Source organism: Bicyclus anynana, chromosome 3, assembly GCF_947172395.1.
Source record: "Bicyclus anynana chromosome 3, ilBicAnyn1.1, whole genome shotgun sequence".
Classification (NCBI taxonomy): domain Eukaryota; kingdom Metazoa; phylum Arthropoda; class Insecta; order Lepidoptera; family Nymphalidae; genus Bicyclus; species Bicyclus anynana.
In genome coordinates this window covers 13,017,524-13,590,611 of record NC_069085.1, presented here as the reverse complement: position 1 = coordinate 13,590,611, position 573,088 = coordinate 13,017,524, and the positions used below count along the sequence as shown (strand labels likewise).

Genomic DNA, 573,088 nt, shown 5'->3' with positions numbered 1-573,088 from the left:
GGAGCTACAAAATAAAACAGTGACTGACGTGATGGATCCTCATAGAGAAGTATTGGCGGATATCATACCGCCAAAGAAACATCTGTTACGCCATCAACCGGCCAACGCGCAGATGGGTCTGATGGACGGCACCACATTCTGTACCACGTTAAAACCAAGATTGTTTACAATAGGTTTGTCATATTTTCCATTTTTGAAATGTTTTTACAAAATATTCGACTCGCGTTTTGATGATGATAAATGAGTGTGTTTGTATATATTATACTACTACATACATTTTACCATACTTTACCATTATTTTGTTCCGCTTTTACTGATTTTAATCGGATTGGAACAAAGTGATTCGCCAAGGAACTAAAGACACTGCTTTCAGGGCTAGTACCTTGAAGTGGTTTATATACCGGACGACCGATCGTTGGGGTCGGTAAGATTCTTTAGTGGAGACTGTTTCGGCAGGCAGGAGTGCAGCCCCCTTTCCCCAATTACGTGGGGCTACGACCTTCGTATTCGTCGGCATCGAATCCACCTGACAAAGGTCGTGGTACTTTCAAAATTCAAAAACTACTTAAGATTCATATGTCCAATCGGGGATGCATGGATGGTTGATGATGATACGCTCTAAGATTCCTGTTTGACTCGACAGCATAATCGCACGTATTCCTCGGTATTTTTGTGAAAAATAGTTAATATTATTATTATTCATTTGTACATTTGTTTATTGACAGATCTGAACATAAACGAGCATAAGGTATTCTTCCGCGAGCTGCTGTCGCTCTGCGAGGCGGAGGACGCCATGCTGGGCAAGCTGCCGTGCTACAAGGGCGTCAACCTGGTGCCGCTGCGTGCCTCCGCGCTGAAAGCCCTGGCCGCCTGCCACTATATACAGGAGAAGCACTGCCGAGAGAAGATATTCCAAGTGCTGTACAAGTCGCTTGAGAAGAATGACCAGGAATTGCAACAAGTTAGTTCTGATGGCTTATCTTTAAAAAATCCATATCTGTGATTAAGTCAACATAGGGTACTACTATCATCATCATCCTCATCATATCAGCCGATGGACGTCCTGCAGGACATAGGCCTTTTGTAGGGACTTCCAAACATCACTGTCCTGAGCCGCCTGCATCCAGTAAATCCCTGCGACTCGCTTGATGTCGTCAGTCCACTGTCCGGACGCGCCACTACTACTGTCATCTGTGTAATATCAAAACTTATCTTCTGTAGCATGTGTAAGGAACCTCGTCCTTACTGTAATAGAAGTAAATCACTAGCTCACCACTACTCTTGTATGACCAGCCATACACGTCTGCCCTCGACAGAGAACACTGACAAACTGCCCCTCTACACCCACTTCGGGTATATATATATGAGACTGTGATATAGGTATCTCTTTAGTAGACACAAACACTACAGTATGTATTCCGTAGTTTAGTTTACGCAGCATGGACTTTATTTTAATTGTAATATACGACTCTTTGAAATTGTAACAATGATTGAAGGTTTAAATGTCTGGGAATCAGTTAGTCTAAAGCAGGAAGGCCTGACTGTATGAACTGTGAAAATAGGCTGATAATGATGCTGTTTAATGGTTGGTCTCCACTGACATCATACGGTTTGATACATCTACGATGCGGAGTATCAACTACTCCGCATCGTAGATGTATCAAACCGTATGATGCCATAAATGTATAAACCGGTGATAGTTTTTTTTTTTTACAAGGAATAAGCTCGCGCTTGACCACGATCTCACCTGATGGTAAGTGTAGATGTGGCCTAAGCTGAAACGCGCTTGCCTAGAAGATTCCTATTCACTCACATCTTAAAGATGCCCAGGTTGTAAGAATTAGAAAATACTGACTTCGGGAGAGAGTTCCATATCCTAGCCATGCGAAAAAGAAACAAAGAAGTAGTCTTTACAAATAGTCAACTAACATTTCAAAAGTTGTATACTGAGCCTTGATGAAATAAATTAATTTTGAATTTTTTGAATTATGTTTTAATACTCGCGTTTTAAATTGTTTTTGCAGGCGGGTTTCGAATGCATGCAAAAGTTCCTATCAGGCTTCCAAATAGACATGGAAATGGTTCATCCAGTGATGCGACCCTTACTGCTGACGCTGGGCGACCACAGAAACCTGAGCGTGAACGGTGCTAAGAGACTGTCCTATTTGACACAACTCTTCCCCTCCACCTTCAGTGAAAAGCTGTGTGAACAGTTGCTGCAATTGTTGAAGAAGCTTTTGGATTATTCAATACAGACTAATAGAGGTGAGTTTGAGTTATATTATATTTTTAACCGACTTCCAAAAAGGAGGAGGTTCTACGTTCGGCTGTATGCATGTTTTTTTTTATGTATGTCCAGCGATAATTCCGTCATTTATGGACCGATTTTTTTACAATACCTATGTGCAGTAGGCTAGTTTACTCTACTACATTGAAAAAAAATCAATTTTAATTTTTAAATATTTATTTAAAATACGAGCCAATACGCAGTCAGCCATGATGGTCTACATTTCAACTGTTCCATGACGTCACGTTAACAAATATTTTATCAAACGGAGCGTTTGACAAAAATATAAGTTAATAATTAGTTTTACGTTTAGTACATCAAGTAACATTGTGACGTCACAAAATGGGCGAGAGCGTTTTCGACGTTTAGAAATTTTTAAAAAATATATAATATGGAGGTTGGAGGGTAGGGTACAACAACTAGAAACCCTGCATATAGGAAATCAACATTTTGAGCCACTATAATTATATTTTACTAAGCTATACAAATAAACAATATATTATTTAAACCTAGTTAGTTTTTTTCACTGTCTACACATTTATTTTAGGTGGCAATTTCCTCCAAAGTGTGTCCAAGAATTTGGAGAATGAACAGAAAATCATCATATTAATCGGCATATTCCATCAAATTCCGGCCGCCTCACCTCGTTTTATAGACGTATTGTGTCGACTTATATTCCACACCGAGAAATCTCTTCTGATAGAGGCTGGTTCGCCGTTCAGGGAACCTTTAGTGAAGTTTTTACTTAGGTAAGTTTCATGTGTAAGATGTGTATGTGTAAGACATTTCAACATATATTTATTTTTTAATATGCTATTTAATTGCTTGGTTTATATTATTTTTATTGATGATTATAGATCGATGTTAAGTTCTTTTATGTGTATGGTCTGTCATTACGTCGGTGCGTTATCAACTGGGTCTTGAAGCCATCAATAATTTTATTTACTTCTATCTATCTATCACCATATATGGCCTCACGACTCTGAGTACCTAGTGGGAGGTTTCAATGTTTTCATACTGTGACGATCGTCAACGTAAACGCAAATTTGTAAGGAATTGAAACAGCGCCATCTAGTGGCACTACTGTACAACTGTTTCCATTTCTTAGAAATTCACTAGTGCCACTAGATGGCGCTGTTTCAATTCCTTAGAAATTCGCGTTTACGTTTACGCGATCGTCACAGTATGAAAACATTAAAAACTCCCACTAGGCACTCTGTTGATAACACGCTGAATACTGTGGTAAACAATTCCGTGAACAATCTGTCTCAATTATTTAAATATTTACAGTAAATATGCTGTGGATTTGAAATTAAATTTTTAATTGTTCTCCATTGCACAGGTATCCAAAGGAGACATTGGATCTAATAATGAGCGACAACAATATAAGAGACCAACAATGGAGCCGTTTCCTCATATATTTAGTCAAACATTCCGAAGCGGGTCCACCGTTCAGGGAGGCTTTGCATACATCGAAGAAGGCTCGGCTTATGCAACTGCTGGCAGCCAATAGTCCTGGAACCACTGTTACTATACCACCAGTGGATAAGTCCGAGATGCAGTTCCAAGCTGTCCGTGTGATATCGTTGCTGATAAAGTTTGACGACCAATGGCTTTCGACGCAGCACGAGTTGATTGAGTTGCTCAAACGCATTTGGTGCAGTGATCAGTATCACGTATGTATCATTCTGAACAATGGGACGTAATGTAGACATTTATTAGTTCAAAAGAATACAGTGTGAACCTTTGGACTTGTCCTCACTTTTGTCCTGCAGTTTAAAGCATTGTGGGTTGTTCAAAATTCAAAATTCAAAATTCATTTATTTCAAGTAGGCTCAGTTTACAAGCACTTTTGACACGTCAGTTGACTATTTGTAAAGATTCTACCACCGGTTCGGAAGGCAGGTTCTGCTGAGAAGATACCGGCAAGAAACTCAACAGTTGCTCTTTTGAAAAAAGTCATACAGTATTACAATTTACATTTGATAACAATTAAATTACAATTTCTTATAGTTTTATTTCCTGTGTGAAGGTGGAAGCTGATCCAATGGCCTCCAAGCACCTTTGTCGTTAAGGAACTCATCAATAGTGTAGTAACCTCGACTAAGTAAATAATAATGTTATATTTACTATTGTCCACTCATTATATAGTTTGTGTTATGTTTTATTAAAATATTATTTGATAATTTTGTAGGAAGTTCACAAGAAAGTGGAAAATGTCGACTGCACCCACTGGAAGGAACCAAAACTGATAGTCAAAATCCTGCTGCATTACTTCTGCCATCATCCGTCCAACATTGACTTGTTGTTCCAACTTTTACGAGCTCTGTGTGATCGATTTATTCCAGATTTCCAGGTGAGGTTATATGTTTTCTTTGTTGTTGTCGCCACTAGTGCCTTTTTGCGTATTTAGTGTTGTATTTGACAAGGTTTTTTTTTATTTTTGGTTATGCTATAATTAATAGCAATAAGTAATATTCATAATATTCTAACACCAAGCTACAGACATTGCACGCATATTAAAAGTTGTTAGAAGCAATAGTCCAAGAGAGAATAGTGTATGATATTATAACCTAATCTTAATGCAAATCCTTTTGAAAATAGGTGCAGATGCTTCTATTATACAATCAAATCATGGCGATTTACAAAGTTGTTCCTTGCTAAAATCTTGTTCCATAAGTGTGAATGAAAAAAACCTTTTCATCTAAAAATGTAAATCTTGTTCATAGTTTCTCCGAGATTTCCTAGAAAACACAGTAGCCCAAAACTACACAGTGGATTGGAAGCGATCGGCATTCTTCCGTTTTGTGGATCATTTCGCAAGCGACGCCATGTCTCAGGAGCTCAAAGCGAAAGTGTTACAGATGATCCTAATTCCATGTTTTGCGGTCAGTTTTGAAAAAGGGCAGAAAATAGTCGGAGGACCGCCAGCACCATATCAAGACAATCCAGACAATGTTGTATCTGTGTTCATAAATAATGTAAGTAATATATAACTTTTTAACCGACTTCCAAAAAGGAGGAGGTTCTACGTTCGGCTGTATGTATGATTTTTTTTCTTTTTTTGTTACAAAGTATTATGGATCTGAGTTCTTCACATTTTGAGTCTTAAGGGAATTTATGGAGATGTGTGATATTTGCAATGGCCAATGATGTTAATTAACGTATTCTGTTTTTGAGAAAGTTTTTTGACTTAGTCTTCACAGTCATATTTTGTGAGTGTTGCTTGCTTACAGTGAGCATTGCTGTTTTGGTTTCTAAGATGTTTTTGATGGAAATAAATTCATGTTATACCTATGCTTGGCAGACAAATGAAGCATTCGATCATGCAAAAGTGTTTTTAGATAGCATCGTGCGGGTGACAGTTCGTTTCGCTCGTGAAAGTTGGCCGCGTTTCGCGATAATAGTACGTATTATGAGCATAAGGCAACTGGCACCGTACCCACTACTCATGCTATTTGAAAAACAGTTTAGATAGTGTAGTCTGTGAAGTGATGCTCTGGTTATATAGCTTGGTAAGTTCGTTCGCAACACCCCCGATGGTCCGCGCGGGCCGGGGGGCGTGTAGCGATGAATGAAAATCCCACAACTCACTCATCGCACGCACGATTTTACACCCGCGCAGTCTTTCCCTCCGTCGCCCGCATGGGAGTGTCATCAACGAACTTGCTAAGCTATAGTTGATTGTTTTTCGCTTAACTTCAAATGAGCCATTATGTTTTGTCTCTGTTAAAACAGAGGGTTTTATCTCACTATTGAAGTTGATCAAAAAACCATTATTTCTAATTATGACTTTTATTGAAAACTAGCGGACCCGGTCAAGCTTCGTTTTGACATAAGTGCACTTATTCTCTATCCCTACTCTACCCTTCTATACCTCTACCCCTACACTACCCCTGCCCTACCCCTGCCCTACCCCTACCCTACCCTACCCTAGCCCTACCCTACCCTACCCTAGCCCTACCCTACCCTACCCTACCCTACCCCACCCCTACCCTACCCTACCCCTACCCTACCCTACCCATACCCTACCCCTACCTTACCCCTACCGCTTGACTCTTAAACGTTTGTACGGGAAATAGAAAAGGGCAGTTTTTAGGGTTTTCCCGGAAATTATTTGATTTTTTCTTACCTTTTAAACCTTCCATATACCTCCACGAACATTTCAAGACCAAGATAAGATAAATCCGTTAAGCCGTTCTCGAGTTTTAGCGAGGCTAACAGCAATTCATTTTTATATATACATATAGATTATTCCTATAGCAGCAATTTGTTTTCTAGGTGATAGATCCAGAAAACCCGTTCGCATGTTCCGACGCCGTTCGCATTTCGTTGCTTCAGTTCGCGTGTCTGTTGCTGGAACAGGCTTCAGCCCATATTCATGATGCCAATAACAAAAAACAAGGAAATAAACTGCGTCGCCTAATGACCTTTGCTTGGCCGTGTTTGCTTGGCAAAAACTACGTTGACCCTGCTACTAGGTAAGGTGATATTTATCTTTTTAAGCCCAGCCATCCCTCCCCCACCCTCCCTCCCGTAGTGTAACATTAACAATATATCCTATGAGAAATTATTATTATTAAAAAAATATATATTACCAGGATGCATAGACCCAAAAGTTGCTTGTCCCGACTCCCGTATTTTTTATAAGCGTGGAAACATCTCAGAAGAAGAAGAATCATAACATAATTATTTGTTCCAGGTATCATGGGCATTTACTTCTCAGCCATATTATTGCGAAATTCGCTATTCATAAGCGTATCGTATTACAAGGTGAGTTAAACTTTTTATCTGTAGGTTATTTGTTTCGTGAACCGTCGAATCCAACTCGGCTGAGCTGCATTCGGGAAACTTCGCGACATCTTTTCGTCCGAAATTCCTCAGTGCCAGTGATGACTTGGTCGCTAACTATGGGCCGCATAAGAAAGGTGGCTCAGTATTGTGATGTTTGGAAGTCTCTACAAAAGGCCTATGTCCTGCAGTGGACGTCCGTCGGCTGATATGATGATGATGATGATCGTCATCAACCCATATCAACCCATATTCGGCTCACTGCTGAGCTCCAGTCTCCCCTCAGAATTAGAGGGGTTAGGCCAATAGTTCATCACGCTGGCCCAATGTGGATTGGCAGACATCACACACGCAGAGAATTAAGATAATTCTCTGGTATGCTGGTTTCTTCATGATGTTTTCCTTCACCGATTGAAACACGTGATATTTAATTTCTTAAAATGGACACAACTGAAAAGTTGGAGGTGCATGCCCCGAACCCACACCCTCGGAAGCCACACCAATCGGAGGCAGAGGTCATATCCACTGGGCTATCACAGCTTTACAAATAAAAGCTTTTTCATAATGTAACTTAACTTTACCTTATCAGTGTTTTGTTTGTTCCCTAGTATTCCACAGTCTACTGAAGGCGCACGCCGTGGAGGCGCGAGCGGTGGTCCGCGCCGCGCTCGAGATCCTCACGCCGGCCATGCCGCAGCGGATGGAAGACGGCAACACCATGCTGACGCACTGGACCAAGAAGATCATTGTGGAAGATGGCCACTCGGTGCAACAGCTGTTCCATATATTGCAGCTCGTTGTGAGGCATTACAAGGTGAGATATACATCCTCTCCAGTGGGAGACACTTTGAACAGTATTCAAGGTGCTCGCCGAATCAAGGTGATTCGAGGTGAAATCATCCTCTCATACTGCTTAAACTGCATGCATCTAAAGTATTGCCAAAGTTTATGGGCGATCTTTAGTTACATTATACAAAGCCTCATGGTCTGTACTACTTTTCGTCTTTACTAACTAGGCAGATCCACAGAGGACTCTGATTGCATGCATGTCTTGCGACTTGTATGTATAATTTTTTTCTGATTATGTAAGTGCCAGGGGGGTTTGGACGAGCGTAGAAGCATCGCCTGATGAGGCTCGAAGGCATTAGCAGAATAGATAGGCGGAACGACTTTCTAAGGACGTCTCCTCTGAGACTCAGACCTCGGCTTGGTTCTAAAAGGGTGTTCAGTCCGGGCGCCCCCGAGGTTTTGAGTTAAAAAGCCCACGTCCGGATGACGTCAGGTATCGGGGACCTCGTCTTCGTTTGCGAAGACGGTGTGTATCTTGTGTTTGTGTTGCCTGGGAAGCATTGTCGATCTTTATGTCATCGTCAGGATCGTAAATGACGGCTTTTTGGGCGTCTAGATCTATCTATCTATGATGTATGATGTATGATGAACCTACATTCGTTTCAGTTTTGCGTATGTGCAAGCTGGTGCATTGACATTTCTTTCAATAGTTGTTTCATCCACTCAAGGCTCTAAGTAGAGTTGATATGATATAATGTCTCAACTTACAGAATTTTGCCACTTATGCAACAAATGATAAACAAACTTGAAATATCAATCCTTATACTATCTGTATAAAAATGAAACTAATATTGTTAATAATTGCTCTGTCAGTAGTAGTATTTATAGGAGATGATTATGTGGGAATTGATTGATTGATAAATGGGCTAAAGAAGGTTAATGCGTGCCTCTGTCAGGAATCCAAATAATAAATCAAGTAGACGAACTAATTAACGTTTATTGATACACACGAATAATATAAATTTAAAGTATATAAAATGTCTTACTTAAGCGGACTGGTTAATGAATACTAGAACACGAGCGTTGGTAGGGACGAGTTAGGAACGACTGGCGACAAACCGCCCGTATTGACTTCGTCATAATTACGAAAATGCTTAAGTAGCATTTTCATTTACAATCTATGTGTGTGTGACCACCACAATGCATTTGCGCTTTGTTTTACATAGGTATACTATCCAGTGCGTCACGCGCTGGTTGGACATATGGTGGCTGCGATGCAACGCCTCGGTTTCTCGGCCACAGCATCCTTGGAGCACCGTCGGCTCGCTGTGGATTTGGCTGAAGTCGCACTAAAATGGGATCTGCAACGAATACGCGATCACACTCCCATGGATATTGTGGTGTGTAACGCAATTGATTTTTCATTATATTTTTACTTCTCATATACTTGTTTAAATTTTTTAACAATGAATTTTGAATTTTTTAACAATAAATGGATAAACATTGAATTATTTTGAACATAACAATAATTGTATTGTAAATAAAATTATTTTAGATGAGAATATTTTCTTGTCTCATACTTTTGCGAGCCTGATTTTCAGTAGTCAGGATGGCTATTACGATGTCACAAAATGGAGGACAGCGTTTTTTACTTTTGGAAAATTTAAAAAAATATTTAAATTAAGATTTCCTAAATCTAGTAAAGTATAATTAGAAAAGTAATCCTTAACTTTTATTAATTGATATCGATATATTTCGGATCCTTATTCCATGTACAACACGAAATTAATATTGTTTATATATACTTCTTGAGTACTTTCTCTATAGGTAGCGACATCGCCAAGTGGCGCCATGAAACGCATGTCCTCGGACGAGAGCGGCAACGAAGCTCGCAAGGCGCTCAACACTGGCTGGGCGAGTCCGCAGGCGAGCGTGTCGCGCCTGGAGCCCGACGCCGCCAAACCGCTGGACAGGCAACATGTTGACGTTGTTGTCAATCTGCTGCTGAGACTGGCGTGCCAGGTTTGTAGCTGAACATTCCAATAGTTGACCGCTGACTTTGATGGTATGACATTACACTGATTAGTATCTTCAGATGCAGCGTTTTGTGGTAACACTCATAAATGAGGTCCTCGCACTTTCCCATAACACCGTGGTTATATTCTTTACCAAAAATTAATTAAAAATGTTCAAGGAATATGTGTTTTAAAAATTAATATTTTTTGAGTAAATGATATTTCTTTTGTAAATAGATCTTAAAATGTGTACCATATACGCATCCTTATAATTATAACGTAGCCAAGTTTGACGTAATTTAAAATGCAAGGATAGATAAAGGCGTGTGTTACGTGGATAGTCGGAATTATTTGAATTACTTTGTATGAAAACATAATAAGTTTATATTTTTGAGTTGATAAGATATTAGTTATGCAATTCGGCTCCTATATGTGCTGTATAGTAAAATTTTTAATTAGTTCTTTGTAGTAGTGTCCTTAAGATAAGAGGGTCCATATGGGAACATTGTTTAAGGCATCAAGGTTCCTTGACCCGGCACTGGGAATACGCAAGATTCGTGACTGATGATATTGATTTGTAGGTGAATGAAGGCGGTGTAGCGGGCGCGGGGGCGGCGACGGCAGCGGCGGCGGGCGGCGGGAGCGGCGCGGGCGGGTCGCCGGGCGAGCAGCTGTCGCGGCGCTGCGTGCTACTGTTGCGTGCCGCGCTCAAGCCCGACGTGTGGCCGCACCTCTGCGAGCCGAAGCTGGCCTGGTTGGATAAGGTACGTGAATATACTTAATATAGTCTTATTAAACCTTAGCTATAGGTACACGAGGGGGAGTATCGCACGCCGGAGTAGGGACGAGTGGTAGGCCAAGCAGCAGTCACGACGCTGCGTGTTACTATTGAGGGTTGCACCTCTGCGAGCCGAAGCAGGCTTGGTTGGATATTTATGTTGAGCATTACTTGAGTACTACCATTACAGTATACAGCATTGTTATGTATGGTGGTAAAATTGCAGTTGTTTGTTTTATTGTTGTTGTGAATGTAACTCTCCAAATAAAACAACAAGTCGGATACGGTGAACCATCCATCTAATTAAGAAACAAAATAGCATTATAAGATAGAAAAACTTTTGTAATAGCGTTTTTAATAGTAAAAAAAACTATTAGGAAGAATTTTCAATACATATAAGCTAAGGAGTATACACCGTGCTAGTTTCACCGCCCCGACAGTTATTAGTCAAATACAAGAAACCCCTTAACAATATTAAAAATAACCTCAAATTCACACCCTACCGAAAAAAAATTTAAACATCCTGTTTAATTCTGTTTCGTACGTATGAAATCATTGAACTTGGACCTCGTTTAAGTAAATGACCTCAAAGAGACCGACGAGTCGCATAGCGGCATTGCGGCGAATAGGTAGGTGTTTGAATATACAGGATGTTTTAAAATGATCGATTTTTGATAGTTTGCTACAATCGTAACTCCTTAAATTGTACTTTGTTTTTTTTTGTAATAACACTAATGGTTAATATACATTGGGTACATTGTGGAATTTCGGTTTAAGACGAAGGAAACTACACGGTGTATATTTTCAGTAATAAATTGTTTTGGTGACAGGTGTTCTCAACGGCGGACACGAACGCGGCCGCGTGCGCGAACGCGTGCACTGCACTGGAGTTGCTCGTGTTCTTGCTCGGAGTGCTGAGGCGGGAGCAGATACTGCCCGCGCTCAAACCTCTGCAGCGAGGACTGGCGGCTTGCGTAGCTTCGTCCAATGCGAAGATTGTGCGGCTAACACACAACCTACTGGCCAAGTTGACTGCGCTGTTTCCTACTGAGCCATCGGGAGCTGCACAAGCATCAAAGGTAAGTTAAAACACCCGTGTTGTTTAATTGTTGTTCAGAGTGTTGAGGCGGGAACAGATACTGCCCGCGCTCAAACCTCTGCAGCGAGGGCTGGCGGCTTGCGTAGCTTCATCCAATGCAAAGATCCAAGCGTCAAAAGTAAGATGAAAAATTCCAAGTTGTTTAATTTTTATTATTTTTGTTTTTCATAATTTTCTTGTATTCAATTGACGAAAATGAAAGCAATGAAACGATTTTTTTAGCAATAGATAAGTTTTCTCTTTAAATCAATGGCAAGGTATAGCTTCACAGGTATTTCCTGCTTTTTTAGGAAGCGGTACCCAAAAGGTAAAACGTGTCCCTATTACTAAGACTCCGCTGTCCATTCGTACGTCCATTTGTCACCAGGCTGTATATTATGAACCGTAATAATTAGATGGTTTAAATTTTCACAGATGATGTATTTCTTTTGCTCATAAAACAAAACTTGACTGAGAAAAAAAAGTTATCTTTCAGTGTGGAAAAATACTTCTTCTTTCTAGCGTGGTCCTACTATGTGCGGTCCCCTTACCGGAATAATCTCGCCCACTTTGCCCGATCTTGGCCATCCGATTTGGCAATCCGAGCACTGTGGAAAAACGATGTTACTAAAGATTAAATCACATCAATGCCGACATTGAACGTGTTATTGTTTTACCATTCTAGTACGAAGAACTGGAAACATTATACGCGTGCGTGAGTAAGTACGCATTCGAGGGGTTGGCTACGTACGAGAAGTCGGCGGGGGGTGCGGGCGCGGCCAGCGGTGCTGGCGCTCTGCTCGGCCCGCTGATGATGTTGAAGGCGTGCTGCGCGTCCAGCGCGGGGTACGTGGACCGGCTGCTGCTGCCGCTGATGAGGGTGCTACAGCGGATGGCGCGGGACCATGTCGCGCCTAACCCAGACGCTGCTACTTCGGACTTGCTTGTGAGTAATTCGTTAACCCTACACCCGTTCGTTACAAGTCCGGGATGCTAAGATTTCGTCTCTTTTTTATGGGCAAACTGGCCAAATTGGGCCAACTGATGTTAAGTGGTAAACCGGGATTCGCCCTTTATATATATAAATCTCAACATCACAATCTCATGTTTTATTTTCACATCTAAATTGCTAAACCAAATTTGATAAGATAGAAGAAATAGGAAGTTTTCGTTTGTTTTCATCATCCAAAACTGTTAAGTAAGTTTTGAAGAAGTCAGAGACTACTAATATTAAAAAGAGGTAAAGTTTGTGGTATTGTAAGGTAAATTGTAATCTTTGGATATACTAAATCGATTTGTAAATTCTTTTACCGCTAGAAAGTCACATTGTTTGTAAGTGTCATAGGCTATATTTTATCTCCCTTTTTTTCATTCTCTCAGGAACGGGAACTACGTGGGTGAAACCAGGGATGTCACTATGAAATAAAGATGATTTAAAAAGTTGGTTGTTGAACATTGACACTTAAGGATCATTATATATTTTTTTTCAGATATTAGCATTGGACCTCTTGAAAGCAAGGGTTTCAGTTATGCCGGTTGAAACCAGGAAAACGTTTATAGGAACAATATTGGTCGGACTTATAGAAAAAACCAATGATGCCAAGGTAAACAATAACATCTTTGTTTTACAAGTAATCTTAGAATTGTTTAAAATCTCAAAGTTTGTTGTCTACAATTGTAAGACATGCTCTGTATATGATATAGAAGATTTGATCCTTGATTTTACGAAATTAGTTTTGTCAAGTTCTTAATATTCTTATTTTTCTCTAACCAAAAGCTAAAAGAACGGTTATAAGAATAAATCAATTATGTTTTTGGCATTTCTAAAAGTTAAATCCACTGTCATAAGCAGGCCAGTCCTGTCTGTTGGGAAACCTACAAAATAAATAATATTTATTGTATAATCATTATTATCATCATCACTAACCCGTATTCGAGTCTCTTCTCAGGATGAGAGAGGTTAGGTCTTAGTCCACCACGCGGATTGGCAGACTTCACACAAGTAGAAAATTAAGAAAGTTATCTGGTATGCAGGTTTCCTCACGATGTTTTCCTTCACCGTTTGAGACACGTGATATTTAATTTCTTTTACACAACTGAAAAGTTGGAGGTGCATGCCCTGGACCCGGATTTGTCCTATCCACTATCACGTCTCGTATTGTAGAGTAGAAGTTTTTTTTTTAATGATGATTTTTTGTATTATAGGTAATGAAAGCAATCACCCGGATGGTAGAAGAATGGGTGAAATGGAAAGGATCGGCGGCCGGGGCGGCGCCCTCGTTGCGCGAGAAGTCCATCCTGCTCGTCAAGCTGATGCAGTATGTGGAGAAACGATTCCCGGATGATTTGGACCTGAACGCACACTTCCTGGACCTTATTAATTATGTATACAGGTAACTTGAACATCACTGTATTAATCTACGTCGTTTCCCGTTTAAGACTATCAATATCTCTTATGCCTAGTTTGGACTAGTATTTTAGTCGAGTACGATTTTTGGGCAGTAAATGCAAAAATTGTTTGTACTCGACTAAAATACTCAAGTAGTCTGAACTCGGCATTAGTTCTTTAAACCTAAAACCTACTTATGAGTCATGAACCAACGACTGCATATTGTAGACCTAGGATTCATGCCAGGATACAGGATCTTAAAATATATTTTCGACCAATAGAGACTAAAAAGGACGAAAGAGAGAAGAGAAGAGTTTTTTCTCGTAATCCTTATCTAGCAGCTTCCACCTTACTAGACCTAATGAATGTAATGACATTGTAAAAATTCATTCCGTCTTTAAAATCAGAGGTCGTAACATGGTCCTAATATTATTTTTCTTCGACTTACTGTTCACCACCCAGTCACCAAGTGGGGTCCGCCAAGCATAAGTTATTTTACTCAGCTTTGCATATTCGATTTTTTATTATTAATCTTCATCGATCTCCTAATAAACAGTAGATGCACAATCAGTGACCAAAAAACGACCCCATTCAATGAGTGCCAAACACAACTTCTTGGCACTGAATTCAAGTAGTCACATTTGCAAATTCTACCTTAAACTAAATCCTCAAGGTTGAATTTGCTCTGAATTTGGGATTTTATTGAGTATTGGACTATATTTAAAGGCCTTTAGGCAAAGTCTGTCGAAGCAAAATTGGCCAGTTTTTAAGTGAAATTTTCTACATGATTGTGCGTCCTTTTATTATAAGAGGTCAATGTTAATCTTACATCTTAATTCTAGAGATGAGCACCTAAAACTGACGGAACTGTCAATGAAGCTCGAACCAGCCTTCCTAGCGGGCTTGCGTTGTCCGCAACCGCATATACGTGCGAAGTTCTTCGAAGTGTACGACGGTAGCGTGCGCCGCCGCGTGTTTGATCGTTTGCTCTACATCATCTGTTCGCAGAACTGGGAACACATAGGACAGCACTTTTGGATCAAACAGTGCTTAGAACTGCTGCTTGTTACTTGTGTCTCGAGTAAGTGGTGTTTCTTTAATACATTAATAGTTTTTTACTGCCATAATTGTACTTATTTTTGTTCATCATCGCCCACTATACCACTTATGTGTAACTCTGGTACATAAACTCATCACTAACTATTTTTACACACATATTTTGTTTTACAAACTCCAACCATCTCTTCCGTCGCCTTCCTCTCATCTAGTCTTTTTACATGCCATTATAAAATTGTAATTTAACTTTCACTCCTCCTTATAACCTGTCCTTACCATGCCAACTTTAAAGGTGCTGATAGACTTGAGCATTCACTTGTAACGAGCATTTGACCGAATGAATGAGCATCACGAAAAAATACGAGAACATTCTATCGAGCATTCTAGCGAGCAAATTTGCTTGGAATGGATACATCGAGTAGAGGGTTCGTTAGAATTCTCAAGATGCCGGTAGCAATATTGGGCTCTATGCTTGACTCGGCTCGTTGTTCAGTTTGACAAATATAAAAATGTTGAATGCTCGATGTTCTGTTACAAGTGAATGCTTAAGTCAGTACCTTAACGATTATTTTCACAAATTGAAGTGCCCTAGCTCCCATGTCAATACAATATATTTTACGAACTCTCATAACTGTTAACATTTCTTAAACTCAATGCTACATCTCGTTCAAAATTACGTGACCTTGATCAGTATTGACAAGTACAGAATTTAAATTTTTTCAGGCACACAAATTCGTTTGTCGAACACTAAATATCTACTTCCAAACATAGCAGCTGTAATAAATTGGGCAGATAGTGAAGACAGAAAGTCCTTTGTTATATTCAGCACTGTGAAGGAGGAGTCAGCTGATGGGTTCAGTGACTCCCTCGACCCTGATAAGGAGGATGTACTGGATATGGATCTGGACTCTAGTTCCAACCAGAAGGATGATTTGACCAAGAATGTGCCAAATAGGTAAGTTACTATGAGTTTATTATGTATTTTTTAGTGGTGGATTCATTTTGATCAAAGAAATTTTGCCTTAAACCCTAGACGTACTGTAGATTTTATAATTTTCTTCTATACAGTATAAGGGAAAAAAAGTCGTAAGGGGAGAAGGTGTATTTATCCATAATAATATGAATCTAGTTGAAGGCGCGTCTGCCATGGCTCACGTTTACTGTTTTTATGCCAATATGCCTGCTGATATCTATCTTTTATGTGCTGCATTTCTGCATTCAGGCATCATGAGGCTAAGTTTAATTTCAGACAGCGAGCTCTAAATCAAATAGTAGCAAAGCAGTCGGAGTTCCTGGAGCTGGCGCGACGTGTGCGCACCGAGCAGCTGGTGGTGGCGACGGCGCAGCTGGCGCACATGGACGACGCGCTGGCGCACCACACCTGGCTGCGACTGTTTCCTGCGCTGTGGTCCTCGCTAGACGACCGACAGCTTACAGTGAGTATCATCATCATCATCATCATCATCATCATCATCATCATCATCATCATCATCATCATTATCAACCCATATTCGGCTCACTGCTAAGCTCAAGTCTCCTCTCAAAAAGACGTGATATTTAATTTCTTAAAATGCACACAACTGAAATGTTGAAGGTGCATGCCCCAGACCGGATTCGAAACCACACCCTCCGTAATCGGAGGCAGAGGTCATATCCACTGGGCTATCACGACTCATTCTAAGAAGTATACAGTAAATATACTTCATACAATTTGTAAAGTGTGCTGAAGAAAAAAAAGCATTATTCTGTATCTAGCCAGCTGCCTCAGCTGATAAATTTAAAGTTTTTTAACAAAGATTTTCTTTTCAGACAATAATGAACGAGATAGTACCGTTTATTATATCCGGAATACACGTGATTCAACGCGATCAGCCGCTCAGCGCGCTCAACACGTTTATCGAAGCACTGGCGCGATGCACGCCGTCTGTTTCCATTAAACCGTAAGTTCCTGAACATTTTAAACCCACATGAAAAAAAAATCCGTTTTCAATAGAATTTTCCAAGGAAGGCTTTCAGTGTGCGATTTTAAGTGATTCGTTTATTATTAAAAATTATTTTCGTTATTTTAAAGTTATGCAAAAAGAGAATGTGTTGACCCTTTAATAACAATATTTTCAGACCTATGATGAAATATCTTGGCAAGACTCACAATTTGTGGCACCGAATGACTCTAAACTTGGAACAGATGGCTATCGACCAGGCGAGCGGTCGCACGAGTCGGGAGACTTTAGAAATTTATGATTACGATGTCGAAACAACTCCACCCACGGTGAGTTGTGAATTTTACTCAAGAAAGCTTTGCTGTACCATGACAAAACACTATATCCAAAAAACACAATTTTAGAGAAATCTCAGTTATTTGTATAAAACCAGAGTATATAATTCATTTTAGTATTTTTATGTCTTGAAAAAAATATTTAAATGCCAGTAATATAAACTCGTGAGAGGAGTATTTATGAGTGTTACCACAAAACACTATCTGAAGATATTATAATACTATATTATTTGTTTCGTATCAATGTCCGGAATCCATCTTGAGAGAAGCACTCATCTTTCCTTGCCGGATGTCAGCTAAAATCACCTCTCCGATGGTGGCGCCCCCTTGCCGCAACCTAATACCTATGTACAAGTGACCGTAGCGAGCCGAGTGAATGTTCGCCATTAAGCGTCGTTTTTTCACGCCGTTCACATGTCAGCCATTGTGATCACGGAAAAAACAATTTATACCTACATATTAGGTGCACATTTTATATTTTCTGTGTGAATAAACCTCTCCGAAAATGGAGAACGTAAGTGATTTTGTTAAAAGTGAAATTAAAACGTGCACGTTCTCCATCGTCGAGTTCCAGCGGCAGCGGTGGCAGTGATCCTACGAGAAGTAAAGAGCAGAGCATGTAAGGCTTTGCAAACCGTGAGTTACGTACAGTTTAAATTTTATTACAACACGTCACATTTTCAACAAATCCTATGAATAGAAATAGTGAAAATACGTGTACAATTACAGACTAAGCGACGGTAGTAACGATTGATCTTGGCTCCAAATTAGTACGAAATTGTTGCAACTTTATAGGAATCTATTTACTAAAGCGAGTCATAAACCTCATGAATTTATTCAAACATCGTTTTAAATACGAGTATTGATAAACTATATATTGTTGATTTTCCCTTTGTTACGACTTTTCTTCACTTAAAAGAAAAATGTGGGTACCCACATTTTATCATTCACACCCGGAGTTAGTATGAAAGAAAACGTTTAAAGGTACATAATTATGAAAGAATTGCATTCAAATATACTGGAATGTTCTTTCGCAGCTTTGTAAAACTTTTTAAGTTGCCAAATAGTTGTTTTACAAGAAAGCGTGACAAATATTAGTAGACTTTAGACTTATTACTCCGAAAGGTCATCTATACATACAAGTACAAAACAATGGTAGGTGAAATGATTTTATCAATATGATGTTTTGTATAAAATTCCTCCCAAGTGCAAAGCGATTTCAAAACAAGGGGGGGGGGGTGGTCAACATCTATTATACTTACCGATAATTCAAGCAACGTAACGAAAACATTACATTACATTTTAAGACGGATGTTTGAATTGAGTTTTGAAATATGTGGACCATCAGACATTTTTAAATGGTGTTCATATCTTCAGACCATATCGTATACCTATTTCAGTTTTAGTTTCTACTCATGCAGCGTTTTAGAAATAAAACGTACACTGTGTAATTATACTCAATACCTATTAACTTTTGCTACACAGGTATACGTAATGTTTATTTTAGAACTGGCGCAACACAGCTTTGTCCATTTTGGTTTTGGTACCAAGACTGAACCAAACATTCCGACCAATCCTAAACTTGACTTAACTGAACGCAACTGATGGAAAGAGAAAAACCGCTTTCGCCTATGCAACCAATTTTGCACCGCATATATCTAAGGCTCGATTAGCACTGAAGTTTAGATAAACAGCAGCTACTTCAGCTGGCCTAATTGACATTCGGTCTATAAGCACCTAAAAACCTTTGCAATAACAACGAATTGGGTTGCACGATTCCAAGAAATCGAGGAACAAGTGTACCTTTTCTAGAATACACCCTTTAGACTGTAAGTCGGTCCTGGTACTGGCACAATACCTCGGGATTGTCGGCATAACTTGGATACAAGCAATGTAAAGTCTTTGTAGGAGTCGTATGTGCTTAACGCTATGCAAGACACTTGAGCGACATCTTCTTAAACGTAAGAGGTAAAGCAATGCTAATCTCATATGGACTGGACTGACCCTTTCACAATAAGGACTGTAAACATTAGAATGGATAACCAACTCCGAGAAGTCTGTGCTGACTCCGATACTTTGCCTCAAGTTTCTTGGCAAACTGGGACGCAAGACGCAACGCAAAGTCCCCTTATCGGAGTCGAAGTGCTTAACGCTACGCAACAGCGTATGTGCTTAACGCTATGCAAGACACTTGAGCGACATCTTCTTAAACGTAAGAGGTAAAGCAATGATAATCTCATATGGACTGGACTGACCCTTTCACAATAAGGACTGTAAACATTAGAATGGATAACCAACTCCGAGAAGTCTGTGCTGACTCCGATACTTTGCCTCAAGTTTCTTGGCAAACTGGGACGCAAGACGCAACGCAAAGTCCCCTTGTCGGAGTCGAAGTGCTTAACGCTACGCAACAGCGCTTCAGCAACAGCTTCTTAGTCGTAGGTGGTCTCTCTGACAAATATCAATCTCTTAAAGAGAGGCTGACCTTTGCGACCTGTGTGTATTGGGCCACAGTCCTTCGAGCAGCTAAGTCAACAGGTTACGTTTACAACACGCCTGTTGCACTGCCTAGGACGGATAAGCAGGCTACACAGTTGGACAATGCAATACTACAACCGACTGATGCCGATAAGTCAACATAGGTGGAGCAGGGCAACTATTCCTATACCGTTGTGCCCAGATATAGATTAATAGGTCAAGAATACCTATAGAACACATGGCAAAACACCTATTGGCCATGCCAACACACACTCATATTGGCTTTCAGATGTGGATTGAAAACGCAATTCAATGACATGAAATTCACGATGTCTTGGACAAATGACTCGCATGGTACGCACACCACAAGAAAATGTACTGCGATATTTTATCAACATTGTCGATTGCAAAGTGGTTAGATGCTTCTTCAGATCTATAACCGATACGTGGATTGCTTATATAAACAGAACAGAGTTATCTAGCAGTCACATCAGGTCCTAACAAAATTAGACAAATAAAATATTTATATAATAGCTCAATATTTCCTGGACGGGTTTAATACAGAGTTGTCCTCTCGAGTCAGCAAACTTAGTCAGAATGATTTTTCTTTTTGACGTGCGACAGCTATATTATTTCAAGTGTGAGACACGCCCAAAACAAGCGTCTTGTGTAGGAACTACTCATGCTGAATAGCCTTTCGAGAGCAGATGATCAGGACTAGTAAGCCTTATACACAACAACACGTTATGTGTACTAAAGAAGCACAACTGGTTGTCTCTTCCACCAAACCTCATCGTACACGGCCACCGGAATCATTCCAGTCATTTCGAGCGGAAAGCTATTAAATTTAAATTTTTTAAATATGGCGATCACACACACACCACAAAACAAACAGATGCACATGCCCCAGTGATTCAAGATTATAATTACTGAGCCTCACCGATTTTGAGTGACTAGAAATGTTGATCCATTGACCTGATCAAGGGCAGCAGTTATCAATATCCAGCCGGCGCTACAATCATTTGATAAAGCCAGTTTGAGACAGATGTAAAGAAATGGTGTATCCCACAAACCATTGAATTTATATTCTACAATGTTGGACAAATAGTTTGCTATCTGTCTTGGATGACAAAAGTATGCCAATACAGAAATCGGTACCTAATATAAAAAATTTACTAATTTGACTAGTAGGTGAGATGGGACTTATATATATGACTTATATTAATGCTTCTTCACGTTGGTATCGATACCCAAAGCTATTTCAGTATCGGAAGAGAAGTTAAATTGGTATCCTAAACTTACCACCGTATTATATAGTTTCACATGATCCTGACAAAATCAATAATTTCTACACCCAGCTTAGCAAGGGCTTCTTCACCGTTGAACATGGATTGTCATAATTTTATCAATCAAGATACTAGTACAATGAACAGCAGTGACGTGCACCTCATACATGCAAAGGATTCGCTTCTACCGGACTCATTTACCGTCATCATAATCAGCCGGGCCTGCCTACTTATGGGATATGGAGCTTGAATCCACCATGCTGCTACAGTGAGGTCTATTATTTAAATAAAAGTAATTAAAATTCATTTATCGCCAGAATGATGAATCTAATGATATTAAACTACATTTTGATGTGGCACAATTTGTCTGATGGGTTGTGGTAAGTAGATTATTTATAGGTACATATCCTAGTTCCTGGGCGTGTCACTGTTGGCTAACATATTTGGACTCTAAAGTGCAGAGTATCATTAAGAAGCAATTCATATAGAGTTTTGAAATATAATCGGTAAAAAATCCAAGTATGGTTTATGGGTTTAAGCAACTGCTTTGTATTGCTGTAACTGAATGACAAAACATAACTAATTTAATAATACTAGGAGCTATGTTACGCATGCATCTTGAACAATAATAGGTTAAATAAAATTGTTTTACAAGATCTGTAAAGCAAATCTTTCATCAGATTCTATCCATTTCTAGAAATTCGGACGGATTTGGAAGTCAGATTTAATTACTAACATCTACAATTCTAGAAAATCACTGATTACGAATTCCAAAATAGGTATACATAACTGGATTACCGAGGCCACTATCAAATTCCTTAACATACATATTAAGAGTATATTTGTTCTTCAAAATTGAGAATTTTCATTTATTCAAAAATACTTTTCAGTATAATTCACATTAAAGCGTCAACCTTGCGAGCACCAGGTGATAACGAACACTTCACTCAAGATGGATTCCGGACATTGATACGAAACAAATAATAGAGAGTTTTAACTACCAATAAAACTTACCTATTATTTTTTCATCAATGTCCGGAATCCAGGTAAGGCCTACCTGGTGCATCATGAGTATAATAATGGCGAACATTCACTCGGCTCGCTACGGTCACTTGTACATAGGTATTAGGTTGCGGCAAGGGGGCGCCACCATCGGAGAGGTGATTTTAGCTGACATCCGGCAAGGAAAGATGAGTGCTTCTCTCAAGATGGATTCCGGACATTGATGAAAAAATAATAGGTAAGTTTTATTGGTAGTTAAAACTCTCTATTATGGCAAAGCTGCAAATGACATACATTTTGCTTGTACTCAAAATCTTGCTGTCTGCCAAGTTTTAATCTTATTTTGTGTTTATTTTCAGGAGATTTTAGACTCTTTAAGTGACATGTACGAATTACTACAAGAAGAGGACATGTGGTCTGGTCTTTGGCAAAAACACGCTCGATATCGAGAGACAAATGTTGCAATTGCGTATGAACAGCAAGGCTTCTTCGAGCAAGCCCAGGTAAAACATACATCTTTTATAAGTAATATTTGGCTCTAGAGTTTGTTGTAAATATTTGTTTTTGACGGCCTCCGTGGCGTAGTGGTATGCGCGGTGAATTTAATGACGGAGGTCCTGGGTTCGATCCCCGGCTGGGCCCATTGAGGTTTTCTTAGTTGGTCCAGGTCTAGCTGGTGGGAGGCTTCGGCCGTGGCTAATTACCACCCTACCGACAAAGACGTACCGCCAAGCGATTTAGTGTTCCGGTACGATGTCGTAACAAGTTAGCCCGCTTCCATCTTAGATTACATCATCATTTACCATCAGGTGAGATTGTAGTCAAGGGCTAACTTGTAAAGAAAAAAAAAAACGACTGACTTTAACTAGGATTTCAACTAGATTTTGTTTATTTTATTCCAGAGGAGGGTAATTTGCTACACAATTTATTTTCTTTTAGTACCACTGAGTGTCTTAAAAACTAAGTAACTTTATTTTTGCCGCCAAGCAGTATTTTGGTTTGAGGGATATTAAGTGCAATTATACGCATTGTGGGTTATTTTCCTAGCTAATGTAATGTCAGTTGAAGCTCTGTTTTACTTTTTATTTAGCCTTTATTTCCTAAAGTAGGTCACCAGTTAATTCTGTCCTAAATATTTTTCGTTTTTAATGTACTTATTATGCTAATAACTTGTTTATTATTGCGCAGGCCGCGTACGACGTCGCTATGGCCAAACTTAAACAAGAATACTCAGCAAACCCGTCGACTTATAACATGCACAAGGAATGTACTCTGTGGACTCAGCACTGGATCAAATGTGCCAAGGAGCTCAACCAATGGGACTCGCTGTTGGAGCTCGGCTTGACCAGGAATGTTCGAGATCCATTTTTGATTCTCGAGAGTTCGTGGAGGAACCCTAATTGGCCGACTATGAAGGACGCACTCGCTGAAGTGGAGTACAATTGTCCGAAGGAACTAGGTGAGTTTTTGTGGTATAAAGCGGTGATAGTTTTGTGGTTTTGTTATGTTGTTATTGTTTAATTTTTCGTTAGTAAGTCGTAGTATGACCTGTCACGTATGGATAGGAGAACAATGTCTTTATAAAAAAATTGTCGAAATACATTAAATTAAGGAGGTGCAATGTCTAAATTAATATTCGCCTTTGGTACTAGTGTCATTTGCACTACCTCTACATTATTCGAACCGCTATTACCCCCTAAGTCCCGGAGAAAATGATAATTGCGCCAGAGCATCCCCTCAGGCACGGCGTTACAAACGAAATCGGAAAGCCCGGCTCCATCATTCTCAAGCAAAAGTGCTGCATTCTTCTGTGTAGGTCATCATCTTTTATCATTATTATGTGCCATCATCGAATCAAAGACTGGCGGTCAAAGTGTCTAGAGGTATATAGATGCGGCGTAATACGGATGACTCATCCGTCCGACGTAGTCTGCACCGGCAGCTGGGCCTTCTGGAATCTTCCAGTGTGGCAGAGTCTGTTTTTGGCTGGCGAGTTCTGTACACTCCGTCACATATTCAGCTAAATCCCTACCTTATCTCTACCCTTGATTTTCGTATTTTCACTACGACATTACTGTATGCTGAGCGTTAACGCCTGTGTCATTTGCAGCGTGGCTAGTGAACCTGTACCGAGGGTATCTGTGCATATGCGCGGGCGGCGAGCAGCAGCTGAGCGGCGTGGAGCGGCACGCGGAGGCGGCGGCGGCGCAGTGTCTGCGCGAGTGGCGCCGCCTGCCGCGCCTGGTGTCGCACGCGCACCTGCCGCTGCTGCGCGCCGCGCAACAGCTCATGGAGCTCAGCGAGGCCGCGCAGATACACACCGTACGTATTGAGCACGAGCAGTAGGGCTAGTGAACCTGTACCGAGGGTACCTGTGCATATGCGCGGGCGGCGAGCAGCAGCTGAGCGGCGTGGAGCGGCACGCGGAGGCGGCGGCGGCGCAGTGTCTGCGCGAGTGGCGCCGCCTGCGCACGCGCACCTGCCGCTGCTGTGCGCCGCGCAACAGCTCATGGAGCTCAGCGAGGCCGCGCAGATACACACCGTACGTATTGAGCGCGAGCAGTAGGGCTAGTGAACCTGTACCGAGGGTACCTGTGCATATGCGCGGGCGGCGAGCAGCAGCTGAGCGGCGTGGAGCGGCACGCGGAGGCGGCGGCGGCGCAGTGTCTGCGCGAGTGGCGCCGCCTGCGCACGCGCACCTGCCGCTGCTGCGCGCCGCGCAACAGCTCATGGAGCTCAGCGAGGCCGCGCAGATACACACCGTACGTATTGAGCGCGAGCAGCCGGCCTATTCACTCGTTTTCGTCTATTAACCACCTAATATAGTTAACATAAAATCAATAACATGACACCATGAATGCGGGCGACAGGCGTAAAAACTGCGCGGGTGTGAAATCGTGCGTGCGTGGAAGTAGAAGGCACGGAAGTGACGTGCATCAGTCGTTGGATTTCATTCATCGATATACACCCCCCGCCCCCCGCGCAACATCGGGATTGTTATGAACGAAGTTGCCATGTTTACGAAAATCACAATCACAATACTAGTGAATACATGAATTAAGAATCATTAACAATAGCTAGTTGGTAATTAAAGTGTATATCTATTCAAAGTTAGAGAATAGAGCAGCAGATCTCGTGAGAACTGTACGAAACGTAACCATACTGTGATATCTTAAGACTAGCAGAACATCGGGGTTTCAATCGCGTAGTTCCCACTCCCGTGGGAATTATGGGAATAAAATATACCCTATGTTACTCCTTGATAATGTATCTTTCTATTGGTGAAAGAATTTTTCAAATCAGCCCATTATCTTTTGAGTTTATTTGTTACATACAAAAATAGAAATCCTTCTTCTTTGTTATATAAGTGTAGATTTTACCGCTATTTACCGACATAGCCGCTAAATAGTATAGTATACTGTTTACTACTTTGTACAATACAGCTATAATATATATAGCATATAACCAATATCACACATACGTTGTGTAGGGACTACTTCACAGTCGGCCCACGTCGCTGCACGACATGAAGGCCATAGTGAAGACGTGGCGCAACCGGCTGCCCGTGGTGGCCGACCCGCTGTCGCACTGGGGCGCCATCTTCACGTGGCGCCAGCACCACTACCAGTTCATCGCGTCGCACTACGACTCGCAGACCGACCACGCGTCCAACCACAGCATGCTCGGCGTACATGCCAGCGCTCAGGTAATCAACTAAAGCGCAAGCACATTAGTGCGTTGCGTTGCGTCGACGATGCGTTATATTCCATGTACATTGTACAAACTATATAACGTCACTAAAGGGACTGTACATTTTATAGCGTTATAGAAAGTGGTTATATGGAAAGATGAAAAATGTATGAGTAAAACTTTGTCAGTACACAGTGATTTTCTTTCACTAGCCATGATTACTATTAGAAAGTTTGTGAGCAACTAAGAATATAATAACGTTTTAAGTCTATGATTTCTATTTATTAGTCAATGTCAGCAACAGTGTACACGTGCAATACCAATATGTAAACAAAAGAACGAATTTCTGATTCAGATAATAAATCCACGCCAAAGCACGCGCCGTTTCAACGGAGCTCCGTTGCGACGAGGCATAGTGTTTCACTTGTTACAATTTATTGTTGAGACTGGATGCTTGCGTCATCCTCTTGCGCTACAACGTAGGCGTGGCATACAATTCGTTGATCCGTTGCGACGTCGCAATGCCATGTACTAATGAGGCATCGCTATTAGCCACATCATTTATTACGATATTTTTTTTATTTTGCGGACTACTGTTTAAAATGTTAGTAATTTTATTTTACTAAATTGTATTTACATATTTCTGTTTTAGGCAATAATACATTTTGCAAAGATTGCAAGAAAACACAATTTATCCGGTGTATGCTTGGACTCATTACACCGAATTTATACAATACCCAGCGTGCCCATAGTGGACTGTTTTCAGAAAATACGACAACAAGTCAAATGCCATATCCAAATGTCGTGGACTGAAGGAAAAGACGAATTACAGGAAGGATTGGATATGATAGAATCTACCAATTTCAAGTATTTCACTAAAGAAATGACTGCGGAGTTCTACGCGTTTAAAGGGTTGCTTTTGGCCCAGTTGGGAAGGTCAGAGGACGCGAACAAAGCGTTCGCAGCAGCTGTACAGTTACACGATACGTTGGTCAAAGCCTGGGCCCTGTGGGGTGATTACTTGGAGAAAATATTCATAAAGGACCCGCGACAAACGCAAGTGGGAGTATCGGCGATGACGTGTTTCCTCCATGCTTGCAGACATCAGAATGAATCGAAGTCCCGAAAATATTGTGCCAAGGTAAATATTAAAGTTTTTGTAAGTCTGGATGGAAAATATGGTTTTCCATTTTACCATGACAACACATAATATCGGGTTTAAGTAGAAAATTATCGCCTAGAACAGATTTTTAAAAATGCTTAATTTAATCTTGAAAAATCTGCTCGCTCTTATACTTGCAGTTCAATTTCGCGTTTAAAGCTCAACCTTATGATATCAGACATGTTTCAAGGTTCTTTAATATTAATTAGTTGATGCTCGCGAATTTGTACGCGTGATTTTAAATTTTTACTAACCTGCGAGGATTTTGGGTAATTCTTTTTAGTGGACGTCATAATAACTACCAACGCTGCGTTTTTCGGTGTGCGGTCGCCACTCCAGTACCTTAAGACTTAAGACTTAAGACTTAACTTCCTTCAGCACACTCCACCTTAAGACTTAAGACTTAACTTCCTTCAGCACACTCCAAAGGACAATGGTCTGGTGTTTGTTGATAGAATTCATTAGCGTCTACTAATGTAAACTATTTCAGTTTGTAGAAAATAATTTATTTATTTTTTTGAAAAAGTGCACAATGTCTAATTATGTCCATAAAGTAAAATATAATCACATCAATTACATTTAAATAATTGAGTATGGCAACCACACTATTTATACCAATATTACATCTATTGGACAACTAGGGACGCGCACGGTATCGAAAAGCCAGTATCGAATCGAATAAAGTATCGTCATTGAAGTACACGTATTCTATACTAATATTTAAAAGAATTAATATAATTATTTTGAAATATTAATAAATATTTTGATTTTTAAGCGAGTATATACCTACCTACCCATTGCATTTAAATTACTTATTTCTAACCATGACAAAATACTGCGCTTAAGTTCAAAATAAACAAAATATAATAGTCAAACATGTTAATAACAATTATTACCAACATTAAGCCATATGGCATATTTTAATAATCAAAGGAAGAGGACAAGTGTTTACAAACGTATTTATTGTTTAAGTATGTTCGACATGTTTTTAAATAAAGGTACATGGTACATGCACTAACAATTCAACTATGAACTGTCACTTCAGTTGTCACATCGCGTCGTATTTTCGTTGTTTGCGTACCTATGCTTCTTGTAAATCTTGTATTTTTTTCTGATATTAACTGATTTTCCGTACTTACATCCTTTTTAACGACCGCTTCTGTTTATGGACAACGATTCTCCCGCTTAACTACTGACTTAAAATATTAAAGTATTTAAATTCCACGTTGGTTTTTAGATTTTATTAGGAAGATTAATTTTTATAAAGTGTGTATATTATCAATGTTTAAGAGAACATACAATCAAACCTACTTTTTATGTTCTTTAATCGGACCTAAATACCCGGCTTGATAATCATGGAATAATTAAGACTTTAATTTAAAAAGTAGGTATCTATTCGTTATTGACAAAACATAACCTCTAAAACTTCAAACATAAATATCTTTAATTCCAGACTTGACATAATACTAAGCCTTAAGAATAAATTGTTAAGAAAATAATTATCTATCATTTTATATTTTTTTCATTCATAGACGCTTGAAAAAAATGTCAGCAAAAATTTGTTTGGGAATAGACCATTGTCCTTTGCGACTTGTTGACTTTGTTATTGACTTCGGTCGGTTTAATGTTGTTAATGTGTCCCAATGGTTTGAACAAAGGTCCTTTGGATGCTGAGCTTCGACGACGACAAGAACAGCCTCGCCGACGCTCTGGACAAGTACTCGGTGGGCGTGCCGCCGGTGCAGTGGCTGCCGTGGATACCGCAGCTGCTGGCCTGCCTCGTGCAGTACGACGGGAATGTCATACTCAATCTGTTGAGTCATGTGAGTTACATAACATAAACTAGGTCCTTTGGATGCTGAGCTTCGACGACGACAAGAACAGCCTCGCCGACGCTCTGGACAAGTATAGTCTTGTGAGTTGTCGTTTTAACCTCCAACCCAAAAACGAGGCGGGTCATATGTTTGACGTTACACACGCCTCGTTTTTGCAACACTTGTTGAACAGTTTAACCGGCTTTCATTTGGATGATTTTGTTTGAAAGATTTTTTATTCGAAGTGTTTTTATTAATGAATTTAGCCCACTCGGGTAAGTGGGGTATCCTATGAAAGGATCTGATTTGTATATGGGGGGTATATTAAAAATTTCAACTGTATTACTGTTTATTGAAATTAATATTAATAGTTTAATTAATTAATAGGGGACAATCCCTTGACAATGGACTTAGACTAGGCTCTTAGTATGTGTTTATTTTTAGGGTTCCGAACGTACGTAGTACAAAAACGGAACCCTTATAATCCGCCTCGCTCACATTTTAAGTTCTGTCTGTTTTCTTCTAATGTACTGGACCAATCCAATTGAAATTTGGTACACATATCAATTCTTGTGACCCAAATACAGAGAAAGTTGAAAAAAAAACTTTTACTAACTTCATTGTGTGATAGATCAAAAGAAAGGTCTTGATAAGAGGATTTCAAAAATATTCTTTTTGGAATTAAAAAAAAAAACATATTTTCAACACATTGTTCGCTCGCTCGCCAGGTGGGCCGCCTGTACCCGCAAGCGGTGTACTTCCCGATCCGCACTCTGTACCTGACGCTGAAGATCGAGCAACGCGAGCGACACAAGACAGCGGAAAACCATAACTCGCCCGCCACCTCCACTGCCAGCACAGTACGTATATTGAGCGCGTTCTTCCCAAGCATACGTCATAAATTACCATCATGCATAAACTAGCTGATGCCGCGTGGTTTCACTCGCGTTGGGTCCCGTTTTCGTAGGAATATGGGAATTATAAATAGCCTATAGCCTTCCTCGATAAATGGGCTATCTAACACAGAAAGAATTTTTCAAATCGGACCAGTGGTTCCTGAGATTAGCGCGTTCAATTAAACAAACAAACAACTCTTCAGCTTTATAATATTAGTATAGATTGAAAAAAAATCATAGAAAACTTATAATACAGTCACATTTCAACAACAAAGTCTTTGGCGACCGAGCTTTCGATCTTGATTTTTTTGTTATGGGTTGTTTTTTTAGCAATGCCGGTCAGTCGTCGGTCTACCTAGCGGGGATTCGAACAATATTACGCATTCCAGTGCGTGGTCGCCAATCCAACACTATCCGGACTCCCATCATTTGTCGGCTTTTCGAACTATGTGCCGAAAAAGCCGTTTTTGACTATGTCAATAACTTTAGCTCCATTACGGATCTTCTCATTGCATATATCGCCGTGAAGGTTTTATGTGGATATAGCAATAAAGCGATGTACTAAACTGATGTATTTATTCACTGATATATAAATAGTAAAGGAATATAAAACAAAACGACTATAAAATAGATGTTGCTGATGGATTAGTGGAATCTGAAAAACAATCTATTCAAGCATACGCGGTCGAGAGAATTCTAAATATGAAACTGATATGAAATGTGAAAATGTAGACGGCCAGACCTATGAGTGGGCGAACGAAGGAGTTCGCCACACATATACTTCTAGCATAACTCTTCTCCACCGCCAGTATCTCAGAACTTTATTATGAGGTCAAAAAAATAAATAAATGATATATTGTTTCCACTAGGGGAGCGTAAAGGCCAACGAAGGCGCGTCGATGTTGAGCGTTCTCCATCGCCACTGAGTATCTCTGAGCTTTATTATAAGGTCAAATAAAATGATAAATGATGCATTGTTTCCACTAGCCGAGCGTAAAGGCCAACGAAGGCGCGTCGACGTCGAGCGTTCTCCATCGCCACTGAGTATCTCTGAGCTTTATTATGTGGTCAAAAGAAAGATAAATGATGCATTGTTTCCACTAGCGGAGCGTAAAGGCCAACGAAGGCACGTCGACGTCGAGCGTTCTCCATCGCCACTCAGTATCTCTGAGCTTTATTATAAGGTCAAAAGAAAGATAAAATGATGCATTGTTTCCACTAGGGGAGCGTTAAGGCCAACGAAGGCGCGTCGACGTCGAGCATTCTCCATCGCCACTCAGTATCTCTGAGCTTTATTATGAGGTCAAAAAAAAATTTATAAATGACTAGCGGACGCCCGCGACTTCGTCCGCGTAAAAATTGATGTAAACTTCTCTACCTCTACCTTACCCTGCTCGTAAACCTACCCTACCCTACCCTACCCTACCCCTACCTTACTCCTACCCTACCGCTAATGCTTACCCTTCCTTCCCCCCACCTTACCCTACCCTAACCCTACCCGTAACCTATCCATACCCTATCCTACCCTACCCCTAATCTACCCCTACCCTACCCCTACCTTACTCCGACCCTACCGCTAACCCTTCCCTACCCCTACCTTATCCCTACCCTAACCCTATCCTACCCGTACCCTACCCCTACCCTACCCCTATCCTACTCCTCCCCTACCCTATACGTTCCATATCCTTCCCCTACCTCTACCTTGCCCCTACCCTACACTACCCCTACCTTATCCGTACCCTACCCTACCCCACCCTACACTTTCCCTAAATTACCCCTACCCTACCTCTATCCTACCCCTTTCCTACCTCTATCCTATCCCTACCCTCAGCAAAATTGGTCCAGCCTTTTGTGCGTGGTGCAATGACCAAAAGACTATAATTTCCCAAGCGACTTCTATGCTAATACTATAAAGAGGTAAAGTTTGTGTGGTTGTCGGGGGTAATCTCTGGATCTACTGGACCGATTTGGAAAATTCTTTTACCAATAGAAAGCTACATTATTTGCGAGTGTCATAGGCTATGTTTGGTCCTCATATTCATACGGAAACGGGAACCACGTAATTGAAACCGCGGGGCGTCATATAGCGGCATTTCTGCGACTTTCAGAAATTTTGTATTATTTCCGAAACTATATAACTAATTAACATACTGTAAAGGGCAAATCTTATCTCTATAATATCCTTGTGATTATTAAATCATTTATTTTAATAAGGATTTAAGTTTAGTTGTGTAAATAATGACGTAAACCTTAGTTTAAAATTTAAATAATTTATTAAAGTACTAAAGGTACTATATCTGCTAAAATATAAAAGATAGATATATGGTGTCGCGGACTTTTTTGTAGAACTTTTAAAAGTTCAAAAAGCCTCCATACATTTATTTCAGTTATGCGCAATGGTTGAGGCAGCGCATGCGAATAAGTAAGTTTTTCGGTCTGACCTGTAAGAGAAAACCCGCGATATCTCAGTAGTTATATATGATAGAAATATAAAATATAGCCTATAGCACTCCCCGATAACGTAGCATTCTACTGGTGAAAGAATTTTTAAAATCGGTCCAGTAGTTCCGAAGATTACCCCATTTCAAAAAATTGTTACAAACTTACAAACTTACAAACTTTACCTCTTTATAATATTAGTATAGATGTATTGTTTTCACTAGGGGAGCGTAAAGGCCAACGAAGGCGCGTCGACGTCGAGCGTTCTCCATCGCCACTGAGTATCTCTGAGCTATATTATGAGGTCAAAAAAAGATAAATGATGCATTGTTTCTACTAGCCGAGCGTAAAAGCCAACGAAGGCGCGTCGACGTCGAGCGGCGCGAGCACGAGCTCCAGCGAGGCGGGGCCCATCAAAGCCACGCTGCCCATGTGGCGCTGCTCCAAGATCATGCAGCTGCAGCGCGAGATACACCCCACCGTGCTGTCCTCGTTGGAGGGCATCGTTGATCAGGTACTGTCGTCGTCGTTATCAACCCATATTCGGCTCACTGCAGAGCTCGAGTCTCCTCCCAGAATGAGAGGGGTTATGCCAATAGTCCACCACGCTGGCCCAATGCGGATTGGCAGACTACACACACGCAGAGAAGTAAGAAAATTCTCTGGTATGCAGGTTTCCTCACGATGTTTTCCTTCACCGTTAGAGACACGTGATATTTAATTTCTTAAAATGCACACAACTGAAAAGTTGTAGATGCATGCCCCGAACCAGATTCGAACCTACGCCCTCCAGAATCTGAGGCAGAGGTCATATCCACTGGGCTATCACGGCTCCTCAGGTACAGTGCCACAACGATGTTATACTATTAAATATGCTCCGCTAACTTCCCAACTCCAAGCGGCTATTAAGATTTTTTTAGTAAGAAAAATCCTAATAAAATATTTTTTTGACCTATGACCCTGGATACGAAACCCAGGACCTCATTGTCCTTATCCAAACCACTGGTTCGATAATAGTATAACGAGCTTCCGATCAATGAGGCAGTTATACTATTACAGATATATTACGTTCTTACAAAATCACCGCAAAAAGTGATCCGAATTTAGGTACTCCACTCAGCGCACACATGCACAATTTTATGTTTACTTACATTATATTTATGCATATACACTTTCTGAACACACAACTCGACATATATGTAGACAATATTTAGATATTATTTGTTTGTAGAATTGATATGTATATATATTATGTCACAATCGTAGTTATTATTATTTTAAATGACATGTTAGCTATCTCTATAATGCATTGGTTATCTCGATGTAAAGAACTACAACTCCAATGATGCTACTACAAAATGTTAAAAGTTTTAATTAAGTATTATTGATGATGTGATTTTGAGATGGTATAGTTTCTAAGTAATGTTTTGTGAAATTTGCACGCTCTTCAAGGCGAAAACGTTGTACATATATATATTGTATATAAATTTGTTTGCCATCTTTTGTAACCACATGTTTTGAGCAAATTAACGATGATTAAATTTGATTTGATTTTATGTAAGTTAGTTCCCATCAACTATTATCACAGCAAATAAGAAGAGTAGCCATTGAAAGGACGTTTCTGGTGTAGATGGTGTGGTTCCGCGAGAACTGGTACGAGGAAGTGCTGCGGCAGCTGCGCGCGGGGCTCGCTAAGTGCTACGTGGTGGCGTTCCACCACCGCTCCGCCGTCGCCGTGGCGACCGTCACGCCGCACACGCTCAACTTCATCAAGAAGGTCGTCTCCACCTTCGGCATCGGCATCGGCATAAGTGAGTGTTGGCTCTTTTTGATGAAGCGAACTCTGGTTGTGAAAGCCGACGCGTGTCTGTTACAATAGGCATGATGACAGTTTTTTTTAAATTGTATATAAATTAAGAGTATGCTAATAGTAAAGCAATTTTGTAAAAGTAACAGGGTATCTGCGATCATTACTTTCGGAGCTACAGGGATTTAAAGATTTGCGGCGATGATCCCTGAAAAAACGCCCCATACAAAATAGTACGAACTAATGACGTCGAACGTACATGATGATTTGTTAGATTTGTATGGGCGTTCAAATAAAATTATTAATATCTTTAATATTTGTGCGTTTAAGTTTATAAAGGTTGCATTTTTCAAAAGAAAATGTTCGTTTTTCTAAAATACTGTTTAATAATAATCTTCATAGACCAGAATATACTTTATTTCTTGTAAAAAAGTTGGCAACTCTAGAGCGAGGAAACGACACATGACGTCATATATCTTCGAGAGTGCAGCCGGCTCCATCGAATTCCAAAAATTGTTTCCTTAAAAGTTCCTACTTGTATACTTTATTTACTATGTTGAATGCTGTAGCTGTTAATGACTGATTTTTATTGTAATTTTTTGAATCCTAACACCACCATACCAACACCATCATTAAGTCTTGTCAATCGGTTCACACATTTTCGTGTAGTCTTTTAAAGCATTGTAACTTCGGCGAATTGAACATTTATTGTACACTAACACATACAATTAAGTACTAACAAGGTAGTGGATTTGGGTAGAGAAAATATTTTTTATGAAAAATAATATTTCTTTTAGATAGAATTTACGGTAACAGATCTCATGTAAATTAATAGAAAAAAAATTAATATATTTTTGGGAAACTCAGAAGTGTATATAAAATTAAAAATAAACACCTAACACTGGTGTTTACTTTTATTTTTATATGGTTTTAATTCACAACAATTGTCAAGATAACTTAATTAACAAATCAAATCAAACTGTAACCAAAATTAATCAGAGTTTACAATAGTCAGATTCTCCTTGCCTAACTCAAGGTAATCCATAAAAAATTACACAACAAGAGATGTGGACGGCTCGAACGCCACAAGCGCTTGGAGGTCATTGGATCAGCTTCCACCTTCACACAAAAAGTAAAACTATAAGAAATTGTAATGTTATCATCAATTGTAAATTATAATACTGTATGATTTTTTAAAAAGAGCAACTGTTGAGTTTCTTGTCGGTTTCTTCTGAGCAGAACCTGCCTTCCGAACCGGTGGTAGAATCTTTACAAATAGTCAACTGACGTGTCAAAAGTGCTTGTAAACCGAGGCTACTTGAAATAAATGATTTTTGATTTGATTTGATTTGAGCATACTGTAGCCGAACGTACGGCGAGAGGCTTATTATCTACTTATTTTAATAGAATGTAGCTGTATCATGTAGCATCATGCAAATCACTAAATCAAAATCCATAGTAGAAAAGTTACCATTAGATTAGTTGCACTAACATTTAGCTATACATTAACACATACTGCCATGCGATTTGTCGATTACAATTGTGGTTTCCAGATTGGTAACGATCGCATACCGTCAGCCTTGCGACCGTCTATATACACGCACTCCATTTTGTATGTCAACAGAAAGTGTTACAAGTACTGTAAGTGGTGCATTCTCTTCAGCCGCGTCGGAGTCGCTCGCGCGGCGGGCGCAGGCCACGGTGCAGGACCCCGTGTTCCAGAAGATGAAGAGCCAGTTCACCGCCGACTTCGACTTCACGCAGCCCAACGCCATGAAGCTGCAGAACCTCATACAGAAGCTGAGGAAGTGGGTCAAGATACTCGAGGCCAAGACAAAGGTTCTGCCCAAGTAAGTAGCCCTACACCACTGGGTCGCGGCCGAGGTAAATACAGATGATGTTTCTTGTTCGATTGTGCCGTCCCATCTCTCATTGTATGCTGTAGTGCAGAGTTCCCCAAACTTTCTTGAGTCATAGACCCCTTGCCATGTTTTACCGTGTTGGGTAGACTCCCTATTTACCTGATATTGATTTTCTGTATCCTACAACTTACACAATTTTATAAACATATAATAAATTTTTGTAGAAGATAGTATGATGTGCGAAAATAGGTACTATCAGTGTATGTGTTGAGGTCCACTATCGTGGACACTCATTTTATAGACCCCCAAATTATTTTTCACTGACATAGACCCCTTACATTTTGTCATAGACCCCTAGGGGTTGATATAGATCACTTTGGGAATCACTGCTGTAGTGGGTCAAGATACTCGAGGCCAAGACAAAGGCCCAAGTAAATAGCCCTACACCACTGGGTCGCGGCCGAGGTAAATACAGGTGATGTTTCTTGTTCGGTTGTGCCGTCCCGTCTCTCATTGTATGCTCTAGTGGCGCTTACTGTAGTGCGACATAAAACAGTATCAAGGGGTTGTTCAGGGTTACCCTATGAACGACAATAAGTGACAGCAACCCTCATTTATTTTCTACTCTATTGTGTCGCACTATACACGACATCCGTAGTTCCGTTACAATCATCTCACGGCTTACGCATGTTTCCAACCTATCATGATCATCCTAGTTCTAGTGACGCTTAACACCATAACCGCTTCATTTACATGTCAGATCTAGTACGATAATCTATTTACTTTTCGCAACAGATCATTCCTTATCGAAGAAAAGTGCAGGTTCCTGTCGAACTTCAGTCTAAAGACGGCTGAAGTAGAGTTACCGGGAGAGTTCTTACTGCCAAAACACACTCACTACCATGTGAGGATCGCACGCTTCATGCCGCGTGTCGAGATCGTCCAGAAGCACAATACATCTGCCCGTAGATTGTACATACGAGGTCACAATGGCAAGATATACCCTTACCTGGTGGTCAACGACTCTGGGCTAGGGGACGCCAGGAGAGAAGAGCGCGTGCTCCAACTGCTGAGGATGCTGAACCACTACCTCGGCAAACAGAAAGAAACTTCCCGAAGGTTTTTGCATTTCACCGTGCCGAGGGTGGTGTCGGTGTCGCCTCAGATGCGTCTCGTGGAGGACAACCCCAGCTCGATCTCTCTACTGGACATCTATCGCACTGAATGCGCTAACAGGTAAGACAATTCTTTAACTATTTATTTACTAGATATTACTTTACTGCATGCCGCCCTCCGCTTATTTGTTGTCTTCAGATTGTGTTTCATTTTAGTTTTAATAAGACATTCCTAAAATACGCGGATTGAATTTTTTTGTATATATAACTATTTAGTAGAATGTAATGGAATGTGTTTGTATCAGGGGCGTGGAATACGACGCGCCCATATCTCGGTATTACGAGCGACTCGCAGCTGTACAAGCGCGCGGCTCGCAAGCCTCACATCAAGTATTACGGGACATCTTACGAGAGGTAAACTGTATTATAAAGTTATTATGAACTGTACTATATTATTTTTCTTTTATTATTTATTTATCACGGTTATTTGATTCAGGTACAAGCAACGATGGTGCCACGTGGACTTGTCCGTGAATGGGCGGCCCGCACTTTCGCCGCGCCCACGGACTATTGGACTTTCCGCAAGATGCTGACCCTGCAGCTGTCGCTCGCCGCGTTCGCGGAGTACGTGCTCCACCTGACGCGACTGAACCCGGACATGCTCTACGTACATCATGACTCAGGATTGCTCAACGTCGCCTACTTCAAGTTCGATGTGGATGACACCACAGGTCAGTAACAGACAACCCGCGCGTGCATCTCTTCCACCGCGCGCCTCACGTTTCTTGACATTAGCGTGCTTTACGTATGGCCTGCGCGTAGCGACAGCCGCAGCTAATTTTGGAGATATTTGCATTGGACTGTAACAAGAAAAGAAGTTGCTCTTTTATGTATTAGCGAAGTCAATACGGTATTACAGCGAAAAGCTTCGACCAACGTCCAACACCTTAAGAAACTTTAGCTTTACTGCTCAAGCCGGATCAAGGGCCGGATACAAAAGGCAGTGATTCATGAGACGGCGTGTATTGTAAGGAGGGTCCACACTCTGGAGCCTTTGACATCCGATTGCTTAGGCACTCAAGTGTCCTACAGCGGGAGGGTTATATTTTTTTTTATAAATTTTTAATTGTGGTTTGTTATGATTTGTATTTTATTAACATTGTTAAAAATACATTTAAAAAATTATGGATTGAATGCAAATATTTAATTATGTATGTTTACTTTTGAAGTCGGACAAAATGGCTTTACTTTGTAAACAAATTGTTTGATAATTATGGATAGGATAGATTTGCTCGTTAACTTTATAGCCCAATACATGACAGGATAATGCAGGTAATTTATTATTGTATTGAGTCTATGAACTTTATAGCGGTTTAGATAGCTTTCGTGTTTTCATTATCTATATAAATAACTAGCATATGCCACGCAGATTCACCCGCGTAGTTCCTGTTCCCGTGGAAACAGGGATCTAATGGTATTCTTTCACCATTAGAGTCCTACATGATCCCTGATGGTTCCCTTCGTTCCAATCGCCAAATAATTATTACTTTCAGATCCTATTGAATGCAAACTCATAATCAAATCTTTCTTCTTTAAAATATTAATATTTATATTAATTCGCAAACCATCATGGTAGAGTAATAGTCCAACAAAAATTACATTATTTCTTTTGTCATTAATTTTATAAATCAACGTGGCACTCAATAGTCAATGTAAAATTTAGCGTTACGTAAAATCTATCTATAAAAAAAACTGTTTGTTTAATGCTATCTCAAATGGAATGTAGATTGAAAAGTTGGAAGGGGTTCGAAGATTTTTGTTTAGCCATTTTGTTTTTTTCTAAAGGAGTTGTTTCACAAATGTATGACGTCTTGGTCAGGTAGGAGTACAGTAGTTCAATATGTTCAGAGTGACAAAATAGTTGATGCATACGGTTTGTTTTCTTAATAAATAGTCATGTTTACGTTGTACAAGACTATTTTAAAAGAGGTACAGGATAATAATAAAAAAAAAATGGTGGAAAATGAACACATATACATAACATGTGTATGTCTTCATTTTCATTCCAGCTATGTATTAGTTTTCATTCCTGCAGACTTCAGTAATAACTACATTTGAAGCTAAATAATCATTAAATCATAAACCGAAATATTCCATGCTTATAATATAATTACTTTAATATTAATATATTTAACCCTGTGTGAATCATTCGGATAACTATTTAATGTATGAATTTCTGAACATTAAGTAGATTGCTGTCACAAGCACATCGAAACCACAGATCGCTAATTATTTAAAGTTAAGTAGTAGGTAGTTGTCATTTAAGAAATGGTCTATGGTACAAGGTATTTATTAAAGGCTCAGAAATTATATTTTTAAACGAATTAGTTGCTGTGAAATCATTCAAAATATAATTTCATTGTATTTCTGTGATGTTTTCAAGTTTTTTGAAATATGTGCTGAGACCTGGCCAGAAATGAAAGAACCCCTTTTTTCGCATGTTGAGATCTTTATATATCAGTAGAGGATCACATGATCATAAAGTATAAGTTGATCGGTATGTCTTGTGTTTGCGACTAGCACAGTCGCGATACGAGAAAGCGCTAGTTTTGTATCATATAACAAAAGAATATTTTTTAAAATTGGTAAATGACGAAATTCTGAGGTAACAAACATAAAAAAAATCATATTCGTCAAATTGAGAACCTTCTCCTTTTTTTAAGTAGATTAAAAATATTAATGTCTCGAGAAAATGACACTCGTAAAATCTTTTAAATTAAACAATGATAGACACACATATTTTATCTATAAATTTAATATACGATTATTATATGTCTCCATTTCAATTAGGACTATTTATGGCGTGTTCACCCTTCAAGAAGTCCAGGATAAAGAATTAGCCATTAAATATTTTACGATTGCAAAGCTTTTAAAAAAAAGCTTTAATGGCCTCCACAGTACATGTTGGCAACTTTGAACAGGTTTTTTTATTTGATTTATTCTTTACGACACTGCATTTTTGCTTCGTTAAACATTAACAAGTTTTTGGTTTTTTTTTTTATATTCCATACTCGTCGACCAGCATTTTTAATGGAATCGCGACTATAAAAGCATAGCCACACAATTAAGTGCAATATAAATGCCTTAATCTGCATACTGCATACGGATGTGGTGCAGGATACCGAATTCAATGGTCGTGTTTTTAATTTGTCGTCTCTATAATAGAAATAAATAGGTTTTTGTAACAATATACAATCAAATAGGACTAAAACGTTAGAAGTTAATCGCGATAATATGAAACCGTGTTACTACTCTAAATATTGAACCATTATTTCGAGCAAAGCTTTTTAAATTTTAAGAAACCTTTCTAATAACTTTAGCTTTACCAATTACTATCACATGTAAAATAACTGAATCTGGCAATAAAACTATTATGAGTGACTAGAGAACGCCCGCGACTTTGTCCGCGTGAAATGTGTTTTTTTACAAAACCCGGGGTAAAGTCTTATTAATCTCCGTAACATTTCATCCAAATCGGTTTAGTAGTTTAGCGGGAAAAGGTATCAGACAGACATCCATCCTACATCCTACTTAATAAACGAGAATCTTTGTATTCATGTTTGTTACTCTTTAACGCCGCAACTACTGAACCGATTTGGGTGAAATTTGGAACTAAGATATATAATACCCTGGATTAACACATAGGCTACTTTTCATCACGGAAAAATCCATGGTTCCCGCGGGATTTGTGGAAAACAGAATTCCACTCGAACGAAGTCGCGGGCGTGTGCTAGTTTATAATATTAGTAGGGATTATAACGCAGCGATAATAATCGTTTTGTTACTTGATTGATTTTATAGTTGCCTCATCTGGGTAATGCCCTTATTAGGATGTGGCGTGCACATAATACTCGTAGATGTAAAAATACACTGCCTATACGTTAAAAACTCATTACGAACCTGTATTGGAGGGAATTTACCATTCCGAACAATTTGTTCGTATAATTTCTATACTCTTTTATATTAAAGTCAACTCGATTTACATTGTTTATCGACAAACAACTTAAAAATGAGGGTATAAATCGCTAGTCATTTCACGCCTAAAATTTTAATTAACTTGGTCCTAAATTATTGACAATAAACTTGATTAATATAATCTTGGAACGATTAGATATAGGTAGTTTTTAATTTTGACTAACATTTTATAAAAAATACAATAAATAATTTCAAATAAATTAGGTATGATGTGACACGTGCTTTCTGTCTTCATTTTTATTTTTTTTGTTGATAAACCCACAAGTTTGGCTTTAGTATACGCCACTACATTGTACATTGTACATTTATGTATGAAAGGAATATTATATATAAAGGTATAACGGACACATTTCGTATTGTCAACAACCCATATTCGACTCACTGCTGAGCTCGAATCTCCTCTCAGAATGAGAGGGGTAAGGCCAAATAGTCCACCACGCTGGCTCAATACGGATTGGCAGACTTCACACACATTCAATCAAGAAAATTCTTAGGTGTCGTGACGATGTTTTTCCTTCACCGTTTGACACGTGATATTTGATTTCCTAAAATGTACATAACTGAAAAGTTGGTTGCCCTGAATCGGATTCGAAACTACGCTTCTCCGAACCGAAGGCAGAGGTGATATCCTCTGGGCTATCACTTCACTCAGTTATAATATTAGCAGTGGCGTGCACTTCATAGATGCATAAACACAATGCATACCCTAAGGCAGCTGTGACAGCCCAGTGGATATGACCTCTGCCTCCGATTCCGGAGGGTGTGGGTTTGAATCTGGTCCGGGGCATGCACCTCCAACTTTTCAGTTGTGTGCATTTTAAGAAATTAAATATCACGTGTCTCAATCGGTGAAGGAAAACATCGTGAGGAAACCTGCATACCAGAGAATTATCTTAATTCTCTGCGTGTGTGAAGTCTGCCAATCCGCATTAGGCCAGCGTGGTGGACTACTGGCCAAACCCCTCTCATTCTGAGAGGAGACTCGAGCTCAGCAGTGAGCCGAATATGGGTTGATGACGACGATACCCTAAGGATTCATAACGTACCTGTTTTGGAGGGGGAACTTTCTATTTTGTGCAATTTGTACCTATAGTGCATGCCCTAATTAAAAGCCTTATGCACGCCACTGAGTATTAGTGTAGATGAAGAATTATCCTTTGTTGCAGGTGAGTTGGACGGAAACCGGCCCGTGCCGTTCCGCCTGACGCCCAACATCTCGGAGCTGATCACCAACATGGGCATCACGGGCCCGCTCACAGCGTCCGCCATCGCCGTGGCCCGCTGTCTCGTCACACCCAACTTTAAGGTATGCCCAATCTATATTTGTTTTATTCCTACCTTTAAAGATATATCCAACCTTATTTGTTTTTTAATAGCAAATATACATATCAAACATATAAAGTAGATGTGAATGTTTTAAATCTTGTTTTTAAGTTTTATTCCTAATTTTAAGATAAATCAAATCTCGTTTCTTTTGATCCCTAACTTCAAAGAATGTCTTAACTTGTTATTACGTTTTATCTCTAACTTTAATTTTATTTCTAACTTAAAAACGAGATTGGATATACAAATACATCCAATCTCGTTTTCAAGTTTTATTTCTGACTGATGGTATGGTCCTTGGGCCCAAGGACAAATATCTAATCTTGTTTTTTATTTATATAATGTCTAAGATTTTCCCAATGAATAAAAAATAGGAAGGATCCACACTTTACGAAATCAGCTGCAGAAATTCAAGTTTATGAGTAACTATTTCGACTACGTTATTGTCGGTTTATCACTAATTTCGCGGGATAAAAATAGCCTATTATGATGCTTAATAATCTTCTCTATCTTCTCGTGAAAGTCCTATTAAAGTCGGTCCATTCCAAAGATCAGCCCGGACAGACAGACAGACAGACATTTTTTTAAAAAAGGGTGATTGTGGTATCGTGTGTAACTAAAAGCACTTGAATAAACACAGTTATTTTGAATGCACATATAGAGTATAGACACAATTAATACATATATGTATTGATGTACTGAGTAGTGAGAATTTGAAGTAAATATTTTTTTTTATTTACTGACTAGCGGACGCCCGCCCCTTCGTCCGCGTGAATCCCTATCCCTATTCTATGTCCGTCTCCTGGTTCTAAGCTACCTCTCCACAAATTTTTAGCCAAATCGGTCCAGCCATTTTTCAGTTATAAATAGTGTAAATAACACGACTCACTTTTATGTGTATAGATTTTGTTTTGCGAAAATAAACAATGTTTGTTTATTATTCATTCAATATCATAATTTTGCCCCTGGCATTGTTTTGTTCCGTTCTCCCAGTAAGCAGCGATTGCGGTTTGTATAATTTTATTGTATACATTCTCGTAAACGAGAATACAACCAGGTGCCAAGTATGATGTACGTATGTACGATGTACGTACACCGAACAGGTTTAGCCTAGCCGTTGGCAGCTGGCTCGCCGGACGGGTATCACTATTTTTCTAACAGGAAAATTATGATAAAATTCTGCAGTATCTGTGTTTTGTAGATACCTAATTGAAATGCCACTGACTCACAGGTAAAACTATTTAAAATGAAATTTAGGATACATTTTGTAACTAGCGAACGCCCGCGACTTCGTAATAAATCTGCAGAGAGGTCAATTCTGTACATGAGATATATTTCCAAAATAACTATCAGCGGGTGATTAGTGATCGATACTGATGCCAAAAATGCAATGAGTAAAATTTTTGTCTGTCTGTATGTTCGTTATAGAAACAAAAACTACTCGACGGATTTTAATAAAACTTGGTACAATTATTCTTCATACTCCTGGGCAGGTTATAGTATAGGTACTTTTCATGACGTTACGATCAATAGGAGCAGACCAGTTAAGGAAAATGTTGGGAAAACGGAAGAAGTCACTCCATTTTTCTACAGTCATATTACTGTAATGGCTGTGTAAAAGAAGTCTAAGGAAGGATGAAGTCGCGGGCGTCCGCTAGTTTATAATAAAACAGTAACAGGTCAAATTATGTACATTGAAGATATTTTGAAAATTTTAGTTGGAGTGCATTAAATAATCGATATTACGAACGAAGTCAAAAATATTTCGTTTTGTCTGTCTGTCCGTATTTTTTGTTGACCGGGCATCACGCTGTAACTACTCAATGAATTCAAATGAAACTTAGCACGATTTTAGACCGTAATACGAAAAAGTTTTATAGGATCCATTTGTAAAACTTGGTATGTTTACTACCTAAGAAATACTAAAAATAATGTCAATCCAGATCTTTCAAAATTCTACCCCTAGAGTGTTGAGAAAGGGGTTGAAGTTTTTTAATATTATTTTTAAGGTTATGTTTTGGTTTAAAAAATGATTAGTGGACTATCATGAACGAAAATTTAGAATTATTATTGGAGGTTAGTATCACCTAGATGACGTCATGACTTGTTTTGATTATTTCAAATGCAAAAGACCAAAAAGACAACACCTCCTGTCCTCACTGCAAAGTTAGATTGAGCTGTCATATTTGCGGTCGTAAATATATCTCAATCGGTTTATTTATACAAAAAGTGTCGATCAGACTTAGTGCTTAGAACGTCTGTCAAGGCGTAAAGATCAACGTTGACAACGATACACAGTTGTGATTAAATTAATACATTCCTTATTAGGTACGGTCACTAAGAGAGGGGGCACACAATGCGTTGCAGCGCCGCATCGCAAAGAGTATCGTATCAGCGGGCACACGAACGATGCGGCGCCGCAACGTTGTTATGTCGCAGTGGCGCAAGTAATGTTGTGATGCATAAACAACTGAGCGGTGCCGCTCCGACGTCGCAACTCATTCACCACTCGCCGCCTCGTCTCAGTGGTCATAAGTCCGGTGCGGCGCCGGAGTGCATCATGTGACATGCCACAGATATTTCTATGTAAGACAACGCATCGTGTGCCCCCGCTCTACGTCTAAATGTCATGTTTTTTGTGCAGATCGAGTCCATCTTAAGAACAATATTGCGGGACGAAATGATAACCGGCTACCGGAAACGTCTGGAGGACAAATCGGGCATACCGACCGCGGGCACTTCCACCGACAGCAAACCCATGGAGATGGACAACGAGACCATCATCAACATGGTGACTAAAGCGGTGACCGTGATAATGAATAGACTGAACTCCCTAGCCCTGTTCGACGGGCCCGACAGCAAAGTGGCGACACTCGTCACGGCGGCCAATAGCCACGACAACCTTTGCCGCATGGACCCCGCTTGGCACCCGTGGCTGTAAACCAGGGGCGTAGCTAGCGCCGCATCTGCCGTATCAATGATAAGAGGTCCCCGGACCTCTAAAATGTAATCTACAATGTTACTTAATTTGGGTTGTGCTTCCCGGGAATAAAAACGTACAAAAAACTGCAGAAATGGCAAAAGAAAAAAAAGCAATACTTTATGGTAGGGTAAATCAAAAACTAAAGAATTTTTTTGGGATTTGCCGCTCGTCTATCGGGTCCCCCAACTAATTTTGATAAATGGCCCTCTAAGACACGCTACTTATATCCTAATAATGCCAAAACAGAGAGAAATTTAAAAAAAACATCGTCCTTTTAATGCCTATACTTGAGAAGGCGGATAAACAAGTAATAGAGATCATTTGTGGCCGTTTTCGTTACTATGGCAACAGCCTAGCTGACCTTTATCGTCTTAATTCCATGAATGCCAAGCTGGAGTATTTATAGAAGTAAACGTAATGGAGATGTTATATTCTTGAAGACTAAAATAGCATATGAAGAATCCAGTCATGAGAAAATGCAAACTTTTGTTCATGTTAACCATCGTGGTCATGACCCTATTGGAGTTAAGGTTGTAGGTTTTGAAAAATTCACTCCAAACTTTTTTTACGTTTAGCGTCAACTAGTTGGCCATCTCTTAAAGACGGACAGCACTTGAAGTAAAACATAAAAAACTTAATGAAACACAATGTGTTTGGATATTCCCGGACTTTTAACTCTCTAAAAAGAACACATTGAGAGGTTCCAATTATGGCATATATGAATTATTATTACCTTCCATTACAACACATTCATACACTACTTGTGCAGTGACTATGGAGCAAAATACATGACGTCACACTGAAAAGTGACTGGAAATGACGAATAAAACGTGAATATTTGAGATGAAAAAATATTTAGATATTATAAAATATTAATTCTAATAAATATGGTATGATTAAGTTCGTCATTGAAGGTCGCGATCATGGTGAACGAGGTAGGTCATTGACTTCGACAAATATGACTAATAACGTCGTCTTATGTTAATAGATCTTGTTTATTAGTTAAATATTATGTTAATTTAAGTTCACGCAGTACACTAAAAAAGGGCTTACAAGTATGTGAAATTATATTGTAATTATTAGCCACAAATAAATGAAATACAAAATAGTAAGTTACTTATGCCACTGCGTATATAAACAATTTATTTTTAACATAAAATAATGTATTGTCTCATAATGCTGCCGGTGCCCATATTTCGTATTATTAGCGATTTATTTTGTATTATTTTTAACGTATTGACAAACAAAATATCATATAATATTTTCTTATAGCAATATTTTAAAAATATTGTTATTTATAAATTATGTATATGACATTACATATTTGTCCAGTTTATTATTAGGTTCCATACATTTTTTCCCATCAACTATTATATAGCTTTTTTCCGCAAAAACCTCGCTTAACTGACAAAATACAATGTCAAGTTTCAATCTGACAATGTTCAAAGCGAACTGTGCAAGCTACATGTACGTTTTACCGCACAGTTTTGCTAGATTTTTTATGGTTAGATTAATTAAGTTATTTTTAGGAAATATTAAAATTAGTTTAGTCAAATAATAATAATTGTTTTAACTCTCTCCAGGGTTACTGTTGTGAAAAGAATACATGTAAATATTTATTTTAATTTGTATGTAGCTTAATATAAAAGTTAAGAGAATTTTCTTTTTTTTAAGTACTTAAGTTATGAAATGAATTTTTACTGCAAACAATACAATCGTCAATTACGAACATAAATTACAGATTTCCTGGATATATCAAAGAATCACCTGCAACAATAGAATGTATTTGATTACCTAGCTTAATGTCCATAAAATCTCTATATTATGCATACAGTTTGTGCAGACAAGCGTTTGACAGTAGACAATTCAAACAGAGCGCTGTGGCCCCTTATGTGTGAAAGCAAAAATTAGTAAAATAATATTAAATCCACATTCACAATCTCACTTATCTGGTGCGTCCCGAAAAAAAACACGTTACTTTAGAAATGACAAAAGTCAAAAAATTTAGCGTGCGCCCAACCACAAAGTTGGAAACAATCTACTAATATATGGTTCGTATTGGGCCCCCCAACTAATTTTTATTCAGGGCACGCTACGCCACTGGTGTAAAACTAAAGTCGAAGCACCGCCATTGGTTGAAATTTGTCTATTTTTTCTTTATGAGATTATCTCATTGCTCGTATGATATTTCCACAGGTGTGTCAATTTATTACTACATCTAAAATCAAACGGAATCCCGTTTGACTATGCAAGAGGTCTCATATTCATAAGTTTTTTTTAACTGTGTACCCAGAGCTACATTTTTTTAAAATAATATTTGCCATATATTTTTTTTTAATATGACCAATATTCCCATTCCCCTCCAAATAGACGGGAAAGACTGTACTAGGAGTGGGTACGACAATAGATCAACGGTGCGGGGATCGAAGAACCACCCCTCGGTGATGAGTCCAACCGCTCTTACCGTTGAGATATTGAGGCTCTAAACATTGGTAGGAATGGACGGATTTTCGCCTTGCATTAGTTCATGTAGTGATTGTCTATTATTTATCTGTTTCATGACGTAACTTTAACAAACCCTTCATCAAACGGAGCGACAATTTGACAAAAATATTAGATAACATTGTGACGTCACTAAAATGCGTTTTTGACGTTTGGAAAATTTAAAAAAATACGTGTTATTTAAATTGAGTTTTATAAGAAATCCTTAATTTTTATTATTTGATAGCGATATATTTCGGACCCTTATTCCATGTACACGAAATTAATATTGTTTATATTAAATTTGAGTCGACTACCCTATTTTATTTATAACCGACTAATACAAGAATCAACTAAAGGAATAGCAATAAGAGCTGAATGAGCTTAAGAATGACTTGTACAGTTAGTTCACTATACCCATCTCTTACCTATACAAAATAATGTCTAATTATGACATTGTTAATACTTCATATTAGAAAATTCTGAAAGCTGCATAACCTGATCTGAATCACTGTGCAAGCCATCGATCTTAAGTTAAGTAAATTCTCTTCTCTGGTTAAGTAAATTGTAAACTGTTATTTTATTAAGTCTATTAAGGGTCAACGCACAACGAGCGTTAAACTCATCTCGCTTGCCGGCAATAGATGCAATCTCATTTAGAGCGACAGAAAGGATTTTCTTTGTTGTATTTGAAGTAGCGGAAACAGGAATGTTAAGCTCAATAGTAATTAGAAAATATAGTTAAATAATTCTAAATACACGCTGTATGGAGTTAAACGCTCAGTCAGCGCTGGCCCTTAGATATTAAAGTTACTTGTTACGACTTACGAATGTAAATCATTTGAATCAGACTCATTAAACAAGTGCACTGTATGTCATCAATAAAGTTTTAAATCTGTATTGACTGGGTTTCTTATTTCATGTACGTTCGCGCCCTCGGCCTTATTAATCTTTACCAAATGACCCGGTGAACCTATTATAATGAATCGAAGTATGCCATACAAATTTATTCATTTTGATTGATTCTTCTTTTTCTTTTTTTTACCTTACTTGTATTTAGGGTTGCCAACAAAAACATTTCTTCTTTATACTGTCGAGTCACCTCGACTGAAGGTGGACAATCAAAAAAAGTTTGTTGAATTTTATTTATTTTCTTGCAGTTTTCTATCTTTTCATTTCTTACTAAGTATAATAAACTAAGTACTATAATTTAAGTCTTTGTAGATACGTATACCAATTGAAATCTGATTCGTATAACTACTGTCTAGTCTGCGGATTAGGCGTCAAAATCTAGAACTTTCCAGCCCTGACAAGAATTAAACTAATCTGAATTTCTCTGCGTTTCAGAAAAAATACATTGGAAAATTACTTTTCATTACAGATATTACAGAATACATTAGTTTTCATTATAGATCTGTGAAGCGCCTTTACTCGTATTTAATTTTTTAAATAAAATAAAGTGTTACGCGTTCATATAAAACGAGACGCGACAGAGATTTATTAGTTTTGTTTTGATGGCTGGCTAAGGTAGGTACATAAATAACTGGTTGCATGTGGCAGGTACGGAGTGAAAGTACCTCCGCTGCATCTACTGCGGTTAACGACTAACGAGTCGCGCGCTCGCCAATCTCGCTCCATCGCTAGATAGTAAAACTGATTTCATCACGCTAACAATGGGAAAGAAAGTGCAATAATTGTAGGATAATGCAGGAACTGCTTGTGTATTATTTAGCCAGCTATGCGGTTTGCTAGCGGACCGCCTTAGCTCGGTCTAACAATTTTGATGTTACGTCAAGAATCTTGATCACAACGATCATGCAAACACCCAATTTTGATTTCTATTTATCCTATAGTAAGCGCGCTATATGCGGGATGCAGGATGCAGATATGGCTCAGGATCATGGTGTTTGGAAGTCCCTAGAAAAAGCCTTTGTCTTGCAGTGGGCTGATATGATGATGATCAAGCGCGTTATAACATGAGCTGTGGGCCATAATATATAGCCAATTTGAAGGTCTAATACAAAACAGCCAGGTCAGGACCGAAGGAAGGACCTTTTAAGAGAGGAATATGGAGCTTGGACGTACCATACTGGCCACTGCTCAATTTGAACTGGCGGGCGGATTAGGACAAATAAATTAAACTAATTATGTCCTTACGACTTGGTTCATAACGCGCCGAATAGATTAGTAGTAGATCAGTAGTAGATAGATTAGTAGAGATCTACTCCTCTAAAAGGCAAAAGCTAGAGATTTTAGGAGTAAATAACCCTCCTAGGAGCAATTCTGCTCGAGAACGTTGGCATTTCATTTTGCAGTTGCCTAGGGTGGAGTACGTTTATACTCGTATTATGGAAGATGAGAAGAATGAATACCTAGTACTAGTAGGTACAGTGAGTTGCCCTTACAGATCGGGTCAGCTGCTTCTGCCTGTCCTTAGAGATGCCTTGGCGTTGCGCTAATGATACTAGCTACTTTTACCGACGATTTTTGCCCCAAAACGATCACAGATTCTAATGATAATGTCTAACGTGTTCTTAGTTTTTCACCTCCGATTATAAAAAAATGGTAGGTATTGCAGGTTTGGCTGCTATGAATGTCTGTTTATTGGCAATGTAGCATTTAAATGGGAGAAGAATTAGTCTTAAGTGAGAGATCAAATTTGGATGTTTTAAATATTTTTAGAGATGTTTCTTAAACGTTTCATCAAGATCGGTTCAGCCTTTTACACGATCATGGAGGATGAACAAACGTATATTTTCAAATATACCCGATTGGGTATCTATCAAAAATATAAGCATGACCTTATATAATCAAAGATGATATAATTACAAACCATGATATAATTACAAACTAAGTTACATAAAAATTGGTCGAACTGCCAAAAGTTATGGCAACTAAGTATAATTGGTGAAAATCGCCTGAAAGTCAATCAATCAATAGTCTGTTTTATGTTTAGATAATATGTAAGTAGCCGGTAGATATTTACTAACTTTAGCACTCAGCACGTTACTACTACTGTCAACTGTATCTATTGTTTTTTTTTTGTGTTTTAGTTAGGCTAGGAATTCTATTAAGCAATGCGGTATGTAGTCTTATAGAAAGATGTCGCGTCAACAATGTAGGAGATGAGTGACCCGATACTGTTAGCGGAGTCCCTGACGACGGCGGCGGCGACGCCGACGGCGCGTTGCTAGGCGGCGCGGACGGGCGGCGGCGGAGCGTGCGGCGGCGCGGCGGCCACGTCGCGAGCGGCCCCCGCGCCCGGCGGAGGGACGAGGGAGAGAGCGCTCGCCGCGCGGTGCCTCACGCCTCAGTCACTCAGTACTCTACGCGGCTTCGTCCTCGGCGCCGGTGAGTCGCCGACACGCCGACAGCGCCCGACCTCTGGAACCCGACCGTTTATGACATTCGACAACCCCGCCCCGTGCATTTTTCCGAGTTGCATTTCGATCGGTGCGAAGAGTGAGTCGGCGGTGACCGATCGGTGACTCCTCCCGCGTTTATTTATGTTGTCGTTTTGGTGTGGTGAATATTTGTGCCGTACGGACGATAACCGGATTATCTGTGCGCCCGAGTTAGTGGATATTTTTACCGATCGACGGCTTTTCCTCGAAGGTGAGTGAATTTCTCGATTTGGCGAATGCGACCGTGTGTACACAGTGCAGTGCCGGGACGTCGGGTGGCCGCGACGTGGCGCCGGCCGTCGATACGCTCTGGAACATCGAGAAGGCGAGAGGCCCACCGGTGGCCGAACGTCTCTGCTCCCACAGGCCGTCGCACATGAAACATCCTTACACTAGATCCTTACTCCTCGCATTATTGCGTGGCATTGTTTTAAATTACCTTTAATGAGCGCTATGACGTCATGCACTAACAGGACGTGGTTCTTGGAAAGCGAAAGATATGCGAGTGGTTTTTCCGGAACGACTGCTATTTAGATTCTTGTTAGAATGCCCTATCCCACTATTCCATATGGTGGACGGAAACGAGTAGAGACGTGGAGGAGAGCGGGCGCAGGCGAGGGGAGGTACTGCGCGGCCCAGCGGCCGGTCAAGCGACCGCATTCCATATGGAATGTCGGACTATACGATACGCAATGTCAGTGTAGCTCTCAGTTAGCCTCTCGGCGGTACCACTGCATATTTGCAACATTGTAGCTGTTTCCCGTGGGTACAATGAATGCGTTCAATGCTTACCTACAGCGTATACCTACTTGGTAAATTGTAGGCGGTGATTGACATCGCGCAGGTCTCGTTACTACACCTACACTATCATTTATATTTAGCTATCAGCTATCACCATTTAGATTGATTTAAAATGCAGTTACTAGACCCCCCAATTATAAAAAACCTACCTACGTACCTACTAATTGAAAAAAAATAGAATCTGTTCTTCATACATTCCATACGGGCGTAGTTTTGTCATTCTACCCACATAAGCAGCAACGGGAAAACAGCTGAGCAGAATTTGATCAAACATTTTTCTATTGCTTATTTATTTTACCTAATATAATGAGATCCATATGAAGTAGAGATCTACCTTACCTACAATAATTTTCATTATATTCAATAGGTATTTTAGATATTACAGTCGTCATTAAAAAATGTCATAGGTATCCTACTTGTCAACCTACAAGGCCAGTTCCCCTACTTTACCTAAATGGGTAACTCATCAGCAGCGTCATCATCATCAGCCATATTTTTAATTAATAGTTTAAAGGAATAAGGAAAGTGTTACCCTACCCTAGACCCACTACCGACCTACACTATTTCAATACAGGTTACCATTAGACGTAAATATTATAACTAATACATTCATGTCTATGTATACATAAGTATAAAGTTAGGTATAAAATTATTGGTTTACTTAGTAATATATTTTTGTTGTTGATGGCGTTTAGTTGTGTTATTGTATAGTAGGTGTGCGCCAAACTTAGAGTCCGCTCTGAACACGAGGCGTATGGCTGCGCACTGTACGTAAACTTATACTTTGTAATGACTGCGCAAGTGCGCAGTACGGCGTATTGCAACTTCAGAGCGGTTTCAAAGTTTGGCGCACACTATACGTACCTAATCATTTATTTAATTAAGCATGCATGGTGACTCTTACTTACAAAAAAAATATTTGGGCATATTTAAATCTACCTACCTAAATAAATATTAAAATTTCAAACTCAAATAAATAAATAAACATGTGAAAACTAATTAAAATAAAGTAGCTAGTTAAAGAATTAACGCCGATACTTAAATGGTGTCTATGCACCACAATAAATCATAATTAGTTACACCATAGTTTTAATTTATTAAACAACGTTATCTTGTGCTCATTTTTCTTACATGAACGTTGCTTTAGATCTCGTAACAAAGCGGCCGAGTATGTGTTAGATAGTGCGTGCCATATTTCGACACTTGTCCCTCGCTTGTTCCGCCCTGTGCCCTACTATTACTATTACTTACAAAAAATCTACGTACGACTAGATAAGTACAATATTTATCCATTTGACCAATATTGCGTATGATTTTAGATAAATTGGTACGGTACCCTACTTACTAATGGGATTTTGATGACCTGTGGTGCAACAAGCCTTTACAAATGGTCTAGGTACGATTGATAATTAGTATCGTAATCAATTTAGGATTTAATTTTGTTGTATTGTAGGGGGTAATCTCTGGTTTTTCTGAACCTATTTTGAAAATTCTTGTACCATTAGAAAGCCAAGTTATTAGTGAGTGTCATAGGCTATATTTTATCCCTGTATTCTCACGGGAAAGGGAATAACGCAGAAGAAATTGAGGACGTCGCGTCGATTATATTTTATATTTCGCTAAAGAAATGTTGGCAACCCTAGTTAGTACATCAGGTGGAAGGACGAATAAATTATTATTATTGTTATCTACGAATAACCCCTACGGACACCTGATACCATGGTAATGTGCTCAGTTTTTTAACCCTCTTACGTGTTTGTCACAGGTTGTTACAGTTATAGTGACGTCACACTTTGTGACCCCTGCCATTAGATTAATAAAGGTACCTCCTATCTCGCTTTCTTTGTAGCGTGTGACGTTATTAATGGACGGTCCATAATGCGCTCCATTTTGTAGAATCCTTTTCTTCTCGGATCCAGAAATAGACTTGTTTTTGCGATCCTTCGTCCCACTCAATGTTTTCTCTTCTTTTATATCCAGCATAAAAGTCAGTGTCTAATTAAGTATATTGTGATTGATATTCGCTTCTCTTTACTTAATAATTACTTTACCGCCCTTGTGTGGGTGTTGCTCGGTTTAAGTCTCCAGATATTTGTATTATCCAGAGACATTATTATTAATCCTTTCAAGGAAAACCATTTGCGTAGGTAGGCTTTATGTATTTTATCGAATCTCAAGTTAATGAGATGATGTGGCACAGAATAGACACTATTTGTATTTAAATCTTCTTAATTAGTGGCTATCTAGCTACGAAACTGCGAAAATGTAATCAAAAATTGTTCTATGTAGTCATAGTAATCAAGTATTGTAACAATGTATTGTGTAAATGTAATTAATGACCAAGAAATTTATGTTACTTGCTGCTAAGGAACCCTTCATGGGCGAGTCCGGCTCGCACTTGGCTGCATTTTTAAATAAGTAAAGCAGTTTTTGAAGATTTCTTTTTAGGGTTAAGTTGATCCATAGACTTAATTTTTTTTTCTACTTAATTATACAACCGTATTTTTTGTAAGCAGGCACTTGGTATAAAGACGGCTATAGAATTGAAATCTTAGCAGAAATTCATGCGAGAGTTCACTAAAACAACAATGAAGCTCCAATGTTTTGTATCTTGTTACTGTGTAGTTACATATTTAAATATTTATCTCCGAGAGTCCGGGTGTCGGGTCAAATTTACACAATCACGCCGACCTTTAATCTCAGATAGTTTAAATGAGTTCTTTTATTAATTCTCGGTATTATTGTGCGATTTGAAGGTACCTACGCCATGTGATATTATCTATACTAATATTATAAAGCTGAAGAGTTTGTTTGTTTGTTTGAACGTGGCTATCTAACGTGAAAAATTCTTTCAGTGTTAGATAGCACATTTATTGAGGAAGGCTATAGGCTATATATTATTCCCATATCCCTACGGGAACGGGAACCACGCGGGTGGAACCGCGCGGCGTCAGCTAGTTTTATTTAAACAAGAAGAGGAAGAGGAGAGAAAGAAGAACAATGTAATGAAGATTGAAGACTTTGAAAAGAAAAAAATGTTTATGGACCAAGAGTCTGCGTTACCCAAACATACATCTAACTTATTTTATGAAAACGAAACTATAAGCCCTTGTTGCATGAAGCCACGTGTTATGGGTATTTCATAATTTAGAAATTTTCGTTATTTTAGTATTTGAAAAAACTACTAAGTATAAGTATTCTAAATTAATTGTGTAATAGGTATGCTTCCGCCCGAATTTAATTTTTTATAATTATTTTATTTTTTATGGCCACCGGCGGCCAATCTCATGTTGATATTAATTATGTACGCAAGAGATATTATAGTGCACAAGTCTGTGCGCAAGCACAGGTGCACTCTAAATTCTTAAAAAAAGTCCACGATAATTTGATAATTGACAACCCTATCCGATGCTCGTAGCATAGAAAAAGTGGCATAACTTTCACTGATTACAATAACATTTCAAGGTTAATTATATTTATTGTTTTATCAACAAAAACATCAGATTTGTATTAGTTGCCTATCTAATCTATGTAGGTACCTTAGGAATTTGATAAAAATGTGAAAAACGAAATATTCATTAATAACGATATCACAAAATACTGGGTATGGGACTCTCCCCCCCCCCCCTGGGAATTTAAAAAAAAAAAACATAGGTACATACAGCTGTACGTAGAACCTCCTCATTTGTGGTAGTCCTTATTTTGGCCGGTGGAAGGCTTCGGCCGTGACCACCCTACCGACAAAGACGTACCGCCAAGCGATATAGCGTTCCTATATGATGTCGTGTAGAAACCGAAAGCGATGTGCATTTTCATCCTCCTCCTCATAAGATAGCCCGCTTCCATCTTAGATTGCATCATCACTGACCATCACGTGAGATTGTAGTCAAGGGCTAACTTGTAAAGAATAAAAAAAAAGAAAAGTCGGTTAAAAAGAGTTTTACCATTTGTATTAAGCCGCCTTTAATAACAGTAGCATGGAGTCCGTAGTACCGACACACCTTTGTTGATTTTGTTGCTTTAGCAAGATGGTTGTGTTAATTTCTTTAATGGATTTGTGTAAGGCTACTGAAGGTAATTTTCTTGTTTGTGTGATGAAACGACATAAACACATTCCACACAGTTAGGTAGGTACGTATCTACGTACACCTCTCACTGCCTCGAGACTTTCTTCATATTGGTATCGACTAAACCTATACCAAATTACTATATACGAGTAATAGCCTTCTACCTTCCTAAAATACCTTCTAAACATTATTTTCTTCATATTTTTTGATACATGAATTCTTACATAAAAAATTCAATTATTAATCGGATAAATAGATTAGTAGGTGCGAGAGGATTACCAGCAATATCTCTATATAGCTTGCTTAAAGACCTTGGCCTCTCTAGAAGTGCAGCCAGTTCTATATTAGAACGAGTATCCAAAGCTGCTCTAATAGGATCTAACCAAATTTGGATAGGCATAAGGGGAGTGATGATCGATCATCAAGGAATTCCTTAACCCTACATCCAGTAGTCACAAGTCCTGGACTTTGCTTGGTGTTTTTCTCTCTACCACGCGATGGACCCGGCACCTACACGGTGAATCTATGGAATGCTAAGATATTCGTCTCTTCTTCAAGAGTGACTCCAGCGGGGACTAGCACCAAATGGGCCGACGTACAACGGATAACCCTTAGTGGCCAAGTACGCTGACAAACATTTAGCCTTCCTAAAATATTAGGCGTCAAAGAAACACTTGAATATAAATCAAATGCAGCTTTGTTAGATATGTACGTACCTATGTGTAAAGTGCATCATCATCAATATCAACCCATATTCAGCTCACTGCTGAGCTCCAGTCAGCTCAGAATGAGAGGGGTTAGACCAATAGTCCACCAATCCGGATTGGCAGACTTCACACACACAGAGAATTAAAAAAAATCTTTGGTATGCAGTTTCCTCACGATGTTTTTCCTTCACCGTTTGAGACAAGTGATATTTAAATACTCTACCTGTACCTGTATCTACCTATGTAAATAAATAAATTAAATGCATTCGTGTTCCACAAAAATGGAGGAAATAAACAAACATAATATGAATTTAGTTTTTGTAATGTATTAAAATAATATTCATATATGTATATTATGTAGAAATTCATATTGTTTTGCAATAGCAAAATCATAGGAGGTTAGTTGGTAGTTGGTAACGGTTTCGTCGTGTTTGCAGAAGCGCGCCCGTGCGTGTGTGCGTGCGCGCCGCTGTACACACACGCACACGGCCGCAATCACAACTGCGTTGCGGCCGTTGAACCGAATATCCGAGGAATTTCTCCACCTCATCATTACCTACGTTAGAAAAAAAAAACACGGGGATGAAGTATTTTGTTAAAGTTTTGTTATCATTTTTTATGTAAATAGGCTATTAAGCACACTAAGCTTAGTCTACTTATGAAAGCATAAATTATTATTTTCATTATTAGGTAGGTAGGTATGTAGAGTTTGTTTGAACGCGCTAATCTCAGGAACTACAGGTCCGATTTGAAAAATTCTTTCAATGTTAGATAGACCATTTATCGGGGAAGGCTATATTTTATCCCCGTATTCCTACTGGAAAGGGGTAAAACCGCGCGGCGTCAGCTAGTTAAATATACGTCTCGGTCCGGCTTTTTGTGCTTCTGTCGATCTATTTGCTTTGCGTAACTTTAGTGCTTGTCGTTATTTGTGGCAATGTAAAATTTTCTATTTTACGATATTAAAATTCAGATGAATGTTGTAGAAACAATAATTCAAATTAGTGTAATGTCGGAAACGGGCTGTGACGTCAGAAGAGATTTAAAGAACAAATTATAATGATCCAGTGAGTGACCGATGAATGTAGGATTAAGGATATCCTTTAGAACTAGTTAACACTCCCCTTCTTCGCTCAAGTAATTCTCCTAGCCCAGACAAACCCGGCAAGATCCCACCAGAGCAACCCTGGTATACCCGTTCTAATATAGAACCTAAGCCGCGTTACCTATATTTTGTCCGACTGCCTTCTCCCAAAAGGTAGAAGAAGTCTGTGTGCGGATTGACTTTATAGCTCTGCCGGAATTTAAGAATACAGTAGTAGATATTTCAAATAAGGAAGTCAATTATATAATATAATAATTATATACCCACCGAGATACCTATAGTATATGATCAAAATCTATCTACCTACCTTTAATTGATTTATCTTATCATATTATTTTTTACTATCGGTGTTTGTTTACTTTTTTAAACGCATTACTCTAACGATTTAGATACGAGATTAATAAGTAATGATATTATAAACATTCGGTAAAAACAATTCTGTGACTATACCTAATAATAATAATGGTTAGCATGATGTGTGTTGTCGTGTAAGTTTACATAACTATTTGCATAATAAGTAGATATCTTGTGTCTTCAATCCAGATTCTAGGCACTTTTGCATCACCGCCTCGCTGGTATTTTACTAATAAAAGATTGCATCACCCGCGTTCACTTTGAGAGTTTCGACACTATGCATAGGTTGCACAATGCATTCACAAATTCACAACATCCGGTTAGAAAAGAGTTTACTTTCCTCCTTTCTGATGGTAAGTGACAGAGGTATGGTGGGATCAATGCAGTCGTCTTAATTTAGGAGTGAACAATAGGATTTATCATTTGGAGTGGCCAGGAATCCAAGGAAGGCTCTACTAGGATTAGGAATAAGAGCCAGGCAAAACCATGAGGTTTTGCTATATTTGTCTGGGCTATAGTTAGACTATAAGGACTATAGTTAGCCCAGACATATATCTCGCCTAATCTCTACAACTTTAGTCAATTCTGAACACTCAGCCTCTGGATAACGAAGATTGCCTGTCTCATATATCTATTGTATCCCTATTTCTCGTTCGTTGCAATCTTGTACAAACCTACAAACGATAGACGTTTTCCATTTGAAGACATCGGGAAATATGGAAAGATATTCTACGTTCAACGACACGTAATTTAAAATTATTAAAAGCAATGCATACTGAGTACCTTAGGGCAAAATCCCAAAGGCGACATTGTTGTAAATTCCAGTGAAAATACATTGCATGTCATGTTGATCATACGACACTTAAAACCTGGCTCCATAGACAAGAAATAAGAAGTAAAATCGGTCTCGCAATGGTAGGTAGGAACGTATGCCATATTGATGATGGAAGATGAAAATGAAAGCATACACTGTAGATGCATATCTGGTATTGGAGCCTAAAATCAAATTGTACGACCGCAGCACTGGATTTTGGTGGCACAAAAAGTTTACTATTAGATCGGCTTATAAACTGTGTCACCCCACCAACCGAAACGGCAGTTTTAGTTCTAAATTGTGATGCACAGAAGTATCAGTATCTGTATACTAGGAGATTAGAAGAATAAAGCTCGACCGGCGACCGGCGACCGGCGGGCGCGCGGGCGGGCTCAGCGAACGGAGACCGGCGACCTTGGGCCCGCGCCGCGCGGACGTTCGTTGAACGCACCTTGCTCCGTGCACCCCGCACCCCGCACCCCGTACCCCGCGACCCGCGCCACCGCAACCCGTTTGCGCTACGATTATGCGTAATTTTCGTAAATTAAATTTAGAATTAGGCGTAAGTCGTAACTCTGGACTCGACTTCGTAATAATAGACTAATGTGGCAGGCGTCCACTGATTCGCATCGTATCATTTTTATTTTACGGTAGTTAAAATACGTTCGATACGATTCGTACGATGCGGATCAGTGGACGCCTATCATAATGCGTCAGTTGCCGTAGTAGTGTCACATGTTAAATCGTAAAAATGTACTCTTTTCCATTGTGATGTGTGACAGAGAAGTTTTTCGTCCAAGCCGTGCAGGACAGTGTTGACGAAAAAATGTAAGAATCGTAGGTTTTACTTGTACAGGTATGGTGGGATACTTCACTGTCACCCAACGTAATATTATGTTTTCTTACTATAAGATTGCGGACTGCAAATACCACTTATGGCCTGAAAGCTCTAGACATCGGTAGATTACATATCATAGCTACAATACAAACCCATTTGTTACTTGATATGAAGGTTCATATTTCATGTCTTATCACGAATTCAGCTAATATATATATATCAAATTTTTCACATCACAGGTATATAACCGTCAAACAATTTTTTATTTAATTTATCAGAGCTACTCGTCTATGCATTACAAAACCTGGGAGCTAGCGTGCTTGGCGTATCGCAGAATTATTACTCAGAAATTTTAATATTGTCTGCGCTGATAAAAATAAATTATTCTTAGAACTTCTAGCTTCGAGCTAACAATGCTAACAATGCAAACTAAATTAGCTTTATCTTTATTACCATTTTGGTACTACGAATTTAAAAGCACCAATTTTACAAGTCAGCTTTTGACTACAATCTCACCTGATGGTAAGTGATGATGTACTTAATCTAAGATGGAAACGCGCTAACTTGTTAGGAGTAGGGTGAAAACCCAAACCCATTTCGGTTTTACACGACATCGTACCGGAACGCTAAATTACTTGGCGGAAATTGTCTCCATCATAACAATAAAGTTTAAATGGTGTTGGAATATGTGAGCTGGATCAGAGAAAATTAGTTAGTTCTTACACTTTAGGACCGATATTCACCAAATATAGCTAAGAATCACAGCAAGGAAATTGGCTTTCAAATTAAAAAAACTGCATCGAAATCGGTCTATCCGCGTGAGATCTACGATGCCACAGACAGACTCATTTAGAGACAGACATCGACGTCAAACTGTTACACACCTCTTTTTGGGGTTAAAAGTAGACGCTGAATATTGAGTGAAAAATTATGTTTACGAAAAGTAAACATAAAGATTTATTTTACAGTCAGACTTTTTTAGTATATTGGGTAACGTAATTACGTAACATCTAAAAATTGTAAACATATTTAACAAAATGTTACAATGAAAGAGGCCGCCGTTTGATATCGACCCTACTTATCTGCTCACTTCAATAATAAACAGATAAAATGTCGGGAATGAGTTAATCGAAGAACATACATATACGAGTACAAATCGGTTAAATAAAGAAAAAATAGCAGGTTAGTATACGTAGGTCACACTGTAAGTTTTGCGCAACTTAAAAAAACAACATGTTATACTTAATCCAAATATGTATTAAGTTTATTGCTTTTCAAAATATTCTCCTTTATGTTTTAAACATTTTTCATGCGATCGAACCATTTTTTATAACAGGAGGACCACAGATCAATGTGTCGAATTGCGACACTAGACCTTTTGGGACGTTATGTTACACTGGACATTTTGGGATTCTAGTCATTATGAAACAATGGACATTATGAGACTATACGTAAGGCCTCACTAGACATATTAGCACACTCGACATTTTAGGACACTGGACGTAGTCAGCCTGAATGATCTGAAGGCACGTTTTCTACGTACTGATTGAACGCTGCCTCTTCGGAGTTGCTAAAAGTGAAACCTCTCATCAAATCTTTAATTTTGGGGGAAATACAGAAATCACAGAATGCTAGGTCGGAGCTATGGGCAGTATGGGTGACGAGTTTTACTTTTTCGGAAGCTAAAAATGACTTCGAAGAAGCGTTGTCATGGATGTAGGAGAATGCGGCTTTTTGGTCGTCTTTTGCGAATCTTTTTTAACACCCTGAGTGGTACTCGGCATTAACACTCTTTTGATCTTCAAGTAGATCTGTATGCAGAATTGTACAGATGGGACCCGTAGCTGAAAATAAAAACCCGATAATTTTTTTACTAACGTTTCTCGAATTCCTCACTTTTGTTGGCCTGTTCTCATTTTCAAACACCCACTTACAAGACTACAGTTTTTTTTCGGGTTCAAACCAATAAATCCACGTTTCGACTCCTGTGACTATGCCATAAACAGCATTAGAATGTCCGTGGTCGTACTTTAGTAGCATCTCTTTATTATTAGGCTGAAACTGGTGGTAGAGTGACGATCATGTAAGGTTGGAGTGGAGGGAAGGGTCATAAGTATGAAAACAGGAGTTTTTTTTAGTTGCTTGAAAGCAATGATACGGTCTAAGATGAAGCGCGCTTGCCTAGAAGATGCCTATTCACTCTTGCCTTGAAGGTGCTCAAATTGCACGTATCAGAAAACACAGACGACGGAAAGGCATTTCACATCTTAGCAGTTCCTAAGAAACGTTTCGTGCGGGTCGACTGGATGTCGACAAAGAAAGGATGCCATTTTTCACGGCGTTTCGCTGTTCTGTGGTAGTATGGGGATGGAGGATGGATGGATTGTAAAGTTCATGTGCATATATTTGTGGGCCTATATATATTTGAAGCTCAGGATTAGGTACCCACGTGGATAAAATTACAAGCGTCTGTTAATGTTTCGTAGAAGATGTCCATTCCGTTCTGGACCGTTGTAAGTTGGCGCATCTGTGAATGCTTTACTAGAGGCATGTTGGTGGAATAAAAAATATTACCAAAACAAGCGTATCGAGTGAGGTATCTGCATTATTTTCGCACTAGTGGATGCGTGGGGCCCGGCGGGCGGCGGCGCGGCGCCGAGCGTTGACCGCGCTGCCTCGCGCAAATTATATTAATAACTAGCAGACTCCACGCGGTTTCACCCGCGTAGTTCCCGTTCCCGTGGGTATACGGGGATAAAATACAGCCTACAGCACCCGGGGATAGTGTAGCTTCCCAACGGTGAATAAATTTTTCAGTTCAGTAGTTTCGAAGCCTATTGCCAATGCCAAAAACCAACGACCAAATTTTCCTTTTTATAATATTAGTATAGATATACATACATACAACTATTCCGTAATTCCGTAATGTTACATTATTCACTTGAACGCTCCAATACACTATTGTCGAACTGTAAAAAAATATTAGACCGGATTATGCAGGAAGCTGCCAACTATAGGTCCTACAAAGACCTATCTTTTGGCTTTTAATCAATGGGTACACAATACATTATCTTTGTATGTTACAAGCGAAGTTATTTTACGTTTTTGCTATTAAAATAATGTTGTTCGAAAAATCAGTTTTCAGTGAATAAAGACGCTGCTTTTTACACAACGACATTCAATCCGAGTTTAGTTGACGAGTCAATTAATGAAAAAAATCCTCTTTTCAGTAGTTAGGATATGCCTTCCGAACCTGTGGTAGAGACAGACAAACTTGAAGATTCAAGTGTTTGTAAACAAACAAACTTGAATAAACGAATTAGGACTCGAATAGACAGATGAAATGGAAAAGACATCTTAGAACTTGCTAGAAAAAAGTACCTAAACATGAATCTTTATTTAATCAGTCTGCCTCTAAAGATACAATCTATGAAAATATCAAGTCAACATTACATTCTATTTCTAACATAACATAGAAGAACATACTGGTATAAACAACTTACAACATCCATTTACTTAATGCAGATTTTTACGTAAGTAATCTGGGAAGCCTTGCTCGTGAGCACGCTCATTACACACGACTATGCTGCATCTGACATCCTCATCAACGATTTATTGCACAGCGATAATATATAGCCAATATACATTGTTGGAGATTTTTTATACACGGTAAATGCATTTGTGGCACAGAGCAGGATGTCGGAAAATTTTCCTCGTTGTGTTGGCGAATTGTTGAGACGACTCCGAGGCACGTTCGTAGATATAATTCGCAGTAAATGATACGCCACGACACTTGTGCCACTGCATTACGTTTCATTGTTGTGTACACTCTGTGATGGATTTAGATCAGGGCCCACGACGACGGCAATATTTTAGGGCAGTTAAAATTAGTTTCTGTGATGACGTTATCAATTTTTATATTCGAACAGATCAGCACTCGATTTAAAGAAGGGAACTGAATCAGAGGACGAGTTAGGGGGCGAATTAACGTTTAGTGTTCTGTCTTGCAATTTCAAGATCTTGTAAGATAGTTTTGTCTCATCTATTATAATTTATTAATGCAGGTAATTTTATGTGTGTGTAGTCTAAGTTTTCGACACCTCTTCCAGAAGTAAGACAGTACATACAAAATGTTCTTTTAGCAAACGTTTTCTATACAAAAGAGTTATATCGAAAACTTGCCTAAGACGCAACCTCTACAGTGAAACTAAGAGATGCGTATCCTATTAATCATTCTCATTGCCAGCTCGTACGCCGGCCTTCGTTCCAATCTGCTCGCACGCAGTCACATTCAATAAATCTTTCACAATTATACGATATGACCATTTTAACAGTCCAAATAAGTTGGCATGTGCAATAAAGCAATAAACATCTCGTAATTCACGCTAGCGTGGGTATGAAAACGCACGCACAGTGATGATATGACAATAATAATAATTTCAATTTGTGCCGACTCTGCGGTCTCAGCTGCAGGTTTGTTAGCCGTAATGGTTATTAGTTTCAAGTCGACCGACGCTTATGATTGTCATCGAGTCAGTGACAACATGTTTGCGATCTCTCCAGTCCCCGCCGCCACACGACACTTTCTCCAAGTACACTTTAACTATTTGCAAACGCAAATTACATCTTGTTATGCAGTTGTAAAAACATTTGTCGTGAAGCATGAGATCTTTGAAAGATTAGCAGCAGCAGCTGTGTCTGCTATATCATGCCGATCGGAATCATGAAGTATCAACAAATACTTGCCTTCTGTTGATACTGATCAGACAGATGCGCTTGAACGTTGCATTGAATGGCCACAAGATACTTTATTCGATATTATGCTTTGGTCATCAAATATGGAAATGCAAGATGGTCATGTAAACATAGTAGGCTAAACTGCAATGAAATATGACCGAGCTGAGTAAAAAAGCAAGTATTATTTTGCCGAGACAAGAGGTTCTTGTAGACAGTTTGAAATTACATTCTTGAATAATGTCTACACTCGGCCCCGGGAATGAATTAGTTAGCGCAGAGGTGTCAAAAGTTACGCATGTGCTAAAATTATAACCTGGTACATGTTACTTCGATACACCTGCACAGTGCACAGAAGTGGAGCGCCTTAGGTCATTCCTCTTGCTCTAGTTACTGCAGTGACTACACCTTCGTCCTACGTGCACTGCGTTTATAGCAAACTATACTGTTAGGGTCGCATTGATACAATCTATTACCTACATCTGTTTAACAGATTTCACTAAGTGAAGCCATATTTGCTTCTATTTTATGTAGAAATAGGTACAATGTTATGTCTGTGGAAGTACGGTTGCTAGATATCTCTTCTTCTTCTCGTCTCTATTTCATAACCACCACACCACCAAAGTCTTGAGCGGCGGTTTCATACATCATCATCATCAGCAGTGGCGTGAACAAGGTTTTTAAGTAGGGTATGCGGTATGGAGTGTACACACAAGTTATATGAGTAAAGTGAAAAATTACTTCTGTAATTCACAATGAGTCCTAAGGGTAAGCAGCACATTTTTACATCTATGAAGTGCATGAATGAAGTCCCTATTCAAACTGAAGCTTGACAATCAGACGGAGAAAACATTTCCTTCTTCTTTGAAATATTCTTCAGCTGGCTGTAATCACTCTTGGTGATCACTCCTTACAATCGTCCACCCATTTGCGTCGTGGAGCCCTTTTGCCGACTATCTTGCCTTCTAGGATCAACCTAGGAAACTTATAGAGCGGTCCTCTTTGCAGATGTCCGAAAAATGCAACCTTTCGCCTCATAACTTTACAGTAATCGTAATTAATCTGTGGAGTTTAATCAAATTTAACACAAATCATTAGTTTTGGTATTAGTATACTAAAACTAATGAATTATGCTTAAAACAGACATATATTGTTTGTAAAGAGCAAATTCTTACTAAGCGTATCTGTATGCTCTTTGATTAAAAACACCTGCAGTTAGCATTATCAGGCGTACCTAGTAATAAGTATACTGAAACAAGATCCTCAATAATGTAGGGTGTCCGGCTTTTCTACCCAAGTGTCCGGCCAAACTGGCTTGTCCGGCTATTAGGTTTGGTGACCTGGCCACTCTTCCTGCAGTAGATTTGGACGTCGAGACACGCATGCCGCCGTTATCGATAAGATAAGCCCAGTTTGATTGTGCTGCCCAATTTTCTTATCTTTGGCAATCGTCAAATATCTTAATCAGTTGGCAATGGTCCACAACAAACAATTCTCCGAACAATATATCAATTTATAGGTTAATATAACAAAGTGAGTATATTACACGTTATTGCAGGATGTTGCGTGGAATCATTTGTATTATGTAGCCGGTACATCTGCGCACCTGCTGTGGGTTAGCGAATCTTTGTGAATTGACTCATAATGATCTACATTACGAAGCTAATTTTTTTGTGGATTATCATAAACAATGGACATACAATATCAATCATGTATGTTCAATCATAAATGGTGTCTGTTAGATATACTGTTTTTGTCTTAATTTTTTGTTTTGTATTGTTTAATTCTTACTATTAATAAGTAGTCGTGTCAATTTAACCGTAATTAACGATAAATGAAGGAGTCCAGTTATATTAAATGATTTTTTGTTTGATTTCTTATGCTGTACAGGGACTAAAAAGTTTACACATTAAAAATTACCGCTAAAACACTATATCAAGGTTTCGCAGGTATTTGCCCTCACTGACTCCTCTATATTATGTACTTATTAGCATAGTCATATCCTTTAATCTACTGGTTTGATTCCATATCCTACCATAGAATAACATCATAATTAACATTTTAAAGTAATTTTAACGATCTTTCTTTTTCTTTTTATGTATTTTTTTTCAACTTCTCCCTTCCAATATTATTTTATTTCATTCCACTACTCCTTTCTATGCCATATTATTTTTAATTTAAGCAAAAAAACGATTATCATCACAACACATCTTCATCGCTGCATCGAATTTTCTATAAAGAGTTTATCACAATTAATAACTCTACAGAATAATGAACTAATTATAATTATAAGTCATTTTAAACAAGCAATATAATTCAATAAACATAATAACGAAATGTTCCATAACTAAAGTGATAGACTAACAGATGTAACAAGTGGTGTTTCGATGCGAGAGACGATCGATAGAGCCATGGGCGGCTTGTACCCGTGTCTCTTGGCACGCGGCATCGCAGCCCCAGACGTTATAGGGCTGCCAGACGAGAAACTAAGTAAGAATCCATTATTTATAATCTGTGACACATATTACATAATCAGAGTAACCCAGACGTCCAGTACTTAAGCATTAATTGCCCATATAGTCAGACAATAGCTGTATCTCGATATTATTTGATAGTACTCGTAAATCTGAGAAACTGCGTACATAACTTTATAGCAATCCTCTCTAAAGTTCAGTGTCCGGCGAATCTTTGTCACAAAACACGTCACGAAACTGTCTAGCGATATTAGGAACATTATTTCTTATATATCCCGAAAAATATATGGGCTTTATAATTAGAACGATTAGGAGTCTAGATCTTTTTACCATGATCACAGACTACATAATGTGCCACGATCCGAACTCTATAGTTAATTAATTACTTACATTACTTATCTATCAATCTAAAAGATCGTCAGTCCATATTGTTATCATAATAACAATATGGACTGACGATCTTTTAGATTTTATAAGATCAAAGGTTTGGCCTCCGTCAATAACCTCTAATGTTTGAGACAATCTATAGACAGTTAGAAAGCCCTCAATATTACTATAGTAACAATTCTAGGTAAATCATGATTCATAATACACTTATAAAGCACCTTAAATATCAAATGAATGCTTAACAAGAAACTGTTAAATAACAATATTAAACAAAAAGGCTTGTCACGTTATATATAATGTGAAACACATTCCGGGAAGAATTTTGTTTTATCTAGGATGTTTAGAGAAATGTTATTAGAATATAATGACGATGCAACAGGAAGATAAACCACGGAAGCTATTGCTAGTGACGTTATGTGAAACAACGACACTATATTTTTTTTTTTATATTATTAAGTTGATTATAACCTACATAGCTAAGCAATAATAATAATTTATTAGCATTCTTATAGCTATTCATGGAAGTACATTTAATGATAATATCCAACATGTTCCACTTGTTAGTTGTTTGTTATAATAAAATGCGAGAGGCATTTTCCGCTTATGCATAACTAGCGGACGCCTGTGACTTCGTCCGCATGGAAAACACCGTTCAACGATGTGTAAAGCTTCTTCTTGAATCTTCTATTGAAGAAGAAGAATGAAAACCACATTAAAATCCCTAATACCTAAACGTATAAAGACGTCGCGTCGGAAACAAATTTGTTTTATACTATGTACCTGGTTTAAAATGTGATATTATGTATCACATATTAAACTCTACACAAGTATTATATCAAAAACAGACATAAACGTAGACTATAAAAAGAGAAACAAATGAATATAAATGAAATACATACAAAAACAACGAGACGCTTCAAAATATAAATATTGCAATTTTGGGACTTAGTATTTCATGTAAAATAACTTTATTAAACCTCAAGTATAGAAGAGAAGATGGTTGGAAGGAAAAACCCGTTCCTTTATGGAGACTAATAATGCTGCAGACGGAATGTAGGTCAGGCAAAGCATTAGTCGAGATCCTATTGTGAAAACATCTGGGAAATATTAGATGCGCGGAGATGTGTAGTAGATTGCACGTACCTCGTTATTAGAAGAACTAATACTCTGCAGGTAGGTAAAATGTTTATGGAAAATAGCGCTACAAATAGATTTCTCTCGATTCCAGCTTAAGCACTATGTTATGTGTTTGCTACCTTGTTTCCATTAAAAGTTTGGGGACTATTTTAGAAGATTACTCATAAATGTGTGATAATCCTTTAATAAGATGGACTTGTGTCTATTCTTTAATAAGATTGACTTGTCTCTTTAACGAACAATAACTCCAGCAATTGCCTGGATCATGCAGCAAAATGCTGAGCTGGTACCTTTTTCAAGGTTGTGCCAAACACGACAGTGTGGTGTTTGATGCTTCTACTACTTGAGTTTTGGTCTTGTCTTGCTCAGGTGGTTAAGGCATCGGACGCTGCAGTATTGTGGTGTGTGGCACAATTCTAAAATAAACATTTTTTCTTTCTTTCTTTCAATAAGTCTCCTAATGTAACTGTCTCTTCGAAGACTTTGGTGCGACATTTAAATGTTTTTATATTTCTGCTCAATATTCGCGATACGGTACCTATCTGAGATGAAGCTAAAACAGTAGCAATTCATTTGATGGAAGTCGGCTGTTACTCTTAATCTGTGTAGGCATAACAATTCTGAGAATGACTGTTACATGAATGCAAACAACACAATGGCGTCGCTTTTATTAAAGTACACTGGGTTCGTCCATTACTTCATGTCGGAGGAGCCCGCTCGTCGTAAGCCACTGGAAATGATTCTAGTTACGTCACTATTACATTGGAAGTATGATAAATCACACTGACTTTCACCACGTCGTTAATCTGTGATGTAGCCGAATGTGTTATTAGTAACGAATACAAAGATACAAAGTTGGTTGTACAAATGGGGGATAATTATGATGACATAAGCGGTCAATTATTAGATAACGGATTCCACATCTGGAGTTTTAAACTGCATAGATGCATGCCATGCTGTTAAATAGGCTAAAGATTTTGTGCAAATTATAAAGCTACATAATATATATTTTTTACAGATTCTGGTGTGGAAGTTTTGTTTTCATTAAATATTTTGATTTTTATAAGATCGGTATTTTTTATCTGAATCTTGCTCTAAAGTTTAATTTGTGGTCAGTGATTCTGAAGTGATGGTAATAGGTAACGTATTCATTAATGGTATAAGTTGCCCAAATAACTGTAATCTTATCAAATAACTAATTAGACAATTTAAATATGTGCTAGATGATTCATGTTCTGTTTGTATTTTTCAGGTACGTAGTTGTATACAAAGAACAGGGACGTGCCAGTTGCCACTTATAGGAGCCATCTTGTTTCACGGTAACATACAGGTTAGGTATTTTAAAATTTTCTTTTGCTCCTCTCAAGTGACATAATATATTGTTGTTGCCCAAATTCATCCTAACGATACATTATTTACGGAAATCTCTCTACATATATGTATAGCGGACCAATTGTTTTGAAGTTTTGTTTTAATTAAGTAAATAATAAAGATTCATCATCATCTCCTTTCCCTTATTCCACATAAGTGGGGCTGGCAAAATATGACAATCTTCTTCATTAATCATCAACTCAAGATAGAAATGGTCATAACAAGTAAATAATAAAGATTATTATACCTAACATTCCCTAGGCATATGCACAAAGTTTATAGAAATGGTTCGATTAAAGTTTAAAAATACTAAAGTCTTTTATCTGCCTTTGAAACAGGTTTCATGAACCTCGTTGTTAATAACTTTGCAATTACATTTAATACAGGAATGTAATCGATGTATACCCGGCAACAGTCAGTGTATAAACGCACTTTTATGAGGTATAAAATAAGAGTCATTGCTCGATGAGAAAGATCCTTGTAGACCTGTGTACTTAGCCTTCTATCTGAACAAATACCTTAATATACTTAGTATGTGGGTAAAGCAATATTTACAGTAAACCTTGATAAAATGGACTAATTATTGCCAAACATAATTCTTATATTATTTGGAAATCGAGAAAACATATTATTAAAAATATAGGAACGTCGTCTTTTCTCATACCAGACCCACGGAGACTTTGTACCCCAAATGCAGAAAATCTTATCAAAATTTTTGTACTTGATAAAGTAGATAAAAATCATAATTTCATAAAATAAAACAACGTTCATGTTAAAGGCTAATATGATTGTTTACTACACTATTTATTGGCTACACTGTAGTTAGTTTTGATCTGATTTTAATTAAGCAACTGCGCTTTCAATTCTTGTGAACAGGAACTTTCATCTAAAAAGTTAAGTTACGTGATACGTCTCAGCTAGACTAGTATTCTAGTTATGGAATACCGTTAGTAGCCGTTCACTGGTATTCAATAATCCGGTATTATGTAAAAGGCCGATGATTCACATACTCTATTAAGCTGTAGTGATATTATACTAATATGTTTTGAAACACAAAACCTACAATGTCGTAACTACTCGCAATAGATTGCGAACAAAAGAAAATGTTCATTTCAAAATAACTACAAAAGCGTTAGATGAATTTGTGGTCATTTTGAAATAAACATTGTGATACTTTTTGTTGACATACAAGATTTTCGAGCACATCTTATAACTTTATATGCCCTAGCTTTACTACTAACCTAATAACTTTGGAAAACGAAACATTGGGTGGACTACCTACATCTCTAAAGTCCTTTGATATCTGTTCATATACGTAATTTGATTTTAACAACTTATCAGGTAATACATAATTTAATACATTATACATTACTTCAACAGCTTTTTTAAATATCTGCAAACAATAAAATAGGTCCTAACTGCAAGTAGCCAGATTTAAGCGCGCTTTTTAACTCTCATTTTTGAAATAATGCTCGTTTTAATCGCTCTCTTCAGATTAATGTTCAATGAATTATGAATAATTAAAGGAAACATTATAAGCAAGCTTTATTTAAATATATTCATTGTAATCTATGAATAGCCTTATCAACGGTGACCACATTCTACTTATCTTCAGCTCTTTGACGTACTGTTGCCAATGAATCACGAGCAGCGGCCTTTTCTTCTAATGTTATAATGTAGATAATAATATAATTAGTTGGTTATTCAGTTTTGCTATACGAGGCGTGTGTAGGCCACGTGTCGCTTGGCCTTTATACTGTATAAATAACTACATAATTATTGTTAATATGAGATATAATCTTCGATCACTTATGGTCAGATACAATGTAAAGAAAATATTTCAATGAAGCTATAATTATTTAAAATGTGAGTCATATCTGTCTACCTGTTACATTTTTTATGAATTTTCGTTAGTTAAATCGACCTTGCAGGACGTAGTCACTTTTTGTTATGAGAATATGGTTTGGTGAAAAGTACCTACCTACGCAAGTTTCTGTGGTAGAAGTTTAAAAATCAACCAACTAGGTAAAACCTACTTGAAGAACTAATATCACGGGCTCCAGCTGGTTAACAATGTAGGTATAGGTACTCTTACTTCAACCTATATTTGCCTATGCCTATAGTCCGCCATATTGGATTTATCTATGACATGTGGAACGCTAAGCCAACGACATCTCATTTAGAATCGAATGACTACTTAGCACGAGTATCTACATTCTACATAGATGCAATTATTAACTGTAAAGATACAAACAATGCATCAATAGACAAAGAGTTTAAATCTCGTAGGTCGTTAGTTCAAACTCGAGTCATTTAGCTACTCGTAATTGCTGTACAAGGATTGGTCAATAGTCCTTGCTAAAGCTTTTAGTTCACTTGAATATACTAGGAATTATTATTGCTAATGAAATAATAACTACTATTTTTTATTCAGAAATGCCTAGGCTGCTTGCTATACAACTTAATACGTTACTTAGTAGTCGTAGAACGTAAAAGAACGATCTACGACGTTCGGTCCGCGGCCGCGGTCAACGACCAATTATTATAAATGGGGCCTTAGTTATTACATATCTATCTATTGCGTTAGTTTTATCTCGCTCGTGGACTATAAAATAGATGTAATGATCATATTATTACGTTCAAAAGCAATATTACTGTATGTTTTACTAACATTGTAGCTAATTGACAAATGAAGTACGTTATTTATGATCTTCTTTAGTAATTAGTTAGGTCCATATTTTAAACGGCAAGCGTTTTTCTGTAGAAACTGTACGCTTCTCTTTTTACTTTTTTACTTTTTGTTTCACGAGTATGTACATTAAATGTTAACTATTCCTTACCCTTATCCCACTTGTTAACTATTATCCTCATTATAATTATTTAATCTTATAAGCTATCTCAATTTAATCAAAGACTATTTTATATTATTCGTGAAGTACTATGAAAAACGCATGAGAATCCTTTTACATCTCCATTAAATTTCTGGTAATTAGGTATATTTAATGGAGTCATTCAGTTTCTGCGAGGAATTTATGAGTTGTGTGTAATGTGTTAGAATCAAGATCTAACTGACTAGTCAGAACAAAACAAATGTAGTACACAAATATTACAATTGTCTAATTTTACTGGTATGTTTGCTTTTGCATTGCGTAAAACATAGATTAATAATATTATGATTCGATTCGCCAACGTCGTCGCGTAACTGCATGTGTTTGTTCTTCCCACGGTGGCGATCTACTTAGGTCGATCGCAATGGCCTTAAAATCGAAACGAAGATAAGTCTTAAAGCTGCTAAATTACTCGTTTTATGTTATCTGAAAATTATTTAAATGCCGGTTGAAAAACGCGCTCTTTGCATCATATTAACACTCCCATTTTAACACTGAATCATGTAAAAACTATAAATTGAAAGCGCGATAAGAATATACAAAGAATTATTTAAAAGCCATTTGTTTTGGTTGGGTTAATAAGGAGTCAAGTTTTCAGTACATAAATTTAATGAGAAAAATGTACCTAAATATAATCAACAAAAATATAATTATTGCACGTTTAATGATATAAGATATAAGATTTAAAGGTCAATCGATTAAACAATCTTAATAGAGACGAACACTATAAAATCATCATGATTCAAATATCACGTGTAATTGAAGAATACTGTTGATTAGAGGACTCTTTGAATCATATTTGAATATATTTGGAGGCGCTATTTGAACTAGCAATTGAGATCCTTTATTATTAATAGAACAAAATTTGATTTATTTGCTTAAATGTGGGTTTAGATGAAAGTAGACAATACATATATTAACACAATAGAATCTCAATCATCCATCCAGGAGGCCTATATGGATTCATCTATCGATGGATCCGTCATCCATATAGAATCCTGTAGGGAATTCTGAAGCCGCCTACAGTGCTAACTACAGTTACAGCGTTACAGTGGTATCTAACGCATAGATATATATATGCTTTAGTTATCACAGTAAAGTATCTAAATAATAAATTGCTTTTTCATAATATCTGGCAGCGTAGTGTAAGTAACTTCGTTTCAATATAGTACGTACGGTACGGTAGTACTACTTACTTTGTCCTGAACCCCTTAGCCAGTGGCCCGTTCGTTCAATAAACAGATCTGTGCTTGTTGAATGTTGATACAGATTCTTTACAACTGCGCATCGCTTGTATTGTACCTATTTGTAATATTTACCAGAGTAGTTCCTACTGTATTTATATTTATAACCTATGTTAGCATCTAGAAGCATAGTATTACTATGCTTCTAGATGCTAACCAAATAAATATAGGTACTTAGCTTAGTAGGAATTCAACCGTTGTCTTGGACGAGTATTAATCCTTTGTGTTATCGGATTCTTTCATCCAAGAAATTCATTGTAGCAACCGTTGAAAAGTTGGTGGTGTTTCATCACCGTGCATCGTATGCTGTGTATGTCCTGTCCTGTCTGTCCCGGTTATTACTATTAATATGTTGTTGTCGTTACATATTAAAACATTATCAACCTAAGACCACTAACCAGATTCGGAACAGTGTGTGCATCTTTGCACCAAATCACTTCATGTAGGAGTGTAAAAGTAGGCTGATGATGATTATGATGATGAATAGGTAGCCTAATCCTTAGCTGTACCTAAGTTCTCTAGTTAAAATATGCATTTATTTTTGATAGTAACCAAAAATTTGTTGCGCATATTATACGTCTGCATCCATCATGCAAGATTGCACGCGACGCGCGTTAAAAAAATGCAATAAAATTTTTCGGCAAATATATTTTGCAGTTTTGATTTTGAACGCTACTTGAGCACACGTTATCTGACATCGCGTGATCGTTGATTTACTTGTTGAGAATGTGTACGTTTTTGTATGAAATCTGTTATACCTCGGCAAGATACTATCTGTAAGTACCGAGGTATATACAATAGGTTGCTTATCTCATCTTTCTTTTTGTGGATGCGAACGCTATTTTATTTATCGCAGTTTTCTGTAAATTCTGTACTCATGTTTTTTTCTAATGTTAACGTAATTTCATTACGTCTTGTAAGAAAAGTGTAGTTGAGCAATACGTAAAAAAAGGTATGTTGAAACTTAAAATTAACATGACATAATTAATATCATAAATTCTTTTTCGTTTCTGTGTTGTGGATATTAAGTCGTTCTACTGTTACAGTTATTAATTAGTAAAAAAACAATATTATAAGAGTTCTATGATGTACCAGTCTTTTCAAGACAAATGAGCCCAAACACGATGTGTATGTCTTGTTTAGTTTAAGAGTTCCTATGGGCACCTCTCATGGTACTATTGCATTGATAACAAAAATACTGAGGTAAACTTTTTAGTCTAATCAAATCAGGAAGTGGTTAAAATGTTGCTTCCAAGATTTGCCCTCAAACACTAGCAGAGTAAGTTTAAAAGGTTGTAAAAAGTTGAAAAAGATGTTTAACCAGTTTGATTATATTAATAGCTTATGTCTGTGACATAAATAAATGACATGCAGTCCCATTCACATTTGCGGAGACTTCAAAAGGTTTTGTGACCGAGAACAGCTGTTGTCGCGATGCGCGGGCCAAGCAATTACATTGGATTCTGAAACATTACTCAAAGAGAGCTGTGACAGCGTGTGCCAGATTTGTGCAACTGCATGTGGTCTTGGTTTTATCAACGTACAGTACCTACCATTATTGCTGCTTAGTTTTTAACCGACTTCAAAATGGAGGTTCTGTATCGGATATGGGTGTATGCTTTAAATGCTAAACAAAACAAACACAGACTGATCTGATGTGGATGAGGTTTGCGATAGCAAATTTATTATTTTTAAGGAAAATTTTAGCAGTTTAGTTTCATTGAAAAATCTCATATACTCGTACTAAAAACTGTACTAAGTATCTGTTTTACGTCCGGCGCTGAGCTTATGCGAAATTTTCCAAACTAAAATATTGTATTTTATGAACACATGTGCCTCAAAAGAAAATTAATAGCCACTTTCGAAAATTTGTCGCTTTAAATGTTACCAAGATGATTTGCATTTTGTGAAAGTAACCTAAAACATATGAGTAGGTATAATGACTTCTTATTTCTAGTAATGCAGTTTTTACGACTTACAATATACGTAACACGTGTTTTGTTTGATTAAGTTTCTAGTATAGAATTTTCTAACCGCGAACGTAACTGTTAACATGAAATTAACGTTAACACAAATACTTTACACACGAATTGTTGGAAATTGAATATTATAGAGTAACATCTTTGTGGATGCTCCGGTTTGGGAGTAAAACGCACCTAGATATTTGTGTGATAAATTTAAGTGACGTTCTCACTTGGATTTTTGCGGAAAATAACTAAATAACTCAATAATTATGTATTTAAGCTTGTAAAATAAATAAAATGACTTAATTACATAAATAATGTAATCCATATTTAAATTTTGACTAAAGGTCGTGTTTAGTATGCTAATTTCAACAATAAAGACTCGAATGCATTGTAATAAATTACCCAAATTGAAATAACACAGTGTGATCCTAAAGCAACATAAATCAGGGTCGTAATTAACATTGCTAGTGACATAATCATAATGCCAGAGGTGTCATTGTATAACGAGCTTAACAGCTAACGACTCAAATATAGAACTTCTGCAGTTTGAGTGAGATCACCCCAGATTACAAGATTGTCTGAATTAGGGGCATCTGTGATTGTTTCAGCAAATGTGCTCAGTTGAAAGACAATCGATTTCTGGCTTTAATAGGTATTCGTCAGTTGCATATTTTATAAATATATCTACCTAATTTAAATTTTATGACATCCTATTTTATGTCTTGAAAATTTTATTATTTACGCTTTTTTGATAAAACTCTACTTCAAAGGTTCGCAGATCGTAAATTTCGTCGATATCTAAATAAGTAATTTTCTTTACGGTTTCCAATATGTCATTATGCTATGCATGAGTATTGAAATGTTGTCAATATATTGAATAGCGAGATCGTTAACATAGAGTGTAAATGTGCTTACTAATTAAATAACACCTAAATCCTCTACAATCGATTTCCTCATGAAACCCAACAACTACGTCTCTTACGACATCAATAACTGTCGTCATCGGCAACTCAATCTGACGATTTCCGTGTAATTGACTTAAAAATAGAATTTTTACTGATTGGTTTGATTCACCTATGAATAGATTGACATCGGGGACTTGTTAGGAAGATGAACTATCATCAGTTTCTACAATGTTATGCGACCTATTGATCATCAAACAGCTACCAAAATATTAACGCATAAGTTGATTTAACTGCACAAATCAGTGAACCTTAATTTAACTAAAAGATACATAACGGATTTCAATAGTTATATTAAGGCTTTGTTCAAGTGAATTGGCTTATGATGATGGTTGTTGGCGTATAATTTAGGCGTGACAAGTTTTCTGTTTACACATACCTCGGATACGACGGATCAGATAACTTTATTGGCCCCTCTCTTTCATACATCGCCGATAAACAGATAGTCAGCTTTAAATAGATGTGTCTATCTCTATTGTAGCTGGACCCTGCTACGGTCCACGGCGCCGCGTACATGGTAATAGTATAATTAAGGGGCCGCCGAGCGATTGGAGATCGCACTCGAAACGTATGAGGTGTTGCGTGCGGCTTAATGAAATTCCTCCACGAACGCTGTTTAATCCTAAACGATGTTTAATGTTTGCAATAATTGACCGTGGCCGTGCATCTCGATGTCATCTCGAAGATGTTGCGTGAGCTTATCTTTATTTGCTAAATCATTTTAATTACGCACTATATCAATGTGTACTGGAGCTTACCTGTCTACTGTTTTAGCTTCTTCAGTTATGGGGAGTATAATTCGTTATAGTATCCTATTTTGGGTCTGTTCATGTCTTCGAAGTGCGAAAACTATAGTTTTTTTCTTAAGATCTTTATGAATATAAAGTTCTAAATCTATATCATGCCCAATGGTTATATAAATAAATAAATAAAATAAAAATCGTTTATTTCACTTTCTAAATTTACTTTATTTAATTGAAGTTAGTGCGAGTTTTGAACCTTCTTTTAGGAGTAGTAAAACTACTTCTGTATTAGAAGGCTTATATTATTCAATATGAAATGACAAGTGCAGTAAATATCCTGGATCTTATTAAAGATCTAAGTTAGGAAAGAGGAATAATGTGAATTCAAGAAATTAACATATTTAGATCTGTAAAATATCTCCCAATATGTATTCTTTTGTTATATCTCGAAGAAGCTACGTTTTTGATGAAAGCTCTTTTCGACACTTCCAATAGAATTAAAATTTAAAATAATATGATAATATTTAGAGAATGAATAATAAAATAGGGAAATTACAAGATAATTTCAGGTGGTGTAAAAACGGTTGTTGAACTAGTAACACAATCAAAAAAATATCAAGGGCCTTAATAATGTTTTGAATAGTTTTGAATCATCTCGTTAGTTGTTACCTCATTTTGCTAGGACAATGGTAGCAGTTCAAATCAACAAATAGACTGCGACAAACTCGTCGCGTGTCCGCCGAGGGCTTGTGAGTTGGCCGACGCGCCAGCCGTGTGAAATCTCAAGTGAATAATCTAGAGTTATTTCACGCCCTCATTCCAAGTCCATACGTTTGCAGAATAATTGTGTTGTGTAGTTTTCTCAACGATAGATTGTTGTTGAAACGCTTTAACAAGTTGCAGTTTTGTTAATGTAATGTTATTCTGATTAGCAGAGTACATTGTTATTTTGACATGATCATGTATAGTAAATATTGAAGTAGCTTTAATATACTACTTGTGAGTGATACCTGTAGATTCTGCTGCTTGTAAATCCTTGATATTGTCTACATTCCACTTTTGAAGACCTACCTACCTAACTCTATCTTTTGACTTTTTTTTTATCATCGGCTTATGTTATTTATGAATTTAATTTGTAGGTACTTCCCTACAACGATAGTGATGTGTAGTGGACATAAATGGGGTGATGTATCAGTGATTCATAAAGAGAGGTTTACGTTTCACTTTGTGAGCATTTTTGGAAAACTAAACATTATGCGGTTGCGGTTTCAATTTGCTGATGCGTTAGTCATCTAGTTGCGTAGCCTTATATAGACACGGTTTGTATTAAACAATCATCATCATCTTTTTAAACTACAGGGCCACCCATCACCCTGTTCCAACTGGCAGGCTTTGGGTTATACATAACGTTTGACTCTTGTAATGTAACGATCACTAGCAGACGTTGATGATAATGGTCAACATCGAAGGCTTCACGTGCAGAGGGGTATAACACCTCCAACTTTACAACACGGCCTTTGACGGCCCCACGGAGTGGATTTACAAAACTGGGTTTTGAGGTTTTCTTAATTGATCCAGATCTGACTGGTGGAATGCGTCCGCCTGGTGGAAGATAAGTTACCACCCTACCGGCAAAGATGTACCGTCAAGCGATTTCGCTTTCCGCAAGTAAGAAAAAAAAAACTCCAGGTTGAGAATTTTTACTGAAAATTTCTTGAATCAATATTTCAAAGCCCTTTCCAACTTAGGGTTTCTTGTGAACTGAAAGCACATAAGCTAACCACTGACCCAGCGAGTAAGTCGTCTAACGTATCCTTATATAGAAGAGGTTTGTATTAAATAAATAACACAGTGGTTTACGTGAGCTATTCGAAAAGTTGCAATTAAAAGGTTGGCAGCGGAGGCCGCAAGTTCCGCGTGGTGTCGCAACTCTGGCGAAGGCAGCCGCTCACCTCAGCGCGCGAGACGGCTGCGGGTCACATGTACCTTCTATTCCTTTCTAAAAAGCTTTCTACATGCATAAATTGTACATGGGTGCATTGCTCGTCAAGTGTTTTGAATTTTAAATTGTTTTTCACGTTAAAAGTTCAAAGGAAATGTTGTAGTAAACAATGCGCAGTAAAGTCTCGTAAGTACCTTGATGAGTTTACGCTTGCCTTCAAGGCTGTTCCCTGTCTCTCTGATCGCAGTATTTCAATATGTCCTACAATTTGTTTACAAATTATTGCTTCGATTTTGTTCACAAGTGCCCTTCATTGACCTAGAATACGAAAACACGTTAGGGAAGTTTTTCATACTGATATATACACAAAGTTCAAGACAACAAAATAAGAAATAAGTTTAGTAGATTCTTCTAATATAATGCATCTTCTTCTTGAATAAGTATGTCTAATGGCACGTATTACGCTAATCTCTATCTTTTGTAAATAAAACGAAACTCAACTTGATACAGCATTATTATCAGATTGTTGTCCCATTAAAGATACATCTTTATACTTATGACTATTTTACTAAATTCCAATAAGTTTATTTCAACTATTATAGATGATTTCCCCTCGGATTTCACAGCAACTACAAGGCGGATGTTTCGTTGCCTCTTTCTATACGCAACGGTTCAATTATCTAGTGTTGTCTGCTTCATGCATTCTACATCAACATTCCACAGCGGCGCGTCATACGTGAATCTGCTTTGATTCAGTTTGCAGACTACAATATCGTGGCACATAATATTGTTGTGGGTTACAAAAATTGTTATACTTTGATTTATCTAACCGTCGGTTGAAATGGAAAGTATTTTGTTACACAATGCCATTGTTTGTTAGAACTGTGATCATCTTGCATCATGCAATTTATCATCTCAATTTACAAGCTACAGATTTTATTTAATTGGCACTTTAGTACTCGATTGCAATGAAATTTTGTATTGATGTAATCGAATTCAAATTTCACGTGATGTCATAATGTTACAAAGCTACTATTTAACAACAAAAGTTATCTTTGAGTAAATCTTAATACGAATCAAAGGTATGAATATAATATAATTGTTCATGAAAAGTCTGTTTGAATCGACTCTACTGTCAGTTGCAAGAATGTTTCAATATTTTAATAATGAAGGCGTCGAGGTGCAAAGTAAGAGCATTACCCAACACGGGTGTCCATGAGGATTTTCCTTCCTACGGAAAAAAAGGAACAAAGTTATATACTCGTATATTCGTATTGTTATTTTATTTGTCCTAAAATTGACTGAATGCTAATAATTTCTCAATATATTCGGTCTGAATTTCTTAGTTGAGTTGGGACCCGCTTTTGATAGCGGTTGGCCGTGACCTTTAGACATTCGAAGTTGTCTTTGACTTATGAGTTGGTCTATCCGGGTTGGCGGCTGTCGCTATGATAAAAATTAAGGCGATGCAGGCGTAATTAATTAGTTTTAACTAGGTGTCTATACCTATACCTAACTTGCTACTAATATCCAAGGTGCGGTTTTATTATAATCAGTTGTTAAGAAACATGTTTTTCTCTCATACTGATAGTCGTAATAAAGCTTATTATTGCTTTGATTACCCTTTTATGTGTACTTGTTAATTGTGATTCATTTATTTATGCTTAAACGTTGCTAAGTGTAAATAAAAAGTTCCTAGATATGTTGTTCTCAGTGTTCTTCGTTAAAATGATGGTTTGTTTTGATTCGCCTGTTCACTAGAAGAGGCGAATCAATAATCACTAGATTATTTATAAACAAATTATATTTTACAATATAAAATGACCTCGTGTCTATTTTGACCTCCACCTTATTGAGAAACGCATATAGCATGTTTTAGCTTATATTATTCTCTTAAAATGGGTTTACAGCTTATAATGCACACTGACCACATAGCCAAAGAGTAATATAAACAAATAGTAGTAGTAGAGTATACAAACTTCTAGCAACAATAAAATAAATCAGGATGTTTAAAAATATCTTTAACAACAACTGTATTTGTTGCTAAAGCTCCAGGGGCTGGCGCCCAGCTAATTTGCACAAATAGGTATCAGTTTAGATTTAGCAAGGAAATGCTGCCGGCATTTAATACCATTCCACGCGAACATGATTTAAGTTTAGATTTGCTTAAGCTAGCGGGTTACCTAATGAAATTCGAAATAAGTCTCCGCATTTACTTCTAAAGTTCAGATTTTCTGGACCGCTAAGATTGGTTTTTGATAACGAAATTTCTGATGGCTGTTCAGTTTGGATTATTGATATACCTAGTTTAAGCATTGCTAAATATTTGTGGTGTTCATCATTCTGATAATCAGTTTACACTAATTCTCACATTTTTCATCTGTAAAAGATTTATGCTCATTATTTTGAGTTCAACAGGGCTTGCCTGTTGAACTAAAAAAAAACTAAAATGTATTCTCTTATAGACTTTAGTGAAATCAACGGTGCTTTTAAGATTTTCCAAATTATATATATATATAATTATATAATAATAATCATCACAAAATTTAAGAAATATTGTTTGTTAAGCGACTTCAAAAAATGATGATTTTTCTAATTTAACTTATTAATTTTAAATATTTAAAATATTTTTTTATTTAATTTTAAATAGATATGGAGAAGATACGATTAAGCTCAACGCAAAGTTCAAACGTGAATTAGCGTTCGTATTTCCTCGTAAGAAACTTTAAGGACATGCCAAAGTCCTAAAGTTTAAAGACTTGGTCCTCTTAGTCATCGCAATGGAATGCAGCACTCCGCAGCCATCGCTCGCGCTCTCTCGTTTTATTTATTCATCGATGTAGTTATTAGCCCGGCCCGTACCTACAACAAACAAATTTAACTGGTGCCAATAAGTGATTCGATCATGTTGTATCTGATAACATTCGCTTTTCAATCAATACGTATAAATAAAATTGAAGTGTATGTATGTGGTTTAAAAAACTGTGTTTTCTCAAGTGCTTTTTGTTATGTACATGATACTAAAACACAAACAAACTCTTTTAAAAGTTCATGTCTCTCTGTCTGTGTCTTTGTCCGGGCTAATATCTAGAACGCCTAAGCTTAAGCTTAGTTTACTGGAAAATAGAGGAGGCTATTGAGTAACACATATTCTATTTTAATACCGCCAAAATACATGGTTCCCGCGGGATTTGTAAAAAAAAAATAATTTCACGCAAACGAAGTGGCGGGTGTCTTCTAGATTTAAGTATCTTGGGATTTGAATATGTAGATAGTAGGTTATAATATAGTATTATCAACCATGTCATCAATTCTAAGGTTAAGACCTCCGTATATTTCTTCAAAAATATATTAACTTTTAGTTCTTAATCAATTTTTTTGGTTTTTTTGGTTCTTAGTAAATGTCGTGTTTTTCTTCATCTTCTTTTGACTTATAAACATCACGTTATATTGTGATTTATATTTTTTGCGCATTAAAGCAACTAATCTCTATATTGTAACTTATGATCTGTATTTTCCTCAAACAAAATATTAGTTGATACCCAACAGCATTTGATAAAAACGGATCCTCACCCACACAAAAAACGTCATCTTCTTAACCTGTATCTACTTAAATTAAGTCCTAACATAAAAATTTCAAACAAATACTACAAATATAAAGCTTACGAGACCTTTTGAAAAGTTAAGTGTTAATTTAAATAAGAAAAGAGAAGAAAGTGATAAAAACACAACAGACGCACTTAATTTGTAATTTAACAATTGTATAATTTGTTTAATAATAATTAAGTAACCGTCTAAATAATTAACATCAAACGTTTTACATATATATGGTCATCAATATGCATACTTCTAACAATCTAGTTTCCTCCAGCTGTTGAAACGTAGGTAAACGTTAATTACTCATTAAAGGAAAAAGAAACAAAAGTATGAATGAATTGCAAAGCGTGAGTAACAAACTATTTACAGAATATTCACCGCAATAGTCTAGTGCGTCAGCCTCACAGTCGAATTACTACGTCATAAGTGTAAGTCTTGTAAAAGTTGTAGTGCACTTAGATTTGCCAGAATGGTAACTGTAGCGCTTTCTGTAATGATGTTTTACAACTCGAATTCTTCTGTATTCCTCTCTTTCTAAGACTATACTGTAGATAGGGATCGATAGAGACGAATTCGAAATTCACACTGTCGAGGTATTTAAGCATAAAAATGAAGAAATCTAGAAACATCGCTGTTTTAGACTTCCTCGAATCTTTCCTTATTTATCGTTGGTGTATTGGTATTTCCACTGACGTACGAGTATGTTGTGCCTAAATAGCAGTCAGTACCTACAGCTCGGAAGAGAAGTCTTTGCTTTCAAAACAACACAACATATCTGATAGCACTGATATTTAATTTCAACATTTGTCAACTAAATCTATGAAGCTGCATATAATATTATAACATACTTGACTGTCTATTAGCAAGAGCGATTAGACTGAGAAAAATGATGAATCGAAAAAAGTCGTGCAAACAATTTTATACAAATTGTTTACGTTGATAATATTATAATAAATTAGGTAAATTCAACGAGTCAATGACCTCAACCTTCACAACAATTTCAATGGACTTGTATCTATTCTTAAGCAATTTCATGCTATAGAAATGTACGAGCATACAAATATAAAGCTAAAGATACAGATGTAAATCGCGCTTTCTGCACGATTTTCTAAGCCTAGCCTAAGATAAAAAGGCAAACAAATACTTTGGGGACATTTTGCACAACTTCTACCACGCCTCTTTAACATGTGTAGTGTCTTGGTGTGTGACAGACGTGCCACATGCGTGACTCTCGTTGCCTGAAAGATTTATGGGCAATGTACAGTGAATGTTTGAGTTCATATACTTTTGAATGCTTTGTCTTGTGTCTGTCTCTGAAGTAGACTTCATTTAATGCATTTAAAGATGACGCAGATTTTCTTAATATAGGAAGAAGACTATGCAAATAAAACTCGACATTATCATTATCAGCCTAACTAGATGGTCCACTGCAGGGTGTGCCCTTCAGGCCTATTTCCTTATTTACACATCAGTAAGAGACACTGCTTTACACCGATTTTTAATTTCTAGCTGATACCTAATGTTGAGAAATTTGGTTATATTAGACTATGTTTTATACCTGTACTATGAGGATGAAACCGCAAGTCATACATAAAACGAAATAGAAATAAGGCAGGAGGCATATATGGACTGTATTACACTCTAAACTAAAATTATGAGATTAAAAGTATGAGATTAACCTACCGAAAATATGTACAGTTCGTTAAACAGTGAGTCATATAAAGTTTCGAGTGCCATAACCGTAAGACAATGCAAGCCGCGTATACATAACTTGGTGTTTGGTAAGATCTTATCTCTGTAGTAATGGAACACATGAAACAAAAATAATTATCCGCTGATTAAGTTTTACAATTTTAATGTTAGTTTTTATATGAGAATTTTAATGCGCTGCTCATTGATAACAACGTACTACGTTCATTATTTCGACATTCAAATTGAATAACTGCGGAAATCCATATACATACATACTCGTATCGCAGAGATAATGGAGTTGAATGAATATTTTGTAATTCGCGAGGCTTAAAGGTCGTCGTCCATGAGAGATTATGTCTATATTAATCGTATATGTTACTCCAGACTCGTAGATAGTAGACGCCGCGCGGTTTCACCCGTGTGATTCCCTGGAATATGGAATATGGGTATAAAATATAGCCTATAGCCCTCGGAGATAGTATAGCTTCCCAACAGTGAAAGAATTTTTCAAATCGGTTCAGTAGTTCCAGAGCCTATTCAATGCAAACAAACAATCAAATCTTTCCTCTTCGTAATATTAGTATAGATTAGCAGACGCCCCGCGGTTTTACCCACGTAGTTCTGGTTCTCATGGCAATACAGGGATAAACCACTAACTATTTAGCCTTTGTTACTTGGTCAATATTTAGTTTTCTATTAGTAAAAAAAATTCAATATCGGTTTAGTAGATAGATTTAGAGATTGCCCCGAAAGATAAGAAAGATAAGAAAGATTTTTAACCGACTTCCAAAAAGGAGGAGGTTCTACGTTCGGCTGTATGTATGTTTTTTTTTTTTTTTTTTTTATGTATGTCCAGCGATAATTCCGTCAATTATAGACCGATTTTGAAAATTCTTTTTTTGTCAGTTTGCATTATGTGCTGTACAAGGTTTGTCAGTGGCTTGGACAAAGTTTTTAGTTAGGGTAGACAACAAATTATACAAAATGGAATATTCCTTCTCTAAAACCTCCTCTAATCATAGTTTCGACTGAGTTTTCAGGTATAGATAATGCATTTTTTCTTGCATCTTAGAGATGTGGGTCACTGTGCTAAATAGCTTACTCTGGCCTACCTTTGCACGCCTCTTATACAAAGTATACGTGATGAGTCTACCTACTTGGAAAAAATATTGTTATACAAATAAACGGAAAATATATCCTTGCCATATAGGGAAAGATTTATTTACTTACGTGATGAGTCAGTGGTTTAATCAACTGTTATTTGCAGTCTCTAAGATAATGGAATCACCTACGTGACGTTACCAAAGTAGAACCGGTGTTTAACTTTAGTCTGGCAAGTTCTTTGATAACACTCTCATGATATGCGGGCGACGGGCGGAATAACTGCGCGGGTGTGAAATCGTGCGTGCGGGGAAGTGACGTGCACCAGTCGTGGGTATTTCATTTGTCGCTACACGTCCCCCGACCCGAATCGCGAAACATCGAGAGTATTACGAACGGTGTTGCCAAGCTATATATATCAAATGAAAATGGTGTTGTTGTTGGTGTTGTACATTGAAACTATTTTGATATCATCATCATCATCATCATATCAGCTGATTCACTGCAGGACATAGGGCTTTTGTAGGGACTTCCAAACATCGCGATCCTGAGCCGCCTGCATCCAGCGTATCCCTGCGACTAACTTGATATCGTCAGTCCATCTGATAGGGGGTCAACCAACAATGCGCTTTCTAGTGCGGGATCACCATTCCAGCACCTTAGGACTCTAACGTCAGCTCTTCGAACTATGTGATATATAATTACTCTGAACACTCCAAAATCATCTTTAAAGTGGAAATAATTTTTACTTTCGTGTAAAGCCTTCTTGCAGTCGGGTATAAAGGAGAACTGCGTACCTTAGAGAAAAACCCAATTTGTTTTATTCTGTTGCCAATCAATGAGTATGTACACATAAGTTGTATGTATGTATATACAAGTTCCCCTAGTAATCTTGAACATGGTCATAAATCCCACGTCAAGCATAGGTAGTATATTAATAATTATTCTAGTAAATTGCCCGGTCGGTCAATTCTTTACATTCAATTCAATCACAGTGGAAATAATATTTTATGTTTTGTTACATGAAAAGGGGAAGTGCGTACCTTAGAGAAATTAGATGTGTTTGCTTTTTCTTTGGTTAATCAATGGAATCAATCTATCAATGGAAGTATTTCAAGGGAAATATGTTTACCGTCTTTGTTATGTTATGAAAAGGGCAAACGCGTACCCTAGAGAAAACGAAATGAAATACACTGTTTGTATTTTCTTTGGTCAATCAACGCGTGTACACAAGTTCCCCGACTAATTTTGAATATAGTCGTACTTATCCCACGTGAATAGCGAACGTAGTAGTAATTATTCTAGAGTAAATGTTTGGTCAAGCCGGTGTACAAGAAATTCATATGTGTAATATGAATTCTTTATCAATCAATTGATTCAAAGTGGAAAAATGTTTCAACGTCTCTTTATATTATGAGCAACTGCGTACCTTAGAGAAATGTTTCTTGATGAAATGAGTATTTTCTTTGGTCAATCAAAGAGTGTACACAAGTTCCCCTCGTTTTGAACATGGTCATATCCCACGTGAATAGCGAACCTAGTAATAATATTCTAGTAAATGTTTGTTCAGGCAGGTAAATTGTACAATAAATTCATATGTGTAATATGAATTCTTTATCAATCAATTCAATCAAAGTGGAAATATTTTTCAACGTCTTTTTATATTATGAGCAACTGCGTACCTTAGAGAAATGTTTCTTGATGAAATGAGTATTTTCTCTGGTCAATCATAGAGTGTACACAAGTTCCCCTCGTTTTGAACATGGTCATATCCCACGTGAATAGCGAACCTAGTAGTAATATTCTAGTAAATGTTTGTTCAGGCAGGTAAATTGTACAATCAATTCATATGTGTAATATGAATTCTTTATCAATCAATTCAATCAAAGTGGAAATATTTTTCAACGTCTTTTTATATTATGAGCAACTGCGTACCTTTGAGAAATGTTTCTTGATGAAATGAGTATTTTCTTTGGTCAATCAAAGAGTGTACCCAAGTTTTCCTCATTTTGAACATGGTCAAATCCCACGTGAATAGCGAACCTAGTAGTAATATTCTAGTAAATGTTTGTTCAGGCAGGTAAATTGTACGCTAAATACAAGTATGTAATATGAATTCTTTAAAGTGGAAATGTTTTTCAACGTCTTTTTATATTACGAGCAACTGCGTACCTTAGAGAAATGTTTCTTGATAAAATGAGTATTTTCTTTGGTCAATCATAATAGAGTGTACACAAATTCCCCGAATAATCTTGTACATGGCCGTATCCCAGGTGAATAGTGAACCTAGTAGTAATATTCTAGTAAATGTTTGTTCAGGCACGTAAATTGTACGCTAAATTCAAGTATGTAATATGAATTCTTTAAAGTGGAAATATTTTTCAACGTCTTTTTGTATATGTAACTGCGTACCTTAGAGAAATATTTTTTGATGAAATGAGTTTTTTCTTTGGTCAATGTACACAACTACTCCGAGTAATCTTGAACATGGCCGTATCCCACGTGAATAGCGGAGGTACTCGCAGTAGTAATTATTCTAGTAAATGTCAGGTCAGGCCTCTTGGGCTGAGGGAGCGGCGCGGCCGCGGCAATGACCTTCCGTGCGACCCTACAGTTGGTAAACCATCGTAATTACAAACATGGGGAAATAGTTTTGGCGTATTTGGTTTGAACAGTTTTTTAAACATTACACATAGGTTTTTCTAAGAATATATGATAAGCTGGAATGGCGGCAAGTAAATATGTCTTTCAAACACATTAAGCTCTACCATGTATGCCTACCTACAATAAAAACTATCCTTATTTTTTAAATTCAATGAAATAGTCTGACTTTAAAAACGATCATTGTCGATGTCGAATAACCATCGCAAAATCGCATATTCAAAATTCATCGATAAGTAACATACGTATTTTATTAGTCGTCATTCCGATGTGACGCGTTGTATCCACGCTATGTGAGTTTTAGTCCCGTTTGTATGTATAATCATTGAATCCAGTAAAGCTAACGCATTAATTTGTCCAGGTCTGGCTGGTGGGAGGCTTCGGCCGTGGCTAGTTACCACCCTACCGGCAAAGACGTACCGCCAAGCGATTTAGCGTTCCGGTACGATGCCGTGTAGAAACTGAAAGGGGTGTGCATTTTCATCCTCCTCCTCACAAGTTAGCCCGCTTCCATTTTAGATTGCATCATCACTTTCCATCAGGTGAGATTGTCGTCAAGGGCTAACTTGTAAAGAATAAAAATAAAAAAAAAAATCCGAAGTAGGTAGGTACTAGGCATCTATGAAATGTTTTATTTTGCGGCATATTACCAATGTGCCGCAAAATCACTGTGGAACGCGTAGAGCCGTCTTCCAAGACAATAACAGAGAAAGTCCATCAGATGATGCGAAAGAACAGGCAATTATTCGTATCGGGCCTTTCACCCAACGCATTCACTCGGCATCTCTACTTCAGTATTCGTAGTATGTTACGCATTGATCTATCTTAATTGAGAAGTTGGTGCCGCGCCCGCGTGCGTGGCTATTAGGAGGTATATTAAGGCCTGCGTACATACGTCGTAAAGTAAAGAGATTCTATATTTTAGACAAAAAATCCTTTTTGTCCACTGGATTGTTGGCTTCAGTGGTTGATTGAGACTATCGTGCTATTGTCTAGACTAGATACACATGTTAGACGAGTGGCGTTGGAAACTAATAGTCGTACATCTCTAACTCGTGCGCAATAGCTTGACAACTGGCTACCAAACTCAATACAAACATCATTCGAGACAGGTGTCAAGTTAATCCACACGAGGTATATAGAAACATATCTATCCTAACAAGTCCTGACAAGCCAAGGCGCATACAAAACGCTACGCATCGGTGAATTGAAGGCGTCAAATAAGGGACCCGGAGGAAAGAATATAAGTCCTTACTTCAATTGAATTCCACTGTTCGCGTTGATGATTCCTTTAAGAATGTTACTACAAAATGTCCAATCTCAGAATATTTGCTTCATTAAACATCCGTCGAATGAATCGTCGTCGCATCGAGGACGTTTGTTCCACAAAATTTTCGGCAGTCATTTTATCTACACTTTATTTTCGTTTTCCATGAACAAAGTCCCACGTCTGCGGAGGCCCTTATGTAACCGCAGTTTATCTCTTTGGAGTAGGTAACTCTAGTGGTAAGGAAACCGCAGCGCGTGCGCGGCACTTTGAGCTTTTACTACCACCCGGAAATAGAATCACAATAAACTGTACCGACTTATATACATCTGGGTACACGCTCAAACAACATAATAACACGAGTACCTCTTGTAGTTGTACATTTTAGTACTTTAGTTGGAGATAACTGATTTAAAGTCCAGTTAGGCTTTATTCAGGCTTAACAAGACTAAGAGCCGGTCTTTTGATTAGTGTCTAATAGCTTTTTCAGAGTGTCGTCGTTGCCATTTCACATAGAGTAAGTCTTACAGAACTCTTCGACACCTATCACAGAAAGTGGTAACACCTTCCCTTAGCAGCTTCCTTAAACAAACACCATACACTGAAATAACAGCTTGTGAAAACGCTCTTCATTCTAAATATTGGGCGTATCAATGTAATTGGTCGCACCAAACATAATGATATCAAAAGCTTTGAATAAAAACAAGAAGCACGACGAACTCATAAAACGAAGAATGCCATCAGCTGCAACGACGTGTGGAAGGTCGCATTGAATGGAGGAGTTCTTTTACTATGCTCCAATAATGCCATACGAACTCGACTTTCATTCATAACTGTCGCGTGAATGAACTTCATTAAGGGCTGTTAATTGACCGACACGGCACTACGTGGACACGCGAGCCGCGTCATTGTGAACCATAGACGGGTTTGAATTGTCGCATAACTTTGTGAAATACATATTTTTTACCCATGACGTCGATACACTCGAAGATCGGCGAAGCTCCGGTCCGTCGGCGCCTTTGATTCTCTTTATTATAATAGTTGTTGAGAGTCGAGTGGGAACGCGCGTATTAGCGTAGGTGGCGCTATCGCTGCAACGGAAGCGTCGTCATCCTGCGGGAGATAAGCGCTCATCTGCGACACGGTTTTATCGAATCGAAACACCCTGCGATTGTTTCCTCGTAACATCACCAACCCGAAATTGCAGTCACACCGGCAATTTGCATACGTGAATAGCTCGCCGCGTTGTGCACTGAATAGAATCGATTTCGAAACTTGTGTGTAAGCTAATAATGCTAATGACACTTTTTTCACATTAGCTCAATTTGAATTGCGTGCGCGCATTCCGCGTTGACGGCACAATATGTATTGCCGTTTGTGCTCCATTTCTGTTATCACGTTGGTAATAATAAAATCGTATTCATTATTCGCAATTCGAATAGTTAATGGCATGATATGGGGTATGATGGGGGCAATATACATATTCGATAGTACATGAGCATCAGTTGTTTAGGGAAAACCAAATTATAACTATACCGTTCCAGTTTCTACAGTCGTCACTTGCGTGACAGTTATCGCTGGAATGTGAACTTTTGTCAGTACACATTTGTTATCTCGCTCCAAATAACCTAAAATAACAATACATCAAAACATTTTGCCCTATCTTGGAGCATAACAAAAAATATCTCACTTACTGTATATTAGTAACGAAACAAATTATATTATAAATAATTTTGTTTAAATTCTACATAAGGTTTCAAAATAATTTCTACGACTTTTAGTTAGGTACGTTTTTAAAATTAGAAGAAAGTATAGATCAAGTTGCGTGTTTGATGTGTGAAAAATAAATGAATCAATAATAATTAATTAATTAATTAATATAAATAGGTACCTACCCAGCCGTATATACCTACTCATAGGTACTTTTTATCTCGTATTGTGGTCATTCATCAATCAGCTCGGTCACTGCAACATGACAACTAGAATGACATTAACAACGGCCCGCACCTTGGTTTGCCAACTACAAGTACATATTTTACAGGATATCTTACACTTCGGTATAACTACAAAAGAAAACTGTGCAATAAGCAAGAAATAAAATGATAGGAGAGCGTTATTTTATGTTTAAGTCTAGACACTCATGAAACATTCGAATAGAAAAGGTTTTAAAAACTATTGAAACTTTTTTTGAAATTGAATTTTAACACAAATATTTCTTGCCGGCGTCGGTCGTGGCTAGTTACCCTATCGGCAAAGATGGTACAATGTCGTGTAGAAACCGGAATGGGTGTGAATTTTCCGCTTCCAACTTAGATTGCATTATCACTTACCATCAGGTGAGATTGCAGTTAAGGGCTAATTTGACAAAAAAAAAACAGTGTCTGTAACACAGGAAGGATGGAAACCCTACGCGACGAACCGCGGTGCGTGTCATCTACTCGTACTCGTGTCTCGTATCATGAACAATTTGGAGGTCGATGATCGATCCTAATACGGCGGTGATACTTATACGTGTTGAAACAACGCTCAATACGCTACAAACGCATTTATGAATGTGTGGGTAATAAATAATAATAGTAAGAGATCCGGCATAAGAAATATATTATAATAAGATATCTATACTTATAATAAGACTGGTCGAATTCTATACATTTAGTCGCAATTTGAGATTTTACTTATACCATTTGTAACAACAATGGCAACAATTAGCGTGGCATAACGGATGACAGTGCCATCTAGAATCAATACTTATAATACAAAATCTGTACATTCTGTACATTGAAGATATTTTGAAAATTTTTATTGGGGGCATTATATAATCGATACTGAAGCTAAAAATATTTTTTTCGATTTTTTGTCTGTCTGGGTTTTTTTGTTATTCGGGCATTGCGAAAATAAAATGAGAAGGGTGTGAAATAAGGGTTAAAGTGTATGGAAAGTCCTTCATTTTTAGAGTTACAGTTTTAAAAATTTGTTCATAAATAAGAAATAAATAGTAGAAAATATTCTCATTGACACATTGCAGGTTGCCTATTTAAATTGCGGCCGGATCATATTAAATGATTCAATTTTTGAAATCAATTTAATTAAATAAATAAAAAAAATTAAGAACACGTAATTATAATTATTATTGTGTGTGAAATGACTAGTGATTTACCCTCATATTTATTTGTTTGTTGATAAACAGTACTCTTCAAGAAAGGCTTTAATATAGTTAAAAGAATATATCCAACAGAATTTAAAACGTAATGCTAGCTAGCTAGCCACTCGCAATCCGATTGCATATGTACTTATTCGTCAGTGGCGGACTTAAAAGTTGCTTTCATCCTGCAACTATGGGGTTGCCAGATAACATTTGAGTCAATGTAATCATCTCACCTCATCAGTTATTTAGTCGTCTAATATTTCAAATGAAAGCCTATTCGATGATTATTTTAACGGTAAGTTGTTTGATCATGGTTTCCTAGATTTTGTATGAAAAATATGCCACTGAATACTATCTATAATTTCTTTCTTACCACTAACAAATAACAGATGAGAGTATATATTTCTAATGCCGGCTCCTAGACCGTTATGAATGTGTCGTCATCTATTGTACGAGTAGGTAATAACGATAACTCTGACAATACGCTACACCTATTCATTTCGCGTGTTCACTTTGGGACTGACGTCGTTTCTCATTTTCGCTTGTTTGTCGAACGATATCGATATCCGATAAGCCGGCTGTTTAAATTGCTTGTGCCTGCTGATACGTCACTGGCTCCATGCTGCTTTTTGGATTTTCCATACCATATCTATGAAGAAGCAGAGTATTATTAACAACTTGAACACTTATAATCCAATTTTTACCATGTGTATATGTAACGGTGAAGGAAAACATCATGAGGAAACCTGCATACCGCATTGGGCCGGCGTGGTGGACTACTGGCCTAACTCCTCTCATTCTGAGAAGAGACTCGAGCTCAGCAGTGAGCCGAATATGGGTTGATAATGATGATGATGATTAACTAGTTCGAAAAGCAGATGAATCCGTCTTCGATTCTGCCGTTACCCAACAATTTTTAATAAAAAATTCGTCATTAAAATAAACTATAACAGCTTTACGGGACAGATTCAACACCAAAAGGAATATCAGGCATAATGCTTACAACAAGGTAAAGCGTTAATTTTAAATTAAAAGTTATCACCAAGCATTTTTGTTATTAAGTTAATATTTGTTTTCACCATCCGATAAGCGCTCATGCCTGCAGTGCTACGCATTCGCATGACGAACACACGATCAGTTTTATTGGATGTCAAGCCGTTAGCGCTGCAGGCATATGTGGGCTTTTTGGATAGTTAGTGGGTGGGAAGAATTACTTAACTGATATTTTATACGAAACACAATAAATTTTATAAGATCAAGCATAATTCATTGAGTATTTTTGGGCTGGCCAGAACCGTTACTTGTGTTCTGAATTAACAATGTACTCGTATATGCACCATTGTTTGTTAATGTTGTTATGTTAGCCGATGATTCACTCGTCTGGACAAGTGATAATGGTCGCTATTAGTTTCAATATCGCATGCAGAAAGTGCCATCTCACGGTATTCACAGCGTCTATGGCAGACACACCCTTTTATGACGAGCGTAATGTTTTTATAAACAGTTTTATAAGTTCTCAGGTACTGAAGCCGCAGGTTTAAGAATTGATAAAGTAGGGGCTCCATTTTAAAGAGGACCGTGTAAATAAAACTACTAGTAGACATATCAATGTCTACAAGTAGTTTTATTATTGTATTTTAAGTTCGCCCATAGCATTATCAAATGCTATGGGCGAACTTAAAATATAATTTAAACTGCTATAATAAATTTACCTCACTAATATCTTGAAACCTTCAATACCAGGACTAATAGAAGAGTGTCAAGTATAAGATTGAATACAATTTCACATCTATAAATTAAATTATTGATTAATCTTTGAAGAGAGATCATGAGCCTTGCCTATATTATATAAATCGCCGTTCCCGGGTAATAAAATTGTAATAACAAAAAACTTATAAAAATACCTAATTTGGGCGATTGTTGACAAAGTTATAGACTTAAGATAAAAGTGAGAAAGCTCGAATGAAAGCTAATTCTTATAGCTTAATTGACAAAAGCCTAGATATAATAATAAAGCCATAAAACTAAATGAATCGTCATTGTATTTTTAATTTCATATTGTAATGTACATTACCATTTTATTCGCCGTACAGTATGACCAGAATCCAATATTTTACTCTGCACTTACCGGTTTTATCTGTAGGTTAAAAAAAACGTACAGAATAAAACGGTAAGTGCAAGTAATTATGAATTACGCGCACCAACCGGAAGAATTTGAACGAGAATAAAATGGTAAGTGATTTTATCATAATCAAGTTCTAAATTTTGAGTACTGGAAGACAATTGTATGGCTGTTTACCGTACTAAGAAGTAGGAATACATTATGGTAATATTATAACTTCATTAATAACTGCATAAAAATTATGAAACAAATTGAGCAGATGTATTAAAACCTATAGATCCCAAAAATTAATTAATACTAAAACACGTGCAAGTGCAGTTACCATTTTATTGTCCGGAAACGGCAAAATGTATATTTTAATTTCAAAAAAAGCTAGAGGTTCTAGAGCTACATACCTTCAATTTAAACTGTTAAGGGGAATTAAATAGAGAACGGAATATTGTACCTATGGGTACACCTATTATGTCTGCAAGAATAAACGTGATTTGACAGCCATAGGGGTTATTATTGAAATGTATAACCATCAGCTATCGAGAAATGTCACGATAACAATAGTTGTTTAATTATACGTGCGACATTAATTCCACGGAGCCCGTGTGCACTATCCCATGCACTTTAATCACTTCGTTCACTTCACTGGTCGCCAGTTTGAATGTCGCTTGCATTATCAAACCGTTATCACTGCAGCTGTTATTAGCGGAATCGTTGCGAAATAATTGCTCAGAAATTACATGTTTTGAACAACTTTTTATAATGTAGACTAGCGCTTTACTGCATTTAAGCCTGATAGTAACTTGGAAGTCTAATGACTTGAAGATAAATTGTAGATGGTAGGAAAAATTAAAGGTGAACTTGCTCGATTTTACAAAAAATTCAAAATTGGTTAAGAAATGACTTAATTTTGAGGTAACAAACGTAAAAAAAAGGGGCGAATTGAGAACCTCCTCCATTTTGAAGTCGGTTAAGAATAACTGTGATTTATTTCGAGTGATTATAGATATTACACGATAATAAATGTTTGCCCGGGTTATTCTCTGGACAGGCTGAACTGATTTTAATGGGACTCACTGGAAAATAATGGAGGTTATGCAGCAATATACTTTTATGTCGAAAAAATACATTTGTTAAAAACAGAATTTCACGCGTATGATGTCGCGGGCGTCCTGTAGTACATATTATAATTAAATACGTAAAACACAGATCATTGATAGGTGCCTATTGTTTACGATGAATACAAAGCGATGAGACTAGACATTTATTTTGAGACTCGTGTCATCGTCGCATAATAATTTGTCTGATAAAAAAACAATTTATCAAGGAGAAGTAGGTCACAGTTGCATACGCTAGTCATACCTACTCATATTTATAAACTACTTAGCTGCAAACAACTAAAGCCTCCACGTGTATTTAGTCATCTACCTACCAAAGTATTTAAAATTTCATTACTCAAGTGTAACTTTACTTGGATTAAAAAGTGTCGTTTCCTTGCTTAATACTACTTCTAAATCACTATAATTATGTACATACTACATACATTACATATATATTATAACCGGCGTAAATATGTACCTTAAAATAACCGTATTGACTTAATTTACGCGTTACTAGTTTTCTACAGTCGGCCATATTTATAACTGTCACTTAATCTGGTGCTTCCCGGAAAAAAATCATATAAAATGCCTATAGAGTTTCACTTCAGAAATAACAAAATTTAAAAAAAGATATATTTTTCCCAAGTTAAAGATTGAAACATCATAGGTTAAGTAATTGTAAAATAACATATTTATATTACCTAAGTAAGCATTTTTGTTTCTTTTGTAAGTAATCTTTTCCCTGGGCCCTCCAAGACACGCTACGCCACTGGTGTGTATTATCCAAATATGTATATTTGTTATTTGTTTATTATTAACTTAACCAAGCTCGCTGTAAATGACGGTATGACGGAATACTAATTACATTTTGATTGTAACGACACGCCTGACAGAAAGCCAATGTGTCCCAAATAGCAATTAATTTAATCTGTGGCCTTGCTATTTACCGTCCGACTTCCTTTTGCAATTATGATCTTGCTGGCCTTCCAATGGCTAGTGTTTAAATGTGAAAAATACGTTTTAAAAGAGCCAAAAAGATCTTAAGCAATAAATAAACATTACGCAGACATCAGACAGTCAGTAGACAGTACTCAGAAAGATCTCTTCTTCTTAATCACTCTTGGTATTTTATTTACTTTATGTTGTGAATGCTGATAAAAAAACTTGGTAGCAATATGGTAGTTTCATTGAAGGTGTGACACTATTTTTTTAGTAATATGAAAAATATTTTTATTGTATTTCTATTATTTCAATCTATTTGCTCGAACATTAAAAATGAGAAATTATCCATCATCATCCCTTAATTCATAACCATCGAGTTTTACTCGATGGTTTTTTTTTAGTACTTTGTTCTACTGAAAGTTTCATCGCGAGAAAATATACGTATCTAGTCAATAGTACCTAATATCTAATTCTAAATAATTTAAGCAACTTGTCTGATCATACCTAGGTACCTACCAGATAATATTATTGTGTGCTAATATGGCTATTGTATTGATTTTGTTAGGTATAGTTTCTGCCTCATCATTAAACTCAGACACGTGTATTAAAATAAGTGCTTGAACTAATTCATCCATTTAAAGTTGTGAAATACCGTTGAAATTATTCAAAACAATATTTCAAGACATATTTTGTTTGAACAGCTTGTTTGTCGTAAGAAGGTTAGGTTTTTGAAGGCAAAATTAATTGATTAATTACGAACTTGTATTGGAGGAGGTCGTGCTGGAAGAGAGCCGTGATAGTCCAGCGAATATAACCTGTGCCTTCGATTCAGAGAGCGTAGGTTCGAATTCGGTCAGAGGCATGCACCTCCAACTTTCAGTTATGTGCATTTTAAGAAATTAAACGCCTCAAACGGTGAAGGCAAAACATTGTGAGGAAACCTGCATACTTGAAAATCTTTTTTAATTCTCTAAGAGTGTAAAGCCTGCTAATCCGCATTGGGCCAGCATGGTGGCCTATTAGCCTAACTCCTTTATTTTGAGTGGGCTATTCATCCATTTTAGAGTTTGTATGTATAATACTTACCCTAGTTAGCTTTATGCACGGTACTGATTACCTTTGACGTGGCATTAAATGAAGCCATGGACAAAATTAGTCCCTAATAACTACACCAACTCATTGAAGCGTAAAACTATTGTACGAACACTCGTACCTATAATAACCTACACTTAAACCGGAAACGGCGTACACTTGAACTGTGGATGGCCTATTCCTGGATCGCGGCCAATGCGAGACGCGACGCCTGGATCTATTCATTTCAGATAAAACGCATTATGGCTGTATATAGGGTTGCCAGGTCGCAAAAAATAAAAGCCGGACAGTCCAGCCAGTTTGGCCTGATATTATTGAGGATTTTGTGTACATCAGTATTAATAGGTGCGACAATTACACGACACACTCGTCGTTCGCTCGTTTGCTATATGTAAAGCCTGACAAAAGCCGGACACGCTGGACACCGTTTATTTTGGCCGGACACTGAATAGAAAAGCCTAAATATGCCCCGGTTTCCGGACATCTAGCAACACTAGCTGTATAGCTATAATGCAGTGGCATAGCTTGCCTTGGGCCCTGTATTAGTTGGGGGCCTAATAGACGAGCGGCAAATCCCGATACTCTCGATGTCAGTTTTTTTTCCCGGAAGCCCTGGTTAAGTGAGATTTTGGGTTAAACTTTACTAATTTTTGCCTTCACACTAAAGCCCTGTAGCCCGGCGATAGCTACGCCCCTGCTACTATGGGATACAAACAACCGTACCTTTTTATATTGTTTACATTAATTCTTGTTTAATTCAAAAAATTCAAAATTCATTTATTTGAAGTAGGCTCAGCTAGGCTATTCTGTAACGATATTTTTATAACTCGCAAATGCGAGTTTCGAATTCACCTCTATCTCTCTCTGTTTAACACGATACTATAGAATGAGAACGATAGCGGTGAATTCGAAACTCGCACTTGCGAGTTATACAAAACATCGTTAGAGAATAGCCGTGCAGTTTACAAGCACTTTTGATACGTCAGTTGACTATTTATAAAGATTCTATCACCGGTTCGGAAGGCAGGTTATGCTGAGAAGAAACCGGTAATAAACTCAACAGTTGCTCTTTAAATGTATATATATACAATATTCTAATTTACAATTGATGACAACATTACAATTTCTTATAGTTTTACTTCTTGTGTGAAGGTGGAAGCTGATCCAACGGCCTCCAAGCATCTTTATCATTAAGGATTATTTATGATATTACGTTTGAAAAGTTCATACCTCAAGTAGGTATGAACTTTTCAAACGTAATATCATTATTATTAATTTAATTAATACAAAATACCAATAATACCCTATTCTGTTGTTAGTGGGCGTATAATATCTATGAAATTTAGCGTGGGTTGAAGGTTTCTTGGAACGAAAATCTGTAAAGCTGGTGCTACACCAGACTAACTGTTTCATAGATTGTTTTGTAGCCCGAGTAGCCGTACAAAAAATAGTAGTTTGCAAATCGTTACAATTATCTACTTACCTAAATAACATTTTAATTCATATGTATTATATCTTTCTAAATTACGTATTAGTCCTCGATTGACCCCTAGACTACTTAATTAATTTTAATCAAATTTGGTCACCGTGTGAAGTTTGATCCAACTTGAAAGATTAGGGGTAGGGTAGGGTAGGGATAGGGGTAGGGGAACGGTAGGGTAAGTTTTAGGTTAGGGCAGGAAAGAAGTAGATGAACATGCTTAAGTCCAAGCAAAGAATGCTTATAGCAATTAGGGACTTGCTATAAACATTCAGAAAAAATATAGTGGCTACATGATCGTGTGGCTTAAAATGCGTTTGTAAAGTGCGAGCAGACTAACAGACGGGGGGATAATGATAATACATAACTACTTAAATATATCTGAATGAGAAGGATAATAACAACGTATCGGTAGAATTATACCTGCAATGATCTTAAGTGCGACTTTTTCTGTTTTTTTTTATTTTTTTTGCGTTCTGTATTTACCGTTTATTTTATATGTATTTATCATTATAAAAAATTTGTTTGACTTAGCGTGTATTAAAATAATAAGGACTTTTTCCGCTCTGTTCATTTCTGTAGACACCTTTATGATTGGGTGGGTGTTATTGTGCTACACTTATTGGAGGGAGTCGTACCCTTAGTATGAAATTCGCAAACGAAGAGCCATTTTCGAATATCGAAATGGTATAATTCATTTTACTGTTTTGTATTCCTTTTATTATTTACTTTTGATATTTTGACGTCATAATACATTTACTGATGTACATAGAGTAAGTGCATTTGTTATACCGATATTTATAATCTACACTATATTAAGAGAGTAGAAATCGAGAATCTGTAGGTACCTACCTACTTACTTAGAATATAATTACTAAAAATATATACGGTCGAATTGAGAAACCTCCTCCTTTTTTTGAAGCCTGTTAAAAATGGAATATAGGGGGAGAGTTTCTAAGCAAGCGTCCCATATCTACACTTATCGTCTGGTGAGTTGTGATCAAACGCGGGCTTATCTGATCTAATAAAAAAGTATCAGAATATCAAAATAAATCAATTTTGAAATTATTTCTCTAGATCACTTACATATAGGTTGACACAGGTAGATCGACATTTTTCAGAACATATTTTCATGTTTTATATTTTTTCATAGAGAGAAAATATTGTCGTCATTAGTAGGTACTTGAAAACCATCATCGTTTTTGCAATCTTGATTTGTACTAAGGGCTTTGTAGTGCCAGTAGCGAGGGCGTACGGTTATTTTTAAACTTTTCATTAGTAGTTTCCAGTACTAAGTGGGCGGTAGGTAGATAGAATAAAGGAAAATTTATTACCTTCAATCTCTTGGTGGGGATAATTGCGCAACGCACGCCTACGTAATCAGTGTTTATTGATTTCGACAATTGAAGGCGATGGTCGCTAAGGAAACTGTTGGCAACTGAATTAATACTTATTAATGTTATCAAAAACGCGCGCCTTATTTTGAGATTGTCTTTAATTGATATTATTAAACATTATGTTAATGAATATTAAACATTAATGTTAACCTGAATACATGCTTTTTCCTCACTCAATACGTAAACAAGTTTTCTTGATTGCGCGTAATGGAAGCTGCTTTAAGTTTTAATGATGGTTCTACCACTCAAAAAAATAACCCTTCTTTGCATCGCGTAGTCGACTGAAAAGTACGATTAAACGGTTTAGTTAAAAACTGTTCATAAAATAGATATTGTCACTACTAATAATATAAAGAGGTAAAGTTTGTGGTGTTGTAGGGGGTAATCTCTGGGATCTACTGAACCGATTTCTTTTACTACTAGAAAGTCACGTTATTTGTGAGTGTTGCTATGTGTTATCCCCGTGTTCTCACGGAAATGGGTACCACATGGATGAAACCGCGGGGCGTCAGCTATGAATTTATGACTGAAGCAAAATATTTCTACTTGTAAGCTACATAAAACTACCTCATTGCTCCTGTGGTTACGTAGTCCTTGGTCCGATTCTTGGATTAAATGGATATGTAAAAACATTTAGAAAACTTCATTAACCCTAGATAATTGAACATTCGTCGCCGCGACTACGCCCCTCGAAAGTCCCGAGAAAGTCAGGTGCGCTTAATTCGTGAATAGTTCATCAAGTGACACGATTGTGATCACACGATAATTAGGAAGTGACTTACGCCTGTATTGTAGTCCGGTTGACGAACGTTCAGTTATCTAGGGTTAAGTATATTGGACATAAGGAAAAAAGGTAGGCGCTATAAACATGAATTCTACGCAAAGTTGCAGGCGTAGGCTACATAATATAATTTTAATGACTGGTGACAGTGGACGCAACGTTCCCGTCTACTGCGCACTCACACCAGTGGCGGACTGTGGAACTAATTGTGCATGTAGGTATCTCCATGTACACGATGCTCGACCATGAGCCCTTTACAGTGCAGTTCCTTTATGGACTTCAAATAGTAATCGAGTTCGAACCAAAGATTTTAATATCTTAGATAACATATAGGTAAATCATTAATCTATGGGTAAGATGTAAAAGATCAGGCAAACATTGCCTGATATTCCTATGTACGAAAAACTACGTAACATCAGATTTACAGATCTTCTTTCCAAATATCAATAATATATAATTTCTAACAATCAGTATATCAAATACTGAAGGATGTATATCGTATATACATACGTATTTGTCGATTAATTTATATCTACAAACAATGCGGAAATCCTACAATAGTAATGAAGAAGATTCTTCATTACTAGTAGATTACTGCAGGATTACTAGTACTCAATAATACAACTTCATTTTATGTATTACATGTAGGATTACTAATTATGAAGAATTCAACTTCTTTATCACTAGTAGACTGTTGTAAAATTTACAGAACGTCTCGTCTTGTATACAGAAGGAAGATGAAACAAATGGTATTGTTAAAACAGTTCCCCTCTACCGATACAATACAAATTGTATCAATCGGATAGACAAAGTACAAATTACTTGGAATAAATTGGTAATCTGTTCAATAAAGACTAATAAATCCGGCATAAGAAATATAAAACCTCATCTGTTATTTATTTGGGTTAAGAAATAAATGATAGAAAATATTTACATTGATCGTGTTAAAATGTTTTTAATAAAATAAATTAACCGACTTCAAAATCACAAATACGAAAATAACATCGTATGGGTTTCAAGTACCTTCTGATCACGTTGAAGGCGGTGCCAACACAGTGATGCAATAACTAAAGCTGATTATCATAAAGTTTTAGGATTTAAAGACAGTTCTTTTCCGTGGTTCTTTCAGAAACGGCTTTAATTAATATGTTACCGTCTTAGCACCGCCTTCACCTTCAAAGTGATCAGAAGGTGATCAGAAGATCATTTTTCTGTTTTAAGTTTGTATAGTGAACGAAAGCGCCACAGTACAGGCAATTTCGTTATTTTTTTTTAACACAAAATTACTATACCGATTTTTATTTTTGGATGGTAAGTGATGATCTAAGATGGAAGCGGGCTAACTTGTTAGGAGGAGGATGAAAATCCACACCCCTGTCGGTTTCTACACGACATAGTACCGGAACGCTAACGGTGGAATTCATAGTCGTAGTAGGGGGCCCCTAAGGGGATTATTCAGCCGCTATGTGTCGAATTCAACCCCTACGCGTTTCATAGACAAAAGAAACCCCTCATTTGACAGGAGCTGGCGGCTGACTGCTGAATTACCGATATTTGTCAGCCAAACCATCCCCTGGCATTTTTTTTTGTTGTTATTCGTGATTTATTTATTAGAAAGTGGACGTTCGGATCGTTATAAGTGAAGTTATAAACAGCGAGTTATATCAGTCCCAAGATATATATTCGCAATTGCGTAAACCCAGTATAATACTATGGCGATATGGAATGTACGAAAGATTCTCATATTAGGCATAATATGCCTCTGTTTGATGAAGAATGAACACAGAAGACCAAGAGAGGAATACCAATACCGCTAGTATTATACATTCTAGCAGCACTTCGATTCTATGAAACGGGATGTTATCAGGTACGTACCTTTGTTCATTATCAATAAATTTTTGTTCATGAAGACGCCGTGCGGTTTCACCCTGTGTGGTTCCCATTTCCATAAGAATATGGGGATAAAATATAGCCTATAGAGCTCGGGAATAGTGTAGCTTCCCAACAGTGAAAGAATTTTTTAAATTGGTTCAGTAGTTCCAGAGCCTATTCAAAACATACAAACAAACAAATCTTTCCTGTTTCTATTATTAGTAAAGATAAATTAGGAGTAGATATAAAACCAATTAGCCCAGTGGGTATGACCCCTGCCTTTGATTATGATGGTGTAGGTTCCCAACAGTGATAGAATCTTTCAAATCAGTTCAGTAGTTACAGATCCTATTCAAAACAAACAAACAAATTTTTCCTGTTTATAATATTAGTATAGATAAATTAGGAGTAGGTCAAAATTCATATAGCCCAGTTGATATGACCTCTGCCTTCTATTCGGAGGGTGTAGGTTCAAATGCTGTCTGAAACATGCACCTCCAAATCATTTCAGTTATGTGCATTTTATGAATTTAAATGTATATCACATGTCTCATACGGTGAAGGAAAAACATTGTCTCTACATGTGTGAAGTCTGCCAATTCACATTGGGCCAGAGTGGTGGACCTTATCCCTCTCATTCTGAGAGGAGACTCATGCTTAACATACTCATGATGAAGAATTTAATTAGTTTGTTTGTAATCTAACCTATATGAATGTTAGGTATACCTATCTAGTTTTGATTTAGGAAATATACCTATAACCTACATAAATGTAACTAACATAATGTTTATTTTCAGACTGTATGTGCATTCCATCAAGCATTCTATGAAATAACAGAAATGCCACAAGTCAAGCTGTATTGATGGCACGCATAGGTATACATATAAACAACCCCGGAGGACCCTATGCACAGATTTAAAGAAACCGGCTATCATGGCAGGGAATAGCAGTGATGAGCTCTGAGAATACTGTTTTACCAAGAATACTGAGAATACTTTGGTCCTTGAAAATCCGAGTTTTCAGATCACAGTAATTGGAAGACCCACATACCTTGAAAAGTCAGCAGCATTTAATATAGAGGTAGTAGGAGTGAGTGCAGTATGTTGTAAGGTGGTCACTCACTCTGAAGTCCATAACAATAGAAAATGTATACAAATCTTAATTGAATGAAATTTATTGATTCACATCTTTAATAAAGATAATTATTAAATGTTTACTTCTGCATTTTTCATTTAAGTCTGGCCCTATAAAAATATACAATAATAACAATAAGTTATATGTAAATTATGTATTTATTGTTGTTATTAATTAAACTTTGTATTAAAAGGATATAGGTTTGATTTTAGAATTGCAATAAGTACTGTGTGGTTCATTATTATCAGCCCATTACCGGGCCAAGCCTACCTCCTAAATATATAATATTATGTGATCTAAAGCTTTGTGAAATGCAATTTTACCACTATTCCTAAGGATAAGCTACACTTATATTTATTTACTGCACTTACTATAAATTGTAAGAAAATACAGCATAATAGTACCTACTTGTAATTATTTCAGGTAATTATAGGTGGTTTTGAGTAAAATAAACAAATTTCCTCTTACAATATTTTTTTTATTTCAAGTAGGATTCCACATTACAAAAGTATGAAATATCAAACTACTTATATAGTAAATAGTATGCTTGGGATTTCTCTGCGTGATCGTTTCACAAATGAGGAGATCCGCAGACAAACCAAAGTCACTGACATAGGTAGCACAGCGAGTCGTGAAGCTGAAGTGGCAATGGGCAGGCCACATAGTTCGAAGAGCCGATGAAATCGCAGTGTTGGTCGAACCCCCACTAGGTGGACCGAGGGCATCAAGCGGGTTGCAGGGAGCCGCTGGACGCTGGCCCCTCGAGACCGTTGTGTTTGAAAGTCCATGCAAGACGGCTATGTCCAGCAGTGGACGTCCATCGGCTGATAATTTTGTATATGATCATGTTCGTCCACATAACTTCAATATTTTTCTAACAACTCCTTCTTGTGAGAAAGAAACTTTTTGATAAAACTGATCTATTGTACACTTGAACGAATTAAATTTTACTACGATAAATAAAAACAAAAAGTAAATGAAAATATTAGAAACTCAATTATTTTGTAAAATGTCAAAGAATTAACAAAATACGTCTCTCTGTGGTTGTGTCACAGAATTTTCAAAGATCTAATGTAAAATCATAGACAACATTTGCTTGAAACTCCAGTCACCTAGGGGCTCTCCAGTAGTTTGTTTATGAAATGCAATGAAGGATGATTCAATAGTCAGCCCCTGGGTGAATACTGAATATTGGTTTGTGGGGGATTGTTCACTTCACGACTATGAATTCCAGGGTAAATCGCTTGGCGGCACGTCTTTGTCGGTAAGGTGGTAACTAGCCACGGCCGAAGCCTCCCACCAGCCTAATACTATTTTCATGAAAATTAAATGGTACTTATCTAGAAATATACTATTTCAGACAAAATAGAATTTTTAAAATTGGTTATGAAATGATGAAGTTATGAGGTAACAAACATTTAAAAAAAAACATACGCGTCGAATTGAGACCCTCCTCCTTTTTTGAAGTCGGTTAAAAATTAGAAAATTCCATAATAAAGCCACATTACTTGTGGCTTGTGTCATAGGCTATATTTTATTACTAGCTGACACTGCGCGGTTTCACCCGCGTGGTTCCCGTTCCCGTAGGAATACAGGGATATTATATAGCCTATAGCCTTCCTCGATAAATGAGCTATCTAACACTGAAAGATTTTTTCAAATCGGACCAGTAGTCCCAGAGATTAGCGCATTCAATCAAACGAACAAACAAACAAACTCTTCAGCTTTATAATATTAGTATAGATGAAGTCTCACCGGAACGGGAATTACGCGGGTGAAACCGCAGGGCGTCGGCTAGTTCGTTATTATTTGGTATTTTGGAGAGTTTTTTAAAAAATTATTGCCGAAGGCCGATTCTTTCTGAAAACCTTGTTTGTTTACGTAGGTAGTGATGAAGGGAATTTTAATTAATTTGGCAAAGTTTAATTGAAAATCGTTTAGGTACGATTTTCTACTCTGAACGTATGCATATTTGCCAACGGGCTAATTGAATTTTAGTAAATATATTATAAAAATAATGTAAAATTTTTAATTTAGTAATCAAAACCAATTTACTTGTACATTTGGAATGTAAGCAAAATTTACTGTATCATTTAATGATTTTATAATGTGAAGACTCGTGCAGAAACTGCTACATTAAAGTGTCAGCAATAAGAAAATTGGTAAGAAAACAATTGGTGTTACAGTCCACCATAGGAGGCATTATATCATCTTTTATTATATCAAAATCGAATCAAATCTTAATTTATCAAACTAGCGGACACCCGCGAATTCGACCGCCATATGTATATTTCGGACTACAGAATTCGTTCTTATCGGACGTCTACCTCCCTGCCAAATTTAATTTTTGTACGTCAAGTTGTTTTCGAGATTTCGTGATGCACTGACCTTTCGCATTCATACATAAGTATTTTTAAAACGTCAAATTTCAAAAGTTCGTCGTTACAAGAGTAAAAATTGTTAGCCTAATTTTGGAGCAACGTTGTGGGTCTAAAATGTTTTTTTAGATAGCATGGGTAAGGTGACAGTCGCCTGTATAACGTTCATAATACGTAGGTACTATTAATTATACGAACGTGACGTGAAACGAATTGCCACCCGCACCATCCTACATAAAACGAACTGTAAGTTCCATATCCCTCTCCTATTCGGAGGGAGACCTAGTGGGCCTAGTGGCAGTTTGATACTGTTACTGTCACGTAACGTAAACGCGAATTTCTAAGGATTTGTAACAGCGCCATCTAGTGGCATTACTGCACAATTGTTTCAATTCCATATAAATTTGCGTTTACGTCAACGTGATAGTAACAGTATGAAAATATTAAAAACTCCCACTAGGCACACTGACCCTGCTGTGGGTCATTAAAGTTTGAGTTGTTCGAAAGACATATTAATAAATCCTCGGAGTGTGAATTTAGTAAATGAAATCGAAAGCATATTCATCGGAGGATATCCTTTCGGTGAAGACGACAACTACGTATGCAATTTAAATTTTGTCTCAAGCATGATTTCCTAATAGCAGACAGAGGTTATATCGTAATATGTCACGGTCCGTAAAGTACAATTGCTTCTTCGTACATACTATAGAGTACCATTAGTACGATTGGAGTCATACAATTAGGTCGCTTACTACGCGGTAGCGATTTACTTGTAGACGAATATTCTGAGTGCTAGCCAAATAGCTTGAAAGAACGACGTTAGCCTGTAATAACACTGCTACAACTTTTATGATTTGTACTTTTTTGTGTAAAATGTAAACGGAGCACCATTTCTGATTCTGTCGGTTTTTGGCTAATCGCTTGTAGTACTTGCTCCTGTGAGAATACAGCCTTAGTCGCTGACAATGTAGTTTTTATATGGTGAAAGAATTTTTAAAATCATGTTATTGGTTTTTCTTGAAAATTATTATTTCTTTCTAGAATAATTATTATTTAATACGAGTACATCCAACTGTGTAAGTGCAATTAGATGAAACTTTTGTTTATTTGCATTTCCTTCCGGTGTTTGTGTTTCCTGGGCCTGTAGCAATGTGGCACGTTAATTTTCTTTCTACAAACGCTAACGCTTCAAAAATTTATAAATTTACCTATGGTAATGACATTAACTATCGATGATCAAGTTGTCGATCAGATATACCATTCTTATACATTTTGTTAGTTTTCGAAGTGTTAGCGTTTGTAGAAAGTGAATCGACGCCGTGCTACATGGCTAAGGTCCTGTCCTGACACTTTTTTTAACACCTTCAAAGTAAGAGTGTAACTTAGACTGCATTAATGATTTTCATCAGTCGAGCATAAGCCTGTATATTGGATAAAAAATTTATAATTATGTATATTTCGGACTACAGATTAAGTCCAAATCCATAAGACATGTTCGCGGAATATCTTTATAAACACAAGGATAACATTCTAAAGAGCACTATAATGGTTATAAGTTGTTTTTCTTCAATTAACCTGAGAATTAATTGTAAAAATACCTCTTGTGCACTCTAGTTTTATTACTTTCAACTAATTAGACGTTTGTACCTAATAGACTGTGAAGGTTGGCTAGGTAAAAGGTCCACTCCAGTTTCTAGTACCTATTTAATCTAATGCTGTTCCTAGAATTTTAAATGCAAATAACAGTTGCTTCGAGTTCGAATGGAAGACCGGTTGAAGACCTTGATTTCGTTGTTTCTTTGTATGTATTTCTTAATATGTTTGTATCTATCTTTATTGGACTTTTATTTTTTGATTTTGAAGGCGATTTTAAAGATGAGCTAAATATAAATAAAAACTTATAGTGCCAATATTATTTAAAAATAAAATTCAAATTGTTACAATTCCAATGAAATAAGCCAATAAAAAATATTTTTTTCTTTTCTTTTAACTTGTAAAAAATAAAATATATTCTTATATAACTGTTTTGCTCAATAATTTTGTTATAATTTATATTTATTTATTGAAATGATTCCCTTCAAAAAGGATTTTTTTCTTATTTACATTTATTAATTTGCCTAAGTATGTACCTAAGAGCAATATACTCATAGCCTAAGTAAATTAGTAGAGTCTCAAACGGTGAAGGAAAAGCATCGTGAGGAAACCTGCATACCTGAGAATTTTCTTAATCCTCTGCGTGTGTAGTCTGCCAATTGGTGCAATTGGCGCATTGGGCCTGGTTTGTGGACTATTAGTCTAACCCCTCTCATTCTAAGAGGAGACTCGAGCTTAGCAGTGAGCCGAATATGGGTTGATAAGATTGATAAGTAATATATTCTACTTGAAATATAGACAAGCTAATACTGGAACGTTCGTTCGAATAAATGAATCGAATAGTTGGTTCGAATAACAGTAAAGAAAGTTGTTTCAGAAGAGATAGGCCGCTTAAGTGTTTTTTGGTGGTTGATAGGACTTAGGCTGGTAGGTAATCGAAAATTTTTGGTTTATTCGTACAAGTAAGATTCATCATAACATGTTGTAGGAGCTATAGGCCGGTCAAGTCACACATTTGCTATGCAAATGGATTCTCGGAACGTATCGGACGACGCGTTAAGATAACTTCCTTTTGCACTTCTCGACATTTGGAAATACCCGAACACCGGTTTAGATGCGGTGCCGGGTATTAATACATTATGGACCGAGAGCTTGTCATAGCCAGACTTACTTCATTTTAGGAAAGCTGTGAGTGTCTTCCTACCAATGATTAGTATAAATAGGTACCTATAGAACGATTATTAATTCCAGTCTGTAAAGTGACAAGTGCAACTGTCACTGAAATATCATTTTACTGACTGGAATTAATAATAATCGTACTGTATGTCAGGTGTTGAAAATCATGGAGCCACTTATGGAGTTTTAAATGTGCTTGTAGATTTGGAAGATTGCATATTTCACGTTTCTAGCTTTAGACTCTCACCTTCTAAATCTAAATCTCGCTGGCTGGGCATAAGGGCATGTTCATGCGTCTAAAGACGGTATATCTTTCCCCACATGTTAGATTTTTAAATCTAGAAATCTGGCTATTCACTGACTAGCTACCATGCCCATCGTGGTTAGCGGTGCCTTGGTAGATATGGGCTGAACAAATACTGTAGTGTTTGGAAGTACCTACAAAAGGCTAGTGCCAGTGACGGTAATGATGGTTAAAGTTATGAGGTAGGTTTGGCTACGGCAGGCTTCGTTCCATTATACGAATATGAGAGAGCAAAAACTTCTGTACAATATGGATGTAAAATGAAAACAAACACTTGTTGGTGTGCGTAACTGTTTGCGTCAGAGGTAAATAAAGGAACCTACTCGTACCTGTGTATGTGTGTGTACCTACTTTAGGTATATTTTTCGTACTTTTACATTGAATGTCTTAGGCGTGAATACAACAGAGGCCGGCCTAGTGGCAGTTTGATACTGTGACGATCGCGTTAACGCAAACGCGATTTTTAAGGAATTGCAACAGCGCCATCTAGTGGCACTACAGCACAACTGTTTCAATTCCATATAAATTCGCGTTTACGGTAACGCGATAGTAACAGTATGAAAATATTGAAAATACAATAAAATATCGTTTGTATAAATACGCTAGATCGTGATCATATACTTTTGCCAATGGATAACATCTAGCGGGCAGGTCCTGTGGTGATTGGTCTGAGATTTGTCCACTTATTTACATAACAAAGTATGGCGAGTCGTATTCAGGCGTACTGGTACGTGTGTCGTCGTCACCTCCTCATTCCTCGTTTATCGTTTATTCAATTGAACATCATCGAGAGTGATGCGATGAATGACCGTCTTGAGCACGCCAATACTTCTATACTTCCACGAACTCCCTACAATGTAGGTAGTAGGTAGGTAATAAACTAATAAGTAAAGGAAGTGACTATTCATGCAGCCGTACGAATAATTTTATTCATATACGCTTACTGGATAAATTCTTATTATTTAGACAATTAATTAGATGGACAAGCGTATTGTGTACTAAATTATTTTATTTACGGTTACCGGATGAGCAGTTTCAGTAAGTACCTACCTCCATTGTATTTTTGGTGTTAGATAGCCCATTTATCGAGGAAGGCTATAATATTGTATTATCCCCGTATTCGTACGGGAACGGGAACCACGCGAATGAAACCGCGCGTCGTCAGCAAATGTGCATATATTGGTAATACTTACGAAGGACTTTCGAAGTGAATAACTAATCTATGCCCGTACAAATACGAATGTGAGTTTGTTTATTTGTTACACTTTCACGTCTTGATGCTAAAAAGTCTTACAATAGTGCTAAGGTACATTAACAGCGGGTGCTTATTTGTATTCTCATGGGTATAAGAACTACGCGGATCAAACCGCGGAGCGCTACTAGTGTTGCAATTAAAGGGAAACTATTTAAAACAGAAAATAACAAAAATACTCATACAGTCGAAGCTTTACGTTTTCTGACGTCGGTTAAAAATGTTTGTATTTTTTGTTTAAGTACATGAAATCCTATACGATTCAGTCGATTGAATTGAAGAGAACTTTACTTTGTTTTTGTATTGACATAGGTTTCAGTTGAAAGAAGAGCTTTGCAACACAAGCCGAGAGATGTTTATGTTCAAAATGAAATTCCAAGAACATTATTTTCTCGATAACTTCATTTCTTATTCAACTTCTTATGTAATTGCTTCTAAGTTCTTACTTTTAAAAGCTTTTTTATTTGCGTGCAAAACGAAGGTTGTTCCACTGGTTTTATACGTATTCTTACCTTATATGTACGAGTAGGAGTAGGTAGTAGGTACGCTTATTTTTTTTAGTTTTTATACATTTTTATCAATGTTGTAGATACTAGGCCTTTCCTAGCCCTCTCATTCCGCCTTCCTCGTCCAGCCACTTGTTGAATAGGCTTGCGCTTGACTAATGTTAAGCAATGATGAGGTCTAAGGTGAAGCGCGCCTAGGGTTGCCAGGCCATAAAATGCAAAGTCCGGACTTCGCACTATATAAGGCCGGATATTTTGCCCTAAAAGCCGGACATGTTTTTTTTTATTGCCAAACTTATTGTTTTTACAGCTGGGCTGTTGAGAAAAGTATTTATACGTGATGTAAAGTGAGGATGAGATCGAAGATGGAGTGTGCCAGATATATGCATATTAGATATTTATTAAAAGATAGACATAATATTTATAATAAAAAAACTCGTTTACGAATTTGAAATGTTTATTAAGTTAGCGAGAATCGCCACTCTGACAAAAAGCCTGACAAAAGCCGGACAGGCCGGACATGTACATATTTGGCCGGACGCGACCGCAAAAAGCCATACATGTCCGGCTAAAGCCGGACACCTGGCAAGCCTAAACGCGCCTAGAAGATGCCTATTCACTCTTGCCTTGAAGGCGCACAAATTGTAGGTGTCAGGAAACACAGACGCCAGAAGGGCATTCCACATTTTAGCAGTTCTAATTAGAAACGTCGACGCAAAACGTTTTGTGCGGAATGACTGAACGTCGACAACAAAGGGATGTCATTTTTCACGGGCGTCTCGCTGTTCTGCGGTAGAATGGGGATGGAGGAACTAGTTTATAAGGTTCCTGTGCACACTCTCTAAAGTCATGTATCTCTGCTCATGTCAGTCGTCAAAGTGTACTAGTGCATTTTGAAATCGATATTTTTTTTATTTTAATAATTTATATATTAATTTGTCGTTGTCTGCGCACAAAATGCAGCATTAGTGCTATGGTATTAAGTAAAAGTTTAGAATCATCCACAAGGACTAACTGTGATTCTTTTTACAAAAAGGCTTATTACAGAAGACTTTCCTTTCTCTCCAACTAAGCAAGATAGGTTGTGATAAGAGCATTTAGGGACAACAATAGTCCAATAGGCGGAAATCGAATCCTGGACCTATTACATTAACGTTAAAAGGTATAAGCAGAGTTAATTTAACATGATCACATGGATAAATAAGTTAGGAATGTGTAGAGAGATTGTATTAATGCACTAGCGAACGTCCGTGACTCCGTTCGCGTGAAATTCTGTTCATCACAAATCCCACGGGAACCGTGGTTTTTCAAGGATGCCTATGTGTTAATCCAGGATAAAATCTATTTCCATTCTAAATTTCAGCCAAGCCGCAGCTTATGAGAGGAACAAACTTACTTAACACACAGACATACACACTAACTTTTGCCTTTATAATATTAGTATGATTTTTCTAGATGCATATATTATAATATGTATACTGTAAGTAATGTTTAAATACTTATTGTCTTTAACGAGTAATTTGAAGCCACCTTGTTCTTGAAATTCGAAGAGCTATAAAATCTGCACACGCGTATTCATACCATTCAGGGATTTCCCTTGAAATTCATACTCATCGTAATTTAACTAGGGCGATAGTTTATTATAATGATTTCATTAATTATAACATACGTCATTCAGCAAGGTACTTAATATAGAACGAGTGCCTGTGCTTGCCAGATCTTCTTCATTATAGAAGCTGAAAGTCTGTCAGCCAATGCTCGTATCCGAATACGAGCATTGGCCGACAATGGTGAATGGTGGAGTACGGTGGACAAAATAATATGTAGTTGGGACCGTTCGTACAGGTCTTTTAGGTTTAGACACTCAATCGTCCAAGTTTGTAGCGATACTTTTTATTTATTGATTTTTTGGCATAATTTGAGAAATCATGTCCCTGAATGACTTTATCGAAGGATTACCAGACACTAGTCAAATTTCAAGTAGGTATCTGTAGCGTAAGGTACCCATGAAGATAATTCTATAATATATAATCTGGCTATTGAAAACACGATTTGTCATGATGTTCTGTAGAAAATATAATAATACAATTATGTTTTGAACTTAGACTATCGAGGTTCTGAGGATCTATGGCCACCATGGTTCCAATTCCCAAACTTGAAATATTTAATTTTTCAAATTATCAAAGTGAGGCGTGATAGCCCAGTGGACATGACCTCTACCTACTCATGTCTGGGGCATGCACCTCCAACTTTTCAGTTATGTGCATTTTAAGAAAATATTACTTGTTTCAAACGGTGCAGGAAAAGCATCGCGAGAAAACCTGCATACCTGAGATTTTACTTAATTCTATATGTGTGAAGTCTGCCAATCTGCATTTGGCCAGTGTACAGTGGACTAAGGTGTAACCCCTCGCTTTCTGAGAGGAGACTCGTGCTCAACAATGAGTCGAATATGTTTATTAATGATGATTATGACTAACTTATGGTGGAAGCCCGGAGCATGAGCTAAGAAACTTTCAGTTTTTATAAAACGGTAGGTCTGGTCATCGCATGTTTTTTTCATTATGCTGATGTTGACATGATATCAGACACCTTTACATTGTTTGTCTGCACTTTTTGTTATAAGTAGATGATTTGTTTTGTATGAGGATATTGACCTTAATGCTGGCTAATAATAAATAATTAAACATTAGTAAAAAGGTAGAATAACATTGGAATGTGTTGTAACTTTTCTATGTCATTCATCATTAGTGACCCGTGACTATTTGATTTTGAATTAATGAGGAAATGATGTTTACTTTGACATTTACTTCCGAATAATCTACATCAGCATATTTCTATTAGCCCACTTCAGGATTAGGTCTCTCTTCTAGTATTTAGACCTATCACTCTACTCTGCGGGTTTAAATGACATTCTTCTCTAGCCTAGAATTTCATTTAGTCGCATTAAACGCAGTAAACAACGGATATTATTTTAACAAATAACTCCTAAATATTGTCTACAATTTTGAGTTGTCTGTTTAGAAAGTCTAAAAACTATATTTACATTGATATCTCATGTAAGTTAACGGTGTAGTTTTTGGGGTGATGTTCTTCTTATCCTATTAATATTATAAACGCGTAAGTTTGTATGGACATTTGTTTGAATGTTTGTTACTCTTTAACGCCGCAACTACTGAACCGATTGGGCTTTATTTATATTAGATTAGATTAGATTAGATTAACACATAGGTTACTTAGGTTACTTTTCATCCCAAAAAATTCATGGTATCCGAGGGATTTGTGAAAAACTAAATTTCACGCGGATGAAGTCGCGGGCGTCCTCTAGTATAGTATAAAATCGTTGGTATCAAAACGAAAAGAATAACTTTACATAATAGGCAACATGATAAATAGAAAAGTAAGGTTACCGTTCCACGTTTGATCAGGATCAGTTCTCGTGTTACACGTGTCACTAACCGTTATGGTCTAGTATATTTGATACATTCGATCTGGGAAAATGTATCATGAAATATAACCTGCGTTCTATTTATTTCCTCACGTCTCGCGTTGCGAAAGAGCGATCGGCAATGCGGGCGTGTCCATGTTAATATTTTTTCCTTTAGGTTACTAGAGATTTGCGAAACTTTGGTGTTATATTAGGTCTGTATTATACTGCTATTGATAACGGTTCAATTGTTTGATCTGCCTCGTTTCGGATCACGGGTCCCTGGGTACAAGTCCCGAGTCGGGGTATGAATTCTTTTCAATAGAAAATTTAACTCAATCGGTTGGAGATATAGACAAGTCAAAGCAGGCAAGCCGATTCACGCCTCACCTTTTAAAAATCTATGCATATTCATTGTTGAACTGTATCTAGATATATGAGAAACCGTAGTTTGTATCACACTGTATGACTTTCTTCTTCTTTGGGACGGCTTACCTCTATCTAAATTCCATTTTTCGCCACTGGTAGGTACCTAAGAAATCCATATAAAGCATAGATCTCAGTACGTACGCCTTTCAGATTACGTAACCCACTCAAGATTGGAAAGGGACTGAATGTGCAAATGTAATTTTATAAGCTTAATCTCATTACGCGACAATAATAGTGCGCTGCGGTTGCACAAGAGTTGCACGGCTCGTCAAATCGATACCATCCGCGCGAGCGCATCGTGACGGCATTTGCCTTTTAAATGGTGCCCTGTCTCGGCGCCTCACGACCAGCGTTGCCGAGTTCCTATTTTCCCAATTCCCCACAAATCCGAGCAAAACTCCCCAAATTGACGAAAGAAAATAATCCAATTCCCCACATAATAAAAAGTAAATCAGGGAAAAGTGCAAAATTAACGCAGACTTAATTTTAAATTTTAGGGTGTTTTGTCATATCCGTATTTCATTCATCGTCATTTTTATTATCCGTTTAATTTAATTTTGTTTTTGGAACATGTATGAAAACCCTGGTTCTATTGAGTATCCAAATAGTTCCAGTGTCGTGTCGACTTATAAAGATTTTTAAAATCTCCACCTAAAGAAAAAACTCAATTTTGGACTTGCTTGATTGACCAGTGACCACTTCACTGCAGTGGTCAAGGAAGTCCAAAATTGAGTTGGACCATTCGGAAGGACGAGTTTGAGTCAGTTTTGGGGAAAAATGCTTGGAATGGCCAAAACTAACTTCTCCTGAATTGATCTCCCCGCAATTTGGGAAATTCTCAACAAATTGGCAACGATGCTCACGAGCTCTGCGTGGATGCGCCAGTTATCTATGTCAGCGGTTGCGGGTAGGTACTATATGAACACCTTGAAATTGGAAGCGGACGTTCTCTTGCTCTTGAGATGTAACTTTAAAGCCAAAAATATTCCAATCTATACCTTTAAAAGGGAAAGGTCATCACGAAATATCGAAAAAACGACAGGTAGTTTTATAGATGTAGACGTCCGCTAAGAACGGATTATAATTTTTACATACATACCAATACCTATACTTACACCAAAATCCCTTGAACAGAGCGTTTGGTCTTTTGGACGAGGCACATAATATACCATATTAGTGCATCTAGCCAAGGTATTTGTCTTATAATGTGCCAAAAAAGACAGATGATGACGACTCTTCCTAAAGACATAATCTTTCCAAATCTTTTCTTTTCCTTGGAAAGACATAATCTTTCCAAATTTTCTTTTTAGAGCCGTGATAGCCCAGGGGATATTATGACCTCTGCCTGCAATTCGGAAGGTGGAGGTTCGAATCCGTTCTTAAAATGTGCATTATAACTTTTCAGTACCTAGCTTAACCCCCTCTCATTCTGATAGGAAATTCGTACTCAACAATAATTATGGGTTGATGTTGCTGATGATGATGATTTTTCTTTTTCCCTTAAAATTTAAATATACTGACAGATGCTAATGATCAGTAGGCAGTTTTTTGTTTATTTTTCTGGAAAGCGCCAGATTATTGTAGATTGAATTTTACTAATTTTTGCTTTCACACGTGAGTCCCCTGTAGTCCGGGGGCCCCGTATCATAGATACGGCGGTAGCTACGCCCCTGCTAATAATGATGATGATTAAGTAACATTTGCTTGTCGTTGTTACAGTTTGAGTTGCGCGCGACTCGGTCGGTCGCGCAACGGATGCGTCGCGGGCGTCGAGCGATGCGCTGCTAGCTATGGTGGGCGTGGGAGTGGCGGAGGGCGGCGGCGCGGGCGGCGGCGCGCCCGACCCCTACTACGGCGAGTACTACCCGCCGGAGCCCTACTACGTGCCGCCGGAGATGTGCCCGCACCCTCAGCAGCACCCTCCGCACGCGCACATGTGCGCTGTGCACACCGAATATGGTGAGTATCTATAAGTCGAGATAGCCAAGTTGATATGACATCTGCCTTTGTTTCGGTAGGCGTAGGTTCGATCGACTGACGACATCAAGCGAGTCACAGTTGGACGGAGGCGGCTCAGGATCGTGATGTTTGGAAGTCCCTAAAATGACTTAAGTTTGGATGGTTCAAATCCAGTCCGGGGCACGTTGATTTTTTCGGTAATGTGTATTTTAAGAAATTATATGTCATGGTAGGAAAACATCGTGAGAAAACCTGCATAATATATTCCAGCCAATCTGTCTTTTTTTGATGAAATCACAATTATTTTTTTTTCGCTTATAAATGATGTTACTAAAATACCCTGTTAAGTTACCCTGTAAGTGTACCAGTTGTGTCTGATGCCATTAATTTTGAAAAACTCGAAAAACTTAAAAATAATTTAGAAATACATTTTACAGAAACTGAACAAAAAATATAGAGGAAGTTGCGATGCACATTTTATCTTTTTGGCTTATAGCTGTTCAAGAAGAAATGCCGGCGGTAGGTGGCGCTGAAGTCTCCCAAAAAAGGGTTTTTCTACTTTATTGCACCTAAAATTTCACTTACGAGTATAAACAAAAGTTAAAATAGCAAAGTTGTTCCTGTAAAAAGGTGACACACAGACTTACTTTCGCATTGATAATGTTAGTATAGATTTAGGGTATTTTTTAACCCTTTCACATAGGTAAATTAGGCTTAATATTTAAATTAAGTAATCGTAAAAATCATTTAGTTTTCAAAGCTATCTGATTCACGAAATGACTATCATATAAACTTAATATTTTAAATCAGGGTTAAAAAAATTAAAAGCTATTTTTTTCGCAAACAAAGTCGCGGGCGATGTAAGTTTTACATATTAATGCTCCATTCCTAAGAAACCTTATTCTTTGTTCAAATCACTTGATACTGAGAGCAACTGAAGGTAAATGACTTTGTAGGATATTCCTCCTTGAATGGAACTTTTATATTTTCGAGAGGTTGAAGACTTTATGTTAAGTATTACATTCAGTTTGATAAGGTCATCGTCCAGACATAAGTAATTTTCTTTTTACACATTTTTCTTCAGTCGGCAAATCGAAGTATCTTTGTAAATTTTACTCTACTCTACATAAAAACGAAAGAAATAAAGTCGCATTAACATCAAATGTGTCTTAATAATATAATATTAAGAATACATGTTCTTGTAGGACTCTTGCCTCTTGTGAAGACTCTTGTAGGACTCTCCTTGACGTAAAAAACTGGACTGAAAATATTTATTCATGGCTAGTGCAATGTGTATGTGACGACAGTCCTGGAAAATTAATGATAGAGCGAACCATCATAAGTTTGTTTGTTGGTTTACCTATTTTCTAAAATACTAGCGCATTATTAGACCTTCATAAATTGTACATATATCTGAATTTCTCATCAGTGACTCTACCTATCAAAGAAAATTGCATGAAAATCCGTTAAGTAGTTCTTGTAAAATAATTCTACATATAAGCATTGTTTGTACTCTGTGTAGATTAGTAGTTAAATGTTTATTTAAGTAAGTATAAGGGTTAATTATAGTAGGTAGGTAGTTATTTTTAATAAGAAAAAAAATATTATAGTGACGTTAAGTTGATTTGCCTCAAGGCAAAGCTTGCGGTCGGTAGCATTTAGTAAGTTTGTTCTAAAACCATGCAGCACGATTCCGCCGCGATTTCGAAACGGATTATCCCACAAAAAGCTATTTCTGCGAATGCCCAAAACATGTTCATTCATAAACCGCAGAATTACGGCCACGAGGCGGAACGGCCGGCGATGATGTCAAAATCAAGCGAGCGACGCCCAAATCGAGCTACATTTCGCATTTGTATTTATAATAATTTAGGAATATACCCATCGAGGTTTTTAAACGAATTCAATAAAGGAGATTTTATATTATGTGGATATGTTTAAACTTCGAATGCGATCGAACTAAAGCGTGTTGTAACAATCGAAAACCATCCAAACATCAATTATTATCTCTTGTACATAATCCGAATAAGGGATTTGTAAAAAACGGTATTTTAGTCGAACGTATATAAATTAATCTTCTATGTAGGTACATACAATTCGATATGGTAATTTTTTCAAAAAAAAAATTTAATTTTCTAGGCGGCATGCCGGTAGTAACGTCTGCGCCCATGATGCCTCCAATGATGCCTCCAATGGACGAAGGCATGCGGCACTTCCTGGTGCCGCACCCGCACGCTCAACCGCATCCGCACCACGGGCCGCACCATCAACCACCGCACCACCAGCCGCCGCACCATCAACCACCGCCGCACCATCAACCGCCACATCACTATGTGAGTTATTTTATATCATTCAATATTCATTTATTCAAGAGCCGTATCACAGCCTAGTGGATATGACCTCTGCCTCCGATTCCGAAGGGTGTGGGTTCAAATCCGGACCGGGGCATGCACCTCTAAATTTTAATTTGTGTGAAAAAAAATAATAATTATAATACGTGTCTCTACTATAGATGTATCTCTATGATAATAACAAACGGCGTTATAGATGACCATTGGTCCAAGTAGATGCTACTGCGAAGTGGGTCTGTGATTGCTAATGTCAAAGTCATTTGTCATTGTCATTGTCAAATTTGTCAAAATATGTCAATTGTCAATGACGTTGACGCTTGGTCGCTTGCCGGTTGATTGATAAATTGCAATATAAATTTATAGCAATTTCTATAATTTTGCATAAAATGCTTAACAAAACTGATTAAAAGTTACTTGAAAATCATCTAAAACAGTAGTATTTAGTACCATTATAAGTTAATCCTACCAAAAATAAAAAAGATGTGATCCTGATGTAAAACAAACTCTTGTTTTTATTTTAATTTTACAGTGTTCTCACTACTTGTTGCTCTTTCAATCATAATATTGTTCAACGTAACACAAAAAATGCAGTAACAATAGCTTCACGTAAGACTCGAGTCGAGTGGTATCGCAAATAATGGATAACACAGCCAAAGTGTACAGTGTGTTAATCGGCTGTGCAAACGATTTCCGCCGATTTATCGATTGTTTCATATTCGCCTGTAAAGTATAATCCACGTGTAGAGATCAAAACACGACCAATTTTAGTAGTACACATCATGTATGTTTTTATTCCTTTTTCGTTGTCTCCATTCGTTTGCAAAGTTGTATCTACAGTTGTTTGGAATTGCTTTTTGTGATTGCTATACGCGTTATCAGTCCACTTCGTAGTACTTACGTGGCGACTGACGTGTGCCTTGCTGTCAAGTTGGCTGATAATAAACTTGAAAAATAAATCGCTACATAACATAATATATCAAAATAAACACAAAACTGTAAGTGATGAGTGAATCAGACCCTATAAAAAAAGGCTCTGGCAATGGCAACAAAGATACATCTAAGGTATTTAATCTTGAAATTAAATATTTATTGTAACCATATTGTTGTTATACTGCCTGCACTGCAGTTAAAATCTCACAATATTTTTTTCTTATGCATAAGGTTGCCTGGTAGAGATAGTTACTAAGCGATAAGGCCGCCTTTTGTATAATATAAAAATTTGTTATTAAGGAAGAGCGAGACCTTCTGATACAGGTTTTAACTTAAAAGAAGGTCTCAGCCACATCAGAGACTGAAAACTATAAAATAATAAAATTTCATTTCATTTCAATATTTATTTTATAACTAATATTTATAAATCAATTTGCACAAGGTAAAAATAACTTACAATGAATATGTACAAAGCTGTTGTATATATTATTTTTATTGTGATTATATTTACTCAAAATACTGCCTGCAGTTAAAATCTCACAATATTTTTTTCTTAAATATAAGGTTGCCTGGTAGAGATAGCTACTAAGCGATAAGGCTGCCTTTTGTATAATATTTATTTTAATAACTAATATTTATAAATCAATTTGCACAAGGTAAAAATAACTTACAATGAATATGTACCATGCTGTTGCATTATATTTTATTTATTGTACATTTTCACTACAATTACAAGTTATGTGTTACAATAGTAAATAAATAAACAAAAACAAGGTATAGGGTCCTATCCTATAGGGTTTCGCTTCTTTCTATAGGTAAGGAACTCTAAAAAGAAAAGTTAATTCACCAATGAAGGGATTGTTATTCACAAAGTTGTACTAGTCCCAAATAAAACGCTACTGACAATCCTGCCTTTGTGGAACTTTTTTCTTATATATTTTATTTTATTATATTTATTCTTATATATTTTATAATTATATATTTCAGTGGAACACACAAAAATTTACTATTCATAAATATACTGATAGAGCCGTGATAGCCCACTGAATATAACATAATATTATGTCTCAGATTCTGGAGGGTGTAGGTTCGAATCCAGTCCGGGGCATGCATCTTCAAAATGTCTTAAACAGTAAAGGAATATCATCATAATAAAACCTGTATACCAGAGAATTTTCTTAATTCTTTGTGTGTAAAGCTTGCCAATCCGCATTGGACCAGTGTGGTGGACTATCCTATCCCCTCATTCTAAAAGGAAACTCATGCTCTGCAGTGAGCAGAATATGGGTTGACAATGATGAACGATGATGATGAAATGGTGAAGTATACCCATCTTCTTTTGACATTTCTAAATACAACTCTTTATTCTGTGCACCCAAGAAACTGAGTCTACCTTAATACTGCCTTGATAATGTTCATTATATAGAACTTTTAATATTTCCAGGGCCCAACCAATGGTGCGGGAGGTCCACAACATTTCTATGGGACGGGGTATCCAGCCCACTTCCACCATGTTCCTCCACACCACATGCAGCATTCCCCACCCCCTGTGTATCAGAAGGACGAGAGAACACAGCGGCAATACTCCAAACTTAAGCAGAAGCTAGAGCGTAAACATAACAATAGGAATAATGGTATAGGTGAGTCATTCATTTTGTTTGTAAACATTATGTAAACATGAACTTATTACAAAATCGTAATATTTTAATTTAATGTAAAATAGACAGGAGTATTTATTTATTTGATATAAATTTGTGCTTGACTACAATTTCACCTGATGGATGAAATGAAATGAAAATGAATGAAAATATACTTTATTGTACACCACAAAGAAACATACAATACAGAAAAATATTATGATTATTAATATTATGGATGTAAGACATGCTTGTTTAGAAAATGCTTATTCATTTTCATTTTAAATATACCCAGTTTGTAAGAGTTACGAAAGACAAATATAATCGATGTTTTCATTCACAGAGGTAAACAATTCAGGTGCGAGCACCCCTTCACTATCACCGCGCAAGGAGCTAAACGGGCGCGGCGAGGGCAGTGGGGGCAGCGGCGGCGCGTCGTCGGGCGCCTGGTCGGAGGGCGAGGGCTCGTCCGCCGGCGCCTCCGTGCAGGGCGATGACGAGAACGACACGCAGGCGCTGCTGGACCTGCTCTCGGCCACGAGGACGCCGCAGGTAACACGTCTACCAGCTCTCCTCACTGACAGCACTCGAGGAGCTGATGGGCGCGGCGAGGGCAGGGGTTTAGGATGGGGCGTATATTTTTGATTGTGTTTAACAGTCTTATAATTTATTGATAAATCATTCATTTCATTATAGGTTAGCGACATGACGCCAACGAGTGCACTGGTGCAATGGAACTCCCCGTTGCCTGAAGGCGTCAATCTACCTAACGTCGATCTGACTTACGATCTCTTACTGGGTGACCGAGGAAGATATAAAGCTATTTACAGCGGCCCGTCACTGTCATGTCGGTGAGTATGACTCGTTGATTGTGAATTTGTATGTAGCGGATTAAATACCATACACATACAGTCATGAAAATGTAACATTTAACTAAATAAAATTCCGTCTGTTACAGAGTTCGCGATCTGCGGCCCGGATGCGAGTACTCGGTGTGCCTGCAGATCCGCGCGGGCGAGGTGACGGGCGCGGCCAGCGAGGCGGCCACGTTCCGCGCGCCCGCCGCGCCGCCTGACGCGCCGCCCGCCGCGCGCGTCACGCAGCGCGCGCGCACCTCGCTGCTGCTGCGCTGGGCCTCGGCCGCCGACAACGGCGCGCGCGTGGCGCACTACGCGCTGGAGATGGACGCCGGCGACGGCTTCGCTGAGCTGGCGCGCCCGCGCACGCGCCAGCACTCCGTCAGCGGGCTCGCGCCGCAAACGCGCTACCGCTTCCGCGTCGCCGCCGTCAACGAGTGCGGCCGCGGCGCCTGGAGCGACGAGACCGTCGTGTGGACGGCCGGCTCGCCGCCGCCCGCGCCCGCGCCGCCCGCCCTCAGCGCCGCCGCGCCCGCCTCGCTGTCGCTCGCCTGGCAGCGGCGCGCCGACGAGGAGTTCGTCCTGCAGATGGACGACGCGGCGCGCGGCCACGGCTTCCTGCCCGTTTACAGCGGCCCCGACTGCGCCCACGTGTGCGAGGGGCTTCGCCGCGCGACCGACTACCGGTTTCGGCTCCGATGCGAGACCGTCGACGGTTTGGGGCCCTGGTCCGCCGAGGTCACGTACCGGACGCTCCCCGAGAGGCCGTCTCCCCCCGGACGGCCCGCGCCGCGCGGCAAGATCCACTCGCGCGCCTTCCGCCTGCGCTGGGACCCACCAGGCGAGGACGGCGGCGCCGCGATCGAGTCGTACACGCTGGAGCTGGACGCGGGCGACGGTTTCGACTGCGCGTACCGCGGGTCCGAACGCGAGGCGCACTGCGAGCGTCTGCTGCCGGGCACGACGTACCGCGCGCGCGTGCGCTGCGCCAACGCGGCCGGCGACAGCGACTGGTCGCCCACCGAGACCGTGCTCACGGAGGCCACGTGCCCCGCCGTCTGCGCCGCGCCCGAGCTCGTGGCCGCGCCGCGCTCCTCGCACGCGTCCGTGCGCTGGCGAGCGCCCGACTGCACCGGCGGCGCGCCCCTCACCGAGTACCGGCTCGACCTCGCCGACGCGGACGGGCTCGTGCGCCTCGCCTACGCCGGGCTCGAGCTGGAGGCGGCCGTGCGCGAGCTGCGACCGGGCCGCGAGTATCGCGCGTGGGTGACCGCCTGCAACAGGGTGGGCGCCGGCCCGCCGTCGTCGCCGCTCCGGTTCACGACGGCGGCCGCGCCCCCCGACGCGCCCGAGACGCCCGTCGCGTTCGCCACGGGGCCGCGCGCCGTGCGCGTCGAGTGGACGGCGCCCGCCAACAACGGCGCGCCGCTCGCGGACTTCCGCCTGGAGGCGAGCGCCGACAACGTGGAGTTCGCGGAGGTGTACCGCGGGCTGGAGACCGTGTGCACCGTGACGCAGCTGACGCCCTTCACGCCGTACTTCTTCCGCGTGCGCGCCGCCAACGCGGCGGGGCGCGGCGCGTGGTCGGGCGTGCGGGACGCGCTGACGCCGCGCGCGCCGCCCGCCGCGCCCGCCGGCCTGCGCCACGACGCCGCCGCCGACTCGCTGCGCCTGCAGTGGCGCGCGCCCGACGCGCACGGCGCCGAGGTGCTGCGCTACCGCGTGCAGGTGGACGACGCCGCCTTCGAGACCGAGGGCCCGACGCCGGAGCGCCTCGTGGAGGGGCTCGAGCCCGACACCGTGTACCGCGTGCGCGTCGCCGCGCTCAACGAGCTGGGGCTCGGCGACTGGTCGGAGGAGGCGCGCGCGGCCACGCGGCCCCGCCCGCCCGCGCCGCCCGCGCTGCGCTGCGCGCTGGCCGCGCACAACTTCCTGCGCCTGGAGTGGGCGGGCGCGGACGGCGCGCAGTACTGCGTGGAGATGCGCGCGCCCGACGCGCGCGAGTTCCGCCCCGTGTACCGCGGTTCGGCGCACTCGTGCAAGGTGAAGAAGCTGCGCGAGGCCACGACCTACGCGTTCCGGATACGGGCGAGCGACGAGCGCGGCGGGCGCGGCGCCTGGTCCGCGCCCACGGACGCGCGCACCGCGCACGCGCCGCCGCCCGCGCCGGCCGCGCCGCAAGCCGCCATGGTGGCGCCGCGCGCCGCGCTCGTCTCCTGGGAGCCGCTGGAGGACGCGGAGTACGTGCTCCAGTGCGCACGCGGCAAGGAAGCCATTTTCAAAGAGGTAACAATTATTCGCTATTGTAGTAAAAGGAATGTAGCGTGCACGAGGGCGTGATAAAGCAGCCCTTTATCAGTTATCAATGGCCCTCATTACATGACAGTGGCACGAATAACTATTTGACTTTGACAGTGCGTGTACAGGGAGTGTGTGCGCAGGTGTACGCGGGCGGCGCGAGCCAGCACACGCTGGAGGAGCTGGAGCACGGCGCGGAGTACGCGCTGCGCGTGTGCGCCGTGCGTGGCGGGCTGGCCGGCGCCTGGTCGGCGGCCGCGCGCCTGTCGGTGCCCGCGCCGCCGCCGCCGGCGCGCGTGCGGCGTCCGCGCGCGGCGCGCTCGCTGTCGCCGCGCCACGCCGCGCTGCTCATGGCGGCCGGCTTCCTGCTGCTGGCCGTGATCGTGGCCGTGCTGGTGCAGCGCCTGGTGGAGCCGAGCCCGTGACGCGCGCTGGCGGCGGCGCGCCCGCGGGCCCTCGCCCGCCTGTGAGCGCGCCGCCCCCCACACGACCGATGCGACGCCCGACGCGACCCCCTCGCCGTGTCCCGAAAGCGTCAAATATATTTATGTGTATATAGTAGATATTAAAATTTGTAATCGCCGCCGCCATGAGATGCCGGCGAGCGATGCGCCGCCGTCGCTCGTCGCTCGTCGCGCGACGCTACGATGGCGACGAGATGGTTCGGTGCGACGTTAGCCTCCGTCATATTATACGGCCTATAGTGAAACGTGTTTTATAATTTTATTACGGGAATATTTTATATTTAAAATTATTGTAAAATGTTATTAGAGTATATATTTTCGGGGCTGCCATTCTGAATTTTTAGAAAACATTGCGGACTTTGCCTAACCGTATCTGTAATTTTCCACAGATCTTCATATCTAGTCTACGCTATTGACTTTCATTTATTTCGTTCGCCGTTCGACGGAGCGTGCTGTAATTATAAATATTATTTACACGACAGCGTTTATTATGGAAAAAAATATTTACTATAAGTGGCATACTTCTAAATGGACTCTGTCGGTCTTGTAGGCGCCGTATGTTTTCCATACATTTGATATTTTTATAAAATAATAATCAATCGGTCTGTTGCATGTTTTTTATCATATTTAAGTGTAAAGTTAGCAACCAAGGTGCTCTAATGTTAATGTTCTGTTGCGAGGGTCGTGGCCCCTCGTCTGCAACGAGTTTCCAGTGCGTGTGCTGTGATCACTTCCTTATGCGAATGAGACTGATTTTACAAGTAACTGCTTCGTCTGTGTCAGAGGTTCCCAAACTTTTTTTTCCTCATAGACCACTTTCTAATTCAACTGGTTCCTGTGGACTCCCTGCTAAATTTCTATCCAAAACTCGTCAAAAAAAATGTGATTATATTTAAATATGGAAATTTGCGTCGAAAAAATAGTGATAATTGATTACTCAGTTAATTAATTGATTGTGCTTTGAGTGGATGACAAAAATTAAAATTGTCCAGGCAAAAAGTTTTTTCCGTCAAATTTAATTTTTGATATTTACTCACAGCACAAGGAAGCCATCAATTTCACAATTTTATTTAGAATTTCGTGAACGTAAACCCCCGCCGAGTCTTCCGTAGACCCCTGGGGGGTCCACCTGGACCACTTTGGGAATCGATGGTCTATATGATTGTTCCGACGCTGTGTTTCGTTCGACACGAGTCGCCCGCTGCTGCGCTCTCGAAGAACTTATTTAACCATAATTATCAAGTACCTTCCATGTTTTATTGTCGATAGTGTTTAATTTGTTTTTATTATAATAGAACATGACGTTTAATTGATGACATTATGTAATATAGATTAAATTTGTTTATGAATTTAGAGATTATAAATTTATTGAGATTGTTACCACCCGGTGTATCGATAAGGAATCGTCAGATTTGACCTTATTTCTAAGAAATAACTGTGTTCCAAAAATAAAATGAAAAAAAAAAAAGTTTAGTACGATCCCACAATTATTCGTGTTTGTTAATTTAATTAATCGATATATTAGTGAAATGTTAACTGAATACGATCTAATTATATTTTAAATGAATTATTTTCAATGTAGATAAGCAGAGGTATCTTTTTTAATTGTATTCAATTATACGAATTATAGTAAAAAGTGCATATGGGATTTTTACATTGATGTTTCTAAGTGTCATTATTCACATATAAATGTTGTTTAAAGTTTTTGTGGAATAATGTCATATTAATATTATAATAGTTACATTGTTGTTGCATAGCCTTGCTGCGTTCGATGTCTAGTAGCTGAGCCGTCGATGTAATAATGTGTTTATATTGTCTTGGACATCTGTGTGCCTAGTGAGAGTTTTCAATGTTATGATACTGTGATGATCGCGTAACCGTAAACGTGAATTTCCAAGGAATGGGCTAGTTGACACTTTTTTTTAAATAGTTCATTATCGTTCTACTAGACTAAAGAAATTTTTTTTTAATTTTTTTGAGACGTGATTGCATGAAAATATTAGTTTTTAAATATGTTTTTGACAATACAAGCCAAAACGCCTGTCGGCCATGACAGTCTATATTTCAATTACTACACTACAATAAATCCCATACAAATGGAGCGTTTAACAAAAATATTATAGTGTTAGTGACGTAACAAAATAAAAGCCAGGGTTTATGACGTTTGGAAAATTTGAAAATATACGTGATATTTAAATTAAGTTTTAAAAGAAATCCTAAACTTTTATTAATTGATATCGATATATTTCGGACCCTCATCCCATGTACTACACGAAATTACTTTTGTTTATATTAAATTTGATATGAGTCAACTACCCTATTGAAACAGCGCCACCTAGTGGCACTACTGCAACTGTTGCAATTCCTTAGAAAATCGCGTTTACGGTTACGCGATCGTCACAGTATGACAACATTGAAAACTGCCACTAGGCACTCTGTATACATGCACGAATTTATGCTTAATACGTCGTTAATGATAATATTATTCTGTGATCATCTTGTTCTGTTCTTTCTATATATTATTATATTTTATTATTGTCAGATACATTCCTAGGTTTGTTGCTCGTTTTCAAGACATTGTTCGTTACTTTTTGCTAAGAATAGTGTCGCTTCGTGCCAATACATGTTATGTGTGTAAGCGCGGCTTACGAGATGTGCGAAGTGTCAGATTTATTAACTAAAGTTTTATATAATCCTGATGTGCAATCTTCAATTTATTTATTGTATTGCTTAATATAATATTTATTTTTTAGAAATTATATAAATAAATATATTATTATTATTACAATAATTATAGTGTCGTGTAAATTGGAGGAATCGATGTTCCTAAATGTATTAAATGTTTCGTACTACACCGCTCGCAAATTGTACTACAGTCAAGCATTCCAACGTATTCCACTTTGTAAATAGGCCTAAACTCTACGACTTTTCTCACACAAAAGCAATTGTTGTGTTTGTGTGTGGGGATGTAAATAAATCTGGTGTTCCGAGCTTGGTGTGTGTGCGCGTGGCACGTCCGAATGAGGGCGCTCGCACACATACGACTGTGTCCGCAACAGTTTGCTCTCCCAGTGTGTGCAACTCTGCACGCCACACGCGTGTCCAATCTAATGTCATATTAGCATCTGTTACGAATCACCTCGGTTAGTACGTACAGTGCGTACCCTAGTTAAAAACTTTGCGCATGCCAAACCAAACCGATTGTAATGTCTCATGTTACATGCAGCTTTTCCTCATAAACAAATTTACTTTTTTTTCATTTGTCTAATTGTTTTTTATTTCTATACCAACGTACATATAAAAATAAAATGTAGAAAAAATTATAAAAGTATTATAAATTATAAAAAATTATAAATTATAAAAGTAAAAGTATTTTAATCATTCTTTTCTATTATTTAAAGCTTTATCATCTTTTCTCGTTATTTACGTTTAATGGATGTCGAAATTGTGTCAACTTACATATTTTTTACTGAGAATATGTATTATAAACTTGCAAAAATGTGTGAAGCGCTTTGTAAAATGCAAATGCCATAGTTGCCGGTATATCTGGCGATTTTAATGAATTGATGCGGAAGATGAAACTGTTGCGGACCGCAAAGATGCTAGTGTGCGCGCGCCCTTACAGCTGTGTTAAGACTAAACGTTTTTAAAAATTAATACATACTGATTAATGGGGATAACATCTCATATTGTATTTGTGTTTCAATTAGTAACGTATAACGAAATGTATATGTTTATAATATAATATTTGATGATGTTATGTATACAATTTATTAAACATGGATATATCAATAAAATTATATTTTGTGTACGACAAACTTTTAATTTTTCTTTTAACGAACCGCCGTCATTTAAATAAGAATCTAAAAAGTTAATTTCCTCTCTTTAAAAAATGGTTTATAGTTTACTTATTCTATATAACTCCCCGGACGCAGAGAGCACTTTAGGAAAAGAAAAGGCTTTAGAAAAGTACTCAGGTACTGACCTACTTAGTAGAGCCATTTACATCTCTATGGTATTTGACGACCATTATAGTAGGGAAGCCGAAGAGGGGTTTTTTGCAGTTACCTACTCGAGCGTGGCAGATAAACATAAGGGATTGTACCTTGCACGTTGTTGAGTACCTCCAGTATGAGCCCTTAGCCCTTGGTGGGTACGTTTAGGGCAACCAAAAAAAAAAAATAACATCAGAAATCTATACTTATAATAAATCTGTAGAGAGGTCAATTCTGTACATGAAATATATTTCCAAAATAACTATCAGGGGATGATTAGTGGTCGATACTGATGCCAAAAATGCAATCAGTAAAATTTTTGTCTGTCTGTCTGTCTGTCTGTATGTTCTTTATAGAAACAAAAACTACTCGACGGATTTTAACGAAACTTGGTACAATTATTCTTCATACTCCTGGGCAGGTTATAGTATACTTTTCATCACGCTATGATCAATAAGAGCAGAGCAGTGAAGGGAAATGTTAGGAAAACGGGAGAAGTTACTCATTTTTTTAAGCTTCCGTCGCGTGGTATGTTCGTTATAGAAACAAAAACTACTTCACGGATTTTAACAAAACTTGGTACAATTATTCTTCATACTCCTGGGCAGATTATAGTATACTTTACATCACGCTACAATCAATAGGGGCAGAGCAGTGAAGGGAAATGTTGAGAAAACGGGAGAAAATACTCCATTCTTTAAGGCTTCGTCGCCGTCGCGTGGTAGGGTAGGGGTAGGGTAGGGTTAGGGTAGGGGTAGGGTAGTGGCAGGGTGCGGATAAGGTAGGGTAGGGGTAGGGTAGTGGCAGGGTGCGGATAAGGTAGGGGTAGGGTAGGGGTAGAGTAGGGTAGGGTAGGGGTAGGATAGGGTAGGGGTAGGGTCGGGGTAGGGTATGGGTAGGGGTAGTAGTAGAGTTTCACGCGGACGAAGTCGCGGGCGTCCGCTAGTACTCAATATATTAGGTTAGTTAATTACTAAAAGGTGTGCATCTCGAAAATCTAATTATTTGAGCGTAATGTAATGGAATGGGAGGGTCCCATAGTTACAAAATGAAACCCATTTAGGTCTCGAGCCGCGAGCATCCTCAGCAATGGCTCTTGTAATATATTTTTTTGGCTATCTATATAGGCTATCGCTTCATAGCGATCTCTTCCAGGTAACCTTAAGTTAAGGAAAATATTAGATTTATTCTCTCATTTATTTGTCCTTTTTTATGTTAACAAAATACAAAACACTTAAAAAATTTTAAAAAAGTATCAACCCTTCCCGCTGCGGGATATTTGAGTGCCCAAGCAACCGGTGGTCAGGGCTCCAGAGTGAGGAACCTCCTCACAATACGCGCCATCTCAAGAATGATTGCCTGTATCTGACCCTTGATCCAGCAGGTAAGCGAAAGCTTCTTATGGTGTTGGTCAAAATTGGTGTTGGTTTTCATACAAAGTAATACAAATAATATCTATCTTTGCGTTTTAAAATACGTAATCGTAGTGGTAAGACTGTCGATATCGACGAGATATTGCAACTGGCACTCCGCACTTCACTAGTAAGCTACTTCATGATATTTATCAATGAATTAGTTTGGCTAGGTCATAAGGATGCGATTTATGGGACACAATTTAATATCTATTTACAAAAGAAATATTTTTAACTCTGAAAATATTCACTTTAGAACACATGTTCCTTAGACATTTTCAGTTAATTTTCCTTAACGAATATAACCCTATATATAGTTATGGCAAATACTCCCGAGCAACCTGTATACCTAATGTATAAATACACCCAGTTATTGGAAAGCATTTATGCTCACAGCTCATCACACAAATATTTTCCAATTGTGGGAATCGAACCCACGGCCGTGGCAACAGAAAGCAGGGTCACTGTCCACTGCACCACGCGGCTGTCTAAATACTACCTACTACTAATAAAGTAGTTATGTATTTTGTGCTATAGGTAGGTAGGTACTAGGTACTGACAATTTCAAGAAAATGAAAAGATGTAAATTATTTATTTAATAAAAAAAAAATTATCTGTGTGAATTACGTCATTTATTTGCTCTTATCAATTCAATAATGAAAAATTACATATATATTTTTATTAATAAAGTAGAAAAAACCACGATTAGCGAAAAGAAAACACATTTTACAAAAGGTAACATTGTAAGATAATTTAAAAAGGACTAGAAAAGTTTTGTACTATGAATAGGACTTTAGATAACTTACTTACGTATAAATTAAAGACTACAACATCCTTATAACTATAACTTCAATCAAACCATTATAAGTATGTATTTAAATTACCTAATAAATAATAATTTATCTCCTAAAATCACAGATTAAAGAATAATCGGCAGATAGAGCGCACGGAACAAGGCAGTGATGCAGCCATTCCAAATATAAATTCAAAAACGAATACATTCTCAGACGACAGAAAGCGTTGCATCAGTAATTTTCAATATTATTCAAGAAAAATAACATCTTATGTTTTTGAATATTTAAAAACGGTCTTAAACCGTTTAAAAAAAAAATAAAGCTAAATAAATAAGATGGAGTACTTTTATAGGTATATATTATTTTTTATGGGTTTCACCGGCCTTACCGCGCGACTTTTAAAGACTCATTCTGTATCATTCTCTATTCTGTGCCTAAAATGTGAAAACAATCTATAAAGTGGGAAACAATTGACATGATCGCACGTTTTCGCTGTACACCTCTGCGTAGTTGGTCAAAAACGTGTGTTGTTTTGTAGATATTTTGTCAATACAGCCTTTAAAGTTTTGGGGGAAAAATTTTCTAGCAACAATCTCTTCGTCCGTAACTCCACCTGTGAAAATTAATTACATTATAAAGTTTGTGAAGTAATCTCAGGTTCTAATAAACTGATTTATTTCTATGAAATGATTTTCTGGTTCTATTTCTGGAAATTGTTAATCTCAACGACGTGGGTGTAACCGCGGAATAAGGGGATAAAATACAGGATGTCCCGTAATTAATGGATAAACGCAAATGGTATAGATTTCAAAAATTTTTATATCTTGAATCAGTTTTTTTCAATGATGTAGCTGCTGGAAAAAACTGATTCAAAATCGACAAATTTGAAAAATTCGAAAATAAAAAATAACTTGATCAACCTTGGATTTTTTCAAAATTATTTAAATTCGTTTTAGATAATTAGGTGGTTTCTACCATTTGCGTTATAAGCATTAATTACGGGACATTCTGTATAGCCTATACCACCCGTGGATAGTGTAGCTTCTCAACAGTAAAAAGAAACCAAATTGGTTCAGAGCCTATTCAATGCAAACAAACAATCAAATGTTTCCTCTTTATAATATTAGTATAGGTAACACCCAGACGTAGGTAAAACACCTACCATGCTGTTTTACAAGTTAGGCCTTGACTACAATCTCACCTGGTGGATAATGCAATCTAAGATTGAAGCGGGCTAACTTGTCAAGAGGAGGACGAAAATCCTTTTGGTTTCTACACGACATCGTACCGGAACGCTAAATCTCTTGGCGGTAGGGTGGTAACTAGACCTGGACCAATTAGGAAAACCCAATCGGCGCCGGGGATCGAACCCAGCGCGCATACCACTGCGCCACGAAGGCCGTCAAAACTGCTCATCACTCCAGTATGGCATCGAACCCAGGGCCGTGGATGTGCATGTTAAGCCTCAATAGCTCAACGGTAAAAGCTGTCGGACTCATCACCGAGGGGTGGTGGTTCGATCCCCGGCCTGTTGGTCTATTGTCGTACCCACTCCTAGCACAGTCTTTCCCGACTAGTTGGAGGGGAATGGGAATATTGGTCATATTATACAAAAAAATATGGCAAATACTCTTTTTAAACAAAAAAAAAAAATACCAAAGGTTACATAAAATGTCAAACAATAATTAAAGCGAGGGCGTTAAAGATATCGTCGATACTACATCATTAATCTGTGGCTAAAGATTTTCAACCTCCCAACGATGTAGCGTGGGCTGGAATGGCGTCACAATCTGTGGAGACGTCTAGACAGGGTGATAGGGGTGCGGGCGGGGGGTGAGACGGGGAAGTCTAGAGAACACGGATTGAGAACATTGAGGATTATATTTTGTTTGGTGCTATAAATAATCCGGCAGTATAATGGCTTTTTTGGTAGGTGGCACATAAGTTTAATACGTTAAGATAATCATTTCAGCCTATTTAAACGGCCTATTATAAAGGTAGGCCTTCCTCCTTATATCATCGTCATCGTCATCAACATATAGATATCATCATAATCAACAACCCATATTCGGCTCACTATCTCCTCACAGAGTGAGAGGGGTTAGGCCTTAGTCCACCACGTCGGACTTCACACACGTAGATAACTAATTTAAAGTTTTAAGTGTTGCAACTGTGATTTATGGGTCTTTGATGACTTGAGTTCAGTTTTTGTTAGGCACCGTGAACACTGTCACGCTGCTAGTCGCGTTAATGATTATAACCACTATATGCGATAATGTTTAGTGTTGTAATTATTGATCATAAATTGTTTAAAGTGGGCATGGAGAATGTGGGCATGGGGAATTCAGTTCCATTCAGAATGCATTTACATCATAATTAAACCTACACCCAAGTTACAAGTCCTGGAACTTGCACGAGGTGTTTCCTCTACCACAAAATTATGGTACAATCAGCACTGTTGCTGTTACCCGTGACGTTATAATCAACTTACCAACATATAAATCCAACTCCTCGTAACCATTCTCACTATAGCACTGCTCTTCTATGTATGACCTTCCATCCACCAGTAATGTGATGTTATAATCCAGTGTGACCACTACAGAATGCCACTCACTGTCGGCCATGAACCCGGCTTGAACCAAACTTGATAGTAGTTTCGGGGGTAGAGGGAAATACTCCGTTTTTTGTTTACTGGAGTTATTACAGTGAAGGGACCACGTTAATTTTATATAACCGCTGTCAAGGCCTAGGCCAAGGTAGTCGCTTCCCTGGAATATAAAAACAAATACTATACTATATAACATTCATTACGAAGAACGCACGATGCTATAGCTTGGCAAATTCGTTGTAATACTCCCGATGGTCCGCGCGGGCCGGGAGTAGGCGCGCACGACTTCATACCCGCGCAGTTATTCCCTCTGCCCCTCGCGTACGACTTCATACCCACGCAGTCCTTTCCCCCGTCACCCGCATATCTTGAGAGTGTCATCAACGAACTTGCCAAGCTATAACTCATTTTTTATTTTTATTTTCGCGACAAAAAACGACACTTCTTAAGTATATTTCCATACCAAAATTTAGTAAAATATGTACAAAAGTTTAGAATGCAACAGACAGAGTAACTTTCGAGTTTAGTGTGGCTTACAGTACAGTACAGTACAAAGTTATAATTACCATATTTATCCAAAAAAGCAGTCCGTTAGGGTCAGCGGTGGTGAAGTTGAGCGCCAGGTGTGAGGGGCGGGCGGGCGCGCTGATCTGCTCGCTGCGAGCGAGCGCGGCGCGGTTGAGCGACAGCAGCGCCTCGCCGTCGAAGTGTGGGATTGTTATGTTTATATCTGTAATGTTTATGTCTATGATTAGTGGCGTCGCGAGGCGTGGGCGAATGGGGCGGTCGCCCACGGCCTCGATCATAAAGGGGCCTCACGGGGCTATAAACATCCCCTAGAAAAAAAAATTAAACTGTGTCAATATAAATTGTTACTTTTAAATTTTAAATACTTTCAATTTTATTTTAGATTCAGAGAAACTGATTAATTGCGTGACATTTGCTATTCATTCCAAAATAAAGACAACATTTTACGTCGATTAAAAATAGGGCCTCGCATGCTAATTTGCCCACGCCTAGATTTGTCCACGCTGCGCCACTGTCTATGATGTCGAGTGCGCTGATCTGGTATGAATGAAACCCTATATAAACCCTAAAATTACCTGACTAAGTGTGTTTTAAATTCTTAAGTTCGTTGTCAGACTACGTAAGTATTAGTACGGTAGGACTTACGCTGTTCGCAGCGAAGGCCAACGCGGCCGGCGGGGCAGACGCAGCGGCCCCTAGAGCAGCGGCCCGCGCCGCACTCGTGCGGGCGACAGGCGGAGCGCCGACACCTGGTTCCACTGCTAGTGACTGTGGTGCCACTACACGCCGCGCCCTCACACGCGCCTACGTTCTGGCCCGCTAATATAAAAATCATATGATGTTTGAGCAATACGGTTACGGATAATTATAATTGTTTGATCTGAGGACTATAAAGTTTGTTAATGATAATAACCCAACGGCTATATTATATATTGGTCCCAAATTGTTACAAACTGGTACCCACGGGAACTCAAAACGCAAACGGGGTAGACCATTAAGAAGGTGGAGTGACGATATAGTCAGGGTCGCAGGTAAAACATGGCAACGAACAGCCAGAGACAGAATACAATGGCTACAATTGGAGGAGGCTTTCACTGCTTTATGCAGTCCTTACAAAAAAGAATAATAAAATGAAAAATTAACATTACTAACATAATATAAAAAAAAAGTTAGAGATACCAACTAACCTACTAACAATCTATAAAACTTGTAAACCTTAGTAATAATTTTCAAAAAAATGTCTATAATTGTAAGGAAATAAAGCTATTTTTATTTTTATTATATTAGATATATCATTACCTACTTCCCAACTCCAGGCTACATCTGAGAATATCTTGGGAAATAGGTAAAGAAATCCAGCATTAATTAATTAAAAAATTAATACCTACTCCTACACTCACTCGTTTATACGTTGTATGATAAAGATAGAAGACTATTCGAAATATTACTTACCTTCGATGTTTTGCTCCTCAAAAGGCAGCAGTATGTTGTTGACGTGTAAACTCCTGAAGCAGCCGCTGTATGACTCCGGCGGGCCTGACATCACGTCGAAAGGCAATGTTGCCAAGTCGCGAGCACCACCTAAGACATCAATATTGGTTGCGATTAGAGCTTTTAATTTGATTTAGAGAGAGGGAGAGAAATTTTTTGACATTGCGATTTCATGGCACAAGGGTCTCCACGGCAAAAAGAACAAAATATTATGTAATATAACTCTCGGTCAGATTACTAACTTGAGCCACTTACCGGTTTGATGTGATTGTTCTTGCCGTAGTGGCCGCACTTCACGCTGTGCCACTGGGACATTGACTGCACCACACCATTGATATGATTGTTACCTTACCTATGATAATGGAGGCATCACTAGCCGTGTGCGGGTAGGCGTGCGCCAGCATGGGCTCCGTGCTCAGCGCGCCGTCCACCCATACATACAGCCGATTGCCGTAGCGGCCGCACTTCACGCTGTGCCACTGGGACATCGACAACACTACACCAGACCTGACCAGGGACGTCAGTCCAGATAGGTGATCTGCAAGAGTTTCATTGCCATATACTCCTTAGAATTTATTTGTGTCTGTGTGTATACGCCTTTTACGCCGTACCTAGTAAACCGTTTGATTGAAATTTGACGACCCGCGAGACCAAAATCATGACGAGTGAAAGATTGAAAGCATGGATTGTACCTTTTCCCTAGCTAATTGGTATTAGTAGTCCTAGGTATAAGAATAGAATGTATACATATACATTATGTAGTGTGTATTGTAATTTGACAGTCGACATGGTTTCTCACCTGTCCACCTATACTCCAGAAGTCCTCCTTGAAGAGAGAGCGCCGTGTAGAAATGTGGCGTTTGTACAAAAATTACAATGCCTCGTTCTTTTGTAGGTTTTATTTCAGCTTCGAACGATAAGCTGACGCTCGATATTGAACGTGGAAGAAATTCTAAATACGACCTTACTCCTGAGAATAATAGGTCTATCGGCATCAAATCTGAAAATATAGATCAAGATTTTAAAGAAAGAAGAGAGAAAGACAATATTTTAAGAAATACTAGGACATTTTCTGATTCTCTTTAGAGAGACGATGTCGTTGTTAGACAGCTCCCCAAAATTGATTTTACTGAGGGATATTTGTTGGTGGACTTTAAATGAAGGTTATCGTTGGAAAAACGTTTAAAAGTACTAAATCAGTATAAGTAAAAAAATTAAAAACTTTATTTTTGTACTTAAAAAAAGTACAAAAAAAAGTTTTTTTTTCGGGCTAAAAATCCCAATTAAAGTTGATTAACTGAATGTATATAACGTCACCGTTGGAACAAAGAAATGCAAGTACAATGAACCCATTGATTCATTATTCCTGACCTTGGTCGCAGTGGAGGCCGGTCTTCCCATATGGACAGTCGCAGTGCGCGCCATCCAAGGCGATGACGCACGCGCCGCGGCAGCGCGTCTGCGAGCGGTCGCACGGACTCTGTGCGCTGGCGCACGTCGCACCGAACCAGCCTTCGTTGCAGATGCAACTGTAGCATTAAGTTTGTTTTGCTATAAATTGTAATGGAGAGCAAACAAGCATACTCTGTCATGTTGATTGATTATCCCTAAACTTACAACGCCACATGTTTTCTTTTTACCTTATCTTGAAAAAAATCCGGCGGCCTGCTGGCCTATTTCCTATTTTGGTTTTTATTATCAACCCATCAATGATACAAATTACAAATGTCATTCGGTACTAACGGTGTATATCTTATAGTATGTAGATGGCACTTTGTTGTCCACTTCAATAAGTTGTTAATAAAGACCAAAATAGTGAATTAGGCCACTGAACCTAAACTAAAATTGACAGCGCCTTACATAAATGACATGTCACATTTTAATGTATGGAAGCTAAAATTCTGTGAGTTTTCAACTAATTACGATAAAGATTTTTAATAGATTTTGAAACTTTATAATCTTATTTATTTCGCAAACATTCGCATAAGCTTTGTTTTTTACGTATTAATTAGTTAATATTGATCTTATTTACTCACTCAGGACTCAATTTCACTCGCTTGAAACTTACCCATAAGTAGCTGGTGAGTGTATGCAGACTCCGCGAGGAGCATTGCAGGACTTGGCAGTGCACTGCGCGACCCCACACTGGCCAACACCTCGACCCCCCACGGCCTTCCCAGTCCCGATAGCCTGCCCACCCACTTCCCATATACATCCCCTCCACCCAGTGTGTAAAGGCAGATCGTGGGGTAGATCCCCAAAGTCCTCAGATGGATGTCCACCTAAATAGTAATAATTATTTTTTTAGTTCATCAGCATGAGTAGTTATACAGTTTTATTCGGTTATACTCCGTGCCTCCGATGTAACCTAATATGATGCAGGCATGTACTTAAGAAAATCACATAAAAAATCTGTCGGAAACTCCGAAAAAACGTAGATTAAGAAATGTACGTGAACATACAGACAACAAAAAAAAAAATAGTTTTTGATGTAAAAACTTCTTTCCGCACGACGCACCTTTGACTTGGGGAGTAAGTTGGTTACGAATTAGGGTGGTTGGTATGCGTTACGAAAACTGTAATCGGGTGAGACGAACGGGCGTTGAGACGGAGAGCTAAAGAAGTTTTAGTTTAGTCGTCACGGTAGAACAGCAATAGTAAGTTTAAACTGTATAAATAAATATATTATAAAAATACAAGTTTTCTATTAAGTAATAAATGAAGGAAGTATACCAATATAAATGTAAGGCAGCAATGTCATGTTAGATCGATGCGCGGGCGCATTGCCAGTGACGTTTTGTCTGCTGTCGATCAGCAAGCCGGCCGTGCGACCGCGGCGCCAGACTCTGACAGTGTGCCCTCCACGGCGCGGGCCCAGGGCTCGAGAGGTGAAGATACGACGAGGGCCTGATGAAGACAAGACTACTCTTAACAGCATCACTTAAACGACCTTGGATTGCTTAAGTGTTAAGACGTAAAACAGTATCTAGGAAATATTAGGTAAATAATTTGGGAATGGTTCAGAACCGGCTCGAAGGACCATTTTGTACTGGGCCCTCAAAGAGCCAGATTCAATAAAACACAGATTTTCTTAGAGCAACGATATAAAGCGGGAATGTATCTGATGACCGTTTTTTAGATCGAGAAAACGTCGTTTTATTTTAAATAGGCTGCACTCAGCCTAGTGACGTATGCTGTCACCATAAAAGTACGTTCCGTTTTCAACCCTATAATGTAAGACATAGATTAATCAACAAGAATGGCATTTGCGTCGTTAACAGTAAGTATGTAAATCCTTAAATGTTGTTTCTCATATCCAGGGCTTAAAATAATTTTAATTCATTTGAAATGGGTAGGTGCAATAGGGTAATAATGACAGCGATCGTTTATTACAGACAGATTTAACTTCAAAAGAGAACATAGCTAGTAGTATTTAGCTTACGTTTATTAAAAAACAAACTTTTATATAACTAAACTTACCGCTCCCCATATTCCATGTTAACATAATGTAACCCTTAACAAACGCCAAAGCCAAATGTTGACTTCTGGAGTCATGTTTTCCACTCTGTCCAACGAAAGCTAGAAGAGATATTTGGTCCATGTCCGCAGTTTGGAATCGTAGACGTAAATCGAAACGATCTGAATTCATGGCAGCGGATGACAAAGGATACATTACATATGAGGATTTTCCTGTAGCTATTGGGGCTAGAGATGGCCGAGTTATTTCCACATCTGCAAATTAATAAATTGTATATAACATAGACAATAAGCTCTAACCAAAACACTGCAAAATTGCCAATACAATGCATTTAATGGGTTTTGGAAAAGATATCATGAATAAGTCACTAAAGTGTTTAGATACTGCTCGATGACTTACTGTATTCGCAGAAGATGCCGTGTTTGCCATACGGACATAAGCATATGAAACCACTGCCAGGATGTCGGACGCAACTGCCTCCAGATTGACAGGGATTGTGGTCGCAAACAGATTGATTGCAGTGATCTCCCATCCAACTGCAATGTAGTTTTCAATGTTTTGAGAAGACAAGTATTAGATAACGCAAATCCGTGAGCCCGCTACCTCGTGAGTTTAAGATATAGGAGGCCTGTGGAACTGGCCATACAATATGCTGGTGATGATGATGATATTGATGACAATGATGTTGATGAAGTAATGAATATGTATCAACTCGTTGACAATAATCAGTAGATAACTAGTCTACTTGATATGAGATTGAACTGTTTCTAAATTTAAAAGGTAGAAATAGATAATAAGAGTATAGTCTGTATAAATATGCATTAATTTATGGTGATGTGCGTAACAACAAAACACTCTATTAAGGGTAAACTAAAAATTTAATTAATAATGTAATTAAAAAAGTAAAAGTAAATGTCAAATATTCCACATTTCAGGAAATCGGTTAATGTTGATAATTCGAAAAAAAATCATGGGAAAAATGAATAGTTAAGATGTCATACCCATTAGCACAAGCGCACGTGTAAGTTTCGCCATGATCGCTGCATGTGCCTCCGTTCACACACGGTGACGATAAGCACGACAGAGATGAACATTCTGTTACTTCTGATGCATCTACAGCATCGTCGAAAATTTCACGTTTTTCTCCATTGACCTGAAATTGAAAAACTAATCAACCCAATCAACGCAAGAACCGAAAGTTGGTTCTAAATATGTATCCACAACTAAGAAATCCCAAGGAGGGTTATTCTGAAGGAGGGAGTGTGTGAAAGAGGATATGTGTCTAAAAGGAGTATAATATGATAAATCGACGAATGATAGAAACAAATTGAAGAAATTTACATATTTTTCCGCCCCACTTAAGTAAGATAAAGTAAAGGAGATGATGAATGTATTGCGGAAATTCAATAAGAAAATAATGAAAATACTTACAACTAAATCTCTTATGCAACCAACGAATGGTTTGCTGTATGTGGTATTGCTATTCGGTGTATTACCGAAGGAAAGCATAGTATTATTCTCAAGATAGCTAATATTGGCGATTTGTCCTCCACTCATAGCTACTGTATCATTCAGACGAAGTGTGCCGTTGCAATGTTTCTCTTTTAAGTAAAGGTCTAGTCTGCAAATGTATTATGAAGAATTAGAATTAAGAATCGTATGACAAATAAAAATAAATAAATAAAATGAGAAAACAAAATATTTATTTAAGAATTGAAGAGAACGCCGTATGCAAACGTAAAATTCTTTTAAATAAAGCATGAAATAATATGAAATGATAATCAATATTAGAGAACAGCAATAATCTCCGCTTTTTAACCTACCTAGTTTCGATTTTCATCAAATACCCCTTATTCACGTATGTTTTTAGTTCACTCAGCAACATTGTTTGGTATCCGCAAGAAAATTCAAACTTCAGCAATCCTGACTCCATATAAAGTTTCATATATGCTCCGTCAGCTAAGTTTACATGCATTATTTGACCATCAGTGATTAGTGTTTTTGCATTGAATCCTATACTTATTGTTGTTGAGTTCTTGACGCGATGGGATATGTATGAATTACCATCGAAAGCAGCTGAGGTGATGATCATTTTCTGTTCGCAAAACCTTCCACCGTAATTGAAAGCACAGTGACACTGTAAAAACAAAAACGTTTGAAATATAAATCATAATTAAGATAGTAAGAGAAATTAGAAGTTAGACTGCATATAGAAACTTACTCTAATACCATTTAAACCCGTAATACAAGTCCCGTGATTGTTACAAAAAGAATTAGTACATTCTGATTGTAATGTTGGTTGTGTAGTATCTACATCTATTGGTTCTGTTGTTTCAGTTGTCGAAAGTTTTAACGTCACAATATCTGTAGAATGTGTTGTATCTATTGGCGTATCTGTAAACATTTTACTTGTTGTCATATCTTTTAGAGTCGTCATATCTGTTGTTGATGCGTCTGATGTTTTTGTAGTTATTGTATCTTTCTTCGTCGTCTCATAAATCATTGTAGATATTGAAGTAGTCATTTCGTGGGACTTAGAAGATGGCAATTCTGGAAAATCCTTAGAAGTTATCAATTTCTCAGTTGTTGTTATAGTTGGTACTGTAACAGGAGGCAAAGCTATAGTTGATGCGTTGGATTTAATACAAGAATCGGCGCATTGGGTGGTAGCTTCCGTTTTCATATTATCTATTTCCAATGTTTCTCGTGTTCCTTCTGTAGTTAAATCCATTTTCACTGTTGTTGATTCAATTTCCAATTGTGTATAATCAGTTTTCACTGTAGTCATATCACTATCTATATCAGCTTTAGTCGTATTTGCAGTTGTTACTTCTGTAATGACTGAAATATCTGTGGTTGTGAAATTTTCCGTTGTGGATTCTATTGTGGTAGTAAAATTCAAACTATCTGGGATCACAGATATCGAAGTAGTAGTCGTACTATATTTTGTATAATCAATGGTTGTGATACTGCCGATTACTGTAGGTTCAGTAAAACCCATAGTAGTAATAGATACATTATGGATTGGTGTAATCGTTGGGCTCACATATTCACAATCATGACTACCGTCATCTAAAATGAGGCAATCGCATAATGTTCCGGTAAGTTTTGGAGGACAAGAGCAAGTGAAATTATCAACACCATCGATGCACGTGCCACCGTTCATACATCTGCGAATAATGAAAATAATAAATCATGAAAATAATGAACATGTAGCTTTCTATTGGTACCCTCATTGTATTTGGGAATATATAGAAAATATTCCCATTCACACATTGCAAGTCCTACTCATATTATAAACTCAAAAGTTTGTATAGATGTGTGTTTGGATGTTTGTTTGGATGGTTGTTACTCTTTAATGCCGCAACTACTGAACTGGTTTGTCTGAAATTTGGAATAGAAATAGATTTTACTCTGGATTAACACATAGATTACTTTCATCCCGAAAAAATCACGGTTCCCACGGGATTTGTGAAAAACTGAATTCCGCTAGTATATTTATAATGCCGGATCTTATAACAAAAGAAAAGAAAAGAAAGTCTTACCTGGGACCCAATAAACATTCGTCGTACTGCAGCTCGCATCTCTCTCCGTGGTAATCCGGCACACAGTAGCACACTCTCACGTCGTCCTCAACGACGCACAGCGCATTGTTACTACAAGAGTCCTCGTCGCAAAATTCTATTTGAACTTCGCAACTCTTACCTGTAAAACCTGTAATAAAATGTTAATTATGATCTTAAACGATTTTTTACCAAAGAGCATTTGGACTACGATCTTGTAAATCGTAATAGGCATTGCAACTTGACTTGTCACAATAGGAAGCCAGTTTTTAGAGGAGCGAAAAAGGAAAACATATAAGTGATTAGTGAAAAAACATATAGTATTAAAAACACACTTGGCATATGTATTTCAGTTTTTCTCTCAGTTTTCAATTTTATTTAAAGCATAGTAATAGTTACTAGAGAGCCGTGATAGCCCAGTGGATATGACCTCTGCCTCCGATTCCGGAGGTTGTGGGTTCGAATCCGGTCCGGGGCATGCACCTCCAACTTTTCAATTGTGTGCATTTTAAGAAATTAAATATCACGTGTCTCAAACGGTGAAGGAAAACATCGTGAGGAAACCTGCATACCAGAGATTTTTTTTAATTCTGTGCGTGTGTGAAGTCTGCCAATCCGCATTGGGCCAGCGTGGTGGACTATTGGCCTAACCCCTCTCATTCTGAGAGGAGACTCGAGCTCAGCAGTGAGCCGAATATGGGTTGATAACGATGAATAATTACTAATTATGAACATAATATTTAATTTTTTTTTTCATTATTCAAATTTATAAGATGTAAACTGAGAAAGAATACAATAGGGAACTTAAGCTAACTTATCCTAATAACTATACAAATCATGCCCACGTGGAATGGTAGCAAGAGTACTGGCTGCATTTCCGCGCTGGACAGCCAGGCTGATCATTTGCGCAAAAAATGAGCCAGCCCTTCTGTCACCAGTCGAGGCAACAAGCCGCGGTGAAATGGTACGGAAAAATTTTTTGGCACTGCGACTCCATGGCCCAAGGGTCTCCACGGCAAAAGGTACAAATATGTAACTCTCTGTCAGAGAGGCATACTTGATCCACTTACCGGTTTCAGTTTTTTCTGCTGCGGCTCCTTAAGATGTTAACTTAATAATTATAGCTTTAACTGTCATAAGTATAATATATCTCTAATAAAACTCCCAAGTAGTATTTTAGATTAATTTTAATGGTGTTCCTTATTTAAATTATCATAGTAAACTTACCATAAGTACATGCACACATATAGTCAGCATGTGAATCGATACATATCCCTCCGTTCCTACAGGGATTCGATTGGCATTCGTCGATTTGATCTTCACATTTAGGGCCCTCCCATCCTAGAAGAGAAATATTCAATGGATAATGAAGTATAGGATAAAGATACGTTATTTACTTATTGGTAAATAACGAAGTTACCGGCAGGCGACAGAGCCACGAATAAATAATTTCTTTTTTAACTAGGAATGCAGTCGTAAGTAGACCATCAAGGTTTAAATACTCATAGGAAAAACAATTAAAATATTTGCATATTCGTTTATATACATTAGGTGTAAGTAGTACAGTGTAATAGAACTGTTACACGTCAATAAATAGTTAAAGAAAATTCAGTTAATTTCAATGATTGCAGTCTACAACAGTGCCTTTGGGTACACAAAAATGCTTATCGGCACTTCCCTGGAATGCTAGAATGTTACCGAGTGCGATACGAATTCGCACGCGATGCCGTGCCAAGAGGTGGAAGATAGATTGCATTTCGGCAAATAAAGCCGCGCGAGTTTCTAATATTTTGCCTCATCGTCCAACAAATTAAAAGATTGGCAGGAAAATATTCATGTACCTACCAACATATTTCATCCAAAAATGAGCGATTGACTAAAATCATACTTGATGATTAGTAGGAGATGATGATACAGCTTTAGAGCCAGCTGTCAGTCTCGTGGCTCATGAAAGGAATTGAGCGTATTCCCTTGACAAGCGTGTATCCCTTACTGATTACAATAACTCTCAGTTAAAATCAGTAGGTAAGTGATAGTGAGACATACCCAACCGAAACAATAAGGTCTAGGTCAAATTATATATCTAACTAGCTGACACAGCGCGGTTTCACCCGCTTGGTTCCCATTCCCGTAAAAATACGGGGATAATATATAGCCTTCCTCGATAAATTGGCTATCCAACACTGAAAGTATTTTTCAAATCGAACCTGAGATTAGCGCGTTCAATCAAACAAACAAGTTCTTCAGCTTTATAATATTAGTAAAATAGGCAAAGGTAATCGTTTATTTAGGTTAGAAGATGAAGACTGAAAATTGTAGAGCTTACCTGCCATACATTTGCAGTAAAACTTATAACCCGGTCCTTCGATGCACTCCCCTCCATTGTAACAGCGGACCTCCTCTGTGGAGTTGCAAACCGCCACGTCCAGCTCGCAATGGTCTCCGGAAAATCCTGGTATGCAGTGGCATACGTATTCGTTCGTCATGTCGATGCATGTGCCGTTGTTAAGACAGGGATTGGATTCACATTCGTTGTAGTTGGTCTCGCAGCTGTCTCCTATAATAGTAATTTGGTCAATACACAGGCTAAAGTACAATTAAGAGAGATAGAGGTAAAATAAAGGCATATTGATAGAGTTCCGAAGAAAATACTGATTCCATGCTAATTTCTCGCCTCATCGATGCCTTCCAGATTGTAAGGTAGATAGGTATGGATACCGGCGAGTTGGAAGTCGATTGACGAGTAGCGCATTGTAAAATATATTAGCTGGTAGCCCAGTGGAGTCGTGATAGCCCAGTGGTCCGGTCCGAGGCATGCACCTCCAACTTTTCAGTTGTGTGCATTTTAAGAAATTAAATATCACGTGTCTCAAACGGTGAAGGAAAAATCCTTCTTCATCATGACGAAACCTGCACACCAGAGAATTTTCTTAATTCTCTGGGTGTATGAAATCTGCCAATCCACTATGGGCCAGCGTGGTGGTCTATTGGCCTAATCCCTCTCATTCTGAGAGAAAACTCAACCTCAGCAGTGAGCCGAATCTGGGTTGAAATAATGATAAGGTACCTACTTGCAAGGTGTCATAGCAAAGGTATCTCAATTCAACAATTAGCAGATACATGTACCTACCACTGCGCCACGGAGGCCGTTAAAAAATCTATCCATCGATTCGTAGAACTGACCTATAAATCCATCAGGACAGGAACAGTTGTAGCTCGCCACACCATCGATGCAGGTACCACCATTCTGACACGGGCTGGACCAACACTCGTCCCAGTTGGTCTGGCACTGTACTCCAGTGTACCCGTCGATACAATAACAGGAATACGTGCTGAAAATGTTTCCAGTTCAATTTATTGGTGGACAAAAACCTCTTCTATAAACTGACTGACTAAGACGATATTATAAGAAAGTATACGTAAGTCATCATCATCGTCAGCCAATGGACGTCCATTGCGTGACCATAGACTTTTTATAAGGACTTTCAAATAAAACGCCTGCAACCAAAGATTCCCTTCCTTGATTGTTCCTTGATAATTGATGTCGTCAATCTACCTGGTGGGAGGTCGAGCAACCTGATTTTTATTATTGACATCATGATTGTTACATTTCATCATAAAATATAACATTCCTAAGCCCACAGAGCAGTGTGGTGGATCTACAAATTTCCTGTTTGTTAGCTGTTAAGGCCTGACTTATAATGATCCGATTGTTGCAGTGGTTAGTGAGCCTACTTCTTAATCCAGAGCAGTGGGTTCGATTCCCACAACTGTAAGGAATGTTTGACTGTTTTCCAGTGGGTGTTTTATATAGATAAATATGCAATAGCGGATGCCAGCAGTTTTGTCTGTTTTAGACCTCCATATGGCCCTCTCTCAATATCCGTCGTTTTTATATATTCAGATTTAATAAGCATTTATGTATGTGTTAATACTTAATAATATGTATATTCGTCAGCTGTAGCTTGGCGAGTTCATGACACTCCCATGATATGCGGGCGACGGCGGGAAAGGACTGCGCGGGTGTGAAGTCGTGGGGCATCGCTACCCTCACGGCCCGCGCGGGCCATCGGGAGCTGCCAAGCTATATCTTATTACCCACAACACAAGGCTACGTTTTTCATTGAGCTAGACAGGGTATTGCTCTATAATATATTTAAAAAAATATAAATCACTGCGCTCTTTTTTCGACAACTTTTATCATCCACCCCCATCTCTTATACTAGGTACATAAAAATAAACGTCACTCACCTGTTAAGGTCATCCAAACAAATACCATGTAAGCAAGGGTTGGCAAGGCAAGCTATACCTGCCGACACTACAGGCGCGATAGCAAATATCCACCACACACATTGCAACTTCCTCTTATGCCCCTCTAGGGACATCTTACACAAGAAACTCTACAACAGGTTGCTAGGTTGCATAGTTAGCTTTTCTTTACAACGAACTTATTTTACTTAATAAAAATACAAACAAATTTATTTTTAGCTTTAATATAGACTAACGTGTTATTTAAGGCTTGTTTATTACTATACTTCATTCACATTTTTAACACTTCTAACACTTTTTTACATCAACCTTATAAAAGAACAGCTAGCTCTAGTTACTTAAGTACATTTACAATTAAATTCAAAATTCGAACACAAGTTTGGTTTCCGGTACAACCAATTTGAAAATTGGAATTTTAATAATTGGAAAGTATTAGTGATTTAATTTTTAAATAAAATTGTTTGATGACTGAATTTAAATAGAATTAAATAGGTCTCAGCTTAGGTGTGGTTTCCAGTCCACGTTTCTATGGAGACCGTGTACACAATACATGCGGTCAATGGTACCTCCAATCAATGGTTCTATAACATTTTTTTAAAAGCTGACCTCAATAACGCCTTTTATTTAAACTTTTAACCTACCTATGCGAGGCACGAGCATTTAATATAATATGTACCCATAATAACAATAATAATTAATTGCTGTTGTGCGAATGTTGTAACAAACTTTAATAAAAAAAAATTAAAAATGATGAGTCAATTAAATACAAAACTTTGGTGAAATAAACACTGAATTTTAAATTTATATATTTTTAACGGAAACAGAGTAAAAAAAAATCTAATATTAGAAAATATTTGAAATTCCCGCAATCGCGAATGTACAGCCAATAGGAACAAAACTAAAACGCCAACGAATCAAAATCCGTCTTAAGCTGTCACAAATGACATTTACTTGAAAAGGAGATATACGTTCAAAATTTTGTATTTGATAATTAAGTTTTCCTTAATGTTTTCATTGTATTTAGAATTTATCTATAATCAATTAAATACAATCAAAATATTAAATTAAAGAAAATGGGTTAAAACACTGAATAATTTTTATATTCCTAATTTATCAATGATTTATTATTCTTTGACATTTAACTTTAGAACGTAACTTGGAAGGCCTTCAAGATGTGGAAAGAGCGTTTGACGGCGGAACAGAACAGAACAATAGTTTCCAATTGGATTTTTGCTTAATCAGTCATAAATTGCGGCTTAAAATAAAATTTTCTTTTCTTACGATCGCGTTCACGACTGTGCGATTAGCTTGAAATCTTCAGAAGTGATTGTTTAATATAGAACATTGAAGATATTTAACTAAAAAATGGATCCGGGTATCCTTTGTTTCCACCATTGCGAACACAAAGTGTTTTGTACCATTATCCCTGAAAATTGCCCTGTTTGCCAACAGAAACTAGATAGATACGATTACAATCTCTTACCGTTTAGGTGAGCTTACATTACTATTGTATGTTTAATTGTTTAATTATTCGAATTCATTTTCTGTGATTACACAAAGTGAGAGTTTGTTGCCAAGTGTCCTATTTTTGTTACAGAGTACCATATCCTTTTGTAAAAGCCTCTCAACATCCGAGGGCTATCGTCATGAAGCCTACTCATGGTGATTTCTTAAAGTAAGTACCCCATGATATACTTACACAATAGCATTAATTAGTCCACATTTTCTTTGTATGTTGATTCACATCCCTGACAGATAACGGGTATAATATACAGCCAGTGACATGCAGTTCATAAATGTAAAAATGTGCTGCATACCCTGACTCATTTTATTTGTATAGTGCCTACCCTACTTGAAAATTGTATGCACGCCACTGTATACGGCTATTGTTTTTCAGTGACTACTACAATTCTAAAGACTTGCACATAGGGGTCACCAACTCTCAAGGGTGTGTTGTGGAGTTCAGTGAGGAGGGCATCCGGAGCGTTGACCCCATTACCAAGAAATGGAGCGGATGTGAAACTAGCGTAGACTGGGACCAATGTCTTTTATTAGAACAATTTGATGAGCTTTGGAATGAAATATGGGATGGTGTACTGTTAAAGGTAATATACATTTAAATTTTATTTATTTTGCATTTGCTATAGTTTTGTTTTTTTTTACCTCAGATGCTTTATGGTGTGCTAAAATAGGTAACAGGTAGGTAAATACTGTCTAGACTATTAGTGGCTGTACATGCTTTGTCTTTATAGATATAATCACTAAAATCAGTCCAAAAGTTCAATAAAGACAGATGACAAACGAATTACACTTTCACATTTGTAATATTAAATTTTGTTATCATCAATCATTCTTTTTAGATGATAATGCCATTATTAAATGGTAGAGATTAACATCTTATTGTGTACTTATAGACCTTTCCAAGAATATTCCAATCTTAGATTGCTATTGCTTGAGATATTAGAATATTGGATATATTTTGTAAAAGTAAAGCCAATGTTTTATAAGCCAAACCCTAGTTTTTTACAACCCTTTCCATATTCAAAAATTCTGCTTGTACTAGACTGACAACATAATATTACATTTATTACAAAAACATAATGTATAGCATACATAGCAAACTGAGTTAATCCTTGACTCCAAAGTGTATTTGTAATTAATAATAATTGTAATTTTAGGTGAGCTTAAGTCCACTATGGGAAGCAGAACGGTATAATGAAGAGAGACACAACTGTTTCACATTTGTGCTCACATTTCTGCGTGCCCTAGACTGTGGAGAGCTCTCAGAGAGAGCACATGACCCCAAGCTCTTCTGCAAACAATATGTAGTGCCCAGGACTTCAGCCGCAGGGAAGTATATCTCTCTTTATAGGCAACTAAAACGACAGAGCTATTTTATACAGAAGCAATGATAAACTACTGAATGTACGTTCATAGCTGTTGCAGATAAAGAATAAAAGATGCTGCCTCTATGTGTGATTTTGGTTCATTATCAAGATAATTATATTTTAATAGGGGTTGCCAGTGGCTGTTATATTTTTACCTTTTTGTTTTTTTTAATGAGCTTATTATATAGAGGGTAGTTACTTTATTAAGATATTTAATATTACAATTATAATATAATTTGAACATACACAGTTATTTTTTTCTATTTTACTTTAATTTATGTGAATATCTATATCATGTTTTTTTAGTACAGACTTCATGAATGTGAAAATGCACTGCCAACCCTAAGCTTTACATACATAATAGAAGAAGTTTTTTTATGTTTCATAATTTGTATGTGTACTGTACTGTTGTACATTCCTTGGTTAAAAACCTTATGAACATCTATTCATTTTATTCTATAAATTTAGCTATAGTACGATTTCAATTCTATATTCATCTATAGAATTAAAATCATACTATAGCTAAATTTTAATTATTAAGGTTTTTAATCTGGCAACTTACCTTGGTCTTTTTTCTGTAGAAGAGCCAATTTACCAAGCCTAGTTCAGACTAATTTAGTATTTTAGTCAAGTACAAACAATTTTTGGGCGGTAAATCCAAAAATCGTTCGTACTCGACTAAAGTAGTCCGAACTAGGCATATCTTAGTATCTCTCCACTTGTACATTATGCTTTTTAGAGGTGTTGCCATTATTTATTCTTTATCTGTGTGTTTTTTATAATTTATTGTGTGTATTTTTATTATCAATTCAGTATTAACTGTGATGTCTCATATTTAAGATATAAGTTCTTAAATTTTAATGCATTTAATTCAGACCAAATAGGTTTATCATATAATTTGTTTGTATAAAATATATTGTATTAAATTATATACTATAATGTACTATATCTTCAAAATTCAATTATTAATAATATTATGTTTTACAAATACATACATGAAGGCACAGCCTAGTTTGCCTAAAATATAACAATAATAATAATTTAATACATAATTACTTAAAGTTAAGTTCAATGCTTGCCACTAAATATAATTTTTATGGGTGATTTATGACAGGAAATTTCAGTAAGAGGCTTTAATGTTTCTTTTATATAAACTAAAGTATATAATATATAAAAATATGAAAACAAATTATATACATATATCTATACCTATTATATGATATTGTAAGTTTAGGTAGTTATTGTTTAATAAAATTGTAATTGTATTGCAATAAGTTCTATACTTTATAAATTTTTATTTGCCTTATTATCATGAGTTTATGTCAAACTACAGATTAATTATTACTATTTGTCTACCCTTCCAATGAAAACTTCTTAACTGTACTTCCATAGATAATAAATGAAAATTTACGAAATGCCTAAACATATTTGTAAGACTGTAGTTCATAAAACTGTATGAATATTCATGTATCCTCAACTGCATGTTATATGCATTGATCATGCAAGAGGCACTTTTACATTTGTAACATAAATTCTGCATATCTTTTTATAATTATTAAGGTATAAACAGGTGCTCCACGAAAGTTGAAAAAAAAAATTAGTAAATAAGCCTTTTAGTTCATTTACAAATCTGATCACAATTTACAAAATATAATATACCTTTGCGTCGTCCGCGGCATATTCGCTTAATTAACCTATATACCTACCTTTCATTAGATCCCAAGATGTATAGTTTCTACATAAGTAAAGATAGATTTACATTATAGAAAATACTAAAAAAAAACGTATTGCGCGTTTCAATTTTCGTGGAGTGAGCTGTATCAAAAACATATTTGGTGTCTATATATGGAATTGTATGTTTGTAGTCAATTAGGATTTTCTAAATGTTTACACTGTGGATAGGTACTTATCTTGTTTCAATGTCAAGTCGTTCTATAATCATCTTCCAGTGTTTGCTCTAATAGATTTCTCAAATATTTAGATATCTATTGCACTTATTAACATAAATTATTATGAAGATTTGAATAATCTGAATTTGTATATATTATTTTTATAATTGACATATGAAAATCCATCAAAATATGAAAACAATATATGAAAACAATATATGAAAACCGAAGAGAACCCCATAATCGCGCGAGAGCTTTTTAACGGACATTAAAAAAGCGTTCAAATATAGTATGTTGTTAAATGAAGGTCTATTTCCAACGCCCAAAATTGAAAATGGATCACTGCTCGAAAAAAAGCGTTGTGTTTTAAAAACGCTGTCGTGTGAACATATACTTGGCAATGGATTCTTTGTATTTGAACGCTTTTTTAATAGATGACCTGATTTAAAATTTTAATAAATTTCACCGCAATGTTACAATACGTCGATTTGTCTATAACGTATCATATTATGTATATATCCTAGCCGAACTTAACGATGAACACAACTTATCTACTGCTTTAGAATTTTTATATGCATAATAAGGTGTGTCCACATTTATATTTTAGGAATGGCAAAACTGACTCGTATGGGTAAACAGTGACATGACATGCAATACGAAGATAAATCACACGGCTATTGTAAAATATGTTTGCCGTCTATTCATCAGTTGAGCTATTTTAAGCAAACCAGGCGACGTTTATAATCTTGACATCAAAAGAGCCAGCGAGCCGTGATTACTATTCAGGGTTGTGAACTCTTAAATATTATACTTTATAGTCTGTCTCTATATAGTATCTTTTCTCCGGATTTTCTTATAAACCTAGGTACCTACACATTATAAGTATATCGTAATTCACCGACTTGCAGTAAGGCGTAGGTACCTTCTACTTAAAGTCAAGTTCGAATTCGGTCATTAACTTACTGTCCTTTGAAAATGTAATAAAAAAGAGTTTGAATTTTTGAGGTCTCTCAAAGGATCCTATAATGGGATTGCCTCTACATTTGACGAAAAAAATTTAAATTTGTCGGGATTAAGACGCCCTATCTAATGCATGCCGCATGATCTAAATTCCAGCGAAGTCGCAATCCCCGATATCCTAGTCGTAGTTTTACATTCGGCATCCCAACTAAGGCCAAACAGCTTACAATACTTTTTAAAGAGTGTGGGTAACTATACATTCCGTCCCTTCCATTTTTTTTACTGTATTGTTTTAGACTCTGGCAGATTGCGCTCGCCAAAATCCCAAAATGAGGCTACAGCAAATACACAATAAAAAGGGCCTAAAACCGCTATTGTTAGCAACCATTTAGTTTTTCATTCTAGAGTTATTAAGTCTCATGGAATTATCGCTTTTTGCCTCAGCTGGATTTCTATATTTGCTAACGGTTATATAACATTTGTGGAATAGGTATTAATAATAAATGAACTGTATTGCCCTATTTATCTTCCCCAATGTAAGTGCAATGATTTGTCTCATTTATACATTGTAAATTGCTTAAGTAGGTAAGAGTATTCTGATATGATTCGCTGCTTGCTTGTACTCGTACGTAATCAATCAAAGGCACATGTTTAATTAGTTTAACATCTTCATATTATCCTAAGTAATAATTAAAATTACGTATAGGTAACTCAACTGTCGGATGTACTGCCATAATTGAGACTCTTGAGATTTTATACTGATAGGGTTAAGTAGCTGGTAAAATTCTTTGGAATTGCTTTGTCTCCGGGATATGTGACTCAGTTCTTGAATTACTGTCAATTGGCTTTGTTTCATTCTCGTGAATATCGTCTTGTTTTTTCAGACTCAGAGGCTAGGTTCACACGGTAATACTAATAATGCAATGGGGATGATGACTTTTTATAAGACATTCGGGTAAATAATGTCAATGTTAACTAATTTATACATAAAAAGCAAAGATTGTCTGTATATTTGCAAAATAAATAAGATTATAAAATTTCAAAATATACTAAAAATCTTTTATCGTAATTTGACGAAAATTCATACATTTTTAGCTTCCTTACATCAAACGTGGCATTTTTAAATAAATGAACTATCAACAAAAACGCACTAATATCAAAGATAATATTGTCTAATTTTGTTAGAACGCCCATACCAATTTAATGATCGTTATGATCAACGACTTCATTATTTCTTGCCCTGTTGTGTGAGGCGTTTTCAGGGATCCGTGGCAGTGCCGCAAATATGACCCTTCAAATCTCTGTAGGTCCGAAAGTAATGATCGCAGATACCCTGTTGTTACTTTTACAAAATTGCTTTATATATATATAATACTCCTAATGTATATACAATTTAAAAAACCGTCATCATCCTTATTGCAATGCGTAATGAAAATCGCTTATGCTCCCAAGTTTGCTTAGTGCATGCACAATGCTGCTATTTCCAGGTTGTATCTTATAGGATGTGACTGTAAGTGATATATTTGATGCATCGAATACTTGATCTTTACGGAATTACCAGTGGGCCTAAGATGCCACGAGATGAGCTGTCTTGTGAAGACAAAAAAACATATTGTCGATTAATAGCGGAATTGTGTCGCAAATGGTCGACAATATGTATATTCTCTTCATGAGATATCTCTTCTTTGGCCTTCTGGTAATCGAGGCGCTAGACACAATAGTAGTGTTAAGTTGGCAATGATATGATGAATGAATAAGATATACACTTATCCGTCGCAATTAGCGTTGGATATCATGCTCAAAACGGGATTGGTAAAACACACTTGTTCTCTTTTACCTCTGTTCCTGCGAAAGCTTAAAACGTTCAACGGATTCATTCTGATTTTCTTTGAAAATGCTGAAGTAGACAAAAGTATAAAACTTAATATGTATATTCAATTCCTGAAACAAGTTATCGTAGGGATACTGTAAGTTACCTAAAGGCTTAGGCATGACATTTAGGTAGAGGCGTGCCTAAATGTCACGCCTGTTACAGGCGTACCTATAGTCTGGCAAGTTTGTTGATGACACTCCCATGATATGCGGGCGACAGGGGGAAAGACTGCGCGGGTGTGAAATCGTGCGTGCGGGGAAGTAAGGTGCATCAGTCGTGAATTTTTCATTCATCGCTACACGCCCCCGGCCCGCGCGGACCATCGGGAGTGTTACGAACGAAGTTGCTAAGCTATACGCAGGTTATGATTTTTTTTGTAAATTAATAATTCTAATATACTTGCCGGATTAACGTATCTTACTTTCTAGTACAGTAACTACGAGTAGGTACCTTACTAAGCTACCATGTTTATGTATAAAATCAGTACCAATAAGGTAATACATACGTTTGATTTATATGATACCTACTCTTGCATATAAAAAATGCCAACACTTACGTTTGGTAAGGTTTTCCTACAAAAATGTGCAGTGAACTACCGTATGGACGTAGCCTTAGAGTTACAATTTGCACTCATATTTATAGTTAGTTTTACATAAACATTAAACACGAACCAATTTGACCGCTAAAAGTAGTCTTGCCTGAAAACAGTAATTTCATCGATAAATATGAGTGCTTGTTCCTATATACTGCTAATGTACGAATTTTTGTATTGATCTCTAAGACAATTTTTCTAGGTGCTACAAGTAGTATAAAAAATGTTACAACTTTTCTGTACTTTTTTTATTTTTTATGTTGTTTTGAAATAAATGACTTAATTTATCGAAAATTGTTTATTTTACGTAAAATATACACTATAAATTAAATGTCACAGCATTTTTAATAAAAATAAGGTTTTGCGAACTTGATTCACTTGTAATTAATTTAAAGGGTCACTTTAACGGGCGCAGATTCTAAGCCGACCCAAAAAACTTCGCCGGTCTTAACGATGGTAGCCCTGAAAAAAAAATTGTGAATTAAATTACACTGTGGGAACGCCTATACACTATACATTATTAAGTTAAACAATCAAATATTTAGCCATAATTCTTTAGCTCTTTTCAGTTATGCTAGCCACTGACCATCCAATAAGCTCATGATCTTGCAGCGCAAACGGCAGGACATCAGATAAAACTGATCGTGTTTTGGTCGCGATGTATATGACGACCTCCGAGACGCAGTGGTATGCGCGATTTAAAAGACAGAGGTCCTGGGTTAAATTCCCGGCTGGGCCGATTTAATTGGTCCAGGTCAGGCTGGTGAGTGGCTTGGCCGTGGCTAGTTACCACCGTACCGGCAAAAACGTACCGCTAAGCGATTAAGCGTTACGGTACGATGTCGTGTAGACCGAGGGGTGTTTATTTTAATCCTCCTTACAAGTTAGCCCGCTTCCATTTTAGATAGATTGTCATAACTTGAGTCACACATCACAACATCATGTGAGATTGTAGTCAAGGGCTAACTTGGCTGACCTGTAGGCTGTAGTGAGACCTTAAAGTAGGCTGATAATAATAATTAATGATAATGGTGAGTAACCAACCTGAATTTGACAATATCATTGTAGCCAGCTGGAGGGGTCCAGGTGTAGTAGACGGTCTGTTTGTCGTCCTTCTCATCGTGCAACTTGTGCGTTACAGTGTCCTGTAAAAGAGTATTTTAGATAAGTAATCTTGTAGTATATAGGACTACATGTCAACAGCCTACAGACTGTTCATGACTAGAATTCAGTATTGTTACCGGAAGTCAATATTCTGACAGCAGGATACAGTCTGTGACACGTGACGAACACTGTCAATATACCAACATTGCAATATTGCATTGAGTAGTCTATAAATACAAGCCTCTCGAGACAGTCGGGCGATCAATAGTTTGTACGTGTACATTACAAATCTAAATGATCTTTTATCAGGCGTCCACAGATCCGCATCGAACAGATTTTATCTACCGAAAAATTTTAAATCCGTCTAATGCGTCCGATACGTACTCTGTGGACGCCTGCCATAAATTGGTATATCTAAAAGCGTCACCAGAAATATCGAAAACTTCTTGAAATACAGAGATTTTTGCAGACAGCGTCCACTATGAACGGATTTTTTGACGGCTGGATTAAGAAGGTCTAAAGGTTCTACCAAGTTTAAGGGACCGCTAGTCATTTTACACTGGGCAAGTTGACCAATGGACCGAGAGCCTGCGATAGCCAGACACTTCATTTTAGGAAGAACGGAAGTTTGTCAGCCTGTACTAACTACCATACTCGTATAATGCTTTAGAAGATCAGGTTTCAAGGGTTTAGACCAATAGTTCCCAAAGTGGTCAAGGTGTCCACAGGAGACTCAACAGGGGTCTACGTTGGCGTCACCAAAAAAATGGATTTTAACGGGGGGTCCATGAAACTTTATCTAGTTTCATACTGAATTGGTCGTTGTCTAAATAAAACAAGTGAGAATTTTTGGATCCTTGTGCTGTGCACAACTACTCTCAGCACAATTAATTATTTAATTCAGCAATCAAATCTCACTAAGTTTTCGAAAACTGAAAATTTTGTTGTTTGGAGCCGCAACGAAAGTATCTATAGTTAGTTAGACATTAGGTATTTTTTTGATATTTGGGAAATGGTAATGAAGCAAGGAGTCCACCGCAACCAGCTAGATTTTGAAAGTGGTCTATGGAAAAATGAAGTTTCAGAACCTCTCGTCGAGACTCTCAACCATCCAAGTATTTTAAGGCTGCTCTAAAATCAATATATTATACTTCCTATGTTATGTATGATTAACTATGGAATGATAAGTAAGTAGATACCTATGTCCACTGGTTATTCTAAGTGACTTTAGATCATGGTACCTTCAGGATTCGATTCTTGGGTCGTTTTTTCGGAGTTATTAATTAAGTTGTAAAAGCGTTATCTTCTCAAGTTAATCCTGGTTCAACTAAATTAAAAATTTATAAGAAGGTTTAATCAAATTAATTAGTAATTTAGAAATTGGTAAAATAGATTAATTTTTAGTAGAACCCATTTGAGTTGAACCATAAAACATTACCACTTTTGTCCTGTATGTAAAAACATGGTAACTAAAAAAATATATTGTATTTGACTACCGAGAAATAGTTGATTGGCATGCGAGGTGAATTACCTACTCGCTACTACGCAGGAGAGGTCAAAAGCTACAATTACTTACAACAAAAATATGTATATACACTGCCTACAACAAATCACTAGAATTACTAATACGCACCGCAAATAATTGTACAATATTCGTTGAATAGCCAATTTGTATTGACATTTAAATTCTTACCGAATAATGAGTATCTAACTATGTCTACTTGTGATCCTAGACTTCATACTATAAGTACTTAGACTAGTATAGATCCAGAGTATCTATCTGCATTCTCCTTATACATTTTGTTAGCAGAAGCCCCGTGGTTTTACCCGCGTATTGAATCGCGCGCTTCTGAATCGATCAATCAATATCAACCCATATTCGGCTCACTGGTGAGCTCGAATCTCCTCTCAGAATGAGAGGGGTTTAGTCAAATAGTTCATCACACTGGCCCAATGCGGATTGGCAGACTTCACACACGAAGAGAATTAAGAAAATTCTCAGGTATGCAGGTTTCCTCACGATGTTTTTCTTCACCGTTTGAGACACGTAATTAATTTCCTAAAATGCACATAACTGAAAAGTGGGAGATGCATACCCTGGATTCGAACCTACACCATCCGGAATCAGAGGCACAGGTCATATTCACTGGGCTATCACGGCTCTTAATAGCCAGTGGCCAGTGGGAATACCGGGTTTTAATAGGTATAGCCTATAACACAAATATCGTGGCTTTCAATTAGTAAAATAATTTTCAAAATCTGCTTAGTATCTACATCCAGAGATTACTTCGTAGTCCTACAACCTCACAAACCTTACCTCTATATAATATAAAGTCTAGATAAAACGAAGTCCTCAAAATGATGGCTTCCCAGCATTTGTAAGATTACAACATCGAAGTCTAGTAAGGTCGTGAGCAACATGATTTATGATTCTTCAAGATGCTTCTTTTATAGATAAAGGTATTATACTATAATACGAAAAAACACCAAGCAGCATTTATTACTGGGTAAAAATAGAATGTTAAAAAAGGTTGTATACGAGCGTAACTAAACAATTCTGCGAGACAGTGATAACAAAAAAGTAACGGCTTTTCAGCTGACCTATTCACTATTTTGGTATATAAATACCAATCTAATACCACAGTAAATACCTTTACTCTGCTAATAACTATTAAAATATACATCAAATCAATTGAGAAATGTCATCTTTGACGTATACGAAATAGAGATTATAAATTTATAAGTAACAAATGTCATCCGATGCTTACTGGTGGATATCATACAATACGAGTATGTAGATGACATTTTGTCAATTGATTTGATGTTTATTTTAACAAATTGATAATAAAGACCAAAATGGTGAATATGCTAGCTGGTTTACTTGAAAAAACTGAATTTAATTCCCAAGACAGAAGGACAGTAGTGAAACAAGGAACTGCTGTATAATTTTTACGCTTAGGAGCACGCTGTCATACAATTTTAATTTTTAACTTAGTCCGCAAAGACTCTAAAAAGCTAGTTAGAACGCGAAGGTCTTTTAACAACAATGGATAAGTACTTACGAGTATAAATTTATTGCTGTTAGTTTTTATAAGCACACTGGCTCGCAACAATAATAGAATCACAATTAATTGTAACAAGGAAGTTCAAAGCATTTAAATAATAGTTTAAGTATCTAGTTACTTTAGGACATTGATGCGGATAACCGATAAGGAATACAAGAACATTTTAACTTAAGTTATTAATGTATTATGTACCTACATTTATTACTAAGTGCTTCAGAAATATAAACTTAGACTACCTACTACTAGTATAAATATTTCAACAGAATCTCTAGTTCTATTTTCAGGCAATGAAAAACAAACGTTTTATTTTTAGCTAGCGGACCGCCCTTATACTTCTTTAATCTAGCCCTTACAGTAGTATCGCTGTAAAAAAATGGAGTAACTTCTCCCGTTTCTCCCATCTACGTTATTGATGGTAGCGTGATGAAAATTTTTGATTAAAAAAATTCAACTCACTTCTAACTCAAAAATTAACCTAAACTATAATGCAAAAAATAACATCTTATCTATGTGCTACCTTCTAACAAGACACTGGATTTGCAGTTGGCACCACCTTCAAACTGATCAGAACTGTCTGTCAGAACTGTCTGCGATTTTAAAATAATATTCTGTGCTTATGGTTTTACACGATACTAAAACTCAAAAGCTTCTTAAAATGTTAGTTAGCCGTTCCAAAAATTATCACGGATAAATAGACAATCTTTCTGTTTGTAACGAATCTTTGGCAAGGCTAAACCGATTTTAATAACATATACTTTTGATCCCGAAAAATCTACGGTTCCCGCAGGATTTGTGAAAAACGTAGACGAAGTCACGCGTGTCCGTTAACAGATAGTATGGAGGTGAAATTAACTTACTCCTTGGGCATCGCACTTCATGGGCTGGGAGATAGAGTCTTGAGGATCCACCTTGAAGGTTCCCACGATTTTGTCGTCAGAGCCGCGTACTTGCAGCATGATCCCTCGGATGGTGTCCTTACTGGACTTGCCAGAGATCGTCACTTCCATGGGGGTGCCGGCTTTGACAGTCTGGTAAAAGAAGGCACTTTAAGTTAGATTTTTTTTTATTTTTTTTATTCTTTTACAAGTTAGCCCTTGACTACAATCTCACCTGGTGGTAAGTGAGGTAAAGGACAACGGGCACTAAAATATGAAAACTATACCCAGGCCGTACAGTTATAAAATAGAGTGGAATAGTTATTGTGGGCATTGTCATATTTTCCAGTTGTAGGAATCTACTGGAAATAAATTTGTAAAATATTATTCAAAAGATAATAAAACTATGTATGTAATTGTTCTAAGTTCTAAACGTATTAATTAAATTTATTAATTTATGAACAGTTAATTAAAATTATTATTAGGTGTAAAATAACTAATGTTTTATTTTTGTTTCTAGAGAAATATCGAGTTAGGGTTTTTCACAAATCGGGTACGATTCTACCCGTTCTAAGTTCTTGTACATATGTTATCTGTGCCGTTGTCCTTTGTTTATTGTCTCAGTTCTCACCTTGGTACTGGGGGTTATAACGTATGGCGGAATCGTCGACTGGGGCGGCACCCCATGCCCCGGGGTCATGTGCTTACAAGCACTCTCTGGCGCGCCGTGACGGAACCCGCTGGCTACCGTCGCCAACGCCACCATTGTAGTGAAATACGCGAACCACATCTTGAATCTGTGAATTAGGAAATAATCATCATAATCATCATCATCATTATCAACCCATATTCGGCTCACTGCTGAGTCTGCTCTCAGAATGAGAAGGGTTAGGCCAAATTGGCAGACTTCACACACCTAGAAAATTAAGAAAATTCTTAGACACGCAGGTTTTCCACGATGTTTTTTCTAAACCGTGTGAGAAACCTGGTATTTAATTTCTTAAAATGCACATAACTGAAAAGTTGGAGGTGCATGCCCCGGACTGGATTCGAACCTACACCCTCTGGGATCGGAGGCAGAGGTTATATCCACCGGGCTATCACGGTTCTTTTCTTTTCCCGGTGGAAATAATATCTTTGTTAATTTTATCGCCTCAGTACATCCACTGTAGGGATTCCGAAGCGATAGACCTCGCTTATCATAAGATCGAGAGGGTCGTAGGTTCAATCCTGGCCCACTCAACTATTGTCGTACTCGTATCCACTAATTGGAGGAGGAATTTTATTTAAAACCTACATTTAATCTATATCTATAATCACTCGTATTTATTAAACTATAATAAAAAAAAATTAAAAGCGGTCGATAAACATTATTTAGAAATTGTTTTTTTTAATTTTATAGAGTTTTGTTTGGCTAACTTGTTAGGAGTAGGATGAAATCCACATTCCTTTCGGTTTCTACACGACATCGTACCGGAACGCTAAATCGCTTGGCGGTACGTCTTTGTCGGTAGGGTGGTAACTAGCCTCCCACCAGCCAGACCTGGACCAATTAAGAAAACCTCAATCAGCCCAGCCGGGGATAGAACCCAGGACCTCCGCCTTGTAAATCCACCGCGCAAACCACTGCGTCACGGAGGTCGCCGTAACGTAAATAAGTATTCTTCAAATGAATTTGTAAATTAAATAAAATGGAATTTTTCAGAAGAAATATATCAAGAGAGTATGGCTCAAGTATGCCTCTCTGACAGAGAGTTACATATTTGTACCTTTTGCCGTGGAGACCCTTGGGCCATGGAGTCGCAGTGCCAAAAAATTTTTCCGTACTATTTCACCGCGGCTTGTTGCCTCGACTGGTGACAGAAGGGCTGGCTCATTTTTTGCGCAAAGGATCAGCCTGGCTGTCCAGCGCGGAAATGCAGCCAGTATTCTTGCCACCATTCCACGTGGGCATGATTTGTATAGTTATTAGGATAAGTTAGCTTAAGTTCCTTATTGTATTCTTTCTCAATAAAAAAAAAAAAAAAAAAGAGAGTATATAAAACAACATCGTAAAATCGTATGCTAAACTATGTCATGGACCTTTCCGTTTTTCATAATCATATCCTAACGTTTAGTGTGTTGAAAGACCCAAAGTTTGGCGGCAGTCGGCGATTGCCTTCAAAATGTACAATCTTTTTTGTTTAAAGTTCCACAGATAGTCATTTGACAATGAACATGACCTCCTATGTTAGTTACATAGTACTCGTATTTTAATTAACGTTGACCTAGGATTTCAATGGCGCACCGCAAATGGTAATAAATTATTTCATTGGCTATTGGCTACCAATAGGTTTGGCAAAAAAAAACATTCATAATAATATTATCATACTATAAAATATTTAAATATCCATATAGTTAGAGGTACTTTATAAGTTATTAAAATATTAAAATAGCTCAAAAAGCTTACGTAGCTAATTATTTACGATAAAATTAAAAAATATTTTCGCGGAGATTTTTAAGTAGTCTATGAAACAATTGAACAATTACGAATTAAATTTTAATCAAATATTAAAATAATAAGTTTTTAAATTAACTTTAAATATCTTTATTGTAAATAACAGAAGATGCAATTGTTAAATAAATTGTTAAATAACATGCAAATATTCAAAACGGATAAATGAAAGGAAGTGTGTTAAAAAGAAGTCTAATTGAATCTCATTATCTTACAAAATAATTAATGAAATTAAAAATATTTCTAATATATTTTCAATTGTGCATAATTTTTACCTTAAAGTTTAGAAGTGACGGCGTGAGGTCTCGTATTGCGTGAACTGTTCACAACGAAACGACCTCGCAACTTTCAAGCTATATATCGCGCCCCGCGTTTTGCTTTGGAAGGGCGAACTGCCAATGATTATATTATTCAGATGCGACACTTAACGACCTCCCAAGCGGAGCAATTATTATGGGTTTTGAATGAACGGTCAGCTATGAATTTAATTAGTCTTTACATTTTCTAGACTTATTTGATTACAGGACGCAGTTACCACCTTCTAGAAAAAGAAAAAGCTATACGTATATAAAAAAAAAAAACAAAGAATAAACTAATTGACCTAATATATAGTTTCCTGCCAGTAATTACCTGGTTCATAAGTTGAAACTACCCCAAGCTACGGAGCAAGTGACTTGAGCATGTATTGACCCGTCACAGAATAAGTACACCATCAAACACTACCTGTTCATTATCAGCTATTTTTACATGCTCAATATTTTTTTTTTAAAGTATTATATTCTGGTGCTCGTAAAACATTAACAGTTCTAGACCCCGATTGCACTTGCCAATTTATACTATAGACCATCTAAGAATCCAGTTAAACACACAAAAATGTATTAAAATCGGTCTAGCTATTAAGGAGCCGTTTAATGGCCTTATCACGTACGGAAAACAATCAAATATTTATTTATATTTACCTAACCCTATATATATATTATTATACCCAACCTACGATGTTTCTAAGCAGGTCTTCTTTTATTGCCTATTTATAAGATATCTTTAAAAACTATTAGCTATATTTTAAACATGGTTAATCATCCCAATTTAATTAATTCTCCTCTAAGAAAGCAAAAAGTTTGAGCAACGATTGGGTACGATAATAGTCCAAAACTGGTGGGAACTGGTTGGAATTGAAAACGTCTAATGTCTGGATTTAACTCACCCCTTAACCTTGGAGCTACTGAGACTGTGTTAAGGGTTAAATCATTGCAGCATGATGCCACTACTACGGTTTTAATCTTTGCCATTTCATAGATGTGTATGATTTTATCAGCTTTAAGTATTCTTGGTGTTTAAATAATGGTCGAGTAACATGAACTTTATGGAACTCAATAATATACCCGCCCACGAACGTATCATCTTTCCTTACTTTTTGCAGATTTGTGAAATCGCTTTACATTAAATATCGGTATCATTGTACCTTCTACGTGGTCTGGTAATGGGTTCGAGTCCTGAGTCAGGTTATGAACTCTAAGTTTTCTCTCTTCCAAGAAATTGTCAATAAAAATTATAGCGTTGATGGTGTTCATGTGCCTCCATGCCTCGGAAGCCTAATTCATTGTCAATAACATGTTATAGTGATCGTTCCAATAATAGTCAAATGTAACTCGTCGACCCCCAATGGAGTAGCGTGGTACACCTCGTAGATGCAAAATATACAAACCTGTTGGACGACAGAATATGTATTCTGTTGGACAAGGAATTTTCCAAATTTTACTTATAGTGCATACCCTAGTTAAACACCTTAAGCACGCCACTGCGCTGTGGGTAAACTCTAAGCTCAGCTTTTAGCTCTCAGCTCTTATACAGGGTGATTCAGTCTTTAGTGCGGATATTTTTTTTCGTGGTTCTGTATCATTAATAGAATATAAATCTACAAACAGTTCGATACATTTAATGTAATTTTTTTTTTAATTTATGTCTCTAAAATAACAAAATAATGTACATATTATTACTAAACAAGATATATTCAGCTTAAAAGTGATCTGGTGACGTCCTTTAGGTATCAAACGAAAATCAAATAAACGCACAATAGGGTGACCCTAAAATTCTGTTCAAAAGTAAATAACTTTAGCTAACGATAATTTTGTTATTTTTGAGTTAAAAAAAAAAGAAAAAATACGTGATCATTAAATTTTGTTTATGTACAAAATATAAAAATATCCGCACTAAAAAAATTTTCTTCCTGTATAGAGGGAGGCCTGCCCATGTGGTGCGGTGGAAATTAATGATGAGTTAGTTAATTATTATAGCCTCAATAACTCAACGGTAAGAGCGGTCGGACTCATCACAGAGAGGTGGTGGTTCGATCTCCAACCCGTTGGTATATTGTCGTACACACTCCTAATGCAGTCTTTCCCGACTAGTTGGAGGCGAATGGGAATATTGGTTATATTTAAAAAGATATGGCTAATATTCTTAAAAAAATGGAAGTAGGTAATAGGTGGGACATAGAGCTTAGGCCCACCATGCTGCTCGAACGCAGGTTGGCATGCTGCTCGAATGGATGGCGCATCAGATGATTTCGATATTGACCGGCCTATGACGTCACATACTTTCGGAGGCTAACTGTGGCTGAAAATTTAGCTTAGGAGAAAGAAAAACTCATTATTTTATAGACCAGGGTTTGAACCCAGGACTTACCTAATAATAATATTATATCAAGTCAGTACTAGTAGTAGACCTACCTAAGTATGAGATAAAAAGAAAGCAGGTTTTGGGCAAGGAAAACAAAAGAAATGTAAAATAATGAAAAAAAAAATTGTTTCAGGAATCAGGTGATTTACAAAAACACGTTACCAGAAAAAATAAGAAATTCAACCGCTGCCTAGTTTTTTATATTGAAACCTATAAAAAATAATTACATGGTACCTACATAGATATGCTATTAAATTAATTAAAAAACACAAAAAATATAATTTATCCTACCAACATAGGTAACTTGAAGATATACCTATACGTTTTTTTACTTCATTTTACTAAATTAATTTTAACAGAGAGATAATAATATACAGGGTGCTCGGGACTATTTCCCATAACTCTAGGGTAATATTCTTTGGGAAAATTAATTTAAAATGTCTAAGGAACTCTAGTAAGTTCTAAAATGAATATTTTCGGAGTAAAACATATTTCTTTTGTAATTAGTTAGATTTAAAATTGTGTCCCTTAAATAGCATCTTTATATTATGACCTAGCCAAACTTATCCATTGACAAGTATCATGAAGTAGCTTACTAGTGAAGTACGGAGTGCCAGTTGCAATATCTGGTCGATATCGACTGTCTTACTACTACGATTAACGCAAGGATAGATAAAGGCGTGTGTTACATGAATAGTCGGAATTATTTCAATTACTGTGTATGAAAACATAAAAAATTTTTTTTTATTAAAAAAAAATTAGTCAAGCAGTGGACTTACTCCGCAACACCCTGTATACTATACCTAAATTAATGCTAAATAATTACTAGTGCGATTTAATCGTTTGTTATTCAATCATGTATATTATGTAGGTATTAATAATTCTCGTAACTGAAAATAATAATGTCATGCACACTAACTGTCATTCTATTAGTAAGAACGGGAAGGCCCTGCGATAAGAATGCAATGGGGAAAATACCTATATCGTGCTTTGTAAACAAAGAATTCGTGTTCGTGTAACACGTAGGCGCATTTTTTTCTTAATGTCAATTTGACAAGTTCACAATAAGCCCGCCAACCCGCATTGAAGTAGTGTGGTGAGTGCTCTACATCTCTCCTTTAAGGGAGAGGTAATCATGGCTTTGTCGTGGGCCTTTAAAATATGGCTGTCAACTGGGCTATACACTATCCACTCTAGTACTCTATGATAGAGCCGTGATAATCCAGTCGATATGACCTCTGCCTTAAAAAAAATTAAATATAACGTGTCTCATAGTCTTCATAAGCCTAATTTACTCGTAAATGGTCATCTATACAGGATTAGACCTTACTTTTTATAGTAGGAGTTTAGAGCACAGAACCACATTGCTCCAATGTGGGTTGGGGATAATTTTGACTCTGTAACGATCACTATCATATGTTAATAATGGTCAGGACAGTGGCGTAGCGTGCCTTGGAGGGTCCTTGTATCAAAATTAGATGGGGGGCCCAAATGAATAAAAAAATTCATAAAGAAAAAAACGCTTGCTTAGAATTAATATGACAGTGACCTATCCTATGTAGGATGTTTTCAACTTCGTATACGTACGGCTGATGCGGCGGTAGCTACGCCCTTGGGTCAGGGCCGACTGATTTATGTGCTGTGCTGTGCTCTCTGAGGCAAAACGGTGTAATAATTTTCCATTTTCAGGTAGGGGTTTTGGTATGCAGATAAATTTGACCTTCAAGCAGAACAAAGGTTGTTTCTTATCCAAGAAAAATGCAATGATTTCTGCGGGAATGAGAAACAGAATATTCATCATCATCATCATCATATCAGCCGATGGACGTCCACTGCAGCACATAGGCCTTTTGTAGGGACTTCCAAACATCACGATACTGAGCCACCTGCATCCAGCGAATCCCTGCGACTCGCTTGATGTCGTCAGTCCACCTGGTGGGGGGTCGGCCAACACTGCGCTTACTAGTGCGGGGTCGCCATTCCAGCACTTTGGGACCCCAACGTCCATCGGCTCTTCGCACTATGTGCCTCATATTACGTGAAACAGAATATTACGTGAACGAAATGCGGGCGTTCGCTAGAATATCTTTTACAAAACAACGTGTGCCTCTCGGGACGCTTGACAGAAGTGATAACTTTAAGAGGGAATCCAGACAGTCTGGCGCCGTAACGCGTTACGTTACGATGCGGTTTACCCTACCTTAAAAAAACATTTGTTATCAAGCGAGTTCAGTAGTTATATTATAGTATAATTTTCACTTTCTATCAGGGGCGTAGCTACCGCCGTATCAGCCGTACCCAGCCGTTCAATGATACGAGGTCTCCGGCCCCTTACGTGTGAAAGCAAAAATTAGTAAAATATAATCCACAACCACACTGAATCTGGTGCTTGCAGAAATGACAAAAGTAAAAAAATCAATCTCTTTTTTCCCGGGTTATGCGAGCACCAGAAAAGATGGAAACATTCTACATAGGTTAAAAAGTCACTGTCGTATGTATTTTAAGCAAACTTTTTTGTTTCTTTAGTGAGAAATTTAGCCTTCATTTGGGACCCCAACTAATTTTGATACAAGCCCCTTCAAGGCACGCTACGCCACTGCTTTCTCTTAATCTTTCTTCCCAAAAGAAAGTATGAAAGAATGAAAAAATATATTTTATGATTGTACCATGTTATCAAAACGCAAAAAACAACATTAGCGAATATAAAGATGCAGATTTTTTAGTCTGGTCCAAAAAAATTATAACAACCTTAATTTTGTCTATCGAAAACGTAATTAATTTTACATTTCAATTTCCTACTTAAGGAAAATAAGAACTCGCAAGAAATTAATGGTAATTACTTAATTGAGTATTTTCAATAAAGCCTGTTGGGATTTCCCTGTCGAGGAAAATGTTTATAAAATGAGTTCTTACCCAATGTGTGAGTGTGATATATACTTTACATATTGAAATGTCTCTACAACTACATACCTACCTACATTTTTATAGAATTAGGATAGTTCAAAATCTATAGGTTACGTCCCTACAAAATCACCGCAAAAAGTGATCCGAATAATAGCAAAATTGTGCGCACACATGCACAATTTTGTCTTTAATTCCATTATTTATTTGTGTATACCTACATAGTTTTTACACTTCCTGAAGACTTAACTCGACATTGCATACGATATTTAGGTATTTATTGCTTAAATAATGAGATGTGGAAATTTCCACTTTTGAGCGCCTCATTTTTCATGACCTAGTTACACATCTAACAGTATTTAACATCATTGACGGGTGCTAAATAAAATACTCTTAACGATACACGACAGTGTTTGGGCAAGCACTAATTTTAGGAACGGAGCGTGGATCTTAGACCCACCCCACCTTACTGCTTCACTACAGTTTGGTGGGTGATAAAATTTGTTTTTCTAATAAAAATGACTGGAATCGTCAGCTCTGCTCTCCGAAGAACGAGGATGTAAAACCACGGACTTACTGCAACAAACTCTTCATAGACGTAATTAATATCTATAGAAAGATCATCAAGAACCCATGGGCATTTGGCTCAATGTTGAGCACGAGTCACCTCTCAGAATGAGAGGGGTTAGGCTAATAGTCCACCAAGGCTAATAGGCCATGGGATGGGCCCAATGCGAAATGGCAGACTTTTTTGATTCTCTATGTGTGTGAACACGTAGAGAATTAAAAAAAATTCTCAAGTATGCAGGTTTCCTCACGATGTTACTATGTACGAGACGAGTATACAACTATGCCATATTAGTACATTACGGTATAAGTGCGGTAAGTTGAAAATTACAGGCAAAGGCAGGCGAGGCGATATTGCCAATCTATACTATTATTATAAAGCTGAAGAGTTTGTTTGTTGGTTTGTTTGATTGAACGCTTTAATCTCAGGAACTATTGGTCCGATTTGAAAAATACTTTCAGTGATAGATAGTCCATTTATCGAGGAAGGCTATAGGTTATATTATATTTTCAAAAAATAAAAATAGGGATCCTTCCTGAACCTCCAATAATGTTATCCAAGGTCTACAAAAGTTTTGTTCACATAGTTCCTGTTCCCGAAAGAATACGGAGTAAAAAAATGCCTATGACTGTCGCAAATAACGTAGCTTTCTATCGGCGAAAGAATTTCAAAATCGGTTTTGTAGATCCAGAGATTACCCATACAATCACAAAAACTTAACCACTTACACTAAATATTCAAAGGTAACTGACATAGTGATCTATCAACGCACAGCCCAAACCACTGGAAATTTAGCATGCAGGTAGATTTAATGACGTAGGCATCCGCTAAGAAAGGATTTTGATCAAACCCTCAAGGAGATAAAAGTTAGAATGAAAATTTGTCAATTTTAAACCGATTTAGCTGAAATTTGAAATATAAATCGATTTTATTCTGGATTAACACATAGGCTACTTTTCAACCCGGAAAAATCCATGGTTCCCGTGGGATTTCTGAAAAACTAAATTTCACGCGGATGAAGTCGCGGGCATCCGCTAGTGTGATATGAAATACGTTACAGCTTTTAAAGTAGCTCATTGCTTAGGTATTTTCCAAAGCTGAAATATTGACAACGCAATATTTATACCTAAAGCAAGTGTTGTTTTCAAAGTTACCGCTAAAGCAAATCCACAGATACTCAAAGAGGCATATACATATACAACGTACGTACGTAGACAAATAACTCAATAGACAACCGATTAGCGTGTCGCTAACAGTCACACTAACGTATTGTCACACGTTAAACAATTTCTCTACAAGTGTAATGTCTACACTATACCCTTTTCACCATTTTTATTTTATGTTAACTAGTTACATAATTCGATTAATTAAAAAGTAGGTAACCATGAGGTACTTGTACCAATTCTTAAATCTATGATTATTTTTGAATACTCATAGGCTATGTTCTACTTAGCGATCAGAAAATCCTATATACACCTGTAGCCGTTCCACATGACAACCGCAGTCATTTTGGTCGGGGCGACCACGTCACTGGTTCACAACGACCCATCTCAAGAGGTGGCACAAGGCAACAACGCTCGGAAACATGTGGAGAAAAACGGAGGTCATGATCATTATCATTATGGTCCCCAAGTGGGACGTAGCCATATTATGTGAATATTGGCAATGCCTTTTACCTTTGTAACTGCTATCGATTTACTTCACTAAAGTTTTTTTAGTGAGGCTTTATTTGATTAAGCTTATGCCTATGAAGAGCATCTCTCAAGATAGAGACTATTAGTAAAAGAAAGTAAAGATTTAGAAAAGCTCAGCTATAAAAACTAGAACCAAAAGCTTTAAAGCCAGTTGTAAAAAAAAAAAACAATAACACTATGTCAATATTAAACGTCAAACTTTTCTAGTCTATGCTTGAGTTGTATGGTGGTCGATTTATCAATATTTTTCGTAAATTGTTTGCTAAATAAGGCGGGAAGTTAATTTTTGTATTTTATAACCAAAAATGAGTGTCGAAGAAGATGTTATGAAAATACAAAAGAAATTAACCAAGATGACATCAGACGATGGCACGGTAGGTGGGCATAGCGGCTTATTGAGCTGATGCTCGAAACATTTTTGCTAAATAAATAAATAATAAATGCGTTCGATCATATTTAGTGATTATAATATGTGTTACTGTAAACCAATATATGTTTCAGTTAAGACTGTTCTGTTCTGATTGTATTTTTAGTTTATTAATAGTAGATACCGCCAAATAGTGTGGCTCTTGGACCTACATGATTTCTTGAACACTTTTCATAATATCGTAATAAATAAACAGCTTCACGTGTATTTGTCGATATGAACTTTGCTAGATTCAAACTCATGCATAGTTCTTAATCATGATCTTTATTCAATGTCTATACTAAACTGAAAATTTTCTTTTGTTTTAGGGTCAAGAAGATGCCTTGGAACTTTTAAAGAACCTTCAGACAATGGCTATCGATTTAGATGTTCTGACTAAGACCAGGATAGGCATGACAGTGAATGCTTTACGCAAGTCAAGTAAGGACGAAGAAGTCATATCTTTGTGCAAAACATTGATCAAGAATTGGAAAAAGTTTTTAACACCACCAACACCTAAGGAGTCGGGTAGCTCATCAAAACCAAAGAAGGATTCCAGCCGAGATAAAGATCGAAAGGATGACAAGGAGAAGGATAAAAAATTGCCGGCGTCATTCCCTCCACAGTCTAACACTACTGATGCTGTGAGGCTCAAATGCAGAGAACTCCTCACACAGGCTCTCAAAACTGACAGTGACTATCCCAGCGCTTGTGGCACTCCTGAAGAACTAGCAGAGGAGTTGGAGGAGTGTATCTTTTTGGAGTTCAAAAACACTGATATGAGGTACAAAAACAGGGTGCGATCCAGGGTGGCAAACCTCAAGGATCCCAAGAATCCCACATTGAGGACCAATTTCTTGAACGGTGTCATCTCTGCCTCTCGTCTTGCCAAAATGACACCAGAAGAGATGGCCAGCGATGAAATGAAGAATTTACGAGAGAAGTTCATCAAAGAAGCCATAGATGATGCACAGCTGGCTACTGTACAGGGTACTAAAACTGAAATGCTCAAATGCGGCAAGTGCAAGAAGAAAAATTGCACATACAACCAGCTCCAGACAAGAAGCTCTGATGAACCCATGACCACATTTGTTCTCTGCAATGAATGTGGCAACCGCTGGAAATTCTGTTAAGACTGCTTTTAAATATTTTAGATTAATAGTGTATCTTTTATGGTATGGTACACTGGTGTATCAAATAAAATATACTTCACTTTTACTATGAATTAGTTTACCCTTTTCATTTGCATTGACCTTACTGCTATGAGTGATATCATTTCAGTAGATAAGGAACATTAGTTTAAATATTAAATGTAATAAATTAACCTGCTTTAAGTTGTAAACATATTTTATTTTACACCTCTAAAACTTGAATGGGATGGGTCAACATCAAACAATGTTTTGTCATATTGTTTATATTTATTAATTTTGTTTACTCACAACAACAAGAAGAGCCCTTATAGGGCATATAGTAATACTTAAAATCAAAGGTATTGGTTTAAAATACTAAAATTCTCGTATCTACATTTCAAGGCTCTTATACATACTCGTACATGATTAAAAATTGTCTGTGTGCATTTATAAAATAAATAATGACTGCTTATAATAATTTTGTTTTCAATCTATATTTAATAAGAGGTGTATATGAAGATTTATCTAGACTGCAATTGTGGTATTAAAATTTAAAAATACACATAGGTATACAGCTGAACAAAGAACCTTTTAAAAGTCTGTTGAAAATTTTAGAGTTATGTTTTGATAGGCCCTACATACTGTATTCCAAACCTAATTATTATTAAATATATACAATTTATTGGATAGTGTTGGAAGTCATTGTAGGGCCCACCCAAAAAATCACACATTAATATAATTATCACAAAAATTTGGATTCTTTACATTTAGTTCCAAAGTTGAAGCAAATAATCACTCTTGTCTTTTCTATTTTTATAATATATGTAAATTAATGATTTTGTTTTACATAGATTATTTCTTTAGTAACTATTCTATATTATGTTATTGCTTGATTAATATTTTTTTGAGAGGCATACCTGTCTCACATAACATGATAATGTGGCTAACTAGGATAGCTGCAGTATTATATTTTTCAGTTGATTCAATCAATAGTATGAAAAAAAGCAATTAATTGCTAAAGGTAAAAGCAGAGACCCATTATGATCACACAAAACATTATTGCTTATTGCACACATATTGCTTGTTGCACTAGCTAAAAAAACTTCGTATTGTGCATTGCCTTAGCTTAACAGGAGCATGCAATGTTCAATGATTATCATTGCTTATGCTCTTGTTAAGCTTCATGTATCAGTAATTTTACTGGCCAAACATAGTCTTTAGTTTAGACATAGTAAAAGATCCCTACATAGTACTACAATACTAATATACCTAAACTACTAAAAACCTTGCGTTACATCTTTGCCTAATATGTACTAAATAACCACAGCTGAAGCCTTTGAAACAGAGCAAACTATTTTGCCACTTGGACATATCTGCATGCATTTGACAAGTGTATATTTTTATAAGTAATGAATAATTTTTATACAGCAAATTATCCCATACATATATATCAATACATAATTACATAGTAGATTTATTAGTATATTATACAGTGGACCAGTTTCAATTACGGCAAGTCTAATGATTTATCTTATTCAATGATTTTTGCTTAAATCATGGATAACTATCCTTTTATCTGGACGAATAACACAATAGATAAATAATTTCTAATATTTTTTTTATGGGAAATCTTAGGCACTTTGGTTTTTATATAGGTACTTAAAAAAAATCAGAGCAGAATTTTCAACTTTATATGATTAAAAACAAGTACAGACGGGCTGCAGGTACAGACGTTTTGATTGAAATAGAACTAAAAAATGGAACTGAGACAACTGACGCTGACGGACAAAGTACGATTAATGGTGGCGTCAACATATCCGCATTGTGCGTATCGGACGCATCGCATCAAACAGATTGTTACTTTTACGGTAGATGAAATCCGTACGATGCAGATCAGTCGATCACTTGTATGACTTTGATATGCGATGCGTCCGATACGATAAGTACGATGATGATCTGTGGACGCCTGCCTTTACTGAGCAGTCGAACTGTTCAGTTAAAATTGCACGTCTGTAGTGTAGCAAGGGGTAGATGCCAATAGATAACGAGATGATTTAGACTACATGTGCTCTTTCATTCGATGGGACAAAAGAGAGAGCTATATGTAAACAAAAATATTTCGTTAGCTGTTGGTGCGCCTTAGGCTGGCCGCATACACACCTGTTTCCCGTGTTCGGAAAACCGAATGCATTAAATCAATATAAAATACAATAAATGACGCACATGTACCTAGGTACCTACGTTTTTTTCCGAACGGTACGAATTCCGCGCGTACGTAACGATTGCGAGCCCTTGCGACATTATACATTCCGAATAAAGAAAAACGTACTCTGCGGTAGTCACACGGAATTCCAAATCGAAGTTACGCATTAGGAGAACGAATACGGAAAACGTGTGTATGTGGCCGGCCTTAGGTCTAGTTCGGTCTACTTTAGTGTTTTAGTCGAGTACGAACAATTTTTGGGTGGTAAATCCAATAATTATTTGTACTCGACTATGAAGCAGATTGGCGCGTCAACTCATTCACAATGTTTTTGAATTTTATGTGGCGTCTACGAAGCGCAAGATATGATGATGATGTGATGTGCACTGAAAATTATATAGTGCTCTCATAGACACCCAGTCACTCAATCACGAGCAGGTTAAAATAACTTTACTACAGCATTATGCCTAACAGTAAGGAATCTTGAATTATTTTTATATATAAGAAAAAATTAACATATCATTCATCGTTTTGAGTTTTGACCACCACAAAGATTTTCTTAGTTTCCAGTATTTTGATATCTCTTTACGAATTAAAATAGTTAAGTAGGTAAGGTACCTAGTAGTTCTATTTGTACCTACGATCCGAAAATTAGCCGAAAGTTCTTTAACCTAATATGGCAAGCGTTACTTTGGTGCATATCAACAGTTTATTTTTTGGCTCCCATGGATCTGACAATAGTACTTAATACAATGTTACCCTACATTTACAATAATGATAACTTAAGATACACTTACATCTATAAGTAACTTGCTAACTACTTAATCTACCAAAAGTTCTCCTGTTTTGAATTTAACGAATATCTTCTTTTTATTTGATACCCCTTTTTTGTTTGGAATATCTAATTTGAGATCTTTTGAAAATTCACTGTCGTCCAATTTTGTTATTGTAAACTTTACGTTTTCATTTGCCACAAAACATTCAGGGTTATGTTGCTTTTGGTAATTGAAGTGCGTTTTTATATGATCACGTAGAAAATGAGATTGTATAACAACTAAATCGCAATAATTACATTTGTGGTTACCACTGCTGAAAGCATCTGTTTCATCATGTCTTCTATAGTGATTGCTAAGTGCGTCCTGGCGCTGGTTTGTATACGGGCAAAGTAAGCACATATGCTGCTTGCGATCCTTTGTGGGCGAGGTATCATTCATGCTTCCATCTTTCCCAGATGACATATTCAAAGAACGTCTGCGTTGCAGCAGCCGAAGTGTTTGCTGATCGCTTACTGAAAACTGTAGAAAATCACTTTTTACCGGTCTTTTTGGCATCGTTTTTATTGCTAATTTAATGTTATCTCCACTTTCGTCTGGCTTAACATCTATATTTTCAGGTTCCGGGCCTTCGGTCCCGTTAGTTTCTTTCTTCCTTTCGGCTTGTGCTTCATCGTTCATTTGATGCTTCCTCATATGTTGTACATAATTGGCGTAATATTTTACAGAATAGTCACACAGTTCACATTTGTATCTTTGCTTCGAACCATGTAACGATAGATGTATCTTATATTGTTCGCGCTTTTCAAATGCTGATGGACACTTGTGGCATTTGTACCGCTTTTCTTTTTGTCTACCATTTTTCAGATAAGTTGGATATATGAATTCTGGATTCCCATGCATTAAATAACCGAATTGAGGGTCAGCTTGGAGTACAGGTGGAAAATGATCATTTGGTTTAACAAGTTTATCTTTATCGGTTAGTACTCTTTTTTGTGCCTCAGTCTTTCTTTGGAATAAATCTGTGCCCGATAAGGGAATGTTTTTGAAGTCCATATCATCTCCAGATTCATAATCGCACCTTGGCATTTTTGATTCATTTTCATGCAATAGCTCGTGCTTAGCCAAGTTTCCGACATTCTTAACAGCATAACTACATTTTTTGCATTTGTGATCTCCATCACCTCCGTGTAATCCCATGTGATAACTGAGTGCAGAACTCTTAAAGAATTTTGCAGGGCATTCTTTACACAAATATTGTTTTGGTGTGTGTTTCGTTTCGTTGGATTTTTTATTGTTGTTTTCATTTATGTCGAAATTTTTACCTGGATTAGCTACAATCCATGTGATTTCCGACGTAAGTGGGCAATGAACGAGTTGTAATTTCGGTTCCTTATACGCCCAGTGAATTTTATGAATAAATTTCAGCATTTTTGTTTTCGTGTTATATTCATCTCTGTGAACGAATATATGAAGAGTTAGTTCGTCATCATTCGGCACAGAAAACTCACAACTTTTGCATTTATTTGAAAATGTCAAATCATGGTACTTATCATGATCTCTTAATTCACCATCAGAGAAAAATCTAGCTGGACACTTATGACAGAAATACAAAACTTTGATTTCCTTGTTTTCACCTTGATTCTCTATTTCTTTTGGTAATTCTTCTGTTGCATTTAGTTTCTCTCTGTCGATTACTTTACGTAACCTCGTTATCTGCTCTTCATCAGGAACGTCCATTTCTACAGGACAATAAATGCGACCGTATATTTCACCGTGCAGTTTGGAATGTTCTGCTAATCTCCCTTTGTTGTCACATGTAAATTTGCATTCCAGGCATTTATAGATGGATATATCGCTGTTCTCAAATATGATACAGTGGATTTTCTCGTGATTCGGTATTTTACATTTTTGAGAATTAACGTAAGAACAATATCGGCATTTATACATTTTGTGGAATTCGTTTTTCGCTGAGACCCACACGAAAGGTATTTCGTCAAGATTAATAGAGCATTCATTTTTTTCATCGCCGTGGTTAGAATTCGATGACAGCGCTTCCAGCTCAGCTTCCATTTCACTCTTCTTAGTAATAATACCGTGAACTCGCATATGTTGATGCAGTAAATGCCTTTTGGATACACTGTAGTTACATTCTTGGCATTTATATGGAGTGTCTGCTGGTAGTCGATGAAACTGTTCATGGTACATGTACTGAGACTTACTATTAGTTTCGTAAGGACATTCAGTACATCTATGTCGCTTACCACCGCATGGATTTGATGGACAGGCCACTTGTTCTATTACAGGTGAGTCGACTCCCATAGCTTTTGCTATGTAATCTTCTGGATCCGAAATGCCGTGTAAAATAAGATGTTGTAATAATTCGTGTTCATCCTTGACGAAGAAAGGGCAAAAGTAGCATTTGAATATTGATTGTGCGGAAGGTTGATGTTGTAATAAATGTGCTGCTAATACGTTTTTATCACTTGTTTTAAATGGACATTTCGTGCACACGTCACTGCCTCCGTCAGTTGGAGCTGTTACTATTTCTACTTTTGGCTTCACAGTTGTTATTACTTTTATTACTCCATCATGTTTCAAACGGCAGTGCCTCTGAAAAGTTTAACAGATCATTAATAAATTAAATTATACATACAGTTATAATAAATAATGATCTACTTTATTAATTTGGATGGGATATATTCCACCACGCTGCTCTAATTCGTATTCGTATGTCGTCATCAACCCATATTCGGCTCACTGCTGAGCTCGAGTCTCCTCTCAGAATGAGAGGGGTTAGGCCAATAGTCCACCACGCTGGCCCAATGCGGATTGGCAGACTTCACACACGCAGAGAATGAAAATAATTCTCTGGTATGCAGGTTTCCTCACGATGTTTTCCTTCACCGATTGAGACACGTGATATTTAATTTCTTAAAATGCACACAACTGAAAAGTTGGAGGTGCATGCCCGGGACCGGATTCGAACCCACACCCTCCGGAATCGGAGGCAGAGGTCATATCCACTAGGCTATCACTGCTCTATTCGTATGTATAAGGTGTTATTTATGGTATTATTGTTTTGACTCTTAACGATCACTAGGCCATGTTAATGTCAAATAACAGGCCTAGTGGCAATGGGCAGGCCACATAGTTCAAACAGCCGATGGATATTGAGGTCCCAGGGTGCTGGAATGGCGACCCCGCACCGGAAAGCGCAGTGTTGGTCGACGCCCCACTAGGTGGACCGAGGATAACAAGCGGGTTGCAGGGAGCCGCTGGATGCTGGCGGCGCGAGACCGTTGTGCTTGGATGTCTATGTCCAGCTGTGGATGTCTATCGGCTTTTAAGGTAAGGTAAAAAATCCCTAAATTGTAAAATTACGCTTTCAATGCTATTATCTACCTGCCAGAAGTATATTTCAAAGGTACCAACCTGTATAACATGTTTCCAATTGGAGAGTTGGTTACAATGTCCACACCGGTATGCTAAGTCCGCAGGATCAGGCATATTTTCTGGTCTTTTATTCGAATTGTTTGCCGCACTGCTGGGTTTGACCTCTTCGGAACAGGTATTGTATGATCTGGTATGCTCCCGCACATGTTCTATCAACGCTTCTTTTGACGCATCCCTTAAAATGAAATGTTCGTTAGTATACGAGTATGAAGAGAATAGTGATGACCATGACCGAGATCCGAGATTTGGTCGCTAAGTTTGAACCTCATAAGAAGGCTCAGAGTCACACAGTGGGCGAAACAGAAATCAGAATCGTGATTGAAATAAAGGATGAAATGGCGAGAAAACGCAGAGTTGGTCGACCCCCCACCAGGTGGGTTGACGGCATCAAGCGAGTCGCAGAGATTAGTTAGATGCAGGCGGCTCAGGATCATGATGTTTGGAAGTCCCTACAAAAGGCATATATCCTGCAGTGGAGCTGATATGATAATGATGATGTTATTGAAGTCAATATAAATATAGAAGATAAGGTAATATACAATATACTACTTACTTGTAATTACATTTTTTACATTTCCACATCGTTTTCTTAGATTTTTTTGCATCTTGCAATCTACTATCAATGTCAAACTTCTGGTCATTTGATTGAGTGTGAAGATTAAGTGGTTGGTTATCCAAAGATGTATTGCCACTTTCATCATTAAGTGACTCTTCGTCTAAAGCTGTATCAGCCGATGTGTTTTGGTCGATATAATGAAACTCGTTTTCACCATTCTCGTTCATAACTGGCATCGCTAGAAATTTGTTGTATTTACTGTAGTTCCTGCGACCAGTCTCATCTGTCATAAGAACCTTTGCCTCTGCATGTTCAGGATCTCGAGCCGACTTTAATTTAATATGTTTCGTTATATCCCATCGCCAGTTTGATTTGTACTTGCACAAAGAGCATTCAAATGGTTTCTTGTTGAGATGACCAACTATATGTACGTGGAATCTCGAAGCAGTGGCAGCCCAAAATAAACAATGTGGACATTTAAAAACTTTTTTACCTACCGCTTGACTTGGCGATAAATTCATCGTTTCATTGTCATCGGTAATGTCGAGCTCAAAACCTTTAAGTTGTTCTGGTAGGGTGGAATCGTCATTGATACTTATGTCTAAAGGAGTTTCAAACTTATTACTATTATGGCTTATATCATTCCAAACAAAAACAACATTTTCCATAGGATGTGGCTCTGCATCTTTTTCTTGATTGCTCAATACAGTTCCAGTGCTGTCGTTAGTTTGTTCTTCTAAAGTTGTTTCTAAGGCATTGTCTTTCTTTTTGCAGGTCTGCATGTGTAGGTACAAATCTGCGCTTGATTTGCATCGATGTCTACAATGCTGACATCGTGTCGACCCCAAAGTGGAATGAAGGGCGTTCGCTGATATCCGATTCGACTGCGAAGCGCAATTCTTCTCATGGACAGAATGTTCGGATAGACACTTGCTCTCAAACCCACAACTTTTACATACGAGTGTACCTTTTTCACCGGTTTCAGTCAGTAATCTTTCCTTCAGGCGATCAAAGAATGATTCATTCTTTTTTCTGATGGACGTGTCTTTTACACTTAAACTAGTTACTGGAGTTAAAGTTATGTCTATGGGTGTTGTTTCCGTTTTTTGGGATTCTGCTACCTGTGTTGTAGGCGATTCTTTGAATTTCTTAGCTGGTGGTTCCCCAGGTAGAGACTTAGTTTGTGGTGCGGGGGGCGAAGCATTCAATGGTATTAGTTGTGGAATAGGTCGTGGCGCTTTTCTACTTTGTTTTTTAGCTTCGTCGGATGTAATGGCAGCTTCAGTTTCAGGTCGTTTGGACAGTTGCATGGTGTCGTTTCTGACAGTTTCAGATGTAGAGGCTTCGTTGGAATCGCTGTTACAGCTTATGACGTCTTTGTCCATGTATTGAAGGCCCATTTCCTGCAAATAAGAAAGAAAAAAAATCAATAAGTAGGTAATTTTAAAATTATATTTGGAGCTACAAAACCTGTATTTCAATCTAAATTATAAAGCAAAAAAAATTCTGCACTTTTCGTTTGAATTAATTTATTCTTTCATTCTCTTGAGTGAATTTTTATCCAATTAATATTAAAATTATCTTTAGTCTGTCCGTTCGACAAGAGATCTACAATATTCTATATCGTTCAAATTTCACTAGAAGTCAAGACAGGGTAGTGTCAAGTCTCTCTCATAATTCATGATATTGTTGGTATACGTGTAATTTTGCTAAAATAATGCCATGATTTTTTTTTCACACATTTCTCTTTCCAAATCCATGTGGTAAGGCTTTCATCTAAACGAGCCTGAAATATTAGTGCCAAGCGCCTATTTACCACAAGCATACATAAATACAAGGTTCATAAAAAGAAGAGTATTACGGTATGTTTGTACGCAATTTTCTAAAAAACTACAAATTTGAATGGGGTTTTTGGTTTTTTAATACGTTTTAGGTATAAAGAAGGCGGTTTTGTGTGATATTTCATACTGATTATTGAAATGAATTTAGTTACTTTTAGATACTGATCAGTGATCACTATATAACTATTGTGACTTAATTTTAGGGTGAAAGGGTGACATTAGTATTTTATACTGTACCTACCTACTTACATATTTAACGCAAGTAACGTCAAGGAATTTTTGGGGTGTCTACGTAATTTAAACTCACTGTGTTATGAAGTGTAAACAGCATGTTTGTATTGTATTACATCATTATGTAAAGACATTGAGATTTCACTGTGGTACCGTAGTTGACCGATTTTGATTAATCAAGTAGTATGTGCGCTGCAGCATGGTGCGGGTGACAATTACCTTATGACGTTCATAATACGTACTATTATTGTGAATCGATTCAAACTTTCAAGAGTGAAACGAACTGTCACCCGCACCATGATATAGCGCACGACCCATAGATTTAAGAGTCGGTACGGAGATGGCACGAACTGTAAGTAGGTTTAATACTGACATTGTTATATTTACACTAGCGAAAGCCTGCGACTTCGTCCGCGTGGAAATCGATGTAAACTTTCACCCCCTACTTCACCCCCTTCTATAAATATTTTTGTTTATAAAACTATAACTCAAAACATGAACTATTTATAGTAAAAAAATACTTCAACCATTTAACCGTTTAGGGGTGGAATTTTGAATCTTTAATGATATTATTTTTGGAAGTACCTACATTTTTACAAATGTAACTTTAAAAAATGAAGGACTTTCCATACATACTTTCAAGGCCTGTTTCACCCCTTCTGATTTTATATTCGCAACTAAAAGTATCCTATAAATTTCGTGTTAAATCGTGCCAAGGATCATTTTAATTCATTCAGTAGTTTCAGCGTGATGCCCGGTCAACATTAAATACTGACAGACAGAGAGACAAAAATTAAAAAATTGGTTTCAGTATTAATTACATAATGCCCTCCAACTAAATTTTTCAAACTATCTTCAGTAACAGAACTTCACCTGTTACAGTTTTATTTTAAGTATAAAAGATAGATTACTTATCTGTACTTACCTACTCAGATTATTTGATAATAATCCTACCCTAGTTAAAAGTTAAAACCTTGTGCACACCACTGTGTTTATGACACACTGTTTTTATAATAGGTTCCACACTAAAAATTAGAAATGAAGGTAGAAAACGCATGTCATATCATACTTAACTTATTTATTTTATATTGATTGTCTATAAAATGTTAATCAAAATATATAAACTACTAACGGCCCCGATCAAGCTTCGCTTTGACTTATATGCAATTTCCCTCCCCTCAAAATCCCTACCCCCTACACAACCCCTACCCTTAAGATCTATAACTGACTCTTTAAACATTTGTATGGGAAATAGAAAAGGGTTGTTTCTATGGTTTTCCCGACAATTATTTTTATTTTACTCATTTTTTAATCCTTCCCTATACCTCCACGAACATTTCAAGAACAAGATAAGATAAATCCATTCAACCGTTCTCAAGTTTTAGCGAGACTAACGAACCGCAATTCATTTTTATAAATATAGATATCTAATTGTTGTGAGATTAATATAGATAAATAACAAATATACCTAATACCTTTCTGAGAATTTCAATATTATATCAACTATAAAACAAAAAAAAGAACAAGCTAATTATAATTATTATTAGGTGTGAAATGAGTAGAGATTTATACCCTCATTTTTTAAATGTATTGTTGGTAAACAGTAAACAGTTGGTAAACATTGAGTAGGGGTGTAGTATAGGTTATGTTATAACAGTTTATCTTCCTATAAGTTTTTGTTTGTTTGTTTTCGAAAATGTCATAAACACCGCCTAAAAGTGTCGCTTACGCGCTTATTCGAGCCCTGCTTGTTGTTTATTATCTGTTTTATTTTCCTAACACCTCAAAATTTACATTTACACATGACGTGCTTGTGTGTTGTCTATGTAACGCAAGAAGTCACTTTGCACGTCTTTCTTATGTAATGATAGTATAAAATTATCATTGTTCTTATGTACCAGACAAGCACGTTGTGAATCTGTTGTAGGGCCAGCTGAAAATATTTTATACTAGCAGAACTTCGCGGTTCCATCCGCGTATTTCCCATTCCCGTAAGAATACGGATATAAAGTATAGCCTGTTACTCGCTGATAATGTAGCTTTCTATTGGTGAAAGGATTAAATCGGTAATTTTTGAGTTTATTCATTATATACAAAAATACGAATCTTTTTATAATATTAGTGTAGTGTAGACTTACACTTTATAATAGACATAGTCGGATGCAATTTTTATGACGTGTCGGAAATAAGCTACGCGCAAGTCATACATAAAGTCACGAGCGACGCGTGAAGCGCGAGATGATGCCCTGCCGCAGCCCTCCTACGTTACCGGTGATACCTAGAATATTGTATTGGACAGCTTATCTAACGCACGATGTTCCGGAAAGTCATAAACATTGCATCCGACTATAATTCTCCATCCCCGTGATCTCATTTTATAATCTCGAAACTAAAATTCAAAACATATTTGCCGGGTCATGTGTTCTATAGACAGTCATAGTAAGTGACGTAGTTTAAAAGAGCTAAACTAAAGGATAAACCGGTAACTTTATTTTTCATTAATTTTTAACCGACTTCCAAAAAGGAGGAGGTTCTACGTTCGGCTGTATGTATGTTTTTTTATTTACATTCTTGTGGAAAAAAACTGATTATTTATAACGAAACACTGACCGAACCTGGTACCGCTTTGCTTGACTGCAGTGTTCTTATCACTGCGTTGTGAAGGTTTAATCGCGTAATATCTACACCCATATCTGAGAGATTATGTACGCTGTACGCGGTCTATCTGACAACGTTGTGCACAAATAAAAAAATATACTACCTACTTACACCAGTATGTTATAAATACACCGAAATGCACTTAGCACTCATATAATACCAACTCACTATACAAAAGGCTGAGCGTTTTTTCAATTCAGGCTAAACGTTAGTGCATAAGCACTAATAAATAGTAGCATTATACGATCAAGTGCTTATTGTCAAAACAATAAACAACATAACACTTTAATGTTTTGAACAATCAAAACATTAAAGCGACAGCTGTTTGTAGGGACACTGATAATTGCATGCACGTAATGCAGACGAATAGCGTTGGTAGATACGACATGCATAGCTATAGCGAGATGATGCAAGACCGCGCGAGGGGCCGAGTGGAGTGGAGTGCAGTGTCGCTCGGTAAAGCCGGAGTGATAAGAGGCGTGACGTCACCGACCACTGCGGCCCCGGGCGCGGCCTCCCGCACTCGCGAGTGCGGAGTGCCGACACTCACCGACGCGGAGTGCGAGGACTGCGAGTCTCCGCTCCCTTCCTCCTCCTTGAGAATGAGCGCGCTGGCGTCGTCGCCGCCGGCGGGCAAGTCGCTGGCGCCCACCCGGTTGCGCCGCCTGCTGGAACCCGTTTGGCCGACGGGCGGCGTGTGGTGATTCATTTCGTGCACCGTCAGACTCTGCCGTATGTCCGCCGTGAAGTTGCACATCGAACAGTGAAAACTTCCGTTGCCGCCGTGGTTTTTCATATGTCGATCCAAGTTCCACTTGTAAGGCGTGCGAAAATCACACATAGTGCACTTTATCATCGGCATAGAGTGATATTTAACATGTTTCGTATATCTCGCTCTTATGTGGGTGACGTAGTTGCATTTGCTGCAGGGAAAGAAATTGGTCCTTTCCGTCGCGGCCTGGTCCGGCGCGGCGTCGCTTGCGCCTGCGCCTTCGGAGTCGAACGTGCGCTCGAGTGCCTCTTCGTTGCAGTCCTCGACGTCTATCTGCATGTCGTCGCACTCCTCCACTTCCTCGAGCAACTCCTCCATCCTCTCCACCGGCTCGGGGGTTTCCAAAGCGGGCGGTGCCGCTCCCAGGTCCTTGGCCGGGGTGGACTCGTGGACCATCTTTATGTGTCTCGTGAGTTTCTGTTGATGCCGAGAAGCGTAGATACAATAGGGGCAGTCGTAAATCTTGAGTCTCTCGAAGTGCACGTCGCGAGTGTGCACGAGATAGGCGCGCGGGTTCTGCGTGTAGAACGTGCACTTCGTGCAATTGTAGTTCCGCTTTATCTTGCACTGCGGCAGTTCAAAATCTTCAGCGGCGTCCGAGGAGGCCTCCGAAGACGCGTCGCCGAACAGGCGGCCTTCGAGGGGGCGCACGAGAGTCGCGACCTCGCCGAGTTGCGCGCTCTGCGGCGAGGACATCTGTTGTAGCATGCCTCCGCTGCAACAAAACAATGCTCGACGTCGGTTAAGCGTTCCGAGACGAGGGTCCGCGCTCGGCGGCTCGGCGCGGGGTGCGGCGGGTCGGGGGCGGGCGGGGTCGTGCACCGAGGAGCGCGCTGCGACGGCCGCGTGTGCGGAGCGCGAGAACGTCGCCGGCAGAATGAGGCGGCTCACGGCTGGCGGCGAGTGGCGAGGCGACCGCGAGCGCGCTGGCGGCTGCGGCCGAGGGCGCGTGGGCCGCGGGACGGGCGGAGGGTCCGTCGACCGGCCGCAGTCCGCACTGCTGCTCCCGTGTTTTTCATCCTCCTCGAGCGAGCGCGGTTAGGGGAGTCGACGCAGCAGGCGACCTCCGCCGAGGCATTCCTCGACGATAACATCGACGAATTACGTAAAAATGTGTCCGAACCGCAAACGCAATTACTTGATGTTGCTCGCTGGTTGTGATGATTTAAGCGCACGCTACAGAGGCCTACCTACAGTTATAGTCTATGCACTTATACTAACTCAACCAGGAATAGAACAACGCTATTGAACTATTCCTAACATGTGTTGGGTGTCAACCAGTTGCAACCTAACACATTCTTAGGAAACAATATCACGAACGAAATGAAACATTTAGCTACCTACATAATTAGCTATTTACGCATGCACCTATAAGCTACTTATAATCCGGGTACTTAAATCATTTTAACATCAAACATGTTTGGCAAGCACCTACTGTTTGAGGTGGATGACCCTTATTAATGCAACGTGACACCTCGCCACCTATGAACAAATACCTAATTGGTGTTTTCAATGTAATCGTAAGACGTCAAAATAAGTCTCATAAGTTTTAGCAAATTAGATGGCGTTGATGTCTTTTTCTGCCAAAAAAGTCGGATTTAGGAAAAGTTGCGGGTCACCCACACTCATACAATACAATAATATTGTCAATAAAGTAGGGTAACGTTGCCTAAAGTCGTATTCTGGCAATATTATGTTCATTAACGAGCACACATACAATCAATAATATTGTCAATGTATATATGAGTTACTAAGGAAATAACACAGTCATATTGCTGTAGAACGGCATTAGGTCACCTTACCCGACATAATTATTGTCAATAATATTGACAATACTATTGTGTGTGGCATCCTTTAACACCATAAGGTGGCATCTAAGTCAAGCAAATAGACATTAGGAACAACATATAGGTAGGATGCAACACGTCATTTTCTTCAGTGTCTGATTCCAGTAATTCTGCCGCTCTAGCCATGTTATATTTCGATTCTCTTTCTACGAACTACTACTACTAACTACGAAATTTAAAAAATGTATATGGGAATGATGAATGTGATCCGATTTATTAAGAATGATCACGTCACCTATAGATAATGATAGTAAATCCTTACATTTTCGAAACGATAGCGTTTGTAGAAACAGAATCGATTTAACACATGGCTATGGCGGCTGTAGATTTTGCTGACGCGTTTCCGCGGGAATGGGAACTACGCGGGGTGTCCGCTAGTACTTACCCGTAGTATACATGTAGGTAGGTAGATATATTTTTTAACTTGGCACGTGAATACACTTACATACACACAACCACACGGTGGAGATACTTTTCACTGCTCTTCATCAAAAACGATATACGATTTCACAGGGCTAAACATTTAATAACTCAGTTTCTATTTATAAAAATACCTCGTACATAATGGGTCTTTTTAGCCCCTTGTTTAACATTATACTATTTGTAGCCTCGTTGGTTCTGTGATTAGCCTAAATGGCTATGAAATGCTGAGCTTTTCTATCTTTTTCAGTTAAACTTTCCAGCCCAGAGTTGGCCTAAGAGACGCCGTGCTTCGGAGAGCACGTTAAGGCTACAGGGCTCGTTATTATTATTATTATTCATTGCTATTTAAAGAGTGATCGTTAATATTAAAACTGTGTTGTAGGATTACTGGGACCTAGTCTTCGGCGGCGAAGACGCTGTGTTGTAGGATTACTGGAACCTAGTCTTGGGCGGCGAAGACACTTCTTGGTATTGTGCTAAATGATGTCAATTGTCATGTCATCTTCAAGGACGTTTTTGGGTCGACTCTAGTTATTGGCGTTGCGGTCAGAGGTGTGATTGCAACTCTCAACCGTTAATTGGATGGGGTGGGTGGCTACTCTCTCAGTTTTTCGAGAATTTTTCTATGTACTGGGCTATTGTTGGAAGATTTAAATATCTGTGGAGGTCGTTATTTTGTACGAACCACGGGCATTCCGGGGTCTGTCGCATGTTTTTGAGGTCATGTTTTTGAGGTCTTGCAGGGCGCCTTATGATGGTGGACAAACAATACACTAGCGTAAGTTATTACCGGATGGATTTGGATAGTGGTCTTATTATGACTCTCAACTTGGAGAGGAGGGACAGTATGCTCTTAGCGCAAATCTGTATGCATGCAGTATGCTCTTAGTCAAAATGGGATTGCTCTCTTTTTAGGGTTCCGTAGTCCAGAAGGTTCCCTTATAGTTTTGCCATGTCCGTCTGTCTGTTCGTCCGTCCGCGGTTTAACGCAGAGACGCACTACTAAAAAGCTGTAAATCAGCATGTATATTAAAAATATAAACAAATTCGTAAAGTATTATCTTGAAAAATATTTAGTACCTTCCCTACATGTAAAGTGGGAAGTTTTTTTTACTCGTTTATTTCATAGCGAGGGGTATCGTTGCCTAGATCTTTGAAAGATATGAGGGGTATGGATATGTATTTTAATTACGTCTATAAAACTGTAAAAAATAATCTACGGAACTCTACTCTGCGCGTGCCTGCTAATCCTGGCAAGACAATACCAATTTAATATACAACAATAATAATATACTTCTATTAGCAACTGTTAATTACAAGATACCAGTGGATAGTTAAACTGGCAATCATGAACGAGATGGCGATTTTCAAAGGCATGTTTTTTCAAATATCGTTTTTTAGAGTTGGTGTTTGGCGACTCATTATATCTTGTAGAAAATACATTAATTACGATTTTCACACTTGAAACCTGCATTTTTTTATGTCTACGCTTTCCTAAGCCATTCGTCTGAATGCGATGGACCTTGCGAAGGTGGCCCATAAAAAATAAAAAAGTAAAGATTTCCATATCTTATATTTTTAGATATTCTTACGTCTAACGCATCTCGTGTTCATCTAGTTTAATGCATAGATAATATGATCATATTATATTTTTTATTTATTTATCTAGATTATTATTATCATACAATGAGTATTATCAACCGAATTCTCAATAAAAATGTTGCGATGGCGCGATACGTTCTTGATTTCCTCTTAGCGCGCAAATTTATTTACGACGTCCTACAAAGTTTTCAAAACTTACAAATACCTACCTATACAGCTTTTGCCAGCGCCTTCATCTTGAGTGCCTACAATAACCAATTCTTTGAAGTAACGATATCGTTACTATAAAATATAAATATAGAATACTAACAGACGTCCCGCGACTTTCCCTGCGTACTTTCCGTTCCTGTGAATATACACAAATAAGGTGGATATCGATTGGTCAAAGAATTTTCAAAATCGGTTCAGTAGATCTCTGAGATTACCCCAACAACCTTAGAAAATTTATCTGTTTATAAATATAGCATAGAAAATAGATCCTAGATCACTAAATGTAAGCGAAATTCCTTTCAAAATAGATTTTACCAGAAGAATTCAGGCGGGTATCAGAAAGTTTTCAAAAGTCCTTGACAATAGGTTAACGTAAAGCCTTTTATCTCGAGTTTATAATTTATTAAAAGTGGCAGTCTACTTTAAAATTTGCACAACTTACTTTCTTAGTTAAAAATATACTGTTTACGACTTTTATTGCCATTGGAACAACTTAAAGGCTAACCGATACTGATAGGTATTCTGTATTATAATTCGCGTCAGTTTTAAAAATCATAGAATAAAATATTAGGAAATTACACATAATTATCACATTAAAAAGTGCCTAAGTCACAAATTTTAATAAAAAGATATTTGAAGAAATAAATATCTTTTGAACTTATATAGAATGTTTCCACGTCAAAAATTATTAATTCATCATATTCAGATATATTTTTCGGTGGTCTACGCTATGATAAAGCAAGCATCCTAGACTCGAGCAAGTGACTAACATTACTTAAAATTCGAATGCGCGTTGCTCGAAGCACTCGCCGTATAAACTCCAAGCAGCTGGCGGACGTCCTGGTGAGACCGGCACCGGGCGCGCGGGGGGCGAGCGGCGCGGGACGGGGGGCGTCAACAGACAACTTGACAAGTCAGCGGCAGGAAACGGCCGGAGAAGGCATCCCAGCGAGCACAATGAGCGACGGCGCGCCACAGGGGGAGCCTTGGCAATCGATATGGCGTCGCTACTCGCTAAGGTCCGTTGGCCGCTGCGAGCGGTTTGGAGCGCTGCAGAGGCGGATGCCCCCGCCGCGCGCGCCCCGCACCCTCCCGCTCACCACACCTGCTGTGTATTTATAGAGCGGCACTGCCGTTGCCCGGGGATGCAGGGATGGCGACGACACCACGGACTTCGGCGTATGCGTTTTATACGATTGCAGTGCTCGCTAGCTGATCGCAATGCTGACGCTGCGTGCTCTTCGTCGGTTCGCTAATGAATGTAAAAATAGCACCCGCTCACTTAACATTGTTTAACGCTGGCGGCTACACGGAATTGTTAATAACATGTCCTCTAATAAACCGTCCAACATGACATAAGTCATATATGTCACGTTACCATAGATTGCGTAGGTATAGGCGTCGTGCAAACCAATAAGCGATCCTGACGATAAAATTTGTTACGGGCAAAATAGATAACACCGGAACCAGAGTAAAGATATATATCCGTAACAGAACGATCCAATAATAGCTAATTAATGAAAAGAACATTTTTTTTACCTAGGACACTTTAAGCGACAATCTTCAATAAAAAATTATTACCAATATCAAGAGTATTAAAAAACAGAAACAAAGTATACCTAGTATAATACAAAATACTGGACATGAGCGAGTCGGACGCGCCTACCGAGGGTTCCTTAAAAAACTCATAAGTCATAAATCGAAAAATTTATTAAAAATCTGTTTAAGCTTGTTTCAGGTTAAAGGGAACTACCACATGAATTTTAATTCACTTGTTTTGTGGCATAATCGGCCGTATCTTTTTATGTTAACCTGGAAGTTTTGTTTGATTCACAGCTTAAACTAGCCGTAGACCTGTGTAGACGTAAATGGTTTTAATTTCAACTATATACCTCCACGCGTTTCGAGATAAAGAGCCTTGACAAACAAACGGACGGACACACATATAGACCGACGTAGATTAAAATGATCTCATACCGGCTTTTCCTTTTGAGGTACAGAACTCTAAAAATAACTTTTACGAGTGGACCGAAGACATCAAGCGGGTTGCAGAGAGCCGCTGAATGGTGGCTGCTAAGGACCGTCTCTATCGAAGAGGCCAGGTCCAGCAGTGGACATCCATCGGCTGTTTATGATAATGATGATGATATGATATTGATACATATTATGATACTTACATATAATTACTCAATACTGCACGTATTATTAAAATAAAAGCTCGCTCTCCTTTCACTCTCGTCTCATACAAGTTGGACCATAAGTTCGACGGAGAACACTTTTGCTTTCATTTGTTTAGACATTTCACTAATAAAACTAATTCGAATATCTACATCTGATCAGCCATCATTCATCAAAATTTCTTCAGTGTTTAACAATATTAAAAGATGATTCAAATATTATTCAAAAGAAACGAAACTTTTCAAAACTTTTGTAGGGTTTATAATAAACTGCAGATCAAGAGGAAAATTGTCTATGCTTTCAGGAATATGCTAACGAAAGTAGCTTTTTATTTTTCCTGAAATATCAGCTACTGAAACGTAATCGGAAAAAAATCAAGTACCACGAATTTACCATAGATACATCACATACTTAGGTAGGTATAGGTTCCTACTACACAGCTACTATTTTCAGGACTTCTCGCTACAAGTAGACGTAACAATAAAAAAAAGCAAGACAAAATATACGAAACTTTACGACTTCATTATAAAAACATTAAAGAACCTTTTTACAAATATGAAGTTCAAAAATAATCTAAACATGTTTTACACTGTTGGGAAGTTATAAGATCATTATAACTTCCCAATCACCTTCATAATAGGTGATCACAATTAGGGTGAGACGTTGATACTCGTAAATTAATGTGGGTAAGATCACAACGACGTGATAGCTTAGTTGATATGAACGCTGCCTTCGGATGGCGCAGGTTCGAATCCGGTTCGGGGCACCTACAACTTTTCAGTTATGTGCATTTTAAGAAATTAAATACGTGTCTCAAACGGTGAAGGAAAAACATCGTGAGGAAACCTGCACATCTGAGAATTTTTCAATCCTCTACGTGTGTAAAATCTGCCAATCCATTTTCCAGCATGGCGGACTAAGGCCTGGCCTCATTCTGGGAGGAGACTCGAGGAACAGTGAGGCGAATATGGGTTTGTTAATGATGAAGACCACAACATAAATATCATTTTTGGTCACAGACATATATCCAGTATAGCCACAATGTCACGTCGGTCTCGGAGGATAATGAGCGGGTTCCCGCGTGCATAATACATTATTATGTAACGCGAGTTTGACTCAAAGAGGATGTGAATACTTTTACGGCTAACATATTTGGCGCCTTTTCATTTGGTAAACTTCGCCCTGAGTGTTCATGACTTTGCGTAACTTTTGTGAAGTTATAACTAACAAACTAGCGGACTCCCGGAATTTCGTCCTAAAAATCCTTTCCGCGAACGCGAAAACGAAGTCGCAGGCGATCGCTAGTTGTGCTAGTTGTTAATAAATGACTATAAATGTGATGATGTTTCAATAAAAGATAATAAATTAGCACCACCAACATTACCGTGAAATATCAAAGATGCAACGTTATGGCTGTACCTCGTAATTATATCTATCTATCTATACTTATAATAAAACTGGTCGAATTCTATACATTTATACGCAATTTGAGATTTTACTTATACCATATTTTGTAACACCAACCGTTACCTTGGCAAAAAGGACTACTAGCGCTGCCGTGTAAACCCAAGACACTGTAACTTAAGTTACAGTGTTTTGGGTTTATAGGGCTCATTTGACTAATTTTGATGAGCTTTACACCCCAATAAAAAAAAAATTGATTTTTTTTCAATATTTATGGAGATATGAGTATATCAACAAGACTGTATTTCAAGAAAATTCATAGTTTATAAAAGCATAAAACTGTAATTTGAGTTACAGTATTTTAGCTTTACTTATTTCGCGAAACAAAAATTACAGTGTTCTCACTAGCCAATAGTTTTTGAGCCATCAAATAGAGCATGTTAGCCTGCGGGAGGCTGCGTCGGGTGGGTGTTGAAGTTCCTACGTTCAGTGGCCGTGCCCGTTCAGAAATGCGTGTGAGTGGACGCTACAGTTAGGTTATAAAAGATATTAGTGCGTCGCATATTTTTGCTAAAATAATCACAAAATAATGTACAACATTATAATTACTCCACAAGTCCAACGATGGCGTCAACATTAAAAAATGTTTTGATTAAAAAGGAGAATATCAATAACAAATGCGTTAATGTTCTGGAGCTAACAGGCCAGACGATCAATACAAACAAACCATTGAGCTTGACAACTCCTATAAGTATTCAGAGTTTATTTTCATCGAATCTCGCTATAGTATAAGTCCTTTAATACCACTTAGCCCTCCCCCAAGACCATAACCCCCCAGCAAGCACTGAAAAAACAACCAGAAAAATCAAACAGCCCCAACAGACTCCCAAAATTGGAACATTTAACTTAAGATCTCTAGCAAAAACAGAAAAAATATAGAACTAAAATATCTACTCCAAAAAATATATATTGATGTATTCGGCTATGCAGAAGATGGGCTGCTTAACCAAAAATACATATTTGGCTACAAAGGTGAAACAATCCGCCAGAATGGAGTTGGCTTTTTAGTAAAAAAGAACTTAAAAGTAAAATTACAAGCAATTTTAATTTTAGTTTGCGCTACTAAAATTAAAATTGCTTCTAATTTTACTTTTAAGTTCTTTTCAGTCAGTTTCAGTCACAATCTGAAATTAAAATACGGCAACCAATTGCTTACAATAATATCTACAAGTACGCACGAACTGAAAACTCTACAGATGAAGAAATCAACTCATTCTACGAAATGCTTCGGGTAGCATAAACCCAGGTAGGATAAAAAATTCTCGTAATCGGTGATTTTAACGCAAACATTGACCAGTCCAAAATAGAAATCCTTGTAATGGGAAAATTCGGATATGAAAAGAGAAACGAAGAAGGAGGATATTGGAACATAGAATGTCAATTATGAACTCTTTCCTTAAAGATCAAGCAAATCGAAAATGGACCTGGCTCGCGCCATATGGCAAATTAAAAAACGAGATTGGTTTTATTTTGCCTAATCACCGATCGAAGATAAGAAATGTTGAAGTGCTACATGGCTTCGGATTCAGATCTGATCATCGATTGGTTAGAACTACTTAAATACTAGACCAATGCAAAAAAGTAGAACTTCGTTTAACGGGCAACCTAAATCGCTAAAGACAGAGGAGGATTTATCAATATATCTGACAACATGTAGAAGAAGAAAATATTTAATTTTTTTACAACAAACTAGCTGACACTATCATCACCTGCCCACGTAGATCTAATAAAACAGAACTAAGAACTATAGACAAAATACTCAATGAAAAACGCGAATTCTTAATGTAAATCTAAATTCTTAAAGTAAAGCAATCAATAATGACAACAAACAATAGAGAGTAACATAAAAGACTACAGAAGCACGAAGAGAGCTTTCAAATAATTGACCACACACAAAAACTGGATCTAAAACTTGAAACTGAAATCCAAAAAAAACTAAAACTAGACAACATACCATGTACTGCGCTACGAATTTCTACGTACAGTTATAAAAGAATACATCAAATAATCAAAGATTCAATAGGAAGACATATTATGTGATGGTGATGGAAAACCTGTGGTTGACATGGAAGTTAGCAAACACATTCAAAAACTCAGTACAGATAAAAGCCCTCGTCCTGACGGCGTACAAAACGAAATGTTAAAAGCCGATGCTGCCATGTTACCCCGTCCACTAAATACCTATGAACAATAACACATACAGTATTTCAGTTAAATATATTGAAGTGCTACTTATAAAGCCAAGAAACTGTAACTATAAATAGAGTGTTTTGGTTTGACAAGTAAGCTTGATTTGTTACACCTTTGCTATGACAATACAAGTTTACAAAGATTATTGCAAATATATTTACAGGATTGAAATAAAACTTACATGGCTATATAGGTTACAAAAATATCTTTCGATTGATACCAAATACTACACATTTTGTAAGAAAAATGTAGCTTAAATCCACCAAAATGCAAAAAAACTTTAAAACGCCGATTTCTCAAAACAGGGTTTTCTGAGATACAGTGTTTTGGGTTTACACGGCAGCGCAGCGCCATCTAGAACTTATAATAAAACTTTGTCTGTCTGTCTGTCTGTCCGTGTTTTTTTGTTATTACATCACACTGAAACTTCTGAATGAATTTAAATAAAACTTTTGCTCGGTTTGAGACCATATTATGGAGTAGGTTATAGGATACTTTTTCTTGCGAAAATAAAATAATAAGGGGGTGAAATAGGGGTTGAAAGTTTGTATGGAAAATCCTTTATTTTTATAGTTACAGTTTTAAAAATTTGTTCATAAATCATAAAAAAAATACGAAATGTAATGTGATTAAAATTTTTTTATAATTCAACCCCTGAAGTGGTGAAATAGGGCTTGAAAGTTTACATTGATTTCCACGCGGACGATGTTGCGGGAATCCGCTAGTATGGATATAAAACACTTAACGTAGTGTTGTAGGTATTTGTATATGTGAATGTTCTTGCAGGAGATTGAGCCGGCGCAGGCATTCCAAGTATGACTAACCATGGGCACAAATAAGTAAAACTAGTGTGACGAAGCGTTGCCTCGCTTCGGCCTCGACGTTTACCACTTCTTGCACCAAACCCGTTCTTGTCTTGAGCGAGGCGGTTGGGTATGTTATGTTTCTTTTGCTCTAAAGAAAGTACCACAAGACGTTCACAATATTTAAATACGTAGGTATACAAATATTTTATATTAGAGATATGTCACTAGTGCAACAAAATTGAGGCGAAAAAGAGCAGCTAATTGTCTTAATTTCATTGAGTCCCGTAGTTACGGTATTTAGAATAACGTCATATTCGTGCATTGTCATCCAATCTTAACGTGTATACAAAATTTCAGCTCAATCGGTTGAAGATATCTACTTCAAAATTGAGCTCAAAGAATCCACCGTAACATCCTACATACATAGCAAGTTAAAAAACCTTTTAAAAAGAAAGTTATTTAAATAAATTGTACCTAAACACCTAATGTATACAATGTCAATTTGTGTGTTCAGGAACTGTAAAATCTATATATAAATAAATATATAATGGTATTAAACACAAAATTGTGGATGTCAGGGGAGTAACTGAATTCGGATCATAGAAGTTCATGAGCTTTTTATCAAACAATCTAAGGTAAGGTAAGGTTGTTCATGGTTTTTTTTTAAATCATGCGACGCTAAGGGCGGTAATGGGTAAATTGCACGGACCAAACTTGCTTCGTGGTAAATTATGAGAAGGTATTCCTCAGGTATAAAATTTGTGGCGCGCTTATTTCGTAACGCGTGGGCTTAATATTTCCTAAAGATGATTCTTGCGCATAGATTTATTTGCCTTGTCTTTGTTAAACATTTAAAACTTTATTGTTTTAGGTTCTATATAAAAATTTAACTTTATACAATGAATGTTATTCCATTGTCTTTAATACGCAATTCATCAATGAATAACGCCGTCTAGGCGTGAAATTTCAAAATAATATGTTTAAAATGTCCTATGAGTTACACCTAATATGATGACATAGGTACAATTTATACTTATTAGTGTCCGTAATGGCGAACCTTTTACCATTCAGTGCTGACCGAACCACATTTTCAGAAATATAAAATGGTTGTGTTACTATACATTGTATGAATTGCATTATTCAAAAGCAATATGATTTTAAACTATCATGTTGTTGATTTCAATAGGTAGCTAATACAAGGCCTATGTTGGTGCATAATCAATTTTATACGTTTGCTGATATAGTTATACCTTAGTAGGTAAGTAACTCCGAATGATTATGTTGCGTCCGATGTCCGATAAGAAAAGATGTTTCATATTACCTTTTGTGAAAAAATAATAAAAAAAAAATCTATTTGATGATACATTGTCACTACTCATCACGGTGGACCTAACTTGTCGACGGCGAAACAGGAAAGAGATTACAAGTTATCTACCCACCAATAATTTATACCGCTGTTAGGTATTCGAGCCGGGGAATGGTAAGCGACTACGGATTTTGCGACGCAAATAATTTGCGCGCCAATTGACCTTTCGTCGGGCGATGTCGTCGGCGGCGGCAGCTAACAGCTTCGCCAACACGATCTATATATAGCACGACAACACTGCGATCAGCCGCTAGGGGCCGACACTACGTAGGCAGTTTCCTTTATCACCCACCCGACAGCCTCAGCCTAGCGAATGCGAAAGCCTACGGCCACCGCTGTGGAGATGAATTGGGTAGCCGACCCACACTCCACCCGCTCCCGATCGATAGCGTACAGATGGTCGCCACAAGAACATCCTACGTAAGACATGTAGCTACCTATCTACCACGGTCCTCACGTGTCGACGCCGGCACCGTTCCATTTTGTCCTTTGTGTAAGGAGTTACATAGGTGGATAATAGGTCGTAATTGTAACGATTGTTCGGATCTCGTTTATGCTTCTAGGTAGATCAATCACTTATCAAATTGTTTTGTTACTAACTTCTCAATCAATTAACAAATGCGAAAATTACAATAGGTAGGTAACTCAACAAAATGGGTATAGCGTAACGTTGTTTACGTGATGAGTTGCTCACGAGCATATCACCGGTCGGACGGGTAATTACCATAACCTTGGAGGCGGCTGCTAAGCGACGCGGACGTAGAGGACAATGAAAGGAGTGCAGTCGTCAACGGCGCTCGCGGCAACATCGTCAGGAATTCGTACCAGCGATGGCGTGCAGCGCGCTCGTTTAGAGATGCCTACGATAAGGCGCGGTGAGTCGGCGACGCTCCTGCGCGCGTGTGTGCGTGCGGCCGGTGTGCCGCCGTCCCTGGCGCCCCCCCGCACCCGCCGCACGTTCCGCAACATGTGCGAGCGACGTCGGCTGAGCCCAACTCAACTCGCAGCGAACGCGCCACCCAACACCGCCGCGTCCCTCCCGCGTCGATCGCCGAGGCAGGCAGATAATGTTATCAACCCAGCAGATAGCAGAGGTGCTGCCAGCTCGTTTAGGTGTCATGGACGCTCCGCTTTGACCGCTCGACTCGTGCGAGTCACGCCGCGCCGTTGTTTGTTAGCCACTTCTGTGATTTACATTATGACTCAATATTGACGCTCGAAAACAACTGCCAATCATTTGCGCCTCCCGTGCAACTGCGAAATGCGGCGGTATGTTAGCATTCGTTTGCGAATAAAAAGAGTTAAGTAGGTAGCTACCTACATTCGATATATCTGCTTACAATACCGTGTAAAACTGAAAAGCATTACCCTTGCTACGTTCGATACTGAAAATTAAAAGATATATCTACGAATTACATAGATATTTCGAGTGTATTTTTAGATACTCTGATAAAGTGATAAACGGTTTGGTCGCTGGCTCCAGTTAGCTCTGCTAGACGCGCCCAAATGGGCCAAATGTATACCACGCCATGCGACGCCGGCACGCCTGCAAATGGGGTGATGCCAACACAGTAGCAGCGCTTTTGGCGCCGTCCCGGTGCAAAACGATTACTCTAGTCTCTACCTACGTTTTATTTTCAATTATGTAAAAAAACGTACTGTCCCATTATTATAGTTACAATTAGGTTTTTTTCCAAGTTTACCGTTACAGGTTTCAAAAATCCATTTAGATTTGAAGGTGATGCAAGTTATCAAAAAAATCATCGTATGTGATAAAACAATTTTTGTGCCTATTAAAGGCATCAGTCAAAAGCCTCTGAACGGATAAGTCATGGTGTTTTAATCAAGGTCAAAGCCATGGTTGATCTAATAATTATACGAGTAACAATAAATAGTTAAATGCATGAGTAGTCGCGGATGAAAAACAAAAGGGCTAAAACTAGTACTTTTACATACATTAATAAGCATTATGCCTATTACATAAAACATGTAAATACTGTCTTATTAACATATGTAGGTACCTACTAGGTACTGTCAGTGTAATGTTACGTTTCACATGAAAAGTTTCATATATGCGTTGCCATAAGAAACTTTGGGAATATAGCTTTGGGAAGTTTAGGATAAAGGGAACTTGGTATAAGAAACAAGAAGCCATGGAAATACATTGTATCGTTAACGTAGCAAATTATCAGGGTCGTCTGTCGCTAGCTCGTGGTACCGCGACCTGTATATACCGGCCTTATAACTCAACGTTAGCTATACATAACAGTCAATGGCGTGCAATTCTGTCTTCCGAACCGGTAGTAGAGTCATTACAAACGGACACACTTGTCATTTCGTAAACGCTTCAATCAATCAATCAATCAATCAATTTTTAATTCGCCAGAATATGGTACATTTACATAGGTTTTTCTGCCAAGTTGGCGTGCAAAAGTTGTCAAAAGCCTCCTTGTAATTAAACGGATTTAAATTGATTTCTGTTCTGCAACAGGAAGGTAGAAGGTAAAATGGTTGAATAATATTAATTTAAGTACAATGCGTACAAGCCATATGTACAATACAGCAGTTTTGTTTAAGCCAACTCAAGAAGCAAAGAACAAGCTCTCGACTATGGCACCGTATGTGTTTAAACTAGTCTGGCATACTCCGTCAATAATAACGCAAGTTTAGCCGTATATATGTTTCATCATTAAAGAATCTCGAATTATCGAAAAAAAAAAAATGTCTGGAGTAGTCTCTAACCCTCACGCCTAGATGGTGTGCACTGTACACGCTCCTGATAACAACATTTCTCAGTTTACTTAATAAGACAAGAAACAATAACTCTCATTTGAATTTGTCATGGTGGTAAACAAAAAAAAAACCTTGGCTGAGTTTGTTGTGGGCTCTTCTCGGACCAAGGCGCGTTTGGAACCCTCGTAGCTTTAGTTTTAAGTTTTCGACTATTATTACCACCATTAGATTAAATTAATTTATGACATAATCTTGACCTTTCAAAAGTGCTTGTATACTAAGCCTAATTGAAATAAATGAATTTTGACTTTGAATTTGACTTTGACATGGCGCCAATCTCTCCAGAAATTAGATTATATCGGAAACATTATAGTGTACAATTGAGTGCACAAAGTATGGCACTCTGTATTCCTTCACTCTCATAGTTCCAATAGTTCGACAGTTCGTTTCATTCAATCTCATTCAGTAGAGCCGAGGGTATCGATCACAGCAATCCACGTGCAGCATCGAGCAAAACTTTTAGAGTTGAGTGAGATAGAGTGAGCTTGTATTTTTATTTCGAAAAAAAATATTTATAAATTGAATTATAAATATTATAAATTAAATAATACTGGTGAAGCAGCAAGATTTGTTCTTGTTTGTTAAAACATTAATTTATAATTAAATCATTGCTACCACTCTGTTAACTGTTAACTCTACCACCAACGAACTGATAACAAACGAACCGTGCCGTGTATCATACTCTGTTATCATCATTATCAACCCATATTCGGCTCACTATTGAGCACGAGTCTCCTCTCAGGATGAGAGGGGTTAGGCCATAGTCATCCACGCTTTCTCAATGCAGATTGGCAGACTTCACAGAAAATTCTCAGGTAAGTATGCAGGTAGGTATTTCCTATACGATGTTTCCCTTCACTGTTTGAATTACGTGATATTTAATTTCTTAAAATGCAATAACTGAAAAGTTGGAGTGGCATGCCCTAGATCGGATTCGAACCTACGCCCTCCGAATTAAAGGCAGTGGTCATACCAATGTTTACCAATACCGCCAACTCCAACTATTCAGAATTTTCTTGTAAAAATCTAAATAACGTATTTTGGTTGGCCTGTCCCGGGATTTGAACCCTAGACCTCATTGTCCGTAGCTGAACCAGCTAACCACGGGATCTGTTATAATAGGTAATGTACCTATAAACGGACTAAGCAAATGGTTCACCTTATGGTAAGTGGTGAAGCAACACTTATCGCAGGGCATACGTCCTACAGAACAAATGCCGCTCTCTGTACTTCAACCTGAAGCGTAGATGTTAAGCTGCATGCAGTGCCGTGATAGCCCAGTGGATATGACCTCTACCTCCGATTCCCGAGGGTGTAGGTTCAAATCCGGACTGGGGCATGCACCTCTAACTTTACAGTTGTGTGCATTTCATGAAATTTAATATCACGTGTCTCAAACAGTGATGGGAAACATCTGCATACCTGAGAATTTTCTTAATTCTCTACGTCTGTGAAGACTGCCAATCCGCATTGGGCCAGCGTGGTGAACTATTGGCTTAACCCATCTCATTCTGAAAGGAGACTCAAGGTCAGCAGTGAGCTGAATATGGGTTAATGAATTATTTATAGATATATTGCAGTTCCGTGTACTTTAAAGATGCAAAAATGCTTTAGCTACCCTGGAGACATTTTACGAGCCACTATTGAAGAAGGAATTTTCTATTTTGTATAACCTTGAGGTATTTTGCCTAGTTAAATACCTTCTGCACGTAAATACCTTATGCACGACACAGGCTGCATGTGCCTGTAATAATCTTAACCACGCCCCTTATAATGCAACACAGCAGTGCTGTGCTAACTTTACTTCCCTAGTATGCTTTGTCTCAAAAAGCTTTTTTTCATTCTTTGTCAAGTTAGCTCTTGACTGCTATCACACCGGATGTTAAGTGTTGATTCAGAGTAGGATGGAAACGAGATTTTAGGAAGAGGCAGGAGTTTATTCTACCCGTTACGTTATCAACCCATATACGGCTCACTGCTGAGCTCGAGCACTGTCTTCGAGGGGTTAGGCCAAACTCATTCTACCCGTACCTCTGACGATTTCTACACGACATCGTACCGGAACGTTAAATCGCTTGACGGTACGTCTTTGCAGGTAGGGTGGTAACTACGGACGCTTTATTGCACCAGACGAAAACAGCAATACCTACTAAAAATTAGAAGATTAAATAGCACTCAAAAATAAAGAAAAGGAATAAGAAATTCTTAAATCCGGAATATTAGAACATTAAAAAAGTTTTTAAAACTTTGAAATACCTACAAAGTTTGCAAAATCGATAATGTCTTGCAAGACAAAAAGACTGAAACGATACTACAAAGTGTGTTTATGTTCGTTCATTGTCATAGTTGCTCTATGGGCGCCATGTTGATATAACTCAAAAACTTGGGTTTTTATTTTATTTATTTCATTTTATTTAGTTAGATTTATTCACTTTAATACATTTTAACAAATTCCTTGTATTATTAAATTTTAATGATACGGGGTACAAGAGTGGACCTGTAATGGACCATCCCTTTCTATAAAAAAGAGGTAATTTTGGAAGCAATCCGAAAAGTCTCCTTCCCTAATATGGAATTAAAATATATTTAGTTTATTCCGTACAGCATGGAAGCAAGTCGTAGGTGGTCAACCGCCATACATGTAGCGGAGCGTCTGCTCTTGGAAACGAGTTTTGTTGTGCGAAAGCCCAGCCGGCCTACCAACAGCTGCGCCGCGTCAGGTGGTGGCCTCGGATTCAATGACTCTAATCGACTCTAATCTAATGCACCCAACCACTTCTATTGTACTAGAGCGTGTTTTACAAAAATAATACCTCAAACGGTGAAGGAAAAACATCGTAAGGAAACCTGCATACCTGATATACCTTTAATTCTCTGCCCTTGACTACAATTTCACCAGATGATAAGTGAAGATGCAATCTAAGATGGAAGCGGGCTAATTTCTTAGGAGTAGGATGAAAATCCACACCCCTTTCGGTTCCTCCACGACATTGTACCAGAACGCTATATCGGTTGGTGGTACGTCTTTGCCGGTAGTATGGTATGGATAGCTAGCCACGGCCGAAGCGTACCACCAGCCGAAAAAATAATTAAAAAGTATAAACGTATGAAAGAGTGAATACGCGCGAGAATCAAATCTACGAGTATATCAGTCAGTCAGTCATCAGTCGTGAATCGGTTGCCACCAGATCCGGTGTATTCGATTTTAAACTAAACGTTAGGTATGCAATTATTAAGCACATTCATTCATTATATTAACATTCTAAAACCATCTCCAGTCGACTACAGAACACATATAATAAAGCTCTGAAACAAGCTCTGAAGCTTTGTCAAGTATGGTTACTGTGATTATGTACCTATAATTTAATGTCAGCAACTGACGAACAAGTAAGCTCACTAAAACTGATCGTGTGTTGGTCGCGATGTGCATGACATCATGCCGATCGCGTCCAACACACGATCAGTTTAATCTTCTGTCAAGCAGTTAAAATATGCCATCAAACTGTCCTAGTCTAGTATGATGACAGAAACTCATCAAGTAGGTATAAGTTCTATCGTCTATCTTGTCATCTTCACTCGTGTCAAAGCTTCAAGATTATCAACCTACAATATTAAGTTTCTTACATCACATCATCGCAACAATGATGAAATGTTGAAAAATGTTGTACGAACGGTTCTTATATTTCTTAATATAGATGGCTGAAGTCTACAAGCCTAAATTGTCACTTTTTTCGAATCCTTAATGGAAAATTAGTTATTATTTCTTATGGAGGTAGGTATGTACATGAGCTATATAGCTAAGATGTGTACATTGAACACTAAGATGCATTTAGATCGCAGTTATAATAAAGCTCACTTGTACATGTTAATTAAGTTCGAGAAGCATTCGAAGTTATATAAGTATAGTCTTGAAACCAAATATGAAGACATATTTGGAAAACATCACGTACCTACCTAATTAGGTAGGTAGAATAATATCTACGATGTACAGGTCGTTCGTAAATGTAAAGCCCAACTTTTCGCTCTATACATACCTACCTACCTCCTAGGATTTCGTTTTAATTAACAGTACGGAACCCTGGGACTCCTCTCGCATGACAGTTTCATTGTTGTTCTAATTAGCGTGAAGCAATTATGAAGAGAGTTATAGTATCGGCGCTAGTGAATCATATAGGTGGTGCGACTTGCGCGGCGCCAGCACGGTAGGTAGGTAGATAGGTAGGTACGCAGTGAGGTCACGCCGAGTGCGACGCCCGTTTCGAGCCAAACGTCGACAACACATGGATGCAGAGCCGAGACTTCGAGAGCGCCGACCACGCGCATATTACGTGCCGCCTACGGAACATGCGATGTGACCGTCCGCCTGCAAGAGCTATATATATTCGTACATACTATGTACTGTTAGGCTAACAGAGACGCGCTTGAAGATGCGATGTTTCGCTCACAGAACGTGAATAAAGACGTCTATAGTTTAGCTACAAATACTCTACTCTACTCGAGAACCTGTGATGGCCAGACCGTTGTGGTTTTGTAAATCTGTTTGTCAGTCCATGGTCGTGATGTAGATAAGTAAGTACCGTAGACTATGGAGTTTGAACCGCGATGGCGTTGAGCGGTATCCTGATCTTAAAGTTTCAGACTACGGCAATCGCTCAAGTTAACTGTTAGGCTTAATAGTGACGCACTTAAAGATGAGATATTTAGCTAAAAATATGTAACGAGCTATGCTCGAATCAGAAATGAGAAAATTCGTAGAAGAATCAACGTCACTGACATAGCTCAAAGTGTCGCGATACTGAAGTGGCAATGGGCGGGGCACATAGTTCGAAGAGCCGATGGACGTTGGAGTCCCTAGGTGCTGGAATGGCAACCCTGCACTAGAAAACGCAAAGTTGGTCGACCAGGTTTACTGACGATATAAAGCGAGTCGCAGGGATTCGCTGAATGCAGGCGGCTCAGGATAGTGATGTTTGGAAGTCCCTGCAAAAGGCCTATGTCATGCAGTGAACGTCCATCGGCTGATGATGATGATGTTGAAAGTTATGATCGAGATCCTTTGATGGCAAGGTCATTTTGATTTTACAATAGCACAAAGTTTGTCATCCCAAAGTTCTACTACTTATAGAAAAGTACCGCAGGAAATTATGGAATTTGGACTGTGATGGCATTGGGAGGTAACATTTTCCAAAAATCCAGACCCTCAATCGACCAAGTATAACGCGCAATTCTTCGGGAAATAATAAGTAATCATGTTCATTTAGAATCGTGAAATCCCTTCGAAAAACTCGACGAAGGATTGCCTGGATAAAGTGTCTGGCTATTTGGGATATGATTTCTCACAATATCTGAAAAAAATAACTTAAAAAATAATTACGCTTCACATAATTGAGGGATTGATTTATTAGACCAGTTAGGGCCTGGACCTTTGTCTCTTAAATCTCCTCAGTCTGAAAGCCACCATAAAATTCTACATCTACTTACCTATATGAGCATGGGCTGATAAACATTTGGTTATTAATCCAAGCTTTTAACTATCATAACATGAAGAAGAGAGAGCCGTGATAGCCCAGTGGATATGACCTCTACCTCCGATTCCGGAGGGTGTGGGTTCGAATCCGGTCCGGGGCATGTCCCTCCAACTTTTCAGTTGTGTGCTTTTTAAGAAATTAAATATCACGTGTCTTAAACGGTGAAGGAAAACATCGTGAGGAAACCTGCATAACAGAGAATTTTCTTAACTCTGCGTGTGTGAAGTCTGCCAATCCGCATTGGGAGAGCGTGGTGGATCCCTCTCATTACTCGAGGAGACTCGAGCTCAGCAATGAGTCAAATATAGGTTGATAACGAAAGAATATGAAGAAGATGTGGCTCTTTGAACATAAAAGATCATCTGAAATGCCAATTGAGATGTGTATACTTTTAATATGTAGAGTTTTATCGAGAGTATATTTCCGATTGGTAATGTAAAGGCTCCGCGTGTTGTGTATCTTTATAAAAAAGGAAGTCCCAAAGTTCTAAGGTCAGCACGATTTTAGATTTCACAATAGATTGTCTCATACTTTCGGGTTTTTGGGTATTTAAAAATTTCAACGTACCTTGTGTTTGTAATAATAACAAAAATGTGTCTGTAACTACATATTAACTATATTATATTAGTAGGACACACTATTATGATTAACTATCTCATTCGTTGTTCAGTATGATGATTTAGAATTTTGAGGAATTGGGGTATATTCAAAAATGTAACACAGCTCAACCTAAATGTCGTATAGGATGCCATGGATTCAGTGTCGTACAGTGCAAAATATTTAGTGCCTAACTCCTAAAGATGAAGATGAAGATCTTCCCCTACAAGCAAGCTTGTAGGGGGAGACAACTTCACTGTAATATATTTCGTACCCTAGTTAGAAACCTTGTGCACTGGAATAGAGGTATTCCCACGAGAACGTGCTACGGGGGTAAAACAATAAAGCGACTACTAGTGGGAAGCTTCGGCCGTGGCTAGCTACTACCCTATCGGCAAAGACGTACCGCCAGCGATTTAGCTTTCCGGTTCAATGTCGTTTCGAAGCCGAAAGGGGAGTGGATTTTCATCCTCCTCCTCATTAGCTGACTTGCATCTTAAATTGCATCATTACTCACCATCAGGTGAGATTGTAGTCAAGGGCTAACTTGTACAATCTCAACTTGTAAAATCATCGCTATCAAGTATCAACCCATATTCAGCTCACTGCTGAGCTAAAGTCTTCTCTCAGAATGAGAAGTAACCCTTCTCATTCTGAGAGGAGACTCAAATAGCCATAACGATTACGTTACAGACGTATAGCATAGCTAGTTGAATATATCACTGGCAGAGCGTGTTCTCTTTGCTGTTGGCTGACGCGACGGCCGCCTGCCGCCTGGCGAGTGGCGAACATGGCCGACCTCTTTTCGTTTCAGTGACGCCGACATTACGGGGGAGCGATATTATTAAATTGTAAATGCGCCATCCAGCAGTGGCGTGCCCAGTAGTTCAAAATGGAAAATTTCTCTAATAAAAGTTCGCAATAGTGTAAGCAGTGCATTTTCATCTATGTTGTGCATAGCGTGTATGAAGTCTGCCAATCCGCATTGGGCCAGTGTGGTGGATTATTGGCTTAGATCAAATAGTCCACCACGATTGGCAGACTTCACACACGCAGAGAATCAAGAAAATTCTCTAGTATGGTATGGTATGCAAGTTTCCTCACGATGTTTTCCTTCACCGTTTGAGACACGTGATACTTAATTTCTTAAAATGGACTGCAACTGAATAGTTGGAGGTGCATGCCCCGGACCGAATTCGGTCCTATTCAACACCACAAACTTTACCTCTTTATAATATTAGTATAGAAAATGTGGGTTTGTCTAAGAACTAAAACTCTGAAACTAATAAACTACGTTTCTTATCAGAATTTCCAACTCTTATACATAAAAAAGTCCTCTCTCCTTTAAGGAAGGAAGCCTGTTCTGTGGTGCTAGCCACTCACCATCCGAAAAGCTCACATGCCTGCAGCGCTAACGGCTTGAACGGCAGAACTGATGGTGTGTTGGTCGCGATCGGCATGATGTCATGTACATCACTTACACTTGTACAAGCTTATTGGATCGTCAGTGGCTTACTTAAAGTGTTTTTCAGATAGCATGGGTACAATGACTGTATGATGCTCATAATACGTACTATTATCGTGAATCGCGGTAAATTTTCAACAGTAAAACGAACTGTCACCCGCACCATCCTACATGAAACGAACTGTAGTGGGTCGTTTAAAACAGGCTGATAATAAAGATATAAAAAAATAACAGTAGGTACCTACCACCGTTTAGTCAAAATAAAGATTGTAGGTACCTACATAATAGACGAGAAATCGAACCAATTTTCCACTCAAGTTTAAAAGTAAGTGTCGAGAATAGCCAAAGCTAAGTTTAGCGCCTGACTGAATCCAGATTTATCATAGATCTAGCTTTACTCCTATCTAACCTTCGCTGTCTAGGGTGAAATAGTACTAGCGATCCGTAAAAATAACCTATATTTCTATACCAATGTATTAATTACTTACATTATAAAGCTCAAGAGTTTGTTTGATTGATTGAACGCGCTAATCTCAGAAACTACTGGTCTGATTTGAAAAATTCTTTCAGCGTTAGACAGCCCATTTATCGAGGGAAGCTATAGGCTATATATTATCCCCGTATTCTAACGGGAACGGAAACCACGCGGGTGAAACTGCTCGGCGTCAGTTAGTATTTTATAGCAGAAAGATTATATTATTTGTTTGTTTGTTTTAAATAGGCTCCGAAACTACTGAACCGATTTCTTCGAAAAATTCTTTCACTGTTGGGAAGCTACACTATCCCCGGGTGCTGTATGCTATATTATATCCCAGTATTCCTACGGGAACTATGCGGGTGAAACCGCGTGGCGTCTGCTAGTATTTTTAAGGGGTAGCATATGATTATTTTTTTTATCTAGAATATATTAATATTTTGGCGTTATTGTCTACCAAAGCACACCAAGGCAATTAAATAATTTGATGTAATTTCATTTAGACAACCTTAACTTTTAAAAGAATTTTTGGCAACCTCAAATGATTTTTTGTAATTTATCAAAATCAAAAACGATTCCATAACAAATAATGGAAAATTATGTATCAATAAATCTATAGATAACCTAGCTATCAATTTTTGTTACGGTCAATTACGGAACCCTAATGAGTTTATGAAGAGTCGACAATAAACCTATATAGGTATTTTAGGATATTTTAAAGGAAGAAAGAAACCTATAACCTATATTTTAGATATACTTATTCCAAACTAGCCGATGTCCGCAAACGACGACGTTCTGTACTAAAACTTCATAAAAACAATTCAGTAGCTTTGCCGTGATAAGTTAACAAACAGACGGACTATCGCATTTGTAATATTAGTATGTATGGATTCCGACCCCCCACCAGGCGACTGACGACATCAAGTACGAGTAAGTCGCAGTATTCGCTGGATGCCGGCGGCCCAAAATCGTGATGTTTGGAAGACTCTACAAAAGGCCTATGTCCTGTAGTGTACGTCCATCGACTGATATGATGATGACGTATTTAGATCAAAATGCACTTAAAAGTACATAATAAGTGTAAGTAAAAAAAACAGTTAATAATTTCGAATAGAAAAATTGAAACATCTTCGGGTAAACAAAGAATTGATTGACACGTGAATCTAGTTGGAATGTCGCCAAGCCGTGCGAGATGCCACAGTCAGTAAAATGAGGCGAGTTACGAAGAGAAAGGCGTATATACGCACGCGCAAGCATTAATAGGTCGTCCTATGTGGCTTCAGAATCCCTTGAGCGAGGCTATCGTTGATAACGTTATCGGATGACGGTGACAAGCCAAGCATGGTAGATGTACCTTGCTTGGCTTGTCAACGGGTTAAGACTCAGCACACAAAAAGTCATGCAGGCATGGTTTATTAATGGTAATCTCAAGCGTCGTATTTTGAGTAAGTACGTAGGTACAGGATGTACCCAAGAAAGGACAGAAGTAACATCCAACGGGTTAAGAATCTGCATACAAAAGCGACCGGTAATCTGAAGCGTCGTATTTTGAGTAGATACGCGATGTACCTAAGAAAGTACAGAACAGAGCCAACGAACGACATGCAAGATCATTCTATATATCTTTAGAATCTCCTGAGCGAGGCTATCTTTGATAACGATAGCGAACGACTATGACAAGCCAAGCATGTTACATCCAAGGTTTAGATTCGGCACAGAAAAGTGCTTGGTAATCTGAACCATCGTATTTTGAGTAGGTACGTGATGTAGCTAAGAAAGGACAGAACTGAGAAAACGAAGATGACGAATTAGTTAGTATAGGTCGTCCTATATGGCTTCGGAATCCCCTGAGCGAGGCTATCTTTGATAACGTTATCGAATGACGATGGCAAGCCAAGCATGCTACATCCAACGGGTTTAGACTCCGCACACAAACGCAACCGGTAATCTGAAACGTTGTTCCTTGAGTATGTAATGTAAGGTAAGTGTAACACAAGAAAGAGATGCAAACGAAGATGTGTTATAGATTGAGAGTCTTGGATAGCTAAAAACTGAAAGTTCATTATGCCTTTACCTTAGGTAGGTAGGTAGTGCGGTACTATTAAGTTTCGACCCTGGTGGTGGCATTGGGAGGTAGCAAGGTCCTACAACCATTTAAGTTTAAAGCGTAATCTATACTAATATTATAAAGAGGTAAAGTTTGTAAGTTTGTAAGTTTGTCACATTTTTTAAATGGGGTAATCTTCGGAACTACTGGTCCGATTTAAAAAATTCTTTCACCAGTAGAATGCTACATTATCGGGGAGTGCTATAGGCTATATTTTATATTAGTAGGATATATATGCGCCAAGTTAACACAGTTTTTGTCATACAGGTCGGACCGAAAATCCTCTTAAGCAGACTTATTCGCATGCGCTGCCTTAACCATTGTGTAAAATTGAAATTAATGTATGGAGACTTTATGTATCTTTAAAAGTTCTACAAAAAAGTCCGCGACACCATATATCTATCTTCTATATATTAGCAGATATAGTACCTTTTGTGTTTTAAAAATTATAAATTTTATATACTTAGGTTTGCGTCATTATTTATGCTACTTAACTTAAATCCTTATCAAAATAAATTATTTAATAATCACAAGGATATTATGGAGATAAGATTTGCCCTTTATAGTATGTTAATTAGTTAAATAGTTTCGGAGATAATACAAAATTTCTAAAAGACGCAGAAATTCCGCTACATGACGCCCCGCGCTTTCAATTACGTAGTTCCCGTTCCTGTGTGAATATGGAAATCAAACATAGCCTATGACACTCGCAAATAACGTAGCTTTCTATTGGTAAAACAATCTTTCAAATCGGTCCAGTAGATCCAAAGATTATAATTTTAGCATAGAAATCTCTATTCTCCTTTGTCATCGCACCACGCTCATAGGGCTGGACCGATTTTGCTAAGGGTAGGGGTAAGGTAGGGAAGGTATAGGGTAGGGTAGGGTACAGGTAGGGTAGGGGTAGGGTGGGGTAGGGCAGGGTAGGGGAGTGTATGCCTAGGTTAGGGGTAGGATAGGGGTAGGGAAAGGAAAGATTACGGGTAGGGTAGGGGTAGGATACAGTTAGGGTACGGGTAGGGTAGGAGTAGGGTAGAGGTAGGAGATCGATACTGAAGCCTATTTTCTATTTTTTGTCTGTCTGGGCATCACGCTGAAACTACATAATGAATTCAAATGATACTTAAGACGATTTGAGACCATAATACGTAGAAGGATAATAGGATACTTTTTGTCGCGAAAACAAAATCAGAAATGGGTGAAGTAGAGGTAGAAAGTTTGTACGGAAAGTCATTAATTTTTCTAGGTACATTTGTAAATGTAAAATGATGAGTGGACTATTTATTAGGTGCAAGTTATAAAACCTGCAAAATAGAATGTCAAATAGGGGTTGAAAGTTGACATCGATTTTTACGCGGACGAAGTCGCGGGCGTCCGCTAGTGTTATATATTTTCCGGCAATCAATGAGAAATCATATCCTCAGACGTTAGTCATTTAGCTTCGTGGCGACTGGCAACCTTTCGAAAAACACGGACAAATATAGAATTTCCAGAGACTCCAGCGAAGGGTTGTCACGGGTTGACATGATTTCTCGTTAAGTATATATAAAACATTATAAAGTTATGTTTTATACTTGGACTACTGAGGTTCTGGACCTACTACCTCTGGACCTAGAGGCTACATTCCAAAGCCACCACGGTCAAAATTTTACAGTACTAACATAATATGGCAGGAACATGAGACTACAAACTTACAGCTTTTATAAAGTGACGAAGGTCAGGCAGTCACAGCTTTTAGTTCAGTATCAGAATTTCTCCTGTAGCAATCTCAAATGTACCTTACTTATCATGACTAAATTAAAGCTGTCAAACTTGGAATACAATAAACTCAATTTAGCAGTAACATGTTTATCTCTCTTGGCATTTTCCCTGTATTGATTGTTGAATTACTACTCGCATTATTTTACAATGATTACATCAGTTAAATGACTAATTATAAATCATGTCAAATACTCTGAGATTTCCTAAATCCCTACTAATATTATAGATGCGAAAGTTCTTCTAATATTATAGATGCGAAAATCTGTCAGTCTGTTATCTTTTCAAGGCTAAACCGCTGACACGATTTTGATGTATGTTGGTATAGATGAAATAAATGTTTATCAAGTCTTTAAAGTTTATCAATTAATATTCCCGGTAATTAGTACATTGACTATAGTTCTAGAGTAAAAGACCAAAAAGAAGATAAAAAGAATTATCAAAGTCTTTAAAGTTCAACAATTAATATTACCGGTAATTAGTACATTGACTATAATGTAAAAGACCAACTGAAAGAAAGAAAGACGAATGGACACCAACTGAAGCCGGTGGAAAACGTGGAGCCGCAGGAGGTTGGGATCATACCAGGACCACGATCTCAGAAATGAAGGAACGACTGCAGATAGAGAGATAATGTAAAATGTAACGGAGTAAAAAGGGCCTGGAAGTTAACACTAATTTATTCGTACACAAATTCGTAGACATCCGCTAGTGATAGAATAAAAGAAAACAATAACAATCCGAAATCTGAAATGCATACAGTTAATATATTCAATACCTAAAGGAATCTATTGCAATGTTTATGTAATCGCGTATCTTATTAATGAAAGACATGTTACGCAATAAGTTCATGACCAATAGTCCAATAATATCTAATTAATTCTGAAACACGACAACACCGGATGTTTGTTTTATGTATTGATGACTGGTTTTACACACTACATAATGAATATCATGACTACCCTATCAGACAGATCATAATTGTTTGATTTTTGACGTCCACTGCTGAACATAGACCTCAGAAGGTCTTCCAAACAGCACTGTTTTGAGTCGCCAGCCTACAAAATTCTCCCAAATTGTTATTTTCCCATTAATATCAAGTAATAATTCTAATAAAATTAAAATATACTTCATTGCCTGTAAACAATCCATATAATATGGTTTTCCTAGAACGTCAGCAACTTTGGTAAACCCACGGTACATTGGGTAACACGTTGAAGCTCGGCATTACATACATCAAAACTATGTGTAACATGATATGGCCAACAATATTAATTAATTATGTGTACCTAATCGAGTACGGCTTCTATCTGCTGACCTAATTGCCGATCAGAAGAGCACAGCTGAATAAGAGCGACCTCGCAAGTTCGTCTTGTACTTGTACGTATATAGCGAAGCAGGAAAGTAACCCCCTAGTCCCTACCTCGAGAGACCTCCGGGAATGATGGGGGCCGCCCGGCTCTTCGGTTGAACGTCTGCCTACGATCCCCTACCTACGTATTACATTACGCATAGCTGAGTTAAGGTGGAGACACATCGTTGCCTAACTTACTCGTGGGTGAGTATAACATTATTTTTAACTAGCGGACGCCCGCGACTTCGTCCGCGTGGAATTCAGTTTTTCACAAATCTTGCGGTAACCATGGATATTTCCGGGATGAAAGGTAGCATATGTGTTAATCCAGAGTAAAATTTATTTCCATTCAAAAATTCAGCCAAATTGCTTCAGTAGCCGCAGCGTCAAGGTTCACTTTTAACACTGCTTTTTGCGTAAGATAATCTTGCTACTGGTGAAGATAACAAAATATTCGTAACACAATTCGATTGTGTTTGATTTAAACGTTTGATCATGAAATAAAAAAATATCTGACTTCGAGGACACGAAACAAGTGCTTGCTGCAAGTTAGTATGTCTTTACCCTTACGATGCCTTGGATGCGCAAGGATATTTTACATTTCGATAGCTAGGCAAAGATTTCAGTTATCTACGCTATGATAAAGATGGCGGATATCATACACATGACATCACTGTGCAATACAGTGTACGTAAGCTGTACAGATTTACATATAGTAAGTAAGTAGCGAAGAGATTGTCGTTGTTTTTTTCCAAATGTTCTTTTCGAATTGACATGAACTAATTTTCGATAAACATAACACAGACATTATCACCGACGTAAATGATATAGCTCCGCAAACACTCTGAACATCAACATCTTACATGTTTACGACAATCTACGAGTGTATAGTCGTAAGTTGTTAAAGAGAACGAAAGTACGATTATTTTGTGGAACCTTCGTCATTCTCTTTAGTCAACATAATTTATGAACCAATCGATAATCACAGATACATAATTTTAAATGAAAGACCTAATATGTCAATTGTTTCAGGGCGCTTTGCTAGTGCTAGTAACAGTCAGTCCTCGGAGATGTCTCAGAAGATAATGGTAATTTATATCTTACAAAATCGCTGCAATGTCAAGAAGAATTTTATGTTCGTTTTCATGGAATTCATTACAAATAAATGAATTGAAAATGCAACACTGCTCGAAAAAAAGCGCTGTGTTTTAAAAACGCTGTCGTGTGAATATATATATTGGGAATGTATTTGTTGTATTTGAACACTCTCTTTTAACGTCCGTTAAAAGAGCTCTCGTGCGAATGAGGATTTAAATAGTTAAAATTTATTTATTTTGTTATCATCCGCGAAAAGCCGACGAACCCATGCGACAACGTCACCGAGGTCCGACAAAGTACTCTCTACGTACGTTTCACCCCGAAACCGGAGCATCCACACGAGAACAACGTGCAATTGCACGTTGTAGAGTCAACATCTCGCGACGTTGTCGCATGGATTTTCCCGGATGATAGGAAAATAAATAAATTTTTATCTATTTTAATTCTAATTCTCTTCTCCTATTCTAAGATGAACTTCCGCAAAGTAACGTCTGCTTCTATTCAAATTTAAATATGGACTTAGTTTTGAATTGACTCTTTGTATAGATTAGTGAAATCAGCTAAACATTCGACATCTGACGTGTTCACCGATCCACACATCAAATGTACCGTGTTGGTACTCCGCAAGCCCATCCCATAAATAGAAAGCAGTATAACCACGATTGAATTTCAGCTTCGTGCAAGGTAAACTTAAGCACCGCTTGACCTTATGGAAAATGCCAAGTTTCTTGCATGCCGTTTTTCCTTTGAATTCCATGCATTGTCTGAAATTGATGTTGGACGACTTACTGATGCTGACACCTGAATGCTATCGGTGTTTAATACTGAAGTAATGATAAAAGCCTCAACACGTCAATGGTAAAGAGGCCTGATTGAACACCAAGAGGATTCGATCCCCTAAGAGTAGGTACAACAAAAGTCCAGCGACTATTGTGTAACACATCGATTACCAAAGTGGTCCAGGGGGACCCCTAGTGCTCTACGGAAGACTCTGTGGGGGTCTACGTTGACGTGCATAAAAATGGGGGTTCACGATTTGTAAGCGGGGGTCCACAAAAACCTGGTTTCATATACTGAATGGGGAGTATTCTAAATAAAATAATTGTAATTTGATTGTTTCCTTGTGCTGTGAATAGATATTAAAAATTTAAGTTGGCTGAAATAACTTTCTGCCTGGATAATTTTACTTTTTGTCATTCACTCACAGGATCAATCAATTAATTAACTAACTGTTATTTCGTGGTGGCTGTAGATTCAGTTGCAACGAAAATTTTCATAGGTAATCCTAATCACGGTTTTTGTTAAGTTTTGGATATAAATTAGCAGGGGGTCCACCGGAACCAGTTGAATTATATGTAGAGTGGTCTATGAGAAAAAAAAGTTTGGGAACCTCTGGTCTAACATGTAGAGCCTCGTCGAGTATTCCTTAAATTTTTCACTGTCCTTCAACCTACTACGCGATAATTGACTTCATTCAACAAAATGCTCGGTAAATCTTTATTTCTCTGACTGGCTTCGAAAAAAGATATCTCGGCCGGGCCTAAATGTTCGAATTGGCGGAGGCACTGCAGTGTCATCTGCCCTCCTAGACAAATGGCACGTCGATTCTCTTTCTGCAATCGCTAATGCTTCGAAAACTAGAAAAATGTATGGGAATGACAGATCTTGATCACGTGACCTGTCGATAGCAAATACATACATCTTTCTAGTTTTCGAAGCGTTAACGATCCTAGAAAGAGAATCGACGTGCCACTTGGCTAGGGGGGATGGTTTTCTATTTGTTTGTCATGGTTGATACTGTATTCTGCAGTATCTACAAAGGCACGCATTAAAGCTTTTTCTACTTGGAAATTTCCTTTCAGTCTTTTTAATGCAAAATGCAAATCGTAACGAGTACATTGTTTCGAGCAAGAAGAGAAGCAATACCAATTGTCCGCGACTACGAGAACTTTCCATCATAGATACGTGTAGTAGCTATAAACTATAATGGAAGGTTGCTTAGGGAAATTGTTTTTCGCGAAGACGTAATTGTTATTTTTTACCTTAACAACCAGTGGGTTTTTAAACTATACTATGTAAAGTGCCTACCCCGAAGCTCCGCGGTTTCGCTCGCGTAGTTCACGTTCCCGTGAGAATATAGGGATGACATATAAGACTATGACACTCAAAAATAACGTGGTTTACTAGTAGTAAAAGAATTTTCAAAATCGGTTCAGTGGATTCAGAGATTACCCCCTACAATACCGGAAACTTTATCTCTCTATAATATTAGTATAGACATAGAAATTAATATTTGTATAGATTGTACGAAATGAAATACAAATTCGTAAAGAGTTTCAGCGTAGGCAATGTTTTTTTTTTGAATTTATGAAGTGCAGGCCATTGACAACGTAACAAATGGCATGTTTACAGGTTGGTAATTACATCTCAATACCTTTATGAAGTTATGTGCGTTTGAATTAAACTCTGTTATTGTATTTGTGTGTGCATTAAAGTTTTACTTCTTCTTCTTCTTTCTTCTTCTCTATTCTGTTTTATTTAAAGTTATTTAATGTCATTTGAGCAGCTATGGAGGAAAACATCGCAAAGAAACATGACTGTCTGATTATTATTTATTATTAATGTTCCCAAAGTTGTGTGAAGTGTAGTAATCCGCAATACGCCAGCGTGTAATGGGCCAAGACCTAAACCGAAATCCTTTTCCTTTAGAGAGGAGACTCGTTCCCTGTAGTGAGCCAATAGAATAACGACAAAGACGATGTTTAATTCTTGCCTCTATAACAAGTAGGTACGACAATAGAATAGCTAGTATTTATTATTCTTTACAAGTTAGCCCTTGACTATAATCTCTCCTGATGGTAAGTGATGATGCAATTTAAGATGGAAGCGGGCTAACTTGTTAGGAGGAGGATGAATATCCACATGAACGCTAAATCACTTGGCAGTACGTCTTTGGCAGTAACTTGCCACGGTCGAAGCCTGCCAGCCAGGTCTGGACCAATTAAAAAAACCTCAGTCGGCCCAGCCAGGGTTCGAACCCAGGACCTCCGTCTTGTAAATCCACCGCGCATACCATTGCGCCACGCCACTGTCCCGGATAATAATTATGACATTAAGAAGGTTTTAGTTTATAATTGTTTTCTTTGTAAACAATACGCGACGCGACCGCTCTATCGAAAATAACGTGACAGGTATTTTCTTAGGATTATTAAACTGTTGAGTTAGGTGAAATGGGTAAACAACTTGCACAGAAAATTAAAATGTAAACAAAAAAACAATAGAGTTCTTCGGTAACAATTAGTTAAATCGTCCGCGTTTACTATTAATCAGCGCTCCTAGTACGAGATTACACGCCTCGCGTTATTCATGGCTTTCGAGAATCGAGTCACTGTAACGACATAGACAACTGAAAGTGAAATATTTCAGTAGAGATAATTACTTATATTCAAAAAACCTATACAAAAACATGACTGTGTAAAAAATTGTTGATGTTAGCCCTCATTCGCACAAGAGTTTTTAACGTCCGTTAAAAAACTCTCGTGCGAATGAGAGCTTTAAGACGTTTTTAGCAACTTAAAATAGATAATAATATGTTGGTAGAAATGAGTTCCGTAAAGCTGACGTAACTCTATCCAAACAAATAAAATAACGTACAACGTGCGTTGCGAGAACTTTTTTTAGATTTTTAGAGGAATCTATAAAATAATTAAAATAATTCGACGACATTGCTTCCTACTGTTTCGACGTCCGCGTTGTTTTGCGTTATTTTTTCTGACTTTATTCTTTTCTTGTCTGATCTCAATCAAATCAAAAAGCCGTCTAGAAGATTAGTTTAATCTAACATAATATATAATTTTAAAAAGTGGCCGTTATCATGTCAGTTATATTAATAATAAAATAATCTAAGTAGATATGTACTTAGTATTGAATTTCTAAGTATATTATCATAAACATGATATGTGTTGATTGTATTGTATATCAGAAACTTTCAAGTAACGGTTTTCTATATCGACTTATATCAATTCTGTATCGTCGTAAAACCTCGTACTAAGTACTCCTGTTTTAGGTTTCAACGTCCACTGTTAGGTCAGAGTGGCGTCTGGAGCTGCAATAAGGGCATTGCACGTTCTATGTATTATAGATCACTTGTACAGGGTTATGTTGTAAAACGAATAAGAGTGCACGCCAGCTGCGACGCAGCTGCTGCGAGCCGCGGTACCCGAGGGACGCCCAGCAATCTTACCAGTATGCACAGATGCGAAAAACTCAGACATCTTATGCAGGTGCTTCTACACTATCTTAGTTATGCGATCATCTATGGACCAAATGGTTTTTTAGAGATTGGCTCACACAGTGATAATGAAGCAAAGTGTTCCTTCGCCTAGACATGGTTTGCTTGCCTTGATTGCTGGAATAATATTCGGCAATACAGCAGATTTCGCTTTGTCGAAATCAGTGCTGCCTATACTAGAGCCGATGGCTATGTACTGTTTACCAACAAACTATAGGTAATAATTTTTATCTTTAATATATAAAAGCTTTTTTATCGAATTTATTTAGAATTAATATTTTCATTACTTTAAGAATAAGTTAATTAGGTACAATTGTTATAAGGTGTAAAATGATTAGCGATTTATACCATAATTTTTAATTTGTTTGTTGGCTTCCAAGGGCGGAGTTGAAAGTTAAATATTTCCTAATGAACAAATAGGTATATAAAAATTTTGAAGTCGTCACTGTCCCTCTCTCTAGTTGTAGCGTGGTATTGGACAGGGAAATATACCAAAACCATTCAAAAGTCATCAAAGGCGAGATACATATTACACAGACGATTCCACTAAAGAATTTTTGAACTTGGCTAAGCGATTTTTGATGCAGTTTTAAATAGAAGATAAAACTGGTATTTCAAAACTAAATACTAGCAGACGCGATGTTAAAGAAGTGGACAACGAATTGATTCCAATACGAAAAAATCCAGCTTCGTAATTGGTCTAACATTGGTTGAAATCTAAATGGTACTAACGTATATCGTTTGAGAAATCCGTAACAATTAGTCATATTCGAACAAAATAATTAATTGTGCTTTTTAAAAGTAAAATGGTAGTTTAATGTTCGTGTCTCCGAGTTCTTGCGTTCAAAGTAAAGTTAACCTTCCCTTTGCTTGCTGCACGCTACCAGAAATTACCACTTCGAAGAAATGAGGAGAACGACATTTGACAAGTGCGACGGCGATTTTATCTAGACGTTAGAATTCCAAATTTAAATATTTTCAGGGTAAGTTTTTAAATTCACTGTGGCTCATTGATTTATATGTAGCAATAAGGCCGCCTTTGTATGCTGTGTATGTAATGCATTGATTGATATAAGTTTCTTCTTCTTTTCATTTAATTGTAATAGTAATCCTCTGAGCTGTTAGTATGTACTTATACTGAATAATCACGATATCTTAGAAATTGAGCTTTCAAGTTAAAAGGTCTCTAAAGGGATGATGACAGTTTTTTAAATTGTATATAAATTAGGAGTATGCTAATAGTAAAGCAATTTTGTAAATGTAACAGGGTATCTGCGATCATGACTTTCGGAGCTACTGGGATTTAGAGGGTCAGATTTGCGGCGCTGCCACGGATTCCTGAAAAACGCCCCATACAAAATGGTACGATTTAATGACGTCGTAGGTCATAATCTATTAAATCTATTTTGCAAATATCCAAACAATCTTTGCTTTTTATGTATTAACTAGCGGACGCCCGCGACTTCGTCCGCGTAAATTTCGATGTCAACTTTACTACGACCCCTACCCTACCACTACCCCAACCCTACCCTACCCAACCACTACATCTACCCTACCCTACCCCTACCCCCACCCTACCCCTACCCTACCCCTACCTTACCTACACCCTGCCCCCATCCTACCCCTACCCTCCCCGTACCCTATCCCTTTCCTACCCCTATCCCACCCGTACCCCTATCTCACGCCTATCCTACCCCTACCCTACCACTTCCCTATCCTACCCGTATCTCTACCCTACCACTACCCTACCTCTACCCCTACCCTACCACTACCCTAAATCCGGCCCTAAACCTACCCTACCCCTACACTACCCCTACGCTTCCCTACCCGTACCCTACCCTACCCTGTAACTTCTCTATCTTATTCCTACCCTTAGCGAAATCGGTCCAGTCCTTCGAGAGTGGTGGTATGACCATGAGAAATAGAGACTTCTATGCGGATGCTATTCTATGTGTGGTTGTAGGAGGTAATCTCTGGATCTACTGGGCCGATTTGGAAAATTGTTTTACCAATAGAAAGCTACGTTATTTGCGAGTGTCATAGGCTATGTTTGATCCCCATATTCACACGGGAACGGGAACTACGTAAATGAAAGCCCCGTTCGTCATATAGCGGAATTCTTGCGTCTTTTAGAAATTTTGTATTATCTCCGAAACTATTTAAGTAATTAACATACTGTAAAGGGCAAATCTTATCTCCATAATATCCTTGTGATTATGAAATAATTTATTTTAATAAGGATTAAAGTTTAGTTGTATAAATAATGACGTAAACCTAAGTATATAAAATTAATAATTTTTAAAACACAAAAGGTACTATATCTGCTAATATATAGAAGATAGATATACGGTGTCGCGGACTTTTTTGTAGAACTTTTAAAGATACATAAAGCCTCCATACATTAATTTCAATTTTACACAATGGTTAAGGCAGCGCATGCGAATAAGTCTGCTTAAGAGAATTTTCGGTCCGACCTGTACGACAAAAACTGTGTTAACTCGGCGAATATATATCATACTAATATAAAATATAGCCTATAGCACTCCCCGATAATGTAGCATTCTACTGGTGAAAGAATTTTTGAAATCGGACCAGTAGTTCCGAAGATTACCCCATTTAAAAAATGTGACAAACTTACAAACTTACAAACTTTACCTCTTTATAATATTAGTATAGATTAGTTAACATTGACCTTATTTACCCGAATGTATCTATCATAAAAATCAATATATTCAAACCTAGTCATCATCCCTATTGCACAAATTGCCGCGAAATACTATGTTGTCAAATAGTGGTTGGTGTTGAAAGACTTTTAAGTGGAAGTTATTATTTTTCAAGCTATATTCATGGAAGTTGGTTTTACGGCAATTTAAACAGCTAATTGCTAAACTTGAACATGTGCACAATGTTTACAGTTAAATTGGTTACGGCTTTCGCTTTGGCGATCAACAATGACAATAATTTAGTTTTTCTAGATTGTCTACACGCACTTGGTCAGTGTAGCACGGTTAGTGTTTCTACTATTGTAAAAAACTATGGTGAAGATAAATGATGTTGCATACTTTGTATTATAATAGATATGAAAATTGTTAATAGTTTTGACTTAATTTCTCATTTTAATTTTTGTCAATCCAAGTTTTTCTTTTATTTTCTTAAGCTTTATTAATTTTTTTCTGATAAAATTAATTACTTAGTCACTATATTTTTTAAAACGACAAAAAAAAAGTTTATTAACGATTTTCTTTTATTTTATTAAGCTTTATTTTTAAATTAATTAATTATTATGTTTATATATTTTTTAAAACGATAACTGTATTTTATTACCCGTATATTCTCCGTATAAATGGGGGTGCATAAAAAGTAACTATTCCGTCATCTTTGGTGGTCCACCATATTAGATTTAGAATTACGTCATTAGTTAACCATGCATTGTCATCCAAACTAAACGCGTATCGGTTAGAGATCTTTAACAGTTGCTGGATCTGACCTACACGAACTATGGAAGTTAAGCAAAAGAGTATACAAATACACTAATGGAACAATTACTTATAACAAGAATGAGCTCAAATTGATAGGCTAAAATTTTCAATATAAAGTGGGCCAAGGATCCAAAAACCTGACACCACGATCTTTCTTCGCGAAGTTATAAGACGCCACAGCGCGCTGCATTTACTAACCGGCTTTTACCAGATGCTTTTGTGTGACTGTCGAGGTAGACAACAATTATTTACGTAATCTTGCTCGCTATATGTCCTTGCTCGGGTTTTCGGCACTCTTCCGGAAGGAAAAAATATTCTTGATTATTTTAACTGTACTTAAACATTGTACCTTTAAGTAATGTGCCTGTCTTAAACTGGAGATAAGGACATATTCCTTACTTGCTTTGTTTATAGGCCATAATTTTCTACTAACACTCAGCTGGACCTTTTGATTGGTCTGTCGTTCATAAGTATAAAAAAAGTGTTTTTTGAACGTCGACTTACTATCAGAATTACAGTTATTTTTAAAGTACTTCGATTTAATTCACTTGCTTGCACTTGCAAACATACTTAGTCCTTGAAAAAAAAAATTGGAATGATGCTGTTAATTAATTCAAACTGTACACTTATTACCTAACTAAACATAATCAAATAATTATACAATACAACATTGAAATCAAACACAAATTAGACAATACGAGTATTAGGTAGGTACAACTATAACATATTTAGTATATGCGTTTTCTTTTAGACCTTTGTGAGATACAAATCATCTGAAAAGCGTCTGGCGCTCCTATCTAAAGAGGACAGTGTCACGGAAAATTCGGGAGGGTTCGCGTATCTATAAGTACTTATAACTACCTAGTTGAAGTTGTAAGTACTTATAGTAAGTATGTACTTATACAGGGTGATTCGGTCTTTAGTGCGGATATTTTTTTTCGTGGTTCTGTATCATTAATAGAATATAAATCTACAAACAGTTCGATACATTTTATGTAATTTTTTTTTTAATTTATGTCTCTAAAATAACAAAATAATGTACATATTATTACTAAACAAGATATATTCAGCTTAAAAGTGATCTGGTGACGTTCTTTAGGTATCAAACGTAAATAAAATAAACGCACAATAGGGTGACCCTAAAATTCTGTTCAAAAGTAAATAACTTTAGCTAACGATAATTTTGTTATTTTTGAGTTAAAAAAAAAAAAAGAAAAAATACGTGATCATTAAATTTTGTTTATGTACAAAATATAAAAATATCCGCACTAAAAAAATTTTCTTCCTGTATACGATAGACAGAGATGCAGGTATACTTACTAAGTATATCAGTCATCACCTCTGTCCAACGTAATCGTCACTAACAGCATTATTTAGAGCTTTCATCAATCAATCTTTTTGTGAATAGTAATATTATAAAGCGCAAGTGTTTGTTTGTCTGTTTGTTTAAATGCGCTAATCTCTGGGACTGATTGACTGACGGGATTGTAAAAGTTATTTTTGTATATGATAGATACCATGGCATGATAAGGGGTAAGAAACTTGCCATTAAAGTCTGTCCTTTATAAATCGAGGGGCAGATAAGGGTTTTTAGCACGACCGAAGTCGTGGGCATCTGTTAGTGTTAGGGTATAGATCATTTTGAAATCAAATCATAAGTCGCTTATTTCAAGTAGGTTTATTTTAAATCAGAAAAGAAAAGCCAGCAAGAGCCTTTTAAAAACATCATTACGAAGATGATAAATGAAGTTATTTCTATACTTCATGTGAAGGTAAATAAATCATCATCAGGATAATGACTGAATAACAAATATTCAAAATAATATTATAAATGCGAATGTACTTACTTCTATGTGAGTTAGATTAATTTTGCTATACCTAGGGATAAAATGAGAACTTTGGATTCTCAGAGGTAGATGCAACAGAAGCTAATTTTTTAGCGAAAATTAAAAGGGATGGAGTGAAATAGGGGTTAGAGTCTGTAATTAGTACACAGACTATCGGTTATAATAAAACGAATATAAGAACTTTGAATTTCCATCCATATAAGGTTGAAGTTGAAAGTCAGATGATACGTTTATAGAATTTCAGGAAAGTTATTTACTATCCATAAAATGAGGTCAAAAAAGGATGAATGTTTAGACCGACGCGGACAACTCTGCTAGTAACTCTATGAATTAGTCTGAGTAATTCTTTTTCAACTTAGTTTACCTCAGTAAGTAGTTACGTGGAATTGCCTACCAATCACTTGAGCCGCGAAAAGTTCTTTATAGGATGAAACTGGCAATCTATTACGTAGTTTATATGCTGTGCTCCGCATGTTGTTTAAAACAAAGCACGTGTACGAACAGTGAGCCACACAATTTATAAGGTGTGTCAGGGGCGTACCTCGGTATGGCATTGGCGTAAGCACGAGAACTCGTCTGTGGACTGCGTCGATATTAAACACTGTCTACGTTCTAGGTCTTCCATATATTTACAGGAGCGCTGTAAATACAGTGTAAGTGACTTTTTGGTTTAAAGAGTCGAAGCTACTCATACAGCAACCGTATGAATAAGATTAATTTATTCGTACGATTGCTGGAATAATTGCCTATTCTTATTATGACAATTGATTAGATGGACGACTAGCATTAACTTAAGTCTTAAAGAATACCTACATAAGATCTTCGCCGTCTATTCAGAGGACACAGGTTTGCTTTCCGGTGAAGGAAAAACGTCATGTAATTTTATTGACTCTTCATAATGTTGTAAAGGCACAATGACTATATAAATAAAAATATACACCATAACAAATATTCTATGGTTTATGGATTTTTAATGTTGAATTGGATGCAGAGCACAAGAGGTTTATGGAGATGGCAGGAGAAGATGGAAGAACACGATTTAAAAATAGAGATTCAAAAACAAAATCTTAAATCTGCCATGTTCTTAAATCATCATCATCTTAAAAAACTCGTTAGAGTATAGCCGTGCAGATCCGAAAAGAAACTCTACTTCTCTAGGGATTTTTCGTAGGAGGGTGTCGTCGCTGTTGTGAACCGTTGGATATTGAAGCAAAATTACATAATCGTCAATGCTTAGTTTAAGTCATTATAATTATGCTGTTCTTGCAACCATTCTGACGGCGTAAGACGCTAATCAACATGACAGTGAGTCTAAACTAATTAACGTTATCCGTCATGAAAAGAATCACTCACAGCTGATGGGTAAGTTAACAATCGTCCATTCGTTCGAAAGCACAAGTCAATTGTTGACAACATTTTGGTAGGAACTTTTAGGTATACTCCGCGCCAAGAAACAAGTCCCGTAGACGCAGTGCTAATATCTTCATTGCGCTCATTGTCATTTGGTAATGACGATCTTATTGTCATTAGTGTAAGGCGCTGTGAATAGGGATGATCACTAGGTTTGAATATATTGATTTTTATGATACATTCGGGTAAATAGGTTCAATGTTAACTAATTTATACATAAAAAGCAAGGATTGTCTGGATATTTGTAAAATAAATAAGATTATATAAATTCAAATCTATTAAAATTTTTTTTATCGCAATTAGATGAAAATTCATACAGTTTCAGCTTCCTTACATTAAATGTAACATGTTTCAATAAATGAACTATAAACATAAACGCACAAATAACAAAGATATTAGTAATTTTGTTTGGACGCACAAATCTAACGATCAGCGAGCCATCGACGTCACTAATTCGTGCCATTTTGTATGGAGCGTTTTTCAGAGATTCGCGGCAGCGCCGCAAATCCGACCATTTAAACCCCTGTAGCTCCGAAAGTAATGATCGCAGATACCCTGTTACTTTTAGAAAATTGCTTTACTATTAGCATACTCTTAATTTATATACAATTTAAAAAACTGTCATCATCCTTATTGTAGTTCAGGTTTTAGACGCGGGACTTCTTTCGTGGCGCGGAGTATAGGTACCTAGCTAAAGATCTATACTAATCTAATATTTTCTGATTTCCAATGAGCATTTCGAAGTGAGGACATATAAATTAAGTACATAATAGGTACCTACTTAATATAAACCTGAAAATGTAAAACGGCAACTTTACTCAAACAAGTCCGCGGACAAAAGCTATTTAACGATAATGCCACTCTGTCCCGTCGCACTACTACACTGCACACTTTACGGTTTACGGTGAATTTATTTTTCAACGGCCTCCGTCTAAAAGCAGCAGATTTAGCAAATCCTAGTTGTGAGACCGGGGTCGACCACTCTTGCAGACCTACAACACCCTCACCTCACCCACCCCTAATTTTCACTCTTTTGGCCGACAGGGATCTAAATCCCACCTCCGCACCGAAACACCCTAACGCCCTAACCCAGTCACGCGGTTCTGCTCCTAATGTACTCGAGTGTTGGTTCTAGTTTAGCGTAAATTGAATATAACGAGGCCGAGAGCTGTTTCAACGAAACGTCGTCGAGGGTACGCGATATAATACTGTAAAGACACGCAACTTTGGAACCTAATCCACAAATATAAGAGCGAAAATGGCGTGCATGTTAATCTATAACATCAAACACGCACAACTCGCTGCTGGCGAAGACACTGCCACCGGACGGACGAGCCTCAATCCCTTGATAAATCTACACGCACTGTTATAAAACTATACAGTACGAATGTATGTAAGCATTGCAATGACGCATATAGATTGGTGGGCAACGCAAGATGTTTATGCAGTCACGTGGCTAAAGTCTACTACGGTGTGGTAAACAACAACTATAAGAATACTCAACAGTTAACAAGCTTATATGGGTAAGTCACGTTTCCACTTACCACTCGACTAATCATACGACATGTCGACTGTTCTGTTTGCATGTACATGAAGATTATGTAGGTATCTGACTGTAACTGTAGTAGGTAGGTATAACGCCAACAAGACTTGCTAACACTCAATAATTTAACAAACGTTACGTAGGTAGACAGGCATGTCTGCATGCCATAGCTATACGCGGCCTGCCTGCTGCTAGTCGTTAATTTCAATTTGCAACGTAATCTACATCGTCTTTCAACAGTTGCGCGGCGCGTATCTGCCCATATTACGATTACGAATGTGAGATACGAACGAGTACATCGATATCTCATACCTATAGTAAATAGGAACGACGCAAGAGCAGAGCAAAGACAGCACAGCCCGAGGTCGGCCGCCAACAGTCGCTCCGACCCTACGGCTCTCGTGATAAGGCGCACATCGCCTCGCGCGCCCGCTGACCTCACCGCACCGACAAATAATAAATATGTAACACTGATAAAGCTACAGAAGCGTTGACCGGCAAGAGAATCTCGTTCGGCGTATATCTGTCGTGTCCGAGGAGGAATCGTTACGGACGGCTATTTCTGGTGACGGGCCCGTCGGGTGCGTCGGGGACCGGCCGGCCGTCTCGCCTCACGAAGTGCGGCGCGGAACGTTACGCAGAGTAATGAGAAGGTCGCGTGTTACATACCTGCGTGCGGGAGCGGTGGCGGCTGGGCGCGCTGCTCGAACAACAGTCTTGTATGATGGCGCGCGTCGGACTGGCGAGGCGTGGGGCGAGGGCGGCGGCCAGCAGTGCGAGCGTCGCCGCGGCAGCAGTCGCCCGCGCCCCGCACCCCGCGCCTGCTGCACGCCGTGCGTGCGCCCGCCACAGCCGCTGCTGACATCAGCATCTCGGCGACACCGACTCCCGCTTCTAGGCACTCCTCTCCTCATACAAACAGTTGACACCCGAGTAATGTCGACGAACCGAACTTGTTTATTTATACATACACTCGTACATATACGAATTTGTTGATGGCTTTCCTCCAGTCGCGTTTGAAACCCTCGTAACTTTATTTTTAAGTTTTCGAATTTAATTATCACCATTAACTCAACTCATGACCTGATAGTGCTTGTAAACTAAGCTTAATTGAAATAAATGAACTTTACTTTAACTTTATAGAATCTACCGATATAAAATGCTTTTGTCGAGCGATTTTATACGATTCTTTAAACAAATCAATAATCAATTAATCACCAATAATGAGCTTTTTCAAATTCGTTTAGCTAAACGGTAAAGGTGCCGTACTCATTGTCCGAGGGGTGGTGGTTCGATCCCCATCCGCTGGACTATTGACGTACCTATCCACTCCTAGCACAGTCTTTTTCGACTGTTGGTTAGGAATAGTCACATTAAAAAAACCTACAAATATTCTTTTATAAAAAAAAAACTATTATCCTCACACGTAATTGGGGTAAGCCCGGGTAGACCTGACAAATGACATCCATATACAATGACATTATACTTTTAGGTAAGTATATATGTATATATCTACATTACGTTTAGAAGTTCGATGTCGTGTAGAAACCGTAAGGTATGTATTTTCACCTACTCCTCCAAGTTAGCCTTCAATCTTAGTTTGCATCGCTTACCATCAGGTGAGATTGTAGTGAAGGGTTAACTTGAAAAGAATAAAAAAAAATGTCATCCCTATTCCCTATAGGTACTTACGATATATTGTATGTAGTAAACAGAGGTAGAGTTAGGTAACGTATGTACAATACATGTACGGAACGGGTAGGTATGGTTGTCACCTTTACGTGACCCCACAATCCATTTGGGACGCGTTGTTACCTCAAGCAGCTTTGCGCTTTAGTGTCTACATCGGGAAATTATAAAATACTTAACATTTATTCTATAAAAGTTAAAACAAGTAAAGCTTATGCGTATATCACCAGGTAGTTGTCATATAATAAACGTAGAACTGATCATCATTCACAAATTCTATTTAGCTCACTGTTGAGCACGAGTGTCCTCTCAGAATGAGAGTGGTTAGGCCTTAGTCCACCACGCTGCCTGGCCCAATGCGGATTGTAGACTTCACACACGTAGAGAATTAAGAAAATTCTCTGGTATGCATGTTTCCTCACGATGTTTTTCCTTCACCGTTTGAGATACGTGATATTTAATGATACCTAAGTAACAGATGAATTCGTTAAATAACTAACAAACATAGGGAAACAATTTATTTTTTATTATTCACGAAAAACCAACCAATCTAAGCGACATTGTCACCCAAATCCGTCAGACAAGCTACTACGTACGTTTGACTTCGAAAACTCCTCTTTAAGAAAACACATGCTCATTACACTAACATTTTCCAGATGTGGAAATCGAACCCACGTTTTTGGTTGCAGGACAGTACTCACCCCACGTCAAAAAAAAAAATAATTGCAAAATCTATTAATAAGCTATGCTTCTACACTTCTATGAAGTGCATATTGGTCTTTGTGGCGCGCTTTCGGACAAGAAAATAAGAGCAAATTATATCTAAAGATTAGATATACCACACATATAAATAAATTTGAAGTGTCTATCTGTGATTCCAAAATAACTATGTTTTTTCAAGTGCTTAAAGCTGCACAACACTAAAGCATAACCAAGCTTTATTATTCTTTTTGTCTTTCTGTTTATCCGGGCTATTATCTGGAACTTTCACTGGAAGATATAGGAGGTAATTGAGCAACTATTGGCAATTTTTTATTCCGGAAAAATCACGCGGACAAAGTCGCGGGCGTCCGCTAGTATAAAATAAAGAAGGAAAAGACACAGACAGGCGACACGACATGCTGCTGCGGCCGCCCTGATTTGAAAATAAAAATAAATACTTTGGTTAGATGGGTGCTCGCTCACCTGTTAGTGATACTGATATCCACAGATCAAAAAATAATAGGTAGATAGAGCGCACGGAACACGACGGTGTCGTAGCCGTTTCAAATACAAAATTAAAAAACGAAGACATTCTCGAGTCAGTACGATATGAAGCATCGCATCAGTAATTTTTAATATTATTCAAGACAAATTTTTGATATTTTAAAAACTGTTAACAAAAACTAAAGAAATTAGATGGAGTATTTTTTATTGGTAATTATTGATTATTCATTTAATTTAAGTAATTGTTGTTAATGTTAAATGTTGTGTATTTCCAAATTATGAAAAAAGTTTGTATATGCGGATGTCAAGGAGACACTTTACGTTTTTTTAAGTTTTAAGAGTTTCACCGGCTTCACCACGCTACTTGTAAAGACTCATTCTGGATCATCTTTATTCTGTGCTGATATCTTGAATCTTACACAAACACGTTGTACGTTTTGAAGGTCTAATGGCCTGTAAGACATTCGTCATTTCATAAAAGCTGAAAGGTAGGCAACTACTCACATAAGGTAGTAGTGTGGGTTGTCAAACTTTTGAAGGACAACGAGTCAACAATCAGGTAGTCCATCGTGTTCAGTAAAAAAACCATCGCCTGTAGATATAACAGAGCAATATCTCGCAGACCTTACAAGGCAGATCACGGATATAAGAAAACCTATAAACTGTTTATAGCAATAAGGCCGCCTTTGCAAGCTAAGTTTAAATTATTCATTTTTAATATTTATTATTTATTTTTGTATCTTTTGTGTGAATACTGTAATAATTGGGAAATCAGTAATAATTTTTTGCGTTAAAAAAGTTTAACAGTTAAACAACATCATAAAAAGAAAATGGTTTCCATTTATTTCATATGTATACTCGTAGAAGTTTAGTATCTCCGAAAGACCGCCTGCCTTAATAAAATAGCAACGCTTCATATTCATTGATTGAGACAATAGGGAAAATTATCTAAAAAATTTGATAGAAGCAAGAACTTTTTGAGAGCGGCCTATTTTAAAAAAAAATATTTTACTAATAAAAAACTAGAACTTAGAGCATTACAGACTATATCCTCTTATACCCATGGCAACGGGAAATAAACGGGCAAAACCGTGGGGTGTCCGGTTCTACTACTAATATCAAAACATAGGCTCACAAATGTGACGGCCCCTGATGTGGATTTACAAAACGGAGGTCCTGGGTTCGATCCCCGGCTGGGCAGATTGAGATTTTCTTAATTTGTCTAGGTCTGACTGGTGGGAGGCTTCTTCCGTGGCTAGTTACCACCCTACCGGCAGAGACGTACCGCCAAGCGATTTAGCGTTCCGGTATGATGCCGTGTAGAAACCGAAAGGGGTGTGGATTTTCAACCTCCTCCTAACAAGTTAGCCCGCTTCCATCTTAGACTGCATCATCACTTACCATCAGGTGTGATTGTAGTCAAGGGCTAACTTGTAAAAAATAAAAAAAATAAAAAAAGAAAAAAAAAATGTCTCGGACTATGTCATAGAACATCCAGGATTGAATGTTGACCTACTTATAAGAACAGGCCAGAATCTGCGGCTGAATTGAAACCAACGAAGCTACGTATACGTACATATTCGTACACTCGAGCCAACCGTAAGTGTGCCATCGAATAAATTTTATCAAATGGCAGACTCGAAGATAATATGAAGCATCGTTATTTTCATGAATGCTGCAGTTGTAATAAACACAGAACACACAGCACTTAGCTACATAAAAGGAATAAACAAGATTTATTCTTACATAAGTAAATAAGAATAAACCTAGTTTATTTCTTTTTATTTTTTATTTTTTTTTATATTATTAAAAAAATATTAAAATAAAAACATACACACAGCCGAAAATAAAACCGCCTCTATTTTGTAAGTCAGTTAAAAAAAAACTGCATTGTCCATTATTGTATATTCGGATGCAATCGTTAGGACGTTTCGGAACATCGAGCGTTATGCTGCGAAATACAATGTTTTAGGTATTACCGGTTAACAAGGACGCGGCGGAAGGACATCACTCCGCGCGCGACACCCACCCACTCGAAGTTGCTTCACGCGTCTTGATTTAAGCGTACTTTATGTATGACCATCTGGCCTATTTCCTATTAAAATAAAATAAAAAACAAAAAATAAATATAATACAGAATACAAATGTCATCCGGTGCTTTCTGGTAGATATCATTTAGTATGTAGATGACATTTTGTCAATTGATTTGTTGTTTATTTTAATAGGTTGATAATAAATACCAAAATAGTGAATAAGTCAGCTACGCGTAGGAACACCTACACAGCTTATTTCAGAGACGTCATAAATATTGCTTCCGAATATACGATGCTCGATGATATGGGCCAAGAGCTTGCGATAGCCAAAATTATAATTATATTTTTTTCTCTCATTTATCTGTCATTTCTAGCGAAGGGTTGCCACGTAAGGTTGCCAAATAGAGAAATGATTCGTCATGATATCCCGGAGGTAATATCAAAAAAAATACGTTTTATACTTGGAAAATTGAGGATCTAGACCCTTGAAACCTTAAAAAGCCACCAAGGTCCTACCGTAGTTACAGTACATACGTGTGTATTCTGTGGTTACGTTACCTACCTGAAAAATTTTGGGCCTTCGTGCAAAAAGTGATAGTTATTGCTTCAGGCCGTCTTAAAAATAACCGTGACGTGATAGCCCAGTAGATATGATCTTTGCCTTCCTTCGCGTAGGCGTAGGTTCGAATTCGGTCCCGGGTATGTGCATCCAAAGTTGGAGAAAAGAGTTCAGTTATGTACATTTTAAGAAATCAAATATCACGTGTCGCCAACGAGGGGTCCCTCGTGGGAAAACCCGCATACCTGAGAATTTTCTTCATTCTCTGTGAAGTCTGCCACTCCGCATTGGTGTGGACTGTGGACTATATTAACCTAACCCCTCTCATTCTAAGAGGAGGCTCGTGCTCAACAGTGAGCCGAGTATGGGTTGCTAATGATGATTCTGAGATAAAGAAAAGTCCAAGTCTAAGTTTTTTGGACAAGTCGTTTTTGAAATACATGATATATTTATTTCCAAAATATAATATGGTCACCAATGTTTTGTTACAGCACAGCACAGTAAACAAATGAAAACCGAGAATCCAACTGGCAACTGTACTTTCATATTGGTCAGTGGATTTTGGGCCAAAATGGCTCTAGGTAACTGATTTTGGCCGATCGCCAAAGCCATGTAGAAATCAAGAGGCTTCACAAGCACCTCATAATAATCAATAGGTGCTGTAAGATGTACCACGTATGTAGGTGAGGTTGCCAATTTAGGAGGTAAACTAACAGCCTATTTGTGTTAAAAAGCAGTAGGAAACTGGTCATTTTGACTACTTAAAACTAAGTACTATTACATACCTAATCTTCATAATCTATATAAGAATCAGAAAATATTTTTACGGATGTGCTACATCTCGCTATTGCTCCTTAAAAATAAAAGGCGCATCGAATAAGAATTCAAAGTGGTTGGAACCACGATTTAAATTAAATGATGGGTTGCCGTCCGTCATAATGGCCTTGGCTGCTATGCTTTACGTAGTAACTAATGCTAATAACTAATCTGTGTTCTGTGACTATATACGAAAAAATCTCAATGCTCAATGAATATCGGCAAAGTGCTTCAATATAAATTCAATTAAAAAATTCAATATATAAAAAAAAAACATGAAATATTGCAGAGTTATAAACTGTGGCCGCATGTCACATAGCGCGCGTGAATCATAGACAGATAAAGAAATATGCGAATTTATAGCATAGTCGCAGTCTCAGACCATATAAAATACATGTGGACTTCATCATCACCAGGCAGGCAATATATATATAGAAAAACTTATATGACGGAATTTAAACCTCATATTCTAAACATTGAAAAATTGTTTTTAAGATTCACTACGTCTTTTAAAATTCCCGCTATAAAACGCCACAGATCAAAGTATAAAAAAAGCACCAGTCGGTGGCGCCATCTGCGATTAGCTTTCACCGGCCAACCCCATTTGAGTGTGATACAGTCAAGTCCAAAGATAATTTTGGTCTGAGATCACAGAGTTGTTTTTGGTTCTGCTTCTGTGTTTGTTTATTTTGTCAACCACGGTGATACCACTTCAAACAACCCGGCTATCGTTTTAAGTTAGTTCAGGAACATATCGCTAGCTGGCGGCATGTTGGCGGTGATAAGTTTTGTAGACTATGGCTAATAAAAGTAGACACTGAAATTTCCTGCCAAATTTAATAAATCATTTAAACAAATTAAAAAAACATGCGTTTTCATATTTTCTATAAATTATTTTTTTGTCTGTGAATACATTACTACCTATAAATAAGTATTAAACTCAATTATTCCAATATTTATTTATTTGGCGGGCGATTTCAGTCTCTACTTTCATTAGCCAAACTAATAGCAAAATTGGATTTTTTTACATCCCTATACCTTCTTTCTATTATTCGTCCCATGTTTCATTTCACGTCGTATTTACTTTTTAAACAATCAAGATATCGCTCATTTGCAACAACATTGACATTTCTCAAGAACTACTGTTTTACAGGAGAGCATTTTCAATGTTTATAATTCAATTTATGGGAGAAAATCTTAATTTTTGTTGTTTTTGTAGATTAAACATGACAACGTGATTATAAAAGTATAAAACTTTAAGTTTCATATTTATTTAAAGTGATATGAAGGTTTTTGTGACACCAGGTATCACTAGTGTCATTATTGCAGATAAACAAAATATTTTTTTTTAATTATGTAGGCTTATGACGCTATACACGATAAAATATTCTTATTTTGGAGTCGATAGTTAGTAATTATCACAAAAAATGCCGATATAGAAGAAAATATTTATTGACGTTTGGAATAAAAAACATCAAGAACATAGTAGTTTAAAGTATTAAATCTGTAAAATCAACAATTGGCTTACATCTAACTAGCGTTATTAATACAGGAATGGCACAAAGTAAAGAGACACAAGTCCTGAGTCATTAACTTCTCTGTTGGTATTCGACTCGTCCCAAACATAGCATTCTACCTTGTTAGTTTTTAAATTACAAATGGTAAAATTTAACTTGCATTTATAGTTAAAGAGAAATAAGTCGCCTTTGGTCTTTGAAAAACCGATTGGAGGTCATACACCGCTGCCATAACATTTTCATCTTCTTTGTCTTGAGCTTTTTCTTCTAAACATAATTGTTTTTCTTTCAAATGGTTCTCGTGGTCTTCTTTTCTATGCAAATAATGTATATTTTTCATATGCAAAGTAAACATCACCTATTTCTTTCCGTATATTAAACTCCTGGGTAAATATTTTATAAAATATAACATAATTCCCATAAGGCTGGTTCTTTTGCTTTTGAGCTTCAATGTAATTACTGTGAGTATCACCTATTTTCTTACTTCCGTCTATGAAAACCCTTGTTGTATTGGACCTTGTTTAATGGGACTCTATTTTTGGTATAGCCTTTATATAATTTCGTATGCTGTCTCCATTTATGACGTCGTCCTGTTTTGGGTGCTTGTTACGCATACCTCGTTTATCATCAGCGAATACATAATTAGCCAATTAAATTCTGTGAAGTAGTAGGAGGACTTGAATTTCTGTCTTTTCCATTTAAAAATAAATCATCAATATCCTATAGGTTCCGGTGATGCCTAATTATATCTTTTACGGAATCGTCGCTGTCAGAAAAATAAATAATTGTATATTAATCAATAAACGTAATAGGTTAAAAAATACTTATTACTTATACTTGAAGTGTAAATAACTTCAAGTATATAAAACACTAACCCTCACGATAAGTATTATCATGAGAGTTTTCATCCGATGATAAGCTGGGCGACAAATCATCGTTATTCTCTTCGTTATCTGAAAATTACTAAAAATTATGTTAATTTCAAGTTTTAGTTATAGGTATTTTATCCCACAGTCCCATTGGCTACAATACCGTCTCAGTAAGGAAATTATAAATTACTGTGATGAATTACTATTACTATAGTGTAGTAAGTACTTAAAACATAAATACAGTGAAGAAGGTACTTACTGATTTCATTCTGTACAACTTCTTCATTGGTTGTATTTCTTTTATTGAGCAAAGCTAGGATTTTTTTACCTCTCGAGTTTCTTGGGAATGACATAGTCTGTCTGAAAATTACATTTTGATTATTAACTAAAACGACGCATACCAATTTTTTATTAAAATTTGATTAAAAACTCACAGTTATTTTTTTACAATAATGGCATAAAAACAAACATATTTTTGGTTTCAATGAATTAACTGTTTTGCTTATTATCAAAAACGACATAATTACTGTTATTATTAGTTGTAATAATATTGTTTTCTGCAGTAACGTCATAACACAAAATATGTATGTACAGATATTTTAAATATTTATCTGCATAAAAGGCATATTTGATATTGTGACGAAATGCTTTAAAGTATTTATCAATAAAGTGTGTTGAAATTACCTGTAAGAACGTTATAATTCAAAAAATGTCCTCCTTTATGAGTACCGTGTAACCGGCCGCTATTTTGCCTCATTCACAACTGAACATGTGTCACTGTAGTCGCGAGCCGCCAGAGTTAAAGAGACAGCGCTATAACGACACTATAAAAATAATTTGTGCTCGTTTTCTAATAAAAGACCTTAGATAAATGATGTTTTTGCAGCAAATAGAAAATCGAATTTTCTACATAGCTGTCTGTATCAATAACTCAATTATCATAAATTTTGAGATGTGTCTATCTTGTTGCAAATGAGCGATATTGTATATTAATTAACATGACTGACTATAAAAACAGCAATTAAACAGTTTAATGGCTATTTAAAGTTATATTTTCGTAACTTTGCATTAGTTTTTTTCATTTGTAAAATACCTTTACATTAGTTTTTAATGCCATTCAACTACACAAACCGGCATTTTTAGGGAGCACTTTACACGACGAATACTATTACAACAATGAAACATTGATTCTATAGCAACAGTTTTTATAAACGCGTTAGATCATTGATTTTTGATCTTTTGAAGTCGCTGTCAATTTTAGTTCAGGTTTTAGCCACGGAACTTCTTTCATGAAAAGGGCTCTATCTTACGTGCATAGACGTTACGTGCGTGTTCCTAAGGAAATTAAAAAATTAGTTCCTTTTTTCCGGAATATGGTGAGGTTTTTTTCATTTTTCTGGCCAGGCTGTACATGAATTATTGTTTTCTTTTATTAAAAAGTTTTATTGTTATATCATCTATTGCATGAGATTAGATAAAGTAGTCTGTAGAGTAAGAAACGATGCATTACCTACTTAGTATTCAAATTAAAACACGAGTGCATTTCAAAAACAAATGTTGTGAGTTTTGTTAAAGAGACACAGGTCATCTTTTAAAGTTTTATTTACAAAACGGAGGTCCTTGGTTCGATCCCCGGCTGGGCCGATTGAAATTTTCTTAATTGGTTAGGTCTGGCTGGTGGGAGGCTTCGGTCGTGGGTAGTTACCCGCTACCATCTAAGACTGCATCATCACTTACCATCACGAGAGATAGTAGTCAAAGGCTAACTTGTAAATAATTAAAAAAAAACGTGCATGAGTCTCTATTATGCTTAACATTTTATAAAAATCTAATACTTATAAAATAGTTAATTTGTGTAGAGAAAATTAAAGTTGACTTTTGCATTATAAAATAAAACGTATTGGACTTTATAGGATTAATAATAAATAATTTCAACATAATACCTAAACATAAGTTAACACTGAAATGGAGAGGTGATACAAATAAAACTGTTAAATATTATTTTTGTATTTTTATTTTATATACAAATGGAAATCATCCCTTATGTAAATAATATTACTAACTTACTTAAACTTATGCTATTCTGTACAGATATTGTACGACGGGAAGGCAGTGCGTGTGAGAGATCGCTATAATATGTAGGGAGTATGGCAAGTCCTCTGTATGGTGCTTCATAAAATATGGTGCTTGAAGTAAACTATTAAAGTTATTGTTAGATGAAATGAAGCTACATTATCACTTGCACTTAGATAAATACTTACTTGCATATAATATGGTACTTTTTGGTACAAAAATCGGGATATGTTTTTTGTTGTGGCAAAGTTTAAGACATCATTTGATTGGTCTTTCTAATGACAAACTAGTAAACAAACTATTTTCAGCGTATCTTATTTTAGTTAGAAAAGCAAAATATCTACAGATGAGGTTTACAATGGATTAAAAACAGTCGATAGAAATAATACAATAGTATTTACTAGTAGTACCTCATTTGTAATGATATTTCAGTATTACATTGATAGTCGGGCGATCACCAATAAAATTAATTTGTTTGTTAGTTCTTAATGATACTAAAAGTATGTTTCAGCTAAGTCGCCCGATTTTTACTATGATTTAGATGTACCTAGTAACAGAAATTCGCACAGTGTAAATGTAGCTTTCTCCACCATCATTGAAGTTAAGGTCGCTGCATACGCAACGGGTTTTTGGACGTAGACGGGTCGGCGACGGGACGTGACGTGAAAAAGATGTATATATAAAATAAAAATTGTAAACACCGTTAGATTATAATCTATCTCGCGAGATTATAAACTGTCGATAGATTGTGAACCGCAACATATGTACTGCTTACAATTTAACGTGTTAATTAGGTAGATTTCACGGAATTTAATAATTTTTATGTGTACAAACACAAATAAAAAAAAAACCTAACCTAACCTAAACCATTGGTTTCTGAGCCACTCAAAATTTGGTTCATAGGAGTTCACAATCTATACTCCGCGCCACGAAACAAATCCCGTAGATGCGGTGCTAATGTCTTAATGGCGCTCATTGTCTCTGGTAATGGCAGTCCTAGTGTCATCTGTTTAAGGCGCTGTCAATTTTAGTTCAGGTTTAGCCGCGGGACTTCATTCGTGGAGGGGAATCTATCGACAGGTCACTATCTCGCGAGATTTTAAACTATCGGTAATTACCACAGAACATCGCTAAAAGCTAACTCTTGTGGTACCTATTTACAATTTTACGCTGACATATACCTACAATTTCATGTGTATTACATATTTCAAAAGTTGTTGTCCTGTCCGGGATTAAACACGTTACGTATGCAGCGAGCTTAATTCTGAGTTGATCTAAATGAAAATATATATGAGCTTATGTTTAGATTGTGTTGGATCACAGACGGATGCCAGGGTTAGTACTGGCGACATAGTTGAGGAGTTCCTCAGAGTCTTCGCACACTACCGGTTTCTCGTGGTAGCAGGCCACGTCGTGCCACGCGATGCCGTCATTGTATACGTTGTTGAGGATGGAGAGACACGACTCTGTTGTTCCGTTGATGTCGAATTCAGCGTTGTCGGGTTGACGCTGCTTCTTGTGGCCGGTTTGGGACCATGGGTTGTAGCCCCAGCCGTTGGGAATCTGAACACGACAAAAAAAATGTAAATAATAAAAGTTAAGTATACGAAAATTTCACATAGATCTGTGTGGATAAAGTTTGTTTTGGCCCTATGCGCCGCCAGATGTTGAAGGATTTAAAGAAGTAGAAAGATACAAAAAATATCTAAAAAGCCTTTTAAACAATGAAAATCTCATCCAAATCGGATTAGTAAGCAGTTGAGAAGAAAACTTTATAAAGACTTTCACGTAGACACCTTAGTATAGGTCGAAAACAGTTTTTTTTAGTCGGTTTAAAAACTTACAAAACTTTATAAATAGCAGTATTTAATTTTAGTGTCATAATTGTGGTATGATTCTCATCTATCAAGCCTAACATCTCTACATACTACATAGGCGTATACCTATATGGGGCGGCTGGGCCGTGCCCACCCTGGAATGGACCTGTGCCTTCTAATAAAATACTTTTATAATAGACTTGATTCCGGGGGCCAGGTCCACCCTAGGAAATAATTCTAGATATGCCAATGCATCTATAGGTATACTAAAGTCCTGAGTTTCAAGATAAGTAGTGGTGTTACACAACCGTGCTTCGGAGAGCACGTGGTCATTATCATTAAACGTCGGTCCTGGTCATTATCATTAAACGTCGGACCTGGTCATTATCATTAAACGCATTGGAGCAGCATAGAAGGTCTTAGCTTCACATCCCATCTCTTATAAACCTACCTATAAAAGTAATGCCTAGCTCTGAAGTGGGTCGATACAATTAAATTCCTATAGAAGTAGATAATATAATGTAGTACAAACCTGGTTAGTAGCTCCGATCTTTTCACGATTGGCAGACCAGAACCATCCGAAGATGTTTTTAGGCTCGAGATCCTTACGCGATTCGCATCCTTTGAAATCGCAAAGACGGCCAGATGTCCAGATGTATGGGACGTCATCTGTAATCAACCAAGATATAAATTTAATAAGAAGGAAGTTTGAGCTCTGTGAGGCTCACTAGAAAAAGGAATACAAAAAAATAGAAAGGGGCGTAAGTAGGTTCACCTAGCTAGAAACAAGCAGATATCTTTTCTAACCCATTTTTCCCGATTACACTTTTCGTAACGCATTGCAAAATTTATTCCCCAAGTTAAGCGTGTGTAAAGAAGTTTGACTTCTAAAATACACCGGCAACCACGCCCTTCAGTGTGAAATAGCAATGCTACATGGTGGCAGTACCTAAGCAAGCTGTAGAAGATTGTGACTGCTGTAATAGACGGACAAGCTGTCACAAAAAGCTTTACTACCTCTAAAAATATAGTAATTGCTCTCATTTGTTATTTGTCCTTTTTTATTTAATATTATACCTAATCTATAGGTACTAATTTTATACAGAGTAAAGATATTATTATTTGTTTGTTTGCATTGAATAGGCCGTAAAAACTACTGGTCTAATTACAAAAATTCTTTAACCAACGAAAAGCTACATTATCAAGGAGTAACATAGGCTATATTTTAATCCCACATTCCAACGGGAACGGGAACTACGCGGATGAAACCGCGGGTTTCTGCTAGTACAAAATATAAGACAATACACTATTGAAATAAAAAAAATCAACGGACATTTCAGTTCCAAGCAACCGGCGGTCAAGGCCCCAGAGTGAGAAACCTCCTCACAATACGAGTACTCAAAAGTCTAAAAAAAAGAATCGCCTTCTGAATCCGACCCTCGATCCAGCAATTAAGCGAAAGCTTCATACCTTAAGAAGCTTTCTCTATAAAAATAAATCTGCTAATAATATGAACTTACTTTGCTGGATAAGTTTGAAGATTAGATTATTTTCTTCCTGCGTCTCCATTGACACCAGGTCCATGCAGTACTCGCGGCAGATGTTGCGGCCGTCCAACCAGTCGACCTTCCTGTTGGCTAGCTCGGGGACATGGCCGCTGTAGAAGTAGTTGTGGCCACGGTAGAAGAACTCCTTTGGTCCTGAACACAGAAGAAAATTGGTACATTAGATATAATAGGCTAGTTGACACTTTTTTTTAATGTTCTTAAATAGTGCCGTGATAGCCCAGTGGATATGACCTCTGCCTCCGATTCTGGAGGGTGTGGGTTCGAATCCGGTCCGGGGCATGCACCTCCAACTTTTCAGTTGTGTGCATTTTAAGAAATTAAATATCACGTGTCTCAATCGGTGAAGGAAACCATCGTGAGGAAACCTGCATACCAGAGAATTTTCTTAATTCTCTGCGTGTGTGAAGTCTGCCAATCCGCATTGGGCCAGCGTAGACTATTGGCCTTACCCCTCTCATTCTGAGAGGAGACTCGAGCTCAACAGTGAGCCGAATATGGGTTGATTACGACGACGACGACGAAATAGTTCATTATCGTTATATTAGATAAATTTTTTTATTGTCATATTTATTTGAGACGTTGACGAGACGAGACATGAAAATTTTAGATTTTAAAAATGTTTTTGACAATACGAGCCAAAAGGCCTGTCGGCCGTGACGGTCTGTATTTCAACTGTTTCATGATGTCACTATAACAAATCCCTGATACATCATTTACACTCTCGCGCGAGCGGCGAGAAGAGCCGCGAAGCGAAGTTTGTAGTAGGTAGGTAAGTAGGTAGTAGCGAACCCCTTACTAATGATCCCCCTCCTCCTCCAAAGTAAAAAATAAATTTGACTGTTGAAGAAAATAAGGTTTTTATTTGAATAAAAGTTAACACATAAAGTACCAAAAGAAATATGTGATGGGTGTGCTTGTTTCTTGTCACAACTAGATTCAATGTTAGGAGTAATTTTGGACAATTTTAACCTTAATTCCGACTGGATATCAGTTATCAAGCCACCATTACGTAAATCTTGTTGCGAACCCCCTGCCGTTGAATGGCGAACCCATAGGGGTTCGCGTACCCCACTTTGAGAAACTCTGTACTAGAGCATGCCTGGGGTAGTACTACCTTGTGCTACGATACCTAAAATATGGAAGAAACACGTAGGTAGGTATTTATTTATTTTCTAAATCCAGTTTCAACAAGTTTTTACATAATTAGAGAACTCAAATGACGTTTGACCTCTGGCAACCGGCTTTAGGAGTTACGGTGAACAAATTGCATATATTTTACTTATATTAGAATAATTAATCATTAGTGGCAGTGGAATATTTTGTACTATGGTCTATTTGTGACGGGATCAATTCACATCAATCACGACCACGAATAATCTTAACAGGAGCACTCATTTACGAGTATATCACCTAAAGCACGTGTAATATTTTGTGTTTTAATCGACTTCCAAAAAGGAGAAGATTCCTTATTTAGCTATAGCGTATATCGATTACCTGAATACTGATTTACGGCAGTTTCTTGATAAAATTTGATCTACTTAGTGCCTTAATACTAGATAATATGTAAGTTAACTATATACCCATAGATGAAGCATTTATTTATGTACTAGAGGACGCCCGCGACTTCGTCCGCCCTTAGACCTCTTTAAACCAGCCCTTATAGCAGTATCGCTGTAAAAATGGAGTAACTTCTCCCGTTTTCCCAACATTTCCATTCACTGCTCTGCTCCTATTGATCGTAGCGTGATGAAAACTGTACTGTAACCTGCCCAGGAGTATGAAGAATAAATTGTACCAAATTTCGTTAAAATCCGTCGAGTAGTTTTTGTTTCTGTAACTAACATACTAACAAACAGAAAAAAAAATTATTGATTGCATTTTTGGCATCAGTATCGATCACTAATCCTGATAGCTAGTTGTTTTGCAAATATATTTCACGTACAGAATTGACCTCTATACAGATTTATTATAAAGTATAGTTGTAGGTATGTACACTGTACAGGTACCTATATAAGTAACGCATGTCACCAAAAACAATTTGCAGTAAGCGTTTAAACATACAATACGACAAGGCTACGTGCTATTCGGCCTTACGTAACACAATAAACGAGAAGAATAAATAAATGAATAACAATTCACACGATCAGTTGCAGTTAGCTATATGTTTAGAGGTTCGTTAATGACGACCCTCGGTGGCTCGGGTCATGTACCCAGTACACACTCGTACCAAAAACACGAAGCCAATCACGGTCGCGACATTGAGATGCTGAATTTAATAAACGTTAATATGTGCCCCGGATGTCGTAAGTGCAATGGAAGTTGGAACACGTCTTTACATAATGCTGTATCGGCGACCTTTCCGTGTTGAGTAAGATTGGTCACCTAACGTGTAAAATGCGTAAGCCTTGCCAAAATAAAATCTTTTTCCCTATTTTTGAAGTTTCTCCCAAGTCTGAGACTTAAGGATAATACTCGTACAATACGATTAGAGAAATACGTTAAAGATGCACACGGCAGGAATTTTTTACTTATACTTCAAAAAAAAATCAAAATTCATTTATTTGAAGTAAGATACGTCAGTTGACTATTTGTAAAGATTCTACTACCGGTTCGGAAGGCAGGTTCTGCTGCGAAGAAACCGGCAAGAAACTCAACAGTTGCTCTTTTAAAAAAATCATACAAATATAAATATACTTCGTTATAATAATATAAAAATACTTCATTATCAACCCATATTCGGCTCACCGCTGAGCTCGAGTTTCCTCTCAGAATGAGTTTGGCCAATAGTCCACCACGATGACCCAATGGGGATTGTCAAACTTCACACACGCAGAGAATTAAGAAAATTCTCTGGAATGCAGGTTTCCTTACGATGTTTTCCTTCAATGTTTGAGATACGTGATATTTAATTTCTTAAAATGCACACAACTGAAAAGTTGGATGTGCATGCCCCGGACCGGATTGGAACCCACATCCTCCGGAATCGGAGGCAGAGGTCATATCCACCGGGCCATCACGTATTCTTATAACTTTTACTTAGTAAGCGTTTACACCTATAGTCATATGTTTTTGCAGTATTCAAGTGTGAACGATTCTATGAAGAACGCATATGCCAGTATCAATTCGTTGAAGACGTAACGATAAACTTGCAGGACAATACCATGCGAACGGATGGAAATAGTGCAACGGAAACGGAAGTTCCTCCTTATTTGCGTTATTAAGAAAGAGTGTTGGAGAATCAGAGAGATTAATTTCTTTTCTATTTGAATGCTTAGACATAAAATCGCCGAAAGCAATAACCACCAAGTTCATAATTTATATTCTCTTTAGTCACTGTAGTGGATCTAATTTGGCTCGACAGATGCTTCTGTCACGAGGTTAAAGTAGGCCAAGGAATGTGTACAACTTACAAAATATTACCTGTATTTAAACTATTTTTATGTCTCATTACCTCCATAGTTGACTCTAAATATCACAACTAATATTTAAATGCAAAATTTTGTGTGTAAGTGTGTATGTTTGTAAGAGGAACAAACATACACAATTACACACAAAATATCATATCACTTTAGCCGCCTCACAAAAGAGGATTGTGAGGCGGCTAAAGTGATTTGGCTGAAATTTGGAATTGAAATTGATTTTACCCTGGATTAACACATAGGCTACTTTTCATCCCGGATAAACCATGGCTCCCGCGGGATTTGTGAAAAACTGAATTCCACGCAGAACCTTTAAATTGATAGTATTATCAATTGATATTGATATTATTTAAAAACTTTTGTGAACCCATTTCTAAATCAGTGTGGAACTGCAGTGCCATGTTATCTTACTTACTGTTAAGCACAATTGTTTAAGTATCAAATAAACAATGTTTTCAACTAGCTATTAAGTATTTTCTTGCGTAACTATCTACGTACATCAAATAGCTAGAAGTACAATATTTCTCCGATGTTAATCAGTATGCTGTATAGGCATTTGGACAGATATTTATAATGAGGCGCGATTGCAGAGTTGAATGCGCTAAGGTTCGCACGACGAAACCTTGCGCGTTGACAGACCAACTGATGTCAGTGTTACCAACTCTCCAAAATATTTATCCCTAAAGTTTGTGTCAAAAACCCCTAAAATCGCCTTAATTATTGAGTTGTCCCCCTAAAAAATATAAATTCATTATAATTTAGAAATAATATGCTGTAATATGTTTCAAAAGTCTATATTTAATACAGACAAAATATTACGTCTTTATGTGAAGATTCAAATTTTTTGAAATCATACATATTGATAATGAATAAATTTAACAATTTTTTTTAATCGATGAAAATTGCCGCCAGTTGTCTCAGAGTGGTTGTAGAATAACGTATTATATGTCGTTATAAGTCAGGTCAAGAAAGAAATATTAAAATTATCATCAATTTAAAAATATTAAAGAGTCAAAAAATCCCTGAAAATACCCCTAAAAATTTCAGACCCCTAAAAAAATCCCATTTCACTTATTTGCCCCCTAAATCTGGGGGGAAAACCCGTAAGTTGGGAACCCTGACTGATGTGCGATTGTGTCGTGATCAAGCGCGCAGCATTCGCGCAGTACAATGGAATAGACACGCATTTATCTCTATGGATAGACGTTAACGGTGATACAAGTCGTAAAGTACTGAGTAGATATCCATATATTACCTCGGTAGGCATTTTATTTTGTCTTTATTAGGTAGGTACAGAATCCTTAGGATTTTACGATTTTACACGTAATTTTAATGAGATATGTAAATTATTACTTAGAGCTACCTGACATAATACGTAGGTACGAACGTATATACCTCTGGATTTTGCGTTATTAACGTCGTGTGAATGGTTCTATGAACAACGTATATTTTAATATAAATACGTTAAAGACGTACTCTGCGGAAACAGTGCAACGTAAACGGAAGTTGCTTCTTATATGCGTGAGTGAGGAAGAGTGTTGGAGAAACAGAGATACTGATTTAACTAATTAAATGCTTACAATAACCGCAAAGTTTATAATTATTTTAATATTCTCTTTAGTCACTGTACTGAGTAAAGTACTGAGTAGATATCCATTACCCCTATAATATTACCTCGATGGGTATTTTATTTTGTGTTTCCTTGGTAGGTAGTACGTACTCAGTGAATAGAATATTTAGGATTTTACGCGTTATTTTAATGAGATAGATAAATTATTACTTATATTCTATACTAAAGGATAAGGTAAGGATAAGGTAAGGTAGGGTATGGTTAGAGGAAGGTTCGAGGTATGGTAGGAGTAAGGTAGGGTTCACGCGGATGAAGTCGCGAGCGTCCGCTAGTAAATAATAAATAAATAATATGAAAATTTAACAATAGCATTTTTCATCCTTATGAACCTAACCTAGGAGTAACTTATGTAGATGAGCTTGCAGTCTGTGGTCTGCAAATCTTTCTAATTTAGCCTCAATAAAAATTTTGTTCCGTTTCACTCTTAAATACTTACTTACTTATGACTAGTTATGAGTATATACTGAACTTGTTATGAAATGCTAAAAGCTAACGTAACTTATAATAAAATAAACAAAAGAAATTCATAATAACAGTTCGCTAGAAGGTGTATAATCACTAACGTTTGAACATGTCAATCTCTATTATAATAATTACCAGTTGTAGATGCGGTCGTTCATTTGAAAATATCGCAGCTTATCTTTCGTACCTAAGATTAAATGAGTATAAAGTTTTACAATGGATTGGTAGAATTGAAAGGCTGTGTTTGACGAAGGCTGAGTTGCAACATCCCTGGCGTCGTGAATTTATTTTATTTACTAAACTACGAATGATGGCAATACGATGTGAGAAGCTGTTTTCAATAGATACTACCTACTCATATTTTAACAAAGTAGCCGTGAAAAGAGCTTTTCTTTGTTATTGATGAGTTTATTATAGGGTTCCGGCGTTGCATAATAAAAACATAATCGTACGGCGTATAACTTTGGTTCTTATCCCTGAATTTTCAGCCAATTTTGTTTAAAAGCTTCTTTGGTTTTCTTTCTAGAGGCAGGTACTTTTACAGTGACATAAAGCCCATATATGAATATATATTTTTTTTAATTGCATGTACAACCGTGTAGTTTCGCAATTACCTACTACAAAAGTTAGCGTGAACAGATAAAATTTATAAGTATTTAATTTATTTTTTGTATAGGCAGTTCACATTTGGTATCAAATCTGCGTCCGTCGGAAAAGCAGCATTACGTACTTAATGTACTGGTAATTATTACTTCTCATACATAATCGTTTTTAACTTTTCATATACTCCAAAGTAGGTAGGTAACTATCGGTTGTGTTAATACTGCTAAAGTACGCCATTATGTTGTAGCGTAGAATCCGTTTAGAGAATTTGAAAATGCATGTAACTACCTACCTACAATGGTGGTTTATAGATGGCAAAGTTCAACGCTCAAGTACCGAGGTATACTATCTACGAGCGACAAACCATTTTCCTATTGTTTGTGGTAAACCGTTTTAGAAACAAGGAAATGCAATTATGTTCATAACTATTTCTAGTTTAATTCACTAGTAGGTACTAAAAGAATGTGTTTTAAGTAAGTATAGATCACGTTAACAATACCTTTTATCTATTTTATCATAAAAAATGAAATGATTTTTACATATTCTGTATTTTTATATTGAGATAGAATATAATAAGGAACTTACTAACTAATCCTAATAACTATACAAATCATGCCCACGTGGAATGGTGGCAAGAATACTGGAAGGATTCTTCGCGCTGGACAGCCAGGCTGATCCTTTACGCAAAAAATTGGCCAGCCCTTCTGTCACCAGTTGAGGCAACTAGCCGCGGTGAAATGATTCTGTGTTTCTAATTCATTAAAGAGTTTGTAATATTCCTACGGCGTCTGTTTTGCCACGTATAATTTGAGCACCCGAGCTTCGACTTCGACTGCTCAGGCGTGATAATAATTGTTCGAAAGCTTTTCAAGCTTATAATAACTTAAGGCGACATAGTCATAAATGTACCGACGCACTCTTCATTACAATGGGATAAAATGAAATCGCTTCCGCTTTAAGTGCTCTTAGATATTTGAAACTGTTAAACAGATTTGAATGCAGTTTCAACCATTCATAGAATGATTCAAGAGGAAGGATTATATGTATAAAAATTACATACATATTATAGAACAGAAAATATAACAGAGATTTAAAAAGCGGAGGCACTGCGGCTACCAGGCCGTACGTTATGACACAGTAAATAGTTACGTCCCTGTTTGCAGCGGTCGGCGGGCGCGGGTTGTACCTTAGAGACATCTATGTTTTCTGTAGAGATATCCAGATATCTTGTAGTATAGACTAATCATAGTACATAATCATGTTCATAGCACCCGTGCGAAGTCGGGACGGGTCGCTAGTTATAATATAAGTTTCGAAGATCTCGGTGAATGCCATCATTTCGTAAACGGCGGGTACTCTATCATTCGGGCGGCCCGAACTTCTATTACGTCACCCATTCATTTTCACCGCTTCTTGTGATTGTTGTGCCGTGTAGTGTAGCTAGAAATACACGTAAATGACGAGTCACGAGCGGCCTATTTGCGACATTGAACTTCATTCACAAGTACTCACATGATTTTAAGCTTTGAGTGGCTTTTTGTTATCTTTTTTTTCGCTTATGGTTTTTCTGTTTAGCAGAATTCCATAAAAATGGAAGCGTTATAATATTGCATCGATAATGAAGACTTCTATTTGTTGTACTGGCTTTTTTAAGCTTTTCACATCATATCCAAAGTTCAGCTTTCTCGGTTTATTTGCATTTCTAAGCCGAATTTTTCGACCTATCGACTGTAATACGTCAGATGAACAAGTCTTTGCAATTAGGTTACATAACGCATCAGTCAAGACAAGGAAAATCGCTTTCCCTGGCTCGCCACAGAGCGCGCGACTCGTAGGTAGCTGTGTTGTGAAGCCATTGGTGAATATTTATGTAGAGTAGCTATAGAATAGTTTCGTAACAATTTACAAAAACTCGAGCCTTTATAAGCTAGTTTAAAAATACAAGAACAAAATATAAATCGTAGATACTATTACCAATATAAAATTGAAGTCTTTCTCTGTGATTTAAAAATAACTGCGATTTCCAAGTGCTTATAGTTTTACACGATACTGAAACAAAGTTTTTGTCTGCCTGTCTGTCTGTTCGGGCTAGTCTTTGGAATGACTAAACAGATTTTTTTGATACTTTCACTGCTAGTTTGGAGGAGGTTATTGGGCAATATTCATAGCCTCAATAGCTCAAAGGTAAGAGCGATCTGACTCATCACCGAGGGGTGGTGGTTCGATCCCCGCTTCGTAAGTCTATTTTCGTACCCACTAATACAGTCATTGCCGACTAGTCGGGAATGGGAATATTGGGCATATTTAAAAGATATGGCAAATATTCTTTAAAAATATATTACTTTTTTATCCCGAAAAAAATATCCATCTCTTATAGCTCCTTCCTTTCTTTATAGTTAAGTTAAGGTTTACAAAAACCCACATCAATACTTTATGAATTTATCTATGTCAGGAGGAAAATTATTTTCAGTCACGTGTTCTTCGAGGGTCACTGAATTAGAGGTCAAGGTTACATAGAGGTGTGCCAATACATTTTAGTTTCTCCATACCTACTCGACTAGCAAGATAATTATGCTCACCCAAGATGGGCTAATCACCTTTAAATTATCTAACCGGTTTAGTGCAAATTGTAGATGCTCATAAATTACGAGACGCTTTTAAGGTTTGAGCACATGGTAGTAGTCAATTATGTACGTACCTACTATAGTGTAAGGTTTCGTAAATATTATTGTCTAAAATGTGATTTTTCTAGTTAAATTTATATGGATGTTATATTGTTAAACCAAAAGGAATTCATTAGAACAATATTGACACGTCCGGCAGTATTTCCGAGATATAATTATAATAAATAAAGTATTCTATGGCTGTACGGTGTAGCCTTTGCCTTTTTGCATACGAAAAAAGAAGGTGACGCGGGAGGGAGTTATATGAAATGGTGGACGACGAAACTAAATTACTAATCATTGAATGTAAATGAAATGTCAATGAAAATGTACGACAATTAATGTTTACGAGATCTCATATTATTGTCAATGTTGAGATTTACTGTACCTATGGTGACGATGGAATTAAAATTTATACAACAGAAGTTGGACTTTAATTCAATATCTATACGTTATGGGAGCCCCTTACAATAGTATAGGTATACTTTTATACTCTTGTATATGTTTTGTAAAGTACAAATATTTTTTGTTGACACAGGTTGACAATATGATAGTTGTCTAGACAATTCTTTATAATTATTGTGATAGCTTGACTAGGTAATGTAACTTAGTAGGTTTATGCTTAAATTTGGAGATATCTAAGATGGAAGCGGGCTAACTTGTTAGGAGAAGAATGAAAAACCACACCCCTTTCGGTTTCTACACGACATCGGACCGGAACGCTAAATCGTTTGGCGGTACGTATTTGTCGGTAGGGTGGTAACTAGCCACGGCCAAAGCCTCCCACCAGCCAATATCTCGTCTCGTATTAGAACTTATTTTTACAAGAATATAAATAATCATTATAGGTAACAGGTATCTAAAAACATCGAATTCAATGCGGATGACGTCATGGGCAACATTTATATTTAGGCAATAAAACAGATTTTGATATTTGATACCATATGAAATATTATTTATTGTTTTGCTAATTTTAGAAGATCTTTCAAAGGTCGCCTTATCTAGAGCTTCGACATAAAGACTAAACAAGTTTAACGTGCTTTGATTTATTAATCGACATTACGAGTAGTTTGGTATTGGTATAAATAAAGTGTTATAAAATTAATCTTTCGAATATATTATATTCACTTTTAATATAAAGCGAATATATAGGTATATAAAATATATTTACACAATACAATACACATCACTATTTATCCCTAAAGTGAGTTGATTTCATCCTATAAACTACTTATTATAATGTACTATACTGACACTCCTTAAAGCGCGGCTGGGTCTATTTTGACCCATTTTTGTTTTATGTCAGTATTAATTTTTCATCATTAACAACCCATATTTGGCTCACTACTGAGCACGAGTCTCCTCTCAGAAAGAGAGGGGTTAGAGACCTTAGTCCACCACGCTGGCATAATGCGGATTGACAGACTTCACGTATGCAGTTTTCATCACAATGTCTTTCTTTCACCGTTTGACAATTGTTATATTTAATTTTCTAAAATGCACATAATAACTGAAAAACCGGACGTGCATGCCCCGGACAGAAGTCGAACCTGCGCCTTCCGAATCGTAGGCAGAGGTCATTATCCTGGACTATACCGCCTTGATTAGTTTTTAACAGATGAATAATGTGACTTACTGCTTGCGCATTTTTGAGGATTGGGGAGGGAGAGAAACCGTCCAGGCTTTTGCGCTGTCGCCAATGCTGCAAGCACCGCCGCGCAGGCCGCCACCAACCACACGTGCATCTGTAGACAAATATACGAGTAAGTAAGCTAAAAACGAAAATATCTTGGTACGAATATTTGGATTAGCTGCCTATTGGTCTCAAGAATTACTTCCCCTTCTGGTAGGCACTCGACCAATAGTCAAGCGAAAGCTTTTAAGGTGTAGATCGAAGCTTTTCATTATAAGACCATTAACTGGAACTGTATCATTTTTAATAGTATTATTTTTATAAATATTAATTGCTGACGCCTGTGACTTCGATTGCGCGAAGTTTTTGACAAATCCCGCGAGAGCCAAAATATTTTCAGGGATAAAAATTAGTTCCTCTTTATTTTAAATTTTAGCCAAATCGGTTTTTAATTGCAGCGTCAATCAGTAACAAACATAAACATACACTTTGCCTTTTAAATATTATGCATGATGCATGGCATAATAAATCTGAATCACACGCCAAGACCTGTCCAACATTGGACATAATATAACGTAACCGAACAGAAATGTCGATAATAATAATGATTAATATGTCACTGGCACAGAGTGACCAATTCTAAATTTAGTCAACACCAGGATATAATTCTTGACTGAAATGTACTCTCACTGTATGTATAAATTATTAATTTATATAAGCCTATGATAGCCTACGTTCATAAAATAAATTTAAAGTTTGTCCTTTGTCCACCCTGCTGGCAAAGACGTACCGCCAAGCGATTTAGCGTTCCGATTTGTCGTGTAGAAACCGTAAGGGGTGTGGATTTTCATCCTACTCCTAAAAAGTTAGCCCGCTTCCATCACTTACCATCAGATGAGATTGTAGTCAAGGACTTGTAAAAAAAAATGGAAAAAAGTGTTCCACGGTACGGTACCTCCTAATACGGTAAGCAAACCAACGCACTGACTCAATCTCTTACACCATTATGACGATAATCTAATATGAGTTTTGATCGTATTACGCGTACAGCTAACTTTATCCTCGTGTCCTATGAAAACTAGAAAATAAATTTTATACTAACGATACAGTCAAATAACGTCTAATAAATCAGAAGCTTTCATCAATTTTTTGGATAAGATTAGAAATACGCGCACTTTAAATGTCATGGGGTTAATAGATATTTTATAGGCCGCCAGATTTTACAAGAACATTGAACACGAGGTATTCTAATCGTCACGATTGACTTTTCGAAACTTCAACGCTACAAGCGTTTTGGTGTGGAAATCTTTATTTTATTTATTTGACCTTAAGAAAGAAAATTAAAAGCCATGATTATACTGAATAATGCACGTTGTTTTAATAGAATATAGTATTGAGTACGGTGTCCCTAATTTACGGTACTACTCATTCATTTTTCGGCCTCTTTTGGGCACTGTTCTGTAAGGTAAAGTCCGTAAGACTGGCCCTCCATTATAGTCCACTAAAATGTTGTGGTCTTTTAAGAGCTATAATTATTTTGAACTAGCGGTCGCGACTTCGTCCGCCTTTAGACATCTTTAAAAATGGAGTAACTTCTCCCGTTTTCCCAACATTTCCCTTCATTGCTCTGCTCCTATTTATCGTAGCGTGATGAAAAGTATACTATAGGTCAGGAGTATGAAGAATAATTGTACCAAGTTTTGTTTAAAATCCGTCGAGTAGTTTTTGTTTCTATAACGAACATACAGACAGACAGACAAAAAAAATTCTGATTGCATTTTTGGGATCAGTATCGATCACTAATCACCCCTGATTGTTATTTTGGAAATATATTTCATGTACACTTGCCTCACTTGCCTTCTCTACAGATGTACCGATTATAAGTATAAATAAGAACATTTCAGTAATAATTTACAATAACATTTGACTTTTTTGAGACATAGCCTTACATATTTTTGTGAGTTATTAATAAATGTTAATGATAACCGATAAAATTCGATGCGTTACCTAATTCAAATTTTTAAGTATGTTTTAAGTATGCACTTAAAGTCTTTACATTTTACCAAATAAACAAAAGCCGGTCTGTCCGATCAGTTACATTCTTGCAATAACATTTCGTCACCAAACATTTTCAAGTTTAGTGCAATACCATCACTTGGCTATTTGGCGGTCAACGTTGCGGATGAAGAAATATTACTGATGTTAGAGATTCATAGATACACATGATTTAATTTGAGATTAGCAAAAATGTAAGAAATTATGAAAGAAAAAAACCGGCCAAGTGCGTGTCGGCCCACGCACAGGGTACCGTACATTAAATTAGCACTTTAATCCCCTATGATAAATAAAAAATAATCGCACAAAAATAGCGACAATCAAATAACTTTGCATGTAAGGAAGGAACCCAAAATTTTTTACCATTTTATAGATGAAATGAATAAACATACCCATACTTTTATCTTTCTAGTTTTAAAAAACTCCGTGTTATCTTACTGACAACTTTATCTTTTTAATTAACAACGCAATTTTCTATTACCAACTACGTTCTTTAAGTTGGTTGACTATTAATAACACTTTAAATAGCGATTGCTAATTAGCCGTTACAGTTTTCCTTGTAATTTCATTATATTTGTACTTGTAATTCAATTACATATAATGTGAACTTTCATACGTATCCATAAATAACCGTTTAGCCGGTAGAGGGTGGGGACACTTGACTCTAACAAAAATTAGCTCTTAAAAGCTTAATATTTTACAAACGGATCACTAAGTCGAAAAGTATTGAAAGAAGACCCCTCATATCTTTTAAAGACCTATACAACGATACCCCAGAGTATGGATAGACGAGTAAAAAAAATCATGCCCACTTTATATGTTGGGGAGGTACCCTAAAAAAATACTTTTCAAGATTTTATTTTACGACTTTGTTCACACTTTTAATGCTTTCTAGTAGTAATCTCTGTACTAGTAGTCTCTGCGCTAAACCGCGGACGGACGGACGGACAGACGGACATGACGAAACTATAAGGGTTCCTTGTGGACTACGGAACCCTAAAAAAAACATGACATGCAATTGGATGAATTCGTGTTAGTAAGTATTCTGAATTTATTTGTCAAAAATATTACTTTTTTGCCAAACATCCACGAAATCAAAACAATCATATTGTTTTAACCAGGCGCAGTTTATAGCTAATGTTGACACCTAATTACTTTCAGTAAGTTTTTAAAATTCTTTAAATTAATAAACACGCTTTATGTACTTATCCATATGTTATTAACAATCAAGGGAGCCAAGATTGTTACTATATTTATATTTTAATGGGAATTTCATCACATGCCAGTCACGAAGAGGTCTCAAGCTAAGGAGGTCGACATCATGAGAAGCGTCGTTACAAATGTCTGCGATCCATCAATACCGGCCACAACAAAATTGATGAATCAGTTAAGTTATTAATGAATGCAAGTGGATACGAGCATGTGAGTATTTAGTTAAATATCAGTACTAATTTACTCACTTGACCATTAATCAAACTAAAGTCACTTGCCTTAAGAAGCGTCTTTTTTCCAATGTTAAAATAGAATGAATGTTTTGAGATACCAATTTTATTTGTAATTTAAGGTTAGCCATACAGTAAACATTACAGAGTTTTTGTAGGTATTATGGGGAAAGCATTATTGGCTACCTACTTTGATGCCTCCCAATTTTATAGTTAATCAAATAAAAAATCTATATACCTTCTATTAGCACAGAAAACATAGGTATATGTACAAGTAGCTAGAATCTAGCTGCTAGATTACTAGATACACTTTTAACCGACTTCCAAAAAGGAGGAGGTTCTACGTTCGGCTGTATGTATGTTTTTTTTTTTTTTTATGTATGTCCAGCGATAATTCCGTCATTTATTGACCGATTTTGAAAATTCTTTTTTGTTTTGAAGGGTTTCATTTCAGGGTGGTCCCATTTTTTTCATGTCAGGGTCTGATGATGGCATCCTGGAGAAATTGAAGGGAACTTTCAAAAGTTGTAGAGACGGCTAGTGCGTTTGTTAGTGTTTCCATAAGGTATTTTAAACCACTACTATTTTATGAAGGTCTGGAGTTGGTCTGATGATAGAGCCGAAACACAGACGATGGAACTCGTCAACGATTTACAGCAGTTACCTTTTGTTTGGGCTTGATTCATTTGTATTGATGAGAACTTGCCATCTAGATAGTTTGTGACTGTATTAAGGGCCTGGTGATGGAGACGAACGACAGTTAAGGGAACTCCTCGACGGTTCACAGTAGATACTTTGTGTTTGGACTTGGTTTTGTATTGATGAGAACTTTCAACCTAGATGGGTTGTGACTGTATTAGGGGTCTGGTGATGAAGACTAAGGACAGTCAAGGGAACTCCTCGACGGTTCACAGTAGCTACCTTGTGTTTTGACTTGATAATTTTGTATTGATGAGAACTTTCCACCTGGATAGGTTGTTACTGTATGAGGGGTCTGGTGATGAAGATGAAGGAGAGTTAAGGGAATTCTAACTAAACAATGTATGTATGAAAACATATCTCTTTATTCTACTGAGTATTCATTAGTATAGAATTCTATAAACCTTTTAACCTATATTCGGATCACTGCTGAGCTCGGGTCTCCTCTCAGAATGAGAGGTTAGGCCAAATAGTCACATGCTGGCCAAACTTTACACACGCAGAGAATTAAGAAAGTTCTCAGGCATGCAGGTTTCCTCACGATGATTTTTTTGCACCGCTTGAGACACGTGATATTTAATTTCTTAAATGTACATAATTGAAAAGTTAGAGGTGCATGCCCCGGAGCGGACTCGAACCTACACCCTCCGGAATCGGAGATAGAGGTCATATCCACTAAACTATCACGGCGACTGCTATTGTATCAATCCATAAATATAAGAAGTCGGTTAATTATTTTAATGATTACCAAATCAAAAGCAGTACGGAAAAATCTTTTCCAAGTAACCAGTATTAATACTTAGCAACTTGGTTCGTAACACTCCCGCGCGGGCCGGGGGCGTGTAGCGGTGAAAAACCCACGACTGATGCACCTCACTTCCACGCACGATTTCACACCCGCGCAGTCTTTCCCCTCGTCGCCCGCATATAATGGGAGTGTCATTAACGAACTTGCCAGACTATAACTAAAATGTTCAAGTGCAATTTGGCGCATCATGAATGCATCTTTACCACACGTCATTTATCAAAGATTCCGCATCTGTAAGATAAATGTACCTATTCTAGCGGAGTTATTAATTTGGTTGTGCCCATAGTATGTCACGCATCACCGACATGTCAATTTACAGCTGGCAGGACATTGATCAAGCGGCTCCACTGGCCGCGTTTACATTACGTAAGGGCAAGAACGCGTCTCCGAACGACGCCGCCGGCGACAATATGCTTGCATGTAAACGAGACACCGACCTAATTTATAAACAAGCGTAAACTGTTAACCGTGTCACAATCCATGCGACAATGCAATCGTTAACAACCTTTTTTTGCCTGCCCATGTGATACCACGCACTCATTAGTAAACTAGTTAAGCAAGCAATTCTATTGCAAATCATCAAAGGATCCGAATGAAAAAACAGCTATAAGCGTCGATGATTTAAAACAAAAACTTGTCGTATGCACACACGTTACGTATATGCTAATATATTCTCCATAGCATCAACATGAGAATAAAATATATATATAGAGTACACCCGGAAGCTGTCGTCAAGCGGAATGCAGAGGAGTAACCTAGTACGTGAGGTCAACCTTGACACGTTTTACTGCTTTTAACCCAGTGGCGGATTTACCAGCAGACTAACAGTGGAATTCATAGACCTTGTAATAGCACCCCCAGGGGATAATTCACCCGTTGAGTGTCAAATTCTCAAACAAATAGAGGTTAAATTCGGTACTCAGCGGCTGAATGATCCTCTGGGGGTGCCCCTACAATGTGTATGAATTCGACCGTAAGTAGGCTGGAGCGGCATTTTTTAGGGCACGGCAAATTTTACTGAAAAATATCTTACAGAAATAATGAAAAACATCATTACAATGCTTAACCATTGATAAACGAGTCTTGAAAATTCAAAGATAATTTTAATATTTTAGTCCTTCTGTACTGTGTAGTACCAGAATATTATACAAAAATAATAAATATAATTACTATTATATTATAAAGGCGAAAGTTTGTGTGTAAGTGTGAAAGTGTTTAAGTGTGTAAGTACGTTTGTTCCTCTTTTACGCTGCGGCTACTGAGGCGATTTGGCTGAAATTTGGAATGGATATATATTTCACTCTGGATTAACATATAGGCTGTTCATCCCTGAAAAATCCATGGTTCACGCGGGATTTGTGAAAAACTGAATTCCACGCGGATAAAGTCGCGGGCGTCCGCTAGTTAGCTAATATTATTGCGAACTAGCGTATCTGGTAAGAAGCAATAGTACCGGAAAAAATTGGACAGTCTACTGGCGGCATATTAGTAAATCCGCCACTGATTTATCCGATGTAATTATCGTAAGCTAATTGTGGTTCCGTCTCATCAATAAAGAAAACGCGTCATCACGAGCAGAGATACAGACATCGCGGCACGTCATGTAAGATCAGGGTTAGATGGATGTAATTAATTTCCTAGTCCTCAGATGGAACGTGGTCTAGATCGAACATGATATAATGTGACCTCCATCGACATTAAAAAGTAAACGGGAAACAAAAATGAGTTTATTGAAAGCGGAAAGAGGAGTTTTTATTTATATTAGAAAATATTTAAAAATTAAATGCACTATTTATTTAAATATAGAATACGTAAAAAATAAAAATTGTTGTTGAAACTCTATCTGTTTATACAATATTAACCTTCGCTTTATTAGCAACCGGAGATATTTTGAATTTTTGCACCTACATATCCACATTAATATTTACTGCGTGATGCTGCTCATATTATGAATATTCATATGCATTATAATAATTATATGCTTACAAGATCAATATGTATAAAATATACATAACAATAATTCCCACGCTAATTTAATTTTAATTAATAAACCGATCGTAAATATAATTAAGTTATAACTTATTGTTATTATCCATGTTGTGTCAATAATGCAAATACCGCATTATTAATAAAAACAAATTATTGGTGTCCATATATAAATAAATAAACATAATACATAGGTATAGAATATTTAGATAGTTACAAAATCACCACAAAATACAAATTGAGCTCCACACAGCACACACATGCACAATTTTGAGTTTACTTACTCGTACATTACAATTTTTACTAATATTAAGTAGATAGATAATATTTAGGTATTAGTTGTTTAAATAACTTTCGTTGTTGCAACTAAATGAAATTAACTAATCAGTTTCGACGCGCTAGTGACATGTCTAATGGTATAAAATCTTTGGTTGTACTTATATACAATTAATATATTATACTGTTAAGTGATAGGTATGTTTTTCACAATAATAACAAGCAGAATTTCGGTTCGAATCCGGTCAACTGCATACACCTCCAACTTTTCAGTGCTCTTTATGAAATTAAATATCCCGAGTTTCGAACGGTGAAGGAAAAACATCATGAGGAAACCTGCATACCTGAGAATTTTCATAATTCTCTACGTGTGTGAAGTCTGCTAATCCGCATTTGGCCAGCATGGTGGACTAAGACCTAACCCCTCTTATTCTATGAAGCGAATCCGCGATAAAATACATTATGTATGCAGCGAGCTTTACCTAATACATTTTGTAGAAACGTGTTCATTAATCGAGATATAGAACGAAAGCAATCCATTAGCGTACTCATCCGGGTACATCACAAAACAAACATATATCACTAACAAAATCAAACAAACGTGCGTGATTAAAATAAACACAACACGTCTCCTTTACGTTCGCTCCTCACGTCGTACATTCATCAAAGCTTGCAAATTCAATGCTCATTCTTCTCTTAACCAATCGCAAATTTAGTGCGAGACCCGACCACAATGTTCCACGGTTTTGCAAGCGGCTGTCGAGGCCGGTCCATCAGTTTCACGATACTCACGACCCGCTCCGTGAGCCACATTGTGAAGCCAATCTGCCTGACGCCTTGTAAATATGTCGAACGTTCTAATTACCAGACATGACATTTCTACACTATACGGGGTGCTGGGGAGTATTTTGCATAGCTCTAGGTTTATATTCTTTACCGAAAATTAAATGAAATTTTTAAAGATGTTTTTGTTAATAGACACATCCTTATAATTATGACGTAGCCAAACTTTAAAATTTTAAAATGCAAGGATGGACGAAGGCGTGTGTTACATGGGTAGTCTGAATTATTTGAATTACTTTGTATGAAAACATTAAAAGATTTTTTTTTGGTAAAATAAAATTATTTATGCAGTTCGGCCCCTATACGTGGACACCTAAACATCTTGAAGTTATTGGAAATACTCCCCAGCACCCAGTATAGACATAAACATTATAACAGTAGTCGGGCTTTTCGTGAAGGAGCTCCTTCGTGGAAAGACTACGATACTTATACGATGCCATACCTACTTATTTGACGACACTGGTTCTAAACATGCTCGTAAGCATGGGTAGCAGATTTTTCTGCCACTGATTCTTTCTCGTATGCTATCCGATTGCCTTTTCCGTGAGAATACGGGGATAAAATATAATCTATGACAGTCACAAATTACTCGGTTTTCTAGTGGTAAAAGAGTTTTCAAAATTCAGTTAAGTAGATTCGGGACTTATTCCTGAAACACCACAACGTCTTTATAATATTAGTACATTATGTAGATAGGTATAATACTTGTGGCTTTATCTACACTTCCCAGATTTTACTTTCTTTTGAATCCTTTCACATCTTGCTGCAACTTTATTTTTATCTATTTTGAGGTTCGACTATTACAAGAAGGTATATTCGTAGTCAAAGAACCTAAAATAGCACAAAATTTTCTTAATCATTGTATACCGTATAGAGTTTAGCAATATTACGCCTGTTTCTGTTAAATATTTAAATTGAAGCATTTAACACAAATTTTCAATCTTTTTAGTACAAAAAGCACTCGCATATGTCGATATATTATGTACGAGTAGTATTGATTTGAACTACTTATTCTGTATTCTACATTATAATTTTTTTTTAATATTAGTACATTTTAGTAAGTAGTAAAGTATTAGTTTTTATAAAAGGTTCATACTGTTAATTATGTTTAGTACTTAACCACAGTATCCTATTTGTATGCTTTATAATGATATGACAACGTGAAAACTCAACACCTAATTGCGATTCAAATCATACCATTGTTCCACTATATATGCCCATAAAATACCGCAGTGCATGTTTGTGGCTTGGTATACCAACAAGTGAAACTTTTTATTACAGTCACCACGTAACTTTTGATCTTTGCTGTATGCCGTCTGCCACGTTTTATTAGTCTGGTCATGACTTATCACATCTTACTAAGTTTCCTTCATCACTACAATAAGTCATATATTTAATACCCCATTATTACGTGACTAAGTCGACTCATCAGACATTACAATAGCCCTAAGGGTAAAGAAGAAAGAAAATAAACGAATTTTGAAGTAAAACTTCTTTACGCACGGCTCACGCCTGACTTAGGAAGCAAGCTGGTGAATATGTTACGAAAAGTGTAATCGAGTGAGACGAACAGACGTGGCGAGGGACATCTTTACTTCAGTCGTATGGTCTAAAGCTTGCCTTGGATGATTTATTATTTATCTGAGACTAGTGACTCAACCAGCGTTACGTAGCCCGTCAAGTATCCTCGATTTTGGCTATACTAAGATTCTTGTTTTTAATATTTTGCGAGGTAAAGGTCTTATTACCTTCGAAGATTTAATGGCGAAGCTGCTAAACAATACCACCACCAAGTTACAATCATAATCGGAAACATAAGATTAAGCTTTAAGTATAAAATCATTTGAACACTACTATTATAGTAAACTTGGTAATTGAATTATACTTTTCTTTTTATTTTCCTTATCAGTTCACTATGCCACTTGATTATATATAGCCACTTGATTTTGTTTGCTACAAGTTAAAGTTATTATTCACAATTTTCTAAATTCGAGGGACACCATAATAATAGGCTGTAAGCCTCTGGCTATTAAAGTTTTTTTTTTCTAAATTATGAGACCATTTACAACAATGGCTAGTCATGTAATTGTCTTGAATGTTATAATCATTATGCAAGTAGAATAATAGCAGATAAGTAATCTGAAAAAGAGTCAGTTATGAAATACGTAAATTAGGAGATAGAGATTAGACGCAAAAGTTAAGGTCGCTGATCTGGGTTGAGAACTACGAGTAGTACAATCAGATCTTGGGAATGCTCGTTGAAATATGTGCCCATTGATGTAATTGAATGCTTCGTTACGTTGACACAATTTTCATACGCACGATTTGTAAGATATAGGCATTTGATTAATTTTGGCAAAAACTGAGTAAGACATAAACCAAAAGAAAAATAAAGTTACAATTAAGCATTTCAAAGCTTGAAAAAAGTTCAATTCATATCCGTTATCCTAAAATTTAATCTTGAAAGTCTACACCGATTTTTACGCAAAGTCACGGGTATCAGCTAATAAAAAAGAATAATAAATATCGGCTAATAATAAATACCGCGGCAAATCTTCAGACTATTTAGAGGTGAAACAAAAGTACCTCAATAAAGTTGAACACCTATTTATACCATTTTATGGTATAGTATAGACCAATAAAAGGTTAAAAGAATAAATCTTAGCGTCTGATATAAGCAATTTATATGATATCTTCAAAATCGGATGTTACGAAAGTCATCGATCGATAATCTACGATCCTAAGTCCCCAGTTAAAATGAATTGTTTCTATTTGGCATTTATTAAGAATTCGCTGTTTGAAATACACGTGTCGCAATTATATTTCAACAGCACATAAAAGCTATATGCCAAGAAATGCCTTTAAAATACATAAAAAGCCTAATATAGCATTTATGGAAATGTAGCGATCCTCTGTTTGAAGTAATAGGCCTAGCATCCATTTTTTGTGTTAACGACCTGTTGAGGCGAACAGAAAAATAAACTTATTATTCACTGTCTCGTCGCTTATTACTGCTTCTATTTAAAAGTTTGTCTATTTTGTATTCACCATCGTCATTCCAACCAATTTTAATAGCTCACTACAAGGGCTAGGCTTTAACGATCACATTCAGATTTAGATCAGATTAAACAACAGGCGTATATGGTTCGCCCACCCTAGTATTCTGGGCCACTGACATGGAATTCTATTAAAAAACTATTAGACTCGATGTCAGGGGCCAGGCCCACCATAGGAAATACGCCAATGGATTAAACTTGGGCTTAACGTGTTTACTAAGGCACAGGGATGTACAAATCACCCAACTTTTGGTTGAGAATTTTTGCTGCAAATTTTTTAGAAGAAAGAAAAGCTCGACCACGGAATGAGATAATGACTGAACCAACGAGAAAATATAACAATTTAATTTAAATACTATAATAAGCATTCGTAGATACAATAGTCTCTAGTCTCTAGTAGACTATTATAGAAGTTGATGTTTTTGTTATGCTCAACAGCTATAGCGGAAATCGCACATATTAGCATCATTAATGTAAATGTATATTTATACATTAATTAGCAACGTGATGTAGCTTCGATGATCACATGATTGTAGCCAAGATCAATGTCAAAGCTTTTTATATTGCGACAAGTTTGGTCTGTTGCTTGTTCCGACCATATAGGCTTTGTTAATGTAGTAAAAAGGATGCAAAGTGGAAGTGTAGTGACTGAGAAGTATTCCTATATACTCGTAAGGTTATTTGTAATGTATGAGTATATCTTAATAGGTACCAGTGGCGTAGCGTGCTTTGGGTGGGTGGGTGCAAATGAAGGGTAAATATTTCTGAGAAAATAAACAAAAATTCTCACAGTGGCTTAAACTACGTAGGATATATCCAACTTTTGGGAACCAGGGAAATTTTTATAAATTTTTAAATATAAGTCATCTGTGTGACAGAGTGTCCCCTGTCGTCCGGGGGCCCAGTATCATTGATACGGATGATACGGCGATAGCTACGCTCCTGATAGGTACCCATAACACAGGCTTTACGCTTGCTTTGGGGCTAAGTAGCGATATGTGTATTGTGTAAGTATATATATTTTTTTATCTCTACATTCTATTAATTATAATAAACACACCCCGGGAGTAAGTATACTGATTATTCATAAACTGTGTTTTTTTTAATTAAATGCTATACCAGACCGTTCGATCTTCGGCTGGGCCTATTGAGATTTTCTTAATTGCCACACACTTCGGCCGTGGCTAGTTATCACACTACTGACAAAGACGTACCGCTAAGCGATTTAGCGTTCCGGTACGATGTCGTATAGAAACCGAAAGGAGTGTGGATTTTCATCCTCCTCCTAACAAGTTAGTCCGCTTCCATCTTAGATTCCATCATCATTTACTGTAGTCAAGGGATTGGAGGCAAGGTCTTATTATGTTCATATTGAGTACAAACATTTTTGTTTTTTTTTCAATATAAAATGTTAGGTGTAACTGAACTGAAAGAAACAATGTCGAAAATGAAGTAGGTGCGTACTTTTATCTACACATGCTAATCTCTATTTACTAACATTTCACAATCGCCATTATTCAAATGAAGCTGTTCTGTACAAGTTTATACACATTTCAAGTTTCAAAACACTCTAGTTTAAATTTGTTAATTAAAATTACGATATTTTTAACTCTACATCGACGCATAACTAAAAGTATTTAACTGCTGCTGAGTTAACCAAGAGGTTAACTAATTCTGAATATTCATGAACCGTTATATTTGGTGCATTCAAAACTATGATAAACATATAATATTATGATTAGATATTACCCGCCGCGACTTCCGCGTATAATTTATATTATTTACCTATTTTTAACCGACTTCAAAAAAAGGAGGAGGTTCTCAATTCGAGTCTATGATTTTATTTAAATAGAAGTAGCCTAAGTTACTCATTATAACATCAGCTGTCTGCTAGTGAAATTTGATTTATCCATTGTCCAGTGATTAGCTGGATCAAAGATACAGACAAATATGTTAAAAATATTTTTTTTAATGGTAGAAACAATAGTAACAGTAAAACAGTAAGTAGTACATTAATATGCATTCAGTAAAAATTTGTTAATTTATTACAAACAGACATCAATTTTATTTATTTGTAAAGACATTTCATACTACTAGTATTTTTATTTCACAAAGAATACTTTTATTATGAAGATGTTTCGAATACATCAGATACATGCCATGCAGGTTTCTAGTTAATGTATTGAAATAGAATACAATAAATTCGAACGAAGCTTGCACGATTCGATAAGCTTAGGCAACATAATGATCATTTATTTCGCCATAGGTAGGTTCGTATCATCGTCGATCGGTCAAATTACTATAATCGATCACATAGGCACAATAATGTCCCTAATTAGTTCACCTCGCAACCTCGCAACTGTTTAATTGGTTTGGTATGGTAAAATATAAAATTTCACTGCTTGCTCAATAATTATTCATTTGTATAATGTATTAGACATCAACGCGCTCAAAAGCCTTATCGATCGTACAAGATCTAATTTACAATAGTGCGTTTGTTTTTTCTTTTCATTTCAAACACGCTTTTCTTACCTCACGTTTCTTGTAAAAGTTGTTTTCGAATTAACAATTTCAAATTTTACTATAAATATTATGACAAATATGCAAAAAATATTTTTAGTAATGGGTACTGATTACGAGCTAATAATCACATGTAAAAGGTTTTTAAATACTGTATTACATTTCTATAAGGAAGAGTAGAGTGTGAAAATATTATTAGTCTGCATTACGTCTACATACTTGCGTACCTAATATATTTAGTTAATTAGCGGACACCCAAAACTACATTCGCGTTAAATTCTATTTTTCACAAATACTACATAAACTATGGATTTTTCAGGGCAATAAGTAGCCGAGTGACCAAATCAAGGTTCTGTTTGTGTCTCTATAACAAAAATTATTAAAAATGGTACTGAGGTTTAACCGTAAAAAGGTAAAACAAACATATTTACTTTCGCGATTATATTATTATGGATTCAAGTACCGATAAAGACGGTTTTCACGTAAAAACGATATCTTTGCTATATTTAACATCCGGTACGTTTGGCGCCAATATAATAAAGAATCGCTAAGACATTATATTTCACATCAACGCGGTGGCCTTGAACCATTGTGCAACTCGTTATTGGTGCCACCGGCTGACTTCTAGCTCTTGAGAAACTTTGATGCATTTCTAAGATACTTAGACAGGAGAATACGAAGATGGCACATATCAAACTGTATCAAAAAATTAAGATTAGATTTAGAATAAGGTGTTAAATAAAATATTGAAAAAATAAATATATTTAACGTCAGAGACGGATTTTAAGGGCAAAACAGGCTTTAATTATTAAATGAAAGGCTGTCTAACATTTCCCACCAAGAATGTAACGAACAATACTGCGAGTGGTACAGAATAACCTTGAGCAAAGTCCCGGACTTATGACGGTAGGATGTAGGGTTAAGTACATCTTTTAAAACTAGATAACATTCCCCTTCTTTGCTCAAATCATTCTTCCCTCCCATCCGAATCTGGCAAGATCCTACCATAGCAGTCCTGAATATTCCAATATTCCCATTCTAATAACGCGTAGAACTGAGCTATGTTATATAGCCGTGCACATTTTCTCCGACTACAGAAGAAGAGAACTTAACACTAGTATGTATATGATAAATATAATTTAGTTTTAAAAAAATCACTAATATTACTACCGGTACCGATACCGATACCGGTAAATGTTAAGTCTTTGCCAGACCTGGTCCACAGAATACATATGTACAAGCCTGGACCAATTAAGAAAACTTCAATCGACCCAGCCGGGGATCGAACCTAGGACCTCCGTCTTGTAAGCCGATTTCAATCAGGTATTAAGTTTTATTGGGCACTCATATGTCCCGCAGGTTTATTTTTTTTTATAAATTAAAAAAAAAGAACAAATAAATAAATGAGAGAAAAAAAATCAAGAACGTTTTATACTAAAGAACTAGTTTAATGTTTATTAAAAAAAAGCTGTTATAAGAAATACCGTTTGTACAATAATACGAAAACTATTTGGGGCCTAATGAAAAATTTTAATTAAATCATTTGTTTTCTATAGCTGGTCACAGAACTGCAGGCATTAGGCACAAAACAAAACTGACAGTCCAGTACAGTGACGGCAGTTTTAAATTATAATAGAGCAGAAAATAAGCGCTCTTTGGTTTCGCTTGCGTTAACCCAGTTTTAAGCGCATTATGAAAACACGAGCAATTAGCCGTTTTTCCCGCCACAATCATTTGAGTACAATGATTGCTCACTTAAAACATAATGTTACATGTTAGTTACAATATTAGCTACAGAATTAGTTTCCTAGTTAGTAAACTAGTTACTTTGGTGGGCAACTTTATAGTACGAGATCCGGCATAAGAAACCTATTCCCTCATCTGTTATTTATTTAGCTTAAGAAATAAATTGTAGATAACATTGACGAATTCCAAATACTCGTAATAAAATTGCGGCCTGATAGTCTTAAATTGTTAAATTTTTCATTATACTTACTTAATCTACTTCCCAGATTGGCTATAGTTAAAAAAATTGTACCGTAGTATAAATACTATACCCAACAGAACTGAAAACGTAAATGTTGTCTGCTTTCACTCTGCAACTGTGGGGTTTTCAGATATAAAGTTATATACCTATTACCCTAATTAGTTATTTAGTCGTCTAAAATATCAAGTGAAAGACCATTTTATGCTTAATAATAACTATATTAAGTTGCCTTTGATCTAGTTCATGGTTTCCTAGATTTTATATGAAAAATGTGTCTGACCGCTATTTAACTAGGAAATCTATTTCTAATGTGTCACTGTGAATATTATTTTAGATTTATTTCTTATCACTACTAACTAGCTGACGCCGCTCGATTTCATCCGCGTGGTTCCTTCCTCGATATCAAACACTGAAAGGACGAGTAGTTCCTGAGGTTAGCGCGTTAAATCAAACAAACTTTTCATCTTTAAAATATTAGTATAGATGTGCAAATCAGAAGTTATAATTAATTAGAAAACTATTTTAGCCACTGTGTCTTCTTATTAATCCCTAAATAGTTAACAAACATGTCTCAAATCTCGTAAAAGAGGTATTTATCACAAAATTTACCAAAAATAATTGCACTGACAGACCTTAAAAAATTCTATAACAACTTGTCTGTCTGTTATAGGTAGGAGTATCATATTTAAAGAATTACGAAACGGTTTACAAAAGACTAGTTAACATCGTGTCTAACGGTTCGGTTCTACCCGTATTAGGTGGTCGAGGACATTTCACATTTGTATTTTATTATCTTTGCAAATCGTATTTGTAATAAATAATATATTTATCTCTACTTGGTCATAATAGCTCTTACCAAATATAAGTAGATGAAATACATTTGTATATTATGACATGTGTTTTTTGCCTACCTACGTAATCGTTTCGATTTAAATTATCCGAGACAAGAATTACAATTAAGAAAGTAGAGAAAAAATATACGTCACGTTATGGAACTACTTCTATAATTTTGACTTTTAACTTAGTATTCCAAGGCAAACTCCCTTGATTAAAAAATCAAGAGATTGCAGATATACGAGTACGTACATGTTATTAAAACGTCTGTAGAAATGATAATACTGAAAATGTAACATAATTAATTTCAGCATAAAAATTAAAACGTATTTTCATTGGATTTCACACAAAAATTTGTCTATCATGGAACAGGTATACTTATCTAAATTTAATAATAGAAATAAAATTTAAAATCTTTCTCTCATCTATTACACTTGGGTACCGATGCATACAAATAAATAAAATTAAAGTATCAGTAAACTAGATAACTGTAACCTGGAAACTAACATTTTTCACAAATACATATGCATTTCATATGTATTTGTAAAAAATAGGAAAAAATAGAAAAAAATACGATTCTTATTTAAAAAAAACATATATTTCGTTCGTTCGTTGGTTCAGTGGTTAGCCTACATGGTTTTGAATCACTTTTGTTGGATCACTCATTTTCGAACACCCAAACTCGTGACTGGTTTTTTGTTTCGGGTTCGTATTCATATATCCAGGATTCGTCACTTGATACGATGTTCTATACAGCATTTGAGGATCCTGCGTGGAATCTTTCGAGAGTTCTGACGCACCAAGTAACGCGAGCCGCTTTTTGCTCTTTACAGCGAATGCGGTATCCATCGGGAAAACAACTTTTTTACACCTAATTGTTCATGCAAGATTATTTGTATTTGACTCATGCCAATGTCTAAAGTTGCCTGAATTTCGCAGTATGTCACATGTCGATCTACCTCAATCAGCTTACGCACAGCTTCAATGTTTTCTTGGGTGACAACAGTTTTTGGGCGACCTTTACGGGGATCATCACTGAGCTTGACACGTCCATATTGAAGTTCAGCCAAAATTCATCACCAAATGCAGAAATCATCCGGTCAACACACTGTTTTTGTGATAATCACTTCGAAATTCGTAATAAATCATCGCTCAATTCATTTTCTCAACGACTAAACAAATTTGACAAAACCTTGTGACAAGATCGAGAATATTTTTTTAAATAAATAGATGGTATTCGATTTTTAAAACCAAACAGTGGAAATATTCCATTTCTATACTTTTAGTGCAGCCTATGTATCCATATTCTCTCTCCTATAAGGCGGGAGGCCTGGCCCTGTAATGGGCCGTTAAATTGGGCTGATGATGAAACGGGACCTACGCAGGCGAATACGCAGAACGACCGCAAGTTAAAAATAAAATAGGCTCAACTCGAGCTAATTTTCCAAGCTATTGCCCAACACATCCTTGGCGCTATAATCACGTGCTGCATCGTATTGTGCGACGTAGTGGGAAAAGACTGCCACAATCAGGCTACATAATATAGGCTATATTTTATGTCTAAATCCCCATAGGTAAAGGAACTACGCGGGTGAAACCGCAGAACGTCCGCAAGTTAAAAACAAAATAGGCTCGACTCGAGCTAATTTTCCAAGCTATTGCCCAACACGTCCTTGGCGCTATAATCACGTGCTGCATCGTATTGTGCGGCTCCGTGGGAGCAGACTGCCACAATCAGGCTACAATATGGCCACAATGCAAAATGTTCTTTACCACGACTCAAGTTCCTAATTCGGAAACTTAGCTCCCACGAGCTTAGATAAAGAATTGTACTTATTTACCATGATACCTTTAGTAGAACCGGCGTTTACTCGTATCTATTATATATTTATAGTATTTATCTGTGTAGTGTAAAAATGTTTAAAAAGTTATTAGTCAAAAGACTATCTACGGATTTACGCAGTCTAAGCCGTGTTAAATAGTGATACCGATTAAAATTACTTGTACCACAAGTAATTTCATTCTCATTCCATTTGTCATGCTGACTAGAAAAATATGCAAAAATTTCATACCCATAAATATTTGTATACAGATACAGATAAATAAAAATGGGGCTCTACATTAATTAACTAACTTTAAAATTATGTGTTACAGATTTTTTTACAATTCTGTAAGAAGTAGAAACTTTTTATTAAAATGGTTAACTTGTGATACCTACTTGATCTCTATTGTTATTACATTTTATTTTAATGTTGAAAGTAAGGTCAGACAGTAAAGATGATTAGGTTCCGGGCCACTAAATGCACTAGCGTTTTCGCTGGAAATCTGCGTGTCCAATAATATTTTTTTTTCGTGTTTTAAATATTAAATTAAAAATAAAAAATATTTGTAGAAAAATAGCACGCCCCCCCTCCCTATTTACGCCTATGAGTCCACAATCTACCAGTCATCATGAAGTCTTGTAGAAGTATACCTATGGGTTGTAAGGAGATATTTATTTATAGAAGACACAGATACAAAATTAACTCTTAAAAGTTATTTAAAAATCCCGGGCGAAATTGTGGCCAAAATATAATTTATGAAAGTACAATCGATTTACATTTGTCGACTGTTTAAAAAGGCTTAAAAGCTTTTACATATAAAAAATAAATACTTAACCGTAGTTTTGCAAGCTAATTGAAATAACAAAGGACAATGGTCTGGTGTTTGTTGATAGAATTCATAAGCGTCTACTAATGTAAACTATTACAGTTTGTAGAAAATAATTTATTTAATTTTATGAAACAGAGCAAAAGGTCTAATTAAGTCCAAAAACTAAAATATATTCACATCAATTACATTTAAATAATTGAGTATGGCAACCATACTATTTATACGAATATTGCATATATCGGACAACTAGGGACGCGCATGTTACCGAAAAGCCAGTATCGAATCGAATAAAATATCGTCATTGAACTACACGTATTCAATGACATCAGTTTAATTTCAGTAGAACAAACATATTAACTAATATTTATGACGAATTAACATAATTATTTTGAAATATATATAAAATATTTTGATTTTCAAACAAGAAATAGTAATTAATTTAAATGCAATAGGTACACCTATTTAATTTAAATTACTTATTTCTAATCATGACAAAATACTGCTAAAATTCACTCTTACTTGGCGGCATTTTACATTTAAGTAATAAAATAACCAAAATGTAATAGTCAAACATGTTAATAACAATTATTAATAACAGTAAGCCATATGATATATTTTAATAATCAAAGGAAAGGAACAAGTGTTTACAAACGTATTTATTGTTTAAGTATGTTCGACATGATTTTAAATAAAAGTAAAAATAGTAAGTAATTTCCTGAAGATTACTTATTGATTACAAAAATAACAGTATCGAAAGGAGATCGATAATCATTAATCGATACTATAAAGTATCGATACTTTTACGTGTTCCTATGACAAGTCATGCACTAACAATTCAACTGTGAACTGTCAGTCAGTTGTCACATCGCGTCGTAATTTCGTTGTTTGCGTACTTAAGCGTCTTGTAAATCTTGTTGCATTTTTCCGATACTTATCAAATGATTTTCTGTACCTACACTCTTTTTTAACGACCGTTTATGTCTATGGACACCGATTCTCCCGCTAAACTACTGACTTAAAACACTATTGTATTAAATTCCACGTTGGTTTTTAGATTTAATTATATTCATTTTTATAAAGTATGTATATTATCCATGTCTAAGAGAAAAATGGGGATCAAACCTACTTTTTATGTTCTTCGATCGAACCCAAATACCCGGCTTCATAATCGTGGAATAATTAAGACTTCAATTTAAAAAGTAGGTCTCTATTCGTTGTTGACAAAACATAACCTCTAAAACTTCAAACATAAATATTTCGAATTCCAGACTTCACATAATATTAAACCAAAAGAATAAATTGTTAAGAAAATTATTATCTATCATTTTATATTTTTTTCATTCATAGACGCTTAAAAAAAATGTCAGCAAAAATTTGTTTGGAAATTGACCATTGTCCTTTACAATGATGATTCGCCAATACTTGCTGATAATCGTGGCGTTACGGTAAAATTTGCATCTTACCGAAACCGTATAAGGATAGACCAAGTGGTCTAGTTGATTCATCATTACGAAAACTCGATTATTGTATTATCTATACTAATATTATAAAGCTGAAGAGTTTGTTTGTTTGTTTGATTGAACGCGCTAATCTCAGGAACTACTGGTCCGATTTGAAAAACTCTTTCTGTGTTAGATAGCCCATTTATCGAGGAAGGCTATAGGCTATATATTATCCCCGTATTCTTACGGGAACGGGAACCATGCGGGTAAAACCGCGCGGCTTCAGCTAGTACTGCATATAAACTTGAAGTTTGAAGCCTCAATAGCTCAAAGATAAAGGGGTCAGACACACGCTGAGAGGTCATAGCTTCGAACCCCGCCCGATGGACCAGTGTACCACTACGTAATACAGTTTTCCGATTAATAAGAGGGGAACAGGAATATTGAAAATTAAGAAAATAAATATAAAACATTCTTTGAAAAAACTGATAAGAAAAAACGATTGCATTGGTTGAATTAATTGACGCTGAGGTTAACGCAATGATGAATAATATTCGCATTCTTTTACACCATCATATTATAAGAATTCACATACATTCATTATAATAAGGTAAGCAATAGGTACATTGTTGCACTTGATCCTGGTTAAGTACTGTACGAATAATATTTATATTTTTAATTAGAATTCAGTATTTACTAAATATTTAGTTTATCGTTGCACGTAGGCTTAGTACGTATTTGTTCCTAGGTACTCGTACTTAAAAATTAAAAAAGAATTAATTATGTTTAAAAGAAAAGCTGAAATAAACATATTGGATAAGCATTTGCGTTGCAAAAATATAATAAATAAATATACAATGGAATTAAAGACAAAATTGTGCATGTGTGCCCACAATGGAATCGCTAAATTCAGATCACTTTTTGCGGTGATTTTGTAGGGACGTAACCTATCTATAGTATAAAATTATCATTAGTATATTCGTTCATTGTACCGTTGTACCAAAATAACGAAAGTGCACCAGTAACATGAGGATTTATGCAACAAGCTTCGACGTAGATAGATAATATATCTTGATTTTTTTTGGTTAATAACAACTCGACAATAGCGTTTACTATTTATACAAAAAAAACGTTTGATAGAGGAGAACTGTATCGTCTTTACTTATGATATACCTAGATATAGTAAATACAGGTGCTTGTAGTTCGCTAACTTAATGGTTTGCGTTAAGCCGAAGATTTAGAACTTTACGAAATCGTGTGCTTGACGTGAATACTAAGTCATGTTTGTCACAAAATATTTGAAAGTCGACATCTTTGCCGGCGGAATAGCCTTCATAACGGTGAGTTATGAAACTTGACTTTGATCTACTAATTAGTATAATATGCATAACGTGCATTTTTACTGCCAATTACAAGACACTGTACATACAAATTATTAAATTATAAATAAACAGCTTTAAACTTTTCGAGAGGAATCAATTTCAACGCAAGGTAATTATTTCGTTAAAATTTTACATATTATACACATAATTAATGATGCGTATTCGTGTCAGCGTAAAACTTTATCAAAACGAGTAATTTATGTACCGGCCCCATAGAAAAGGGCCAGCAAACTCAACGTGTTGCAACTTCGGCTTGACATACATAAGTCCGAGTAATCTTCAGTTCATTCGACAAAATACCTATCCGTATAGTAAGGACACATCGAATAGTTGCCAATCATTGTCAATCTTTGTGTCAAGCTGTCTATAAAATAGCGGCAATCTCTGCGGCACTTTGGTATAAGCTATTAGTGTATTTATTTTAGATAGGCTATCATTAAGTTTCATATACTATTATGCTAAAATTGTAAAATTACACATCTATTTAAAAACACTTTCGATTACCAAGTATCTGTTTTTAAATGTTTCTGAATTTTTAAATTCTAATTTATGTTATATAATTTATCTGTAGTTCTCCGTACATTATTTTTCAAAATTGTAATAAATTAATTAATTTTAATTGTTCTAGTTTTAATTATTTTTTATCCCGATTCATCCCTCAAGTTTTCCAAAGTTCAATGTGACTTACCTTAATTGATGATTTAAAAAACTACGGCAGGAAAAATCACAAAGACACTTTTGTAATAGCGCGCGGCAGGTTTCGTTCAAGTCTTTTATAGTGAACGTAGCGGGGATGCGACGCGTGTATGGAGGGACGGACCGACGCGGTTCGTTCACCAGCGTAACTTGACCCCTGAAGAGCCTACTAGATAAAGGGCTCATTTTATTAAGGCATAATTATTTACCTGGTCAATACCACATTCGGCAGTTCGGAATCTTGTAAAGTCCATAACTTTACGAAATTGAAATTTCTCTTTGGTGTCGAGTTACTTTTTGTCGGACTGCGGAACTTGGAAGCTTATGAATAATTTTGCTGTGAATGAAATATTTTGAGTTACATACATTTACTGTTTTAATTATAATTATGTGTCTTTTTTATTTATTTACTGATTAAATGGCAAAGGGCGGGGCACATAGTTCGAAGAGTCGGTGGACGTTGGGGTCCCAAGGTGCTGGAAAGGCGACCCCACACTAGAAAGCGCAGTGTTGGTTGACTCCTCCACCAGGTGGACTGACGATATCAAGCGAGTCGCAGGGATTCGCTGGATGCAGGCGATTCAGGATCGTGATGTTTGGAAGCCCCTACAAAAGGCCTATGTCCTGTAGTGAACGTCCATCGGCTGGTATAATGATTATGATGATGAATGATTAAATTACCTATGTGTTTTATATCCTTTTAAAATTATTAGGTACCTATATCATCGAATCATTTCAATCAATTGTAAGTAATCTTTACAAATAAAAGCTCATTTCGTAATACTATAAATGGTTACGCAGTTAAGTAGGAAATTCAGACCGAGTGATCAGAGGTACATCCAATGATCTAATTACGTCATAGGGTTTATAGCCGCACTCTAATTTTGCATTTTAAAATTTTGTCGTTAAAGCTTAGTTTATGAAACATTCCAAATATTTTAAAACCAGTTGTTTTAAATTAGAAACACCACCCTTTGTGTATTGTTTATCCAAGATGTTGATTATTATTAGGTTATATTTCACCGAATCATTTCACTTCGACTGGTGACAGAAGGGCTGGCTCATTTTTGCGCAAAGGATCAGCCTGGCTGTCCAGCGCGGAAATGCAGCCAGTATTCTTGCCACAATTCCACGTGGGCGTGATTTGTATAATTATTAGGATAAGTTAGCTTAAGTTCCTTATTGTATTCATTCTCAATAAAAATAAAAGGTTCTATGATAAATTTTTAATCGAAAGAAAATGACTGAAAATATTTGTCACACTATTTACGAGTTATCCCGCGAAGAAGGAGTTGGAAATGAATATCTGTTCCTGACATTAACCTGAATAACTAAACAGCCTCAATATGTATTCCATCACTGGTTAATCAGAACTAAAGTCACAACGTGAAAGCCTGTTTGCGTCCCCCTGTCCCCTAATGTTGTTATTCACTAAACTGTTTTTCAGGTAGCATGAGTACGGCTACAATCGTCTGTATGACGTTTATAATACGTACTATTATCGTGAATCGCGGCAAAGTTTCAAGAGTGAAACGAACTGTCACCCGCACCACCCTACATGAAACGAACTGTAGTCTTTGATTATATTGTAGTATAAACACCTCGTACGTCATCGTACTTTGAATCTTGACCCCCTGGTCATCATTCTTTTCTAACCATCACAGTACAATCTAAGTCATTACTGCGGACCACACTTTAATGAATTGGGTAGTTGATATGATGCCACAATCAACTGAAATGTTTTTATGAACTGCAATTAAATTTTATACTTATACTTGATTTAGATATCAATTTAGATATAAATGATTTAGATTTCAATTTGGTAACCCCACCTTCTTGGTGTACAATATAATATTAGTTGTATATTACCAACGTAAGTAATATTCTTCTCTTAACCGTTGGTAGAGTCTCTAAGAGTATCTACAAATAGTCTAACTTGACGTTTCTAAAGTGCATGTATACCAGACCTACTTGATAATCAAAATTTGCATTTGTTGGTGTACTCATTATTACTCGTATACCTATTAATTATTCTTCTCTAAACCGTTGGTAGAGTCTCTAAGAGTATCTACAAATAGTCAACGTAAGTGGTATTCTTCTCTGAACCGTTGATCAAGAATATTTAAGAGTATCTACAAATAGTCAAAATTGACGTTTCTAAAGTGCATGTATACCAGGCCTACTTGATAATCAAAATTTGCATTTCTTGGTACACGTATATTAATTACCAATGTAAGTAGAATTCTTCTCTAAACCGTTGGTAGAGTCTCTAAGAGTATCTACAAGTAGTCAAATTTGACGTTTCAAAAATGCGTGTATTGTGTACCAGACTTATTTGATAATCATGTAATTTGCATGGTAAGTAATGGGTAAAATCAGGCATCGTCTACTAAGGCTGTTAGCTACAGCGATATAGCTATCTCAAAAGGCCCACAAATAACGGTCTGAAGCTATTATACTAATATACTTAAACTATTTGACTACCATCGAGTCTAATCAAACGAATTGCAAAACTTGATAACTATTGAAAATCGGGCATAATAATTTTGAATAGTTATAATGGTTGTTCCTTATTACAGGTCAAAAATTACGTACAATAAATACATGGTCATTATTTTATAAAAATTTGAAATGGTATCGCGCTCGTGACCGTATGACTCATACACATGCGTTCTTATTATCGAGCTAAGGTCACAACGAAGATGTTCGTCACGTGGTTGCTTAGGTACTATCCGTGCATCTTCTATCATTAACTTAAATATATATCTATAGCTTGGCAACTTCGTTCGTAACACTGTTGTTGCGCGCGGGGCGGGAACGTGTAGCGATGAATGAAAAACCCACGACTGATGCACGTCACTTCCCCGCACGCACGATTACACACACGCGCTGTCTTTCCGCCCGTCGCCCGCATATCATTTTTTTAAACGAATATTTGCCATATTTTTATAATATGACCAATATTCCCATTCCCCTCCAACTGGTCGGGAAAGACTGTACAAGGAGTGGGTACGACAGTAGACCAACGGGGCGGGGATCGAACCACCACCCGTCGGTAATGTGTCCAACCGCTTGTGCGTGCTTTTACCGGTGAGCTATAGGCTTCAAATGATGGGAGTGTTATCAACAAACTTGCCAGACTATAGTCGAGTGTTGCCAGTGAATACAAATATCACAGCAGGATATCTATAACAAAGCCTTATTTTGTAACGACACAAAGCACCTTACGTTATTTGTCATCCTATTTAATGTCGTCTAAATGATACATGAGTTGGAAATTCATTATTATTTATTAGCTCATATTTATCTAACATAGATAAAGCGAGGACGCTATGTTGCTTTGTTGGATATGGCAACAATAGCTTCACGGTAAGGGCCAAGGGTTCGATTCCCGCCCGCTGCACTCTTGTCGTACCTATCGCCTGACAGGCTATGCGACTAATTGAAGAGAAACATTAATATTGGTCACATTAAAAAAATAGCACGTATACTTTAACCTCCCACCCTACCGGCAAAGACGCACCGCTAAGTATTAGCGTTCCGATACGATGTCGTGTAGAAACCGAAAGGGGTGTGGATTTTCATCCAACTCCTACAAGTTGGCCTGCTTGCATCTTAGATTGCATCATCACTTGCCATCTAACTTATGTAAATAATAAAAAAAATGAAAAAAATGACACCAGTGCCTGTACTGATATCCACTTGATAATCTGAAGATATTAATAATGATAATAATACGATAACAATCAGCCCTTGACTACAATCTCACTTGATGGTAAGTAATGATGGAATCTAAGATGGAAGCATGCTAACTTGTTAGGAGGAGGATGAAAATCCACACCTCTTTCGGTTTCTACTTTTTTCGGGTTCATAATAAGTTTCGAGGGTTTGTACACACGCATTTCTTCCAGGTTAGAGTCCTCTCAAACTCTATTATCACATATCCAGGCCAGGCCGTGACCGAGTTTAGCGTGTATTCAATGGATATTTATTTTCAATGATCTCTTTGAACATTACATTAATGTGTACACGACATCGCAGGTATTATCTCTAGGTCCATTAAATAAAGAGCTTTATGTTTAATTAATACGTTCGACGGTTCGACTAATAGTTAATTACAGTTGACTTGAATGCAACTGATGATGCTTTGAGAGTATGGTTATTTATAGAAGGTTGACAAGGTTTGTCAAGGTTAAGGAAGGATGGATGGATATACTACGATAGGATACTAGATAGCGAAGTTCGGGATCGTTGCTTGTTATAGCATATAGACAATCCAGACTTATCGTCGCACAGATATACTGTTTAGTGTTTAAATAATTTAAATATCACGTATATATAACGGTGAAAGAAAAATCATGAGAAAACCAGAGAATTTTTTTAATTCTCTACTTGTGTAAAGTCTGCCAATACGCATTGGGCCAGCGTGCTGGACTATTGGCCAAACCCTTCTCATTTTGAGAGGAGACTTTTGCTTAACAGTGTGACAAATATGGGTCGTTAAAGAGGATGATGATTTAAGTACCGTATATGAAAATAGGAGAACTTAAAGTAGGTACACTTTAAAATAGTTTACTTCTAAGGTACTATTTAGACATTGAATAGAATTTATTTTAGAATTTTGGAGTAAATTATGGGTGCAGCTTTCCTTACGATGGTTTTTCATCGCGTCAGTGGATGTATGGTAGGTATATATGTAATTTCATAAAACACAACCTCACAATGTCACAGTTACAGGTGCCTATCAGGAAATGGAAATTGCAACATATTATGTTACCTCATCTTCATAATCTATATACATACATAATTCCATGTAATTAACAAAACAGCTGTGATACGAGTAGTACTACTAATGTAGGTCATTAAATATCACGTGTCTCAAACGGTGAAGGAAAAAAAATCGTGAGGAAACCTGCATACCTAAAAATTGCCTTAACTCTCTACGTGTGTGAAGTCTGCCAATTCGCATTAGGCCAGCGTGGTGGATTATTTGCATAATCCCTCTAATTCTGAGAGGATACTCGTGCTCAACAGTGAGCCAAAAATGGATTGTTAACAAAGATTTTCTACTATTTTGTTTTTCTACAAGTTAGCCCTTGACTACAAGCTCACGTAATGGTAAGAAGTAATCTAAGCTCGATGCGGGCTAACTTGTGATGAGTAGGATGAAATCCACACTGCTGTCGGTTTCTACACGACATTGTACCGGAACGCTAAATCGTTTGGCGGTACGTCTTTGTCGGTAGGGTGGTAACTAGCCACCGCCGGCCAGACCTGGACCAATTAAGAAATGGGCCCAGCCGGGGATCGAACCCAGGACCTCCGTTTTGTAAATCCACCGCGCATACCACTGCGCCACGGATGCTGTCAGCTATTATTAGACATGTTACGCACCTCATCATCATCATCATCATCATCGCAAAAAGTGATCCTAATTTAGCTACTCCACTGTAATTTGTACTTTAATTTTATTTAAGTGTATCATTTTGAATATTACAATTAATATTTTTTTAGGTTTAAAGGAAATGTTTTGATGCTGTTAATGAAGGAAGAGATTGTTTGTGTGTGTGTTATTTAATAATTTCAGGGATAACTTGTACTGAAGAATTTTAATAATAGTTTAAAAAAAATATTCAGCTAAGACATTATAATCCTTAAACTTGAATTTTAACTCCAATAATAATCATTGAGAATCGTATTAAGACTAAGTACTTTAAAAGCTTACGATAATAATTATATCGATTACTAAAGGTTGTAAAGAGATTATTTTCAATGAGTCTTTTTTTAAATAGAGCCATTAGCAAAGTTATTAAAAATTTAATTATATTATTTTAAGCTCTTCAATTAAGTGAAAAGCCTGTGCTTCAAGTTGGCTTGACAGTAGCAAAACAAGCGAGGAGCGAATCAAAGAACTTTCAGGTGTGAATCTCGGCTCAGGTGTAAATGACGACCTCCGTGGCATGCGCGGTGGATTTACAAGACGGAGGTTTTGGGTTCGATCCCCAGCTGGGCCGATTGAGGGTTTTTTAATTGGTCTTGGTCTGGCTGGTGGGAGGGTGAGGAATTACCACTCTACCGGCAAAGACGTACCGCCACGCGATTTAGCGTTTCGAGGGGTGTGGCTTTTCATTCCCCCTAACAAGTTAGCCCGTTAGTTAGGTGACATTGTAGTCAAGGGGTAACTTGTGAAAAATAAAAATAAAAATAAATCTCTAACCGAGAAGCAATTAATATTTAAAATAATTCAAGAGAACTAGGCCCATATTAATCCGATAGTAGATATTTTTATGATATGAAATAAAAGTAAGACCAGACAACGTTGAACTGTAAGTAGATATAGATATAATAATTTAAAATATATAAATGTTCCTAAATTGACCCAAGTCCTTTACAAATTATAAAGCAGCGAACACAAAGCTGTTATCGAGTTCAAAGATCTCACAAAAGTTGAGGATATTACTTATCGACAAGTAAATGGAAAGCAAGCACAAGAATTCGAAGGTATTTTGACTTCTTGCTGAAGTCTTGAATACTTACATATAAAGTTACATTTATGTAATTATGAAATCAGCTCAGTAAAACGAAGCTCAGAAAGACGATTCAGCTCAGTATGCAAGCATCGTTTTTATAACTCATTCTCTGTGGATTTATATACTTATTTCAATAGGGTAGAGATGACATTAATTTACAACTATAATTGCAATATATTTTATGTGAACGTTGTGAGAACCTATCATTAGCTAAGCACTAACTATACTCGTATGTATCTTACAAAATGAAAAATAATAATGTATGAAGCACTATTTCTGACCCGTCAAATGTTGCTTACTTCCATACAAAAATTCTAAAACGCGATAATAAATTGGGGGAAGGGGTCAAATGTAATTAACGATCTATTGGCATAACCTTGTACATGTTATGTATTATGTTGCATAGCTATCTATACAAAAGTGAGTTTCATTAAAATCGGTCGCGTCATTTCGTGACACGAGACTTTTATATATTAGACTAGCGGGCCCGCTACTTCGTACGCGTGACATTCAGTTTTTCACAAATCTCGCGGGTGTTATTTATAGTTTTGGGATAAAAAGTAGCCTAAATCACAGAAAACATTTGCCTAAATGTTGGTCAATAACCCTCTCTATCTGGGAGTAAAATCATTAAAGGTTAAAGCCGTTCCGGAGATTAGCCCAGACAAACAGAAAGACGGACTTTTAAGAAAGCTTGTATGTTTTAGAATTTTAGTATCGTGAAAATATCTATAAGCACTTGGAAAAACACAGTTATTTTGACAACACATACAGACACTTCAATTTTATTTATATGTATTGATGATATATGGTTGTTAATTTTAAAATACAATAATAAATACAATAAAATTATATATGTAAATATTATATACAATTCAATAAATAAAAAAATACTGAACGTCTACATCAAAGTAAAGAAACCTTTAAATTAAAAATTAGCATCTAAGTTAAATTAACAGCATAGTTCAGGGTAAATATTATCACGTATAGGTTCTAAAATATACGATTATATCACTACACATATATTTTTAAACATAAAACATTACCTATGATGACCTCAAAAATTATGTCAATATATTTTATCTCAGACCTTACCTTTATTACCTTTGTACTTGTATTGCACTCAAATTTACCAACAAAATTGTTTGTCGATTTTTAAAGGGGGACGAGGTAAATTTACACATCGAAAATATTTAACACCAATAAATATATCCTGTATCCTTACATTACACACATTTTTTAATACTTGTAATTTTAACGCGAGGTTATAGGATACTTTTTATCGCGAAAGTGAAATCAAAAGGGGGTTAAATAGGGGTAGAAATTTTATGGAATGTGCGCCATTTTTAGAGCTACTTTAAATTTTAAAAATTTGTCCATAAATCATGAAAAAAATACAAAATTTAATGTGATTCAAGAATTTTAGAATTTCAACATCTAAAGTTAGAAATTTGTTAAAGTTTCTTATATATAAATCGTTCATGTTTTGAGAGTTTTGTAAAATGATTAGTGGACTATTTATTATACACAATACATGCGAAAATATAAATAGAAGGGGTTGAAATAGGGGTTGAAAGTTTACATCTATTTCAACGCGAAGTCGCAGGCATCCGCTAGTTAATTCATAAAGTTCGATAACAACTTAACCAGTAGTTTGCTAAGTATATGGAATTATTCATAGAACTTTAATAGGATGCAAAAATAACAATTCATATTGGATACTTTTGTGTATTTTAGCTTATAAATACATAATAATAACTCGCGTGTTATTCATTAAGTATAATAAGACGTCGCGCGGTGCATTCGCAGGAAAAACACACGGATCTATCGTGGATCTCCGGTTCATCTCAGCGTGAAAATAATCACGAATTACCGAAAGTGTTTGTCCGTATTCTTTGACAGTTTTAGTTCTCGCATAGAGCCATTTATTTTAGACGGTTATATCGGACTTCAACCGACTAAAACTCTACGGTGCTCCAACTACCTGATGATTGGGCCACGGGACTGGTTTTCTCGCACAGAGCATAATCTATCCATTAAGAGCGCGCAGCGCGTCGGTACGATATGGATAAAATTCGATAATCATATAAAATATAAATAAATAAAGTCATAATTCGGCGTCTCGCCGAATTATGACTTTCACGTGAGTGAAAAGCACGGAGCGATTGACGCGCGACGCAAATTTTATGACGCCAAAACCATTTTTACCTAATTGCAAGTAAACTAAACAACATAACGAAAAATAAAATGGCCATGTTCAAGATATATACCTAATTTTCTATACAAAACAAAAATTTAAGAAAATAGGTTTGCTTTTCCTGAGATTGATAGCAAAATGTGAGCAAAACATGTATTTTTCAAAAAAATAAACTATCGAGAAAAGTTTTACAAATTGTGTATTTTGTATATTCATAACGAAGCTAAAACTTTGAAATATCATTTGCCCAAATATCATGCTCCTAACTATTCCAAAATCTGAGATCCAGAACAATTTGTAACCACCAAATTACATATTGCACACTCTTAAGAGTGCTACGGTGATGTTATATATTCCCGACAGAATTTAGGTCACGGCAACAGTGACGTAGCGATGTGGAGGCAATGGGGGCGATGCACCGGGCGGCATACGAAAGGGGGCGACGATAAGCATAATATTGTTGATCGAAAATAAAAATATGGAAAATCCAAATATACATCTTAAAACGCATTACATTAAACCTAAAAATAAATATTAAATGTATACTAAACATATATTAAATATATATCATTAACCTTTATCTTTTTTAAATAAATATACTTAAAGAAAACACACAAATCTAACAAAATATATCAAAATACAAACCAACCAATGGACCAACGAAGGAGTTTACAAGTTTCATTTATGTAGGTTCCTATTGTAGTCAAGGGCTGACATGCAAAAAATAAAAATAAATCTCTCACCAAGAATCAATTATATTTAAAACAATTCAAGAAAACTAGGTTCATATTAATCCGATAACAGATATTTTTAGAATATAATTGATAAGGTGTCTTCATTATTAGAGAATCTTGTGAGTTTCTGATTTTCTATTCCTGTACCAGACAAAATAGAAACAGATACCACACGTGAGTCGTGAGATAAGTATCTCTTATATCCTCACGATTCGCAAGGGTTCCGTACCTATATTACTCAATTTGAGAAACAATAGTTACTTAAGTTTCTTTGATGTATTCGTGATGTATTATTCTCTACATCGTGCTAATCTCAGGAACTACTGCTCCGATTTCTTAATTTTCTTTCAGTGTTAGATAGCCCGTTTATCGAGGAAGGTTATTATCGTATTCCTACGGGAATGGGAACCACGCGGGAGAAACCGCGCGGCGTCAGCTAGTAACTATATAGTGATGGGCATAGGGTGATAATGTTAAATTCACTAAATTCATTAACGACTTCTTAGACTGAGCTTGTACATATGTTTTCTATGACTGAGGGCCCAACTATAGGCTGCGAATAATACTGAAAATTTTCTTACAACAAAGAAAATGTCAATTTACTTTTCGCATGGTAGCCACTGGACGCCTGATAGCCCAGTGGATATGACCTCTGCCTCCGGTTCCGGAGGGCGTAGGTTCGAATCCGGACCGGGGCATGCACCTCCAAAATAAAATCAGTTGTGTGCATTTTAAGAAATTAAATATCACGTGTCTCAAACGGTGAAGGAAAACATCGTGAGGATCTGCACACCAGAGAATTTTCTTAATTCTCCGCGTGTGTGAAGTCAGCCAAAACGCATTGGACCAGCGTGGTGGACTATTGAGCTAACCCCTCTTACTCTGAGAGGAGACTCGAGCTGTCAAAGTCTGAGACAGATTTTCCCTCGGATGAGGAGGCCTATGTTATTGTGGGGCTTAATGACGTAATGATAGGTACGGTACAATGTAAGATCATTTCGTATTAATTATGCATGTAAAGCAATAAATAACAATCGATTTATAGGTATTGTTTATGTTAATAATTGTTTAATTATATATTTATGTAATAACAACAGATAAAGGCTTAATGTCAGTTCTAATTGCCAACCCAAGTATTTAATCAAACATTTTCTCTAGTTAGATATTATGAGATATTAACTACTTGACTAGGTATATATTTTCCTCTTGCTTGGAAATATTTATATACATACCTATTGAAAGGTTCCTTTTCTGTAGATACACGATATATAATTGATACTTTATATATTTTTTTATTCTTTACAAGTTAGCCCTGGACTACAATCTCACCTGATCGTAAATGATTGATGATGCAATCTAAGATGGAAGCGGGCTTACTTGTTATGAGGAGGATGAAAGTCCACACCCCTTTCGGTTTCTTCACGACATCGTATCGGAACGCTAAATCGCTTGGCATTACATCCTTGTCGATAGGGTGGTAATTAGCCACGGCCGAAGCCTCCCACCAGCACTAGCCAACGTCTTATACTATCGTTCACGTCTTTCTTTCCCTTTTTCCTTCTGTCTTCTTAAAAAAAACTAAGTTGTTACTTTTTTGTATTGTACAATATTTATTGTTTTATATACGTCATCATCGTTGCTAACCCCTTTACCAGGGGATTCCGGGTTCCAATAATAGGTATATCTACCTCTACCAAAACCAATCAGAGGAATGGTTTGGAAAAGCTTTTTCGATGTTAGCGCGTTTCTATCGTAGACTGGTGAAAAGAGTCAAGCGATGTATTGAGTAATTTTTTTAATAGGTGGTTCATTTGAGTACAAAATAGCCTATTTTAAGGAGAAGATTACTTAAGGCATCAATGTACCTTAATCCGGCATTGTAGGTACATAATAACAGTTCATGACTGCGCGTATATGATGGGATTTGTTGTACCTAGGTGATCAATGCCAAAAAGAAAACCCGATTTTTGACGGTCATTTACTATAAGTATTATGTAACTGACCTACCACTTCTTACCTCATTATCACTCGATCAGCATATATCTTCACAACTTCACAATAATGGCTTATTTGTCAACATTAAAACAATTGCCAAATTTCATTGTCTTCTTCATGAGAAAAGCATTGTTAACGTAATGAATTGAAACAATACGCCAAGTTCATTACGATACGAGAATATACTGATAATAAAAACAACCGCCTGTATTAAGTCATAGAAGCTTTTGACTACGATCTTACGGTGTAATGAATTGCGAAGATCTACTTAGAAAGATTAGGGCGATTTACATAATTTTCAAATAGTATCGCAACAGAAGTTTAATTGCATTGACGATTCTTTTAAAGTGCATCGAATATTGGTATCCGAGCTAGGAACAGTTTTTACGGGCGATAACTTCCCGGCCTACTAAAACTTGTACATTCGTTGTCTGTGTTTCTACAAGTATGCAGCTTAAAAGTCAAAACCTCGAAAATTTGTAAAAAAAAATGTTTTCAATAATTTCTTCCCGCTTAAAAACTTGCCAGATTATCATTTCATCATCATCAATATCAGTCGATGGGGGGGGACTGCTGGACATAGGCCTCTTGCATGGACTTTCAAGCACAACGATCTCGAGCCGCCAGCATCCATCGGCTCCCTGCAATCCGTTTGGCGTCCTCGGTCCACCTAGTGAGAGGTCGACCAACACTGCGCTTTCCGGTGCGGGGTAGCCATTCCAGCACCTTGGGACCCCAACATCCATCAGCCACGATACCAGATTATAGTTATCCACATACTCGTATCTTGCTGAAAAAAATAGTCAGCTGAAATAGTGGTGGAATAATAAAATAAAAAAAATATCAAAAATTCAATTATAAATAAAATTTTCAAAAATTTTGAAAAATAGTCAGCTGTTTCTCAAAGAAACCGGGAGATAACTGACACATATGACTCGGGTACCATATGTTTTGCTGGCAAAGCAAGTTTTCAAAGTGATTTATTCAGATAGAACTTTATCAATACAATTGTCGTGAACATACGAGTGTAAAACTATGATATTCCCAATATCTTTTTAACTTCTATAAAATTTTCTCTCATTCATTTCAGACACATACTCGTAGTACGAAGAGCCGATGAACGGGTCCCAATGTGCTGGAATGGCGACCATGTACTAGAAACCGCAGTGTTGGTCGACCTGGTGGACTGACGACATCTAGCGAGTCGCAGGGATTCGCTGGATGTAGGCGGCTCAGGATCGTTCATCGGCTTATATGATGATGATGACGATCCGCAAAATCCTAGATATTTTTAAAGATATTCATGTTGTTATTTTGAGGAAAGTCATAAAGAAACACATTGATATTAAAAATGGATAAGAAGGATTTATTCAAAAGATGCAATAGCAGTCGAGGTTTTTTAATAGGTTTTCCCTACAAGTATTGCGTAACTTTATGCGTAAGGTCACCAAATCCTTTTTAGCCGTCCGTCCTGCATTATTCTATTAGCATACAATCCTTAGAGTACTACTCTGTAGGTATATCAAAACAATGTGCACCTACTCGTAAGTTAATAATTGACCATTCGTCCGTATTGTGGTGTGAATTCCTCCACCGCGTTTTGATCAAGAGATAGTGTCCTATTGTTTGCTTGAGCTCGAAAGACATGTATTTATTTTATTGAATAGAATCGAACATTGTTTAGTAATAGTACTGTAATATGTATGTTTTAGGGTTCCGTTGGACAGTTTTTAAGAAGAGTATAATATAAATAACTAGCTGATGCCACGCGAGTGAAACCGCGTGGCGTTCCTGTTCCCGTAGGAATACATACTGGGATAATATAGCTATATAGCCTATAGCTTTCCTCGATAATTGGACTATCTAACACTGAAAGAATTTTTCAAATCGGACCAGTAGTTCCTGAGATTAGCGCGTTCAATGAAACAAACAAACTCTTCAGCTTTATAATATTAGTATAGATTAGTATAGATTATTTATTATATATTAAGCCCTCAATCGCACGTGAGTTTTATTAACGTCTGCAATCTACTGAAAAATGAATTGAAGATCATCTGATGAGAGATTTCGAAAAAAATACTTTCCGCGTGGAATTATCATTAAATAATATTAGACAAAAAATAAAATCCGTGTATGAAATTATTTGCTAAATAATAAATATATTAAAAAAATTACTAATTTTTCAAACCTACACAGTCGAGCTACGCATGTCTACAAAACTTGGCCGATTTTCACGTAAAAGTTGATCAATACTAATTTAACTTCAAATTATAATACGATATATGTAAATATCTACTTACTTCATTATGAGTGAAGTAATCGCTGAGCGAAACGAATTGCGTTTATTGAAGGTAGTAGGTGTAATTAAATTAAGTGTAATAAAAACCAATCGTAATTAAATAGGTTAAAAGCAATAAGCTCAAAAGGGTTAGTATTGATTACTAATTTATGACCATTTTTATGGAGCTTAAACACTTTATTGGTCATAAGCACCCATACTAACAATAAGCCCTCATTCGCACGAGAGTTTTTTAACAGATGTTGTAAAAGCGCTCAAATACAACAAATGCATTTCCAAGTGTCACATGACAGCGTATTTAAAACACGACGCTTTTATTGAGCAGTGTGCATTTTCAATTTTGGGCGTTGGAAATAGACCTTCATTCAACTTCATTACTATTCATCACTATACGCTACACTAACGCTGGGTTTAAACGCATCGCTTTTTTAACTCTCGTGCGAATGAATAAAGAATGAATGTAGCATATAATACATGTACCTAAATAATTGTATTATTGTATATTTCGGCGATTTACAAAGAACAACCAAACAACAAAGTTAGTCAATAACGGCACAGTATACTTATTATAACGGCCACAATTTAAAATACTCCAAGAAATATGTTACGGTTAAATTACGCTAGTACGTTGGCGCTGGGCCGTGGCGCAGTGGTATGCGCGGTGGATTTACAGGATGGGGCTCCTGGGTTCGATCCCCGGCTGGGCCGATTGAGGTTTTCTTAATTGGTCCGGGTCTGGCTGGTGGGAGGCTTTCGGCCGTAGCTAGTTACCACCCTACCGCCAAGCGATTTAGCGTTCCGGTACGATGTCGTGTAGAAACCGAAAGGGATGTGGTTTTTCATCCTCCTCCTAAAAAAATTGCCTTCTTCCGTCTTAGATTGCATCATCACTTACCATCGGATGAAAATGTAGATAAGGGCTAACTTGTAAAGAATAAAAAAAAGATTGGATGAAGTTAGGTTATTCGCAAGCTTCGGTTTTGTTCGTAAGCATTCAAGTGATTTAGCGTTCCAGTACGGCACGTATAGAGGTTGTTGAGCTGTACAGGACCACAGGGTTGCGTATTAAAACGTAAGATTACCAGAGGTTGAATAAGTTGTACAGGGCTACAGGGTTTGCCAGAGGCCAAGGTTGCCACCAATCTTGGACTGCACTGAGATTGAGATCACAGACGAGCGTTACAAGCCATGTATTAATATATTTCCCTTTTATGTAGGTACAGTAGGTACTTAATGAGGTTATGTTTGCGTCTCATTATTACGATGCTTCATTGTCAATCATTACTCAGCTTCTCGGCAATGGGCCAAAATAGAATACGTAATATCGAAGTACGTACAGTTTAGTTCCTTTAATATTATAAATAAAGTTTCAAAACATAATAAAATATTAGAATACACTAGGTATAGACTGTACAGAGTAGTTATAGATGTAACTCCCAAACTATATATATTATATGTATATTAGTAATAACTTTAAATAGTTTAAAAAAATTTTAATAAAAAAAAATTCAACCGACTTCCAACTCAAAAATTAACCTAAACTAAAAAGCAAAAAATAACATCTTACCTATGTGCTACTTTCTGATCAGTTTGAAGGCGGTGCCAAGCCAGTGATGTTTTAATTTAAGCCGTGTAAATTACTATGGTTGGTATAGTATTAAATTTCTGTGGTTCTTTCAGAAACGGCTTTAATTAAAACATGACGCTAGATTGGCACCGCCTTCAAACTGATCAGAAGGTAGCACATAGGTAAGATGTTATTTTTTGCTTTTTAGTTTAGTTTAATTTTTGAGTTGGAAGTCGGTTGAATTTTTTTTTATTAAAATTTTCATTTTTTAATTTTTAGTGTTAGCACACCTACTGAGTGTGAACAAAAATTAATAATCAATTAGTTGAAACGTTATTTTTTATAATAAGTATAAAAAAATAACGTTTAAGTAAGTCCTACAATCCCAATTTTAAAAATACTACCTTAACTCATATATAAAATTTTACTCCCCTTTTATCCACAAGTAATATGAATATTCAGAAAAACGTGAAAGGTGACTGTCCTCCGCCTTCATCACCAGACCCCCTATGCAGTCACAATCCATATGGTTGGAAAGTTCTCATCAATATAAAATTTATCAAGTCCAAACACAAGGTACCTACTGTGAACCGTCGAGGAGTTCCCTTAACTCTCCTTCATCTTCGTCACCAGACCCCTAATACAGTCACAACCTATCCAAGTGGAAAGTTCTCATCAATACAAAATTATCAAGTCAAAACACAAGGTAGCTACTGTGAACCGTCGAGGAGTTCCCTTAACTATCCTTCGTCTTCATCACCAGACCCCTAATACAGTCGCAACCCATCTAGGTGGAAAGTTCTCATCAATACAAATTTATCAAGTCCAAACACAAGGTAGCTACTGTGAACCGTTGAGGAGTTCTCTTAACTGTCCTTCGTCTTCATCATCAGGCCCTTAATACAGTCACAACCCATATAGGTGGAAAATTCTCATCAATACAAATGAATCAAGCCCAAACAAAAGGTACCTGCTGTAAATCGTTGACGAGTTCCATCGTCTGTGTTTTGGCTCCATCATCAGACCAACTCCAGACCTTCATAAAATTGTAGTGGTTTAAAATACCTTATGGAAACACTAACAAACGCACTAGCCGTCCCTACAATTTTCGAAAGTTCCCCTCGATTTCTCCAGGATGCCATCATCAGATCCTGACATGAAAAAAATGGGACCACCCTGGAATCAAGCCCTTCAAAATAAAAAAAGAATTTTCTAAATCGGTCCACAAATGACGGAATTATCGCTGGACATACATAAAAAAAAAAAAAAACATACATACAGTCGAACGTAGAACCTCCTCCTTTTTGAAAGTCGGTTAAAAACTAAAAAACACGCTTTTAGCACGCACTAATAATTACAATTACTTATTGGATTTAAGTCACGTGACTATTTTATTCGTATTCCTGACAGCAAACTCTTTCATTTGATATCCATATCATGGGGGTGGATTTCAAACAGCCAGTCCGCCATCTTCGGGAGGCAATATTTACAATATACATTTGTAATGACGTTTTTTAGCTAGTCATGTATTGTCATCAAAACTCGGAGCGTGTGCAAAATTTCATCCTAATCGAAGACCGACAAGTGGGTCAAATTAAGATTCCAAGATTTGTCTTTCTTAAGTAACAATTGATTGGGGAGGCCGCCTTATTGGATTTGTAGTGACGTTTCTTAGCTAGTCATGTATTGTTATCAGAACTCAAAGCGTGTGCAAAATTTTATCCTAATCGAAGACCGGGAAGTGGGTCAAATTAGGATTCCAAGATTTTCTTACATACATAGTTACATTTGAAGTTAATATAAAGCGTGTAAAAAGATGCAGACAACCGTGACTTCGTTCGCGAGAAAATCGGTGTAAAAGTTCATTGTACGTGACCTTCGTTTCTTTATAAGATAGAATAGGTTATTGTGTATAAGCTATCCACAAAAGATAATTACATACTTTTGTAGATCTTCAGGAATACCCACCACATTGCATTGTTTTGTTATATCTTGAAGGAATTATACAGCGTTTCCAAATCGTCATTATTCAACCGATATTCACCGAATATTGACAGATTTTTGAGCAGACTCAGAGGTGATTATAAAAATAAGAAACTAATGTCAAACAAAGGTTATGATTTGTCATTTGTCAGGACAACTTAATTAACAAATCGAACTGTAACCAAAATAGGACCCTAGAATGGCAGAGAATGACCTTAAGTGAAGTCACGCACTTGTGAACGTTGTGTGTAGGGTTAAAGGATCCCTTGACTATTAACAAACACTCCCCTTTTCCACTCAAGTCACTCTCCCCGCCTATCCCAAGTAACTTTTATAGAATTACACAACAAGAGATGTGGACGGCTCGAACGCCACGAGCACACTGAAGCCGTCCGTACCGCAAGTCTTTGCAACGCGGCGATAACAAATTAAGTACATACCTACCTCCCATATAAATCATTATAACTATTGGTGAAAACTGCACGAAAATCCTTTCAGCAGTCTCCGAGTTTACCGCGAACAAACAGACATTTAGCTATTATCTATGTAACCTATTATTACTTACGTATTCGATGAAGATTACAAAATCATTTGGAATCAGAGCGTAGGTAGATATTTATATCAATTTGTCTAGAATGTGCGTGATTATCGCTTTGCATATAAATGTGGATGCTTCGCAGGCTGTGCATTGCAAATAATATAGTCGTCAATGGCAGTTAAGATCTGATTTGTATCTTATGTAGTGCTGAAAGATGATTATTTCCTTAGTAACAAGAATTGTGGAAAAACCCTTTAGGGCTTAGGTATATATTTATGATCACCATTTAGATAATTATTATGCACGTATTGTAAAATAAGTATTATATGTACTCGAATATTGTACTAGCGGAGGCCCGCAACTTCGTCCGTCCTTAGACCTCCTTAATCATGACTTCTTGCAAAATTCTTTCTTAGCGTCTGCTAACTATAAACTACCTCCCTGCCAAATTTCAACTTTCTACGTCTAGCGATTATTGAGATTTTGAGATTGCGTGATGAGTGTTTATATTAAGTGTTGTGTGACCTTTCGTGTTTATTCATATTTAGATATGCATTCGTCTATCTCGATGTGTGCCTGAAATCTCAAGGTGAAAGCTTGGCTTTGCTGGTAGAGTGGCAACTAGCCACGGCCGATGCCTACCACAAGACCTGAGCCCATTTACAAAACATAAAATCCTAAACTGACCCGAGCTGGGAATCGAACCCAAGATCTCTGTTGTGAACGACAGCACAACCAACTGCGCCAAAAAAAAAAGTTCCTACAATTGTGGCTAGATAGAACTATAAAAGACTGATACTTCACAATAGCACAGTGCTTTCAAATCCCACTTCTGAGTCCACCATTAAGAAGTATTTTTAAATAGATAATTTGCGGTACCAATCATTTCTGATAGTAATTATTAGAGGCGGATTGAAATACATCCACGATCTAAAACAACTAATTCAAAACCCACGACGCAATTGTTTCTGCTTTAGGACCACGCTGTAATGATTGGGCTGGCCTTAGCCTGTTTGCCGAGTCTTGTACTGATACCAGTGAATTAAAATCATTCTCTCTCAGTTAGTTGTTAGATGACAGCTTTTTATGGTATGAAGCAGCGTTTGCGGTAAGCCAAAGGTCGTCGGCTACATTGTAACAATTACAAATGCAAGCCTACGTACAAACTAACACTATTCCTTCCTACGCGTCACTTCATAGTTTCATATCCTATCAAATTGATGACAAAGGTTTTATCAGCAGTTAATCAATAATATATTTTGTACTTGCCGTTTATTTTTTGCTTTTTTATTTGTCCGATTATATTTACTTTTGCTTAATGAGATAATTGATAAACAAACACACGTCTTTGCTTATCGCGAACAAACAATAACCTATCAGAATCTCAGTGTTCTGTGGTTTTATTAGGTACACAGGTATCAATTCCAAGATTTTAGAACTCTTTAGGCACAAGCTTAAATCCGGACTAAACTATTTTCGGACCAAAGCGCTTTGGAACTAGATAAAAAATTAATTATAATAAAAAGTTTAATAGAAAAATTGATATTAAAATTAAATATTTGATTAATATAAAAAATATTTAATATATGAAATAAAAAACATATTATACTAATTAAAAAAGAATAAAGAAAAAAATAAATTATTTAATCGTAACTTTAATTTTAAGTTTTCGACTTTAATTAATTATCATTAACCTGACGTTTCGAAAGTGCTTATAAACTATCCTATGGGCGTTGTGGCATGGTGCGGGTGACAGGTGCCTGTATGACGTTAATATTACGTAATATTACCGTGAATCGCGTCAAACTTTCAAGAGTGAAACGAACTGTCAGTGGTCACCCAAACCATGCTACAGCGCAAGAACTATAAGCCCAATTGAAATAAATGAATTTTGACTTTGACTTTGACTAAATAAAACAAAGTATCCATCAACTCTCAAGACTATCTGTGAAAACAAAGGAGTAAGTTTTTTATTTTAACAACATTTTTTTAATAACAATTTTTAAAATAACAAACGAAACAAATTATTTATAACAAAAGGTAAAAATAAATCGACTTTTAAGATTGGACACTTAAAAATAATTAAAATTAATTTCGAATTGGCACAACTTGTACGCCGCTTGTGCTGATCGATTATGATAAGCGAGTTCATTTTTTCAAGGTAATTATCAGATTAGAGCAATTCAGACTACATAATGAGTGTTTAGATATGATAGGTATGTCGGTCAACTGGATGACCTCTAGGTTTTAGCATTACAATATTCTTTAAAGAAAAGAAATGGCAATTGTATTTCTGCGATCACTCGGGCTAAGGTATAGTAGAATGAAAGCCCGCGACAGCCAGACATACCACATTTTATGAAGGTAAAGGTTTGCCAGCCCATCATAGGCGTATATAGGGGGGGGGGAGGGCGTGCCTAGGAAGACGGTTGAGGGTCTCTTAAAATTTCACGTCCGCTGCTCTCGCATGGACTTCCAAATAAAACGGTCTCGAGCCGCGAATATTAAAACTTGAGTCTTATAACTTGCTACCTACCTACCAAAAACATCACTATTGGATAGAAGCAGGCTTAACGGAAGTTCATCATGAATATATAATAATTTATTTATTTTGCTATTATCCGCGAAAAGCCGACGAACCCACGCGACAACGTCACCCAGGTCCGACGAAATACTCGCTATGTACGTTATATTAAAGACATCACTGTTCACACTCCATAATTGGCTACTATAGGTACAATAATATATAGTGATGTGTATTGTTTAAGTATATATTTATATATTAATAACCAATTATGGTATAGAAGTTAAGGCAGGCAAATTTTCTGTCGTCTTAAAACGACGTGTCATAAAAGGTGGTCTGGTTATCGCAGGCTCGTAATCCACGGCTAAATAAGTGTTGCGTAAAATAAAAAGCTCCAGGCAATGCGACGGCTAAAATAATGCAGATATTAAATTAAAGGTCGTTCATTCTGTTGGATCGATATCGTGACTTTATGTCCATTAAATATGACCATATGAACTTGAGTGACTGTACTCGTATGTTAATGACAGCTCCGTTGGTCCGTGTGTCCAGTGGCAAGCAAGTGCGGTTTCGCTTCATGAGGTTTTGAGTTCGAGTCCAGGGTCGGTACTATAATTAAATTCAATATATAAATTCTTAGCAGAAAAATTGGTAGTGTGACACCATCATGTCTCTGCAAGCTCTTAGAGAGCCAACATTATTACCCTAATAGGCTAGTTGACACTTTTTTGAATTGTCTTAAATTGTCCATTATCGTTCTACTAGATTGAAAAAAATACTTAATATAATGTTTTTTGAGATGTGATTACCTACATGAAAATTTTAATTTATAATATTTTTTTGACAATACGAGCCAAAACACTGTTTGCCATTGTGATGACGTCATGAAACGACGTCGTAAAATATATACTTAATTTAACTGTTTCATGACGTCACGTAAACAAATCCTATGATTTTTAAATTAAATTTGATAAGAAATCCTTAACTTTTAGTGAGTAATATCGATATATTTCGGCCCCCTTATCCCATGTCGAAATTAATATTGTTTATAAATTTGATATGAGTCAACTAACCCTATTGGACCCCACCACCCAGCTTTATAAACGTCTCTCTTAAAACGAAAAGACCTGGCCTTGTAATAGGCTATTTAAAATAGACTTTAAATATTTATAAAAGAAAATCCCTTAAAAATAAGTAAAAAGATAAATACGTTGAAAGTGTACCAACGTATTTACCTTTTTGTGACTTTACTTTACGGACTTTACGGACCGCCAAGCGATTTAGCGTTCCGGACGTTGTCGTGTAGAAACCGAAAGGGGTATGGATTTTCATCCTACTCTTAACAAGTTAGCCCGCCTCCATCTTAAATTGCAACATTATTTACCATCAGGTGAGACTGTAGTCAAGAGCTAGCTTGTAAAAAATAAAAATAAAATATTTTTGAGTTACCTATGTAAGTACTTAAAACATTTCTTTGAAACGAAGGTGTTGGGAAACTCCATTCAATTACAATACCCACAGAAATATTTGGCGAGGTCGTATCGATCGTGATCATATAAATTGCTGTTCTAGCGAGTGTTTGTATCCTGGTAACAAAATGTCAAAGCCATCTTTGTTGTCAATGTACACGGGAGTTCCACGATTTTTATTTGACTGTAATATATTACACCTGTCTCGCTTGTCTAGTGATTATTCTATAAGTCCTGGGTTCGAATCCAGGGTCGGGCTGTGAAATATACTAAGCTTTCTTTCTTTAAAAAAAATCAGTAGATAATAAATGCCTAGCCTAGTTGGGACGTTTGTTGTGTTATACTCCTGTGCCTTAAAGAGCACGTAAACCGTCGGTCCCGGTCCTTACCTTACCTTTCCTTAACAGCCGATAGACGTCCCCTGCTGGATATAGGCCTCTTGCATGGACCCCCAAGCAAAACGGTCTCGCGCCGCCAGCTATTTTATTTGGTATTTGTATTATTAAAATAATCTTTATTTTAACTTGGCTTTAATTCATTAACCAGATCACTGTGACGAGAAGTTACTAGTATTTATTTACCTTTTTATATCTACCTGCATACCCACCTAAGAGTTATGACGGTAAAAAATAGTCAACCTAACGTTTGTTTATAGGCTTCATACTCTCGCATGCTCGAAATGAAATATTAAAAAATTAAAAATTTTGAAAAACCTGCGTAGGTATGTCATGAAATTATTAATTACACTCACAGTTATGTCATCAATATGCTCTTTCAGTGCACTTTGATTTGAGACCTTTTTTTTATTTTATACAAGTTAGCCCTTGGCTACAATCTCACCTGATAGTTAGTGATGATGCAGTCTAAGGTGGAAGCGGGCTAACTTGTTAGGAGGATGAAAATCCACACACCTTTTCGGTTTCTACACGACATCGTAGGTACGAGGGTGGTACTGAAAATTTTGGGAATCAAGGAAGTTACACAACATTACTATTTAAAAATGTATTTATTGCTTTTCGAAGTATTCTCCGCGAAATTTTTCCATACTATAGAACCAAACATTGAAGCAACCATTCCATTCGGAAGTTGGGGTCTCCAAAATGGCCGTTTTGTAGGCGTCCACAGTTCAGGTGATGAAAATCTCTGACCACGCAATTTATTCTTTATTTTAGGGAAACTATAGAACGCATTAGGTTGGAGCTGTACGGCGGTCTGTCTAATAATTCTGTTTTTTGCTTTAAAAACTCTTTTGTTCTGTGCGTGGTGTGAGAACTCGCATTGTCGTGATGGAAGATGATGCAGCGGTTGCAGTTCTCTTTACAGAGTTCAGAAACAACTTGTGGCAAACAAAAATGGCTGTGGCTGGTGGGAGGCTTTGGCCGTGGCTAGTTACGACCCTACCGACAAAGACGTACCGCTAAGCGATTTAGCGTTCCGGTACGATGTCGTGTAGAAACCGAAAGGAATGTGGATTTTTATCCTCCTTCTAACAAGTTAGCCCGCTTCTATCTTAGATTACATCATCGCTTACCATCAGGTGAGATTGAAGTCAAGGGCTAACCTGTAAAATAACAAAAAAAAACAAATGCTAGCATACCATTCTGCATTAACCGTTCTTTGTCCGTCAAGAGGAATAGTCGCAACATGGCCATGGAGACAAACGTGGCCACCATGTTTTTGCAACACTCCGAGAACGAACAATTTTTGTTGGCTTTAACTCATTTTCGAACACCCAAACTCGTGACTGGTTTTTTGTTTCGGGTTCGTACGCATATATCCAGGATTCGTCACCTGATACCTTAGACCACTAAAAAGGATGGACCTGTTTTGCACCCAAATTCACCAACAAAAGTCTGTCGTTTTTTTAGGGGGACGAGGTAAACTCACATGATCATCTCACTCACTCATCGATTCTATAGCAACAGTTTTTATAAACGCGTTAGATCATTGATTCTTGATCTTTGACAGAGGGGTAACGGTTTACGAGGCAGGTCCTTTCTTTTTAATGGTCTAAGGTCTAATTTGAGGATCCTGCGTGGAATCTTTCGAGAGTTCTGACGCACCAAGTAACGCGAGCCGCTTTACAGTACTTCCAAGCTCTGTTCCGAATACCTACCTCTTGTCGTTATCAACCCATATACGGCTCACTGCTGAGCTCGAGTCTCCTCTCAGAATGAGAGGGGTTAGGCCAATAGTCCACCACACTGACCCAATGCGGATTGGCAGACTTCACACACGCAGAGAATTAAGAAATTCTCTGGCGTGCAGGTTTCCTCACGATGTTTTCCTTCACCGTTTGAAACACGTGATATTTAATTTTTTAAAATGCACACAACTGAAAAGTTGGAGGTGCATGTCCCGGACCGGATTCGAACCCACACCCTCCGGAATCGAAGGCAGAGGTCATATCCACTGGGCTATCACGTCTCTCTATCACGTCACCTAGCTCTTACTAGGAGATAATCTGTTAGTTCAGGCCATTGAGGTTTAAATTAATGGCCACAGCTGAAAATTCAATTAAATGAAAGGTGCTATTATAAGTTATCAATTTATTTAATAAAATACAACACAATAAAAATATTTTGCTGAAGCAAAAATATATATGCTTAAAACAAAATTAAACTAATATTATTTTTATAACTTAAAGTTAATACTATTATTGCCAGTATAAAAATAAAAAAATAATGAATCAGTGCCACATTTTTTTAAGTAAGTGCAAAGAAAATGTTATATAATGTAAAAAAAAGTGCATTATGGTTGAACAGGTGTAAAATTAAAGTCCTTCTAATCAAATGGAAATTTTATTAGACAATATCCGACTTTCAGTCAGAAATTTTCGAATTAATTATAATCACTCACTGGGTTGCATTCCAATTACACCAATTCTAATTACACCACCAACATTATCAGCCTTTTTAGGCCAGCCCAGTAATTTTCAGCCCGGAATAGGGATGATGACCGTTTTTTAAATTGTATATAAATTAAGAGTATACTAATAGCAAAGCAATTTTGTAAAAGGAACAGGGTATCTGCGATCATTACTTTCGGAGCTACAGGGATTTAAAGGGTCAGATTTGCGGCGCTGCTGCGGATCCTTGAAAAACGCTCCATACAAAATGGCACGGTTTAATGACGTCGTTGGCTCGCTGATCGTTAGGTTTGTATGGGCGTTTAAACAAAATTACTAATATCTTTGTTATTTGTGCATTTATGTTTATAGTTCATTTATTAAAAAATGTCACATTTAATGTAAGGAAGCTAAAACTGTATGAATTTTCATCTAATTACGATAAAAAAAATTTAATAGATTTTGAAATTTTATAATCTTATTTTTCAAATATCCAGACAATCTTTGCTTTTTATGTATAAATTAGTTAACATTGACCTTATTTACCCGAATGTATCATAAAAATCAATATATTCAAACCTAGTCATCATCCCCATTGGGAAGTTTAAGTATTCCCATGCCTCTGAGAGCACCTTAATCCGTTGGTCTAGGATATTATATCTAGCAATTGATAATGATCAATGAAGAGTCAATAATCAATCAAAACAGTCGCCCTTTACTGTCTTTACAGTCGAGGACTCTGTTTTGTGGTTTGACATTAACCCGCCAACGTTGATGTCAATCCGACGCACCGTGTTTTTCAATGGAATATTTTTCAGAATGTTTTAAATATTGACTATTTATTTTTTCACAAACAAAGATAATTAATCACTGCTCGTTTAGTGAAATTTTACTAATTATTAGAGTTTGGCTAATGATAGACTGAAATCGCCCGCCAAATTAAAAAAAAAATCAGAGTAAATTCTGAAAATTATTGTGCAAATATTGCAATAACTGAGATTAATACTTATTTATGGGTAGTAATGTATTCACAAACAATAAATGTAAACAAATTATAAATTTTAAAAACGAATGTTTTTTTAAATTTGTTTAAATGATTTTTTAAATTTGGCGGCTTGAAGTCATTTAAAATGACTTCAAGCTTTATCGTTAATTAGGTAACAGTAACTTACATAAAAGTAACAAAAATGGCATTCTACTAACAAAAACAAAAACATATGCGAATATTCTACTAGGTTCAACGATGACAAGTTTACTTTAGTAAAAACAGTGACCCTGGTCTCACAGACCGGGTTGGTACCAAAATTCCAAAACCAAGTTTTGTGGAGGATGGGGAAAGGGTAATGCGGCAGATATTCAAAATCACAATGAAAATCGTTCGAATTTTTAAAATCACTCGGTCTCACTCACAGACACATGCATCACCATTGACGGGTTAATGAATATTATGATACATGAATACTTTTATTTGCATATTTACAAAACTAAATTACGGTAACCGAAACCCAAAATATTATACATTATAAATTGAGGTTTTATTTCACGTTTTGTTTGGAGGTTTTGCTTCCACACGGGGGTTCACTTTACAAGTTATCTTATACGACTCCACGGGCTTAACAGACTCTCGGACTAATATAGTCGAACGGACGGTAAACGTGTGCGCGAAACAGGCGCCCTCTTCACACAACGCTGTATGGAAACTGAGGTACAAGCGATAATGAGTCTTATCAGAACGAGTTTTAAGTTTCAATTCCACTCGCGCGGGTAACTTCGTCCCTTTGAAGGAACAATTGATGAACTCGAACTCGTCAGTCACGTCTTTATTAGTCTCGTCACGAACGCACAGAAGCCAGTTCTGCGGCGCTCCGGGCGTGAACTTAACCCTTTTGCCGTCCCCATCCAAACTGACGTCAAAATATATGATGAGGTGACCACACTTTTTGTTCACAAACAAATCATTTTTGTACAAAATCAAATTCTCCGGCTCAGTGAAAGTGTGATCCAATAGGCGAACTCTGAACTCTTGGCACACGTTTTTCACTAAATTCAGTATCTTTATACAATGGTTGTTTGTGTCCGCTACGTATAGATATTTGCCATCGGATGTGATTGCGAGACCGGAGGGTTCGTTGAACTTCGCCGGTTCGGTTGTCTCGATCTTGGTTGGGTTAAGTGTGGTCACTTTTTGGGGTCCGACGTCGACTTTCTTGATCTTGTGGTTGTAGCTGTCCGCTACGTACAACGTTTTGGTTGACTCGCAGTACGCGACCCCGAGGGGGTGCTGCAGTTTCGCGTCGACCCCTATGTCGTCCACGTCTCCGAATGCGAAGAGATTCTGAAAAGAATCAATGTAGTTTTAGTTAAATATTGCATATTGAATAAGCATAGCTATTTGTTATAGCTTGGAAACTTCGTTCGTAACACTTCCGATACCGACGCCCGGGGACGTGTAGCGATGAATGAAAAACCCACGACTGATGCACGTCATTTCCCCGCACGCAGGATTTCAAACCCGCGCAGTCTTTCCCCCTGTCGCCCGCATATCATGGGAGTGTAATCAACGAACTTGCCAAACTATAATATTCTTTTTATTAAAAAATATCAATTGATATTAAACACAAGATCTGTCAGGTTTTGAACTAGTTGAATTATACAGTTATCATAGTTTTCTGGTTAAGAGAATATCCTATTGCATTACTAATGTTGTAGCAGAACATTCGTCTATTCGGATCCGAGATAGGGTACTTGCCTCTGTTTTAACTAGTGTTTAAACTTCATTATTGAGTAACATTTTATATTGATTAACAATATTGCAGTTATATAAATTACTAGCAAACGCCCGCGATTTCGTCCGCATGGAATTTGTTTTTCACAAATCCCTCGGAAACCATGGATTTTTCCGGGTTAAAAAGTAGCCTTTGTGTTAATCCATGTTATAATATATCTCAATACCAAATTTCAACTAATTCGGTTCAGTAGTCGAGGCGTGAAAGAGTAACAAACATTCATATCATCAAAATCATCAGTTTTCGCAAATCTCGGGAAACCATGGATTTTTCCAAAAAGTAGCCTATGTGTTAATCCAGAGTAAAATCTATTTCCACTTCAAATTTCAGCTAAATCGCTTCAGTAGTACCGGCGTTATAGAGTAACAAACATCCAAACATCCATATAAACTTTCGCGTTTATAATATTAGTAGGAAGGAAGTAGGATTAAAGATACTTACCAAAGGGTTCTTGTCTCCGCCGCACAGGGTGGTCACTTGCCCGGTGGAAAGCGCCATCCGTCTTATAGACGAACTCTCCGAGTCAGCGATAAATATCTCCGGGTTGTTGCCTGCAATTTGTAATGCAACTTTTCATACACATCCTCGGCCGGCTCTCATACGACGATGCGATGTTTTAAGGATGTTGAATACAGAACCGTGATGTTACATACGAGTAGGATACCGATTGTCGATCCTGCAGTTTCAAAACTGCTTTCCGATAGGTTACATTACATTACATTTTACTTATTTACTTTGTATTTCGTTTCTTCTAATTTATTATTGTTCTTAGTCAAACGTTTACTTGTGGTTATTTCGAACGGTTACCGTAGTCCCTGCAATGGGTCCGCAATGCAGACATTTACGCTACATATAATCGCGCGAAACTCGTGTCTCTAAGATTGTATTTAAAAAGACTTCGTAAACATTTATGCAACTTTATGTCTTGTAACAATTGTGACAAGATTTATTTTTCAATTGTCGTGATTAAAACAGCGTTTTTTTTTAATTATATGTTCTTGTCTGCATTACCCGGCTTATCCGTTTCACATGAATGTATAGTCATGAATGTAGCCGCGACAAAATCCTCGATGGATGGATGGTTTATGAATAAATATCCCCTCCCCCCCTGTTAGAAGACCCCGCGCTCCTAGCCAACTGATTTAGCAAACAACCCATCCTCGTCGCCACTAGAAGTATCAGAAATCACTGGCTCCACTGCACTCGTATGGTCAGTAGCGCACGTCCGCCCTCGACCAACGACACTAACAGACTGCCTGCTTACCCCCCATTACTAGTGTACATGAGACAGATATATAGATTTTAAGTAGACACAAACAATACATCGATTTTTCTGAAATTTTGCCATACGAGATCTCCTTATATTATGTTCTAATTTATAGTCAATTGTCAGCTTTGTATCGCTTGAATTTTTGGTCCACAGTCTGTATGGTTAGTTAGTTATTTTTCATTGCTTTTTGTTCCTCCCACGTTGTTTGTCACAAATTGGCTGCCCCTAACATCTGCGCGCCCTAGGCTCAGGCTTACTGGGCCTTAGGCCTACTACGGACTACTTTAGTATTTTAGTCGAGTACGAACAATTTTTGGGCGGTAAATCCAAAATTTGTTCGTACTCGGCTAAAATACTAAACTAGTCTGTACGGCCTATTAAGGTCCGCCACTGCCAGGTCTCGCGTGGTGTACCTAGTGGGCATAGCTGGGCATTAACTCGTTAATCCGTTAATCGTTAATTAACGAAGTTAACATTTTGATTAACGGATTAATTTTCAAGTTAACTTTTAAAAATGTTAACGGACGCGTTAGCTTCCGTTAATATGCAGAAGTCCGTTAATCGTTAATTCAATGCCGCTATTTAATACTATTTACCGCGCGACGCGAAAAACAGGTTCAGACAAGTAAGAAATGATGAATGATTATTTTTTTCAAAGAAATCAACAAATTACTATATTTATGTTAAATATAGATAAAATCAACAAAAAAACAAATTATGGCACTTTTCCCCAGTGCTCATCCTTATTTTTCCAATGGTGATCTCACACAACGATAAAAATGTAATATTACACAGTCATATTAACGGATTAACGATTAACGTTAACTTGCGTTAATTCTTCCGGAATGTAACGCTTTAACGTTTAACGAAGCTAAGTTGTTTTGTAGCGGATTAACGATTAAAGAAGTTAACTATTTGATTAACGGTGCCCAGCTATGCTAGTGGGTGTACGCACCTTGCCGCAGCGCCAGGCCGGACGGCTGCGCGAACGCCGCCGTGTGCGGGTACGCGCTGTTCCTCGCCGCCTCCGCGCCCGAGCCCGCCACGCAGATACATGTACCTGACGGACATCTATACTTATAATAAAACTGTAGCAGGTCCAATTCTGTAGTACATTGAAAATATTTAGAAAATAAACTGTAGAAGGTCCAACTCTGTACATTGAAGATATTTTGAAAATTTTTGTTGTAAAACATTAAGTAATCGACACTGAAGCTAAAAATATTTTTATTCGACTTTTTGTCTGTCCTAGTTTTTTTTTTGTTATTCGGGCATCACGCTGAAACTACTGAATTAATTAAAATGAAACTTACATTCGGTTTGAGACCATAATACGGAGAAGGTTATATGATACTTTTTACTGCGAAAATAAAATAAGAAGGGGGTGAAATAGTGAGTTGAAAGTTTGTATGGAAAGTCCTTAATTTTTAGAGTTACAGTTTTAAAAATTTGTTCAAAAATCATAAAAAAAATATGAAATATAATGTTATTCAATAAAGTGGTGAAATAGGGCTTGAAAGTTTACATTGATTTCCACGCGGACGAATTCGCGGGCGTCCGCTAGTCTTAAATATAAGTGGCTAAAGTTACTGTTTGTCACCGATAACTTATTTGCTTGCGTAACTGTACTAGCCTAGTAACGTTGTCTAATTTGAATAAACCAAAGCAAACCTTGATTGGTTCTTTTTATAACATCTGGCGGACGAATGAGATTTCTTTCGCGTTGAATTAATTCATGCGTTTAATGTATACATCAAAAAAACAAGGTTAAAGTTGGTACATTGATATATTTGGAATAAACGTTATGACTATGTTAGTTGTAGTATGCTATACAAAAACTTGAACAAGGCATTGAGGTATCAAACCATTGATCTACTATTAAAAAGTGGATGCACAACCAAAAAAACGTCCCCACTCAATGAGTGCCAAACACAACTTCTTGGCATTCAATTCAAGTAACCGCATTTGCAAAAACAACCTTAAACTCAATCCTTAACGTTGAATTTGCTCTGAATTCGGGTTTTTATTGAATATTGGACCATATTTAAAGGCCTTTAGGTATAATTTTCTTTACCAATAATTCTAAAACTGTCAAAGCAATATTGGCCAGTTTTTAAATGAAATTTTCTACATGATTGTGCATCCTTTTGCTATAAGAGGTCAATGTTGGTATTTACATTCATTGCGTTGTTACGAAAGAGATGGGACTAGGACAGCTTCGACGTCATTGGACGAAATTTTGTCTATATTTCTCTTCACTCATCGTCGTTTCACTCACACATTTCGTCAACTACAAGTAAATATTAAAGCTTACCTTCAGAGAATGATTTATATTTCCACCATATAGTGTTATCAAGGAACAGCGCCCAGATCTGATGCGAGCCTGCGCAAGCTATCAGCAGCACGCGGCGTTTCTCGTCCAGCTTCTCTATATCTAAAGTACAAACAAATCTTACATTATTAACAAAGGGAGTTGCTCATTTACTTATATCTAAAAAATAACTTAATAATGGGGATGATGACTAGGTTTGAATATATTGATTTTTATGAAACATCAAATAATTAATATGTAAAAAGAAAGGTTGACTGGATGTTTCTAAAATAAATAGGATTATAAAATTACAAAATCTACTAAAATTCTTTTATCGTAATTAGATGAAAATTTATAATCTTTTAGCTTCCTGACATTAAACGTGACATTCAATATTTGAACTATTAACCTAAATGCACAACTAAGCGATTTAAAAAATGAAATGTACCTTTCACTTCGATTTTGTCCTCATTTTCATTGTCCGGCGCAGTCTGTCCGGGCGGCGGCGGCGGCAGGGGCACGTTGGGCCGCACGGACATGTCCAGGTCGGGGGTGGAGTACAGCAGGATGTCCCACGGCGACGACAGCGCCTGCAGCCCGAGACATTTGCCACCTGAAAAGAAAAAAAAATTAAACAAATACAAAGATACTCTAAAAAGCTAAAAATAACATCGTAACTATGTCCTTTTCATTGATTTTTTTGAAGGCTGCCATATAGTCTCATAAAGTTCATTGGCACACGCCCTGCGGCAAGTTGAAGCGTGCCTCCGACAGTGAGAATGATGACTAGGTTTGAATATATTGATTTTTATGATACATTCGGGTAAATAAGGTCAATATTAACTAATTTATACATACATAGCAAAGATTGTCTGGATATTTGGAAAATAAATGAGATTATAAAATTTCAAAATCTATTAAATTTCATTATAGATGAAAATTCATACAGTTTTAGCTTCCATACATTAAATGTGACATTTTTAATACAGGAACTATAAACATAAACGCACAAATAACAAAGATATTAGTAATTTTGTTTGAACACACGTACAAATCTAACGATCATTACATTACCTACGACGTCATTATTTCGTGCCATTTTGTATGGGGCGTTTTTCAGGGAACCGCGACAGCGCCGCAAATCTGAACCTTTAAATCCCTGTAGCTTCGAAAGTAATGATCGCAGATACCCTGTTCTTTTTACAAAATTGCTTTACTACTAGCATACTCTTAATTTATATACAATTTAAAAAACTGTCATCATCACTGTTCTACTAATGTCAACACAGTAAAACATATACCTTGATCGCCCACAGCGGCTTGGACCCCCTTGCCCACCAGCACCTCGACGCTGCCCTCGTCCAGGTGCACGGCGCGCAGCGCGTGGTTGTTGGTGTCGCACACCACCAGCACCGTGCTCGTGAGCCAGCACACGCCCTGCGGCGAGTTGAAGCGCGCCTCCGACAGTTCTACGAATGGCAATACAGTAAAAGCTCCTTATTCGCGGGGGATACGTTCTGTAAATGTGTCAAAGATACAGAAACCGTGAATATGGAATGGTACATTTTATATGGAACAAGCTGAAGTGGCAATGGGCGGGGCACATAGTTCGAAAAAGCCGATGGCCGTTGGAGTCCCAAGGTGCTGGAATGGTGACCCCGCACAAGAAAGCGCAGTGTTGGTCGACCCCCATCAGGTGCACTGTCGACAGTATTGATGAGAACTTTCCACCTCGATTAGTTGTGACTGTATTAGGGGTCTGGTGATGAAGACGAAGGACAGTTTAGGGAACTCCACGACGGGTCACAGTAGCTACCTTGTGTTTGGACTTGAAAAATTTGTATTGATGAGAACTTTCCACCTAGATTGGTTGTGACTGTATTAGGGGGTCTGGCGATGAAGAAGCAGGTCAGTTAAGGAAACTCCTCATTGATTATGATACCTTTCACGTTTTTTGGATATTCATATTACATGTTGATGAAGGGGGAGTGAAATTTTGTATGTGAGTTACGGTAGTATTTTCAAAATTGGGATTGTAGGGCTTAGGTACTAATCATAAGAAAATAACGGTTCAGCTAATACAGAAAATTAACTTGATAGTAATCAATTGTAAAATAAAAATAGTTATAACAAAGAATTGATCAAGTGGATTGATACATACTGCCATCCTTAAAGCCGGGTTCGGTACCGCCGATGATGCGTACAACTATCCCAGAGCAGTCTGTCAATAGCAGGCGATGGTGGCCCGTGTCAGTTATTGCAAGGAACGGTTCCTCTCCACGACCTCGATAATATGGATTCAAGGCTAGCTGGAATTTAAAAAGAAAATGTGCTCACAAATTTGACTATAGTCTGGCAAGTTCGTTGATGACACTTCCATGATATGCGGGCGACGAGGGGAAAGATTGCGCGGGTGTGAAATCGTGCTTGCGGGGAAGTGAGGTGCGTCAGTCGTAGAGTTTTCATTCATAGCTACAAGCCCCCCGGCCTGCTCCCGCATTCGGAGTGTTACAAACGAAGTTGCCAAGGTATAGTTTTTATATTATTACTAGGAGTCGCTCGCGACTTCGTCCGCCTTTAGACCTTCTTAATCTGGCCCTATGGCAAAATTTGTTCTTAGCCAAATGTCTGTTTACTACAAACTGCCTCCCTACCAAAAGTCATCTTTGTATGTCAAGCGATATTCAATATTTTGTGATTTTAAAGATATGAGTATGCTTATTAAATAGCTTTATTCCCAAGGGAATATGGGTATTTTACTTAAGCCTATTTACTTTATAGATAATGTAGCATTCTGTTGGTGGAAAATTGGTTAAAATTGCTCTAGTAATTTTGATTTCGCTACAAACAAAAGAAACAAAGAAATCTCTCCTGTTTATAATATTAGTATAGATTATTGTATTTTGTTAAAAATATGTGTACTTACTAAAATTAAGGCTTTTGTTTAAATAACACAAACCTTACTAGGAAAATAGAGAATGTCGTCCTCTGTGGCTTTCACATGTGCGTTGATAGATATAGGCAGTAGAGCTGTTGAGATGCGAGGCGCGAAGTGTCGCAGGGCAGAACCGACGTACCACACCAACTCGTCTCTGTGTCCCTCACCAGTTATTATAAAAAGTGGCTTATTTGCCGGACCTGAAATAACGTAAATCACATTAATATTATAAAGCGAAAGTTTGTGTGTAAGTGTGTATATTTGTTCCTCCTTTACGCTGCGGCTACTGAAGCAATTTGGCTGAAATTTGGAATGGTAATAGATTTTACTCTGGATTGACACATTGGCTACTTTTCAAACTGAATTCCACGCGGACGAAGTTGTGGGCGTTCGCTAGTAAGATATATTTAGTGAGCCACATTAGACCATGGTTAAGGACTGGCTTTCGAGTAAATTTCAGTAGTCAGTTCACTTATACCTAACAAATGATTATTAACGTTAAAAAAAACGAAATTTAATTCAGCAGTTTGTTTAATAAAAGATAAACTTCTGTTAAAGTCAGGGAAAACTGCTTGATGTGGAAGGATGAAATTTGGCAGGGAGATAGTCTATATATAGTTAGTAGATGTCTGCTAAGAAAGGATTTTGTGATATAGCCCGCAGATGTCCACTATTTTGTCATTGATACATTTTCCATAGCTACTCTAGTAAAAAATTTATAGAACAAACCTAAAATAAGTAGAGTGGGCCAACACCTGATTCCCAGAGCTTCCCACATAGAACTGTCAGCGTCATTGACAACCGGGTGATGTATATCATACCTATGCACTGCTGACAATATGTTAGCAGAATTCTTCTCATTGTTGAACTTTGCACAGTGGACACCAATCTAAAAAAAATATTTTGTTTCTTTTAGTATTCACAGAGCCTTAATTTAATTTACATTTAAATCTTCATTACAGCATTGAAAAAATTGATTCAAGGTAGAAAAATTAAAAAAAACCGTAAACAAAATTATCTTAAACACCCTAAGGATTTTTTCAAATCTATACAAATTTGTTTGTATTTTCATTCATTTGCGTTTTCTGCATTAATTTTGGGAAAACCTGTATACATTATTTCTTAAAAAAGCTCCTATCCTGATTGCAAAAAATTTAGTGTGTAAGTTATTTATTGAGTAAACAATGTCACGATGATAAGTAACAATAATAAGGTATAGTAAAATAATATTTCATTGAAACCATAATTATATTCTATACTAGCTTTACTCCATAGTTTTACCCAAGTATGTGCCATTCATATGGCATTATAGGTAAAATACAGCTTATTTAAAATTACAACAAAGTAACTAAATAATAGAAAGATTTTCATATTTATAGTTTAATATCAAGTCAGCTAAAAAGAAAATACATACCAAAACAAGCCCACTATCAGGTTTATATATTTTTTCTAGATGCACTAAGTCAGGAAGAACATGGTAGCAATTAATACAGCAGTATGTCCAAAAGTCCAGCACTACAATCTTCTCTGAGCAATGCTGTGTTAGAGAAATAGGTTCAGCAACATTAACCCATTCCAAATCTATAAAACAAGATAATAATTACATTGTAATAAGAATAGCTTTTCAAAGTAATTGAACATACAGTTGACAATTAAAATCTAATGAGGAAAGCCAGTGGAGGATCCATTAAACTGAGGTCTTGACCTCACATATATAATTTTACCTCCAATTGCCTGTACACTTTTCTTGTTTTATATAAGGTCATGGTATCCCTGAACAAAAGCTCTTATAATTAAAAAAAATAGGTAATCAGGTGATCAGGTTAATACTTAAGTGTGACCCTTTTAACTGGCTTATGACAAAAGATATTTGTAGATTAAAAATTACCTAAAAATATTTATTTTATTCTCATGGTCAGTCAAATAACATGGTGAGTAGCATTGAAATCCGGCCACTCAGAGTTTGCATTTCTGACAGATGTATGACATTCAATCACCTTCTCTCAATATTTTGTCTCATCAGACATGGGATGACACAAAAATAACGAGCTGCTGGGCTTTAATTTGCAGGACACAGGCAAAATTATAACCGATCATAGAGGATTGAACTTCATTTGTAGCTTAGACCAGCCCAAAAACACTATGGTTGGCTTAATGCCAGTGGAAAAAGGTTTGTGATGGTTACAGTACACTGGTAAAATTAAATAAATGATTAAAAAAAACAAATTCATTATTTAGTAGCCTGTTAACCCACATAATAGAAGAGTAGTGTAAGCTCCAAATCCCGTCCCCTTGAAAAGAGGCCTGGCCGTATAATCGACCGTTAATATATTATGCTAATAGTGATGATATTTTGTAATCGCCGGTGTACCAGAATATATCGTTAAAATTTGTACTCTCGAAAAAAAGATATCCATCATAAAATTAGTTTTAATAGTTAGCAAATAATAAATATTACAGGATCTAATTTTTATATAAATTTATTACTTTTTTTAAAGTCTTCTACAGGCGGAACAACTGCCCAAACCTTCTTCATGTGGTTTATAATGAGAGTTTCTCGTTCAACTTCATTGCTTGCACTTGTTATAGCTTCAGATAAATCCATGCAGGCTTGGGCCACGTAATCTAAATGGCTGGATTCCATTTTATTCTCTACTAGTGTTTACTATTTATTTCACACACAAGTTTTGTATTTAAATTTAAAATTCATCTAGTAAACCACGAGAAAACGAAAACGAAAACAGAAAATAAATAAATTAAATACAATCATAGACTACACACAAATGACACAAAATTATAGAGGAGAGGTCACAGATACTACGTATGTATCTGTGGATACTACGTCTCACTAATCACAGAACACCATAGACTTAGAACAACTAGACGTAGCCATCGCGTGGCCGCCCGTGAGACAGCCTTATGTAAGGTTATAAGTGTGCGTGTGTATTATATTATTATGTACACTACACTTGCATTCATAAATTACATAACAAAATGTTGCCATACACATTTATTTACACGTTTTTGGGATAATCTGCAAATATAATTAAATGAAGTCCTACTACGATAAATAGGATCAGATATATTAAAAAGTAAGATTCTTTCAGATAATAAAAGAACTTTGTATAATTTAATTGTGTTTTCGGTGATAACTTAAATCATAACATGATATCAGTCCATTGCCTACAATTCTTACCTATGGTAGGAGCACAGGCTTTTAAACTTTCAGCTAATCTTTCTTGATACTAAAGATGTGAAAGTTCGTGAGTGTATGTTTGTTGTAATCTTTCAGCAAATACTACTAAACAGATTTCCCCAAATTTTGGCACACAAATAACCTATAATAACACATAGGCTATTTATCCCAATATTCCTACTGGAACGGGAACTACTTATACGGGGGAAATCGAGCATATCCTCTAGTATTAAATACTAGCTGACGCCACGCGGTTTCACCCTCGTGGTTCCCGTTCCCGTAGGAATATGGGGATAATAAATAGCCTATAGCCTTCCTCGATAAATGGGCTATCTAACACCGAAAGATTTTTTCAAATCAGACCAGTAGTTCCTGAGATTAGCGCGTTCAATCAAACAAACAAACAAACAAACTCTTCAGCTTTATAATATTAGTATAGATTAATAGCACACGTTTAGGCATCATAACAAAATGTTGCCATACATCTTAGACTCGTGGTAAAGAGTGTAATCTTTACTTTATTAAGAATTAGTTACAGCGTCTTACCAAAAATTACTTAATTCTTTTATTTTAGTGGTAGTTTAATAGGTGGGACATGGTCACATTTGAAGTAAATAAAGAAAAGGTTAGGTTTTGAAATATAGCGAAATACGAAATATTGCCATTGAAGATACTCTAGTTAACGCTTATCACATTCAATTAGCTTCGAATTCCAACAAATGTAGGCTATATATTATCATTCAAAGAAGTTTATGGTTTCTTACTAATGAAATGTAATTCCTTCGATTTTCCGCTCACTACGGCTTTTGCAGCCTAAAATACAACACCCCACCATAGCACAATAACTTATAAATTAATATCGTAACCGCAATGTTGTACCACATAATACTCAATTTACTAAAAATTAAATAACTGCTTGGATACGTGTTGTGTTTGTCAACCATCAATCAAACATTCGACGTTTGCCAAACAAAAAAATCGACCATGCTGAAAGTGACAAAAAAAAATCTCGTGTCCCTATTTAATAAAAGCCGAGTGACATAAGCCTGTCACGCTCTAGAATCCAAAGTCACTTTAGGGCTACATCTGGTAGTTATATATCTATGCAGAACACTAGTATGTTATAATATGCCTTTAATCTAAAGCCGTACCGAATATATTCTTTGACGTGAAGCATCTAAATCTTCTTTTGTCGAACATACATCCTACTCACAGATTATTAGATACTTGATCCTACTCTACTCTATGGTCGAACTCTTGACAAATGACATGTTTACAAAACAACAAATTCTACGCCGTGACTTGTTTTAAATTAATTTCTTTGTCAGCTGTTTTGCTCAGGGTTATGTTAATTAATAAACATTATCAAATCCGTAATAAGTTAAATTTAAGAGTGTAAGAAAAAATATGCCCGAAGATGGATGCCATGTTTGATATATGTTACCTTTCGCCTGACGGAAACAATGTCGAGCCTGATGATATTCCTAAAACAAAGGATAATGTGTGGATATTAGGGAAAAAATATAGCGCAATCCAAGGTAATTCAATGTAATATTTGCAGAAACATACAATAAATATATAGAGAAAACTGTTTAGTTTCAATTGTCTTTTCTTTTCAGATTTGGATCGTATTAGGCGCGATATAAGTTCTATAATATGGTGTACGTACAGAAAAGGATTTGTGCCTATAGGAGACGAGGGTTTGACGTCGGACAAAGGATGGGGTTGTATGTTGCGATGCGGACAGATGGTGCTCGGTGTAGCACTAGTCAGGGTTCATCTTTCGTCTGACTGGGTGTGGACGCCAGAAACTAGGTACACAGGTCTTCCTCAGTTTTTAACCCTCTTTCAAATTACAAAGTTATGTCTGTACCCCTAAAAGACTGAACGAAATGCTATTGTAATGTATGGGTATAACTATAACAATAGGCTTTCAGCATTATCATCATTATCAGCCCATATTCTGCTCACTGTTGAGCATGAGTCATGTCTCAGAATGAGAGGGATTAGGCTAATAGTCCACCACTATACACACACATAGAAAAACAAAATTCTCAGTATGCAAGTTTCCTCACTATGTTTTTCCTTCACCATTTACACACATGATTATTTTCTTAAAAAGTATGTAACTGAAAAGTTTGAGGTGCATTCCTCAGACCAGATTTGAACCTAAGCCTTCTGAATCCATCTTCATGGACAGGACTATCTCATCATCATCTCCTTACCCTTATCCCACTTAAGCGGGGGTCGGAAAAATATGTCAATCTTTTCCATTTGTCTCTATTACTCGTCAACTCATCATCCACTCCTTTTACACACATGTCCTCTTTCAGACAATCCAACCATCTCTTCTTTGGCCTTCCTCTCTTCTTGTGTCCTTCCACTTGCACAGGACTAACTCATCTCTAATCAAATTGTTTAATCAAAGGTTAAATATAGTTATTGCTATATCTTCAGGGATCCAACATATTTGAAAATAGTCCAAAGGTTTGAGGAGAGGAAACAAGCTCCATATTCAATTCACCAAGTTGCTCTCATGGGTGCATGTGAGGGAAAGGATGTGGGCCAGTGGTTCGGACCCAATACTGTTGCACAAGTACTCAAGTAAGAGTTTCTATTCTAAATACACTAATATTATAAAGAGAAAATATATGATAATTTTTTATGTTTGTTTGCATTGAATAGACTCTGAAACTACTGGACTGATTTAAAAACTTCTTTACCCATGGAAAGCTACATTATCTGTGAGTAAAATAGGCTAAATTTTATGCCTATATTCCAACAGAAAGGGAATTATGTGGGTGAAACTGCTGGGACTCTGTTAGTTACAAATAAATGTGTTGTGAATATTTCAATCATTAAATGATTTGTACTGAAAAGAGATTTGAATATTGTTACACGAGTAATGTTTGTAATATTATAAGCAGACAAGCTTCCCTTCAACAGTTACACAACCAACCTATTAGCTTACAAGATGTAAATTATTTGAAAGAAATATGAAATAATATGAAAGTCATGTTTTATTTAAACAGTTGGCTAGTTAGTAGTTAATTTTATGTAGTTGCAAGTTTTATTTAACCAATAAACAATCACCTAATGTGTTAATATTTTTTTTAATTCATACATTTTATGTTATAAATAAAAAGAAAATTTTTGTAGGATTCCATGAAATTTTTTACATATTATTTATATGTATTATGTAGTTTAAAAAAACAAAATATGTTCTGTTAAATAAATTGTTGTAAGTAAAAAAAAACAATCATGGGTATATATATTTGGTATAGTTTCAACATGCAACTGCAATGTCGAAATGAAAATTAATTATCAAATTGAAACCTATTAGAGCTAGTGAGCTGATCCAGTTATTAATTCTACTGTCTTGAGTAATACCATTAAAGGGTCATTAAGTAAATAGGTATGTATGTTACAAGGATGTAAAGTAGGAAATTGTTGGTCTAAATTTATCAATTTTCAATAGTAGAATAAAGATAATTTATGACTACAACATCAGTTGCTTTTTTTTGTTAAAATCATATAAAAAAGTATCTGCAGTCCACACAGGTCGCTTCTTATCAGGTTACCTTTTAAAAATCCATACATTCATATTCATTATTGTAATGTATGGATGTATGAGAAACCAGAGTTGTATCAAGCAGTATGAATTTCCTTTTCTTTAGGACGCCTTTGCCTTTGTCGAATTTTCATCCTTCACCACTGATAAGTATAGGTATATAGGAAGGTATAAAGTAAGGAAAGGATTTCCTTGACAATCAATTAACACCCACCTTCTCCGCTCACTCACTGAGCTTGAGTCTCCTCTCAGAATAAGAGCGGTTAGGCTGATAGTCCACCAAATGCAGATTGGCAGACTTTATGCATGCAGAGAATTTTTCTTCTCTGCTCATGAATATTTAGTTAACAATTAATGCCTATAGTAATAATAATTTTCGATAAATTGTGTTTTCAGAAAACTAGTTGTATATGATAAATGGAGCTCATTAGTGATACACGTTGCACTCGACAACACTGTAGTGAAAGAAGATATTTGTGAGTATTAGTTCTTGTGCATGTTTTATATTTGAGAGATACATTACATTTATAAATTAGGTAAATATGAAATTTCTAAATTAGCTATCTGGTTTGATGGTGCCTTTGGCAATTGCTTATCATACTATCAATACCTGTTATAAATATGCAGTGGTGTGCACAGGAACATTGGCCGTGATAAGCACTAATAAAAGATGCTTCTGCTGCTGTTTTCCTCTAAATTATGGGGTTATTTAAAGGACATACCGTTCATGGATTAACAAATGAACAATTATTTATGCAATGCAATGGACTATGGGTGGCAGTTATCTATTAACATAAGTTGACTCGCAAGCTGTTTAATATGTAAAAATAGATCACATAACTTGTCTGTTTTGAACAAGTGAACTAATTTGAAAGCTGGCTTTCCAGCAGCGGTTACATGAAAATTTGTTCAGCAGTTATGGCAGGTGAAAAATTACCTACTTAGTATATTATTTCTAGATATTTATATTTTCTATTCATTACTGTTGGGACCTCAAGGTTTTTCAAATTTTTTTAATTTTAACTTGTCTTTGATTGCAGTAAAACAGTGCATAGTGAACAATGATAGAGGAGACACCTCAGATACTCCGGACAACCTGATAGTGTCAGATTGGATGCCTCTCTTGTTAATAGTGCCCCTCAGACTTGGACTTAGTGAAATTAATCCAGTTTATGTTGATGGAATAAAGGTAAATATTTAAATGGAATTTTTCCAATTAATTTCATATAAGATTCCCAAAATTAAACCCCTCAGATATGTACCACACTTTTAAACTGCATCTACCATCTAATAAAAACAGCTGTTAAGGATTACCTTGTTGAATTTTTATTGCATTGAAAATCCATCCTAATGTTATTACCGCGTTGCAACGACATGTGGTACGGACGGCTTCAGTATGCTCGTGGCGTTCGAGCCGTCCACATCTCTTGTTGTGAAATTCTTTATGGGTTACTTGGGATGGGCGGGGAGAGTGAAAAAGGGGAGTGTAAGATATCTGTCAAAGGCGCCTTTAACCCTACACACAACGTTGACAAGTGCGTGACTTCACTCAAGGTCATTAAAAACATCTGTTAAGCACTACCTTGTTGAGTTATTGTTATTGCATTATTAAAAATACATCCTAATGTTATTGCCTCGTTGCAACGACATGTGGTACGGACGGCTTTAGTGTGCTCGTGGCGTTCGAGCCGTCCACATCTCTTGTTGTGAAATTCTTTATGGGTTACTTGGGATAGGCGGGGAGAGTGAAAAAGGGGAGTGTTAGATATCTGTCAAAGGCGCCTTTAACCCTACACACAACGTTGACAAGTGCGTGACTTCACTCAAGGTCATTCTCTGGCATTCTAGGGTCTTATTTTGGTTACAGTTTGATTTATTAATTAAGTTGTCCTGACAAATGTTGTGAATCATACCCTTTGTTCGACTTTAGTTTTCTTATTTTTGTAATCTTTTCTGAGTCTGCATAATTAAAAAATAAAAAATATAATAATTTAATCATTTTATGTATAATTTTTTGTCAGACATGCTTCGAGTTGTCGCAATCGATCGGCGTGATAGGCGGCAAGCCCAACCAGGCGTTGTACCTCATCGGCTGCGTCGGCGACGAAGTCATCTACCTGGACCCGCACACCACGCAGCGGTCAGGACTAGTTGAGGTAACGACAGTCGTATAGCTTGGCAACTTCGTTCGTAACACTCCCAATATGTCAATCATAATCCCCCCGGCGTGTAGCGATAAATGAAAACTCACGACTGATGCTCGTCACTTCTCTGAACGCACGATTTCACACCCGCGCTGTATTCCCCCTGTCGCCCGCATATTATGGGTGTGTTATCAACGAACTTGCCAGATTATAGTACCTATCACGGATTAATAAAGGATTAGCTAAAGTGTCCATTTTGTTTTCGTTACAAGTTAGCCCTTGAATACAATCTCACCTGATGGTAAGTGATCATGCGATCTAAGATGAAAGCGGGCTAACTTGTTAGGAGGAGGATGAAAATCCACACCCCTTTCGGTTTTACACGAAATCGTACTGGAACGCCAAATTGCATGGCGGTACGTCCTTGCCAGTAGGGTGGTAACTAGCCGCGGCCGAAGCGTCTAACCAGCCAGAACAGGACCAATTAAGAAAACCTTTATTGACCAAGCTGGGGATCGAACTCAGAACCTCCGTCTTGTAAATCCACAGCGCATGATACTGTGCTACGGAATCCGTCAAATCATTCAATCATTGCTAAAATAATTGTATTATGAATGTAAATGTGTATTTCCAGAATAAATTGAGTGATGAGCAGAAAGAAATGGACTGCACATACCACTGTAAATACGCCTCGCGAATACCCATGCTCTCTATGGACCCCTCTGTTGCTGTGGTAAGTAAGACAACGGTTTAACTATCTATACATATAATAAATCTGTAGAGGAAATTCTGTACATGAAATATATTTCCAAAGTAACTATCAGCGGGTAATAAGTGATCGACACTGATGCCAAAAATGCAATCAGTAAAATTTTTGTCTGTTTATCTGTATGTTCGTTGTAGAAACAAAAAGTACTCGACGGATGTTAACGAAACTTGATACAATTATTCTTCATACTCCTGGGCAGGTTATAGTATACTTTTCATCACGCTACGATCAATAGGAGCAGAGCAGTGAAGGGGAAATGTTACTCCATTTTTACGGCGATACTACTGTAAGGGCTGGAGTAAAGAGGTCTAAGGGCGGACGAAGTCATGGGCGTCGGCTAGTTAATAATAATTTCTTTCAACAACAAAGTTAATGCATTCCAAGATCATACAATATTACGAGGGGTGTTCATCAAGTAGTGAGTATATATATATATATAATTAATACTTACTTACTGTAATAAGTATTAATTATATATATATATATATATATATATATATATTATACAGGGTGCTGGGGAGCATTTACCATAACTTCTAATAAAGAAAAAAAGATAACTAGTACAGGAAATCTAGGAAATATGACTAAGAGAATTACATGACTCGAGATTTTTTAACCATCGGTAGGGAACAACCCAATAAGCTTAACTTGAAGAATTTTTAGTCTACGATAGTACCTCAATGACATTAATTGTAGATGAAATCGAAATCGTAATCGAATATAATATAACTACATACCTGTACAAATAAGTTAATAAGGTTTTGTTAGCTTTGTTTTGATTTTTTATAAACGTTTTCAGTGTTTCCTGTGTCGGACGAGGAGTGATTTCGACGAGTTGTGTAAAACCATAGAAACGAAGTTAATGAAAGAGAGTCAACCGCTGTTTGAGATCTGTGATAAACGCCCGGCGCACTGGGGACCTTGCACCAACGATATAGATTTACAAAACACCACACTTTTTACAGGTAGGTAAATACAGCGTCAGTTATATTTCGCAGATTATTATACCTACTGTCCTAAGTAGACAACACTAATAGCCCCAGGGCTAGTGTTTTCATCACAGGGATCCTGATCCCTGGTGCATTTTTAACCGACTTCCAAAAAGGAGGAGGTTCTACGTTCGGCTGTATGTATGGTTTTTTTTTTACTTTAATTTTCCGTGAGTAGCTTAACTTTTTTTTTTTTTTTTTACGAAAACTCTTGATTCTGGTAGCTAACTGGGTTACCAGGTAACAAAAATTTCTGAGCGTCAGGACGTGATAATGTACATTATTTGCGATGTTATTTTCGGCAGTTTGTAAGACATTGTGGCTGTTAGTTGTATAACTATGGATTAAGCAACAGTAAAAAAACAAAACAACTTTCAATAACCTCGTTACTGACGCAACTTGGTAGGAGGGGAGTTTTTTTACTGTTCCTTATTTAATAGTTAAACAACTTAACAGCAACAGTGTCCTACAAATTTTATTCGTGAGTGTATCGGTAATATTTATCATCTTAATCAACCCATATTCGGCTCACTGTTGAGCTCGAGTCTCCTCTCAGAATGAGAGGTTTTTGGCCAAATAGTCCACCACGCTGGCCCATATCGGATTGGCAGACTTCACACAAGCAGAGAATTAAGAAAATTTTCTGGTATGCAGGTTTCCTCACAATGTTTTTCCTTTACCGTTTGAGACACGTGATATTTAATTTCTTAAAATGCACACAACTGAACAGTTGGAGGTGCATGCCACGGACCAGATTCGAACCCACACCCTCCGGAATCGGAGGCAGAGGTCATATCCATTGGGCTACCACGGGTCTTACATAATTTATAATGGTCATTATATTTTTTGCAGAATTTGAAGAAGTCGATAGACAGTTTGATGATTCGGACGACGAATTCGAGATTCTATGAAAATGTCGCCTTACTGCTGTATGGAGAACTGTAAGAGTATGTTATACTATATTCAGGCAAGTTAGTTGATAACACTCCCATGATATGCGGGCGTCGTGGGTCTTTCATTCATCGCTACACGCCCCCGCCCCGCTCGCTACAGCGGGAATGTTACGAACGAAGTTGCCAAGCTATAGAACTCACATCACATCACAATCTTATGTTTTATATATTATTTTATGTAATACATATGTTGACTGTATGTTAATTTATGCAATTTAAAAGCATTTTATGTTATATATTTGTTTATTATAGAATAAGTAGGTAAATTATATGCCTACATTGTTTTATATTCTATCTATACTAATATAATAAAGTTGTATAGTGTTTGTCTAAGGAGCGCATATATTTGAAATTACCCGATCAATGACAGTGCCCTGCACAAGTATTTTAACTAGGGAATGCACTATACGTACAAATCGTACAAAATGGGGAATAGGCTACTCGCCTGCTGTACAAAACTAAGAAGATTTTTGCATACAGGCAGCTTAGACGCCTAGAAACTCTAATCAGATTTTTATTTGTGAAAATAATCTTGTAATTGTAATTTGTAATATTTTTATAAAACAAAATTGTATTTTTGTCACGTCACCGCAAACATATTAAACTAACGTTATTCGCTACAAGCCATCGGTTTGTGATTGGCGCTTGCGGTGACGTGATATATCACATCACTGCAAACGCCAATCACGTTGTTATCTCTATGAATGACGTCACTTGCTAATGTGTTGTGTTTCGGCGAAAAAATTTTACGTAGATATTTTTTCATTAATATTATTTTTTTTTTGCTGGTTATTATTGACGGGACAAAATAAAATATAGCTTATAATACTTTCATAATTCATTTTAAACACTATTTACAAAAGAGGCAAGTAGCCTATTCCTTCCTTAATCTAGGTTCGTAATGAACCCTTAGGGTAGGCAGTGCATTTTTGCGTATATGAAGCGCATCCAACTGATCAATGATGGTCGTGTATAAAATTCTTATGCATTTTGAGGCAAACAAGTCATTATTATTTTATAATTTTGTTAATCTGTTCACGCTAATCTCTGAAACTACTAAAACGATTATAATCATGTTTATCATGGTATATTCCCATATACAAATGTATTATTTTTAGGAATTAAATGAAGAGATTTTTTCTTGTGTTCTATTATATCCAGAAATTTCTTTTGAGGTTATTTATTATTATATTTTATCGGCCTGAGCTCCTAATGTAAGTTTTCAATGTAAACCTGATGTAACAGTGGTTAACTAAAGTATGAAATAATAGAAGCATACCTTTTTATAAGTAAGCAATATTGTAATAATGCGACATATTGTAATTTATAAAAATTATTTTGTTATTTTCCGCCATTTTTTTTTTTAGAAAATACCATCAAACCAGTTCAGTTCAGAGAATTTATTAACGACTATATTAAATTGCAAAATTTTGCAACCGTGCTTGTATTTCGAACAAATTCTTTGTAGTAAAATAAAGGGGATGATGACTAGGTTTGAATATATTGATTTTAATGATACATTCGGGTAAATAAGGTCAATGTTAACTAATTTATACATAAAAAGCAAAGATTGACTGGATAATAAATAAAAATATTTTATCGTAATTAGATGAAATTCATACAGTTTTAGCTTCCTTACATTAAATGTGACATTTTTTAATAAATGAACTATAAACATAAACGCAGAAATAACAAAGATATTAGTCATTTTGTTTAAACGCCCATACAAATCTAACGATCATTAATTACCTACGTCGTCGACGTCATAAGATCGTACCATTTTGTATGGGGCGTTTTTCAGGGATCCGCGGCAGCGCCGCAAATCTGACGCTTTAAATCCCTGTAGCTCCGAAAGTAATGATCGCAGATACCCTGTTACTTTTACAAAATTGCTTTAATATTAGCATACTCTTAATTTATATACAATTTAAAAAAAATGTCATCATCCCTATTATTGACACTGACCATGTAGGCATCTAAATAAATGAAAGTGTATAAAATAGACATTAGGTAGCTATATCAATATGACAAAATATTTTTCCACTCCCATTTCGTAATTTACTCGATATAAAATTTGAAACCATAATACAAAGCTATTCATTCCTACAGGTCGTTTGTTAATATTCATTACCACAGCTGTGCTACAATGATTTTTTTTTAATTTTCAAATTTGTCCATGACTACAAAAATTCACGTTTCCATATTTAAGTTTTCATATTTAAGAGTTCGCGTTGCGTGGCTGACGGAACGTAAACAACGTACGTACTATTTGCGCGCCATTTTAATTTCATCTGCATTAAATCAGTTATTAAATTCAATAGAAAACCCACCCATGAAGTTAAAAAAAACTAAAAACATAGTCTCGTCCAGCGCAAGGAAATTCTTCTATACCCACAACAATTATTACAATACACTTGTGCTGTGCACACCGCACATAAATCAGTCATACAATGACCTCATTACATGACAGTGGCATAAATAATTATATTACAGTGCCTTGAAAACAAATAATTTTAATATGCAATAGCTTTGTGCTTTGTAATATAGGTATTTCTTTTTATGATATTTGAAGACATTTTTGCCTTAATATTGCTAACTCTAGTCATGTATGATATTATGCTAAATTTAGCTTCTCTTAACGCTTTCTAGATGCTCTCACTAATGAGAAAATACTTATACAAACAAACATGAAATAGGTAGCTAATGTTAAAATGAATTAATCAATTTGCTGCCACAAAGTAAAATAAGTACATATACTTTTATGAAATATCTACTCACATATCCCGCCCTTGATTTGTATGATAGAATGTATATCGATGTTTTAAGTATTGTAAAAAAAGGGATAAAATTTTACATACACGCTTTTGTTTATTATGTATAAACTCGTGCATGTCTTATATCGATACGCAGACCACATGATTCAGTACTCACCCGCGCAGTACAGGGGTATGGGCAATCAATCAATAATATACAGATGGAGCGTACGGAACACGACGGTGTCGTAGCCGCTTTAAATACAAAATTCAAAAAGTACAAAACAATCTCGAGTCAGTACGACATGAACCGTCGCATCAGTAGATCTCAATATAAAAATGGCGTCATATGTTTTTAAATATTATAAAAACTGTTCACAAAAACTAAAGAAATAATTTTGTAGTATTTTTTTATTGGTAATTGTTGATTGTTATATTAATTTATGTAATTGTTGTTAGTGTTAAATTTAAAAAAAAAAACAATGAAAAAAGGTTTCTTTATGCGGTTGTCAAGGAGACGCGTGACGTTTGTTTTTTTAATGAGTTTCACCGGCTTCAATACGTTGCTTGTAAAGACTTACTCTGGTTACTCTGTGGGTGTGGGGTTATGAACGTGGTGACGTGCACTTCATAGATGTAAAACTGCAATGCCTACCCCGAGGACTCTTGTCTGTGTAGGTACTTATATTCCCTACCATACACTAAAGCCATACCTACTCAATGTACACTGTTTACCAACAAACATATTAAAAATGAGGGTATAAATCGCTAGTCATTTCACACATAATAATAATTATAATTAATTTGTTCTTAAAATAATTAAGCTTAGAAGTAACAATACATATTTTAAAATAAAAAGGTTGTGAAATAACATGCATTTTCTACTTTCATTTCTAATTCGTTTGTAAACATTTCACATTGAGTATGGCCTTAGAATAGTTAAAAAAAAAACCCTGTGCACGCCACACTGGTGGGCGACAGACGATTCTTCATTAGTTAATTGACAGTCGGTTTGCCAAACCATACAATCACACATAACACAAATCCACTGCCTACTTATAATTAAATATTAAGTATTAAGTAGGTATATTAGATAGACATCGAATAGACTATCCGGGCTAAGTAAGATGAGGGACAAAACTCACCTATCGAGGAGCGGGAACTGCGGCGACGGCACGCTGTAAACTTGTCCGGAGGCGAGGCGTTACGTATCCTATTTTTGAAGTATGGAGGTTCATACAAAGAATACTGAATTGCTCTAGGCGGGGGTTACGTATCCGAGAGATAATAATGAGTCTTAAGTCTTATATTTAAACGAACCGACGCCTGCGACTAAATCGATCTCAGTATTCGAATTTCCGTGCGGTGCAAGCGTCTAATTATGAAGCGACTGAAACGAATAAATAGAAATTAAATTGCCACGGCGAATGTCCAGTGTTCGAGTAGGTGCAACCTCTGTGGCGCAGTGGTATGAGCGATGGATTTACAAGACAGAGGTCCTGGGTTCGATCCCCGACTGGGCCGATTGAGGTTTTCTTAATTGGTCCGGGTCTGGCTGGCGGGAGGCTTCGGCCGTGGCTAGTTACCACCATACCGACTAAGACGTACCGGCAAGCGATTTAGCGTTCCGGTACGATGTCGTGTAGAAACCAAAAAGGGGTGTGGATTTTCATCCTCCTCCTGAAAAGTTAGCCCTCTTCCATCTTAGATAGCATCATCACTTACCATCGGGTGAGATTGTCGTCAAGAGCTAACTTGTAAAGAATAAAAATAGAAAAAAAATGAAATACCGAAACTATTGCCCGCGGCTTCGCCCTCAAATGAAACTCTCTTTAGAAAAGTACATTGTTATCTAACAGGATGTCTACAAAATTTCAAATGATCGATTCAAAAGTTTGAAAGCGTAAAAAACAAACTCACTGTCGCTTTTATAATATTAGTATGGATATAACCAGCTAAAGAAAAATTATGTTTTTTTTAATTTTTGCATTGTCATTGATAGAAAATATGTTTTTATTTAATTGTTTCATTGTTTCCTCGCTAATTGATGATGTAAATGGGTTTTTGTTTACCTATATTATATTAATAATATGTATTTCCATATTTTTATTATTAATATTAAAGAGTGTAAATAGTCTGAATAAACACAACCATTTATAATTATTGTGATTTTATTTACCTGTATATTATAGACACAAAAGTTCATTATGAAATATAGTAGAATATAAATATTTCTCTATTACATGAAATTTTAATCATTATTTAATTTATTTTATATAAATCAATAGAATCTGTACCTACCTGCAGTTGAACATATTTTTTAACCGACTTCAAAAAGGATAACTACTAAAAAGATTAATTATTTTTCAACATTATAATGAATAATGTTGAAAAATAATTAATCTTTTTAGTATTGAAATATATTATATGTAGGAAGATCTTTATAATATTTAATAAGGGTTAATCTAAAGTTTTGGTTGAGAACCAAAATCTAACAAGTGACACCAAGTGTTATTAACATCTTATAAATACTATAAAAAAAGAAAAAAAATGTGGATCTAACAGTTCTCTGAATATTTCAGTTAAAAGACAAATGTACCTGCATTGTCTTTAAATAAACTTTTTAAAGTTATAAAACCAAACAAACGGTCCACTTGATGGCAAGAGTGATTTCTGACTAGCGTATTTTTTATGTCGTGTCAGTATCTCTCGGAAATTTCTCTCTCGGCTCGCGCTTATACGAGCTTAGAAGCCCGTACGATTTGAGCGCGCTTCCAAAAACGTGTACGCGCGAATATAACGCTAGTCTAAAACCGCTCTAAGTGGAAAACTTACACCTATAAACAGAGCAACATTTCGCAAGTAATGTAACAAACATGTCCTATCTATGCCGCTCTGTGTCCATCAACTTGAGGTATAGGTATTGAGCCTTATGTGCCTGTTAACAACATTCACGCCACACTGTAACACAGCAATGCTGCTTGGCGGCAAAAATAAACATGGCGATAGTACTTCCCCAGACGAACTGCCACAAAAATCTCTACTACTACTACTACTACTACTAAAATTATATTATATCCAGTTTTGTTAGACTCACAAAGTTAATTGCAACACAAATTATAATATACACAGTTATTAAACCAAAACCAACATAAAAGGCGGACTAACATGCTACAAAGCTTTGTCTATTGATAATAATTTATTAAAACAACACATACAAGCATGTAATACCTATTGTTTAAATTATGTCGAAGTTTCTATTATAAATTAAGGTAGGATAAAAATTATATATATAATAAATATTTAAAATTTACTGAAAATTAAGGTAGGATAAAAATTATAAATTTTAATCAATATTGCTTTGGCCCCAAATTGAGAACACTTGCATCAAATACATTTTTTTTAGAAAAACTATCTATTTGATAAAATAATTTAGTAAATTATTGGAGTAATCGTAAACATAAATTTGTACTTATTCATAATTTAGTAAACATGGATCTGTTGTGTATAAACAAAGTTCAGGTTACTTTAGACTGGAATACAAAAATATTTTATAGCCATATAATTTTTTTTTGTATACTTAATACTATCACAACAAAAAGGGTTTACCCAATCACATTATTATGCTAAACACATATAGAATATACACATATATAATAAATATATATAATATCATAAGTTATAAACATTATTTATGACTAGCACCAGAGGTAAAAAAAACATCTCATAACTAAGTATTAGCTAAATAGCTAAATAAAGCTGGACATAAAATGCAGAACCCGAGTTAGAGGTACACTAAAAAAAGATTAAATATACAAAGGAACATGGTAAAGGAACTCTAAAGCAGCATTAAGCCTGTTTATTTACTAAAAGTTCAATCATCAAAGTTCACTCTAACTTTACATTTTACCTGCTTGTCACAATAAAAAAACCATTTTCATATATTGGTGCTAAGGTAAGTTGATTATACACAAATCTTTCACCACCTGGATGAATGACATTTTACTAATAGAAATGCCATACACTGACACCTATGCTTGTAGCAACACTTCATACATGCATCAAGTTTTGCATACCCTAACAAATGTTTTTTAATGCTTATCCAAAGCACATTTGCCCAGTTTGGTTAATTTGTCTTACTAATGCATACCCTCATCAACAACCGTATGCACGCCACTGTATAGGCCATTAGGCAAACATAGCAAAAAAAAATCAAAATCCATTTATTTCTATTAGGCTTACAAGCACTTTTGAAATGTTAAGTTTAGTCATGATTTAATGGTGGTAAGTAAAGTTGAATACTTAAAATTAAAGTTAAAAGAGTTTCAAATAAATAATTACAAAAACAGATAATAGAAATGGGACGAAACTCAAGGGTAAGGCAAAAACAAACCCCCTGGATGTGTGAAAATTCTCAGGCAGATTCTATTGTGCGCTTTAGGAACCATAATTATATGAAGTAGAACAAGTAGTTTGCTCCTATATATCAACCAATATTTTATTTTAAACAGTAATATATACATATATATGGCAAGACATTTTAATTTATACCCTAATTCTTTTACATAAATGTTATGTAAATAGCCATAGATTTATGTTAGAAATAATTTTATTTTCTAACATGTAACTACATTTTTATAATAGAGTTAATTAATAAGAAGTTTACCAAACATTAATATTACAACAATTATGTGAATTTTTAAATAGTAAATTTTTACAAAACATATTAAATATATTCATATTTGTAGTAAAAAACTGCCCTCAATCATTAATTGTATTAATAAATGACATATTATAGAACTTGGAAAAATGAAATTAGATCTACATAGATTAAGTTTCTTTTATAAATTTGATTATTCATTAGTAAAAAAAAACTGCTTTTATTCAGTTGCTATTGACCAGTTAATTGGAAATTTAATCACTAGTACTGTAATATTATCAACTGACCCTCTGTAGTAGGCTTGAAGGGTTAGGCTTTTAGCTCCAAAGTCAGGTTCGTCCAATCTTTCTTTTATAAATTTGACAGCTTCCTCATTTGAGAATGTGTCCCATAAACCATCTGAAGCTAATACTATAAACATGGGCTTGTGGTCATTTAGATTAAAAGTCAGAATGTCGGGATCTGCTATAACATAGTTCTTGTCTTTGAGTGGATAGTCGCCCATTGCTCTGGATGTCGCTAGGATGCCTGCTACCCGCCACACTCCATTAAAAGCAATGTAACCACCAGCTGCTTCAATCCTTTTCTGTTCACGCACCTGTTGGAAATGTCACCATTATATAACTATTATCTTATTAACTACCCAACTAAATGTCAAATGACAATGATATTTATTATATCTATTAAGGTAAGATGTGAATGATTGAAGTAGAGAAATCTTTAACTGAGATTATAAGTATTAGATTACCTGTTGAGGTTTGTGGTCAAATGAGACAGGTATTGCATTTCCACGGCTGTCACACATGACACCCCTTGAATCACCTACATTAGCTACTATAAGGTGGTTGTTCTCAAGCATAGCTATCAAAGCAGTTGTTCCTGCAACGTTCATGGTGCGCTTGGCAGATTCTACCAGCAATCTGTCGGCAGCTAAAACCTCATCTGTCAATAATTTACCATAATTTATCTTGCCTTTGTCTAAATAGCTTGACAATGGGATGGCAACATTTCTCACTGCTTTACTTGGTTTTACTTCTCTTGTGATGATTGGTCTCGCTTTGGACAGTTGAGCCAATAATTCTGGATCAGTGATCTCTTTTTTTGATGTATCATCAGCTGTACTCGCAGACTTTTTGAAGCTGCTTTTTCTTTCTAAATCAATATGAGTGTCCTCCTTTATTGGCTCTTCTGGGCTGTCTTTCTGAGGTGTGGTAACTATCTTGCCATCTTTAAAAGCGCACAATTCGACAACTTTGTTGTACAAGTTTTGTATAAGATGGTCTTTAGCGTAGTTGGCGGCGAACTCTCCGCCGTGGCCGTCAAATATAGCAAACAAAGATATGCCGGTGCTATTTATATTTTCGTTAATAATAAATTTGTCTTCCATGTGCATTCTCCTGCCTTTGATTGCATATGCCGCACTCAAAGTACCTTTCAGCTCCCAGCTCTGTTTGTCGGCTTCGGAGCCTTCCATCAACTTCATACGCTGGACGGCATTGAGTGGGCTCATTGCGTGCGACAGTCGGCTGAGCAACGTCCGACTCCATAATCCCAGCGTTTGAAGATACATGAAGAATATAATGATCGCTAGAGTAAACACTAACACTTCAGACCGAAGGCAATAAAATCTGACCATCTTCCATAAATAGCTCGATGGAGTGTCAAACGCAACACTGCTAGAAAAACGGGATACAGTTTTCATAAACGACACATAAGTTTGATGTAAAACTCTGTCTTCTAATTCGTCTTCCATGTCCTTGAAACAATTACAAACGAAACTAACAAAACAATTTTTCAATAGAAATCGCGAAATATTTACTTGTAGTTTTTGTTGAACAAGCAAAGACCATAAACCACAGACCACAGATGACAAATGAAAATGAAGCCAAACAATATGACAGTAAACAGATAAAAAATAATTGCTTCATGAAGCAATAACATTCCTCCGAGTATTTATTGTCTATACTTCCATACAAAATAATTACAAAAAAGAGCGGGAATAGTTCAATTGAAAAAACGAGTTAAATTCTTTTGAATTTTTATCAAAAACGTGTTTTCTCAAGCAATTTAAAAAAAATAACTATTTAATAAATTGTTAAATAAAATATTTTTTTCGGGCGTCCAGCTACAATTTATTAAAGGTATTATAATTTCGTCAGAGGGTTAATTATGTAACACATTCAATATGTTACATAAGATTTCTCTCATTTATTTATTACTTCTTTTTTTTAAATTTTTAACAATATAAGTATAATAAAATACAAAACATTATTAAAAATTTATAAAAAAAAATTCACCCTCCCGCTGCGGGACATTTGAGTGTCCAAGCAACCGGTGGTCAGGGCTCCAGAGTGAGGAACCTCCTCACAATACGCGCCGTCTCAAGAATCACTGCCTTTTGTATCCGACTCTTGATCCAACAGTTAAGCGAAAGCTTCTTAAGATGTTGGTCGAAGCTTTTCGCTATAAGACCATTGACTGAAACAACTATCGGAACAATAATAGTTGACTCAACATTCCACATGGCGGTAATCTCGTGAGCAAGGTCCAAGTATTTTGATACTTTTTCCTTTTCGGCTTTAACCAGATTATCGTCATGTGGAACAGTAATATCAACAATTATTGCACGACGCACTGACCGATCGACTAGCACTATATCAGGTCTATTGGCTACAATATACCTGTCAGTGATAATCGTTCGGTCCCAGTAGAGCAATGCACTGCTATTTTCAAGAACTGACGCTGGGTCGTACCTATAGTAAGGCATCTCAAAATCGATAAGGCCATATTGAAGAGCAAGCTGTTGGTGGATTATCTTGGCTACTTGATTATGTCTGTGCAAGTATTCGCCGTTAGCAAGGTGAGAACACCCGGACACAATATGCCTGAGGGACTCCCCAGGACGATGACACGCTCGACAGATGTCTAGAGTGCCATCTTTCATAATGTGTTTCCGGTAGTTTCTCGTCTTTATAACTTCGTCCATAATTGCACAGACAAAACCCTCGGTTTCCCCAAAGAGGTCACCGAATTGCACAATATGTTACATATAATTATTATTCTTTGTAAATCATACAAAGCTTGTAGAATTTGTAGGTACCTACTTTAAAATACCAAGTTTTATTTTTCGGGTTTTTTTTAATTTTTTGCTCTACAACAACACGATGCACAAACGAGTTAGTTTGCTCGCGGACTACAGGGACCTCTTACGTGTAAAACCAAACATTAATAAAATGTGATCCACAATCTCTCTTAATCCGGTGTGAACCAGAGTTTTCTTTCACTTCAAATGACAAAAAGATTGGAATCATCTTTTATAGGGTAAGTCACTGTCATATTTATATTTCCTTTGTGAAAAATCTTTACCCTTCATTTGGGCTCCCCAACTATTGATGATATAGAGCCTCCAAGGCACGCTATGCCTTTGCCTGTAATGAAGGTCGTTGATATAGGCTGATAATGATGATGACGATACTGGACGTAGGACCATCAAATAAAAAACCCAGTACTTATATTCTTACAAATGTATTAAAACATGAAATTCAGATTACAATATTCAGATTAATAAGATACAAAATTCTCGATATTTATATTAATTTGTGCAAAGATACATAGTAACTACATTATATAAATACACTTAATATACATACAATACTATATTTTATGGTGGTACATTACCTACCTACATTCCATAAATATTGACATACAAGTAAAAGTTTTAAATAATAGTACAAAGGACTTTAAGTACGATAGTACATAAATAAACACGACTATATCTTAGTCGGGACGCTAAGCAAATGATGTCCAATAATAAATAAAATGTTCAAGATTAAAAATGATATCCTAAAACATGGTGTGTCTAATGTGCCATAAGTCGTATCAACTTTTTATTTGAGTAAGAGAGGATTGCCAGCGATAAGGAATACTATGCTATGAAGCGTTTTGATATTTTATCAACAAATTATATTAGGAAATATAAGGTAGCCAGTGACGTAACAATACAATCAGAGGTCCCTGGGCCTCAGAAAACTGGGCATTGTATTTTTTTTTAATGTTACCCTAGTTCTGACTCACAGCCTCTCGAGGCGTAGGCTCGTGCCAGTCCTGCTAACCTTAAGTTACGCCACTGAAGGTAGATATTATTATATTACATTGATTAAGTATTGTGATAACATAAATTATTAAATTAAATGGAATGAAAAGAGCATAAAATGAATGTTTTGTTAATCTTCTGATATATTATTTAGTTTCAAATATAAAACTCATTTTTAATGCCGTAAGATTCATAATTATATGTCTTAAGGTTTGTGTTGCAATGCATGACCACAATTATGTCATTAGTATTCATCCTAGTCGTTCCAAAATTCCAATACATATTGTAAATAGATTTTGTGTAAATACCAGTCAGTTATTTAGGTTCTTATATAATATTTTTTTTTTTAACAAAACAGTGAACATATTCTTACGTAAATTACACTTATATCGAAGTTATTTACGACAACTAATAGGTAATCTATACCTACCAACAAAAATAAGTTAAACTGATATAAACATTTTAAAATAAAATTTCAACTGAACATCAACCAGTGCTACTAATACTTTAAAATTATTAAATAAGTTCATCAAATTATATAAAACTACATAATTGTATTCAGTGGCGTAGCTAGGTAACCAAGGGCCCTGGTGCAAATAAAGAAATGGGGCCCACTATACTATCTGAACTTGCATCAATTTTTGTTATCAACTTCTATCAACTAAAAAACTTTTATCAACTAAAAATATTCATCAGCTCTTTTTCGTTTTCGAAATTTTGTAAGTTCAGTTTAATTAGCCTCAATAGCTATATAATAAAAGAGTGGTCAGTCTCATCACTACATCAGTGGTGGTACGATCCCCGCCCCGTCGGTTTATTGTCGTACCCACTCCTAACACGGTCTTTCCGGACTAATTAGAGGGGTCATATTAAAAAAATACGATTTTCTGATAAGGATTCGAGGATTCCCTAAGCTTGAGGGCCCGGGGCATTGCACCGTCTAGCCCCTGGGATAGCTACGCCATTGATTGTTAATATTTCATGCAAAGATGTGTACGTATTACTGAGGAACTGGGTTTTATTTGATATGGTGGTTGTTTTGTTTATAATAACCTGATAAACCTTAAAGTATAGTTCTTAAATACAAATAAATAGAATAATGAATATTAAACTTATACTTATTTCAATATGATTATATTATTTTGCTTTAACTATTTTGTATAAATGATAAAAATAAACGACGAATTTATTTTTTAGTAAAACATTTATTAAAATTATGAGCACTTTTACGATTTTGGACTTTGGTTTTTGTATTGTCATTTAGAAAAAAAATTATATGCATATTATTGTCTGAAAAATAGTATGCCGAAAACATTACCTTTATTTTTAATAAGAATATTATTATAAATGGCGCACAATAGTATAATAATCAATAATATGAGATTTTAAGGGTGTGTACCTGATTCCTTATTTTAGAAGTATGTAGTGGACCGTTGGCCTAACCCCTCTCAAATATTGAGAGGAGACTCGTGCTCAACAGTGAGCCGAAAATGGGTTGATAATGGTGATGTTTGTAAGACTTAATTTCACACATAGTTTTAGCTGGCTATTATGAATTTTGTTTATTAAAATTGTGTTCTTTTTTACTGACTGCATGCATGAAGTAAGTTCATAAAAATCCTACATGATTGGTTTAATACCTTAGATATTAATGCGATTTTTGAGTGATTAGGATAAAATTGTTGTGTAGAAATTGAACAATAATATAATTTGACTTTAGTCAGTTCAGCTAAATTCAAGCCAATTCGTTGCAGTAAATGGGATGGAAAAGGTAATTGACTCGTATGTAAAAGTTACAAAGTTAGTTATATTAACAAACAGTTAACAGTAAACAGTTAACAGTTAATTTCTAATTATTAGCAGTAGGCTTTTTACGTTCGTACTATAAGTAGCATGGATAATAAATTATTTCGGCCAAGGAAGGGAAGATAGAATAAAGATAACTAGTGAGTTATAGTCGAACAATTACGAGATTCGTTTATTTTTTATTATTAGGCTGTGCCCGCGGTTTCGCTCGCGTTAATATAGATTTTAACAATTGTTTATGCAGCATAACAGTATAAAAGCTATTTCCTTATCCTTATGCTGCCTGTCCATCAAAGCGAAGCGAGAGAGCGTAGCGGAGAAACGTACCAATGCGAAGCGGAGTTGCATACTGTGTCTGTCCACCGAGTGGAGTGTGGCTGCGGAGCGAATATTTTGCCGAAGAAACTTCCTCTGTTCCTCACATGTGATTCCCCGCTCCGCTTACCCGTTTTACATGAATTCTTAAACTAGCTCGCAAGTCCCTGTTTACTTAAGAGGGGCGGAAATTTTGTGCAATCCTATTGGTTAATATTGCCCCGTTTCTCGGCTCCGCTGCCTCGCTCCGCTTCGGTGGACTGGCAGCATTAAGGAGCTATGGTTTAAACGTCATTTTCGGTATGATAACCCTGACAGATACTTATTTACCTATTTTATAATTTATTTGTTTATTTAGGTACTCAATTTTTTGATAATCTATTGCGCAAAGTCGTCAAAATGTAACAGAGAAACAAACCCAAATTTGGATATTAATTAATATTACTTAGTTAATAAACCAACCCCGGAACCATACTCACAATAGTTTATATTCAAAAAAATTCAAAGTATTATTATATTTAGACATTGCTAATACGAAGATTAATTATGTATAATACGACAATACGTAACAAATAATTTACTAATGTAGGTAATTAATAAGATTGATAGTCATTTAATGCTATCTAAAAAGTTCCCGTAAAAAGATCACTATGATTAAACTCACTATCGAATATTATTATTGTTATCAATATAGCCATATTTGTGAGATTCCTTACATAAAAAAAGACATTTATGCTTCTACTTAAAATAGTTCGCGTTGCTAAATATAGTGGAAAATTTGGACGAAATGCAATAGTGTTCAATTGTGACAAATCTATCAATATATAATATCAATTTTAGACCAGTTTTCAATGAATAAGCGAAGAAAGCGTTGGTTTTTGCATTGCGAGGCTCTGATGTTAATGTAGGAAATATATTTTTTAAATTGGGTCAAGTCAGCAGGGTTATTATGTATGACGGTGTACCATTCAAATGATACACTATAACTTGGTAAATTCGTCCGCGAGGGCCGGGAGGGTGAGGGGGGTAGCGATGCCCCGCGCGCATGACTTTACACCCGCGCAGTCCCCTGTCGCCCGCATATCATGGGAGCGTCATTAACAAACTATACACATCGCCAAGCTATACACATTTTTTTATATTTTCTATTTTGCAATCACCACCAAACTGTCGTTCAGTTTGTTGAAGTATTAGTAGTAGTACTTAGTTCGTTCGTTTGTTAGATGACCACAAAAACCAAATTACCACGAAAAACGATGTAGTGACTCATTATTTAAGTGGTACACCGAGATACATAATAACCCTGATAGTCAGGCTGTGACTATACCACCGCAGTGGCAAAGAACGTACGCTTATCAGACGAAAATAAATTATGCAAATCAGACAAGCTTATTTGGAGTTTTAGCAATCCTAATGGCTAAGTTGTACAATGAAAGTTTTCATTGTGAACGTTTCGTTCTAAGTATTTTCATACGAGAAACTCTTCGAGTAACTTAGTCTTAAAGAAAAGCAATTCATTATACACCGTGAAGTTTCCTTCGTCTTAAACTGAAATCCCACTTAATGTACCCAATATCTATTATCCATTAGTGTAAAAAAACAAAATATCCTGTATTTTCAAAAACCTACCTATTCGCCGCGACGCCGATATGCGGCTCGTCGGTCCCTTTGAGGTCATTCACTTTAGCCTAAACTAGGTCAAAGTTCAATGACTTCTTTACAAAACAGAATTAAGCAAGATGTTTTAAATTTAATTTAAAATTGAAAATTTTTTCGCTAGCGTGTAAATTAACTTAAGGTGATTTTAAAAATTGTTTAGGGGGTTCTTGTATTGGACTAATATGTTGGGGCGGCTTACAGACGGTGAAACTAGCACGGTGTATAAGAAAAATAAGATTCAGACTAGAATAGTGTTAGGTTAAGGCGTGTTTCAAGCGTTACTGGATTCCATTTCGACGCCGGTGACAGTGGTGCTGAGGTTCCCGTTGAGCAGGATGTCTTGTAAAGGCTGACCGAGCACACTGGACAGCGAGTCGCTTAGCTTGTAGTAGTTGGCTTCTAACGCTTCTTGGTACGTCACTTGGTCGGAGCTTATGAGCTTAGCGTTGAGCTGCAGAGCTGCGTGGCAAACTGTCAGGAATTCCCTGAAAAATAATAAAAGTAAAACCCACTTAAAAACTGGCTAATTTTGCTTTGGACAGTTTTAGAATTATTGGTAAAGAAAATTATACTTTAAAGGCCTTTAAATATAGTCCAATATTGAATAAAATCCCAAATTCAACCTTAAGAAATTGAGTTTAAAGTTGAGTTTGCAAATGCGACTACTTGAATTGAGTGCCAAGAAGTTGTGTTTGGCACTCATTGAGTGGGGACGTTTATTGATCGCTGATTGTGCATCCACTTTTTAATAGGAGATCGATGGTAAAACCTCCTTTATTCTCAACCTATTTTGAAAGTCTATAGGGCTAGGTCTCTTTTTCTTTAGAAGAAGCGGGATATGCTCAGAGTCAAGACGCTCCAATGTGGGTTGGCAGGCTTAGACACACGACCTATACTCGGTCAACACGGCAAGGACAAAACTATACATATAAACGAACTAAGTAGTCTGTTTCATCAAATGTGTGTACAAAAATTGGCTTTAATCTAATATATAAAATTCTCGTGTCGCGGTGTTCGACATTGAACTCCTCCGAAACGGCTCGACCGATTTTGATGAAATTTTTTGTGCATATTTAGTAGGTCTGAGAATCGGCCAACATCTATTTTTCAAACCCCTAAATGTTAAGGGTAGTCCACCCCTAAATTTTTTTTTTTATTTTTTAGGCAAAATTTTTTGTTTTTATTTTTTTATGACACAGCATACAAAAATACATACAACCCTAAATTTTCACCCCTTTACGATCAACCCTTATATTTTATTTGTTAATTAAAAACTATACACACAAATGATTTGTAACTAAAACGTAGTCAATTTGAGCTTTATTGTTATTGTATAAAGTTCATATTAATAATAATTAGAAAACGGGGTAGGGGTAGGGTAGGGGTAGGGTAGGGTAGGGGTAGGGTTGGGGTAGGGTAGGGTAGGAGTAGGGTAGAGGTAGGGTAGAGGTAGGGTAGGGTAGGGGTAGGGTAGGGGTAGGGTAGGGGTAGGGTAGGGGTAGGGTAGGGGTAGGGTAGGGGTAGGGTAGGGGTAGGGTAGGGGTAGGGTAGGGGTAGGGTAGGGGTAGGGTAGGGGTAGGGTAGGGGTAGGGTAGGGGTAGGGTAGCGGTAGTTGAAAGTTTACATCGAGTTTCACGCGGACGAAGTCGCGGGCATCCGCTAGTTCCATTATATATTTATGTATTTATATATAGTTTTTAGAGACTTGGTCGCTAACTATGGGCCTGATAAGAAGGCTCAGAGTCACACAGCGGGCGATGGAACGAGCTATGTTAGGAGTATCTCTGCATGATCGAATCAGAAATGAGGAGATCCGCAGAAGAACCAAAGTCACAGACATAGCTCCACGAGTTGCGAAGCTGAAGTGGCAATGGGCGGGGCACATAGTTCGAAGAGCCGATGGACGTTGGGGTCCCAAAGTGCTGGAATGGCGACCCCGCACTAGTAAGCGCAGTGTTGGCCGACCCCCCACCAGGTGGACTGACGACATCAAGCGAGTCGCAGGGATTCGCTGGATGCAGATGGCTCAGTATCGTGATGTTTGGAAGTCCCTACAAAAGGCCTATGTCCTGCAGTGGACGTCCATCGGCTGATATGATGATGATGATGATATATAGTTTTTACATGTCCTGAACACACAAATCGACATTGTAGACGATATTTAGGTATTATTTGTTTAAATAACGTTCGTTGTTTAATAAGCGACTAAATGAAATTGAAACAATTATACACATTTGTCCGTCTCAGTTCTGATGCGCTAATGCCCTATCTCTATTATAAAATATCATTGGTTATAGGTATAATATAGGTTTGTAAAACTCCACGCCCGAAGTATGTCACAGATTTTAAGTGAACCAATTTAGAAAATAAAAGCACCTAAACGGTCCAAGCTGGAAATCGAACTGGTTATTAAGCACGACCCTCAAAATCTTTATAATGCAATGTTTCACAATCTACTATTAAATTATAAATATGTATTTCTTTATCTGTACCTCAATCTGGCGGACAAGTCTTGTCACAGCGAACTCTATTACACTTAACAAGTTACACCTAAAAACTAATACAAAAACCCGAGTAGTACAACAAAAAAATAGTGTTCTTGAAGAATAAATTTAGAGGTTCCTTGTCATTTAATTACTAACATGTTGAATTATTATAAACATCACTTTTAGTTTAGATCCCCAAAGTAAAGTAATTATAAATAAAAACACTAGTGGATTCGATCAAGCTTCGCTTGGATTTATGTGTACTTACTTCTTACGAGTAAGTGCTCTCACTTACTCCAACTCTTTGATTGGGGTAGGGAAAGCCCTAACCACCCTGGGAAAAAAGTATCCTATGTCCGTCTCCTGGTTACAAGCTACGTCTCCACTAACTCTTCAGCCAAATCGGTTTAGCCGTTCTTGAGTGTAACTAACATGAGTTTCTTTTATATACTCATAACATAAATGAATCCAATGTGTTATCTATAATTTATTACAAGATACTTCGTATACATAACTGTATTTTGTTTTATGACCCGTGCAATTTATTTTTAGTCAACGAAATAAACTATGTTTTAAATTACGATCTTATTAGAAGTTAACCAGTCGCACCAGTTTAAAACTTAATTAGGTGTATATAACTTACAATTTACCGAATTATTTCCTCAACTAACCTGCTCAACCTCAACTGGTGACGGAAGGGCTAGCTAATTTTTTGTGCAAAGGATCAGCTTGACTGTCCAGCGCGGAAATGCAGCCAGTATTCTTGCCACCATTCCACGTGGGCATGATTTGTATAGTTATTAGGATAAGTTAGCTTAAGTTCCTTATTGTATTCTTCCTTAATAAAAAAAAAACTTACAATTTGTTTTCTTTATTTGCCCTAGCATAGAAAAGGCATCGTACAGAAAGTTTGGGAGCCTGTTGTCCAATCAAAATCCAGTTTGCAAGTATTAACATATACCAGACAAATGACCGTGACCTTTCCTCATGTCAATTCAACGGTGTAGCATATTAAAATAAATTAAAATTTTGACATTTTACATAAGCGAATATATATTATTATCGACCAGCTAGCTCTAAACACTTCATATTCTGGATATGAATTAAGAGATCAATTCATCGAGATTACAAAATTACTTAATGTAAGTGTATTTACTTGAAACAATTTTTTTGTAATTGACACTAATATTTTCATTTTCTTTTTATATACAAAAACCTAATCGTGGGGATCGACAATAGACCAAATAGACCTTGAAATATACGTTAAAGTTTAGGTAAACATTCAAGATTGGACAAGATCAGCAACTCCTCAACTATTGAGATATTGAGAATGAAAATAATATAAATATAATATTATTAGCGGACGCCCGCGACTTCGTCCGCCCTTAGACCTCTTTAATCCAGCCCTAACAGTAGTATCGGTGTAAAAATGGAGTAACCTCTCCCGTTTTCCCTACATTTCCCTTTACTGCTCTACTCCTATTGATCGTAGCATAATGAAAAGTATACTTTACCCTGCCCAGGAGTATGAAGAATAAATTGTACCGTTAAAATCCGTCGAGTAGTTTTTGTTTCTAATAGAGCATACAGACAAAAATTTTACTGATTGCATTTTTGGCATCAGTATCGATAACTAATCACCCCCTGATAGTTATTTTGGAAATATATTTCATGTACAGAATTGACCTCTACAGATTTATTATAAGTATAGATAAAGAACCTACTTGAATACAGCTTTTAGTTTGTCCACCATGTCATCGGGATACATGAGAGCCAGCGTGGGGTCGAGGAATGCGTTGGCGTACGCCAAGGGGCCAGCGTTCACCTGCACGCATATACTGCCTTGTAATCTGAAAATTACGTATAAAAAAATATTATTCACTTTTTAAACTTAATAATATTTGTTTAAAAAATATATGGCAAAATATATATGGCAAATATGATGATAGATGTTAAGTTTCTATTAGTAAGGCATTTTTAGATAATGTACATACATCTATACTAATATTATAAAGCTGAAGAGTTTGTTTGTTTGGTTGAACGCGCTAATCTCAAGAATTACTGGTCCGATTTGAAAAATTCTTTCAGTGTTAGATAGCCCATTTACCGAGGAAGGCTAGAGGCTATATATTATTCTCCCGTATTCTTACGGGAACGGGAACCACGCAGGTGAAACCGCGCGGCGTTAGCTAGTATAGATGTATAAACAATTGCCATTGATTTCTAAAATAATTTATCTCATTTAACACAAGTGGGCCAAACAATAATTGCAAAATAATTTTTAAAATTTAGGAAACTGGGTCTTAGCGATAGTTATAATGGTGGTACATATATTAAGAATTTAAGTTAAGGAAACGCATTAACACAGTTCCAAAGAGCTTCTTTAACGGCCGAGTAGCGACAACAGAATAAAATAGCGTATTTGAATAAGCATCACTTTCAAATTAATTGATTTATTTTCAAATATTCAAGTATTTGCCAAAGTCAAGTATATCTGTTGAGATTTTAACACCCCTTGCGGATATAATAACATGCAGTTTTATGTACTATTGTATGCAATTTATTGGTCTTTTTAATGTTGTAAATGTTAATGTCTTTAGCAATTTCATATGCACTAATAATTTATTATAAAACACGGCTAAAACTCACGTGATACAACGTCGAAGTATGCCAGACTAGTTTCGAATAGATACGGGGCCCTTAGCCATGAGCTGGTTTTTTATTAAATTTTATATGCACTTATAAATTACCTAAGTTGCAGTTTCTTAATGTCGGGAGCTTTGGCGTTGACGATCTCAGCTAGTTCAGCGACCTGACTCTCCATCTCGGACATGGCTACCTCTATGGGGCTTTTCTCCTCCACCTGAGTTTCTATCACCTGAACCCGACGTTTGACGTAAGGGAACCAGTTCTCAGCTAGAAATAATATATTAACGAGGATAAATATATTAATAAAGATATGTTCTAACTGTAATAACGAATGTCCGCCTCTGTCTTATATCCATTAAATGATATTAATGCAGAAAAAAAACATTAATTGGTGATTAAAATTAAAAATGTATGATAATGAAGAATTATTGAGTTTGAATTATCTTGTGGAAAGCTTTCAATAAAAGCTTTTTTATATCCATAAAATGCTACTTTACTCAGCAGTCATCATGATCATTATCAACCCATATTTGTCTCCCTGCTGAGCTCGAATCTCCTCTCAGAAAGAGAGGGGTTAGGCCACGCTGGCCCAATGCGGATTGGCAGACTTCACACACGCAGAGAATTAAGAAAATTCACGATGTTATTCTTTCACCGTTTGAGACACGTGATATTTAATTTATTAAAATGCACGCAACTCAAAAGTTGGAGGTGCATGCCCCGGACCGGATTCGAATCCACACCCTCCGGAATCGGAGGCAGAGGTAGGTGGGCTATCACGGCTCTACACTTACCCAGCAGTGGACCATTCTATTACTTAACATTGACATGCGAAAAACAAAACTTTTAATTATTCTGCACTCGGTAAAACCTATTTAGACACACTGTTTAATTTTATATCCCGTGCTTTTTCGTTTTTTTAATTTATGCTCGTTGTTCCCATCAATTGTCTGTTGTAACATTCTTACATGGTATGATGCTTACCGGTCAGATGAGTCAGTCGTAACCTCTGATGATGGACTGGCCCGCGCGCTGCTCCGTCCCTGGTGAAGGGGGTCTCGAATACGAATCGTCTGACGTTGTGGACTCTGTCAAAGGAGCCTTCGCCCCCTGAATGAGTGGCCGCCATTCCTTCCGGTGATGCTCGAACCCACGTCACTTGGATGTAAGCTAGCTTGCTGTCCAACTCTTCGCGGACTACCTGTTAGTAAATAGGTAATAATCATCAATACTCGTTTAAATTTATGGTCATAAAGGATACAAATACATAAGATAGTTCTTAAGACGGCGCGTATTATGATGAGGTTACTATGACGACCTGATCTTTCTGCTCAACTCCTTGACATGCACGAACCATGATCTCGCTTTATATCAAGATGTAGGTATCTTTAACTGTGTCACACTCAGACCAATTATTGTATAGGACCTGCCTCGCTAGACGTTACTTTTCTGTCAAAGTATATGATCAACGATCTAATGCGATTATAAAAACTGTCTCTATAGTATCGATGTTAAATATTTGTAATCGTGTTCGTCGGTTAAAGAGCTCCGTAAAAATATCTTTTTGTGTAATTGAATTGTGTAAAAAACGGGCAAAAACTTCTAGTTTAGTATAAGATATATACAAAATCTAAGCTCGTTTTCTTCAGAAAATGACAGACAATTTTATTCGTGAGTATGAGTGTGATACAGGTCCTTCTATAATTGGTCTGAGGTGTCACAAAAAGGAATGATGGCACAATTAAATAACAAAACAAATAATTTATAGTGTTGTCAGCACCACCGTGTACCTATTTATGCAGTATAATTTTTACTACACTCGTAGCTTATTCTCAAATATTTACATGTGTACAATTGATCGAAAACTCGATCTGTCACCTGATCGTTTTTTCTTCTATAATATAAGGGGACATTTCGCCTGTTCTGAATTATTCTCAAATAGTCTTCCTGGTATTATTACTATTATAATATTGACTTACTAATTATTAGAAGCGCTCAGTAACCTGTTTGTGGAACACTTACCGGCGCTGAATCCATTATCATCTTGACATTGCCGGAACCAAACTTTTGTTCGTAAAAATTTTGTAGCTTCTCCGATATCTCGCTTAGAGACGTCAACTTCGGCTCTTTGTAAATGAACTCTATGCCCTCCTCGTCCTCCCCGAAATGAGCTTTCCCGAAAAAGGCCACTCTGTAAAACCTTCCGAGGAGTCGTTTCCCAGAGTTCGTCACCTCTATGACTTTCGCGTAGGCTTTTGTGAGGTGTTGGTAACAGGTGAGGAGGGCCTGGTAGTCCTTCCTTCGCTCGTATATGGGAATCACGAGACGGTACAGCGGACCGAGCAGTTCGTATCGTTCGGCCTTGTCGACGTACTCCGTGCATAGCACCAGTTGATCGAGCAGGGCTTGTTCGTTGTAATGGACGTCGGCCATGCCTGGAAATAAAACGATACTGTTATTTTTCGACTAACACATGTAATGTGGAATGTTTACTACTACTACTACTATCAGCCCAGTGGATATGACCTTTTCCTCCGATTCCGAAGGGTGTGGGTTCTAATCCGGTCTGGGGCATGCACCTCCAACTTTACAGTTGTGTGCATTCTAAGAAATTAAATAGCACGTGTCTCTAACGGTGAAGGAAAAACATCTTTTCTTTCAGAATATTCTTAATTCTATGCGTGTGTGAAGTCTGCCAATCCGTATTTGTGGACTACTGGCCTAACCCCTCTCATTCTGAGAGGAGACTCGAGCTCAGCAGTGAGCCGAATATGGGTTAATAATAATGACTACTACTACTAATATGTACATATGTTAAAAACGTGAAATTGGACGAATTTGGTACATTAAAATATTAATAAGACAAAGATTATTAGATTTTTGTTTATCCAGTAGTCTGTTTCTTTGAACTTCCAAGGTGTTCTCAGTTTCGGTCTAAATAAAAAAAATCTTAATGGGTAATGGTTATTCTCAATTTCATACAAATCTAAGACATTACTATTTTGAACTATATAATTATAATACTCAAATGGTATTGTATTGTCCAAACCCGTATGATTAGGTACATTAATAACGAATCAAGTTTTGTAATAGTGTTGCCTATTAAAAAAAATCATTTACATAAACTGTGGTATATATTATGTGATGTAATCAAGTGTTAATTTATACAGGGTGTTCGGGAGTATTTCCCATAACTTCAAGGTTTTTTTTCAAAGAATGTTTGCCATATCTTTTTAAATATGACCAATATTCCCCTTTCCCAACAACTAGTCGGGAAAAATTGTATCAGGAGGAGTGTACAACAATAGACTAACGGGGCGGGGATCGAACCACCCTTATTAACGAGATCACTTAACGGAAACAAACTGAATAACTAATATTTTATTAACTACTAAAAAAATCATGTACCCTGTATAACAACACTGGTTAATAAAAAATTCGCGTTCTAAATAAATTAAATTACCATTGATCTGGATACAATTACCCGCATATTTACGTGTCACAGATATGCCAAGTCGTAAAATTATTCTATTAATAATATTTAAGTTAATGAGCTCTTTTATAAATAATTCTACTATTAGCAGAAAAAAATTGCGGTATGACATGACTTTTTTAGAATTTGGCTGGTGGGAGGCTTAGGCCGTGGCTAGTTACCACCCTACCAACAAAGACGTACAGCCAAGCGATTTAGCGTTCCGGTACGATGTCGTGTCGAAACCGAAAGGAGCGTGTATTTTCATCCTGCTCCTAACAAGTTAGGAGACGCTTCCATCTTAGACTGCATCATCACTTACCATCAGGTGAGATTGTAGTCGAGGGCTAACTTGTAAAGTATAAAAAAAAAGAATGGAAACCCCGGCTGAGACATCTATCAGTTGATGAATGGATGGATGGTTGAGAGGGATTTCCACTGCTGGACAATAGACTTCAAAACACCACGGCATCGTGTCGCCTGCACCTATCTATATATAAATACCGGCCCTGGGACGTTAAAAATTTACAATTATTTAAATTATGACAGAAATACACTGCGGCAATACACACCTGATGGTAAAAACTTATTCACTGAACTGTAGAAGTTAATTACAAGATCTACAATAAAAGTCACCGAAAAGAAGGAGGGAAGGATTATGTAAATTCGATTACCGCGTACACATGTTTGCACATTTCAAATGACCTGTATGACAAAGGACATAAAATTTAAAATTCTAAATATTTTTTTTTATTTAAGTGCATTTCATAAGTTACTCGGCCATTATTACCTACTGGTAACCTTGGAATAGCCTACGTATCTTTGTAAGTACACTTTGCCTTTTAACTTTATAATATTTTTTTAAAAATAATTACAACCTAAATATGTAGTTAAAGGATATGTAAGGATGCTGATGAAACGTAATACAAGAGTAACACTTGCTTCACGGGAGTTGAAAAGAAATCAATTTGTATTACATGATTTCGTAGGCGTTCATAATATGTACGTACAACCATGCTAAATCACAGTTTTATCAACAAATCAAGTCTCAGTGAAACCGCGCATTGCACGGACAAACATGACAAACCTATATGGCTTCCTTGTTGTCTTACTGCGGAATCCTAAAAAGCCTATATGAGGGAATGCTCTAAAAGATTGCGGTTTAAAAAACAGCACGTGTATATAAATGACATGACAACAAACGACGTCGGCAGTCTCTATTGGATTGTAGTGAAATAGAGTGCTAGAGGTAATTTTGTGTTGAATCCATTAGGTATAATAGTTGCAATGAAGCAACCTATACTCTTTATAATAATTACTGTGGCAGTGATATGTGGTACACAAGAACAACGAAATGCCCGTGTTATTGATTCGACGTCATCCTACACAAATAATAATTTAGTGGAAGACAGTTTAATCGATAATGAATTAATCGTATCCTTTGTGGTAAGTGAATAAATTGAAATGGATTTAAATGTAAGGGCTATCGTAGATACGGGATATTATCACGACTATTCGAGCTATTGAAGCAGTAGATCGAAACAATGATTTTATTCTTATCACTCGCAGATAATTTTATACTGCGTGGTGCATCGGCTGCCAGGTTTTCGGCTCCCTTCGCTGCATGATCCGATATTTGTCCTGGCGCATGATGTGTCCCAGATACTGTAATATGCAACCTGCACTTAATTTCTGTTAGAACTTCCGGTGTTTTTGGCCTTCGTGTAAATTCCTTTTTTCTGGCTCCTCACATCTGTGCCTGTGTGTAAGTGAACGACGTGATGTAGCACAGAAATGTGACTGTAATTGCGTTTAATTCATAGACAATACGCACAATGTGTAAATGTGTTGCTGTTTATAAGGTAAAAATAATTTAGTTACAGACAAAGTTATCGCTTATTTTATTGTAGTGAAAGGAGAATCAGGTCAAAATATGTTTACTGTCTTGAAAAAATCAACGTACGTAACAAAATAACTAGATTAAAACAATCCAATATAAAGGAGTTGTATGGTGGACAATAGGATCCAGCGAAGGTTATAAATTCAGAGCCGCGTGATGGAAAAGCGAGTATACATTCTCTGAAACTAAAAAAATCTAAGCTTTCTTTAGTTTCAGAGAAATTGTAATGTAAACGCGTTATAAATGAATGTATGAAATTAAAAAAAATATATAGTACGCTCTGTAACTAATGTCTTGTGATTATCATGCAATATCAAAATATGTACTCGTAATTAAAACAATAGCGATGCGATGCAATAAAACTGCTGTTCTGCGCAGCGAACGATCGCCGTTTTTCCATAGCCAATTTTGATTTGCTACGATTTAACGTATTCTATGATAACTATGTAAATTAAGTTAAGAAAATTATTAATGATTTTCAATGACCCAAAAATATCTATGCATTTTAAATGACGATTTACATTTTATGGGCAACCGCTTTGGTGCAGTTGGTACGCCTTGGTTTACAATAGAGGTATACTGGCTTAAATTGCCAGTTTAATTTAGAATACCTATTCCTATGTTTTTGGGTTGGGTTTTATTTTTCTGTTATTGGTACAAAAATAAACTACTGGCAAAAGCGTACCGCCAAGCCTTTTGGCATTCCAGCACACTGCCGTGTCGAGTCAGGACAAGGTCCTAACCAGTCTAAACCCAATTAGCAAGATTTTGTCTTAGGCTGCTTCGTCACATCAACTCGGTAACTTGAACCTTTAATTTGTGACTTGCGGTCTTAGATACCGCTGCTAGATCTATGGCTTTGAAATTAAATATGGTGGATAACGGCTTTAAAACAGTTCTATTGAAGCCTCACTGACGTTAGTGGACTGTTAGGCTGCGTGGCACCAGTTAAAGTTTAAGGATACTGCCTTTTCGTATCGTCATTTCGTTGAAATAATCATGTTAAATGATAGGAAAAACGAAAAAGACTGTCCCCCTGGTAATGGCTCATGTTTTAAAATGTACCTACACCGAGATAGAGAATTACTCTGCTGGTGTGTTTACAGTCAAGCTTGTTGATGGATAAAAATAAATTCAGACTACATTTTGTTCTCCTGAGTTACTTCTTTATAGCCTATAGGTATATGAACCGAAATGTTTTATTAAAAAGTTTTTATATATTCATAAATAAATAGTTTTTTAGGTTTTTAGACACGGGGACAGAACTCCCGATCCTGCAGAGTTAGCGCTGTTTCCTGCTTGGCATATTGATGACAAGGTCTTTTTCCCACATGGAAAGCAATCTTTAACAACCGTAAGTCTGGAAAATTTACATTTTAGTCAACTAGACCCAAACTAATAACCACTCACGTACTTTTCATTCAGAAATCTGAGTTTATACAGACTAAATTGTATTTTTTTACGTGTTCTGTTATTGTAGAAGTGAAACGTATGTTGAGGGTTATTAGGTTGGGTGGCTTTCCGATTGGTTTCCCCAGTGCAAAAAACTGAAGATAATCAAATTATCAGTTTTTGATAGTTTGGTTATAATTATTCATTTTCATTATCATCACATCAGGCGATGGACGTCCATTGCAGGTCTTTTGTAGGGACTTCCAAAGACCGAATGTCTTTTCGACTGCGACTCGTTGAGCCATGTCGGTAATTTTGATTCTATTTCGGGTCTCGTCAAAACGATTCAAAACGATTTCGATCACGTAAAAATACTTCGAAGCTATATCTCTCGCCATCGCACATTGAGTAATTCTGGCGCTTTTTTATGAGGCCCATAGTTAGCAACCATGTCTCGGAATCATGGGGCAATGTTCGAACGAACGAATAGTTTAATAATAGTAATAATTATTATTATTTTCTTTTGCAGAAAGGTAGACACCGTGCATTCGCACTGGGAGAGTATTTGAGACAGCGGTATAATGACACCATCAGTGAGCTGTATTTGCAGGAGGAGATATCTGTCCGTACCACCGACTACGCACGAACCAAAATGACGGCCTTGTCCGTATTGGCGGCACTGTATATGCCTCAGCCATCTCAGAGATGGCATCCAGATATAAACTGGCAGCCAGTTCCATACAGCACAGTACCCTCCAAAGATGATGATGTAAGATCTTGGTAACTTTGCAAACCAATCTTATTACGACAATTTTAATATTTTTTCCTCTGTCATTATCCTTATATACATGGAGTGACCACTTTTTATAATTTAGCATACTTACAAACATTTTTAGATATCTGAAGTGCCATCGTGTATTGCGTTTTTTCCTATACCCCTTACATGTTTTATACCATTTTTTGTCTTCACAACAAGCAACAATGTGTTACTGCGAATGGTACCTACAACTACGAGTGGTATCTATAAATATACACATAAAAAGATAATTGACTAGTGGACTGCAGAAACTACAAAAGCTACAAAACTATAATTTAGGCACTTTTAGTTTACTTATTAACTTCAACAAAGGTGGGGTATTAAAAGAGGAAATGAATACGAAGTTGCGAACAACTGCTAGTGCATACACCTACGAACGTTTAAACTTAGCAATTAAAGTGCCTGTCTGTAATTTTAAAATAACTGCCACTAATTGAGCTAATTTTGTGATTGTTTGAACGATACTAAAACCCGAACACGTCAATATTTTTTTCCTGCTGTACGCAGAAATTTATCTTAATCAATACTTAAGGGTAATTAAATAATTTCTGTGTTTGACAAACCTTAGTTTCTGGGCAAATTGATGATAATTTTGCGAATGACGTTAGAGGTTTAGAGGAATTTATACTTCTCTTTTGAGGAAGTTCCTTTGGATATACTATATCTCCTATTGACCTTCCATAAATTAAAAAATTGTTACATAAGTTTATCAAATACCTTTTTTCAGCTCCTCTATTTTGACACTTGTTCTCTATACAAAACGTTAAGAGAAAGAATCTATGATATACCCACAATACATGACACGATTGATTCCTATAGAGATTTGTTCAAGACATTGAGTGTGGAAACAGGAAGGAATATAACGACACCTGAAGAAGTATTCTTTCTGGATAACCTATTTCAAGCTATGGTAAGTGACAGTAAAACAATCATCATACTTAAATAAAATGTTAATCTATAATTATATTATTTGAATGAACTGCAAATGCAACTATGAGTACGATAAAAACTTTAACTTGAAAGCATTTGCCTGGAAGAGTGATTTGACTTTCGTTTATTCTTATTTTTTACTTATCTCTGCCATATCTAAGATTTGACAAAGGGTGATTTTCTCATCGCATGTGGCAGAAACAAAAACCCTGTAAAAAACCGGTAGGCAAGCTACGTTGCCTTAATATAAAGAAAGGCGTCTATTTGATTTATATGATTTTATGATTGCATACTTTGGTAATGAGAAAATTCAAATTTCAGGAAAATGTAGGTGTAGCGGCTCCTAAATGGGTTGAACACGTAATGCCGCAAATAAAAAATATGACCAAGATCGATTACTACAGCCAGTATTACAACGCAGAACTGACTAGATTAACATCAGGTTTGATGAATATTACATTTATTTGATTACTAGTTCCCGTAAGAATACGGGGCTAAAATATAGCCTATAGCCTTCCTCGATTAACATCCTTATTATTATATTATTGATTAGCGCGTTGAAGCAAACAAACAAACAAACTCTTCAGCTTTATAATATTAGTATATAGATACAGTGGACATAAAGCCCATGGTTAAAAAAGGTATAATCAAAAGTATTTTTGGATAACGGTTATAATCTCTGAACAATGTTAACATTGCTACAGACAATCTATTAGGCGAACATAAATTCTCAGCAACTACTCGTATAAACGGATTTAACTTTTGTTTATATAGGTAAAGATTGTAGAACGATATCCTGACTTATATAGCTTCTTCATAAATTTTCTAGATAAAAAAAAAAATAAAACGTGATAATATAGAGTCACACAATAATTAAACATTATTTAGTAAGTCTGCGGTTATAGTAGGATGAACCATTACGTAGAGTTCCAACCTAAAAAATATGAGACGTAAAAGGAATTAATTAATTAACACCCCTAATATAATACTCCCTGTAAAACCTAGGTGCTTCAAAATTATATTTTGTACACTGCATGCTAGTATTTATTGAGTCGCGAAGCTGAAGTGGCGAGGCACATAGTTCGCAGAGCCGCCACCGAGACTGACGGCATCAAGCGAGTCGCGAGTCTCGAGTCGGGATTCGCTAGATGAGCCGCCTGCCGCCTGCCTCAGGATCGTGATGTTTGGAAGTCCCTACAAAACGCCTATGTCCTGTAATGGACGTCCATCGGCTGATATGATGATGATACTGATGATGTACTTAGTATTATATTATTATCAAGCTCTAGAAATAAATATAGCAATGTAGTTTGTGTATCGTATGCTTGTGTTTTAATTTCAGGAGTACTTTTAGCAGATATACTGAACATAACGAAGTCTGCCATCGCTGGTAACACGGATGTAGCGAAGTTGTACCTATATTCGGCTCACGAGCACAACGTCGCCGCACTGTTAGCTGCCCTTAGGGTGTGGGTACCTCATCAACCTAAGTACGCATCCGCCGCGTTCTTAGAACTAAGGAGGAATCTGGACACTGGAAAATATGTGGTTATGGTAATATAATAATTTCTCATTATCTAAATCGCAATTTTATAAATAATATTTATGCCAGAATAACCTTACTATACACTATTGGCTTACCATTTTAATACCATAAAAGCAAAAAGGGCTCAAGAAAAAAACATTTAATTGTGGCCTATTTTATTAGATTTAACGACTAAAGTGATCAAAACTGTTATATCCCGTCTATATTTTAATTTATAGGTAAATAATTTATAGACGCTTAATGCACGTGTTTTTCGCTGTTGAATTGTTGTAACAGGTGTTTGTTATTTGTTATATGACTTAATGTTAAATATTATAGCTACATGAATTGCTAGCATATAACTTGACCAAAATTTGGATACACGAGACTTTTAGATTTTTTTTATACCGATTCGGTGACAGGCGATTTTGTTGCCATTTTACCAGATGTTATACGCCCGAAGTTTACCATATGACTATGGGACAACTTAAGGTGCCTCAATAGAGCCTTCCAGTATCCCTATCCCCATCGTTCAGGGTTCACTTAACACGTGATTCAAGGGTTGAATCCTCATGGTCAACCAGTGGATTCGCGCTATTTACTCGATTCGTCAGTGAAAAAATAGACCAGGCTCTGTGAGGATGTGAGTAGGTATGCAAAAATCGAGGACCATATTCTGTTTACAGTTTTGGGCTCAGAAAAGCATGCAGATTGCCAGGAGATTGGTTCATTATTTTTTCATACCTACCCCTTCGGTATCGAATATAAGGACTAAACAAATGATTTGTATCAGTTTTATAACCTGTCTTATTAAGAATATTAAATTTTTTATCATTTTTCATCCTCACATTCGCGCAGACCAGGCGCGGTCTAATTGGCATTAGTTCTACACGCGTCCGACGCATGGCAAGCGAGTTTGTCCCTAACAGGCGCGGATAACTTACGAACTACGCGAAACAACGGCCTTGACGGCCTCCATGGCGCAGTGGTATGCACGGTGGATTTACAAGACAGAGGTCCTGGGTTCGATCCCCGATTGAGGTTTTCTTAATTGGTTCAGGTCTGGCTGTTGAAAAGCTTCGGCCGTGGCTAGTTTTATTAGCCAAGCAATTTAGCTGTCCGGTACGATTCCGTTAGTCCGTTTCCATCTTAAATTGCATCATCACTTACCATCAGGTGAGATTGAAGTCAAGGGCTAACTTGAAAAGAATAATAAAAAAAAAACAATTCCGACAAAATGTTCACATCGTACTTTTTACTTAGGTGTGGGAGGATCTAACCTACAAAGTTTAATCGTAAGACAGTTAAACGTTCTGCGAATAACGCCTATTTCTATTCAAATACATACTTGTACCTATATTGTGTTCAAAAGGGAAGGCCACAAAGCAGCGCTACAAAATGTATCATAAAGGTACATATGCATTAGGTGCAATATAGGTTACATACATATACATTAGGTGCATTTTTTGCATTTCATGGCATTAATGCTAAGCTGTAAGCCCATTCTGTTTGGTTTCACAGACAGTCGTCAGATATGTACAAAAGGATGAAGGTACCTACAGTTTGTGATACTAAAGTAAATAAATGTATTTACTTTTTTATATCTTTCAATAATTTGTTGATCATTTAAATTAAAGTTATTTTCAGCCGACGAAAGACAGAGAAGGTTAACAATTCGACGTGTATACGTTTATATGTATGAGCTCTTGTAATTTTTTATTGAGTAGTCTGACTTTGATATGTCCTTTTAAATTAGCAAGAGTATATTTCGAATTAGATCCCATATAAATGAAAAAAATCCAACCCTAAGAGTAAGAAAACAGGGGATGATTGATTGTATACGCATTGTAAAGTAAAATCACGCATAACTTTTTATAGTGTAGTCCGATTTTGATTTTTCGAAGTCGGTACCAAGCCCGTGTGGTGTTGATAATAGTCGTTACTGAAAAAAACACATAAAAGATAAAAAGCATGTCTAAGAAACAAAAATCTTTACGAGTATGATAGGTATGCCTTGAATTAATAGGCATTGCACCTCTTTCAAAGTGATCAATACGCAGAAAATACTACAATGTTATTTTTTCCTCTTTAGTTTCGGGGGTACATTAATGTTTTGAAGTCGGTTGTATTTTTTTTGATAAGTACTTTAATACAGCAAATCATGAAGAAAATTCTTTGTTACATTCCAGGCGGTGTATGCACCAGAAGCTGGGGGACCAGGCATAGTGCTGCCTATTGAAGAATGCGGCGGACAACCAACATGCGACTACGACAAATTCATCTCACTCTCTCAAGAACTGTTACTATCACGCCAAGACTTCAAAAACATATGCTCTACTGTGTCCTAGTATTAATAATTAAAAACGTTAAAACTATTAGCTTTTAAACTCTTTCATTGTATCCTTTTATATACCCATATTCGGTTCACTGCTGAGCTCGAATCTTCTCTCGGAATGAGAGGGGTTAGGCCAAATAGTCCACCACGTTGGCCCAATGCGGATTGGCAGACTTCACACACGCAGATAATTAAGAAAATTATCTAGTATGCAGGTTTCCTCGCGATGTTTTTCCTTCACCGTTTGAGACACGTGATATTTATAGGTGCATGCCCCGGACCAGATTCGAACCCACACCCTCCGGTAACGGAGGCAGAGGTCATATTGATTTTTTTATTTAATTAATCTATATTTACATCTATGTGCCAAAGGCAAGACATAATCTACGTAAATAAAACAGATAACAATGTTTTATTTAAATAAGAACGTGGCTGCAGCGGTAAAATTCACTAAACAAAGCCTTTATATTTCAATGTTGAAAAATTTTATATCTGGATGCGTCATAGAAGTTCAATGGTTTCCCCAAACCACTACTTTCTCCCTGTAAGTGGTAAATGGGAATTACCCGGTTTAGGAATCCCTTTAATCATTTTCTGTGCTTTACACATAGTAAATATGTTGAGGCAAAATGGTATTATAAGGAGGTTTGCCTCAACATATGATCTACTTGTAAGTCCTCTTTCCCTTCCAATTAAGCGAATACCCTGAACTAGAGTTGGTACGACAATGGTACAACCGACGGGCTTCGAACCCAAGTTTTTGACGGCCTTCGTGGCGCAGTGGTATGCGCGGTGGATTTACAAGACGGAGGTCCTGGGTTCGATCTCCGGCTGGGCCGATTGAGGTTTTTTTAATTGATCCCGGTCTGGCTGGTTGGAGGCGTTGGCCTTGGCTAGTTACCACCCTACCGCCATAGCCGTAGCGCCAAGCGATTTAGCGTTCCGGTACGATGTCGTGTAGAAACCGAAAATCCTAACAAGTTAGCCCGCTTCCATCTTAGCTAGCAACTGCAAAATCTCTTACCATGAGGTGAGATTATAGTCAAGGGCTATCTTGTAAATAATAAAAAAAAGTCTTTTTGTTTTGAGTACTGACTGCCCCTTTTGGCATTGGCATGGCTCTAATTAATATTTTACCTTAAAACACTTAAAACCCTATGAAGGTAGCGCCGGTTTTAGAGGATACACGGATACAAACACGGAATATACAGATAGGAAGAACCTTGTGTTCTTTCTATTTTGACACTAGCAGACGCTTTGCGGTTTCACCTGAGAAGTTCCCATTCCTGTGAATACGAGGATAATATAAAGCTATTTTTTTAAATCAATCTAGTATTTTGAGTTTAATCAAAACCGAGGATTGGTTTCGATTTAGACTTTGAAGTAAGGCTATATAATTAATTGCTCATAAAATTGTAACACATTTTTTTTTCTATAATAAAGGATCGGACCCTAATGATACCTATATGTTGCTCCGGAAATCTGTGAAAATCCGTTCTGTAGATTCAGAGAATAGCGCACACATTACTCTTACAGACAGACAAGCAATTTAATAATTAGATAATTTAGTTCTGTTACTCATTTCTGATCGCCCCTTCGCAATTTAAGATATTTTTTTTTAATTTGAAATCATACCACCATAGCAACTATGAAACGCAAACATACACTCGTAGCACCTGAATACATACATATAGGTTTTGCATCACGTGTATGTTCTCTGGTGTGCAATAATTTTGCACGGAGTCTAGGTACGGCCCCGGTCCTCTATAGATGTATTTGATCTCTATATAAATAGAGCACAGGCTCCACTATATGGCAGTCGATTTCGGCTCGTGAACGCGCGTAGATAATGCCGATAAGAAGCCCACGTTACATTTTATTGTTATAGTAAAATTGTACAATGGTATCCTCGTACGTCATAGTTCTGATGGTGATGACTCTGTATGGTGGTGGACGAGCACAGGAGTTGGCGGATGCTGTGCTCTCAACCGTCCCCAACAACAAGATGGATTTGGTAGACAATGGGCTGACTGACACTGAATTGATCATGGCTTTTGTGGTATGTCCTTGAACTTCATATAAAAACACGTACCTACACGTGAACCATACGTGTATTTTATGGCCAGATACAAAGTGTGATTAATAAAATGGCAAATACTTTATTGAAGACAATTAATCTAAAATTAATTCAGATCCTGCACACAATTTGCCTAATAATGTAGATATTTCTATAATACGTTTTACAGTATTAGAACTTCTTCTTAGATTATTTCGATTCTTATACAATTATCCGTTAGTACGTTTTTTGTATGACCAACTTAATGATTCTTTGACAAATCAACAAAAAATAAACGAGACAAGAGTGCGGTGAGGTGAAAGATAACGCGTAATTGGTTCGACAATTTAAATTCAATACCACGGCATTCCAAATTACAAGAGTCAGTTAATGTACGCTGATACCATATAATTAATATATCTAATGTATGTAATGTAAATTTGCTTGCAAAGGACATGTCCCAATTTTGTATGGAGCCTGGGCCTTTATTCAAGAGTGAAGTAAACAGAACAAATTATATCAGCATTTTTTTTTTAAATAATTATATAAAATATATTTTTTTCATTAATTAAGGCGTTTTTAAAGCAATTTAGGGTATTGCTCTGTCTACGACTGATTGTTTCTTTTTAACTTGTGTCATATTAATATTTGACAATATTACATGACATTGACAGCTTAAACCGGATATGAATTCAATTCCAATTATTTTTATTGGCTGTTTTGAACACTTTTACAGTATTGTCTATGTTTAATTTGTAGACAAGGAGCAAAACAAAAAAATATTTATCTAATTAATGCGTGTTCCAAAATTCGGAAAATTATTTTCTAAACAGCAATTTGTATCTTCTATCCGTAAAAAATACTATCGCCCTGCTTATAAATTAGAAATAATAAAGGCCCATTTTAGGACATGTCCTTTCGGTTCATTTTAAAACTTTATTAACATTAGTTTTTGACAGATGCAATAGCGTCTAGCCTATCCGAACTTTTATATCTTACTGAGTTACAATCATTAATCGAACAGTCAAACAAATAAAAATAAAAAATTGATTTTCAAAATTTTTAAAATCAAATGTGATATGTATATGACCTTTTTATTTCAGACAAATAAAACTTGAAAATTGGAACAAGAGTAAATATATTGTTTTATTTTTTTAAATAAATGTTGGTATAAAACCAACATTTATTTAAATTATTATTTTAAATTTATTTTATTATTTTAATTATTATTTTAAATTATTATTCCATAACATAGTATATTTTATTTAAGCGTACTATATTTTTGAAGCTAAATTTGAAAAAAACTATATTTTTCTGAAAAAAATGTTGGTAACCCTGCTGCCAACACGCATTGGAGCAGCGTGATGGGTCTAAGCTACAAATCGGCTTCAAAGAGAGAGGGAGGTCTGACCTTGCAGTGGGCGGTCAAAAATGAGTTGATGATGATGATTTATATGAATGGTAGTAATTAGTTACTTACCATATTATCATCATCTCCTTTACCTTATCCCAATTAACTGGAGTCAGCAAAATATGTCATTCTCAATGAAGAGATTGACATATTTTTGAGATTTTACTAGTCAACTTATCATCTACTCCTTTTACACACACTCCAATCATCTCTTTAGGCCTCTCTTCTTGTGTCCTTCCACTTTAAATATCAACATTCTTGTGGTAATATGACTTTCGTTACTTACTGATTAATAACAAATTCTGGTGTCAGGTGTTTCGTCATGGTGATAGAACTCCTGATCAGGAAGAATTAGACAAGTTTCCGGGAGACCACAACTATGACAACATCTTCTTTCCTTACGGCAAGAAAGCCTTAACAAACGTAAGTACCGTAACGTAACGTAATTCACTTCAATATTTTATATAGATCAATATTTTAAATGTTTTTTTTTGTATAAATCACTATTTTAAAATAGGCCAAATACGAGTCGGACTCGCGCACAAAGGGTTCCGTATCTATACTAATATTAAAAAGTTGAATAGTTTGTTTGTTTGATTGAACGCGCTAATCTCGGAACTACTGGTCCGATTTGAAAAAATATTTCTGTGTTAGATAGCCCATTTATTGAGGAAGGCTATAGGCTATATATTATTCCCGTATTCCTACGGGAACGGGAACCACGCGGGTAAAACTACGCGGCGTCAGCTAGTCTACATATAAAACAGCAACAAACACGTTCGTTGTATGGGGCCCCTTTAAATGTACATTTCATTTTTTAAAGCGGCTAGAGAAATACATCATCTGCCAAAATCTCATCTATCTAACTATTACACGGTTTATGAGACAGACAGACAGACGGACAGCGAAGTCTTATATAGTATAATAGGGTCTTGTTTAAAAAAAATCTCGCCTAACCAATTTCTTCTTTAACAGAAAGGCAAGCAGAGAGGATTCCGCGTTGGCGAATTTTTGAGGAAACGCTACAATAACATACTCTTGTCAAAATTGTATTTGCCCGATGAAATTTCTGTTCGCACCACGGATTACGCGCGTACCAAGATGACAGCTCTGACGGCGCTGGCAGCCATGTTTCCGCCACCCATCGCACAAAGGTGGAACCCATTTTTGAACTGGCAACCAGTGCCTTACAACACAGAACCTCAAGAAGACGACGACGTAAGTAGACAAAAAAAGAATTTGCGTCCTATGAAGCATTTGTTGTTATTTGACCGATTTTCACCCACATAGAGGCTAAAACTCATTCCCCGGAATATCAGGATAAAAAATAGTATTTTTATATTCCACAGTATAATCTATCTCTAAGTCGAAATTCATCCGGATCTGTACAGCAACTCTTTAAAATGGTCCAACTAACCCGTTTTTGTTTTATACAATATAAATATTTCTTTTGATTTTATACCACGCGTAAATAAAAAGATAAATGAAAATATCTGTATCAAGTATCAATATTTAAAAACATAAGCCGCATATGAATACTTATCAATAGTTTATATTGACGTACTTTTATCCTTATATTATATCAACCACAGTCTAGAATCTAAAACTATATTATTTTCCGTTCAGGAAAATTTACAAACTACGAGTAATACAAGTAAATAATGCGCCTTGCATTATATCTTGATCTATTTTTATGAATTCCTATTCTTTAATGGTCAAATACATTTAGATTTATTTAGTCTGACAAATCTTTTACGATCTGTTTATTAACGTATAATTGTTGATAAATATACATTTAACAAAATGTGTATATTTTGCAGTTGCTTTACTACTACAACTGTCCAAGATATCTAAGACTAAGGGAGAAAGTGTACGCCTTGCCAGAGATATTGGAATTGAGGAAACCGTACGAAAGCCTTTTCAAATATTTAACTTTGAAAACAGGAACTAACATCACGACACTAGAAGACGTTTTTTATTTAGACAACTTGTTCCAGACTTTAGTAAGTTACTCGGGAAATCTAAATCTGTGGAAGAAGGTTTGGCTTTGGATGTAGTAGCAAGTAAGGGCTTATTTACAGGGACGGCACGTTACCAACCGCAGAGGCAACTGCTGCCGTCGCTAGTTATCGACGGCAGATGCCGACGTGTCGACGGCAGCTGTGTACCTATGGCGATGCTTGCAGCTGTAGCTGGTGGTGTCCTCTATTTTGTCAATGTTTGTGACAAAGAGCACATGCGTTATTTTTTGTAACTCTTACCACAGAATACATAATAATATAAATACACTTACTTACCGCAAGCAAAGCCAAACCTTCTTCATATAATTGAATACCCATTACGAGTATCAACTGAGTCACAGATTTTTTTGATCGATTCATCGCACAACTGAATCCTTTTGTTCCTCTGTCGTCGTACCCCACACCTCTCTCTGTACTGCGAAGGGGAGGTCAGAGGACTCGGTTATGCGGTTGGTCAATATATTTCATGTTGCATTGATTTTTTTAGGGAAACGTAGGTGTGAAAACGCCGGCTTGGGCCCAGGAAGTGATGCCGGAAATCAAACAAATTACGAAATTAGAATACGCTTGTCAGTTTTATGACAGTGAATTAATACGCTTATCAACAGGTAATAAATGACGTCATGACCTCGTTGAATTTTTTTGATAGAGCTCCATGGCTCGCCTCTTGATACATATTTTGAAATGTCCTCAACGCCGTCAGGTTTTTGCAAGTTAATTATGTTCTTATGTCCATTCTTTGGACGATAGCCTAAGCCGTAACGGATTTCGAAATACTCGTACTATGAGACGTCATTAGGTCCACCGCATACACAATAATATTATGTCAACAAACTAGGGTAAGGTTGCACAAAATCGTACCCCCTTAGGTGCGAGTAATGTAATTTCCAGTTACGCCGTGATAGGACTTTAGGAAAACATTATTGACAATATGATATAACCCTGGACTTGACAGTTGAGAGACTTGAGAGTCCGGATGTCACATAACTATTTTGTTTTTTTTTGGTTTTACTATTATGTATTTCTATTTTTACTGGTTGATGAGTGAGGAATAAACATAATGATTTATCAATCGCAGGTATACTCCTGGCGGACATTTTGAACGCGACGAGCGCGGCTATGACTGAAGACAGGGAGCAACCAAACCTGCAGCTAATCTCAGCACACGAGAACAACGTCGCTGCCCTCATGGCAGCTGTGGGAGTATTCGAGCCGCACCAACCAAAATATGGCTCAACAATATTACTGGAATTTAGAAAGCGGTTGTCAACGGGACAGTATGGTTTTACTGTAAGAACTCATCCAATATTTATTTATTTATTTATAACAAAAAACATATTGATTTTAAGCAGAGAAAAGGTAAACGTTGTTAATCTCTTGTTATACAATTTGCAAAAGAACAGATTCAGTCTACGCGGAAATCAAACTTTCACTAATTGCTATCCTCAATAGTAAACCTTGAATTTTTTACGATTGACCAGACTAATAGTTTCGATTAACATTAACTTTATTAAACTACACCTCTTCTAATGTGGTACTCAACTACTTAAGTTATAGCGTGACCAAGGGAAATAAGGATTGAATTTTATACTATAATTTAAACTAGTGAACGCCTGCGACTTTGTTAGCGTTAACCCCGAGGGAAACATGGAATTTTCCGGGATAAAAAGTAGTCTATTGTGACGTGACGGTTAACAGCGACAGTGAGTGCCCCATAATTTTGTGGTAGAGGAAACACCTCGAGCACGTCCCAGGACTTGTGATCTTGGGTGTAGGTTTAAAGGATCCTTTCAGACTGCATAAACAGTTACCTTCCCTGCCCGACATGTTCTCCATGCTCACACTAAACAATTTATGATCATAATAATTACAACACCAAACATTATCAATAATTAACACAAAACATTATTAATGATAACAACAAAACATTATTAGACAAAATTACTAACGCGACTGGCAGCGTGACGGTGTCAATGCTGCTTAACAAACAACTGCGCTCATATCATCAAATACCCTCTATTTATACCAATCTTCCCTCCACTAAAACATACATAATGAATGTTAATACCACCCAAACACTTTATTTATATGTATTGATTATGTATTTTGTTTTTGTTTAAAGGCGGTATATGCAGCGGATGCCGGCGGCCCAGGAGTCGCTCTTCCCATCTCCGGTTGCGGAGGAGAGTCGTTTTGTGATTACGACACTTTCGTTAATTTGACCAAAGAGAATGTCCTATCCAGGAGTGAATATAAAGAACAGTGTGCAATCCTTGACAGATAATGTTATTGATATTTTGTTCATGACTGTATTCGCAGCTTTAATTATTTATTTATTTATATTTATTAATAAAATGCAGTTTCAGAAAAAATTAAATGTAGGTAGGTGCCTACTGCCGAAAATATTAACGATAGCTCACGCCGACGCTTCTGGCACGCGGTACACCATTGAATTTTTTTTACTTACTTACTATATTTGTTTGAGGGTGACGAAAGTTGCTAAATGTCACTACGTATGCCAGGAGCGTTGTCATGAGATATAAAAACAAACTTACAAAAGCTAAAATCCATGTAATCTAATTTTTTTTATTATGGGGATTATTTTGGTATTATCGCACTGAATAAATTTTAAAGCTATTATTTAATCCATCTAGTTAATATATTAAAATAAAAATAGTTAATACCTACATTATGAAATAAAATTGATATAAAATTATATTAGAATTGTTATTTATGATATTACTGTTGGATATTTGTAGGGATTTCCAAAATAGCTTAACAAGGTCTTAGACCGCTTTTGTATAATGGAGACTTGTTTTAACGATTTAGTTATGCATATAAAATGATTTGTAACTGTGTTGAATAATTTATAATAAAATGGCTGTGATATTTAGTGTATTTCTTTTATCCGATTTTATCAAAAGATTTCATCGTTATCTACCTGTTTTAACGGCCCACGGCCCAATAGACCCAAACCACTGCTCCAGTTCTGGATCGCGAGCTTAGAGTGATACTTTTTCAACTCTGAACGATGATCATAAGAATTAAGATGACATAAATAATGAACGGGGGACCAAAGACATAACGTGCTCTCCGAGGCACGGGTATAAAACCATCAATATTCGTAACTGGAAACTTCTTAGAAGAAACAAAAGCTTAGTACCTAGGTATTTTACAGATTGACTAGGATTCGAAGTCACTTAAGCTAACCACTGGACTAATGAGGCCGTTCAATCGATTTAATTCATCTTAAGTCGTTGTGTTAATTAATTTTAATCGATCTATTAGATACATAACTATTGACGCCCCTTCAATACGAATTATCTGGGTTGTTACAAGATATTGGATATTATCTATATAAATAAATATGGATCTTCGAATTGAATGTAGGTAGGTACTACCATAACTGTCAAATGACTGCACCAAATTGAAAGATTCTTGGTTTGTATGTATTCGTTATTGTTAAGACAAGGTTTGTGTTATATAAAAATTACAAAATAATAAAAAAGTCTAAAAACAACAATTTAACAAAACTATACTCCATAGAAACTATTCGTAATAATATACTTAAAAGAAGGGTAGGGTCTTTTTTAGGGTAAGAGTAGGATTTCTTTTTTTTTTAGGGTAGGAGTAGGGTAAGGGTAATGAAGAATTGCACGTAAATCAATCCGAAGCTTGACCGGGACAGTTAGTTATGAATAACATTTCTATATTAAAATGTAACATTAGGGTCCATCGGATATTAGCTGAGATGTTTATGATGAGAAGCTCGCACTTGGCCAGGACCTGCAGGCGAAATAAGTATCCCAGAGTACAGAGTACCATTCAAATAATGAGTCAATCGTTTATCAACGTATTTTCGCTTTTACGATCATGTAACATGTTTTCAAGGAAATGACAATTAATCGTAAAGTGTGTTAGTGCATTAACGAAAACCAACAAACCTATCAACGAAGGATCGCACTGTCGTTCGTTGGTAGATAGTAGGGGAGATGTAGGTAATGGGGATCACTTAAGCAAAAACAAGAATAAAAACATGTTTATCATTTAACTATATATTGTTCTATTATAATCATAAACTTTACTTTCTTAACTATCAACTGAGATCAACTTTCATCACATAAGTTTACTAATTTTGGTACAATCAACGAAATAAAAAAAAGTACGTTTGATCACCATTGTCAACATCGGTTGGCAATAGTGATCAGTATGTGGGCAATGGTGATCAACACATATCGCACACATAATTGTGCGCAGAATCCCATCCAGTACATTCGGCATGAGCCCAGAGCCCACAAGAAGTGCACCGGTACCATGTCTCATTGTCTCGCCCAAATTCGCCACATACAAGACACAAGTTCCCTGCATCTCCTGCATCATCATTTTCATCATCCTGACATAACTCATCAGTATTTACATCTGACACCGAAGTGTCATTAGAGTCCTGTAGAATTTTCTTCTTAACCTTCTCACGACTGATCTTTTGTGGATTGCTCTTCTTTCCTACTCGTTTTCCTTTATTCTTCGCAGCTTTCTCCTTCTTTTTATTTTCTTTATCCACTAGGGCGTCTTTGAGTGGTGTGGATGTCAAAATAGTTGCATGCTGTTTTTTTCTTCCTCCGTTTGTCTTGACAACAGTTTTTTGTTTAGGCATCTGAATGAAATTTTGGATTGTAAGATTTGGTGCCATGTCAGTCCTTGATTCAGAAGTAGTATGACAAAATATGGATGTGCTCGGAATAGGACTAATTCGATCTAATTCAATAGTAGCTGGTAGGGTTGGTGCGGTGGATGTACTCGGAATAGGACTATTCCGATCTAGCTCAATAGTAGCTGGTAGGGTTGGTGCGGAGTCAATAGCAACAGCAGAAGTCGATTCAGCAACATCTTGAACTACAATTGGTTCTACCTGAAGGACTTCAGCTGGCAGAAAGTCTTCATCTATGAAAACATTGGGATTTATAGGAAATATTCCCGTTGCTCTGAAACCAGCCTCGCCTTTGCTCATAGAGGCAACATTCGAAAATGCCTTTTTGACCAATGAAGCAACATCGTATGGTGTTATTTTTTGTGAAAGCTGGCTTTTTATGAATAAATCGCATTCTCTTCTATATGCAGCCTTGAATGGACCAAAAAAGGACACATCCAATGGCTGCATGCGATGAGATGTGTGAGGTGGTAGTGATAGCATATGGACATGGTTTTCCTTGCAATACTCATATATCGACAAAGAAATGTGGCTTGCATGGTTATCCAACACTAATAGTATTGGTTCTTCTGCAGAAGGTTTGGTAAAGTGGGTGAAGTGCTTGAGCCATTGAAGGAAAAGTTCTTCATTTATCCAACCGTTGTCAGAGCATTTATATATTGCTCCTGTTGGGCCATCCTTTTCTAGAGTTGGTGTCATCCTCTTTCGGGGGAATATAAACATTGGGGGGACATATCCACCAGTGGCGCTCATGGCGCAGAGTAGAGTAATATTCTTACCCCTTTCCCAACTTGTTATGCTTCCTACTCTCTTTTGCCCTGTTGCAGCCAATATTTTTCCTGGATCCTGGACGGTAGATATGCCAGTTTCGTCGCAGTTGTATATATTCTTTGGTACAAACTTGTATTTTTCTATTAGCTCTTCTAGCAGCGTGTAGAATTGTTGAACTTCAGTTCTGTTGAAGGCTGTAACCCTGTTAATGCTAGTAGCTTCGGGCTTCCGCACAGAAATATTATTCCTGGTAACAAATCCATCAAACCACACTCGTCCAGCCAACCTCGAAACGGTATTAAAATTGTGTTTCAGCTTAAGGGCTTCAGCGTATTCAAATGCGGCTCTTTTTATTTGATATGGAGTGCACCCATAAAATAAGTTAGCCATTTTCTTAATGGTGTCCGCTAATTCTTTTTCCATCTCAGGGCTAAATACAGTATAACGACCGAGATGAGGTGGCTTAATTATATTTTTCTTGTACCTCTTGTGAAGACTGGCAAATGGAATATTCATCATCTCGGCAGCTTTTCTGATTGAAAATTTTTGTTCATCAATCAGCTTTACAGCATTTGCCAGGTCGTCTAAAGTCCATTTAGCTTTATTTGTTTTTCTAGCACGAGTTTTCGGCATCTACAAACAAATAATAACACTATTTTACCAAAGCAAGTTAGTGTGGGCAATGAGGATCCCTATGTATGTAATGGGGATCACCCGACTCCCATTACCTACATGGGAATTGAGACGGAAAAAAAATGCCTGACAAAAAAATTTAAGTTTAATAAACGAAATGGCTGCTGGATTACAAGCTTAAATGTTACGGCTATTATATATTAGAAGTACAGAAGTAAATACTTATTATTTTGTGACTTACCTCGTATTTATTACGTCGAAAAATTAGATCAGAATGGCGCCAAAACTTCACACGTCTGTCACTCGCGAATGCGTCGCGCGAACTAAAGCCAGGTCCCGGTCGCCAACGAATATGATGCAATACTAGCATATAAGTACATTCGCATCGTCCGATCGCGTTCGGTTTTTGTTATATTAAGGTGATCACCATTGCCAACTGTCTCCCATTGCCTACATCTCCCCTAATAATGTTATAAAAATAAAAGTATAAAATGTTCAGAAAATGCCTACTTATAAGCCTTGTTTTAGAGAAAGCTCTAGCTTATACTAGTATTACAAAAAATAATACAGATACATTATACAACCTTAGTTACGGCGATCACATCAAATGCTAAGTGTCGATACTTCTCGAGATAAAAGCGCTCTAAGCATGTCTCTATTGACAGTACCATTTTTATAAAGTATTATCTAAAGTTTGACAGACACAGATACAGGCAGATACGTAGATATATAGAGCAGTTATAGATCAATATCTAACATAACAAATACTTATTAGTTTATAGACGCCATCGCAAGGAAAAGTTAAATAACTTAGATACGTTTTTGCTGATAGAGTGGCGACTGGCCGGGCCCTATAAAGTGAATAGATCGAGGCTTTAAGAAATTATAAATAACTAGCTGACGCCGCGCGGTTTTACCGGCGTGGTTCCCGTTCCCGTAGCAATACAGGGATAATATATAGCCTATAGTCTTCCTCGATAAATGGGCTATGTAACACAGAAAGAATTTTTCAAATCGGACCAGTAGTTCCTGAGATTAGCGCGTTCAATCAAACAAACAAACAAACAAACAAACAAACAAACAAACAAACTCTTCCGCTTTATAATATTAGTATAGATAACAAGGCACATCTAAACTAGATCTTAAGTCAGATCACGAGATAATAAACAATTTTATCACGTTATTGAGAGATGTCTATTGTTTAGCAGATGCTCTCATCATTAGCTAAGTTAGTATTTTATTACCTTTATCAGATTTTACAACAATTGAGATATGGACTGTTAGTAGCTGTGGTTATATGGCTGAACACGGACATTGCATTGTGAGGAAAATATCTGAATAGTTGATTTGTAGCATTGTCGGTTACCAGTATACTATATTATTATTTGTGTGCCATGGTGTATTTAACGGATATAATAATATGTTCAAAGTAAGCTCCTTTGTGTTATTTTATGCAACTGTTTATGAGTTAGGTACTAGGTACCTAAACAAAATATGGAAATCACCAAAATGAGAAAAAATTTACATTTTACTTAATGATTTTTTAAATTTCGAAGCCTAAAAATTTCACCATCTTCTGATAAGTGTCGGCTAGTCTAACCGTAACTTTTGGGACTTTCTTTCTTTATGTCAAACGACATAGACAAAACTTGTAAATAATCAGACACTTATCAGGTGGTGAAACCGGCCTTAAATAAATAATATTATTTTCTAAAATGGAATTTCATAGGAGTATTTACTAAGTCAAGTAGTCAATCGTAAAGGGAACTATTTAATTATCTCATTAAAGGCGTTGGATATTCAATTATTCGTCAATTTTAAAATTTCTTTGAAATAAATTGCAAAAATTGCAGCAGCAGGTGTGAGGGTGTGTTAAAGACACCCAAGAAAGACTTTGTCTATCATATAATTGACCACAGATATATTTTTAATACACGAGCATGTAGATATATATCAAAGGAATAAAACTCAACCATCTATTGTTTCCAATCATTACCAAAATTGCTAAGATGCTGATATCATTATCGTAAATGAGTTACTAATTCAAAATTTGATTCAGGAAAAGAATAGGTAACAACGGCTTTAAATTAGATACCTAAAACGTCCGTGGGAAAAACATAATCCCATTATCCCATGTACTGACCGGAAACCTTGCAGAGTCCAACTTGCAATGTCAATAACTTGCATGTCACATAAAATATCATCTTGTATGGGACAAATAAAATGATAAAATCAGCATTCCCAATAGCGTGTGACGTCCGCAAGGGCGTTACCGAGGCGCAGGCACCGGTACGGCCATACAAATAGCGATACATTGCGATATATGCGATACATGTTCACGCGTGCTTAAATAGACACCGTACAATCGATTGGACAAAGTCAATCATCTGAGCGTCAGGTCGCAACGACCGTGAATCTGGCGGCGGCGGGCGTCCCGTGTCGATCTCAGTGGGGCATCACTTCGCGTGTAGTGCACTTCCGGCGCGGCGTCCGCTCCGCACACGGGAAGCCGATCTGTCGCACCCATTGTGCTGTGTAATGATACGGACTTAGACTTTTAGGATGCTTTGCAAAAAGTGAGCGAGGCACGAGCCAGTATAGGACTGCAATGTAGAGTTGCCAGTCCGGCGGAGGAAAATGTGAGTAATGTTTTACTTTGTGACAAAAACGACAACCGATATGATTACTGTGACAATCGTCTTTGAATTCTTGCCGCACGACAGAATGGTCAGTACTTCTGGAAACAGGTTTATGCCAAAATGTTTACACTATCCTTCACCCTAATATCAAGGTCAAGGCACAATCAGATGAGACCAATAAGGCCACTGATCGTGACCCTGTGAGGTATGTGCTGACAGGTGTCTGTACCCTCACATGTTGGAACCTAGTCGGGAATTTTATGAATTGATCGATACGAAAACGACCCAGTGACGTAAGGAAATCACAGATCAATGAATCCGATATGAATTAGTAATATACTCATTCAAATTTAATAGGTATGAAGTTAATCAGTACTAGTAGGTAGGTAACCTACTAGTACTGGTTAACTTCATACTGCGGGGGACTAAGAGTCAGGGCAGGTAAATCCTAACTAATGTAATAAATGCAAATGTAAGTTTCTTTGTTACGCTTTTACAACTTAACTACTCAAAAGATCATAGTATTTTTATTAAACTTTCAATACATTTCTCCGAGTGTTCGAGTATCCCTAGCAGCCTTTATTTATTAAAGTTTTTCCTAATCTCAGAGGTTTCACCTGCGTAGTCCCCATTTCCTTAAGAATACCGGGATAAACTATAGTCTACGCTACTTTCTGAGAATGTAGATTTCAAAATAACTGTGTTTTAGAATGTGCTTAAAGTTATTTACACGATTCCAAAATGCGTTAGCTTTTAACGTTTTCTGTTCTGTGATTCCAAAACACAAAATGGCTTTTTAAATTTTTTGCCTGTCGATGATGTTTGTCCGGGCTTATCTTTGGAACGGCTAGACCTAATTTAATAAGACTTTCAGTAAAAGATACTTTTTATACCGAAATATCCATTATTTGGATTCATACGGGATTTGTGAAAGCCTGAATTTCATACGAAAAAAGTAGTGTCCGCTAGTTATAGTAAATAAATATATAGTAGGGTATATATGAGAGCCTGGATAGCCCAGTGGATATGACCTCTGCCTGAGGGCGTAGAAACGAATCCGCTCCGGGGCATACACCTCAAACTTTTAAGTGATGTGCATTTCAAGAAATTAAATATCACGTGTCTCAAACGGTGAAATCATGAGGGAAACCTGCGTAAATGAGAAATTTCTTAATACTCTACCTGTATGAAGTCTGGCAATGCCAATCCATATTGAGCCACCATGGTGGATTATTTACTTAACCTTTCTTACTCTGAAAGTTGACTGGTGCTTAACAGTAAGCTAAATATGGGTTGTTAATGATGAATATTGCATATATTTTCAGAACGCACCCAGTATTCTTTACATTGCCCATACATTGTATAGAATACCTGATGTAATACCATAGATTGCCGGTAACATACATGTGTGTGGTGACAGGAAAGAGGGCGGTCGCGAGGAGGAGCCGACCAGCGCGCCGGACGCGGCGGCCGGCATGCGCACCGAGCACACGTGTTGCTGTCTCGGCGTGTTGGTGGGCGTCTCACTCATCGCCGGTGAGCCTCACCTTGCATTACTTACAGTGGAATTCATAGATATTCTAGGGCCACCCCTAGGGGATCATTCACGCGCTGAGCGTCAAATTCTCAAACAAATAGAGGTTAAACTCAGCACTCAGCAGCTGAATGATCCCCTGGGGTTGCCCCTACAACGTATATGAATTCCACTGTTAGGGTTCAGAATCAGAAGGGTAAATAGAGACCCTATCAGTAGGACTCCGCTGTACGTCTGTCCCGTCTGTCACCAGGCTGTATTCTATGAATTAGTTGAAATTTTCACAGATGATGTATTTCTGTTGCCGCTATAACAGCAAATACTACAAAACAGAATTAAATAAATATTCAAGGTCCAAGGAAAATGGTTCGGAACCCTTCGTGCGCTGGTCCGATTCGCTCTTCTCCGGTTATTCAACTTTATGTGCATAGATGCATTTGAGCTTCAACCGTCCCACGGTTATGAGGCTGGACTTGAAACTTGCAGTTCAATCCCTGCACGTTAAACTATTCTTGTTTCCACTCAACATTGAGATTGGTGGGAAACAATACCCATAATAAACAAAAAAACTATGTATGTTGTATAACTGTAACCTATACTTACAGTGAGGTTTAGAAGTTTAAGATCCTTGGGATAGAGTAGGAAATTCGGATTTTGCGAATCAAAAACGTGTTTTTCTGGTTTGCAGCCGTTCATCAACATCAATATACCGATTATGAAAGAACAAAAGCTAGTGAACCCATTAGGTGACCATATTTAGGTTTATTTAATAAAACTATTGTGAACTATAAGCTACTTTTCATGTATGTGCATCATCAAGTACAACTAAATTCGAGAATACTAAATAACAATTTGTTATCCGGTACTGTACAAGTAATACTTGCTCTACAAAAAGTAACTACAAAATATTACCTACTTTGGATGCACCCATACATTAATCACTACATAGTATAAAACAAAATAGCTTTCTCTATCCCTATGTATGCTTAAATCTTTAAAACTACGCAACGGTTTTTTTTAATAGATAGAGTGATTGAAGAGAAAGGTTCATATATATAATAACATCCATGGTTCCTGAGGGATTTGTAAAACGCTGAAATCCACGCGGACGAAGTCGCGGGCGTCCGCTAGGTACTAAAAAATAAAGAACACAATGAATCATCAATATCGGGAGTGTATAAACAAGGAATAACAACTAATAATTGTTAATTTAGCCCTCGTAGCCGTGATACTGATGAAGGACAGCACCGTCGAGCTGACGGTACTGCGACAAGTGCACGTGGTGAGTACATATACCTACATTTATCTACGTACCCATTGTATACCTACATATAAATAAAATTGAAGTGTCTGTCTGTGAGTTCAAAATAAATTTGTTTTTCCAAGTACCTATAGTTATTTATACGATATCAAAAACGTAATTTTTTGTTTTTAATTTTTTGTTTGTCTATTTCCGGACTAATCTTTGGAATAGCTGAATGTATTTTATGCTACATTTAGGCTACTTTTTATTCCGGATAAAAACATGGTACTCGCGGGATTTGTGAAAAACTGATTTCCCGCGCCCGAAGTCGCAGGCGTCCGCTAGTGTATTTATACATAATACTTTAATGTTATCGGTTTTATTAAGAAAGAATACAATGGAAACTTAAGCTAACCGGAATAATCGGAATATCACAAACTGTATTTTTTTTATTCAACGATAAAGATTTGACTACGTTTCATGATAAGGAAGCATAGCTATCGTATCCTATTTATCATGAACTTTTATAAATTAATTAACAACCATGCTCATCAACATTTTCCATTAATGGAATTAAAATCCACGGCTATGGTGCAAAAGGCATCTGCATCCAAAGCTGTGGATGTCAAACGCGACTTTTCCCTTTGTCGTCACCAAACCAGCAGTATCAGAGACTTTAGTCTGGCAAGTTTGTTGATAACACTCCCATGATATGCGGGCGACAAGGGTAAAGATTGCGCGGGTGTGAAATCGTGCGTGCGGGGAAGTGACGTGCATCAGTCGTGGGTTTTTCATTCATCGCTACACGCCCCCGCCCCGCGCGCATCACGGGGAGTGTTACGAACGAAGTTGCCAAGCTGTAGCTCGTACGAACATACTAGTAGCAACGTAATATACTGAATTTGTATGCGCAGCTAATGTCACACGGGGAGCGAACACCCAGCGAACGGGAGCTGGAGATGTTGGGAGCGCCGCCGCCGGACCACGTGTTTGTTCCGTACGGCGCAGGAGCTTTGACTAATGTAAGCATCAAAGCTTTATAAACTTTCTTTGTTATAATATGTGCGGGCTCACGCATAATGAGGGATTTCTTTAGCGGTTTAAATTCAACGATATACTTAAGACATTACTAGCGTATCTGCCGCTTTATAGCTTTGGCCTTTAATGCCTATGCCGGGTAGTTTAATAGAGAACTTCCTTGGATAGGAAGAAAAGAGTATACAGAACCAGTACCTAATAATATTTCAAATAGGCCTAAATTAGCCACCTAACTATGTCGTCGTACCCACTCCTAACACAGTCTTTAGCACTTTTGGGGGAATGAATAATATTGGTCGTGGTCGTATGGTTTTTCAAGTGCTTACGTAAAGTTACCTATTTACACGATACTAAAATCTGTACAAACTTTTCAAATATTTTCGTGTATGTTTGCCCGGGTTATCTCTGGAACGGTTGAACCGATTCAAGTCCCATTTAAATCAGTTGAAACAGAGGTTATTGACCAACATATTATTCAGGAAAATCTATAGCTCCCGCAGGAATTTGTGAATAAATTAATTTCGCGCAGACGAAAACGCGGGCGATCGCTAGTACCTACTATAATTATTTATCAGAGTAACAAATGCACGAGCAGCGATACGTCCTCGTTTCCATCAGTTCTGCATGTACAACGTGAGATGTGGGATTTTTTAACAAAGGCTCACTTCAGCGTATTTCCTCTATTCGTTGAAATTAATCCAACAACCGTATCGATACGCCCGGCTATTGTTATGTTGACGATGTAATTAACTTTTTAATCTATTTAAAACCTAACTTGACATTCAGGCCAATTACCGATCTATGAAATGGACTTTTCAAACTGAGATAGTCGAAAGATTGAACAACTTATTACTCACTCTTCTATGTACCTACTTGCATATAAAGATTAGACTAACTTACTGATATATCAAGGTCACACTATTGGAATGATAAGGGCTGAACTACTCGTAAAATCTGCATTTTCTCATCTTCATAAAATCCGCAATCACAAGCTAGTCTCTGATTTTAAATTTAACAAAACTTGTTATAGACAGTCCATAAGGTATCATTTTAAATAATTAGATTAATTTTGAAGATTCAAGATAGTTATGCTAGTATCTACAGGAAACACACTTTTTAGAAACTCTACATTAACGCATGCGAAGTCGCGATAAAGGCAATATATACTAATATTATTAAGAGGTAAAGTTTGTGAGATTGTAGGGGGTTAATCTCTGGATCTACTAAACTGATTTTAAAAATTTTTTTACCAACAATAAACCCTTATTCCCACGTGAACGGGATCTACGCAAGTATAACAGCGGGACTTCTGCTAGAATCTTATATTTAACAAGTTGTTATCACACTAATATTATGAAGGCGAAAGTTTGTGTGTATGTTTGTTCCTGATTTGCGCTACTGAAGCGATTTGGCTGAAATGGAATGGAATTAGATTTTACTCTGGATTAACACAATACATAGCCATGGTTCCCGCGGAATTTGTGAAAAACTCCAACACGCGGACGAAGTTGCGGGCGTCCGCTAGTTACTTATAATAAGACAGTAGCCTGTAGAGCTCGACAGTACCCGGTACTATACACGAGGGTCAACTCAAGATGCGAGTAGCTCCACAACGAAGCGTTCACTTCCCGGTGCGCTCGAGGGAGATCCACTCCTGAAGGTCGCGGGAGCTCTAAACAGGAACGAGGCGTCGACAGGCGTAGATTACTGTCACTCACTAACAATGATATATCGTTTGCATCGCACGTCACAATCAATGTAGGAAAGCGTTCGCTATATTTTATATCAATTATTAATACTGCATCCAGTTAGTATTTTGCATTGCTTTTAAATGTTTCTTTTTTGCAGGAAGGAAAGCTGCTGACATTCGAAATGGGCGCATTACTTAGAAAAAGATATAACGATTTCTTGGGACTTCTTTACGAAGCTGGTTAGTAAATATAATGTCGGTTTATTAAAAGACCAAGAGAGTAATGTTACACTGAATTCGGATATTCCTTACGGACTAATTCGATCTCTGATTCAAATCCAAACCATATCTACGTCATTTCGAATTCGAAGTTTTCTTGACGTGACATTTATAATATCCTGAATTTGATTAAGGAACCTGAGCCATTCCCTTTCAATACACCACCATGACCTTATGAAAATGTCTTTTGTTAATTTTCTTGCATTCATCCTCTTTGCGAGCACCTACCTATGTATCAAACATCATGTATGTATGTAATATAATTATGATTTATTTTTATCGTAGAAAGAAAAGTAAGGTATATTGAAAACTGGCGAACGTTCGCGAATCCCGCAGGAGTCATGCATATTTTCGGGATAATAATTAATGCTATATGTTCTGCTTCAAGGTCCCATCTATCATAGCACCAAAATTAATCTAAATCGGTTCAACGGTTTAGACATCAAAATGTAACAGACAGGGAGATTTACATTGTAGTATGAATTCCATAAACGTTATCGATTATATTGTTATTGATTGCAGAGAAAAGCATAGTGATAGCATCGGACACAGATCTCAGCAAAATGACGGCTTTGCTGATATCCGCGGGCCTGTGGCCGCCGCCGCTGGAGCAGATGTGGAATGACTCAATGAGCTGGCAACCCGTGCCTTACACATATCCGCCACGGCATGAAGACTATGTAAGAATATTACTATACGGGTGGATGAATTACTTTACGACTAGTTTCATCATTATCAACCCATATTCGGCTCACTGCTGAGCTTGAATCTTCTGTCAGAATGAGAGGGGTTAGGCCAATAGTCCACCACGCTGGCCCAATGCGGATTGAGACACTTCACACACGCAGAGAATTAAGAAAATTCTCTGGTATGCCGGTTTCCTCACGATGTTTTTCCTTCACCATTTGAAAAACGTGATATTTAATTGAAATGCACACAACTGAAAAGTTGGAGGTGCATGCCGTGGATCGGTCGGTCGCAGAGGTCACACCCACTGGGCTATCACGGCTCTCACCACTAGTTTAGCGCACTAGAAAGCGCAGTTTTGGTGGACTGACGACATCAAACGAGTCGAAAGGATTCGCTGGATGCAGGCGGCTCAGGATCCTGCAGTGGTCGTACATTGGCTGACATGATGATGACGTCTTTTAATGTGTATATGTTGCTTATTTTTAGCTGCTGTATGAAGAAAACTGCCCGCGATATAGTCAAGAAAAGCAGAGGCTGTTTAAGGCATTCTCAGAAGAAGGGCTACTTATTCCGTATCGAGATCTCTTTCATAAAATTGCGCATATGACTGGCACTAACTTTAGTACGCCACAAGACGCTTATAATTTAAATAATCTATTCGTTATACAGGTATGGCTTTGTTATCAATGATTTTTTTTAATTAGGCTTTATATATTATATTATCGTGTTCTTGTGTTTTTAGGACGATATAAAGGTTGCCAATCCGAAATGGGCCAAACATGTTAAAAGAAAGCTAATGGACGTGGCTAGGCTGGAGTACACAATGATGTTCCATAACAATCTTCTAAGAAAACTAAGCGGTGGTAAGTAAGGAAGATAGATATACGTATCAGCCATTGTGCAACCATTCTATAGTCGCAGTTACTAAAACAATTAAATAAGCATTTCGAAAGTTTTATCTGCAAACTATAGACCAGATTAGCGATTTAACAACATGTTAACATCTGCGATATCGATTCACGAGTCAGAGATGAAAAGAATTAAAAACGTTTATTCATTAACTAAAGTATTACATACAAGTTGGAACATGATGATATATTGAGATTTGATTAATTAAAACAGTTGTATCTGCCCCTATTGCGTGGTTGCTTTCGGAAAATGAATCACCGACTATAGTAATGTACATTTAATGGTGTCCATGTTTTCATAATATCCATAATTAATATTTGTAATAATTTTTCTATAAACATTCTTATATTTTTCTTCATAGAGAAACTACTACAAATAGTCATATTTTTTTAAAGAATATTAGCCATAATATCTTTTTTAAATATGACCAATTATCCCATTACCCTCGAACTAATCGGGAAAGACTGTAGTAGGAGTGGGTACAACAATAGTCCAACGGGGCGTTTTTATCTCCAAAAGATACCAAGTTAGCAAAAAGACAATTATCAAACTTTTGCAGGAGCACTTCTACAGCAAATAATCAAAGAAGCAGTACTAAACACGAGGGACTCTTCGAGCCCCAAGGTGATAGTTCGCATCGGCACGCCGGTCTCGGTAGCGGCGCTACTGGCGGCCTGCGTGGCGCCCCCGCCTCGCCTGCCTGACCCCGGGGCCGCTCTGCTGTTCGAACTACACGAGAAACTACCTTCCGGCCAAGGGAAGAATCAGAAAGCTTTGAGTCATGGACAGAGATTTGGTTTTAAAGTAAGCATTTTTTAATATTACTAAACTAATAAAAAGGTAAAAATGTTAAAACCATTCTTGAGGCAGTTTCACAATTATAACGTTGTAATCGAATAAATAAAGAAGTAAATTTTGTGACAATGCAGAGAGTAACCTCTGAATATACTGAACCGCTTTTTAAAATTCTTTTACCACTGGAAAGCTACGTTATATGTGTGTCAGAGGCTTTTTATCCCCGTATTCTCACGGGTACAGGAACTACGCTGTGAAACCGTGGGGCGTTGGATAGTTTCGCAACTTCCTTACTTAAATACGACAGTCGACATTTAATCTTATTTAACCGCTGACCTAAAAAGGAGGAGTGTTATATATTTGACGTGTCTGTCGGTGTATGTGCATCGTAGCATCCTAGAATGGCCCTAATTATGATGCGATTTTCGTTTGTTTGAAAGCAGAGATGGCTGTTGAGTTATATACGATTAAAACCTTCATCAGATAATCCAATCGACGATTTTCTCTCAAAAAAAAAAATACTCTGACATACAGTCGTTTTTTTAGCTAATAAAGGTTGGGGTTATTTTTAAAAGTCTAAATTTATTTCTAGATTTACTACTGGGATGACGACTCAGCAGAACCTCGACTGATGGAGGTACCAGGATGCAATGCACTGTGTCCGCTGGACACTTTTACCGAAATCACGAAATACATAGTGTCGTACGACTACAAGACGGACTGTACATTAGTTCCTGTTGCTTAGCACAGCGATAACACCTTCAGCATTTAATAAACTGGTGAACTTTTTCTCTCATTCTGTTACTAGTAATTTGCCATTCGAGAGAAGAAGACAGAGGTAACCGGATGCAACACACTGTGTCCGCTAGACACCTTCTCTGAAATTACGAAATACACAGTGTCGTATGACAAAACGGACTGTACATTAGCTTCAGCGGCTTATCACAGTGTTAACACCTTATTAATAAGAGTTTTATAAACAAGTGAACGTTTACTCTCCTTCTATTATTAGTAATTTGTCATTTGATAAAAGAAAAAGAAGACCGAGGTACACCAATGCAACACACTGTGTCCGCTGGACATTTTAACACTGCATTAATAAGCGTTTTATAAACATGTTATTGGTTTCTCTTTCTTTATCTAGTGATTTGATATTCGAAGGAAAAAGACAACTACTGTTTAACTATCTATATAACTAGTTTATAACGTTTATGAACAAGTGTTAGTGTTTAGTTTGAAGTAATTTTAAAGAATAGAGAAATTGCACTTTCGCGTGTATGGCACATAATACGAACAATTATAAAAGTGATTACTGTGGTATATAATTATAAGCGTTGTGTTAGATGTTGTTCGAATTTTTAATATAAAAAAAATAAAACAACTAAAAATTTTTATTCTGTAAGTGTTGCATATGCTGAAATCTCCTTTTTTGTTATTTTTTTTACTTTCAAAAATGTGTCAGAACTAGTAAAAAACACATTAGTTTTGTCACGAAAAATTTCAAAGTAAGAAAGATTCCCTCTCTTAAAAGAGAAAATAATAATTTTCAATACATCACGTTATTGAAGCGAAGAGCGAAGAGCGATATTCAGAGCGGTAATATTTTCCAGGAAGAGCTTTTTTAGCAAGTTAGCCCTTGACTACAATCTCACCTGATGGTAAGTGATGATGCAGTCTAAGATGGAAGCGGGCTAACTTGTTAGGAGGAGGATGAAAATCCACACCCCTTTCGGTTTCTACACAGCATCGTACCGGAACGCTAAATCGCTAGGCGGTACGTCTTTGCCGGTAGGGTGGTAACTAGCCACGGCCGAAGCCTCCCACCAGCCAGACCTGGACAAATTAAGAAAATCTCAATCTGCCCAGCCGGGTATCGAACCCAGGACCTCCGTCTTGTAAATCCACCGCGCATACCACTGCGCCACGGAGGCTGTCAAAGGAGCTTTATCACTAAAAGCTTATCTACTTCTTTGTCGCCACACTCCTTTGACTGAGTGTTAGTGGTTGTCATTTAGGGGTGTTGGCAATTCTTACCATATTCCCGTAGTGTATCCATGGAGAGGTGTTGATTTGGTCAGTCCAGTGCGTTGGTGACCTGCCACGTGCTTTTGTGCTTTCAAACCTGCCTTGTACCACAAGTAGCTCATCTACTACTGCTCAACTATAGTTGTACCAGGCCTGGCGCACTGCGCGTTTTAGCAAAAACGTACAAGTACATGGTTAGACCCCTGTACAAGGGTCAATTCAGGCGAGTGTCACGCGCCGTTCGGATGCGCTTCGCACACGCACCGCGACCCGCCCGTTGGTTGGATCGAATATTATTAACCAAAACGATGGCAAATAAATATTTAATTTGAATTTCATAAATAATCTTTATGTAAGATTAGTTAAAAACATAAACAGTATACATCCATACTAAAATTAGATATGCGAAAGTACCCAAATCTGTCAATCTGTCTGTCTCTTTGTCTGTTACGTTTTCGTAGCTTAATACTGAATATGTTTTTTTTATTCATTACAAATTAGACCTTGACTACAATTTCACCTGATGATAAGTGATGATCAATCTAAGATGGAAGCGGGCTGACTTGTAGGAGGAAGAAAATCCACACCCCTTTCGGTTTCTACACATTTATACACGCTAAATCGCTTGGCGGTACGTCTTTGCCGGTAGGGTGGTAACTAGTCACGGCTGAAGCCTCCCACCAGAATTTATAAAATTATGCATCGTTAGTCCAATCAATGACACGCACTACTTTATTTTATCAGCAAAGCACGCGAGCATCGTGAAATGTAGTATTAAGTCTCTGTGATTAAAGACAACCCTAACGTTGTCTGAATAGATATAATAATAATAAGAGTTGTATGTGAATAAACCGATAGGCTATTAATTTTGTTCGAACTGAATTGCGCCGTATTGTGTCGTATCGAGAGTCGCTATTTATTTAAATGACGTTGCGATGAATCTTCTGTACTTGTACATATTATATATTCTGTGGTTGTAGTTCCTTACCTTACCTTATCAGCCGATAGACGTTCAAAGCTGGACAGAGGCCTCTTTCATGGACCCATAAGGACAACGGTCTCGAGGCGCCAGAATCGAGCTACCCCCAGCAACCCGCTTGATATCTTCGATCCACCTAGTGTGGGGTCGACCAACACTGCGCTTTCCGGTGCGGGGTCGCCATTCTAGCACCTTGGGACGTCGCCGCTGAGTGACATTGAGCCTTCTAATAAGGCCCATAGTCAGCGACCAAGTCTCGGATCCGTAGGTCATCCACTGGCAACACACACTGTTCGAAGAACTTCGTCTTCAAGGACTTGGGTTGTACTTACCTTCGTCTATCTTGAGGCCGCTCTCGTCGGGCGGTATGTTGAGGGAGAGGTCGCCAAACACCTCGGCGCCCCAGCTCTGCGTGCCGCGCAACTTCAAGTACTCGGCTATCAGCGCCGCTATGTGTAGGTGACAGCACATGGCCTGCAAGTGTTTGTCGTAATTAATATGATGAATGTTACATGTTTTGTAGGTTACAGGTTTTCCAATAATCCAAATCCTATTAAAAAGAAGAGGGAATTTCTGAATAAATTATGGAGATTTTTTAATTTATTTCTTTGACTTTTGACTTTTAAATAATGGTTTTAGGACTACTTTCAAAACAAAAATAATAGTTATACATAAAACACGCAAGTCATATAGCACGGACGGGACAGAATTTACGACTACGTTTGTTACGTCTTGTTCCGCTTCGTATGCAGTTGCTCCGCGTGCTTTGATTTTTTTAAATTCATTCGATACACCCTGTCCACTAAATAAGGTGCAGTAAGTTTATGCAGTTCTTTTGGTGGATTCATTCACGGCTCTGCTATCTTGCTCTGATCTAGTATATAAGTACCCTAAGAGCTGGTTTCTACTTGTCCGCTGCTTATCCTCGTCGTGGTCGTTACATACCTCGCCGTGGTCGTTACGTACCTCGTCGTGGTCGCAGTGGCGCGCGTTGTGCTCCGCGAGCGTAGCCAGCCACGCGTGTCGCAGGCGCGGCGTGGCGCGGCACGACGCGGCCAGCGCGTGCTGCAGCTCGGCCAGGTGTACGCTGCCGGCTCCTACAAAGGGGTCGTTCCATATATAGTTAAAATAGCGTTTATATAATACTAGCGGACGCCCGCGACTTCGTCTGCGTGGAATTTAGTTTTCCACAAATCCCTCGGGAACCATGGATTTTTCCGGGATAAAAAGTAGTCTATGTGTTAATCCAGGCTATAATATATCTTAATACCAAATTTCAACTAATTCGGTTCAGTAGTTGAGGCATGAAAGAGTAACAAACATTCATATCATAAAAATTATCAGTTTTCGCAAATCTCGGGAAACCATGGATATTTCGGGATAAAAAGTAGTTTGTGTTAATCCAGAGTAAAATCTATTTCCATTCCAAATTTCAGCTAAATCTCTTCAGTAGTAGCGGCGTTACAGAGTAACAAACATCCAAACATCCATACAAACGTTTATAATATTAGTAGGATTATAAGCCTATTTTAACGATCCACCAGTGTCAGGCCTCCCTTTAAAGAATGGGGGATATGTAGCTTAGATCTATCACGCTGCTCCAATGCTGGTAGCCGGGTCATTATCAACCCATATTGAGGTCACTGCTGAGTCAATGAGAGGGGTTAGGCCAATAGTCCACCACACTGCCCGACGCGGATTGGCAGACTTCACACACGCAGACAATCAAGAAAATTCTCTGGTATGCAGGTTTCCTCACGATGCTTTCCTTCACCGTTTGAGACACGTGACATTTAATTTCTTAAAATGCACACAACTGAAAAGTTGGAGATGCATGCCCCAGACCGGATTCGAACCCACATATCCACTGGGCTATAAAGCCGCGGCATTATATTAAAAGTAAAGAAAAAAAAAAATTTTAACGTAGCCTGTCAATATCTTGTATAGTCCGATCCAGGAATTTGTGATCAGAAGCCACATAGACAAACCACAGGAGAGACAAACTGGAGCAAAGTAAGACGAGTACTCAATAAGAATGAATTCAATACACAAGTCACAAATAAATAGTAATAAGCAAAGAAACAAACCAGCGCCAGCGCTGCCGCCCACGCCCGCGAGCCGCGCGCGCGCCCCCACCACCGTGCGCACGCGTCGCATCAGCTCCGCGACTTCACTGGATAAACCTGAAAATTGCCAAATGTTAATATAGAATACTAGTAGACGCCGCGCAGTTTCACCCGCGTGGTTCCCGTTCCCGTAGGAATACGGGGATAAAATAGCCTATAGCCTTCCTCGATAAATGGGCTATCTAACACCGAAAGAATTTTTCAAATCGGACCAGTAGTTCCTGAGAATAGCGCGTTCAATCAATCAAAACGAACAATCTCTTCAGCTTTATAATATTAGTATAGATAAGTACTAGCAGATGTGACTTTCGGCAGTTTCTGTATGTACATCATCATCATTCAAATTCATTTATTTCAATTAGACTTAGTTTACAAATACTTTTGAAACGTCAAATTATGTCATGATTTAATTGTAGTAATTAAAGTCGAAAACTTAAAATCGAAAATATAGTTGAGAAACATAATCAGTATATTTACAAAATCTTACACTGAACCATCAATATTTTGTATAGTTATGGGGTTGGACTCAGATTTTAGAAATCTTAAGATAGATCTCAGCCAGTTAAGACATTGTCAATCCTACTAAACCACAGTCCTAACAGTCCTTACGATTGAAATTGAATATTGGTCATAATAAATACCTTTATAAAAAAAAATCTTACCAGTTCCTTTCATAGCTTTGTCGCCCGTCGCAAAACAATTAATCACTGAGAGCGACTCTTGAAAACGCTTACAGTTCAGTGCTGTAGAGTTATCTAGCAATTTGGAGACAGCTATGATAACCTGTGTAGATAAGATACAGACAAAATTATTTGATAATAATTTATAATAATAGAAAACAAATGAGATTAATTTGATAACTATCGACTAATCCGTTTAAATTTGCCTCGTTGGTCCATTGGTTAGCATAATATGTAGTTTTAGATCATAAGGTCTTGGGTCCAGGCTATGAAATACTGAGTTTTTTGTTTTTACTAGAATTTTTCAAGGCGAATTTTTAGCTTGGAGTTGAAAAATTGGTAGTGGAACACCCCAGTGTCACAGAGAGCACATCAAGCCGTCTTTCTCGGCCATACACCGAGAGTTTGCGATAGCCAGACAAACCTCATTTTAGGAAGGCTGTAAGTTCGTCAGCCTATTAGCCCAATAGGTATGTGTGATCGCCAATGGAGTTTGGAAAGCGATGGCTATGGAAGGGGACAGATTCCCCTCCAGCGCCCAAGTAGCTTCACCACTATCCACTCATAGACTACAAGCCCTTGAGCAAAAATTACATGTGAAATGAACCAACCTGAATAACGCTTAGAACATGGGGGTGAAACTTCCGCACAGTTCGCTTACGTAAAATATTTTGTATGAAGTGCTGTCTTCCAGCGCTCACGGTACAAAAACTTAAGCGAAGTTTTCTCAGGCACAATATAGATGGCACGCATGAAGCACATTATTTGATTAAAATCACTCCTGTTCAAACTATGAAAATTTTAAAAAATATAGTTTCAAATATGACAGTTTAGCTGTCTTTGAATTTTTTCTGTTGTTGCTATAGTGACATGTTGTTTAAAACTTGGTGACAGTGGTGAACGAAAAATATTAAAATAAGATGTAATCGGTACAAATAAGTGATTATAATGGGTATTACTTGTGGATTTGGTGTGCATAGTTAATAATAACCATGGAACATGCTCGACCACCTTCGGAACTATGCTCAGAAGGCGGCCCGGTGTGTCGCGAAACGGCGTGGCGAAAATGTCGCCAGCAATTTTACGTGTTCTTAAAGGTGACCAGTGTGTAGATGTTATCAGTGGTTATTTATAATCATAAACGTCAATATTCATAGTTGGTGCACTAATGTTATCAGGCTGCTGAAGTGCATTAAGATATTCTCATAATCACAAAAGAAAAAATAAATCGTTGAATAATAAGAATCTTCTTTTCTTTCTTTGATTAAAAATCCTTGAATATTTGAAGGATTATTGCAGTTTGTTTTCCTTATTTCTATATATTTATAAAATTTGGCAATTTTAAATATTTGGGTACATTAGTATTATATAGTGAAATAGGTGATTTTGTAAATATTATGTTTATGTTAAATTTTTTTCATTAATAATATATAAGAATTAAGGAAAACAAACAGCAATAGTCATACAACTAAAATATAGATTGTACTCGTAGAGAGAACGCCATCTATGGGTAGCCAATAAATCTAATTAGAATGCGCCATCTAGTGATCACGGTACATAATTTTTTTAACTGAAATGAGAGTTGCGTATCTATCTCAATATATAATGTATCATCTATGGCTTAGAAGGCTTACTATATCAGAAAATAACCCTGAGCACTATACCGTCATTTCTGAGCGGTACAGGTGAGTACGCAAGTGAAGAGTAAGTCTTGCGATTCTTATCTTTCGACTCCTGCGCTGGAAAAATGTACGGCGTTTACGGGTAAAGTATCTGTATATGTGTACAAAAGGAATTTCACAAATGCCGTACAGTAATAAATGACCTATTTTACTTCTGAAATTGTCGACAGTTAAGTTTGTTCTGACTTCCGGGACCACCATTTTAGTACGGCACTAGGATTTTCGACAATTATTTTTAATCATCTTTAACACTATAACAAAGCCGTACAATTAAAACTAGTCGTAATTTATCATTTGTACCTGAGAAATTCCTTTCACTCGCGTACTCACCACTGTATCGCTCAGAAATGAGGACATAGTGTTCAGAGTTATTTTCTGTTATAGTAACAGCCTTCTAAGCGTCATTCACGTTGGCTCATTTCACAGGTCATTTTTTTTCAAGGTCTTGTAGTCTATCATTATACCGGCACAGGTGCTGTCACCTAACGAGACTTACCTGCAGGTGCACTCTAGTGAGGTTCCCCCCCGTGCCGTGCTGGAAGTTGGCGCGCATGAGCAGGTACAGGGCGGCCGCCGCCTCGCGCCGCAGCCACGCCGCGCGCGCCTCGCACAGCTTCACCACCGGACTCACTATACCGGCGCAGAGCGTGCTGCCACCTAATTAAATCACGCGGTTATTTTATCTCTCACAATTCTATTTGCATACTAGCGTACGCCCGCGACTTCGACCGCCCTTAGACGTCTTTAACCCAGCCCTTACATTACGGTTTCCCAACATTTCCCTTCACTGCTCTGCTCCTATTGATCGTAGCGTGATGAAAATTATACTATAACCTGCCCAGGAGTATGAAGAATAATTGTACCAAGTTTTGTTAAAATCCGTCGAGCAGTTTTTTTTTTGTATAACGAACATACAGACAGACTAAAATTTTACTGATTTCATTTTCGGCATCAGTATCGAATGACTTCTCTACAGATTTATTATAAGTATAGATGTAGATTAGCTCTATACTTACGACACCACAGCGCCTTCGCCGGCGAAAACCAAAACCCCGATTTCTTACGGTGACCCAGTTGAGGAATCCTCAACCTTCAAGACTTAGCTTAGCCCAAAAACTCATCGGCATCTAAGCTAAGGTCTCACATTCATCCAACTCTCGTGTTCAAATCTGGCAGAGCACACTCAAAAAAAGCAATTTTCCGACCTTGCTTATCAAATAACTATTAATACTAGTAACGTACCTTCAAACAGCGTTTCTGAATACTGATTGATATACGCTCGTAGTGCGGCGAATAAGTGTTTATACAGCGTGTCACTCTGCGGGTACAGCAGCAGCTTGAGGTATGGCTTGGCGGCCACGCCCTCCGCCACGCCGAGGTTCCTCATGAAGAGGCACGCGCGGTCTATGATCGTGAGCCCGACCTCCGTGGCTAAGCAGCCCGCAGACAAAACCGCGTGTTCCGACAATGTTTCTAATTCTGTGAATTAAATGGACTTTTGATAGAATGAAATATTATCTATTACTCATTTATTTCAATTAATTGATGGATATTAGTCTCGCTACATTTCTAAAATGGCTTTACTGATTCTAATTTTAATTTTACATGCAATCTTAGGTGGTACTTCTACCAGCAAAAGAAAAAGATAAATTGTCGACCAAAATGTAGCTAATTACTAGTGTGGCCTTGATCTTATAATTGCATAGACAAATCAATTTATTTAAATTTGGAATGTATAAATAATAATATTGAGTATGATTAATTAATATAAAAACCGTGAAATAAAATAACCAACACACACGAATTCAAATAAACCGTTTTCTTTCTAAATACTTGAATTTTGATCATGCAAAATGAAGAGATCATGTAGTCAGGATCTCATTTATGTAAATTTAGGAATTTACATAATTGGCGACCGTGACAGGACTTAACACGCAATTAGCTATTACCTACATTTTGGCGTTAACACGCTCTCTGTTTTGTTGCGAAAGGTATAAAAGAAAAAGGCCTAAAGGACTAAGAAGCCTAGTCCTTTATCGCCTATACCTTATAGGAGTATGCCTAGGCCTTTTTCTTGGTGGTAACGGTTACTTAAAATTTTATAAAAGGAACTTTATGACGTTAGTCATACAAAAAAGTATGCCAGGAGGGAATATCGCAATAGTGCATCAAATAGAATTTGCTTTGAAGCTATTGCAATTTTAGATTAATAATGAATTTACGGCTTTCAATTAAATAAATTAATTTTATAGTACAAAAACTTACCAGTTGTGACCGAAGTATTGACTAGATTTTCCCTATTGACTGTGTTATTTTTCTCGACAATGATAGGTGGTTCTTTAGAGAAGTCCGGTGGGCTCATCCTAGCGGGCAGAGTCCTAGCTTTCATCGGCTTAAGCTTTCCGTTACAATCCGGCGATGGCACTCGCAGCTCTGTTAGAATCTTTTTTCGGCCCACGTATTGGAACTGTTCTGCACATATTCTAAAAAATGAGGTTTAATTTTTAAGTGTGCTAATTTTTATGATCGAACCTACCTATTCTACAATGTCCGAAAATAAAGTTCGCATCTAGGGCATGTAGCTAAGTGGCAAGTCCAATCTCTTTCTACAAACGCTAAAGCTTATATCGCCAGTCTGTTGTCTATTTGTCTACGTCACGTTGTTTTAGTTGTCTACGTCAAACACTAAAATAGTCACACCCATTAGTTTAAGTTGTATAATACTTACTCTAAAACATTAAAGAACGCGTGCTGTTGCGCCTGAGAATGCGTCCGCCACCACTCCACGAGGCGGTCCTCGTCCAAATACTTCAACACAAACAGGAAACACATAAGCACATCGCGCACCTCCTCCGCGGACATCACACCGAATCTGGACAACACAACTGAGTTAGTACGGAATCTTCACGAACACAAACTAATCTACAACATAATTGTTTAACCCATTCGATGCGGCGACTTAATATCATAGTTAGATGCGGGAAACTTTCCATGCTTAGATCGATTAGCGAGATCTCCACCCTATGTCGGCCTTTTAGGCCTACATACTCCCGGATTACTAGCCAATTCATATTATTTCATATTATTAGCCGTTCGGCAAAGACGTATCCCCAAGCGAGTTAGCGTTCCAGTACGTTGTCGTGTAAAAAACCGAAAGGCGTGTGGATTTTCGTCCTCCACCTAACAAGTTAACCCGCTTCCATCTTAGATTGCATCATCGCTAACCATCAGGTGAGATTGTACTCAAGGGCTACCTTGTAAATAATAAAAAAAATCCGAGGGCCCTGACTGTGTTCACGGTAAGCGACAGATACCACACAATGGAGGCCATGACCTCCGAACTGTCTCCCCACACCCCGACGGTTGTGACAGAAGGATACTCAGTCAGTCTTGAAAAATCAGCATGCGGTTGACATTTAAAGCACCGAGTATAAAAAGGCAATTAATTTCTTATTACACGTTTGACCCCACACTTACCCACACAAGCCTACACTTGATTATGAATTCAAAATGTGACGTGTGCCGCACAGAAATGGGTTTAACGAGATAAGAGATGTTACCAAAGAGTTTCAAGTAAGCCTAAGATGTGCTTCTCGAGACGAGAGAAAGACAAATGGTCGACCAATAGTGGCCGAATCGGAAACATCGCTCTCTTTCGATATGTTGGGGCGAAAGAGATGGGACTGGGACAACTCTGTCGCGATTGGTCAACATTTGTCTTTTTCTTTTCACGAAGTTTAACGCATTTCAGACCAAAAAATTTTAGTAGTTATAGACAAAGGCATAATAGGACACTTTCACAACTAAGTCCTCAAAATTTAGGTTAGTTGAAATTCTAATAGCTTTTGGAAGTACAAAGAAAAGGAGAAACAGAAATAAATGTTTACCTTTATTATGAAACACGACTAAAACTAACGTGACACAACGTCGGAGTATTCCCGACTAGTTTCGATCCATACGAAGCCCTTAGTCATGAAATTGTTAGTGCAACGGGGCACGATCCAAACCTTTTTAGTTGTTTTTCAAAATAAATTTATATGAATTAACACTCAAGATAGTTTAAATTCTAAAATGTTTACCTGTTGACTTGGTCACCGATCTCGCTGAGATCTAGTCGAGTGTTCCGCGGCAACGAATCGCCGCCCGACATCGTCGACACTGACTCTAGAGAGCTTTGCGACATGCTATTCGCGTTATCTGCGGACATAAGTGTTTATAAAGCCACCGCTACCACTACGACAATCATATATAAACGAAAAAAAAGCGAACTTAGTTATAAAAATATATTTAATACTAAAAAAATACAATTAAAAAATATAGTTTTACTTGTTTGCCAAAAACTATCTTATGCAGGTAAGCTTAAAGCTAAAAAATCTGAAGATATCCACAATTCATATTGTTATAAAATAAAAACGTTTCAAAAAAGTTTTTAAGCATAGTTATAGATCAGTTGCTGCATTCGTCTGAATTCATCACAGAACTTATTTCAGATATATGTATATTACTTTTTGCATCACTCATTGAATTTCAATTTAAAACAAAATAATGTCAAATGTTGACACTTGACTTTATCTCTCAAAAGATAAAGGCCGGTCGCATACACTCATTTTTCGTATACGGAAAACGGATTCGGTAAACAAATACGAAAAATAAGTGTATTCGGCCAGCTTTATTTACTGAATATCGCAAATAACAGGTTGTAAAAGTAATGAATGTCATCTGAGGCTATAAAAAATTTCAACTAAAACAATAAATATACACTCACCTTTTCCATACAAATTGTTACTGATAACAGGGGGTTCCTTAAAGTGTGCAGAGTTCCTTATGGGCGTGTGATCGAAGTGCAATGTTAGTCTGTTCCTCCGTGGCGTGCTGTTGGCGGAAGCGACGTCTTTCTGCGTGCTGTTCAGTGCTGCGTTAGTGGTCGCGTCGCCGTCTACTTTGTCGAATCCGTTCTCTAGCACTGGACTAGCAAGAGTCTTAGTTACTAGACGATGTGCGTTATCTGAAATTATATTTTACTGTGAGCTAACAAGAACCTTTTCGACGCATATTTTAGTAAAAGAGAACAAAGGACCTCCACTCTGAGTATCTGAGTCCTTGGTTCGGCGGAGTACCTTTGGTTTTGAAGAAAGGCAGAGGTGGGATCTGGACAGTCGTCGTGAGTAACTTAAGGCCAAGCCACCCTCCAATATCTCATACTATTTCTATTTATATTCTATTGCAAATAATTTAAATAAATGTATGGAAGTTTTATGTACAAAAAAAGTCCGCAACATCGTATATATCTTCCATATTTTAGCAGTAATAATACCTTTTTTGTTTTAATAAATTATTTAATGCATATACTTAAGTTTACGTCGTTATTTATACATCGAAACTTAAATCCTTATCAAAATAAATATTTTATAATCACCAGGATATTATAGAGATAAGATTTGCCCTTTACAGTATATTAATTAGTAATACAGTTTCGGAGATAATACAAAATTTCTAAAAGACGCAAAAATGCAGCTATATGACGCCTCGTGGTTTTATCCGCGTAGTTACCGTTCCTGTGGAAATACGGGGAGAAAACATAAAGAGGCAATGTTTCAGTGGTTGTAGGCGGGGTCATTAGAAATCCATGTTATTTGCAAGTGTCATAGGGTATATTGAATCCCCGTATTCTCACGGAAGGGGAACAACACGGGGGCAACCACCGAGCGGAGTAGTAAATAATGAACTCACCGAGCACAATGTTGAGCCAAGGCGCGTATAGCTGCGCGAGGCGCGCGCGCGTTTGCCGCGTGCGGTAGCGGTCGTCGTGCTCGTGCTTCGTGAGCAAGTTGCGGAGCACGCTCAACGCGGAGCGGCGCTTCTGAGGCGCCTCGCGTAGAGATTGCTCCACCTGGTTAGACGATAGAATAAAAAAAAGGAAAGTGCAAGAATTATACTAAAGCCATACTCAAGGAGTACAGTTTACTAACAAACAAATTAAAAATGAGGGTATAAATCACTAGTCATTTCACACCTAATTATAATTATTTTTAGCTTGGTCTTAATTTAATGAAAATAAATTTGATTAATAAGCCTATAACAACAATACATAATTTAAAATAAAAAATTTATGAAATGACTTGCGTTTTCTACCCTCATTTCAGAACAATGAATGGCTTTAGTAAAGATTTTTCATGATCATAATAATTTGCGAGAAATAATACAGTCCCTGATCCCAGGAGCAAAATATTTATTGGTGACAATTGTGGAATATCTTGTGGGCAGATTTTCTTTTCAAGCTACCTTTCAGACTATGGTACTGATAAAAAATATGCCTTCAAATCATGTGCTTACTTTGTCGGACAATTTCCAGGAGGCTTTTTGTTATGGGACGGCCTGTTAGATTGGCCATGAATATTTTATTCCAGGGCTGAATCTATTGACTCTGATAATCTACTTATCTTATCTATGCTAAATCCTTGAAAGGGGTTTAGAGCGCGACAATGCTCAAATAATTCTACGTAATCTCTTAAATAATTAAACTAATCTTAAAACATGAAAGTTTGTGTGTGTATTAACTCTGCTTAATAACAAAGTACGAATACTTTGAAAGTTTTAAGATTTTTATAATTATTTATACTATGTATGTATAATTTCCATTTTACCTGTCTAAGCAGTATCCCAGCAAGAAAATGCCTCATAATAAACTCGTCAGTCAGTCTTAATTTCGCAGGATCTAATTGCAGAAAACAAATAAAGATTTTAAAATACAACAAATAATAATATGTATTGTAACTGTTTATGAGACAGAGTAAAAAAAAATACAGATTATATGTATAATAAATTAACATGAGGATTTTTTTAATTATTATTAATCTCACAACTATACCATTAATAGCAATCACCTTCATCAGAATCTTTGGCTAGTTTGTTTGTTTGTAGCGGCAAGTTGAAAGGAACATAGTGCTCATGCGAACAGATAGTCTGCAAAAACGTAAACTTGAAGTCAAACAACGCTTTAGGGTCGCAAGTTTTGAACTTCTCCAAATATTTCTTCACTTGGCGAAACACGAAACCTCTGTCCATGAATGAAAGGCAAGACTGAAACAAATTAGAAAGATTTCTCTATTATACATACTTTTACACTAATATTTTTAAAGAGGAAATATTTGTATTTGTGTATGTAAAAAAGTATAAGAAGAAAATAAATAAATGACTCACTTTGAGAAATATCGCAAGATTCTTGTTAAAGATATGCGTTTGCATTGGCTGTTGTAATATGTAAGACGGCTCAACTGTAGTCACTAACTTGTCAATATTCTCCATCAAATCGCTATGAAATCTCTCATTTCTAGACATCTGAAATATAACGATTATTATCAGTCATGGAGGATTTTATGCAAAATTGGTTTTATTAATAACAGGCTTCCAAAAAGGCGGCGGTCCTATGTTATATCATCCTGTTTATACCATAAACATTTAGGATTTTATGCAGTGCTGTGGTCCTCAGTAAAACGGCTTAAATTAACATGCCCCTGACTTAGCACTGCCTTTAAACCGCTCAGTTATAGTAAGTAAAGTGCTTTTGAAAAAGGTTGAATTTTTTTTATTCATAACTTGATCTTGAAAACAATAAACAGGGTCACTGGCAAAAGCAATTTTGCCAACGATAGAAGTTAAACTAACCTTAATCCGGCCAGTGTTGATCAAGTACTGTGCCATGCTCTTGATGATGATATCAAAGAAGAAACTGGAGTACTGCATGAACTTGTGACACAGCAGGAAGTCCTGCTGGTTAGGGTCCACGAACATGTGCATTGGTGCCGTCAATACTGTATGGAGTTTGAATTCCACACAATTGAATACATACTAGAAAAAGAAAAAGAAAATATAATATTAATGTCAGACAGAGGGAAACGACTTTAGTTTCATATTATGTAGAGAAAACATACATACCTTAACATAGCTGTCCACTAGATCTTTCCTTCCATAATCGTGTATCAAGTGAACAAAATGTACGATTAATTTTACGACTTGGAATCCCATATCCTGTGTGTAACCTTTTTCAATTGTCTAAAAAGAAAAGTGCTTACATTAATAGGATACTTTTATTTATTATTTTATTAGAAATGCTTCAAAAGTAATTAAATGGATTAAGATCCTATGATAGTCAGACATATCTCATTTTATGAAAGCCAAGGGTTTGGTGACTGAAGATCATGACTTCAGTCACCTCATAATACCCCATAGAAAATATTTTAAAATCACGATTTTTATTGATCCTTGAAACTTTATTTTGCTATCTTCTAGTCACGAGCCAAACTCCATAATTGGCTACCACATGTTACGAGTTCCTCGAATACGGGTGGTATTTACATTCATTATTTATTTTATATTGCTATAAAAAGGAAGTATTTGTATACAGTTGCTACGACAGTGATATTATAAATAAAAGGGTATTTGATGATTTGAGTTCAGTTCTTTGTTAGGCAGCGTGCACGCCGTCACGCTGCTAGTTGCGTTAATGATTTTTGCAATGTTTTGTGATGTAATTATTAATCATAAATTGTGGACATGGAGAACATGTCGGGCAGGGGAGGTAAGTGTTAATGCATTTTAAATGGATCCCATAAACTTATACCCTAGGTCACAAGTCCTGCTTGAGATGTTTCCTCTACCACATAACGATGGTACAATCACTGTCGCTGCTACCCGTCACGTTATTTATCTATGGCAGGAGAAAGGACTGGCGAATTTTCTGCCTTTATAAAATGTCTAGCTATGCAGGATCACGTTGTAAAGGTTTTAAGCGATTTTATAATAGGAACTTACCATGAGATCAAACAGCTGATTAAATATCGTCGGTAGGAACGCTACAAGTGAACTCAAGTTGATTGCGTGTGCAGCCTTAAGGGCGTTACACACGTCGTGCCAGGGCGGCGGGGAAGGTGAAGTGGGGGGTGAGCTAGTTTTGACCAGCCTCTCTATTTGAGCGAACAGATTGTGTAGATGCACATCTCGGGTAGCTACAGTTGAATCGAGTATAAGATGGCATCGGAATAAAGGCTTCTCTCCTTCCACCCATACCACTTCTGGACCTGTATTCTGTTGGACAAAAAATATTATGCAATTGTCCAATATTCTGCAAATGTTTTGTTCATCATTAAGGCCAGGCCTCCTTCTTTGTAGGCGAGGAGATATGGAGCTTAGAGCTTTTACGTTGCACCAAAAGGTGTTTATATCATTATAGCTTATTCTACCTAGTATAGTACTGGAGTTTCAAGCGAATTAACTGACAAACAAGAAATAATTTAAATAATTCTTTTTTATAAGTATTGTTAAAATTTTAAAAAAAAAAACATTTTTTTTTTTTAATTTTTACAAACAAGAACTGGAAGACCGGGAGAACAACATGAGCGGCGGAGGGTAGTGGTAATTGATTGTCAAGGAATTTCTTAACCCTACATCCACTGGTCACAAGTCCTGGACTTTGCTCGGAGTTTTTCCCTTTGTCACGCGATGAACCAGCACCCGCACGGTGAATTCATGAATTGCTAAGATATATATAAGTATGTATAAATATCTTTTATATTTTAAAATTAATTGAAATTAAAATAATAAATAAGGTTTTTATATAAATATAACTTACCCCTTTTCCAAGCCCTAGCGGTTGGATAGATAAATAACCAGATGGCAAATGAGTGGCAATGGGTAAGTTGACAATTTCGTCAATGAATTTATCATTTTTCAATAATGGAACCCACGCATACCTGAAATCAAAAAAATAGGATGACTTCTGAAAAACAGACTCAGCTAGAAGTTATTTTTGTTACAATCATTCTACAGTCTATACTAATATTATAAAGAGGTAAAGTTTGTATTATTATAAAGGGTAATCTCTGAATCTACTGACCTACTGAAAATTCTTTTACCACTAGAAAGCTATATTTGTTAGTGTCATAGGCTATATTTTATCCCCGTAATCTCTTGGGAACGGAAACTACGAGGGCGAAAACACGGGGCGTCGGGTAGTATTGTATATAACTAAACTCCGTTTTCTCATATATCTAAATACAGTACAACAATGAAGATGCATGGTTTTTTAAAGGTAACCCAGTGGGAATCGGCTTGCATGAACTTTTCGCCGCTGCTAAATACCCAGTTAACTTACCCAATGCATGTTTCTACGTTGGTATCATTCTTCTTGGCAAGATCGCACGAGATGTGGTGAAAGGTGAACAGCAAATGGTGAGTTGGTGTGATAGTCGCCGGTAGACGGATCTTTGCCTCATCGCTCCAGTTGGGATTCGTGTTGTGGTGAAGAACCGAGCAGCGGTACTGTGACGTCATGCCAATGCGGCCGTATATAACCTGGTAATTAAAATTAGAAATTAAAAAAAATAGTTAAATAAAGCATTACAAGGATAGCAGGGGTGCCTATACTATTTTTAACCGACTTAAAAACCGAGGAGTTTCTCAATTCAAAATTTTTAATGTTTGTTACCTCAAAACTTCGTCATTTACTTGACAAATTTTGTCCCATTTAATTTTCGTGACAATCGGTTTACTAATTTTGTGTTAAAATCAAAATAACTGAAATATGTGTTTGAAGTTGGTTCCATTTTTATGTTTAAAGATTATTATATATTATTATTGGAATCCTCGCTATTTAATATTAAAAACTTCACGTGATCAACAGTTGCAGTGCAGTTGAATAGAAGCCACCGTTACTTTGCGAAAGTTCACACTATATACACTATTTAAGAAGTGCAGTAATGAACCAAGGTATTTACTAGTAACAGACAAAATACCAATATTAAAATAAGTTCAAAATAACATAAATTAGACCATAGAGAATAGACAACTCTCTATGTACATATAAAACTATAAACCTCTCTGATAACCCTCCATCCAAAAATTATCTGTACTAACTAAAAAATAAAATTCATTCTAAGTAAAACGTAAAGATATAATTTTTCACCTGTAATGGCTTTACATCACCGACATCACTCTCTTTCAGTTCTATAGAACAGGCAATGTTCCTCGCTCGGACGAACATTTTCTGCGACTCGAAATTCAAGGCCAGCGGTCGCACGTACAAATGGTGGATGTACGCTGCGTACGGCTGCTCCGCTTCCTGGTTCAACGTCGCCAGCTCTAGCGTGAGCGGCGATGTAGGTGGCAATGGATACGGTTTCAATGCTGCGTATGCGCTGGTCATACAATCTGAAAATACATATTGTAGAAAATAGTAGTCTTGAGACGAATTTGACGTCGCTCAATCTCGTGTTGGCTCGTGCCGACTTTAGGTGGCGCAACTTGTTTCCGTAAATAATGAGGAGTTAGAGAGGGGTAGCGATCGGTTGGCGGTAACAACTTGCGATATAAGGCGCTCGTCGTACGGTCGGCTTCAGTATGTTCGTGGCGTTCGAGCCGTCCACATTACTTGTTGTGAAATTCTTTATGGATTACTTGGGATAGACGGGGAGAGTGCATAGTGCTCAAAATATGGTAGTTAAAACATTGTGCACGCTTATGTGCTATTGAACCGAAAAACAATTTCCTGAATTTACTTTTTTGCCGAACCCTTAATCAATTCAGACATTGTAAGGTCCTAAGCTAATGTGAGCTGGGAATGAATCCTAAAAATAAACCAACTGATACACAACAGCGCTTTATTATTAGTTTTCAATTTGAGATTAATCATTTTTTTACATTAGAGGAGAGTACTGCCAAAATAACTATTAAATAAATTGTATTTGTTTATTTAATATCAATAAAAAAATCGTAACCATCTGTAGCGAAGAGTTCAAGCAAACCGATTCCCAGTTACCTTTTAAAAATCCATACATATTCATTGTTGTAATGAATATAAATATGTATGGTTGTATTCGAAACCGGAGTTTGTCTCACACTGTATGAATTTTATTGGGACGGTTTACCTTTATTTAAATCCATCCTTCGCCACTGGTAACCATAGAATATCAAAATATATTGAAAATAAATTTACATAATCGAGTTCTTGAACTAAACTACGCATATATATGTAACGTAGGAAAATTATGTCATAATCAGCAAAAACACTTAAGATAGCGCATGTAGTGGATAATACCCATGCTAATAGGGTTTCTCTTAAGTACAACGAATCCTTATGATCTAATAATATAAGTACAAACAAATGTTTATCCGTACTTGGTATTTGTTCAACGCTATGCTGTATACTGATGCTTAGCCATCCGGGTATGACGGCTAACTTGGCGAGTTTCTCGGGCTTTCTGTAGTCGGAGAGAATTTTTAATAAGTCCTCATCGGACATTTTGTTCGGCTCTTGGCGGTATATTGCGGGGAATTCGGGAGTCGTGTCCAAATCGTTGCTATACATTCTGTAAAATAAAATAAAGGATAAATAACAGCATGAGTGTTTTTTCTGTAAAAAACTGAGTCTTTTGATGAGAAATTGCCGATTAGATAAAAGGTCAATAAACCAATCTGGCATGATATGATAGGATGATATCAACCACCATTTTGCCTTTTATTTTCAAAAAAGCTGATCACTCAAAGCCTGCTCCGCCTAGGAGCAGAATAGTGGAACTAACTGCAAATCCTCTGTATGGAATGCAGCGTGGCCCTGCAACGGGCTGATAATCAGTGCCAGATTAAGTTAAAATGATGCCTTAGGCAATGATCCCTTGTGGGCCTGTGGATCTACGTTTAAATTAACATAGTATAGAAATTGAGTACTTACTTAAACAACGGTTTTGCAGCCCAGGCAAAAGGCATCCTATAGTTTCCAACGCGATTGGCATACGACTGCACGGTCTTGTGAACTTTGAGTCCTAATCGAGGGTCCTTTGTAGCCTTCATATACGGCTCCAGTACTTGACTGACGTGGCCTTGCAAGATTTTGTCTATTTTTACTACTAAAAACAAATCTGGATGAGGATTATTTATTGACATCACCATCTGAAAAGGAAATGGAATAACATAAAATACTAGATAACTTCATATTTAGACACTAAACTTAGTAGTTTCGGAAATTAGAATGAACATTTATTGACCAACGTTACGTTAGTTTTTGACGTATAATAAATGCGTGAATAGAAAAACTTTATAATATAAAGTGACGTCATTTTAAAGGTACGTTTATTCTCTACAAACTTTGTCATTTCATACGCCATCTTTGGGAGACCTCCATATTGGATTAAAGAAGACGTCACTTAGATATCGTTTAAACTAAACGTGTATAAGTTCCACAAGGTTTTGTATAGAATTATTTTTATCTAGAAGAACACAAATTAAAATAGGCATTAAAACCTAAAATACAATTCTTTAATGGCTGGCAACATTAAGTAGCTGATTTTTATCATGGCAACAATCAACATTAACATACCCTGACAGACCATGCCAGTGGATGATGAGCATGTTGATTTACTGTGTACCTTTTTAGGGCATTTAAAGGCATATGAAGGTTTTGTTTGTAAAATCGCAATAAATACCTGTCGTTTTGATCTAAACCACTCTTCGGGTATTTGTTTAACATCTAACTTAACGTCGCAGCTAAAATTTTCTACTAATGACTTTGTGCATTCGTTCTCTTTGACTAGATCCCTCACGGCGGGGTGGTTTAGATCGAAGTGGAAGTTCTCTGTGAGCTTGCGGCCGCCACGCGCGTCGTACAACGCTATGTACGTGAAGTAGGGCTCCACTTGGCACAGGAGCTCCTTGTCGCCATCTATCGGCGCTTGTAACCTAAACTTTAAGCTTTCGCATTTGAGCAATATTCTTTGGCCAAAATGTTCCCTGCAAGAGAAATACACGCGTATTAAAACTATAATCATAAGTGTAAGAAAAGCTCTATAATATATGGGTATGCACTAAACAAAAATTTACTACTAAATATAGCAATGAATGTTTTATTAAGTGGCACGAAGTTTACAGAGTCATCACATATCTACGGGTATATGAGAAAATTTAATCGCGGTTGAAAAGGGTTGTTAATTTAGCTAAAACTAGAAATTGCTTAGAAAATAAGGACAGTCCAAACGAACAATCGAAATATCGAGATTAAATTTTTATAACAATTGAGAAGTTACCTACAATAATCAGTGGCGAAGGATGGAATTTAGAAGAAATTAAGCCGTCCGCGTCCCAAAGAAAAGGAAATTCACATAGCGTGATACAAACTCCGGTTTCTCATATATATTTACTCGTACATACAGTACAACAATGAATATGCATGGATTTTTAAAGGTACCCCGATGGGAATCGGCTTCCATGAACTCTTCGCCGCTATAGATGTATGACGTTCACTGGACCAATTGGCTCGTTCGTTCGTGGCTGGGTTCTAGTATTCAAATTGATACAATCTCAATGATTTGTCTCTATAAGGAGCTTCAAGTTCAGGAAGGGTCATTATATTATTACAATACATACTTGAAAGGCTCCAACTGTGGCTCGGGCGATGGTGTCCTCTTGTATGGCAGCGTGAAGACATTCGCCCGGCACTCGTTACGCGCCGCCGCTATAGACAGGTCCGTCTCTCTGGAGTACCGCATCAGCAGTGGGTTCATACTGTGCTCCAGACCCTTCAACGTGCCATACGTTGGAGGGGGAGGCTCTGCTGTGAGGGATATATCCGCATCTGTATAACAAGAAGAAAGTTTATACATAATGAACTTTCGCCTGCTTCTTTGTAAATAAAAAAAAATATTTTTTTTATTTACAAAATATAGTATAGGTAAATGTCAATATTAATACACTAGCTGATGCCGGTTTCACCCGCGTGTGTTCCCCCTTCCTCGATAAATGGGCTATCTAACACTGAAATAATTTTTCAAATCGGACCAGTAGTTCCTGAGATTATTGAGTTCAAGCAAACAATCAAACAAACTCTTTAGCTTTATAATATTAGTATAGATTGACATATCTAATTTAACAAAACACGGTGAAGCTTAAGGTTTTTGAGACTTTTTTATGTTATATAACGTTTTTTTATTTCAATTATTTTGCTTAATCCGGTAAATTAGATAGCATTAAAATTAAATACCAATACAAGGTATAAATACTAAGTAATAGGTACTTATGAAAATGTTGATGATACAAGTTGATTTGTAGTGCAAATATTCAAACTAACCCTATAGTGGGGTGCAAAAATTAATGTGAAGGGTGCATAATATTAAACTGCTAGACATTTGATATTTATCATGGCGTAGCAGAAATACACTACTGTTTTCAATTACATATTTAATTCTGAACGTGTAATTTTTAGTCTCTGAAATTAGTCAAATCGCTGCCCGCCGCTCTAAGCTTTTTCTAATGAAGAAACTAAGCTCCTAAGACTCTAACAGTAGAATTCATAGACTTGCTGAGTGACGAATTTAACCTCATTTGTTTGAGAATTTGACACTCAGCGGGTGATTGATTCCCTGGGGAATTAAATTGGTCAAATAAAAAGTTTACTTAAGTATTGGAGGTTCCTTTTAACTTAATCAAAAACTCAAGTGTAAACAGTAAGATGAATTCTACAAACCTTTATCCAAAATCTCATCAGACTGATGCGATTCCTGGTCCTGATTCTTCTTGAGTGCCGCTTTGAACGCGTTGATCCAATCGTTCATTTCCTCCTCGGTGTCCGCCGCAAACGTGTACCCCTTGTTACCAGACATTCGCAGCTCGAAACAAAACCTTCCGCGTTTTGGATTCTAACAAAAATACAATAAATATTTCAAAAAATATTTTGATTTACATAGATTGCTATCTATGTAAATCAAAATATATAGTCTCAATATTGAAACATTGCAAACGTATAACACCACAAACTTTCCAACTCAGGACAAAGAATTTTTCTTCTAAGAAAGTTCTAGTATCTTCTATTTTTGTTGAAGTCTTCTTTTTTTTAAAAACTTGACATTTCTTTGCAAGATCCAAATTTAAATTTAGAACCTCGTGATCCGAAGCCACATAGGCGAACCACTGAACAAACGAGATAGTTAAAAATAGAAATAATTTATGAGATAAAAATAATATACTTGAATTATTATCATTTGTAGAATATAGCGAAATATATTGCCTAATCCATATAAAGACATTACGGATTAAGCATATATGCGTAAAATATTATCATTATTTATATTGCTTAATCGCATAAAAATCAACTTAGTAGTTTTCAAGATTATGTGATTATCGTCATATCAATGTATGTATTAAGTTAAGTATTAACCCAATTTATAAGCTATTCGTGTTAATCTTTTGCGTGTTCCACGGTAAATTGTAAAACTCATCGTGTGTGTGTATGACATCAAGCAGATCGCGACCAAGACATCACACGATCAGTTTTATCGGACGTCAAGCTGTTAGCACTGCAGGCATGAGTTTACTTGATCGTCAGTGGCTAATATAGCATGACTGAATTGAAACTACAATAGATATCGACATTTATCGACTGACGGTCGTTCAATGGCATTTAAAATATTTGCCGAAGACTTATGAGTGGATGCTTACATGAATGAGAGCGCGCCCTATAAACTGCAGGCTACGCAAGTACTCGCTATTTGCACTCGGTTACGCTCTACATACTCTACAAGACTGCCTTCTTTCATTTTAACTACGCGACTTTCTTAATGCTTTCTATAAATAAAACTAGTTTCTTGACCTAAAACGATGTACTATTTTTAAAGATTATGCAAACCAAGAATATGGACAAAAAAAAATTAAATATCAAGATATTAACATTATGCTAAAACATAAGTAACAACTATTTATCAAAGGTCAATCGTTGACCACTTTGATGGGGTCAACGATTGACCTTTGATAAATATCTATCACTATCGCAACAAATTCTTCTCCCGAAATGAAAATAAATAGTACTCCTTTGTCCCATGACTCGGACAAAGAGACCCTATTTATTTTTATAAACGGATATTGTTTTTAACGTGTACCTACGTATTTAGGTCAATAAACTCTATAAACTGAATTTAGAAAAATGTAGAGCTCTCCTTAGACGAGAGGCGATATGAAACTCACACCCACCACGATGCTCCAATGCGGACTGGTGGGCTTTACAGAGATAATGTTACTACAGAGATAATGTTAACTCTTTAACTAAAAATATTAGTTAATAATAATAACAATAGACAGAACCAGCGGCTTAACGTGCTCTTCAAGGCACGCAGGTGTACCTAACACCAGCAACTTCCCAACTTTTATTTCACTGAAAATTTATTGCAAAAATTGCACACGGCCTCCGTGGCGCATTAAGCGCAGTAGATTTACAAGACTAAGGTTCTGGGTTCGATCCCAGGTTGGGGAGGTTAAGGTTTTCTTAAATGGTCCAGGTCTGGCTGGTGGGAGGCTTCAGCCGTGGCTAGTTACCGGCAAAGACATACCGCCAAGCGATTTAACGCTCCGGTACGATGTCGTGTAGAAACCGAAAGGGGTGTAGATTTGATCCTCCTCCTAACAAGTTAGCCCACCTTCATCTCAGATTGCATCATCACTTACCATCAGGTGAGATTGTAGTCAAGGGCTAACATGTAAAGCATAAAAAATAAGATTGCCGCTAGACCAAAGATACAGTTGAAAATCATGTCTATTTAAAAATGGAAGGTCTTGTGGCTAACACGTAAATGAGTAAGCGTACGCGAACGATATTAAGTAAACAATGAGTATTATTACGATTCGAGCCAGCCAGTCACAAATTACCTTCACAACATCCGAACAAAAGTCCATAACAATCGTGAGCTTCGTGTCAGTTTTCTTTTCGTCTTTATATACTTCGAGTATATAGGCGCCATCCGCCTCTCTAACCATTGAGCAGTAGCGTTTCTTAAATGATTTTGATGCAAGATTGCCAAATATTCTATCTGAGCCGATTTCGGGTCCTTTGAGCAAGTGACCCTCTTTGGTACCAACGTCCACCTTCGCTTGAGCGTCATTTTCGTTTTCAGTTTCGGCGTCAATGTCGAAAACTTCTTCGGGTAGCTTGCTGTTTATTGCTCTGTAGGGACAAATATAACAATAAATTTCGCATTTAGTGGACTATTACAAAGTAGACAAAAATGGGGGAGATATGTCTTTCTGTTTAGTCTAAATTATCATTAGGTACTCAGTGGCGTGCACTTCATACATGCATTAAAGTACTGCATAAGAGTTGTTTTCATAATGCTTATTAAATGAAGATTTTCCCAGTTTGGTTAATGTTTCTTACTAGTGCATGCCCTGATCGACAAACTTATGCACACCACTGCCATTACTCATAGTCATTCGTGCATTACGAAGCTGCTTTATAGTTATCGATAGACCTAATTATGTCAATTAGGATGATCGTTTTGGACGCAATTGAGGTTTTCAGATATAAACAGGTAGGTTTATTTTCAACTTTCATCCATAAATAGTGCAGCTTTTAGCTGCCCCATTTTGTGTGGGGAAGCACAAACGCATTTCAAGTAAAAAAAAAATAACAAATAGTACCTACTAAGACATCATTATTAACATCATCTATTAATAACTATTTTTTTTTCTTTATAAGAAAGAATATTTGCCATATCTTTTTAATATGACCAATATTCCCATTTCCCTCCAACTAGTCGGGAAAGACTGTATTAGGAGTGGGTACGACAATAGACCAACAGTGCGGGGATCGAACCACCACCCCTCGGTGATGAGTCCGACCGCTCTTAGCGTTGAGCTATTGAGGCTATCTATTAAGACTGGTGTATCAAACACTATATTACTGTCTTCAGTTTTCTCTGACTTGTGTTTTCCCATTATTTACTGTTTTTACGATAGAGACTTTATACCTAGCAATTTCATTAGCTATTATAATTTGTTTACTATGTTGAGTGTAAATTTTTTGTTCTATTGCAGTAAAAAGGAAGTGATTCAGATAAGAGATAATGAACGTAACCTTTGAAAATACAACCACTGCTTGTGACCATGAAAAATATGGTAATCATTATTTAGCGAATGTAGTTCTGAGTTATTAGTATCGTTCAAACACATTAGGTACTCGTAAATGCGTTATTCATATATCATTTTGACCTTTGCAAAATGATTTATAAATTTTGTAAAGGTCATCATTTAATTAATAAATTGTATTTCGTGAAAAAATATTTAATGTGTAGGTGTTGTTTTCTATTTTTATTTATTATTATTATTATTTCTTAACTAAATGAATTTTGATGAAGCAAACAACATGTATATGTTAATTGTAGAAGTATAAAAAAATTAACAAGGTAAAACATAAAATATTCTTCCCTATCAATAGAACAGAAAACCATTAAAAATAAACAAATAAATAACATTGAATTGACATTCATAAGGCGTGTCCAAACATAGCGCTGCAATCGTTAGCGGCACGCCGGGCGCGACTGTCGCGCTGTGGGACGGTCACCGTGCGTGAATGTTTCGGGGATGTCTATACTAGTCGCGCAGCAGGGCTGAATCTCGCGATTGCCGCGTGTTTGGACACGCCCTTACATAATTAATAATAATTATCAATGCATCAATACGACGTCATTATATTTTTACACTGTAGCTGTAACAGATTGATTGAATGCAAAAGTAATATTATTATAAATTTCAAATATAGTAAGACTTAGAAACACCAATAGGACATTCATATACTATATTCATCGACAAACCTTTGTAAGGTGATGAGAATAGTGCCTGCCAGAATGGTGTCATTTACTTATCACAGTATGTAGTAATAATAATTATAATAAATACATTACGTCACTTATAGTATTCTATGTAAATGAGGAAAACACTTACCTAGGCAAGTTTAGATAAGAGCCAGAATAGCTGCTGTACTTATAGTGAACAAGATTCCAACTAGAAGCGTAACTCAATAGGGCCTGCCTCGTGAGTAGAGAGCAGGCTGCCGCAGTCCGAACATCAGGAACTGCTGTGGTGACTGTCCTCCACCGGCGAGGCAGCACTACACTCTGTACAGAGATTGTCACTCAGTGACTAATACTTAGATATACACATCTATTTAAAATTCTAATGAGATGAAACTGACTCAATCAAAAATGTTTACTGAAGTAATCAACACAAATCTAAGTTTATTTCAAGTCTAAGATTTTTAGCAATTTGGAAAATGTCAAGTCTGTAATGCCTCTACAAAACGTAGGCGTCCACATATCCGCATCGCATCAAACGGAAAATCCGTTTGAAGTCATCAGTATGATGTGGATATGCAGATGTACTTGTATGACTCTCTATACAAAGAATACTACAATCTGTTTGATGCAATGCTTCCGATACGTACGATGTGGATCTGTGTAAACACATCTTAATTTTAATTGAGTTTATTTTGCTTAAAGTAAAGTGAAAAGGCATTGGGGAGGCTTAGGGTATTAATAATATTTCTATACCACTATCAGATGTTAATGTGACTGTGACTGGGACAGACAGTGAAACCATTGTATATTAAAAAGATTATGTTATTTCCTTTTAAATAACTCAAGTAATAATATTATTTTTGCAAATTATACTTTGACAACTAAATTAATGGAATAAATAAAGATAACTTTTAGACATAACAACTATGACTGTCTTGTGGCAAATAGACTAAACAATACTTTATAGAAGTGTGTCAGTTGGAAGTTGGAACAGTACTCTTTAGAAATTTCCTATTCATGACTAAGCACTCATATCCTGCTTTTATGCTTTTGTTCAAATAGGTCATTGGAATATAACCGCTAGGGATTTACCTGTCCAATAAATAGCAACATAACGAGTATCATCTATACTATAATATTATAAAGACATAAAGTTTAACAGTTTGTAGCAGATAATCTCTGAATCAACTAAACAAATTTTGAAAATTATTTTACCAATAGAAAGCCATGTTTTTAATGTAATAGGCTATAATTGATCCCCATATTCCTACAGGAACTATATGGGTGAAAACACAGGTCATCTGCTGGTCATGTTTATATAGATGATTTTTTGACCTAATTTCTCAGATATAAACTGACTACTTACCGACACATCATCAGAAGGATACAATAAAATATCTCTTAGTGGATCATTAAGTAGCAATGTTTTGTTCTCTTGAATATATTTTTCAAAATCAAGCACATTGCTTTTGTTGCTGAGTACATTCTGAAATAAAATATTAATCTTAGTAATTTAAAAACTTTTTCTAATTGTAACTTTAATTTTTTAAATAAAACAAATTCTGGTTAGGTTATTCCAGATCCGCTGAAAAGATTTTGATGAATTAAGGCACAAATAGGCTACATTTTCCCCAATATTTCCATAGACACAGCATAAATGCCAGTTTTTTTTTTCATTATAAATAGAAACAGCAGGGTTGTAAGGAAAATAGCCACACACACAGCACATTTTCTTTATAGTTCAGTCATTAAATATCTGACAAGATTGTCATTCAATATTTGATAACATTTTTTCTGTTTTCCCCTTAACCTTTTTAATCCGGCCCTATTGCAAAATCTGTTCTTAGCTGATACCTACTAACTCTATAGTTAGTATCTACCTCTCTGCCAAATTTCATCTTTGTATCAAGCGGTTTTCGAGGTTTTGTGATGAACGAACCTTACAAATTCATATATTAAGATACATGTGCAACACTGAGGACAAAGTTTTTCTTTTAAAGTATTGCAAATACAGACATACAGAAAATGAATTTTGTACATCTGATAGTCCATACTAAATTAAATTACTATTTTATTTAAGGCATCAAGTATAAACAGGGTTTCAGTAGAATAATATTGTGTCTTACTTTGTTTTTGAAAGAGCACACAATGGATATGTTATGTAAACAGTATTATAGGTATTAGTGTTTAGTTAATTTCATGACTGGTTAGCCACAGATATAATATGATACCTATGTACATTGTACAATTTACAAAATACTTTTATATGTCTAATGAAAGTAATGCTACAGTAAGATTAATTTGATCCAGTATTATGCACAAGGTTTTTAACCAAAATACCAATGGTACAAAATAGAAAATTCTTTATTAAATACAATGTTCTTATTGAATTGCCAGGGTAGGCAGTGCATTTTGCATGAATGAGGGGCAAGCTACTGACTTCAAACAATACAGATAAGGATTTCACCAATATATTTCTAATCAGATATTTCAAGAGGTGTACTTTTTTGCATGTAATTAATTGGGTTTTAGATATTCCCTACTAAATTTACAGTCCCATAGGATGAACAAAATTAACCAAAGTTGGTAAATATATAAAAATAAAAGGTTTTATCATCAAGAAATTTGGCAGGGAGGTAGATTATAGGGAGTAAATGTCCGCTAAGAACAGATTTGGTAAGAGAGTTAGCTTATTGAGGTCTGAGGGAGGACAAAGTCGCGAGCGTCCGCTAATCCGCTAGCTAGCAAATATAGAGAGGAATATTTAAGAGTAAATACTAAATGGTGCACTTTATTATTCAATAGCATATTTTCGTGTGATGTGGTTTGTGATGGTAATAATTTATTATTCTTGTTTGGCTACTAAATAAAAGTTCATGATAAATAAGTACATTTTAAATATTTACTTATATCAAATAATTTTTAATGTTCTCGTGTAATACAAACATAATACTGTAAGAGTTTTACATTATGGAGAATGTGTTTCACTGTTTAGTACAAAACCTCTAACACTCTGTAAATATTATATTATCGTGAGTGTCACTCACTCACTCACAGTCGAAAGGGTCAAGAATGAATGTGTACTTAACGGCAACTTTTCATTGTAAATAGAAAGCTTTGAAATCCATAATCTTGCTGTTTTTAGCACAAATATTTACCTCGTACTCAGCGCCATTCTTCTTAGTCCTAGAAATCACTGGAGGCATTCTGAATTATGCACAATGCGCCATCTTCGTGAATGAATATCTTTAAAAATCGTAGCTAATATTGCAAAATTATTTTCATATTTTTATTTAGATTTAATGTGTCTAAAACATAAAACACCGAAAACCGAACCTACGAAAACGAATAACGATTTGACTTGACAGATTTGACCACAGATCACTATAGGTATAGACTAGAAAGATTTGACATAATGCAGCTAGTGTGACCTGTCAATCCTAACTTGGAAAAACATAGAGTAAAGAGATTGAAACAGAATAAATATGAGAATTATAGATTAAAATAATTATTAGTGATGTACCATAATCGATTATATTAATCGGTGTTTATTATTGGTTCAATATTCAAGACCTCAAACGGCTAAAGAATTAAAAGACAGAGATACACAAAAGCCATAGGGGGCCGGTATCAAAATTAGTTGGGGGGGCCCAAAGGAAGGGTAAAGATTTCGCTTAAAAAAACGAAAATGCTCGCCCAAAAAAAATATGACAGTGGCTTAACGTATGAGTATTTACGTACGTAAACTCGGTTTCAAATGAACTTTCCAAAGTGCATAACAATAATGGCGTTCGATATTTGTCACTGTACCTATAGTGATGTGAAACACTGATCTATCAGTTGTGAATGACGATTGAATGAATAAATTCTATGTTAATATTAAATAGAGGTAAAGTTTGTGAGGTTGTAGGGGGTAATATTGGGATCTACTGAACTAATTTTAAAAATATTTTTTTAATAAATAGCCACCTTATTTGTGAGTGTTTATATCCTTGTGGTGTATCAATAATAACTATACTATACTATACCTACCATAACTAATAAATACGTAAAAAACAAAGATGTAAATAAATAAGATTAATTATAAAGTCAATCAAAAATCTTTTAACATAAGTAGGTAATTTTACTGGTTATATTTTACTGGTTATATTGTTCACTCTATGGTTCACTTTTCAGTTCAAGCACTAATGAACTTTGATTATTTGTCTGTGTTTTTATTTTACAATCTTGTTTCTACTACTACTTATCTTGTTTCTACTATTATTTAACGGCTTAAATTGAGTTACTATTGTGTATATTATAAAGTTCAAATGGTATACTATAACAAATAAGGTCTATGTGAGTGACTTGTTTTATAAAACAGTGAAAATTTTGATCCCAAAACTGAAATGTCGTAAATGACCCCTTTGTTTACAAGAAAGGAAAGCTCTCGTAGAATCACCTATAAGTGGGATGTTTCCAACTTTTGGGCACACACTTCACCAGGCAAAAAAGAGATTGTGGCTTACCTACATTTTACTAATTTTGCATTCACGCGTAAGGGGCCCCTGTAGTCCGAGAACCCCGTATAATGTATACGGCTGATACGGCGGTAGCTACACCCCTGGTACTCTATGCAAACTAATTACACTAAACTAATAATTTTTTAGCAATACATTTCTGTCACGCTTTAGGTAGAACACCTACACCGAATATCGAATCGCTTTTCGTTTCTCTGCAAAGTTAACAATACGTCTATTACTTTCTCTGTCTACGGTAAATTGGAACCACAGATGATTTTTTGTATTTTTTTTTATCTGCGGTTGTTATAGATAATACACTATTTATTAAGATATTGTCCTATTAATCTGTGGATGTTGTATTGTATTCATATACTACTCTATGATTGTATTTGAAATTTGAATCATTAACGAATTGAATTATGTAAATATTAAATGGAAATAAAATATTAAGTAATTAAAAAAGCATAGCGTATTTTTACATAATTCTAAATTAAGTGTCCGGCCATCTTAAATCTACTTATAATATATGCCAGCTGACGCCACGCGGTTCCACTTTTCTAGTCTATAGTGATCTGTGGTTCCACTCGCGTAGTTCCTGTTCTCTTGAGAATACGATGTTATTTGTGATTAATGCTATACAACGATATTTTATACTAACATTATCATTGACTCTATAGCTTATACACTCACGGTTCAGTAGATTCAAAAGGATTCAAAGATCCTCTTTATAATATTAAGTGTATCTACTAGTTTGACTGTAGGTACTGTTAGGCAGTAAATTCAATTTGGTTGAGTGTTCTGGTAAATAAAACAAAATGCACTTTGATAACAAATTTAATACATTTTAATCTTGTTTGTCTTCAAAAACGGAGTCTGTTGGATTTTAATAATAAGTATTCTATAAATGTTTTATAAAAAAAATTACCATTTATTTAAGTAGGTAGATATATAAGCTTTGTCCTAATCAGTGACTATCAATATAAATCAAAAATTAATAATTATGTTGAATTAGCTACGAGTAAAATATTATGTAGTTACCATTTCGTTTGAAGCACAAAATTTCTTATCAACATTTCATAATTTTCAATTCATATAATTATTATTTTAATTGATAGTTTCATACATTTTATTTAAATAGATATTAGCTCAGAATACAGAAAAACACCAGAAGCCACGTTTAGATGTCATTATATAGCGCGCAGTGTGTCCAAAAATTGTACACAACAGCCAGTACTCGTCGCACTTCTCACTCGCGTAATGTTGCTAGTACATGAGGCTGTTAAATTTTTCCCTATTTTGTGGTAAAAATTTATAATGTTAAAATCAAAACAATAAGTGTACAGTTCATCACATTAAATGTTAACTTGTATGGTAAATAAAAAAAACAGTGGGACCGGTTTTCTAGTGATTGCTAAGAGTTAGCAAGAAAATGAACTTTGAAAAATTTAAGACAAGGATAAATAAATAATAAATATAATATGACGGTTATTATAAAACTTATCAACTAACAAACTAAAGAAATACATATTTACAATAATAATTTTAAATTATTCATTATTATATCATAAGAATATTTATTTGTGCTACTTACACGTGAAATGTGATCCTATCCAGTTTCTTTTTTTTTACCAACGGCATTTTTACACGAAGGAATAGCACAAGACGGCTTAATTTAATTAAATTTGTCACCTGTATAGCACGTCAATCAACACGACAAACACAGAGTGAGTAAATCGTAAAATGTGTAGTTTAAATGGATTCACTTCTTTGCGCTATCACCCCTTCTGGTGTTTTTCTGTATTCTGAGGATATTAGGATATGTTAGCTTAAAAAGTTCCTTATTGTATTCTTTCTCAATAAAAAAAATACATCTTTGCAGTGGCGTGCGCAGTTTTTTGCCTTGGCCATTGATTCGTTTGACAAAATATATTATACTCATGTATCTATAAAGCGTCTACCTACTAATAAAAACTGATTTGATGAATATTATAAAAACATTTCTTATGGCTATATTGCACGAGATACTGAGTTTTTCTTTCTTTTCTGTTCAGTAAAAATTGTATGCCCGGAGTTGTGTGTGACCCGCCTCCTGCCTCGGAGAGCATGGTAAACCGTTGGTCACGGTCGGTGGTCACTATCATTTACATCTGATCATCATTAACAACCCATATTCGGCTCACTGTTGAGCAAGATTCTCCTCTCAGGATGAGAGGCCTTAGTCCACCACGCTGTCACGCACGCACGTCATATTTAATTTCTTAAAATGCACACAACTGAAAAGTTGGAGGTGGCATGCCCCGGACCGGATTCGAACGCTAGTGCATATGTCCCTTTGATTATATATACATATATATAATCAAAGATATGTCTATGAATATCTATACGTCACGTGCTACGATACCATTTCATCCAGCCTAATGTAGCGTTACATGGTAAGACTTACAAGGTAGTACTACAAAAATGTATTAAAAGACAGGTGTAAAAAACTCGATGTTCACACTAGGTACCAAAGTTTGATAAATTTTCCTATAATATAAAATCTTTCACACTACATACTTATTTTACAGTACTTTATACAATTAAAACATAAATAGTTCGTAAGTGAGGTATACAACACCTATATTTAAACACTGAAGATAATTTTCTTAGACAAAAATATGTAAGTTTCATAATAATTATGTATTAGAATTTTTATGTCGTAAGAACTTCCACTGTGGAACCCTTTACATTGTAGATACCTACACGAAAATTCTAAATATAGATATATACAAACAAATCCTAACGAGACTTTTCTACATCGTTATTAATTTTAAAAACGTTTGCATTCACATGTAGGTTTGTTTTATTATTAAAATATATTAAAAACATATTATAATTAGGTACACCTTGGGAGGCAGTTATTTAATTAGTCTTTTGTTTATTTATACCGATCATATATACAAACGCATTATATTAGCTATATTATGATTTATCACATGTATATTTGGTTTATATAAATGGCACAATATTGTTTAAATGTATATCTAATAGGTATATTGGTCATAACCAGTACACATAAAGAATATTAGCTACTCTACACACTCATAAATATTATGCACGTCTTGTTACAACAAAAATATCACACTAAGTAGTTGAGTATTATGTCTACATTACTCATACATTCTTTTTATAATTTCTGAACCATTCTGCGACAATTTCAACACTCAAACCGTTCAGTATTCATCCACGGTGGGAATGTCAGGGCAGTCGAGCTAGCAGCAGCTACGGGCGAAGTGCGCGGCACGTATTGCGAAGATGGCACTTGGACGAGACGTCAGGTGTACTCTTCGTCGTCATCATCATCGCTGAAATCAGATTCCGGATCTTGGTCAGGCAGGGGTTTCAAATAATCAACTCCCGGTGGCGTGTTTGGAACCAAATAGCCAGCTGAATCTAAAGGCGTGGCCGGTGGTCGCGGTAACCTTATCTGCGCCCCGGAACCTCCCTCCGCCTGTGCAGTCTCTAATTTACTACATAATTCATCAAATCCTATCCTGTCTCTGGGATCTATCGCCCAACATGCACGCATCAGTTCGCATGCGAATCGTGGACAGTCTTCGGGGGGAACTAATAAAATTCCCCGCAAGATTTTTTTGGTAGCTCCATAATTGTTACAGCCATAGAACGGTTGTTTTCCCCTGCTGTATATTTCCCAAAGGACTACTCCGTATGACCAAACATCTGATTCGTGGGTGAATCGAGCGTACACGATGCTTTCGGGGGGCATCCAACGAACCGGCATAGGTCGTTCACCGCCCATCTTGTAGTAATCACAAGTGTAAACGTCTCGAGACATTCCAAAGTCCGCAATTTTCACTGCCAAATTGGCTCCGACTAGACAGTTTCTTGCAGCGAGGTCTCTGTGTACAAAACGTCTGGAAGCCAGATACTGCATGCCCCGTGCCACTTGAAGTGCCACGTGCAATAAAGCTGACTCATCGAGTGTCGGTTGCTCTCGACTTCCTCCACGTGAACCTCGCAGGACACCTGCTAAGTCTCCCCATTTCATGTATTCGAAGACCATCCATGGACTCACATTAGTATCATCTGCAATGACAGAAAATATTTAACAAATACAAATGCTTACATAAATGCAAATGTCTAAAGTTGTTTAGGTTAAGTGTTACCTTTATAAACAACTCCAATAAGTGATAAGATGTTGGGATGTCGAAATGCTGACATGATGTTAACTTCTCTCATAAAGTCTTGTTCAGCACTGCGGCCTGCTATTTCTTTTAGCACTTTGATAGCAACAACTTCTTCCGCGCCCCTTCCCCTGAGAACACCTGAAAAGTAATTGTTTGCAACAACTTAGATATTGGCGTACATGGTAAGAAAGGATTTGAACTTTATGGAAACCTTTAAAAAGTCCATCGAATACCATAATTATTCATATATACGTCCGAGCTCATCCGTAACGAGGCGGACTTATCTCTGAGAGGTCGGGGTTCTATCCCGCTCACTGGACTATTCCTATAACAGTCGTTTCCGACTAATCTCCGTGATAAGTTAAGTTAACTTATCACGGAGATTAGTTATATAGATATACGGGAATATTGGCGATATTTGAAAAATAAAATCGTCCAACCCTAAAGACGATTGATAAGATTATGCTAAGAATTTTTTCGTATACCTCTCGACAGGACTAGAAAAGCACAAGTACTTAAGCTTTAATGTCAATGAAAATTGTAATATTACCTTTGTAAACCTTTCCAAAGCAGCCTTCCCCAACCTCCTCCAAGAATGTGAGGGCGCTCCTCTCCAGAAGCGTGACTTCGGGCTCGTGGGCCTTCGCCGGCATCGGCGCTGGAGTCCCCGGCACCACCATCGGAGTCAACGTGCCCGCGCCGCAGACCCCGTACTGCGGGTTCGTTATATACCGTTCAGCTAGCAGAGGTTCTCCTGGCCGTACACGCTACAAACATAACGTACTAATGGTCTAAGAGCCTGATATGGACAGACATTCGTGGAATTATATAAAACTGACAATTTTTTCAGTTCGTGCTCCTACAATAGGGATGATCAAAGTTTTTTAAATTTATTACTATAACTTAAGAGTATATACGCTAATAGAAAGGGAATTTTGTAGAGGTAACAGGGTATCTGCGGTTATTACTTTACGGCATTTAAAGGATCAATTTTGCGGTGTGCCACGGATCGCTATAATAAAAATTTTAATAAAAAAATACCATCGACTTCTAAACGTAAAAACGTACCCACTAAACTAAAAAGTGAAAAATAACATCATAATATGTTCTACCTGCTGATCAGTATGAAGGCGGTGCTAAGCCGGTGATGTATTAATTCAAGCCATCTTATAGCTGTAGATTTTGCAGTGTTGTTTCATGTGGTCCTGTCAGAAATGGCTTAAATTAAGACAACACCGGCTAAGCACCGTTCCAAACAAAAAAAGAATTTTTGAAATCGGTCCAGGCGTCTTTGAGTAATCGGTGTACATACATAAAAAAAAAAAATACCGACCGAATTGAGAACCTCCTCCTTTTTGAAGTCGGTTAATAAAATGCTCCACACTAAATGACACTCAAGAATGACGTCGTCGCTTCGTGAACTCGTTAGATTTGTATGGGCATTTAAACTTCAAACAAAAAATACTTCTTGAAATTTATATAAAAGATTTATAATTGATTTTCAAATTTTAAAATCTTATTTATTTAACAAACATCCAGACAAACTTAATTTTTTATGTATTCCTCGATTAATATTTACCCAATTTCTCATAATAATCAATATATTATATTCAAACCTAGTCATCATCCCCATTGATAAGTAATCAAAAATTACCGTTGATGAAAATTAAACTAAAGGTCAAGGCAACATGATTTCTCATATACCGTTACCTCCTAAAGAAAGCATTGTCCAAACGCCATATGTAGTTACCTATGGTAGGACTTTACTTTTATAAAAAAATTAAGGTCCAGACCTTATAGAGCGCCTTACGAGTATATAGCCTAGGTGTATGATATCATAGTAGGTATTAGTAAGACCACCCTTTATATTTTATAGCTGGAGAAAATGGTCATGTCATGTCATGTTATCAACATGCAAGAGAGAAAAATGTTCTTTTAAATGATATTTATATTTTTATTAATATGAATTGAGATGGTTTGCAAAAAAAATAGGTAGTTCGAAAACCGGACATAATGCCAAGGTGGAGACCTCTGGAACTTTATCTAAAGCGGTTAATTTTAAATTTAGAGGCACCAGACAATATATCTGCAACCAAACGAGGGCTTTAACTTCGAATTGATGGGGCTTATGCTTTACTTTTGTTTTGCAACATGCTATTAAACAATGTGTAGGTATATTATGTCTTACCGGCTTGACTTTTCTATCGACGTTACAAATACGTTTTCTGAGGTAGATCAACACGAGTGCGACTAGCAGCAGCAACACTGCGCAGCCCGTCACCATGCCTATGAGCAGCGGCACGCTCGCCGTCGAGTAAGGGTTGGAGCCGGATATCACTGTTTCACTGCCCGCCGTCGGTTCCGTGAACATTTCGCTGCTCGTTTTCGGTATCTAGAAATTCATAAAAACAATCATATTTTATTTATTTACAAGCTCATTTACTCACTTGCGTGGTTCCCTTTCCCGTAGGAATACGGGAATAATATGAAGCATATAGCCTTCCTCAATAAATAGGCTATCTAAAACAGAAAGAATTTTTAAAATCGGCCCAGTAGTTCCTGAGATTACCACGTTCAATCAAACAAACAAACTCTTCACCTTTAAAATACTAGTAGATAGATTAGTAGGTATAAAACAAATTAGCTTTTGTATACTTTATCATTTTCAAAATCATATGTTAACGGCCATCTACAGGAGCTTTCGATTTGCGATTCTCTTTCGACAAACGCTTCGAAAAGTAATAAAATGTACGGAAATGACAGATCCGATCGACAACTTGATCTCGTGACATGTCAATGACAAATGTCATTCTCATACATTTTCTAATTTTCGAAGCGTTTGCGATCTTAGAATGAGAATAGACTTGCCACATGGCTACAGACCCAGAACTCCCTCATACCTATAGGAAAGGGGAGAAAAAGTTTACCACGGTGCTCTCAATAAATAATGACAATCAAGCTATATTGATCGGTATGAAGCGTTTGTGATCGTAGAAAGAGAATCGACGTGCCACATGGCTACACACCCAATACCATCAAGTAAACTTTCCGGACAAGACGCTTGTCGAGTCCGCTACTTTATTATGAAAACAACGTTGCATATAATGACTAACGTAGTCTATAGGGTAATTAATCTGACTTAATGATAGAATATTATGTCCGTACAAGTTAACACAGCATGCATAATTAATATACTCCATAGGTATTCTTTGTCACAGTGGCGGATTTACGTCGCCAGTGGGGTGATCAATTTTATCCGCCCATAATGACTTCTGAAATTCGATACTCTAGTTCACAATCATTACCTAAATAGCGGACACCCGCGACTTCGAACGCCCTTAGAACTCTTTAACCCAGCCCTTACAGCAGTATCGCTGTAAAAATGGAGTAACTTCTTCCATTTTCCCTTCACTGCTCTGCTCCTTTTGATCGTAGCTTGATGAAAAGTATAGGTACTATAACCTGCCCAGGAATGTGTCGAATAATTTTATCAAATTTCGTTAAAAACCGTCGAGTAGTTTTTGTTTCTATAACGAACATACAGACAGACAGACAACAATTATACTGATTGCATTTTTGCCATCAGTATCGATCACTAATCACCCGTTGATAGTTATTTTGGAAATATATTTCATGTACAGAATTTAACTCTCTACAGATTTATTATATGTATAGAAGAAGAAGATTACATTTTTCAGTAAATAAAATTGCAACTTTTAATATTTTAGGTAGTACATCATTATCAAATTATTTCAAAGAACCCTCTCTCATTATAAGAGTAAATAAAATATAAACACATATTAGAGGACGTGAAACGTAGACCAACCACGCTGTTGCAATGTGGGTTGGCGGCAAATGGCGGGCTTAACATTATACCTCTTTTTTAAAAAGTTCGTTAAGCTTTCAAGACTAATTCTTTTTATTTCTGTAAGACGAAAGTTTTGGACCAAAGCCGCACATTAAAATCTACCCCCATAGATTGCAGACTACTTAACCTGCTGATAGACCCGCCAATATTTGTCATTAGAAATGTATCTAAAAGTATAATAATTAATCAAAGTTACAATACAAATTACTAAAATAATTTCTCATTCAAAACTTTCTAATACAACCCACGCTAGACTAACGAAAGATGTCGGAAAAAAATTGCTTATAGTGATTGTTCTTTTCAAAGCTAAATCATATTATAAAAAACTTCGGGGCGGCAGAAAATAACGTTATCTATCTGGAATGAACTATCATGAATATTTATCAGCGTTGATGGAAAAACACTGATTTCGTTATTCCATCCCGGCCGTTCAGGTTCCAAAATCAATACTTTCGTTGATAAAGTTAATCGAATTACAGTTTTACGCATGAAATTCTGTCCTTTGACGTCTAACAAAAGGCTTTTAACATTCAAAAGGATTCTTATATTATAAAACTTACAACTTTTTACTATTATTTTACCTACTTTAAAAAGTAAGAAACATAGAAAGTTTTTTTATTGATAGTCTAGAAGACGCCTCGCGGCATCACCCTTGTAGTTCCCGTTCCTGTGGGATAAAAATAAATGTAGCCTATGTTACTTGGTAAAGACGTAGCTCGTAGTTTCTGTGTGAATTCAGAAATGACTCCGAATTCACACAGAAACGGGAACTTTGCGGGTGAAGCATTTTTTTAATTCTTTACAAGTTAGCCCTTGACTACAATCTCACCTGATGATAAGTGATGATGCAATCTAAGATGGAAGCAGGCAACTCGTTAGGACGAGGATGAAAATCCACACCCCTTTCGGTTTCTATACGACATCATACCGGAACGCTAAATCGCTTGGCGGTCGGTGACGTCTTTGTCGGTAGGGTGGTAACTAGCCACGGCCAAAGCCTCCCACCAGCCAAAAAAAAAACTGCGAGGGGCTGCTATTATCGTAATAATTAGGTAAGGTTTAAGCGCATAGTAATATCATCAATACGCTTTGTTATCGTCAAAAGCTTCACATGACGATAACAAAGCGGTTTGAAACAAAAACTTACAATATTTACAATGTTTAAAACATTGTAAGCCTAAATAATCTTAGCAGGCTGCTAATAAAAAGTGAGATAAAATGAGATAAGGTGAGATAAAGGGTGATGTGTTTATGATGACGGATGCTCACCGGCGGGGGCGAGGAGGACGTATAGCGAGGCTCCGTGGCGTTGGACTGCCGCGGCGGGATCACATTGTGGATAGCCTTAGGCATTAGTGGTACTGTAACAAACGGTGTAAAGGGTTAATACGAACAAAAAACTTGTAATTATTATTAATTGCTATACCTCGCGGTTTTAAATGCGTAGATCCCACTTCTGATCGAATATCGGAATAATAAAAGCCTAAGCTAGAAGTAGCCTGGGCTACTTTTATACAGCAACAGATATTTTGGCTAGTGAATGTCTTGTCAAAATTAGTCCAATCGTTTTAGAGATTATGAGGAATAGACAAAAATTTCAAACGGACAGTACAAATTTTTGATGAGCTGACTTGTGGGCTTTGTACATGAAAGTACAACAAAGTAAAACGTTCCCTCAAAATTATAACTATATAAATTTATTTTCTGTTCTATTTTTATTGTTGAACAACCAGTGTGGTTAGCAAACAGATAAAAAAATATTTCAATCGATTGAAACCTTCCAATTTATTTTTATACATACATGGACAATTTTAAACTACATTTCCGTTAATCTCTACCCGACCAAAAAAAATATAGATTAGAAATAAATATTAAATACATTATTTTATAGCAACGATAAGTTGGTAAGTCTCGAATCGAAAATGGTGGTGATTAAGCAAATTAAAAATAAATTAATTTGCTTAATCATCACCTTAAAAATACTGTAGATTTAAAGAAAACTTTCTATGACTAAGATTTAATATATACAACTAGAGGTAAACCGTAAGCATTTCTATTAGTATGCTAAGAGTATTATAATAATTGAAAAAGAGTATATATTTTTTCGTCCAAAATTCCCCAGTGCCTGCAGACAAAAGTCTTCGAACAGTGCATGTTGCCAGTGATGACCTACAGATCCGAGACTTGGTCGCTAACTATGGACCATAATAGAAGGCTCAAAGTCACTCAGCAGGCGATGGAGCGAGCTATGCTTGGAGTTTCTCTTCGTATGATCGAATCAGGAATGAGGAGATCCGCAGACGAACCAAAGTCACTGACATAGCTCAGCGAATCGCGAAGCTAAAGTGGCAATGGGCCGGCCACATAGTTCGAAGCGGACGTTGGGGTCCCAAAGTGCTAGAATAGCGACCCCAAGCAGTGGACGCCTATCGGCTGATAATAATGATGATGATGATGTATGTTTTACCTGTACTTCTAGGACATGCGCCATCAACAGCAGGTAATCCATTGGTGGTGCAGACACAGTAGTATACTGTGGTGTTATGTAGGACACAGGCGGCCTCTTGCCCACACGATGACTTTTCGCAAGTCCCGTGGATAAAAGTTACTGAAAGAAAACAAGCGTTATTTAGATAATTTTTAAAAATACCTAATAAAAAAGTTGTAGGTCATAGGCATTCAGCGGGTAATAAAAAATGAGATTTTTACGGGATCAATTCATTCAAGATCGTCAAACATAAGGTCCTTTTTAATTTACTTAGAAACTTCGATCAATAATTAAAACTTGTCGATCTAAGAAAATATACCAAGTATGCCTAAGGTTACTTTCCAAGTATTACTTACTAGTATTATTTTGTGATGACTTCGGCCTTGCTTCTTCTCTTGCGACTCTTGCTAACTTCATTGTTCTTTCTCGCAATGGCTAGAAAAAAAACAGTCTTGAGTTATTTACCTTATAGTACGTTCTCTCGTGGTTCCAATGAACTACATGAGAGTGAAGGGAAAAAGAGTGCCCCAGCACAACTGTTCACTAAAATGTGCCAAACAGATTGCCTCCAGGATTAGATTAGCTGCCATGATCGAAAAGTCAAGAGGACATTGTTATTATCTGCTTCAGTATTGTGTTATCATATCTCCCCGGTGGCTTAATACCTAGGTAGGTAAGTATGTGGTAGAATAAACCGATTGCAAGGTACAAAAGTCCTAGTTAACGTGAGCCTCGAACGCAACAAATAACTATTCGTCATACGTAGCGAACTAAGATTCCCACTACTAATTAAAATGTTCTTTCATACATATTTAATACCACGCGTATGCAAGTGGCACAAACATTCCATGGGATTTTACCTACATTGAAAGAAACTTCGAAGGACTGTCATTGTTTATATGTACCAATAATAATACCTTATCGATGCCCTTAGGAATTGATCCTTGAGCCTACTAAAAGTTTTCTAAATGAAAAATTTAGAAAACTTTTATTATCCTGTACGGGTAATAGTACTTATAATACTCTTTGGTACACTTTTCAAGACAATAGACAGAGAGTTTAGTAAAATTTTTAACTTCAAACGCATTAATGCTAGCCAAAAATTAAAGTTTAGCGAATGGGCTACTGTAGGTATCTATAAAAGTAGAGATAAATTGTACGAGTTGTACGAAAAAAAACAATATACTCAAACGCGAACTTATTTAGATTATGTAAAAAGATACTCAAAAATTTTCAAACGTGTTTGTATTCTTGCGAAATCGTTACACATCAAACAGAAAATAATTGAGTCTGAGAACAAGATACAAACCACCTGGAATATAATTAATAGAGAATCAGGAAAAATCAAACCGCGTGATACGAGTTTTGAATTAATTGTCAATGACAAAAAGGTAAACACTGATAACGAGGTTGTTAATGCCTTTGAAGATTTTTTCCAGAATGTTCCTATCTTGTTAACAGATTCACTGGATTCGTCTGCTACGGAAGCTCAGAGACTATTAAGAGGCAATGTTAAAGAGTGCAACGATCTTTTTGAATTTCACCATATCACTGTATCTGACATTAAAAAATCTTTCAATTTGTTAAAATTAAAAAGAACTGGAGATCTGTGGGGCATGTCAGTGAAAGTAATATCTAATATAATTGATGTCATTGCTCCCCACTTAGCCATTATTTTTAATGAATGTGTGGACTTAGGTATTTTTCCGAACCTAATGAAGCATGGCAAATTGATACCACTTTTTAAATCAGGAGACAAATCAGATCTTAATAATTATAGACCGATTACAATATTGCCAACACTTAGCAAGGTCTTTGAAAAAATCATATTAAATCAACTTTTATGTCATTTTAATTTAAATAACTTGTTTCATCCTGAACAGTATGGTTTTACAAAAGGTCGCAATACTACTGATGCAGGGGCTAAACTTTTAAAACATATTTATGAAGCATGGGAAAGTTCTAAGAATGCTATTGGTGTGTTCTGTGATCTGTCCAAGGCGTTCGATTGTGTTGACCATAACACTCTTTTACTCAAGTTAAGCCACTATGGCATCAAAAGTGTTGCGCTTGATCTCATTGCCTCTTATCTCAGTGATAGAACACAAAGGGTATGCATAAATGATATAAAGTCGCACGGTTCCACTACCAAAATGGGCGTCCCACAGGGTTCAATTCTGGGTCCTTTTTTATTCCTAGTGTACATAAACGATTTACCATTCCATGTCAGCGGCATATGTGAGATTGTACTGTTTGCTGATGACACATCCTTAATTTTTAAGACGGACAGAAATAAAGATAACTCTGACGACGTAAACCGTGCCATGTCGCATGTGTCGCATTGGTTCACTGCAAATAATCTACTTTTAAATGCCAAGAAAACTAAATGTATTGAGTTTTCAGTGCCAAATGTAATAAAATTAGAAAAGTCTACAATGATCGATGGTGAAACACTGGAAATGGAGAGTTCCACAGTTTTCCTGGGAGTGACCTTGGATTGTAAACTTCAGTGGGGTGCTCATATAGAAAAACTGTCTGGTAAACTCAGCTCAGCGGCATTTGCAGTGAGAAAAATAAGACAGTTCACTGATGTTGATACAGCTAGGCTAGTTTATTTTGCGTACTTTCACAGCGTAATGACTTACGGAATTTTATTGTGGGGCAAGGCTGCCGATATACAATCTATATTTATTTATTTTATTTTATTTAATACACTTTATTTGTACACCACAAAAATAAAAGAAAACAAGCAAAACAGAAACACAAGAAAAAGTAGAATACAAAAGGCGGCCTTATCGCTTAGTAGCGATCTCTTCCAGGCAACCTTAGGCTTAGGAACTTATTAGGACAACTGTAGGTGGTGTGTACGTAATAATATTGTACATATACATACATACAAATAACTAAACACTAATACATAAACCATAATACACAAATTATATAATAATTATAAATATCATAAAATAAACTAATATATAAATATATCATTATGTCGTATGATAAATATTCTAATAAAATAAAATATGTAACTAGTGACTAAGATAATATGTCTTAACGGATTTTTTAAACATATCAAGGGATTTGGATTTCCGAATGTCGACTGGGAGTGCATTCCATAGCTTAATAGCACGAACAACAAATGAACACTTATAAAATTTACTCCTATGGAAAGGCATACACAGAGTAAGAGCACGACATGTTCTTAGCTCTGATTGCACTCCCAGAAATGTGAATTTCTCCTTAAGATAAGGAGGATATTTTGGATTAAAGAGCACACAGTACAGAAGAGAAAGTACATGCAGATCCCGGCGACGGCGAATAGGAAGCCACTTGAGTTTCTGACGAAATTCAGATATATGGTCATATTTGCGAAGGCTAAATATAAACCGAATTGCAACATTTTGAAGTCGCTCAAGTTTATTAAGATAGTCCTCAGTCAAACTGGGATAGCTTGCGTCCGCATAATCGAGAACAGAGAGTAGGAGAGAATTTGCTAACATAACTTTGGTAGGAATTGGAAGAAGAGAACGTAGGCGTCGTAACGAACTCAACGTCGCAAACGTCCTCCTACTCAACTCCTTGATATGCATGCACCACGATAATTCCTTGTCCATAACAACTCCAAGGTTTTTAACCGAATCACAATACGGTATCATGACACCGTTGTAAATAATAGGTGGTACGTCGCCCCAAACAACTCTTGAGATTAGACTAGGACTGCCAATAATAATTGTTTTTGATTTAATAGGGTTAACCTTAAGCCCATACTGTTTGCTCCATACTGAAATTGCATTTAGATCTTTATTAATAGCAGACACAGCAGAGCCAAGGTTCTCAAGAGTTGAGAGTATATTTGTACTTCAAAAAAGAGCAATTCGAGCAATATATCAATTAAAATCACGCGAGTCCCTTCGTCAAAAGTTTAAAGAAATAGGTATACTAACAGTAGCCTGTCAATATATATATAACAGTATAGTCTATGTAAGACAAAATATTAATTTGTACAAACGAAAAGGAGATTTAAACCCACGTCTTACTAGACACGGGCATAAGTTAGTTATTTCTGCATATCGTCTCCAAAGAGTAAAAAAATATTTTGTAGGTTTGGGTGTACTCTTCTATAACAAGATCCCCAAGACTGTGATGGACCTGCCAATGCATAGCTTTAAGCAATGTGTTAAAAAACATTTACTTAGTCGAGGTTACTACAACATTGATGAGTTCCTTAAAGATAAAAGCGCTTGGAGGCCATTGGATCAGCTTCCACCTTCACACAGGAAATAAAACTATAAGAAATTGTAATTGTTATCAATTGTAAATTATAATACTGTATGACTTTTTCAAAAGAGCAACTGTTGAGTTTCTTGCCGGTATCTTCTCAGCAGAACCTGCCTTCCGAACCGGTGGTAGAATCTTTACAAATAGTCAACTGACGTGTCAAAAGTGCTTGTAAACTGAGCCTACTTGAAATAAATGATTTTTGATTTTGATTTTGATTTAATAGTTTCAAGAGGGTTATGGATTTGTTTGAGATTGATAACTTGATAAGTACCCTTAATCTTCAATGCCAAACTATATGTTTGGCATTGAATAATGGAAAATGCTTTTGAGACCTCTTTTCAATTAGACCTTTAATTTACTTTCTCGGTGCCTTTATATACAAAGACTTCTTAAGATATCTGTGCTACCACAGGATTCTGTGGTTGCTATCAACCCGGTAAATTATATACCCTATCAGAATAACATGTAGGTAGGTACGTTTAAACGGTTCAATCGTAACATCGTCTGGAACGGTTGAGATGTACGATGCAGTTATTTTGGACACCTTATCGTTGTTCGTGGCCACTCCGCGGCTGCCTGGGGTTACGATAAATCAATAATATCATATACATAAATGAGTTATCGATATTTTATAGTCCTCAATTTAAAGAGATCCAAAGTTGAGCGTAGTTATATTGTGAAAGACGATTTTATAAAAACATTATGATATTTTGTAACGCCTACACTTTTGTACGGTTACACGCGCTTGTCTCTGAGTTATTACTGTATTAAACATAAAAACTAATGCAGCAATAATTTATCTGATGGTGTAAGCCACAACATCATCTGCTCCAGCATTAACTCAAGAAAGCAAACAATGAAACGCAACATCGCGTATTACATTATGTTTATGTATTGCCCAAGAATCGTATCTACTCGTAAATTCTTAAATTCCGACGTTGATGATTTTTTTTCAAGTTATTGAATGCCATTTTCTTTTTATGACTTTCAATCCCTAACACAATTTTATTTTTATTTTGGTATACATTAGAAAGGTATATAAAAAGTAAACAAAAAATCACAAATGGATTCCTAAATGGAAAATTTTGAAAAACCCCCGAATGTCATGAAATTATTAATTACACTCACGATCAAGTCGTCAATATTCTCTTTCAGTACGCTTTCATTTGAGACCCCACTCGAGTATATTTGCAGACATTCGGTTATTCTTTCACACTTATATACCTACGGCTTAACCGATTTTCATCAAATATATCTAAGAACACTGGACCATAAGTTTTTGATAAAAATTAAACTAAACTGAAATCGCTTCATCCGTTCAGGAGCTATCTATGGTGCCACAGACAGACTGACAGACAGGCATACACGTCAAACTTATACTTAACACCCCTCTTTTTGCGTCGGGGGTTAAAAAATAGTGTTGGCAGACTCCTCATATATTTTAAAGGCCTATCAAACAATACTCCACACTACGAGTATGAGGTAAACGAGTAAACAAAGTAACATTTTACATAACCGTAGGTATCAATTGAATTTTATCAAACGATTATTTTTAAATCTTTTATATTATTCTTGTTCATAATTAATTAATATTGAAATGGGCGATATACCTATCCTATCCTTTATAATATTCTCTTAACACATGAGTAATAATTTCGTCTGCCCTCCGTTGCCATGCTCGTGTTTATTCTCACATCATATTTTCAATACATAACCTACTCGTAGTATCCTATTTGAATTTAGCGATGAAAGTTAAGTTATAATTTGATATCGTAACAATATTGCCGTTGGTTTGAAGTTCAATACAACGTGACACGTGACGTGACGTCTTCTTCTTCTTTCGTGACACGTGAAGAAGAAGAGACAAGAAAGAAAGAACGTGACACGTGTTTACTATAGCAAACCGTTCCTTTCCTTCAGATATAGGAGGATATGTTATGTTGATCTCAATAATCTATCAGATGCTATAATAAGAAGTAACAATAGCATTTATCACACTAATATTATAAAGGTGAAAGTTTGTGTGTAAGTGTTTATGTTTGTTCCTCCTTTGCGCTGCGGCTACTGAAGCGTTTTGGCTGAAATTTGGAAAGAAAATAGTTTTTATCGTGGATGAACACATAGGTACTACTTTTCATCCCGAAACAATCCACGGTTCACGCGGGATTTGTGAAAAACTGAATTCCACGCGGACGAAGTCGCGGGCGTCCGCTAGTATTCAATAGGAGCGCTTGCCTAGCCAAAAATGCATTGCTTCGGCACTCAAACTTCATGCTTCTGGTTTCATCCACAAGGAAGTTAGTATCGAAAATGGCTTGAAATGCTTTGAGAAAAGTATGGAAGTGCTGCTTTTTTTTGCTCGATGGCAGGGGCATGCCCCCAGATTAATATTTTTTTAAAGAATATTTGTCATATTTTTTTCAAAATATGATCAAATTAAAACTAGAAACAAATACTGATTTAGGACACTGGATTATTGGGTACGAAAATACTCAATGGTCCAACGGGTGGGCTTCGAAGCTGTTGGTATAGCATAGCGACTTAGGCATGTCTAAAATTCATAGTTTTTATTTTAAAGATTATTTTTATAGAATACGCAAAAATTTTAAAAGATATTTTACTCGCGGGTGGCTTTCAAAGTTGATGCTAATTAAAAAGTTGCAATGTACAAGGATCGCGCGGCTTCGTCAGTCGTCACTTTAATCCGTACGTAATCGAATTACACAATCAATGCTTTTCATGAACGTTGTATGATCTCATTTATATCTTAATTATTTTCTCGTTTTGGATGGACTCGCTCACATTGGATGGCTTTATACTTAATTTTTAATTTGTAATGATATTAAGGTCATGAATTTACAAGTGCGAGCACTGCTGACATTGCGATATTTATTATACTATCATTGAGATATGTATATTGATTAATCGTATCCTATGTAGGTACATGTAGATCATCATCATAGCTATCATCATCATAGCTATCATCATCATCATCATCATCATTAACAGCCAATGAACGTCCACTGCTGATGGACATAGGCCTCTTGCATGGACATAGGCTCAAAGTCACTCAGCGGGCGATGGAGCGAGCTACGAGCGAGCGAGCGAATTTCTCTGCGTGATCGAATCAGAAATGAGGAGATCCGCAGAAGAACCAAAGTCACTGACATAGCTCAACGAGTCGCGAAGCTGAAGTGGCAATAAGAAGGGCACATAGTTCTAAGAGCCGATGGACGTTGGTTCCCAAAGTGCTGGAATGGCGACCCCGCACCGGAAAACGCAGTGTTGGTCGACCCCTACTAAGAGGACCGAAGCGGGTTGCAGGGTTTGGAATACCATTCATACAGCTATACATATGGACTATACACCCCTACTGTTAAATTTTGCATTATGGCGTCAAAGTGTAAAAAATAAACAACCTTATATTTGCATTGATTATATTTTAGTTATGTGACAGTCAATACCACAGACACATGCTGAGCTGTTCGCTAACCTAATTGTTTTCAGAAAATCAAAGCCTTCGAACTGAAAACGATATTTGATAATGTAAGTGACTTTGTCCCTGATATATCCCCTATTATTTAGAGTCTACTAAAACCATTATTGGGCTTAGTCTAAAATTCCGAAACAGAGATCAAATATTTACAAGACTTGTAATATCATCCATATTCTAATATTACAAACCGTTGCACAATCATCGAGCATTCATCTAACGGAGCCAGTTGTTAACGATGTTTCATTGTGGGCAAAGTGAAATGTGATCGATGCGGAAACATAGTGAGTGCACAGAGTCTATGCATTTTGAACGAGGGATCAATGGCTTAATATCCTATTATGAACTCCATTTGAACTGAGAAGTGGAAATTGTAAATTTTGCAATTATCTAGAGTGGGTTTGCACTACTACGAGTATATGCACCTACGAAATATTCGACCTAGTAAAAGTACCTTCAAAAGATCGTTAATTTTGTAGTTCTTTTTAGTGTCTAAACAAAAAAGTGACAGGTATTTTAACTTTACAAAAATAGTAGGTATGCTCGCTCTCTTGGTTAAAATGAGTTGATGAGTTGACACTGATCCTTTATATAAAATGTTTTTTTATTTTATTTTATTATTCGTTTCCATTATTATCATCATCTTGGATAGCATCATTTCTATCTTGCATCGTAGATTTAGACACTTTATCTGTAGATATAGATGCTTTCGTAATATTAATATATTGTTATGGATAAAATGGACAGAGATTGAAATGAAAACATCAGTTGTTATTGCTTGTAATCAATAAGCAAGAAAAAACACCTACACAAACTACGTGTTTCGATGCCCATACGGATGATAGGTACAAGGAATGTGATAGTCATCTTAACATGTCGGAAATTGTTAACACGACTTTATTTCTTGTTAGTATAATAACTTTATTAGATACCAAATCTTAAGTACATCTTTAAAATAATTTAATGCTTCGGAAATGACACTATTGAACGACATCCGTTAATGTTAATTAACCAATGAATTGGTTAAGTATTATATTACTCATATTATATTTAAGTAAATACTTAAAACACATCACTTTTCGATAACATCTACAGTTATATGAAGATCGAATTCACGACAAGAAATCTATGTTTATAAAAGGCTATTTTAAGTCATGAAAATATTCGTTGTTCGTGAGAAAATTCGATGTTCTAACACTAACGACTTCAATATGGCTCGTTTATTTTTTCATCGTTACAATATTTTTATAGGACATTATAGTATAGATCAAATTAATTATTGAGCATACAGTTGTTGTAATACCTTTATTGATTAAATAATGATTTCATACAACAAAGAGCCAGTCAATTGCACGTGATTGCTTTGATTGATTGCCATAGAAATACTGTGTAACAAGTTACCCCGAAGGCATTATTACAGAGCCCTAACAATACTACAAATTATAGGTGCACGTGCATTGCAACACGTTAATTGTAATAAATAACATAGTGTTGATATTAAATTCCTGCAGTCTTGATCAAAGATAGACTCGAAGAAAATAAAATATACGTTGGTTACTACGTTATTTATACACGTGATTGCAATGTACAGAGCACAGGTACACTCTATTGGAATATATTGTGAATATATAGCTATATATTTAGTACCTACATATATTTATTAAGAGCCGTGATAGCCCAGTGGATATGATATCTGCCTTCGTTTCGGATCGTCCGCACTTATGAGTATGAGGCCCCTGTTGCTCAGCAGTATCACAGAATTAAAAGAGAAGCCACGATTATGATAAAACTCGAACTGCAACAATGATTACTTTTAACGGATTATTGGTTGTTGCAGTCATCTGCCAAACAGAATCTAGGCTAAGCTTTTCAAGACTTGTATATCCATGGATAATAATTGACTGAGCAGTGGAACTCCAACAATGATTGCTTTTGACGCAGCAGTAGTTGCTTCAGTCATCATTCATCAGTCAAGCAGTAAGCTAAATTTCTCAAGACTTAAACAAAAATAAAAAGAATTAAAGACTCACTTAAAAAAATATTTACAGTGGATAATTTACACTGTAGAATTAATCCTAACGAAAACAACTCATCGTTCTGAATGCCATGTACTAACAACCACCCTCGTCTATTGCAGCTTCTTCGCCTGACTTTTAGATGCCCCGTTAGCATCTGGCGGTACGAGTAGCTTATAAAGTTCTCTCTAGCATTTAAAATTAATAATTATCTTAATGTATTCTTTCTTTTCTTTTCTCTTTCTTTTATTTCCAGCGAGACCATCAATCGCTCGATGGGTCAGGAGTCAGGACACAGTGTTGGCGCCATTACTTACTACAATATTATAAATATTAAAATTCCGAGAAGGAAAATATCATTTTGATGATAGCATTGTTGACCTCTTATAAGATTGTAATAACGGAATTTCTCTTAACCTCATCTTTTATAATTTTCTCGAACACACTTGGGTTTTTATGAGTAGGTCCCTACCTATAATATATTCTTATGTATGTAATATACTTATTGTTATAAAAAATATAGAGAAGTTAATATTTTTCGTCAGCCTTATGATAAAAATCTCTCCTAGGCACCATGTTATTTTTACATTTTTGTGTTTAGTTATATAGTTAGGTTTAAGTTAGATTAATTTTTAGAATTTTCCCAATTAGGTACCTACTGACGTTAAGTTGTGGTACACGAGCACAGAATACATAATGTACAAGGAGAGTTACGAAATTATTGTTAAATGAATCTCCCGCGAAAATTACTATTCGTATTACTGCTATTACCATAAACCAGAAAATTTTAGCGAACTGTACAAATCAGTAATTTACTCTACGTCTACGTCACGTATTATTATTATTCTACCCTACATCTACGAATATATTATTTTCATATTATTTATGCTGCCACTCCCCAGAAATCCAATTTAATTGTTTTTACAGGTCATGTCAGAAAATTCTGTGAATAGGAACAAAAGAAGTTGGAAGGTACGTGTCGGAGGGTGGAGGGGTGGTGGGGGGTGCTCCGGCGCACCGTCTGCGTACACCTGGCAGAGCGCAGGCGCGGGCCGATCATTAAAAATGTTTATTTAAAAATCCGACCGCTTAGCATTCGTCGGCTTTAAGCAACTGTGAACAATTCTCCCGACATAATCCTGAATTATAAATGTAATACTCGAATTCAAATTATTCAGGATGATCGTCACTTTTAACCGATTTCCAAAAAGCAGGAGGTTTTATTTTCGGGTGTAACGAATACTATGTTTTTTTTGTTGTTATATTTTTTCATTATCATAAGCATATTAAATTGGTATATATGTTTTAAAATGTGAAATAATATCATACGATGGTTCGTAACATTATTTATTTTTGAATAATATTTGAGTTTGCAATCGTTAGTTTTATCTCATGACTTTACTTCAAATACATAAGTATCATCAATCGTCACATGCCTACCGAAATATAAATAAAATTTAAGTCTTTGTTCTGTGTTTTCACAAATGCTTATACTTAGGTAAGTAGGTAGTTACACGATACATAGCACAAGTAATCTTTTTTTACAATTTTCGTCTATCTGTCTGTCTGTCATTTTGTCCGGGCTAATTTTTGGGTAGGTTGGACCGATTTTAATAGAAATTTCAGTGGAAGGTAGAGGAAGTTACTAACCAACACATAGGCTACTTTTTATTGAGTAAAAATTCATGGTACCCGCAGGAATTCGTTTTAGACTCAATTATAAACCTTGTAAATTTTCCTATAAAAATTGTTTTCTGTAAAAGTGATTTTTATGGTATATCTAATTGTATGATTTTTATTGTGTATTTATTGTATGGCAAAACACTGTCTTGATCACAATTTTTGTAGCGAAAAATAAGTGTGAACCAAGAGTTTACTTATAAAATATTAGCTTTTCTATATAAATTTAATATAAAGAACGATTGATTTTTGTTGGTGTCGATGAAACGCAAAGACGGTTGATTGATCTTAATAATTTTCAAATGCATGATAGCAATAAAAATCTATTACTACTATTTACTATTAATTAATTATCTTATTTAATTTTCTGTTTCCCTATACATTTTATATTATATTATATTTATTTTTGTATATTTTAAATTTTATTTCCCTATACAGCAATATTATGAACACAGATATTGAATAAAAATGTTCCAAGTCTTAGCTAATGCATAAACGTTGCCAATCCAAATCTATTGCTCTGTCTATTTTCCTAAAGTGTCGGAACTCCAGCGGCTCTACCGGCCGAACTTTGCTATTTAACAAAACAAAAGTCTTTCCGTAACATCAACAATATATCAAGAGCTATACATTAGAGGATTAAATATACAACTCGGAAACCCTTAATTTATTTTTTTATTTATCTTATCAAAATATATCTTTCAGCGATACTGATTACAGTTAAAAAGCTTCCAATATTGCGTATCTGCGATGTTATATTTGAAAAGCATTACTATTGGCAGATTTTAAAACCAATTGGTTCGCAATATCGATGAACAAGATTTATCAAATATGATAAAATATATTTAAGATTTATCATTTTTTAAAATAGACAAAAAGCAATTCTAATAAAACGGATTTGGGTACAAAAAAAGAAGCACATCCTCGCCTGCCGGGAATGATAATCCTGAAATGTTTACTCAACAATAAAGGCACCTAAAGATCACTAAACTATGACATAAAAAGTTTAAAAAGCTCTCAGTAGATCAAACAAGTTGAGTAGTGTCGGTCGGCAGACGGCGTGGTGTCGGGTTACCGCCGGCGGGTCACATTTGTCCCAAATAATAAACACCAGATTGGTGTCAAAATGAACACTTTTTATTATCCCATCAACCCGTAAACTCCCAATTCCGAGCGGGTGTAAGTGTTTATTTTTATTAAACTTTCCACGAAGTTAAACCAACTTTGATCTGCCGAATGCAGTTTTATGTTTTAGTTTGATATGTCATTTAATGCAATCCAAAATTCAATAGTGTATTGTGGTTAACAGAATGCTTTATGCGAAGTTTATGTTGCAATAAAACTTCGCTCGGATTATTTTAGTGTTGTCCTGATTTCACCGAACGTTATTTTGGTAATCATTGTTTGCTCTACAACAATATGTGCTATTTTACGAATTTGTGTTTAGGCCTACTTATACTAGTGACCCACTTGTGAGGCTCTACAATAAAAACGTTATTAATGGATATTATTATCTTTAGATTGTTAAACTTTGGCTACGTTCACACGGCTATGTCCTGCACTTTTTATGCGGTATTGGTTTAAACGGTATACGCTTTTATGTACAACGTATATGCGATTATTTATTCGTTAGGACGTATATTTACTGTAAAAAAACATGCAGTACAATGCCTTTGAATCAAAATACAAGTTCATCAACATCTAAATTCTTCTACGTAGGTAGGTAGGTACTAAAAACTTTTTATGTGTAGTGTATTTTGTAGAGTTTTCCTTTTATGGATAGGTACTATCTCTACACGATCTTTATTTGCCTTATGTTAATAATTTAGAGATAATGTATAAATCTCGTTGGAGAGATTTACTTACTCTTAAAATGAACTTTCGAATTGCGGGTGAAAGTTTCTGCTGGGCTTAAGGAAGCGCAGGATTATTATTTGTATTTGTTTTTCTTGTATACAGTTACAAGTTTTGATAGATGCTGAAATAAGTTGTGGGAGGTAATAAGTTTTTGAGGTTTATTTGAGTTAGGCTTTTTAATAAAAAGTACCTATATAACTTGTACAAGTAAATACATTTTACTTATTAGTTAAGTGTGTGATATCAAACAAGTGCATATTCATAACAATATGTTTTATGCGTGATATAAGATAAACAGTTGACTTCTTTAAATCTTCTGAAAAATGATGGAGGCAAATCAGTGCCAAAAGATTGCATTTTTTACAATGGTAGGTATAAGTAAGGTGTTAAGGTTATTTTCCATTACAGTTCAGCTGGTTTGGCTGGTGGGAGGCTTCGGCCGTGGCTAGTTACCACCCTACCGACAAAGACGTACCGCCAAGCGATTTAGCGTTCCGGTACGATGTGTAGAAACCGAAATGAGTGTGAATTTCATCCTACTCCTAAGAAATTAGCCTGCTGCCATCTTAGATTGCATCATCACTTATCAGGTGAGATTGTATTCAAGGGCTAATTAGTAGAGAATAAAAGAAAAAAAGAAAAGTTCGTTTCGCTCACTCTTGCAAATTTGCTGCGATTCACGATAATACGTTATATGAACGTCATATAGGCGACTGTCACTGTACTCATGCTATCTGAAAAACACTTTAAGACATCTACATAAAAAACTCCTGTGATATTCACCACAAAAGGGGTCTACAGCTGGTTATATACTTACTTATTCTATTTTTATACTCGGTGCACGCGCGATTTTGAATGATAATCATTATGAGCTCGTATATGGCCGGCGTCGGGACTTAATACGGAAATGCGTATTTGGATCATGTGAATTGGTGGATAGGTGCGTTCGAAACCACAGCCACTTCGGTTATTGACCCACATTCCAGCTGGTTTATTGCTTTGACTAAGGGTCAGGGCCAGGGATGTTGAGATACGCTTTGATATATCCAAGTTAGTAGTAAAATCTTTTTTGTGTGTACTTAATATAACCTAACCTTACACGTAGTTATTAAAATTGACATCTTATCTGTATAATTGTATAAAAATATTTCCATATCACTCCATGTTTCCCTAGGTCACGCCATCACGCGTGAACGGCTGAACCGATTTCACTATTTTTACCCGACTGCAAGAAGGGTTATGTTTTTCGCGCGTATCTTGTATGTATGTATGTATGTATATATGTATGTATGTATGTATGTATGTAATATTCTTTATTACCTCATATCTTCCAAACCGCTGGACGGATTTACGTAATTAAGATATCGTTAGATTTGTCTTAATAACCCAAGTGTTCTTAGATAGGTGAAATTAAAAAAAACCAACAAGACGACTCGAGGTAAAAAAAACGTTTTTTTCTAATAAAACCTATTAAATAATGTAGAAGAAAAAAATTCTATCCAATATCTAAGGTCCCGACTGTTTTCTAATTGCTTTCTAATTGCTTCTGGACTGAGCTTGTTTTTTTTTCTTTTCAGTTTTTTTATACTTCATGCAGTCGGGTTTTTTTATTTGTTTAATTAATTTATTTATTTTCGATGTGTTTGTTAGGAAAAGGTTCTTATGACGGAAAAAAATTAAAAAATTAAGGGGTTGGTGTAGGGGTAAGGTAGGGGTAGTTACATCGAGTTTCACGCGGACGAAGTCACGGGCAACCGCAAGTCTAATTATATTATAGAGCCTATCCAAATTGTTTCCGTTTTCTCATTTTGTTAGTAGAACAAGAGCTCGTAATAGCCAGACCTTTCATAGATTACTAATGCTAAAAGTTGTCAGTTTTATTGTTAAACCAAATAGGCAAGTACGGTAGGCGCCTACGGAGTTTGAACCGCTTTGAAAGGTGGCAAGGGATCCGTCCAATAAATAAAAATAAATTCCAATAAAGCGTATTTTTTATCTTTTCCTCAACATGCTATGAGAAATCATGACCCAAGAAGACCCTTCCTTCCCATCTCCTTTTTTCCTGGTCCCTAGCGAAGGATTTCCATTACTGCAACTGCTTACCCTTCATCGTCACTTAACATCAGGTGAGACGGTTAGCGAGTCATTGAATAAAAAAAGCGAGGGGTCTAGTGACAGATCTAGAGTTGCCTACCGAATATATTTACTTATATGGTAAAGAAGCTGAAAAACTAGGAACTTAGGAAGATCATAAGGTATATTAGCTGACTAACTCTCAGATTCAATTAAATTAGAAAGGTCAGGTCATCACTGGTTCTACGTCCGAATATACCTACTATTTATTTTTAGAAAAGTGACGTGAATTGAATTGGAGGTACGGGGTGTGTATAGATAAATTGCAATAAATTGCATCTGATGAAGTTGTGGGTACAGAAACACGAAACTCTTAATGGCGGCCTGTGCACAGTAACTCAACAATTCATCTATGACGTGAAACACTGTCCTAGTTTCACGTTCCTTTGGGAGACGTATATAATACGGCGGGTGATTGGTATCGAATGCAGCGAAATCTCAAGTGCATCGATAGAAATGCGTCTAATAAGAGTTGATTGCGTAAGAGTGCAATGTGCATGCTTTGAAGCATTACAATGTCTAATTAAAGGTTCTCAGTATGTAGGTCGAGAGAATCACGTAGAAGTGCTTTAGTTTTGATTTGTAAAGAAGAAATCCGAAAAATGGTCCATATGCTATTTGATTTAATTGTCATAATTATGATCATCACTATCAGCCAATCCACGTCTAGACATGTAGGCTTCTTTTATCCATGTTTAAAAAGGTTTTTCCTGAAAGTAACCACGCTGATGGGCATGCGGATTGGTCATCCTCATTTGTCGGTGCTGATACTCTACACCAGCCTGTACCATTTACTAAATCCAAAAAGAAGAGAAAGTCAAACATCTCTCGCAAACCTGAAAGTCGGCTTCATTTTCATTCTATTTGAATCACAATCATACACGTAATGTCTGAAGGAAAATTTATTCATAGGTTTTTTTTTCATTTAATTATATATGGGTTTTGGAACATCATGCCTAATCATCCCTATTCTATATTAAAGTAAGTAAGATTTTCTCTGAAAGCGTATTTTCTCGATGGCTTACTTGGCTTTAAGTAATATTTTACGTGATAACGAAAAAGCTATTTCTATGCGCATGTATCTAATTGCCCATTTCAATATCAATAACTAAGTAGGTACAGTAATATTTTATTTAATTTCCACAAATAACTTTTTGTAAACACGTTTTTGAAGATGAATGCATCGATGTCTTACTGTTTCATGCAAATATCTAATATCACTGAAAGCAATCTATGACTAAAGTTAGTGAACTTTCTAGATAGCTGTTGTAGTAGTTACTTATGGGTTTTAAAACATCCATTAGATGACTGTTTCGTTAATCCTTGGTCCACTTGTCACATTTAACTTCGGATCACGAGATTCTGGGGTTTAAAAACACTGTGCTTTTCTTTCTTTGTGGAAATTTTCAGTGCAAATTCTCTTTTCAGCCTGGAGCCAGAGCTATTCCTATAGCAACCAGCATAGTTGATTTAAGCTCTATATCTCGTCTTCTACAAGGAGAGTAGTCTCTGGATCTTCTGAACGGATTTTGAAATTATTGTTTTAGTACTAGAAAGTCACGTTATTTGTGAGTCTCTTATAATACTATATTGTATCCCGTATTCTCACGGAAACTGGTACTAGGTGCATGAAACCGCGGGGCGTTGGCTAGTGCTCAATAAAATCATATTCATATCATAGCATATGATTAGGCGTGGGTAAGTAAGTGGTCATGACTCAGTGGCGGAGCGTGCCTTGAAGGGGCCCCGTATCAAAATTAAATAAGGGGCCCCGATGAAAGGGTAAAAGACTTCTTCACAAAATAATGTTTAAAATAAATATGACTTAACCTATGTAGGATGTTATCAACTTTTGGGCACACGCTTCACACGTAAAGGGCCCCTGTAGGCCCGTATGATTCATACGGCTGATATGACGGTAGCTACGCCCTGGTAAGTGGTCATGCATCGGAGTATCGGAGCGGGGCGACGTGGGATGTTCTCTCGTCTCGCACAAAAACGCGAGCGCCCTTGAGCGGCCGGCTCTGTTTATCCGACTGTCGTGTAGCACTTAACGCCGACGTCGATATTGGTTATTTTTGCACGATACAACATCGAGAAAGCATTCACTGTAAAGCGAACCGACCATATGGAGCGGAAACAAAATTAATAGGCTCTCCATTACATACACTAATCCACCCCTATACAATGGGGATGATGACTAGGTTTTAATATATTGATTTTTTGAGACATTCGGTTTAATAAGGTCAATATATTAACTAATAAAAGGTATATAAAATGTATACATAATAAACCCATAGAAATCTAACGATTACTTTGATCAATGACGTCATTCATTTGGCCGTTTAGTTTGGTTTAGATCCATGGCAGCACCGCAGACCCTTTAAAACCCTGTAGCTCCGAAAGTAATGATCGCAGATACTTACCCTGTTACTTCTACAAAATTGATTTATTATTAGCATACTCTTAATTTATATACAACTTAAATAACTATCATCATCCCTGTTGTCAGAAATAGACAATAATTTGTCGTACAACTTTGATTTCCGGTTTCCACAGTAATCAGTGCCCGGAAAATAAACAGACAATTGCTAAATTTTCCAAGTTCGCTTTAAATACATATTTAATTATATTAGCTTCCATCCATTACTTTGATCTTAAGTTGTTTCTCAATAAAGCACATCATTACAGCTGCGAAATATCTTGGAACAGCAGAAATTTTAGTCGGTCGAAGTGGTGGGCAAGCTCTACAGTGAAATATGATGTAATGGATTTCATTTTCTAAGAGAAATATTTATTTCCTAATCTAAAACATTTCATGACGTGATCGTTGTCTAAATTGATTCCATGATCTAATATATTTTACGAAAGAAATTTCTACCATAGTTTTAGAGTGCTTGCACACTAAAATCTACCTACGAGATACTCGTTTACACGTTTTCGACAGACGACAGACGAATAGCAGTTGCCTAATTTTCATCCAACATCTTTGTATTATTATAGAGGTATTAACTCGGAGCTTCTAGAACACAAAGGGGCATTAGTTCCATTTGAGTATTCTATTTTATAATGGGAAGTATAATGAATTCATGATGAACTGTTAGAGCTCATCCCCACCGCTTTCTACGCACCTCACGCCGTGGGAAATAATTCCATCCTCTCCACCTTGGACCTAGCATGAGACCAACGACATATTATATCGTTCAGAGAAATAGACAAATTTTCAACAAAAGTAAATCTGACAACCCAGATTCGGCGATTTTACTCGAAAAATAGGCCAATAATCAATAAATTAGTCCATATATTTTATACCACCATGTACTACTGGAAGAGTAGGTATTTAGTACCTATTTATGAGTAGATATGTCTATTACAGTGTCATCAGTTTATTTTAACGAAATTACTTGGTTTGAGGCACGTAGAAATAGTAAGGTCTGTCAGGGTCGGATTCCTTATAATTGACAAGAGATCGAATCTGATGCGGATCTGTAGTCATACTATTATAATGACCACCGAGATCGGAGACTAGAGACAAAGAGGAAAGCTGAACGTATACGAGTACTTGCGTATAAGGTGAGTCTACACTTACCTATGGGCAAGTTTAAGTACCTCAGTTTAATTTAACGCTTTTTTAATCAAAACTAACATTAAAGGGCGACATACAAAAGCGTTAGTTTTATATTATCCCACAGCCAGTATTTTTTAAATAATTGGAGAAATAAAAACAAACTTGAATCATGAATCGTATTCAAATAAGTCGACAACAGATTAAAATTACAATCTAGGATTAAATGTGAAAATACCGATTTTATTTCTAATATTATGCCAATAATACTCGTTTATCTAACATGAATTATTTTTCAAAAGAATTTGCAGTTTATTAAAGATTTTTATTAACAAATAATACAAGAAATACAATATCGCAATGCATAAAATCTTTCTTTTTGTTAAAATTAAAAAGAACCGGAGATCTGTGGGGCATGTCAGTGAAAGTAATATCTAACATAATTGATGTCATTGCTCCCCACTTAGCCATTATTTTTAATGAATGTGTGGACTTAGGTATTTTTCCGAACCTAATGAAGCATGGCAAATTGATACCACTTTTTAAATCAGGAGACAAGTCAGATCTTAATAATTATAGACCGATTACAATATTGCCAACACTTAGCAAGGTCTTTGAAAAAATCATATTAAATCAACTTTTATGTCATTTTAATTTAAATAACTTGTTTCATCCTGAACAGTATGGTTTTACAAAAGGTCGCAATACAACTGATGCAGGGGCTAAACTTTTAAAACATATTTATGAAGCATGGGAAGGTTCTAAGAATGCTATTGGAGTGTTCTGTGATCTGTCCAAGGCGTTCGATTGTGTTGACCATAACACCCTTCTACTCAAGTTAAGCCACTATGGCATCAAAAGTGTTGCACTCGATCTCATTGCCTCTTATCTCAGTGATAGAACACAAAAGGTATGCATAAATGATATAAAGTCGCACGGTTCCACTACCATAATGGGCGTCCCACAGGGTTCAATTCTGGGTCCTTTTCTATTTTTAGTGTACATAAACGATTTACCATACCATGTCAGCGGCATATGTGAGATTGTACTGTTTGCTGATGACACATCCTTAATTTTTAAGTCCGACAGAAATAAAGATAACTCTGACGACGTAAACCGTGCCATATCGCATGTGTCGCATTGGTTCACTGCAAATAATCTACTTTTGAATGCCAAGAAAACTAAATGTATTGAGTTTTCATTGCTAAATGTTAAAAAATTAGATAAGTCTATAATGATCGATGGTGAAACACTGGAAATGGAGAGTTCCACAGTTTTCCTGGGAGTGACCTTGGATTGTAAACTTCAGTGGGGTGCTCATATAGAAAAACTGTCTGGTAAACTTAGCTCAGCGGCATTTGCCGTGAGAAAAATAACACAGTTTACTGATGTTGATACAGCTAGGCTTGTTTATTTTGCGTACTTTCACAGCGTAATGTCTTACGGTATTTTATTGTGGGGCAAGGCTGCCGATATACAATCTATATTTGTACTTCAAAAAAGAGCAATTCGAGCAATATATCAATTAAAATCACGCGAGTCCCTTCGTCAAAAGTTTAAAGAAATAGGTATACTAACAGTAGCCTGTCAATATATATATAACAGTATAGTATATGTAAGACAAAATATTAATTTGTACAAACGAAAAGGAGATTTAAACCCACGTCTTACTAGACACGGGCATAAGTTAGTTATTTCTGCATATCGTCTCCAAAGAGTAGAAAAATCTTTTGTAGGTTTGGGTGTACTCTTCTATAATAAGATCCCCAAGACTGTGATGGACCTGCCAATGCATAGCTTTAAGCAATGTGTTAAAAAACATTTACTTAGTCGAGGGTACTACAACATTGATGAGTTCCTTAATGATAAAGATGCTTGGAGGCCGTTGGATCAGCTTCCACCTTCACACAGAAAGTAAAACTATAAGAAATGTAAACAGTAATTGTTATTAATTGTAAATTATAATACTGTATGACTTTTTCAAAAGAGCAACTGTTGAGTTTCTTGCCGGTATCTTCTCAGCAGAACCTGCCTTCCGAACCGGTGGTAGAATCTTTACAAATAGTCAACTGACGTGTCAAAAGTGCTTGTAAACTGAGCCTACTTGAAATAAATGATTTTTGATTTTTTTGATTTTGATTTTTTAATGTACCTTACAAGTAGAGGCGTAGCTAATGATACGGGGCCCCCGGAGTACAGGGGCCCCTTACGTGTGAAAACAAAATATAAGTAATCCAAAATCTCTTTTTTTTCCTAGTTAAGCAAGAGCCCAAATGTTAGTAACACTCTACATAGGTTAAGTCCCTGTTATATTTATTTTAAGCGAGCATTTTTGTATCGTTTGTGAGAAATCTTTAATCTAAGCCCCCAACTAAGTTTGATACAGGGCCCCTCCATGGCACACTACGCCCCTGCTTACAAGGTACGGATTACTTAACCCTTTTTAGAACTGTAATTGAGACCAATATTACTTTTGTCAATATTTTCAACTGCTCATGCCGAGAAAGCCGACTATTCGCAGAAGTCCATTTGCATTATAAATGCAAGCAGTGTACATTGCAAAAGGTAGGTACAGTTGCACATTCTCAGGCCATACTCGTGTGCAAAACTCCTTAGTGCACAACCTGTACTGGGCGCTTCTCATTCGGTATTGTGAAAGAAAAACGCAAGAATTCAACAGTTTATCCTTTTAAGGTGCGTGAGTAGTGACATAGGCAGTTTATGGAAACCGCACGGAGGCAAGTGACGTTAATTAGGTACTACATTTACGGCGGGTTCCCACTGCGCTTCCACTTTATAAATACCGATCATTGGCTTGTACACACAACATTAAAAGCTCTTTAGCTATAAACAGTGAGTTTTGATACGCGATACCGCTTCATAAATTACGCGATCTCTATCTTTTGAGGTGGCGGAATTATCATATTTTGTAATTATGTACATTTCTAATTATCATTTTATACATATTCCTAGAATTAATAATGAAATAATATAATACGAATTTTATTTTTATTATTTTATTTAACGTCGAACGTTCGAGAAGCAATATACGATCTCATTTGATACTTATTTTAGGTAGAGCTTTTTCTGCCGTTACCTTACCGGCTTTATGAAGCCACAGCTGAATCTTTTTGATGTGAGCAATAAAAAAATACAATTTCTTTAATTAATCCAAGCAAATCGAAGATAAGCGTGGTACGCAAAGAAGACAACACTGCGATAGAATAATAAACAAATGAATTAAAGTTGTTTATTTAAATTTGGTATACCTAGCTATACAGTTTTTAAATTACTTCATAATCGGAAAAAAAAGTATGTGTCAGCTCCGACGCACGAATTGAGTTTACTCTTTCAGTGTGCCTAGTGGGAATTTTCAATATTTTCATACTGTTACTATCGCGTTGACGTAAACGCGAATTCATATGGAATTGAAACTGTCGTGCAGTAGTGCCACTAGATGGTGCTGTTTCAATTCCTTAGAAAGTCGCGTTTACGTTAACGCGATAGTAACAGTATCAAACTGCCACTAGGCCCTCAGATCAACTGTCTAAATAGGTGTATGTTGCCCCACAGCGTACACTATATACTTCTTAATACTAACGTCTGAAAAGTGAAAGGTGCGCAACCAAGGAGCAGCAGGCCGCGGCGTGCGGGCAGCGCACGCCGGAAGGTGCGCAGAATAGGTTGCGCACAAAAAACGTAACGCTGTCATTCGTTCATCGAATTTTACTGCCCATATTTTTTTCTTGCCGGGGGTTATATATGTAAAAGCGATTCCTATGGAGTAAATTGCAATAAAAAATATCTATAAAAGCCACATATCATGACGTATCTTCTATAACATATTGGCTGTAGTATTGGTTTAATACTTCGGACTTGACAAGTAGGATTAAAATATCTTCGTCTTAGTGAGTTCAATTTATTATCATAGTTTGTTGTCTTGGGACGATTTCTTTAACCAATATATCATTGACCTTAGGGGTTTAAATTGTTTGTAGTTTACAATCAAGAAAACAAAGTAAGTAAACTTTAGTTTAAAAACGACAATGTGATAAATAGACTCATTATACTGTATTTGGGTAATCATATCACTCTAACGAATATTGAACTTTCTTAAATAAATATTTTCTCCCGATACGACATTGTACCCAGGTATTTAGTTCCTATGATTTAGAGATACTCCTTAGAGAATTTTTGTTAAATTAACCTGCTATTTTTCAAGACTTAAAATTATGATAATTTACGACTTTACACCATTAGGTAGGTACTTTACGATGGTGTAAAATATAATTCAGTGACAATATAAAATTAACTTTTAAGTTTTCATTGACTAAAATTAGTTTTACTGTTACTTTAAAACCAAGTATGTTTTAAATAATTGTGTCTATTGAGATGAGAGTAAAAACCTTTTTTTTCTGTAATCTCATAATCTGTACTAACTACCGTAGTAGGTAGGTATAGATAAGATAAAAGAGAAGATGAATTATGTGTGGATTACGACAACACATGCCTACGCGGTTTTTCATTATATTGATGGTGTGCAGTAAATAAAAAGCTAGTACAGAGATTCGATAACAAATAAATATTTATAGGTTTCATAAATATTTATGAAAATGTGTAAGCATTTTTATCATAATACTTATCTATTTACTTTATTATCTATTTTATCGCTATGCATCTTAAGTTATGCTTTTCTCAATGAAAATATTTGAACTACGTAACACGGTACATACGACCGTAAATATTGAAGAGAAATAGGAACTTTTACTGGAACGGAGCTTGTAAAACGTAAGTTCGATTACAGATCTAGGAACATAAATAAAGCTCTGCAATTTGTATCAAGATTGCAGTCCGCAGGAGCCAGAAATATAAGATAACATGAGAATATTTTTAAGTATCTGAAAAGATTTTCAAATAAATAACACGTAATGAACTCGGATTAGTAATAATATCTTGTTTATATTTTATTTTCTTATTAACATGAAAAATGAATGGATATTATAAAATTTAAAAGAAACGCATTGGCACAATCAGAGTAAAGTCTAGTCTAATAGAGTCTTTTCTCAGTAGTCGATGTGGAGTCATTAAAGAAATTTTCCAGTCCAGAATAAGGAAGTTGGTGGAGCGTGGGAAAGCGTGGTGCATCCTAACTCCCTATACCCTCTCACATAACGAGGTAGGCGTGGCGTGGGCTCACAGTGATGAAATATAATCCAAAGAAAAGTAAACATGAGACGTCTTTAGTCCTTAAAAAAAATTACAAGACCAAATACGCTACACACTATGTTTTTATCAAAACGCAGCGAACGCATGCCACAAACAAGTCTCAGGAGCAAAGACAATCGTGTAGTGAAGATGTGCGCGTTATCTTGTACTTTATCTCGGAACGCGACCCCGCTATCTGCGGGTCCCGCCCGCCCATCTCACCAGAGAATTCTCAGTCCAATGCAAATAAATAATATGTGCCGTGTATTTTACTTAACGTAAACCAATAATTTAGAGACGCCGGTCTGTCTTTCGTTATTTACGGTTGGACCACCTTGTCCGTATATTAATTGATCGCATGATAAGCTTTTTCTTGTAATCCAATCTGAGGAAATGATGTTTTCTCTGTAGCGGTGTGATTTATGTCCGACTACTTTCGAAAGCAAGAAATTAGCATTGGATTTATGCATTAAACTAGTGGCTGTATTAACATTTACATGAAATATAAAAGAAGTTATTAGTTTAGATAGCTGTGTAAATTATTTATTTTCTGTACTATTTTGACAACTAGATCTTTACTAGATTACTAGAAATATGAGTAATAGTAACAGTAGTAGGTATATCTCATCAACAACAAACTAGGTACATAATATTAGGTTACTAGTATATATAGCAAAACTACATTTGTAATTAATACTACTAATAATAATAATTGCTTAATTAAAGGTTAATCACCCAGTATAAAACATACAAATACAAATACAAATAGAATATAATATTAGTACAAAGTATATTTTGCTAAATTACAATAATTAGTTGGCTTAATAATTAAGTAATTAAATACTTTAACTTAAAATAGATTAATACATATGAAATATCGGATTACAGAAGAAAAATTAAAAAAATTACCTCCATTCAATATGTGGGGAATAAATCCGACATTCTCTATAATTTTAAGGCAGTTAACAATACAATCTTAAATCGTAATAACTTATTTATTAGATGTACCTATTTAGTTAAACAAAGCTAGCAGACCTAGGTAATCCTAGAACTGTTGGCTTTGTTTAATTGAAAGACCTTTCTATGTTAGTTTGAATGTATTGTAACAATAAATTGAAATTAAACTCGCATTTTCCTAGGCTTCCTCGACAACTGCCAAGTTATCGTTGTTGTTGTTGTTCGTCCTTGAATTATTTTAACGCTCTGTTAGTACAATCATTATGCGGTACCTTCCTGCGTACTTACCTTTTATCTTAAAAGTTCTGGTTTTGTCAAAGTAGGTACTACTTTCTGGCGTAAGGCCATTAACACTAAGCTGGTGATTGTGACGGTCATGCGATTACACCACTATACCTCTATCTTTTCATTAGCAACCTATATTCGGCTCAATGTTGAGCACGAGTCTCCGCTTAAAATGAGAGGTGTTAGGCTAATTATAGTCCTTGTCCACACCCACGTCTGGATTGGCAGACTTCATACGTAAATAATTAAGAAAATTCTTAGGTAAGCAGTTTCCTCTCGATGTTTTCCTTCACCGTTTGAGAGACAAGTGATATTTATTTTTTAAAATGCATATAAATAATAAGTTGGATGTGCATGCCCCGGACCGCATTCGAACCTACTTCCTCCAAATCGAAGGCTGAGGTCATCCACTGGGATATCACGGCTCTTCTCTATTCTAGCTCCATCTACAGAACTTATTGAAAAATTCTTAGATTACAAAAGAATTGATGTCAAAAAATTTATTCTTAAGCTCTTATAACGTGATGTTTTTTCATTAATACTCGTACTAACAAATGCCTAAGTACATCAGAATTATATTATTGTTTGCTTGATATTGGGATTCAGTTTATTATTGTTTTAGGGTAAAAAACACTGTGACGAAGTTATTATCATTGAGCTCAAAGTACTTAAATTTGTAATTATAATCAATCAATGCGTTATTCAATAGACAAATCGATTTAACTAGATGTTAATTTTGCTAATTGATTTGTATCATATAAGTGGAGGTACAATTGTAGCTAGAAAACAATCATAGTTATAAATAGGTACTTAACTAACAATCTAATTCCCATTGAGGTTTCCGACAGAATTGACGGAGTCTAATACTGTGATTAGTTCTAAAGGTTGAAGCTATGTTATATATTTATAAGTATTACATAGGGTTTTAGATCTCTTGTAGCTTTAATTTTAAATTTACGTCTAGGAATTATCACGATTATCTAATAAAGGTACCTACAGGGTTTAGCGGAGTATTTCCCATAATTTCAAGGTGTTGACATGTCCACTTGACGATCACTTGACGATGCAGAACCCACGACTATAACTTAGATTGGTCACTGCGTGCATCACGGCTCGACTTATGAAATGTCTTCGCTGCCGTTTGCGCTGAACAAACGTGAGAATAATTTTGACCGTCAATGGCTGACTTTATAGGAGCCGAACTGCAACACTATTTTTTTTAACTAAAAAAAACTGCTTTATGTTTTCATACAAAGTCATTGAAATAATTCTGACTATCCGTGTATTACACTACACGCCTTTATTATCCTTGCATTTCAAAATACGTAATCGTAGTGGTAATTTTGTCGATATTGACGAAATATTGCAACTGGCACTCCGCACTTCACAAGTAAGCTACATCATGATATTTATCAATGAATAAGTTTGATTAGGTCATAATATAAGGGTGCGATATAAGGGACACAATTTAAGATCTGTTTAGGTACAAAAGAAATGTTTTATACTCTGAAAATAATTATTTTAAAACACATGTTAATTAGACATTTTTAATTAATTAGAATATAAACCTAGAGTTATGGGAAATAATCCTGAGCAACCTGTATAACCTTACGTCTCGAAAGTGTAAACTAAGCCCAATTGTAATAAATGAATTTTAACTTTGACTTTGAAATAGATTGTTAATATTGCCTTTTGCCAGTGGTGAGCATATGTGTCTTCAGATCACAAGACCTTTGAATGCTAGTAATAATGAGATTTTCTTTCTTCCAAAAAATTTTTAGTAAAAATTCTCAGCTACGAGTTAGGGAGTTAGTAGTGTTACACCCGCCTGATTCGGAAAGGTCATTATTATTAATCTCTAACGATCAATTACAAAATAGTTCGTTATCACACAAAGCTCGCCGACCCACAGCGTAGATTGGAACAGCATGGTGGGTCTAAGCTCCATATCCTAAACTTTTAAGTGTCTCAAACGGTGAAGGAAAACATCGTGAGGAAACCTGCACACCAGAGAATTTCTTAATTCTCTGCGTGTGTGAAGTCTGCCAATCCGCATTGGGCCAGCGTGGTGGGTTATTGGCCTAACCTCTCTTATTCTGAGAGGAGACTCGAGCTCGGCAGCAGGCGTATATTGGTATATCCTAAAAGTCCTACTTAAAAAAGTTCAGTCCTAAAAGGAGTGAAGCCTGGCCCGGTAATGGGCTCTTAAAGTATGCTGGAGTAAAAAAATACGCAATACAATAAATTCTCACTCAGAATTCCTTTAAATTGACTTTTACAAGCGTCTATTCTTTGAAGCTTCTAGTAATCAGACTGTAAAATGCAACACCTGTTCAGAATGTTTCTTCTAAGAAAAGGAAGGAGTTGGCAATTGGCCGGAAACTCAATGGAATGGATAACAATGCTTCCGAATAATAATAAGTATTTACTTTATACATAATGTTATATGTAGCTTTAGTTTTCTTCAGCGGAAAATCGTATTGGATTGGAGTTCGGCAAGCTTGATGTCATCAAGCCAGCAAACACTACGGCTCTAAGGAGAGTTCGTTTAGATGTGCTAAGACGAAGCTCTATCTACTTTTTTAATTAAGAGCGAAATATTTGCTGAAATTTTTAATTCTTTTCTTTCAGAGTTATATGCTGACTCTTTTCGGCAAAATTTGGTTTTTGAACCCATTGTAGAGTCCCTAAACACTGACAGAATTGACATTTTAAAACTGTGTGTATAATAAAAGCTTACTGTAAATAAATTAATCTGAACTTGAATACAGGCAACAAACGAAAGATTTAATAATATTGAAACACCAAAGTTTAAAAAATACACCTAAAATGTTGGGCCATAAAATTAAGGAGGAAAATATCAGGGTATGCACAGAAGATACTCGAAGGTAATATACCAAAAATTTTATATTTTTCCTTAACAATTTGGATTAGGTACCTATCAGTGGCGATGAGTTCTTGCAAGCCGAATTCCGCCGGGTTAACTTTAAAAATCCATGCATATTCATTGTTGTACTGTATCTAGATATTGAGAAACCGGAGTTATTATCATGCTGTATGAATTTCCTTTTCTTTGGGACTTCAGACGACAGCTTTCATCTAAATTCCATTTTCGGCACTGGTACCTACAGTTTTGCCTCATTGGTCCGTTAGTTCGAGTTATTGGTTAGGTCTTAATATTGAGCTTTTCTTTCTTCATAGAAAATCTCAGTAAAAAATCTCAGTCCGGAGTTAAGATGTTAGTGATGTTGCACATCCCCGTGCCTCTGACTCGGACATTATTATAATTGTTACAAAATAGTGTTTTAAAGAGTGAAGAAAACATCGTGAGTAAACCTGCACACCTGAGAATTTTCTATATTCTCTTGGTGTCCTCCGCCAATCTGCACTATGACAGTGTGGTAGCCTATTAGCCTAACCCCTTTCATTCTGAGAGAAGACTCGTGCTCAACAGTGAGACGAATATGGGTTGTTGATGTTAAACCCTCCCGCCAACCAACATTGGAGCAATGTAAGCTTCATCCTTTCATATAAGGAGGGAGGCCTGTAGACCGTTAAATGGACTGACTATGGTGAAGTATAATTCAAAACATATGAACATAAGTTACCAATAGGTACCAACTCAATAAGGGGTTACAGGCATTGCTTAAGATTCCGTTGCGAACATAATGCGTGTAACTTTATGCACGTGTGCTTGATTTTCCTAGTGCATTTGTTTATTTTCTCGTAACATCGCACCGCCACTTGGCAATAGGCTAGGGTGCCAATTACACAAACGACATGTTGTAATAAACTACTATGCAGATTGCAAAGGCGTGTAACTGATGCCTCAAGAAAATACTAAATAAAATTTTCTGATTTTCAGACCCACTGATAAACCTCTTGCCACTTTTGTGGGTATCCATCAGCGTTGCCAGACGTCCCGTTTTTGGCGGGACGTCCCGATTTTTGAAATCAAAATTAAATGTCCCGCTTTTTGGGAATAACTCAATCGTGCGTGCATCGTACACTCACTTCTCAGACTATTGTTTGAAACGCTATATTTTTCTAATTAATAAAACTTTTTGATTTTGATTTCTGTTTTTTTTATATTCAGAAGAATAATAAGACTCAAATATTTAACTACATACTAAATGTGATTTATAATAGCTATATTATTATTAAAATACATCTCTGTTTATTTTTACCATGTATTGTCACGTAAAAGTTATTTGAACTTAAGTATAAATATTTAAAAACTTTTGATCAATAAACTTTTTTTTACGTTGAAAAAATTCGACGAGAAAAATTCCGCATTTTTTAACCGACTTCCAAAAAGGAGGAGGTTCTACGTTCGGCTGTATGTGTTTTTTTTTTTTTTTTTTTTACTCATAAAGTTCATACATTCCGACTTGGCAAAAAAAATCTGGCAACGCAATATGTAGGTACACAAGAACTTCGGTATGTACACACATCAAAAACTTTCTTGTAAAATCTCTATTATTTCAAAATGTTGAAAATATTTTTGAATCCACCAACGACTTTCCATATAAAAACAACGTTAAACATGAGGGAGTGACGTAAAAATATCGTTGAATTCTTAGTTCTGCTGATAAGCAAGTCGCAGGTCAAAAGTTCGAATGGCGATCAAACGTACGCTGGCGGCAAATGTTGATAAAACTATCAAAATTTTACATTAATTACATGTACACGAAAACACTGTTAAAGTTAAACGGTAAAATATAAACAAGCGGAATAGGTACTAACATAATATATTCCTAAGTATGAGACTTTACAATTATACTTTACACCAACGCTCCTGGGCCTATACTCGTAGTCGTCGATTCTCTTTCTACAATCGCAAACGCTTCGAAAATTAAAAAAATGTATGGGGACATTTGCTATCGACAGGTCACGTGATAAAGTTGTTTATCGGATCTGGCATTCCCTTATGTCAAATATTTAAAAAAATAAAAACCCGACTGCCTAACCTGCTAGCACCAAGTCATCCGCCTCGCGTATTTTGTACAGCGACGTTTTTCTAATTGTAGATTATTTTTTAATATGGCCATAATATACCATTTTGAAATCCTCTTGATAAGAAGCCCTTACATTTAATATCCATATCGCTTTAAAGGAAAAAACAATTTTTTTTCACCTAGAGTCTATACACACACGTCTCACAGCTGTCGTGTTGATTTTTTTTTAACTTCACCTATCTAAGAACACTTGGGTTATTGAGACGAATATAAAGATATCTTAATTAGATACGTAAATCCGTTTAGCGTTCAGTTTGGAAGATATGAGGTAATAAAGAATATTACATACACATACAAGATACGCGCGCGCCTTCTTGCAGTCCGGTAAAAAAGAACGCAGCATTCATTGTTAAGAAAATCGTTTTTTCTACGAAACTCTATCGATGTCTACAATATTTGAAGTTATTTAAGTTATCACATGACAGGCGGACCGTTAATAAGGAAGCTGCGTGAGTGTGGAAAGGTTGTTAGGAATTGTGCGATAAGAAACAGAGACCTCTAGTTTGCTAGACCTCTAGTAGATGTGAAAGATTAACACCCAATTCTAATTATTATCCAACTAGTTTCTAAGCAGGCGCTTAGTCTATCGCCACTGTCACGCATTTTGAGATATAAATCGTAAGTAAAAATGACATCGTGCAGTGATATTGGCTAAATTCATGTAAGTTTTTAACAGACAATATTGTGAATTCCTACCTAATGTATCGTAAAGCCAAAAAGTTATGACAAATAATGTAGAATGAAAGTGTAGATCCACTAAAACAGTTTGATCCATTAAAACTTTAAACCGTGAGTTAATATTTTTTGGAGACGTGAAGCTTCTACGAACTCTTTTTTGATCAAGTAGGTAATCTTGTGAATCGCACACAAAATAGTTAAGTAATAAAACTACCAAAAACTGTTAACACTGGTTATTTAAAAGCCGTCATATATGGACTAAGTTATCTCTATAACTAATTTACCTAATAAAAAATGTAAGTACTATCTTCCAATCTTTCTCATATTTGAGTAAACATTTAAGCGTATCTACTAACTCATCACTATTGCTTATTCAACAGTAGTTACGGTTACGTCTGGCAACGCAAGTCGAGGAAAAGCTTTATATGGTATGTCATCGCATTTGGACTGAGAGTGTTCTGCATAAAAATCTCGCTCGGACTGCAACTACTCTCACCATAAAGCCGCTCACAATTTATATCTTTAGGTACATCACAATTTTATACGTAAGAAACAGATAATAATTTAACGTACTTTTAAAGAAATGTTCAATACAGTTACAAGACTTTTTTTAGAACTGAAACAAACGCCGAGCACACCAAATGCAAAGCAAGACAATATATTTTAATTTTATATGAATCAAGAAATATATAGAAAACTAGCCTACGCCCAGCGGTTTCACCCGCGTTATTCTCGTTCTCATGAGAATACGGGGATAAAATAAAGCCTATGACACTCTAAATAACATAGCTTTCTAGTGGTAAAAGAATATTCAAAATCGGTTTAGTTGATCCAGAGATCGCCTACAACACCACAAACTTTACCTCTTTATATTATTAGTATGGAAGTATAGATAAAGAAAAGTAAACACAAAAACGTAGTTATTTATTTGATTCAATCAATCTATCAATCGAGCAATTTATAAGATTGTAGAAAGGCAGTCTTTCCGTATAAGGGGGAGCCTTACGTGGCTCGACAAAAAATTGAACCTGGCATATTCCCAATGCCTTCTAGATAAGTACTAACATAGCATCATAGCTGGACATTATGCCAATGACCTTTTACTCTTAAAGCTCCAAAGAGCCAAGAGATTTCAATATATTAAATCTGATAAGATCCTAGAAATAGAGTACGGATTCTATTTTGAATTGAATGAATTTTATTTTGAATCTGATAACTATGACATTGTCGATATCCCACGGTATGCAATAAAATAAAAAGCCCTTCGTTTGTTGTTTAACTTTTATAATCAATTGAACTTCAACTAGGGACACGAAAGCTCTTTTAAGCCATATGAATGCTCACTTGAAAAGCTTTTGATATTCGATGGAACGATCAGATCGATATTTGATTTCTCTCTTCAACCTACAAAATACGTGTATTTCTTCTTGGTTTAAGTTTACTTCCAAATACTAATAAGACACTAGTAGGTTATTTTTATTAATATAATCGTATTACCGTAAATGCCTGAACCTACGGATTCTACGGATACGTATCTAATAATTTCTGCTAATTCTATAAATATTATCTACTAAACTCAATAATAAGCATTAAGTATATTATAACATAACATAACATATAACATAACGCCTCTAAGTAGTATTTTACTAAAAAGCTGGTAAGCTGTATAACTGTGATCTTTATTATCATATTTTCAGTATTGTTTATCTTTGCCTTATTTATCTGGATAATACGTTCGTTTTCTTATGTTCTCACCTATTTTATTGGTACCTACAATGTAAGAGCCTATAAATATCCACTAATATACCTACCCACATAATTTAAACTGCTTCTATTCTACCTTTTACAGCATTTAGCCCTTAGCAATGGACTTTCTAGATGTCAAAATAAGCGTAGGAAGTTCGTAACGGAGCAAGCTTTACCGAAATATAAGGCCTCGGGTCGGCGCTAAACTGTGGGTACTATCATCGAACTGCAGTCAAATCACGATTCAGAATTATTTACTGCCCACTAACTTGCGAGCGTGATGCGATCTGATTGCGGTGCTCTTTGAATTCAAATAAATGATAGTGCTAAAGTTGCTACATAGATGACAATAAAACGAGGTTAGAAGTTTTTATTAAAGGTTTCTCGTGTTTCTTTAAGTACCACATTATTTACTTACAAAGTTATGATAGAACAGTTACAGATACAAATAAATACTAAAACGTAAGTAGTTCCAATAGCAGGTAATATTGAAAGGTCAACTTTGTTTGCAGATACTACCCGGTTTGGAAAGCAGATTCTACCGAGAAGTCAGTGAGAATCTAAAGTTGCTCTTTTCCAATCTATAATCGTGATTCTATCTTGTGATGATGAATGCGGAGCCGATTACTCTCAAGCATCAAGATAAATTATTAGATATTAGTGATAACAAGCTGTGCTTACGGGCTACGACATATACTTAAAAGCGTTATCAGGCGATGTTAATATATGCTTTACCGTTCAGTATTTCTATCTAAGCCATTGGAGATTTATTGATCCCAATATTATCTCTAACACCAAATGAAATATACTAATTCATTTAATAGGTAATTGAATAGTAATGAATGATGACATGCGCTTTTGAAATGTGGTCGCTAACTAATAATGGGTCGGTCTGATAAGAAAGGTTAAACTAATTCACCGATGGAATCATAGACCTTCACTAATCGTAAATCGTTAAGCATGCTACTTAAAATAAATACTCAAAAACCAAAGATCCGAAAAATATTTTGACAGTCAGTTGGGCCAGCTTTAGCAGCGTAAGTTCCGTTGAGTGGCAGCGTTCAGTAGAGCCAATAATCATCATTATTATAAATATTGAACCGTAGACCCTCCACTCTAAACGCTAACATAGTAAAAGCGCGTGGTAAAAACTGTCATGGTGCTTATACTAGTCCTAGAGGCTAGAGCGGCGTCATAGTTGGGTAGGTATGGGGGAAACTGAAAACTTTTTCTGTACCTCTTTAACATAGAAATGGAGACCTGGCTGGACCTGGTGTAGTGCCTCAAATACCTATACGAAATTGTCTACCAGTTCACAGTCTTTACTCTGACCAGTTCTCCAGCTACGAGTACGTAGCGTTATTAAGGCGACTTATTTAATTCTGGGACCATGCTCCAGAAACACTGTATAGTAAGAAGAAGATGTTAGTCATTTTTATTAGGGTTCCGAACGTACGTATATTATAGGACTCAAAAGTGATTACAAATATAAGAAAACTAATGTCGAACAAAGGTTATGATTCACAACACTTGTCAGGACAACTTAATTAACAAATCAAACTGTAACCAAAGTAAGACCCTAGAATGGCAGAGAATGACATTGAGTGAAGTCACGTACTTGTGAACGAGTGTGTAGGGTTAAAGGTACCTTTGACTGTTAACAAACACTCCCCTTTTCCACTCAAGTCACTCTCCCCGCCTATCCCAAGTAACCCATTAAGAATTACACAACAAGAGATGTGGACGGCTCGAACGCCACGAGCACACTGAAGCCGTCCGTACCGCAAGTCGTTGCAACGCGATAACACGTAGTACAAAAACGAAACCCTTATAATAATATAACTCGCGCACATTTTAATGTCTGTCTGTTTTCTCCGAATGTACCAATTCAGCTCAAAATTGGTACACATATCAATTCTTGTGACACAAACGCAGAGATGCACTTATGGGGGGTAAGACGGAAAGTTGAAAATAAAAACTTTTGCAAACTTCATCGTGTGATACATAAAATGAACGGTAGGTAAAAAAAAGTTACTTGGTAAGAGGATTTAAAAAATGTTTTTTTTAATAAAAAAAAATAGCTTTCACGTTATTTTTTTTTTGTTTCATTTGAACTTACTGTATCTTTGGAGTTTCATCACATACTTTTATTCATTCTCATACCTTACTCATAAACTAACAAGATGCAACGTTAACAACAAATGCTTTCAAAAGCGTGCCGTTACGATACGAAGTCATATTTTTATACGCATCAAATAAATTATGATTTAAGAAATTTAAAATGTCAATAAAATTTTATATCATTTCGAATATGGTATTTGCATTAAATGCGACCATTCGGATATTTTACGAGCGTTGTATTGAATGGATGTAACTTGTAAAGACCGTACAATACTACTTGCAACACCGCTGCTTGCCACAGCTACTATAGGTAGTCGTAGAATACTGCTTGCGTTAACCATGTGGCACGTCGATTCTTTTTCTAAAATCGAAAACGATTCGATAATTAAAAAATGTATGGGGATGACATTTGTTATCGACAGGTCAAGTGATCAAGTTATCGATAGGATCTGTCATTCCCATACATTATTTAGTTTTCGTGTTAAAGTTACACATGTGTGTATTACGATTTAAACTTTATAGTTTTAAGTAATGTAAGGACACAGGATATATTTATTGGTATTAAACATTTTAGATGTGTGAGTTTACCTCGTTCCCCTCAAAAAACGACAGACAATAATTTTGTTGGTGAATTTGAGTGCGATGCATCTTCATATCTAATTCCTACATATGTATCCATATGTATGTAGGTACGTCTAAAGCCTCGAACACCATATCAGCTTGGTGAAGCACAAAAACACTAATGTATTAGTGGGCTCCTATTTATTAATTGCTTCTAATTGAATTACGGGTACAATTAATCAGTTCACCGGTCGGATAGTGTTTGCATTTTAAGTAGGATTTAAATTATTTCCCGTATAAGCGCTAATCGACTACCCACATGATTATACGGGGCTATAAATAAACCGCATTGAAATTTTGGCGTTTTAGCCTTTTTACTTTTTTAAACGGAAATCAAAATTTTTATATTGATTCTCTACATACGAAGATCATTCGTTTTGATTGGTGATAATGAAATTAATTTATAACACATTCGCTCGTAAAGTGCCTTTTATTTCACCAATTTCAATATCGTAATGTATCTCATTACGCAATTGTGCCGTAATGTAATATAAAACACACGGTTTATAATCCGTCTAAAAACGAACGGTACTTTATTAAATTTTAGCAAATGGTTTTTATGTTAGAAAAGTACTCAAAATTTTCAGAAAGTGTGTTTCCTGGCAAACGTCGTATGACATACGTGCGCTTTGATAATTATGGCCTCTGCTTACTTATAATCCTCGCCTACGGCTCGGGCTAGCAATATCGCCTCGGCTGTAATTTTCAACTTACCGCACTTAAATCATATTGGTAGAAACGCTTCCCTATTACTACTAATTATAGAAAATAGTTTATTAACTTCCCAATGTTTTTGATGGCCAGTCTTGTCAAAAGATACTCGTACGATGAGTACGAGTAGTTTGTGCCCGCTTTTATTCAAAATTATAATAAGCACAAACTAAGTATTGTAATATCTCCTCAATTTCAGTTTAGATTTAGGATTCAGGTCTTCGTCACAAAGTTAATTAGCTATTCTTGTGATTGCCGGTTGCTTGTACGAGCAAATGAAACCATAGTTTTTGATAAGTTTTTTAAATTCGACCAAATGGAGAGAGGTGCACCTCTAAAACAAAAAAAATGTTGTATTCATATTAAGAGAGAAAATATTAAGAACCTGCGAGTTATTAACGAAGTGTCCTTACAGCCCCTGCATTGTGTACAGTAACAGCTATGTGACATCGCTCATTTCCATGGCAACTTCGTTGTTAGTGACATTTTATTTTTGACATCCCAAAGAAATAAAGTTCAAATTCTAATAAAACTTGTTATAGGCGAATATTACATCGAAGAATATAAAATAGCGAAATCACACCCCTGGTCAGTTAGGCATTTCGATAGAGCCTGAGTGCTGTCCGTATACCTATAGGTATTATCTGATCAAAGTTAGGGAAAAATGCAAATAAAACTAATAAAATATGTAGATGTTTTATTAAAACTAATAAAATATGTAGCTGTTTTATTAGGTTTTTAAAATTCAAACTGATACCTAAGAATGTTCTTTTGTATGATTTATAGCGAAACCTGTTGCGTCCGACAAGTTTAGAACCTGAGTTTTTTAGTCATGAGTTCATCACTAAGTTCAAGTTTACCGAATTACATGGCAACTTATTATTATTATGTAATACGCAGGCTTCTATTGGCAAGTATATGCTAAAAGCATGTTAATGTTCTAGGTTCCCGTTTGGTTGGGAATCCTTTTCGCGAATATCGTAAAATGGTGCTGGTGCCAGGCATAGGATACGGTAAATTAATTCTTCTAGAATTCTTTTTGATACTTAGTATTTATTATAATTTTCAGGAAGCCGATGGCCTACCTGTTATTAAGTGGAAATCCGTTGCCTATATGTATAACGGAGCACCATCTTGCAGGGTATGAATGACGACGCATAATGAGCTTTCCTTTACACATTATCCTGAGGAATATCGTTCATTCATGTGTCTGAGCTTTCAAGACGTCCGCGTGGTGCAGTGGGTAGTTACCCTGCCTTCTGCATCCACGGCTGTGGATTAGACATTAGATTATCCAGTATTCTCACAATACTGGATAATCTAATGTCTGGGTACACACTGGAATATCCAGTATTTTATCATCATCATCATTATCAGCCGATGGACTGTCCACTGCTGGACATAGGCCACTTGCATGGACTTCCAAACAAAACGGTCTCGAGCCGCCAACATCCAGTGGGTCCCTGCAACCCGTTAACCCGTTTGATGTCTTCGGTCCAGAGGGACGGTCAACTAACACTGCGCTTTCCGATGCGGGGTCGCACCTTGAGACCCCAACGTGTCTGGGTGTATTTTATACTTTAATTATAATAAGTATTTATATGCAGTTTATAAATATGCATATATTATAAAAATTATAAAATCTGCTATCTTGGTAATATAACACAAGCTATACGCTTGCTTTGGGGCTTTTTAAGTATCTTAACTGGTATAAATAGCCGGTTTCGTGGCTAATAAAATAAAAATGGCGTTAGTACTTCCCCGGAAGAGTTCTATTAAAGTCTTATTATTATTTTAAAAACTTATCCTGAATGTTATAGAAAGTATCCCTGAGGATACCTTCAAAAATCTTATTATTATTTACTATTACTATATTTTTATTATTTTATTTACTAGCTTATTTACTAGCTAATACGACATAAAGATATTTAAGAAGACAATGTTCATAGATTAAGGATAGGTCTTTCTCCGTTTGGTGTAAGCTAATTATTTAAATTAACCAGGTATTTGTAGTTTATTCCACAGAGGAAGATAGATAAAGAATGTCTAACTGAAAACCCTTGAAAATCTGTTCGTTGGTTGCTTCTTAAATGGTGAATATGTACTTTGATACAATCTACTAGTGTAAAGTGTTATGGCAGCTGATTGGTTAACTACCTTCTTAGTACATTATCAGGAACACTGAATAAGTGTTATTTTAAAATTAAATATAGACATCAAATACACGTTCATACATATGTAGTTTATTTGTATAGATTACGAGTATTATCCCGTTTAAGATTTCTAATGATCAGTTTAGATATTAAATAACTTAAACCGACTAGTATTGCCTGAATTGAACAAGTAATTAAAGATAATGGATAAATAGAGCCCGTTAGAGCTTTAAAATACTACATTGAGGCTTTAACTACCTCAATAACTGTTAAATTAAGTTGGTTAGTGTAAAACAGTGTTAACGATGGTAATAACAATAATTTGTATGAGTCTAAAGTGAATTATTATAACTACGAATAGGTACGTATACCTAAGACGTGAAAATGAATGTTTTACGAACTTTGATAGATACGGTATACAGTGTAGTGTACACGCCTAAAAATCTCGTTAGATATACTTACCTACCTAATCTGTGATTTAGTATTACTGAATAAATTATCTACCTAAGAGGATCCTAAAATACAATGTAAATATGCTTGCAAAGCATGTAAGTATGCAAAATTATATATAAACTGCACTTAGTTCTTTAAATTCAAAACCGCATATTTCTTTAATATTCAAAGCCACTGTAAAAAAGAGAAAAACCAATTGCAATATTGCCTACGACTTTGTCCGCCTAAAATTGAGTTTTTCACAAATCCTGCGGTTTTGCAGGATAAAAAGTAGCCTATTATGTTACTCAGTAACCTCCTCTATCTTCCAGTGAAAGTCTCAGTAAAATCGATTCAGCCATTGCAGAGACCACCCGATAAATATAAAGACATACAGACAGAAAAAAAATAATAAGGTCGATTGTGTTATGTTTGTTGTCTACCGTCGGTCAATATTACAATAATCGTTACCAAGTGAAGTCCATCAACCCGTTTATGAGCATGGTCATGGAAACTCTTTGATTCTCTGTTCTACGTTAAAAGTAGAGTCAGCCGTCGGACATTAGGTAATAACTAAACACACGTAGTTAGGTGAGTAAGTACCTATGTAAGATATAAATGAGTATAAATTTTGTATTTTTATATTTATAAAAGATGTTAGTAATAAAAGCGCCCGAGAGTTAAAAAAGCGATGCTTTTTAAAACCCATCGTTGGCGGGCGTAGCGTATAATGTGAAGTGTATATCCAACGCCCAAAATTGAAAACGCAAATCGATAAAAAAAATTGAGAGTCGATAATAATTATTTACAATCATACATGTTTACTAATTGCAATAAAATAATAAGTTACCTAATAGGGTGAGGCGACGTGATCTCTGATACAGATGACAGATGTAGGTACAGCTGATTGGCTTATTTGTAGTTTAAGTTTAACTTCAACTACTTACCCAATTAAATAATTCGTCTACTAATCGATCTTTCCAACATAACTCGTATATAAATAAATTAAAGAAAAATCAATGAAAATTTAATTAAAGTTCTTGAATTTTTTTTATGATAAATTGGCGTTTGACGCCGATCTCATTCGTCGCGAAATGACGAAGTAGTTCAAGATGGTAGCGTAGGTATTTACTTGATAGGGGTTCAGTTCATGTAATAAACATCTAAATAATAATAATAATATGAAATCGATAATCAAAATCGGTTTACGGGCATATTTGCCGCTGAGGTAGCATCCATGGTAGTATCTAGCCACGACCTAATCCTACATAATCGAATCTTGAACTTCCGAATACATAATTTGTTAGATAAATTCAAGTCAAACTCCTTTCTGTGTTTGTAATAATAATAAGTAACTAAAAATAAAGTACCTACCGAGCTTAAATTATTTTTCTAAAAGCTACTTTTAAAAACTTATTAACCTATAGCTAAAAAACTAACCTTCCGTTTCCTATTCGGCTTTTCCGAAGTTTCAAACTGATTTTTCTTCCTCATCTTCGTTGTTACAATTAACTACAAATTAAGCACATTTCAAAACAAAAGTCTTTATGATTTCACTAATAATATAATTGTCTTTATACAAACAGTTCCAATTCGCACTATAACAAAAGACCACTAACCGTGAAAAGTGTCAATACAAGCAAGTTTACTATATTTTCCAATAAGATACACTTCACAAGCACTATTTCTACTACTAACAACTGCGGCGTCAATCCAAAAATCGTAATGCGAATGCATTACGTCCCGTAACTCCGTAATCCGTTTCCGCGTTTCCGCTGAAAAAAGTTTAGCGTACAACGTAGAGCGGGAACCGTGAGGCCGTAAGCTGTGAGGCGTCTCGCTACAGGCCCACACTACGTCGGAGTGGGCATCCTTTGGCGGCATCGGCACTCCCGCCTCCGGGCTCCACGCGCCGCGTCCCGAGCGCCGCGCTCCTCCCGCCTATTCCGATCATTCAAATAGATCACTTTATTTACCCTTCTCATCCTAATTGCTCTTCACTAATACATTCGCTTGTTGAAAGATTAAAATAGCGGAGATTTGTTGCAATGCATTATGATAACGAGTATGAGTCATACACGGTTTTTTCCGAACGAAACGGTATATGGGTTAAGGTCGAGAATGTTTGTTTGTCTGAATGTCTGCTACCGTTTTAATAAAATGTACTGAACAAATTGTGATTGAGTTTGAGCCAGAGCGGTATTAGCGATTTCAATATAAAACCCCACATTAAAATCGGTTGTAATCCCAAATTGCTGCAATTATTTTTATAATAATATTAAATATTATGTCTAAAACAAATTCTAGTTTAGGATTGAAAGCTAGTTTACATATTTATTATATTCCTAGGTTTGGTATAGTTAACAATATACGATAACTAATTATAGAATTAAAACTTGAAATTAAATCAGTTTCAGAAAGTAACTCTGCTTTTGCAATCAGTTTAATATATCCAAATAGGTAAGTACTTAGGTACCTTTAAAGTGCGAACATTGCCTATCTAGAGGTTGAATGCAGATGTTTTACTTCACTGCATAAATGTTAATTACTAATAAGGCGCAGACACAAATGAAGTTTGCATAATTTCTTTACAAACATTTAACAAAATCATTGCTTGTGCACTACAAAGTACAAACTATTTTAATAAACGTGGTGTGTCTCTATGTATCTGCGTCTGGTACAGAGTACAATATATTCATTAGAGTACATGCATCATTGAGCCCACCAACCCGCATTCGAGCAGTGTGGTTGGTCTAAACTTTAAATCGCCTTTTAAAATTAAAATTTAGTTTCAAAATTCATTTATTTCAATTAGGCTTAGTTTACATGCACTTTTGAAACGTCAAGTTATGTCATGATTTAGTGGTGGTAATTAAAATCGAAATATTAGGTAACTTTCCTATGAGGAGAGAGACCTCGCCGTAGCTGAGTCTCGTGATGATGATAGGACTTATAATGACCAAACTACATGCATTAGTTAGGTAAAGGTAAGTAAGTATGGTAGGCACTTTATCACAATTAATCTTTTTTTTATTCATAACGCAAAGCTTTTTTTATTCTAACGTGCTTTTAGCAATATTTCAGTGAAATAACTGCTTAATTTCAATAAAGTTTCACCATCGTATACACAACTGAACCATAACAATTTAAACACTTAACAAAGTATCTATAAATTACACCTAGTTGAAATCTCCATGGTGGCTGCTCAACGGCGTGTGAAAATCGCCTAGTCGCTATAAACAGCGGTCGCGTTGATGCCGCATACAAATTGCTCGTGCTTTTAGTATACTTTGAAGAGCTACTAACCAAGTGTTGGTCTCGGGTCGCACATAATCGTGCTCAACTTAACGTAACGTTTACAGCTAATAAAATATACGCTTATGGCACTTATAAGAGAGGCTTTCTCTTCACATAAACTGCACACGTGAGGAAAGTTTTAAAATCGTTACGATAAATCTATGAAATAGTATTTTTAAGTGGGGAAATCCACTTGGATACTCGCCATTGAAGGCGAGCGGGTTATATTAGACTTGTACCTAAGAAAGCTCCCACCGTTCTCCTAACCCGTTGCCTCGGCCTGGACCACGGAAACGCTTTGTGGGCGTGGGCTCTATCCACGCCCGCACGGGGGCGTCAGGACTGATACATTCAGGCCAAAACATATTTCCCTGAGCCCTTTAAGCTGAGCTCCAAGTGTAAGAGTCCTGACGTTCCACCCATCTTCTGCTTATGCATTCGGGCCTCATCAGGCGATGCTTCAGTTCTGCGCTCGCCCAAAACTGACATGAAGCCGCTGAAGTCCCGTTAAGAAGACTTCAGCACTTAAACAATCAAAAGTTGCCGCGTGACTCTCCACCTAGGTTCTTAAAGACTATCTATTCAAGACGCTTAAGGAACACTGGATGCGCCTTCTAAATAAAATAATTAGTTACGTTATTTTCGACAAACATTTTAAATAAAGAAAATTTTAATAACTTTACTAAACTTCTTTCTTGAACGATGACTCATTTTTCCATATCCCGTATTTGGATTACTGAGGATCTAAATATCTGTAATTAAAGTAGAAAGTTCACGATTAAAAAAGATTTTACATTCCTGAACGTCCGGCGGATGTATCTACCGGATGAAACTCTAACAAAGTTCTCTAATTGTTCTAATCGAACTTTAAATAGTTTATTGTTAGTGTACACAAATCATAATTAGTAATTACTGATTAATTGCTACCTGCCGATGTTGTAGAAACAACTGTAGATGATTTATGTTGATAGAATTCTATAATTATGTTGTACAGAATTGATTTTAATTTCCCGCTGAAACGTCGAACTTTTCACGTTCTTTAATTACGTCTGACGGATTGTCTTTATATTGTATTACTTATTAAGCTTAAAAAAAATCCAAGGTTTCTTCACCATTCAGCTCACTATTGAGCACGAGTCCCCTCTAAGAATGAGAGGGGTTCGGCCTTAGTCCACCACGCTGGCCTGAAGTCTGCAGATTGCGAGTCTTCACACACGTAGAGAATTAAGAAAATTCCCAGGTATGCAGGTTTCCTGACGATGTTTTCCTTCGCCGTTTGAGATAAGTGATATTTAATTTCTTAAAATGCACATAACAGAAAAGTTGGAGGTGCATGACCCGAACCGGATTCGAACCTACGTCCTCCGTATCGAAGGCAGAGGTAATTTCCAGTGGACTATCACGTCTCTACAGGTTCTTCTTAATATTAACTAATTAAGGATTAATAAAAATGTTGTTAATACAGTTTCCAAAATACTCAATATTAAAATATTATAAAGCCATAAAGGCAAACATATAGACATAATATTAGACAATGATCTTTGCTGTAGCTATTTATTTTAATGGAAATAGACGTTTATTACTGCTAACATTTCTGTACATAATATCATGATGATTAAATGAAACGGCCTCGATGATTTATTGATCTACAAGTAGGTAGGTCATATTTCTTGCAATATGAAAAATGGACCTACTAATTATCTTGCATTGTTTGTATCCAGTATTTTTATTCATACTAAAGAATAATTTTGATACATACAAAAAGGAATATGAGTATGACTCACGTCGTCTTTAGGTACATGAAAGTTGATATATCGTAGATATAATTCTTAGTTACATAATATCAATAGTTATTTATGCCACTGTCATGCAATAGGGGCATTGTAGCATGAGTGTTTTAACAAAACTTGGTAAATAATAGTAGATTGTTATACAAGGGGCTCAAAAGACTCATTTTATACGAGGTATTTTTAGGGCACCAGTCGTAAAGCGAGGACCGCTAAATAGAAACCGAGTTTATAAATGGGTTTAGCCCCGCATGTTACACTATCTTTTAACTACGATTGCGAGAAAATAAAATAATACAGTACCGTATTCAATGTTAAAATTATTTTTGCAGACGCAGCTCGCCACTTTTTTTCTTTAATTTTTAGGGACTCGGTTACTATTTAGGCGGTCCTCGCCCTTCGGCTTGTGCCCTAAAACACCTCGTGTAAATGGGTCTTTTTAGCCCCTTGTATAACAATCTACTATTTGTACACAGAACAGAAAACGCTAAAAGCTAACGTCCTTTGTATTAGAATAATCATAATTTATTTCCATATTAATACTAATGGTGCCAATGGCGAAATTATTATAGATATTAATTATCTGTGCAATAATTTTAAATTAGAGCAAATTGTGAATTCTATGGATACCTATAATTCAAATATTTCACAAGTGAGTAGTACGTAACTTCTCATTTGTTAGAAATCGGCCTGAGGCTACTCTGTAGAGTACCTTTTATTTTCGCCATAAATTTATTTAATGGCAACCAGCGTCGTGGATATGAATGCCAGCACCCATTACTAGACTGTCAATGGCTACGAACGATTTGTTATTTAGTACTTATCGTCATAAAGAAGAGTTATGTTGAGTATTTATGTCGCGGAGAGCACGCTCTAGGGCCGACTCTACCCGTGTCTGATCGCTTGATTTGCCATTATTGGCTTTGATTAGACAAATCCATTAAATTCGCATCAAAACTTGCACAACTTATTTATCTAGGCGGAAGTAGGTATTGATTGTACTAGATGTGGTTACGACATTTGCTACTTAGGTAAGAACCGCCCGCATTTATTAACATTAGTTAGATACAAAGAAACATAAAGCCTTTGTTTAATTACTAACTTATTCATACAGATAGCTATATGTAAAGCTTAGCTCAGTAAAATGTGATCACTAGGTATTTTAGCTGGTGGGAGGCTTCGGCCGTGGCTAGTTACCACCCTATCGACAAAGACGTACCGCCAATCGATTTAGCGTTCCGGTTCGATGTCGTGTAGAAACCGAAAGGGGTGTGGATTTTCATCTTCCTGTCTTGCCTGTCTTGCAAGGCGTATCCTTTTGGTCAACTAAGCGCCAGCTCTTGGGTCACCTGACGTCTTGTTTACTCAATCAATCCTGCCGGACTATCTATGTGGCTTACTACTGGAACCCAACAGAATTACTCACCCACAGCCTAAATTACTAAGCGGTATGTCTTTGCCAATGGAAGGTAGTCACAACTACTACTTTATTGTCAAACCAGAAAAAGGCCTTTAAAGATGGTAATCGAACACAGGACCTCCCAGTTGTCATCAAAACGACTATAGCATTAAAGGTGGGTACCTTCGTCATGAGTAAAAAATGCGTCGCATTGCACCGCGCGCTTTAAACACGCTTCCTTTCCACAATTATTCAACTTGATTTATGTATAGCCTCGTTTGATACGAGTAGTATGCAACGGGAAAATAGATTAAAAGTGTGTGAGAACATTAACATTCACACCTTCGGTTATTTATTGAATTAAAGGTTGACATTGCCAGCCCACGTGTAGTTTACGAAAATACGTTCTGTAATTTAATAATATAAGATCCCAGAGTGTCCGACACAGTTTATTTTCACAAAAATGAAACCTTGGTTTATCAGTAGCGTTTTATGCGCTTTGAATACCTGCGTCTTTGTGGAAACTTGCTCTGTGACACCTGGGCAGGTACCAGGGCGCAGGGGCCTGAGCCAACAGGCACGTCGATTCTCTTTCTACAAACGCTAACGCTTCGAAAACTAACAAAATTGTATTGAAATGACAGATACGACCGAGATCTTGTGGTCCAAGATTCCAGGACCGCTTATACATACATTACTTATTTTCTGAGTAACGAAATAGATGGGATAAAGTAGTTTAGTACTCACTCTAAACGTAACGCATGCTCCTAGCTTGGCTGTTCCAATCTTGTAATATTTAAATAAAATATTCCCGTAACTTTTTACCTTTATTAACTTTTTTAAGATAAAAAATGCGTACACGTTTGTGTACATGGTCGCGTCCTGTGTCCAACCAAATCCAAAGACAATTTTAAGGCTTGCGACCAGTGCTATTATGACTTAGTCGCACATAATGCAACCAAAACATCAGTGTGTACGAGACCTAACACATCTATACTAATATTATAAAGCTGAAGAGTTTGTTTGTTTGTTTGGTTGGACTCAGAACTACTAGTCCGATTTGAAAAATTCTTTCAGTGTTAGATAGCCCATTTATCGAAGAAAGCTGTAGGCTATAATATATATTATCCCCGTATTCCTACAGGAACGGAAACCACGCGGTTGAAACCGCGCGGCGTCAGCTAGTATGACATAGGCTGCTAATACCGAATCATAGTCATTTTAATACCAAGTCAATAGAAACTGCACGGTACCTAGATCTTTAAAATTTATTTTCTTTTACTTTTACATCTTACGTTCGACACCTAGAATGTGCAGTTTTATAAAAAGAAATGTCTCACACTGCGTAGACACATATTTTCGATACTCTTGAACTAAGTATAGGTTAAGTTTTCTATGGACGCAACGAAAGAAAACAGAAAACGCTAAAGCTGATACTTCTGCTTTCATGTCCGTGGATGCTACCAACGGTGAACGTGAAAACATCAGTGTATAAGAGGCCTAACACCGCCGCAAACACCGTGATGCTTTAGAATCATTCAGCGTAGGTAGATTTATAGGTAATCGTGTCTCGCGACAATACTAATTAGCTCCATGATTGATGTTCTTGAATGACAATGTCTTTTGTAATTAAACATGTAAACATTTCGTGTCATCTAAGAAAACAATTGTTCGCCTAAACGGGTGTTGATACGCTATCGTGTACTCTGTGCCTTATTTGGGAGCTAACTTTATCATTCATTTTATTAGTGTTCGTAATTTTTCCTTAGACCGAATAGATCTTAAGACCAAAGCCTCTGAACCTCAATATCTCAACGGTAAAGTGATCGGACTCATCACCGAGGATGGTGGTTTAATTCCATTCCGTTGGACTATTGCAGTATTTCCGAATGTTTGGAGGGGAACGAGAAACGCGCTGCACAACATCTTCATAGAGACATTTGGATGTCTCTAGAAGCTCTCTATTCTCAATAAAAAAAATCTAAGAAAGAAAAACTCAGTATCTCATAATATCTCGACCCAGTATTCGAACCCAGGTCCTCGTGATACGAAATCACATAGAAAAGTTACTGCTACCTATAAAATGTTGTTTTATATACATTCCGATAGAATTAATGAATTTGCATTAGCTAATTTATCAATTTGTCCCGATGCAATATCTAATAAGATAAATAAATGGACGTCCAATACAATCTGAAGCCTTTAATGGCGTACCGAAACCAAATTAAACTAATATAAGCACTTTCCATGCGATTTCTAAGTCCTAACAGTTTTAATCTAATCGGTAGTCCAGAGGTATACGTATTTGCGTGACTGTTTTCAAATTAATCAAGTGCTGCTAATTGATTGGGGCACGATTAACTTGACTACTTGATCGACTTGGTAAGTTGCTATGCAAATCTGTGGAGGACATTGGCGTGAATACTATTTCAAAAGGTTTCCTGTTTTGTATGTTTTTATTTTTCAATATAAATCCTTGCCATCCAAAGGGTAGTAATCGCGCCAGCGTATTGGGTACTTTGCCCATGGGTGAACTATTAGGTAATGTATTTGTTTAAAAATTATTTATTAGGTAATGTATTTTTTTTTAAATAATATTTGTCATAACTTTTTTTTTATATATGACCAATATTACCATTCCCCTCCAACTAGTCGGAAAAGACTGTGTTAGAAGTGGGTACGACAAAATAAAAATCCTCACGTATTTTTTTTCATGCTTAGTAACGACACAGTAAACTTTACTCTGGTAACGATGCGTCTAAGATGGAAGCTAGCTTAGGTACTTGAAAGAGATATACAAGTTACTTTTACCCATAAATCTGGTGGTTTCTACAGGGCATCATTCTGGAACGTAAAAAGCTAGTACATCTTTACCGGTTGGGTGGTAACAAGTCGCGGTCGCTTCCTACCACCAAAACCAGATCAAAGCTACTTGGAATCGAACCCAGGACCTGTTGAACACCATAGAATAACCAATTGCAATATTTTTACATAATTGGTTTTGTTTCAAAAGAGTGTTTTGAATTGTTCCAAGTTTTCGTAAACATTAATTTAAATCCTAACTGAACTATCTATAAACAAGAAGAATCACATGTGAGTTTTATTGATTACTAGCTGACGCCGCGCGGTTTTACCCGCGTGGTTCCCGTTCCAGTGGTAATACGGGGCTCTCAATAAATGGGTTATCTAACACAGAAAGATTTTTTCAAATCGGACCAGTAGTTCTTGAGATTAGCGCGTTCAATCAAACAAACAAACTCTTCAGCTTTAAAATATTAGTATAGATTATAGGTATTCGTACATACCAGTAAAGACTAAGGAATTAAGGACTCCACTTTATTACGATGCGTAGAAAGAAAAAAGACTTTATTGTACACCACAAAGAACATAAAATTTTAATTTGTAAGTTAGAATTACCTACGTGGGAGCTTAGGTAACTTATTTTAGTAAAATTACTTCCATATCTTGAAATTGATTCTGTTATGACTGTTCCTAATTGCTGTACCAACATTCTGTTTCCTGTGACACTGAATAAATCATAAAATAATTACGAAGTTATAAAGTCAATTTTACAAGATTCGTTCAAGAAAATATTTTAATTACTGAGAATAAATTCTTGATTGCCAGCCCAGTGGATATGTGAATCCGGTACCGGAGGGTGTGGGTTCGAATGAGATCCAAACATCGTGAGGAAATTAATTATCTGCGTGTGTGTCTATCAACCGCATTGGCGTGGTGGACTATTGGCCTAACCCCTCTCATTCTGAGAGAAGACTGAAGCTCAGCAGTGAGCTGAATATGAGTTATAATGATGATGATGATGGTGAATGGTGATGATATAACTTAATCATATCACCTAATTTCAAAATGGTTTATTTTGTGTATTTGCTAGGCTACAAAATAGCATTTCTGCTATTTTGCTGCTGCGCCGGAGGGTCTGGGCGAGCAAAGAAACTCTGCCACTTAGGGCTCGAACAACAGAGGGGACGAAGCGTTTCTCTGTAGGGCCTCTACCAGTCTACCTTATGTGTACTTTAGACCTCCTTACTTGTTGACTAGTTTTTTGTACAAACAATAGTAGTATACATGTATTTTATAATATATAGGTACATTTAAATCTTGTGTTCCTAATATTCATTTTTTCATTCAATTCATTAAGTTTTATCACCCCTACGGTTTTTGAAATTTTCCCTCGATTTCTCCATGATTCCATCATCAGATCCTGGTTTCCTTATCGTGGTACCAACAACAAATCAATTCTAAATAAACATAAATGATATTGTCTGGTGGTGGCTTCGGCTGTGCCAAGTTACCACCCTACCGGCTACGATGCTCAATTGCTTTATGTTTTGTGGGAATCTGTACTAATATTATAAAGCTGAAGTTTGTTTGAACGCGCTAATCGCAGGAACGACTGGTCCGATTTGAAAAATTCTTTTAGTGTTAGGCCATTTATCGAGGAAAGCTATAGGCTAATGTAATATCCCCGTGTTCCTACGGGAACAGGAACTTAACAGTTAGTATAGAATAAACTTGTACCAAGATAGCCCGCTTCCAAGTCCATCGTCTCTCAACTCTCTCAACAACAATAACGTTCAAGGGAAATTATCAAGCTTTGTACTGCATCTAGTCGGTAAAGTAAGCGATGTTAATTAGATTCCAATTCGTCCACGCATTGAATAGACAAACGACGTCGAAGTGACGATGTAGGTCGTTCCCGTCACGCGCCGCTCCGTACCGCGTTACGGTGCGTTAGTATTGTTCTCTACACATCCTTTGTGCATCCCACGACAACAGCTCACTTACCTACTGATCGAACTGGAACAAGAAGCCTTGTTTAAAGGCTACATCTTTCAATCACCCGAGATAATGCACTATCTTGTGAACACGTGATTCTTGTCTTCAACAAAAGTTGTAATCAACTACTAATTTATTTTAAAAAAAGTACAATAGTTTCTGAGTACATTATCAACCTATATTCGGCTCACTGCTGAGCTCGAGAATCTCAGCTCAGAATAAGAAAGGTTAGGCCAAATAGTCCATCAACCACGCTGCGGATTGGCAGACTTCACACACGCAGAGAATTAAGAGAAATCTCAGGTATGTTCCTGTTTAAGACACGTGCTATTTAATTTCTTGAAATGCACAAAACTGATAAGTAGGGGGTGCATACTCCAGATCGGATTCAAACCTACATCCTCTGGAATCGGAGGCAAAGGTCATATCCACTGGGCTATCACGGCTGTCAAGTACCTATTAAGGTATCAAAGTGATTGATTGCTTGACCGAAATTAATTAGTCCGAAATATTTTATTCCAATAATAAATAACCATTACCTAAATAAAAAATAAAGAACTGAAAATAGATTTGTGTAAATTTTACAGCCTTCCCCAACCAAAACGTCGAAAGAAAGGCTATTCATCGCACGACTTTAGCCGTAGAACCTGCGAGCTATGAAACCTGAAAAATTAACACAGAAGAAATAATCAAAATACTTGAACCTTGCTCACGAGATTACCGCCATGTGGAATGTTGAGTCAACTATTATTGTTCCGATAGTCGTTTCGGTCTGGTCTTATAAGCGAAAAGCTTTCGCTTGACTGCTGGTTCAAGGGTCGGATACAGAAGTTATTCTTGAGACGGCGCGTATTGTGAGGAGGTTCCTCACTCTGGAAATTGCTTGGGCATGGACACTCATATGTCCCGCAGCGGGATGGTTGAATTTTTTTTATAAATTTTGTATAGAGTTTTGTATTGTATTTTGTATTTTATTAACATTATAAATTAAAAAAGGGACAAATAACTGAATGAGAGAGATTAAAATATAAGTAGCAGACCTCAGAGTAGGCATACTACACACGAGTTTACATACGAGTATGTGTATAGAAGAGTGTCAAACAAACGAAGTTGGAAAAGATTAAGCGCACTAATTAGAAACATCTATCAGTTTCGCGGACAAGGCCGCACTGTTAGCAAATTAGGTCAAACGATTCGTATGAAAGGATTAAGCTAAAACAGACAGATTATGTTTTTTAAGTATGGGTACCTACTTAGTAAAACAAGATATCATTATAGTTTAGCTATGTTTAACAGTTTCTTAGTGGTGAGATTCGGATGAGCTGAAGCTGTTGGTCATACATTAAGAATCTACGAGTATACTAATTATAAAGCTAAGGAATTTGTTCGTTTGCATGATAATCATCAAAACAAAGCAAAATTGTCTTTGACATAATTTGCTTTCAAAGAATATCTCAGGAGATATTCATTGAAAGCATGGTTTTAAAATAATTCGTTCTGTTTTCTGAGAAACCTTGTCAAAGGTATATGGAAAGTTAATTAAATCAATTCGTAATTAATCTAGATAAATTAAATCTTGATAATTAATTTGTCAGACATTTTTAGACTAATTTCATAATTTATTAACCTTCTCGTACCTACTCCGGTATTCAATTTATACGTTTAGAGATTTTAATCTTGTTTTGATTGAATAATAATTTAACGACTCCTATATCAATCGAAATTATTTATTAATCATGTAATTAACTCGACAGACTACGAGTAGCTAACTGACAGCACAAGCAGATTGCCTAATTGATGTTAATAAAACAATCGCCTATGATAAAGCTATGCCTTGCCTAACACGCTACGAACACATTTTACAATGTCACAGAATACATAATTATGTACAATACATATGCGCTGTTTTATGTCTATAGCCCGACTGATCCTTTGTTGTAAGCCTCATATGATTTACCGAGCTACAAGAAAGTACCTAACTACCCAATAGTTGTTAACGTAGGTGGTAGCTAATTGTAAGCACATCGGGCTTTCGTTTAAATGGATAATATTGGAAAAGTGTAGATGACAATACTAATATTCTTGTTTTTGTACTATTAGGTACTCGTACCTAGACAGGTATTTCTCAATAAAATGTGTCTTTTTTATTCTTTTCAAGTTAGCCCTTAACTACAATCTCAGCTGCTGGTAAGTGATGAAGCAATCTAAAATGGAAGTGGGCTAACTTGTTAGGAGTAGGATGAAAATCCAAACCTATTTCTACACGACATCGTAAACGGAACGCTAAATCGCTTGGCGGTACTCCCACCAGCTAGACCTGGACCACTGAATCAATTAAGAAAACCTCAAAGCCAGGTATTGAACCCAAAACCTGGGTCTTGTAAATACTACTGAGCCACGGAGGCCGTCAAATGATAATATTAACCGGATTATAATGTAGGATCTTTATCGTGTTATTAGTCTGATGAAGGAAGGTCGTTAATGTCTGCCACTGACAGTAGTCCTTGATTTAAAATATTGCCCGACGATTAAATTGTGACAGGTCTTACTCAAAGTGCCAACCTCGTGCTTTGGGGCCATTTATCAAACAATCTAAACATTTATAATATTATGGACTGAGTTAAGTTAATGACATGAAATTACGGTTATTTGGCTTAGGTAACTAAGGTACAGAAGTTTACTTTTCTATAATTTACAGGCGCATATTGGAATTTGGATTATATTTGTTTGAAACTTTTCAATAACATAATTAATCTCCAGCCATTGCATGAGGTGCTACTTTGGTGCTACGAGAGTACCTAGTCCATGAAGTAGTTAATAATTAATGTATATTTATTTATGCATTACAGGCTTGAGCTTGAATATAATTATTAAGCCTGATGGTAAGCATTAATGCGGTTTAAGTTGGAGCGCGCTTACCTAAAAAATGCCTATTCAGATTTTGAAGGTGTTTAAATTTTATGTGTCCGGAAACACAAACGCCGGAAGGGCATTCCAATTTTTTGCTGTACGAATTAGAAAAGTGGATGCAAATCGTTTACGTACGAATTGCCTGGACATCTACAACGTAAGGCCACCGTTCGCGGCATGGCTGTTCTGTGGTAGAAAGGAGAAATATTTGAGAATGTACGTAATAGGTATGTCATATACTCATTACTATAATATCTACCTATCCATAATTCCAAAGCTAAAACCACAAAACTACGAAACAATGCAATATGAATTAGAAACACAGCAAATTAGGTGCTACAGTTACTTGTACAACATAGAAATCTGTAACAATAAAATGATAATCCAGAAAAAAAATTAAAATTTGGATTTTTTTAAATTTTTATTTTATTTTAATAAAAAATAATAAAATTTTAATTTTATTTGAAAGTATTAATTTTTTTTCTGGATTGTAATTGGTAAGTTAAAAGTTGCACTATAAGTCATGAACATTGTGTTGTGTGCTACCTATTCAACTTAGCTTTTCACGGAGGCAAAGATATATTGTACTTTTCAAATACGAGTCGATATGCGTGACATGTTTGTAATGCTAATAAGAGGCGACGACTCCCGTATTTGGTATCGAAAACTTCGTTAACTTTATGACTTCCTAAATTTGTAAGCATGTGGGGTAATTGTTTTCATATAAAAACATTTAATACCTAGAATAGCAATATCTATAAACCGAATTAAAGGCGAAAAAGCTTTCAGAGTATATAAAGTAAGTTATTTGTTGTACCAATGTACCGGTCTTTCAATTAACGACGAAGGGTAGAAGGTTCTTTATCGCAAGTTCTGCAATATATAGATAAGTACTTGTGTCATGTTCTGTGACCAATATAGTTTTTTTTTTCCATGGCAAGTTAGCCCTTGAATGCGATCTCGCCTGATGTTAATCGATGATGCAGTCCAAGATGGAAGCGGGCTTGCTTGGAAGAGAATTTTTATGCTACCCATACCACTGACTTTTCCTACCTACCTAAATTCTAAATCGCTTGGCGGTACATCTTCGCCCGCAGAGTGGTAACTAATCACGGCCGAAGCCTACCACCAGAAATTAAATTACCATTAAATCCTAAACCGACCGGTGCCAGGAAATTGAACTACCAATTGCGCGAAAGAGGTCGTCAAAATAATTGTCCAACTAGACAATGATTTAGTACATCCTTTTGTAATACTACGTGCAGGTAATTTTGCCGCGGACGTCAATGAAGTCTTCGTGTGTGGTCAAACGTTCGATTGGTTTATAATCACTACAACATTATCTCCAACAAACGAATTGGTTAATCTCGCCACGTCAACACTTGCGTCATTGTGCCAAAAAGAAGAATACAATGCGATAATTGAATTGCGTGATAAAAATAAAATAGACGAAAAAACTCTAAAGTTCTCTCTTGCATAAAGCGCTCAGATATAAGAAATTAGTCAGTCTGATGATGATTTACATGTTAAATCTAATGAGGATAAACTTAGGTAATTGTACCTTTACGGGGATGTACAAGAAAACTCAAAGTAGATTTCGTTATTTGAAACTAATAAAATATTTATTTCATTATAAAAACGTTACAATTTTTTGTAAATTGATATTAATTCATAATTATTTTACATTTGCCTAAAAAATGTGCATGATTTTCCATTTTTTGTACGCTGTAAAATTTAGAGAGAGATAGTGAGATTTTTTCCTGGAACTAAACCATGAGGTCGCCCGAAAAAGCGCTGGCTTAAAATCGTAAACGCTAACGTGAGACAACAACAAGTCATCAAACAACCAACAAAGTCAAGGAGGATGCCCAAGATCGGGCAAAGTGTGCGAGATTATGCCGGAAAACGGTCCCCACGTAATGGGACCACGCTAGGAAGGAGAAGAAGGGATTAAGATTTAGCAAGAGATATTTTTATAAGATTATTATGTATAGATCTATAAACATAATAACGTAATTGGCTTCGACATATATCGTGCAAACGGAGGAACGGAAAACGTATGCCATTACAAAATTCATTCCAGATAACTCGTGACATAAATTTAGTATCGCCTTGTACAGTTCATAGAACTTAAATTGTTTGTTTATTTGTTTGTGTACACAGATATACATGAGATGGAGACGTGCATGAGTCAATGTGGAAAGTCATTATGTTATCGTCGGAGTTGGTTGCGGAGAAATGTGTGCGAGGGCGCAGCGAGCTAGAGATACCACTATCACCAGGCATTGTCCCTACGTGACCAGTTGATGTTTATTGATTAACATTCTTGAACTTTGTGCGTGTAAACATATCTCACATTATCTTTATTGCTTTTTAAAAATAACGTAATTCTAATAGAGTACGTAACTTTCTTTTGACTCTGGTAAATGCAACAAGGAATCCATTGACTTTCCTAATGCAGCAGGCTGCGTTTTAGCGTAATCTGGTTGCTTCTCAGCCAACGAGTCTCACATACCCAGACGTAAACTTCGCCCAGGATATTTCTAATAAACTCTTCAGTGCTGAACAGAGCAAAGATTTTAGCTAAACTCTGCCGATTCCCCACTTCAAACAGTGACGAATAAAACAATAAGGTATAAACAGGTTTTTTTGTTATATAAGCTAGCATTTGACTGCAATCACGCATACATAATAGGTCAATAAGTCATTTATAGCATCAATTAGATAATAAAACAAAAGGCCACTTCCCATTAATAATAATAATTCGCATAATTTAAACATTAAATTCTCATACAATAAAATTATAAGGTATGATAGGTATAAGCATAATCTTGTATTATCATGGAGATTTTACACAACGAATTACAAGTGACTATTTGTATCTGTATAGCTGTCTAATGTAATGTTTAGTGTATTGGCTATTTACAATCCACTGTATTGGTACTATAGGTGGATTTATTGCAAATATCTAAGAGGCTTTGAAGTCAACTATTGTTGTACATGGCGGTAACAGTTTGTAATGCGGTTGTATCAAATTGTTTAGTGATCATTTAGATAACCAAATATATTATAAGCTTAACAAAGCACTCTGTATTTGAAGTTTGCGCTTGCGGATAATTAATGATTTGTAATTTGTAGATAATATAAGTGCTTAAGCTTGTTAAAAATATTTTATTACCTCGATGTTCTGTGGTCAGATATCCTTTCTTAGGTAGATGTACGAGTAGGTAAATGTAATTTTCATCCTACGTCTTTTGTTTTGTCCTTAGTCTGAGATAAAAGCCACAAACAACAAAGTTAGACAAGATTTTTTGTTTTCACCATCTCACAGTGTTGTTTAATATTAGCTGCCTACAACAATTTCTCCAAAGCTTGCTTTGGATTTTAAATACTTTAATCCAAGCAAATACTAACAATACGTGGACGATGTAGGTACCTATACCAGATTGAGATTTTGCTACAAAATGTTTAAAATTTTGATAGATAGGCCCGTGATTTCATTTGGAAATTATACTGTATTAAAATGTTAGTGATAATGATAATGAACTTGATCAGCAAGGCACGGAATTATAACTCCACCAAATTCCCAACTCAAGGCTGCTACTGAGAATTTCTTAGAAGAAAAATAAACCTCGACACGTCACAGTATGACCCATAAAGGAGATTCTATTGATCCGCAAATCGCCTAACCAATGAACCAAGGATATTCACTTTCATAATCATACATTATTTTCAAGCAAACATCCCGAATACACCATCGGGAATGCTTGATGTGAGGGAAGTACCTAGTAAAATCTTTGCAAATATATGAGATGAGTTTTCGGTTTTCCCTAGCTTACCACCTACCAAAAAAACCTTGTATAGGCAAACCACGTTTCACCTTAGGCTGCACCATCGCTTACCATCAGCCGTGATTACAGTCAGGCGCTAGCTTATATCTTAAAAAAAATACTTCCTTTATTAATTATGAAGTAGGTGGAAAAATGCGGAGTTGTGTGCCTTTTTCTAGGTTATGCCACTTATCGCAGGGCATTTTTTTATTGCTCCACTGTTTGAGAGGACACTTAAGGCATAATATAATTTAGAATTTCATAATTTTATATGTGGCATTACATAAAAATAAAGATCTTTCTTTCCTATTCTTTTTTTCAATAAATAAATGAATAACTTACAAATACATATACCTATATGGAATGAAATGAGTGAACTATCACACACGTTCATCTCGGCGGCGGACAACGCGCTGTCCTCAGCAAAATTCGATTTATCGCCGGGCGAGCACAACGCGGCCCGTTGTGGAGTTCCGCCTCTACTCGAGAGCCTGAACGCATCAGGGTTGTCCAATTGAAGAATAAGAATAAGAAGAATTAAAAAGAAAAAATGAAAAGTATAATTTCTTTCCATTTCTTTCGTCACCCGGATGTGGATTTCAACTAAACGGATGCATTAGAACTGATGTCATTCAGCCCACGACGTATATTTACTAACGTCCCAATTTATAAGTCTGAGTTAACCTTAGAGACACCATATGTCTTTTACCACAATACAGCGAGACGCCATAAATTGTGGGCTAGGTAAAATATGTCATTGACATTCTTGGCAATCCGGACCAAAATTTTTGACATCAACGTTTCTTATACGAATTTCTAGGATGGTATGCCCTACCGGCGTCTGTGTTTCATTGTCACCTTCAATCTAAGCACCTTCAAAGCAAGAGTGAATAGCACTTTCTTGGCAAGCAAGGCCGACCATAGACCTCATCATTGCTTTCCATTTAGGCGTGATTGTATTTTAACATATTAGCGTTTCAGCTCGACTTTTGCAGATCTTCTGTACTGAATTCTGATCTTTGTGTAGAAGTTGGTTTTTTTTTTTTCATAGTACAAATAACTACAAAACTCGGTATGCGTTGGTCTGACCAAATTCGCACCACTCTCGTCTCCAAGATACAAAAGGCTCTGCGAGTTGCAAAGAGCCGAGCCACATGGCGCAACATGGTCATAAAGCAAGTTTGTGTTAGAGGTCACGACCCTCAGTAAATAGGAGGAGGATGAGATAAGAAACACGACGCATTGAGGAGGAGGATGTTCTGCTCTAAGGTCCAATAAGTCTCTATATCAAATTTTATCCAAATCAGTTTAGTGGTTTAGCTTTGAAAAGGTAACAGCCAGTCTTACTTTCGCATTTTTAATATTTTTATGGAGTATGAATAACGCAACCCTACACCCGAGTGTGCAAATTAGTATAGAAGATTGAGTACAAGAAGTGTCGGGTTGCAGCGTCGGTCGGGCGAGCGCCTTGCGAGCCTCCGCCGACCGCCGCCGACAGCCGCCGACAGCCAGCGTTTATTTATGCCCTTCCTACTCGCTGCATTGTGTCCACCACTCAGGGCTGCGACGATTTGTGGCCGATTAATTTCAATCGCAAGCGAGATCATAATGTATCTTTAAACAGGCAATAGACGGCAAGTGATATAGTAGTTAGTGGTTATGGGACAAATATGGCTAGAAATTTATTTATAAGTAAAGGAAAACTTGCCACAATATTCTTTGGTTCTCACAGATGTTTCTATTTCATTTCAGACTACAAATATATCACGTTATGGACAAAGTTTGCACAATAATTTAATAATTCCTGTTAATTTTATAGGTAGATAGCAGATGTCGCGTGGTTCCCTTTCCCGTAGGAAAACGAGGATAGTGTAGCTTCCCAACATTTCTTTTCCTAAAAATTTTTAAACCGGTTCAGTAGTTTCAGAGTCTATTCAATGCAAACAAACAAACCTCTTTATAATATTAGTAGATAGCTAAATATAGATATAGGTACGACTTTGGTACCAAATAGATATTCATCATTACCATTAGGTACAAAATTCAACATTATTTACCTGTAGGTACCTACCTAGTAGGTACTACTTGTTATATTTTTGCGATTCTGATGTTGTTGGGATGCTTTAAAGAGTGATTGATTTCTTCAAAGATTTTAATTGCCTAGCTTGACCCATTAAAATTATATTTTCTTTTATTGTAGGTAGGTATATCTTCAAGTATGTTAGTATGTTCTTATAATATCGCTCCCGCCGCCCGACTGCAATTACCGCTCTCATCTCCGGACTTCCATCGACAGGGCACGGTGAATTAGCAAAAAATAATCATCAAAGTGCGCCGCGCCTCATGCCCGCTCGCCCGCCTCATGCATGATACTTAAGAACATTACTGCAGAAATTTCCATGAAATTATATTTGCAACGAATGTATTAAAGATGGTAATAAGTACGGTATTAAGGAAATTATTCGTAGCATTAATCACAAATAACAGTGGTTACGTCGCGTCGGTTCGATGTGATGGTTTTTTTTTTCTTTGGCGTACCGATGCAAATGCTATAAACTCGTAACAGGGTCCGGGTTCAAATCAAACCCGTTGTAATCGATCGGACCGATCCATGAGACGTATAAGCAATTCTAAATAATAGATAAGTAAATTAAATATGGTATTTTAGTCAGGTATTCATTTGATCTTTTTAAAATTTTGCAATATTTATTTGTTATATATATATTTTTTTTTAATCGACCAATATTCCTTTACCCTTTCAATTAGTCGTAAAGAGGTAGGTAGCTTAACAACCATATTATATTCGACTCACGGTAGAGCACGAGTTTCCTCTCAGAATAAGAGGGGTTAGCCAAAAGTCCAGATTAACAGATTTCAAATAAGCAAATTCTCAGGTATGCAGGTTTCCTCACATGTTTTTTCGTTCACCGTTTGACACGTGATATTTAATTTCTTAAAATTCACATAAATGAAAAGTTGGAGGCGCAATGCCATGGACCGGATTCGAACCTACGATCTCCGAATTGAAAGGCTGAGGTCATATCCACTAGGCTATCACGTCCTCATCAGCTTACCAATTGATTCCTGCCTACTTCTGTTATTCAGGTAAGTTAGGAAGGAAGTTGTCCTATAAAATTCCAAGGTGGGTGGTTTTCTAATTTACATTTCCAAATGGACAAAGTCCGCTCCTAATAATCAATACCTACACATAAATAAAACATCTGTCTGTGATTTTAAGATAAGTGTGATTTTCAAGTGATTACAGTTATTTACACGATTCTAAAACACAATCAAGCTTTTATAAATTTTTTGTCTGTCTGTCTGTCTTTTTGTCCGGGCTTTAGATCGACTGGACTGATTTTAATAGGACTTTCACTAGAACATAGAGATATTGACATACATATAGGTCACTTTTTACCCAGGAAAAATCCATAGTTCCCGCGGGATTAGTAAAAAAAACTGAATTTCACGCGTTCGAAATATAAATATAACATACCTACTAGTGCCGTTTCTAACATTATACGTTACACTTAATCTATAAATAACTGATGAGCAATTTGATAGCCACCCGACGAAATTATAATTCGACTAAAAATATGATTCACGTCATCAAGCTCTTATGAATGAATGACGATCTGTGTTTTGATAAAATATGAGTACTCATCGTATGGATAATCCATTTGATGCTTATAGATAACTATAAGCATTCGTGGTTGCACCCGCATAGTTTCCGTTTCTGTAGGAATACGGAAATAAAATGTAACCTATAGCACCCGTGGATAGAGTAGCTTCCCAACAGTAAGATGTTAAAGAATTGTTCATATCGGTTCAGTAGTTTCGGAGCCTATTCGATGTGTTAGCAGACTCAAAAGTGATTACAAAAATAAGGAAATTAATATCGAACATAGGTTATGATTCACAACATTTGTCAGGACAACTACTGTAACCAATATAAGACCCTAGAATGGCAGAGTGATATGATCTTGAGTGAAATCACGCACTTGTGAACGTTGTGTGTAGGGTTAAAGGCGCCTTTGACTGTTAACAAACACTCCCCTTTTCCACTCAAGTCACTACCCCTGCCTATCCCAAGCAACCCATAAAGAATTACACAACAAGAGATGTGGATGGCTAAAATAGACGCCATTGACGATCAATTAATTATTCTCAAGTTTCTGCAGCATCCACGAATATTACTGATCGTGTATTGGTCACTGCGTGCATGACAACTCGACTTATGAAACGTCTTCGCTGCCGTTTGTGCTGCACAAACGTCGTTGCAACGCGGCGATAACAGATGCAAACAAACAATCAAATGGGGTAGGATATGGGTAAATTAGGGGTATAGTAAGGGAGAAGAGCACATAAATCAAAGCGAAGCTTGACCGGAACCGCTAGTTAAAATTAAATGAAAAAAAAACCAGGTACAGCAACATTAAAACCGCATTTATGTGATTAAAAAAATATTATTTACAAATCTTAAAAATGTAATTGTACAACTTACAGCTTTATATATACAACGTGTCCCAAAATTCAACGATAAGCGGGCGCCAAAAGATTGACCTGCTCATGAGCACTTAAGGAAAAATAATAAAAAAAATATACCTAAATTTTTTTTTTAGTTACAAAATAAATTTTAAAATTCTTTGAAAATTTACACCTTGTATGATATTTTGAACTACCGCAGCTACAATTTCTTAAATATGCTTAAGATTTTTTTTGTATCGGAACCTAAGTAGTACTACTATTCACCACAACTCTTAAAAACACCACAATGCCCGCAGTTTTTACACAAAAAAATATCAAAATATTTTTTTTCCCTCAAATTTTTAAAGATTTTTACTTTCAGTCTACTTTGACTCATGGTCTTGCAAAAAAAAGTATGAACACCGCTATGGCAAGTTATTTTCAAAGTTGACGCAACTAATCAAGATTTCAAAATAGTATAATACCCTAGGATAACTAGTCGCAAAAAAAAAATATGCGTACCATTTGTAAACAAGAACTAAATTTCTAAAATGTTTTTGCTCCTAGAAATCACTTTTACTTTATGCACAAAATGATGTGAGTCATACGTTGCAATTTCCTAGAATTTTAATGGAACGAACGATAACATTTAAAAATAAGAGAGAGAGAGAGAGAGAAAGATAGCGATAAGTATACGTTAGAGAGGGATAGACAGATGTTCTTTGTTGAATGACAATGATGCAGGTAAAGAAAATCCTGTTCCCAGCAAGTCAGTACGCTCTGCTCCTTTGTTTACTGCGCAACTTTCCGTATTCAATTGACGTGGCTCTCGTACTAACGACTTTTGGCTTTGCATTTTGGACTGGACTTAAGTGATCTGCAAACTGAACTGACCTGGCATTATTTTGGACTGTGCCTGTGTTTTGTGAATTGGACTTTTGGTGTATTTTGGACTGTTTAGCGTTATCATGCCGCAACCATACACGCCGATGGAATACGCTAACATGCATCTCATTTATGGAGAATGTCGGTGCAATGCTAACGCTGCTAGCAGATTGTATCGAGAAAGGTACCCAAACGCTCAAAGATATCCAGATTATCGGGTATTTATGAATGTGCATCAAGCGTTTTCGGAGGGTCGTTTGCCGTCAGCTAGAAGAAACGCTGGAAGACCTAGATCGGAATGCGATGAAGAAGTTCTCAATGAAATAAACATTGATTCAACTACCTCAGTGCGTGCCATAGAAGCAGCTACGGGAATCCCAAAAAGTTCAGCACATCGAATACTAAAACGTCATCGGCTACACCCATATCATTACAGACGTGTACAAACGTTACTATCACGGGACTATCCACTGCGGATCGCATTTTGCCGAGTGATGCTTCAAAAGCATCGGGAAGATCCTCAGTTCTTGGATAAAGTACTATGGTCGGATGAAACAACCTGCAAGAAAGATGGCTATTTAAATCTTCACAACCTACACAGCTGGAGCAATGAGAATCCGCACCTGATGAGAGAAGACAAATCCCAATATCAATTTAAGGTCAACTTATGGACGGGCATTTTAAATGGAAAAGTGATTGGGCCTTTTGAATTACAAGGAAACTTAGATGGGGACAGTTATTTGAACTTTTTACAAAATGATTTGCAAGAATTACTAGAAGACGTCCCCCTAAGCGACCTTCAAAATATGTGGTATCAAAATGATGGTTGCCCAGCTCACTACGCTCGTCCTGTGAGACAATACCTAGACCACGAGTATCCGGGGCGTTGGATCGGGCGACTTGGTCCTATCCTATGGCCACCCCGATCACCCGACCTAAACCCCCTGGATTTCTTTTATTGGGGTTGTCTCAAAGACAGGATCTACGCAAAACCGATTACGACATTGGACGAGCTTCGGCAAAAAATCACTCAGGCTGCGGCACATATCAATGCTAGAAGATATGCGCGAAAAATAAAACGGTCGTTTTTAAGGCGATGTCGTGCCTGTATTAATGCCGGTGGAAAACAATTCGAACATTTACTTTAATGTTGTGTAATTAAAATAACAAACACATTTTTGGAACATAGTAAAATTTATTACTAACAACAAGAACAATTAAGAAATTTGGTTCTTGTTTACAAATAGTACGCATATTTTTTTTTGTGACTAGTTATCCTAGGGTATTATACTATTTTGAAATCTTGATTAGTTGCGTCAACTTTGAAAATAACTTGCCATAGCGGTGTTCATACTTTTTTTTGCAAGACCATGAGTCAAAGTAGACTGAAAGTAAAAATCTTTAAAAATTTGAGGGAAAAAAAATATTTTGATTTTTTTTTGTGTAAAAACTGCGGGCATTGTGGTGTTTTTAAGAGTTGTGGTGAATAGTAGTACTACTTAGGTTCCGATACAAAAAAAATCTTAAGCATATTTAAGAAATTGTAGCTGCGGTAGTTCAAAATATCATACAAGGTGTAAATTTTCAAAGAATTTTAAAATTTATTTTGTAACTAAAAAAAAAATTTAGGTATATTTTTTTTATTATTTTTCCTTAAGTGCTCATGAGCAGGTCAATCTTTTGGCGCCCGCTTATCGTTGAATTTTGGGACACGTTGTATATTATAGGAGGACTGCATTAAAGTAGATACCATTGCAATTCAGATCTTAAATCATTCAGATCTTATAATAAAAGGCACTTATCCTTTTATTATAAGATACCTATATGGTAACTGAAACAATAGATACTTAACTTTTGTTTTTTGTAAGTATGTAGGTACTTTTTTATTCTATGACAAGTTAGTCTTCTAACATAACATTTGCAAAAATTGTTAGATTATTTGTACGATCACTATCAGATATTAATTATAATAGGCTAGTTGATTCTTTTTTAAAAGGGTCTTAAAAACATCTTGTTCATTAGCGTTCTACTAGATTGAAAAGAAATATTATATTTTTTTGAGACCAATAAGGTCCATATTTTATTTAATTATTTCAAGACGTCACGTAAACACTAAACTTTATCAAAGGGAGTGTTTTGAAAAAAATATTATTTAATAATTAGGAGTCCACCACCCTATTACCGGTTCCGAAGCACGGAGGTTACTTACACCACCAATTTCCACACTCCGGGCTCCCAATGTTTATTCAAATTTCTTAGAAGACAGAAAAGCTCCCTATTACATAGCTCGACCCAGACTCGAAGTCGAACCCAGGAACTCGTGATCCGAAGCAACAGGAACTACCACTGAACCAGCGAAGCAGACACGTAACATTGCCCTAACCATTAACATAACATTCGTATTTCTTAATCTTTATATAAAGAAAACACTTTTAATTTAAGCTTTTGACATACTGAACGTTTCAATCTAAAAGCAAATCGTACAAGATCGAAGGCACTTGCCAGTATCAAATAAATAACAAGACAAAGGGGAAATGCTTAAAAATTGTACAGCTGCCGAAAAGGAAGACTTCAATCACAGCCGAGAAGCGTAGTATTTTCTTTGAAGTGGAACACAAAGCATTATGTTTATTGCTATAAGTGTATTACGCCATGCACCTTTTGGAATGTCAGCATAGAAGAAGCATACAACAACACATACGGGGCTAATGTTCTAGGCGCAAATGTAAACCTTACGCAATGCTTTTATGGGTTTTCGCTTAGGAAAAACAATAAATAGATCTGTCAACGTCATTCTTTCTAAAACACGAAACAACGGTGATCCAAAAGTATACTTAGACAATAATAGAGATGTGTTTATCTTAGTTATTGTCTTAGTTTATCGTGGGAGGTAGAAAAGCTAATCATGTCTAATTGATGATTTACTTTTTAACAACCCTGTTTAAATGGACTACAGTTTCTCTAGGTTGCAGTAACAAGAAATATACAAGAAAGAGAAAATAACTTAACACCATACTAACAATTGTCACAGTCACTACAAATCCTTTCCACCAATTGTGAAGATTGTTATCTATAGTCGCCCACAGTGAAATGAATAATACGATCTCCACTGTGCAGAGAATGATCCAAAACATATGCCACACGCGGACGTGGCGGAAACGAATCTTAAACTCCATAAGGCAAAACAAGTACACGAATGCAAGGAACACATAGAAAGCTCTCTTCACCGTGCTCGCCTGTGGTACTATTAGAAACAATAACATCACCTGATAGTGACACATTAAAAGAAAAATGGCTAAAAATGGAAAGAAATCTATAAACGCCGCTATGGATATCAAACGGGCTACGAAAAATGAATACCACCCTAAAAAGTTAACCAGTGCAGCCGTCGCGTCCTGAGGCAGCAGACCGCGCAAATAGGTTCGCGGTACTCTTTGCGGAAGGTCAGGCTCGTCCTGAATTACTTCCCAATGCTTTCTCCTGGGTGGTGCTGACAGCCAGGTGGGGATCGCCTCGGCGTTTTCAACTAATTTCTCCGCCCACACGGCGAACGAGCCCGGCCGCGGCGCAGGCACTGCCGGCGGCGGAGGAACATACACGGTTTCAATTGTGTATTGTGTAGCACGCCTGAGCGGGGCTACTCGGTCTATAATGGAGATAGGTCGAACGTATTCATCGTCACTGTCATAGTTCTCGTTGCGAGTAACAGGGGGTAAATCCCCCAAACTTAAGTCTGAACTCGAATCTATGTAATCGTCGTAAAATGTTTCATGAACTTCTGAACTCCGAGGGGAAAATTGTATTAAATCACTATTCGCTTGCTCCCGGTTGTCGTGCGTCTTATGCGAAGTGAACGAATCTCGTTTGATTATTGGTTCGTAATTGGTCTTCGTTTGATCGTTGTTGTTCGTTTGATCGACGTTGTCTTCATTTGCGTTTTCAACTCGGCCTTCTGCTTTAGATCCCCATGGATATTTCCGGCCGCACAACTTTTCCCTTTCAAATCTCCGATACACTGTAGCCGTACTTGCCATTCGAAGAGACGAAGCAATCAAGCTAACTGCTTGCAAATTAACTGAAAAATAAAATCTCCATCAATTAACCAATTCCTATACGTTATTATAATCTCAAGTGATTCTGATACGTTCCGTAAATATTCTGCTAATAGATAAAGAACGAACGTGACTATAAAATGGTAATAAACATTAGGCACAAACTTTGCACGAAAAATACAATTTCCAGCCGGGAATAGTGAATACTATAACGTCAATACAGACCTCTCTAACGTTTAAGTAGGTACGTAGGTAACAACAGAACATGTGTTTATCAAAACAATATTTGTAGTAAAACAAAGAACATGCATTGCTCACACACATCATATACGTACGCTTATCAAAGTCCGGATTGGCATAACGTCCCAGCATGTCTAGTATATTGATAACAGCGATGGGTGCGCAGTGTAAGAAGGCCTGCAGGAACAAGTAGAGCTCCACGGACGAGGGGGCGCGCGCTCGCGTGATCGCGTCCTTCGTGCGAGGCTCGTCCTGCGCGCGGGAGGCGCAAACCGCTTCTATCCACCAGAATATCAAGTAGCAATATCTGTAAGAAACAGCTAGATCTTACCACAGAGGTTATCAAGAGGAAAGCTGTCTCCGATCAGAAATTTTAATCTATTCAATAACGGACGTCCGCAACTTCGTCCGCGTGGAATTCAGTTTATCACAAATCCCGCGGGAACCATGGATTTTTCCGGGATGAACAGTACTTCAGTAGCCGCTGCACAAAGGAGAAACAAACATACACACTTACACACAGGTTTTCACACAAACTTTCGAATTCATATTATTAGGTAACGTTGTGTAAATTAGAGTATGCTTGTACATATGTTTTCTGTGGTATGGCTTCAGATCACAAGGTCGTGGGTTCGAGTTCTGTGTCGCGCTAAGTATCTCAAAGATCGACTGAAAATTCTTGGAAATTCTAAGGAATTTTCAGTAAAAAGTTCTAGACCCGGTGTGGGGACGTTGATAGTGATAGTATTACACCCCCATGACTTGTAGAGCACGCTAAGCCTCGGTCATTATCATTCTACTAATATTATAAACGCGAAAGTTTGTACGGATATTTGTTTGTTTGGAGGTTTCTTACTCTTTAACACCGCTACTACTGAAGCGATTTAGCTGAAATTTGGAATGAAAATAGATTTTACTCTGAATTAACACATTTTCATCTCAGAAAAATCCATGGTTACCGCGGGATTTGTGAAAAACTAAATTCCACGCGGTCGAAATCACGGACGGGCGAAGCTAGTTAATAATATTTGATAGTGATTGTTCATCTCATAAGCTCGCTAACTCGCATTAAATAGCGTGGGTCTAAGCTCCTTATCCCCTGTCCAATAAGTAATATCATGGACATAATAATTATTTTGGTTAAATATTTGATTGTTATCTGATAGCTTACCTCCCAATCGCAGATATAGGAAAAAAGAGAGCACTGAAACATTCTCTGACGATCCAAAGCAAGTCATTCTTCTTTATCTTGACGCTGAAAGCAGACTCTTCTGTCTGCAGGCCCGGCGGTGGAGAGGCCAGTGTGAACACCAGGGACAGAAGAGCAGGCAACGCCATTAGCATCAAGCACAATATTGATAGCCTGAGAAAAGATAACGTTGTATCAATCAGGAGCGTAGCTACCGCCATCAATGATACGGAACCTCCGGAATGCAGGGGATTTCTTGCTATTACACCCCTTACGTGTGAAAGCACTACAATATTACCTGCTTCATGTGGTGGTGCTTCCCGGGAAAACGACCATAAAAACTGCAGAAATGACAAAAGTAAAAATAGCAATACTTTATGGTGAAATAGTTAAGGTAGAGTAAATAAAAAAACTAAAGAGATTTTACAGGATTTGCCAATTTGCCACTCGTCTATTGGCCCCCTAACTAATTTTGTTTAGGGCTCTAAGCCACCACTGATACAAATACAACATTACATATAAATAAAATTTAGGTGTCTGTTTGTTATTTCAAAATACATAAAATGTGTTTTTTCAAATAAAACACTCCGATACTAAAATCAATAAAAAAACAATCTATTTTTTAATTTTGACCGTCTGTTTGTCCGGGCTAATCTCTAGAGACTGGAACATCTAAACCGATGTTGATGGAAGTATCACTGGAAGATAGAGGAGGTCACTGAGCTACATAGACTAATTTTTATCCCAGAAAAGTCCATGGTTTACGCAGGATTTGTGGATGACTGAATTTTGTGCGGACGAAGTTGCAGGCGTCCGCTAGTAATTAATATGTTTATAAGCGATTAAACATTGTTTTTCACATATTTTATACAACAATAATATATACCTACCATAGAGGAATTTGTAATTGGTCTGAACTACCTACCTACCTAAAGCCAAACTCGATGTGTATCTTTATCAACAAACAAATTAAAAAGGTTAGGAACAAATAAATATACCTATAGTTAATATCTTTTGTTTAACATTTTATAAAAAACAATACAATAATTTAAAATAAATTAGGTATGGAATGACATTTCTACCTTCATTTATTATTTGTTTAGTGATAAACATTGCACATCGAGTTTGATTGTAATATAGATTATTAAATGCATAACTAATATCAGCTATACCACAGAATATTTTTTACTGTGGCTATACCTACTTTAAATGCCTCGTTGACCTAGTCGTTAGCGCATGTGACTACGGATCACAAGGTCCTGGGTTCGAGTTGTTGGTTGGACTATGAAAATAAAGCCTATCTCACTTGAAATATTCTGTATAAAACTTATAGCCTGCAGTTGGGAAGTTGGTGCTACATCCCAACTTCAATAGCATTAATATCTGATAGTGATAGTTATGTAGTCAAATATATATTAAGCCCGATATCGAGGTGGGTCTAAACTCCATAATCCCTCTGCTTATGGATGAAGGCTTGTCCCTGTAGTGAACCATTAAAGTATACCTACTGATAATGATAATGACTGTTTATATAAATCAAAGGATTTTAATGATTCAGATTTAAATGACGCACCTATACTTTTTATATTATATATAATATACATCTACCTACCTAGCCTAGACAATAGTCGCGCAAAAGACTAAGGTATCTATCTACCTTGCATTATATGCTACCTAATATTTATGCAGCCTCTACCATATATGCACCCAACATACAAAAAGTAAAAAAAACTCACGTATTTTCTTTATTCCTAAATTGCTCATAAATAAGTGACAAATCGTAGCAAATGACCATTAGATAAACGACAAGTCCACCGCAAGATGGCATCACACGGTGCAGCAGCAAAGCCTGCCATGCTGGCAGCTTCCATCCCAGGATTTCACCAGAAACTTCTTTGTCCAATTCGCATACCATCGTGTCGTTCTACTGTTAAAAACTCAACCATTTGCACTCATTGTAAAATCTTTTTACTAATAAAAATCACATCTTAATAATTATCCTCAAACTAATTAAACACATATCCAAAAGTATAATTATGAAGACAAATATTATTTGTTCCTGAGACAAAAACTAAATGAACAAAGTTTTATTCAGACTAGCCAACGCGTATTGATAATACATTCAGCTGATTAGATAAAATTGTTGATTTACTGATAAGTCCTGTCCTGTGGCATAGTTTTATTGTATTTTTTATTTGTAAAGGTAGCTATAATAGTTCTATGAATAGTCTCAAAATGGAAAATTACGAATAAAATATTGCTATATTCAAACACAAGTTTAAGGCAATGCGTTGCTTCTAGTGAAGAAGATATATATAAGATGACCTATTTTGAATATGCATTAAACGAATTATTAACAAACGTAAAAAAAAGATTCCGACAAATTGAGAAGCTCCACCTTTTTTGAAGTCGGTTAAAAATGTAAACTGAATTTAAAACCGACGAAATCTATTTAAATCTTATGTAAGACTAGCGGACGCCCGCGACTTCGTCCGCGTGAAACCCTACTACTACCCCTACCCTACCAATACCCTACCACTGCCCTACCCCTACCCTACCACTACTCTACCCCTACCCTACCCCTACCCTACTCCTATCCTACCCCTACCCTACCCCAACCTTACCCCTACCCTACCCTTACTCTAACCCTACCCTACCATGCGACGGCGACGGAAGCTTAAAAAATGGAGCAACTTCTACCGTTCTCTCAACATTTCCCTTCACTGCTCTGCTGCTATTGATTGTAGCGTGATGAAAAGTATACTGTAACCTGCCCAGGAGTATGAAAGATATTGGTACCAAGTTTCGTTAATACCGTCGAGTAGTTTTTGTTTCTATGACGACCATACCACGCGGCGGAAGCTTAAAAAATTGAGTAACATCTCCCGTTTTCCCAACATTTCCCTTCACTGCTCTGCTCCTATTGGTCGTAGCGTGATGAAAAGTATACTATAACCTGCCCAGGTGTATGAAGAATGATTACTTTCTTGCTTGTACCGAGTTTCGTTAAAATCCATCAAGTAGTTTTTGTTTCTATAAAGAACATACAGACAAACAGACAGACAATAATTTTACTGAATGCATTTTTGGCTAATCACCCCCTGATAGTTATTTTGGAAATATATTTAATGTACAGAATTGACCTCTCTACAGATTTATTATAAGTATAGATTGAGCCGTGATAGCCCAGTAAATATTACCTCTGCCTTCGAATCGGACGACGTAGGTTTAGGTAGGTAGGTTAGGTAGGACGTAGGTAGGTTAGGTTTTTGACGGCCTCCTTGGCGCAGTGGTATGCGCAGTGGACTTACAAGACGGAGGTCCTGGGTTCGATCCCCGGCTGGACCATTGAGGTTTTCTTAATTGGTCCAGGTCTGGCTGGTGGGAGGCTTTCGCCGTGGCTAGTTACCACCCTACCGACAAAGACGTACCGCCAAGCGATTTAGCGTTCCGGTGCGACGTCGTGTAGAAACCGAAAGGGGTGTTAATTTCATCCTCATCCTAACAAGTTAGCCCGATTCCATCTTAGATTGCATCATCACTTACCATCAGGTGAGATTGTAGTCAAGGGCTAACTTGTAAAGAATAAAAAAAAAAAAGGTTCGAATCCAATCAGGGACTTATACCTCAAACTTTTCAGGTATTATTATGTGCATTTTAAGAAACTAAATATCACTTGTCTTAAACGGTGAAGGAAATATATCGTGAGGAAACCTGCTTAACTGAGATTATTCTTAATTCTATACGTAGGTATGTGAAGTCTGCCAATCAGCATTAAGTCAGCGTGGTGGACTATAGGTCTAAGCTTGACTGAGAGGAGACCCGTGCTCAACAGTGAGCCGAACATGGGTTGCTAATGATGAAATGGAAGATTAAAACCTGCAAATTGTAAAGAAAATAATATAGCGTAGCAACTAAACCTTCTGTTTTATAGATATAGTTATCCTAGGTATAGGTACAGGGTGCATGGATTCAAATTAAATGATCTTTAATTTGAAGGCATGCACCTAATTTATACCTCAATAGCTCCACTCTCAATAGACTCTTCATCGAATGGTCATGGATTCAATCTTCGCAAGTTAAACTATTGTCCGCAAATTCTCTATTCATGACTAATTGAAGGCGAAGAAGAATATTACAGAAATAAAAGAAAATGCCTAATATCTATAAATCATGTAGGCTTTGAGATCATAGATTTACTAGTCGGTACAAGTTTGAGATTATGTTGATGAATGTTTTAATTGATTTTAGTCTAAATAGTCAAAGTTGTTTATTGATGAATTCCAATTAATAAAGTGTTATAGTGTCGAATGATAAAATGAGGTAACAGAGAACCACAGACGTAATAATATTACATACATACACACATACATTTGGAACATTAGGTGGATAGAATCGATATTAACATGTCAGTTGTCAATCATTTTCATTCGGACTAAACTTTATCTCTACAAAAACTTCAATGTTCATTCCTCCGAGCGAAGGTCACATCACTATACTCAATTTGTTCATTTTGATTTTTGACTTTGACATTTGACAATTGATATTTGACATACGAACTTGATGATTGTTTTGATTTGATTCTGAGAAAGTAACCTAAAAACTAAAAAGTTATTTAAATACAAACACCAAAAAAATTGAATACTGAAAACAATTAATTTAATACAAATTTGTCTCTTTTTAATTTTTCTAATTTGCATTAATGACTGTATACAACTATGTTTAAGAAAATAGTTTTACAAACTGCAATCAACTTACAGATCAGTAAGCTATATAGATGTTCCAAATTCAAAATATCGAACAGCGTTTTATGTACGCGACAAATTCATTGTGGATTATATTTACAAAATCCAAGAAATCCCCCAAAATCAAGTGACCATCCTTCCCCAGCGATAGCCAGCAGGTATCAAGTTATAACAGAAACAAACTCTCCAGTTATAGAGAACACAGCAGAAGAAATATACTTGGAAGATAAATATCCTGTTATTAGCGATGAATTTGATGGAATAAATTTAGACCGTAAGTTTATAAAATGCTGTGAGGGGTTACAATCCAGTAAATCATAAGGCAAAGGCTTATTGTCGTTTTTAAAAAACAGACAGGAGACTGACCATTTTGGGCCCAGCACATTATCACAAAAATGACACTAATTTAGATATTGTTGTAATAGGTAGTGTTATCTACTCGTAACTTCTAGTTTAGTAGTTGGTGTATGGTTGCTATGTAAAAAAACATAATATGCTAGCAGACACCAATTCTATATTTCATAAATGCTGCAGGAACCGTGACTTTGGGTTAATCCAGGGTAAAATCTATCTCCAATACAAATTCAAGCCAAATTTGTTCAGTAGTTGAGGTTGAGGAGTTGACACAAACTTTCCCCTATATAATATTAGTGTCAGAATAAAATCTATCTAAATTCCAAATTTCAGACTAATTGGTTCAATAGTTGAGACATAAAGGACTAAAATGTACTTACAAACAACAAACTTTTGCCGATGTAATATTTGTGTGACATCAGTTGGCTATTTTACCTGCTCATTGGTGTGATTACACCACATATTTTTGTCAAAAACATACTTAATTGTTTCAGGAGGAAAAAATGGAGTGTTTGAAATAGAAGAACTTGTTGACTTACTGCAAAGAGAAAATTCTAAAGACATATTTGTTGCAAGTGTCCCGCCAGAGATAAACTATGTTGAACACATGTGTATTGTTAGTGCGCGCAGTAATAGACATATGCTGGCCCTAGCTGAATTTGTAAGAAAAGTTTATAAAAAAAAATGTTACAAAAGTGACCACATACCCAGAATTGAAGGCAAAGATTCTGAAGAATGGATGGCTCTGGATTTAGGTAAATATTTCATCCTTTATATATTTATAGAGTTCATGTATATTTCATATTTATTAGTAAATACTTTCTTTCACACATGGAACAAGTTCAACTAAAGAAACACTATGTAATTTGTATATAAAATGTCCTCACAAAACTGCTTTCAAGAAAATTGGCACAGAAACTTATGGTTGAAACCCTAAGGAGATAAAAACTCAGGAATCCATTAAGAATCTTGGGAACCAAGAACAGAAAATTAACTTTTAAGTAAAGAAGAAGGTGTTTTAACTACTTTTTCTTAATTTCAGGTAACATTGCTCTGCATATATTTTCAGAAAAAACTCGTAAAGTATATGATTTGGAAACTTTGTGGTCTGTGGGATCAGAATTTGACGAGAAGGCTAATAAGAACAGTGATGTTGTGGACATATTAGAAAATTATAGTTCCTACCTTAAAGATCTTAAACCACTAGCATAACACCTCTACAAAATGATTTTTTTATGATCAACAGTACTTCTGCCCATGTCATATTATTTAGGCTGGCAAGGTTCGCTAGTGCATAGTTCATATATCATAATGTAGTTTAGAAAGTGTGTTAATAGATGCATCTTAAAGGAGCCAGTCAAAAACCTTTTTAAAAGTATTGTTTCCAATTCTAGTACAAGCAGCATTAATGTGTCTGTGAAGAGTTTACTGCCTGCATGTTTTACTTTTACCTGTAGCTGACAACTGCTGTCTCAATATTTTAAGTGTATGTAGTGTAAAATATTTATATATATGTATAAAAAAATTACATAAATGTTATATTAGAAGTGGATTAAAGCATGTAAAGAAAACAAAAATATCAATTGAAAGTCTCATATAAAATGTTTATTTTGCTTAATTAGGTACATTAATGATACATAAAGTATGGACTGCATAACTTATTCACAAAATGTTAATTGCTTTTATAATAGTTCAACTTAATCAATTCCTATAATATTGTATAATGAAATATAAATATTGTATCTTTCACATGAAAATTATTTTTCGAGCATAATAATACAGTTATCTGTAAATTAATATTCATCATTATTTGATTATAAAATAATTTGGCATAAGTTTATATAATTATTTTTATATATAATTATAACTATGTCAAAGCCTAAATGCAATAACTGTTAAAACTAAAAATATAATAAAAGTTGACTAAAGCATTCATACAACAATCACAAGATCTTTTTTCAGTCAAATGCACTTGTACATTCTAATAGAAGACTAAGTTAATACTAAGCAGCATAGTTTTGGAAGCCAACTATTTCTTATTAGTGCTTCAAAGTTACAACTACCATAAACTAAAATTTAAGCCAATAAAGAAAAGGGAAACATAAGTTATGTATAAGAATTAAGTAGCAAAACAACAAATATGGATATACAAAAAATATTGGACCTCATTTTGCAAGTCTTTCATTTTAAGAACTATCAATAATAATAATTAATATTAAACGATGACTGAAACCTTGTATAGAATGACTATTATTACTCCCATACAATTCCCTGGTATTTGTGCACAATATACTACAATTAATTCTCTTACTTCACTCGGGACAGTATACACAACATATACTTCAACTTGATATTTGGCAACTCCTTAAAAACATTCTTTGTAAATTATGGTTTTTATGTTCTGTACCCATGCATAGTACCAATTCAACATTGGTGAAAATATTCCAAATACAAAAGATCCATATATTGTAAAACCTCTGATATCAAACTAAATACCAAAGGCTCATAAATAATAATTTAAGATAATATGGCCACACTACGTCTTATCCCTGCACCAGAATTGACATTGTCTAAACTTGACCATTTTTTAATACCATTTTTAACCAATTCTGCAGATATTTTGTCCTCCATTACTCTCGACATAGCCTCCAATTTTTGTGCTCTTTCTTTGCTCAAAGGTTCACTAGGGAAAGCTAAATCATTAGCTTCTGCAAGAGTACGCAAGTCAAAGTAGTATTTTGCATATACACTTGAGGGCACATTAATATTAAATTGTAGCATTTCTAAAAATTGTCTTTCTAGTTCATTCATATCTTCCACAGTGATGTCCTTCAATATTTGACAATAATCAACATTCCAAACTGCCTGATCATCCCAGACTTTACTTGCAAGCAAAATGGCTCCCAGAACTATTCTTTTCCAGTTTGAAGGGGCAATGTCTAGCTCAGCACAAATAAGAAGCCTTTCTAAGTATACCAAAGTAATGATGGCACACTCGGCAGTCAATTGAGCAGCATTAAATAGAGTTCTTACAAATTTGTAAATTTGCTTGTGTTCAGGGTTATACTTATCATAATCATCACTTACTCCTTCTTTACTCAATGGATGCAGTTTTTCATCAAATATATCCAGCCTACGTTCTGAAGTTCTATTCTTTATGTGATAATATATTGCTAGTGCAACACATTTCACTGTGTTTTTCAAATTAGGCTGGGACACAGTGCTATCATCTAGATATATAGTAGAACAGGAACTGCTTTTTTTTAATTTATTCTCAGCTATCTGATGTTGACTACGCTTACGTGTAATACCATTCTCAATTGATGCTTTGGACCGTTCCATAAAAATTGTACCTGCAATAGGATCCTGGGAAGGGTCAATGTCCCCGTCATCAGGTTCTCTCTCGCTGATGTGTTGGATATTGTTGGAACTGACTTCGCCCTCCGGAAGGTAGTCTTCAAGCTTCACTATATCTTTCCTGATCGGCGAAGGACTCCGGTAACAACAACAACTGTTCTGGTTACCCATTATTTAACAGTACAGATAAAGTTATATTTAATAATACATTATCACTCTTCAAGCACGAATTGAAACGCGTAAAGAGAATGCCGAACCGCTGGTATGACTTATAATGCCCATAGTATCTGCAACAAAAGAAATTAACATTCTGATACCTCTGCCGTCATTGATTTTTGACATAAATTGAGTAATAATTAACATTGATTCCACCGAACCTTGGAATTATTACAGCATACCACTTTTTAATAAATATATATTAAATTTTAAAGGAGAAAATCAGACCAGAATACATTTTTAAGAATTTTTAATGTGTGACATTTACAAGTTAAATGTCATTTTAGCACACTGACAGAAATGTCAAATGAATTTTTTTATATATTAACTTGGCTCTGAGTTCTAACTCGTAGCCTTGTTGAACCTCACATAGGCTTATATATATTACCTAGACATAGAAAGTAATAGACACAATTTAGTGAGTTAGTGACCGTTGCATTCTTTCAAAAATAGAGTATAACTTTAACATACTCTAGGTAAAGTCATGAGATACGAGACATGGCGATTCGCTATTCAATGACTTTTAACGTAGCCATTTTTTTTTCAGTCTTGTTTTTTTTTCAAACTGACCACGGCCACGCCAACCAAGTTATTCTGATTTTTATCGATTAAGCTAATAACTAGAACCATAATAATTCATAATCGGTATTTACCCATTTCGATTCATCTTTATCAGTCCCTATCGATTCTTTCTTTTGACAGAACTTTGTGGCAATGCATATCACAAACGGTTAGCAAACAGCTACTATCATCTGTGCCGTCATGGGTGTCAGTGTTGACAGTTGACACCCACTTGACACCGTGTGACCGTGACACTTGACACCTTGACACTGACAGTTTGGCAGAATTTAAGCAGCCCATGATCAGAAAATTGTTTTTGTTAAAACCTTAATTCTGTAATGTTCTTTGTGACTTGTGCATTAATAAAGTGAAAATGACAAAACAGTTTATGACATCAAATATCGACAATGTGAATTACATCATCAAATAATATTATTTAATTTTTGGTCACTTAAAATTTTTTATTAATTTAAAAATAATATTTGTTACTGTCGAACTAAAAATAAATTTGTGTTATTTTACGCCGTATTTAGCAGATTATGCAACGGTGGTTTTTTTTAGTAGATCGTAAAAAGCAAAAAATTAAAGTTCCAAGAAAAATGTCTCTAAAAAAACAGCCTGAACAGCCAGAAATTTTGTCCCAAGAATGGGCATTTAGTGTTTGTGTTCCAAATATTGGAGCCAAGGAGAAGGTTGTCTTAACAGGAAGCACCCCAGAGCTTGGTGAATGGAATTATAAGAAATGTGTGGTCTTGGATTACACAGAAGAAAGAAACATATGGACAAAAACTGTAATCATTCCTAATACTTGTGATGTCTTTTACCGATATGCAATATGTCTTATAAATGAAGAAAATGGTGATACAGTTGTGCGAAGGTGGGAAACTAATATTAGGCCAAGAGTTATCAAAGAAAATGTCATAGTACCTGCCACTGACATATTTGGTGAATATGATGGCAAACATAGGGTCTGCAGAGGATGGCTCACCACACAGACTTTAGTGCAATTCAAATTTATGAATAACCCTTGGAAATTGAAGAGTCGATTGAGTGGCAGGCTCATGAACATCAAAGTTACACCAGTGCAGTTGTCTTTTGGAAATGAGCCTCATGTGGAAGATTCCTCCTTGAGTACCGACACTATGGATGTAGTGGTTCCGATGGGTGTATTTGTGGAAGTGGCCACACTTGACAATGACCCTGCTCTCTGCAACCTGCAGCCACAGGAACAGTTTGGTCGAGAGTATAAAAAAGATGGAGTTCTCTTGGTCAATGTCTATGCTCCTAACCCAAAGGGACTCGCTTATTTGATAGACTTCTATTCCTACAGCACTCGAGCTTCAATCGAAGATCCGCCTTGCCACATTGGATATACATATGTCCTTCCTAATATGTTTAAACCTTCTGAAGGTTGTCTGGAACTACCCGTAACATGTAATGTAAAACACAGGCCCCTGGGCACTGTTAACTTTGAATATCTTATAATTTGTCCTATGGAAGACAGCCTTTGTAACTTGGAGGTATCTTATGCCAAACATTGGGATCCGACATGGACAGGATTGGAAGTCGGCCACAGAGGGTTAGGTGCTAGCTTTAAAACCAAAGAGTAAGTATGTGTACTTTAAATAGTGTTTTAATAACAGCTAATATTACTTCCAATACATATGTATTCATAATGTTATTCATAAAATTATTATTGTTTCTTATCAGCAATATTCATGTACTAATGAGGCAGGAGAGGCCTTGTAGTTCTGTGCTCCAGTTTTAAAAATTTCAGGGGAAATGCCATTCGTGAAAACACAATAGCTTCCCTTAAAAAGGCAGCTGCCAGTGGGGCAGACATGCTGGAGTTTGACGTGCAGCTCAGTAAAGACATGATACCGGTCATATATCATGACTTTCATGTGTGTATTTCAATGAAAAGAAAGAAGGAAGTTGACTTCACTGAGATGCTCGAGTTGCCAGTCAAAGACTTGACCTTGGAGCATCTCCAGAAACTGAAGGTATCATGCGACCAAGCCACACAGTACACGCTATAATATTATTTTTATTTCATGTTAAACTTACATAAGTTCTTTGGAAAATCATATTGCTGAGTTATTCTATTTTGACAGATTTAATTTAAGTGTATAATTATTTTGTTATTTAATTTTTATTTACATTTGTATATTTATTTTAATAAAGTGAATTACTTAGTGATATAAATAAAAAAACCTTGTCATGTTAACAACTAATTTATTTAATTTATTTAGTTAAATTAAAACTAAGGATGCAATGAAAAATTCCCAGGGTTCCACAACTACTCTTTGTTAAGGCCTTTTCTATTTAAATCAAACTATAAGTTATACAAGTAGTTCATCTTTAAGTTTTAAGGCAGTCTGTGCTCAACATACTTAACTGAGTGATTAAATAATTACAGAAATGTTTAAACATGTTTTTTCTAAAAGAATTTACCATAGACATCTTTTTAGGTGTACCATCTAGTTGAAGGGCGTAACCATGAGATTTTGTTCTTTGATGAAGATCTTGAAGAACACCAACCCTTCCCTACTTTAGAAGAAGCATTAAAAACTCTGGATGAACATGTGGGCTTCAATATTGAGCTAAAGTGGACCATGGAGATGAATGATGGTACCTTTGAACTGAACAATCCTTTTGATATGAACACTTATGTTGATAAGGTAATAAACATTAAATAAAAAATAAAAAGTATGCAGTATGCTCTTTGAAGTATGTATGTAACTAGCACTGCACAGACAGCAGGCAGTATAATCTGATCGCAATTGTTGATCAGAACTCGGGCCATTAATGTGTGTTTAAAGTTTATTTTCTATTAGGAACATATTAACCCTGTAACAGACATTGTTAGCCACTATGTTACAAGCGGCAGCCAATGGGAGTCGATTGCAGTCGGCGACCGCCGTCGAGTCGACCGCCGCCGAGAGTCTACTGCGGTCGTCGGTAGAGCTGCCTCTCGTGTAAATGAACCCTTAGTTGCGTCCTCGCCCACGTAGTGCAGGGGTGTAGAGGAAATGACGTCATAGAGAAGGAGAGGTCTGGATGGCAACACTAGCTTGGTTTAACATTTCATATCGGAAAATCCATGGTTCATGAAGAATTCACGCAGTCGAACTTGCAGGTGTCCTTTAGTTTATTATATTAAAGTAAGGTATATTTGCAGGTTCTGGAAGTTGTTTTGAAACATGCTGGGCAGCGTCGGATCGTACTTTCCTGTTTCAATCCCGACATTTGCACCATGGCTAGAAACAAGCAGAACAAATATCCGGTCATGTTTCTAACTGTGGTAAGTTCACCTAGAAAATTCCACAAAAATAAAAACTATTTGATCGTTGATCCCACGAACTTTGTATAGGTGGCGGCAAACTTCAACTCCTCTATGTTAATGCCAACTCACTGAACTGCATATCTATTATTATTAACACCACAGAATGTAGAAAGCTATCGCTTCAGCAATAGAAGGACCAAGGGGGCGTGACCCGCGTATCCTCAAATATGAAGACGTAGGTTTATGTGTTTGTATTATAAGAAAATGGACTTTATTAACAGTAATTTATAGTCCAATTATGTAAGGAGTTTATTAGTGTACTATATTTTTACACTATAGGTGTGTTCATTTAAGGCACCTACGCAGTGTTCAAAACTAAAAAATGACAAGCTTATTCCAGAGAATTCAATATTCCGTGATTTTCCCGGCTGGGGTATGTTTTTTGTTTACCAATATGCCAATAATTTGGTTTAGTTACCACCTAATAAAACAAATGTTTCCACAATTTCAACTTGTAGGTATATGCCTGTATCAAATTAATTAATACCTACCTATTTCTTAGCCTCTAGATGAGCTGTCGTTTTAATTTACAACTTTATCAGTGTCATCAATTTCTCTATGCTGCGCCACTTATGTACCTAATACTATTTTCCACGCCATACATTAAATGTTTATTGTTATAGTTTATAGACATAAAAGTGTTACAGGCCAAAACAATGGCTAATGGAATCCCTTTTTTTGGCCTGCAACACAGTAGAAAAAAAATGTAATGGGGATGATGACTAGGTTTGAATATATTGATTTTTATGATACACTAGCGGACGCCCGCGACTTCGTCCGCGTGAAACTCGATGTAAACTTTCAACTACCCCTACCTTTTTCTGAATTTTCTTTGCTATAAACTTCACGGAGCCCGAGACCTTTCCAACGAATGCAAAACCGTGGAAATCGGTTAGTGCGTTCTGGAGTTATAGCGTCAGGAAGGAAAACCCGACTTATTTTTATGTAGTAGATTCGGGTAAATAAGGTCAATGTTAACTAATTTATACATAAAAAGCAAAGATTCACTGGATATTTGCAAAATAAATAAGATTATAAAATTTCAAAATCTACTAAAAATATTTTATCGTAATTAGATGAAAATTCATACAGTTTTAGCTTCCTTACATTAAAAGTAACATTTTTTAATACATGAATCATAAACATAAATGCAGAAATAACAAAGATATTAGTAATTTTGTTTAAACGCCCATACAAATCTAACGATCATTAATTGCCTACGACGTCATAAGATCGTACCATTTTGTATGGGGCGTTTTTCAGGGATCCGCGGCAACGCCGCAAATCTGACCCTTTAAATCCCTGTAGATCCGAAAGTAATGATCGCAGATACCTTGTTACTTTTACAAAATTGCTTTACTATTAGCATACTCTTAATTTATATAATGATAATTATTTCACATAAATGTGATAGTACTAATAAAAGCTTGATTGTGTTTCTATAAATAAAATATAATTGTTATTTACAATATTTTACATTAAATTATAAAATTAAATACTAAACTAAAACTTACCTATAAATAAAATATAAAAACAACATTCAACGCTATTATTTACATTTAGTTTATATTTTAATAAAAAATTTAATATTTTGCTGTTAAGTCAATAATAATATATCGAATATTTCAAATGTGACAATGTCATGAAAAAATAAAGTAAATTACCAAAAAGAAATAATATTAAAGAGGTTTTCTTTTTACATCTCCCCCCCTTAAAAAAGAACTTTATCTAAATAATGTTCTCTAATTTATAATTGTTCTCTCATTAAGAACAGGATACAGTTTTGTGATATGATAAAAGTTTGATTCCGCTTTTTTGTGGCCGGTATCAACTTCATAGATTGAATTGGAAATCCTTTGTACAATTTTGAACGGTCCAATTCTTAATTCATCGGTTTTCTTTCTATTTAAACGATTTCCGTTTTCTACATATACTCTATCTCCTATTTTCAATCTATATTCTTGCCTATTCTGGTCGAATATTTTTTTATTATAATTGTGAGATTTTAGTGTGTTTTCCAGAGCTAGTTTTCTGTCTCTTTCTAGATCGTCTTTAGTGTATCTTGATTTCAGTTCATTTGGCAAAATATTCACATTTTTTCCTTGTAAAAGGTATTTTGGAGCAAATTTCGTAACAGTGTGTTCTGTTTCATTATATTTTTCTACACATTTTTGCGCAATTGTACTCCATGCTGTTTTATTCTGATTTTCATTAATCTTACACCTTATTTTATTGACTAATGTTTGATTTAGCCTTTCATTAAGTCCATTTGAAAAAGGTGTATCCACAGCAGTGAAAATCATTTTTATATTTTCCTGGTTCAGAAATTCTTTGAATTCCTTGGAATTGATACCAGGGTACTGGTCTGTTAATACCATATCTACTTTGTAAGTTTCTGTAACATTTTTCATTAGTTTAATAAAATCTGTGGAGCTTTGTGTCTTTGATGTAGAAATATAAGCATATCTTGTGAAATGATCAACTAAAAGATGTAAGTATTTTTTTGTTGATCGTGATCCTCCAAAACCGCCAATGGTATCAATTGATACAATGTGAAAAGGTTGTGTTGCAGGACCTAAATGAGACATTAAACCATATTTTGATTTCTTCCTTGATTTGTTTTTAATACAAGTTTCACATTCATCACACATTTCTTTAATGTTTTTGATGAAATTTTTTGCTGTATAAAATGGTGTTAATTTATTTATCATCTGGGTCCTCCCAATGTGACAATAACTAACGTGAACATCTTTTATAAGATTTATGCTCATCTCTTCTGATAATATAATCTTTTCCCGTCTTTTATTCTTTTTGTAGTAAATTCCATTTCTCTTAATAAGTTTTTGTTTTTGTAGGTCTTGATTTCTATATTGGTCATTCTTTATATCTTGTAGACTTATTAAATTTACAACTTTTAAACAATCATCTCTGTTTTCGTGTGGTTCTAAAACTGGGTTTCTGCTTAAGCAGTCGGCTTCCTGGTTGGATTTTCCTGGGTTATATTTTATCTTGAAATTATATTGAGATAAATAATACATCAAATCTCCTAGTTCCTCATCAGTCCTTGATTTAATGTTCATGTTTTCTAATGGTTTATGATCTGAATATACAATAAATTCTTTTCCCATAAGCCAGTGTTGCCAATATTTTATAGATTCTTTTATTGCTAGGCACTCTAGATATATAGCTTTCTTCTTTTTTTGAGTTTCAGTTAACTTTTTTGAGAAATAAGCAACTGGTCTTATATCCTCATTTTTATCTTTTTGTTTCAAAACCGCTCCTACACCCTTTATACTAGCGTCTGTATAAATGTATATTGGTAGTTCTGGGTCAAAAATATTTAGAACTGGTTTTGAACATAATAATGTTTTTATTTTATCAAATGCTTCTTGACATTCTGCAGTCCATATGAATTTCACATCTTTTCTTAATAAATTGTGTAATGGATCTAAAATAATTGCACTGTGTGGTATGAATTTATGATGAAAATTAACTTTTCCTAAGAATTGGCGTATATTTTTTTTTGTTTTAGGAAGTGGAAAGTTTTTTACAGCAGACAAATAATCTTTCAAAGGCCTTACTGAATTATTTTCTATTATGTGACCCAAATATTTTGCGTATTTTTCCGCAAAAGTACATTTTGAAAATTTCAGTTTTAAGCCTTCCTTTAGTATTGCCTCAAGTAACTTAGATATATGTAATATATGTTCTCCAAAAGTTTTAGAAAAAATTAAAATGTCATCTATAAAGTTTACTGCAAAACCGGAAAGTTCGTATTTTCTTATAATATTTCCCAATATTCTTTGAAAAATGGCTGACGCAGTCTTTAATCCAAACGGAAGACACGTCCATTGAAAGTGTCCTTCTTGTGTAACAAAGCCAGTTTTGTACCTGTCTTCTATTTTCAAAGGAATTGACCAAAAGGCTGAATTTATGTCAAAAGTAGAAAAATATTCGCAATTCACAGCTTTGATCATTAAATCTTCAATCAACGGAAATGGTTGTGATTGGGGAATAACAATTTTGTTCAATTCTCTAAAATCTATACATAGCCTTGTTCTCTTACCGTCTTCTTTTTTATATGCTAAAGTAACTGGGGCAGCAAATGGGCTATAAGATTCCTCAATTAAATTATTTTTTAATAGTTTTGATATCTGGCTTTCTATTTCTATTCTGTCTTCAGCTGTACATCTGTAAGGACGTTTGCAACAATATTTATCTACACTTAAATCAATATGTGCTTCATAATCCCGTACAGTACCGATATCATATTTATCCTTAGCAAACACTTGTTTATATTTTTCTACCAACTTATCGATTTCTGATTGTTGGGATAAATCAAGATGATTAACCAATATTTCAAAATTTGCCGTGTCAATATGTTCATTGAAATTCACTTCGTATTTATTTATGTCTTCATTTTCTTTTGGATCATTAAATTGTACGATTTTTAGTTGTTCATTTTGCATCAACTTAAAGTTTTTAATACAATCTAGTCCAATCAAAAAGTCATAATTAAAATTTTCATTATCTATTACAAAGATATCCATAACTCTTTCAATATTGTATATTTTTATTTTAAGTTTTATTATACCTTTCGTTTTCTTCTCACCATTAATAGTTTTCAAGCTTACTATTTGGGTATTCTTTGAATTTTCATTTTTCTGTATTTTTAACAATTTTGCATTAATCAATGATACATTTGAACCTGAATCATAAATTCCAGAAATATCTAACGTATCATTCAATAGTAACTTTACTTTTATTAATGGTGGCACATCTAGTTTTTTGGACTCTCTTCATTCAGTTCAACTTCCAATTCAGAGTTATTTACAGTTTTAACAACTCCTGTTTTATCTTTATCCTTAAACCAACAATTTTCCATTAAATGGTAACGTTTCCCCTTTTTTTCTTTCACACATATGGGGCATGGTTTTGTTTGTTCTTCTTTATTTAATTTAATGTCAGAGCAAATACTGTTTTTATTGTCATATTTATTCTTTCTTACAAGGTGTTCTAATTTTCCAATTTCATAGTAAAGATCCTCAGTACTTTTCAAAGCTGCTCGATCAATCTGATCCCCCACATAATTCGGTAATCCGACCGCTATAAGGTCAATAAGTGTTTCAGTATCAATTGATTTCCTTGCTTCCAGTAAAAGTTTTTCTTTTTTTAAACCATATGCAAGTAATGAACCTGTTTGATATTTAAAGGACAGAGCATATCTAATGGGTGACAATCCTTTGTTTGCAAATGTCTCACAAAAACTTTTTTCCCATTTGTCCCATTCTGATTCTATTGTATGTTTCATTATCATACAACTATACCAATCGACACTAGATTGCTCCATAAAATTTTTTAAAACTTTAATTTTCTTTATATCTTCTTTTATATCAAAACGTTCACATTCTTTATTAAAATCCTTTAGCCATTGATAAGCATTTGAGTTTCTACCATTGAATTTTTCAATCATGAAATCTTTTGCAATATTCCCTAAATTTTGATTTTCAGGTTTGTTATGTCTTTCTTCAAGCATTTTTTCTAACAATTTTTCTAGTACTTCATGTGAACTACTAGGTATAATTTCAGAATAGTTTTGAATTTCTTCGAGATAAAAATCATAAAATTGTACATTTTGCTCCGCATCCAAATAAATATCTTTTATTTCCTTAGTTAAGGTTATCCAGACTTTTCTCGTTTGGTATCTTTTATTGAAGGATTTTTTTACCTTAACAAAGTTTGGAGTATTATAAATGGTTTGGTGGAGATTTACCGGCTGATATTCCTCTGGTATACTGAAAGTTTTACCATCAGGTGTGGCAATCGAAGTTACACATATTGCGTTTGATTTTCCATCACTTGTTGGTTTTACTTCAAAATCAAACCTCAGTTTCTCCATTTTTCGTAAAATAGTTAATAAATGTTGTTTTATAATGATAATTATTTCACATAAATGTGATAGTACTAATAAAAGCTTGATTGTGTTTCTATAAATAAAATATAATTGTTATTTACAATATTTTACATTAAATTATAAAATTAAATACTAAACTAAAACTTACCTATAAATAAAATATAAAAACAACATTCAACGCTATTATTTACATTTAGTTTATATTTTAATAAAAAATTTAATATTTTGCTGTTAAGTCAATAATAATATATCGAATATTTCAAATGTGACAATGTCATGAAAAAATAAAGTAAATTACCAAAAAGAAATAATATTAAAGAGGTTTTCTTTTTACATTTATATACAATTTAAAAAACTGTCATCATCCCTATTACTCAGGGTATAACAGAAAAGTACCAGCCTTACCGCGACCCCCGATGCCTGTCCATCCCGGCCGCCGTGCAGAATGCGATCAGCTCTGACATCCTGGGCATTGTGGCGCACACTGAGGACTTGCTCAGGGATCCCACACAGGTGTGTATGTAGATAATTTTGTGCATCGTAACAGTTAAAGATAAATTTTCAATAAGAATAGGATAGTTGACTCATATCAAATTTAATATAGGTAAACAATATTAATTTTGTCCAGTATATGGAATAAAAGTTAAGAATTTCTTTTAAAACAAAAATTCTTTATTAAAAGAATACGTTTTTCGCGATACATGTCTTGCCCATTGCCATTTCAAATTCGCCATCCGTTACACAAAACATCCGTCGGAAAAAACAGTAAGTCATACTATGTTGCCTTATTTGTATGACCTAGAAAAAAAGTCATCGGCAAACTGTGGTATCACACAAATATTTGTTTTGCAAGGACATCGAACTTATTATATTATATATACAGTTTGGTACAATGAACTCTGTTTCACTAGACGCCCCGCGGTTTCATCCGCGTAGTTCCCGTTCCCGTGAGAATACGGAGATAAAATATAGCCTATGACGCTTACATAACTTAATGACGTGGCTTTCTAGTAGTAAAAGAATTTTCAAAATCGGTTTAGTAGATCCAGAGATTACCCCCCACAATACCACAAAGCTTATATCTTTATAATATTACTATATAGATGGTTGCAGCTGCTCTTACAATATGCTTAGTTATGGAGAATAAAGCAGAATTTATTTCACTTAGATACTTATAAAAAGAATTAACAACTCCTACAGTCATAACTCACGAGACAGAAAAATTGTTCAGTAGGTACATAGAAGTAAAAGTAGTTGACAGGCCCCCTTAATGCTGCAACAAATGCCTGGTGTCACGTTCGATGGGAGACCCCCTATTTCCTGCCAATTTAACACTCGGAGATTTTCTTTTTTTTTTACATATGTTTGAGAATTTTATTTTACAAAAAAATATCCTTGAGTTAAATTAATTATTTCAAGAGAAAAATATGGTTGTTTAATTATAGTACCTAAGCATAGATTATACGTTTAACGCGCAACAACCTCAGACCAATTATAGAAGGACCTGTATCGCACTCATAGTCACGAACAAAATTGTCTGTCATTTTCTGAAGAAAATGAGCTTAGATTTGGTATATATCTTATACTAAACTAGAAGTTTTTGCCCGTTTTTTACACAATTCAGTTACACAAAAAGGTATTTTTACGGAGCTCTTTAACCACTTTGATGTTAGTATCGTTACTAACATCAATACTATAGAGACAGTTTCTATAACATCAATACTATAGAGACAGTTTCTATAATCGCATTAGATCGTTGATCACATACTTTGACAGAAAAGTAACGTCTAGCGAGGCAGGTCCTATACTATAATTGGTCTGAGTCAAAAACAAAAGGCACTAACAGTTGGGTACATATTCATAATCCAGGCTTAAAGTAGCATTGTTATTCAGAGTCACGCGATCGCTAATTGTATTAAACTGTAGGGGACCAAGATCGCGGCATACAGTACATACAATAAATGTAAGCGGATATCAGTCTGTAAATTGCTATTGCGCACTCCATTTATTTCATACTTTGGGATGCCCTCTCTCTACTGCGACTTTATCTAAATATATAAAAGCGAAAGGACATGAAATCTCGAAAACCGCATGACGTAGAAAGATGCAATTTGACTGGGAGGTAGGATAACTCTAGTGGACGTCCGCTAGGGACGGATTTCAAGAGAGGGCTGGATTAAGAATATTTATGCTCGGACGAGATCGCAGGCGTCGGTTAGTCTAATGCGGATGCGAATGCGGATATTAAAAATAAAACTGTCACAGTTTTACATGCATTGCAATATCGCGTTTTTTCCCTTTTACTTCATATTATAAGCTATTCGATCCGATACACCATATAGGTAACCACGGTGTGTCGCGTGATTACTTTCGGATCCGAGACTTGGTCGCTAACTAGGTATAGGCATGTTATGAAGGCTCAGAGTCACTCGACGGGTGACCGACCGTGGACCGAGTAATGCTCGGAGTGTCGGATCGAATTTGAAATGAAGAAATCCACAAAAGGACCAAAGTCACTAACAGTGGTTCACACACACAAAATATCGTGAAGCTGAAGTGGCAATGGATAGGGACGACTCGGCATCAGAAAGCGCAGTGTTGGTCGAATCCCAACTAGGTGGATCGATGACATCAAGCAGTTGGCAGTTGGCCGCTGGATGCAGGCGGTTCCGGACTGTGGTGTGGACGGTCCATTTTAGAGGTCTATGTCCAGCAGTGGATGTCATGTTTTATTTATCGCTCCGGTATGATATCGTGTAAACCGAAAGGGGTGTGGATTTTCATCATACTTCTCCTTACAAGTTAGCCTTCCACCTTAGTATTAAAAAATTTTTATATCGATTATTCGATTAGTAACTGTAGACACTTTCTGTGCAGATACGAAGTTTTTTTCCAATATCCAATATTATTATAATAATACCTCCACACGAATAATTGCATGATAACGTAATCTTATGGTATGTTTTGTAAAATTGATGAACTAGATAACAAAATCGAGCCTTGTATTAACATTATCACCTTGAATGGGGTTTTATGAAGCCTACATTCAAAGTAATGAATCTGATAATGTTTATATTATGTACCTACTATAAGGCTTTATTGTTGTTTTATTTCAAAATTAGGTAGGTTAGGTAGGTTGTCATTGAAATCCGTTGAGTCGTTACGAAGTCTATTTAACAAAAAAGATTATAAAACAAATGAATGTTATTGTAAAAGGATTAACATTTTTACTTAAATTTACGCTTTTGTACGGCTGAGTAAGCGAGGCTGCTTTCTGCATCAGAAGCCGTGAGTTCTATTCCCACAATTGGAAAATAGGTTAGGGTATTAACTTAACGAGTAGGTATTTATGTGCAGGTTTTATAGGTATTTATATATGTTATACTCGTATATTATGTATAATCAACTTTCTTAGTACCTGCAAGATGCGCTTGTTTTGGGCCTGGATTGCAAAAAGTTCATTGTAAAAATATATTTATTTAAGTATATAACCACAGACAATGCAAATATTTTTTCAGGTGAAACTAGCGAAAGACGCTGGACTAGTTATATTCTGTTGGGGAGATGACAACAATGATAAGAACACAATCATGAAACTCAAGGAGATGGGTCTGCACGCTGTCATATACGACAAACTCGACCAATATATTACCAAAGAAGTCAAGGTAAAATTAGTAAACTTTTTAAAAAGTATATTATTTTTTTCTCAAAGCTTTTTTCTATATGAGCTAATATTTTTTCTTATTAGATTGAGAGCCTGTCATAGCCAGACCTCGGTGTTTTAATATGCGTAAAGTTTATCCGACCACTTTCTTATATTTTCTTCTGCATAATTATGAGAATGCTTGACCCTAGTCAACAGTCTATCAAACTTTAAACTTGCCCCTTACGTCATTTCTTATGATAACCCAAAGAAAATAAAAAAAAAACATTTTATACTTAGACAATTAAGGACATGGACCTGCTACCTCCTAAAGCCACAGCGATCCAAACCTAGTTTCTTATCATACATATATTGAGCTGTTATAAAATAAGAAGGTCTGGCCATCATGGACTCTCGTAATAATAACGTCTCTTTAAATATTTAGTTACGACGCAACACTTACGAAGCTTCGAGTATTTTGTAATTTTTTGCAACCCAAATCGTACCTAAATAATTTTGGTTTTCAGTCATACTTTGAATAGTGCTTTCTTCACATATTTTTACGCTAAAGTAAAAAAACATATACGTTTTGGGGTTTAATGTTACAATAGTTCGTAGGACTCGTGGTCACTCTGTACAACTATGGGTCATGAGTTATGGGTCAGCAGTTAATTTAATATATCAATTAAATGTCATTGGGTGACCCAATGCCTACAAGAGCACATTAAGCCCTTGATATATTTTTAGTAGTATCGCAAACACATCGTGTTATGAGAGTGAGGGATTGTTCACTATAATATTGTCCCCTGGGTAGACTATTCTCAATGGAAGATTGGCTGCCATGGCCGAAATTTGATACGACATAAATTAATTAATGAGTGTGGCTAAAGAATCTTAAATAAACACGCTAACGGCACCTAGTAGTACCTATCAACTACGCTGACTAAAAGTGTGGCACTATACAGGAAAGTATATTCCTGATGGAGGCGCGCGAGTCTCAGCGCGACATAATGCGCTTGGCCGCGTTGGACGCACCGCCGCCCAGCGAATCGTCTTCTTCCACGCACTCCGCCGGGGACTCCGCCACGCGCCCCTTCCTCGACCTTGCGGTGCGCCACAGAGCCGGCGTGCCTTCCACCGTCACCTCACTAGAGTCGCTCGCCTCCTCCATAGACATCAGAGACGAGCCGGACAAGAACTTGAAACGAAACCGAGATATCATTATGACCATAGACAAAGAGTCCCAAGTGAAAGAACAGCGCGGAACTTTCAAGGGCCTCTTCTCAGCGGGAACCAGGGATCAGGGCGACGCGTCCAAGGGCTCGCCAAAGAAATCGCGCGTAGACAATTTGTAACAAACGAATTTATTCACACGCTTACATACATATTAGAAATTATTAGAATAATTAGTTACCTTTTTTTCACATTTTTCCTCTCACTTTGCTCAATTACATTCACATGGCTTTTTGTCTTTACCTAGTATTATAACTTTTGTACAGTTCTAAAAGGAACTATAAAATATTGCAAACTTGCCTAATGTTTATTTTAATGCCTTTTTTGCGGTATCAAAATTTCCATTAATGTTATTATACTTAATTAAAAGTTAGATATACTATATTCCTACCTCTACCTTTTCTATTTATTACTTTTGTTATGTAGGTAATGGTTATATTATGTAGAAAATATTAAGAAAGTTAAAAAGACAGTATTTTTTTAATCCAACCTAAATAAATAAATAATAAGAAAAAAAAAATTCACACTGAATATTTATACTGATTTTCAATTATAATTTCATATTTTGTGAAGGTAGGTAAATTAGTAAGTTTTAAAACGAATTATTAACAAAATTCATAGGATCAAAAATATAGTCATTAATTCACTTTCTTGCTAACAAATATAGCTCAATTTTCTTTTATAGTAGGTACTCTGTATTAATTTTTAACTGTGATATTGGGTAATATTATTGTACAATGATATGTAAAAATAACTTCATATTTTTTGTATATTCGATGTACCATTTATTTTTAAATATAAATATTGCAACCACAAATTACACTTTGTTTAATAAACGAGAAACTTACCCTCTCTTTTATTTGTTAAGAATGCCTTATTGGTAAGTTAAGGTAATTGGTAAAAATCTAAACCTCTATTTAACCATAGGTACTAAACATTTATATTTGTATATATTTTTTAACTGTAATCGCCTTTTGAAAGTCTTGGTTTTTACATAGGTGTTCTCGAATAATTAGCAATAGCTGGTAAACCGTTTTAAAATATTAATACTTTAACATGTCTGCACCAAAGGACAGAGCCGCTCCATCTAATTCCAACGAATGAAGGTATTTCTTAATAATCTTAAAATTACTTGACCCAGCAATCTCGTACAATTGTGTATTACATTTTTCCAATTTCTTATCATGCACTGTAACCAGATTCTTGCGCCCATCAAATGCTTCGTTGCCAGAGTGAGTGAATGATTAACCGATTTTAGGAATTAATACGTCACTTTACGCACAACTGCCAACTTTAATGGCCAAAGTGCGGAAAAGGCCGAGGAAAGAAGAAGACATCACTTAAATAAGCCTACCTATACTAAAGCCTTTCTTGATAAGTACAGTTTACCAACAAACAAATTAAAAATGAGGGTATAATTCACTAGTCATTTCACACCTAATAATAATTGTGATTAACTTGTTCTTAAATAATTAGAACAATTAGATATGGTTAGTTATATTTTATAAACAAACCATACATCATTTAAAATAAACAAGTTGTGAAATAACATGCGTTTTCTACCTTCATTTCTAATTTCTTTGTTGGTAAACAGTACTCATCATATAATAAGTTGTAGACAATTAAAAAAAAAACTTGAAAAATGTAGAGATAGATGGGTATTTTAAAATCTTATTGTGCCGCCAACATTAACTTTAATGTGTTCTATAGTTAGCGTTTCGTGCATATGTACATAAAGAGTATTCACTATTAGTAGTAGGTACAGACAAATGCTTTATTCTATTAGCTGAAAAACCAATGTAGAATCAAGCTAGGACAAATTTATCATTAGATTTCTAGTATATTTTATCTTTGATTCCCAGCCAGGAAGTTAATAAATTCATGTACTTACATTAGATCTGAGGTGTATGAGAGATAGGTATTTGTTCATCAAGAAAAAGACAATGATTAAACTTAGGTGAATTTATTAAATACTTCTTGTATATTTTGTTAATGACTATAATGATTTACAAATGTATAAATATTTCGAGGAGAGGACGGAATGTTTACATGTAATCACAACATTCAGCTACCTTCTGTGTGTAAGTAACCTAATAAGAATTGCACTTGATACGAGTAATGTATGACACACAATAATTTTACAAAACTTGGTGTTATCTCCCTTTTACGAATTGAATCTGTGCCAAAAAACATCATTTCGACATCAGTGACTTGGCAATAATAAATAAGAAAGCAATATTGTTTCCCTTAGAGGGACCCATAAATTCCCATAAATTCCACTCAAATAGATAGGTGATGAAAAAGTTACATCCCTTATATAAGTTAGTCTCGAATGTTAGATATATTCTAACTTACTACGCAAGACACAAAGATAGAATGAGATATCTTTTTATACTGATTGAAACACGATGTAAATTTCTCACCCAAGTTAAGATTCAAATTGAGTAACTTTACAATTTTGCATACAGTACATTGAGTACATTGCATAAACATGAAACAATCAACGAAAATTGCGTTTGTTATGTTACTTTAATTATAAATAATGGCTTTAATTATAAATTTATAAAACGACATACACGGTTGACAGAGCCGTTAAGATAGTTAAAAAAATTCTTCGAAACTAGAGGAGTCATTTAATAGAATTTTTAAACATGTTTTATGATTATAGGGGGCGCTGTCATATAATTTTAAAATGGCCATCTTAATAATAACAATTGATAATCAATTAATTATTCTTATAATTATTAATAATCAGTTATGCATCGCTTGTCATTTATATTTCTTTCAAAATGCTCTGCCTCTATTTCATTTCATAGATTTACGACCACAGTTTATAATTAAATTAATATTGTTAAAATAATGGTTTAAAATTAAATATTATTGTGGTTAAAACGTAGTAAGTACCTAATGATGAATACAGAATTTATAAAACAACCAGAAATTATGTTAAGGTAACTAATGTTATAGCTTTAAAATGTTTTTATATGGAAATATGTCTAATATTCAAATAATTCTTCTGCATAATTAATATTGAGCTTTGGCTTATAACTACATTAAATTCTTAACCTTTACACAAATTCTAAAATCTGATATGTAGTGAAAATCTAATATGGGACGCGTTTTGACTTCTAGGTATACAAGAATATACATAAACACTACACTATCGCAGTGTCTGATTGTGTGGAGGTCCAGGTAAAAATAATTTACATTTAATTACATTATTGTGTCATTATATAGATACAATGTTTTAGTTACAACTAATTTAATTATATAAAATACTAAACTTTGTGCGTAAAATACTTATCATTATTTTTGTGCTGATAAACATGGTGTAAGAGATAATTCAAATAAAAATGTGATGTAGCAAAGTTTTAAATATGTATTAAAACATGTGATTTGAAGAAATGTAAACCAATAAGTTAAATAAATTGTCGCATAATACATTTTTTCCACTTTCATTTCGTAATTTACTCAATACAAAACCAGCAGGCTAATTCACTAACTTTCAATTATGATAATTGACATACACGAAATTGAGATTATACGCAACAACTGTCAAAAATATAGTATGCCACTGCACGCAAATAGCCACTCTAACACTCATTACCTGACATTGGCATAAATAACTATTGTGATGTGTGTTTAGATATTTATATTCCTGTAACACAATTTTATCAATATACTTTAAAAAATATTTTTTACAATTTCTTTTTACATTATATATTAAGTACTTTACATGGTTTCATAACCCATTAAATTAACGTTATGGAAAAATTCTGTTCTTTATCATAATATTCTTAACAAGAACCAATCACGGAATAAACACCTACAATGTGCATAATGTTAAAATTAATTAAGATATTCGTTATAATAAAATGAACTTATGTAAGTCATTTAAAATACAGAAAATAAAATATATAAAAACCAGCTGTATTTTAAAATGTGGCACTGGAAAATATAAACGTATATTTAGATGATTATACAGGCTGCTCGGGAGTAAGTATTTTCCATAACTCTAGGGATTCTATATTCATATATTCTTTGACAAAAATTAATTCAAAATGTTCAAGGAACATGTTCTAAAATGAATATTTTTCGAAAATAACATTTCTTTTGTAAATAAATCTTAAAATGTGTCTCTTATACGCATCCTTTTAATAATGACGTATTTTTATTTTAAAATGCTACGTTGTCGCTTTGTCACCTAAAGGCGTGTGTTACATGGATAGTTGGTATTATTTGAATTACTTTGTATAAAAAAATATATTTAATAACATTTATTTATTTCTTAAACATATTTTTTTTGTAGTTAAAAGAATATTAGTTATGCAGTTCGGTTCCTATAAGTGGTCTCGTTAATACCTTGAAGTTATGGGAAATACTCTCAAGCACCCTGTAGAATAGCAACATTTTACCATTATGTCATATTCAGACAGAAATCTACAGACACAAATGCATATACAATTTATACATATAAATAAGTGAATCCATATATACAGGTACATAATTCTTTGCTTAAGTGTCTTTAGAAGGCTGTGTCTGTACACAAGTTAACTGTATTATATTAAATAATATACTTGATACTTATTAACTATTATGGTCAACACTTTTAATTCCAAAAATATATATAACTAAAACATCTAATAATTATCAATATGTTCAACTTCAGACAGTGAGATACAAATTAATATCGTTTTAGATATGACTTCAGTAAATAATACTAAAGTTTGATATATGGCCCCTCAACATTTCAACCTTACGAAACTAACCATTAAATAATTAAAATAAAAAATAAATACTATAACAAAACAAAAATACTTTCCAACCAAATGGTCCCATTGATTACTTAAGTACATCTATCAATGACTAAATTACTTCGTATATAATTCAAATAACAGTAATAATATGAATAAATCGCTAAAATATTAAAATGTGCGTTGTACATATTAAAATTTGAACAAAAAAAATGTTTTGTGTACAATAACTATCCTAAAAACTGCCAAAGTCAGACTTATTAAATGGAATACATTTTTATACAACTACGAGTTTATTGCGACATAAAAGAGTAGAAAATAAATGAAGGCGCCGCAGTCACTTATTGTCGTTCATAGGGTAACACTGTGCTCTGTCATGCACTTGGGATTGCAAGAATCGCGCGCAAGATAAGTCTGCGCGCGAATGGCGGTGCAATTATTTTGCCAGCGTTAGTGTCTCTTTTACACGCCAAGAGATAGACGATAAGATGGCGGCACTTTTTTTAGATTAGTTCCAATTTGGCTACGCGCAAACCTTTCTTGCGCGCACTATACTTGATAATAATTGATAATTTTGTTCTTATTTCATATAAGATGGTCTGCTGTGTTCTAAGACATCTGATTTCATGACTTAAATTTAAATAAATACGTTTATAAGTTTATAAACAAATTACATTTATTGTAATTCGTCTGGTAATTATGTGAACTTCCACTATGATTTTAATAATCTGATAAAACTATCAACAATGATTGGTTGCTCTATAATGACAGATCTTTGTGATAATGACAGTAAATGTGGTGTTGCCACATGAATATACGATTACATACAATGAGTTTATTAAATTCTAATCTTTTTTGTTGCAATAGTTACATAGAAAAGACAAAATAATGTGAGAAAATTTAGAAAAATACATTAATATATACAAATACATAGTTATTACATGTAGGAAGAATCACAATTTCGAAATGGACGGATTCATTAACTTAAAAGTTTTAATTAAGTATCTTAGTATAGTTGAATACTTTGTGTAGGTAATGTGAAAAACTTAGCTATTCCCGCCGGCGGCTTTGTCTGCAGGTGCTCTTCTATAAACTGACAAGGGCAAACGTATTTGTGGCTGTGACGTCCGGGCGTGGAGCTATTGACGTTCAATCGCTTTTTGACAGCGTGCGACCCCCAACGACCGGCGTAACGTAAATATAGAAGAGCACACCTTTCCTGTAAATAAAAGAAAATTGTAACTATTTACTGTTTATAAACTGATTATTTTATGAAGGGTCGAACTATATCGGATGTGACGTCACATTGAAACTACCAACGATTTGTTGGTAACATTTGATTGGGAGTCTACGCAAAATAGACATCGGTGTATACAGAGTGCTCGGGAGTATTTCCCATAACTCTAGGGTTATTATTCTTTAAGGAAAATTAATTAAAAATGCCTAAGGATCCCTCATTCACATCCTTATAATTATGACGTAGCCAAGTTTTAAGTATTTTAAAATAAAGGCGTGTGATATATGGATAGTTGGAATTATTTGAATTACTTTGTATGAAAACATAAAAAGTTTTTATTTTTTAGTTGAAAAAATATTAGTTATGCAGTTCAGCTCTTATAAGTGGACTCGTCAACACCTTGAAGTTATGGAAATTACTCCCGAGCACCCTGTATAACGAGAAAACTATGGGTGGACGCTAACTCCTGCATAGTTCAACCTCGAATTTAAAAATGTGGACTTGCCAAACATAAAGCGGTTTGGTCAGTCGAGACCGCGCCGCCTGAGCCAGTCGTTGCAGGGCGGACAACAGGCGCGAGTGTCTTTGGGCTCTTTGTTCCTCAATATCTCCTCGGTATACTGACAAGGGCACAGCGCGTGCGCGTAATGGCGCGGCGACGCGGGATTTCCCCCGTCCTCGTCTAGCGTCCAGTCGAGCCGGCGCCGCAAGAAGTCTTTGCCCCACCGCTGGAGGTATCGGAGGAACACTTGCTCTGCCATATCCTGCACATTTATATGCTTCGCTTACCCATCACATTCTACTTGGTGTGTTAATATGTTAATAACCCATAAAAGTCCATAAGTGATTGTTTTTAGTTGTATAAGTATGTCACCATAAAATTGTAAATACCGTTATATTTTTAATCTATCTCGCGAGATTTTTTTTTTTTTTTATTCTTTAAGATAGCCCTTGACTACAATCTTCATTATCTTACCTATAATAGCACAGATTGTGAACTGCTACATAGTGCTTACAATTTAATGTCTTATTATTTTGTAGATTGTAAGTAATTTTTTTATTTGTACATTCACAAAAAAATAAATAATAAAATTACTAACCTAATCATTGGTTTCTGAGTTCACAATCTATGGAGATAGATTTTAAACTAACAGTATTTACAATTTTCGGTAAATATACATTACCGGTGTTAATAAAAGTACAGATTAATATGCTAAGATATATGTAATATTAAAATAATAAGTACAGATTATGAATGAAAAACATAAATTTATTATTGTTAGAATTGATAAATAACAATTAGACTCATTAGTTTTACTAAAGGCAGGCATAGCATAAATGCTAATAAAATTTGCACAGAATAAACATTTGATTATTATCTGTAGACCATAATTAATTAAAATCCTGTGTATGACTCATATACATACTTCACTGAAATATTTAACAATTTATTTTGGTTAATATCCCAACTGTTAGCTAATTGTGTGAAACACAGTGGCTTTATTTGCATTATAAATTAAATTGCATGGTATTTAATAATAATATGAGTATGTATGTAAATAAGATACTATCAAGCAATAGAAGCAGATGACAAATTAAAAGAAAAAAAACATGTCATGCATAAACTTACTATACTTTACATAAGTATATATCTTACTTTATCTTTACAAGAAATGTTAATGTTGATTAATTAATGAATAATCCTGTAATTACTGAACCATTTTTGATTAATTTTGGTAGAGCAATAACAAAATGCTATGTATAAAAACGATACAAAATTTTATAACCATACCACCTTAAGTTATTTGCTTATTTAGAGAAAATAATAATAATAATATTAATTATGCCTTCCCCAGTATAAATTTATGTTAGTAGGAAGCAGGAGCAGAATGATAGGGATATGGCATTTAACAAATGACTATTTTGTTGTTTTTTTTTTTTGTTTACAAACACTGTTGTAGTGTATTTATCAGAGAACAGAAAGTTGGCTTTAGAGGTGGATTGAAATCTAAATGGTTAATGTTCTTCCATGATAAACTATTGTAACATGTAGTGCTAACATGCAACCAAGTGAAGAGATATAGACAACATTAGAGATGAAACGGATAGCAGTTTGGCTGGATACCGGATATTCGGTCAACCATGTGGCCAATACTTGTGATCTGATTTTTAATTTTTTATCTCAAGTCAGTACGAATTAATCGCAATTTCAACCCTTATTCTTGGTGGGCAGCTAAAGCCAAACAATACCCAAAATTAACAAAGTTTGCCAAATATTTGCAGCAGTGTTTATAGCAAAAGACTTTTTTCTGAAGCTTATTTATGAAAAGAAATGCTACCGCCTGCTACCTCTCAATGCAGAAAAATTAGTATTTATTCACCATAATTTGCATTTACTGCAGTATGACTACTAATTCATTAATTTTCTTTGTATTACATTAATTTAATATTGTGTGATTAAAAATTAGTATAGGCCGAATAGTAGCTATCCGGTATTCGGCCAGATAGTATTATGGTGGCCGGATGGCAGAGAGTTGCCGAATATCCATTTCAACTCTAGACAAAATGTTGTCAAATAGTGGAAGAGTTGTCCCAGTCCCCTCTCTGTTGTCGTAAAGCAACAAAAGAGATAGCAATATTTCTGTTTGTTTAAAATTTGTCTATTTCTCTTCACACTAGATTATTTTGTTGGTTGTATATTAGGCCTCATGGACTATTTGTAAAGTAAGTAATAGGTAAAATATTTGTAGGCCTTATTTCTGTTAATATGTGTAAATATTATAATAATACAAGTATAAATTTTATCAAACTGATTGCATTTTGAAATTTGAAACTAGTGCAAGTTAAAACTATGATAAACTAGCTTACTTAGTCACTGAGCAGGCACATACGAAGACAAGCACTTAACATGATTTTGAATATAATATGCTGCTATTGAACAGCCCCATGTACTCGTAAAGATAGATTTTGTGACAAACTCATATTAGCAATTTGAACTGGATTCCATTTTACAGTACTGATGTTTTAATAAGTCATGAAATGAAAGATATTTTAGCAATATACTAAGTACTTGGAATAAATGAAAATTTACACACCTGTTTCCTTGATAACCGTGTTGATTGACTGCCCTGGATAACAATATCATTGGCTGTTACGTCCAGTCTCTGTTCCCAGCCTTGCATTATTGTTTTACCTTCTTCACTTTCAATGAATTGTTGCAAATGGCCAATGCACGGCGCAGAGTCAAAATAAATAAAGCACAAGTTAACTTTGTGGCATGACAGTTTACCCCTGTCGTCTAGTGCTAGTAGTAACTTGTGTTTATTCAACAGTTTATTGACACTCGCTAAACATTGTTCCAGTCCTTTGAACAGTCTTAACTTGATCCACATACAGAGAAAGATGGCCATGGCATTGAGTATGAGCCACAATACTCCCAGAGAAAAGAGTGTGAGCCCTTCCAAGCCAGAGAACAACAGTGCGAGCAACACAAGGAATGCCAACATTATCCAACAAACTAATACTCTCTTGTAGCAAACATTGTACAGTGTGAAACGGGCATCGTTCACAAGGAGCTCCATGGCGTGCACATATTCCTCAACTGTCAACTGAAAATAATATGAATATTGGATTAAATATTATTTATTGAAAAATGCTTGTAATCCTAAAATTCAATTGATATTTAATTGCTGATTGAAAATCAGTTATCAATTTGATTTAATCACTTTAAAAGGTGTAGAGTAAAAAGCTAAAACCTTAAGTACAAATATTTGGAAATTATTTTACTTATCAAGTAATAACAACTTTGTCTAATTGGAATTTGGTTCTTGTTGGACTTTTTATGCCAATCACAATGTAGTAGTACAACCAAATAATTCTTGATCTACCTGGATAAAAACTGTACTTTTAGAAAAACTAGGGAAAGGCAAAGATTTGTTTTGCAGGCAAAAAATTATTGATTATAAAAGACTTATGTTTTATAATTTCATCCAATGTTGCACACACCCTACGGTTTCACCTGCATATTACTCATTCCCATGAGAATACAGTAATAAAATATAGCTTTAGTTGATAAAAACATTTTCAAAATCAGATCTAGAGATTACATCCAACAACCTCACAAACTACTAATATTATAGAGAGGTAACTCTATAAGGTCCATTATGTGGCAGAGAGAAAATCTCTGAGCAAATTCCAGGACATGTAACCAAGTATGTAGGGATAAGGAATTCCTTGCCAATAGATTAAAACTCCCCTTATCTGCTCATGTTATTCTCCTTGCCAATCCAAATTTGGTAAGATTATTTGGTGTAATAAACACCATAATTAACAGACAATTAGTAATAATTCGCATGTAACTGCAAAATCTTCCAATATGTAAAGATGTGAACTTGAGATTATTAGCACTTTACAGATAAAATTATTGTTGAAGATATCAACTTACAGTCAAACCTTGAGCCATTAGTTCTTCAGGCACAAGTTCAGGACGAAATCGCGCCGCTGTTATCCAGGGCCACTTGGTGTTTGTCGGTAACAAGGTCACAATAATGTCACCATTGCCTGAATACAGAGAGAATTTGAATGATGTGGGAATCTGTTACTTGCACAACACTATTAAAAAACATAATGAAACTTACTGAATGCAGGTCGGACGGTTCTATATTCAACATTTTTCATCACAGAACTCTGTGACATAGACTCAATGTTTTTGTCACCGCGGTCTATGTTTACATGAACAGTTTCGGCTCTCAGAACTGCTGGAACTGTTTCGTTTGAAGACACTGATGAACTCGCAATTATTGCGGGCTCACTTGGTTTAGTATCTGAAGATAAGTTGCTTGTTTGCGGGGACTCATCGTCAAATTGTACCCAATTTTTCCTAGGTTTCTCTTTGTTAATATCACCGTTTGTTTCTTTTACTTCAGGGGTCTTATCTTCTAATTCACTCATTTTAAGTTTTATATTGTATTTAAGCTCTTGTTCTTAAAAATAAATAATAATTATTAAAAACTTAGAGATTGACGATTTATTAATACTTAGACGTCATTTACGTCACACAAAAATGTCACAAGTTGTCACAGACTAAATAAATTTGTAATGTCACGCGCTCTTTTTATGGTTCAGTCGTAGATATATTTCGTCTATGGGTTCCGTAGTCAAGAAAAATCCATGTTTTCCCAATCGACTTCCGTTTTGGCACAAATGTAAACAACAATAGTTTACAAATATAACTAGTAGATGCCCGCCTGCAGAAAGTAGAAACCAAATAATAACATAGGTACTGAGACTAAACAATTCTGATTTCTATTATATGTATATTCTCTTTGCATCCAAAATCTAGTAGTGTGGTAGGCCTTAGATGCGTATCACGAGATATCTTGAGACAGTATCGTACGAGTAGGCAAATATCGTATTGTCAACCGGCGACATCGAACTAAAGTGTTACCAATTTCGTTGTCGTCTTGCTAGGTTTACCTACATCTACTCTGTCGGTATGGGCAAGGTTACTCGTAGTATTCCATGCACCACACTCCTTTCACTTTCAAATTATATTGCTTCCATCTTGACTTCACTGAAAATATATTTATTTATTTTTTAAAAGAATATTTTTAAAACATTAAATTTATTTTCAAATAACACCAACATTCACATACCCCCATATCAGTAGTAAGATACTGTGTTAGGAGTGGATTCGACAATAGTCCAGCGCGCGGGGATCAAATCCACGACCTCTCGTTGCCGAGACCGGCATCTTTACTGTGAAGCTATTGAGACCACAGATCAGAAAACACTAAATGAAGAATGAAATAGTACACGTGGCGTAGACACGTGACCAGCTAACGAATTAATTAAAATGATGGGAAAAATCCATAAAAAAACAGAAAAGATTCTCAGCTTCACTGTTCAAACAAAGGAAACGTTTGCTTGGAATTTAAATGAGGTCCTCGTTGTCATTGTGTCAGCTTATTAGTAACGTTGCAAATGTAAATGGTTTAGCTAATACTGAGTAGATACCTACTTACTGACTCACAGCGTCGTAGGTCCAGTGCCTAACCTATGTATGTAGCTTGGGACTCCCGAGTTCGAGTCCTGTATGTATGTTAGGTACCAGTATAAATTCTCAGTCCAGAGTGGAGAAGGCGCGATGTTAGACCCCGTGCCTCGAAAAGCACATTAAATCGATGTCTGATAGTGATCGTTACAAAATCAATCTCACCCTATGCCAGCCAATACGCATAGGAACAGCGTGGTGCGTCTAAAGCTTACTTAACAGGGGCATGTCAGTCACTGGAGTGAATCGTTAAGAATTAAGTTAGGCTGACAATGATGAATAATATGTACCTATCTACTTACTATAAATTACTAAGTACTTCATGAATATTGATTACATTTTCACAACTGTAAGTTATACATATTGGTAGGTATAAATAGTGTGAATATAGGTACCTATTACGTACGTAGTAGGTACAAGGTACTAGGTACAGTACATCAATGGTCTGTACCTCATCATCATCATCATCACTAACAGCCTATGGACGTCCACGGCTGGACATAGGCCTCTAGCATTTTCGAACACAACGCCGCCAGCATCCAGTATCTCCCTACAACCCGCTTGATGTCCTCGGTCCCCGTAGTGAGGGGGACCAAATCTGCGAACAATCGAACTAGGTATATGTTGCCTGTCTATTGCTACTTTAACTACGCGACTCGCCGAGCTATATCAGTGACTTTGGTTCTTCTAATTCAATCACGCAGAGAAATTCCACGCATAACTCGCCCCATCGCCCGCTGACTGACTTTAAGCCTACTCCTAATATGACCCATAGTTTTAGCGACTAAGTCTCTGTAAAAGTTGCCAAAATTGATATAGAGGGATATAAAAATGTGAAAACAAAGAAAAGAGTGCAGGTAAATCATATTTTAACTACTGAACGATATTACGATATAGATACAGTTTCACAGGTAGATCACGATAAGTTTGAAGGAACAAGTGCAACAATAATTCTACGCGAAGTTGTGCGTGATGGGCCTAGCTGAATATAAACGGCCGCGTGGCGCAGTGGGTGAACCTACTTTCTGCATCCACGGCCGTGCGTGGGTTCGATTTCCACAACTGGAAAATGTATGTGCAATGAGCGTGGGTGTTTCGAGTGTCTGGGTGTTTTTATACATACTCGGTATGGTATTTTATTACTGGTAATGTGCGATCAACTTTACTATGCCATAAAATAAAGCTCCGTATTAGGGCACACCGCGCAACCGTTTTTTTAAGTTGCTGTCGTTTGAAATTGATACAAGTCTCAATATTTTTGAATCACAAGTAGGTAACTATAGGTTATATATTCACCTATTATAGTTATTTATTATGTGAATCTTCAATATGGAATTTATAACGAGATGAGCATATTTTTGTTACTAAGTAGGTATATTGGTAAAGCAAAGGCAAGTCTAGCTACGCTAAGCACGGCCTCTACCTGCCCGAAATGTAGTCTGACCGGTTTCTTGCTTTACGGTCGTGGCCTGCAGTCCGCAAAATCACTCCAACTAGCCGGTTCAGTCGCCCACTACATAATATTATAAGATCTACCGTTCGCTAACCGACCGGATTTTTGTCTCATGTCTGTATTACTTTAAGTAGGCGAAGTGTATTTCGTACAATCGAACGTTCCTTCTGATAAGACAGATTTTAAATTCCCTAAATATTTCTGTTAAGTTTGCATACACGGAGTTAAGTGAATGTCGTGAAATAAGTTCAGTACTTTATGACAGCGATGTTATTATTCAAATTTTCATTCGTTCTCTGACAATTAAACTATTCGTAAACATGATACACTATAATCCTTCGAACATGGAGTCATTACCAAAACAGTTCGTCTCTGCAATGAGAACTCTGTTCGATATCATGGATGATAAACACACTGGGTATGTAAATTTAACAGATATTGAAAACCGATGGCGCGACGACCGCACTAAAGGCCTTCCCCGCGGTGTTATAGAAAGCCTGCAAAAGGTCGCTTCTCATGATGGACTTCTAACATTCGAGAGCTTTTGCACAGGCCTCAAAATATGTCTCTTACGAAATCAAGTGCAAAACGCTTCCAATAAAATCAACGCAATCAATGAAGACATTGATAGCAAAGCACTGCACTCTCAAATGACTAGTGCACAGCTGCACAGACCTCCTTCCGCTCCGTTGATGGATTTAGATACCGCTCATAATAGAGACAGGAGCTGGAACTTAATGCGGACATCGGGAAATTCGACACAACATCGTACAACCAGTATGCCTCAATTAATTGAAAATAAGGACCCTCCACTACCAGAGATATTATCTAACGGTAAAGTGTCGTCCGTTGCTAAACACGACACCGCTCAATCGCATAGAGTTTACGGGCCTCCGAAACCTCCGCGGCTGGAAAAAAACGCTATGGAAAGGAAAGATAATTCTAGAACCTTCAAATCGGAGGAAACTGTTTTGGGAAGTGACGATTTAGGGGACAATAAGTTAGATTTTGAAGAAATGACACGATCAATAGAAGGACAAGATCGTGGTCTTGGCGATGGTAGATCCGCTAATGGAACACAACCGAACCTTAGAAAGACACCTCGTCGACGAGAGCCACGGCGTCATACTCTCCACAACGGTGTTGATTATAATCTGTTGAAAAAAATGAAACAAATTGAGCAGGAGAAGGATGTCCTGCTACAGGGCCTCACTGCTGTAGAGGAAGCTAGGGAGTGGTATTTAAAGCAGTTGGCTGAAGTTCAAGATAAGATGCGCTATGCTGGAAGAATGGGTGCTTATGTGGTAAGAATACACGCAATATTAACTACATAGCTTAAAAAGGAACATAGTAATACAATCGTTATAATTATTGATATAAGTACATACGTATTACAGAGAGCCGTGATAGCCCGGTGGATGACCTCTGCCTCCGATTCCACAGGGCGTGGGTTCGATCCGGTCCGTGGCATGCCGCATGCACCTCCAAACGTTTCAGTTGTGCGCAATTTATGAAATTAAATATCACGTGTCTTAAACGGTGAAGCAAAAACGTGAGGAAACCTGCATACTAGAGAATTCCTTAATTCTCTACGTATGTGAAGTCTGCATTCTGAGAGGAGACTCGAGCTCAACAGTGAGTCGAATATGGGTTGATAACAAGAGATTATTATTTAACACATACCTACTCGTATCATAGTTAAAAGTGCCTCGTTGGCTCGTGATACGAAGCCACATACTAAGTTAGCCTATGTGGCTTCGTATCACGAGTTCCTGGGTTCGAGCCCTGGGTCCGGGCTATAAAATATTGAGCGAGCTTTTTCAGTAAAATTCACAGAACGTCTCACGACATCGCGTTTATGAGCGCACAATAAAGTTGAAAAAATAAGCAAAGGAGTAATTCTATTAACTAAAGTGACTACAGCGCCAATACCCTCCACTTACGCCTAAAAAAACAAATAAAACCTAAGGATATTAAACCGTCGTGGTCAATTTCGAATGTAAAATACTGCAAATATTAAATAGCCGTAAATGATAACGTCGTTATTTGAGTAATACCAATATAGAAAATGCATTTTGTTCAGGAACCTTGGAATGAAGCACATCAGGAGCGTCTGGAGCTGCTTCGGGCGCGAGTGTTGGAACTGAACCGCCAGCTCGGGGCGCTGGCCGCTGGATGGCGTCACGGGCAGTTGTCGCTTCACATGAACCTAGCTCTACCAGCAACTGCGCCCACCACTCCCAACAATGCTACTGTGCTGCGGTCGCAAAACAAAATGCTTGCTGAGGTACCTATTTAGCTAAATAGTTTAAGCATAGGTACATAATTCTAATATGTCTATGCTGACACCCATATAGTTAATCCAATGAATGCTAAGATATTTGCCTCTCATGTCAATGTAAACTAAGCATAATTGAAATAAATGAATATTGTCATGTTTCAATTATGCTTAGTTTACAAGCACTTTAGAAAGGTCAGGTATTAATATTTTAAGATAATGATGATAATAATTAGTTGAAAACTTAAAATGAAATTTACGAGGGTTCCAAACACGCCTTTGTTCGAGAAGAGCCAACAACAAACTCAGCCAGGTCTTTTCTTTTTTAGTTTATCACCATTTAACAATAGGTGTGTAAGTAACCAGTCATGTAGGCAATACATTTCATTTCCAAGCTTTTTTGTCGTTTATATATTCATTAACACTATAATATGACTTCTCTATAATCTTGTGTTTAATAAAAACTTTAAACTTATTGAAAGAGATGCCTGTGATTTCATGTGGCAGTTTAAATGTATGATATAAAAACATATGCAATTGCCCTTAAAGAATTACTAATTTTTTGTAACCTAGTGTGGTGTGCAACAACATGTCTTAACTTTTAACACTCTAGTAGTCAAATGTATTAAACCATCTTTGTATTATTTTTTCCAGGAAGTCAATCGCAAGAATGAACGGATATCTATCCTTGAGAGAGAAAAATCTGCGCTTATAAGAGAATTGCTACTACAAAGAAACAGAACAAAACTAATAGATAACTTCACATAAATGTTACAATGTCGCATGTTTTGGTATTTAAAGCTAAGCAAAAAAATGCAAGGACATGTTAACTTTATGCTGGTGCCAATAAAGCTCTATTTATGGTGTGCAAAATAAGAATTCTTATATTTATTGTTTATTCTACTTTAAGTGGACACCTAGTTCATGAGAAATTCATTGTTTTTTAAAATTGTCTATACTTGTGCAAGAATCAGGTAAGTAATTTATGAAAGAAACTTGAAGAAGTAAACAAATCTAGTTTAAGATATAATTCTACTTTTTAATGGTTTGGCTTAACTTGTGATAGTAACAGAAAATTTGTTTGAAACTGAAGGTATGTGAACAAAGAAGAGTTTTTAAACTACTTTCAAATGATCTGGTGGAAATCATCATCATAGTGGTTGCTAAGTAAGTTTGTAAACAAGTTTGCCACCCATCTTCTTCTTGCTTCTGGGCTGTTTCCCACTTGGCCATGTGAACACTGTTGTGCATGTTGCCACCCATTTAGAAATAGAAAAAAGTCATTTATAAAGGAGTATTTCTGTTTTGCTGATGCTTTAGACAGTCACACACAAACACAATGTATAATTGTATACCTTACAACTTATCTTCATCTTCATTGTAATATAGAATTTTCATACACATGTATTTAACTTACTTGAGACTCACATTTAAAACTTGGTTTCTGACATCCTACTGCTTTACAGTATAGTTTTTACAACTTAACATTAAAGGATATTCACAAAGTTTTTTTAGTATGTGACCTAAGTCAAGTTAAAGTATTCTTTTATACCTAAATTGTAATATGAGTCAAATAAAAAATAATACGCCAATAAAATATTTAACTTTTCTAACTAATAATATTTTAATAAACTATTACTGATCATATTGTTGTACATGTTTTAATTAGCTTCAACATTTTTGTTGTAGAGGGAGTAGTTATATTCCCTGAATGGTACACTGTATGTCAAGTGTCCCTGGTCCCAGGCTTGTTCAATCGCCACCAACAATTCTTTGTGTTTCTTTTGGCAAAGGCCAGTTTTGAATGCATCCAAAATCTGCAACAAATTACAATTTATTGCTTTATTCATAGTCAGATTAATTTTTTTTAAAACTATTATCTTATCCTCAGTCATTGCCTCCATTAACAAGCTCACTGTTGAGCACTAGTCTCCTATAAGAATGAGTTGTTAGGTTAATAGTCCACCATGCTGGCCCAATGTGTTTGGCAGACTTCACACACATAGAGAATTAAGAAAATTCTCAGGTATGCAGCTTTCCTCACAATGTTATTCCTTCATAATTTTATTCGCAGTACTCATATGTAAATTACATTATAAATTCAGAAGGTAATTTCTTCAAATCAGCTTCGAACTTTGTTACATTTGCACTTTGTAAGGTGTTCTGCCTGGCAAATTGTTATATTATAGAGTTTGCAACTGCAAAAAAAGCATCATGTGGCTGGGCACCTTGTACCATAAATACTAAAAAGATGCCATTTAATGCAAAAGCAATGCCACTCACAGCTATAAAAACTCGCTTCTAAATAATTTTTTAATTAATACTTTCTTTTTTAAAATAAATAGAATGCATTATAACAAATGCTAAAAAATGTAAAACCTAGGGAGATGGACCAATATTAAACGGCTTGTCTGGTTGCTGCTAGATTCAAGTGTCTTAAAACTGTGTTGTTTGTAATTCCATATGAGAGGCGTATGTCCAATGGCTGTTTATGATGATGATTTGTACTGGTATCAATTGACTCATCACACATCTCACAGGGCATTGTAGCTAAGGTTTCAAAACCAGGATGTCTTGTTTAATAACACAATGCTAAAAACATGCAATCATCTATTATTTTTATATTCTACTAGCGGATGCCCGCGACTTCGTTCGCGTGAAACTCGATGTTAACTTTCAAATACCTCTACCCTACCCTACCCGTACCCTACCCTACCCCTACCCTACACGTACCCTACCCGTACCCTACCCTACCTCTACCCTACCCTACCCTACCCGTACCCTACCCTACCCTATCCTACCTTACGTTGAAATTTTTCCTGAATTTTCTTTGCTATAAACCTCACGGAGCCTGAGACCTTTCCAACGAATGCAAAACCGTGGAAATCGGTTCGTGCGTTCTGGAGTTATAGCGTCAGGAAGGAAAACCCGACTTATTTTTATATAGTAGATTTGTATATTTTATACTGGGTGTCTTTTACCTTTAAATAAAGAATTGTTATTATTATTATTATAACCCTTCTTGCAGTCGGGTAAAAACAAATACAAATAGGTATTACCTGGCCTGTATATTCCGATATGAACTGCTCCAGAAGTTTTGTGTTTCTCGGATCTAATATAAGGTACTCATCACGACAAATGGGACAAGGGTTACCGGTCGATATAATCCCATTGCGAACGCACGATTTTCTAGTCTTTCTTGGAGCAAATCCACCCCTATGATTGCGTCTATATAAATACCAAACTGGATTATCTCCGTAAGTTTGTTTAAAAGCTTTACTGTCCATGTATCTCATACTAGTTTCAACAGGTATAACTTTTGTTCTATCTTTAGAAGGGTCAATTGGTTTCTGCTGTTCTTCAGATTCATCAGCTTGGTCAGAAACGAAGCGGATTGTTCTTAGATCGGCAAAAATTGCTCTGTTAATAACGGAACGTATTACGTTTAATGCAAATGTCATATTGTTAAACCGAGATTTAATTTAATATAATTTTAATTAGTTGGCCTAATTTACTATGCATAGATTTAGTACTTTTAGCAAATTTATTAATATTTTTGATTAAAGTTTTTACTTTTAGGCACGGATAAATTTTTAGGTTATAAGCACCACAGACGACAAATGCAGATTTAAGACAAAGAGTATATCTATTTAGAATTCAAGATAAACAATAAAAATAAAAACATCACTTTTCACAGATTAAAAAACATAAACACAGATTATAAGAATAAAATACAGATGAGATTAGCTTAAAGACTTTTGGGCCACAAACGGCTAAAAAGTAAAAATTAAATTGCACTCATAGAGGAATTAGTTATGGAGTTCTAATCTTTTTGAGCTCGTCTAACATGAAACAGACAGCTCATAACAATAGAAAGTGGTAAGAGTAATTTAATCTATACGAGCTTTACGAGGCTCTATGGAAGTAATTCTTTGCAAAAGGCTATAGAGCCAGTTAAAAAAAATAGCTCAAAGAGGCTAGAATCCAGAGCCATATAGCCAGATACTATATAAAAAAAACAAATTTGAAAATCTAACTGACATTTTTTCAGAAATAAAAGTTTAAATTTTATCAAAATCAAATATATTTTATTGTCTTACTAATTTAGCGTTTGTGTTTACATAATTACTTTCACTTACTTTGTAATTGTGGTTATCACTAATCATGTCTGTCGAGGGCGGTTTGATGTAAGTACTTATCTACTACATTTTTATTAAAGGCAATAGCCTTGCAATAACTAAACTAAACTAGCAGACACTCCGCCAGTAGTTTCACGCGGGTAGTTTCCGGTCTCGTGGGTTGTGAGAATATGGGGATAAATATATCTCCCTCATTTACCCTCTCAAATAACGTGGCTTTGGCAAAATCAGTTCAGTAGATCCAGAGATTACTCCCTTAAACCTCACAAACTTTACCTATAAAATTAAGTATATCGACAACATATTGACGATATATTGCAAGAGACGCCCGTAGAGCGAAGATCCGAAGATCGGTTTTTTGATGATGTTAAAATAAACCGCTCTTCGGAGCCCAACTTCCCAAGTGCTCGATCACAGTAAGAGCTTTTGCGCCCCCAGCGTGCTCAAAAGCTGTCTACAGCTTTACACAATCAAAAGTGTCATCATCATCATCTTGGACTTGTTACTCGACTGCATAAGAAGGAGGTTTATGGTTTTCGAGCGTATGTATGTGTTAATGTTTGTATGTGCTCACATCTCCTGCGAAGTTGGTAATACTCTGGTTTTCAAGAGAGATCCTGCATTCGCTTCCCAGTACAGGTCAATTTAGGATTTTGTATTTTCTAACTTGGCTCCAGTCTAGTCAGGTAGCAGGCATGGCTAGCTACCATCATACCATCAAAGATGTTATGCCAAACTCCAGTATGGTACAGTGTAAAAAGAAAATGTATGGGAAGAATAATGTGAGGTACAACTTACAAGCATGTTAGACTGCATTGTAACATATAGTCCAGGATCAGAGGAGCATTTTTACAATTGATTACTATCAAGTTAATTTTCTGTGAGTAGCTTCATCTTGAGCTCAATTTTTATATTTATGTTAATTTCTTGATTCTGGTAGCTAACCGGCTATTGAGTAATAAAAATTTCTGAGCATAGAGTAACAGTAAAAAAAAAGGTTTATAACAATTTTTGATTACTGATACAAGTTGGAACAAGAGTCCTCTCTTTGAAGAGTTAAATATGAAAAAAATATTTGAATAATTATAATAATAAGTAAAGCATCGGAAGAAAGAACAACCTTTACTGTTGTGTCATACAGATGTTAATGATATTTTATCAAATGTAATAATTTTCTGAACAGTATTTGATATCGCTTGATTAATGTGTATTATTCCCAGTTATAGAAAAGGACACTAATAGAGTGTTTTATACTCATAGTAATTACAAGAATAAATGATTTATCCTTGTCTTTATCTATATCAAATTGTCTTACTTTGCATACTTGTTGTTAGTAAATTAGTTGGTTGTCAATGAACTACTCGCATAAATGTGAGTAAGTATTCTTTTTTTAATTACTCTCATTTGCTTACACTTTTTTTTTCAACAATTTATGTAAAATACTAGTAACTAAAGTGTTTTTCAGATAGCATGGGTATGGTGACAGACACCTGTATGACGTTCATAATACATACTATTATCTTGAATCGCAGCAAACTCTCAAAAGTAAAAAGAACTGTCACCCAAACCATCCTACATGAAACAAACTGTATTCAACATTTATTATTTATTATAAACATATTATACACTAGCGGACGCCCGCGACTTCGTCCGCGTAAATTTCGATGTCAACTTTACTACTACCCCTACCCTACCCTACCCCTACCCTACCACTACCCCAACCCTACCCTACCCCTACATCTACCCTACCCCTACCCTACCCTACCCTACCCCTACCCCCACCCTACGCCTACCCCACCCCAAACCTACCCCTACCCTACCCCTACCTTACCTACACCCTACCCCCATCCTACCCCTACCCTCCCCGTACCCTATCTCTTTCCGACCCTTATCCCACCCGTACCCCTATCTCACGCCTACCCTACCCCTACCCTACCACTTACCCGTACGTCTACCCTACCACTACCCTACCTCTACCCCTACCCTACCACTACCCTAAACCCGGCCCTAAACCTACCCTACCCCTACGCTTCCCTACCCATACCCTACCCTACCCTGTAACTTCTCTATCTTACTCCTACCCTTAGCAAAATCGGTCCAGTCCTTCGAGAGTCATGGTGGTATGACCAAGAGAAATAGAGACTTCTATGGTAATAATATAAAGAGGTAAAGTTCGTGTGGTTGTAGGAGGTAATCTCTGGATCCACTGGACCGATTTGGAAAATTGTTTTACCAATAGAAAGCTACGTTATTTGCGAGTGTCATAGGCTATGTTTGATCCCCATATTCACACGGGAACGGGAACTACATAAATGAAAGCGCCGGGCGTCATATAGCGGAATTTCTGCGTCTTTTAGAAATTTTGTATTATCTCCGAAACTATTTAAGTAATTAACATACTGTAAAGGGCAAATCTTATCTCCATAATATCCTTGTGATTATTAAATAATATATTTTAATAAGGATTAAAGTTTAGTTGTATAAATAATGACGTAAACCTAAGTATATAAAATTAATAATTTTTAAAACACAAAAGGTACTATATATGCTAATATATAGAAGATAGATATATGGTGTCGCGGACTTTTTTGTAGAACTTTTAAAGATACATAAAGTCTCCATACATTAATTTCAATTTTACACAATAGTTAAGGCAGCGCATGCGAATAAGTCTTTTTAAGAGGATTTTCAGTCCGACCTGTATGACAAAAACTGTGATAACTCGGCTAATATATATGATATCAATATAAAATATAGCCTATAGCACTCCCCGATAATGTAGCATTCTACTGGTGAAAGAATTTTTAAAATCGGACCAGTAGTTCCGAAGATTACCCCATTTAAAAAATGTGACAAACTTACAAACTTACAAACTTTACCTCTTTATAATATTAGTATAGATAAATTATTTTTACTTACATACAAAAGAGAACGGAGGAGTAGAAAATTCTGAATATGTTTGTTAATGTCCTATTGACGGGCACAAACTTTCTCACTTATTGGGTAGCACATTAAGATGATAGTATTTCTGTCTATTACAATCATAATCATTATTGGATATCAGTATAAGTCAGAGCAGCTTACTTCTTTCTGTCTCAGTATTCTACAAACAATACTTTATTACCGGGATTTGATAGTTTTGGCTCCTAGTTTGGGTCAATTTAGGAATTAATATTTTTTTAAAGGCTCCAGGTTGGGTCTGACGGCAAACTTCAGCCGTGGCTAACTGACTAGGCACACTTACTTCCTATCAGGGAAACCGGTCAACTGTGTGTCGAGTCCCGCGCAGTGTAGGGTTCCGTAGTTGAACGACTCTACGTCACTAATGCCGACGTGCGAGTAGAGTGGTGGTTTTTGGTTACTTGATTCTTTCAATTTTAATCCTTACTTATCAGTGACAGATTTTCATTTAATTTCAATAAAGGGATTCATGTAAAACACCTAGCATATGAACGGCACAACCGACCTCGGCTACGGCACAACTTGCCCCATCGTGGGGTTGGTAGTGCCTTGCCGCCGCAGCATACAAAAATCACTTTTTTTTCAAAAAATATTTAAAATGTGGAAAATTTGACAGTAAATTCGTATTCGAGACTAAATTTGGAAAAAGACTAAATGAACCACTACCATTAGACATAGTACTTGTATTATTCGAATTATATGAGGATTTGTCAAAATCGGCACGTTCAGCCCCGCTCTCCCCTACTTCTGTGATTTTTTTTTATGTAGAAATCAACCGTTCAAAGACTGACAAAGGTAGATAAAATAAAGTCCCATCAAACAAACAGACCAAAAATAACAATTGTTATGATTTAGAACAAGATATATTGTTTTTGGAAAATGTGGGTAAGTAAAAAAATGGTCTTTTACCTACTTAGCACATGTTTTTTGAACCTGCTACATAAACAGTTAAGTGTTTATTGTATAGGTAGCTTACGTAATTTTTAGACTGTCGACTTAAACTCCTACGATTATTATTTACCTACTGCTCTATGTCTAATATGTCGTATCATATTCTAAAATTGAGAGCACCTTACCTACTGATCAACTCTTAGGTCTATTTCTGTACAATATGTAATGACCTGCATCCGTCTCCGCCCTTTGTACCATTGTGTCGTGTCGCCCTCCGCTATGTTTATCTCTTTTCATCCCACCCGCGCCTGGGAGTGATAAAGTATACCCTGTCTTCGTAAACACGAAATACGTCGAATGTTCCCGAGTTGTACCCGAACTGTATCTGCCCTAATTTCAGTGTCCTCTGCAATCTGCATCTCGTCTCGTGTGCCGTCAAAACATTCGACACGGCATCGTTTACATTTTTTTATTTGTTTACTTGTAATACGTGCAAAATGTGATTCTAGTTTTGTAAATTACTTTTTTAGTATTAGCACAACCTTCTTTTTACCCTCAATTACCAAAGAATTCTACTAAAGATTATTATTAAGTGTGATTTATTAATAGACGTTGAGATTGTACAGTGATTTAAGTCGTGGTATTTTTTGTGATATAGTGTTGTAAATTGTAACATTAAAATGGCTACATTACCAAGGATGAACTCTTCAAAACATGGGACCAGTATTACGACGCCTTTTAGGTACCTATAAACCTCATTTTAATAAATAGAAGTTATACCTACCTTCTACACACATACTTTGTTACCTACATGCATTTATGTGGGTACATACTACGTAATACGCAATAATAATAATAAATAAGTAATAATATTATGTATTTACTATAATTATCTATCTTTGCCCGTTGTTATTATAGAAGTAGGTAAAATGATAAGTAAAGACAACTTACGATTACTAGGCAATTGTTTAAATTATATTGTAGAGTGCCTATTAATTTAGGTACTTAATTATTACTAACTTATCTTGTTCATACAGAAACTGTCAATAAGGCGGTGACTGGGTTTTCCATTTTTTTATAACGATGAGATTTATTACGACCGTTTTGCAAACAAAGACTTATTTATGGCCATTTTGCAGCACCAGCCCGCGCAAGCTGCAAGAAATGACGCTACCAACTGACGGCCATGGTACGTATAACTAACTAGCTGACGCCGCGCGGTTTCACCTGCGTGGTTCCCGTTCCCGTAGGAATACGGGGATAAAATATAGCCTATAGCCTTCCTCGATAAATGAGCTATCTAACACTGAAAGAATTTTTCAAATCGGACCCGTAGCTCCTGAGATTAGCGCGTTCAATCAAACAAACAAACTCTTCAGCTTTATAATATTAGTATAGATACTGCAAATAATTTTAATAAAGAAACCAAAGATTTTATACTAATATATAAGTATGTGACGTGACTACCAAATCACCGCAAAAAGTGCTCCGAATTCAGCTACTCCTCTGATTTGCTGCTTGGACCTCATAAAAATGCTCAAAGCCACTCGGTGGGCGATAGAGTAAACTGTGCTCGGATTATTAGTAACAGTATTCTATACAAATTGCACCATTTAAAATTTTAATTTCCCTTGTTACCTTATTGTTAAATATCTTGCTTATTTAACAATAAGGTAACGACGATTACCCCACTATAGGCGATTGGCGATGCAAGATATTAAAAAAATACGCCTTACACTGGGACGGTTGAAGAAAACTTTCTATCTTCCAAAGCCACCATAGTTAGCCATCACCGTTAGTTTAGCCACCATAATTGGAAACGCACTTACCCACGGAAGTAGCATAGGCAACCAACTGTCAGCCTTCATAAAATGAAGTATGTCTGGCTATAACAGGCTCTTATTCCATTAGGCACAACATATATAGGTTTTCATTTTTTACAAGTAAGCCCTTGACTACAATATCACCTGATGTTAAGTGATGATGCAATCTAAGATGGAAGGGGTTAACTTGTTAGGTGGAGGATAAAAATCCACACCCCTTTCGGTTTCTACAGGACTTACGTCTTTGCCGGTAACAGGCCACGGCCAAAGCCTCCCCCCCAGCCAGACCTGGGACAATTAAGAAATCCTCCATCTGCTCAGTCGGGAATCGAACCCAGGACCTACGTCTAGTAGTCACTGCGCCACGGAGGTCGTCAGTACGTTCACTTATGTTTTTGTAAAACTTGTGTTTCAGACGTGACAACGGCTAGCGGCGTTAGCATGAAGCAGTATGAAGAACAGTTAAACAATTTAAGGAAGGAGAATTTCAATTTAAAGTTACGGATTTATTTTCTAGAGGAAAAGCTTGGAGCCGGCGCGCCGCCCGCTGTTCAAGTGAGTGAATTTGTTTCATCCTCTATCAATCCATCAACATTGCTCCTATGGAAAATACACTTTATTACAAAGCCGCGATAGCCCAGTGGATATGACCTCTGCCTCCGGCGAAGATTCGAATCCAGTCCGAGGCATGCACCTCCAACTTTTCAGTTATGCATTTTAAGAAATTAAATATCATGTGTCTCAAACAGTGAATGAAAAATATCGTGAAGAAACCTTCATACCTGAAAATTTTCTTGATTCACAATGTGTGTGAAGACGGCCAATCCGCATCAAGCTAGCGTGGTGTACTATTGGCCTAACCCCTCTCATTCTGAGAGGAGACTTATGCTCACCAGTGAGCAATAAGTCAAATGCGGGTTGATAATGATATTACAAGAAAGATACAAAATATTTAAAAGAATTTAGAAACAGGAGCTCAATGCTGCCTTTTAATAATGGGCGATTAAAAGATATACAAATAATAATCACATTCTTTTTACTTGATTTAAAATTGTGAATACCAAAATAGGCACCAGCAGTTCAGCTAAGAATCTTAAGATTTTGTGTTTCTACTATTGGATCATTTACTGAAGGAAATGTATTGGAAACAATATCAGTATTCTTGTCTGAAGTTAAAACCTGTCATAAAACATTAAAATTACAGTTATTGCCTAAAATAGTAGTAAAGTAAAGCATATAAAACCTTTAATAATACTTTTTTGTAAAATTGTTGTAGTCTTAATGTTTGAAGAAAGGTTTTAAAAAGCACTAGCGGACGCCCGCGACTTCGTCCGCGTGAAACTCGATGTAAACTTTCAACTACCCCTACCCTACCCTATCCTACCCCTACCCTACCCCCTATCCTACCCTACCCCTACCCTACCTCTACCCTACCCTACTCTACCCTACGCCTACCTTTTCCTGAATTTTTTGCTACAAACCTCACGGAGCTCGAGACCTTTCCAACAAATGCAAAACCGTGGAAATCGGTTCGTGCGTTCTGGAGTTATAGCGTCAGGAAGGAAAACCCTACTTATTTTTATATAGTAGAGATAGTTTAGTTGTACAATTTCGACTTCAACAAACGTTTATTGTTACGTACGTAATATGTTTATTGTTTACTAATGCTTCGTTGTAACTGTTGTAGGGATTATTGGAACACAATGTGAGACTTCAAGTGGAAGTAGAGGAGTTGAGGAGACAACTGAGTGACAAACAGGAATTGCTAGCAGCAGCTGCAGAGGCAATCGATGTGTTAGAGCATCAGGTAAAAAAATATTTGTTTAACTAGAAACTACAAAGAAAACTATCCTTTTCATGAAGTTGGATGAAATTGCACACAAATAAAATTACATTGTTAGTTTTGTTGAGGACACTACAGTTGCAAGAGGTTCGGGACTGTCGTGTTTAGAACCATACAATAGTCTATGTCCAACAGTGAATGTACGTTGGTTGATTTGATGATAATGATTAGATTAAATCGTACGCACATAAATTTATTATTATTACTTATACTAGCCGATGCCCGCGACTCCGTTCGCTCGCAATTCGGTTTTTCACAAATCCCGCGGGAACCATGGCTTTATTCTAGATAAAAAGTATAAAATCAATCACCATTCCAAACTAGCCAAATTGGTTCAGTAGTTGAGGCATAAAGGAGTATATATTATGCTCACACACACATGCACACACAAACTTTCGCCTTTATAATATTAGTTTAATTTTAATAGCTTGTTTTGTTGTAAAGGGCTCAATATCAATGGATGCCGCAGATGTTTCAAACACCAGTATCATAAAAAAAGAAGCATTTGAACCATCTCAGGTAACATTAAATCCACGTTTTTAATAATTTGTCTACATAAGTATCTCACTAACTATATATAAATTAATGTTTTTTTTTTTAAAAGGTTCCTGACCCACCAACAGACGCTGTGGATGAAACATACCAATCTGAATCAGCCACGGGGTGAGTATTGTGCCTATTGGAATGGTTTGACTGAGCTCGGAGACTCGATCTCAGCAGTGAGCCGAATATGGGTTGATGACGATGAATGGTCCACTACTAGATCAGGCCTTCCTTGTTATAGGAATAGAAGAAATAAATAGAAGGAATTTGGAGCTTACATGTGAAAGAGTCTAAAGGGTTAAATTGCCTGCTAGCTTCCCAGTACATGATATGATAGTAATCTTAAAAGTTAACAGTCTGATCCAGGACTTCAATAATGAAGATACATATGTTAACCAGTGGCAACGAGGCAGCTAAAAGGAAATACCCATCACCGGCCATGGCCTACCCTATCCACCCAGCAATTTACTTATATCTAAAAAAACTTGATTTTGAAAACTGAAAAATTGTACTTTAATAAAGAAAACATTACTTTATTAAATAAAAGTTTACTACAACGTTTTACAATATTTAAGATTCATCTATAGTATATATTATATAAGTTTTTGACATTTTTGGAAGACTTGTGATTGATTTGTTTTTCTACTACTTGTTTGCTATGCTTGTTGATATCAGAAAAAAATAATACTAAAAAATTGTATGGCTTCAAATGTTACTTTGCCGGCTGTGTTACACCGACAGACATTTTGAGCAAAAGGTCTGATAAATAAAAATGTTGGTTTCTTCAAGAAACATGCTTTTATTAAACCAATTATTTAATCAGATCCTTATTTATACATTATATATAATCATCTCCATATACTTTTATACAGGTGTATACCTGGATTCCTGAGGCTGATGTTGTATTGGCCTGTGGGCATACCATTTGTATACTATAACTTTAAATAAATATACTTATATGTTATCTTTGTTTCAGTGACTACTTAGGTGTGACTATTAAGAGTGAAGATAATATGGTTAGAAAACTTTTTATTCACTAAAATGAATTTTTGTTTTTCAATTATTTTCATATCATTTTCCAATGTATTATGTTTATTTATAGGATCAATTGACTCGGCTCAAAAAAGAAAATCGTAAAGCTCTTCACATGATCAAGGAATGCATGAAAAAGCTTCAACAACAGGACAAAGAGATGAAAAAATTGAAAATGGTATGATACATTTAATACTGATGTCGAATCTAGATCTTGGTTTCTGAAAGAACTTTAAACTCTTTAAGTTTTTCAGTCTTACGTGAATGAAATATTCGTAATAGTAACTCCCAATTTATAACCTGACCAGAAATATAAAATACTGATTTAGGAGCAGCGCTACAGTATTTAAAACAAATTCAGTATGCCCTTATTTGATAAAAAAAAAATATATATTTTCAGGACAAAGAATTGACTTATGCACATGTGAGTGATTCTCAAATAGAGAAATATGAAGAGATATTAAAATGTAAAGACGAGCATATCAAGGACTTGGAAAGCAAAGTTAGAACACTACAAAATAACTTTGACAGTATGCAAAATGAAGATTCCTCCGGGTAAGTTGCTACTCTCGCTCTATAGGGCTAGCACACACTGTGAAGAGAAAATAACATATGTATTGACCAATAGCGGCGGAATTAAAAGTATCATTGCAATGGAACAAAAGAGATACCTAGGCCTACTAACGTGTATGTAACTGTCTCATTGGCGGACACATTTGATGATGGGTCCTCCAAATCCTCTTGCATATAAAGAGAAAACGGAGGATAGAGGACCATTCACATAATAAATATATAATAATATCTTCATCTCCTTTCCCAATTAAATGGGGTCAGAAAAATATGTCAATATTTTCACTTCGTCTCTATTAGTCGTCAATTCATCCTCCACTCCCTTTACACATGTCCTCTTTCACAGAATCCAGCCATCTCTTCTTTGGCCTTCCTCTCCTCTTTCCACCACTTGCACATTCAACATTTTTCTAGTAATATGACATTCTTCCCTGCACATTATGAGTACATGTCCATACCAAGCTAATCTTTTACTCCTCAATTTTTCTGTCAGTGTATCCACTTATAATTATGGTGTTAATCAATCAGATGATAACAAATTCTAAACAAAATTTTCAGAAATCTACAACAGCTCTTGACAAAACGTCTTCAAGGCCTGGCATTCTTCTTGGACAAATTATTATCCCACAAGTAAGTAAATTAATATTTTTAGATGATAGCCATAGATTTATGGCTATTGGTTGAATCCTAAAACAGTCCTGTTTGTTTTTAAGTATTTTAAATTAATATGTACAAACATTTCTTCAAAGGTGCGTCCTCGGTGAAGAAAAAAAGAAGCTAGCTGAGAGTATTTTGGAACAAACCCTAGCACTGCCGGTGGGTTTGCAGTTGGACGAGTCTATGGCCGAAGAACTGACCATGGACGAGAGTAACCTCGATATTTCACATTCTATGAGAATAGAAGATTTAACATTAATGTTCGGACATCACATGGCGTGCGGCGATGATAATCGGCATTCACTTAGGAAGCCCCTGAGACATTTCCCTCAAGCAGATGTTATATCGGAGTCAGAATGTTGGTCGGAACCAGACAGAAACGTATCTCTGGCTAGAGTTGGTCTCTGCCATACCGGTGTAACGATACGCGAGAGTATGTCCGAAGCCAATAGATCCCGCGCGCGTCGTTCGAGAATATCCTATGGATCACGCTCCGAAGACAACAAACCCATAAACGAAAGTGAATTGAAACAGAATGAGATGTCTGTTCGCAACGAACAGTTGGAAGAAGAGAAAAAAGATTTGACTCTAAAATTGGATTATGCGATGCAACAAATCAATGATCTAGTCAATGAAAACGACAAACTCAAAGCTGTTTTGGAAACGGAGCGCTCTGCGACGGTCGATACTAATACACGTTTAGAAACTTTGAAAGCTGCGTTGATGACTATGGAATCAAGGCTTGCAGATAATGAACAACAAATAGCTTATAATGTTCAACTGGTGGAGAAACTACGTGCAGAGAAACAAGAACTAGAAGCAACTTTTATGGAGACGGAACGTTCTCTAAGGCGAGCTGCAGACGAAGCGACCGTGCAAGCTTCTCAAGCGTCACTTGAACGAGCGCGAGCTCAACACGACAGGCTACGAGTTGAAAGAGAACTCGAAGAAACTAGAGAAAAATTGTCCGCAGCAATGGAAACTAATTCGCAGTTAGAAATTGAAGTGACACGGAAATTGGGCATGGAAGATGATAAAATGGTCGAGTTACACGAAGGCCTGCTGGAAGAGGATCGCTCGACCTCTCCAGATCAAGGCATAGACAGTGATAGGCTCTCTAGTTTAGAACATAACGATGCTGTTAATTTATCTCCTCGTAAGTATTTGTTTTTTTTATTTTTTTTATTAACTAATATTAGCAAACGTCTGCTACTTCTTCACGAATCCCGCGGGAATTATGTATTTTTTCGGGGTAAAAGTAGACTATATATTTATCAAAAACGTTTTGTCTTTCAGTGAAAGTCCCATTAAAATCGGTTCAGCCGTACCCATAACCGCAGCAGATTATTCTTCGCACGCCGAATGATGATCCCTGTGACGTTTTAACTGACAGTTCTTTTAGTGATGCGAAACAATTGCATAAAAGTCATAACATAAAGTCGATAAGTGCTTGACGACTTAATTTAGATGTCAGCACGTACACGTGATGCAAAAGTTACGTCGTCAAGCTGTTATTTTATGTTATAACTGTTATGAAATTGTTTCGCATCACTAATACAACTGTCAGTTGAAACTTCACAGACAGACAAAATTATTAACAAAGCTGGATTATGTTTAATTGTTATGTAAATACGAATAACTATAAGCACTTGAAAAGAAACGGTTTTTTTGAAATCACATACATGAGTAATATTTAAGTGACTTAAGCGCCCTCATTTATTTTCTATTCTTTTGTGTCGCACTGTAAGTAGGAGAATAATTAATTTATTTATTTTTCTTTCCAGGCTCGTTATACGAAGAAAATAAGGCACTGAAACAGAAATTGGCAAGAAGCAAAGCTACGTTAGCAGAAACCTTAATACAACTCAACGCTTCCAATATGAGAAAGCGAGGTGTGCAGCGAGCCATATGTAGGGAAATACACAAAACTCACGGCGTCCTGCGCCAGGTTCGAGACCACGTTGAACTTCAACAGTAAACCTTCAATTTAATTCATAATTATGTGCCAAGTGTAATCTTCACTTTTTGTAAGTTTAATTACGCTATTTTACTTAAAATGTTCTTTATGACCTTTATTATTAAATATTTCGTATTATATTTTGCTTTTATTTTATACTAGCGAATGCCCGCGACTTCGTCCGCCCTTAGATTTCTTTAGTCCTCACGCAAAATCCGTTCTCAGCGAATGTCTACTAACTACCTATATTTACCAGTCATCAAGTACCTAGTAATTTCTATCAAATAATTTGCCCAGTTAGGGCGAAAGTGGTCATAAAAAGGGTGTCCCAGTTTTTTACCAGTAACTTTGTAAATACAAAGAATGGACCCAAGTTTTGTACCAATTTACAAACCTCTATGTGTACAAGTACACATCAACTTGATACATTTTTTTACAGGACAATTTATTTATCTTAACGAAAGAAAAATAATTATTGCATTCAAAGCGTCTTGTACAAAACAAATTAATCATTATTTATAAAAATATTATCAAAGTATATTGGTAATTTAACAAAAATCAGATCTTCAAAATCTTAATTCCAGCAGCTATAGCATTGAAAAAAGGTACAAAATATTGAAAAATCCGAAAAAAAATATAACTTGGTCACCCGAGGGATTTTTGGAAAACTAGTCAAATTAGTTTTAGATAATTAGGCGTCTCTATCATTAGCGTTTTATGCATTAATTACGGGACGTCCTGTATAGTCGATCGTCCGTCGCTAGCAGTCAGTCAGTCCTAGTAAAGTCATGCCATTGCTTTAGAAAGGCGAAGGCAACCTTACTAAAACTTTTGGTAGAGTCCACCGAGAAAATCGAATTAATCACTTAAAACTCTTTTGTTCAACCTTGTGCACCTTTACAGAACTACTAAGTATGAAAGTAAAAGTAAAAAAAATGCATTATAATAATATACTGACTGGTCATATTTTAGTTTCTAGAAAATGACTCGACCACAACCACAGGGATGTCATTTTCAACTTATTTGCCGTTTAGCAGTTAGCAAACAATGAAGGGATCTAACTTAGTACGGTCACAAAAGTCCGATTATCATCAAACTCATTGGATATGTACAGATAAGGTACAGTTGGAATCATATGTTGAAATCGTAGACAGAGAAACTTGAAAATAGAAGATTCAAATTAATACATCAAAAACGTGAACATACTATTTTTGAAAAAAAAATCCCGTTCTTATTTCAAAGTATAAAGATTGTCTGTGGTAAATTTACGAAAGGCGCGAAAACACTGTTGTAGAAAAGTAAAAAATATTTCATGTGAAGTAGTGATTAAAATATTTTGGAAACGTTAAACTCTGTAACGTGTAATTTTTGAATAGGTTTTGCCGCCTAATCTAAAAATCTTATAAAATATGAATCACGAATATGGATACACCATACCAAATTCAAATTTCAATAATTTGGGTTACCTTAAAGTTGTTGCTAATATTAATGATAAACATGATCGCTCTGCGCCCTCGAATTATCATTGGAAAGTACTCAAATGCAGGTACGTAAAATATTAGAAAAAAACCAATTTTTGAAAATCATGGTGTATCTTAAGAGGTTAAAACGTTTAAGTATATTTAAATATTTTTTTAGAATGATAATCTTTTCTGCTTCGTCGTTGATGGCGTGTCCAGATAAAAGTGACCTGAAGGAGGTACACATTATTTTCAACAAATTAGGAAATGATTATGATCGTTTGACTTCGTTGTTTATGAAATTTTCTCTGTCTGAAGTAAGTTTAACGTACCTTTATACATTTCATTATTCATACCATTTGCTAAATTTTTGCTAATGTTCTCTTTCATACTATTATTTGATGGTATCTGACTAAACATATAAAATAGATTTGGGCCGCCACTAGCCCGTTTTAGCCCTGTATCTTGTATGGACCAAATTAGTTCCGCTTTTTTCCGCGAGATGGCGATGGAAGTTTTTTTCTATTTCTTGTCACGCCGATAATAGGCACTATTATTACTTACTCGTAATCATAACCAATTTTATTAAAACTGCTCACTTTGTGATATTTGGACCAATTCCAGAGATAATATAGTTTTAGAAACCTGATATCCGATAGTGATCGTTACAGAGTCAAACTTTAGGCTCGCCTACCCTTATTATAGCAACGTGGTGGGTCTATGTGGGTGAGGTTTTTTTCCATATAAAATCCCCTCGCCTAGAAGTCGGGAGATTAGCCCAGTCAAAAAAAAATGTATAGGCCAAAGAGGTTGATAATGATGTTGTACATACCTATAGGCGGGACCAATCTGCGAAGTAACATCGGAGATTTACCAAATGTGTTTTCATTACACTATGTCCGCTAAAATTGCACCAGCTTGGAATATCCTTGGATATAATTATTTTATAAACAATCGAAATTTTTTAACTGAAACCGGACCTCAAGATGGAGTTCGATACAAGATTGCTATGCACGGTAAGTAATTTTCTTTTCACATGAGAATGTGAGTACCTACTAATGAAAATTGTATTATTAAAGTAAAGTGATGGTGATAAATAAAGTTGCAAACTTAAGAGGCCAAATTCGCGCAATGATGGGTGATTGTTTTATTAGGTCTACTACCTAACAACAATGGAGGTTTGTATGGACTCATGGTATGGTATTGACTACGGTATACCATAACTAAAAATAGTTATAGACTGTTCTGTTGCATCATCATCATCTCCTTACCCTTATCCCACTTAAGTGGGGTCGGAAAAATATGTCAATCTTTTTCATTCGTCTCTATTCCTCGTCAACTCATCATCCACTCCTTTTACACACATGTCCTCTTTCACACAATCCAACCATCTCTTCTTTGGCCTTCCTCTCCTCTTATGTCCTTCTACTTGCACATTCAACATTTTTCTAGTAATATGACTTTCCTCCCTACGCATTACATGTCTATACCAAGCTAGCCTTCTACTCCTCAATTTTTCTGTCACTGGCGCCACCTTCAGACTTCCTCTTATATACTCATTCCTTATTTTATCTATTTATATATACTGTTCTGTTGCATATTAAGCAAAAAAAAGATTGTATAATTCACGAATTAACCTACATAAGCAAATGTTTTATTCGATGTTTTTACAATTTTTTGTTGCAGAGAGCACACTAACGTTACAGTTGAAACCAGTAAAAATCCACATCTTAAAATATAAAGGAGAAAAATATGGTGAGGGTGAAAATATTAGAGTTCTTCCCAGGTAAGTATTAGGTACACTGAGCGTACCTACCATTAGTAGCCTGAGTACCTACTTCTTTATTATATACTAGCGGACGCCCGCGACTTCGTCTGCACGTAGACCTCTTTATTCCAGCCCTTACAGTAGTATCGCTGTAACAATGGAGTAACTTCTTCCGTTTTCCCAACATTTCCCTTCACTGCTCTGCTCTTATTGATCGTAGCGTGATGAAAAGTATACTATAACCTGCCTAGGAGTATGACGTATAATTGTGCTAAGTTTCGTTAAAATCCGTCGAGTAATTTTTGTTTCTATAACGAACGTACAGACAGACAGACAAAAATTTTACTGATTGTATTTTTGGCATCAGTATCGATTAGATAGCTATATCAGTGATTCTGATTCTGTACATGAAATAATATATTTTAATAATACAATTTTCATTAGTAGGTACTTACATTTCATGAAATAATATATTTCATGTACAGAATTGACCTCTACAGATTTATTATAAGTATAGATTACAATATCTTTTATTATGTTTTAAGCCTCAATAAAGGTATCATAGAAGAACATTACGACGCTTTACCAAAGTCTGCTACTTTCAAGTGTTACAAAGACTTGCGACGTCATTGGAAAAATATAGTAAGTTAAATTGTTAGTATGGAAAAAATATACTAATTTATGAAGTATTTATTTGAACCATTTCTTGTTTTTGTTGAAAAATTTTGTTTTTTCCTTACTTAAGATTTTTAGACTAATGTAGTACCTACCTACATTGATACTATTATGCATGCTTTCATCGAAATCAATTATCTATGTAATTATTTTTCTTTTATGCCTGGGAAAGGGGATTATAAAGTTCAACAAAGTAAATGATATGAAAATATTTTATTCTAAGACTTAAAATAATGTAATTAACCACTGATTTTTTCTAAATAAATATAAATAGGTAGGTAAAAACGGCATGAAAATCCGTTCAGTAGTTTTTCGAGTTTATAGCGAACAAACGGACGTTCTTAGGAGACAGGATGTGGATTTAAAAATTAGAACACCGATCTGAAACTAATATTCACACTACCAGAATTATTTATGAACCAAATTTTATTCGAAATACACGCATACACAAACACTGAATTTAAAATGAACAAACATGAAACACCGGCTCTAATAGTGTTAACTTTTCAATATACGGAGACAGAATGACTCACCGCTCCGCACTCAGAGCGACTAAATTCCGCGCCACGAAAAAAGTCCCGCGGCTAAAACCTGAACTAAAATTACACAAATGACACTAATACCGCCATTACCAAATAACAATGAGCGACATTAAAACATTAGCGCCGCGTCTGCGGGATTTGTTTTGTGGCGCGGAGTGTATAATCCTATACATATAGATACATATATTTGTTTCGTTCAATAATAATTTTATAATTATCGTTCGTTCAATAATATTTTTGTCATAATATTGTATGTTTACTTACTACTTACCTATGCTTAGCATGGTTACCGTCTGCCCGAAAATGAGATTCCAAGTTACTATACGGTGAGATTTTGGCGCGGAGACCCGTTGACATACCCCGCCATTTGCTTGACAAGAAACTTTCCCATCATCACGCCGCTACCAAAACCATCAGAAGTGAGTAAAAAAATGGGTGCTCAATCTATACCACATAAAGCCAAAATCTATGTGAAATGTTTAACAAGAAAACTGGTGTCATTTCATACCTAATAAAAAAAATAGTAGGTAGGTATTGTATTTTTATAAAATGTTATTCAAACTATGCTTACCTTAGAACAATTAATATCTAATTGTTCGAAAATCATTAATCAAAATTAAAATAATATTTATTAGGTCTTAAATGACTAGAGATTTATCATTCATAATTTGTCTGTCGATAAACATTTCACATCGAGTAGCTATAGTACTTATATGTATAGGTACAGTCAACGTTAATTTTATACTGTTTACCCTACATTTCCTTTTCTTGCAGCGGTTGATATTAACGAATTTTATCAGTTGTCTAAAAAGTAAGATGCCAAATTACCTTGGAATCCCTCTAACAATTGAAGCAAATCACGCCGACAATTATTCCGGAAACGTAAGTTCTCAATGATAAAATGGTTTTCAGTCTTATTTTATTTTTAGAACATGTTACTTGAATTTTTTTATTGGCTATTTTTTAAACATTATAATTTATTACCATGCTTCATCATGTTCCAAATTTGAATTCACTTTCAACACTAGTGGAAACCTCTCCGTAAGGCTGCCTGTCCACCAAAGCGGAGCGAGGGAGTATAGCGGAGAAGCGGACTAATGCGCAGCGGAGTTGCGTACTGTGTCTGTCCACCGGAGCGGAACGAGGTTGCGGAGCGAAGTTGGAGACTGTGTTAAATAAATAAATGTTAAATTAAATTTAGTTAACCCCGCTCCGTTTACCGATTTTATCCCTCCCTTTTAGTCCCTGTCTTTAAGAGGGGCGGAGATTTTGTTCAATCCTATTGGTTAATATTTCTCCGTTTCTCGGCTCCGCTGCCTCGCTCCGATTCGGTGGACTGGCAGCCTTAATCAATTTTGCTCTAGTTTAAGTCGTTGTTATTTGAAGGCAAGCAACGATCTGTGTACCAGTAGGTACATTTCGGCTATATTTCCTTTTCAGGTGAATCATGAAATGTCTGATACGCAAGCAGTGAGCCTTTGCACGCCAACTCAATATCAACAGGGCAATAATTAATTAACAAACAATAAAACATGATTATTTATTATTTGAATGTCAATTTACTCTTTAATTATTATATTTTATTAGAACATATGTAACGCAGAAAAAATGCATAATTAGTCTCAAAAAATCTTCGTTGTCATGATTGAATGATTTATTATTCATTACAATTGTAATATGTCGTACCTATTTGAAATTTAAAAATATAATTGTATTTTGTCTTAATAAACATTTTAATTAAATACCTACTTCACTAAGTTCCTTATTTATTTGCGTACACTCTGCCTTTATACCTACGAACGCGAACGAATAAATGATGGGTTTTAACTGGTACTCGAGAAATTATTGATTTCGTTGTCGAGTTAAAGGAGAAGACCAGACTCTTGTAGGACTACGTGGTGGAGTCAATGCCGATTGACCGGCTGTAAGATCGAAGAAACGGGCCACCGAAGGTGACAAGTTCCTGTGAGATTGTTGCTGTACTTGTAGGCTCCTGGCATCCTACAAAAGGACAAGAAAAAAATATACCTCATCATCATCATTAACCCATATTCGGCTCATTGCTGAGCTCGAGTCTCCTCTCAGAATTCGAGAGGTTAGGCCAATAGTCCACCACGCTGGCCCACTGTGGATTGGCACACTTCACACACGCAGAGAATTAAGAAAACTCTCTGGTATGCAGGTATCCTCACCTCACTAGTCGTTATTTTTTTTATTTATTTCAAACTTACACTACAGGTAGATAATCCCCAATTCACATTTTTTTTAGTAAGTAGGTATATGTTTGTTTAAACCAGTTTTTAATATGTTCGCCAAATGTTTCATCAAAATCGGTTCAGAAATTTCAGATTTTTTTTTCAAGTATCGAGAAAGTCACTAGTAAATAATTATGTTGGTTGGCATATCAGCGTAATTTAAAAATATCATATAAAGAAATAAAATGATACTTTAAATATAAAATTAATACTTTCTGCATTTACCAAAAGGATCGGTCGTATTTTTTATAGACTAGTGGACTTCGTAAATTCTTACGTATAAAAATTCTGTTTTTTTTTTTACAAATCCCGCGGTAACCATTTCTAGATAAAAAGCCTATACGTTACTCCCGTCACTCCTTTATCTTTTAGTGAAAGTCCCATTAAATTAGCCCGGTCAAAGAGAAAGACAAAAAATGTCTTAGTATCGTTTAAATAGCTATAAGTATTTGAAATAACAGACAGTCACTACAATTTTATTTATATATCTCATACATAATTACAACCAACCTACTTAGTACTTAGTCAAAATAAAAAGGCACTTACCATTCTAGGAACTCGATGTGGCGATGTATTCGGCGTTACTTGAAGACTACTTTGTATTACAGGCACAGGAGCATTTAGTAGATATTTCTTTTTGTATCCCCTTGCTAAGTCATCAACAGTTTTACCTAAAATATATCAATGCGAATTAGAATAGTTAAGACACATATTTAAAAGGCGAAAGTTTGTATTATGTATATATATATACCTACATATTGAATATTCAACACTGCATGTACACAACTGATTTAGCGATTTGTGAAAAACAGAATTTCACACTAACGGAGCTACATAACCAACTAGTAGGGGTAGTAAAAGCTATATTATGCAGTTAATATCGTTCGTCGTCATTGATCTTATGATGATGTTGATATAAACGCGAAAGTTTGTAGAGATGTTAGTTACTCTTTAACACCGCAACTACTGAACCGATTTAGCTGAAATTTAAAACTAAGATAGATAATATCCTGGATTAACACGTAGGTTAATTTTCATCCCGGTTGCCGCGACTTCAAATGTCCATGGTTACCGCGGGATTTGTGAAAAACTGAATGCCACGCGGACGAAGTCGCTGGCATCCGCTAGTATGCAAATAATTACCTGTTAGAGTTGTTGGAATATTAGTATTACATCGTCCTGTTTGTAGAATTTTTTTTAGTGCTGCTTCATTGTTAAAAATAATCGCAACTGCAGCACCGTCAGCTAACTGTGATGAATCGCAGCATGATAACAAAAATAACCAGTCATCAGCTTCCCAGTGTAACGCTGCGAAAACTGCAAGCTGTAACGTTGATGCTCCTGTAATTTATAATGTAAATATTCTTTAATTACGTTCAAATGTGAAGCTTATTGACATGACCTACCAGCAGTATATTTACCAGCTTCACTTAATAAATGTGGATTAGCTCCATATTGCATTAATAGTTTAACAATAGAGTGTAACCCATGTCGAGCTGCTAATCTTATGGGCCATCCGCCTTCAGAGTTAGGGTTATAACCACTGTTTAATAACTTTGACAATTCTCTTTCGTTACTGTTCAAAATATTAAATTTAAATATTTCCTTTTGTCGATCCATTTATCAAAGCTATAAAAATCATATAAAATACAAACTCCTCTAAAAATACACTATTTAGTTAATTATCTTACTACTACCCTCTTTTCTATTGGTTAATTACTATCTTTATCTACTTAGGTACCTGCATTTTAAGATAAAATGTAATATTTTCTAAAACATATCGTTAATAAACACTGGAAATAGGATTAAAAGTTTACTGAAGAAAGTTTAAAAAATACAATATTTACAATTTTATTCCTCGTATTTCTTTATCTAAGGTATAATATATCTGTGGTCTCTGTCTACAGACTACATGCTCAAATAGCTTGAGTTTGAGGCAAAGAGTAGAGTAAGGTTTGAGGTCTTGCTTTTGTCTTTAGCCATGTATTTTGTGTATTTATGATTTAGTGTTAGTCTACTAATCTGTGGTCTAATAAAATGTACTCTGTGGTTACTGGTGACTGGTTTTGACTTGACATTGACAGTAGTATCCAAAGAGTAGAGTAATTGACATTTGATTGTAAAAAAAAATGTTAATTGTAATTTCTTTTTTGTTTGTTTGTTTTTTTTTGTGATTTGTATCGAATTTGTTATCATTTCATAAATTGTAATTATATAGTGGTTTCGGAAAATGTAAAAATTAATATTTGGTGTGCAATGGGAAAGTAATGATTGATTTCAAGTATTTTCTAGACATTTTACATTATCTTTTAGGTTAGAGTGTAATAAATAATTTTTGTTTTATTTAGGCATAAAGAATGGCGAAAAATCGTAAAAAGAGAAAGAAGAAGGAAAGTTAGAACTCAAAAGGCAAAAGAAAGAGGCGAGTACTTACAGTAACAATGGTTATCATAGAGTAATTATCTATTCGTCTGAGATGGTTATAGTCGATTTATTAAAAGCGCTTAGAGGCCATTGGATCAGCTTCCACCTTCACACAAAAAGTAAAACTATAAGAAATTGTAATGTTATCATCAATATTGTAAATTATATTATTGTATGATTTTTTAAAAAAGAGCAACTGTTGAGTTTCTTGCCGGTTTCTTCTCAGCAGAACCTGCCTTCCGAACCGGTGGTAGTATCTTTACAAATAGTCAACTGACGTGTCAAAAGTCCTTGTAAACGGAGCCTATTTGAAATAAATGATTTTTGATTTTGATATTAAAAAGGGTTAGCTTACTTAACACGCTGATGGACAGTAAAACTTTATTTTTACTATTCATGTGTCCTAAACAACATCTTTTTATATCCAGGCTGCTACAGCAAATGTTAATAAATATTGCTGCCATATACATTTCAGATTTCAAACTTTTTAATTCTGATGACCAAGAACTGCTCAAAGAACAAGAACTTTTAGAGTTGTATGAAATTGAGGAAATTGAAAAACAAAACAATATTGAAAATGAAAAATGGTTGCAAGCAGAAGTAATAGCGATGGAACAATGGAAGAAAATTGTAATGAAAAGAGAGATGTTACGACAAAAACATATTGAACAGCAAGCTAAACTGAAACTTGTAAGTTATACAATTTTTACAGTAGTGAAACTCTACAGGCAGATTTGCAAAAATAAAACATTTCAATTTTAAAATTAAATGTTTTTTTTTTATAATGGCAGATATGAGAATATGTTGCAACTTGCAAGTATTTTTCACTCTCCTACTTTATTTTTTTTATATTTATATGGCAGAATTACGTTTGTCATATTATACAATGATCAATAGCTCATTTTCAAATTAAAGGAATGGGAAATGGAGAAAGAAAAACTTGAAAAAGAGAAGGAGAGATTAAAGAAGATAGAAGAAGAAAACAGACAACGACAGGAAACATTTATGAACAATCTAGAAAAGTTCATAAATGGAGATTCATCAAAGTTACCTGAAGAATTGGCTGTTTTGTATGAAACAAAACCTGAATGTGATGTATGTCCATTTTTTGTGAAGACTGGTTGTTGCCGCTTTGGTGATGAATGCTCTAGAAATCATAAATACCCAGGCATAAGTAAAGTAAGTTGACCATATTTAAATGGCAAAGTGAACACTGTTTTTAAATGTTACTGTTTTTAAATAATATTAGTAAATGTAATTTTATAATGACCATGATAAAGATGACCATGATAAAGGTTTAAATAGTAAATTGATTTAGACCAAAGTAAAATTTGATAAAAACACAAACATACAGTACTCATTTCTATAGATGTAGTTTCTCCAAATGAAATGTCAGCAGATGGATAGCCCGATATTAATCCAAAACCTTAGTTTAGGCTCATTTAAATAAGTGAGATTAATATATGATGTTCTAAGCATTATTCTGCCCTTTCTACTCTGAACTTGGTTAATCCGTTTTAAGAAAAAGATAGTTAATCTTTCAATAAAAGTAAGAGTTTTTAGCAATTTATTAACTGAACAATTTTTTCCAGGTTTTACTTGCAGAAAATATGTTTGGTCATTTTGGATTAGAGAATGCCAACTCTAATGAATATGATACTGATATAATGTTGGAATATGAAGATAGTGATACTTATAAAGACTTCAAAAATTTCTTCTATGACATACTACCAGAATTTCAAAAGTTTGGTAAAGTTGTTCAATTAAAGGTGAGTTAATGGTAGGAACAATTCACAGTGTCAACATTTCTGTAATGTATCCTTTACAATAAAATGAATTTTATATAAATCACAAAGTTTCAACATTAAGTGTTGTTGAGCCAACAACTAAAAAGACTGCATCAGCATTAGAGTGATTCCCAGTGCACTCCATAGATGCAAAGATGCACTGCCTAGTGCTTATCCTGAGTACACATTATGGAACTGGAATGCAGAAGAAATTTTCCAAGTGCTTTGTATGTTACAGTGCCTACCTTAGTCAAAAACCTTGTGCACGTATCTGAGTGAGCCATTAGTCTAATGGATATACATTGCACACATTAGGTTTTAGGCATAACAGGTAATAAAACTATGGATATCTGAAAAAAATGCAATACAGCATTTTTATCTATCTAATCCAAACTTAATATGTAAAATATTAAGTTTGGATTAGATAGATTGAATAGATATATATAAAGCTGTTGCTGTTGATATTAAACATTTTCTATTGTCTTAACTCAAAATTCATACAATTAAAATATGCAGAGTACATAATAAGTAGTACATTAACATAATCTACTTTATGTACATCAACAATTTATATGAAGAGTATATAAATGGATCTATTATTCTGAGGTTTGTATTACAATTACAATCTATATACATTCTGAATGGTATTGAATACTGTCCCTGTTAATCCACTATAAGGTACAAAATTTTGTAGTCCTATTACATACATAATATATATATGTATATGATGAAATCAGCTATCCCTATTAGTACCCATAATATTTTGGGCTAGATAGTGATATATGTATTGTCCATATACATATATTTATTTATTACAAGAGGAAGACTAAAATGAATGAATGTATTGATTATATTGTCATATATATTATAGGTATGCAATAACTTTGAGAAGCATCTGCGTGGGAACACATATATAGAGTATGCAGATATTCACAGTGCTGTGGCAGCTTATCGTGCTCTCCACACAAGGTGGTATGGTGGCAAGCAGCTTTCACTGCAATTCTGTCAGATTATGTCATGGAACAATGCTATTTGTGGTATGTTACTTATAATTATTCAAACTGAACTACTTACATCAATGCAATAATATCAAGTTTGGTATGTCCATCTAGATTATGTTTACTTCTAAATTGGGAAATAATTTAATTGGAGATTAAATTGACACTCCCAAGTATATTCAAATTCAATGACAAAAAATTATGTTGGATGTTAAGGCACAGGAAGGGCTTTGTCACAAAGTTTTGTTTGTTTTTTAACCAACTTCCAAAAAGGAGGAGGTTCTACGTTCGGCTGTATGTAGGTTTTTTTTTTTTTTTTTATGTATGTCCAGCGATAATTCCGTCATTTATAGGCCGATTTTAAAAATTCTTTTTTTGTTTTAAAGGGTTTAATTCCATGGTGGTCCCATTTTTTTCATGTCAGGATCTGATGATGGCATCCTGGAGAAATCGAGGGGAACTTTCGAAAATTGTAGAGACGGCAAGTGCGTTTGTTAGTGTTTCCATAAGGTATTTTGAACCACTACAATTTTATGAAGGTCTGATGATGGAGCCGAAGGCGAGTGAAGAGTACTCCTCGACGGTTCACAGTAGCTACCTTGTGTTTGGACTTGATAAATTTGTATTGATGAGATCTTTCCACCTAGATGGGTTGTGACTGTATTAAGGGTCTGGTGATGAAGACGAAGGCCAGTGAAGAGAACTCCTCGGCGGTTCACAGTATCTACCTTGTGTTTGGACTTGATAAATTTGTATTGATGAGAACATTCCACCTAGATGGTTTGTGATTGTATTAGGGGTCTAGTGATGAAGACGAAGGACAGTGAAGGGAACTCCTCGACAGTTTACAGTAGCTACCTTGTGTTTGGACTTGATAAATTTGTATTGATGAGAACATTCCACCTAAATGGTTTGTGACTGTATTAGGGGTCTGGTGATGAAGACGAAGGAGAGTGAAGAGAACTCCTCGACGGTTCACAGTAGCTACCTTGTGTTTGGACTTGATAAATTAGTATTGATGAGAACTTTCCACCTAGATGGGTTGTCACTGTATTAAGGGTCTAGTGATGAAGGCGAAGGATATAAAAGTATATATACGAGTGGATATAAAAGGGGAGTGAAATTTTGTAAATGAGTTAAGGTAGTATTCTCAAAATTGGGGGTTGTAGGATTTAGGTACTTATCATAAAAAATAACGTTTCAGCTAATTGCTTATAAATTTTTGTTCACACTCCGTAGGTATGCTAACACTAAAAATGAAAAAATAAAAATTTTAATAAAAAAAATTCAACCGACTTCCAACTCAAAAATAACCTAAACTAAAAACAAAAAATAACATCTTACCTATGTGCTACCTTCTGATCAGTTTGAAGGCGGTGCCAATCCAGTGTTTCAATTAAAGCCGTTTCTGAAAGAACTACAGAAATTACGTAATTTAAACGGCTTGAATTGAAACATCATTGGCTTGGCACCGCCTCCAAACTGATCAGAAGGTAGCAGATAGGTAAGATGTTATTTTTTGCTTTTTAGTTTAGGTTATTTTTGAGTTGGAAGTCGGTTGAATTTTTTTTATTAAAATTTTTATTTATACCTGCTATTTGCCAAATACAGTATAAACTGGCTATAACACATCACTTGAATCATGGATGCTGCCTTATATTTTGACAATAATTAGTTTACAAGTTTCAAAAGTGCTGTTTTGGATGACCCTCCACTGGTTGGATCACATCCGACTATTTGAAATCTAGACTATGGTGTATAAAAGTACCTAGACTATAATCTGTGTCCAAGATGACTATCAAATTAGTATGAAAATACAAGCAAAGTTATGCAATTTGATTTTCAATAAATTCCTCAATGTTTTGTTTAAAGGCCTCTGTCACTCAGCACAGTTGGGAATGCCTTAGTTTACAATGTCGATGATCCAGATTACATTTTATATTTTCTGACTTGGCTCAGTTCAAAAAAACCTACTGCTTAGAGACATGCAAGACATAATAATCAATGGTTAACTTGGTTTTGGTGTGAAAATCAAATATCTGCTTATAGGACTGCAGTCTCGTCGGCGCTGTCCTAAAGGTCGCACATGTAACTTCCTACATGTGTTCAGAAATCCCATGAAGCTGTCCTATGATGAGACTCGTCAAACTGAAAGGTAACAAACCATAAATTAATAAACACCTGAATTGGAATTATAAATTAAATCTGTTGTATTGCATTGTAAATTAAATCTTGAACGTGCAACACATTCTCTGGTGACAGAAAGTATCTGTAGGGAATTCTTTTTATCTATATTTCTGGGAAATGAGTGAATTAAAAAAAAAATCACTCCGCCAATATCAACTATAGAGAAGTTAGTATTTGACGTCTAAAACTGTTCTGTTAGAGGTACCGAAAAAAGTTAATATTGCATGTGTCAGTCAATCAATAGGCTTTTTCTTCTGAAATAAAAAACTGGCAACTCTTAAAGGATATTTTTCCAAGGTAGCGTGCTGTATTACCATATAAAATAAAGATCGTATAGACAGTTTTTGTCAATTAAATGGATGTTTTATGTTTTAGAAAAGAACGAACACCGCGATCCTGGCGTTGGTCAGAATCACCAGAAAGGACTCCAAAAAATGTTTCCCCAAAACGCTCATCACCCAAACGCACAGACAGAGACAAAGAACGATACTATAGGCATAGGGACAGAAGAAGACATGAACATTCGCACCATTCAAGATCTCGTCGCGAAAGATTTTAATGAAATAAAATTATGCTTAATACGAATATGTGTATTGACATAAAAAATTAACACCCTAATCCCGCCAAACCGCATTGGAGCTGCGTGGTGGGTCTAAGCTGCATATTCATATGCATATATAAGTAGGGAGGCCTGGCCCTGTAGTTAGGTGTTAAAATATGCTGATAATTAGGATATTTACATGTTTATTAAATGCGACACTCATTCATTCAGATCATTTAGTTACCTTTTCACGGCTAAACTACTGAATTGATTTTGATGAATTTCTTTTTTCTGAAGACTGGAGTTACAATTCTATGAGATAAAGTCTAGCTAATGAAGGTAGAGACTGAAATCGCCCGCCACTACCACCAATCTCACCTACTCGACTAAATTTTTGGTGTTCGGACTCGACTCGACTAAACTGCTAAAGTAGTCGGAACAAGCATAGTGCCTAGTTCGGACTACTTTAGTATTTAAGTCGAGTACGAATTTTTTTTTTTGATTTACCGCAAAAAATTGTTTGTCTATACTAATATTATAAAGAGGTAAAGTTTGTAAGTTTGTAAGTTTGTAACAATTTTTTGAAATGGGGTAATCTTCGGAACTACTGGACCGATTTTAAAAATTCTTTCACCAGTAGAATGCTACGTTATCGGGGAGTGCTATAGGCTATATTTTATATTTCTATCATATATAACTACTGAGATATCGCGGGTTTTCTCTTACAGGTCAGACCGAAATACTTACTTATTCGCATGCGCTGCCTCAACCATTGCGCATAACTGAAATAAATGTATGGAGGCTTTTTGAACCTTTAAAAGTTCTACAAAAAAGTCCGCGACACCATATATCTATCTTTTATATTTTAGCAGATATAGTACCTTTAGTACTTTAATAAATTATTTAAATTTTAAACTAAGGTTTACGTCATTATTTACAGAACTAAACTTAAAATCCTTATCAAAATAAATGATTTAATAATCACAAGGATATTATAGAGATAAGATTTGCCCTTTACAGTATGTTAATTAGTTATATAGTTTCGGAGATAATACAAAATTTCTGAAAGTCGCAGAAATGCCGCTATATGACGCCCCGCGGTTTCAATTACGTGGTTCCCGTCCCCGTATGAATATGAGGACCAAACATAGCCTATGACACTCGCAAATAATGTAGCTTTCTATTGGTAAGAGAATTTTCCAAATCGGTCCAGTAGATCCAGAGATTACCCCCGACAACCACACAAACTTTACCTCTTTATAGTATTAGCATAGAAGTCGCTTGGGAAATTATAGTCTTTTGGTCATTGCACCACGCACAAAAGGCTGGACCAATTTTCCTGAGGGTAGGGATAGGATAGAGGTAGGGAAGGGGTAGGATAGAGGTAGGGTAGGGGTAATTTAGGGAAAGTGTAGTGTAGGGTAGGGGCAAGGTAGAGGTAGGGGAAGGATATGGAACGTATAGGGTAGGGGAGGAGTAGGATAGGGGTAGGGTACGGGTAGGGTAGGGATAAGGTAGGGGTAGGGAAGGGTTAGCGGTACGGTCGGAGTAAGGTAGGGGTAGGGTAGGGGTAGATTAGTTGTAGGGTAGGATAGGGTATGGATAGGATACGGGTAGGGTTAGCGTAGGGTAAGGTGGGGGGAAGGAAGGGTAAGCATTAGCGGTAGGGTAGGAGTAAAGTAGGGGTAGGGTAGGGTAGGGTTGGGTAGGTTTACGAGCAGGGTAAGGTAGAGGTAGAGAAGTTTACATCAATTTTTATTTATTTATTTATTTAATACACTTTATTTGTACACCACAAAAATAAAAGAAAACAAGCAAAACAGAAACACAAGAAAAAGTAGAATACAAAAGGCGGCCTTATCGCTTAGTAGCGATCTCTTCCAGGCAACCTTAGGCTTAGGAACTTATTAGGACAACTGTAGGTGGTGTGTACGTAATAATATTGTACATATACATACATACAAATAACTACACACTAATACATAAACCATAATACACAAATTATATAATAATTATAAATATCATAAAATAAACTAATATATAAATATATCATTATGTCGTATGATAAATATTCTAATAAAATAAAATATGTAACTAGTGACTAAGATAATATGTCTTAACGGATTTTTTAAACATATCAAAGGATTTGGATTTCCGAATGTCGACTGGGAGTGCATTCCATAGCTTAATAGCACGAACAACAAATGAACACTTATAAAATTTACTCCTATGGAAAGGCATACACAGAGTAAGAGCACGACATGTTCTTAGCTCTGATTGCACTCCCAGAAATGTGAATTTCTCCTTAAGATAAGGAGGATATTTTGGATTAAAGAGCACACAGTACAGAAGAGAAAGTACATGCAGATCCCGGCGACGGCGAATAGGAAGCCACTTGAGTTTCTGACGAAATTCAGATATATGGTCATATTTGCGAAGGCTAAATATAAACCGAATTGCAACATTTTGAAGTCGCTCAAGTTTATTAAGATAGTCCTCAGTCAAACTGGGATAGCTTGCGTCCGCATAATCGAGAACAGAGAGTAGGAGAGAATTTGCTAACATAACTTTGGTAGGAATTGGAAGAAGAGAACGTAGGCGTCGTAACGAACTCAACGTCGCAAACGTCCTCCTACTCAACTCCTTGATATGCATGCACCACGATAATTCCTTGTCCATAACAACTCCAAGGTTTTTAACCGAATCACAATACGGTATCATGACACCGTTGTAAATAATAGGTGGTACGTCGCCCCAAACAACTCTTGAGATTAGACTAGGACTGCCAATAATAATTGTTTTTGATTTAATAGGGTTAACCTTAAGCCCATACTGTTTGCTCCATACTGAAATTGCATTTAGATCTTTATTAATAGCAGACACAGCATAGCCAAGGTTCTCAAGAGTTGACGAGCGATATATTTGCACATCATCTGCATACATATGGTAGAGAGAAGTGAAACATTGAGTGATAGAATTAATGAATATGGAAAAGAGTAAAGGAGATAACACGCCACCCTGAGGTACCCCGGCCGAAACATCACACCAAGATGAGAAAGAATCGTGAACGCGAATACGCTGTTTACGGCCATTGAGGTAACTCCGAAACCAGTCAACCACCGATGGAGATATGTTAAGAGAGCATAATAAACCCAACAAAATGTCATAGTCAACAGTGTTAAAAGCATTACTAAAATCTAGCAGAACTAAGACTGTGAGTTGTCTATTATCCATCGCCCAGCGGATATCATCAGTAACTTTTGCTAAAGCTGTGACCGTACTATGACCAGGGCGAAAACCGGATTGAAAGGGACTTAGAATGGAATGCTTGCTAAGAAAAAGACTCAACTGTCGGAAAACCAATTTTTCAAGGACTTTTGACAGAAAAGGCAAAATTGAAATAGGTCGAAAGTCTGAGAAGGAATTAGGGGTAATTTTTTTAGGTAATGGAATAATTTGAGCACTCTTCCATGCCTCAGGAAATTTACTGGAGTGGATGGAATAATTTAGGATATGGGTAAGAACTGGGATAACAATATCAATGATGGGAATGATCATATTACGGCTCACGTCATCAGAACCGACAGCATTTGAGACGATCGATAAAATGCTCTTCTTAACATCACATTCAGTGAAAGACTCAAAGAAAAAGGGTAAATGATTAGGAGTTGAAGCAGAAGAAAGAATGTTAAGTGTACGTTCTTTATCAATACTATCAATCGTATCGGAAGTAGCAAAATGTTTATTCAGATGTTCGATATCAATATTGATAGGATTATTAGGGGAAGATTTACCAACTCCAAGAGATTCTAGAAATTTCCAAGTTTTGGCAGAATTGCCATTTTCTACTGATTTAAAAATGTGGCGTCGTTGTGCATCTCTACATAATGTATTACAGCGATTCCGAGCCTTATGATATTTAAGACGATTCGCTTCAGAGTCAGTTGTTTTATATTTATATTTTGCAGAATTCTTTTTGTTCATATAAATTTTTATATCATCAGAAAGCCAAGGAGCAGGTAGGTGTTTCATTTTAATCGGCCTTACCGGAGCATGCACGTCATAGAGCTGAGTTATTAGGGTATTAAATAAGTCTACCTTGCAATCAACTGAATCTGCATCTGCAATAACAGACCAATCCAAATTCGTAGCATCATCACAAAGGCGATTTTTATCAATTCCAGCAAAGTTACGCTGCAGAAGTATTCTCGATTTTGCCTTAGGAGGACGTAATTTATAGGAAAGATAAATCAAATCATGATACGAAAATGCTTCAGCTGGACATTGACCATGCTTGAAGACGAAATCAGGAGAAGACACAATAATAAGGTCAAGAAGAGATGGAGTACAACCAGGAGAATAATGTGTAGCAGTAAGTGGCAGGACAGATAAACTACATGATTCAACTGCAGTCATTAACTTCTTACTGCGATAGTCATCTTTAATTAGGCATGTATTTAAATCCCCCAGAATTATGCTGTGACTATACAAGGGGACTACTTGTTCCAGTAAAGTTTCAAATGAGTAAAAGTAATTAGAAACAGATGGTGGACAATAGAACACGCCAAGAAGAATTTTTGTTTGCGATAGGACAACTTCTAGCAGCAGGTGCTCAGCCGCATCAGGTGAAGGAGGTTGTGGAGACGAATCAACGATAGAGAAAGAAATATAAGACCGCAAGTAGATCGCCACTCCACCACCACCCTTACCCACGCGGTCATTGCGTATAAGCCTAAAACCCGGCAACGAGTAGGACGTTGATGGTAAACAAGATTTAAGCCACGATTCTGAAACAAGAATGGCATGAATATTACGGGAATCAAAAGACGCAAGCATATCAGAATAATGAGCCGGGATACTTTGTGCATTAATGTGGATAACATTAAAGTTTTTCTGGCAATCCGAGAAGTGAGAATCAAGGGTTTCATCGAGTGGAAGGAAAGATGTACTGTGGAAACTATTATCACTAGACGACATTCTTTTTACGCGGACGAAGTCGCGGGCGTCCGCTAGTACTCTATAAAATACTAAAGTAATCCGATCTCAGGCTTATGCGTACATTAATTTCAACTATGCTGTAATATAACTATGGTAGGTACGATAAAATATTTCTGAGTTCGATGCAAGGTAAAAATACAGAATATTTTTTTTTTTGTTTTTTCAACTATTTTAAAAGTAAGTAAGGTAAACCTCTAAGAAAAAACAATTTAATCAAAAATCGCCATTTTAAAATTGACGCTGATTTTTAACCGACTTCCAAAAAGGAGGAGGTTCTACGTTCGGCTGTATGAATGTTTTTTTTTTTTTATGTATGTCCAGCGATAATTCCGTCAATTATGGACCGATTTTGAAAATTCTTTTTTTGTTTTGTAGGGTTTACTTCCAGGGTGGTCCCATTTTTTTCATGTCAGGATCTGATGATGGCATCCTGGAGAAATTGAGGGGAACTTTCGAAAGTTGTAGAGACGGCTAGTACGTTTGTTAATGTTTCCATAAGGTATTTTAAACCACTACAACTTTATGAAGGTTTGGAGTTGGTCTGATGATGGAGCCGAAACACAGACGATGGAACTCGTCAAGGATTTACAGTAGTCACCTTTTGTTTGGGCTTGATTAATTTGTATTGATGAGTACGTTCCACCTATATGGGTTGTGACTGTATTAAGGGTCTGGTGATGAAGACGAGGGACAGTGACGAGAACTCCTCGACGGTTCACAGTAGCTACCTTGTGTTTGGACTTGATAAATTTGTATTGATGAGAACTTTCCACCTAGATGGATAGCGACTGTATTAAGGGTCTGGTGATAAAGACGAAGCACAGTAAAGAGAACTCCTCGACGGCTCACAGTAGCTACCTTGTGTTTGGACTTGATAATTTTGTATTGATAAGAACTTTCCACTTAGATAGGTTGTGACTGTATACACGCAGTGGGTATGCTAACACTAAAAATAAAAAAATGAAAATTTTAGTAAAAAAAATTCAACCTACTTCCAACTCAAAAAATAACTTTAACTAAAAAGCAAAAAATAACATCCTACCTATGTGCTACCTTCTGATCAGTTTGAAGGCGGTGCCAAGCCAGTGTTGTGTTTTAATTAAAGCTGTTTCTGGAATAACCACAGATTTTTTGTAGTTTAAACGTATTTAATTAAAACATCACTGGCTGGCACCGCCTTCAAACTGATCAGAAGGTAGCACATAGGTAGGATGTTATTTTTTGCTTTTTAGTTAAAGTTATTTTTTGAGTTGGAAGTCGGTTGAATTTTTTTTACTAAAATTTTTATAATTCAAACATATTTCGTATGCGGAAATAATGTCGTTTTCGTGTATGTAGACCAAAGATGTAGATTCACTTCCTTTCCTGGGAGTTTACTGTTTATTATAATCTTTGATCCGTTTTTAATGTCATATGTCAATGTCAAGTCAAAATCAAAATATTATTTTTCTATGTGTAATCAATTTTAATTACTTATGATCTCCAAATTATAACCTAATTCCAAAGGAAATAAATAATCACTATAATTAATTAATTATACGTTAGTAATTCCATAAAATACTACGCTACGCGTACGCTGTACATTGCTCAGCTACTAAACTAACTAACAACATGATTGATGGAAGTTGGAACAATTCTAAATTAAGTGCACTAAGAAATAATTCAGTATAGTCCTTACTCCACTGATAAATATCGTTAATCCTAGTCGTATCAATTTACATGTAAATATGGCTATCAGGAACATAATATCAGTGCTGTTATCTAAGACTTCACAGTTTGCTTACTCAAGAATATATTTTGGTGCATGTAAAATAGTAAGAGAGGCCGGAAACTCCAATTCTGAACTATGTAGCCATTTTTTGGTTTTTCCGGTTAGGCCAATATCAAAATTTGCATCCAACATTAAAAAAGAAAAAGGTATAATTGTTTATAAAGAATTAGCAAATAAGTTCTCAAACACTTAAGTATGCTCTGTATGATTTTTTACAGTAAATGATGATGCTTCCAAAATTAGAATAATTAAAGATCTTAATTTTCAATCTGATGATGATGCTCTACCATTTTATGTATTACCCATCAAGACTTTATTGCAAATTTACAAGATAACTAAGAAAGATGAAGAATGTGGTTACTGTAAAAACAGATTGTATTACATTGCAGAAAAAATCAAAGTAAGGATTACAACATTGTTTAAGTCAATTACATATAAGTGCCTGAATTAACTAAAGAATATTAATTGTATTTTTCAGTGTCCTCCCAATGTCCTTAGCCAACATATTGCTAAACGAACCTTCGTTTACAACTTAACGTTTGACTGGCTTGAAAGTTCTTTGAATGCTCTACTAGGTAAGGACTACTTTTGTACAAACAAAATAATTTGCAGTTTGACACCTTTTGTCACAGATTAAAGACCAATAGGCAGATAGACCCATGTAACACGAAAGTGTTGTGGCTGTTACAAAATTTAAAAACTTATACATTCTGGAGTCAGTACAACACAAAGAGTTGTATCAGTAATTTTCAATATTATTATAAAAATAAGTTGCCTTGTGTTTTTAAATATTTTTTTATTTTATGGGTTTCACCTGTGTCACCAAGCTCCTTGTAAACTCATTCTGGATCATTCTTTATTTCTTGCCTTTGGTTTAGTTTTATAATATTTTAGATATGGGTGTGTCTGGTGACCGTATACTGAGAGATTTGTGGGTGCTTAAATATCATCACAAAACTATACAAGAAAGGCTGCAGAGAGTTAGAAGATCAGGAGTTGATAATCTTTGTCCTTGGATGGTTAGATGTTCTGAAGATACACTGAGCAGGTAATCCTTTCCTTGGGTTACTTCAAACAATAAATACCTGATATATACTTATATATATTTGATTATTCATAGGTATTCCAATGGATAGTAATCATGAATGTTTCATAGCCATATAATGGCTCTTTTTTTTCCAAGAAATTAAGTAGGGCAGAGATCGAGTAGTGCCCTACACTACTCTACCCTTAGGGATAGGAAAGAACACACACGTCAAAGCAAAGCTTGACTGGGTCCGCTAGTAATTAATAAATTAATACTATGCATGTCAACCTCCTCTGTGGTGTGCCTAAGCCCTAGATTCTGGCAATAAAAAGATTAAACTCTACAACTGCTGTAAATTACTTGTTAGTACAAATATATCTGCAAATTCCTGCATATAAAATAATGATTAATGTTGAAACCTATTTTAGGTCAATTCAAATATGCCAAGAAACTAAATCTATCCTTGGCGAAAACAAGGATACCAAAAAATATCTTGCAAATCGATTAAACCTCTCTCCAGATATTATTGAGGATATGTTCATCAAAGTTCCAGCTTTGAAAACCACCCGAGCTGCCAAGGTACCTATTCAACTATTTTATATGTATATCAGGTAATAAAAGGGTTTAAAGTCTTACAAACTATTTAGGTACATACTTTATTATCTGGTTAGTCAAACTAACTTATTGGTTTCAATGTTTCAATTATTTTTTTGATAGATAAAATAATGTAATATTTGTTTTTTGTCTATATGTGGTTAAAAATATTCAACAAACTTGTGGGAATGGACAATTAGATAGTCCACTGTATGGTTTATATTATTATCTATGTATGATAATTGAATACTTATGCCCTTTACTTTCAAATAAACTTCTTTTAAGTGATTATATTTTGTTACAGGTGAAAAACTTCCTAGACTTCTTGTTGGAACAGGGCTTTAGCCTAGAAGATATTACAAATAAGGCAAGGATACTTGCATCATCTCAAAATACTGTAAAACAAAGACTAGAAAAGTTAAGAGCTTTGGGTTTATGTAAAATTAATTTGAATGTATTGTGTAGAAGTAGAAAAGGTTTCCAAAAATATTGTGAATCTATAGAGAATATAGGGAAATCATAGTTAATAATATACTTATTTACAATATTATTTAATAAAGTTTATATTATATGTTGTGTTTTAGTCATTTCAGGTAGCATTTTATATTAAATTGTTCCTGCACCCATAGATCATAACTGCACCTGCTGGTGTAATTTCAAGGGTTATTATTATCGGAACTTGTAAATAAAATATCTTGCTGCAAATAAAACAAAATTTATTTTTAATTTAAATATAATCATAAACCAATGCAGTTACATGCACCTGTGGTAGTGGAATGAATTACATTAATGAAAAACCTTTACTAATATTATTACTGAATCCTCAACATTATACAATAAAAAATCAATATATATTTTGTAAAATAATATACACAATAGATAAGGCAAATTTATTGCAATGGTGTGATTCTAAGACTATATCTGATCTTGACATTTGATTGCCACTAACCAGATAATAATTATTAGTTAATTGGAACAACTCTACACTATTCCGCAAATTAAGTGTCATATTTTTTGTAAATATTAACTACCTAAAGTTCATAATAAAATTATATAATGTGAGGTCTGAGTACAAATCCCAAAATGAGGATTTAATACGTTATTACACTACTGGTGGGCACATTGTACGCCTGGTCCAGCATGCATGTGCTCATCATCATCACTGGCATATGCTTCTTCCCTGCCCCGGCTTCTCTCACTGGCAGTGTACTCCATCATGTTGACTTCTTCCACATCCTCACCGGTAGGCATGACAAACACTGGTCTAGGAGGTAATATACTTTCAATTTTCTTCAACTCCTCTTCATTTGCGAAATGATTTTCAGGGAAAGTTACTTCAAATTTGATGTAGAGATTACCTTTTTCAAATGGGTTTTTGTGTTGGGGCATGCCCTCACCCTGTATGCCCTTTAAGTCTCCAGGCTTGATCACTTCCCCAGGAGAATGTCTGATGAGTAAATCTCTCCCATCCAAATGTTTCACAACAAACTCAAATCCACACAGAGCCTCAGTCAGTGTAATCTCTCGTTCCATCAATAAATCATCACCAGTCCGTTTAAATAATTCATGTGGTTTTTGTTGTAACACTATTATGACATCACCGGGTTGAGTGTCAGGCTGCTGGTCTCCTTCTCCTCTAAAGGATATTTTTTGATTTTCACGCATACCTTTTTCAACATGCACTTCTAATATCTTAGTTTCGTTTAAAACTTTCTTCCCTTTGCATTTAGGGCATTTATCTTTTTCATTGATAGTTTCACCAAGACCCTGGCAGGTAGGGCAACGGGTTTGGAACTGACGCGTCATGTTGGGCCCTATTTGCTGGTACGACACTTTTAAACCTTGACCGTGACAGTCCCTGCACGACACGACAGCACCCGGTTTACCGCCGACACCTTTACATGGGCCACAGATCACATTTTTACTTAACTGTAGTTTGGCCGTTTTCCCGACATACATGTCTTCTAAAGTCACTTTCAAGGGATGGATAGTATCCTCGCCGCGCGCACGCCCTCGGCCTCTACCACCGCCGCCCATGCCGAAAATATCACCAAAGAAATGGCCGAGAAAGTCATCAGAGGGAAATCCTGCTCCTTGGCCGCCTTCTTGTAATCCTTTAAGTCCAAACTTATCATAGGTTTGCCGTTTTTTTGGATCTGATAAAACTTCATAAGCATAGCTTATTTCTTTGAATCTGTCACCAGCTGCTGGGTTTTTGTCAGGGTGGAATTCTTTTGCCAACTTGTGGTAACTCTGAAATTAAATTAACACATCAAAACTTCCATTGATTTAATGAGTCGAGACAACCATGCTTGACAAAGGAGTTTGAATTCGTGTTCAAAACCAGAGATTATTATAAAGCTTTCTGTTAGCCAACTTACCCTTTTGATTTCGGAATCACTTGCGTTTCGCGAAACGCCTAATATTTCATATAATTTATTATCGGCCATTTTACGATGGTGTAAGGAAATGAGGGAGCAACTTTTGTCGCAGCTGATGGCTGATGCAAAACGAAAAAGAGCGAATTAATATGTCACAGATGATGCAATAGATGTAGATGAATAAAATATTTTCTTCAAAGTAGACAATCAAAACCACAGACGTCAAATAAAGATAAAAACCAATAGTTTATTGAATAGTCTGACCAAAAACTAGGATGATTAAGCCACAACATACAACTAGAAGCATACTAAAAGTATTTTAAGCCTTATGAATAAAAATACTATGAAAAGAAATTATAAGTCAGATCGGGTAGGTATTTTAAACAATGTAAATAAACAAAAACAGCTGACTCAGGGGTGCTCAACATTTTACTACAGCATTATTTACGAATATTGTCATGAAATAAAACTTCCTTTGATAACCAATATTTTTTTTATTCTATATTCCTATATCCTGTTATTTATCTAACAGATAATGTTTCACTTATATTCAGGGTTCCGTAGTCAATAAAGAACCCTTATAGTTTTGTTTTTTATTATGTATAAGCAAGCATAAGGTATCCTCGACATATTTAAACACATTAATCAAAACGGTTTTCTCGGAGGACGATAAGGGTGATAGCTTCGTACGTTTCTTTTTTGGTGACGGAAACGATAGCAATGCGGAATAACTGCTCCGGCTAGTACCAGGCTCCGCTTCACTCATTTTCGTACTAAACTAAATAAAATTAATAAATAAATTAATTAAACAAATAAAAAACCCGACTGCCTATATGATACAAAAACTGAAAAGAAAAAAAACAAGTTCAGTCCAGAAGTGTAGAAAAAAATTAGAAAACAGTCGGGACCTATTATATTGAATATAATGATTTACGTCTACATTTTTTAATAGGTCCCCACTTTAGTTTAATCAGTTTTTGTATCATTTATGCAGTCGGGTTATTCGTTTATTTAATTATTTCATTTCATAATTTTTAGTTAGATAGATGGTGAATTTCGGATTTATTTGTTACGTTTGTTACAAAGTACGATAGTGTATACCTACGTCCAATCGAGGATAAGTAAATATTCAAAAAAATCTACGGAACCCTCGGTGGGCGAATCCGACACGCACATGTCGAGTTTTATAATCAATATATTTAATTTAGTCTATTTAAGGTATTTTATAACTACACTTCATAAACCTTATAGTCGTCCGCCTCGCGTATTATGTATATACAATTAATAAATAACGTTTTTCTAATTGTAGTTTTTTTTTGGCCATTATATACCATTTTGAAATTCTCACAAAAAGCCCTTGAATTTGATTCCCTTGTTGCAATATTTAAAAAAAAATCACCTCGATTCTATAGCATCTCACAGTCGTCTTGTTGGTTTTTTTTTAATTTCACCTATCTAAGAACACTTGGGTTATTAAAACAAATCTAAGGATATCTGAATTACGTAAATCCGTTCAGCGGTTTCGAAGATATGAGGTAATAAATAATACATACAAGATACGCGCGAAAAACAAACAACAAATAAACAATAATTAACAACAACAACGAAACGAGAACAAAACGAAATAATAAAAATTACAAAGGAAGAAAATACGCCCAACAGTCTGGATTTAGTTAACGAATACTGTGAGGTAGGAGTATTAGTCACAGACAACAAATAAAGTAGTGTTTTGTGCTGTGAAGTGTGTGTGTGTGAAATGTCAAATCTTCTTTCACTTAATAACACAAAATCAAAAAATTAATCATAGTATAGGGTATTTCTGCAATAAATGAAAGGTAAAATTCACATTAAAATAAAAGAAAACATCTTCTTTTGATATGAAAATACGACATTTATAAAAATTATTAAAGTTATTATTTAATTTTATAAATGCACATTTAATACCCATAAAACTCAATATCTTTATTTTTCATAATGGTTTGTGACTCATGTCTGCTTGGGTTCTTTTTATGTCGTTTGTATTGTTTTTGTGCAAACTCTATATATTTAACATAGAGGAATTAGAAATGGAAATGCATCGCACCCAAATGCAGCAACAAAATTGTCTGTCGTTTTTTGAAAGGGACGAGGTAAACTCAGTCATTGAAAATATTTAACAAGAATAAATAATAAAATATTTAACAAGAATAATATAATCTGTACACAGAACGTTAAATTAATGGATTGATGTTCTGTTCGTTCGTTCGTTAGAAGAATAGAATCGATTTTTCTTTTAGATATTGTTTTTATTACAAATTTATTATAAATTATAATTATGTTTTTGACGACCTCCGTGGCGCACTGGTACGCGCGGTGGATTTACAAGACGGAGGACCTAGGTTCGATCCCCGGCTGGGCCGATTGAGAATTTCTTAATTGTGCCAGGTCTGGCTGGTTACCACCCTACCTACAAAACGTATCGCTAAGCGATTTAGCGTTCCGGTATGATGTCGTGTAGAAATCATACCGTCCATCTTAGATTGCATCATCACTTACCATCAGGTGAGACTGAAATCAAGGGCTAACATGTAAAGAATAACAAAAATAAAATAGAAATATTTTCAAATTGAACGTCACGTCATCTTTTACTGAATTAGAAGTTGTTGGCCGTTTTTTATGCCATTGAACTACTTACTACACAAACCGGAATATTTAGGGAGTTTTTTAGACGACGAAAACGATTACAACAATGAAACATCGATACAATCGAACAATCTAACGCGTTTGTTAGTTTTTTTACACGCGTTAGCCGCTCAACTATCCCAGTCGATTTTACAAACACTTCTAAATGCCCCGCTCTATATAGATAGATCGTTGATTCTTTGACAGAGAGGTAACGTCTTGCGAGGTAGGTCCTTCTATTATTGGTCCGAGATAATTAATTTATTGTTTGTGAATCCGGGCTCAAAAGGGTTAGAACCCAGAGCCGTAAAGCTTATTATTAAAAATACAATGTATGTGAATCGAAACGAAAAGTGTCGCCCTAAAAGAACCTTTTTGAGAAGTGATATGGTTGTGTAAAAAGCCTAAAGTTGTGGACTATAGTTCCTTTTTGGTTTTTTCGGCACCAGCAATTCTTGTGAAGCTATATCGTTATTTATTGCGGCACCCATAGATTATTATTGTTAATTTTTTAATTACCACAGAATACTAATAGCCCAATCCAACTCGATGAAAATAAAAATCGATATTCTAATTGATAAACTTGAAGTGTACAGTTGCTAATGCCTAACTCAAAAGCTTTAAAAGAGTAAATCACAAACGGCTAAAAAGATAGACTAAATAGATAGAAGCCAACTTCGCTTTTTTGTGTCATACTGTTCGCATTAGCATCATCTATTTAATTACCCTCTAAACTAAAGTTATACATTATAGCTTTATGTTATCTTTGACTATTTAGAATAAGAACCTGTTTCGCACCCAAATTCACCAACAAAAAAGTCTGTCGTTTTTTGAGGGGAACGAGGTAAACTCACACATCGAAAACATTTAACACCATTACATATATTCTGTGTCCATACACTACACACAACTATATATTTGACTCGCAATACACACGCGTAATTTTTACACAGTAACCAACACAAACTATCCACAGAATATATACATAGAATGTCCGATTACTTGATCGAATTTTTGTCTTACCGTCAAAAGAATCGGTTCTTTTAAGAAATTGTTTTTATTACAAATTTGATAAAATTATGGTAGAAATACTTACAAATGTAACGTTACTCCATCTTTTACTAAACTACAAGTTTTTGGCCGTTTTTTATGCTATTCAACTACACAAACCGGCATTTTAGGGAGCTCTTTACACGACGAAAACGATTACAACAATGAAACATCGATTCTATATCAACAGTTTTTATAAACGCGTTAGATCATTGATGTTTGATCTTTGCCAGGGGGGTAACGGCCAGATAAGCAGGTCTTGTTATTAAGGTCGAAGTATGTTATATATTTATAACTTAGTTCAGAGGGTAATTAAATAGATGGCCTTACTGCGAACAGAGGGCCTAATGGCAGTTACTGTGACGATCGCGTAAATACGAATTTGTAAGGAATTGAAACAGCGTCATCTAGTGACACTACTGCACAACTGTTTCAATTCCATTAGATTCGCGTTTACGTTATCGCGAGTTATTGCGATATGAAGATATTGAAAACTCCCACTATGCACACAGTGGATATGAGTACCTGTGTCGCACCCAAACTCAGCAACAAAATTGTCTGTCGTTTTTTGAGGGGGACAAGGGAACTCTCACATCGAAAATATTTAACACCTTTATATATTTGATTACCTATCGATGTTTTGCTATTCCGCCAGAAGAATCGATTATTTTTAAATATTGTTTAGTTAACCTTATGACACGCCTCTGATCAGTGGATACTTACCATAATCCGCATTAGAACTGCGTGGTGGGCGTAATATCGATATCCCATCACCTTTAAGGAATGAAGCTTGGCCATGTAGTGGGCCGTTATAATAGGTGATGAATGATTAATGGGTGGGCCGGGTGAAAGAAAAACCTATAATAAAGATTTTGAAAAATATATTAAGACCTTTTCGGATACCTACCCTAGATAGCTACAAAGAAACAATAATAAAATAAGCCGAGTCATATCAGAGTTCTGCGTCCACAAATATTGTTAACGAACTTTTTATATTGAGTGTCGACTCTGTTCAGTAATATGTGGGCTCACCCCAGGAAATAATCCTAGATACGCCAATGCCAAAATCTTTACGCGATTTAAACCATGGTTACGTTTTTATTATTATTAACTCCGTAACATACGTACATTACGTAACACCATCATAACTGGTGCCACACCCAATAACGAATTTCTACTGTCACCGTCCATGTTGGTGCAAGTACAAGCATTTGCTTTGTAGTATGGCGCATACGGCATAACGTATGTTCCTCCGTGAATATTTATGACTTTAGGTATCTACGTAGTACGTACCTACCTACTGTGAAAGTTCGCCCCGAGTGTTCCAACGCACTGAGGAAGTGTTGCCGCTTTTGTTATTGATGTTTAGACAAATGCTTACCTAATCGTATTACATGGATGTATACTTTTGACACAGTTTTTAGACTGGCAACATGTTATCTCAATGTTTACATAAACCAAAACATGAAAGCGAGAAAGTTCCGAGGATTTGCAAGCGGTCAAATACCTTACATTCTTGTAAAAATGTTGGTGAACCTTTACTTTCGGTAGACTAGATCGGATATCGGAGCTTGGCTTTGTAGAAGTAGAATGTAAGCACTGAAGCCTTTGTATGTGTGCCTAAACATAATATTAAAGGAACGTCAGTACAGCAGAAATGCATTGTTTAATTAAAAACACAGGCAGAGACCTGGAAGCGCGTGATATAGAAACACGTTCACAAAAAAAACCATTTTTTAGAAATTATTAATTACACTCACAATCAAGTCATCAATATTCTCTTTCAGTGCGCTTTAATTTGAGACCCCATTCGAGTACATTTGTTCTTCCCCACTTTCAATCCCCACAATTTTTAAACGGCTCAACTGATATGAATGTTATTTAAACGGGTACATACCACGATAAAACGACGAGATTTTTATTGTCGATATTTCGACCCAGTTGCATGGATCGTTCATAATGAACAACCACGAAATAAGTTTAAAATCATTGGCTCAACTGATTTTCATCAAATATATCTAAGAACACTCGCCCGTAAGTCACCTTTAAATTAACAAAAAAACTAAATTGAAATCGATTCTTCCGTTTAGGAGCTATGGTGCCACAGACAGACTGTCATACAGACATACAG

At 36.4% G+C, this 573,088-nt stretch overlaps 29 protein-coding genes across 42 annotated transcripts in view; 15 read left to right on the top strand and 14 right to left on the bottom strand.

The window, feature by feature from the left end:
• The window catches only part of LOC112058277 (transcription-associated protein 1), a 58,142-nt gene extending 9,411 nt beyond the window's left edge, over positions 1–48,731 (top strand). Inside the window, exons 12-49 of one of the 5 annotated variants that reach the window (XM_052890148.1) lie at positions 4–173; positions 726–961; positions 2,025–2,265; positions 2,835–3,036; positions 3,630–3,963; positions 4,482–4,643; positions 5,017–5,268; positions 6,569–6,768; positions 6,990–7,060; positions 7,687–7,892; positions 9,094–9,267; positions 9,695–9,889; positions 10,464–10,646; positions 11,491–11,739; positions 12,424–12,684; positions 13,229–13,342; positions 13,944–14,131; positions 14,970–15,208; positions 15,907–16,138; positions 16,433–16,619; positions 16,993–17,123; positions 17,302–17,452; positions 22,584–22,727; positions 23,413–23,683; positions 24,335–24,546; positions 25,715–25,930; positions 26,567–27,055; positions 28,735–28,899; positions 29,619–29,750; positions 32,450–32,471; positions 32,588–32,739; positions 33,856–34,036; positions 35,657–35,882; positions 36,690–37,130; positions 37,315–37,423; positions 37,506–37,740; positions 42,211–42,350; positions 45,012–48,731. In XM_052890148.1, the coding sequence (XP_052746108.1) occupies positions 4–173; positions 726–961; positions 2,025–2,265; positions 2,835–3,036; positions 3,630–3,963; positions 4,482–4,643; positions 5,017–5,268; positions 6,569–6,768; positions 6,990–7,060; positions 7,687–7,892; positions 9,094–9,267; positions 9,695–9,889; positions 10,464–10,646; positions 11,491–11,739; positions 12,424–12,684; positions 13,229–13,342; positions 13,944–14,131; positions 14,970–15,208; positions 15,907–16,138; positions 16,433–16,619; positions 16,993–17,123; positions 17,302–17,452; positions 22,584–22,727; positions 23,413–23,683; positions 24,335–24,546; positions 25,715–25,930; positions 26,567–27,055; positions 28,735–28,899; positions 29,619–29,750; positions 32,450–32,471; positions 32,588–32,739; positions 33,856–34,036; positions 35,657–35,882; positions 36,690–37,130; positions 37,315–37,423; positions 37,506–37,740; positions 42,211–42,350; positions 45,012–45,308 (7,810 nt within the window). In that variant the 3' untranslated portion in view covers positions 45,309–48,731. Of the gene's footprint in view, positions 1–3; positions 174–725; positions 962–2,024; positions 2,266–2,834; positions 3,037–3,629; positions 3,964–4,481; positions 4,644–5,016; positions 5,269–6,568; positions 6,769–6,989; positions 7,061–7,686; positions 7,893–9,093; positions 9,268–9,694; positions 9,890–10,463; positions 10,647–11,490; positions 11,740–12,423; positions 12,685–13,228; positions 13,343–13,943; positions 14,132–14,969; positions 15,209–15,906; positions 16,139–16,432; positions 16,620–16,992; positions 17,124–17,301; positions 17,453–22,583; positions 22,728–23,412; positions 23,684–24,334; positions 24,547–25,714; positions 25,931–26,566; positions 27,056–28,734; positions 28,900–29,618; positions 29,751–30,655; positions 30,753–32,449; positions 32,472–32,565; positions 32,740–33,855; positions 34,037–35,656; positions 35,883–36,689; positions 37,131–37,314; positions 37,424–37,505; positions 37,741–42,210; positions 42,351–45,011 lie in introns of those variants that run through there. The other 4 variants (XM_052890142.1, XM_052890147.1, XM_052890156.1 and 1 more) reach the window with 4 other exon arrangements.
• A 2,362-nt stretch (positions 48,732–51,093) lies between these two features.
• Positions 51,094–130,523, top strand: LOC112058229 (fibronectin type-III domain-containing protein 3a-like). Of its 2 annotated transcripts, XM_052890106.1 has the most exons (8): positions 51,094–51,446; positions 117,929–118,168; positions 120,308–120,501; positions 122,894–123,089; positions 123,430–123,638; positions 123,783–123,937; positions 124,045–126,229; positions 126,385–130,523. In XM_052890106.1, exons 2-8 carry the CDS (start codon positions 118,000–118,002, stop codon positions 126,664–126,666), a joined length of 3,390 nt encoding a protein of 1,129 aa, XP_052746066.1. In that variant the 5' UTR covers positions 51,094–51,446; positions 117,929–117,999; the 3' UTR covers positions 126,667–130,523. The 2 variants fall into 2 exon arrangements, with proteins under 2 accessions (XP_052746066.1, XP_052746072.1); XM_052890112.1 differs by lacking the exons at positions 51,094–51,446; positions 117,929–118,168; positions 120,308–120,501 and adding an exon at positions 120,857–121,581.
• A 2,205-nt stretch (positions 130,524–132,728) lies between these two features.
• On the bottom strand, positions 132,729–149,353 carry LOC112058276 (protein eyes shut). Its single transcript, XM_024098988.2, has 21 exons — positions 148,826–149,353; positions 147,758–147,906; positions 146,901–147,131; positions 145,802–145,915; positions 144,557–144,725; positions 143,233–144,181; positions 142,835–143,148; positions 142,443–142,632; positions 142,013–142,164; positions 141,411–141,547; positions 141,014–141,265; positions 140,267–140,440; positions 139,602–139,815; positions 138,905–139,062; positions 138,333–138,533; positions 137,886–138,071; positions 137,495–137,623; positions 136,688–136,861; positions 136,081–136,244; positions 135,398–135,674; positions 132,729–133,519 (listed from the first exon to the last, which is right to left on the bottom strand). Exons 1-21 carry the CDS (start codon positions 148,957–148,959, stop codon positions 133,359–133,361), a joined length of 4,629 nt encoding a protein of 1,542 aa, XP_023954756.1. The 5' UTR covers positions 148,960–149,353; the 3' UTR covers positions 132,729–133,358.
• Positions 149,354–150,003: 650 nt separating this feature from the next.
• LOC112058275 (MKRN2 opposite strand protein) lies at positions 150,004–157,339 on the top strand. The gene is made up of 4 exons (XM_024098987.2): positions 150,004–150,333; positions 150,441–150,518; positions 150,741–150,948; positions 151,522–157,339. The coding sequence occupies exons 1-4, from the start codon at positions 150,209–150,211 to the stop codon at positions 151,753–151,755; spliced, it is 645 nt and encodes a 214-aa protein (XP_023954755.1). The 5' UTR covers positions 150,004–150,208; the 3' UTR covers positions 151,756–157,339.
• On the bottom strand, positions 157,329–164,994 carry LOC112058274 (putative defense protein Hdd11). Its single transcript, XM_024098985.2, has 5 exons — positions 164,859–164,994; positions 162,721–162,886; positions 162,072–162,242; positions 158,090–158,190; positions 157,329–157,507 (listed from the first exon to the last, which is right to left on the bottom strand). Exons 2-5 carry the CDS (start codon positions 162,877–162,879, stop codon positions 157,435–157,437), a joined length of 504 nt encoding a protein of 167 aa, XP_023954753.1. The 5' UTR covers positions 162,880–162,886; positions 164,859–164,994; the 3' UTR covers positions 157,329–157,434.
• Positions 164,995–172,624: 7,630 nt separating this feature from the next.
• Positions 172,625–174,439, top strand: LOC112058273 (transcription elongation factor S-II). Its single transcript, XM_024098984.2, has 2 exons — positions 172,625–172,799; positions 173,161–174,439. The coding sequence occupies exons 1-2, from the start codon at positions 172,731–172,733 to the stop codon at positions 173,962–173,964; spliced, it is 873 nt and encodes a 290-aa protein (XP_023954752.1). The 5' UTR covers positions 172,625–172,730; the 3' UTR covers positions 173,965–174,439.
• A 1,219-nt stretch (positions 174,440–175,658) lies between these two features.
• LOC112058272 (uncharacterized) lies at positions 175,659–229,211 on the bottom strand. The gene is made up of 5 exons (XM_024098983.2): positions 228,952–229,211; positions 186,230–187,166; positions 180,947–182,352; positions 180,373–180,568; positions 175,659–179,550 (listed from the first exon to the last, which is right to left on the bottom strand). Exons 1-5 carry the CDS (start codon positions 229,194–229,196, stop codon positions 176,986–176,988), a joined length of 5,349 nt encoding a protein of 1,782 aa, XP_023954751.2. The 5' UTR covers positions 229,197–229,211; the 3' UTR covers positions 175,659–176,985.
• Positions 229,212–238,967: 9,756 nt separating this feature from the next.
• On the bottom strand, positions 238,968–275,656 carry LOC112058270 (uncharacterized). Its single transcript, XM_024098982.2, has 5 exons — positions 275,510–275,656; positions 252,843–252,951; positions 242,382–242,561; positions 241,394–241,530; positions 238,968–240,607 (listed from the first exon to the last, which is right to left on the bottom strand). The coding sequence occupies exons 2-5, from the start codon at positions 252,949–252,951 to the stop codon at positions 240,362–240,364; spliced, it is 672 nt and encodes a 223-aa protein (XP_023954750.1). The 5' UTR covers positions 275,510–275,656; the 3' UTR covers positions 238,968–240,361.
• A 24,231-nt stretch (positions 275,657–299,887) lies between these two features.
• On the bottom strand, positions 299,888–313,665 carry LOC112058269 (NHL repeat-containing protein 2). 2 transcript variants are annotated; one of them, XM_052891307.1, is made up of 11 exons: positions 313,467–313,665; positions 310,921–311,087; positions 310,236–310,395; positions 309,528–309,706; positions 308,730–308,877; positions 307,870–308,037; positions 307,017–307,181; positions 306,572–306,691; positions 305,213–305,317; positions 303,429–303,538; positions 299,888–302,536 (listed from the first exon to the last, which is right to left on the bottom strand). In XM_052891307.1, exons 3-11 carry the CDS (start codon positions 310,282–310,284, stop codon positions 301,742–301,744), a joined length of 1,839 nt encoding a protein of 612 aa, XP_052747267.1. In that variant the 5' UTR covers positions 310,285–310,395; positions 310,921–311,087; positions 313,467–313,665; the 3' UTR covers positions 299,888–301,741. The 2 variants fall into 2 exon arrangements, with proteins under 2 accessions (XP_052747267.1, XP_023954749.1); XM_024098981.2 differs by lacking the exon at positions 313,467–313,665 and adding an exon at positions 311,994–312,327.
• Positions 313,666–313,951: 286 nt separating this feature from the next.
• Positions 313,952–323,956, top strand: LOC112058307 (cysteine protease ATG4B). Its single transcript, XM_024099028.2, has 9 exons — positions 313,952–314,240; positions 314,322–314,517; positions 315,160–315,306; positions 316,670–316,749; positions 317,314–317,462; positions 318,295–318,429; positions 319,052–319,150; positions 319,986–320,151; positions 321,028–323,956. The coding sequence occupies exons 1-9, from the start codon at positions 314,120–314,122 to the stop codon at positions 321,084–321,086; spliced, it is 1,152 nt and encodes a 383-aa protein (XP_023954796.1). The 5' UTR covers positions 313,952–314,119; the 3' UTR covers positions 321,087–323,956.
• Positions 323,957–326,034: 2,078 nt separating this feature from the next.
• LOC112058264 (protein phosphatase 1L) lies at positions 326,035–330,416 on the bottom strand. Its single transcript, XM_024098976.2, has 2 exons — positions 329,290–330,416; positions 326,035–329,139 (listed from the first exon to the last, which is right to left on the bottom strand). Exons 1-2 carry the CDS (start codon positions 330,292–330,294, stop codon positions 328,762–328,764), a joined length of 1,383 nt encoding a protein of 460 aa, XP_023954744.1. The 5' UTR covers positions 330,295–330,416; the 3' UTR covers positions 326,035–328,761.
• A 1,634-nt stretch (positions 330,417–332,050) lies between these two features.
• Positions 332,051–406,805, bottom strand: LOC112058263 (dedicator of cytokinesis protein 9). Its single transcript, XM_024098973.2, has 34 exons — positions 406,589–406,805; positions 404,797–404,916; positions 403,579–403,751; positions 401,509–401,803; positions 399,338–399,509; positions 398,242–398,449; positions 397,305–397,608; positions 396,554–396,771; positions 396,001–396,191; positions 394,790–395,034; positions 393,980–394,179; positions 393,458–393,578; positions 392,641–392,913; positions 391,765–391,881; positions 391,495–391,677; positions 391,030–391,167; positions 390,714–390,909; positions 390,474–390,544; positions 389,560–389,719; positions 388,595–388,834; positions 387,909–388,026; positions 386,558–386,701; positions 386,095–386,312; positions 385,072–385,308; positions 384,326–384,486; positions 382,130–382,250; positions 381,429–381,524; positions 380,308–380,438; positions 379,674–379,815; positions 343,572–343,984; positions 342,534–342,750; positions 341,651–341,816; positions 340,625–340,750; positions 332,051–336,899 (listed from the first exon to the last, which is right to left on the bottom strand). The coding sequence occupies exons 1-34, from the start codon at positions 406,634–406,636 to the stop codon at positions 336,686–336,688; spliced, it is 6,177 nt and encodes a 2,058-aa protein (XP_023954741.1). The 5' UTR covers positions 406,637–406,805; the 3' UTR covers positions 332,051–336,685.
• On the top strand, positions 346,185–354,069 carry LOC112058268 (venom acid phosphatase Acph-1). 2 transcript variants are annotated; one of them, XM_024098980.2, is made up of 7 exons: positions 346,185–346,467; positions 348,165–348,275; positions 348,843–349,082; positions 349,858–350,040; positions 350,382–350,502; positions 351,403–351,614; positions 353,775–354,069. In XM_024098980.2, exons 1-7 carry the CDS (start codon positions 346,309–346,311, stop codon positions 353,931–353,933), a joined length of 1,185 nt encoding a protein of 394 aa, XP_023954748.1. In that variant the 5' UTR covers positions 346,185–346,308; the 3' UTR covers positions 353,934–354,069. The 2 variants fall into 2 exon arrangements, with proteins under 2 accessions (XP_023954748.1, XP_052747269.1); XM_052891309.1 differs by having other exon boundaries at positions 346,339–346,467; positions 348,157–348,275; positions 353,775–354,006.
• On the top strand, positions 355,720–362,297 carry LOC112058266 (prostatic acid phosphatase-like). The gene is made up of 7 exons (XM_024098979.2): positions 355,720–355,979; positions 357,700–357,810; positions 358,363–358,605; positions 359,208–359,390; positions 359,896–360,016; positions 360,487–360,698; positions 361,531–362,297. The coding sequence occupies exons 1-7, from the start codon at positions 355,821–355,823 to the stop codon at positions 361,690–361,692; spliced, it is 1,191 nt and encodes a 396-aa protein (XP_023954747.1). The 5' UTR covers positions 355,720–355,820; the 3' UTR covers positions 361,693–362,297.
• Positions 366,815–377,715, top strand: LOC112058265 (venom acid phosphatase Acph-1). Of its 2 annotated transcripts, none has more exons than XM_024098977.2 (10): positions 366,815–366,949; positions 369,580–369,695; positions 370,908–370,975; positions 371,851–371,958; positions 373,823–373,904; positions 374,466–374,623; positions 375,120–375,302; positions 375,376–375,496; positions 376,102–376,346; positions 376,930–377,715. In XM_024098977.2, exons 1-10 carry the CDS (start codon positions 366,915–366,917, stop codon positions 377,080–377,082), a joined length of 1,269 nt encoding a protein of 422 aa, XP_023954745.1. In that variant the 5' UTR covers positions 366,815–366,914; the 3' UTR covers positions 377,083–377,715. The 2 variants fall into 2 exon arrangements, with proteins under 2 accessions (XP_023954745.1, XP_023954746.1); XM_024098978.2 differs by lacking the exon at positions 366,815–366,949 and adding an exon at positions 367,898–368,159.
• Positions 406,806–408,750: 1,945 nt separating the features above from the next.
• Positions 408,751–459,308, bottom strand: LOC112058262 (muscle, skeletal receptor tyrosine protein kinase). Of its 3 annotated transcripts, XM_052891078.1 has the most exons (9): positions 459,046–459,308; positions 458,867–458,938; positions 418,832–418,910; positions 418,455–418,595; positions 417,257–417,348; positions 414,308–414,511; positions 412,670–412,886; positions 412,099–412,257; positions 408,751–412,018 (listed from the first exon to the last, which is right to left on the bottom strand). In XM_052891078.1, exons 2-9 carry the CDS (start codon positions 458,918–458,920, stop codon positions 411,246–411,248), a joined length of 1,719 nt encoding a protein of 572 aa, XP_052747038.1. In that variant the 5' UTR covers positions 458,921–458,938; positions 459,046–459,308; the 3' UTR covers positions 408,751–411,245. The 3 variants fall into 3 exon arrangements, with proteins under 3 accessions (XP_052747038.1, XP_023954738.1, XP_023954740.1); XM_024098970.2 differs by having other exon boundaries at positions 458,867–459,308; XM_024098972.2 differs by having other exon boundaries at positions 412,670–412,832; positions 458,867–459,308.
• A 20,604-nt stretch (positions 459,309–479,912) lies between these two features.
• Positions 479,913–488,482, bottom strand: LOC112058260 (uncharacterized). Its single transcript, XM_024098969.2, has 4 exons — positions 488,016–488,482; positions 486,262–486,453; positions 485,186–485,397; positions 479,913–484,873 (listed from the first exon to the last, which is right to left on the bottom strand). The coding sequence occupies exons 1-4, from the start codon at positions 488,192–488,194 to the stop codon at positions 483,720–483,722; spliced, it is 1,737 nt and encodes a 578-aa protein (XP_023954737.1). The 5' UTR covers positions 488,195–488,482; the 3' UTR covers positions 479,913–483,719.
• A 2,224-nt stretch (positions 488,483–490,706) lies between these two features.
• LOC112058259 (uncharacterized) lies at positions 490,707–493,622 on the top strand. The gene is made up of 3 exons (XM_024098968.2): positions 490,707–491,298; positions 491,873–492,133; positions 492,421–493,622. Exons 1-3 carry the CDS (start codon positions 490,998–491,000, stop codon positions 492,588–492,590), a joined length of 732 nt encoding a protein of 243 aa, XP_023954736.1. The 5' UTR covers positions 490,707–490,997; the 3' UTR covers positions 492,591–493,622.
• Positions 492,958–495,269, bottom strand: LOC112058258 (cyclin-Y-like protein 1). Its single transcript, XM_024098966.2, has 2 exons — positions 495,113–495,269; positions 492,958–495,022 (listed from the first exon to the last, which is right to left on the bottom strand). Exon 2 carries the CDS (start codon positions 494,904–494,906, stop codon positions 493,896–493,898), a length of 1,011 nt encoding a protein of 336 aa, XP_023954734.1. The 5' UTR covers positions 494,907–495,022; positions 495,113–495,269; the 3' UTR covers positions 492,958–493,895.
• A 498-nt stretch (positions 495,270–495,767) lies between these two features.
• On the top strand, positions 495,768–513,091 carry LOC112058257 (glycerophosphocholine phosphodiesterase GPCPD1). 2 transcript variants are annotated; one of them, XM_024098965.2, is made up of 7 exons: positions 495,768–497,118; positions 497,290–497,515; positions 497,984–498,193; positions 498,694–498,816; positions 505,151–505,285; positions 508,291–508,437; positions 510,720–513,091. In XM_024098965.2, the coding sequence occupies exons 1-7, from the start codon at positions 496,052–496,054 to the stop codon at positions 510,750–510,752; spliced, it is 1,941 nt and encodes a 646-aa protein (XP_023954733.1). In that variant the 5' UTR covers positions 495,768–496,051; the 3' UTR covers positions 510,753–513,091. The 2 variants fall into 2 exon arrangements, with proteins under 2 accessions (XP_023954733.1, XP_023954732.1); XM_024098964.2 differs by lacking the exon at positions 510,720–513,091 and adding an exon at positions 509,381–510,468 and having other exon boundaries at positions 495,769–497,118.
• On the bottom strand, positions 511,596–521,711 carry LOC112058255 (uncharacterized). Of its 2 annotated transcripts, XM_052891318.1 has the most exons (5): positions 520,277–521,689; positions 520,084–520,199; positions 518,735–519,247; positions 516,145–516,403; positions 515,483–515,621 (listed from the first exon to the last, which is right to left on the bottom strand). In XM_052891318.1, the coding sequence occupies exons 1-4, from the start codon at positions 520,587–520,589 to the stop codon at positions 516,164–516,166; spliced, it is 1,182 nt and encodes a 393-aa protein (XP_052747278.1). In that variant the 5' UTR covers positions 520,590–521,689; the 3' UTR covers positions 515,483–515,621; positions 516,145–516,163. The 2 variants fall into 2 exon arrangements, with proteins under 2 accessions (XP_052747279.1, XP_052747278.1); XM_052891319.1 differs by lacking the exon at positions 516,145–516,403 and having other exon boundaries at positions 511,596–515,621; positions 520,277–521,711.
• Positions 521,712–523,110: 1,399 nt separating this feature from the next.
• LOC112058253 (suppressor APC domain-containing protein 2) lies at positions 523,111–527,067 on the top strand. The gene is made up of 3 exons (XM_024098960.2): positions 523,111–524,448; positions 525,228–525,431; positions 526,077–527,067. The coding sequence occupies exons 1-3, from the start codon at positions 523,465–523,467 to the stop codon at positions 526,188–526,190; spliced, it is 1,302 nt and encodes a 433-aa protein (XP_023954728.1). The 5' UTR covers positions 523,111–523,464; the 3' UTR covers positions 526,191–527,067.
• Positions 527,022–529,055, bottom strand: LOC112058254 (28S ribosomal protein S18b, mitochondrial). Its single transcript, XM_024098961.2, has 2 exons — positions 528,482–529,055; positions 527,022–527,239 (listed from the first exon to the last, which is right to left on the bottom strand). Exons 1-2 carry the CDS (start codon positions 528,881–528,883, stop codon positions 527,084–527,086), a joined length of 558 nt encoding a protein of 185 aa, XP_023954729.1. The 5' UTR covers positions 528,884–529,055; the 3' UTR covers positions 527,022–527,083.
• Positions 529,056–529,379: 324 nt separating this feature from the next.
• On the top strand, positions 529,380–541,976 carry LOC112058252 (centrosomin). Of its 2 annotated transcripts, none has more exons than XM_024098959.2 (12): positions 529,380–529,609; positions 534,553–534,602; positions 535,652–535,791; positions 536,924–537,043; positions 537,524–537,598; positions 537,684–537,742; positions 538,599–538,638; positions 538,725–538,832; positions 539,055–539,209; positions 539,783–539,854; positions 539,974–541,037; positions 541,666–541,976. In XM_024098959.2, the coding sequence occupies exons 1-12, from the start codon at positions 529,587–529,589 to the stop codon at positions 541,857–541,859; spliced, it is 2,100 nt and encodes a 699-aa protein (XP_023954727.1). In that variant the 5' UTR covers positions 529,380–529,586; the 3' UTR covers positions 541,860–541,976. The 2 variants fall into 2 exon arrangements, with proteins under 2 accessions (XP_023954727.1, XP_023954726.1); XM_024098958.2 differs by lacking the exon at positions 529,380–529,609 and adding an exon at positions 533,814–534,155.
• A 1,145-nt stretch (positions 541,977–543,121) lies between these two features.
• Positions 543,122–547,865, top strand: LOC112058250 (uncharacterized protein C18orf63). The gene is made up of 8 exons (XM_024098956.2): positions 543,122–543,384; positions 543,477–543,615; positions 544,137–544,314; positions 544,985–545,084; positions 545,612–545,708; positions 546,565–546,702; positions 547,058–547,165; positions 547,724–547,865. Exons 1-8 carry the CDS (start codon positions 543,248–543,250, stop codon positions 547,796–547,798), a joined length of 972 nt encoding a protein of 323 aa, XP_023954724.1. The 5' UTR covers positions 543,122–543,247; the 3' UTR covers positions 547,799–547,865.
• On the bottom strand, positions 547,820–550,251 carry LOC112058251 (uncharacterized). The gene is made up of 4 exons (XM_024098957.2): positions 549,960–550,251; positions 549,682–549,879; positions 549,085–549,209; positions 547,820–548,284 (listed from the first exon to the last, which is right to left on the bottom strand). Exons 1-4 carry the CDS (start codon positions 550,156–550,158, stop codon positions 548,126–548,128), a joined length of 681 nt encoding a protein of 226 aa, XP_023954725.1. The 5' UTR covers positions 550,159–550,251; the 3' UTR covers positions 547,820–548,125.
• Positions 550,252–550,628: 377 nt separating this feature from the next.
• Positions 550,629–556,519, top strand: LOC112058249 (U2 small nuclear ribonucleoprotein auxiliary factor 35 kDa subunit-related protein 2). Its single transcript, XM_024098954.2, has 8 exons — positions 550,629–550,802; positions 550,887–550,960; positions 551,438–551,652; positions 551,878–552,141; positions 552,555–552,731; positions 553,621–553,786; positions 555,797–555,902; positions 556,310–556,519. The coding sequence occupies exons 1-8, from the start codon at positions 550,795–550,797 to the stop codon at positions 556,491–556,493; spliced, it is 1,194 nt and encodes a 397-aa protein (XP_023954722.2). The 5' UTR covers positions 550,629–550,794; the 3' UTR covers positions 556,494–556,519.
• A 6,362-nt stretch (positions 556,520–562,881) lies between these two features.
• LOC112058248 (transcription termination factor, mitochondrial) lies at positions 562,882–565,436 on the top strand. Its single transcript, XM_024098953.2, has 6 exons — positions 562,882–563,390; positions 563,463–563,644; positions 563,723–563,819; positions 564,139–564,292; positions 564,700–564,850; positions 565,170–565,436. Exons 1-6 carry the CDS (start codon positions 563,201–563,203, stop codon positions 565,386–565,388), a joined length of 993 nt encoding a protein of 330 aa, XP_023954721.2. The 5' UTR covers positions 562,882–563,200; the 3' UTR covers positions 565,389–565,436.
• Positions 565,437–565,564: 128 nt separating this feature from the next.
• On the bottom strand, positions 565,565–567,414 carry LOC112058247 (dnaJ homolog subfamily A member 2). Its single transcript, XM_024098952.2, has 2 exons — positions 567,247–567,414; positions 565,565–567,118 (listed from the first exon to the last, which is right to left on the bottom strand). The coding sequence occupies exons 1-2, from the start codon at positions 567,313–567,315 to the stop codon at positions 565,973–565,975; spliced, it is 1,215 nt and encodes a 404-aa protein (XP_023954720.2). The 5' UTR covers positions 567,316–567,414; the 3' UTR covers positions 565,565–565,972.
• Positions 567,415–573,088: the final 5,674 nt, after the last annotated feature.

What these genes read in the sequence shown, in the direction of transcription:
- LOC112058229 (XM_052890106.1), top strand. Translation starts at nt 118,000, where the DNA reads ATGGTGGGCGTGGGAGTGGCGGAGGGCGGCGGCGCGGGCGGCGGCGCG. An exon ending in CGCTGTGCACACCGAATATG is followed by an intron (nt 118,169 to 120,307) that starts GTGAGTATCTAT and finishes TTAATTTTCTAG; the next exon opens with GCGGCATGCCGGTAGTAACG. An exon ending in GGCCCGTCACTGTCATGTCG is followed by an intron (nt 123,938 to 124,044) that starts GTGAGTATGACT and finishes CGTCTGTTACAG; the next exon opens with AGTTCGCGATCTGCGGCCCG.
- LOC112058276 (XM_024098988.2), bottom strand. Translation starts at nt 148,959, where the DNA reads ATGTCCCTAGAGGGGCATAAGAGGAAGTTGCAATGTGTGTGGTGGATA. An exon ending in TGTTTGGATGACCTTAACAG is followed by an intron (nt 147,907 to 148,825) that starts GTGAGTGACGTT and finishes AAACATTTTCAG; the next exon opens with CACGTATTCCTGTTATTGTA. An exon ending in TATGTGTGCATGTACTTATG is followed by an intron (nt 144,726 to 145,801) that starts GTAAGTTTACTA and finishes ATTTTATTACAG; the next exon opens with GTTTTACAGGTAAGAGTTGC.
- LOC112058275 (XM_024098987.2), top strand. Translation starts at nt 150,209, where the DNA reads ATGGATCCGGGTATCCTTTGTTTCCACCATTGCGAACACAAAGTGTTT. An exon ending in ACTCATGGTGATTTCTTAAA is followed by an intron (nt 150,519 to 150,740) that starts GTAAGTACCCCA and finishes ATTGTTTTTCAG; the next exon opens with TGACTACTACAATTCTAAAG. An exon ending in GGGATGGTGTACTGTTAAAG is followed by an intron (nt 150,949 to 151,521) that starts GTAATATACATT and finishes TTGTAATTTTAG; the next exon opens with GTGAGCTTAAGTCCACTATG.
- LOC112058274 (XM_024098985.2), bottom strand. Translation starts at nt 162,879, where the DNA reads ATGTGGTTCGCGTATTTCACTACAATGGTGGCGTTGGCGACGGTAGCC. An exon ending in TTATAACCCCCAGTACCAAG is followed by an intron (nt 162,243 to 162,720) that starts GTGAGAACTGAG and finishes TTCTTTTACCAG; the next exon opens with ACTGTCAAAGCCGGCACCCC. An exon ending in TGAAGTGCGATGCCCAAGGA is followed by an intron (nt 158,191 to 162,071) that starts GTAAGTTAATTT and finishes ACTCTTTTACAG; the next exon opens with GACACTGTAACGCACAAGTT.
- LOC112058273 (XM_024098984.2), top strand. Translation starts at nt 172,731, where the DNA reads ATGAGTGTCGAAGAAGATGTTATGAAAATACAAAAGAAATTAACCAAG. An exon ending in TGACATCAGACGATGGCACG is followed by an intron (nt 172,800 to 173,160) that starts GTAGGTGGGCAT and finishes CTTTTGTTTTAG; the next exon opens with GGTCAAGAAGATGCCTTGGA.
- LOC112058272 (XM_024098983.2), bottom strand. Translation starts at nt 229,196, where the DNA reads ATGAGGAGAGGAGTGCCTAGAAGCGGGAGTCGGTGTCGCCGAGATGCT. An exon ending in AGTCCTCGCACTCCGCGTCG is followed by an intron (nt 182,353 to 186,229) that starts GTGAGTGTCGGC and finishes TCTTATTTGCAG; the next exon opens with GAAATGGGCCTTCAATACAT. An exon ending in TGTAAAAAATGTAATTACAA is followed by an intron (nt 180,569 to 180,946) that starts GTAAGTAGTATA and finishes TTTCATTTTAAG; the next exon opens with GGATGCGTCAAAAGAAGCGT.
- LOC112058270 (XM_024098982.2), bottom strand. Translation starts at nt 252,951, where the DNA reads ATGCACGTGTGGTTGGTGGCGGCCTGCGCGGCGGTGCTTGCAGCATTG. An exon ending in TCCTCAAAAATGCGCAAGCA is followed by an intron (nt 242,562 to 252,842) that starts GTAAGTCACATT and finishes TTCTGTGTTCAG; the next exon opens with GACCAAAGGAGTTCTTCTAC. An exon ending in CTTCAAACTTATCCAGCAAA is followed by an intron (nt 241,531 to 242,381) that starts GTAAGTTCATAT and finishes GGTTGATTACAG; the next exon opens with ATGACGTCCCATACATCTGG.
- LOC112058269 (XM_024098981.2), bottom strand. Translation starts at nt 312,150, where the DNA reads ATGGAATCCAGCCATTTAGATTACGTGGCCCAAGCCTGCATGGATTTA. An exon ending in TGTAGAAGACTTTAAAAAAA is followed by an intron (nt 311,088 to 311,993) that starts GTAATAAATTTA and finishes CTTGTTTTATAG; the next exon opens with ATTTGGAATGGGTTAATGTT. An exon ending in CGGCCTGGCGCTGCGGCAAG is followed by an intron (nt 303,539 to 305,212) that starts GTGCGTACACCC and finishes TACAAATTGCAG; the next exon opens with GCAACAACCCGGAGATATTT.
- LOC112058307 (XM_024099028.2), top strand. Translation starts at nt 314,120, where the DNA reads ATGGATGCCATGTTTGATATATGTTACCTTTCGCCTGACGGAAACAAT. An exon ending in AAAATATAGCGCAATCCAAG is followed by an intron (nt 314,241 to 314,321) that starts GTAATTCAATGT and finishes TTTTCTTTTCAG; the next exon opens with ATTTGGATCGTATTAGGCGC. An exon ending in ACTGTTGCACAAGTACTCAA is followed by an intron (nt 315,307 to 316,669) that starts GTAAGAGTTTCT and finishes TTGTGTTTTCAG; the next exon opens with AAAACTAGTTGTATATGATA.
- LOC112058264 (XM_024098976.2), bottom strand. Translation starts at nt 330,294, where the DNA reads ATGGAAGACGAATTAGAAGACAGAGTTTTACATCAAACTTATGTGTCG. An exon ending in TTGACCACAAACCTCAACAG is followed by an intron (nt 329,140 to 329,289) that starts GTAATCTAATAC and finishes CATTTCCAACAG; the next exon opens with GTGCGTGAACAGAAAAGGAT.
- LOC112058268 (XM_024098980.2), top strand. Translation starts at nt 346,309, where the DNA reads ATGAAGCAACCTATACTCTTTATAATAATTACTGTGGCAGTGATATGT. An exon ending in AATTAATCGTATCCTTTGTG is followed by an intron (nt 346,468 to 348,164) that starts GTAAGTGAATAA and finishes ATAGTTTTTTAG; the next exon opens with GTTTTTAGACACGGGGACAG. An exon ending in GAAAGCAATCTTTAACAACC is followed by an intron (nt 348,276 to 348,842) that starts GTAAGTCTGGAA and finishes TTTCTTTTGCAG; the next exon opens with AAAGGTAGACACCGTGCATT.
- LOC112058266 (XM_024098979.2), top strand. Translation starts at nt 355,821, where the DNA reads ATGGTATCCTCGTACGTCATAGTTCTGATGGTGATGACTCTGTATGGT. An exon ending in AATTGATCATGGCTTTTGTG is followed by an intron (nt 355,980 to 357,699) that starts GTATGTCCTTGA and finishes TTCTGGTGTCAG; the next exon opens with GTGTTTCGTCATGGTGATAG. An exon ending in AACCTCAAGAAGACGACGAC is followed by an intron (nt 358,606 to 359,207) that starts GTAAGTAGACAA and finishes TATATTTTGCAG; the next exon opens with TTGCTTTACTACTACAACTG.
- LOC112058265 (XM_024098977.2), top strand. Translation starts at nt 366,915, where the DNA reads ATGGTGTATTTAACGGATATAATAATATGTTCAAA. An exon ending in TACTGCGACAAGTGCACGTG is followed by an intron (nt 370,976 to 371,850) that starts GTGAGTACATAT and finishes TTGTATGCGCAG; the next exon opens with CTAATGTCACACGGGGAGCG. An exon ending in GACAGAGATTTGGTTTTAAA is followed by an intron (nt 376,347 to 376,929) that starts GTAAGCATTTTT and finishes ATTTATTTCTAG; the next exon opens with ATTTACTACTGGGATGACGA.
- LOC112058263 (XM_024098973.2), bottom strand. Translation starts at nt 406,636, where the DNA reads ATGCCTCCAGTGATTTCTAGGACTAAGAAGAATGGCGCTGAGTACGAG. An exon ending in ATCAGCTGTTTGATCTCATG is followed by an intron (nt 391,882 to 392,640) that starts GTAAGTTCCTAT and finishes TTTTCTTTTTAG; the next exon opens with ACAATTGAAAAAGGTTACAC. An exon ending in TGATAATGGATTCAGCGCCG is followed by an intron (nt 342,751 to 343,571) that starts GTAAGTGTTCCA and finishes ATTTACTAACAG; the next exon opens with GTAGTCCGCGAAGAGTTGGA.
- LOC112058262 (XM_024098970.2), bottom strand. Translation starts at nt 458,920, where the DNA reads ATGAGGAAGAAAAATCAGTTTGAAACTTCGGAAAAGCCGAATAGGAAA. An exon ending in CGCATGTCCTAGAAGTACAG is followed by an intron (nt 417,349 to 418,454) that starts GTAAAACATACA and finishes CGTTTGTTACAG; the next exon opens with TACCACTAATGCCTAAGGCT. An exon ending in TCGATAGAAAAGTCAAGCCG is followed by an intron (nt 412,887 to 414,307) that starts GTAAGACATAAT and finishes TTATGTTTGTAG; the next exon opens with CGTGTACGGCCAGGAGAACC.
- LOC112058260 (XM_024098969.2), bottom strand. Translation starts at nt 488,194, where the DNA reads ATGGTATGCGAATTGGACAAAGAAGTTTCTGGTGAAATCCTGGGATGG. An exon ending in TTTAGGAATAAAGAAAATAC is followed by an intron (nt 486,454 to 488,015) that starts GTGAGTTTTTTT and finishes ATCTTTTCTCAG; the next exon opens with GCTATCAATATTGTGCTTGA. An exon ending in CAATCCGGACTTTGATAAGC is followed by an intron (nt 484,874 to 485,185) that starts GTACGTATATGA and finishes TTTATTTTTCAG; the next exon opens with TTAATTTGCAAGCAGTTAGC.
- LOC112058259 (XM_024098968.2), top strand. Translation starts at nt 490,998, where the DNA reads ATGTTTAAGAAAATAGTTTTACAAACTGCAATCAACTTACAGATCAGT. An exon ending in TGATGGAATAAATTTAGACC is followed by an intron (nt 491,299 to 491,872) that starts GTAAGTTTATAA and finishes TAATTGTTTCAG; the next exon opens with GAGGAAAAAATGGAGTGTTT. An exon ending in ATGGATGGCTCTGGATTTAG is followed by an intron (nt 492,134 to 492,420) that starts GTAAATATTTCA and finishes TCTTAATTTCAG; the next exon opens with GTAACATTGCTCTGCATATA.
- LOC112058258 (XM_024098966.2), bottom strand. Translation starts at nt 494,906, where the DNA reads ATGGGTAACCAGAACAGTTGTTGTTGTTACCGGAGTCCTTCGCCGATC.
- LOC112058257 (XM_024098964.2), top strand. Translation starts at nt 496,052, where the DNA reads ATGCAACGGTGGTTTTTTTTAGTAGATCGTAAAAAGCAAAAAATTAAA. An exon ending in CGGTCATGTTTCTAACTGTG is followed by an intron (nt 498,817 to 505,150) that starts GTAAGTTCACCT and finishes CCTATTACTCAG; the next exon opens with GGTATAACAGAAAAGTACCA. An exon ending in ATATTACCAAAGAAGTCAAG is followed by an intron (nt 508,438 to 509,380) that starts GTAAAATTAGTA and finishes GGCACTATACAG; the next exon opens with GAAAGTATATTCCTGATGGA.
- LOC112058255 (XM_052891318.1), bottom strand. Translation starts at nt 520,589, where the DNA reads ATGAGTGAATTAGAAGATAAGACCCCTGAAGTAAAAGAAACAAACGGT. An exon ending in AACCGTCCGACCTGCATTCA is followed by an intron (nt 520,200 to 520,276) that starts GTAAGTTTCATT and finishes CTCTGTATTCAG; the next exon opens with GCAATGGTGACATTATTGTG. An exon ending in CACGGTTATCAAGGAAACAG is followed by an intron (nt 516,404 to 518,734) that starts GTGTGTAAATTT and finishes ATAAATGTGCAG; the next exon opens with GATATGGCAGAGCAAGTGTT.
- LOC112058253 (XM_024098960.2), top strand. Translation starts at nt 523,465, where the DNA reads ATGATACACTATAATCCTTCGAACATGGAGTCATTACCAAAACAGTTC. An exon ending in GAAGAATGGGTGCTTATGTG is followed by an intron (nt 524,449 to 525,227) that starts GTAAGAATACAC and finishes CATTTTGTTCAG; the next exon opens with GAACCTTGGAATGAAGCACA. An exon ending in AAAACAAAATGCTTGCTGAG is followed by an intron (nt 525,432 to 526,076) that starts GTACCTATTTAG and finishes TATTTTTTCCAG; the next exon opens with GAAGTCAATCGCAAGAATGA.
- LOC112058254 (XM_024098961.2), bottom strand. Translation starts at nt 528,883, where the DNA reads ATGACATTTGCATTAAACGTAATACGTTCCGTTATTAACAGAGCAATT. An exon ending in TATCGGAATATACAGGCCAG is followed by an intron (nt 527,240 to 528,481) that starts GTAATACCTATT and finishes AATTTGTTGCAG; the next exon opens with ATTTTGGATGCATTCAAAAC.
- LOC112058252 (XM_024098958.2), top strand. Translation starts at nt 534,094, where the DNA reads ATGGCTACATTACCAAGGATGAACTCTTCAAAACATGGGACCAGTATT. An exon ending in GCTACCAACTGACGGCCATG is followed by an intron (nt 534,603 to 535,651) that starts GTACGTATAACT and finishes CTTGTGTTTCAG; the next exon opens with ACGTGACAACGGCTAGCGGC. An exon ending in GCGCGCCGCCCGCTGTTCAA is followed by an intron (nt 535,792 to 536,923) that starts GTGAGTGAATTT and finishes TAACTGTTGTAG; the next exon opens with GGATTATTGGAACACAATGT.
- LOC112058250 (XM_024098956.2), top strand. Translation starts at nt 543,248, where the DNA reads ATGAATCACGAATATGGATACACCATACCAAATTCAAATTTCAATAAT. An exon ending in ATACAAGATTGCTATGCACG is followed by an intron (nt 544,315 to 544,984) that starts GTAAGTAATTTT and finishes TTTTTGTTGCAG; the next exon opens with AGAGCACACTAACGTTACAG. An exon ending in AATATTAGAGTTCTTCCCAG is followed by an intron (nt 545,085 to 545,611) that starts GTAAGTATTAGG and finishes TTATGTTTTAAG; the next exon opens with CCTCAATAAAGGTATCATAG.
- LOC112058251 (XM_024098957.2), bottom strand. Translation starts at nt 550,158, where the DNA reads ATGGATCGACAAAAGGAAATATTTAAATTTAATATTTTGAACAGTAAC. An exon ending in ACATTTATTAAGTGAAGCTG is followed by an intron (nt 549,880 to 549,959) that starts GTAAATATACTG and finishes TATAAATTACAG; the next exon opens with GAGCATCAACGTTACAGCTT. An exon ending in CACATCGAGTTCCTAGAATG is followed by an intron (nt 548,285 to 549,084) that starts GTAAGTGCCTTT and finishes GTCCTTTTGTAG; the next exon opens with GATGCCAGGAGCCTACAAGT.
- LOC112058249 (XM_024098954.2), top strand. An exon ending in AATACCCAGGCATAAGTAAA is followed by an intron (nt 552,142 to 552,554) that starts GTAAGTTGACCA and finishes AATTTTTTCCAG; the next exon opens with GTTTTACTTGCAGAAAATAT. An exon ending in GAGACTCGTCAAACTGAAAG is followed by an intron (nt 555,903 to 556,309) that starts GTAACAAACCAT and finishes TTTATGTTTTAG; the next exon opens with AAAAGAACGAACACCGCGAT.
- LOC112058248 (XM_024098953.2), top strand. Translation starts at nt 563,201, where the DNA reads ATGGCTATCAGGAACATAATATCAGTGCTGTTATCTAAGACTTCACAG. An exon ending in TTCTTTGAATGCTCTACTAG is followed by an intron (nt 563,820 to 564,138) that starts GTAAGGACTACT and finishes ATAATATTTTAG; the next exon opens with ATATGGGTGTGTCTGGTGAC. An exon ending in TCTGAAGATACACTGAGCAG is followed by an intron (nt 564,293 to 564,699) that starts GTAATCCTTTCC and finishes AACCTATTTTAG; the next exon opens with GTCAATTCAAATATGCCAAG.
- LOC112058247 (XM_024098952.2), bottom strand. Translation starts at nt 567,315, where the DNA reads ATGGCCGATAATAAATTATATGAAATATTAGGCGTTTCGCGAAACGCA. An exon ending in GTGATTCCGAAATCAAAAGG is followed by an intron (nt 567,119 to 567,246) that starts GTAAGTTGGCTA and finishes ATTTAATTTCAG; the next exon opens with AGTTACCACAAGTTGGCAAA.